General features: G+C 42.7%; 10 protein-coding genes across 27 annotated transcripts; 4 read left to right on the plus strand and 6 right to left on the minus strand.

Annotated features, from left to right (window-relative positions):
• Positions 1-330: 330 nt before the first annotated feature.
• On the minus strand, positions 331-37,533 carry PAFAH1B1 (platelet activating factor acetylhydrolase 1b regulatory subunit 1). 2 transcript variants are annotated; one of them, XM_054085091.1, is made up of 11 exons: positions 37,382-37,533; positions 19,602-19,813; positions 17,350-17,434; positions 14,072-14,146; positions 12,825-13,031; positions 10,719-10,887; positions 8,492-8,594; positions 7,426-7,654; positions 6,033-6,134; positions 5,256-5,412; positions 331-4,065 (listed from the first exon to the last, which is right to left on the minus strand). In XM_054085091.1, exons 2-11 carry the CDS (start codon positions 19,631-19,633, stop codon positions 3,992-3,994), a joined length of 1,233 nt encoding a protein of 410 aa, XP_053941066.1. In that variant the 5' UTR covers positions 19,634-19,813; positions 37,382-37,533; the 3' UTR covers positions 331-3,991. The 2 variants fall into 2 exon arrangements, with proteins under 2 accessions (XP_053941066.1, XP_053941067.1); XM_054085092.1 differs by lacking the exon at positions 37,382-37,533 and adding an exon at positions 37,101-37,254.
• A 47,773-nt stretch (positions 37,534-85,306) lies between these two features.
• On the plus strand, positions 85,307-130,490 carry MNT (MAX network transcriptional repressor). The gene is made up of 6 exons (XM_054084865.1): positions 85,307-85,892; positions 101,505-102,078; positions 104,941-104,982; positions 105,669-105,780; positions 120,218-120,410; positions 121,968-130,490. The coding sequence occupies exons 1-6, from the start codon at positions 85,322-85,324 to the stop codon at positions 122,681-122,683; spliced, it is 2,208 nt and encodes a 735-aa protein (XP_053940840.1). The 5' UTR covers positions 85,307-85,321; the 3' UTR covers positions 122,684-130,490.
• Positions 130,491-131,782: 1,292 nt separating this feature from the next.
• On the minus strand, positions 131,783-194,240 carry SGSM2 (small G protein signaling modulator 2). Of its 7 annotated transcripts, none has more exons than XM_054085019.1 (24): positions 194,019-194,240; positions 185,876-185,951; positions 165,252-165,414; positions 161,214-161,375; positions 158,170-158,237; positions 157,537-157,682; positions 156,984-157,118; positions 156,659-156,783; positions 155,628-155,695; positions 153,765-153,928; positions 153,091-153,220; positions 151,503-151,637; positions 147,968-148,118; positions 147,379-147,443; positions 146,775-146,920; positions 146,178-146,306; positions 141,700-141,882; positions 140,333-140,689; positions 139,480-139,604; positions 138,649-138,731; positions 138,059-138,168; positions 136,770-136,866; positions 135,995-136,162; positions 131,783-134,609 (listed from the first exon to the last, which is right to left on the minus strand). In XM_054085019.1, exons 1-24 carry the CDS (start codon positions 194,073-194,075, stop codon positions 134,521-134,523), a joined length of 3,132 nt encoding a protein of 1,043 aa, XP_053940994.1. In that variant the 5' UTR covers positions 194,076-194,240; the 3' UTR covers positions 131,783-134,520. The 7 variants fall into 7 exon arrangements, with proteins under 7 accessions (XP_053940994.1, XP_053940995.1, XP_053940993.1 ...); XM_054085020.1 differs by having other exon boundaries at positions 135,995-136,069; positions 140,285-140,689; positions 194,019-194,239; XM_054085018.1 differs by having other exon boundaries at positions 140,285-140,689; positions 153,765-153,925; positions 194,019-194,238.
• A 1,990-nt stretch (positions 194,241-196,230) lies between these two features.
• On the minus strand, positions 196,231-213,305 carry TNFAIP1 (TNF alpha induced protein 1). 7 transcript variants are annotated; one of them, XM_054085281.1, is made up of 7 exons: positions 213,188-213,305; positions 209,683-210,023; positions 207,139-207,308; positions 205,452-205,541; positions 205,296-205,348; positions 202,696-202,891; positions 196,231-201,482 (listed from the first exon to the last, which is right to left on the minus strand). In XM_054085281.1, exons 2-7 carry the CDS (start codon positions 209,897-209,899, stop codon positions 201,264-201,266), a joined length of 945 nt encoding a protein of 314 aa, XP_053941256.1. In that variant the 5' UTR covers positions 209,900-210,023; positions 213,188-213,305; the 3' UTR covers positions 196,231-201,263. The 7 variants fall into 7 exon arrangements, with proteins under 7 accessions (XP_053941256.1, XP_053941252.1, XP_053941251.1 ...); XM_054085277.1 differs by lacking the exon at positions 213,188-213,305 and adding an exon at positions 212,817-213,081; XM_054085276.1 differs by lacking the exon at positions 213,188-213,305 and adding an exon at positions 212,827-213,080.
• On the plus strand, positions 213,193-218,468 carry IFT20 (intraflagellar transport 20). 2 transcript variants are annotated; one of them, XM_054085285.1, is made up of 4 exons: positions 213,193-213,389; positions 214,925-215,010; positions 215,820-215,923; positions 217,701-218,468. In XM_054085285.1, the coding sequence occupies exons 1-4, from the start codon at positions 213,263-213,265 to the stop codon at positions 217,741-217,743; spliced, it is 360 nt and encodes a 119-aa protein (XP_053941260.1). In that variant the 5' UTR covers positions 213,193-213,262; the 3' UTR covers positions 217,744-218,468. The 2 variants fall into 2 exon arrangements, with proteins under 2 accessions (XP_053941260.1, XP_053941259.1); XM_054085284.1 differs by having other exon boundaries at positions 213,195-213,389; positions 216,385-218,468.
• Positions 218,368-221,294, minus strand: TMEM97 (transmembrane protein 97). The gene is made up of 3 exons (XM_054085283.1): positions 221,107-221,294; positions 219,096-219,240; positions 218,368-218,612 (listed from the first exon to the last, which is right to left on the minus strand). Exons 1-3 carry the CDS (start codon positions 221,224-221,226, stop codon positions 218,368-218,370), a joined length of 510 nt encoding a protein of 169 aa, XP_053941258.1. The 5' UTR covers positions 221,227-221,294.
• A 134-nt stretch (positions 221,295-221,428) lies between these two features.
• Positions 221,429-286,814, minus strand: NLK (nemo like kinase). Of its 2 annotated transcripts, XM_054085274.1 has the most exons (12): positions 286,755-286,814; positions 284,994-285,993; positions 252,436-252,565; positions 250,778-250,833; positions 242,365-242,471; positions 240,420-240,505; positions 239,301-239,510; positions 234,164-234,265; positions 229,015-229,101; positions 227,089-227,287; positions 226,259-226,352; positions 221,429-225,725 (listed from the first exon to the last, which is right to left on the minus strand). In XM_054085274.1, exons 2-12 carry the CDS (start codon positions 285,443-285,445, stop codon positions 225,671-225,673), a joined length of 1,578 nt encoding a protein of 525 aa, XP_053941249.1. In that variant the 5' UTR covers positions 285,446-285,993; positions 286,755-286,814; the 3' UTR covers positions 221,429-225,670. The 2 variants fall into 2 exon arrangements, with proteins under 2 accessions (XP_053941249.1, XP_053941250.1); XM_054085275.1 differs by lacking the exon at positions 286,755-286,814 and having other exon boundaries at positions 226,253-226,352; positions 284,994-286,047.
• Positions 286,815-287,781: 967 nt separating this feature from the next.
• LYRM9 (LYR motif containing 9) lies at positions 287,782-331,078 on the plus strand. The gene is given in 7 exon segments (XM_054085341.1): positions 287,782-287,870; positions 296,008-296,083; positions 298,152-298,235; positions 325,930-326,016; positions 328,024-328,164; positions 328,871-328,963; positions 330,165-331,078. Coding segments are annotated over 3 exon segments (237 nt in total). The 5' UTR covers positions 287,782-287,870; positions 296,008-296,083; positions 298,152-298,235; positions 325,930-326,016; positions 328,024-328,038; the 3' UTR covers positions 330,183-331,078.
• An 11,790-nt stretch (positions 331,079-342,868) lies between these two features.
• On the plus strand, positions 342,869-368,190 carry NOS2 (nitric oxide synthase 2). Of its 3 annotated transcripts, XM_054085338.1 has the most exons (28): positions 347,659-348,061; positions 348,158-348,245; positions 349,988-350,163; positions 351,284-351,359; positions 351,969-352,091; positions 352,181-352,329; positions 354,276-354,438; positions 354,879-354,970; positions 355,355-355,496; positions 355,864-356,003; positions 356,576-356,750; positions 357,485-357,586; positions 358,169-358,363; positions 358,716-358,798; positions 359,178-359,322; positions 359,569-359,673; positions 359,841-359,890; positions 359,985-360,159; positions 360,648-360,780; positions 361,195-361,273; positions 362,177-362,355; positions 362,989-363,152; positions 363,959-364,169; positions 364,495-364,582; positions 365,006-365,127; positions 365,718-365,866; positions 366,611-366,805; positions 367,397-368,190. In XM_054085338.1, exons 3-28 carry the CDS (start codon positions 350,057-350,059, stop codon positions 367,508-367,510), a joined length of 3,456 nt encoding a protein of 1,151 aa, XP_053941313.1. In that variant the 5' UTR covers positions 347,659-348,061; positions 348,158-348,245; positions 349,988-350,056; the 3' UTR covers positions 367,511-368,190. The 3 variants fall into 3 exon arrangements, with proteins under 3 accessions (XP_053941314.1, XP_053941313.1, XP_053941315.1); XM_054085339.1 differs by having other exon boundaries at positions 342,869-348,245; XM_054085340.1 differs by lacking the exons at positions 366,611-366,805; positions 367,397-368,190 and having other exon boundaries at positions 347,659-348,245; positions 365,006-365,126; positions 365,716-365,862.
• A 4,327-nt stretch (positions 368,191-372,517) lies between these two features.
• KSR1 (kinase suppressor of ras 1) lies at positions 372,518-445,270 on the minus strand. Its single transcript, XM_009567430.2, has 20 exons — positions 444,993-445,270; positions 408,380-408,520; positions 396,558-396,705; positions 393,939-394,410; positions 392,785-392,789; positions 390,869-390,929; positions 389,830-389,913; positions 389,187-389,248; positions 388,973-389,079; positions 388,498-388,666; positions 387,245-387,286; positions 386,254-386,308; positions 385,472-385,517; positions 384,079-384,458; positions 383,425-383,521; positions 382,399-382,532; positions 381,851-381,982; positions 381,444-381,579; positions 381,057-381,190; positions 372,518-375,749 (listed from the first exon to the last, which is right to left on the minus strand). The coding sequence occupies exons 1-20, from the start codon at positions 445,206-445,208 to the stop codon at positions 375,671-375,673; spliced, it is 2,700 nt and encodes an 899-aa protein (XP_009565725.2). The 5' UTR covers positions 445,209-445,270; the 3' UTR covers positions 372,518-375,670.
• Between the last annotated feature and the right edge of the window lie 32,293 nt (positions 445,271-477,563).

Raw genomic sequence — 477,563 nt, forward strand, 5'->3', positions numbered from 1 at the left:
CTGGCTGAGCCAGCGCAAAGCCCACAGCCCCGAGACAAGCCCCAACTCAGCTCCTCCCCTGCTTCGCCAGAGCCCGTCTCTGCTCCCAGTCCAGCCCCAGCCACTTCGCTCCTCCAGCCTGACCATGGAACCAGCCAAACAAATCTGCACAAAGGTCTAACAATGTCGCACTTTTGGCCACTCCAGTGAGAATCCATTACCTTTAAAAAGCTTCCCCTTTCCTTAGGTGAGCACAAGAACAAAGACCCTTCCACGGTCTGAAGGGTGAAATGCCAATAGCTTTTTTCAAAATAGCTTTAATTCTTGCATCCAAGGAAACAAAACCACATCTAGTTTTATATGCATTTAATAGTTTACCAATTGGTACAATAAGATTTTTTTTAATATGCAGAAAACATGAATAAATTTTGTTTTACACAGTCTGAGAGCAACAAATTGTACTGTAAAACACAGAGCAGTATTATATACATTCCTTTACTGACTGGGTTTTTCTCTTAAATTGTGTCAATCGCTTCCGTTAACTCCTACAGTCTGGGAACTGATTTCTCCAATTGCAACCTCTAACATTGCTCTTATAAAAAGAATTCAGCCTTTGCCTTGATGTCAACATCAGGATCAACTTCTAAAACGTGAAGGTTTTGCTAACTCGTCTTCGGTATGAGTGTGGGGAAGCCTGAGGGAGAGGCAGGACAGGAGAGCAGCTACGTACAGGACACAGTTGAAAGGTAAAAGGCCAGCTAAATCCAGTTGTGACTTGTGAATCCAACTCAACCTTCCCCGCTCCCAATGTGGTCATCCCTACCCTTTTATGCACCTACTCTTGCTAGAAGATTCTCGGTATTGACTTTTTAAATACACGGGACTTTATGTACAGCAAATCACTCATCCTAAGCGCGTTTTCCCTTCACTCAACTCAGTATTTCTTTCAATATTCAGATCATTAAAAGGATTATCAAGCCACCACTGTCTACCAAAACAAAGTATAATCTTTTACTTTTAAATAGCTTTTACGTGAGTCAAAAGCTATTTAAGAGTGGTATTACCAGGCAGTTCACATGGAAACAGGAGGAGGCAAATGGGAGAGGCAGGGTACCGACAGCATGGGCACACTGGCCTTGGTGAGGCTACAGCCAAAGTTTTCCAAACACTACGGTGCTCCACAGCCCTTGGACAACTCGCTACCAACTAGAGTTTTCTCTTTTAATTAGTGCTCTGGGCACACCATTGGTCACACCACACACAAAAGCAGGACGGCTTTTTCAATCTTCTAAAGTGCAAGATGCTATCAAATATCTACTGCCAGATCATCTCTCAACCACGATCAATGCTGCACTTTTTTGAATGCTCCAAAGACTCCCATGGCACATTCCATCAGTGTGGCACTGGAATGGCTATCTGGTCTTAAGCCTAAAGGTCTGTGCCATCTGTTCAACAGCACAACCTAGATACAGTTATTGTGTAAGCAATGCCAATCAGAATAATAACAGTGACAAAGCAGCAGTGAACCTCTTATACCCTCCAATGAACATATTTTGGAATCCCAACCAGTAACCTCATCCTCAGCACAGGAAAGGCACAGGATTAGCTAACAGAAAACACTGCAAACAGTGGAAGAGCTCAACGCAGCAGGAAACCCTTGCAAACCCAATTCCTGTGTCACGGCTTTTGCTTTGTCTCTAAACAGGGCTTCAACTTTCGATCCGTTCAGGACCGTCCCTGAGATTATTCACTGCTCATCAAAGGAGAAGGTTGTGAACTGCACTGCAGAAAGCACTTCGCTGAGTGTTTGACACAAGCAATTAAAATGCTGCTTACATGACTTTCATCACTTGTTTGTCCTTGTAAATAGTTGTATGCCAAAGGGAAAAAAGGCAGCAGACAGCTTCCACTTCATAGGTACCTTTAATTTCTCATTCAGGTTTATGACTTATGTACATGAGTGTGGTTTACTTCATACTTTTAAATAAAGTTTATAGGTCCTACCAGGAATTAAACAGAAGTATTACTTTCAGTTGCAGATGCACGGAGGAATTTTAAGATGCACTACTTGAGTATCTGGAGTTCTTGAATAGGACAAAAAGCAGCAAATTTTTCCAGTCCAAGCAGCTAACAAACAAAAAATACTTTATTTGTGCATGCTTAACTGCAGAAACACACACTGAAAAATTACATAAAGCACTGGATTTAAGAGATTAGCCTGAATCTTAAAACTGGCTCCAAAACACGCCCACATCAGAACTCCCTCTCCTCCACCCCTTCCCTGAGGCAAGTCTGCACCAGGATCGAATGCCAAAATCCACCTCCTCCCTAGGGGAACAGATCTTTCCTGGGGTGACTGTGGAAAATGAACCTCCACACGCCTCACTCCAGCAGTGTGTGCACGGTCCAGCCAACCCTACATTGGTCAAGGATTCTTATTTTTAAAAGGGACAGTTTTAAAAAGCCATGTATTAAACAAAATGGATAAAATAAAGCACAAATTCACCTGTTAAAACATCAGACTGGTACTTCATTATATCGTAAATTTTAAAGTAGATTTTTAAAAAGACCTGGTTAGTTTGGTAAGTATTGTAATTCTTAGTTATCTACAATGGAATTTGTCACAAAAATGCTGATTAAAATATTAATTTATAATATTTGCATTCACTTCAGATCAAAATATGTAACTTTAGGGATATGCAAATTAAAAACTCTATACACCAAACAACATAAATACTAACGGCCGAGCTGGGCTAGTTTTGCTGATCGGATTTGAGTTTAAATGTTACTCAATAGCATCATTCCCACAGATGAACTTTGTTGATGGTGTTTTGCTTTTCTTTTAGAAGCCTGTATCAATCTATATCTGCCATTATAATCTGATTCTGAAGGTATTCAGTGCTTTCTCTAAAGCATTTCACTGCATCCCAAGCTATTTCTCCATATGCAAACCACAGTATGTTTTTATTCACGCCACACTGTCACGGTGAATGTAACCTCATTTTCCAAAAGGCTTCTAAGGAGGCACTAAAGAAACCAAGAAACCTTTGTATGCCCTGTCCTCCTGCATGTGAGTAAGAGGGAAGTGTACTTGGATACTGTTGTGGAAGAGGAATTGCACATCTCTAACAAACATTGAAAGCAAACAGCAAGTTGTACCATGGCAGTCATTTGGGAGATTAAGCTCTATTGGAAATTAGATCACTAAATTCTAGTGGGATGGACAACTCCTCCTGGAAGTTCATCTAGCATTAAAAAAAACAAACCAACAAACATAAAAACCCATTTAAACTTAGTTTAACAGCACAGCTTAACCATTGAATGACCAAATAAAAAATAAATACATTTATCACATCAGCTGCTACTAAGATTTGTTGTCTTATTTCAGGTTTACAGTTAGTCATATAAACATACCAACCCTTCCGTGATAGGAGGCCAAAACAAGTACATCCTGTTGATTTGGCAAATGTTTCATGACAAATGTTCCAGAGTTTAATTAATTTCCATTAATTACATACAAGGTTCAGAAGATTCTGAATTGCAGCCTTATTATCTAGTATTCTTAGAGATTTATTAAGCACACTTAAGTGATGTTACATAGATACACATTTCTGAAAGAGCCCTACAAAACTTTTCCCAAATGAGGTCACCCATTCAGGCACCAACAGACAGCAGAGAGAAAAACAGGTATAATTATCCGACATAGAACGACACTGTCAACTGTTCAGTTAAGTGCCCTGTTTCAGTTATCCAACTTCTGCCTCCTTAGGTCTGATGTGACCAATGCCAGCCCATGTTCTTAAACCTATGGTACTTCTAGACAACGTATGTAAATTTACAGTATACAATTTGGATTCACCATGCATGAATACTTTGTGTGTAACATTTAATAAGCTCAATCTACATCCAGAATAATTTACATGAAAGGACAATATTTATTTAAACAGAGCTCAATGGGTAACCATGGTATCTGAGTGCATCCAGAGGAAAAAGGGGTCAAATATGAATTCAATCAACGGCACTCCCACACTTTTACTGTTTGATCTACACTTCCAGTAACCACATACGGTGCCGTCTTGTGGAAATCTGCACGGAAAGAAAAGCTTATGTTAAGAATGAATCCAAAACTTCAGTATTTTCCACTCTCACTGAACACCATTACTTAAAAAAAAAAAAAAAAAAAAAAGCAGGAAAATCTACTTTCGGTTCATTTATAAAGAAGCTTTCATGGAAAAGAAATCAAGATAAAGGTATAACGGAGAGGAGTCCAAATCACCTCAAACTGATAAAACCCTTCAACACTAACAGAAAACAAATTCATGTATTTATGTAACAGGTACTCAAGAATCAGAAGTCAAGAAACTTGATTTTTTTTCTTTTTGCCATAGACAGCACAGGCTGTGAGCCAGGATTCCAAATATGTAAGCTGCACTGTTTCTCAGGAGATCCCAAAATATTTCATATATACCAATCTACTTTGGACTGGGCCAGCAGACAGCACCGGGAAGCTTAAATAAGAGGAATCAGAAAGCCTTGCTGTGTATAAAGGGTTTAGCAAAGCCATCTGTAACCTGAAGCAGGCAATTCCAAGGGTGGCCAATCCACGCTAATGGCTTCATGGTCTTAAACTCATAATTTTTCTCTGCCCCTTTCTGATCAGCCATCTTCAACAAAAGTGAAGGGAAGTTAGAAACCCCATGTTTTGACTAGACCTGCAAGCCTGATTAGGAAACCTCAGCAGCTGACACCAGGTCCCCTGCTAAGCTAACTTACACAGCTTTACTGGTGATGCCATGAACTGCCAGAGGAATGCAGAGAAAGGAACAAAGAAAATTCCAGAGTGAAGGCTGAATGAATAGGAAAGGGATGGTTGGTAAAACCAAACAGAAATGCCAAGGAACTCAGGTATACCTAATTTTTTTCTGACCGTTTTGCTTTGCCTCCAGCCTGCTTTTTCCCCCCCCCCCCCCAGCTGGGCAAGCCTTTGCAGTACAGCACTCCCAAATGCCTACACATTCAGTGGTGACAGCTTCCAGAGCACCCTGGCAGTTAACGTCCGTATCCAGCAGGCAACACTGGTAACAGAAGTGGAAAAACCCAGCACACTCAAAATTCGTATCTGTCCTTATTTGATTAAGACATATACAACACAAAACTTCACCAGGATCCAAACCATGAACGTCTAGCCTGGTGCCCAACTCCAGCTGGTGAAGATGTAGACAAATCTGTATCCCTAGCTCTGTACTTCACAGTAAGCACTGCAGAACAATACATACCCAAAGAGGTAACAAAGTGTTCATGCGCATTGAGGGTTTTCATGCATCGCTTGTTCTTGAAGTCCCAGACACGTAGAGTCTTGTCATCAGCACAGCTCAAAATAAATTTTCCCCCAGAGTGGAACAGAACGCCACGTACCCAATTATCATGGCCCACCTTGTGCACAAGGAGAAATCAGTGAGCAGATGCAAGTTTTAAGGCTAAGCATTCTACAATTTCTGCTATGGCAAATGGAGTAACTCCTTGCCCCGCTCCTGCAAGGGCAGCATTTAGGTTTCTAAAATTCCAAGTTTATCTTTAATTTCTATTATTACATCTGTATCAGCACTACAAACTATGTGAGTTCCTGTCCTTGAAGGCAAACAAACAGAAGCCCTCATGTGATCTTCATCGGTTCTGCTCCCCACTCCCAGCAGCAACATCCAGTCCAGCCTGAACACAGGCTGGAAAACAGCAGTCCATAGCCTGTGGGAAGACCAGCACACGGCAAGGACGTGATGTTTACTGAAGACAAGACTCAGATGATTATCAGCTTTTCCGTAGACAAGCTACTCATAAAAACTACACTACAATACCATGTATTTTGAGAATCTTACTATTTCTTAGTAATAAGAAGTTTTGAAATATAGAAACCATTAAAAATGGTATATTTCCAGTGTTTGTCTTATTTCAATAACTCTGGTTTCTCTCGAAAACATGAAGACGTTAAGACACATTCTACTAAAACTGTTTTACCTACACAGCTATGACCACCAGAAAAACATCCACGAACTTACAAGTGTCATAAGGCACATGCCAGTGCTGATGTCCCACATCTTAATGGTCTTGTCTCTGGATCCAGACAGCAGAAAAGGCCCAGGCTTGCCACTCTTCTTAGTCTACAGAAAATCATGGTTTATATTATGGCATATATAGGGCACAGGGGGAAGAAGAGGAAGGAGGAAGCAGATCCCTTCTGGGTGCCATTTCTTAGTACAAAAATTGCATTGTATGACAGCTTACAGCCAATAAGCGCACAATGCTGAAGCTGAGAGTCACAGGCATTTTGCTAGGAGAAATAATCATAAAATGAAAGGAATTAAGCAATCTGTTAAAAGAAACAGTTGTATGCCCTGCCAATGCAACAAGCCATTCACTTGGAATCCACACTTCCCTACCGCAAGACATCTTCTCTTAATGGTAGACACAGACCCCTTGGGACAAGGGAGCATGAAGTTCAGCCATCTTTGTGCTCTCGTTCATCATAAAAAGTAACAGAGCAAGTCTAAGAATTTTTGACAAGTTCCTGCTCTGTACCACATTTCTATTTGCAGTAGTGCCATGTATGACAAAGGCTGAAATGTTTCAGCTGTGGAGTTAACATTTGTCTGCTGCTGTTCAAAGCCAAATACTGCAATGGAATGTGTACAGGGCTGATCAGCCCAGCAGAGGGCAGGGGCGATACTGCCTCAGATCTACACTTCTGCAAGAGGAGTCAAATGCTTGGAATTCAGCTTTAATTACTTTTGATTAAAAGATTGTAAGGATCTTTTAACGAGTCAAGTAAAATTGGACTGAAATAATCTATAAAACTCATCACTAGACAAGCCCCTCTCTTCAGTGTATCTACCCTTCCCCTTGGGTATTTATGTCCTTTTTTAGGAAGGGGGCAAAGCAGAAACAGTTGGGGTTTTAACAAGAAACTGGAGTTACTTTCTAGTTAATTTCTTCTACACCTTGTAATCCTCAGAAGGAAATATTTGCTGACCTTCAGTAAGCCTTTCTTGACAATTTAGGAAACAAACCAGAGAAGATGTATCTGTGATCACAGATGTGGGAATTGTTTTTGTTAATAAATTTCTCCTTCACACTCTGCCAGATAAGCCACCTTCCGCAGCTCTCTGGTGAAAGATGTGAGAGTGGTCCTGCTCTAAACTTTCTCAGAAACAGCATCTCTGCAAAGTTCACTTTCATTAATGCAAAGGTAGGGCCCTACTATTAAAAACGACAAAAGTCTGGATCCTATAAAGCCACAATGGGGGGGGTTAGCAGTACACCAAGTTCACTCAAGCACTTTGAGATTAAGGAGAACAAGGCTACTTTGTTCCAAGTACTATCCAGGAAGTTGTATATAAAGCACAGTCAAAAATCAGACTGTATGAGCTTATTTAACAGCATTGAAAACATTACCTCTGATCCTGTAGCTTCTGATATGGTGGAGTACGAGCTCTCAGGAGCCCAGGAAATGCATTCTACCACGTGCTCATGTTCCCGGAGCTCAGCTTTGCATTCCTTTGTCGCTACCACCCAAACACGCACTGTCTGGTCATTAGAACAACTGGCAATTAAGGTGCCATCCTGGTTAGGCCGCACCATGCGCACCCATTCTCTGTGACCCGTGAAAGTCTTCACACAGTAACTATTCAAAGAAGAGAAATACAGCATGACTCAGTTAACACTGCACTAAAACCATTACAAATGCCTTTGGAATTCAAGGACGCCTGACCTACTCCTAGAAGGTAAGATAAAATATTTTAGCATGCATGTGTCCATCTTGGATGATGATGTAGAAGGCTATAAAACAGTTCATGGGAAGTTAAGGAAGTTAACATGAGAAAGTAGTGACAGGTAAGAACTAGCAAATCCTTGTTAAGACAAAGTGTGGAAAAAAAATGAAGCTGACAATAGCTCGCATAAAATAGGTATTTGAAGAACAAGTAGGGATTTACAATCATTCCGATAGCCTTCAACTACAACTTCTAGCAAAGGACAATTTAAAGAGACAACTGACGAATGGAAGAATAAGACAAAAAAAATACACACACACACACCCCCCCCCAAAAAAAACCAACCCACAAAACCACTCAAACCTAAACCGAAACAAAATCAGTGGAGAAGCCTTGATCTGCATCGAGAAAGGTAATAGATTTCTCCTCCCTTCTCTCATGCTCCCTGTAAACCTGTGATTGACCACTGACCTGATATTTCTACCTGGTCCTGAGTCACAGTGTTCTACCCTCATAGCTCCCAGAAAGACAAAGCCATTTAGATTTAATTAGCTGCTACTAAAACCTAAAAACCTGTGCTTAATGATTTAAAGCAGAATCCTTAACTAAATTACCCTAAAGGGCACAATATCATACTCCAATTCAAATAATGTTTGGTGACATTCACAATTTATGTGGCCCACTTTCTACAAACAGTGGTTTGTGCTTGTTTTGTGTAGGTGGTAATATTTAGCCAGCAGTGCACTTACCCTGTTTGGACTTCCCACATTTTGATAGTTTTATCCCTTGAGGCAGAAACTATATGATCTCCATTGGGCATGATGGCTACTGAAGAAACATTATGATCATGACCTAAAAGCAAAATCAAACCCTTATTAAGTGTTTTTTTTAATAGTTTATACAGAGCACACAGGAGCTGCAATTCCTTTATTTGGGGAAGTAGCTACAACAATAGTACTTTTTATGGCATAATCCTTACACATAAACTTGAGGTTTTATGAAATGATCATTGACATTTTTAGAAACCACACTGTCCAGGCATTTGGCATCCGTACTTTGATAAATTTATCTCTTTAAGGTATTTTAAAATCAGAGTCTCACTACGGCAAGCAACACTTCACACTTAGAAAAGCTAGTAGTTTAGAAGAGAGCTTCTACAATGACTATCTTTAAAATTATCAGCTAGGCCTGGTTACAGTACATGATAGACTATGCAGAAGATGTTTAAAAGGAAACAGGCCTTTGGTGAGAGGCATGCCGAACCTCATTACAGAGGCTTAATGCTAAAAGACTGCATGTTTCCAGACATCTGGTATTAGGTTTTAGTAAAACATGGAACTGCACTGATTCAAGAACCAAGAAAGAACCAACTGTATACACGTGACAGCAACTTCCATGGCTGCTGAGATCTGAGAGGAAGACAATCAATGCTGAAAAACACGTCCAGATCATGAACTCCTTATGAGATCATGTATATGGCTTCAGCTCTTGCCTTCAGTAAACCCAGAAACAATGGGACAACATAGGAAAGGAGCTCTGTAGAGACAGTTCATTTCCAGCATTGCAAGAAATTAAACTTCCCAAAGTGGCAAACAGTATAATTAACTATTTTGAAATCCTGGTATTATCCAGAACAAGTTGTTGGGTAGGGCATTTCTTTTACAAGTTCAGAGTATGAACTTGGCTCTAACAGTTTGTTTATAATTCAGACACTTATCTTACTTTAACCTCTGCAATTGTTCCTACTTAAATAGTCAGGATTAGAAATTTATCTTCTGAGACCAGTAGTTTAGCATAATTTCTCAACAGATTAGAGGCATTAAACAGCTTCCTTTTTTTCATCTGGAGATCTGATGTTCTCCTTTCCAAAACATTATCACCAATGAGTTCACTAACAGGTCATCTTTTTCCTTTTACTGGCAGCTACATTGCGTCTTGCAAGCCACGTATCCATGATGTACAACTTCACAAGTCTCATTTCCATTTTTTCCACTAAGAACTCAAAGCACCAGGTGAACTACTAAAAAACACACCTGAAGTGCCAGCGAATACCAGTTTCACTGCAAGTATGGTACTTTGCAGTTCCTCACTGAAAAGCCTGTCTTTCTTACCTGAAACTGAGTTGAAGCAATGCAACTCCCCACACACGAACCTAGTTTACCCACACTCCTGTTACAACATCCAGTTCATAAAAAGAACACATCCTGCATGTGCTCTCATACAGAAATCTAAGTCTCCTGTGCACTGCTTTATTTTCTTTCTATCAGCCAGCTGCATAACATGTTCCACTGCAACATCTGTTCTTCTGTGTGTTATTTATTCTGATGTCTCAAACATTCTCTCTTCCTACTCATCACTTCTTGTAGAAGATATTAAAAGCAAGGCAAGCAGCAGTACAAAAATGCTTGTACTTCAAGACTATAAAATAAACAGATGCTGTCAATATTAGAATCTTAAGAGTTGTGGTTGCTTTACCTTCCCAATTTTTCTCTACGGCTTTTGAGCCTAACACAATGGGCACATTCATGCGAAACTGCACAAACACAAAGCAAACTCATACACAGTAAATACAGGACACCTTGGGCACCAACTGCCTCCTTCCTGAAACAGTTACATCAAGGAAAGGGAGGGCATGAAGAAGGTAATTTTTTACTGATTTGGCTTACAGTTTTATTGGCTAGAACGCATTTAATTTTCAGTGCTAAAACCCTGTAACTGCCATTTTGTTTCAGTATCATTATGGGATGCTTCCCACAGCACCATGCACAGCACATCTGAGACGCTATTTCACTCCATAGACACTAAACATATATCTTATTTACACAGCACTCAAAGAATAAAAATAGCCCCCCCCCTCTTTCTGGACAATACTCTGGTTTATAACCCTTTTCCACATCAGCAGTTTTCCTGGATGGAAAAAAAATAAATACATATTTCTTCACTTTACAGACTAAATCAATTCCCTTTATACCTTACCATGCATAGTTCTGATGCACTCAAAGCCCTGGAAATCCCATAGCTTAATGGTCATATCAGCAGAACAGGAGGCCAATAGTTTGCCAGTGTGGTCAAAGGAAATATCTTGCACAGAGTCTGTATGCCCCTTAAGGGTTCGTTCAAAGTCTCCTGTCTCATAATCCCACACCTGACAAGCGAACAGAAAATCCGTTAACAGCAACCTATTACTCTTTGTATTCTCCAGCCTTACATTTGCACTCTGCAGGACAGTCTGGCACCTTACTCAATAATTAATTGAGCAAGAGACAAAGAGACAGCCCTAAAAAACCTAACAGCATAGAAAAATAGGCATTATTTTTTTATGATTTTGTTACTTAGAAAATAACTGAATTAATGCATCTTTAAAACTCTTTTTCAGCTACCTTAAGCATTACAAACAGCAGTTCTATTGTATCTAAGAGTCTTAACACCCAATACCCTCAAAAATAAAGATTAATTTAGAAACCACTGGACAAAGCAAATCCACTATGTACAGACTGTTTCTCTCCATTCTTTTTCTATGCTGGTTCCCTAACTCCAGCAACGTATTGCATTTTCAGTTGGTGGAAAAAAATATAATATTTAACAATTCCCCCTGCCCCTTTCCCAAGCTTTACTGTGGCTCCACAATTTACCCGTTGCTTCAAAACCAAAGAACAAATATTCTGCATACTGAAGAGCAACACTCAGAATGCACTAGTTTGGGGATGATAACCCAAACCACTCTGAAGAGTCACAGATGCACACATTAGATTACAGAATTTGCCAGAGATTAAATATTTGCAGTTAATAACTGCAAGACAGCATGAAGTCCCCATTCTCACGTCCTAATTAAGCCAATCTTCTACTATCTAACCACAAACAAAAGCCTTTGAAGCAAAACAAGCTCCTACAGATTTTATTGTCTCTTTTGAGCACAAAATTAGACATTTAAAATTATACACTAAGCAAAAACTAAAAAAAACAAAACAAAAATACCCACAAAACACCCAACAACAAAAGGAATCCATCAACTCAGTAGATTGTTGCGTTCTCAATGATTGCAGTCAGAAATGAAGCCTGACTTCAAGAATAAGGAAATTCATTCAGTGTATCCGTAAGAGGGAGCAAACACCAAAGCTAATTAGGCTCCTCTATAACATCTGACAAACACAGAGCTGTCACTGTTTCAACTGGCCCTGTCTGCTTAGAGAAAAACACCAGTCCTCCCATGTTCAAGCCTGATGCAGAAACAAGAACAGGTTAAAGCTTTTCATGAACTAGATCTGGCTGACACTTTCTATTTTAATCTTCTCTGAGTAGCCACTATTAGAACAACTTGCATTTTTAAGCACTTTGCTTCATATGCTACTCAATGTTTTTCAGAACACCACTTTTCAAAATAGTTTTTAAACCAGTGTAGATGAGAACAATGAGAAGTATCCTTTGTTGGGATAACTCCCTTTAATTGTGACAGTCAAACAACAACAAAATGCACAATCATTTCTTTCTTGTATGCTAAAATGAGAAACTACTTGCGTACTACACCAAAGCTCTTCATACCACTGTACACTGCAATAAAACCCTGTGAAGACCATTTAAAGTTAGTGAAAGTCACGGGGACTTGATGAAACGTGCGTGTCCCATCTAGAATATATGGGAAGAACCAATTTTCGATTAAGAATACAGCTGCATAACCACTTTAAGTCAGCTTTAAAAATAATCACTTCAGATGATGCAAGACAACTGTCTCCTCCTCATCACATCACTAATCTATGCCACTCCTCCTGAACTGAGCAGTCAAAATGCATTCTTCCCCAACAATGCTATCTTCCTTTCTCCAGTCTCTAAATCCACATTAACTTATATTTCCCCCAAGTCAAACGATAGTAAAATGCTCTTGAAGATATTAATTGGACCAGCATAAAACTAAAATTTGTCATTACACAGGACATCATACTTGAAAGATCCATCCCTATTTAAACTAAATCACAAACTGAAACAATCTTCCATCAGTACAAGGCAAATCCAGCTTGAAATACTGATGTTACTGATACTACACATCCTCCGATTTGCCCGATTTAATTTTCTGTAGTAAACACATACCTTTATTGTGGCATCCTCTGAAGCAGAGACCATAACACTAAAGACTGGATGGAAAATTACTCGAGTGACAGGACTCCTATGCCCACTCAATGCATACTTCTCTGGAGGACGAGGAATCCACTCTTTAGGGTCTCGTTTCTGACCAAGAGGTCCACCTGATGTAAATTCTTCCTTAGCTTCATTCAGCTTCGATTCCAATTCCATTACCTAAATTTATGAATTGTAAAAAGATCGTTTATTTCTAGTTTTATAGCAAGATGTAGTGCACCTTCACTCAGAAGTAATGCAAATACCAACTAGCTCCCAGACTCGCAATAAAGCAAAGATTGCACATATCCAAACTGACTGCCAACTTTCAATAGCACTTGTGTTTCTAGAAATCAAACCTAAATTAATTGCTCATTTACTTATTAATAATTTCATCATTAGTAACTTTATCATTAGTGATTCTTCTCCAACTTCCCAAATATTTTGAGAGGAAAAAGAAGTTCAACAAAACCACATTCACTCAAATCCCATACAAATACATTTGAGTTACTATTTTGACAAACTACTGAAGGAGGTTGTGTTAACATAAGGGAATGCACTACTGCAATAATTGTTTGCATTCTTGAGATGGCACGCACGTTAACCAAGTGCAGAGAAACCAAAGATGTAATGAAACTCTAGACATATTAACCTTCACAACAGATATCTTCATTGTTGGCACATTGATTTCCCTTTCTTCCTTTCTTTCAACATGCTCTGGATCCCCTGAAGCATTACTAAAGAGAGTTTTGTACTGTCCAATAGCAGTAGAATCATTCGCTCAAATGCATTGGAGTTAATGGTTTCTTCCTTTTAACATAATGGCCAAAGACAACTGGCAGCACAACTTTTTAACCTTCTTCCTAAACCAGTCCAGCCTTCTGGAGACTGTTATTCCATCTTTCCATTCAAACTGCCTTAAGGCAACCTCTTTCCATTCCAGCTTCAGAAACTGTGCATGCAACCCATAAACTGAAGTCAAGACGTTTTTATAAGGAAACGGAGCGGATGTCGCTGTTAGCACCAAGACAGACAAAACCGTCCCTACAGCATGGATTTAACCATCTTCCCTACTCAAGTCCTCACAATTCATCTTTGAGGCATCAGTTTCTAAATCATGCATCTGTCTGACAAGGAAAATATGTAACACTGTTCAGTGATGAACCTTCACTTTCAGTCATAAGTTTTTATACAAGTAAATCTATCAGATCTCTACTTACCTTCTTTTGTAATCTTATAACAGATGTCCATTTCTTTTCCAGAAGTCCAGCATACTTCTTATCTAACTCTTCATTCTGAGGAGGCAAAGCATTCGAATTAATAAATTCTAGTTCTAAAGTCTGTAGAAGTGTTCCCTCAGAGACAACATCAACAGTTCATTTCTATAAAAGTCTCTTCACCACAGAATGAGGAATTCTAGACAACTACAGTCTGTTTTACTAGTTAAACAGAACCACGCTTCAAATTTTAACAGCTACAATTTAATTTACCTACAAAGAAAAAAGGAAAACATTTTAAAATACATTTTTTAATTAAAAATACTGCAGCACTACAGATTAATGGTTCTACATTCTACAAATAAGATACAAAAACTAGGACTAAACTGCTATCCATGCTGCCTTCTACCTTCATTACTTGAAAGGTTTTAAAGTGCTCTGAATATCTGAGAACGTTGTGCCATGTTTTGATACAGGATTTCCCCTACCCCTCCACTCAACTCATAAAAAACAACAGAAGACAGCAGGCAGTGATTGGAAGCAGCAAGACACAAAGTGGCAATGAGTTTCTCAAAGACAGCCTCCTTTTCCACTTCCACTAAATAGAGGTTCAGAAACTAAAGAACTGCCTCCATAGTGAAAACAGCCTTCACAATATTACTTGTTAGCACAATGCACTTTTTCTCTTTTTCTCTCTTTCTCTCATAGAAGCACATGCTGTTGGAAAGTGGCAGCCAGCTGCCAGGGCAGAATTACACACACTCCATCTCACTTAGAAACCAGGTAGCCCAAACTAACTCTTGTTTTTTATTTTTTTAAAAACACTTAATTATAGTTAACCTCAAATAAACACAATATTGCATTATTTGGTGCTACTTTCTCAAAGCAAGCTTTAAGTGCCCACTCCCTGCACCTTTACTTCAGTGTCTGAAGCAGGAGTCTACTACACCTGCCCTACTGAACACCAACTCAGCTACCGGAGAAAGCAACACTGATTTTGCAACTCTAATGAAACTTTAACGAACAGTAATTTTGTTCCACTAAATATTTTTCTCCTTTGGGCTCTAAGGAACAGCTGAGTAGCAACAACAAACAGCTGATGTTATTGTAAAAGCCTGAGGATTACTCCTCTGTTTTTTAACCCTCCAACCTATTGAGAGAAGGAAAAAGAAAAAAAGCAACACAGGAAAACCAACATCAGAGGCACAGAAGAGTATTTAAATGCTGCACACTTTGGTTCCACGTACAAACCAACAATCTCACAGTACAATAATTCTAGATTAGGTAGAGAATAACAAAAGCATGGGGAAAATACCAACGACATGGCTTACTCCATAAAAGCTCTGAGGAGTGGCTACCTTGGTCAGAGTCCAGATGTTAACCTACTACTTCAGGGGCATTTGTAAAAGCTGGAGTTATCTACAGAAATAATCAATACAAAAAACTAAATCCCTCTTTGTAGAGCTACAACTGAATCCTTTCCATTTACTGGAGTAATTTTTGCCTTTAACTTTTTTTTGTCATTTTTGCACAGTTTAGTTCAGATTTTCTTGCAGGAAAGTCATATGGAACTTTTATAGCAACTGCACTTTCTATTTCCCTTAGGATCATCTAGCCAATTTAGACTGCCTTTTTAACCTTTGGGAAGAGAAGACTTAATTAGGTTGACAGATAAGGCAGATAAGGGAACGGTATTAGGATTTTCAATTATAAGTATATAAGTATTCCAATTTGTCATTTCTACCTATTTATTAGATACTAGAATCAGACTGGAGAAATGAAGTTCAGCTTTAACCAAGCACTCCGGAAAAAGAACAATGCAAGATTTATATTAGAAAAAAGGCAAGGACTGATCAAAATTGAGCACACAGAGGTTTACTGCTTGATCCAGGAGTCTCCAAAGAAACTCGAACTCAGATGACAGGCACACCTATGCTAAGTGGCAAGCTTAAAAATGACATCAAGAATTACCTGTTACAAAGTCAAATTAACGGAATTAAGTTGCCAGAAGTGACTGGTCTACATCATTAGGATTTATTTTGTTAGACTGTATGAGAGTTGCTTACCAGACCCAACCAACTTACACTATTAGGCTTGCCCTCCTACTAGACAGTTAACCAAGCAGTATGCAACAGCTTCAGGCAATGGTTTAAAAACTGACTCAATTCCAGTCACAAAACTGACTTTCACCATTTGCTGTAAGATAAAGGAGAGGACAAAAGCAATCCTGCTTTGTCTTCCAGTTTCTTAGCATTCCCACATGAAGTCAGCCTCCAAAGCTGCACTGTCTGATCCCATTTCAAGTTCGGTTACAGAACAGTCTTCAGTCTTCTAATTTTGTATTGCGTGAAGTTTACGCTTTTAAGCAGAATTCCATGATCAGAACAAGCACAGTCAAGGAAATGAGTTACGGGGAGGAGAAGGTGGACACAACAGCAGGAAACAGAAATCAAATGTGTTATAATTAGACACATTCTTCTGCATATCAAGCACAGAATAGTTCAGAGGTTGGAAAGGACCTCTTGTCCAAACGGCCTGTGCAAAGCAAGGTCAGCTGGAGCAGACAACGCAGGACTGTGTCCAGAGAGGTTTTGACTATATCTAGGGGCAGCAACTCCACAACCTTCCCGGGTGACCTACTCCTCTGTTCAATCTCTCACATGGTACAAAAAAAGTTCCATATTACATTCAGATGGAATTTCTCGTGTTTCCGTCTCTGCCCACAGGCTCTTGTCCTGTCACTAGGAGCACTGAGGAGAGTCCACCTCCATCATCTTCATACCCTCTCATCAGATACTTATAAACAGCAGTAAGATCCCCCCATACCTTCCTCTTCCCCAGGCCAGCTCTCTCAGCCCCTCCCCACACGAGACGATCTAATCCTACATGGAGATGTCAAAGAGAGCACCTTGAAGGGCCACGCCTTTTTTTAATAAAACCTTTCTTTTACATTCACATTGTCTTTTGCTAGCTCTGTTTCCTAAGACCTTTTACGTTGAACTACCTACACCCTCTCATGACTTGGATCCTTAAAAAGAAAACTCAAGAGTCCAGAAAAAACTCTGCATTGTTTAGATGAGTGGTAGTGGGGGGGAAAAAAAAAAAAAAAGGTGAAAAATTATTTGGTAATTTTATGGCAAGGCAATAAGCTGTATGAGCTTACCCCCTCCAGTTCCGAAAACCGCACACGCTAACAGGTCGATAACAGCTATACGTGTTCAGAATGGATACATCTGTGATAAATGCCCAAAATATAGACGAAGAATCTTGCTCCAACTCACCACATCTAACTCAGCTTCCTTTTTAAAAACCGAATAAGCCTCTTCATAGCCATTAGAACGAAGGTAATCTGCTATCGCTCGATTTCTGAAAAACAAAGAGCAGTATCTTGAGACAACTCTGAATAAAATAGAAGAATTGGTTAAGACTTTTGAGAAAGCATGACCAACATAAGTATTCAGTGCAGCACAACACCTAGGATTCCTAGGTTTGCTAAAAGCCCACACAAATTTTTATTTTAGGTTTGATGAAGAGGGCTTTTTGTTTTCCTTTTAAGATATCAAACACGGAAGTAGCATGAATATACTTATCAGTCTGTATCGTACATAAAACCCAGAGCAGACACCATGTCTACGTATTAAAGTTGTGGTTTTATCTTTGAAGGAAAACTATTTTGGGTAGAACAGTTGAAGGTGTAAAATTTTACTTCAGTTGAACTTGACTAAAACACTTAGAGAACAAGCCTTAGCTTCATTCTTCAGCATGATATCAAGGGATACACTTTAGTTACAGGCAGTAAACTGCTTCAAGTTTTACATTCTTCTTCAAAATATTTTGCACTTTGACACAAGGCAATTCCCAAATTAACCTGTCCTGAACCCTTCTCTCAAGAAAGGGATCTACTTGTAAAGTTTCAATATTATTCTATGATTTCAACAAGCAGTCACAGCACCTGTTGTTTAAGGGAACAAGACCAAGGAAATACTACATTTTCAAAACTTCACAAGGATAAATACTTTCAAGTTAACAACAAAGAAAGTTTGCTTAAGAGATGCTCAATGTTCTAAACAGACTTAAAGGTAAAATCATGTTCAGTCACTTTGTATCAGAAGAAAACCTAGTTTCGTTTTCTCTACTTGTTTCTTGGGAAGAGATATGTGTGTGTGTATATATAGACAGGGAGGGGAGAGAAGACAAACACACTACAATACTTAAGTAAACTGATATACAGATACTTTTTCAAAAACAAAAATCCGGTGGTCATCTACACAAGGCATTCAAAAGAAAATTCCTACCCTGTCGTAGCTGAAGGGAGAAGCAATAATGACTTTTTGAATGTAACTCTGCATTCAACTAGAAATGTCAAATTTCTCCCCATAAATATCTTATGCTGAGACAAAGTATTGCCTCCTCATCAGGCCACTGAAGTATAATAAATCCTAATTCTCCAGTCATTTCCCATTTCCATTCACAATAGTTCATTACTTTCATTTCCCCCATTAATGTTTGTACCATATTAAGCTTTTGGTAGAAAAAAATTTCAGAGAATTGCTTACAATTGTAATCTTGTGAGTGTTTGAACCCCAGAGCTTTTTCAAATGTAATTAACAAATCATCAAAAATCTAAACTTGAAGATTGCTTTAAGAAGTAGAAAAAAATGTATATAAGTATATAAAACAAAAAGGTAAAATGCATACTATATTTGATATAAAGGAGGTCGAATCATTACTGGAAAAAGGAAGAATCTGTATTAAAAGAAATACATGGAGAGCTTACCATGGACAAGAGACACCAAATGCTAAATTATACTTGGTCCGTACTTTTAAAAGGAATTAAAAAAACGGAAACAAACCTGTATGTAAGTTTATGAAGCAAAGTATGATACCAGACAGTGCCATCCTGATTGCTATTCTATCATGATTTGCTACAGAAGAGAAACCAAATTAATGGCCTATTCCTAGCTTTAAAGTCTGGAGAGCATTCCATATCTTAAATTAAAATTAAGGTGGGGCATTTGGTGTGTTTTTTTTTAAAATTAGTTTGTCTGTGTTTTTCTTCTTTTCTTCTTTAAATATACCCTCCATTTTAAATACAATTTAAGGAGTCAAAGACTGTGATCACAATGTAGCACATGCTGATCAGATCCTTACCTACACCGGGATGTAAAATAGAAAAAATCTTTCTGGATTTACTCAAGACAAAAATCAGTTTGGAATATACATTGCAATGAGCTTGCTGCTCGCTGTGATCCTTTCACAGCTTTGTGACTTAAGCAAAAACAAAACAGAGAATAATAAGTTATAGCAAATATAAGAATCCATTTTTCATGCCATAACTTTGGAAAGGTATTTTCACCATTTCACAATTCTATTAGCAAATACTGGCAGTTGTATCAATAATAACAGTGGAGAGAGCTAAACTATAGTACATGGTACTTGATCAGAGCCACTCTAAAATCTATTTGGTAACAAAATGTAAATATGAACATTTAATGAAAATGTGACACAAAAGCTAAAAATAACTATTGCTTACAGTTCATCTCGTTGCCTTTGTGACAGCACCATGGTGGCTGCAATGTCAGTTTAACGTGATTCAGCAGTGGCTACCTCCTCAAGATCTGAAGTCTTGGGAACCCTGGATCCACAATTCAGTCTGCCACCGAGTGGCTTAAATCAAAATTATTTTTCCAGACACGAAATCCAGTAGGAAATCTGGAGGCATTCAACACAGAAGATTCAATCCATCTAGAAGGTAAAGAAAGAGACACCATTATTTCCTTCAAATAAGCATTCAGTCGCTCTGGGCTTGAGAGGAACATTTCTGCATTCAGACTGCAATGCTACTCTGGACAGAATAAGCTGACTAAAATTGTAAATGTAATTTTATTTCGCTAGTCTGGATTATGCCATTATGGCATATCTCCAACCTGGAGCGAGTAGCCTGGAGAGACATGTACACTTTCTTTATTCCTCATCTTTCCATCATTATTTCTTCAAGAAACAGGGAGCTGAAGGAGACACCTTCAATTGCAGTCTAGTTAGTGTATAGACAATTCCATCATATTTGCTTGAGGTTAAAAGAACCTAGGCCTACCATACACAGCGTACTTTTTGCACTCACTACTCCTACCAAAAAGCTACCCCCAAAATCCTCTACCCTTACACTACACTTTTTAATCTTCTGGAGATTTCTCTCTCCTTCAAACTAAATCCAGCAAGGTTTATTCACTTAGTTTTCAGCACAGAAGAGAGATCAGTTCACTTGCCTTCTTTTTAGTCATGCGTTAAAATGGTTTACCTACAGTTAATCTTTTATCTCACTCATATTCGGGGTACAGCACATTTTTAAACAGATCTTCAATCTTATCAGAGTAGTGCAGAGCTGCCAGAAGCCCCTTACTTCAGCTGGGTTCAGACCTTGATTCCATTGCTACACATCTGACAACACAAGCTAAGTCAAAATGTAAATGAAATCAAAGATAGTATTGAAGTCAGTCAGAACTGTGCCTTTCAAAATTACTTATTTCCACAAACACGTGTCATTTAACACCTTCTTACGCAGTAACATGAACCGCTGCATTCTTAGTGTACAATCCACTTCAACTGGACTGTTTTAATCTTTGCCAAGGCAATATCTCCAAAATCATTTTAAGAGCACTGCCTTTTGATTCCTGCACTGCAGCCACTCTCTTTGTAAGCAACATGATTATGAGAAATGCTGAAGAGAGCATTTCTTGCATACCTGACAGCAGTCTTTGTATAACACACGATTTACTCAAGCCATTTAGCAAGTTTGACCAACCAAATAAACTGAACGGGGCAAATCATGGAGACTTAAGAGATAGAAGTGAGGTTTGTGAACTTCCTACCAGCTACTTCCAGACAAATGTGTTATCACTGCCTCTGTCCAGACATACAGGTGCACAAGGTTCACTTACAGACATTGGATAACAATTTTGGTAAGCAATCCATTTGAAAAAAAAAGCGCCTTTCTTGTAAGAACAAAAAAAAAAAAAAAAGAAAGAAAATACTAAGTTTATATCATTAATGTCTATTAATCCACCAGAGGGGATCAGGAGCTTGTTTCCAAACCTATCTAGGCTCTGTTGTCTGCTTCAAAATAAGCTTAAACTGCAAGTGGATAGTATTTCACTCTGCTAGTGGATTTTCCACATCAAATGCCATACACTAACACTGTACCACCAGCTGTTTAGGACAGGAGCACACTGAACAGGCAAGACATCATTGAATCACTTTGACCTCTTCCCTAACGGTTATTTCAGAAACAACACAGTTGAAAACAGATAGCACAGACTGCATCCTTTCAGAGAACAGAAGTAAACATTTCGCTACTTCTTGCCCCACCCCTAGCTCCCCCACAGGTAAATAGACAACTGGTTCTCAATAGATGTATCTCTTTCACCACGCAGGAGAAGCATCACATGCAAATTAATGGAAATTCAGTCAGTATACAAAACTAACCTATAGAACTGAGCAGCAGAAGGGCCCTCTAGAGGGCAACGATGCCGTAAATTTAAGTACCGAAAAATAGAGGCTTATAATGGCTAAATCTCTGCCCTACAGTATGAACACAGGAAGGCTTTCATCAATGATAAACATTGTGGAGAAGAACAAAATAAGGCACTTCTTCATACACAGATGTACTGGTTGAAGCACTGAATAGCGGAACACAAAGATATAAACTTCCAAACCCACCTGTAGTACTACCTTGGTAAAAATCACAGTATTAAAATTGAAAGGTGGCTTTTGTATTATGAACTACCACTGAGCAGTGAATGCCTTGTAAATGCAGTACTGGGACAACATCACTGTGAATTTCTTCACTATGTCTAGGAGATGCCACTACAGCACTTCCCTAAAAATAACAGCACTTGTACTTAAGAGACAATCCTTGACATGTCACGTAGTTAGAAAGGCATTTTCCCCCTGAAGTATAAAGTAACCTCAAACGACTCCTATGTCCCCATCACTTGGTCTGCTCCACCTGAACTGTTGTTTAGAAACAGATCTTGGTACCAGATGAATTTCAACATCTAGAGGGCAAAACAGCTCTTTCTATCAGCAAATTACAGCTGATCCACAATAAGTTACCAAACAAAAGACCTACGGAATCTTGCTTCTCTGAAAAGTGACAGTTCCAAACACCCTTCCCATATTCCTGCATTTTTAACTACAAAGGCACCTGAACATAAGGCAAAGTATTTTTAGAGTAGCTTCCTTCACATACATCCTATAACAAAAAGGCAAAACAAAACAAGTTAAAAGAAACAAACAGAAAAAGAAAACCAAATCTCACAAGCTAAAAAAATCCCACCCAATGTTGAAAACCAAAAAGCCAAAAGGACCCAACTTTAATTATGTGCACCACCTTTTCTCCAGCCAGAGAAGGCTTTGTGCCACCCAGCTCAGTGGAGCAAGCCCAACCAGTCCTCCTCCACTGCCTGTCCAGGTTTATAGTCACCACTGCAGTGCACACACCCACATTCTCTCTAATGACAGGAAGCCAGGGCTCCATGGGAATCCTTGGGAGGAAAAAGCACCATAAGAAACCAACACCTGTTCACTACATCTTGCCTGAAACTGGCTGGTCTTACTATCAGCAGCTTACTGTGAATGAGGTGGTGTCAAGACAGAGATAGATCTTTTTTCGAAAAATGTCTTTATTAGAAGTTTAATTTCTTGTGCGTTAAGTACAGAAAAAAAACCCAAACCTAAATAAAGCAATCCAATGATAAATGCTAGTAATTAATTGCAAACCAGGATGTGCCTTTTACTGATAGCCCCAGTTACACTGCAGAAAGTTGCAGTTTCTAACTTATGACCTATTTGATTCATATCAAGTCTGCATATATAAAAAAGCCCCGAGTGACAAACCTCCGCCACTCTGTGGGTACAATCTTGCACAAAAGGCAGCTACAGTGTTTTCAGCAAAGCTCAGTGGCCTTTACAACCCTTTTAAAACTGGGAGCTAGACCTAGCTGAGTGCCTAACACCACAAGTATGACATCACTTCTACCTCGACCCCTTCCTGGTAGTATGGTGTCTGTTCCATTTGCTAGAATGCACACAGGTACCTGGTGGGAAAAGAAACACTGACACCACCCACTGGAGTTTAGGTAGGCTACTTCTCTCTGAAACAACACAAACTATTCCAAAATTATGTGTAACATCCTCCTGGGTTCCATCAACAGTAGCCGACTCTCAACAGACAACTTAGTCTCAAATGCTGACTTTTCCATTTAGCTTTTATACCTAGGACAGGTAAAAATGTCTGAGCAATAAGGCTGACATATCTAATTCAGCCCTTAATTGCTACAGGACTGGAGTAGCATGCTAAAGCAAAGTATTTTGAAAATACAGCCAGAATCACCACAGGCCAGAATATTTCCCCTACAAAAGCTTCTAAAACATACAGAACTACTGACAAAGAGCAGTAAGTTGGGCAGAAAAATCTAAAAAGCAGAAGAATCCTTCCTTGTAAGGGAACATAGGAACAGAACAGTATAGATTCTTCCAACCTTCTCATTAAAAAAAAGCAGAAGACCCTCTGTCTCCACGTCAAAGAATTGCCTTCCATTTTCCTAAGCTCAGATTCAGATTCCTCAGTGTCACCACACACAGCCTGTTTTGCCGAAGCCAGCTGCACTCTACACAAGGCTCACCAACACTGCACCAAGGATGCGTTTACTCCTATTGACATTGCTCTGATATTCTGCCTGGCACCGGCTTAAAGATGGTCCCACCCTGGTGGGGACCGAACACCTTCTGCAACTGGTTTGTGTCAAGGTGCCCAGCTGAGTCACTTCACGCTTGATCTGATGCTGCAAAGGACCACTCTCTTCCCGAGGGTGATGAAGACATCCTAACAATTCAAAAGTTTCTGCTTCCTGACTTTACCCAGCAGGTCCTTACGCTGATGGATATCAGCATAGTTCCTAGACTACTGGCAAACTTTGCAATAACTTAACGAGAGAGACCTGCTAACCATTCATAGGATGCATAAACAGAAAAATGAAACAGGTTCAGCTATCTTCATTAGGTCTTCAAGACAGCTACATAGTAGGTATTCAAAGTATAACAGCTAAACAGATACAGTCAAAGAGTAAGGTAGAGAAAAAATATCACTTTCAGGCAAGAGCCAGTCAGAACTCCCCTCAGTTCACAACATACCATGCATACAAATTATAAGCCTTGGCTCATAGGTATTTCTATGATTGTGTTCATACTTGCTTCAAGAGACATCTAAATATTATTTTCTATAAATATTCTCCAAATATAATTGAAAAATGTATTTTGGAATCAAATTAACCCTTCAGCTTTTTGGTCTCAACCTGCCAAAATTACCTCTTCGTTTACCTAAACTAGCATCAAACAAGAGCAAATTTACCAGCATTAAAATCCCTAAAACTGCCCATTGCGTACACATTAAAAAAAAAAAAAAAAAAGATTCAAACAGTCAGTAAATTCTGTCAGAGTTCATTACAGTTTTGCTCTACACTGGATACTGAACAGTACTAAGAGTTGGTTTGAATATGTATGTCTGGGAAAAACACTGAGCCCTGTATTTGACATTTAGCTTTTATCCATTCAAGCTGATCAACTATTTTGGAAACCTACAATGACACTAAATGGAAGTTTTCAAACACACTCAAAGACAGAAGTTTTTAAAATTGAAACCAGCCTGGTTTCTTCTTTTTAACTACTAAAAGAGTGTTTCTGGACTTAATCCTTGACCTGCTGATTAATGTTGTCCATTACCGCACAGACACCCATAGATAGCACAACTCAACCAAAACATTTTAAAGCAGGATGAAAGTTTTGTTATTTTTTTCTGTTTCACTGCTGTTATGGCTTTGTTTAACAATTGTAATAACTCTTTGCTACAGCTTTAACAGTAAGGTTTTATCAGTATGGGGCAGAGCACTATTCAACTCTTTCAAAGTAAAAGACACTGTACCATGACAAAAATGAAGCCATAAATACGGAGGTCAAAGACACCATTAGCTAGTAGTTATTAATTCATGACATAAATTATACTTTCAGTAAGATGCTACACTGGTCCCTGCAAGGTATTACTTCAGTCAGGGATTCATCATCCCAGAAAGATTAAGGGCTTTTGTCCTTTAAACTGCCTTACAGGAATCGAACCATGGGAAGGAACCGCATTTGGTGCTTACCCGCTGCCCATACAAAATCACCAACCTCATATACTTCCTCACTAATGCTGGAGAACAACAGGGTGTTTCACATTAAGTTCTCATGAAGCCCTTCCAAACCGAACCATCTTCATAAATATACCCTGAGATACGAAACTGTGCCATCGTAAGCAACCTTACCACCTTCTTTCCTTTACCCCCATCATCAAAAACACTGTTTATGGATCAACACCATAAATAAATCACTAAACTGGTTCAGCTAACTAACAATGCCCATTTCTGCTCTTCAGAAGAAATTATACTGAGATATCCATCTAAACAGCAGTTAGCAAGTTAAACTAGTACATATTTTATGAGAAACAACATATACACCAGTTAAATGTAAAATATATAAATACGAAATAACATTTGTCAGACTCTTCTCTCCTTCCAGATATAGGCCTGCTTTGCTAGACTCCATGGAGTGTGACTCTGTGGCAAACACCAGACCCAACCTAGTGCACAGACATCAGGACCAGTGCTCTCCATTCACTGGGAGTGACTGTGCTACTCGTCAAACCCATCTGCATCCATGCCTTAGTGACTGGCAGAACTCTGCTGCAACAGCAATGAGGTTTAAAAAAAACCTACATAAACATTACGAAGTGGCATACAGAGAGCAGAACACTACCCTGAATCAGCACTCCTTGCACACATTTGTAGGTTCTAACCAGACTTTTAAAGTCACCTCAATAAAGCTGCAAAGAGTAAAGAAAGATATATTGCATTATACAGCCTTCATGAGTTTCAGAAGTTCAATTCTGCAGGCTTCATTCACAACCTAAGTAACTCTGATTTCTTAAGCCAGGGCTCCTGACATCAAGAAAATCCATGATGAAAGACAGTCTCACCTACTGGAACACCAGGCTCAAAATCTTTATCATTCTACCAATTTAAATCCTCAAGTCTACATTCATGCACTAGCTACCACAAAATCAAGCCAATTAGCGTTAATATGTTCTTAAGCACTTTTTCCATCTCCTTTAATTCCCACAGGCATGTTTGTCCCTCTCTATTTTATGTTTTCTCTCTTAACTTCTGAATTTTTATGAGTTAAACCAAGAAAATCGGTTTTAACATGATTCCTTGGTTCATACCATTGGCAAGCAGTAAAATACATCAGCCTTGCTCCAAGCACACCCTGCTGCCTCTCTCCAGCAGCCTAACAACCACTGCCGGCCAATCTGTTCCTGCAGCTCTCAGAATACATGTTCAGAGCTCCTCCAGGAACTGAAAAATAAATTAATTCGATTTCTGCAGTTTTAATGACTGTTGCTTAGGCTCCATAAACAGTCTTGCCCACAAAAACACGAGCTGCGTACAACAAACACGTAACTGTAGCTCATTATATCCAAAATTAGAAGAGATGACAAATTACAGAGCAAATGTATTAGCAGACACAAAACAGACCAACTCCGTTCAACTATGAAAGCCCACCAAAGAGCTGTGCTCTGCTGTGCTTTAAGAACTGGAAATTTTTGCCTTTTTTGGGTTTTTTTTTGCAGAATTCCAATATCTTAACAAACTCAACAACAAGACCACCTGTTTTCTAAGTATTCCTATGAAAAAATCTTGTATTTAATAATATGCTACAAGAATGCTTCTTTGAAGGAGACAAAAATGCAAGATCCTGTTCTCGGACCATTAGATCACATGGGTCTAATACAGAGTACCTGGGTCTTATAAAGGGATAGAAGTCATTACAAACACAAGGACACGTAACTGGATTCACACCATTTAAATCTTAAATTTGCAATCACTGAAAATGCCAACAACTTGTGTGAAACTCAGTCTCGAGTGTCCAGCTACACATCACCAACTTTCAAGTTGTTTCTCTAACACATTCTACTGTTCCTAAAAGATGTTTTACCCCAATGGAAACTCCTCATGTTTTCTTCCCAGTTTCTTAATGTATCTGCAATCTTAGTTCAGTTCCCTTCCTCTGTCTGGGTAACTTTTCGACCCCTGTGAAAGGCAAGGCACTTATGAACCAGTAGCAGTTACGAGGGCCACCAAAAGGCTAATTGAATTGACACAATCAGAATTAAATTCCACTTCCTTAAAGATGAGACTATCCATTTATGCATTAAGAAAGTAGAAACACTTGCTGCAGGGCTGGCACATTAGATCTTTACAAAGCTTTTCAACAGTGTATCTTCTTCTTAACATATTTACAAGAGGAATTGGAGTGGTTATTTTTATTTGCAGGCAATGCGAGCTACGGTCCTTTATGGGGGAACTACATTAAATCAGTAGCTCTAGACTATATTCTTAAATTCTGACAAGTCTATAAGCAAGTATAAAGGACACTCCCCTTAATCTAAGCTAATTTTGAATAGTCTAATTTCGTTGTAAACCCAGTCAGCAAAAAGCTGCAATATCAAACTCAAGACAGAATAGGACAATTCTTCCCACAAATGTACTCAGAAGCTGCCATTTAAATAGGAATCTAATTAAAAGTGAAGCAACACTGATATTTCTTGGGCATAACTACTATGACCTGAAAAGGTTTCCTCGAATTCTGTTTTCATTCTTTGACAGGAAAAAAGACCAGTAACAAGCACAATAAAACACTCAATGCCTTTTCCCCCCCTTTCCTCTCGCCCCCAGTTACAGCAGAGCACCACACATACAGTATAATCACCAGAGAACAGCCATGCTGTGCTGCCTGCAGTGTGGCAAACACACTTTATCTTAGAAAATGTTAGAATTCATCACCTGCTAAGCCAACAGGAATGAGGTGAAGAACACAAGCAAGCTACTCATTTAAGAGTTGGGCTAATCTTTTTTCCACTTTTCAGCCTACATCAGGAAAGCCAGTTGAAGGATTATGAAAAAGTGAGCTCCAACAACTATCTTATTTTGGAAAAACAAAACAAAAAGAAAATCTGATCTGAATTACAATTCTCAGCCTTATTTTTAATTCACATGCTTAGTTAGCCAATTATTCTTCAATCAAGTGAAGTCTTAAAATGCCCATAAGTCTTAAACAAATGCTTTGTCAAGCACATCAATACAGTATCACACATTATATAACATTTTGTGCAGTGTCTGCTCACATTTTGCAATAACTTACCCAAAACATTTTCTATTTCGGTTCAGGGAAAAAATTATCAAAGCAAACATATTTTTAACACAAAAAAAAAAAATAATGAGAAGTCCTACTCCTCTTTTCTATCCATTTCACCTACTTTCACAGGATAGCTGAATTGACATTGTTAAAAACCTAATACTACGGTTTACTTCTGAAAATAATTCAACAATAAATCCACAGGGAACTCCAAAGCACTCTGTTGCTGATCAGATATAGCACCTGTGATCCACAGACTCGGAATGCAGCTTCTAATTACAATCGGAAAACAGAGCTAAGAAACATCCATCAAGATGCTACAGAACAGAAGCAAGCCAAGTACTCTTTACTGCACATTCCCTAAAGAAATGCACTTCTGTCCTAATCAGAGATGTGCATTTTGAAATAAACTCATATGCTCATCTATTTTTCCATATTATTTCAAGTTGTAATCCCTACCTAACAGGCCACTGGCAGTCACTACCCAACTTTAGGACTGTAAAACTAAAGACATTTTTGGTCTTTTTAACTTGCCAGGCACCAACGCTGTATGACTTTTCCACACATTTGGACCATATTTGCCAAGAAAATATTTTTTGGGGAAAAGAAGTCTTTAAACTAATTCAATCTTGACATTTATACTCCCTCTACCACTTCAGTTTTGCAATTCTGATCAAAGAATGATAGAACTAATGCTCAGGAGACACATCTCAAGCATACAGTTACTACATAACATACCAACACCTTCAAGCTTCTTCCAGGTCAGAGCTCAGGGTTGTAGTCTAGATGTAGATTTTAGTAAAAAACAAGTGAAAATATCCTCTTTCCAGCCTGCCTCTTCAGTTCTGTATGAAAATACAGGTAAATTTAACAACCAATATATAAACCAACTGGAAAAAAAGGCTGCAGTAGAAAAGAAACCTTAAAAATGCATGAGAGTTCTATGCCCAAAATTTTGCATACTGCCATTTAACATGCTGTGATAGTGATACAATAGCAAAGAGTTAGTTCAGAAAATTAGTTTTTAATTCATATTAACCCCCACTGGGTCTTCACTGAAATTCAGTGGAAACCTGTAAGACTTTTTGAGGGGAAGGGGAAAGGGAAGGGGAAGGGCTGAAGCATGACAAGCTGCTGTTCTACACTTGTTCAGAGAAATGAGCAGTGAACACCTGGGTTTATCTGGATGACTCCAGCAAGTGTTTTTCAAATCCATTTTTAGTGGGTCAAACAATACAAATCCATTTTATGATGGCAGTTCTAGAACACTGCGTTTAAGCTACTTTCTCTTTGCCACAGAGAGACCAGTGCATGTAGGCAGGATAGTTTCTTACAGTTAGCCAGGAGTCACACCCTGGATCCGAACTGTGTTCTTTTTACTTCTTCCGCCTATACTTTTCTAGCTTGACGAATTAAATAGTGGACCTAAACTCTAAAGGAATCCACAGGACTGTATCCAAATTTAAATACTACCATTAGTAACTGCCCACCAAATAAGAGATGTGATGTTATCAAAAATGATTGTGAGTTAATTTAATTAAATTTATATCTGAAAAATAGTTGGAAAGAAGCTTGAAGGAACACCTATGTGAAAGCTCCAGAAACAGGAGAAGCTCAAAACCACAAAGAAATCCAAACAAGAATTCAGACAGAACTTCCACTCTCCAAACCATGAGAACACTGCCAGTCTCATAGCACATAGCAGTCTCAAGCACTTTTCATAGCTTGTTGACCAAAAATGGTTTCATTTGACAGGTAAAGGGGCAGAGGAAATCATCTTGTCATACATACATCTCAGTCTGTTACAGGGAACAGTTTAATCTTCCACTACATCAGTACCAAAAGTAATTAAATAGGCCTTCTTGCAGAAGGTGCCTCATTGTTCTTATGGCCCATCTTCCCTGCCACACAGTTCCCCGTAGAGCAGACTTGAAGATGTGGAAACCAGTCCCTAAGAAATACTTGACTTCCTCTCCTCCAACTTTACTGGCATGCCTTCTCAGAACCTCCTCTGCTCACACAGGCAGTAGCTCTCCTGCTGAAGAGCAAAACTGCTCTCCCCGGACGAAGGTCCCTTGCCTAAGCCAAGAGAGCAGAAGGCAAACACACAATTACTTCTTTTACTGCTGCAATGGAAATCACCTTCCACTCAGAAGCAATGTCAGAGAACACAAAACAGGGCCGGGACAGACCAGACACCAGGCAGAGACCGCAACAGTCACAAACCATCTCAGTTCTCATTGTGTCAATGAATATATTTGTGATTGCGATAGGCTGTCATACAGGAAGTTATCCATCATTAGCACTCATCCCAGCCTTTTCAATATGACAAAATCCACAAAAAAGATAAATTCCAAGTCTGTTGGAATAGCATTAGCTATTCACAAGATTTTATGACAAAAATGGCACGTATGATGTCAGAGCTTTAACCTCATCCTCACTGTCTGCTGTGGATGGACCCAAAGGACAGAGCACCTCTGTTAGGCTTCCCCCAATCCAGCCTGTGTTTGTTGCCCACAAACCTAGCTGAGAACCAAAACTTCTACCACTGCGTGATTTAATAGGCACCATCTGTTTCAAAATACATATACACAGACTCACACTAAAGACATCATCCTCTTAATAGATTGTAAAGACACTAGCATTTAAATAAATCAAATTGTTTCTACTATCTTTTTCTTCACCCCAAAACCAGAGGAATCAATCACCAGGCAACCTGCCAAGATTGTTTCTCTGTGGAAGAAACAGTCACTTGCCTACAGGTAACCAGGCTAAATGTTTCTAATTGATTTTCCCCTAGTCTTAAAGAAGGATAAACTTAACACCTTTGCTTTAGCATTAAGCTATGTCCATGCAGAAAAACAAGGCACAGGTAATCTGCGACGGGGCTGGGCGCAAAGAGACTAAACTAAAAGAACTTAAGACTAGTAGAGCACAACAGGAACAATTCACACTGATACAAGAGGGAATGTAGAAATAATCTCAATCACGAAAGCCACTGTGCTATCTCAGATGTAAACTAGTATGGCATCATGCCATAAGACCTGTTACCTTTAGCCCTGCCTCAAAGGAAGTATGCCAGCTGACTCACCAATAGCACTGCTGAACAAGAGGTGCTTCGGAAAAGCCTATCTATGAACTCACTCAACAGGGACTAACAACAGATCTGAGAAAATTACAGGACAGGCATCTGCTGCAGCACCACCTATAAACCTCAGCCACAATGGATTGTCCCGTAACTGGAAATACTTTTTCAAGGCTGCAGCAACTAGTTACTGGTTAAAAATATCAGGCAGATATTCCAGAATGAACAGAAATGCAACCACAAAGATCTATTTATTATTTTTATTTAACCATAATCCTTATCCAGATGTCCATGAGCAGCCAAGTCAGACTCCCAGCAGGAGTATGAATAAGGAGGAAACATCCAAAGTACTTCTAAATGTATTAACTAATAAGTGATTTGAATTAGTATTTTTTTAATATATATTTATGCATGTGTCAGTGCTACTGCTTAGTATGACAATGCTGTGCACAACTGATTTGATTGGAAATTGAGGTATGTTTCTAGTACTGATGAAATAGATCACAACATCCACTTGCTTTATAAGGAATGTTTTTCTTTGAAAGTTCCTTACCAGCACATGCCAGCATAAAGGGATATGATCGGTAGCTTTCATGACTGTGAACTAAAAGCAAGACAGCCTAAGTCACATCTATCTAATCCACTAAACAGAGAGCATGAGGTTAAAAAAAAAAAAATAAATAAAAGAATGAGCTTTTAAATATGCTGAATGAGAGAATGAGACAAGCACTGCCTCATTCAAGTCCTGCTTCAATGGCTATTAAGAAGACATGGCCCCTCTTTAAACAACTAAGTCAGAGATACATATTTGTTAGGGCTAACCTGTAGTACCTAGGAAGTTTGCCTGGTTAAAGCTAAAACTAAATTACCCATCAGACAAAAATTATGGTTCTTGCAAATGTTTCCAACACATAATTCTCATCAAGAGGTCTCAAAACATGGTAGGAACAAGGAAAAACATTGTTCTAAAAATAACTGCAGTACAAGAAACACAGACATGTAACTCAATCTGAGCTAAGGGCACCACAAGAAAACTGACATGATACAGCTACAGCACAAACCTTCCCTATAGGAGGCAACCACATGAGCACTCCTGCTGATTTGGGCAGCATCTACAGTAAGAATTCAGAGGAAATAACTTAATGTACTCAAGAACTAGTTCTGAACAGGTCAGGATTATGTCTTAGCGTAAATGCCTATTTTTATAAACTTCAACTGAGGTGTAACCTAGTATGTCAGGCAGGTCAAAAGACAAAGCAACATCGCCCATTAATGAACACCTATGCTCACAACACCCATGCTCAGAACACCTGAAAGCTACATTAGGAGTCCCATTCCCCTTGTGTCAGGTAATAAAGCAGCTCCTGCAAAAGCCATTCAACCCAGGCAAGGATTAATCAACTGAATGCATTTTTCAGAAGACAAGTTGTTCTGCCAGTAATATTAAAGCTCTTATGAAGAGGAGAAAGGAGACCAGTTGTAACTGTATTAACCTATCTGCGTGTATAGAGACTACATGACGTACTATTTCACTGTAACAAACCTCACAGAAACCCACTACCATTCCAATTAACACACATGGCTCCAATACTTGGGAAGCATGTTCAATTGCCATCACAAATTACAGATTATAAACTGGAAATTCCACCACACCCTATATAAAATCTGAAATTATTATTTATTAATATTACTGATTTTTATTGTCCTCCTGTTTTCCTAAATTTAGGCCTAAAAGGTTTCTTATTTTCAGGCTTACAAGTATCTCAGCGTTCACTTCATGGATATTTCAGCAGCCCTTCCTGAGTCTGCTTTCATTTTAGAAAACAGCCCTGAAGCTCACAAGCAGAGGAGAAAGCTGACCAAAACAAAACTATTCAAAAGCTGCTCCCCTTGGTGCTGCAGTAATTCCAAACATAACTTCAACCACTCTAATAGTTCAGGGACAGTAGAAGCAGCTACAGAAGGCTCTGTATCAAACATACACAATAGATTTCTGAGCTATAGAGGCAGGGGTTTCCCAGCCACTGTTTGCCCAGAATATTTTGCAGGAGGGTACAAGCACGTTACAATTAGCACCGATGGGAGTTGGTTATAGAGTTCTTGAAGGACAAGGTTGGGGTGCTGGGCAAGACAGTCAACAGATGTTAATTCAATAGCTATCCCACCTATATCTAACAAGTCAGACAGACAAAAAAAATGCTGAAAGCAGATAAAGAACACAAACTGAACGCTCAAGGCTGGGTGGAGTATAGGAAACATTACAGGCCAAGAATCAGCAACACGGAAGACAGATCTTGCATACAAGTATAAAGGTAAAAAGTAACGCCTTTTTCTTCTGTAGAATAAAAACTAGTTACTCTCGTATAGAGAGTATAGAGTAACTGCCATCATTTCAAGGACAAAAATCAATTAAAGTTATAAGGAGACAAGTGTTTTATTGGATTCTTCACTACTCTTAGCTTGGACACATTTTTAGGCACAGGCATTTAGCGAACACATCCATCAAATCCTGTAACATCTACTTTAAGTGAATGAACTACATCTTACAAAAAAATACACTCTTATTTAACTTGGGGCAAATTAGAGCCAAATGCAGTCTCATCCATGGCCATCTACCATCAAAAACTCGACTCCAGAGCTGAGATAGACCCAAGAAAAGGCAAAACCTAAACCTGCTTCAGAATTGTGTGTTCGATGTTGTACTTGCTCTGATCAACACCGAACTCAGATGGGAATGCCATGACCCACATCTGGAACAGGAGAGCACTTCTGCAAGCAGCCCTTCCTAAATGCTTCACCCGATCCCTATCGTATTCCTCAAATCCTTTGTTCTAGCCCCCCTCCTACTCAATTTTCAAATCTAAGCATCAGTACTACCCCCATAATGCAGCAGTACCTGAGTGGAACAGCAATGCTCTTACAGAACCATATTGTTCAAAACGGCTTCCAAAATCTTGAGATGTTATTTTATATGAACTTGGCATGTGAAGAAGCATAATGCAATTAAGTCTGCATACTAATAAGAGTTACTCTACTCCCGTCACTAGAGAAAGCAGAGATTGTGTTTTCTTATGTGTCCACCCATAACCCAGGCTAACCAAGAAGTTCCATGAACAAACAGCAGCACTAAGCAACAATAGTGGGTGTTCTCTGTATTTCAGAGAATCTTGTGTGTAAAATATCAGCACAGAATCATAATTCATAAGTGTAAATAAAATAAATTCAACAAGTGAATATCTAAGTTGATAAATTGAAATGGTTATCAGACAAAAAAAAAATCTGGCTTTGCAACAGTGACTGGTCACTTCTCACTGTCAGACAAATCCAGATCCACCCTGCAGAAAAAAAATGATCCTCAAAAACAGAATGTGAGATTTGTTTCATTTCAGAAGGTTCCTGCACCATTAGATTCTTCCCTAAAGAAGAGACTTCATTGTTATGGCAATTAGCATTCCTCCACCCCAGAAAAACGCAAGCAAACGAGAAAAAAAAAAAAAAAAAAGCTATGAAAGGGTAATCTAGCCATTTCGCAGCTTTGCCTCCTTACTCCACCCAGTCTCTTCTCTGCTCAATGGCTGCACACAGCATCCATAAACATGGCAATATCAAAAGAAACACACAAAAATGAGATCCCTAAGAACAAGCTAGGAATTTGCAGTAAATCTTTCCGTTTAAAAATATTTTCTTTGTTTAGCTCCCTAGCATCATTTTCCTATTTAACAAAATGACTCTAAGGGCACATAAAATTTCGATAGCAGACCCTCCCTCTTCTGAAAACCAGACGAACGCTGCACAACCATTTATGAAACAATCACCACCAAACATAGGTTCGTTAACCATCTCCTAATAGTCCATAAACAATATTGTCATAGGAACATGCACTTAAAAGAATCTCCACATAAATATGTAATTCAGCCAGGTCAGTATACCCAAACATTTATTTACAGTAAAATGGTATTTATTAAAGGTCTTTAGCATAGCTTAGATGAACCTTCCACCACCCCCTCGTTAGGTAATTCATTATGAATTGACTTGACCTGCAACAGCCAAGCCTTCTGCTGCAGCACTATCAGCAAGGAAATTTCACCAGTAATACTACGGCAAAGAAAGGGCAGGTGTTACGTTATTATTGGTATTAAAAGTCAAGTTCAAATGCATACACCTTAAACAAAACCTCAAAAATCTCACACACACCCTTCAAACTGAACAATCCTTGAACTTTTTAAGGGAGGCACCACTCCCACCCCCAAACTTCCATCAAAAGCCCTGCCTGCAGTCAAACCTCCTGCTGAAACAAAAACTCAGGAGTGGCAATAAATGGAGCATTCTACTAGACTCCATTGCCATGAAAGGTTTTGAAGGAAGCCTGTGCGGCTGTGGCCAGGCAGGCAGCGATGTGACCCCAAGGAGACGGGCCCTCCCTCGTCTCCACTGCAGCTAGTTCTGAAGGTCTGAGCCACCTCCTACCAACGCTCTTCCCTGCTGGATCACCGCAGGAACACAGGGTGGATGTGAAACACTGCCTTAAAGCAACACGGGCTCCTCAACTCCGTGTTCCCAGCGGCTGCGGGCCGGCCCCTGCCAAAAGCCTGCCGTGTCCTCGGAGGGGATAGGGGTTTGGGAGGGGATGGTGGGAAGTGGGGTTCAGGGATGGGGATGGTTGGAAAGGGATGGTGGGAAGCGGGGTTCAGGGATGGGGATGGTGGGAAAGGGATGGTGGGAAGCGGGGTTCAGGGATGGGGATGGTGGGAGAGGGATGGTGGGAAGCGGGGTTCAAGGAGGGGATGGAGGGGAGAGGGATGGTGGGAAGCGGGGTTCAAGGAGGGGATGGAGGGGAGAGGAGGGGATGGAGGGGAGAGGAGGGGATGGAGGGGAGAGGAGGGGATGGAGGGGAGAGGAGGGGATGGAGGGGAGAGGAGGGGATGGAGGGGAGAGGAGGGGATGGAGGGGAGAGGAGGGGATGGAGGGGAGAGGAGGGGATGGAGGGGAGAGGAGGGGATGGGGACGGGGGAAAGGGGAGGTTCAGGGATGAGGGTTCGAGGAAGGGACGGTGGGAAGGGGAGTTCGGGGATGGGGGAAGGGGGTGTTCGGGGATGGTCGGAAGGAGGGTACGAGGAGGGAATGATGAGGAACGGGGGTCGGAGATGGGGGTTCGGGGGATAGTGGAAAGGCAGGGGTTGGGAAGCAGGAGGTGGGAAGGGGGGTTCGGAGACAGAATGGTGGGAAGAGGGGGTCAGAAAGGTGTTCGGGGAGGTGATGGTAGGAAGGAAGGGTTCGGGGAAGTGATGCTCCGGATCGTCTACACCCAGGCATCGGTAGCCTCGCCCCAAACCGGGTTTATTCGTTATTCGCGTCGCCTCCCTCCCGTCCCGTATCTTGCTAAGTCACCAGAAGAAACGAAGCGGCCTAAAGCCCAGGAGGGGGTGGCGGCGGTTGGGGGCTCCCCGGCTCCTCTCCCCCTCGCCCTTCTCCCCCGCGCCCTCTTTTCCTGCCAAGTCACCGGCGGCCACGACGGCGCTGAAGCCCGCGAAGGAAGGGGGAAGGGAGTCGCCCGGTGCGGGCCCCCCACTCCAAACACCCCATAAACATACACCCCGGCCCGGCTCACCCTGCGGGGCGCGGGGACCCCACCCGCCTACCCGCCCCCGGCTCCCTCCTCACCAACGGCCGCCGCCGCCATTTTGAGAGCGATCAGGAGAGAAGGAGGGAGGGGGCAGGGGAGGGCGGGGAGCCGGGCGGGAGAGAGCCGAACGGAACCGAGCAGAACCGAAGAGAGCCGAGCGCGCCCGAGCAGGCGCCAAACAGGAGCCGAGCACACCCGAGCAGAGCCCTCACGGCCCCGTCACCGGCCGGGACAGCCCCCACCGCGGGGGCACACGGCGGCGCGAAGGAAGGGAGGGAGGGAGGGAGTGAGTGGCAGGGAGGGGCGGCCCCGGTCTTACCCGAGCCGCCGCTTCGCTCCGCACCGTATGGCAGGCGCCGCCCGCCTCTGCCGTGCGGCGGGGCGGGGCGCGGAGGAGGAAATGGAGGGGTGTGCGGGGGTCCCAGAGGCGCTCGCACGGCTGCGCTCGGCGCTCTGTCAGTGGCGCCCCGGCCGCCGGGAGAGAGGGAAGGAAGGAGGGAGCGGCGCGGCCCGCCACGACTCTACGCATGCGCACGGCGGGGGCGGGGACGGCCGCCCGCCGCCATCTTGGGAGGTGCCGGGCGCGTGTCCCGGCATGCACCGCGCGCCGCCTGCCTCCGCCCCCAGGCGGCGGTGCTGCCCAAAGCCTGAGGGGCGGCCCCGGCGTAGAGAGGAGGGCTTGGGGTGAAGAGGATGTCAAGCCCATCCGGTCTCGTCCTCTGCGAAGCGACACCTCCGACTGCATCCGGGTGCTCCAAGCCCCATCCAACCTGCCCTTGAACACCTCCAGGGTTGGGGCAGGTACCACTGCTCTAGGCAACCCGGGACAAGGCCTCACCGCCTTCGCAGGAAAACATTTCATCCTAATACCTAAAACATGTTTTGAGAGGCTCTGGCACTGCCCTTACTCCCTTCATCAGCGTTTTAGTGGGGAAGCTGTGTTAGTGGTGTCTGAATAGCAAAAAAAAAACCCCTACAAATAACAAGACATTAACACTTCTGGAGAGGCTACAAGGAGTAAGAAAAGGTAGATAAATATGTGTTATTTCAATATATCTGTACAATGAGCTTGGGGAGTGGTTCTCAGGCTGCCTGTTTCACTAGTGGAATTCCTTACTTGCGCTTTAATTAGTGGCAAAGTTGTGTTCATGGTGTCTGAATGGCAAAAAAAGGCCCACAAATATTAGTAACGACTAATACTAATGGAAAGGCTAGGAAGATAAAGCAAAGGCAGATAAATAGATATTATTTCCATTTGTCTCTATAGTGAAGCTTGGGGAATAGTTCTTAAGCTGCCTACATCGCTAGTTAGTGCACAACGTGAAACCTGCAATCCTCTGCATCAGTGCTGTGAGAAGCAAAGCAGAGAACAGCGAGACAGGGCCCTGCGACGAATGGATAGCTGTGAAGGAGCTGGTGCTGGCTTTGTTCTAACTAAACTGGTGCCAGTGCCAAGAAGAGTCTTCTGCTGAGTTCTGCTGCTCCTTTCTTGGGCTGATGCATTTGGTCTCGCCACACAGATATACTGCCATGGAGTGTTCTAGCATTGTGTGGAATCTGCTCCTGAGACAGCACTATTTTCAGTGAGTAACCTTGTCCTGCAGACTAGGAGTTATCAGGTTTGAAAGAAGTATGTCTGTTGTTTGCGATGGTTACCTCTGTGTGGCTGGAGATCCAGGAATTCATGTCCCCGTGCAGCTTGCTAGTGCGTGTTTACAGTGTCAGTAGGAAAACAAGCATGCTTTACGCTTAGGATAGAATGTTTTCGTAATTTCTACAGACCTCAGTTAGTTAAATCTCAAAATGTCCTTTGTATAATATAGCAATGTTGGTAGTGGTAAACTGAGGCATAGACAACTGATAATTTAATCCAAAATGGTAAGAACAGGCTGATAGAAAGTATCCCAGAGTCCTGGAGAAACAGGCTACACCTCCTTCAGTTTCTCTTTGACAGGTGTAGTCAAGCAGGTGTGTTCATCAAAAGCCAAATTCTCCCCTCAGTTTTTGATTTTTTAATGCTTCTGTTCTTCAGCGGTTTGACTGCGGATAACAGCAGCCCTTACCTAGGTGCTTGGGAAAATGCTCTGTCTGGCGCTCGGTGGAGAGGAGCTGGCAATGGACCCAACCAGTGTAACTGCAGCAAATCCAGATGCAAAACAGAAAGAACCCTGCTATTACAGGAAACAGTTGCATGCGTCGCTATCACAGACGGGTGACCAAAGTCACCTCTAATATCGTCGGGCATAAGAGCATAATAGAGCGTTTAATGTGGGCCGTAAAGTTGTCTGAGATGCTGATTTGGGGAAATAAGTAATTCTATGTGTAAAATTATCTGTAGAGCAAAAACTTGCTATGAAACTTCAAGGGGCACTGAAAAGTTCATAATCTGAAGCTGTACAGTTTTAACTGTTTCTATTATAAGTAGCAAGCAACCTTTAATAGAGGTTACTAATATCCAAATTTATGTAATCAATCTCCTTTTGTGTACAAAGAGCACTTGACAGTGCTTGCTTTTGGTTTCACTGCTGTGCTACGGCTTTGGCCAGTCACGGTTTCTTGTTTATGTTGTTATTTTATATAGCAGTAGGCAAGAGAAGGTTGTTGAAACCCAATACACCATGCACAACTGCAAATGCAGCCAGGACAAACTGAGAGTATGAACCTGCCTTTAACTGTATTTTTTTAATTGACCAGATTACAAATTTTAGACCCATTTAAACCTTGAAAACGTCTTGCATTTTACAACTAGAGTTAATGATATCACAGATATTCCTGAATACACTGATGACATTCAAAGTGGACTAAAAGCATAAAGAAATTCACGTTCAATATTCTGAAGAATATGATTGATGGTGAGAAAAACCATTGGATAAGGCAGGACACCACATTTCCAGTCAGGAGACAATGTGGTGTGGATCTGATCCTTTTGTTAATGAAAAGCAATAATTAGCATCTACCCAAGAAATTAAATTAATTTCATGTATTGATGAATTTTCCCAACACTGTTATGTCACAGGTATTTTATTCTCCTGTTGCAGCTGGCCTTCCTTGTCATATCATTGCTTGATGCTGGGATGGAGAAAACTCCCAGCCTCCAGCACAGCTGAGCTATAAGGAGTCTCAGATCCCATTTTTCTTGATAGGTCACCTCAATTGCCAGTGTACCTTGATAACAGAATATCCATACCCTTCACCTCAGTGGGGATGTGCAGATCCAAATCACATAGCTCCTTCTGATTCCAACTTCAGATTTTTAATTCAGGATGTTCCTAAAGTAACTCTTTACAACTTGCACATGCTTCACAGCAAGCCAGGCTTCCTCAGTGTGTTTTTTACCATATGGGTGGCACACGTGGCTGTACTGACTACACCAGAGACGACAGATTTCAAAATGTTACAGCAAACCTTACAAGGAATTGTTCTGCTAAACATGGAAAAACCTTCTTCATTGATCGTTTGTACGTTGCCTATGAATGGAAGTTGTCATTAATATTCTATGTGTGTACCTATTTGTGTAGCAAAACATCCATAGCGACTGTACCACTGTAATCAGCTAATTTACATGTTGCAGGTCCATCTCAGTGCCTGACCTACAAAAGATAAGAATTGTTACAGCTGCAGAGCTTTGAAAAAGTTGCATGAAAATGCCTGCACAGGTTTGAAGTAAAAGATCGACTCAGTTTTAGGTCAGGAATACATTCTGGTGACACAAATACAGGCATAACTAGGTACCTAAGCACTTACCAAAGGAAAATTAACTTCTCACTGAGTCCGGCCGCTCAATTTAATGAGTCAATGGGCATGTCTACCTGTGTCATTAACCCTGTCATTGAAATAAATCACAAGAAGCAAGAATTTTCTCATCTTTTTGCTCACTGATAAATAGTGACTTCTCTGTCTCTCCAGCAAGGCTTGGCTCCAGAACTGCAAAATCGTCCTTTTAATTTTCCTTAGAGGTAGAAGTACATGCAAATGTTTCTGCCATTGTATATTTTTGAATTTTGACATGGCTTAGGCCTTAATTTAAAGATATTGAGAAAAAAATATTTGCAACCAAAAAAAACCCAAAACCCAGAGAGAAGATACCTATGCGTGGGAAAATGTTGTGTTCCCAATGCAAAGCATAGCACAAAAATGTACATATTCATTTGTAATGACTATTTGGATTTTAGAAGCCCTACTTCTAGTACTCCTGTGGCCTTTCCTATATTTTATGAGCATAAAGAAGAGGACAATCTGTAACTGTTTCTCCCTCCACCCGATCTTCTTCATAGCATTAAAAAGAAGAGAAGATAAACAAATCCAGTCTCTAATGTGTTTCAATATTGAGAATCTCAGCCCTGTGCAAAGTCTTGCTCCTTCCCAGTAGAATTTTTTACTAAAAGGAACTCCTTTTCAAATTGATTGTGAAGAAAGTGAAAATGACAGTCTCAGTTTGTCCTCCATTTTTACTGCTAGAAATTCACATTCCTGTATTTATTCTGTTTTGCTTCTCAACTCAGCGGGTCATCATGCCCAGGTTATAAATAGTTTATGCCACCAACAATGACTACATTTTCATTGTGTACCTTGATTCAGTAGTCTGTAGCTATGAATATTATTTTCACATGGTTCCCTGTTTAAATGGACACATTAGTCCGGCAGCTACTTGTTATGGAGCCAAAGGATGAAAGTCCAGTTACAAGTAGCATTTCATCAGCTTATTGGGTTTGGTTTTCCTGGCTGTACCCAGGCAGAGGACTTTACAGAAACTTTATTGTTCGCCTTTTAATGAGGGTAAAATCGATGTCTACTGTGCCTCACATGCAGCCTCCTCTGACCCCATACAGTGAGATATTAAAAGTACCATTTTTTGTGATGCTGTGAAAAGAAATTTTGCCTTTTTACCATAAGGGCATTAGTTGCAGGTATTAATTGCTGTACAAGATGTTTTCTGTATCCACATTTCTGTATCCACATTCTGTATCCAATTTATACAAGAACTACACTTATTCAAAGGATAGATGTACTTACCTTTAATATTTTTATTTAATATTTTCAGCAAATTATTCCTTATATCTTCAAAATGTTTTTATGAGTTAAAGTGAATGCCAGTGACTTGTACGTCCTTATTAGAAGTATTGTAAACCAATGCAGAGATAATCAAAGATCCACCTTTGATCTCTTGGCGCACGCACTTTTGCATGCAAAATATGCACACAATTTTCATGCTAAGTTTGAGGTGTACTACAGCTGAACACGCAGATTAGGTCATCACAGACTGCTGTGGCTAACTAGAATAATTTGTGTGCATAAGCACCTGATTTGCATGGAAAACTGCCACAAATGCACATGGAGATATTTTAGATCAGATAAATCATTCATCAATCAAGCAGAGATGTTTCTAAGGATATTACAACCATGATTAAGTGAAGTTTGACGTGCAACCCAGCGTCACTCTTTCATTCACACCCACAGCCATAACCTTTAGAAATAAAAGGAACTAAGTGAGCAGACTGTTAAAAGTGGTGATGTAATTTTGCTTCACATACTATTGCATCAAGTGACAAAAGCAATTATAACGTAAGAGTTGGTCAGTGTAAGGGTTGGGGGAAATTATTAACATATTAGCATATTAGCATGAGGGAGTATTAAAGGAGGGGAGCACAAACTAACATCAATGTATTCTTAATCTATAGTTATCCCAGATTTGGATTAAAGCGCCTTCTGGAGGGGTTTTTTTAAGCTTGAAGTGTTTACCTTTGGCCACAGCATTCCTCCTTCTAATGGGTCTCTATTTTAAAAAAGACTGAGATAAACTTTTCTGCCGAGTATATCAATGGGATTGCTGCTGAGTCAAAAGCATAATTAAAACCAAAGTAAATATGTTAGTTTTTTAATTCTTGAAATTCCATGACTAATTATAGCAATGTGTAGTCACGTATGTTGTTATTGCTGACGCTACCCATCCCCCTTCTAAATTCCTTTCACTATATTCCTTTTCACTTGAAATATTAAAGCATTGCCAGCAATGCTAAATGACATCGTTTGCATTTTATATGATCATCATACAATGAGTGGTAGTTTCATTGCACTCACCCTAATATTAAAAGATGTTCTCATGTTATTTTTCATGCTTTTATAATTTTATTGTTTATATGCAACACATAGAAATGGGGAATTTGCTTCTAAGTTATGCAGCAAATCCTCTAAACCATTTTGAGCCATAATACTAGTTTGTTATTGCAGAATCACCACAGGCTCTTTAAAGTTCTGCTTTTACAGCAGAGATCTGTTGCTCAAGATATTTTAAAAAAATAGGGAACGATGGCCTCTGCCCAAGGATGCTGCAGCACTCTAAATACAGCTTTAGTGGTACAAGTATCTATTTAGTTGATCCATGAATTTAGAGAAAGCTCTAAAGGACATTTATCAACAGTTCCTGATTTTGTAATCACTGCATGTCTTGTTGACATAACGTCTTTCAGGCAGGTGCAGCAGTAAGCAGAACTGACTTGAAGACTGAGTTGCTGCTTCTCCAGGACCACAATGGACTTTGCAGTGCAGTTATTAACAAACTACCGGAGGAGGTTGAGAACATGTAGGGCCAGGAGCTACTTGAAAGGTGTTTTTTAATCTTATGTCTTCTAAACAATAATATAACCCTGAACTGAAATACTTAAACTCTTACTACAGGCAAAATTAATGCTCTTTTCCTAATGTACAACCCATTTAGCTAATAAACCTGTCCCAAACTTTATTAAACTGACAATCTATTCCACAATTGGAATCAGCAACATTTTACAAAAAAATAGAGCTGTTCACAATTGTAAATGCCATAGCGATGCCTCATTTTTAAAAATTTTAGAGTATTATTACAAGAAAATTCAAATTCTTTTAGATCAGAGAATTTGTAACTATTGCTTCTCAGTAACATTATGAATGTTCTTGGTCTAGCTAGAAAGCTTAAGAGTTGAAATAGAAGTGTGCTGAGAGTGCTGTCAACTTTTAAAAAGCTGGTCCAGGTTTCTTTCTAATAGGAAGCAATATTGCAGCTTCCCTGCTCCCGTGAGGTAGATGTCTCACAATGCCTTGTGATTCACATGCATAAGAATGTAAGATGAATAACCCGTGCACAGATACTCACACACCCTAATCAAATTATATGTTTGACACATTCTTAAAATGAAACTTTCTGAATGCAATTATACTTATTATTTGTGCTGTGATTCAGTATTATGCTAGCTGGTAATGAAATACTTCAGTGGCTGTTCTTCATAGCATATCTCATAAGGAAACAGTAACCTTATCTTGCCTTTTTACCACTGCTTTTCCTCTGGAGAACAGCTATAATTAATATTATGTTATCTAACATGGGTTGTGAGGGACTACTTAGAGGCATCGCCTGTCGTAGTAGCTGTTTTCTAGTAATTGTACTGAAAATTGTAAATGGAAGAGAAAAATCTGAGATTTAAAACTTTCCTAAGACAGCAAATACACAGAAGGAAGACAGAGTGGGGTGGTGTGTTTACTGTTTCTCTCGGGGTGCTACACTGCTACCAACATGGAAGTTCGGCATTGAAACCATAAATGACAGGAGTGGTAAAATGATCCATTCTGTAGTACCAGAATACCTATAGTTCTTTAATTAATCCCTTGCAGCTGAAGCTATATTTCTGTACAGTGAGGAGAAAGATTGCAAGAAGGAACATCTGTTTGGTTTTGGAAAAGCTACAGACTATTAACATTGATAGACAGTGATGTTGTCCTATTCTTTGTTCTCTCAATAATTCTTCTTCTTTTGGGGAAATCATTTAACCTGTCTTGAATACATCTTAAAACATTTTAAATGCTGGAATTATTAATTAATGTTTATGAACTTTGTTTATATTTATGCTTTCATAAATGTCACCATAAAAATAATATCAACAAGAATTAGGAAAAAGTATCTCTTAAAGTCAGTGGTAGAGCTCTAGATAACTGGTAGAATTAATCTTCTAACTGGTCTGTGATGTTTGTAGCAGAAAGTTAATGTGCATTCACACTCTGCTGGCTGAAGAGCTTTCTCAGACCTTGGGGATACTTCTGTTACTTCTTCTAAGCATAATTTAATGCCCTCAGTGACCTTATTGTGTTTATATATCTCATTAGAAAAAATAAATTTCAGGATGTGAGATTTTTTGGCCAGGTTAGAAAGTGCACTTAATTAAAAATGCTTTAGAAAGGATGAATTGTGCCTGACTCTACTGTATTTTCTGTAGTCAGTCATTCCAAACAAGAAACTCTAAGCAAATCTCATTACATTAATGTGTATTACCTAAAATATGACAAAGACTATGGTTTTAAGAACTCTCTATGGAGGCAAAAACTTCCATGGGTTTCAGATAGAGCTGCACTAAAATAAGGTTGTATTTAGGTAACACAATGTTTTATGGAACAGTTTCATAATTCAATAAATTATTATATGAGTGAAAGAGACATCAGACAAAGTGGTCTCAGCAGATGACAGAACACAACCTTCAGAGTATTTACCCTTTATTTTATATCAGTACTCCTTCTGGCTTATCCAATAATGATATACAACAATAGAAGCAAGATGTGAGAGTGGGATTATAAAAATTACAGTTGTGAGGTTCAGTTTGTTGCTGTTTTAATGCATAGAGACATCCTTTGTCAGAAATTATGTTAATACATAATGACAATTCTTATTTGGAATTGAGAAGAATTTGTAATTGAGACTGATTTACTAGTTCTTAAAAAAACCCAGAATTAACTCCTCTTTGGTTCATGTACAGAATCCCAGTAGATTTCCATTTGGCCTGGAGAGTTTTCACTGTCCCTGTTTTCAGGCTTCATTGTGTTATCTGTATTCACTTCTTTATCTTGTATGGCAGCTTTTTCATTGTTGAGTAGACTCTGTGAAGGATATACTAGATTAGAACCGTTTTGTCATATGGCAAAAGAAAAGTATCTTCTAAGATTTCTGACATACTGATAAAGCAGAAGATTTATTGATATAAACTCTACTTAGCGCATCTAATCTGTAGTAGTCTTCCAATGTGGTGTATTTACAGAGCTGCTCTGGAATTTTTCAAAAACAAACAATTTGCCTCTTTTAAGGATTTATACAGAAGGGTGTAAAACAGCCAAAGATCCTGACCAGTAAGCAGTAAGTTAGGTAAGACTCTTATGAAGATATTGAATTATGATAAGGCAATAATAGTATGGGAGTCTGGACTTTAAAATGATCAGCTGTAGTAGATGGACGGCTCTGTAAAGTTCACCTTTCTGTAGCCACATACACATATGTAGGAACAGGCATTCACACAGCTGATAAACACCAGTTTAATTTCTTCATTCTGAAACAAATGTACATTCAATTGCCATTTGTCGCAGAGGCTGTTGCACAAGCTGAAAGAAATAAGTTAAGCAGCCCAGAGGCTGCTAAGAGTGACTTAAGTTGAAATAAGTTGAAAAGAAGACGTTATGAGAAGACGAACTGAATCATTTGGGAAAAATAGTTTGAATTTTGGAGGCCCTGATCTTCTTGTACAGACTTCTGCCTTCTCCTTCTCCTACCTTCCCCATCTGCTGATGCTCAGGATACTTTCACCTTTTAACATGAGCAGAACTGGCTTCTGCTTGCTAGCATAGCTTTCAGAAGCATTCTTTGAATGTAAGAAATACCTGTAGACAATTGCAGCAACACAGCTTTTGTTTTCGTTTTCTTGAAAGGAAAAGACCAAACGATGATTACATTGTAATATTAAAAAAAAAAAAAAAAAATCAGGGAAGTTTTAAATGTCTTAAGGGAAAATAAAAGAAAAAACTTTCCACCTTTAACCTAAGACATCAGTGTGTGTAACCTACCAGATTCTCTACGTTCACTGTTAGGTACTTTGTACAACCTACCTTTTTAGTTCAGGGTGTTTTTCCCACAAGGGAATCTTTCCATGCTCGAAGTTAATTATGTTTCTCTCCTTTTGAGTTTCTTTACTACCTAGAAATTTAACCTAATGAAGTCTACTTTAGGTTTTTTAAAGTGCTCAGTGCTATGATACCTGTGTATTAATCTAAAAAGATTATAAAAATCTGAATATAGGGAAGTAAGAGGACAGCTAGGGATCATCCTAGTTCTTGCAGAACAGAATATCTCTGGGCTGGCTTAAATAGCTGTCCCGAAGTAGTACTGCGTTATGCTATGCAGAATGTGTACATTTTAATGAGGTGAGTTAATCCCTATATTCTAGGAAAAGACATTGGTAGCATTATCTGTCATTACTTACAATACTGTATGTATTAGAGTGCACAGAGCTATTCTGGACTGCCAGCACAGTTAAAAAACAACCTTTTGCAGAGGAATAAAATTTAGTTGTTTGCAGGCTACAAATCAGTTGCTGCAGAAACAAGAAATGCCTGCTGTATTGGTTGGGAGCACTAAGGAAGAGCAATGGGACCCTAGTTTTTACCTGTATCAGTTTCAGGATGTTTCATCGTGCAGCTATGTGAAAAACTTTGTCTGGGACAAGTAAAAGAGCTCTATCAGCGTAGAAATGAATGAATGGAAAAGCACATGGCTGCTTCTCTCAGCACCCGTGCCAAGCTATATTGGTTTAAACCCTGATGTTAGAACTACAGTGTACTTCCCTCCAGTATTTGTAGCACATGAACAATGAAAAGAGAAAAACAAGTTCCATAATCTCCACTTGGATAAACCAAAATGTTTCTACTCACTTCAGTTAAACTGTGGCTGTTGAGGAATCAGCAGATCCACCTACTCCAGACACCCTATGTCTTCTCAGCCTGTTCCAGTTCTTTAGGCTTATGGAAAGGCCCTCACGAAAGTCACCAGCAGCAGGCCGTTTAAGGAGCAAATGAATCTTTGGTTTAAATTAAGGGAGTCACACCAGCAGTGAATATAGCCTATTCCAGTCAGCATTTTTGCACAATGATTGCAATTAACGAAGTACATTATTTTCAGATCATTCTTAATGGATGGAAGAGCTTGACATTAGCTACTTACTGTATCCCAAGACCAGCTTAAAAGCATCGCAAAACCTCATCCTAGTACATTTGAAATTGAGTAGAAATTTTCACTACTTGTACTTGTTTCTTTAAGATCACGAAGTAATAAAATTAATTTTCATAGCATAACTTAGGATGTTTCACTGCATGACGCTGATAGTACTCTAGAATCCTATATTGATGTATTTTTGCACACTTCATTCTTAATTTTCCGTTGCCTTGCTCCTTGTGAATTAATTTACATATGTGCAAAATGTACGTAAAGAAATTAAATTGTGGCCTTTCTCACTAAGGTTTTGCAAGTGCTAATAATGAAACAGGGTACAAGGCAAGTGAGGAATCCAGCCTTCAGGCATGAATCTGATTTTACATCATCCTTGTCCAGTTCTTTGTTTTGATATTATTCTTAATTTTTATCAGTATTTTTACTAGCTAAAAAATACTGAATAAAATACAGCATTCATAAATTGTTTTGAAACTCATCAGCTAATACGGATTTTCACCTGTAGAGTTGAGAAAGGTGGTGAGAAACAAGGCAGGATGGAATGGGCGTAGGGAACTTGGAATAATGTAAAGAAATTGGAGAAGAAGATGAGAATCAAATTTTATTCTCATTTAGTAATTAAGGCAGGAGTGTGCCTTTATCCATCATAGCAGACAGAGGAAGGCGAAGAGGGGCAGGGGTCGTGAGTTAGGTGTTTCGTTGACAGCATAAAAGTTGTGGTGAGAAAGATGAATGGAGCAAGAGAGAGAAGTCACTGTCAGTATCCCCGATAAGACAATGTCTGAGCAGGTTGGCAATCCGCTCATCAGAGATTCTGCAGCCCTCGCATTAGCCAGGTGGCCAGTTCCCCACTTAGCCTGCCAAGTGAGTTGATCGTCAGCTTGGAGCCAGACAGAGTGCCAGGTGGCCAGATCTATCACTCCACATCCAATTAATGGTGACACTGGGTTGAAGTCAAATGGAGAGGCAGCTCTGAGGAGAGGAGTGGGACCCCCTGTATCAAGTCTAGCTGCCTTTAGTTTTTCTAGGAAGCCTGATTTTTTTGAGTCTCTGCTTTGAGTTGGTTTGGTTGGTTGGTTGGTTTGAGAGGTTTTTTTAAACAATAAAGCTGCCTAAATCTTTTGTGTGTCTCCAATATCATTCCTTTACAGCCACTCTGTAAGCAGTGGGTCTATTCACACTAGAAAGGCACTACCCAAGTCATTTACCTTCTGAACTGCTTTGGAGTATTAACCCAATGCAGGGAAGGGACTGCTCACAAAGGCTTGTAGTTATAGGACAAGGGGGAATGGATATAAACTGGAGAGGGACAAATTTAGGCTTGACATAAGAAAGAATTTCTTCATCATGAGAGTGGTGAGGCACTGGAACAGGTTGCCCGGGGAGGTTGTGGCTGCCCCATCCCTGGAGGTGTTCAAGGCCAGGTTGGATGGGGCCTTGGGCAGCCTGATCCAGTGGGATGTGTCTGTGCCCATGACAAGTGGTTTGAACTACATGATCTTTAAGGACCCTTCCTACCCAAACTATTCTATGATTCTATGTTTCTATGAATGTTAGCCCTTGTCTGGTGCTGGGTATCATGGCAAAGGGGCATCTCACCTGATTATACCCGAATTACATGGTAAGAAACAATCCTCCAATCAGTCCTCGCCAATGATTTCAGATAGAAAGACAGTTTTCAAACTCTGGGGTTTGTACTATTTCAACATTTAATAAAGGCAAACGTCCTTTAAAGGCTTTTTCACTTCAGTGGATTTTGCAAAGTGGTTTTTATTACATAGACATTACTTAGGGGGTCTGCTTTTCCCACTCTTTAAATATGTCACGTGCTTTCCACGGGTGTAAATGGAAGTATGAAATTTCATGTTTGTTGTGATTACAAGGATACAATAATGCATATCCTGAGGAAGCTTTGGAAGACAATCAGGATTTGGGAGACAGAATAGCCTCGTGAAGCCGATAGTTCAACTGATCCTATGTTTGTTGTCCACATTGGTGACTGTCTGGAGGTTCCTACATGAGGGCACGTGGTCTTTCCTTGAGCCTTGCCAGTCTGCCGTAGGAACAAAGCCAAAAATTAAAGATGTTTGAAGTCTTTTCCACTCCCTAGAAATCAGGTTAGGACATGTACGTAGAGAAAATTTGTCAGTTTTATACGCCTATTTTGAATAAATCGAGGTCTTCAGTTTGTAGCATCTTGCATAAGGACTAAGGGGAGGGAAGTATTCAAAAATTGAGCTCTCTTAGTCCTCTCTCATAGTCTGAAAATAGCATTCCACCTTTAGGCTGTCAGTTAGGGCAAGATAAATACTTTTGAATTAAGCAAGCCAGCTGGCCAAAAGGGAGATAATAGTTTATGGGAATAGAGCTATATATAGCCTGAAGGATACAGCAGTTCGAACTGCAGTAACCAGTGACTCGCCATCAGCTCAGGGAGGGTGCTCTCGGGGGAGAGGCTTGTCCAACGTCTCAGAGCTGTTACTACAGTTAACACAAATGAAAAACTCCATTGGAAAATGAGTGTTGGGGGTTGGTGGTTGTACTTAGGCAGCTACAAATAATGACATTTAAAACTCTGTTCCACTGGCTGGGGATCAGATTTGTCACATCTGACTGGTTTGTTATATGTTAGTAGAAGGAAATGTGTGTGAGAACGATTAGACATATCAAACAGAGATTGTTTACAAGAGGATGGTGGTTATCTCACCTGACAGAGGAAATAAAAAATGTAAGGGCTCCTTTAAAGCTCTCAAAGACTTGATTAGGTTAATACATGTCTGTATTAGATTTCTCAGTGATAGGAATAGCAATTTTGATGCATAACCCCTTAAAATCAATGCAATATCCCAGGATTTGTGGATGAAAGAGTTAGTAACTGATGCATTATAATCCTGGGTTGAACCAGAATAGACCTTGTGTTAGCCTCTCTCTCTGTTTCCATAGATGCAGAATGGACCTAACAATGCTTAATCTTCCACTTTATGTACTAAACAGGGTTAAGGCTGGGGACGTTATGACCATTTAATGACTCTTTATAATGAGCTTTGAAAATAAGTGACTACGAACGGGTATTGTTGGAGTAAATTGCATACTGCTGGATAAACTTTGTGCAGGTAGGGTGGGCAGGCTGACCACGTCCAGAGGGTTGCACTGCAGCTGCAGATGCAGCTGGAGATGGAGATGCGGCATGGTGCTGCTGGCTCTGCAGTCCCAGCTCTGCACACCCAGCGAGGGCGTGCAGAGCTGGGCTGTCTTGGGTGGATTCCAGCCCTTCCTCGGCTCTTACGAAAGGGTGCAGTCAAGCAATTGCTAAGCATGATGCCAAGCTCCTTGCATCATCCACTCTCCTCCCCCTCTCTCCACCACAGCTGTGATAGTAACAATTATGCTGGGAGGAGTGTGTCGATCTGTGGCATTCCTACCCATTTGATCCTTCTCAGGCAATCACATGGAGGTGGGGTTTCTGTCTTGCTTACGTGTCTGTATTTTTAAATAAGCCTCTCCTTGTGTTGCTGCTCTGTAGTCGACGTACCAGCAGATAGGCTGTGTGCTCAGTGTGTACAGCACAGTGTTTGCATCAGATGATAACAATTTGTGGCTTGCAGACTGCATGCAGCTTCTCACAGACACTGCCTGCAAAGATCAAATACCCAGATACCCGCTTGCCTCCAGAGCACCCCGCTATTCAGCTCTCTGCCCTCCCCAACTGACTGGCCCTTTGGCCATGCGCAAGGAGAAGGGACGTGTTCATTCAGTGTAAGAGAACTTGGGGAGAAAAGGCTTTCTTAGGTCAAGTTTTTCATTGTCAGTGGCAGGACACAGGCTCCCAACAGAGGGCATGATAAATACCAAACTGACGCTGCTTGCCTCGGTCACCGAGTTCTCTGAGCCCCATGGTGTGCATTAGTTCTGCCTTCTACCAGTACGTATTTACGCAGCCACTCCAGCAAACCTAAGGACAGTCATAATCTCTGGGCTGTACAGAGTGAACAAGAAGAGCAACTTTAGTCTCTGAAATTAATTTATTTTGAAAACCAACTTAAAATAACAAGTTTTTCCTTCTGGCTATGTCCATAAATGCTGTGCTATCTTTGTGACATATAAAGAAACGAGGATGCCTTTTTCTTGTATTTTAATGTAACTGCTTTTAGAATACCTCATTTTATACCAGAAGAAAGGCAGTTTCATGTCATCGTCCTAAGGGCAGTTAATTAATGTAGTGATATGCATGGGTAAAGGCATTGCCTAGTCCAAGAAAAAAGAAAAGACAGAGAATGGAATGGTCAGCTGTACGTGTTTCAAAACAAAAAGTCCCAGGTAGATCCTTCCCCAGAGGTTTTTTTCCATTTTATTTAATTCGTCAGTCTCTATTGATGTTTTTTACCAGCATCATCAGGCAGTATTTACATTTGTTTATCTTGATATTAGAATGTGAAAGAACCAAACCAAAATGAGTTCACAGATATTATTACATTGTCATTAATGTAATTTGGGGCTTGTTTATCAACAGTCTCACATTCTCATATGTTGAAAATCTGCTGAAGGAACATGCAATTGGAATGGACTGTCTGTAATTGAGCCTAGTCAGCTGCCACCACATGGGATCATATAATCCTGATCCTAAATGTCTGTAACACCATAGAGTTTTGTGGGGGTTTTGTACCACAAGAGGAAGAGCATCTCCTCCAGGTGAGAAGAACCTCTGCTGAACCTCTCCTTTCTGCTGGTTCGAAATCCATACCGCAGGCAGGCAACTGTCTCCGGAATAGGCAGTAAAAAGTATTTTGAAGGATGCTTTAAGAGTAAAATTATTTGCTTTGATTGTGGGGGGCTTTAACTAGCAGCACTACTAAATTTGTGCTAGTTTCACTGTACTTTCGACACGTTAAGCCTTATATAGTTCTAAGGGTGTAGCCAACAATTTCAGATTTCCTTGCACCACTTCCTCCATAGCCGCCTTGACAGCCATATATCCATTATCTACCAGGAGAGACGTACCACTGCACATAATCTATCCTAATGCAGCGAGCATGGCTATACGTGCCTGGCAATGCACTCATAAAAGGCCTGATGAAATACAGAAAGACCCTGCCAGTCACCATGAACAATGTCGCCCCAGGGAAATGAAAAATTGCCTGCCTGTTTTACACCCATGTGCTTTACAGATTAGAATATGGCTTTAGGTATTTAGGTGCTTTAAGCCTGACTGTAAGGAGGGAGTTGCTCCCATAATAATAAAGTGGAACTAAATGATCCATTTTCCAATATGCCATGAGGCTGATTAAATAGGGGGCTGGAAAAGGGGGTTTAGAGTCAATATTTAGCTTTGGTTATCCTTTTGTTTGTTTGTTGTTTTTTAACAGTGGATTGGTGAAGATTACAAAGCCTGAAATGAATATAAATAGTTTCCTGATTTAAGGAGGAAAAAATAAAGGCGAAAGAGGTGTTAATTTAAACCTTGCCCTGAGGAGCTGGCAGGTCAAAGCCAAGCACCATGGCCTTCTGTAGTAGAAGTGTAAAGAGTAATTCCTCACCAAAAGAAAAAGAAACTCATCTTCACAATGTTTCAAAATGTTCTTCTAGCCTGGCTGTTTGCTATGCCATTACTGACATATTGGGACTAGGAATTAGGAAACTTATTTGTAAGAGTAGTGCCTGCATAGCTCTTCTCAGCAGCAGAGTAGTGCCTCAAAATCATGTCTGCAACACTCCTGAGATGGCAGTGATCCTCATAATTTTAGTAGCACTTATCTTGGAAATATTATTTCCTGTTTTCTCCCAGCACATCTGGAAATGAGCAGCCTCCCTACCCGTACCTGTGTATGTACAGAGGCACATATGCACCTCCTATACACAGATGCACAGGCACGGTCTGTCATGAGGACCTTGCAGACCAGACCCCTGATCTTGTGGCTATTCCTCATCTAGGCTCTCATGCCCTCCAAGATTCCCATTGACTTCACTCAGTTCTGCACGCAGTTGTATGATCGGTATTCGTGCTCCAGAAAGTTCAGTAGAGAATGCAGTAGAGAGAGAACAAAAAGGAAAAGATGAAGGTGTGTAGGAGTATGGCTGCTAATGTGTGAGCAGGGAATGGGTGAAATAAATAGGGAAAGGAGCGCAGCTCAGAACTGCTGGACCATGAGTAAACTTCTGCAGAGCAAGGAAGGGCAGGCGAAAATCCCTCTAGGTGATTCTGAATTATGAGGAAGAGGTTGGCTTTGGAAAAACATGAGACATTTGGGTGGAAAAAACCTATTATAGTTGTGGTATTTGGGAGGGGCCATGGTAACAGACCCTGTTGTTGGAAAGGCAGATAGAATGCAGGATGTAAGACCCAGGCAGTCCCCCTCCTGCAGGCAAGGCATTGGGAAGCAGCAGCAATCACTCCTGAAGCATTAAAAATGTAAATTACGGTATGAAGTTACTTCGGGTCCTATAATTTGTATTTGAATGAATATATGATTTAGGAATTTCAACTCTATTTGAGTATGTCACACACTGCTAGAAGTCCCAGTCCGTTTGGAGGGCCTGGGTTTGCTTATAGCATTAATGCTGGTTAATAGCTGTAATAACACAGATATCATTGTGTATTAAGACTTACATGGGAAGGGAGCTTAAATGTCTGTATTGATAGCTGGGTAGAACAAGGCAGGAAGGACCCAGTAAGGCGTTAGAGCAAGTCAGGACTGGAACACCAGTCTGCTGCTTTCCAGCATCCACAGTGTGACCTCCAGACAAGCTCTTTCGATTTGTCCTAGCACTTGGCTTTTCTGAGGGAACCTGGCAAAGCATCAGGCAAAATGTAATGGAAAATCTGTTGCATGCTGCAAATGATGAACCCTAAAGCATTTTGCATTCATTTTTGTTGTGTTTGGAGACATGGTTTGGGTAATCTAATATGTCTTTTATGTCTTATCTTGTATTGTTTCTAGCAAGATTGTTTAGTGAGCATGCCACCTTTAGGCATTATTGATAAAAAACATTTGAAAATGGAACCTTAACAGGCTGCTTCTTAAGAAATAAGAAAGCACAGATAATGCTTACGGCGAACCTAGGGCTACATCACCAGCCAGCACAAATAGGCGTGATTGACTCCCCGCTGAGTTACACTTACAGCGACTGTAGTCTACTGAAGGCGTGCTGTGCTTAAATTGTCTTAATTTAAGACTTTACATATGAACATATGGTAGAAATACGATGAAGTGGTTTGGAAATACTGGCGGAAAATAACTCACTTTTACTTATCCCTAGTTTCTTACTTACAGATCTGTGCAACCATAAATAACTTCTAAATGTGTTTATTTACATCCATATTGCATCTTATGTCTGTTAATTACAGGTACAAAATATCCCTGTCTCTGTCAATTTCATTAAGAATTGTAGAGGTTTTTTTTTTTAATTATTAGTTAATATAGATTTTATATCCATTGAGAACAGGGCTGAAAGCGGACATAGCAAAAAATGCCCTGTGGCTGGTGTTTTTAGCGTTGTACTTTAGTGAATACCATCAAAAATGGTTTCAGCATTTTCTGTACTTTGCCATCTCCACTAAGTAGAATACAAAATTATATATAAATATATAATTATACATTAATTTAAATATCTCTATATACTTAAATCTAGTTTTACAGCACTTTGGGGAAGATGGGGATAACTCTGACCCAATTTTTCACTGAAATGATTAGTAGTTCTGTGTGCCTCACACTGAAATACATTCAAAGGTGCTGTCTTGTTAAAGTTTTATCTCTGGTGATCAAGTTTCTTTGAGAAGCCTATAGTTAACCACTCAAAAATAGATTCACTAACAGTCACTAAGCAATTTCTGAGTATATAGGTCAGAAGTTCTCACTTCTAGTTTTCAGCTTTTGAGACAGAACCTGGTGCAGGTGGTTACTGATTTGATCTCAATTTTGTTTCCACTAACCTTAGTGTGAATTTTGCCATGAACTTCAGCGGCCAGGACATTTTGTAAAGGCTTTCTCTAAAATTATTTTTAAATCTGTTTCCTCTGATCTGGGAGAATGTTTGCAGGATGGAGCATTTCCTATGGTGTCAGCATTCTGATCTGAAATTTGCTATTGCTTCTCTGATGCACCTGCTGGTATGCAGGCTTGCACATCTTTCACCCTGTGCAAGGATGTCCTGTGTGACTTGATGAGGGTCAACGAGGAGAGACTGAGTGGGTTATGTTCACATTCCTGTAATGGGGCAAACAGATGCTTGACTAAGGGACTTTGAGTCTAGGAACTGTTTGTGTGCTCTGATGTCTTTTCTTCTCAGTTCACAGGTACCTTTTCCTGTGGGCTTTTTATTTTTCACTTTTACGAGTTAGAGGGGAACAAATACAGATCCTGGATTGTCAGATTAGAAGTTACTGTAATTTCTCTTTTCAAGGTGAGAGAAATTCCTCTGTTGGTTTTGTAAGCTATTATTAAGAAGTCTTCATCTCTGGAGCATCACCACTATTGGTGCCTGCAGGCCAGCTGCCTTTTGGCCCAGCACTGACTCCTAGAGAACCCACTGGAGGGGGTTGGCAGCCTTAATACGGCAAAGCTGCCCACGTCAGACTTCACTATGGTCACATCTCCTCTTCCCAAGCTGCTGTGAAGTCTGCAGGACACCATTACAAGAAAACTTTAATGGCATTTGCTCAGATTCTCTTTCAAGCTTAAATGTAGCAAAATTTCAGTGTAGCTTCCAGTGCAGTTTGGTGTTGCAGAGCTGATGTGAATCTTGCTGCTGTTCAAGTGCGATTGTTTTGGTCAGTTAGGAGTTCTTTGACTGAAACAGCTATGTCAGGGTAAGCCCAAGATGTTTTGGATTTTCTGGCATAACTTCTTTCCCTGCTTCTTCTGCTATGCCAACTATATCTGGACTCAGGGATTTCCTCAGCTTTAACAATCCCATTATGATCAGAGCATTGCAGTCTGCCTGTAGACAAGCCCTTAATGTCATTTGCAGTGATTATACCTGTGTTAAAATTACAGTATTTTTTCAGAGCAATCTAGTTCTTTTAAATAATTATTTCAATTGAAAAACACATCAGTCATCTAATAAATAAAATTGCTTCAAATATCTTTTCTTCAAACACTTTTCTTTCTCTCTTTGATGTATTGATATTGTGTGGCCTCCTCTTGTTCTGTCTCAGAGACTGTCAAGTGCAAAACTCTGCTCTCTTTGGTCTCATGACTGCATTGTGCACATCTGGCTGAGCAGAGATACAATCGATCTGCTCTGAGCTGCTGCAACAGATCTGTTTGACGCTTGGTCTTTCCTGGAGCCTGCTCGGTCTTTCCTGGAGCCTGAGGAGCATTGAACTCCGATCAGTGGCCATGCACAATAGAGCAGCAGAATGCAGTGAGCCGCTGTCGCAGAGACTGTGCCAAAACCCGGAACATCCCCCCGAGAAGGCTAAAAGGTGACCTTGCAGCAGGAGGTCTCCAGCCCTGGCTTGGAGTCCCTTTTATGAGCGCTGCTCTTAATGTGTAGTTTTCTTTGAGAAAAAAAGCTTCTCATGGAATGGTTTCATATAACGTCGATTGGCTAATTAAATGGGTTTGTGTTTTAGGTTGAGGCAGTGTTAAAAAATCATGCTGTTAATTTTACAGTAGGAAACAAACGCACAGAAGTGCATGCTGTCAGGGGAATGGGCCCGCTCCTCATTTCATTTATTCTATTTGTGGATCTCAGACTTCAAAGCAGTTACCACCAATGTAGGTTATTTTTTTTTCAGTTGGAAAGGCTAGTGAGAATCAGGTTTGGTGGTTTTTATTTCAACATTGTTTTCTAGTGTTTATTTCCAAAACAAACCCTAATTTATGTCTTAAAACAATTTTGTGAAATTGTTTTTATATGGGATTTTGTCAATGGCTATTTTGTTGCCATTGGTGGGATGTTCTAGAATTTTTTTTTGGTCTTGCCTGTCATTATTGAATGTTTCTATATTACAGCAAATTTCCCCCCTAGGTAACATGAATTACAGCCAATTTTTACTCCAGATGCTCCTGTACAGGAAAGAGTTAGTGGCTGGCATTTTGGGTTTCTATTTTGTACTGCTTGTGACTGTGTCTCCTTGCAATATAGTTGGGACCTTGCCAAAATGGACTTTTATAAAAGGAAGATTCACATGATCTACTCATCTGGTAGAGTTGTTGGTATTAGTATTGGTATTATCTTCTGGATTTTCTATTTTCATTTGACATTCCTTGGCTCAGGTTCTCCAATACCTTGCACCTTGTTCAGTAATTTTATGTTTGTTCTGGCTGGTTGTGCTCACACCCTACAACCACATTGCCAGTGAAACTTGTCTCACCCTTTGGAGAAACTGATCTTCTGGCCTTTAGACCTACAAAGAAGAACATTAGTTTAGTTTATCTTAGTTTTCTTTACATTAATACTTGATACTTGAAGATTTTAGGAGTTAAAGTTTCCTTTTCTCCTCTCCTAATTCAGCGGTGTCTTTCCTGATTTGGGACATTTCACGTAGCTGTGACTCTGAACATGTTTTGATCAGACAGAATCAAGTTTGGAATTGGAAGATCTCAAGGCGTCTGTTGTTTGCCCTGACAGCCAGCCAGCTCCAGTCAGTCTTTATGTGGGCTGTCCATGGGAAGCAGACAGTGAGCTGTGCCAGGGGTAGCAAAAGGTGCTTTCCGTCCCTGGAAATATTCCTTTGGAATCATAGAATAGTTTGGGTTGGAAGGGACCTTGAAGATCATCCAGTTCCAACCCCCCTACCACGAGCAGGGACACCTGCCACTGCATCAAGCTGCCCATCTAACCTGGCCTTGAACACCTCCAGGGACTGGGCAGCCACAACTTCCCTGGATGTTTGGAGCTAGGGCTAACTCAGGAGCACTTTGCAGAATGCTGGAATCTTCGTGCTAGTTCTGCATAGAAAATAGCCGAGGGCACAGGACATTACTGTCAGAACAGGACTGAAGTTGAGAACACATGAGTTGCTATCAGATTCGTAAATGAATCCCCGAAAGAGAAAAAAAAATGTATTAAATCAGGCACATCTTATACTATATACTTCATAGAAATGTGAGAGTTCAGCAGATGCTTTCAGCATCTGAAAACCTTGCAGTTTACTGAGTTCAGATTCATCCTATCTTTAATAATTTTCTAATGCCAAACAAATGCTGTTTGGGTTTCTGTGTTCAGACCAGTAGTGACATCCAGTGGCTGCTCAACTCAACCACAGAACAGTACCAATCATTCCACATGAAGCATCCAGAAGCAAGGAGCTTATGTTGATTTAGATCAGATGGAGTTCACGGTAAATACATGTAATATGCCACATACAAGATTTTTGTGACTGGCAAAACCTTATCTCCCTTCACACTGGTTCTTCTGGGAAGGCGGCAGTGAAATTGCAGTGGTTAGAGGAGGGACTGCTGTGCGTTCCTCTGTAGTAGTGGGCAGCTTTGGATACAAATTGACACCTGGTTTAAAAGTTTCATTTCATCTAAATGAGTCCTACTAAGTATGTAAACGCTTTGGACATAAGCAAAGCTGACAGCTGTTCTGAGAGCTGCCTAGGCACTGGGGAATACGTGGGGCTGCAACAGCAGTATGGGTCTAAAATGTGGACGATTGTTCCAGGTGCTTATGAGTCCTCCAAAACCTTTAAAAGGAAACTGCATTAAGAAAATGTGACTAGCAGAACAGTGTGCAGTGTCGTGAACAAGGCTAGGGTTTCCCTGTGCCCCTAGAGTATCTGATCAGAGTACATGCATAAAGGAAGATTTTATTTATTAGTCATACATTATTTATTACTGGCTTGGCCTCCTGATGGTAAAATGTGATGGTGAGTTTAAAGTCTGGCATTTCCTAAACCAGCCTTTCATCTGACTGCTTAGTTTCTTGAGAGCAGATTTGTGTTTTGTTTCTCAGAGCAGTCTGCAGGCTAAAGGAAATTTTAATTATGTACAATTCACAGAGCTTTAAGATATTGATTCCAATTAGCAATATGAGGTTCTAGGAACCAAGGAAGTTATTTCAGAGAAACCTCACCCAAAACTGGTAACATCTCCCAGAAGAATTCTTCTGATATTAAGCATTCAAATAGCTTGATGGTTGCTTCCATCATGAGCAGAACTAATTTTAGACAGGAGTGCCTAATGTGCCTGTCAGTACTTTAAAATGAATGATTAAATGTAAAAGTAGATTTATTATGTTTTCAATTGCATCAAGCCTCAGATCTGCAGGATCTACCATATCTGCTTGCTGAAAACACCAGTGTGAGACTGTCCTAATGTATTCTGGAAATGATTTCACAGTGTCTGTTGAGCACAACTAATAGCATTGTCACAACTGTATATAATGTCAGTCCTGTTTGTGATTGCAAGAAGCACTGTTAAATTTGTTTTGACTTTACTGTCTTCTGGTTAACTTAAAGTGCCAGGGGATGTAAGTCCCTTTTTGTGGCATATTTTTTCTTTTAAGAGGCTGCCAGTGAACTGCACATGTGATGAGAAATCTGTTTTGTAAGATTGACCTGAACAGAGACGGTATTTTTTCTTGTTTGTGCTGTACACAGCAGAGCTGCAGAGGCATCAGCTCTCCTTTCCCTTCCAGTCTCTCTTGGCCTCTGTAGCTCAGTTCTCCTCACCACTGTGCTGCAGTAATTCTAAGTGAGACCGCATTGAAGGCACTTGAGGCGTGAACTGGTGTTTGATCATCTCAGCTCACCACAAGCATCTCAATAGTGGATGCTTTCATTTCTCTGCTTAGATTAGACTTTTTTATAGAAAGGTGCATGAGATACACATTCCAGAAACACATATTAATGAGTGAAAGAAGGTATTTGCTTTTTAAAAAACTTATATTCATGTGATGCCAGTAAAAGGAAAGAGTTTTCCCCTCCTCAAACCTTTGTTTAGTTCAGTTTAGTTTATTTACTCTATGATTGGATTTGTGACGACAGTATCCATTTAGCAAAAACTTGTCTTCTAAAATAATTCTATTCCACGTGCCACTGTCTTGTGGAATTTCTAAGAAATACTACCAAAAATATGTGATAGTACCAGTAATATAAAAATATTGCCATATTACTATTGGAAGCCTTAAACACTTGTTAAACACAAATCTTAATACTATTTAAAGATATATTCTTTATGAGGCTGATGCATGCCTGTGGCAGTTCCACTGTGGGCACCCTCATCAAAAACCTTTCACAAAATACCGGACAGGAAGATTCCTCTGTCACACCTGCCCAAAGAGCCAAAAGATTTCAATCCTTTTTAAGCACATAATTTATCCAAAGAGCATCCAAGAGTTAACAGATCTTGTAGTTAAGTGTTTAATTAGCAACTAAAGAGTAAAGTCAGAAAAATTCAGTTCATTATTTGTCATGGATACAGAGTGTGTTTCACTTCACTATGTAGAGTAATACATTTCTATTAAGGCTTTACACTTTCAAGGTTCACAGGTTAAGATTAATCAGTTGTGACCTTGGAACACAGCTCTTCTTTTCATGAAGTAACAGCTGAGTAAGGGAATCTGAAACAAGGAGCCATACGTTTACACAGAGCTTGATCTGATTGAATGGTTAAAATGTAATTGAGCAGCAAAAATAACATTCCTTTTCAGTGGAAGAATTAAAGACCATAGGAAAAAAGAGGTGAAATACAAGTAATTTTTCAGTGGAAGTGACTTTATGAATTAATCTCTAACATGACTGAGGTTGATGGTTATAGTGTTCCTCTGCAACTATAATTCTTTCTTCCTGCTTAAAATATTCAGCAGAGAAAGATACAAATATCAACATTTTAAAATGCCAGGTGCTTTGGTGACAAAGGAATTTGCTGCCAAACAGAATAAACCTTCATATGGGCAGCCTGATCAAGTGGGAGGTGTCCCTACCCATGGCAGGGGGTTGGAACTAGATGATCTTTAAGGTCCCTTCCAACCCAAACTATTCTATGATTCTGTGATTTCTACATGACATCTTTATTTACAGAAATTTTCCATTTTTAATCTATTTTATATGTTTGTAGTAGCAGACCAGACTATAACTTGATAACAGGTTGTTCTTACCCTGGCAATGTTCATCAACAAGCAAGGATGTCTAAAATGTATGGACTAGTTTCTGTGTCTGAACTCATTTTAGACTTTGCAGGAGACCAAGGCTCCTAGCTCAGCTTCTTGGCCCTGAGGTTACAGATCGCTGTATGTGTTACAGCTGAAAAGGAACAGTGTTGATTTATATCCCGACAGCGACTTTTTAGTGATTTTTGATGTAAATAAGCTCTCCTCTTTTCTCTCTTTTTTTTTTATACCCACCAGAACATCTCTGAGCTCTACCCTGCTGTACCATTATTGTTTCCCTTCCCAAGGGGAATTCCTTACTCAATGTTTTTGGTTGGTTTAAGGTGATTTCACACTTCTAGTCAGGCCTGGCACATCAGACAATCGTAACCTGATAGTTTAGGTGATTTTTATTTGTGACTCTGGAAATAAAAAGCCTTATAGTTCCATGTGTAATACTGGCTTGGAAGTCTGTGTTCTGCCTGCAGTCTGGCTGCAGGGATGCTATTCACAATGTTGTACTCAGCTGCCTTTACAGTCACTGTAAAATTGTCTGCTCTCCACTTAAGCAAATCTTTACCTATTTCCAAAAAGAAATCCCAAAACATAGCATTTTTGCTTCATCATGTAGTTTTCTCTGCCCTGCTCTAGTCTACACTTTATCCATTAAAGTTTACAAATGCCTGCATAGAAAATGCATGACTGTTACCATAAAGAGTAATTATTTTGAGCCACAACCATTCTTCCTATTACCTTCTGGTTTTACGAGATTCTCTGCAAGATGAATCAATTTGTAAACCTCAGCATGCTTGTAGCTAGTTTCAGATTTTTATATTAAAAGTTGCATTTCATAGCTTCCAGGTCTCAGAATTTCATCGCAGCTTTCATGATATTCAGCTTTTCTTTAACTCCTGCAGGCAAGTGTTTTGTTACTTTAAATATTTTTTTTGTTCTTACAGTTGGTGATAAAAGATTGCAGATATAGAATTATAGAATAGCTTGGGTTGGAAGGGACCTTAAAGATCATCTAGTTCTAACCCCCCTGCGATGGACAGGGACACGTCCCACTAGATCAGGCTGCCCAAGACCAAGACCAATATGACCCTACAGGTTTGCTGGGGACATTACTGAGTGCAAAAGCTTACCCATTTAAAATAAGGTGTTCTTTTAAAGCTGAACTTGAGAGAGTCTTCATCCTGATTCATGGTTTTGGAATTCCAGGATTGTATCTAATCTACTGTTCATTCTCTCTATTATTTTACATTGATGTTCCAACCTAGAGAAAGGAATTAGGAGACACCCTGTCATGGCTGTTGGTAGCCCTGGAGTAACCCAGTTGAGGTGCCTTCCCCACCAGCAGCACACAAGTGCAGATCATGGACCTGCCTTGCCCTGCAGATGTGTTTGGCGGCACCCATGGTGACACGGGTGACTGAGACAGAAGTAGGAAATGCAGTTATATCCATTTCTTGTGCCTACACCATGCTTTACAGCTTGATGTGCAATTTGTACTTCGATGAGTATTGTTTGAACCCGAACTAGGATTTCTACAGTCATTTTGTAAATACATTGAATCTTTTATATTTTTATTAAGGTTTGTAATCTTGTTTTTAAAAAAAGGAACACTGACCTTTGGCCTGTGTCATTTGCCAGACTTCCTCTAAGCCATGCAGTCAGGTATTATGGGATAATGAGGTGGAACAATTTATTAATCTGTCATCCCTGAGCAAATGAGTTACATTTGTTTTGAAGCCTTAATGTAGTGGTATCTTCTAAAATCCCTTAGGCTTTTCTTTTCAGGTATGAATAAACTAGGATTTTACTGATTTACCACACATCAAGGAAAATAATGAGTGAAATCTATAATTGGAGTCAAAACTTTGTGGATTTTCATAGGGTTAGGAATACACTGATGGCTTCAATGCTACAATTCATTGCACCTACAGAGCTCTATACTAACTTTAGAAGAACTCCGTCTAGCACCAGAATTCGCAAGTTCATGATCTAAATTGATGGATATGTTTACCTGGGTCTGACCATGCCACATACAGTGTTTTCAGACATTATACCCATAATTGAGACAATTACTGAACTGCTGATTTCTTTTCAACTATACTTTTATAACTTTATGTATCTTTAACTGCACAATTTATTGTCATTCACATAAAAATAACTGTCGCACTGACTCACAACTATTTAGTGTTACTCAACAATTTGGAAGTAGTCTCAGAAGGAGCCGAATTAGATGCTGACATTGACTCCATCCATACAATATAATTCACCCTAACAGGCATTTAAATAGTCATGCTGTGCACAAAGCGATAACAGTTACATAGGGTTGGCTAGCAAGCTCTGGAAAGTACAGTTTGCCTCAATCTTATAGCAGATTTGTTTAAGTTATTATTTCCAGTATTTGGTATTTTCTGTAAGAGTACTAATGACCCAGTGCTTGATACCAGCTGTGTTACTTGACATTTTTTCTTATTAATAATCATAAGTAATTCTATATGTAGTGGACATTTGTGTACAAGCATAATCCTTACTGTCCCCTTCAGGACTGATTTTTCCAATAGGTAGTAGATCTAATTAGATGTTGTGAATTTAACCAAAAATCCCAGCAGAACCTTTGGCGTGAGATTGTTGTCATGTGCAGAATGGTTCTGGTCACCTAACTTATATTGTAAGAGCTCATAGGGCATGCTCTTGAGGATGAAATCCTTCAGGAACAGCTATTCCAGAGTGAGTATTCTTAGTTGAAGCATAAGAGCTGTTTGCATATGAGGTCAATGAGAAACTGCTGCTCTGCAACTAAAATACAAGAGCAAAAAATCAGCAAATTTGATTTTGAATCAATTAAATCTTCAGTTAAGCCTGCTTGGCAGTTCCATATGTATTTGTTCTTCATAGAAATGCAAATTTATGATTTGAAAAATGCAGATATTTTCAGATGCACTGAAATACCATTATACTTTCTTTCTGGACTTCAAATGTTCTTTTCATCATTCATCACACACACACTTGTTTCTATTTAACATTTTCAACTACTACACGCATAGAGAAAATTTCATCATGAAAACACCTGCTACAAGTGTGTGCAATTTGAACAGTCAGAATCCTGGATTAGCTCTCCTCCCAGCAGATGCTTGCTAAACTGCTGTATCCAGTCTAGACCTTGTGTCCCACATGTTTTTGGCTTGCTGAGTCTGCACAGAAACACAGTCTGTCTGGCCCTGGGCCTCTTGTCATGCACTCCAGATGCAAACCAAGCATCTGATATCACTTTTGGCAGTGGGAGCTGCACAGTCTGGTTGCTTAGGTGCTATGGTTAGTCCTTGCTTTCTAAAGCTTTCATATTACTATTGAATGTGCTCCTATTATTTCAAAACTGTGCACCCTCTATTTCACTGTTTTCCATTAAACAGTAAGAGTCATCAGCACATTTATGTGTGAACGACCCAAACTGCAGATGAGACAAACATATAAAAAAACCCCATAAACATATAAAAGCCTGGAGAAACTTCATGCAGATTCTCTATTTCATTTTTCTTATATGCAAAACCAGGTTTTGTCAGTATCTTCTGACCTTCAACTTGACCTAGTTTTCTTCTAATCTAGATCTATTCCCTCCGCTTTGCTTTTCCCCAAGTCTTCTTTCTAGAGAAGAATGAAGTGTGTACTCTCATGGTGCAAACTAGCATTTCTCATTTTGACAGCCTTTTGGAGTTACTGTGAACCTACAAAACTGTCGATGGTGTCCACTGAGATTTGATGTCTGTACAACAAAACATCCTCCCTGTTTCCATTCCAAATGAATATCTACCCCGACCCTCCCCATGATAATCCACACAGTCTTTCCTCAGCCCTCCTAGGCTAAGCCAAATGTCTTGAAATTTCAGTTTGTCTCTCATTTCCCTCAGCCTGGATCTTGTGTGGTTTGCACAGCTTTAGCATGGGCTATTCCCAGGTTTTGAGATCCAGTGAAGCTGCAGTTCCTCTGTTATCCCTCCTGGGTCACCTGAGCTTTAAAGGCAAACCTTTATAGCCTTTAGTCAGCTGTAGTATAGTTGGAGGAGGCAAAGTATTTTACTGCCTAGAAACAAATAATTAGAAACTTAAGCTATAATTTGATTCCTCACATTCTTTTCCTCTCTTGATGTAATCTGGAGTCATGGTAGAAGTGACTAATGTAATAGAAACTGGATACCCCGCTGGGTCAGACCACCCAGTTCAGAATTCTACAGCTATTTAATTTATTACAGGTTTTTATTTGTTTGTCTTTTCTTACAATGGGAGTAAATCTGCTAAAGTGCAAGACTTGAAGCCTCACTGAAAGCAAAAAAAATTGCATCACATGCAAACAGAAAAGCTACGAGCGACAGACTCTGGTCCTTCAGGAACAATTTTTTAATTAGTCATAGAATTTCCAACTCCAAAGCAGGAGCTGAAAGGCAAGACTCCATTTGTATACAGAACATCTGACTTCACCCTAGTCCAGTTCCTCCTGTGTGTGGAAAAACATAGGTACAAAATGCAACATGTCCATAATTTACAGTGTGTACACACAGTCAGAAAAGTCCATCTGTCTGGCACCTGAAAGTTTTGTTTATATCCCCGATCTGAAGAAGAGAGAACCATAAATGCAAAGAGAGTGCAAAGTTGAACTCATTAAATGATGAATAAGGTGGGATAATTTACCAGGCCAAGTTTTTACCTGGAATTAAAAAAAAGGTTGTAACAAACTTCCAGGTTAAACTTGTAGCTAAAAAAATACCAGTCTGATGTAAACAGATTGAATAAATCCTGTATGCAAGTGCTTGACTATCAGGCTACTTACATTTCAAATCTCCAATTCAAATAAATGCAGCTTACATGAGGAACCTACCATGTTCAGGGCAGAGAGAGTCTCAGTTGCAATATTGCTGACACCACTATTAAAATATGGCTTTTGATTAGTAAACAGATGGATTTTGATCTGCATCCTGAGCCTGAATGAATTTGTTGCCAGTTCTTGAAGCGATTTGTGTTCTTGGAATCAAACTACCAAACAATAACAGATGTGAGTACTTTGAGCTGTCAAGAGCTTAATGAAGTAAAACCGAGATCACTAACCAGTTTTAGAGAAGGGTTAAAGGGATCCCTTTTTGAAAGTAATTATTTAGGACAGCACACCTGACATTCTGTCAGGCAGCAGAAGATACCAAAAAATTAACCATTGCCTTGTATGAATTCTTGCTTTGCCACATGTGGTTGAAATGATAGACAGAGTCGAAGCTCAAAATTAATTGAGCTTTCAAATTTGAAGAAAGGAGGAGAAAAAAATGGTTCTAAGGTTATTAAAAACAGTTGAAATCACTAGCACAGCATGCCTTCCATTATTAGGAAACATTTACTGTTAATTCTTGCTATTGTAAAGACATCTTGGTACTCTGAACACTGATAGTTAAATCCAGCACAGTCAACACAACCCCACAGAGACTTGTGCTTTCAGCACGTTACGGCAATATCCAGCAGAACACGGCCTCACAGGGAAGGCAATGGGCAGTGCAGGGAAGCCCAGGTTTCTGGCACTGCTCAGTTCTCTGACTGGAGGCAAATCCCTTAGCAAGGAATCTGGAAGAGTATCCCTCCCTCGGTCTGCCTGTATTGTGCAGGCTGCAAACTCTTACCTGTTGAAAGCTCTCATGTGTTTGGATACTGCCCAGCATAACTGAGCCTTCGTTCAGTGCCGGGCTTCCTGGATTGATGTCATGACACTATGCCAGTGAGCAGAGATCATTTATGTGTGTAACGCCTTTGTTACATTAGTCTGAACAACACCAGAGCTTCATTAGTAATTATATTTCAACTTTGGCCATGCTTTGAAGACCCAGGCCATATTGGTCAACGTAGGCCGGAGTTGCTCCTTCCCCTGACCTTAAGATGTAAATGTAAAGTCACAGTTAAAGCTTTGAAGATGCTTTTATGAAATGAAAAGCTAACCTACAGGGCCAGACCTACAGAGGAGCCCAGAGATCCCCTCTGAATCCCGCAGGACAGCAGCTGCTCACCAGCAGCCTCTGCTCCCTTCACGCCATGCAGGAGCATCAGCCATTGTGGCTGGGGGTTTAAATCACCTTCTCACAAGGGACACTTATACTTGTAGTACTTGTTTGATCCGTTTAGTGAGAACAATTTACGTTAATCACCAATCTTCATTAATCTTATTGCTGTTGTAAAAATAGCTATTGTGAGAAATCACTATCTGCTGGATTAAAATTGTCTTTTCTAAGTCCTTTCCAGCGAGCACTGCGTCCTGCAGTCATGCATGGAGGAAACAAGAACTTTTAGCATTCTGACTGTTTGAGAGTGCTAGAGGGGTGTTGAGCATGAAGCCATCTAGAAAGATACATAGTTATGGAAAAATGCTTCTGTGTAAGTCACAATTCTTCTGACAGAAACTGTACATTAAAAATTCTGTCTAAAATAATCTTGTCTCAAGGTATTTCCTTAAAACCCATCAGATCCAGGTTTCTGTGATGTCTGCATTGCCTCTACATCTGCCAGCAGTAGGTGATTGATTTTAATAGCATGAGTCGCATGAGTAAAACTCCTTGCATACAGAACCCTGTACAGAACCTGGGACTTTCATGGTGATGACAGCCTCCTGGTTCTGTACAAGGTTCTGTATGCAAGGAGTTTTACTCATGCGACTCATGCTATTAAAATCAATCACCTACTGCTGGCAGATGTAGAGACTTTAAAACACAGGCACGTAAAAGAGAGACAATGGCTACCTGGCAGTAAAAGTATGGAAAGGAGAGAAAAATCTTTGTTAGCATCTGTTTCCACCATACACAAAGATGCACAATTCTGACCCCAGAGCTCCTCAGAGAAAAGCAGGTTTATAAGTCTTAGGAGACTGCCACGTTTCTACAGGAGATTGGGTGAATGTATAACCGCCTCCATGGGAGCTTTTTATCATTTATCATCCTACTGATGTCTGGTTTTCCTCTCCACAGGGATCCTGCCCCAAAATGATTGTAAATTACCAGGCAGGAGTCTTTGATCACTCACCAATTATCTCTCTTCCTTTCAACATGCAAAGCTCTCTATATGAGGTGGCTCCAGTAACTTCAGTACAGAGATTAACATTTAAAATTAGCATAGTGGGAAGTTGGTTACCTGTTACTCATTCTTGAACAGAAATGTTCCTTCACGGTTCTTCCTTCATACAATTCCTTTCAATGTAAACAGAAACCCAGTGTGTAGCCTTGAATAGCGTTACTTTTCTTTATGCATCTCCTGTTACAAAGACTTAAATCTTCTGGCCAAACATACATCTTTGGACTTTATAGGTTATTTTGGTGAGAAGTAGTACCTTGTTGTAAGCAGAGAGCTTAAGGTGGAGAGAGGACTTTCAGTCCTTACTTTAAACTTCTTTTATTTCTTGGAAGATAGTGGGAAGCAATAAAATAATGAAGATCTGCTTCAGCATAGCAAGTAAGCATGGATGCAGCTTTAGCACTGCCACTGACCTCATGGTCACAGTCTTATGCTTGAAATGAAGACACCTTGCTTGGCTGGAGCCTATGTTATCAAAGGGATCATATTCCCCCTTAATTTTATTGAACTGTGAAGAGAAAGGCTTGCTTTTGTTTTGAATGAAGAATTTTTCAATTGTAATTCTGCACTACTTTTATATCTTTAGAGATTTAATGATACTTTCCAAGTGGAAACTCCTTTTTTAAGGTTGAGATGTCAGTATTTCACCCAAGTTACATGTAAGGGACTGAAGTCAAATGCGAGTTGCCCCTTGAAAAGAGCTGGGGCAGCAAATAACTATGCATGGCTCTTTAAAGAGTTAGATATTGCATTTGCAAATTTTGACATTATTGATGCCAGAAGAATTAAGCTGATTCACGCTACCTCATCAAGGAGGACAGATTTCGTTGAACCAGCATCTCAAACAGAGTGAGGAGCCACCTGAGAAGGACTGTAAGCCACTTCCCATCACCAGGAAACTGGAGCCAGCCTTGCCACTGGGAAAACATGACATGGTGGCATCACCTGGGTGTGTGGGACTTTGTGCTCCAGTGCACAGACTCAGGCACTGAGAGAGCTGCTGTAGCGCACAGAGAAGAAGCGATGGGAACTGGCAAACATCCAGCCTGGGAAAAAAGCAGTGCTGGAACCTCCAATGTTACATCATGCTTTAGTTCATGCTGGATTTATACTTCCTTCATCAAATTTCCCATCATTTGAAAATGATTTAACAGGACAAGATAGAAGAAATTTGTTCTTCAGTTTTGACCTTTTTCACTTTTAAACAACTTGCCTTTACAAACTATTGTTGTTTTAACATATTCTCAAGTTCTCATCTTGGAGTAAGCTTAGGACTTTTATGTTTTTACTCTATGTTATCTTACTTATTCCTTCCCGGAGGGAAGTGTCCCACATATTGAATCCAGCAGAGTGGCAGCCACAGAATTAGATCCTCGATTTCCCAGTGGAAACATTGTGAAGTTTCTTTTGGATTTTGTTCCACTTTTGTTAAACCTATACAGTGATTTTCATCTCTAAAATAAGTTTTCTGACTTTTCCACTCCCAAAGCAGATATCTAAATCAAAGAGTGATTATAACTATTTATAATACAGTAACTTTTAAAAAGATGGGGAGTTGGGTGGTCATTAGAGTGGATAGCACTGAAACAGGCAGATCCTGTCACAGAAAACAAGCATTCAGGACAGAAGAAACCAAAAAGCACAAAAGGTGTCAGACTAGAAGGAGAAGGGTAAGAAGTCCCTTTCTCAAGACCACAGCAGATACAGAAACAACATTGAGGAGCTCTGTGGACACCCTGCAGGCTCTTGGAGGGCTGCTGGTGAGGCGCGGCGCTAAACTGCCCGCTTTTGCCATCAGGGCAACATGAAGTGTGCTGTGATATACGGGGAGCTCTGGGCAGGTGCAGTTACACTCCTATGAAGTGACCTTTGATGCAGTACTTGATGTGAAATCGACACTCAAAAGTTGTGCCATCAAAATCTCCTGGGTAAACGCAGCTTATGTTGTGCTTATCCTTCTGAGCCATGGCAATCTTTTTGTCGAGACGAACCAAAGTTGCCGGTTGCCAAGCCAGTGGCAATGTTTGCACCTGACTTTAATTGTTTTACCATTTTTATAGTGTGGTGAGTACACAAAGTGGATCAGTTACAGGGGACAAGCAAAGTACACTTGGAAGTGGGAACCACTGGGTTCTTTCCAAGGTGGTAACACTAGCATCATTGTAAGGACATTGCTTTGTTTTATGCCCTTATCAAGAATCAAATCCATGCAACCATCATTTTGCATAGCTCTCATTGCGGTAGGAGGGCTCTGTACCACTGCAGACTACAATTTTGTAAAGAATAAAACAGTTACATTAGTTCCTTATCCTTTCTCCCACTATTTTACAGTGAAAAGAAAACTTTCCCTGCTAGAATGTCTTGAACTATATGTATTGTAGGAATTTGGAGTTCATGGATATTTCTTCAGTTGCAGTCATAAAATCATGGAATAGTTTGGGTAGGAAGGGACTTTAAAGATCATCCAGTTCCAACCCCCCTGCCATGGGCAGGCCCCATCCAACCCGGCCTTGAATATCTCCAGGTATGGGGCAGCCACAACTTCCCTGGGCAACCTATGCCAGTGCCTCACCACTCTCATTGTGAAGAAATTCCTCCTTATGTGTAGTCTAAATCAATAGATGATTAATCTGCCTTTACTTGGAGAGATTTGAAAATCATATTAAACCCAGCAGTCACATCACCACTCAAATGACATAGATCATTTACAGGTTAAGATGGTCCCCTCCTCCCCTCAGAACAAAAGGACTTTTTTGAGGAGAGGCGTTGCCATCCACCACCTGCCTCTCCAGCTGTCAAGGAGTCAGTCCACTAGAAACCAGCAGCTTTTTAAATCATGCACATGATCCTATGTCTTCTGGAGACTACCGATCTGAACTGAAAAATATCCTTGCTGTGTCTTTGGTGGCTGGGGCTGTGCCCTGTGCCGGGCGAATATGCTCTCTCCATCATTTGGATCACTTATCCTGATGGGGCCGGTGCTGGTGGGCACAGGACTGGCATTGGGTCAGCTGTCTGTCATTTCCCAGCTATGTTATCACCAGCTCCGAGAACCCAGTGAATGATCATATCTAGTGGGCACCAGCTGTGGGCTGGGCTGCCCACAACTCTGTGCCCAACTGCAGCTTTAGGTGAATCTTCTCTTTGTTGGACTAGGTTGGGTTTGTTTACCTTGGAAGCCAGTTACAAAGGTTACTGGTAAAAATAAGGGGAAAGTGGATTTTCTTATAGTCCAGTCCAAGCATAACAGCCTGCTGACTATAATTTATTGTAGGCCATTTGTCCTTCATGCAATCCACAAGAAAAGGAGCAAGAAAAGAAGCAAAGAAACTTGACCTATTTCTGCAATTAAAAGTAAAAAACAACAAACACTCTGGAAACAAAATAAACCAGAGGATAGGTCAGCAGTCGTCATTTCTATTCAACTGTAAAAAGTGTTCATATAGACACTTGTGTTTTTTCTAGGTTACAGCCTGCACAAGGAGAGCACATCCTCTCTTTTGGCCAGCTCCTTGCTCTTTGCCTTTCGGAGTTACTGGCTCAACCTGCCAGGTTTTGTAATGATTAGTTCTGGTGTTCCTTCGCTAGAAAACACATTTGGGTGCGCAGGGAGAAACATCTCAAGCGTATAGCTGTGTTTGTGCATGTCCTGTAACCCTCTGCACTGGAGCACCGCAGAGAGCTGTGCATACGTGAATGACCCATGCATGTTTCCACCCCACTGAGGGCTCGCCCTTGTTTTAGAGATGAGAAACCTACAAGTACAGAGGAAAGACATTTATTTATATCAAAGGGGGGCTGGAATAACTCAGCACAATCATTTCTTTTTGAAACCCATTACTAATCAATAGTAATGAGGAACTCCTCATTCAGCCCTGCCTGCCATGCTCACAGTGTGAAGGCCATGAGAGGATGCTTCTTGGGGCGGGTCCACGCTGCAGTGTTGGGCACTGCCCAGCCCATGCCCAACACCACCCTCCCCATCATCAGCTGCAGGCAGCAGGGCTTCTCATTCATTCCACAGACACACGTGTCCCTGTCCCTAGCATGTGTCCCTGTGTGGCTGTGCACACACATTTGTGCATGCACAGAGCTGTGGGGTGAGGGAAGAGCCTTTCCTTTGGGGAAAAAGAAACACAAGTTGCTAATACAGCCCTTGGACGCAGGCAGACTGAGAAGCAAAGCAAGTACAAGAGCCAGCTAAGCAGAAATATTGGCCTACATTTTTTTCTCACTCCTGGTGGAAGGCATGTGAGTTTCTATGGCAACTTGTGTTTCTGTTCGTTCAGGCCTACTGACTCACTTCTGGGGGAGCCCACGCAGAGAAAAGATTGTTTTCTTTCCCTGCCAAGTCAAGTGGCTCCTTTTTTTGCAGCCCGTTGCTCTCATTTGAGTTCCTCTGGTTGGTGTTTGCAGCTGGTGTGGCTTTGCAGAACCAGCTTGGGGGGCACAAGAAGAGACAGCTAAACCTTAAAACATCCTCATTCCCTTGGAAAATCATTGCCAATAAGTTGAGTTTGTCTGCTTGACAGGATGTCTGCCGTGCTGATACAGCAGGATGCTCTGAGCTGGTTCTGGTGACGGAGCTGGGCTGTGCCGGCACAGAGCGCAGGGGCTCCTGACACCCAAACACCTCACCAGCCAGGCACAGGGTCAGAGCATGGGCCTGGGCAAGAGTTGCACGCCCACTGTGCCGTGAGCACTGATGAACGACATGAAACTGAAGGAGACATGGCTGAGAGCAGCCATCTGCCCACACCGTGGTTGTGTGGGGAATCAGAGCTGGTGAGGGCACGGCTCAGAGGAAGGAAGGGACACATGTTCAGAGCCCAGGAGTGAGGCACGTGCTCTATACTTTTGTGGTGACAAGCCTTTTTTTAACCTACCAGTTCATTTTGTCTTTTACTGACAGATTAGATTGCCCGACTGTCTTTATTCAGCTATGTCCCAAATGGCTTCCCCCATCAGAACAAGCGTCCATCGCTAAAATATTCGATTACGGCTTGGTGGTATCTTCTTGAGCTTCCTGGATCAAAACTTTCCATGGAAATGGACTGACCTGCCTTCCACAGTTTCAATGTATCATCTCACTTTTTCTTAGTTGGGAAAACTTCCATTGCTATCCAAGCCTGATTTTTCAGCGGAGCCCAGGGATGCTGAGTAACCATTTTTTCCTTGAAATAGAGGGGGAAGCTTTGCATCTACTTCTTTCAGGCTCCACTAAAAATTCCAGCTATTATACCCAGGAGAAACACTGTGAACGCTCACACAAACCAGCAATTTTTTCTGAAGCTTTTTCTTTTGCCTAATCACAAACATATGGTACACTTTAAGGGAAGATTATCCTTTACATTGTTTAGCTTTAAAAAATGCAGCCTTTTTCTAGCTTTACAAGGTCACAGCAGCTATCCAGTTAAATGGTAGGGCAGAAATAGAACCTTAATGTAGGCAGGACCTTGGTCGATCAGTTAATCTTTCTCTTTCCCTATTTACTCCAGCAAAATAAAAAAGCCGTCCCCACACACTGCAAAGTGCTTTGAAATCCTGAGGTGAAAGGTACATCATATTAATTATTTAAACCCTGATAGTATGCTCAGTACTAGAGGGAAATATGGATGAATTTACTATTACTGTCTGTTTGTTTTATGTACAGCTGACATGGATTGCAGGTATGCAGCTGTTGGTGAACTGTATGGGCTGGATTTGGCAGGCACATGATGTTGCTGCTCCCTTTTTGTGATTCATCCCACTAAGATTTATTACGGAAATGGCAAGTGAGGTATGTGAGGGCCTCTAGCAGCAAACAGTGCTACTGCTTCAAGGAGTAAGAATGTTTTAATAGACTTAAGTCAGCATTTTACGCAGAGCTCATTATTAATTATACTGCAAGGGGAGGGAGGTTAGGCTGTAGCCAGCGCTGAGGAGGTCCAAGTGAGCTGTCAGCCCAGCATGTGTCCTACAAACCTGCATGGTATGTGCATAACCATACTGGAGGCAAAGGTGTGTTTCCTCAAGCTCCGTGTGGCAGCTGCAGTTCTTGAAGTTTTGTGGGAAAACCTAATCCAAACTTGCTCAGAAATTGGTTTTCTTGTTGTTACATTAAGATGGATTACACAATGTAAGCACTGATTTTAGATTTTAGAGTGCTGAATAATTTATGTGCTTGTTGCACTCCTAAACTAGATTGTGGCAGGTGATTGCTCTGGCCCTTCTCAGAACGGAATCCAGACAACGATTGCTTTAAGAGACAGGCAAACTTTGAACTACCTTACTTTTTAGTGTCTGCTTTTAAAAAGGAGTCTTTCTAACTTTATGCTATATTATTGAGGTTTTTATTTTATAGGGTTCCATAGTGTCATCCTACTGCAAGCACAAAAGCATGATTTTTTAGAGATGCTGTTCCTCAAAACCTGCTTTTGCTATCATCTCATTTTAATATGCCCGTATATTACAATATAGAAAGATTCAATACAAGCATGAGTACGTATAGACCAGGAAGGGAAAATAATATTTTTATGAACCATGCAGATGTTGATCATAAATCTAAATAAAATCCATCTTCAGAACTTCTATCAAATTGGGTTGGCTTGTGCCATTCAAAAACTTATATTTTCACACATGAATATTGTAGAATACACTTAAAAATAAAATAGCATGTTGGCATTAATTTAACTGGGTGTTTGCACTGTCATTGTGCAGACTTTGTCTCTGAAGAACTTAATACACTCTTGTATTAAATCTTCTACAGACACTGGTGATAGGTATGTAATTTCTCTAATAACTTCATTATATTTTTAATATTCTGCATCTTTACTGACTGCAGCAAACAGGGCAGGGAATGTGTTGATTATTCTCTTGCACTGGGTCAGCTTTGGTTAAATCATCAAAAGCAACATCTATTAAGTGTTCTTTGCTGAGTCCTCACTTTAAATGAACTTGCAGGGAGCAGCAAATATTTTTCCTCCCATTTTCTCTTGACCGCTTTCTGCGTCCCTCAGAGGTTAGAGCCTCCCCAGAGAGGAGCCTGATGTCTGAGAAACGCTGCTTTGAACAAGTCCCAATGCCGCTATTCAGCAACACAGTAATGATCTCACCTAAATGCACCAGTTTCCATCCATCAAATGATTGACTCCATACATGAAAACCCCTCAGTAATTATAATCGCACAATGCTGGCTAGAAAACTGGTCTTCACACTGGCCTTTACCAAGATGGTGCATTATCCTTGCACAATAAGTTATTGACACCATGTCTGAGGCTGACATTTATGGTGGGATTATTGACAGCGAGCGTTTGGCGCTGGAAATAGATGGCTGCTTGCAGCACTTCGCATCCTGCCCCGATTACACCGCCTTACTCTGAGTGTTCTAAACACGGAGGACAGAGCTCACTCCCAGGCAGGGCCTGCACGGCTGAGGCAAGCAGCCACAGCTCTGCCAGGGTGACCTGAAGTGGGGGGTCAGCCTCTTTGTTTTCTGTGGAAAACATGGGCATCCCCTCCAAGGGCCACACTGGCTCTCTGCGCACAGACACCTTGCTTAGTACATCAAGACCTGTTTGACACAGGTTTGTCAAACCTGTTTGTTTGTTTCTATTATTCTATGATTATATGACACTACACATCCTTCTCCGTTGCCCATGCAGATAAGGTTCCCTCATCCAAATCTCCCATCCTCATTTTCTTACTTGGCTGTTTCACCAAGCACGTTCTGGTTTGGTCAGTTTGTTTCTGTTTTAGTTGTAGATTTACACAGCTATTAGTGGGTTTGCTTTAAAAACTGAGGACTAATGTGATGCGTACCTGTCTCTTAACAATGCGGTCATGGATCGGCGTCTCAGATAAAAAACTGTTCCCCCCTACTCTGCTACAGAATCATAGAATCATTAAGGTTGGAAAAGACTTCTAGGATTCATCCAGTCCAAAACCGTCAGCCCAACCAGTACCGTGCCACTAAACCGTGTACTGAAGTGCCATGGCCACACACTTTTTGAACACCCTCCAGGGATGGAGAATCCACCACTTCACTGAGCAGCCTCTTCCAATGCTTCACTACTCTTTTAGTAAAGAAATTTTCTAATGTCCAATATAAACATCCCCTGGCACATCTGAGGCCATTTCCTCTCATCACTTATTACTTGGGAGAAGAGACCAGCACCCACCTTGCTATAACCTCCTTTCAGGGAGCTGCAGAGAGGCAATGAGGTCTCCCCTCAGCCTTCTCTTCTCCAGGACTAAACAGCTCCCAGGTCCCTCAGCTGCCTCCATAACCCCTGGGCTCCAGACCATTCACCAGCTCCGTTCCTCTTCTCCAGATGCACTCCAACTCCTCAATGTCCTTCTTGTAGTGCGGGATGCAAAACTGAACCCAGAATTCGAGGCGCAGCCTCAGCAATGCCAAGTACAGGGGGACAATCCCTTCCCTGGTCCTGCTGGCCACACCATGGCTGATATGAGTCCCTGATCACTGAGCAGTCTGGTGATGTGCAAAATTAAGATGATATAAACGTATAACAGTCCTGCCATTAGGATGGCTTTGAAATAGTAAATAACAGAAACACGTTATTTCCCACTTGTTCTACTCCCACCTGGAGTATTGTGTCCAGTTCTGCACTCCCCAACATAAGAAGGGCTTGGAACTGGTGGAACGGGTCCAGGGGATGGCTACGAAGATGATCCAAGGGCTGGAGCACCTCTGCTATGAAGACAGGCTGAGAGAGTTGGGGTTGTTCAGCCTGGAGAAGAGAAAGCTCTGGGGAGACCTTAGGGCAGCTTCCAGTACTGAAAGGGGCTCCAGGAAAACTGGAGAGAGGCTTTTCACAAGGGCATGGAGTGATAGGATGAGAGGGAATGGCTTTAAATTTTGGAGGGGGAGATTTAAAGTAGACATTAGGAAGAAATTCTTCACGATGAGGCATTGGCACAGGTTGTCCCGAGCAGTGTGGCTGCCCCATCTCTGAAGGTGTTCAAGGCCGGGTTGGATGAAGTTTTGAGCAACCAGATCCAGTGGGAGGTGTCCCTGCCCATGGCAGGGGGGTGGGAATGGATGGGCTTTGAGGTCCCTTCTGACCCAAATCATTCCATGATTCTATGATTTCATGATGCTCATTTATATTTATCACTCGCTGTCGGAGCTCATCCCTGCTGCTAGCTGCGCTCTCGGTGCACTCACTGTTTCAGGCGGCGCGGGCGCCCCCTGTCGACAACTGCGGATACTGCGGGGACAGCGGGGGGAGAGCCACGGAGAACCACAGAACGGTTTTGGATTGGAAGGAACCTTAAAGCCCATCCTGTTCCAACCCCCCCTGCGATGGGTAAGGACACCTCCCCACTGGATCAGGCTGCCCAAGGCTCCATCCAACCTGGCCTTGAACACCTCCAGGGATGGGGCAGCCGCCACTTCTCTGGGCACCCTGTTCCAGTGCCTCAGCACTCTCATAGTAAGAAATCCTTATGTCAAGTCTAAATCTGCCCCTCTCTAGTTTATACCCATTACCCTTTGTCCCGTCACCACAAGCCTTTGTAAACAGCCCCTCTCCAGCTTTCTTGTAGCCTCTTCATGTACTGGAAGGTCGATACAAGGTCTCCTTGGATCGTTCTCTTCTCCAGGCTGAACAACCCCAACTCTTTCAGCCTGTCCTCATATGGGAGACGCTCAATCATCTTTGTAGCCTCCTCTGGACCTGTTCCAACAGCTCCATACCCTTCTTACGTTGAGCATCTCCCCAAACACTGCCCCGGGGATGACGGGGTGTCCCCAGCGCCCCCCACAGGACTCCCAGAGCCTCCCCTGTGTTCTCAGCACTTCCCAGGACTTCCAGTGCTCCGTCAGGGACCCTTCCAGTGCTCTGCACGGGTTCTTCGGACTCCCCAGTGCTCCCTCCAGGATTCCCAGTGCTCCTCCAGAGCTCCCAGTGCTCCCCATAGACCTCCCAGCACTCCCCAGGAGTTCCAGTGCTCCCCCTGGGGGTCCCTAGCATTCCCTCTGGGTCTCCCAATGCTCCTTTGGGAGTCCCCAGTGTTCCCTCCAGGGCTCCCAGGGCTCCCTTGGAGCTCCCATTTTTCCCTCAGACCATCATGCTCTGTGGAGCCCTGTAAAGTTGCTTTTCACTGCAGTCTTGCCATGGAAGCACCACTTGCATCAGAGAGACAAGGCAAGTCCACGTGGGTTCAAGTGTTTCTTTAGGTTTTGAGGTTCATTTACGCAGGAGAGCGTGTCAAACCACTCTGCAGACTCCTTCTCTGTGATTCTTTCATTTGGCACAATTTTAACAAAGGGAAGAGGTGACTCAAAGCAACCTAGAGACAAATTCAATTCTCAGTGGAGAATACTCGGATTTCTCTGAGTGTTTCCTTGTGTCATTCCAAGCAGGTGTTTTATTTCCGACAGTAGTTTGCAGCAGACTGAGATGATAGGTGCAGTGTCATTTCTTAGTCAGCAATTGCTCCCCAAGCCCAGGAGACCTTAGAACATAGTCTATGGACTTTGGATGGACCTTTCCCCTGTGCTATTTGTCAGCAACTCTAGAAGCACTTGCTGCAGTCAATTGCAGTCTGTTGCTGCTGCATGGCATTTACTTCTTCTGTTGTAAACAACAGGAGGTGAGGTTTTCACCTGCTTAAAAATCCACAAAGCTAAGATTAACTGCCTTGTACTTTGGCACATTGGAAGCTCAAATCCAGACCTGAACAATTGCTCAGGTTGCAGGAGTGAAGGCCACAGAATTCAGCAGTGTCACCAAAAGCCAGCACTGAGTGTGAACATGGGGAGCCAAATAACTATTTTGGAATGACAGAATGACCTCAGTTCGGTGTAGCTAAGCCATCTCTCCAAGGCATCTCTGCAGCAATGCATTTTGTATGTTGTGGAAAGGCCAGGAACGTTGTCTGGAAGAATGTAGCTAGGAAGAAATGCACAGTAACAATGCTGACCCTGTTGCGCTGCTGCAGGCCGTACAGATGGTCAGTGGGGTATCCAAGGCTGGTTTGGAAATTATTGAGATTTCACTGCTGTATGTTGTGTTGCTGTGATTGACACAAATATATCGGACAGAGCTATGGTGTCCATGAGAATCATAGAATCATAGAATAGTTTGGGTTGGAAGGGATCCTAAAGATCATCTAGTTCCAGCCCCCTGCCATGGGCAGGGACACCTCTCACTAGATCAGGCTGCCCAAGGCTCCATCCAACCTGGCCTTGAACACCTCCAGGGATGAGGCAGCCACGACTTCTCTGTGCAACCTGTTCCCGTGCCTCACTACTCTCATTGTGAAGAGATTCCTCCTTACGTCAAGCCTAAATCTGCCCCTCTCCAGTTTATGCCCATTGCCCCTCATCCTGTCACTACAAGCCTTCTTGAACAGTCCCTCTCCAGCTTTCTTGTAAGCCCCTTTCAGGTACTGGAAGGTTGCTATAAGATCTTCTTTGAGCCTTCTCTTCTACCCCAGAATGGGTGAGTGAAGGAAAACTACTGTTAGTGTTTCAGGGGGTTGGTGTTGATGTACCATCCACTCAGGAATTCAAAACAGCTTGGTCTCTTTGGCTCACCCAAAAGGTGAGGCATTAAAAAATAATGCCATGAAAGACAATGGCATTACAAAATATCAGTTGTTTTCTGGGAGGAAACATAAGGTGCCAATCAGTTCATTAAGCCAGCAGAGAAAGCTGTACTGAGGCCAAGTGGCTGGAAGCTGAATTCAGGCTTCTTCAAGTGAAAAGCTCAGCACTGCTTTTCACCGGCAGATGCCAACAGCCACCAGGACAGGTGGAAGTGCTGGCTTCTGCTCACAGTATTTCCAGATGACAACTAAGTATTTTGTGGAATATGCACCTTAGCACAATACAAGCTGTCCTTTTGTCATTATAAATGCTGGGCCAGTATGGAGATTACTGTGTAAAACCAGGAGGAAGTTGGAGAGCATCTGAAACCTCCAGTGCTGGCACATCCCAGCACTGCCTGAGGGTGGATGTCCAGTGCTGCTGTAGGAAGGAACAGGCAAGTTTTCAGCTGTATCTGCAGATCTGTACGTGACCCATTCATCATGTAAGTCCTACCTAACCGCTCTTTATGATTAAATATTTACAATAAGAATTTATTCATCATTAAAACCATAAATAAAAGGATTACAGAGAAAGTCAGAATGGTTCAGTCATGAAAGAGCACTAATTATTTTCACCCTTATGGGTTTTTCTGCATTCGGTACTTGATTTTCAAAATGAAAATATTGAGATAAACTCCTGCTTTCATGTGAGTACAGTTGGTGTAATTTCTTATTCAGTGTGAAGCCTGAAAAAGGAGAATAAACACTCATCTAATCATTTACATTCAGTCGTAATTTGGGCCCTGAGCAACGAAGTATTTAAGCAGATGATAAAACTTTAGGCAGTCACAAATTCCCAGCGACTCCAGAAGGATTATTCAGAGGCCCGAAGTGAAAAGTTGTTTATTCAGACTAGGGAAAGAGCAGAACAAAGCAAATTCTCATGCACTGGAAGCTGAGACCTGGTGCCAGATCTGGGGATATGGATCCTGAGAGCTTAGGATCTGGGGCACAGAACGCAGAGCTCAGTTCCCATGCAGCTGCCAGTTTGACAGGGTGGTTCCCTGGCTGGCAGGGTTTGTATGATCAAGGAAAAGTCACATCACTTTGCCTAGTACTGCCCAAATGATCCCCCCTAATGCAAGTGCGTGAGAGAGTGGCACAAAGCCAATTTCCCAAGCTGCTCACCTCATTTTTATTGGAACTTCTATAAATAGTGTGAATAGTAAAAATTATTTAACTTTAGAAAGTAAAATAGCTGGGGTTCTAAAAGACATTTAATGAGCAGACATTACCCGAGGTGCTGTAAAACCAACTGTATTTAAAATTAAATCATTTTGCCTTGGTTGTGAATGTTTATCTTGCTAGCAAAAAGCTCCCACTTAGGAATAAGTTCTTCTACCAACAGACACAACTAGGAAGCAATATTCCATAAAAGCTCCTTCCCGCTGAAAAAAAAGAAGTAAAACACGTAACTGATGCATGCACACTGGACACTGCGGCACAGTGGGATTGTACACAACCAGCAGACGAGCAGTCAGGGCCAGGGGTGTGAGCATTAGGCAGAGGTGTGAGGACCATGCTACTTCCCAGCTGCGGTGTGCAGGAGATGTGGTTTCCCCCAGTCTGAAGAACTGTAAATGCCCAGCAGCCGCTCCTCACCAGCCTCCAGCTACCTCCTGCGCCAGGCACCTCCCACCAGGAAATGCATGCGAGTAATTCCTGAGCTGGTGGGGGAGCCTCAGTGATGAATATTGCCAGAAAGCTGAACTTACTGATGGCTGCGTGCTGCAAACGTTCTGGGGATGGCTTTGTGCAAAGAGAAGCTCTTCGCTGCACACGCGGAAAGGAAATAAGCAGAATAACAAGAAGGAGGAGATTGTCAAGTCTTCGGCAGCATTGCAGTTATCCTTCCAAATCTGCACAGCTGAAGTTGTGGGTTTTTCTAAATATCCATCACATCTCTGGTATAGAATATGACATTTAGGATTTTAGGTGATCCTTGTGGCATTTAGTGGCATTGTAGGATAATGTCATCCTCAAAATGGCAATTTTTCACGTTTGAAAGTCTTGCCTTTCTCTTTTTTGGGGGAGGGCGCATATGAGGAAAAATAATGGGACCTATAACCATTGCTAGCTTTCCCTGCACCTACAATATACAAATATCATTATCACAATTATATCTACATAAATCTAAACCCATTCAAACTTCATCTAATGCCATCAATAACCCTGAAATAAAGAAATGCATCTTACTGGGTACAGTAAGACTTGGTATTTCTCATGCTATTCAAAATGCTTAAACAATTTTTTTCACAACTCAGCTTCATGTTTAAGGCAATTCCCAAATTCATCACACATAGTGGATGGGAACCATTTCATTCATGCTGAACTCCACTGATTTTAAAATACAGCCAGAATATAGTAGAGATTAATGTCTGTACCATCTGAATGTCATCCGGTATTATCTAAAGGACTCCCTAAACAGGAGATAAATAAGTTAAAACACCCTCAGTGTTCCCTCAAAACAGGTAAAAAGACTCAGCTGGGAATCTATGTATGCTTGTAAAGGAAACAAAAGCTTTTAATTCTCATAAGTTACATCTAATCTCTAGGGAAGTTGGGAAAACCATTAGTCAAAGGATTGGATGGAAGGTTTCAGAATGACAGATGGAGACTGAAGAGACCCTCTGCCCCCTCCAGCCACATGTGAGCTGCAGAAGTGTTCCTGAGCCACCTGGGGAGCTGCAGAGGCCCCAGCTGCGCAGTGGGACCCACAGCAGGACTCCAGCAGCACTCACAGCAGCACCCACAGCAGCCCTGGAGCCTGCTCTTCACAAGTGTGGGGTGTTAAGGGGTACAAATTGGACCTCTTTGTACTTTTAGCACACACACAAAGTTTTAAAAATTCTAAGTGTTCACAATGTCAATCCAAATAACTTAAATGTTCTAGTTTATTGCTTTCCCTAGTTAGAGTCAGATGATTCAGCAAAAAACTTTGTTAGTATAATCCTCCTAAGGTAGATGAGTGCACAGCTGATGGATTTTGGATGTGTTCCCAAGCTGCTGCATTGGTTTGGTCCAAAAACTCGCAATAAATGAATTTAAGCAGGCAACATCACTGTGATATGAATGTTTAATGGCACTGATTTATACTCTCAGCTGCCAAAATCAGAAGCTAGCTTAGCAGTTGAGAGCCCACAGAGCTCAAGATTTCAGAACAAACAACTCTCTTTGGAGATTAAAGTGTTGTACAAGATGTTACCAGACAGGCAGAAGGAAAGTTTTGCCTCTTACTGAAGCAGCTAACCCAGCACAGAACTAAACTATTCAAACATATCTGAAAACGTTACTTTCCAAAGCTGTATTCTAACATGTAAACTCCTTCAGACCACTGGCTGTTGTACTGTCAGTGAGCTCCTCTAATGATTTGTTTCTGTCGCCTTGTTCGGTTTTTCATCTCCTTCTAAAGCCCAGGAGTTTGTAGCAGTCGCAGGAGCCAACAGCGCTCAGAGCCTGGCGGTGCAGCGCCAGGCTGTGGCTCTCTGCAAGGACACGACTTCTGTGCCAAAGAGGTATTGGTTTGTAAAGCAAGCTTGATGGCAGAATGGCAATTCCTTCTTAAAACTGAGGCCATCGGGAAGAACCCTCAGTAAACCAGTGTGGTTAGTAGGACTATGCACAGTATAAAAGACAAGAGAGAGGTGGTAGGAGAAATAATCTGTGGTTTGCTGTTCCTCAGGGCAGTTTTTGGCCTGTAAATCCCTTAAATTTTTAAGTAGAATGAAAATTCTCACATGAAAATCTATTTTTTTCCCCCCATCCCATTCCTTCCATGAGAAACATTGGGTCTCTAATTGGTTTCTTTTTCCCTTTGCTGCAGTATCTTTCCCCAGCCCCAAACCCAGAGTCAGTCAGAGGCAGATATTTAGCATGCAAAAAATCTCAGTGTGGATAATTAAAGTTTAACGTACTTTTGAGAGATACTGAAAAAAAGGGCCTTACAAAGGCGAACCTTGGCTATTGTTAACCACAGGTGGCACGTTCAGCTCTACCGCAAGGTACTGCCAAAACAGCAGGCGCTATACCTAATGACTTTCTGTACATGCTTTGCTCAGTGCTCCCTCATTCTCTCCTTGGCTCTTTCTTGCCCCATGGCCACCCTGGCTTTTTCTTCCCCGTTGCTACTCTGGCTCCTCCTTGCCCCTTGGCTCTTCCTTGCCCTGCAACCACTCTCGCTCATCTTTGCCCAGTGGCCACTTTTGCTTTTCCTTGCCCATGGCTACCCTGGCTTTTCCCTGCCTCATGGCCAACTCTGGCTCTTCCTTGCCCCTTGGCCACCCCGACCCCCCCAGCCCCGCGGCCACCTTGGCTATTCCTTGCCCCTTGGCCTCCCCGGCCCCTCCTAGCCCCATGGACACCCTAGCCATCTCTGCCCCCCGCCCTCCCCCGCTGGCGGATCCCGCGGCGGGCGGGGCGGTGCCGCGGCGTGAGCACGCGCTGCGGGCGAGCCGCTGCGGCGGGCGGGGCGGGGCGCGGCCCCTTTAAGGCGCGCGGCGGCGGCGCGGGGCGCCCATGTGGAGGTGCTCCATGCCTTGTTGTCCTCTGCTCCCATTGGCCCGCGCCGCGCTGACAGATTGTAATGGGCCGCGAGCGCACTGCGGGGGGAGGATCGCGCGCAAAACGCGGCGGTCGGATCACGCCGCCGCCGGACCGGACCGCACCCCCCGCCGCGCCCGCCCCTCTCCCGCGCCCCCCGCCGCCGCCCGCCGTTCGCCGTCGCTCCCCGCCGCCTGTAGGGCCGCCTCGCCGCCGCGTTGCGGGGTCTGTCCGTTCCCGCCCGCCGCGTCCCTTCCCGCCTCGTCCCGTCCGCGCGGCGCCAATTCCTCCGCTCCGCATTTTGCCGCCGACCGCCGCGTAGTAGCGGGGCCGCGCCAGCGCCCGCCTGTTGTGTTTCTGTTGCCGCCCGCCATCTTGTCGCCAGCGCTGCTGCCGTCGGGGCCGCGGGGCGGCGCGGCGCTGCGGCCGGGCCCGCGCGAACGGCGAGGCGGCGAGGCGGCCGGGGCCCGCGCCATGAGCATCGAGACGCTGCTGGAGGCGGCGCGGTTCCTGGAGTGGCAGGCGCAGCAGCAGCAGAGCGCACGTGGTAAGGGGCCAAGCGGGACCGCGCCGCCTGACAGCGCGGTGGGGGCGGGGGGAACGGCCGAACCGGCGGGGAGAACCGTGGGGGGGGAGCGCGCCAGGGGGCTCGGGGCGGGCGGGGCGGCCCCCGAGCCCGCCGCCCCCGCCCCGCCTGCGGGCGCGCCCCGAGCCGCGCGCTGCGTGTCCGCGGGGGCGGTGCCGCAGGGCGTCACTGGCGCCGCCCGCCACCACGTGCGCGGAGAGACCCGCCCCGGGGGGACCCGGCGCGGCCCGCTCTGAGCTCGGGGACGGGACCGGCACCGCGGGGAGACCCGGCCTGGACTGCTCCGAGTCCCGGGACCGGCCCAGCAGGGAGAACCGTCCCGGGGAACCGGGGGGACCCGTCCCGGAACGCTGCGAGCCCCGAACCGGGATCTGCACCGCGGGGAGAACTGCCTGGCCCTCTCCGAACTCGGCAACGGGAACGGCACCGCGGGGGCACCCGGCCCTGCCCACTCTGAGCCCCGGGACCGGCCCAGCGGGTTAACCCATCTTGGCCCTTTCCCAGCCCCATACTGGGACCGACCCCCCTGGCGGAATCCGACTTAGCCCGCTCCGAGCTAAACACCGGCTCCGGGACCGGCCCGCGGGGAGACCCGGCCAGGGCTGACCTATCTTGGCCCGGTCCCAGCCCCGGGACCGGCTTGTTGCACTTGTCCCCGTTCTGAGCACCGGTGCCGTCCCATTCCACCCGCCCTGGTGGAGAGCCCCGGTGCCGTCCCGCTGGTCCCGTCCCGGCTGGGAGATCCAGTACTGTCCCGGCCTGGTGGGGAGTCCCGGTACCGCCCTGCCCTACCCGTCGCGGCGGGGAACTTCGTCCTGCTCCGTTCTGAGCCCCGGTACCGCCCTGACCCGATGGGGAGCCCCGGTACCGGCCTGACCTGGCGGGGAGCCCCATCCTGTCCCGTTCTGCCCGGCCCTGAAGAGAGCCCCGTCCCATTCATCCTGTCCCGGTCCTGTCCCGTTCCACCCGTCCCGGCCGTGCTCCGGGATCCGCAGGACCGGGCTGGAGAAGCCCTGCTGCCCCGCGCCGTGGCGGTGCGTTCTCCCCCCATCTCTCCCTCGCGGTGCCGCCGCCCGCCTGTGGCTTGTGCAGAACGATCGCCGCAAACGGCGCTGCGGGCGCTGCCGAGCCATTGTTGCGGTGATGAGTCATGCAAGAGCTGCGGGTTTAACCGAAAGGAGCCAAGGGGAGCTCTGCCCCGGCCCCTGGGCTGGCAAAGCCCCTGTGGCCGTTCCCTCATTGTCAGCATTGCCCGTGCTGTGGCTCGTGGGTGGTGAACATGCTCCAGTGCAGCAAGGGTTGGGCACACAGAACTGGCATTAGGTAGGGCTGCTTAACGCATCTTCTGCTGCTGGAAAAGGATTTGGTTATTATCCTGCTGCCCCACGTTATGAAAATGTTCTGTAAGCTGATGCAACAAGTGTGGATCTGGGGTCCATAGGATAAAGTGTCAGCCGCAAGGCAGGTGGGGCAGCGGTGACCCAGCGGCATTGTGTTGGGTACCCCCTGACGGCAGGTATAATTTCTAAGTGGGGCACGGACAAGGCAATGCAGCAAAAGAAAAGAAATAGGACGGGCTTTCTGGTTACAGGGAGCAGTGAGGGTGTTGGTTTAGTAGGCACAGTGGTGTTGGGCTGGTGATTGGACTTCACGATCTCAGAGGTCTTTTCCAACCATAATGATTCTGCGTGCAGAGATGCTGCTTTGTACCAAATCCAACACCAGGTAGGACCTGCCTGGGTGAGCTTCACAGCACCCGGTGTAGCGCTCCCTTGGCTGTGACAGTGTGTTTCATGTCCTGGTGGATTGCTCACCGTTACCATTTCTGCTGGAACAGGCATGTCAGGGCTGAACCATCTCGGGAACAGCAGCGTCAGTGCAAACGTGGCTGTTCAGGGAAGTCATGAGCACCAGGGAGATGTGTGGCATGCGAGGGAGGAGCTCACCACTTGAATTTTGGGTAACAAGATGTCCGGGAAAAGCACAAGCAGAGAAAGCTGGGAAAGACTACTTGGGCAACAATTAAATCATATTCTAGATCAGTTTCCTTCTTTCGCTGCAGCCTTCCTCTCCTCCCGTGTCAGATGCATGTCCAGAGAAGCTTTATGGTCTGCATTACACTCACAGTCACACTGCGTAACTCTGAGGATCCTGTTTGACTGTAAAATTAACCCGATTTGGGAACAGCATTAAAAATGTAAACTCAAACTGATGTAAGGCTGCTGGGCTGGAAGCTGACAGAGGTGCTGCTTGAGCTTAGGTGGGAGAGCAGGACAGGAACCTGTTGGGAGTCCCTGCTAATGTGACAGAGAGCGTGATCTATGGCTGTTCCTTGTGGGTCTGCCCAGCTGGTGTCCAGGCTTCCCACCAATGAGATGGTAAAACACCGTGAATCAAGCTGTTGCTTTTTGAAGCCTGGGAATAAGGGAGGAAAAGGTCTTCCATTCAGCCAAATGTTTCTTATCCTGTCTTTATGAGGAAGAAAACCGACAGAAGAGAAAAAGGGAAAGGCTTAGGAGAAAGGAGAGCAGTATGGCTTTGGGAGGGAAGAGGGTTAAGGTATGTCTGGTCCCTTTGCAGGGATTCCCAGCGCTGTGGAGTGCTGCGGTACTTGCACATGGATATGCAATGTGTGAGTTCAGCCACTCGCTTTGCCTGCATGGTGGGCGCTGCATATCTGGGCAGAGGTGCTGGAAGATCTCTTTGCACGTTCAATACTGAGATGGAGAGCTTTCTGAAAAAGGGTGATGCAGAGGATTCCCTGAAAGCAGACAGCGGCTGTATCTTCACCTTCTCCTTGGACTGGCCAGAAAGTCTAGTAGCTTTTGTCACTTCTTTATGTTCCTTTTTGTGATTGACAGTTACTGGGGTGCAGCTTGAATAACCTCAGGCTTTGGGGAGCAGTGCAGGGTTCAGCTGAGAGAGCTCTGAGGCTGCCCTGAAATGAAGTGGTGTTCGCCAGGGAGGAAGGTGCTGTCTGCAGAGCTGTGCCATCAGCACCTACCGTGTCACCTGCCCTGTCCTCCCACATGGTGTGGGGTGCTGTGTGACAGTGGAGAACCCTGATGCACTGGGAGGAGGCCAGCAGCGCAGACAGCATCGTTTTGCAGGTCTGCAGATGAAGCAGTGCTTGACGTTGGAGTCAGGTCCTACTGTGTTCGTCTTGGTGCTGCTTTCCACGAGCACACACAAGTTTCCGGATGCTTTCAAACCTCACAGAAGTGCTGCAGGATGCCCAGTTTCCGCAGCCGTACCAATGTCTTTGCTCAAGTCTGTTTGGCTTTCCAGCAGGTACACACCTGGCTTTTCCTGCTCCTTCATCCTCTTCCAGAAGTGGAAAATTAAACCATGTAGGCTTTGCTTTTCTTAATTTATAACCAGAGTAATTTTATTCAGTGCCTTCAGCTCTCGGAGGGCCATTTATTGCTTCAGGGAGGTGTTGGCTGTGCTGTTTGCATTGGGCTGCGTAGCTGGGGTGAAGCCCTGTGTGAACCACTCTGAGCCACCGCAGTGAAGCCCAGGCGGTCTTTAAAGCAGAGCCTGCCCTGCCATCAGCCTCTGCACAGCAGAGGCACTTCTTCTGTCTCTCAGTGATCAGACACTGCCTACAGTGTGGTTCAAAGTGTGTCTGCAAGGTGTTCACCCAAAAGGTGGTTGAATGTTGCATATTGTATGTGTCAATAGTTCAGAAAAACATCATTTCAAAATGGTGAAAAAAGTGGAGTCTAAATATATCAGCTTCAGATGTACCGGTAAGAGAAAGAGGACAGTCGTGATCAGGACCTTGGGGTGAAAAAGCCTTCAGTGCGGTAGGGATCCTGGAGTCGTGGTGTTGGTTTCTAAACTGAGTTCAGGCTTTGCTGAAACTCTTGCTGGGTTTGGAAGGATGCAGCACTAGTGTTTGGTTGGTATTTCCCAAGAGGACTGGGAGCAAATGAACTGCAACTAATGGTCCAACTTAGAGGGAATTGTATGCTTGTTAATTAGACAACTTCCCGGATACATTTAATGATTTTTACATCTATAGAACCCTCACTCTTGATGCTACTTCAACATCATAAACATTTCTGCTGTTTACTGACTTAAGCCAGTGGGGTTTCGGGGCTCTTTTGCTTGTGTGCTTGTTGCAGATCCCCATTTGGTCCTGTGAGTGTGTGTGGTTTTGCTGTGTGCTTCGTGCTGGGCCTGCACGACTCAGAAGCAGTTTCTTACGGATGTGTCTGATGGGCTTGTGTTGATATGCAGAGGGATGTAGTGAAAATGAAACTTCAATGGGTTGGCTCATCATCTGAACTCCTGTTGATGCACTTAACAGATCTGTTCTTCTGTGTGATGGCAAACGTTATATAAAGGGTGATGCTGGTAATGATAGAATCGTAGAATTATTTGGATCTCATTTGTGGGGGAAAAGCCAACAGACTTGGGGAGGTGAGGGATCAGTTGATTTTATGCATTTCTTGTTATAATGTGAACACCATGGGAACACAGACAATAGCACCTGCCCTGATGCACACCACATTGGCCACATATTTCTGCTTGTTTGGGGAGTCACAATTTTGAAATGCTTGTGTCCCATCCATATCTGTGCTTTCACGCTTCCTTGTGTCATTGCTGATAGCCCTGTTCTCTGTACGCAGGTGGCTCGTGGGCACGTAAATGCCTGTGTGTTTAGAGATGCACAAACCCACAGATGGAGGCCTCTTTGCTGTCTGTTATTTGCAAACTCCAGAGACATTTGACTTGAATTAGAGGGTGGCTGATTTCGTTGAACTTAAGTTAATCCAAGAATGTTTCATGACCTAAGAAAACATATTTATTTATAATTGCAAGTAACTGATATTTGTTTTCTAAGGGTTTTTTTCGCCATAGATGCTTGTGTACAACCCATACAGCTTGCACTCTCTGCTTTGCGTGGTGCTGCTCAGTTATGTTTATAGCCTTTTGTGTTTTCAGACGTTGCCAGCAAGGGTGGTGACCAAAGAGTAAGCATGGTCCTGGTCTCTTCCCATCTCATCTCACTGCAATTTTTGGCACACGTCTTAATTGCATGGGACTGATAACAAGCTGCGTAGTGACCAGAAGAATTGCCTTCAGCTGTAGTGCCACCCACTTCATGCTGAGGGGTGAGGAAGAGGAAGGACCAGCTCACACCGAGCGCCCGTTTTCCAGCAACAGCATGGTGCTGTGCTCACTGTGGTCCTCTTCTGGTGTCTCTCACCAGCACAGTGTTCAGGCACATCTCCAGAAACTTAGCAGGGCGTGTAGGCCAGAACTGGCTTGTGCCTGGCCAGCTCAGGATGCACACGGGTCCTGGGCATCTCTGTGTGCATGCGGGTGTGGCCTTTGTCATCGCTGGTGTGCTGCGGGCAGCACATCCACCTGGATTCCTTTCAGGAGGAGTTGAAGTGCCGCTGGACCAGGAGTGCAATGTTTATCTTTGCTTTAAAGGCTTTCAGGTACTCAAGAGGGAAGCTGCTGTCCCAGGGGATGCGAGTAGCACAGTGGCATGGGGAGACAGCTCTGCTAGACGTGAACTCAAGCTTGTCTTTCTGGAGTCTGCATGGACCTGCTGAAACCATCGAATAGACCGATAGCAGGCTGGCTTCTGGGAAATAATTACATTGCGTAATCCTAACCTGTCCTGTTACTCAGGTGCTAGAGTGGCTGTTGTGCTCACCTTTTCCTTTTTTTCCCTTTTTTCTTTTATGCTGAGTGCAAACCTGGTATAGGTGGTCAGGCCGAGTAATGAAGGGTAAATGAGCTCCACTGGCTACAGCAGAGGACCCTTCCCAAATCCAGTGTCATCTGCACAATCCATCTCTCCTGATGCACCAAAGTAACTCTGTTATCTTGTTTTGCATATCAGCACTGCTGTCACAGGTCAGCGGCAGGGCTGGAAGTGGGAATCTGCTTTCCTTACCCCTGCTGATGCCCTTTTGTGGCTTGTGGGGCACTTCAGTTGGATTTTGTTTATAAAATGCTGAACTTCCTGAAATCTGACAAAGCTCCGAATCAGAAACTGAAGAGAGTTCTGATCCTCTCAGTGGCACCTTGTGGCAGTGAGTCCTACTGTGTAATCATATTCAATATCTGGAATGGTTTCTTTCATTTTCATTTGTTGCCTTTCAGATATTTGTAAAAGGTAGTGTGCGTGCTGCCCACCCTGCGTGCTGGTCTGAGGCTGTGGGTCAGGGCAGAGCCACGCATGCAGCTGCAGTCTGAGGGAAGCAGGAAAGCTGCGCATAAGTTGTCCTTCATTTCATATCCTTGCCCCCTCCTGTCTTCTGTGCACGTACAGGCATACAGGTGTGCTTAGAAAGGAAATGCTTATACAAATACAAAATATGGCATGTGCAGTTTACAGGTCTTCCTTGCTGTAAAGAAGGGCAAAATTCCCCTCCACTTGCTGATAAATTGTTTCACAAGGGATATCAAAGCATTTTGTTGTCCTTAGTTGAACTTGCAGCACTTCTGAAAGGTCACAGGCAGAAGAGCTGAGGTAGAAGGACGTGAAATGCCTTACCTAATGCTGTGCCTTGGTAAGGTAGGGAGTAGGGTTGAGCTTTCTGATTCCCCATGTGTGTATTTCTGTGCGTAGAAGAAGCAAGGGACAGAGCGAGGCTCTCCAGAAGGACCTTGGCAATGTGGGTTGATGCCTGGGTGCTGGTTCTGCTCAGGGTGGTGAGAGGTGCTGGAGTGGAGATCAAACTCTGTAGTACTCACTCCCACCTTTCCAAAATCACACATTATAAATAGGGCCATCTGAATTCCATGTCCAGTGTAGGAAATTTTGGTCACATTTTTGAATACGTTTCCTTCGTATACCCCTGTAGAATTGCATTCTTGCTTACGAAGTCTGGCAGACTGATCTCCAAATACTTCTGTGGCTCGGAATACACCAGGTTTTCCCACGGCAGCACAAAATACTCCCTGGTTCAGTTGACCTCACACATTGATGCAGTCCCATCACCACAGGAGAATGCTTGAGAGGATTCAGCAGCACCTCACATAGATCAATTGATGATTTAGGTACTGTCAGACAGTCAGGCTAAGCAGGTATCTCCCTCTGGAAAATCTGCTACCAGCTGACAGCTTGAAGAGTTCAGACTAGTCTTTTGCCCTGGTTGTGATTAGCTTTGTTCTCTCTGATTAAAATGACATTGGTCAAATGGCAGGATCTGGCTAGCAAGGAGGTGCTGTAGTTTTAGGCCTGGTGTAGGTTGAGCTCTTGTCCAATTACAGGAAGCTGAGTGAACAAAGCCCACAACAAACATTTGTCATTAGGAACACATGCCTATTGCATGTCTGGACCGTCAGCAGAAGATGCTGTAGAGTCAAGGGTTTTTGTGGAGAAAGTGGATAGACTCATAGTGGTGCTGTATTGTGTGCTGGAGGAGGATGTGGCCTCCTCTGAGAATGTGCTCTTCCCCTCTGGTACTGGCACACAGACTCTGAATGACATTGACTTCAGGAAGAGCCTTGCTGTGTGACTGAGAGCAGTGTCAGTGTGAATTCAGAGGTAGGGATAACTGCCCTGGTGCAGCCCATTTGGGTGATTGAGGAAAGCTTCTGGCTTCTGCGCATGTGTGGTGTGCTATGATAGGCAGATTCATGTGGTTGGATTCTTATTTCCTTTACTCTCCCAAGTCTGGAGATAGGATTCTGAAGAGTAACCTGCACATTTTCATACCCTTCCCTGAGAAGAGCGCTGACTTATATGAGCAGCCAGTGAAAATAATGCCTGGCACAGTCCTGGGATAGAGGTGCAGCAGTGGGCTGTCATTTTTGTCATGGGGATAGAGGAATGGTATGTGAACTACTGTTGAACAAATACGCTTGCAGAACAGGGTGGTAATTAACCAACAGATCCAGTTTTGCCCTGACTCAGCATATGACATGAAGTCATTCAACCTGTCTTTGCGTCAGTTTCTAGCATGTGTGAAATACAGGCAGTGCATGGTCTGACTTAAAAAAGTTTGCAGGCCACTTGCATGCTGAGGGTCAAAGAGCTGCTTGCAAGCAGTGGGAGAGGTGAGGTCTCAGGGTCTCTTCTGCAGGCACGTCAAGTACCTGGGCTTTCTGTTTCCTTTATAACGGGGTTTAAGTCAACTCATGTTTACCATTCTTTTCTGACCAGTCAATATGGTTCTTGGCTGTGTTTCTGCGGACTGCAGGGTGTCATGCTGTCCAGGGCAAGAAGGGGAGACTGTGGTTTCGTCCTATGCATTGCAGGCAGTGAGGTTGGGTCCTGCCTCTCCTCAATGCCTTGTTTGCTCGGAACTGTGACACGGCAGTTGTTCAACTTGCTAATATCTGCCTATCAGACTGCATTACTCTGTCTTCATTTCTTAAAAATGCTGATGCCCAATGGAAAAGCATTTCAATTTTTCAAATGGAAACAGCTTTGCCGGTTGTCTGCTCAGATGAGTTCCTCAGGCAATGGATCAAACACCTGTCTGAGCCAGTGCTTTTCTGTACGTTACCCTGAACTCCATGGAATGGTACAACAGGAGTTCACATAGGTCCAGCCTGGCAAGCTGCTGTGCTGCAGCAGAGAATGTGCTCTGGAAGGCACTGGAATGCTCTGTATATATGCCAGGCTGTCCACAATGATCTTATTTTCTTAGCAGTCTTGATCTGTTTTCTTTTCCTTTATAGTACTGCTAAATCCAGGCCCTTTGTTTCTTTCTTCTGTCCGCTATGAGTTAGTTGTAACTAAAATGCAGCTAAAATGACTATCTGGAGCCGGTGCAGGGTTTCAGTTGAGCACTGGGATAGCAAACTAAAGCACAGTGTAAATTATCCATAGAGATTTGAGAAGCTGTTGCTTTGAGAAACATCTGCCGGGTATTATTTGGTTATGGTTGATTCTTCATTGGGGTTTAGGAGATGAACTACAAAACCATGGTGGTTTTGTTGAAGGGTAATACTTACTTCCTTGTAAGCCATCGGTCTCCATAAAGAAGGAATAAATCATGTCTGCTGCCTAGAATTTATCAGGCAAGAGGATCATCTCGTTTTTGGAATTTATTTTGGTTTCTAAGAGTTTACTTTGATTTCTAAGAGTTACAGATAAGCCCATCACACAGAAACCACTAATGCTCTGTATTTGTTGGTGCTAAGGAGGGATTGTTTATGTGAAGGCTGATTTTTCTTTGCTTTTACAGATATGACATAAATATGTCATCCTCTGCTTGACAAAACGGAGATTTGAGTATTTTTGTTGTTAATAGTGAATGATGACATTATCTGTGGATGAGGTGTGAAGAGTGTGTGGTATGCTGGCATGGTGAGGAGAGCCCGGCAGAGAGCATCAGGTCTCTCAAACTCGGAAACTGAAATCCCAGTAGGGGTAGCATAGTTCTCACTTTTGTGGAGTCTGTCACAAACTTTGAACTCCTAATCATGAGGCATTTCAATATCCTTTGTGAAGAGCATGCTTTTAAAATACAGCTTAGTCTCTCTGTAAGAATGCAATGTTTGTGGCCCAGTCTGTGTTGATAGAAGGCAAACGGGACATGTTGTTAGCAGGCTGACCTGTGAACACAGCATCTAGATGAGCAGCAGCAGGGAGTGGTCGCGCTTAAGAGTGTTTGAGTGCCTTGTAGATGGCTCTTCCCTGGGGTCTCGCCAGTGAGGGCACAGCAGGGAGCCCACAGGATTCCAGGGAGAAGTGCTATGTCTCAGGGCTGCCGTATCACCAGTGGAGAGGCTCTGTGTGAAGGCACTGAACTGTGATTTTAGCAAAGATGGGAGAGAAATATTGGGCTTGTGTGGTGCTGCCATCAACTAAAATTCGCCCGGACTTGGAGGCAGAAGTCACAGTTTTAAAGGAGTCTCTGTACTCCAGGTGCTGGCAAATGCTGGCAGCTGTTTGCTGGCTTGGCCTCTTGTGTCAGCAGCCTGGGTTATGACTCAGTCAGTTTGGCTCAGGCTGAGCATAACTGGTTTCCAGTACTGCTGACTCTGTTCTTATCTCCCATTTCCTGGTTCTCCTCTGCTGAGTCTAGGAGCTGCAGAAACAGAAACCAACCTTCAGGCTCTAGCCTGCCCTTCCTCTCAGCGTGGCAGTCCCCTTCCTGAGTGTGGCCGGGCCAGCCTTGGGGATGCAAAACCTCTGGAGTTGCTGTCTGTCCCCAGAACTTTCCTGGTACGGACCACAAGTGACTCCTGTGGGTGGTGCTGCTGCAGAACCTTCTCTGGTTCTGTAGCAATTCACGTGCGCAGTAAAAGCTCACAGAAACATTGAATGATTCAGAGAAACACTTCAGACTATTCAGAAAGTTCCACTGTGGAACTGCCAGTGCCTGACAGTTCATGGAGTTTAGTAATATTCTCTGTTTGTTGGGGAGGGATGTTTGAGCATACGTACAGCTGAGATGCTTGATTTGGCGAAGGTGTGTGCTGCTGATAAATTGAGTACTGATAGTGTCTCTGGTACAAAATAGGAGTATTAAAAAGTATTGAAGTTCCTTCCAGGCACACTCGTGCAGTGCTCCCACAGCAGCACTTTGACAGGAGGCTCCATGCCGTACCCTGGCCATGGCTGAGCTGTGCTGGCCCAGGAGTCACATGTGGTTCTGCCTGTCCGGCTGCTCCCTGTGCTGGCAGTGCCTGCTCTTACAGAGGGGTGGGTGTTTCCAGGACAGGCAAAAGGGAGGAGATAAATTTAAACCTAGCAGATTATTAGGTAACAAAGTTTAAGAGAACCTGGCACTGTGTATTCCTGGACCATCAGGGACCTAAAATAGCAGCATCTGCTAGTCAGGAGCGCTGACCCTGTTCCTGTGTCCTCCTGTTCAGGAGGACAGGATTTGCTGTTCTATCCTGTTGCTGCTGGCTCTGCTGTCGTCCTCTTTTGCAGTATATGGCCTTGGTGTCTCAGTCAGGAGGCTGAGATCCTTGTCTCTTGTCATGTGGGCCAGTTGGCAGGCAGTATTGTGAGGGCAGGCTGGGGTTACTTGTCCTCACACCTTGGCAGTGGTTCAGACCCCAGGAGGTTTTGCAGGGCTGGTTCATTCCCTGGGTTTGTTCAGTTCTCAGTGTCTTTGATAGGAGGGCCAAGAGTGGAAATTACACAGTTTTAGTGTGCACCTGCGATCCAGCTGTCACTCAGAGCCCAGGAAAAAGCCCTGAGCCTTGCGTGCTTCCTGCACAGTGAGCTTGCAGAACCTGATGTACCAACTACCCTCCACGTGGAAGAATGAGCCATGTGTGCCTCCAAGCACACTGTGCACTGGTTACCAGACACTGGCTTCATCTGGATCCGTCAAGGAAAGTGGGCAAAGTTATATGGGAAAACAAAGAACTCTTGTAGGCCTTTATAAAGCCTGTCTTTAGTTTGTTCGCAAGGTGTGAGTACAAATTGAGCAGGAGACAGAGATCTTTGTAGCTTGGTGGGAGTGTTTCTGTCCTGAAGCGGTGCATGTGTTGTGAAGAGGAGGCTTAGTGACCCTGCACTCCTCTCCCTGGCAGTGGGGTCAGCAATGTGGTTCCTTTTTGCCTGTGGACAAGTCAGACACAGGAGACAGTGCCTCACTGGTGTCAGATTTGGGCTAAAAAAATCTATCCCTGAAATGAACTCTTTAGCTGCAGGGAGCTCAAGATTTGCAGCACCAAAGGCCATGCTGGCAGCCTGTCAGCAGCCCCGGGGCTGCACCTGCTTCACAGAGGCATTTACATAAATATTTCTGATCGGTGTTACACGCTTGTAACCTCACTTCCCTGGTCTCTTGGCTTCCCCGACAAATGAAAATTACACCTAGGAATTCCACCGCTGCACTAGAAAGCATTGTCGTTAGCACAGACTTTAGCAGCAGGTCTCCTTTCTAGATCCTCTCCTCTGCTGCTGCAGCGTCACCGCCAGCAGCCAGTGTGGGAGTGAATTCAGCATGATCAGGTCCTGCTCTCCCCATCAGACCTTGTGCAGTGCTAGGAGCTTCCATTAATCAACTTCTCTGCTGCTGCATTCCTGCCCAGCACGGTGTGGTTTTGTATCTGACTGAAATTTGTGCAGGTTTCTATCCGGCAGGGGCTGGCACCCGGGACGCTCACCCAGCTACCTGTGGTGCCCCAGCGCTGGCTGCGCGGCCAGGTGCGCATGTAGGAAACACCATGAGTCAGCAGGTCACCAGGGTTGAATTTCCTCCTGCGGCCAGTGCCAAGGCCAGCACGTTGGCTCTGGCTGCAAACCAAGCAGCAAAGTGGAGCAAAAAAACTGCAGACAAAGGGCTTTTACTTATTAGTTATCGGTGTTGTTTGATGGAACCGGTGTGAAATCATGGGTAGCTAAAATTTATATTGTTTCCATTTGGGTATTCCTGCTGGGGGGTTTGCCATCCTGCCCCACTTTTCTTCTTCCTTTAAAGAAATGTTGATAATTGCCCTGAAATGTTTTTAGAAAATATAGAGAAATAGTGCATTCAGACTCTGAGCTTCTGCTTAGACAACCTCACGTTTTAGAGTCAATCGGATCACTTACCTAATTGGTGCTACGAGCAGTTGAATTAGAATTTTTGTTTGAGTCTAGGGCAACCACTGGAAAAGCACTCTAGATGTGAGATCCTTCCAGGTAACTGGATTTCAGTGGCGTCTTCCCAGGGCTGGAGCCTGGAGGTACGGCCCTGGCATTGGAGCTCAATGCAGGTGTTGCTTTCTTCCTGTGTGGGTGCTGGGCAGAATTTACTCTGTCATCTGGGCGCTTGATGCAATTCCTGGTCTCATGAGGCATGTGTATTCCGGCTGTTGCTGCGGCTGGGTGATGAGCTGGGGCTGCTAAGGTTTGTAAGGGGCTGGGCTGCCCTCCTTGAAACTCATGCTGTGTCTCTTTGGGTGCTTCTCTCCATCGGGTCTTGGATCCCCTGCTGTAGGCCTGGGGTGGCTCTGGACAGAGCTGTTCAGGCAAGCAGCGTTGGGTCAAACTGCTTTAATGAAGTGAGACTTCACCTGGAACCCTGTGTTCAGTTCTGGAGTCCTCAGCACAGGAAGGACATGGATCTGTTAGAGCAACTCCAGAGGAGGCTGCAAAGATGATCCAAGGGCTGGATCACCTCCCATCCAAGGATAAGCTGAGAGAGTTGAAGTTGTTCAGCCTGGAGAAGACAAGGCTGCGGGGAGACCTTAGAGCGGCTTCCAGTACTGAAAGGGGCTCCAGGAAAGCTGGAGAGGGCCTCTTGATCTGGGAGTGCAGAGACAGGATGAGGGGGAACAGTTTTAAGCTGAAAGATGGGAGATTGAGATGAGATCTTAAGAAGATAATTTTTCCTGTGAGGTTGGTGAGGCACTGGCACAGAGAAGTCTGGATGTTCCCTCCCTGGAGGTGTTCAAGGCCAAGTTGGATGGACTTTGAGCAACCTGATCCGGTGAGAGGTGTCCCTGCCCATGGCATGGTGTTGGAACTGGATGGGCTTTAAGTTCCCTTCCAACCCAAACCATTCTGTGATTTTGTGAAATAATGATATATGCTGTAGAAATCCGGGGCTGCATGGAGCTTCAGGAAATCACATTGCCTGTGAATCAGGGGCAGTGGTACTCTGTGGTCACGTGTACCAAAGGTCATTCAGAATGCTGAGTAAAAGCTTTTTTCCCTTTTGTTACTCTCTGTTGGTATTGCACTGCACACCTCAAAATGAAAAGCTGGGTGAGAAAGCACCCAAGCAGTGGCAGGGCCCCTTGGGTGCTGGGGAGGGCTGGGCAGCTCTGTGGCTGGAGAGGTCACCTCACAGAGGGTCTTTTCTACTGGTTCACTTGTATTTAATATAGCTGCTACTTGAAGATGATCGGGGGTGGGGGTGTTGAGCATAACCTGGTAATTCCAGGTTACAGTATATGTGCATTTCTGTCAGATTTCCTGTGTACACACTCAGTCTTCAGTATTCCAGCCAAGCCCAAGCTTCTGCTGTGTGCAGGCTCTTTTGGGATGTTTCTTAGAGCTTCCTCTGTATTACCTGATCCTGGCCACTCTGTAGTAGAACACAGGTACGAGAACACGTGCCTCATGTGTCTGATCCCTTGCTTGTTGAAGAAAGGGTTTGTTTTCCAAATATTTCTATGCTATTGGGAAGAAGTTGTAACTCCAAGCATGCTGTTGGTGCAGCATTTCTTGTTGCGATTCCTTGGAGGCATTCAGCAATGGGATCTGCTAAGCTTCATGGACAGCAGGTTTGGAGAGATTTGATTAAGGCTGCGAGACGTCAAGATGCTGGGGCCACTGGCGCCACAGGACTTGTATAAATAAATTTCACTGTGCCACGTTCACACAGTTAAAGCCAGAGACCTGGATCACATTTAATGAGGTTTATTTTGCTAGTTGGGCCACATGGGTTTCATTTACTTTGTCTGGTGTTGTGAAAACATAGGAACGTTTGCACATCAAAGCCAAGTTTAAGAGCTTGAATAAAATCTACAGCAGCAGAGAAGTGCCGTGGTGGGTTTGTATCAGTGTAACGTCCATTGAGCTCAGGTTTACAATGGGTAGTATAAAATACAAGGTGTTTTAACCTAAGGAGCCTGTCCTGCAGCTGCCGTTTGTCTTTTGGCTGTTGAGTGTCCTGGGTCAGCACTGGTAGCAGTGGACAGGCACCAGGCTCACAGGGATTCTCTGTCTCCCACACACAGGCTCTAGTTTAGGAGGCAATCTTGAAATGCATGGTATTTTCATGGGATGCTGTAGTTGAGGCTGTTCTCCAGGCTTGTCATTTCCTCACTGGAAGTGAACAGCGGTGTTGGCCTTGGTGCTGTCACAGCATCAGGGCAGACTTCTTATAAAATGCTCAATAACTCTGTGCCAGTTTAAAAACAGAAAAGGAAGAACTGGAAGTGTTTTGTTGTGGATTGATTTCTCCTGCTGTACAGTAGGGCACAGTGATGTGTTTACATGTGGACATAGGCAAGGGAGAGCTTGGGGAAGGTGTTGTAGAAGTCGGCATTGCTTGGGGTGCCAAGTCTGTCCCTGCAGAATAATCTAGCACTTCCTCCAGATCCCTCCAAGGAGCAGGCACAAGCTCCCAGCCTCTACTGCCACTGCTCTCAAGGGTCCATTAATCTTGTTCAGCTCAATAATCTTCTTCCTTGGCAGAAAAGCTTTGTGATTTATGTGTTTGGACCTTGGGAGTGAGCAGCGGCTAGGTCAGGCTGTTTCTCTCCACATGGTGATGGGACGAGGCAGAAGAAGGTTGGTCTGCTGGTGCATTTCTTTTCATCTGCTGCTGTGATCGTGGTGTCCCCAGAGATGTCGCTGTTGCTGCAAATGGCGGCGGAGTCAGGAGTCACTTCAGCAGCAGAGTCTCAAGGGCTGAATGTGAGAGCAGCATGTATTTTATATTGAAAGAGTCGATGCTGGAATGAAAGGACAATGTGTGAAAGGTGCAGCATGGCTGAGACCTGTGATGGATCTCTAGGGGCACAGGCCCTGCCTTAGGCTCAGGACGTGCTGTGCGCCCTATGTCGCCCCCCACCATCTCCCCTTCCCTCACAGCAGTGCAGGCAGTTGGTCACTAGCCTGGTTACAGGTCTGTGGATGAGGAAGGTCAGAGAAGCTCGCTCCATTAATCACTGTCTGTGTTTCTCTTTCAGAGGAAAATGAGAAGCATGAGAAGCTCTGCCTGGAGAGGGAGCAGGAACAGAAGTCCACCGGCAAGGCCAGTGTGCCGCGGACAAACAGTGCCATTCCCCTGGAGGAGCCCCAGAGCGAACTGCTGGTGCCCATCTCCCCTCCAGCCTCGGTGCCCCCACCACCCCCGCCCCTGGCAGCCCCCATTTCAGTCATTCCCATCCCTGTTGTCACCAGCCCTCCCCAGCAAACAGCCCAGACCACCCTATCCCCACCGCTTGTGCAACGCCACCAGCCCCTCATAAGCACTCCCAGTGTCACTAAGGAAGCATCTTTGGTTGCGCCAGTCATCCAGAGGCCACCAGGCCCACTTCTGCCAGATGGGAAAGCTTCTACACCGCCATCTGGCAGCCCCAAGCTGCAGCATTATGCAGCGCCGGTCCTGGCCATTTCTCAGCACCATGTGGTCCAGCAGCCCATCCAACCCCAGCCTAACCAGCCCCTGCAGCACCCAGGAGCACCTCCACAGCTTGGGGCTCTGAAGCTGGCGCCAGCAGAAGATATGAAACCAAATGAGCAGAAGAAGAGACCTGGAGGGTGAGTGCACCTTGTATATGGAGTCTTCTGAGAGGGAACAGACAAAAGTGATACTGAAAGCTGCGTTGACCTGGAGCAGCTACTGCTTTTGCAAAGAGTTGTCGGATCAGAAATGCCAAGATCCGGGGATTTTTGGATATCTGTTTATTTGATAGCAAGGTTTCTTAGCTTGATGGGTTTTATTTCCTGTCGGACTACAAACTGTAGGATTATGTACAAGAATTTTTTTCCAAGCCAGAACTGTAATAGGAAGCAAGTCCCAGCACTGCCTGTCTGGTCTTTGGTGGCATCTGGTGTTATGTTTGGCAAAAGATCTCTGCTTATACTGGTCAGGGAAGTTGTGCAGCAGTGCTGCTTGCAGGAACTTTTTTGAAATCTGGGAAGTGATCTGGGAGGTTTTATTTTCCAGGACAGAGAGATCACCTTAGCTATTTCAGCTTCTTAGCACTGTAAGTGCAAAGGGTCTCCTGCTTATTCAGAACTTCAGCTGGAAGGGGCTGAAGGCTCTTTAATCTGTCCTCACCCTTGGTCAGGACTTGTGACTCTCATGTTTCTCCAGGTTAGTGTTTGTCTGACTTGAATTAAAGACTGTAGCTGTAGAAGCTGTATTCTCCTTAGGTGGTCATTTCCAGACCACAGTATCCTAATATGTAGTCTGGTATTATTTCTTGTGGACTAGGAGAACAAATCATTCCCTTCTTTTCAGCAAGCTTTTACGTGTTTCCCTTGGCTGCTCAGTTTTCCTTCCTGCAGGATAAATGATCTAGATCTTTTCAGTCCTTCCTCCTGGGCCATCTTGTCTAGACCTCTGACTGTTCTCCCCACTGCCTGCTGCTGGCAGCTGACTCTTCTCAGTGGTGCTTAAAATGAGGCTCTAATCCTGGGGAGGCTGAGCAAAACATCACTCTCTCTGTCCTGCCTGTTCACAATAAAGCAAATGTACCCCTGGTTCCAGGGCAGGAAGGGTCTTGTCAGGCGTTCAGAGGAGGTGCTGCCAGATGGAACACCAGCTGGAGTCCCCCTCTTGCTGTGCAGTCTTGTCCTGCTTCAGTGTGGCTCAGGCTGCTGTGCTGAGACAGACCTAGCGGAGCTGGAGGCCTCGCTGGTTGCTCTGGTCCAGCCAGCTTGACAAGTGCCAGCCAATGAGATGGACAAAATGCAGTCTTTTCCAGGGTGGTGACCCATTCAGGAGAAATGTTTTGGCCAGATCAAAATTTGGTCTTACCTTTTGCTCTCTCATCTGTGAAACTCAGTATTTTAAATGTCTCAGAAGGTCAGGACGTGGCAGTTCGCTTCCTTTTCCCCAGGTCCTCTGGTCCTTACAGTGTTTGCTCTGAGCTGTAATGCAGAACCGCTGTAACCCAATATTGAGAGAAGCCTGAGCCCAGGCCCGTGAATTGGTGCTGACCTTCCTGGTGGGCAGCTTCCAAGGAGCGGTAGTGTTAGTATAATCCTGTGGGAGCAGGAATAGGTGTGAGGTTTAGAGAACAAAAAGAGGATTTGTAGTGTCTTTTGGGATGTAGAGATCCCAAAATATATGTAGGGAAACAGTGGAACTAATGTAGGTAAGAATTCAGAAAGATTGTGGCCTTTGTAAAATGCCAGTGTAATTCGTCTAAAATAGATTGTGATCTCCAGAGCTTGTCTGGAAAACGCACAGCTGCAGAAAATGATATATGTATTTGTGCTTTAATCAAGCAAACCTGTCACTGATGTGTCTGTGGGGTTCAGATGAACTTACAGGGGTTTCTATGGCCTCGGGGTTCACAGTGAGGGCTGTGGGGAGAGCTGCTCTCTGGGCAGCAGGCACTGGGGTGGCTGTGGCTGCTCCAGCAAAATCACTCTTGTGCTGTCCCACCAAGCTTTGCTTCCAGGGAGCTGGAAGGGTCATTGCCCCACTGCAAAATGTGGCATCACTGCTGTGCCTGTGCCACAATTGGAGCATTTTTACCACTCCTTGCTCCCCAGAATCGCTCCTTTAGATGTAAGCACAGAAAAGATGTCTTCTTCAGCTTGTTAATGTTTCCTGGGAAAAGACTGGCAGATATTTGTTTTTAAATACCCGAATATTTATGAAATATCAAGGTACCTCCTGAAATGCTCACCTTGATGTCAGTGTATTTTCAGCCCAAGGCAAATAATTACTCCTCATAGCGTATGAAGGTATTTGAAATCACTATGTGTCTAATGCACTTTATCACCACTGTAGCTGAAAAACTAAGATACTATGAGTTTGTTTGGCTTTTCCTAAAAGTATTCCTGTGATTCTGATGGTGGGGACAGACCAGAACCACAAGGTGTAGAAGCTCAACCCGGTTCTTCCTTTAGCAGTGACTGGGGGACTTCTGGATTACTCCATTCTGTATTTATGCTCAGCTGTGTTATTTCAGGCACAGTAAAAGCCTAAAGCGGTTTGAAGTGCATCTGCCAAGTCCTGTACACTTCAATTTGAAATGGCAGAAGTTTACCCCACTGGAGCATAGGCGTAGATCAGAAATGGGTCAGAATCTGGGCTATCTAGTATTGTGTAAATACATGGAATTCCTCCTTTGTGTCCTTCCCTGCTGTTGGTAGGAGCTGTTTCTGTGTATACACACACGTTATACCTGTTTGTATCTTGTGTGCGGTACATGCGTAATGCTTATCCTATCTAATATGCGTATGAAGTACAGATTTTGTTGTGATACATTATAGGTAGAAATACATATGCAGCTAATATTTAATCAGTGATATCTGAACACCTCTATTGCTTTTTAGTATTTACCTGTATATCCTTGCCACACGCACTGTTTAAAGTACAGGTTGAATGGCAGTAGTTTTATACCTGACACTGAGTTTATCTGTGTTCTGTTTGGGTTACAGGGTTGGGACCAGGGAAGTACATAATAAATTGGAGAAGAACAGGTGCGTAGAAAGCCAGGGGTTTGGGGTTTTGTATTGTAATTCCGTTTCCTTTTTTTTTTTTTTTTTTCTGGCCTATATTCTGTCAATATTTGTTTGGCTTTGGTGGGGTTTTGTTTGTTTGTTTTTTTAACAAATAACATGAACAAAATTCTTAGTGACTTTTAATGAATCTTGCAGTATTGCCTTGCTTGTTTATAGTTCAATTCTGTATCTCTTGCTTCTTGATATGTTTTACTTAATGGTGTAACCCTGCAAAGCCCAGATCCTGCAAAGTAAATCCCCACGTGCATAGCGGTGTAACTTCTCTTTCAATTTAAAGTAATAAAGGAGCTGAGGTCAGAGGCCGGTGTGCGGGGTGAGTACAGAATAAAGAACAGTTCCTGTAACTATAAAAGTTAAATCAGAAATACAGTAAAAGTGGAAAAACCGGCACAGGGAGATGAGAGATTCCATTTAAGATTGCACAGCAGTTTCCTAAGAAATCCTGGAGCCCAGGCACGCAACCCCGTGGTCTCTCTGCTAGGTGGGGCTCATTTGGCTGCAAGCATGCGGGTAGCCTGCGTGACTACTATGCACATGTGTGAGTGCTTTGCTGGATTAAGGCCCCAATTAAGCTCTAGCCCTCTGCTAAATTGATTTCTGGTGTGTGCTCCCTCAAGCTGACAAGCCACCTGTGTTTTCTTTAGACGTGCACATTTGAAAGAGTGCTTTGAGACATTAAAACGCAACATCCCCAATGTAGATGACAAGAAGACCTCAAACCTCAGTGTCCTAAGGAGTGCCTTGCGATACATCCAGGTACGTGCAGCATTCGGGTGACTCAGCTGTCATTGTATAGCGCTTTGTCTACTGAAACCAGAGATAAGTGCTGTCTGCTTAAACCAAATTACTTGTCTGCTTCCTGTAGCACAGAGGAAAAAGAGGAAAGAAAGCCTCCTGTTCCTCCTTCTCCCCCTGTGCAAGCATAGTCAGTTCTAAACTCCAGATTTCCAGAATCGTAGAATGTTTTGGGTTGGAAGGGACCTTAAAGATCATCCAGTTCCAACTCCCTTGCCATGAGGAGAACATTTGGATCTTCTAGAAACACTTATTTCATGCAGTGTTTAAGTTCCTAGTTAACCACAAATCACCCATACCAGTGGTGGTGAGGAACTAAAGGTGGCTTGCATCTTAACAAATAGATAGTTCAGATGATCTGAAAGAGGGATACCCAGGCTGTATAAACTTAATCTGCTCCTTTCTGGACTAAGATGAATTTTAATCTATATCTTACGGGGACGTTTTCTGTTTGCTTAACCAAAACAGACAGACTTCTATGAAGGTTTTGAATGTCTGAAAGTTTTGTTAAGGTGCCAACATTGGGACAGGTTATTTGCTTAGAGGCAGGGAAAGCTTGCAATTTGGAGTTGCAGGGTGAAGCTCTAGGTAGATGAGGCACCAAGAATGAGCCTGTGAGAAAGTAAAGATAAAATACACTTGTGGTGTTTGCAGGTTGGGTGGATTAAGTCTTTGCTTGTTACTTATCTCATATTTGACACTGTCGTCAGTTTTGTCCATTTTTGCATCGATTTGTTCTTTTCCTGCATGTTTTCCATATTTAATATTTGTAAGAGTGGTTCATGGTAGCACAAAAGAAGTTCTTGTAGATGTCCTCTGTGACTGCAAAATCAATAGCTTGTAATGTGGTGAAAGTTCAGCTGGAAAATGGAAGAATTGCTAAATTTATGGTGCAAAAGAAGAAAGCGAATAGACCTCATACATTTGGGATGGAATAAAGGGTGCTGAGGACTGTTCACTATGGGCCTTTCCACAGTAAAGCATCATGGTTTTTCCTCGCTTTCTTCCCGTTTTCCTCAGTCTTTCTGAAATGCCATTTTATTCCTGTGTTCAGAAGTACAGGACATTGACTGATTACATCAACTTTACTTTGGACAGTCAGTGATTACTCCTTGCCTTTCAGAATTAGATCGGCTCCGCCCTTCTTAGTTGTCACCAGCAACTTCCCTTGCACAGCCTTTAGCTGGGGCAAATTGCCACTGAAGGATGGCAAACAAAAGAAAACAATCTGTGTTGCTCAGAAAGGTCAAGTTTGGAGTAGTGGTTGTGTTGCAGTGTGATGGACATGAGGAAAGATCTGAGCCTTTCTTTTGATTTCTGGCAGGCTGGCATTGGGAGAAATGAGCTTCATTAGCAGTAAGGGAAATGGAGTGACCTGATCGCCTGCTCTTGCATTCAGGAGTTGATTTTGGAGTCACGATGTTATGAACGGAGCTGTTTCTGGTGTGTGGTAGCTGATGTGCTATGAATTTTGACGCAGGTGCAGACTTAACCATGAGTGGACTCGGCCATCACTGGCAGCATTTTTGTTCTATGCTTTTGGAAGATGGCTTAAAATTCTCTTTGAGGATGTCAGTAAGAATGGGTGATGCTTCCTCGCTCTCTTCTCTGGATTCCTTGTGAAATGCTTTGGGGCTTGGATGTGGTGTGGTTTTGTGCTACCTACAGGCACGTGTACCGACATCTCCATAATTAGCTAGGAATTAAACTCCTGTCACATCGTCTTACAAAGTGTAAACTACTTTTGTGATGGTCCAGAAGGTATTAACAGATTCAGAACTGCATTTTGTTTCCTCTAAGTTTCTGCCACGAAGAGTCCATTTCATTTTACATGTTTGAATTGCTTTTCCCAGTGTGGATTCATTCTGGGAGTTGCAATGGTTGGGATCAGGTCTGTCGACTTGACAACTCTGGTGTGCCTGTGCTATGCTGTGTGCCCACCATCTGGGGCTGAAGGGGTCTTTGGTGGTGCAATTGCAGTGTTTTTAACCATTCAGTGAAGTGAAAATGCAGACGTTCTGGCTGTTAATGTTGCGCTATTGCCATCCTGGTGTTGGGGGTCCGTCACCACCAAGGGTGGCTGTATGTGCACAGCTCCAGTTTACCCACTGCACTGCCTCTGTGTACCATAGACATTGTGACTTGGGGGAGGAACTGCTGGGGGTGACTTCTCTCGGGTGTGCAGTGCAGGTGCCAGTGTCTCAAAATCTGCCCCTGTTGTCAGCATCCCCTCTGGACTGGCTTTGGGAGCTCGCAGGGAGCAGCCCTCCGCTTCTTCCACCAGTTTTAGTGCAGAGAATTGAACTCTCTTGTCCAAATGTTGTCTTCACTGGCTTCCTGCTTGCAGGTGGCCTTAGGGGTGATGAAGCTGGTTTTGGGGTAGACACACGGCCCTGTGGTATGGTGGGATCCTGGCACTGTGCTGGGTGGGAAGGAAGACGGGGTCAGGCAGCCAGTATGCAGGTGGGATGCAGGAGCTGTGTGTGGGAGCAGAACCCCAGTAACGCCCCAAGGCTAATGGCTTCGGGCACAGCCTCAGCTCCCCTGCCTGGAATGCCACCCGAGGTGACCCAGCGGTGGCTGGAGCGCTGGGATGGGGCTGTCAGTCAGTGGGACAGTGCTGGGCTGGTCAGCCAACCTGCAGCAAAGGTCACAGTGACCTCGGATTTGTCCCAGCTGCCTGCCCTCCGCTCTGGCCAGGAGTGCGTGTGCCAGCATGGTGAGCGCCAGCCCTGGTGTGGCAGGACTGCCCTCCCGGGGTGGCTGTGCCAGACCTAGCACTGGCCCCACAGACAGGGGACACGGCATGGCCATGCTGCTTGTGTAACCTTCTCTCTGGTGCTGCATTTGTGGCTTGTGTGCCTCACCTTCTCGTCTCTTACGGCAGCCAGAGCCTCTCTGGCGGTGGCTCCCTCGCGTTTGCAAGCAGCAGGGAGTATCCCAAAAGCTGAGTGTTTTCCTTGGCAGCGGCTTTGCCATGGGTCTGTGCCTGAATCACAGGATGCAGTTGCATTAAACGTTCGAGCCCTCTATTTATTCATCTAAAAGAAACAGATTATTAGAAAGCTGATTTGAATTTTCAGAGTTGAGTATTTTTTTATTTTTTTTTAATCAGTTTGAATTTAGCTTTGATCTGTCGCAAGAAAAATAACGTGCATCAGTGTGGGGTCAGCTACTGCGGATTATGTTTGCCTTTCCCCAAGGGTTGCAGAGAGCATGGGTGGGACTGTGGGCTGGGCTTGGCCACCTCTTCCAAACTCAGGCAGGGTGGGATCAGTCCCAGCCTTATCTGCAGACAGGAGCACAGACTCAGTCTTTACAAGAAGAAAACAAAAGAAAAGTTGCTGCCTTGGCAGGGAATCTCACACCAGACTTGATGCTTTTCACTCGGCAGGCTTGGTGCTCACAGAGGAATTGTACAAAGGAGATTTAAAAGTAAAACCTCTTATTCTCAATGTACCAAAGTAGTTTTTTCACTAAAGGGGGAAAAAAAAGAACAAAAGCCCAAACACAGATGAGTCTTGAAGAGCAGGAGTGCAGCGTGCCAGCCCTGCAGCTCTGCTTCGCTCATGGTCTGTGCTCGCAAGGAGTATGATGGTGCACTAATGGTTGCAGCTGCTCTTCCTGCAGAATCTTTTTTCCCCATTCCAGCTGGAACTTCTTAGAAACAGGCTGTTTGTTTCCTTGGCTGGATTTAAATACTTGTATCTGCATCAAATCAGATAAGTCAGAAAGTTAAATTCTGAACTTCCCATGGACCTGTCATATTAATTTATTCTTGGAGTTGGGCTTGAGCTCTGCAGCAGTAAATTAGAATCTCTGCAATTAAACACACTGTTGCACAAAGGAAGTTAGGCTGAATGCGGATGGAAGTTAATAATCCTTTTAAATGGTGATTCAGTTCAGGTGGTGTAGGCTGTTGGTCTGTGGCTTTTGGCTGAGGCAGTTGTCCCTGCAGGTCATGGCAGTGGAGTGGGCTCTAGTCTCGAGCGGCAGAGCCTGTGACGCAGCACTTTTGTTATGTAGCGTACCTCACCCTTCGTTCTTTGCGTTCCTCCCTAAAAAACATGAGTGAAAATGCTGGAGGCCTCCGCAGAGTTTTCAAGATGCATGAAGTGATGTGGAAAAAAATGCAGTAGGAAGAAAATAATGTTTGGTTTGAGGGAGCAGAGCTCTGTCCCTTGGCTGGGGCAGGCCAGCACCTGCCACAAAAGCAGAGAGCAGGCAGGTCAAGCCTGTCTGCTCACCAGAGAAGCCCATCCTCTTCCAGGAGAGCCACACTGCCAAAGGGAGTTGTACTGTGCTTCCCTGGTGCTGGCAAAGGTGCTGCTGGGGTGTTGAGGGAGCGGAGCCCTGCACAGAAGACAGTGGGCACAGTTCGTAGTCAGAATATCTGTGCAGCTGGGTGTTTTGATTTGATTCTCTTTGAAGGATTTCTTGCCCCCTAGGAAATGTAATCATCTTAGTTGGAAGCTAATTGACACCCTTAAGCAAAACCATTTTCTCTTCTGTGTGTTCCAGCTGCGGCTGTCACTGTGGTGTCTGAACACCTTCCCATTTCAGGGGTTGTTTTCTGTTGCATATTTAGCATAGGACAAGGTCCAGGCAGTTTGTTCACCAGGTGACATCAGGGCAGCCGAGATGAGGCAGGGTTAGGGTTAGGGCAACCGAGATGAGGCACAGCCAGAGCCAGGCAGATTTCCGATGCTACTGCTGGCTGGCCTGCTTGTTTGCTGGTTTCCCCACAATAATCAGGGTTAAATGCTGACTAAATAATAACATGCTTAGAAAACACCAGACAAAGCTGAGCTTCCCAGGGCCTGCAAAGGCAGAGAGTGAAATCCTCTGAAGTTTGCAAAGCAGGGCACCACTGCTGTCTAGACTACTGTGTGCGCTGTTGAGGCACTTGCAGAAGTGCTGAGCGGTGTTCTGTGTTGAAGGACGTTGGGCCTGTTGGGCCTTCCAAGGAACATTTTCTCTGTTCAAGAGATCAACTTTGCTTAAAAAATTCATAGAAGCCATTTGCCACTCCTCCTTGCTGCTTGTAGTGTTAGGGATAGAAAATAGCTGTGATGAGTTTAGGACAAATTAGTCTTATTACAGATCACGTATTGCTTCAGGAAGGCTAGAATTTCTCTCCGCCCCAGCAGCGAGGGTTGGTGTTGTACCCTGCATCCCGGGGTACTGGAGCAGAGCCACCAACTAACACCAGCTGAAAATCACCAGGAATTACCTAGAGGAATTCTTATTGCAAACCAATCTTTTGCTTTTCCTGGTTGTGTGCACTTAGGGAAACATATAAATGAGTGGCAAACCCATGTGTGTGCACTTAGGGAAACATATAAATGAGTGGCAAACCCATTTAAAACTTGCAAGACTGCTTGTGTCAACAGGCTGCAGACACTTGCTGTCATTGAACTGTAGACCAGCTAGCTGGGGAAGTGTTTTACCAAAGTAAAATAGTCTCCATCTTTGTGGTGGAAATCTTCGCCTTCCAAGGCTGGAGCAGGAGCCGCGCTCAGCTCTATCTTGGCTCCTTACGGGGAATTCAGGCAGCATCTTACAGTTTCCGTGCTCCATTGCCTTTCTCAGGAGCTAAAAAAAAAAATGTTCATTCTAAAAAAAACTCGCGGTGTACTGGGCTTACGCTAATTGACGTCTCTTTAGAAACCCAAGTAAATTACTGCATTATTCGGTTTGAGGGAACTGTGCCCAGTTTCCTCATCTGATTACACATGCTGCTTCCTCAGCTGAACTGCCTTCACACTCCGTGCTCTGGCCTGAGCCGACCTGCCGCTTGGTCACTGCTGCCCAGGCCGATGGGATTTCCCTTTGTCAAATGTGTAACTAGTTTAGGCTGAATTTAAAGCAGAGCAAAACGTTCATAGGTCTTGGATCAGTTGGAAAGAAAAATAGGAGTTCAGGAAACTCAAACCATGGGTGCAGGTTTGAGTTAGATATTAAGGGAGAAGCAGTTCTCCTAGGTGGGAGAATGGGCTTCATCCCTTCATAAACAAAACCCCAGCATCCTGCAGCAGAGGATGCGTCAACATCAGTCACTGTAGCTCCATGAATGAGTCTGGTTTAGTTTTTCACCATCGGCGTCTTGATTATTTCGACTTCCCTTGTGTCACTTCCCCTTTGTTGCTGCTGTTGGCGTCCTGCACTATCTGCCACCTTTCCTGCCCCTGTGGCACATTCTCAAGTCCCCTGACTACACTGAGAACACAGCATGCCATGTGAGACAAACAATAAATTACAAAGCTGATTCCCGACCTCTTGCTGGGAGCAGAAATCCATTGTGAACCCATTTACCTGTGTTCATCAGTAATGCTAATTGTTTATAGGAGACGTTTGTATTGTTTGTCCTCACTTGTACTCTTTTGGCGTTTTGAAGTGCCTGGAGGAACATGCTGTGCACCTAAAAGTGGTGCAGTTTTCCATCTATGCCAACAATAAATGACGGAATTGACTCCCTTAAGGGCAGAATGTATACAAAGTACCATCCAAGGATGCCTCAGTAGTGCATGTAAATAAGCCTTTGTGCTGTCCTTTTTAATTGTGGACATGTGAACAGAGCAGATACTGGTTTTGCATCTTTTAAATTTTCCTGTTAATAACCACAGCATCCCTTTTTCTTTTATTTTAGTTTTATTTTATTGATCGTTTTGTCAATGCCTGAACACAGTGATTCATCCCTGTCTTGTGTGGAGGAGCAGAACAAGACTAATGGATTTTTAAGTCCCATGGTAATGCTGAAGTTGGGGTTTAGGTGTTACACAGGTAGAGGGGGACACTGCAAATGTGCCAGTTCCTGGTGTCAGGAGATGCTGTGCCACAGACAGACACACCCCACGCATCTGAGTTAGCATTTGGTCTTGTATAAAGAACAGAGCTCATTTACATTCAGGCATTGCAGTGGCTGGATTATTGATCAAAATGCATAAGCCAAACTGTGCTGAATCCAGTTAAGTTTCCCGCCTTGAAAAGTATGGCTGTAACTGTTGGGTTTTTTATTCTGTGCCAGCTACTAGGAGAATATACTTGTCTTCTGTGAAACCTGCCTGGTAAGAACTGGGTCCATTGATACTTCCAGTGCCTCCTTCATGTGAACAGCTCTCACGTGCCAAGTGGTGCTGCTTTGTGTTGTTTACCTGACCTGATCAATTGATTCTATCTTGTCTAATTAGCCCAAATTTTGTTGCCAATAGTAAAGGCTTGCAGCAGCAACAGGCTGTAGTCATGCAATGTGGTGTCATCTGTAGATTTCTGAAACACATGAGATATAAGGCCTTTAAAAAATTGTATTTAGTAAAGTAAAGCAAGTTGGAACCTGTTTAAAACTGTGAAACAGGTAAGAATTAGGATGTAGGGCTGATCTTCCACTGGACTCAGTGGGTGCTGTTCGTGTGCAGCAAGTACAGGATCTGGTTCCTGTCCTTGATGGCATTCTTGAAGGGTTGATTTTAGCTTCAGAGGCACAACATTGGGCTACATCAATGTAGAAGGTGGGTGCTCGACCAGAGAAGCTCAGGGAGCTGCCAGTCCCTTGGCACTCTGTGTGCCGATCTGAGACAGCCAGCCAGGCATTCCACTATCAGGCATGTTTTAATAGCTTCCAGCATTTAGCTTGGGACTGTGCTTAGCATGTGGTAGCACTGACATTATTTTCCCTTTGGATGACTTGCATGGTCATTAAGTAGAAGAAACGTGGGATTTCCATCTTGAATCAGAGAGCTTGGTACTCGGGCTGGCACATCCACCAAAACCAATGTGGGGTCCCAGGGAGCTGCGGATGTCTGATATCAAATCTTCTGCCATCCCTCCCCGGCTGCAGCATCATCTACCTGAAGGGAGGCTCCATCCAGAAAGCTGTCAGTGGGGTTTTATTTGCAGAAGTGGCTCTAAAACATGTCATGCAATAGTGTGTTTAAAATTGCCAGTTCTTGAACCTCATTGAGTGAGTGGGAGCTCACCTTTTGCCAAAAGGGATGGTGATTTTTTTTTAAGTGTCTCCCTCGTGACTCATAGGCAAGAAATTGGAAAGGGTAAACAGAATTATAAACCTTTACCTGTCTTTTAATTGTTAAAGAATCTACATCTGTCATACTGCTGTCATTTAAGTAGTAGTTTAAAGAAGCACTGAAAGCTGTAAAAACCAAAACAACCTGTAAGTGGAGCACAGCACAGAGTTTCGAAATGATAGTTGTGTTGGAGCTGTTTGGGTGCTGCTGCTTGCACTGGCTCTTGCATGATGTTGGGGAGCAGGCACGGGAGAGAAGAGAGCACACGTGATGTGGTGAAAGCAGTGATAATTACAGCTTGATTGTACAGGCTTTATTTTAGATGTAATATTGAAGAAGTCAACCACCTTTAAAAGAAGGCAACCCCCCAAACTGAACAAAATACCCCACTGACATCATCACTGTTTGGTTTGTTCTGTGGTTTTTTCTGTCTGACAGTGTCAGGGGCCCCATGACAGATGTCATGAGGGTAGTTTGGATTCCTGTTCTTCATAGCAGTCACAAAGGTGCGTGTTGATCCTCTTTAAAATTACAGTGTAACCAACCGATAAAGATTACAAACAAATAGTTGCAAGTCAACAACAATCGTTGCATGTGCCAAAGGGGCACAGGCTTCAATCTGTGCTCTACAGAGCTCCCTTTGAGTGGACCCACGCTGGCCATGGGAAGCTGCCTGACCTGGTGGAACAGTGAAGCTCCTCCTGCACAGGATGGTAACACATCCATTGAATAAACAAGCCAGAAAAAATGGGTTATTTTTTTTTTTTTCCAACTTCTTCTTTTATCTGTCTTGCTCACTTTTTACATCATTATGAGTTAAAATACTGTATCAAGTTTAGTTTAGAATTTCTGTTTCACTGTGGAGGTCTTACTGTTTTCGTGAATCCCTTTTGGTGTCATGCTGTTCACTCAGGAACAGCCAGTGGTGCACCTGTAGGAGACAACACAGTCCACAGCCTGGTCCTGGGAGTGTCAGGTAGGGACTGTGGTCCTGTCTTGCTGAGATCCATCTTGATCTGAACAGTGAGGCTGCTCAGGTAAATTTGAGACACCATTTAGGGAGAATTAGACCTTTGAAACTGATAGTTGGCAGAAAGAGGAAGGAGGATGGCAGGTGACCTGCTGCCCTGTACAAGGTAGGTGCAGATTGAGTGCCATCTGTTGGGCAGACACTCGATCTTTTGCTGTAGTTATATTTCAGGAGAACGGGAAGTGGCTCCCTGAGGGCAAGTGTGTGTTTTCCTGCGTGTTAGGTAGAATAACTTTTATTTTACTCCTTTTCTCAGAAGGCCAAGATCTTTGAGAGGAAAATGTCTCTGAAAGAAGACTGATGTCATTCTGCAGACGTTCTTCAGCGATGTTAGTGTTGTGCAGGTCGGGTGGGTATGCAGCAGGCCGGTTGATTCTTGCTGTATTCTGCACTTCAGGAGTAGTGCGTGTCATGACTTGGAGCTGGCACCTTCCTGTTGCTCCATATTTAAGAATTCCGTGGGGTTTTACCTACTTTCAGGCAACCCCTCAGCCCAGTGGGATGTGCAGTACCGTGCAGAAGAGCTTCAGCCCTGGAACCACCTTCCTGAGCAGCTGCAGGGAGTCCGAGTGCCAGCACTGTACAGGCAGGGTGGGCATCACAGCTGCCACACCAGACAGCGCTTGGCAGCCCTTGGCCCTTTAGTGTAGAGGCAGAGATTTTTACTGCTGTGCATGGCTTTGATTCATAGCATTGCACAGGCATGGGAGTGAGTTTGTATTTAACAACTGACTTTTACATTCTCCTGCTCCCACCGTGACCATAACAATAATTGAGGCAGGTCAAGAGAAATCCTCTGATGACCCAGATCTGCTCTGTGGGACGTAGGTGGAGCCGTTGGTTTGTAACTGGCACTCGCCTCCTTACAAGGATGGAGAAACAGGGAGGAGAGGTGCTGTGGGAGGAACAGCATCCTTCTTTGAATCACTAGGACTTCATCCAACTTGAGCACTGCTGGGGTGGTGGTCCTTCTCTGCTAGGGAGAGTGCATCTCTCAGAGCTCCTGGCTGTTGGGACCACCATCATCTGCCAGGACTGCTTTGGGACATGTGCTCCTCTCCCAGGCGAAGCCCTCACCTCTCTGCTGCCCTGGGCAACCACCCAAAGCCCAGGTAGTGTGTCGTGCCCATTGACTGAGCCAGATTTGTAGGAATATAAACAAAGGGAGCGCTGTACCTGGGATCCATCCATAACTCTGCTTTATCTTCCTCAACAGCCGCTGTGAGATGCTTCCAAGAAAACCACAAGAACACTGCAGCATGGAGATGTAGAGATAATGTGTTTCCACATGAATCTCTTCCTCATCTCTAGCAGCAGGAGGTGTGACTGTAGCTCTAGTATGTAACTGCTTGTTGCCCTCCAGAACGGCTGCCTGTGCGAGTCTCACACCCAGCAGTCATGTCGTTAATAATAATCACTCTTGAAGTGCAGCACACTTTATTTTTTGCTTGCAGAAAATTATTAACACCTATACCAGAGAGAGATTTCCAAAACAAAATGGAGTAGTTGGTTTGGAATATTTTGGACATACAGAATCTATTAGCATCACTGAAAATGTCTCATTTATTTCCTGAACAACAGAGATTATAAAAAAAAACAAATACAAAAAAGAGAAAACACACAACCAAACTTAACACCCAGTCATTACAAATAATACTTTTTGTATTAATATTGGATTTCCTGTAGCCTTAGAAGTGATACCGAGGAATAAACCAGATCTGCTAAGCTGGTAGAAGCCAGCATGGTCTTGGTCACTGGCCCTGGACATGGCTGAGCCTTTTCCTGGTTTCTGTACTGTATGTTCCAGTCATTTGCTGCTTTTTTTAATTCTTTACCTTCCTGGTTTGGATTCTTCCTACCCTCTGCTGTAGTAACTGTTTGTACTTTGTCCGAGAGCAGTGCTTCGGGAGGCTGGGTCCTATTAGATCTGCAAGGCCAGTGCCAGTAGCCGTGTTTCAGCTGTATTTTTGTTCCAGAGATTATGGCCAAATGTCTTTATTTTAATTGGGAGTCTTAAGTGCCAACAGTGTGCAAATAATAATTGTAAATAACAATGCACGTTCTCATTTTCCCATGATTTCTCTGCTCCGGGCAGATTTCACGTTCTGTGAAGTATTTCTATCCAGATATTCATCTCTGCCCTGGCAGCCTGATTGAGTAGTGGTGGGTGCACATAGACGCCATGATGAGGAGCCCCTGCCCAGCAGGCTTCCCTTGTCCCTGCAGAAGAGCCAGCACGGCCTCTTCAGCAGACGCCTTGCTCATTCCCTGAAGTCGTCGTGCTGGCTGTGTGTGTCTGAGCGTGAAGTCACCTCCCAGAATACAATGGTGCTCATTGGCTGCCTTCCTAGTCCGGAGGTTAAGTGCGTGGCAGAGCTGGGTCACGAGGCTGCTGGCAAATGACCCGCTGGGGCTGTGAGACACAGGCAGACCTGCACCGGGGCTCACGCCACGCTGCAGATTGTCTTCTTTCCTCTGAGGGATCCGCAGGGCAGCAGCAGTGTCTGGGTTTGGATCAGCTCGCTGCAGGGTGCTGTGATCAGTCCTGCAAGGGGTATGGGATGGCCTCAGCTTCACCTTGCAAGTTCTGTTTTATTTTGGTGCTCATGTAAAGTGTTAGCCTTGAGAGCTTCAAAGAAACTGGTGCACAGACAGTGGTAGCCAAAAGTCCTTGTTCTGTTCCTCAATACACAAGCTGTCACTTCTTACCATCTGCTGAGCGCTGGTCACTGCAGTACCCCTCCCCACATTTCCCTCATGCTGATCAGTTGGTGTTAACATCTCAGAGCTTTGGGCTGAGGCCGTCATTATTTTATGTTGTATATGGGGAAAGCAAGACTGTAATCCTATTCTGAGCAAAGGTGTTTGGGAAAACGCATGGAGAAACTGCTGTAGTACAGAGTGTCTGCGTGTAGCTGCACGTGGGTGATGTGAGTGGGAGAGCCGCTCCTGTCCTGGGAGAGCAGCATGGTAGCAGTGCTGTGGCGGCAGTGGTAGCTGGGGTGGTACTGCTGTGCTGTGACCTATGTTTTCCCATCAGTGGTACTAGGCTAGCACATCCGGCACCACTGCAGGATTTCATCTCCAAGAGCCAGCTTAATGAAGCAGTTACCATGGAAACCATGGCTTTGGTTCCCGTGGCAACCAGCCAGGGTTTCACACACACAAGCAGGAGAGGTACCACTGTTACCTCTGCCAGTGGCCTGATCCTGCCTAATGCTGCTTTCTGCAGACTTGAAGGGCTTCTTGGCATCAGCAGGAGCTTGGATCCCAGAGGTCTGTGGTGCAGGAGCAGGTCCTTTGCAGACATATTCTGGTGGGTGCTATCACCTTTGCTGGTCTGCACACTCACTGCTACAGCTGGGGATGATGAGGCTGCCTGGTGCCATGGGGGAAATCAGCGAAACCAGCTCTCGGGTTTCCTGCTTCTGTGGGCTCTCCTTCATTGCAGCAGGCTAGGTAGAATTGGGGCACCTCAGACACTAGGACAGGCTGAAAGAGTTGGGGTTGTTCAGCCTGGAGAGGAGAAGGCTCTGGGGAGACATAACAGTTTCCAGTACCTGAAGGGTGTACAGGAAAGCTGGGAGGGGCTCTTGATCAAGGAGAGCAGGGACAGGATGAGGAGAAGGGTTTTAAGCTGAAAGAGGGATGATCTGAGGGCTGGAGTGCCTCTCATCCAAGGACAGACTGAGAGAGCTGGGTGTGTTCAGCCTGGAGCATAGAAGGCTTCGGGGAGACCTTAGAGCAGCTTCCAGTACTGAAAGAGGGGCTCCAGGAAAGCGGGGGAAGGGCTCTTGATCCGGGAGTGCAGGGACAGGATGAGGGGGAACAGTTTGAAGCTGAAAGAGGGAAGATTTAGACAAGATACTGGGAAGAAATATTTTCCTGTGAGGGTGATGAGGCCCTGACCCAGGTTGCTCAGAGAAGTTGTAGCTGCCCCCATCCCTGGAGGTGTTTGAGGCCAGGTTGAATGGGGCTTTGAGCAATCTGATCTAGTGGGAGGTGTTCCTGCCCATGGCAGGGTGTTGGAACTGGGTGATCTGCAATGTCCCTTCCAATCTAAACCATTCTGTGATTCTACAAAACAGTGAGAATAATGGGCCCAAAGGAGCAAAATGTTCCAATTTGTCTTGCATCGGGTGTTTGCTGTCACTGCAATAGTGAATATTGGTTAAATAATTCCTGTGGGTATGGGCTGCTTGGAGGCCGACAGCTCAGTGTAGAAGAGCAAAGTCACATACTCAGGAGAGCAAAAGCAAACCCACGTATGGACTTCAGTTTGGTCACTGCCATTTAACAGTTAGACAAAAGGACTCTTCATCTCTGCCCTTTCTTCCTTGTCACTGTTTCCACTCGTGTGTGGTGCCAGCAGCCACTCCTCAGTGCCCATGGTCAGTGCCCTGGTGAGGGTTACATCCCAGGTCCCAGGCCCTTGGTCCCGCTGCATTTGCTCTTAGCCTCAAAATCAGGTGTTTTCCATGGCACCACTCTTGTACTTTATATTTTATATATCTTGCAGCGATACCGATTCCTGCAGCAAAGGGTTACTGTGCATTTCATTTGGCCTCAGCTCCCTGTGTTGCATGCAGTTAGGAGTTAAACTGCACGAACTGTAAATGTTTGGAGTGAAATGATCAACTCATTCTCACTGGAGCCAGCAGATGATCTGCAAACCTCCCAACCGCCAAAAGCCATGGGTGGATTCACATGAGAATGAGGAAATCTGTGGTTTCTTCGTGGGGTAGATCGGCTTCCCTCACATCAGGGTCAGGGTTTACTAGGTCTTTTAAGTGATCCCTTGTGGTATTTTTTTTAAGTGCATAGAAGTGAAAAATAGATCAGTTTTAAAGTTGTAGCTTCCTTACACTGTGGAGTAAAAGTTGCCTGGGCAACCAAGGCTTCCCATTCCCTAACATTAAAAAAAGAAATCCTACAGTCATTGCTGCATAAACATAAGGAGAAGGGTCTGTGCTGAATTTTGTTGCTTGAAAAAGAGCAGTCTTGGGAGGGTGTGTGTCTGTTGAGCTGGCAGGAATCGGCTGCTTTCTCTGGTACACGTGGATTGTGCTCAAATCAAGTCTCAGCGGCTTTGGGTTGTGAGAGCCCCGCTACTTTGTACCAACCAGAGACACCAAACTACGGGGGGGTGGCTACGCCTGCCCTTCTGGGTTTGGAGCTTCCTGTCAGTCCTTGCCACTCTCTGAGGCAGATGGGAACACAGAGATGCGGATAACTTCAGTGACTTTTCCATCCTGAAGAAGCAGGATCAGTATTTTGTGAACCAAGTTAGTGTAGATGATATTTATCTTCGTTCTTATTTTTTTTTTCTTCCCTTTGTCATTAGACTTTAAAGAGAAAGGAAAAAGAATATGAACATGAGATGGAACGGCTGGCAAGAGAGAAGATTGCTACCCAGCAACGACTGGCAGAGTTGAAAAATGAGTTGAGCCAGTGGATGGACATCTTGGAGATAGACAGGATCATTCGACAGACAGTTCAGCCAGAGGATGACCAGGCATCTACCTCGACAGCATCAGGTACCCCTAGTTACTCTCTTCTTGCAGTCATCACTTTATGTCACTAACAGTTAAATAGTGGTGGTGGGGATCTTAGTTCAGCACTGTCAAGAATTCTTTGCTTTCAGAATAAAGTAAGGGGTCTTCAAGTGTTTTGTAATCATTTATGTTGGCCTAATAATGCACTGCTCCCTGTATAAAGTAAACTGAAAGTTACATGTAACATTACGTAGATACAAATGCAGGTTTGCACATTCAGTCTGCTCATACCTCGCATGGAGCTCCCTGCTTTCAAAAGTTAGTTTTTCTTCTTGCATGACTGTGCATCACTGCTCGTTAGAACCAAGTGGTGTATAAGCATCCTGATGTATTTGTGTGTGGATGTGAGAGGGTGTTTGGCCACGTAGAGAAGAAGGAATCATCAGAGCATTTGAACAACATAATGAGCCTTCATGTTGGGTGAAAAGGATTCACTGTGAAGATGAAATGATACTGGTGAATGTCTGGCTTGCTGTTCACAGTAAAAAGTTTCTGTAAGATAAGAGAGTGCATGCTTTTCTCCGTACCAGTGATCTGCAGCAGGAAGAATAGGCAGTGCATGGATGTACAGTGTTTTGCTATTTGGAGATGGGGAGGCTGTAGAAGTCCATAACCATTTGCAGCAGTTCTTCAGATCGCAACAGTGTCTGCTCTTGGCACTCCAGGCAGATTATACGGTGGGTTCCAGGAAGGGAAAACCTGAGTTCTCTGATTCATTCAGGCATGTCTTGGGCTTCTCATCACCTCTGAACATACTCGCAGACTCCAAGTGTAGGCTCATGGAAGTTGAGCATAGGAGTGCTTTGCCAATAGGAGTGTCAGCTGTTCACCTCTCCCGCTGGCCTCTGCTGAAAGAGATTGCTTCAGGCTGCTACTGACCACAGAGCGTGCACAAGGGAAGTGTCTTCCTGGCTTTCCTGATGCTTCTGTATCTTCTGAGGTTTTTAGTCTCTGCCATATGGCTGGCTTTAGAGCAGGCAGTGCAAGGTACCCTGCTTGTCTTCCTGGTCTCCACAGGGTCGGTATGTTCCTGCATTACTTAATTAGTTTGTGGACTGAATAAGAGTCCATTTTCCAGAACCAGACGAGAATCTTGTTGCCATGTTTCTCCTTGCTGCTCTGGGAGCAGAAAGGGTGGTACCAATCAGTGGAACAACTGAACAGGAAAGGAATCCCTGTTCCTCTTCCCAGAAGGGGAGCCCTTTTCAGCCTAGACAAAGTTGAGCCCAAGTGCTCTCCATCTGCCTCTGCGTTGCTTTCCTTGCCTGCTTCAAAGCAAGATATCAGCCTGTTGTGAGCACCCCTCTCTAGCTGGGGCTTCAAGCAAGTCTCGCCTGCCTGACACCAGGTCCTTGGCCCACAGGCAAGGAGGAGAGGGCTGTGCTGTGCCAAGCCGTGCCATGCCGTCTGCCTGTAGCTCAGTGACTCCTCCTGATGTTGTCTCTTCTGCCTGTGCTGCCTTTTAGAGAGGCTCATGCCTAGTCCAGTTCGTGCTCTGCTTTCTTTTTTATGGGAGTTTCTTCCTTTCGTTTTTTCCAGAGGGAGAAGACAACATGGATGAAGACATGGAAGATGACAGGCCAGTGAACTCGTTACCAAAACAAACCCAGCGCCAGCACCCAGAGCTCCTGAAAGCCGTCCCTTCAAACGCTGCTTCCCACCACCCGGCAGTGCTGCCTCAGCACCTCTCCATCCAGCAGAAACAAACTCCAGCCCACACACAGCCTCCCATCCAGACGCAAGCACTGGTCCAGTCACAGGCAATCGTCCCTGCACAGACTCACATCGTGGCGGCTTCAACCGTGCAATCGACTGTTATTGCCCACACCGCCACTACCCACGCTTCGGTCATTCAGACTGTCAACCACGTCATTCAGGGTCCACAGACCAAGCACATTGCTCACATTGCACCTTCCACCTCCAGCCCTGTGCAACTTACCACTGCTGCTCAGCCCATTGGCCACATCACTGTGCACCCAGCCACCATCAACCACATGGCCCACCTCGGCCAGCAGCTGCCCATCTACCCTCAGCCTGTGGCCGTCAGCCAGCCTGTGGTGAGCCATATCGCTCACACCATCTCACACCAGCAAGTGAATGGAACCACAAACCTTGGCCAGCAAGCGGTGATGGCCAAGCCTGCTGTAGGAACCCAAGTTGTCCATCACCCACAGTTAGTTGGGCAAACAGTCCTAAATCCAGTGACTATGGTAACCATGCCATCATTCCCAGTGAGCACACTGAAGCTGGCCTAGAGGGGATCGCCTGATGATGAGGTCTTTGGGAACCTTTCCTAAACTCCATACATTCCAACCACGTCTGACTCTGCGGGAGGGAAGTGCAGAAAATGCTGAGTGGCGGGAAGCCTGGCTGGGCTGTCCTCAGCCGCCCAGTAACCAAACTGCCTCTGGCAGCGAGAAATGGGGCCTCTCTGCACTTGAGTTTTGCTCATTAAAGCAAACTTCAAAGACAGTTATTCATGGTGATTTTTTTTTTCCTTTTATGTGTAATCAGTGAAATATGGCTATGATGTTCTTAAGACTTTAATTTTCCCCTTTTATGTGTTGCTTCTTTGTAGAATAAAAATTGCTGATCTCTTTATTGAGACATTGCGTAGAATGGGAAAAAATCATAGAAGTCTATATTTATATATATGTGTGTATGTGTGTGTATATATATGTATATACATATATATATATAAATATAACATTTGAAGAAGGCCTTTTGTAAGGTTGATTATTTTGCAGGATTATTAGACAAAATTCGTTTTTGGAGGAAGAAGACAGAGTGTCCTCTCTAAACAAGAAACTTCAAGACAGATGGTTTGGTGGACCAGGGTACATACACAGTGACAGGCAGAAAGAAAAAAAAAAAAAAGGTTAAACCATGTTAAAGGTATTTCCCGTTGATATATTACATTTCAAAAAACCATCTAAAATCACTGTGACTTGTTACAGCATTTTAAGGAAATTCTCTGTCCTGTCTAATAAAAGGAAAAAGAATACACAACTGGACTTTATTTGTTGCAGTTTTATAAATTACTTGATTTTTATAGCTATGTCAAAAGAAATTTTTTTTTTATTATTTTAATAGTTGACAGTGTTTTGTTTGGATGTTTTTTGCGGGGGTTGTTTTTTTGTTTTGGCTTGGTTTTGCTGATGCAATAATTGAGTTTGCAGATCTCTGTGCATGGCATTCTCCTTTCCAGGTTTCCCCCAGCCAGGCCCAAGCCCCCAGGTTTCTGGGGTTTGTTTTTGTTTCACAGAGGCAGATATTTTGTGCTGACAACTTGCAATGCATTTATCTAGCCTGATAGAGCAGAACCTGGGACAAGAAGACCAACAGTAATTAAGTAAATTTGCTGCATGGATTACTTTTCTTTGTTTGTTCCTGAACTGACTGTGTTTTGGTGTGGGAGTCAATGGATTAGAAAAGGGATAAATGTGCATGTGGTATATTCCAAAGTGCAAGCAATTTTGACATCTTTTTTCCTTTGTGGGGGAAAAAAACTCTCTAGTTTTGTGTTGGATGATGGTATGGTCCAAGAGATCAGCGTGTATGGCTTGTCACTTACAGACGGCAGTGAGATGTGCACCAAAGAACAGCCCCTCATCCAAAGTGACCCTCTTGTTCCATCCGTGCTGCTGCTGGTTAGGTCAGATTTTGCTGAAGTCAAGGGCAAACTCCCCTGGAGTCACGAGAGTAGGGATGTTTGGCTCTGCGGGTACTTGCTTGCTTAGGACGTGCTTCACTGCTGACTGAATGTTCTGGTCCTTGCACCATTTTGTTTGTAGTGCTGCTCTCTGTGATCTCTCTTCTGTCTTCCTCTCCTTTTGAATACAAATGCTCTGCAGTCCTTAATTCAGGCAAGTTTCCTGCTGTAGCCAGCGCATGTTTTCCATGAGGCAGGATGGAAGGATGGTCCCTGCTAGCACCTGGCCAGTGATGCCTATCTGGAGGAGGAGGTGAGGTGGGGCTGAGCAGTCACAGCGGTGCTGTGCTGGCTGGCTGCATCTACTTTGGGGTCGAGATCTTCCATGGGAAAACATGATCCAAACTGCCCAAAATGTCTGCTGACTCCAGCAGGACTTCTGCTTGGTTGTGGATTGCTGTGAACAGTGGCATTAAGTTTCATTAAGGAAACTTGCCACTTCTGTACCATTCATGCTATGATTGAAACTGTGCAGGAGGCAGGAGTAATTCCTGCAAACGGAGATCAAGGGTGATTGTGCCTTCTGAGCAGAAGTGGCTGAGAAACGTGTTAAATCTGTTTCTAAAGCCTTGGGTTGCTCTGTAGTTAAGGCTTCTTTTTTCTATTTTCTTGCCTCTTTGAGCCCAGGAAGCTCTTGCTGATGTTATTAGCACAGTTTCTACAGCAGGATGGACAAATCTTTAGGGATTCTCTATCCTTAAACCACATTTAAAGAGATTGTTTGTTCTCACTTCTAGTGCACCATGGGGTGGGAAGGGGGAGAATCACCAGGGCTTTGTTGTCTCCTTGTACATGCTGGTGCTTTCCCAAGGACGTTGTGTTTTATGTGCCAATGATTCAATGATCAGCATTAGAGATAAAGACAGTTGCTTCTTATCAGAAAGTCTTGAGAACTGAGTATTTGCAGGAGGGTCATCTCCCTTCTTGGGAGGAACCACGTGGCTTTGCCTTCTGTAGCTGCTTCAGGAGGGGGAGGAAGTGTGTTTCTGCCTTTCTTTACTGTTCCAACTCACAAAGTAACAAAATTGAGGCAGAGAGCCTCGTTGTCAGTCAAGAGTTGCTGAGCTTACTGAAGGAGAAAAAGCCCGGATTGGAAAGTAGGGTTTGGCACACAAGCGTTGGCCAAGAGCCCCTCTCCCCCCTCCCCCCCCCCGATGTCATTCCTTGTGTGTGTTGCAGTGGCGGGTCTTTGGGAATGGCCTGTGCGGGTTGGTCCTGCTCTTCTTAAGTGCAATTTTGCACAATGGCTTTTTTTCTTTGTTGAAAACTGCTCCCATCTTAACCCCATTGGCTTCTTACCCAGTATAGATGCTGGGGTAACTGGCAGTGACCCAGGCGTACAGACCCAGTCTGTGTTCTCCATGGTAAAAAGTGTAGGGGATGGAAAGAAGATTTCCCATTTTGTTCAATACAGGCAAATGAGCTTTCTTGTGGATTATTTAATGGCCTTTCCTGTATGGACAGGCAATGCTGCTGACCTCATCTTGAACTCCCTTATGGTTTAAAGGTAACGGTGTTGCTACCCTGTTCATGTACAAGTCCCATATCTCTGCCAGTTCTCCCTTCCCTTGGAGTTCTGCAGTGCTGTTATGTCCCATCTCCTTCATCGGTGTTAAATTACCCTTGAGGAATGGTTTGTCCCACTCAGCTAGCCCATAAACTGGTCCAGGCATCCAAGGTCTCATCTGCCTTCTCCACAGATTCCAGAAACGTTTCTTTGGGGTTTTTCTGTTTGTTTTTTTAAAGTAAGCAAACTTCTTTCTGTTCTGTGGCAAAAAGAGCAGAGCACAGCCCTTCTTTCCTCATGACTGTCATTCCTGATCAGAAACTTCAGATTTTCACTAATGCTCTTAGAAATCATGTTCAGTACTGTATAACAAGGGGCACTTTAGAAATGTCTCTCTTCCTCTGATATATGTGTTTTCCCTATGGAGAAAGCTATATATATATATATATATATGTACACTTTGGGATTCAGAAGATCGAATTTGTCCCAAAAAAATCAATAAATATAAAGTTTACAAGAAATCTCTTCTGTTGTTGAATAATATTAGTTATTGGTAACCATACCGCATTAACAAAAAACAGCAAATGGGTTTTCTATTTAGTAGTTTGGGAAGATTTTTCTCCCGTCAAACCCATGTCAGAGCCCATACGTTAGTGGAGATGCTTCCACTGAGGGTGAGCTCTGTGGCATTGTGCTTCCTGACCTCCCAGCCTGCATGTTCCCCTTGCTCAGGACACGCTACCAACAGCAAAAACATGCTCAAAAGCTTGATCTGGGCTTAAAACTTCATCCCATGCGGTCTCATGTGTTTGAAACAGTAAATGGGTGTCAGCAAACCCTTGGACAGGTATGGTTGCGTGGGAAGATGCACTCTTGCTTTCACTGCTTGCCCATGCTGGGAGCTTGACCACACTGGGAGTTTTGCTCCTCTGAACTGTGTGGTAGAGCCAGATTGGCAGCTGAGGAGGAGCAGGCAGGCGAGCATCTCCACTGCCTTTTCTCAGGCCGCTTTCTGCTCTTGCCTGCCAAGTAAGTGCAGACATGGAGGAATAAACCCAAACTGCTACTACAAAATTATCCTGAAAAGGAGATCTTAACAGCTGACACTTGAGATATGGGGATGTATTCCTGACCTCATCAGTAAACATTAGCCAGAACCCTTTAGTTTAGCTTAGGAAGGGAAGCGACCTGGCCGAAGTTGCTTGGATGGGCTCCGAGAGGATCAGGCTTCCCTGCACAGTGCAATGTTGGTGTGTGTGGCTGATGACGTCTGTGTGTGCTTAGCTTGCCTACAGTGGGAGTTGGACACGAGGGGAGAGTGAGACTGCTGGGTCTGGTGATGGCACCAGCGTTGGTCCCACTCTGACTGGCGTTTGCAGTGATCCTGGCTGGAGCCACTGCTGGCTTTCGCTCATCCTCTCTTTGCTCATGGTTTCTAAAACTGGTCAAAGCAAAACAAATGGAGATGTTGAGGGAGAGGGAAGAGTTTAAAAAAGACAGACAAATTACCAAAAGGAATTATATCTTTTTTTGCCTCCTATCAAGTGGCCAAGCAGTCAGAATTTTTGAACTCCCAATGCACAAGGTGTATTTTAAAGCCCTGCTTAGGGTTATGCTCCCATCCTAGTCCAGGGTGAGGGATTGTCATGGCTGCTGAAACCTTGGTGTTATTCAGAGTATCACCAGACTCAGCCCTGCCATGGCTGCTGGGGACTCTGTGACAAGTGTTCCCACGCCTGGTACTGGCCAGGCTCTTGAGCAGCTTCCCCTGGGCCTCCTGCTTGACTGTGCCGATGGCAGCTGCATCATCAAGTCTAGACTCACACCTTTCTTGGGCAAAACCCAAGCTGACCTTCGGAAAGGCTGAGAATAGACTTGAAAATGCCAGCTGCTGGTGCTGCCGAGCAGGACACAGGGTGTGCATCACCTGCGGCCCAGCTCCCAAAGCTGAGAATGTCACGTGCACTGCATCATTCTTTTTATTTGAGGCTAAGCCAGACCATTGCCTCCAGACTTCCCTTCGAACAAGGCTGTTTTTCTGCTGGTATTTGATGTGCAGAGCAAGAGGGGTGGGCATGTAGCAGCTGCCAACGCATAGGGCAGTGCTGCTTCACCCAGCCCCGGCATTAGACAGTCTCGGTGGCTTTGAGAGCCAGTTTTTGACCAAAACCATTTAATGTGATGTTTTCTTCTGTGAAGATGAGCTGCAGAGAAGGAATCGCATGCTTTGTTTGTGATTGGCATTTGGGAGTGCTGCACCCTGAAGCGAGTTGAGCAGTGAGGGATTTGTCTGGGAAGGGGACGCTAACTGAGGAGGAGCAGGGGCTGTGCTTCCCTGGCTCGTGAGATGGGCGAGCAGCCCACTTTGCTCGTACCTGGGCTGTTCAGGTCCCTGCAAACCAGCAGAAGCAGAGGGGAGCAGGATGGCGGCCAGGGGCCAGCCAACAACCCACCCCTTACACCTGGGGAAACAAGGCTGAAGCTGAACTGCTGCCTTGGGCCTTCTTCTCTGCACTGGGGTATGTCTGTGTGTCTGTCTATGCTGGATTTGGATACTGGGTGTCGAAGGCAAGGAGGGCTCAGCTGGGCAGCCCTGGCAGGGTCAGGGTTGATTTTATTAGACAGAGGTGATGTCCCTTCTGCAAAGACCTTCACTCTTTTAAAACCATACGCAATTTAGCTGCATGGGAAATGCACCACCAACTAATTGGCATTCAGCGTTACTGCTGTGCAGGGCCAACGACTGCTGCCTGCTGGTGCTGGACTACTTGTCTCTCTTTTTTTTTTTTTCTTTTAATTAGAAGTGGCCTTCTATAACAAAAGAATAAAAGAAACAAACAAAAAAAAAACTTAAATGCCTTTGAGTGGTTTAGGTGGAGTTGAGCCTGTTGGTGCTTGTGTATGTATTGGTGTGATTGTTCCTCTGCACGCCTGTTGGTGTAAGTATAGGCATTCGATGCAAGACTTTATTGTGTCTCCAGTTTTTGTACCTAGCCTGTGTCTGTTTTGGACTGGTTTGCATCCTGAGTGAATTCTTTGCATTTAATCAAACAAAAAAGGTGTGAAACTTGTTGCAGATTGGGTGGGGATGAGGAGTGTTTGGGGACCTCTTGGTGCACCTGAAGCAGACGTCATTTACCCAGTGTGATGATGCAGTCGGTGCTTGTTTGGCCCCTTTGCTTTCTGTGTCGTGTGTGGCAGCGGCCTCGCAAAGGGGAGTGCTCTCGGCCAGAGGAGTTGGCCGGTCTCTGCGTGCCGGAGCCACACGCTGGCTCAGCACCGTTGAGCTTTTGGCATGTGCTTAGGCTGCATTAGACATGTGGCTGCGCTGGGCTGGGAGCTGCCTGCCTTAGCACTCCTGGAGATGGCACGGAGGTGGGCAGCTGCTGAGCACCTCACAGGGAAGACAACTCTTAGGCTTTGCAGCAGGTTTTTTCCTCTCGAATGAGCAATTGTTCATTTCAATCTTATTTAATTCTAAAAGATATTTGAATGAAGAAAGGAAAACTCCCATACTTATGGCCTGTTTCCCATCCCTTATTATCATTTTGAATGGATTAAAATGGATCATAACACTTTTTAGATAATTTTCTTCTGTTGTTAAGAATTGTTTTCAACTGTTGTTAAGAATTGATGTTTAGGGTTAAGAAAAATGGATGGTGAGTGGTGTCAGTCACAGCATCTTCCTGTTATATAGAGCTTAAAAATAATAATGCAAACAGCATATGGGTACAGGCACAGCATGGGATGGGCACAGCCTTGGCAAATATTGCATTTGACTGGTTCCATGTGGTGCGGCCAGGCTGGTGCTGCTTCCCTTTCGGAGCTGCCGCCCCCTGCAGTGAACACAAAGGCCGTGCTCTCGTTTGTCTCTGCTGCCCTGCATCAGGACCTGGTATCCTTCCCAAACTGTCCTCCACCAGGAGCTGGTATCCTTCCCAACCCTCGGATGCTGTTTGGCTCCCTGGGAGGGATGGCACGGCTGCAGATGAGGCCCTGACCTGCACCCTTTCTTTGTGCTGTGGAAGACTGATTGGAGTGTGAAGGAGCCCTGGTTGCAGGACACGGAGCCCTCCACGGCTCGCTGGGGATGGAGGCTCGCCTGTGTCACTGCTTCCAGGGAGATACCCCAGGCTCTCATCCCATCTCTGTACTGGGCTGGAAGCCCTTGCTAATCCTCACAGGGCTGTGCGCCTTCAGATGAGAAATCCTGGTACGAATGCCTTATGGATTTGCCTTAAGAGTCTGATCCAAAAGCATGTTTCTTCACAGAGTGAGAGGTATTAATTGAATCCACGCAATTTATTTGCATCTGGTCATGCACCAGCCCAGGCATCGCTGGGTGAGGCACTTTGGTGGGAGCGGGGTCCCCCACCTCCATCACTGCCTGTAACCACCCTCCCAGCTAAAAGCATTCACCGTTATCCTTGCTGCTCTCTTTGCATTAGGAATGTTTCACCACAGATGCTGATTTTACGCGCAGTGTTGCTGCCTGCGCTGGTCACTGAGTCAGAGCCCAGAGTCCCTCGTGCCTCCCGTACATGTCACAGGACACCCACGCACCCACACTGGGCAAACGTCGTCTTTGTTTACCATGAGGACGTGTCACTGTGTTACCAATTATTGAAATACTAAATATTAAGAAAACCTAGACTGTAAAGATTTTTATCTGTTTGGATACATCTGCTATGTGAAAAAAACCAACTAATTTTGTACATATTGTATTTTTACTATTCAGCTGTACTATTCTGGCTCTTCATGCTCCAGAATTTAGGTATCCAACATGAATAATATCCATGTAATACACACTTACTTGCCTGAAATGAATATAAAACTGAAATAAACATGCACTGAAATCTGAAACAGGATTCTGCATTTTCCTCCCTGTGCTTTGCATGCTGATATTCCACTTCTAATTGTAATTTTCCAGGTGTAAGAGCAATGCCTTCTCTCCACACGTGGACACGGCTGCCCCTCCAGCTGCGTGTTGCTCAGCTGCAGGTCTGGATCTCTCCCAGACCAAGCCCGGAGCTCCTCCCACTTGTGTCTAGATCAGCCAATGCCACGCTGGGGGAAAAGCAAACACTCTTTCCAGCCTCCAGAATTTGTGAAAACTTGGAAAAATGGAGCTCTGTAACCAGCCCTGCTCTCCACTCGGCCAAGACTGGGGCTGAGCCCATCCCAGCCCCAGCCGTGCTCCAGCTGCAGGCACTGTGAGGTGGCCAGGGGCTCTTCTGCACAGCGCGGTGCTGGGCACCACAGGACATGGCTGCACTGTCCCAGTCACTTCAGCAGCTGGAAACACCGCTGGGCACCTGTCCTGCAGTAGGACTGCTCAGGAGAGGAGCTTTCGGGGGGCCCCACCTGGGCAACCAGGAGCTGGAAGCAGAGCCTGGTGAACCCTTCTCCGCCTGACTCAGGTTTCAATGCTCTCTCCCACAGATGACAGAGCTGGAGACTTGGATTTTCCTAGTGTCCCTGCCTCCATGTCCCTACCTCCCATGGGTGGATAAGGAGCCTGGTAAGCAGAGCATGGGTGAGCTGGGCTGTTGTGGCAGCTTTGGCAGGAGCAATGAGGGAAGTCTGTTTGGACCGGGGCGGTGGGGGTTTGGAAAATCTCTGCAAAACCTGCCAGGAGTAGCCCTTTCAGGGGTTAAGAGGGCAAGTTCTGAAAAAGGGAGCACCCCTGCTATGGAACTGCAGCTGCTGGGAGATTTTTAAGTGGTTTGAAGGTGAGACTGGGAGCGATGGAGGAGAATTTCTCCCAGATGCCCAACAGCTCCGCTAGATTTAGCGCAGGTTGCAGCACAATCAAGCCTAAGACTGCAGGATGAAACTTTATTTTTGAACACTTGTTATACGCCTGCATCTGCTCTCTGTCCTTCCCAGAGCTGAACTGGCTCCAGGCTGGGGCTGCTAGGCATGCACTGCCTGTACTTCAGATTTATGCTTAGAGGCACCTCAGAGACATCGGCAGTTCAGATGGTGATGACCTACTTAAAAAACCACCACTTGGTACAACAGTCAATGCATGCTCATCGTAGAAATGTTAATTACATATCACACTGTTTTCCCAGACAGCCCTGGTTTTGGGACTCCTTGTTCTGTCTCTGAAATTACCTTGAGGGGAGGGAAATTGCTTCCGAAGAGCTCCACACAGTGCCTTGACGATAAGCATTTATTCATCTGTTACATTTAAACATAAATAATTGAGCAATAAAGAGAACAGTCTGCTCCCAACAAAAATAAATCAGTACACAATATTCATAAAATACAATGAGACAGAACATGGTAACAAGTACAGTGAAGGTTGCAGAGAGTTGTATAGAACATTCCCAAAATAGTGCATTTTTAGTTTTTTACATCACTTCCTCGGGCTCTGTGAATTGAAGGAGTTTTGTTCCCGTCGTTTTTAAAAGCCCTATTCCACTCTTCCAGTGAACGGGCAGACATGAACTGAGTATGTTGAGACCTTTCAGCAGCCATGCACTGGCTTACAGAGCAGCCTGACACATAGCTCGAAGCACTGCTGCCTTCAGGACCCCTCCTTGGCTCCTGAGCAATGGAGCTGATCCTCCCCGGTTCCCCTTGTGCCTCCCACAGCTGGTATGGCAGCATATGATGTGCAGAAAGGGGCTTTCCTTCCAAGCCACCTCCTCCACAGTGCCTTTCTCAGCACTGAGTGGGCTCATCTGTTCCCACTTCTGTTTCGTGACCGTGAGCCTGATGAGCCCAGGAAACGACAGCCTCGTCCCTGAAGGCATCTGGCTGCACCTGTGATGGGAGGACATTTGGTTTGGGTTTCTCTTTACCCTCCCCTCAAATTTTGAGAGACTAATTCAAGGGAGGGCTTAGCTGTTGAGCTGAGAAGTATTTTATGTGCATTTTTTTCCTTTCTCAGACTATTATTTACCATTTCAGTTTACTGCAATCATAAAGATTGAAGCACAGATGGTCTTTCTAGAACCAATTCTACCTTTTCTTGTATAAGCGATGCTGAAGCTCATGAGGACCCAGGGCAACACTTGCCTCATGCAAAAAGCAGGAGCACCTACTGCTTGGGTAATAACAACACCAGAGTTCTAAAGCAAACAGCTTCCATTGGCATTTTAATCTTCAAACAGAACAATTTTATTCCCTACACCCTTTTCTTGCTAAAATATGATTTTAAAAGCTCATGTGGGCTGTTCTAATGCACGTAAACTTCTCTGAGCACCCTGAGCCAGTTGAACACATCCTTATTCCCTGCAAGATGTTGAATTAAATGACCTTAAAGGTCCCTTCCAACCCAAATGATTCTGTGATTCAATCAAAAGCATGAGTTATTTTATCTATGAGGTTCAGTGGACCAAGGGCTCTCTGCTCCGAAAGATAAAAAACACCCTCAAAAAGCAGAAACACAAAAATTCGAAGTTGTCATCCTAATGGTAAAGGCTGGAATACTTGAAGTGCTTAATCTTAAGTCCCTAGGTTTTCCTAGAACACAGATCAGGAGTATCCATGAAATCTGCGGCAACCCCCGTTAGCACAACCCTGCTCCCTCCCTCTCGCTGACAGAGAGATACACGTTTGCCTAGGAACATCACACACCCTGGGAAGGCAGGTGATCATTTTATATGACTTGGTGAAGCACGAGGACAGCAGCAGCCCCACCTGAAGCTCTGGGGCAGGACCCCAGCTGACTGCCAGTCACCCCTGCTCTCTAGGCAGGATGAGGCAGAACATCTGCTGGTGCTGCAAGCATGCGGCTAAGTAGGAAAAGAAGCAGTAGAGAACTTTCACGGGGCATGGATGGCTCTACAAACCAGCACAGCACTGCAGCAGCATGGGTCAGATCCCATGCAAGAATTCCAGCTGGTTCATCTGGCAAGTGCCGATGTCTGCTCAAGCAGACAAGTGCCTGGTTTGTGGCTGCAGGATCCCAAGGAGACTCCTCCTGGAAAGCTCTGCAGAGTGGGAGGACGAGGCTGGTAGAGCACAGTGAGTAATCTGGCAGAGGCGAGGCCCTGCTCTGTGATGTAGGATCTGTAGGATCTGAACTTCATGGCACCCTGCAGAGCGTGTGGGAGCGGCCACCATGAGCAAGGAACCTGTTTGTGTGCTAAACTTGGGTGAACCTGAATTACACTAGGCAGATCTTGTCAGCTGGGAATAGCTGCAGCACAAGTTGGCAAAGTGAAATGAAGGTGTCTGCGGAAGGTGTAGGCCGTGAAGACTCAGCAGCATAAGCTCATCAACAAGGGCTGAACTGATGGTTTTAGCTGATGCTGCCAGATCTTCACTGCTCATACTAACCATGTTATTTTGTTTAAGGCCATTCTGCCAGCTGGTAACCATATTTCTTTCAATTGCTGCTAATACAGATACAAATGTTTTAGCAACAGGAGCTCATACGTATTCTCTTCCATGTTCAAGGCAGACACAGAGGCCACGAATGTGCTCCTCCAAGGACCCAATTCAGCGCTTGCAACACTTGAGTGAGTGCTGGATCCGGCCTTGGCTCCATGGAAGGTTCTGGCAGAGCACACAACATGCATCCAGGCTTTAAAGGTGCAGTAAGTCAAAATATAAATGTTCTAGTATGTCAAATCCCCCCCTTTTGATATCTCAAATATGTAGATAGTCTTCTAGAGAGGGAAATAAAGAGAATGCAAAAAGATTTTGTCTAGAAATACAAAGTGAGTGTAACAAGGACTATGAAACGCAAACCTGATCTGGAGAAGGAAAAGTTATTTAAAAGTCTGTTACAAATCTCTCCGATATTTATTACATTACACGGAAGATGCAATTAAAACACTGTTTTGAAGTTACAGTGCAAGAAATGCTCCATCCAGTAGCTCACAGCAAGGCCCACAGTGCCAGTCTGGTCATTATCACTTATTTTCAATCAGTGTCTGCACTTTGTAGACAAGGTCTCTTGCTATCCTCAGAATTTCTTCAGCATTATGATGCTCTGCCATTTCTAAAAGACACAAACAAACATTCTTAACTGTCAGTGGCAGGAACTTTTCTGCCCTAGCACTGATGTTAACGGAGCGTTAGCATTAATTAATTAGTGTAACATTAGCAGCAATCTAAAAGCATCGCAGGTTTGTAGAACTAAAGACAGAATAAATGGATAAATCCCTTAGTGCTGCAGGTCCTGGCACCAAGATCTAATCACCACCAGAAGTAGTGTCAGTCCTGCAATCCCAGACCAGGAATGTGAAGTCCGTACGCACACACGCATGTGAACAGCCCTCCGGAGATCTCTAAAACATAAAGCTCAACTCAGCCTGATCACAAGATGCCTCTCCAGCAGGGATTATTGCTGGAATGTCTGGGAAGCAAGTGGTAAATACAGTTAAGAGGGGCTTCACGTACACAGAGCAATGCTCTTAGTTCCACACACAGGCATCTGCGCTCTGCAGCATCAGGTATGCTAAGGAAGCAGCTCTCAACAGACCCGAATCCTCAGTTCCACAACAAACATTTCATTCAGCGTAAGCAAACGCTCAGGCTTTTGGGGTCTTTTTCTTGCATGGTGGTGTTTTTTTTTGTTTTGGTGGGCTTTTTTTTTTTTTTTGAGGGAAGCCTTAATGTACAGCTTTCGAATAAGCATGGCTGAGGCAAAAACAAAGCCAAAGTTGAGGCTTCTTCAATAGATGGCTGAAAGCCACAGCATTGATGATTTGGTTAATTACTGTGATTACACAAAACTGTTTCCAAACTTCTTACAATACTCTAGCAGGGAGCACTTGTTTAGGACTAACTTGCATTCTGCAGACAGGATGAGACCTAGCTGGCTTTGGCAGAATGCTTTTTGCTGTGGTAGTACATGTTTAGCATCTGTGGGCCACTACGGGAAGCAATGAACCATGGAAGTAGTTTGGGATGTTGTGATGAACAGCTGCTTATGTTTCAGCCTCAGCAGGGTCAGGCCCTATAAGCAGAGATGACTCTGGCCACCTTAAAACCTGCAAGAGACTTGCACAAGAAAATAAGCAACATTTCTGCACCTCCCATTAAACCAAGGGTAAAGAGTCACAGTGGCAGAGCTTTTTAATTTCTGAAGCTTGCTTTGGGGTAGAAATTACCACTGACACTGAAAAAGCTACCGTGTTTTTGCAGTCCACTTAGCTCTTAAATCCCTGTTTGCATGTGCCAAGTCAGATCTTCAGGAAGAAGGTGAAAATCTGAGCTCCTCAGTTACATGAAGGGGTAAGAGACTGAGAGCTTCACATGACCTGGGGTTTGTCATGACAGCAAGAACACCACCACGACCACAGACCGTCTAAGTAAGGGAGAAGGAGAAAACTCTCATTACTTGCTTTTTATCACAGTGGCTCTGTTAAAGAAGTCTCTTACCATTAAAAAACTTGATGATATCGGTGAAGTCCATGTTGTTATCACGGATAATCTCTCGATAAACTTCCACAAGTGCTAAGGCAATGAAAAGGACAAAATGTTCTGAAGAGATGTGCTTTGCTGCCCAAATAACTTCCCACATTGTAAATACATCCTCGTACAACAATTCTGAATGGGAATAAACATTACAAGAGCATCTGAGTATTCAAATTGACCATTTGCCCCTCTCTAACTAACGTCTTACAGGCCTTATATAGACAGGGCCTCTCCTCCAACCAACTCCTATCGCTTATTTGTGCGTGTATGGTGACAGAATTGGGTTTAAAGACAAACTAAGAGAGAATGTAGGTGTAGTGGTGCAGACTCAGTCCCAGGAGGATGCCTAACCAGCTGTAACCATGGGACAGCAGCACTGGTAGGCCCATTTGTGCTAGGTGGGGTTATGCGAGAGACTGCAAATCTGAGTGCACATCCAGGACCTCCTCCTTGGCTTTGCAGTGAACTTATCAGAGCAAAAGTGCTGCTATTTTTAATTGGCAACAATTAATTGTATAGCAGATGTGTAAGCTAGGTCTACACATCCTGCAATTCAGATACCCATGGAAGCTTTGTCTTCTTTGACATAATTCCAGTGAGACATAATTCCATCTGAGAGATGTGTTAGCTTTCCTAGCCACAAACTCCTGTAAGCCTAGCTGCTACTTGCCATTCAGTTAGACCGAAACACAGAGCTTTGCAGAACTAAGCAAACATTACAGACATACAACATTATTACCTCTTTTGAAGTCAAGCAGGAACCAGCGATAGCAGAAGTAAAAGTGAGTGTAATCTCCATTCTGGTGCATCAATTCAAAAAGCTCCGAGTCTAGAATCTAAAATACAAAAAAAAGATCAGCTGCCAGTATCTGGTCTGAAAGTAGCCACGATCACAGGTGTTGGAAGCTGGTTTGGAGTCCCACGCTGCAATTTATCACCAGCCCCGTGGTCAGTCACCAGGTACATCCTCACAATAAGTGTCTGCGAACTGCCTGTGGCATGGGAGCACTGACACAGACTGCTGAGGGGAAGAGTGAGTGCTGTGCAAGGTGACAACAGTCTTCACTGTGAATTTAAAGGTTTAAAGATTCCACCGAGTCTCAGCAAGTGGCAAATTCTCATCTTCTCACCCAACTCTGAACTCAGATTGTGACCCAGGAGCTGGGGTGCAAAGCCTGAAATCCATTTACAGGGTGAAAAGAAGGAAGAGATACTTTTTCATCGCAAGATGGTAATTCTGATGAGCAGTGGCACAGTTCCACACTGCAATGTCTTAAGTTCTCTGGAACTGAACAACTACTCACCGAATATCTGACATGTCTTAAATGCATAGATGCATTTGGAGTCATCCCTCATCGATGTCATCCTAAGGGCTGGATAAGCAGGGCGGCAGCCTCTGAGTCTTGCTGCTCAACAGAAACTGCAGCCATCTGTTCGTGTGCTGCCTGCATTCACCGTGCTGGCCATCATCTTTGTTGACTGACCTCTATTTTCATTACTTTTTAATATGTCACCTATCAGACTGAATAATGGTTTATCCTTATGCTAATAAGTCCCTGGTGCTTTCTGGAGTGGAATGTCTAGGCTTGAAATCTGTCCAAAAAAACCCGTTCCACTAGCATCCTGTGCAAATACAGCTATAGTCTACTTAAACCTGTAAGAAATTAAGTTTGTGCCAAAAATACCAGTCTTTTCTCTTCCAAAAAGCAGTGAAGCTGATCTTACTGCTATTTCTGATGGACATCAGCTGGAGCTGGACTGACTCATAAATGGGAGTCCTTACACTGTGAGGCTGGTGTACAGGAGGCAGAAGTTTGGGGGTTTATTTGTCAAGTTAAGACGAACTGACCTGCTATAACACACACTCTTCATTGTGACAGCAAATGCTGTCCCCTGAGAAACAGGACATCAGTTTGGGGCAGTGTAAAACAATTCTTATCCTCTCCAGACCTTCACTGAGCCATCAAACTGGCTCTGAGCCTCTGCCACAACCTCATCTTCTTCCAAATAAGATTAAAAGATACTCACTTGGATTAGGGACCGCATGTTGGCAAAGTGTGTGTCCATAGCACCTCCATTGGGGAAGTTCTGGCTCATCCTCTTCATCAGGTGGCTGAAGCAGCTGTAAGCCAGCTGATCTGCAGATCGAATGGAGAATGCTCAGTGGCGCTAATTGTGCAGTTTCCTTGATCCAAAATAACGTACTGCAGGACAAGGGGAAACAGGGTTTTCCCCCGTGCTATTCCCTAACCCCATCATTGGTATTTAGATGAAAGAGAAGACAGTACCTGACTCTGGACCATTTTTACTGGATATGTTTCAAAAGAACCCAGCTTAGAGTTGAGTTTTCAGCTTCAGCAACTGCAGGAATGCAGCTGCTTTGGAAATTTAGTAGAATTTAATCTCCAAGTCAGTGAATGAAGAAGGAATCCCCAAGATACTGGTGGCAGCCATTTCAATCACAGCCACGTGTAGAGAAAATACAAATCAAGAGCTGCAGGTTTGATTTTCCTGGTGAGCTGGCCCTGATTAATGCATACGACTTCTTCTGAAAGAGCATTTCTAAAGAAAGACCTCCCTAAAGATACCAATGTGATCCAAAAGAAAAGCCTTCCTACCATTGTCAAGTATAACCATCAAAGGAGCCAGGAGGTCACACATGCCTTGAACATAACCAACTTCTAGGTGCTCCCAAACATAACTGCAGAAAGAAGAACACACAAGAGATAATAGGATTAAAAATCCTCTGGCTGCATCAAAAATGCGTCTTACACCTAAAATACAACTCCTTTTGGAAGCGTTTAAGTGGTTTGTTCTAGACAGCTGTAAAGCCAGAAGCCCAGAGAACTACAAGTCAAACCTGCCAACACACTGGTATAAATTGACCAGTGTTTCTGCTGGGTTTTCTTAAGGTAATTCCTAAAGGCTCTATAATAGAAACAATCCACAAGGAGGACAGAACAGCATGTCAGACAGGAATATCTCATATAACATCATCATTCTATGATTCTATGATCTCTTGTAGTATGACTCTTGCTGCAGGCTCTTCACATGTTGTGAAAGGGTAAAAGTATGTGATCCAATCTATTGTTTACCTACAGGACAAATTAACTAATATTGAACTCTTCCTGTTCCTCAAAAGTGAAAGATTGGATCGCAGTCCATTTTGATTGTGTGGGATCAAATCTTAAGCAGCTGTGGAACGTGTCTCAGAACTTTCTGACACTTCTCAAACCTGCATTCTAAACTTGGACCACCTACATACCCCTGCTCTCTAACCTATCATCCAACCTGTTCCTCTTTCTTTTAAGCTTTTTAAGTTCATTAGTGAGAATTTTTATACAGACTATCATTTTCATATCATTATAGTTTGTGGATTATGACAGAAATGTGAAAAGCAGTTCTGTTTCACTCTATTACCTCTCTATTCCTCTATTTCACTCTATTACCTGCACATGACATTTCGGAGTTTCTCCAGGTTATCAGCAGTAAAATACCAGTAATTCCGATCACATCTCTGGACATCTTTGTCAATTCTGTGCAAATTTAAGGCAACAGTGTCCAATAACTCTATCTAGAAAAGAAAAGTTTTAGTTAGATCTGCCGAGTTTAGAGCGTTCCCAGGACTTGGTGCAGATTCAATCACTCAAACCAAAAATAGTACAATTATACTTTGGGTACACGAGAGCATCGAAACACTCAATTACTGTAAAAATCCCAGGTGAAAGGTGAAATGCATATGATTTCACTGGTAAATGTTCCAAGCCTGTCGTATTTCCAAAGGGTTATTTCTAGAGGAAAAACTTCAGCAGAGAGAAAGAGGGGCAAAACCTCAACTCCTAATCTGTTGACAGCAGCACTAATAGAGATGGTGAAGTCTTGAATCTAGAGTTAGGTTGTGGTTCAGTTTGATTAAATGTGGCTTGAATTAAATGACACTGAAAACTTACAAGTGGTATGCTGTCCACACCCCTACACCTCTCCTGGCCCCCAGAACCTTTAGCTGTTAGAACTGTACCACATTCTTTTCTTTGCCCTTCCACTCAAAAAAAGATTCAAATTTTTCCTGCTGCCTTACTTCAAATCTAGCTCAAAATCCAGCTGAAAAGATTTGAATGCAAAATTTCTCCATTACTGTCCCACCACCTGTAGTTCTAATTTGGGACTGTGTCTCACTACATCTCTGAAAAAGTTCAAGTCTTTGCTAGAAAAGCAATGCTGTGCAGAGCTAATGATACTTATGTTGTGACCTACTGTATAGGATGCAGCGCAGACAGAAGCAACATCCATTAAATAATCCACCTGGGAACACAGCTGCTCTTCTGATACAGAATCCTGAGACTGCAGCACAACTGATTTGGCTTTCTGCAGACGTGGTATGTCTGGATCAGTCTTTTCCAAGTCAGTGCTAGTTTCTTCTTCAACCCCATCTTCAAAGGAGACGCTCTGCCCGTCATCGATACTGGACAGGATGCCCGAGGCCACAGAGTAGTTCCTCGATGATGGCAGCCCGGAGTCGGGGGAGTCAAACTCTACAGACTGTCGCTCAACAGCAGCAACCACTGCTGGCGTGTCAGCAGACACCATGGTGAAAGTTGGATCATCCTGTCTTTTTGAGTCCTGCTCTGCTGAGTCCGTTTCATCTACGGATATAAAGACCTGAGGGTGGGCAGGGAAGAGAAGATTTGGATCAAGCAGGAGAGAACAGAGAAGCCAGAAACATTCATGTAGCAAACAAGCCTCCAACCACGAGAGAGAAATGAATCAGTGAACAAGATTACTGATTAATAGAGCTTCCCTGTGCACAATAGTTGAAAGCTCTTCAGTCTTCATACTGAAATTGTAAGTCTAAAAATAACACCAAGCTATGGATCTTGTGTCTGTCGCCTGTGATGATGTCTCCTCCTTTAATAATCTTCAGTTATAAATACCATGGAAAGTAGTACCTCGGGCCTCCAACAACCAGCTCAGTTACCACTGTTTGAAGTCAAGACTGGCCTTTAAATTCTTTTCACCATTCTTTTCACTTAAGCTCTTCTCTTGCCAAAAAGCTCTTTGTTGAACTATTTCAAGTACTCTTCTATCTTGCCATACTGAAATCAGGTAGCAGACTGAGGTCTGCTTAAGTAAGTGATGCCTAGAGACACCTTTGGCAGACGTATGCCATCTCTCCTCTCTAACAATGTGAAAAGAAATCTCTTTCTTGATTATTCAAGTTACAGAAGAGCTAATTCAGTCTGCCTTTCTTCTGCTTAGCACCTTCCCTTAGATTGACAAAGAACCCCTCTCCCAAAATAAATTCACACCCAACCCATCTATCAGGGACATGACAGAATCAAAAATATGCTCCAATAGTAGCAATCTTTTGCTCTATACTGGATTTGCATAGAGGATCTACAAGTAAAAGGTCTAGAAAGCTATTCATCTCCTGAAAGAAGGCCCTTCTGTAGTAGGTGAAGCTTAAAGCCTTGCAGTCAGGTCCTGTTTAAGAACAACTATAGACTGCCCAAAATACAGACCTGCTCTTATCTCTATCATAAGGTACTACAGCTCCGAATTCCATACAGGATTCAAGGAGCTCCAGAGTGATGGAGCTGTGCTACCCTGAGTCTCTGCTGCCCTGGGCTGTACCTCTACAAATGCCAGGTGAGCAGGAAGGGAGTACCTACATCGTTGCTGATGGTGGAATCCCTGTGAATCAGTCGCTGGACATGGCTGTCGATGCTGCTGCCCGAGGAGAACTTCACCAGCGTGGCAGAATGTGATTCTTTCTCTCGCTGCTTTACAACAACCTCGCAGGCTTTCCACTCAGCCATTACCTTCTGATACCGGAGAGCGATGTCTTCATCCACCTGCAGATAGACAGATCCTGAAATGGTGGTCCCTCCTTGCAAGATAGCATTAAAAATGAGTGGAAGTCAGGAGGAGGAGGAGGTCTAAAGTAAATGTACTGCCTCCAACTGAACATCTGAAGGATCCTGAAGCCCTCTTGTTGGAACACACACCACTGTGACTGGAAAACGCAATGACTGGAGAAGTAAGATTTTGTGTATTTACAGCAGGGAGTAAACTATCATTGTAGATGCCACAAAAGACTCATATGAGCATGCTTATATGCTGTCAAGAGCACTTCAACACTGCTCATGAAAGAACAAAAGATGTCACTGGTTTTCATGTGAAACCTCACGTAGAATCCAGATCCAATCTGATGGAGCGATTGTTGCCTATAATCAGGCTATTCCCGATTTCATTACACCTCCTTCCCAACTCCTCCTCTCTTCCAACTCTGACATAGCCCTTGCAACGAATTCCAGGTCACAGGATAACAGACATCAGCCTACATTGAGTCAGGTGCCAGAAAAGACTCCTGAACAATCAAAATCCCACCTCACACAGCCTGGTCTTGTGGCTGCACTGTGTACAGCCAGATCCAACCACTCCGGTTCCCATAGCAATAAAACAGATTTTTGCCACTGCTGGCTTTCCGTCTTGAAAGACAGACACAGAACCTTGCCTTGAGCTATTATGGGACAAACTAATTTTACTACTCTGTCACTTGTCAAGAGCTGAAGAGAAACTGCAACTGTGAGTTGGCTTCAGGCTCTGGACTCTGCTGGCTGAAGTTGCTACCAGAGTATTCATGCTAAGAGTTGCAGGCTGTTTGTCACTTGAGGTATCTGTGGAGTCATCAATCATAAAGTACAACAGTTAGTGGAAGGCTGGAGGACAGCCTTGTTTGGAAGTGCCCCAAATACTGATGAATGACTGCAAAAAATCATCAGAAGGCAAAGATGATAAATCACCTGCGATGACTCCAGTTAAGGACACAGTAAGTGTCCTGTGTTTGCTAATGTTATGACTGTTTCATCTCATTCATTTAATAGTCTCTTACATTCAATGGTAAGCTTTAAACTCCAATAGTCCAGTTCTTGGAAGAGTTATTACTGTTATTTACTACTAGTGTTGAGTTGCTGATTAGAATTCCAGATAAGGTTTGAAGCACCCCTGTGTTAGTATGGTAGAAACTCGGGGGAAAATATCCCTTATGGCAGCTTGCATTCTGCAGATTGGAGTTTTTATACCTTGCAACATATCTTTATGAATTTACCCTGGGCATTCTGATCTAGTGGAATGGCCCTGCCCATGGCAGGGGGGTTGGAACTGGGTGATATTTCAGGTCCCTTCCAACCCAAACTATTCTATGATTCTTTAATTCCTATTGAACAAATGGACTCAAATATTTCTCTCTTCTTGCCAAATCTCCTATGTTGTGGCTGTATACATGCATGTGCCCTTTGGAGCTGGGGCTAGGATCCATGGATTGTAGCTCCACATCTCCCACTCTAAGTATCTGGGTCCTTTTTTCAGTTCCAGACATACCTTCTGTTTCTACACATGGATCATAAATCTGATGGTTCATATACCTGTGGAGAACAGAGACAGCAACGTGCAATCTATGCAAGAAATCTCTGATATCCTATATTTCTTGAAAATTTTAGTTAAAAAATAAATCAGAATAATGAATGGAACACCAAATGCAAATGTATAAATTCACACTGCACTGAGAAGTGTAGCCATTTAGCCACTTCGCTGCAGAAGCTCTGCACCAAATTCAGAGCAGCGTGTGGAAGGGCCGGCCCTCCCTTTTTCACTGAGGAATCAAGAGTTATGGAACCAGTCCACGTGGCACTCTAGAACTTCTTTTCTCAACTTGTTCTGGGTGATGGAACAAGTTCCCTTGTAGAACACAAGTTCTTTCCAGCAGGGCTATGGTGATGTATCAGCCTGGCTGAAGATACGGGTTTGCCCCTCTCCTGAGGCACTTTGCTTGGCCTTCAGGGTACAGGGCAACCAGCAGGACTTGCTGCCCTGGGTGGTTTCTGAGATCCTTCATCTTCTTCAGATGCTGATGTTGTGGGAGGGCAGGAATTTGCCTCAGCAGCACTCATTGCAACACTCTTGATGTCAACACTATAGCCTGGTTAGACGTTACAGAAAATGCTAATCATAAATATCTACAGACATGACTGGATTCAGAATGAAGAATCTGGATTGTGACCTGGTTTGAACAGTTAATAGGTATAGTTGTCCATTCCTGTTCAAAACTGGATTATAAAGGTAAGTGTGAGGAAAATGGACATCAGGAAAAAATTTTTCATGGAAAGGGTCATTGGGCACTGGAACAGGCTGCCCAGGGAGGTGGTTGAGTCACCTTCCCTGGAGTTGCTGAGGGGCATGGTTTAGGGAGTGTTAGGAATGGTTGGACTTGATGACCCAGTGGGTCCCTTCCAACCTAGTAAATTCTATGATTCTATGAAAACCGAGTCAAATTGCTGTAGCAATTTCAGTAAGAACAACACTGCCTATGAGGTGCCCACTGTCTGCAAGAGAGCTAATTTTTGCACGGCAAGGCTCTAGGTCAGGCTGCCCTTCTGATCTGCAGGTGCTCACAGGGATATAAACTATCCCTTGGGATATAAAATTACTGGGAATTAGCAAATGCCAAACATTTTGATATATGAACCACTCCTTATCCATTTAATCCAGAACGAGATCAACTACTGCATGAATACTACCTCCCTGGCAATAACACAAAGAGAAAAGCAGATTAATGTGTTAATTATATTCCAGTGCAAACCTCATTACCCTCCTAGGCAGTTCAGCAAACATTCAGGCGATTCTTAATTTCAGTTCAAAGCAACATTTTACCAACAGACAAAACGAGACCCTGACCACAGAGCTGAGTCCCATGGCTTTGCAACAGGGACCATCCCTTTCCTCTGCAGTCCAGGAGGAAGACTGGCAGCAGTGAAGGGGTCGGTAGCAGCAGCCTGGTGCTCCCAAGGGCTCCAGGAGATCACTGCCCGATCTGCTCCTCACAGGAGGCCTGTGCTGAGGCTCTTGCTCTGCATGCAGATGAGCTCTACAGCTGCACAGGGGGTTGAACCTCGGCCTGTTATGCATCGCCGGAGGATAATATATTAGCTTTGGCTCCATTGTGCAATAAGAATCCCACACAGCATTCTCACCAGCAGCTCCACTGGGGCAGATGAAGGCTGGTGTAGCCTGGCAGATACATATGAAAGTGTACATGAGTATGAATGGAGCACAGCAGTTTGTATCTCAGCAATTTGGCTTCAGACCAGCCTCTGTTCAATGAACATAGCCGAGCAAAAGCACAACTGTGTTAGTTTGCCTGGCTCTATCTGTTTGTTACCAGCCTGGTTTATTATCAAGGTAATTGCCTAATAATTTGTTTCATTTGTTGTACGAATGAAAGCAAAGTAAAAAGTTGGTATCGCTGTAAACAGATTAGCAAAGGGGGACAGGATAACAGAGATATGGGCAAACTGTGGTTTCGTTAATGGGAACTACATACTCACTGCCAGATTTCAGACTGTGAAATAAGGTTGTGACATAACCTAGGCAATTATCCACTGATCAATGTGAGCAGCAGCATGGGAGATATTAAGAGGAATAATGTCTCATCTGAAATTGCACCTTGCATTTTATAGAGGCACAGCTTATTTAAGTCTAGCAGAAGCATAATGAATGTACAAACCAAACCTTCCTCTGGGGATTTTTTGCCTCTAGAAAGTAACTCCAAGTGCATTTCACAAGGTACAGCTGGGCTGTTCATGGCTCCAGTGGAAGTCCACACGTGCAGATGCAGTATCACATAGATAAAGTGGTTATTTCAAAGAGCATTTTTAATATAACTCAGCCAATGCATGATATAAAAGAGGGATGACTCAAGTTGCTATCCAAATGTCAGCCTCCCCATTTTATAAGTGATAAACTTGTGAAAACAGGATTTGCTCAGGCCATGTGCACGTCACAGGCAGAGGCTGAATGCAGATTCAATAAACCTCAATAAAGAACTCCCTTTTCAGATACAATAACATGATATCATAATCCCTCTACTAACATGTGTCACTCATGTTTTCAGTAGTATTTTTCCCTTAGGAATATTAGAATCATAGAAACATTGAAGTTGGAAAAGACCTTATCAACTCCAACCGTCAGCCCAACACCAGCAATTAAACAAACACCACCCATTAAAAAATAACAAAGACTAACACCTGCTATTCAGAAAAGAAAATCTATTCTGCAAACATAGTTCAGATCCTCAGAAACTCATGCTTACCTGGTCCATTTCCTTTTTGGCCATGCCGAATTTATAATGGCCTAACAGGAACGGCCATACTTCCTTTCGAATCTCATGCTGCACGCCACCATAGTAAACTCTTCTTAGCAATTCCAGTTCCTTGTAATTCTACAGCAGGCAGGAGAAAGCAATATTGAAAATAAAACATCTTTATTTTCCTCAGACATGCCCTTACACACTTAATACCAAGTATAAAGACAGTGAAATGCATGCATGGCACTAAGTAAATTTTACAACTCGATGCATGCCTTCAGGGCCCTGGCTCGAATCCCATCTGGTGTAAGTTGCCATGTCTCCCATGAAAATAACCTAACTTTTAAGAGACTAGGAGTCTTAAAAGCAACTACAATCAGTTGCTTTGATGTTAACTGACATCTCTGCCAGATGACATCAGAGACGCAAATTATAAAAGAGATTTTAAGATTCAACTCACACTTACTAGAAAGAGAAGTGAATTGTGAGGACTAGAAATCTCCTTTAATATATCCTGGTGCTGGTTCTAAGGGATATCATGCTCAGGACTGCAGTGTATGGGTGGTAGGTTAATTAATGGTCATAAAGGCATTCTGTTACTACCTTTTTGTCCTTCTGATACTTGCTCCAGACCTCTCTAGTCAGGCCTCCCGTAGCACTGGATGGTTTGTCAGGGGGGATAATAGTGTGGTTCACAAGGGCGGACAGATGTGTTCGTACCGTTGACAAATGGCGGCAGTAGGCAAGCCCTAGGGTTGGGGCAGTAAGCAGACCTCGATCAATGAACAATTTACCGAATATCAGCAGGGTCTTTCTGAAGATGAAGCTGTGACATTTTAACACAGCTGCTAGCACACCTATGTGAACTAAGCCTACAGTCTACTGCGCAAGAATGAAGAACTGCAACAGCGCCAAAGGTTAAATGAATCTCACAGAGACTACTAAAATCCACATAGTGTGTTACACTGCAATGTAAAACCACATGCTGTTTTCACTAACCACCAGTTCTCCCACTGCTATATGCAAAATCCACAAATAATGGAGTTAGGAAGCTATGATGCTTGAGTCATGTCCACCCCAGTGTCCTGAGGTGATCTGAGTCACAATAATAAATTTGGGGCTGGACTGCTTTCTAAAACAAACATCGCATGTTTTTTTGATAAGCATACGGATACCACAAGGACCGGATATAAGAAGCTTCACTTACATCCATAAAAGGCTCTGGAAACTATTTGTCTCTTCATGCTTTCACACAGCATCTTTAATGGAGCTCTGTGGAGACACATTAACAGGAACACAATAGGTCATGGGGACAGAGATCACGTGAATTTTATGCTGATCCCTATGACGTACACACAGCAATTCTTTCTCTACATCAAGATTTACTTAGCTAAAGGACAACAGTAATGAGAAATTACAATTCTGAAAGCATTTTCCCCACCAGCATTTTGCCCCAAGACAGATCCAAATGGCACATTCAGCTACAGCTGCTGCAGTGTATTGTAAAGGTTCTTGTTGAATTAGAGGAATTGTTGCCCTTCATTGTAATTGTTAATGACTGGTTAAAGAAAACACTTTAGAAGCTAAGTTATATTAAACTAGACAAACGCTAATGCATCTAGATGCCATTTTTCTATCAAAATGTGACTCAAGGGTAATTTAATAGGTTAGTTTTAATAAACTAAATTTCTGTCTGTACAATCCTATCTTGTTGTGTTACAAACTCCTAAAGCCTCCCTACTTTCAGCTGTGGTGTGCCAGAGTCCCCAGGTAAGCTCTGTGCATGATGTGCTTACCTATCATGGATGCAGTTGCAGCAGCTGGGGATGTCATAGGGCGAGCTGCCCGTTGAACAGGAGACACAGGAGGAGCCCTGGCTGAAGTGCTCCAGCTGCCAGGAAAGCAAGTTTGCCCCGAAGCCCTGCATCTCTATCATGTCACTGGTACCTAGAAGAAAACCAAATAAAACAGCAGGCCATCAACCTTTTTTCTTCTTCCCCCCACCTCCTTCTGTACATCCTGATGGCTTCATGCTTTGCTTCTCAGCAGGCTCTGAACCTTGACTACAAAAAGAGGAGAGCATCATCCTAGTGACTTCAGAAATATTGCTTTCAGCACATCTAAACCAGCTGCATGCTGTGCAGTCATTTCCCATGAAGTCAAATCCCTTCACTATTTCCCCCTCTTGCCCATGCACATCTCAGTTTGTGATTCAAGGGAACAGAGAAAAGGGCGCTGCAGTAACACATGAGCCTGCTTCTTGTATAATGCTATGGTACTGTTATTTATGGCTAGAAAGGATCATCTGACCTGACCTTCTATTCAATTCAGGTCTCAGAATTTCACTTGCAGTTCCTGGAATCAGCCATGTAACCACTAGTCCAGCTAGAGGGAACGTCTGAGCATAAAAGGAATTCATATAAAGTAATTGAGTATTTTCACAGGATATTTCTTTCCTCCTTAGAAACAGATCCTAGAATACTGAGTGCAGAAGGACAGTTCGAGTCCTGCTGGTGTCAACACTATGTGTATAAAAGCAGGATACTCTGCAGGAAAACGTGATCCAGCAGTACAGTTAAGCCTCTTGAGTTATCTCTGCTCCACCAAATCCATTTGCCTTTTTAACTGGCTTCATGAAGGCAAGCCCCAAAAATCACCAGTCGCCTTCGGAAAGCTTGCCTTCAGCTCTTTGACTTCCCAGCTGGCACTTAAGATTGTGGGTTCTTGTTTTATAATAAATAACTGGCCTTTCAGCTCACCCATGATTAAAATTAAGGCAAATGCCATAGTACTGTATGTCACTAAATGAACATTTGTAAGCAAAATCCAGTCCCCTGGGCCGTGCTTTTAAAACATACATTTGTTGAGTGGTGGTAGGGGCAATTCCAAACCATCTCATGCATTTTAAATCAAGGTAGTGTAAAGCATTTTACTGATGCCTATCAGAAAGTGGGCATAGATGAGGAAGGAGTGGAGTAAAAACATTCGTTAACAGAAAAAGCACAGGCTCATGCGGAAGCAGTCATGTGTATTTCATTTCACAAAACAAAGTGTGATGCAAAAATGCTCTTCACCTTAATTCTTCAGGAAGGAGCTGAACGACCCAGTATTTATTGCAGCTTCTTATTGGGTTCAAATAAAAAACATTGGACAAACATTTTTAGATCTTTTTTTTTTTTGCCTCCCCTCTACAGACAAGGAAAGTGGGTGTTTCAGTTTTAATTTTTTGTTTTATTTTTTAGAGAAACAAGGCAAGAACCCCACAGAACCTAAAGATTCAGATGAAAGGTACCTGAATTAGTGAAGAATTAGAGTGAACAGCATCTTTTATTTAATTGTTGTGGTGGTATCTGTAACTTCAGCTACATGCAAAAGTCGAGCATGTTGCAAAATGTAAAAGCAAATGGCTAGCAAACCTGCTACAACAGTGTTGTCATTATTTGAAAGGGAAGCTGCTGGAGACAACAGCCAATCCACTCTACTTCAGTAAGAATCACTCCTTGAACAGCAGACGTGTTCCTAACCACACTGTTACACTCAAGATTAAATAAGCGAAAGCAGGTATCTGACAGCTTTCTAGTGGGATAACTTAAAATTTCCATCACCCAACTAAAGACTAAATTGTGTTTCTTATGCTTTAGATCACAGCAACAGCCTCTTAATGTGTACGTGGCAGTGTTAGAACTCCCTTTCTATTATCATCCACATCCAGACACAATCGGGTAAGACCCACAGGAATTTCCTGAAACAGTATCTTTTTTTCAAGGGGAACGTTGTATTTTCGGAGGTTTTTTTCCATCCATGCCTTCCGAGAACTCTTCATGAACTTGAGCTTGGCTTTATTCGTGTCTAGGGGCTGCTACCTTGGGATAAATGCGTAGGGCAGCCTACGAGAAATAAGGGGGATCTCCCTGACCACATGTTCATATCCTACCAAAACAGAACTTGAGCACTAGACAGGGATGCAGGCCAGTGACTGCCTCCTACAGCCAGTCCCGCCAGAGCTGGGCTAACACCCATTGGGAGCCAAACTCATTGCTCTGCTATTTAAAGGTATCGAGAGTCAAAACTGTGTTTTTCTTAGGAAATCGAAACACCAGAAAGAGCACGGTCATGCTAACGCAACAAATTAAAAATATGGATGAGCCAAACTTGCAAGCAGTTGCTCTCCTTCCTCTGCAGATGGCAGCTACTTTCCAGCCTGATAAAAGAGAAGATTCTGTTCTTGCTGATACACTCCAGGTATTAGGAAGAGGTAGTGGTTTTGGTTATAACAGGCGCATGCTGGATTTGACACACGTGCTCAAGAGGTATCAAGTCAAAAGTCGGGTGGTACTGAAGCTGTGCAGTAACCAGTAAGCCTAGAGCTTACTGGTAAAAATTCACACTAACTGGTGGAGAGGCCCCAATAATACCTGCCTGCCTTCTGAACTACTGCAAGCCTTAGAACCTAAGCTGTGCAGGAGAGGGTTGGCCTAGCAAGTGGATTATTTTGTATGCTGTTCAACTTCTTCTTTCAACAGAGCAAGTACTTTTGAGTCTCTGGAACTGCACTACTAGATCCTGAAGGCTTGTAATGCATACACTTGCTCAAGAATGCCAATGCAATACGTATGTTACAAATTGCTTTAGGAAAAGAACTAGATGGCAGATTTTTGGAGGTGGAGAGTCCTGCAGCTGATCCTCTGAAACCCACCTAGTCAATGAATGCAAGAAGTGGCATGAAGGCACCTGGCCACAGAAAGGCATTGCATCTCCACACCATCTTCTCTGCACGCTTTGCCACCTTATAGAGGGATCAAAAGTGCAGGAGCATGCACACTTGTATCATTCCTGGGCTCAAACTTGCTACACTTCTGCTTTATTCTGTCCACACAGGCACACTCCATTTCTGACTGCCCAGCACATCACTGTTATTGCTGTACTGGTTCACCTCTGATCCTTCCTATACAACGCTGCCCTCCCAAGCCTGTTATGCTGCACACAACTAACTGGTGGATGGAGAATAAAAAGACCTGTTATACTTCCTCCTTCTCTTGTGAGCACACGCTCTAGTATCCAGCTTTTATGAAGGTAGGACAGGAAGCCTCTGGGAAGAGAGGTTTGTCTGTTCAGCAGCGCGCACACTCAGAGGCAAAAGAAGATGTTGTTGCTTCCACTTCCCATAGGCTGTGAGCATATTCCCAACCTCTCTGCACAGACAACTTCATCTCCATATCCTGTGGCATGAGTAAAATGAGTTTTTTCCTGTAATAATGCCAACACTGTTGTATGCATCAGTGGAACGAGCTGCAATAGAGCTCTGGGACACAGGGGGAGGAGGATAAAAACCTTTCATCCTATTAGGAGCTGTGAGGTTCCGAGAGCAGATCATTGATAGCATTGCGTGTAGTTTATCTTCTTCCTCCTCATCATCGTCAACCGAGGCAGAGCGGCTGGCAGCTAAGTGGTGGTAGTTAATAGTTACTGCTCAAAGAAAATAGTGAAAGAGGAGCATAAGAAGAGAGAACTCCATTCTGCAGGAAAGCTCAAAAGGACATGTTCAGCAAAGACAAAGGACTTGAATCCTGCCCTCTTCTTGAGGGCACAAGCTCCTGTAAATGTGCACAAAAAATGAGTTTCTTACAGAAAAAAAGCATGCTCCACCAAACACAGGCCAGCTTTTGATTGTGCATGGGCTGTGTTCCCAGAGCACACATGTCACATCATGGCAGAGGTTTAAGGTCCCAATGCCAGCCTGCAATGGGTGAGTATGCCTTTTGGCAGAACTCCATGGGAATTCTGGGCTCCAACTAGCTTCTCTCTTTCACCGTGCCCTTATCAATGCTGTTGTCTCTTTTCCACTCTGAAACCTGTGCCAGATACATCTGGACAGCAAACATTCTGCTCCCCAGCTCTGCCTGGCACTGCAAACACACAAGGGACCGTCCTCGTCCTAAGGAAGCCTTAGGCAGGAGCCAGCTCTCTGTCTTGCACTCAATAAGGAGGTTTGCACTGAATGTGCCCACAGAATCTGCAGTCCCCTTGATTCAGGCAAAGGCAGAACATGCTTTTGCTGGTGCGTGCATGAACTTACCTGTGCAAATCCTGAAGCCCTAATAAAGCACGGCCACCACTGTAGTTCAATTCCCTGGGGTAAGGAGGGTTCAGGTGAGATTTCTGCTTGTTCAGCTGCAGTAAGTCCCCATATGAGCAATAAATCCAAATTCCCTGTAAACTTTAGGGTCTGCACTTCCTGGGAAAGTCTTGCTTCTTTGCCAAGGGGAATAAAACTGAACACTGCTGTTTGAGAACCAGCTCAAATGCCTCCTTGCACATAAGGAATTTGTATTCACTCGTGACATGAGGTGATTTGGTGCTTGGAAATTCATTTAGTTTCCTTGGAAGGGCCTTTTTTAATCCACTGTTAAGTTCTTGCTTCCCAGCCAAGAAAACTTAGCCCAGTGAGTTCTTGGGGTAGTTCAGGAGTTGAGCTTACATTTTATTTTTCTAACAACAGCATTATCAGCAAGCAGTGTAGCCAATAAAAATATCCTCACTTAGGGAGCAAAACCGCTCTTGGCTAGTCGAGCAGTCTTTTTGCTTTTAGTCTCAGTTTGCAAGCCCAAGGGAGTATTTTGGAAACTTCCTCTGCAAAACACAGTAAATACAAATAAGATTCTCCACCTCAATTCCATTTCCACTAAGATAACAAGTTTTGCCACATTAAGGAAACCTACAGTAAGCTGTACTTGTTGATCACAAGTATTACACAATGACATTTTTTGTGATAGGTTTTGTTTTCCCTCCATAAAAACCTGGCTTGTTTGTTACCTTCAGTTACTTCCCAGGATATTACTTCAAGATTTTCTTAGGTTCTTGTTTTGATTTTGGTTTTCGTTTGTTTGGGGTTTTAACAAAGCAGAACAAAGGCACTTACTGTTATCATGCTTGTGTCCTGGGTAGATAATTCTGAACACGTAGTCTGTAGAAGTGTCCTCAGCTGGCATTTCCTCTAGGTCCACTGATCTGTTGCTGTTCCGTTTCCGAAGCTTTGGAAATACCTTACCCTACAGAAAAGAACGATTCCATACATAAGCTATGAATGACTAACAGACCACAACAAACTAAGTACTTCAGACCTTTGGCGCCTTAAATCTTACAACTAAACTTTCGATGTTGGGAGGAGGCAAGGCAAAAGATAGCAGTGATCATAAATAGCAGGTGGTTCCAGGGTACTTAACACAACTTTTCTGTGTACTTAAAACACAGCTTATCCTTTTAATCCATGGGAGTTGGGCATGAGCTTCTCCAATAATCCAAGCCTCTGACAGCAAGTATGTCTCAGCCCATTTGAGCCTCGGTCCCTATTGTTTTGGTTCATATTTTGATACAATAGCAGATTTCAGTTCATTGCTCAATGGAGCAATGAAGGCATGAACAATTTTTACAGATAACCTTTATTGTATAAGAATCAAATTGGACTAAATGGAGTTATTTTGCCTCACGTTTTGATTTCCAGCTGCTTTATTGTAATGCTCAGGCTCTGTGGAGCAGGACGTTGTTGCCCAAAGACATTAGGATCAGCCCTACCACAAGTAGCAAAGGCAGTACCTTGCCCTGTTGGGACCAAAGTGGTGGTTCCAGCTGACCACGAGGCAGAAGACCATTCTCGAGACAAGAAAGAAATGCGAGGAGGTGTCCTCCTTGGGGAAAGTGCAGCGGAGGTCTCTGAGTTCCATCCTGACTCACCAAAACTAATGTCCATCTGCTTTCTGCTGCAAAGGAGGACAAGGGAGGTCCACACTGTTACATTAGAACCTCTATTTTTTACTCTTACTGCCTAAGTGAATTTTTACTTGTGATCATCTAAATAAACCTCTAAGTCACAGTGCAACCTAGGGAGGATCTCAGTCTTTTAGTCCTAAAGAAGCTCAAGATACAAGCAAGCTATGACTGGCCTCATGCAGAAACATTTAAAGTGATTCTGAACATTAATATAATAAAGGAATAACTAAACTAGGTCTCTGGTGCATGGCATAACTTGACAAAGGACACACAATTCAGAATGAAAACCAACCTAATGGATATAAGCAGAGGCTGTCAGCTTTATTCTTGTGACAATTAGCAAATCACATTCCCTGTTTTAGATTTTTCTCATCCATCTTCACTGTCACTAGAAATTTAGCACAAATACACTACCCGGGGCTCTGGATGCTCGTTTAAGCATAATAACCTGCATTTTGTATGATTTCCAAAAGAATATAAGTGAATTGGGGTCTTCATTTCCTCATTTCCTTTTTCAAAACTGAATGGATGAGGCATCTGGAGCCACCTGGGTAAAGGTGTACCTCTAAGAGCAGGATATGTTCCGCAGCATGGCTGTACGTGTTCCCGTCTGGCAGCTAGGTGCTGTGGCAGGGCCACCAAAAGCCTGTCATCTTGTGCAAACAACAAAAACCACGTGTGTAAATGCCTGGCACCTGTTACTGAAACAGCCTTCTCAGTGAAGAACAACAAAGGCTGTCAGGTTTCACCTCTGTCATTGAATTCCCTTTTCCTAAGGAACTGCCACAAAGCTGAGTAGTGATGCATCAGCCCAGTCAGTGGAATACTGAACAGGCACAGCGCCTGAGGAAGCTGACTGGAGAGAAGCAAATGGACCTGAACTAGGATTGCAATTGTCATCCTCTGGATTCTAGAGTTTAACACTCATCCCCATAGGTTCAAAACTAGTTAGAAGCATTAATGACACTGAGGGAGGAAAAGTCATCATTCAAGTGACTCTCCTGCTTATGTATTTTAAAGCAGGGTACATAAACTATCTTCTAATATAGGCTCTTCGTTCAAAAGGTCCTTTGGTCCAACTGTAATTCAAATATTGTTCCAAATAAAATTTCTAAGTGTTGTCTTAGTTGCTCTGTGGTTTTGACTTAAGGTTTGTCATAAGGAAAGCAGCAGGAGAGAGGTTTTATTCCAGATCCCTCTTGCTACACAGCATAATGGACTACTGAGAACTAGATGGTCAGAGGGTGACAGAGGCTCTGATCACACACATTCCCTTTTTGCATGCTGATGATACTGCTACAGAAATAACTGACAGATCTGCCTCCCCTCCTCCTTTCCTGTAAAGGCCAACAGAGGATCATGCTTAACAGAGCCAAAGCTTTCCTGTTCAATACCTGTCGCTGACAGCTTCCCACAAGTGCTGCTCTGCACAGATGACTCAGAAAAAACAAAGCACACAGGGAAAACAAAGAACACAGAAAGCAGTTGACAGCTGGAGCAGCGTTAGGCAGAGAAGTTCTTACTAGGCCTTTCAGTGAAGGCATCTGAAGAAGAAAAATAGCCTGCCTCCTTTTGCAATAACCCCCTAACAGGCACCACATAACACGGCAGCAGCATGAGCAGCACTAACACTACCCTGGCATAAAGGGGTTTTGGGAGCACCCCCATGAGAAGAAGGGTTATGCTTACGTTGCTGATGGCAGTGAATGCAGACGATCTGGCTGAGAGGCACTATTAATGCGTAGTCCCAGTAAACACTAATAGGGAAGGAAAAAGTGCAGGAAACATTTTTATTTTCCATACTCAGGAGCACTTGTGCTTCCAAGCACCCAATAAAAGACTGCCAAGTTAATAACTACTTATTAAATGCGGTCAATTAAGGTAAAATAACAGTCAAGTAAAAGGCAAAGGGACTGGTTCTCCACAGTGGATACATCTGGCACCAGCCTTTCCATAACCTCCCCTTTCTCTCTTCACCTCCCCTGCCCGCCTCACAGCCCACTCTTGTTTAGAGCAACGCTCCAAGATTAAATTGCCTGGGCACAGCCTTCATGATTGTCTGGTATCCGGGTTTCAGGACAGCCAGGTTCAGCTCTGTCTTGCACGTAAATCCATCAGGGCTCAAGCTTACAGATTAAACACTGGAAACGGCTCTCAACCCTTCTTCTAACTTCGACAGAGTTAAGCAATAAAAGCAGGAATAGAGGGCTTCATTAATATTCTATTAAAAACACACAAAGTTTTAGGAAGAGCAGAGTGCATTAAGCTTTTGAGAGCATTGTTCTGGGTTGAAGGAAGCATTCCCTGAGGAGACATACTTGCCTGGTTCAAGACTTTACCTGTCTGTCTAGTGAAGGAGAATGCCAAATTAGATGAATAACTGATATAATGGAAGACAACGACACTGCAGGTCTCTCTTTTGATGCTGAAATTAGCAATGCCTGCCAAGCGATTTGCAACCCTCTGAAGGGAGGTGCTAGAATTGTAATGATGGAAGGTAACATTGAGCCTTTTTTCCTGAACAAGGCCTTATATCCTTGGGAAAGTTGCTTTACCTGTGGCAAAACAGGAACAGAACCCAAGCTGCCTGACACCTCAATTCACACACTATTCAGAAGCCCTTCAATTAAATCAGTCTCGTTACACTTACGTCTTATGGCAAAGTACACAAGAAATGAACGTTGTGAATGCCTCCAGCCTTTTCTGAATGCAATGAGTACCTTTTCTCCAGCTCTGAATCTCCAAAGGTTCCGTTCATCAGCTGATTCGGAGTCCATTTTAAAGTCAAACTATCTGCTGACTGATGAAGGGAGAGATACCCAGGAATTGCCTCCAAGTCATCTTTCTGTTTACAGAAGCAAGAAACAGACAATCCAGGTGACAAAAGTGCACAACTATAACTGTCATGTTCCAGACTTCCTATCCCCCACAAGCTCCAGAGCAGTGCCTCACCTTGACAGCCTAGCTTATATTCTTACCTACACTGCTGACTTCTCAAGTCACAGCTAAGTAGCAGCTGTATTGGCCCAAAACTCATGTACTCACCGGCTGGACTAAGACGTTGTTTTTCCCATACAAGAGGTGTGTTCGGGAATTCTGGTGCAAAGACTCCACATACTCTCTTGCTGAAGCAGCAAACCGATCTTCGGAAGTGCTCCCACTGGAATGTCGTTTCTGGATCTAGCACACATCAAGGCAGATCAGGTAGGGTAGGAATGACTGTACTGGCAGGCCAATAAAAGAACAGTTCTATTCAGACCCATCTCTGTAGAGTGGAACTTCTTTCTGGGGCGATGAGACCTTGCAGAGAAATTACTTGGGCTCTTGCTCCTCCTTGACCAAGACAGCTCAAAATTTCTTGTGAACTACCTGATCTCACCACAACTGTCAAAAGCCACAGAATTTAGCCCTGGATCTCAAACTTTTCCACATCAGATAAAGACGATATTTGGGCCCAAACAGCCTTCTAATCTTTGATAAAGCTTCCATTACAGAATAGAAAAGAAAGGTTGTTCTAAATTTAGATCTCTCTCTCTCCTAGTGTTTTCTTAGTCAACCTGTGCCTTAACTCAGAAATAGTTACACAGTAAATACCTACTCCCAGGGCTGGGCGCTTCGAAGGAGAGTCTTGGCGACTGTGTACTCCATGAATCCGGTGTCGCTGAACAAGCTCGTCTGCTGAAGGGTCTGTCCAATAGTGATCAGCCGTTTTTAGCTTGGTGTACTCCAGAGCACATGGTCCAACTAGGAAAAGAGCCCAAGAGAGAAACCTTCCAAACATAGTCTTATCCTACTGGCCAAGTACTGAAAGGGAGATTTCCTTCCAAAGCCAAGTGAATACTACTGACCACTTAATGATCCTACAGGATCAGCCCATAATATAGAAAATACATATAAAAACATATCAGGTCCTGTTATCTAGGGCTGTGAATTCCTGTGGGACACAATATGCTGCCGCAACAGCATTGGTAGTTACAATCTATTAGCAAGCATTCAGCAAAAAGCCATTCCCATTCTGTTTTCTCATCCAAGTCATTAATAATGAAAACAGATGACTGGTCTTTACTGGTCTTGTAAGAAACAAAACAATATCTTCTATGTTGCTCCATTACAAATAGTTAAACCACATGCTAGGGAGAAAAATCACCTTTTGTAACACTATCCTTATAAAAAGTGTTTTAAGGAACCATTTATTTTCTTTAGCATAAGAAGCAACTTTGCAGGAACTTACCAAGGAGAGAAGCCAGGATTGGGCCACAAACAGGATCTGCCAGTAAAGCTTCTTTTTCATAATATTTACTAGGAATAAAAGACCAGAGTCCAGTTAAAAACATCAGCTGTTATTTTAAAAAGCTCTGACCCCTCCTAGTAGTATAAATCCATTGACTTGAAAAAAACCACACGTTACTGCTTACCCAAAGGAAGCAAAGAGAGAAGGGCAGAGACACTAGACAGGCTGCTCTGAACGGACAATCCCTCCAGCTTTTACTGTGGGCCCCAGCAGCCCAGTGGAAGTCAACTGTGCGTGCCAGGGGAAGCATGAGTGCTGAAGTCATGTTCCAGGTCAGACTTCATATTTAATAACAACTGGGGCCAAATGCTCGCTTCAAGAGAAAAGTCAGACAATTAAGTGACCTATGTTAAAGGGAAGATTTAAGAGTTTAGGGTTCTAAGAGTTTTACCAAGATTGAAAACAGGATCTAGGCTATACATCTGGAGTGCTGTGCATGTAGGGAAGTAGAACACGTTTTCAAAGCCTGGTTTTAGTTACAGTTCCAGCACAAAAATTCCAGCAACAGAATTTTGCTGTGATTATCAAATACACAATGGGCCAATAAGAAAACTGTGTATCTAAACAGCCAGAGACAGGACCAGAGAGATTCAAATCCCATATATCTTTTGAACTTGAAAGGTGGAGGAAAAGCGGTCACCAGGATTACCTAGGAATCACTGATGCATGCATCTCCTCTAAAAGTTCTAATGGAACTTGACTGGCTTACCTACTACTATCATAAAGAAAAAATGTCATGTTGGGTTTGCAGGCCAGGAAGGCTTTTACAACATGGTGTGTCCCAAACTATTTTTAAAGCTCATTAAAATATATTGCACAGAGCATGAAGGGAGCCTTAGAGCAACCAGTTCAATAAACCTGCACTCCAGACTTCTGTATTTAACAAGATGACCATCACCTCCACTTTGGATCCATATTCTACTCCAATCAGCTGTGTAATCTCAGGCAAGTCACTTCCTCTCGATATGCTCATTCTGCCTCATCTGCTTTTGAATTGAGCTCTCGAGAGGCAGGAGCTTGCCTTCTGCTAAATGTGTTTATCCAGGATATTTGATCTGAGGCTTTGAGCACTAATGCAATATGGAGACAAACAATAACTCTCCGCAAGCAATTTTGTCAGTTTTCCACAAAGACCAAGAAATTCACACATTTCTAAACATCCCTTCCATCTATGAGGAATAATCTGGAAACACTGTCAAGAACAACTAAGTACTACAAGTGGTAGCTCTTGCGTTGACCCCAAAGTCTTCCCATCACAGCAGGCAAAGCTGGCTTATAAAACCACATTGCCAAAAGATCAAAACTGTCGTCATCCTCCACTCTCTCTTCCACTAGATGGGGCTCAAACTCTAAACTATCTTCTCTTCCTCAAGCACAGAGGAGCTGAAGGTCTTAAACGTGGAGCATCTGAGCAGTAATGACACAACAATGCATGAGAACAACCCTTATGAAGATGAACCCTTTTTATTCACTAAGTCAGGTTCTCAAAATCCCACACCTGCAATTAAGGATCTGATCCTAACTCATTTAAATGGATGGAGAGACGGTAAAATGAAGATCTACAATGCAACAATTGAGATCAAACTCTCTTGTCATGTCTCAAGTGAATTATGTGGAAAAAGTAATTAAAAAATCCTTGTACCCACGTGTCAGTAGACACTGATACACTGGACTAAAATGCTTTCATTAATGATGTCTTTGGGACACAGCCAAGCCTCCCACTTTCTTCTGTGCACCCAGCTCTCAGAACAAACTGGCGTTAGATATCTCAGAGCAAGTGTTCTCTTTGAACAGTACGAAGACCCTTCTTCCATTCTCTTTCTTTTTAGTGGCAAGATACATCATGAAAATAAAGCTGAGGACAAGGCAAACAGTGGTGCAAACTTGGAAAATACTGCAAGAATAAGTTCCTCTGCCCCAGCTCTCTTCCTTGCTGAGACCCACGGGCATTGGGCAGCCAAGCATTCGTTCCCCCAGCACAGAATTACAACGCACCACTGTGAGCAAATTGTAAAGGCAGTGGGCACAGACATACTCTTCTGGGACCATATCAAGCTTTAGGGTTCCTGCATTTCTCTTCTTAGAGGAAATTCGCCCCACCAGGCCCCTTAGTTCTTCTTTATCAGTTATAGGAGGGTAGGAAGGCACAAAAAGTACAGTTTAGAATCACCTCTTAATGCTTAATGTTAATGGTTCTTAATGCTAATGCTCAAAAGTAGGAAGTGATGATACAATATGTTGTGGAACAGAAAGGACTTGTCTTTTCCTCTTAAAGAGTCCCTGTGGATTACATCCATAAAGCATTAATACTTTTCACTGGTTTTACATTGGAAGATTCACTTTACACAAAACTTGAATTTTCTAAAAAGGAAACATGAATAAAAAACTTTTTCTCACAGCCCCAAGTGTTTACGTCATTAACTCCTCCTGCTGCAAACTCATTTCCTCTTCTTTTATCTATAAGGGGCATTTTCTTCCCCAACAGCCTAAAATTCCAAAGGATTATTCTTAACTAATGTAAGTGAATTAAGCACTCCTGACCTCTTAGAAGACACTTCTATCCCACTAAGTTGCTAGGTCCTGCTAGAATCTGGGCATGTAATAACTACTGAAACCTAAGGTGCCCAAGTGAGTGGAGAGAATCAGGGCTTCACATACTTCCACATGTGTTACTCTCTATGGTAGCACTGCTCAATATTGCCAACTTTAGAAATAGGTCTAAAAATTCTTTATAAATTGCAAGTTAGGTTTTTAGGTGATTTCTGGAAAGCTGTATGGCTGTTAACAGGTTTTTGTTAAAGTGTGAAACATGTCAATGATTCAAAACAAATATACAATTTCTTCTAAATCTCGTTGTATCTGGTTTTCTTTCTACTAGAAGTTTGCATCACAGAAGTTCAAAGATGACTTTTGATTAAATCCCTTGTTGTAGATACCCAACACATCAGTCCAACAAATCCCTATGCTTCTGATTCTTTCCTTACCTGCAGTTATCAACAATATACTGCACAATTTTGTCGAGTACTTTCTCAATCAGCGCTGTTCGAACCCAGATGTGTTTGATGGCCTGAGGTGTCAGGACAGGAGTTTTGCTTGTAGTTGACCCCTGCCTCTTGAGGGGTTCCTGCCCATTTAGCTGATTTTTCCTGCAAAAGGAGATAAAGTGAAAGCAGTCAGAATTCAAATTCTTCTTCTCACAGAAAGCTCTCCAGTCAAAGACAGTGTGGAGAGGTATTGGAATATACCTCATATATCTGACAAATGCGTATCTATACACGAGCTCTCTACAAGCCTGTGTTTGCACTCATTGCCACTGTGGTGCAGAGTTTTAGTCAGTCCATCAGAGATCACGGCTGTAATGATTTAAGATGCTTCAGTTCCAACTTAAAAATAGGAGAAGTCCGTAAAGATTATCTAATTCACAGACAGATGCTCAATAGCTCTAAAAAAAGCCCTCCAGCAGGCCTGTGTTAGGTATGTCGGACTAGGTAGTCACCTACCAAAAATATCCTTTCTGCTTCTGGAGTTTTAGGAAAAGCCCAGCATTTGAGCTCTTCCCAAACTCCCACATACCAGGCTGAAAGGAATAGCTGTTAATTCCTTGCAAACCATACACCCCAGAAGAGTAAAAAAAACAACAAAATGCTACGTTGAACAAAAACTGATGAACAGAAGTTTGCTTCTTATCAAAGAAAGCTTCTCTCTTAGTTGAGAAAGCCACAGGGAGGATGTAAAAAGACTCTTGGATGTAAAAAGAAGATTCTTATCTCCCAGCTTTGCCTGGTACCTTCAGACTGAATCTAGTTGTGACCCCAAGAAGGCATCAGATATTCCCACTGAGAAGCATGGTGCAGAAGCATCGTGCAGGACCTGCGATAACGTAGTCGGAGCTTTTTCAAGGACCTCCTGCCATACCATCACCAGGCAGTGCTTGGGCACAGGCCCATCTTTTCATTCTCTCTGTAAAGCACCATATATAGCTGTAACGTAGTCTGTGCTGGTGTCTTGGCAGTGAGATCCTATCTCCTACCACCTAAAGCATGACAACAAGACAACTATGAGATAAGCAACAGCAAACTGAGAAATTCAAAGTATAGCAAATTAGCATCCAAAGCCAGCAGGAAGCTTGCTTACAGCCAAGACCTCCTGCTTGTTCCTACAGCATAAACCAGCCCAGCAACACGTCCACCTCAGAAACCAGGAGCTTAACGCTGCCTTTTTGTGTCGGGATGGCAAGCTGGCTATACGAAACAGGCTGCTCAGGATGGTGGTCTCTGAACCACCCAGCTGTCATTCCTTTCCGTGGAGCTATCTGCTGCCCAGAAAATCTACTTGACACTAGTCCAATGAGGGACAGCGGCATGTTGAGTGCCAGGCACACTGTGCGACAGTGTTTCACTGCATGAATAGGATGGTACTTTCCTCTGTAGACTGCAGATGGCCATGCAATTAAATTGCTTCTGCAATTGCATGCCACTGCCCAGCTTCCCGTGGCTGCAGCCGAAATTCGCATCATCCCACAGAGCAGTTTTATGCCTTCTCAACACAACACATGCTCTTATTCACACTGGGTGTCCTGCCATGGTGAGCATCCACCTCGCATCCATTGACTACTCATGTCCAAAACATATTTTCACACTGACTATAATGTTTCCTTCACTTCTTGGTGGCACTGACACAAATTACCACTTGTCACTGTTCAGATAATCAATGGCCTGAACAGATTTGGAACCAGAGACTGATTTTGAAGGTGGATGTGATGCCTAGAGCTTTCCAGGTTCTAAAAGGTGACCCACAAAAAGCAAAGTGAGTTTGTTCTCTCTGTTTCTCTTTCCTGCTGCCTAGCAAAGTAGCTGCAATGTGAATTTGTGTTCCCTTCTTCCCTACCTGCGGCATGAGTTATGCAAGACAAAATGCCAACACTGCTCCATACTGAATATCTAACACACAACAAGCAACAAGCCACAACACACAATTTTATAAAGTAGTACTAGCCACCCAGCAATCCCTGTGACAGCACTGGTGGGGCACCGCATCCTCTCCTAAAATAACACAACTGAGCCACATGTCTATAGCATAGTTGGTGGTGAAGCTATGCAAGCCCTGCCATGGACAGGACAACATCTCATGAGGGGTCCGTACTCCTTCATTAGGGAATATAACACAGCTGCAGGAGAAAGGTAAGCCTCAAAACTGAGCACTGGGAGGACTTCCTACCTCTGCACAGTACTGCAGGCTTGCCTTGGCTTTCTGTACACTGCACAGTGTAAGACTAACCTTAATTTCTTTCCCAGCAAACCTGCCCCTTAAAATAGCAAAAAAGTAGGTTCAGTTTTGTCCTAATCAGGAGAGAAACCCTGACGTCTTCAACAATCTGCAGCAGAAAATCCATGTTGTCAAATGACCTTGTTCTTTGACAGCCCTTGGGTCCCCTTTTCAGGAAAGTTTTCAAAGATGGAATACAAGAATTGGGTGCTGTCTTGAGCAAGATCTATGATTCCTCTCTACACTTACCCAGCCCCCCCATCCTCTGTTAGGGCACAACAGAACCTCTACAAGCCAACATGCGTGCAGTGACAGCCCTGAGACAAGAAACACACAACACCACTAATATCAGGGGAATTGAAATGTGTTTAATTGCATCCTAAACATGGGACTTCCTTAAGCCACAGGCTCAGGAGCAATTAGAATGCTACAGTACTTCTTTCATTTTATACGTTCAACAAAGTCCACCCTCTGTAGTATTTCCTGATAACACTCTCTTTGCTGTGTGTATTTCCTACAGCACGTAAAATCTGTGGTTGTTAATAGCTGAAAAACACACAAAATTTCTCTAAGAGAAACCACAGGTTTTTAGCTCATTTGCTCCTTTCTGTCAGAGGACACAGACAAAGGTCTCTGGTGGTAGAGCTGGGTTCATGTTGGCTCTTAACTGAGGAGGAAGGCTGGGGAATTCTCAGCAGAAAGCATCCTTCTTCACAACATTTAAAAAACTAAAATTAATAAAATCTCAGTCTATGTCAGTAGGCACACAATTAAAAAATGTATCAAAAATAGATAAGTCCCTGTTATAAACTACATAGCAAAGTCTGATAATTTGAAGTCTAATAAAGATAAATGCCAGAAAATTACAGAGAAATGTAGGAATGAGTGCTAATTTAAACAACTGTCAATAGACACAATGAAGTCAAGCTCTCTTGACAAAGACCTTCATACAGCAAGAGGATCAAGACACAAGTCCTACAATGTTCAAAGACCTCTTACAGCTTCGCAGTGCCACCGCACTACCATCCACAAACAGAATGTAAAAATCCCATTCTGAGTTTACAGAACGCTCATCCCACAGGCTCACACACTGTCACTCCAGCAGCAGAATCATGTGGAAAATTTTACTTGCACTACTCACCACCAGTAAAAAGTTTAGGAGTTTTGGCAATCCCAAGACCTTGATTCCAGCACAAATTCAGCTGTGCTCATGTCCAGTGTGTACTTAACTGCTTTCCTATAATAAGTCTCTCACTGCTGACTGCCTCTTCTTGAGTTCATCCTTCCTCCTATCATTCTTTGTATCCACTAACTGAACTATTTCTACCAGAATAACCCAAAATTTTGTGATATTTGTTTGGCAAGGAGCACGCCAAGACAGCTTTTCCAGTTCTTCAGTTCCTCTTGCCACCCACATCCCTTCCCACCAACACTTCAAACTGGCCCACCACACCCTGACTGCAAGCACACTCTAAAATCATCTGTTATTATTCACTATTGTTGCTCTGTGTGGGCTGGATGTGCCAATCCGCTATACTGAGAAGAAAAGCAAAACACCAAAGACTCAATTCCCAATCTCTGCCCCTTTGCTAGCCGTCAGGTTGATCAAACAAAAACATTTGTCTTCTGATTGGAGAAGCAAAGCTTTAACAATCAGGGCCAAGACAGAACCCTTTCCATTTACCAAGCAGTCTCTGTACTCTCCTCACGCTGCACACTTGGTATACAGTTTGCTGATACACAGATCTTGGTCTCACCTGCTTTCTACCTGCTGCAGCAGATCCTGCACTTTCTTGCATATGTCTCCAGCTATAGCATATGTCTTGCCAACTTTGGTGAACAGAGCAGCCACCTTGTCAGTCCGCAGGAACCCGGCAGCCCTGCGCTTCAGCATGTGCAGGAGACACACCTCCACAACACCTGCAAGAAAAGGAAGGGGATAGGGTTAGGGGTACTGCCGTCTCCCCTTCAGTGAAAACCATCTAAGGCCCTCTGGTCAGGAGAATGGAACAGGGGGGAGCCATACAGACAGACTAGAGTACAAAATCAGATGATGCCAGCAGCTGTCTAATCTGCAACAAGCAGCACCATATAAGTTATGAGACTACGGTATACTCGGAAACCTACAGGATAGGTTATGTATCAGGAGAGTTAAAGTTGCTTTCGTTATGTGTTTCACTGTTTAACACAGCATATTCAAGACAAAACCACAAACAGCTTCTAGAGTACCACTGCCTCCAGATCTCTCATTACATGGTGACTAATACAAAAGAGAGAAGAGAGACCTACAAGAACCAAAGTCAGAGTGACACTTTCTTCAGAACACATATAACCCTGAGCATCACAGTCCAGCAAGGTCACAGAGGAGCTGGGTTTTTGCGCTTGTTTTTTTGTTTGCGTTTTTATTCCTGAACTCTGAAACACATTCCATTGAGAGAAGTGGACCTCTGAGCTGGCTGGGTGGAGAAGCTTGGTTGGTTTACTGTGTTATTAATAGAAGGGAACACGTCAAACACAGCAGCATGATGGCAGGCTGGAAATGGACTCTGCGGGGAAGTGGTACAATGCTGATGCTTTCCACTCACCTAAATTATGGGAAAGACATTTTCTTTCTGGTGAGAACAGGGAAGACTGGAGACTTCTAACATCAGCCTGCTCAGTCCTCCCTCTCTTTCTTAACATTAAGAACAACCAGATTAACAGCAGTGAAGTTAAATGTCACCATGGGATATTTCAGTTTGCTCTCAGGTGATGAGCGGTCTACAGTTTGCAGCTGCTTCAGGCTCTCTGCTACTCACACCCAGGTGACACTGGCTTTGTCACTTCGAACACAATTACAAATAGCAACACCTGTAACGAACTCCCTCCCCGACTCAGACAGGCTCTGTGATTTAAAGTGCTTCAAACACCTCAGTCAAGGTATGTTATGGACATCCACGTTCTAGCTTAGATCCACGGGCGAGCTCCTAAAACTTTTTCAGGTCTTTGCATTAGTAACAAAGACCTCCAGGGTAAGATGCCCATCTATGGAGCTACTGTGGTTCTTCATGTAGTAGGATGCAGACCCCACAGAAGGAGCAGCCATGGGCTACAGGATCTTTTAAGGAATGACCTGCAGCTCAGACTTGGTTAGGAGATAAAGAACAAAGTGACAGACCTTAGGAAAAGACAGCAACACCTGTGACTGGTACAAAGTTACCCTGTAATCACTTAGGAGTCCTGCAGAGGGACCAGCTGGGTCACTTGCTGGACCAAAAGCATACGGAAAACTATTGGAAAACAAAAAGGAAACTGAACAATTCTGCTAAAGGAAGATAATCCCCTCCCAAAGCACAGGAGATCACTACAAGACAACAAAGTCATAGAACCTTGTAAGACAGACTCATATTCAAGCAGAGCCCCTTGCCTAGCTTTGGAGAGAAAGATTAAAAGGCCTATGAACTGAGAAGAAAACATAACACTACTATAGCCTAAGGGGGAACAGAGATGCAGCCCAGACCTACAGCTCTAACAGATCCATCTGTGAAGTTCATTTTGCAGCCCTTACTGTAACATGCTGATTGTCACCAGTAAAAGATCGCACTGCACTCTTTCAGCCTTGCAGGACTGCACATCGGGAATCTAACTAGCTCTCATTTAAACTGTTGCAGGAAAAAGAAACCAGAGAAATACAAATAAAACCAACAAAATACCAAAAAAAGCACCTTCCCTGTCTACCAGCTTTTAGATAAGACTGCAGATGACTCATCCACTCAACACTGTCCATGAAAGGATACGAAAGAGAACAGACCAATTCATACACAGGGAGGGGGAAAACCCAATGTTATCTGCAAGGTGTGCACTCACCAAAACCCACACAGGCACCAAAGGGTCTGAGTTCAGCATTTGAGCGATGCTCTCCTGTGTGTAATGACAACAGGCAGTCCTGCAGTGAACTGCAGTTAGAATTGCCACATTTAATTTTTGTTAGTAGTAACAAATGGTATTCTATCTGCTCTCATACCCCTTGCATCTCTCCTGAGATTCAGCAGCTAATTTGGACAGAAGGCAGTGTTTTGTTGCACTTTAAGCCCACTATTGTCAGGTGCTGAGCATTTCCTGAAGACTCTCACTCCTTACAATACTTAATGGGCTCCAAATACCTGGAGTTCTGCATTCAATACTAGAGTCCTCAGCACAGGAAGGACATTGATCTGTTAGAATCCAAAGAAGGCCAAGAAGATGATCCAAGGGCTGGAGCACCTCCCATATCAGGACAGGCTGAGAGAGTTGGGGTTGTTCAACCTAGAGAAGAGAATGCTCCGGAGAGACATTAGAGAGTGTCCCAGTATTTAAGGGAGGGCCTACAGAAAAGCTGGCGAGGGGCTCTTGATCAGGGAGTGCAGCAACAGGATGAGGGGAAACGGGTTTAAGCTGGAAGAGTAGAGATTGAAATCAGACACGAGGAAATGTTTTCCTGTGATAGTGGGGAGGCCCTGGCCCAGGTGGCCCAGAGAAGTTGTACCTGCCCCACCCCCGGAGGTATTCAAGGCCAGGTTGGATGCAGCTTTGAGCAACCTGATCCAGTAGAAGATGTCCCTGCCCATGGCAGTGGGGTTGGAATTGGATAGGCTTTAAGGTCCCTTGCAGCCCAAATCACTGTACAATTATATTATTCTGAATTCCAAGATAACTGAAAGCCAGCACTGGAGAAGACCTATCCTCACTGCTCAGTCCCTGAAAACTAACTTAAGTCCCAGACAAGACCGAATGGTGCACAGAGACACCTCCTGCATTTATCTAGCCCAGATGCTATGGAAGCTGGGAGATCGCAGAATGAGTCCTTATTGCACAGCATTAGTAAAACCGTCCCCTTCATCTCCAACACTGCTACCCTCTTTCTCGCTTTGCCAGATTGAAGAATGACCTACTGAATGAACAAAAAAAATTGAGAAGCATTTATGAGGTATTAACAACTTCACATTTTGTGTCTTATCACTCTGGAAAAATGGAAACCCTACTTGGCTTCCTGCTATCACATCCTTACTACAGCAATTAACCTAATGCTGTTCAGAAAGATGCACTAGGAAAACAAACTGGAAATGAGCTGTGGGATAACCATCACACTATTCCACTTTCAATTGTGAAGGCAGAAATGTCTTTAAGCTATGTAACATTAGACAAAATCTGACAGAAGCTAAAATTTCCATGGAAAGCCCAAATTTCCCTATGGGACAGCCAGTGGGATTAAATATTGATGGCTTGAAGAGTTGGGATTGTTAATTTTTAATGATTTTTAGCAAGACACAACTAACATGAGTGAGTAAAGCCAAGTCTTCTAATTGTATACCCTGAACTCATTCTCTGTAAAACAGAAAAGTCAGCATTCTCTCTTCTCTTTCTTAGTCCTTAATTTATTTAGGCTGCAATTTCTTCAGAATAAATTTGATATTTTCCCTTATCACACAACCTGAATGAGAACCACCACAACTGAAACCCCAATCTCACCTTAAAATGGAACAAGAGACACGTACGATCTTAACAGTCTCTTTAAGCTGCCTAACTGGTAAAATGTCACATAAATGGTGTCGGCAAGCACGCCAAAAGCACAGGATCATGATGCTCTGGGCTGTGACCAGCTTCTTTCAATGCACGAACAACAGGGGCAATTCAAATAAACACTGGAAAACCCTCCACACACACAGCCATCCTCCAGTAAATGAGTAACTCAGGAGATTGATGAGCCCTGCAGAAAGCAGTACGGCTGGCATAAATGAAAGAGTATGTCTCATGTGCTTACTGATAATGAAGGACTTGAGGTTTTCTTCTGTTCTGTTGCTGGGTTTTCTTTTTTTTTTTCTTTTAATAAATAAGAGCATTTGAGCACTCGCAGCATTCAATTGATGCCTTTAGCACAGATGCTCGTGCCATGCAAATCCCCAGCTCCTTCCATTTCCAAGGCAAACGGTCGAAGTTGCTGTTGCGTTAGGAAGTACACAACAGAAATACAGCCATGCCGTTCCATGTCGCTGTAACCCAAATACACCTCATCGAGTAGTACAAGGTGTTCAAATACTTCTATATCCACGATCTCTCTGAAAAAATACCGATTCCCCTTTCTTTGTGATCCCTCATTTAACTGCTTATTACCTTCCAATTTCACTTTAAAAAGCACCGACAAACTGCTGTTCAGATGGATGGAGTATCCTACACTAAAAAGCCTAGTTATTACTTTCTGGATTAGACTAAGGTCCCATTGCACCAAGCACTCTATAAACACACACTGAGAGACTGAAACACACAGATAAGACTGATAAAACACAGAAGAAAGCTTTTGTACTCCTGTTGTGCATCTCAGGACATGAGCTTGATTGCATCAAATCAGGCTGCTGAGCAGCAAGTCTGGCACTGTCCACTCCAAACTACTGCCTCAGAAGAGAACCAATCCCTTGCTTTCTCACTCATACTAGGCACAAAACCCTAAGTGCAGCACTATTCCCTAAAAGGAGGGCCAGGACACATGGGCACATCCCTGCTTGACTCTCTCAGCACTCAGCTTACACCAGGAAACATCTACTGCAATCAGTGGACATCTCTGGGTGGCAAAGGCAATACCTCCCACACCAGGACAGACTGAGAGGTTGTTCAGCCTGGAGAAGAGAAGGCTCTAGGGAGACCTTAGAGCAGCTTCCAGTACTGAAAGGGGCTCCAGGAAAGCTGGGGAGGGGTGTTTTCTCAAGGAGTTCAGGGATAGGATGAGGGGGAACAGTTTTAAGCTGGAAGAGGGGAGATTTAGATTAGATACTAGGAAGAAATTCTTCACTGAGGGTGGTGAGGCACTGGCACAGGTTGCCCAGAGAAGTCGTGGCTGCCCAATCCCTGGAGGTGTTCAAGGTCAGGGTGGATGGACTTTGAAAAACCTGATCCAGTGGAAGCTTTGAACTGGATGGGCTTTAAAACCCCTTCTTACCCAAACCATTCTGTGATTCTCTGCCCGTGGCCTTAGACAAGCAGGAGCCCAGCTGATGACATTTCTGCAAGCAGGGCTCTTCCTACTCAAAGGAAGAGGGAGCATCTGTGCATCTAATACAGAAGCAGCAGCGGGGGCGAGCGCTGTTTGGTTGCCCGTGGGGTTTTGCAAGGCCAGGTAAAGCGGCATGGGAAGAACAAAGAGTGATGACAGCATGGGGATGTTCTTCACATCACAGTCACAGATCCTGTCTAGCAACCATCAAAACAACTCTTAATCCAGCTACTGTTTTGCTCTGTCTTTCAATTAGAAATAAAGAAAATTAAAAACAAAAAGCAGCTTTCAGGATGCCTGAAGCAATGCAGCAATAATTGGCTCCAAATCTTAAATGAAGCAACCTGCTTTTAAAAATAACTGCAAAGAAGTGCGTTGCTGTTGCTTTGGAAACAGGCTCTCTCTTCACCTTCACCATTGTTTTTTTTCTTTCTTTAAAACAATAAAATATTAATGAAACAAATTTAGTGAAAAGCACAGCAGGCACAGCTTTAATTATTAATAAATGTTGCAGCTTCCATAGAGGGCAATTTCCACAGTGACTGTTCCTAAAGCCCCAATATTTAATTAGTCCACTGTGACATTTCTCATCACAAGGAGCTGGCATAACATCAGTACCCAATTGACTGTGATACATGTGTAGTGGTTATTTGCAGGGGAGACACACTGGAATTAGGTGCTGGATTGCCTCAAAACACACGTCCCATGGAACAAGAGATTAATGCACCATGTCCAGTTCCTGGTGTAAGGCACCCCAAGATCTGGGTTCAGGTTGTAGATCCAGCCTTTGTGACCTCCAAGGCACTTTGTTCTCCTCTACTGCAGCCACAGACTGAGTCCAACACCACTATCTGTCCCCAGCACTTCTCTCCAGGCTCCTTCATACAAGGGCATTATTGCAAATAGCTAACTGACTTGACTTCACGTCTGACCTCATCTGCATCAGCTTTCAAACACACAGCAACTTTCATCCAGTTAAACTACAAAACACTGGAGGAGGACAGTACATCTTCCAGCACAACTGCCCTCCCGTTCCCACCCAGGGGACCATACAGATGTCACCGATGCACCACAGCAAGCGGCACAAAGCTTCCCAGCACAAGAATTAGAGATCAGCAGCTTGGAAGAGGCATGGGGGCTCTTTGCTGTGTGTCTGTCCTACAGCAGATCTGGATTCCACAGCATCTTGTCACATCACCCATCACCACATATGTTCTCCTGCACGTGCACACACATGGCCAAGCTCAATCAAAAGGGAGACTTTAATGCATACTCTTGAACAAGCTTGTGGAAGAGTCTTTGAAAAGACATGAGAGGACTTTGACAGTGTTGCTTAAGTGGCTATAGAGAGAAAGCATTTGAGGACATCTCCTTAGCTCCACTTACCTTTTCTCTCCTTGTTTCTCTTCTGTTTTAAATCAACCACAAAAATTAGATTTCTATTTTCTAAGCATTGGATTGAAACAATAAAAGCACACCTTTTTATGATGACATAAACCAGCATTTACAAACTCTTCTTCCTGAAAACCTCCATGCCTCCCCAAGAAAGTCTCTTCTCTGCACAGGAGGGCCTCCACAAACCCACTGCTGTGCAGTTAGGTTGCTCATGCTTCTTGCATTCTGGTAATCTGCAAGGGGATTAGTATTGTTCCTTTGCCATCTCTTGGATTTAAATAAATTCTCTGTGTCAGGCTCCCAACACTCATCTTATAGGCTTGTGGGAATAGGTGAAAACAAACTGAACTAACTCATCTGCCCAGAACATAATAGAACCCTCCCCTATTGTTTTGCTGGACAGTGTCAGAAATGACAAGAAATTGTAACAGAACACAAAGTTTGATGCACACACACTCCCCTTCCCATTAGCAAACAATTTCTAAAATTAGTTTAAATCAATACAGGTTATGGATTACAACCACACTCGGAGACACATGCATAAAACCCAACCAGCATGCAATAGAGACATCAAGAACACAGAGTAGAGCTGGGGAGTGGGAAAAAATAATTGAGACAGAGAACTGTTTTGGGAGAAGAGAGCTGGAGGGTTCAATAAATCAGGTTTCTGCAAACCTGCTTTTGATTCCTCAAAACTAAATAAAAGTAGGTAATCCCCCTGGAGCTGCAAAACTGCTGAACACGAAGCTCGGATCTCTAAAAGCACACAAAACATTTTAGGGGTGATAGTTAGAAGAATCTTTGGAACAAGAAAATGAAGTTATTTACCTGTTTTAAAGAAAATGAACCATTTCTCCCATTTTGGAATCTAACACTCCAAAAAGACATAAAGAGATGGAGATGTAGGTGTTTCTGGAGGAAGTGATAACATCAGATAGACATCAGCATGGAGTTTTGTGCACAAACAGGTAGTTGGCACCCACGTACGTATGCTTTTATTTATATGTATGCATGCACTCTGGCAAATAACTACTATGAGCTTTCTGAGCACAACACAATGTCATCCTGAGCCTCCCTACTGTCACTATAATTACAACAATACATACATACAAAAACTGAACACCGAAAAGCACAGATATTCTTTACATATAGATTGGAAAAGCAGCACTGCATTTGGAATAAATCAACATAGCTCTGGTAATTCCATTGTACGCTTCTGCTGACAGCAGCCATCTAAAAATTCATTAACTCCAGCCAGTTTTGAGGAACATCCCCTGCAGTAGCCACACCTGAATTTAATTAAGTGCAGATATGTTATTGATTTACAGTCTAAATAATCACGGTCCCCAATAAACTTTGGATAAAGACACTTTTTTTGTGACTTCAACAAGGCTGCTTCTTGCAGAGTCAGGTGAACAAGCTCAGTTTTCTCCTTTTTTGCCTTTATGAAAATCTTGACATGACTCAATGGAGTGTGAAATAAGACAGCTCTATAGATGGGGCTGGAAGGGTGGTAAGCAGAGAATGGAAGGCCCATGGAAAGATTATTTATAGGATTTATTTAGCAGATGAGTTTTTCCTTTGACAGGAAGAAATACGACAGCTAAATACTTGTTTTCATGGAAACTGTGCACAGGGAATCAAATTCATGTGGATGAAGAAAATAAGAACAAGTGAAAAAAGGAGGATGATAAAGCAGCAATCAGATGCTCACAATCTCCAGCTGCTGTTGCTTTACCTAATCACAGATCTGCCCAGTTTGAAACCAAATTTATTACCAAGTTACAGCATGCTATGTCACTGCAAAAAGCCTACTGCCTAGATGAGACACCCAGCTGTACCTGCATATCAGCTAAGAAACAAATGACTGCAGAGGAGATATCCAAGTTCCCTCCTTTGTCCAAATGGTACTGCTTTGTGCATTTTATGGAGGAGCAAAAACTGAATATCAAGCATCTATCTAAGTCTCAATCCCCATTTTACATTCTGTCTTCAAATGCCGAGGACCTTAGACTCTCCAGATACAACTGCCCAGCAATTGAGGAACTTCGTGAGACAAATCCAAGTATGCACACTAGGCAAGGAGAGTAAGGAGAGTGCTGTGCTACAGCCAAGCTCTCACTCCCATCTGCTTCATCTGATCTTCACTACATCATTTGTCAAATCCAAGCATGCAACAACCACTATGACTGAGATGGAAGGATTTGCTTGCCTATCAGAACAAAAAGCACTAAAGACCAGTGGTTCATTCTGAACTAATGCCTCCCTCAGACTTCTGCTGCTGTGATTTAAATATCACAGGACAGGGTACAAATGATATAAAGACATCTGAAGTCACTTCTCTAAATTTCAGGACTACCAACATTTTCAGGGTTAAGCAGAGGAACTCTTTCATTGCAGGGGTTTATATGACACTGAGATAGAGGAACTGCCCTACAAACAAATTGCTTCAAACGTAGGAAGCAAGACTACAAGAAGTAAAGCCCAATTAAATATTTTCTTTGTAATCAGAACCTCGAGCTAATGTGCCAGTAGTTAAGCACAACTCCTGCTTTGTAACTGGCTATCCCTTAACAGCTAAACACATCAGTTATCTGTTGCCAATGCATTTCTTCCATTACTGATGTATGGCTTTAGTGTTTTCTTTCAGCTTAAACCAAATCTGCATTTCAACATAAGGCTGTAGACATTTGAAGCTTGTAGCTTCACTGCAGGTCTGGTATATTTATTACAGATTCTTATCTACAATGGCCCTACCACGGTTATATTAGAACATCATCGGCACTGCTAATAGAGTATCTTCGGGATTTAAAGGCACTGGATTTCTGCTGTAGCTCTTATTCTGACTGGTCAGCTGAGAAGTCAAGATGCCCAATGCAGGTCAGATGGGAGGGCAAACTCTTTTCATTTTCATTTCAAGCTGCACAATGAAGACCTTTAAAGTACCTATTGCTTTTATTACTGTTTGTTAAAGTGCTAATGTAGCAAATCACTTGGAATCCCAGCAAAGGAAAATACCAAGATGACCAGTGCTAGAAGAACAAGTATTTTTATTTTACAACAGCACAAAGAGACGTTATCTGCAACCAGGACCACACAGAATCAGGTCCTGTGCAACTATAAAGGGGGAGGTGGTCTCTGCCTTGAGGAGCCCATCAGTAAAACTGCATTTGATGCTTATCAGAAAAAGACCATTTCACTTCACTCTGAGGTTTAATGTGAGATTTGTTGCTAAAGAAATATTGAAAACACTCTATGAAATAATTATTTAACTTCTACTTAGAGGTAACTGGATGGTTTGAATCCTTATGAAGAGAAAGCACCATTTCCCCTTGGAAGCAAGGTAAAACCAGCAGTTACCAGGAACTGAACATCCAAGGCTGTGTGGTTTGATGGTTGAGTTCACCTTGACTCAAGATACTTGTGTTTTGTTCTGCCACACAGACAGGACACAGGTATCATCTTTTTCTGCCACACAGACAGGACACAGGTATCATCTTTTCAATAAATGGACAACCTTCAGTTCCAAAGATAGCTCTGGCTGAGAAACATCAGGGCTGGAAATTGGTGACTGCTCTGTTTTAAAATCTTGACCATTAAGCGTCAAGGATCTCAATAAACTTCAGAAAATGGAAGCGTTCCCATTAAACACTATTAAGGGTATATCAAAATCACTGAGGTTTCTCTAAATAATTGAACATGATACAATTTGACGGGCCAAGTAAAATGTTTATCGAAGTGCTCCAAAAAGCAGGAAGGATTATATTTCACTTCTCAAACTACAAATACATGCAGTTCAAAAGCTGTTTGATTTCCCATCAGAGCTAATATTCACTCTCCCTTTCTTCCTCCCCTCCTCTACAGCATGCCACTCATTATTTTAAAGCAGTCATCTTTGGAGCACAATCAAAAATCTTTTCAATTTGTGTGAAAAAACATTTGCCTTCCTCAGTTATGATTATCCCTGGTATTTTCTTTGGACTAACGCACTTATGAACTGAGGTAGAATCTCTGTAAACTATTTTATAAACATTATCTGTCACTGAAAATGTTTTCCAATTAGGAGTAGTAATATAGGGAGGCTTGTATTTTGTTTACGAGACACCTGCATTTCCACAGCAGATTAACTGCATTTTGTTAAAATATCAGTGCCAAGGTTAAAAAGCCAAAATAATTAAAATAATAAATTGTCCGCTTGGATAATGGTTATTTATCTCTGTTTCTACATAAGTTACATTTCTGTGAGCCAAAGAAAAAGAGAGGAAACTGAATTCTTAATTTTTTGTCAAACCTCAGAGCATTGTGCTATTCAGAAGCCTCAAGGGAATCATCTAAAAACCCCACAACATAAGGTATCTCTTCCTAATGGGGCTGAGCCTCAGAGGAACTGGGAGCCTGTAACTCCAACTGAAATTGATGGGAACAGCTTGCTGGACACTCCAAAAATGAGGTCCAAACTGGCTCCAAATCAATCTCCTGTTCCTTTCATCTGTTAACACTTCATTGCAATACTTTAAATAGGAGGCAAGAAAGGGCTTCCATCAGGAACTCATTTCTTACCTTAAAAGTAAATAAGAGTTTCCTACATTGCTACCTTCCACAATTTTAATGCAAGCCTGTGAGTGGTTGATAGTCCTCTGAAAGCTCTACCATCTTGAAGCATGCACTGGATAAGAAAGACAGGATAAGAAATGCATTTAAGATGTACATTTCTATTCCTTGGTTAATTTTGTTTCCCTGTCACGAACCTTAATCCAGTCTTGTAATTTAGAGCCATGAAAGAAAAGATTTCTGACTCATGATTTTTCATTGCTTGGGGCTGGCAATCATAACGTTTGGTGATTCTGATAATTGCTTGGATATCAGGTCCTGAATGATAGAAAACAGAACACAAACTCCGGCATCATGTAGTCATTGGTTCCTAATCAGATCTTCTCTTTCAAACACAATTAACTTTGTGCAAAATGGGATAACGAGTCATAGTAAGACCAATGAAGAAAACAGTCCCACAAGTAACCACATTTTTGTGGTTAACCCTTACATACGTTAGCAGCTTGGATTCCTAACCAGCACTAGCAGGTGCTCCAGCAACTTGGACATGCTATCCACCCTTGAAACACACCAGATGCCTGGTCTTGAGGAGCCACCAGCCATCTTCATGTTCAAAGGTTTCCTGGTTTTCCACTGCCATCTTTGACGGAGACATATGAGAACAGGCTGAGAGAGTAGGGGTTGTTCAGCCTGGAGAAGGGAAGGCTCCGGGGAGACCTCAGAACAGCTTCCAGTACTGAAGGAGGCTACAGGAAAGCTGGGGAGGGGTTCCATCAAGAAGGACGGGGATAGGACGAGGGGGAATGGTTTTAAGCCGAAAGAGATGAGATTTAGATTAGATACTAGGTAGAAATTCTTCACTGAGAGGGTGGTGAGGCACTGGCACAGGTTGCCCAGACAAGTTGTGGCTGCCCCAACTCTGGAGGTGTTCAAGGCCAGGTTGGATGAAGCTTTGAGCAACCCGATCCAGTGGGAGGTGTCCCTGCCCATGGCAGGGGGGGTGGAACTGGATGATCTTTAGGGTCCCTTCCAAACTAAACCACTCTATGATTCCATGATTTCAGTTGAAGCTATTTGGTTCCATTCCTGCCAACACTCACAGACTGTGAAACTCAAGCACTTAACTGACCACCGTCTGAGCATGTGGCTCCAGAAAAATCCAGCCACGCAACTGCTTTCCTATTGTCTACCATCTCCAAAATGAATGGAGTACTCATCTGCTTTAGGATGCTGTGACAACATTAATTAAAGCTGAGAAGTAAGTGTTAAACTGTTTGACAAAAAGCCCAATCTTAAGAAGTGTTTCACAGATCAACAGCAATCACGTTATACACTGAATTGGTTCTAAAATGTTAACAGGACCCAAGAACCATTCCGTTCCTCAGAATTTGCCAGTCCTTTCCTCATGAACAGATACTGACTGAGAAAAGAGCTATTCCAGCTAACGTCTCCCCGTACTTCTTTCCCAAGAAAGAAGCATCTTAAATGGATGATTATCAAAGCCTCGGTACCCCAGGGCTACATGAAAGAAAACTGCAATGCACGGATACGGGGCCTCCACACTGGCTCTCCTCTCAAGTGTGGAATTAAAGCCTAAAGCACAGCCGCTTCAAAAGCACTTGTTCGCAATAGTTTTCCTCCACTTGTTTTCCAAGAACAATAAATGCTTGTGCAGCCCTGACGTACACAGATACTTCAGGAGCTTGGAGTACACAACACGAATACACCCCAACAAGACAAACGAGGCATCAACAGCTCAGAGATCCTTAGTGCACCAGCCTAACAACACTTCGAATGGTATTTTAAAACCCCACACTACTTTAAAAGTCTCTGAAATACAAGTGACAGGACCTCCAGTCGTACATCCTCTAAATCAGCACACAGGCTAATATCGCTGGCTTCGAGCCCACAGAGTACGCAAGCACCCTGACAGGGCTCCCTGGCAGACTGCAGGGAACGTACACTCAGACAAAACCATGTGTTCGTACTGCTCTACCTGGAAAGGAATACAAATACCAGCTAAGGAGAGTTTCACAGAAGCAGCCTTTTTCGTCCTCAGCCCAAAGCCTAGCTCAGACACAACACAACCTCTCCCAAGTCAAGAACATCTTCCAGTCTTGTTGCACCAAAGGAAATGCAGGGAAGCAGAAGGAGCTACTTCACATTTTAGAGGAGCATATGAGAGCATCTACACTGAGAACAAGCACTATGATAACATTCACCTGTCACCTGGTACATCGTGCCTATAGACCTGGAATTTGTCTCCAAAAGACAGGACAGGCCCTGCGGGGTTGGCCAGGTGCACGTACAGCACGGTACAGTTGCCCACGGACCTCCTTGCACGTCTACCTCCACTACCATGTCCAGCGACTACCAAAGGTTCTGGAAGCAGCTGCTCCCAGACAAGTAGCTGGACAAGGCAGCACTCTGTTTGTGTTCAGGCAAGTGTCTGTTCACTTTGAGATGGCAGAAGACAGCTGAAAGGGCTGAGGCCGTCTCTCCAACGCATTATTCATACAGAGAAAGAGCACTGCTTCAAGGCCTGCTTAGTAATGCGACTTCATCACATCATAAGCTCCCTCCAGAACAGTGATCACATCCTCCTTTCATTTAAACGGCTGTACACATGAATAAATGCAGTCACAGATAATGTGTAAATACCCTCATTTAATATTCAGATCCAGCTCTGCAGTCTAACGTTAGCTTTCCCAGTACCTTACTGGACAGATCATGATATGGATTTTGGTTTTCTTTTTTAGATCCGTGGTATTTAAACACAGCATTACCCAGGAAAAACAAACAGTAACTGTCATCAGTTAATAAGGAAAGCAATATGCATAATGGAAACGGGAACAACAAAACCCGAGGTTAATGCAGCTCAAATAAGTGGACGGGCTTGTCTCCGGGGCTGAGCAAGCTAAGCTCTCTGGTCTCCTCTCACAGCAGAGGGTCTCTGTTCCTTGTCTCTGCATATCCAGTCTGGAATGGATCAGCACATGGAACTGCACGTTCTGCGGCAAGTATTCTCAACAAATCTATCAAGACAGAACAGTAACTTAAAATTCAGCAACAGCAAATTTTCTGCTTGGATTTAAACGTCTGGTCTAGATAAAACACAGTGTTTGAACAGATTTGGAAGGCAAAGATAATTAAATGACACTGAGGTAAGGAAAAATAAGTACTTCCAAATGGAAGGACTGGATTAACCTCCCCCAAAGCAGGGGGTAAGTCAAATGATATTAATAACTGGAAATGGGAAGAAACAGCACACATCAAGTATCCAATGTATGCAAAAAAAGATACCCAAGGTATCAAGAAAACAAAACTAGGATAGGAATTTTGCTCTTTTCTTTGACTGACGTGTGTCAATGCCTTAAAGAACTCGAGTTCAGGTTCTTTGCTTTTTGCTTTCCAAGTGTTTTATGTTACACTTGCAACAACATCTCAGTATCAACAGGAAGGCATGATGCAATTCAGAGAGGTGCTTGGATTTGTAGGTCTTCCCTTCTGGACAGCAAAAACACAGCAGCATGACAAAAGCCATCTGGTGGCATCACACCAATTCTGGCATGCACACACAGCTAGAAGGAATGAAACTGCTGCAGCTGTTGCCTTTGCTCTAGTGTCGGGGTTCCAAAGGAAAATCAGCACCACCCACTGCTGCGGGAGGAAAGGAACAGGCAATGGTGATGCCTCTGCATAAACCCATCCACTTACTAGCACAGCTCCTCTGCAAATCCAGATGTGTCATCAGGAGGGCCAGTGGCACTGTTCCAGGTACAGTGATGGAAACCCTAACTCTCTCCTGTCCATTCACATCCCAAGGAATAAGCACAACGCAAACCTGCAATCCTCAAAGCAGGATTAAAGGAAGCCTCAAGCACAACACTAAATACCATTCTACAGCACAAAATCAGAACTGGCCTTTTCATTTCAACCACAAAGGGATTCTGTAATTTTAATTAATGGGTTTAATTACTGGTAGCAGGTTTACTATTCAGGACAAAAAAAGCTTTTCATGCACTTCATCCCTTCCTTAATTCGAGCAACAACCTCATTGAAAATCCAAGTTCTGCACATTTTACTGTGCCCAAGTTACAATTTTCACTAGTGTTTACTGCTAACCTTTCCCCAAAACACAATAACTACATTCACTTTGACTAGTAGGCATGTGGAATTTACATCTATACAATACATATTTTGATTCTGGCACAAGTCAGCTCTCAATAATCCACCTGAAGCCTATAGTAATTATTTTACAGCACGAGACATCAGGATTATTTAATTCAATGCACTCAAAATATTTATTCAAAGAGAAAAACTACTGAGGCTTATTTCAAACAATAAAAAAAATACCTTTGAACTATAAACCATGCCAAGCACAGCCAACTCGTACAAACAATAATTTAATTACGAGTCAATTCAAAGTTCACATTTCCTTTAAAACAAACAAGCAGTCATTGTCAGCATCCTTACTACACTTAAGCAATAATTACACCAATCAGAACAATATGTTTTAATTTCACTGAGGGAGATACTGTCTGGACAAAGTTTGTTTTCAGAGTACTTCTCAATTTACCTATAAAAACAAGACATTAAAAATATACTCTGCATTTACGTACTATTACTCAGGAGCAGTGACCCTCTGGCAACATAACCCACTCCTCAAACACATACTGTGTACGTGGCTTGCGGCTTGCTTTAAGCATCCTTCCCAGGAGGAGGCTCCCCACACACTCCCTTCTTTTTCCTCCTTCAACAAATAACATACAAATGAAGCGGACAGGTTGAGTAAGTGGGGGACAGGAATTACAGCTCTGCACACCCAGTCACAAGCATTAAACCATCCTGGTGACCCCTTCTGTTACAATGAACAGGGTCCAACCACCCGTTCCACCACAGATGCAATGATTTGGATGAACAGCAGAGAAGGAAGGCAAGCCTGCAGAACCCTTTCCCAAAGTTTCTCTTTTCTGATGTTGCTGGATGCATGTGGACCTAGCAATCCAGATAGAAGACCCTGCCTGTGCCCTGCTGAAGCACCAGCTCTGTAATGGTTTCTTGGCTGCCCCAGCTCCTCAGGGTGACCTGTCTGAGTAGATCAGCCAACAGAGCTCATCGCACTTGCATCAAACACATCCACTGGAAATGAGACAGCTTTTTGAAAAACAGCAAAATCCTGGTTTCAAAGGCAAGATTGAAAGTATCTGAAAGGTTGGTTTATTTTTTTTTGGGCAAGATAAACAGTGTTATTAAGCACAGTTTGAACCAGCTCTGTACATCTGAAGCAAAGACATCCTAATCTGGTACATTTCTAGCTTCTTTTTTAGATGAAACGGGGAAATGAGAAGAAATATAAAAAAGTGAAGTCAATGAAATATCTTGACTGGACACATAAAAGAGACCACTTGGAGAAAATGGGTCCTGTGAGATTCATGATGTGAGCCACATGCCCCCGAAGGCACAAACACCAATCTTGCCTTGGATCCACTCATGAATAAGGCACGTTCTATTATGTTTGATGTATGAAGCCGATTTAAACAGGTTTTTAATTCTTTGCTTGTAGCAACACGTTACTGTCAGACCTAAAGATGGCCACCATGCAGAAAAAAGGCTGGTCAAAGCTGCAGGTAGGTTTTGGACAAACATGGGAAGTGTAGTCCACTGCACGGAAAAACTCTGAGATTACTGTAAATACACATTAGGTCACTGCAGAGACAGATGGAAGAAAAGTTTCCTTTTACTCTCCTCTTTCCCTCAAAAGTGTAAAAGCTCTGAAGTGATAGTATTCCTGGTGAGAAGACAACCAGCCAGGAAAACGTCAGGGAAGCTGGTGCAGGGAAGGCTGCAGGAGGAGAGTGACAGCCTTCTTCTGGGCCCACAGTGATGGCCCTCAGCTGGGCAAGCACGGCATGGTCCCTTCGTCAGGTGATGGTAGCTACTGTTACTAAGGCAACAGCACCAGATAACCCAGGCTGAAAATATCCACATCCAGCTTCTAACAGAAATGTCCATCCACTAAAGATGCTACAAATACCCACAGAGCTCACAGCACATCATTGTACTCAGAGTGACAACACAATACCACTGATATTCACTCAAGAGCAAACCGTAGCCCGAAGAAATGTGGAATTTTTGTCCCAACAGGGCACACATTAGTCACACTGCACATAATCCAAACTGAACTGCTACAGCTCTGAATGACAGAGCCAGATGTTTTGTAAATCAGACAGGATGAAAGGTAACTGGAATGTAACTAAGTTATAAACTGGGTTGAGAACAAGTACAAAAACATCTGCGTTCATTGCTTCCCACAAGAATGAAATGTCAGCACCATTTTCCTTCCCTTAGATCACACAGGTGAAGACTATAATGAGTAGAGTCGCTGTGGTTACAACAAATTTCTCCCACTGGATGAGTAGAGCTCTGACCAGCTCAGAGGCCCCATTCCTCCAGGGAAGAGCAAAGGCTCCATGGAGCTGCCCCAGGTCTGGAAAACGACACTTCCTTTAGGAGCTTTGCAAAAGTGACTCACTGCTTCATCCTCCATGCTCAACAGGCCAGACAGGTAGCACCGACAGTGCCTCTCCTATCTCAAATCACATTTTCTGTGGTCTCACTAGGCTGACCCTGTGACAGGAAAGGACTGGATGCCAACCCATCTCCATAGAGTCAAGTCCCATACAAGGTCCTTTAGACCTGCACCTAAACCCTAAACAACATGAGCTGCTCTTCTGTCCAACTCCACCCTATGGATCGAATCTAGCACCATGAAAACACATTTCAAGGGCTAGCCAGAGTGTGAGGAAACCTTTTCAGGCTCCACGCTCTGCAGTGGAAACTCTCATGAAAGCAGGTGATACGTACATCCAAGCTCTGCTCAGAGACAGAGCAGTCCACCACGGGGCTGATCAGCAAACACCAAGTCAGTGTCTTGGCTTACAAACCCCATGTACCATAATAAAGAGGCACCGGAGAAGGATGTGGGAAACATGGCACCGTCAGCAATTTGGGGCATAGAAGAGGTAGGAATTCTTTAGTTACCGATGCAGATAGGCTCTGAAAATCAACTACCATGTATTTAAGAGACTCCTCCTAAACTCAGCCTTGCAAGAGTAAAATGATTCACAAGAATTCTGTATTTACAATGAAGATTCACTGAAAATGACTCTTGTACTGAGCTAATCTAATTTTAAATAGAAGAGAAAAACCTCTTGAAGAGGCACCTGAAACTGGAGTGGGGGAGGGAAAAGAACTGCACGCACAGGAGAGCCCCAGCCAGGAGCTGTTAGCCAAGTCTGCTGGAAACAGTTCCTCCATTCAATTAGCTGAAGCAATAGCAGAACATTCAGCTTCACCTACTTCTGGCTTAGAGTTAATTAAGTCCTACATTCAAAGCAGCTGCAGGTTGGAGGACTTCCTTAGGATAGGTAAGATTGCTGGGCAATAATAAAGCAGCTCATGGAGAGTTATTAGCTCTTCAAACCCTACAGAATTTGGAACACAAACTCAACTGGAATCACAGCAGGAGGGGGAAAAATTAAGAAGATTTTACAGTACTGCTAATTTTGGCTAAGCAGATTCTAACAGAAATAGCTGCCGCCCTACTACCCCTCACATCAATGCTGCGGCACAGCTTACAGAACATAATTGCAAAGACAGAGAACAGACACAGCACAGGCAGAGCTCTCCAGATCAAACAGGTCACCCGCAGCGGGGGCACAGGCTCCAGGTGCCTCCACCTGCTCCTGTAGTGGGACTGTTTTCCTCAGTTACTTTTCTCCTCTGTATAGTGCAAGTATAGACAAAAGGGGAATATTTAACATGACCACAACCTAAATGGAGGAAACAGCTACAGTCTGTATTAATAGCAAGAAACCATTAGCCAGAAAACACAGCCGAATCTTGCACTTCTGCCCTGAATATGTAGGCATGAATAAATTACCCCAAGCTGTAAGTAAAAGATAACTTGGAAATAGAAGCAGGCTAGTGCAAGAATAGCCTTGCATACCTAATAATATCTGCCAGTTGGTACTCCTTTGTCTAAACAGCCCACTGATCTCCAAAGTCAATCTAACTTCCACCCCTCTTAACCTCTCCACTGTCATTAACATGTAACTGGCTCTGCTTGGCTGCAAACACTCCATTCTGTGAAACCCAGAATTGTTTGGATGATAGCTGTTCTCCAAACATTCTCAGCATCAATCCCAGTTAGGTCTTCAATTTGAAGTACGAAGACAAAGCAGCCAAGAACTCAGAGGCCAACACACATATTTACACAGCTTTGATTCGCAGCAGTATCTTGCTGAGATGTTTCTCCACACACCAAAGTCTGACCAACAGTGTTAATTTTTTATTGGCCCTAGTGCATTACGGGCTTGATTACAGAACTGCTGGATCAGTATTCAACAGTTTCTTCTCAGAACTGAATGAAGTGGCCAAGTTTCCAAAGGAGTACTGGGTGTGAACTCTCGGGAGCTGACCTCTACTGGGAATCCAGCACTGGACCGTCCTTTATTCACCACCCCACCCCCCCCAGATTCTGTCTCACTCCACCATCACAGCACACACACATCAGTCTAAGTCTGCAGGGACCAGGCAAACCCTCACTGAATTTTAGAATGTATTCAGATTTTGAGTGATTCACAGAGTTCTGAAACACCAGTTGCCTTTGACAAGCATGATGTTATCACCAAAGAAGTTTTAAATTATACTTTCTTGCTAATTCTTGGTAATGCTACTCCCAAACTATAGTCATGAGGGAAAGTCACCAACAGAATGGCTCGCCAATTGTATTAAAATACATACAAGAACGTCCACGATGTCAAAACCCAGACCTCATTCTCACAAATGAACCATTTATGTAACGCAGCAGTCAGTGCACAGCAAAGACGAGTCGTGAATACCAGTGGCATGATGCTGGCTAGAAAAGTCATTGAGATTTCCATTGTTTCCCTTCTTTGAAAAAGGCAACAGCTCTTTCACTGGCTTTTTGGGCTGGACTCTCTCACCTTTACTCAAAATTAGATGCCTTATTCTTCAAATACATGGAGACAACTCACAGAACAAAGCTCTGCCAGATGGAAGGCAGCTGACATCCCAACCCATGACTCTGAAAACACCATTTTCTGGTAGTTATTCTGCAGGTTGTATCTTACCTCCAGATATGTATTTTTTTAACCTACTAGTGCTTCCTAGTAAATCACTTTATCATTTTGGCTTGGCATTTATTTTGGATGTCATTTTAATAAGAGTTACTTTCTTATTTATAATGTACACAGATGTAGCAAACGTAAAGAAAAGGTGACATGGGCCTGAACTCTATGATTTCTAAAACTTAAATCTCTGCATTTATCTCCAACAGCAGAAAAAATACATTTCTTACAGCAAAAGTAAGACTATGTAGTGTTAGCTCTTTTGCGTGTCATTTACCACATAACGCGATGATGTGACTGCTGTCTTCATGTACAAATTTCCGTGTGACAGCTTCTTCCATGATCTGCTTTACCTAAAATAAATAAAAAGAAGTGATTGTAAGATCCCAAAACAACCCAGCACAGCACTTGGGAGTTTCAGTTTCAGCCTCCGCTTGCCATTTCCCCATCACTGAAAGACCAAAAACTCACACAAGTTACTCTGCAGGTAAGGAAGGATAAGTGCATTTAAGAAGAGAGAGGAAGGACAAACCTGAGCAGCTTTTCATGGGATAACTTTCTATATAATTCATCCCTGGCCTTCCTGCATAGTTACTTCTGCTCATGAAATGAGGTTATATATTACTATGCACTCTTTCCAGTTGTGCTATTCTGCTCTTCCTCAAGCACAAAGAATCCCCGAGCTACCCAGGCATGACTCCCAAGAGGGCTTTAGAGCAACCTTCCTCCCGTTTGGGGACTTCACATACTACAGTAATTATAAGTTATGCTCTCAAAGCTCTGCTGCACCAGACATAATACAAAGATAATACCGTACCTATAGAGAAGATAGCGCCTTCAGTTTTCCCTTCTAGACACAATTTAACAATTACAGCAAATATAATTACATTTCTCACATTTCTTCCTGATTTAAAACAAAAGTTCTTCTTCAGTTTCAAGGCTGATGTGTCAAGCTGCAGAGGGAATGCGTTGCAGACTACTGACTTTCAAAAATTAAGGAAGAAAACAGACAAATCTTACAATTAGGCTGTAGAAGAGAGGCTGCAGCTACCCTCCATTCATCATCTGATTCCTCCCCCAATGGCTTCCTTTGCCTGATACGAGATAAAACCTATTTGCCTCAACCAACTCATTTGTCAACACTCATTCCTCCATAACCATGGAGCACTTGCTTTTCCAAATACAAATACATTGTCATTTTTGGCTTCTCTCCTTTGTAAGCTATAATTATAGGATCAGGATTCTCTGCCTAAATAAATGTCACATCACTTTCAGTATGTGAAAGCGAGTGCTACTGTGGCAGAAGAGTTAACAAGATCCTCTCTTCTTCTAACATTCTTTGTTGTAGTTTTTTTAACTTGAAAACAATTTTCACAGCTGTCCTGGAATCCAACAAACACTGAATTATCTGGCAGGTCATCACTGCATGGCTACTCTTCACCAACAAGCTCAGCAGCATGGCCTGTGCACCAATTTGGTCTGATCAGGGTGCCAGTGCAGGTGATCCCCTCCAGCCTGAGGTCTGCATACCCAGGAGATGGCGATCCCTGCTTGTCAATAGAGGTGGACACTGCACTCAGCTCTCATCAGCTGGTATCCAAGATAACCAGTTCAAAGGCAGCTGGATTACTGCTTCCTTGTAGTGTTGACAGGTCCAAAGGTTTTATCCTTCCCACTCAGCACTAGAAGCAGGAGAAGCTGCAGGTGCAATGCCTGATCCACAGCTGGGCTCTGTACTTGCACTGCTGTGCTTCTTCCAGTTTGGAAGGCTTCCTCCCCCAGGAGGATCGTTTCTGCAGCCAATTCTTGATGCTGTAACCAAGCATGTCTTCTCCTGCTAATCATTTTGAGTCCTCTGTGCCCACTCCGACACTCACAGCCCAGCTGGCAGCAGCTCCAGCTCCAGCACTTGCTGCACGAGCCTGTCAACAAATGGCATTCTCCTCGCCCCAGAGGTGGGATCAAGTTCATCGTATAGAATATGGACTTCCTACCAACAAGAGCCCTCCAAGGTGCAAATAAAACATTAGGGGCAAGAGGGAAGCAAACATGTAATGGTCTTTGAAAGTGGAACATGATTTATATATGAGGATTTCCAGGCAAGTCTTTCACGCTTTATAAAAGCAGGCTTACCGTTCACAGCCTGAGGCTTGACAACATAAAGTCCCAACACAGCAATTTGTTTCTTTCCTGTGGCATTTCTGGCATGGCTATAACAGCTCTGGACTTTACAGTAAAGCAGCTGGGTGGGTAGAGGAGTAAGGCAGTATCAAGAAAACAGCGAAGTTGTAAGACTGTCCAATAGTTGGGAACTAGGAAGCATCTGGATTGTCCTGTTTACTCAGCAATCCCCTTCTCACATTTTTATTCACATCATTGTTGATTTTACAGGCTTGATGTCTATTGTTCTTGGCAGAAACCCAACTAAATTTGTTCCAAATCCCACCTAGAGGTTTGAAATGAGCACCTAGGTAGCCCATCAGAAGGGACGGGGACAGAACAGTTGTGCAGCTCTGCCTGTTTAAATTCCAGCTCAGACCCTGACCTGCATTTTCACACATGGGAGGCAGCATTTTCCAGCAAACAGCTTGCAGTGGGAAGCCCAGAGACAGTGCGATCCACTGCCTCCAAGCCAACCTGTCTCTGTTCCTCGGCCAACCCATCTGTGAAAGCAGGACAGCGACCCAACCTTTGCAAGCTGCTCTGATTTCACTGGACAAAAACTATGTCTGGTCTACCAGATGAAACACCTGATTTACTAAAGGGGAAAAGCCCCTCCGAGTGCTGCTAGCACTAAGGTGGACAGAAGACCACTGGGGAGCTGCACCAGGGTAAGTCACGCAGATGTGACTCAATTTCACAGACATGAATTCAAGCACCATTAAGTATAAGGACTGTAAACTGCGATTTCAGTCTCAGCTCCCCAGAGAACAGTAACTGGAATGCAATTCCTGTTGACAGGGAGGAAGAAGAGTCGTTTACTGGGAGTAAAAGCTCTGGAGCTCTGAGGCCAATTCCCTGCTGTCACACATTTCCCAGGCACACCGCAATCACCAGTCTTTATTAGTTCAGACTCCAGTTTGTAGCCCCATGAACAAAAAAATTAAAGTGTATAAAAAATTAGAAAGAAAAAGGTTTCAGATGCAATAATCAACCCTACATTTCTACAGAAGCACCATACGGCCAGCCCATGGGCAGGTTTTGAATCTAGGACCTCTTGAGCTGGGCAGTAAGACTAGGCAAGCAATCGGTGTCTGTCCCCAGCTGCCATCGAATACAGAACAAGCTCTGCACTTTTTCTGGAGAGTCAGTGAATGTTATTAGAAAACATTTTCAGGGCATAGACAGTAGATGTGAAGATTCAAAAGCTGGAATGCAGTTTTCTTCAATCCCACGTCATTCCTCACTGCCACGTAATTCAGGGATGCTCCAGGCAAGGAGCTAAATCAAATGCTTCTGATCAAATGGAACATTGGCCTTTTTTTCCCCCTACAATTCTGTGCAGCTCTCTTTGTAGGGAATTATGCTGTGATGTCTCTCTGTTCTGGGAGGCACTTGTCAATGAGCAGAAGCCTACACAGAAACCCACTTGCGGATACAAGCGGACCTGACCAAACTGCAAATTAATCTCATTAAAAGAGCCATCTACAGCCCACTCCCCCGGATTCACCCATCTACCTGTGCAGGTAAAGAAATCCATCAAGCCTCCTGAACAGACGTTTGTTGTGTGAGATGGAGGGCTGCCTCCTCCTCTGGGAGCCAGTGCTGCAAACAGAGGGGCCCAGGGGAAACCCAGCTCAGGTGGGAAAGACGTGGCAGAGGCTGGGCTGAGGTGACCCAGGCTCCTTCGACTGCCTTGGAAACACCCCTCTCCTTCCCTGTGCCTCCTTTCACAGATTGATACAGGATCCAATCAACCAGGCTGTTCACCTACACCTGCCAGGCAGGACAAGCATGCAAAAAAGCAGCAAGGGCACTGACTTCTGTGCATTTCAGTCTCTCCATCAGTGGGACAGAAGCAGCTCTGCATCAAGGGAAACACAGGGAGCCATGACAGGCTCAGCAGGCATCCTGCTCTCCCTGAAAAAGGTAACAGGCTCTGCATGCACCCAGTTTACCAACCATTGAAAAGCAAGGACAGGCAAAGTCTGTCTACCAGAGCAAAGACCTTGGCATGTGAGGAGTGAAGAACACCCTGGTGGGAGAACTATCCATGTAAAGCAAAGCAAGCTCTGCAAATAAAATTTGAGATGCGTTTGCATGGCATTATAATGGATCACTGACTTTCTCCTATGTGCAACAATAGCGAAACTATCAGTCAAACACCAAACTTAGGTCGTAAGATACAGATTACTTAATAAGTTCCACCAAAGAAAAACACAAAATGTTTTTATGTTGTGGGGTTTATTTTCATTATAAGGAAGCTTTAAAAATGGAAATAAACTCGAATTTTGCAGCAACCTGCTGGTATAAAAGACAAAAAAATGAAGACTATTGAGACAAACACTGACTACACACAAATGTGTTCACAAGCACAGGGCTGGAGGAGATCCACAGGTGTTTATTTTTACATATCTCTGTTGAGTTCTTACTCTGCTCCAATAAGAACAATCGCAACAATGGATTTCTGGCCAAGGTTGACCCAGCACATCTCAACACATCTGCAACCTTGATCTTTCAAACCAGCACCATTCTTTCAGTACACAGGCTGCAGCACTTTCCCCATTCCTGCATCACTATAGGATGCTGGGGAAGAACCATGGGGACAATACAGCATCAGACACAAAGAACAGAGCTCATAAAACACTTGAATAACCAGGACCACAGTTAAAACCCACAGCACGTTTTTCTCAAAGGAGAAAGCCTCATATTCAGCATCTGTGCTCTCTTTAGCTTCTGTAGTTACCATACATCTCTCATGCTGTACCGACTCTTCCTCTCGATGAGGAATTGGGTGGTGTAAATACAAGCTGTTAAATAAATACTATATTTCTGCTCAGAAGTGGTTGCATTTTAGTTGTAAAACAAGCAATCACATTTCTGAAGTGCTATGAATTTTTTCATGGTGAAAGGCGCTAAGGTTATTGTAGCCGTGTTTGTTTCACAGCTAGAAGGAGTTTAAATCCAGAAGTGGCAAACCCCCTCCATTTCAGTAGGCAGAAGGAAGTGGCCAGAGAAAAGCCTGTTTTATGAGCCTACTTGTCATAACAGAATTTTCTGCAGAGGGATAAATGTTTGAAATGTGAACTTAGAAGCAGCCTCAGCATCAATCCCAGTAGAGTTAAATTTTCAAAACACACTACATGTCCTCCTTTCTATTAGAGCCAAAGAAATATAGTCTGTACCAGTGGGAATTTAAAGTCCATCTGAGAAAAAGCAAACAACACCAAATTTTCCCAGAGGAAAAATGCAAAAATCTTTGCTGAGAGAGACAAAATAAAACAAAATAACACTTTGCAGCAAGTTACTTCAGAGAGAACCATCTCTTATTTTGCAGAGACAACTGAATTTGAATAGGTTTGGTGCAAACAACACACAGAAAGAACATGTTTACTCTGAACTGCATTAGATATTGAGGTTACATGAAAACAATTCCCTCCCAGTACATCAAAGTGGCCTACAGGAAAGCTTGGATGGGGCTCTTGATCAGGGAGTGCAGGGATAGGATGACGGGGAATGGTTTTAAGCTTGAAGACAGGAGATTGAGATGAGATCTCAGGAAGAAGTGTTTTCCTGTGAGGGTGGGGAGGCCCTGTCCCAGGTTGCCCAGAGCAGTGGGGGCTGCCCCATCCCTGAAAGTGTTCAAGGCCAGGTTGGATGGGCTTTGAGCAATCTGATCCAGTGGGAGGTGCCCCTGCCCGAGGAGGGGGAGAGGGGAAATTCAATGGGCTTTAAGGCCCCTTCCAGGCCAAATCATTCCATGATTCTATGATAATTCAACAGGAGGAAAAGCCTGGGTTTAAAGAACAACAGAAAAGATGATGACTTTGAGGATGGCCATGGACTAGCCCAGTTTTCCAAACAAGACCACCACCACACAAAACGCGCACAGGTAGAAGTGGCTGTGTGAAAAGTCACATGGAATAAAAAAATTAGGTCAAAAATTCTATGAGAAAAAGTTAATTACTATTATTAAAGGTAGCATAATCTGTGGGCTCTTATATCAGCGGTTGCATTGGCTCCATTGATTGATCGTTTAAAATAACAATAAATATCAATCTCAGTGTCTCCAGCTGCCTCCTGATACCACTTGACTTCACAGGAGCAGGACAGACTGGGTCCCCTTCCATATGTCCGGGTGATAACAGGCAAGAAGCGTCACCTCAAAGCGCATACAGTCACCAAAAAGCTCTCCTGAGTATTTCAGCATGGAAAGCTCTGGGCAATCCCCAGAAAACCAAGCCAATATAAACCCATTCAAAGAGCATTTGTGAAGATTTGGAGAAGAAAAAAACCCAATGACAAAACAAAAACGCAGATGACACTGAGGGTACAAATAACACTCTCAAGCATTATTAAAGCAACTTGAATGCTAGAATCCAATATAAAACATTTCACAGGCTCCAAAAACAAATTAGCCTCAGATTTTTTAATTATATACCACTTGTTCTCTGCTCTAGCTGGCTTGGATCATGAAAACCCATTTTGCTTTCAATTTTGTACATTAGCACAAGACGATGATGCTCAGAGTTGGAAAACATTTTTCAAATGTATTTATATATTTAAATATCACCCCAGGAGAGCAAGTGCATGCCCTTCTAACTCAAACCTTACACCATCCTGGCTCCCAAGTTCCAGTTTAAGCTAAAATTCCTAATGGCAGTGACAGGTTGACAGCTGTGTTAAGCTGCAGCATCCAGCATGTGAGCAGGTGATAGGTAACAGCCGCCCTGCATCCAGCTGCCAGCTGGGTCATGCCAGGACATAGTCCTGCAGGTTTGTGTCCAGGCAGTTCTTTATGCATCTATTCTACTCTACAACTTCCAGTCAACCCACACTGACTGAAACATCTGCTATTTTTTTTGTTTCAGCACTAACAAATATTAGGAGGAATTTAAAAGATGTGTGGTTGTAGTACTTAAAGACACCGTTTAGTAGTAGAGTCGACAGTGTGAGATTAAGGGTTGGCCTTCATGATCTTATAGGTCTTCTCTAACCTAAATGATTCTGTGACACCAGATTCGGGCTCAGGAACCTTGACTGTAGCAACAACTTTTTACCTGAGCTTTAACGAATACTGCTCTCTGACTACTGCTTTCCCCAGCTGGGAACCAGGGGAGGGGAAGGAGCAGGAGGACTAGCTTTTTAACAAGACTTTTTATTGCTGTGGTGGACAGCCATTACATCTGCCCTAATCTCCTGTGCAACAACAGGCAGCTGCACACAGCCACAAAAAAGCAGAGCAGGGTATCTGGGTGTGCTGGGAAGAGGTAGCTACTCGTTGTACTGCCCTGTCCACCTGGAGCCGGGTCAGGAAGGGGGTCTTACACCAGGGCATGCTCACCAGCAGGCACTTTGCCCAGAAACCTGTGGCAGGGCCCTCAGAAAGCATCACAGCAGGAACTCAGCTCTATGGCAAGCAGACACTCCTCTCGGGGCAAAGCTTGGCCAGAATACTGTCCTGCAGAGCGCATTCAACTGGGTGACAGCACCGTTCTCTGCAAAGACCCTGCAAAGAGCAGTCCCTACGAAAGCATGATCCAACGCCACTGCCCCACTCGGGCATGGGGTAGTTGGCAATTTATCTACTGATGAATCTTGGATTGCCCCAGGATGGAAACCTCACCCAACTTCTTGGGAGGACAACAGCCCAAAGCATCCCAGGTTTTCCCCACTCCCTCAGCACACATCCCAAGGCATGGGTGCTAACAGAGCAGGTCAGCGCACCGGGAGCCTTATCGCTGTCTACAACTCCCTGAAAGGACGCTGTAGAGAGGTGAGTGCTGGGCTCTCCTCCCAGGTGATGGGATGAGAGGGAATGGCCTCAAGCTGCATCAGGAGAGGTTCAGATTGGATATTAGGAAAAATCTCTTCATTGAAAGGGTTCTCGGGCACTGGAACCGCTGCCCAGAGAGGTGCTGAGTCCCCATCTCCTTGAGGGTGTTTAAAGCCAGGCAGATGAGGTGCTCGGGGATGGTTTAGCAGTAGACAAGCACAGTTGGACTCGACAATCTCAAAGCCTTTTTCCAATCAAACGATTCTACGATTCGGTTCATCCCAGAAATCGCTTTCTCCGCCTTGGTTTCCCTCCCCTCTCCTCTCGAACTCACAGCTAAGCCGTCAACGCAGGACGGGCGGCGAGGGGAGAGTTAACCCCCCGCTCCCCTCCATTGCCTCACTAAACCGCGGTTTAAACCCATGCCGGCGCTCCCGGACACGCGACGGGAGCTCGTTACCGCCTCCCCTTCCTTTTATCTCACCTCCTTCTTCACGTTCCAGAGCAGCTTCTCCTTGGCGGCATCCGCGGAGCAGCTCATGTCGGCGCGAGGCCAGCCCTGCCTCAGAGCCGCCAGCCCCCGCGGCTGCGGGAGCGACCAGGGAGAAGCAGCTCCGCCCCCGACCCGCCGCCGCCATCACCCGCGGCGAGACGTCACGCGGGGCGACATGGCAACGGCGGCAGGGCGTGGCCGGACCGGGAGTAGGGGTTGGAGGGGCGGGGCCTGAGCAGAGAAGGGTGGAGGCGGAGAGAGGCCTGTGCAGGAAGGGGTGGGGCTATTGCAGGGAGGAGAAGGGCCTGTGCGGAGAGGGGGCGTGGCCTTGTTGCGAAGGTGCGGGCACAGGCAAAGAGGGGCGCGGCCAGTGCGAGAAGGGCGTGGCAAAGGCACGGAGTACTGCGGGGGAGGGGCGGGGACAAGGCAAGGACGGGGGCGTGGTCAGATGGGTGTGGCCACATCAGGGAGGCGACATGGCCAAGGTGGGGCGGGGCCAAAGCAGGTGGAGGGGGTCTTGCCGGGCAGTGGGAGGTCCCCACAGACTCGTCTGTTTGGAAAAGACCTTTGAGGTTATCAAGTCGAACCGTACCTGTCCACTGCGAAACCAGATCCCTGAGCACCTCCTCTGCCTGGCTTCTAAACATCTCCGGGGAGGTGTCCTGGGCTGTCCGTGTGGCCAGCAGGGTGAGGGGGCGATGCTCCCCCTCTGCTGCACTCTGGGGAGACCCCCACCAGGACACTGTGTGCAGATCTGGAGTCCTGAGCACCGGAAGGACACGGAGCTGTTGGAGCAAGTCCAGAGGAGGCCATGGAGATGATCCGAGGACAGGCTGAGAGAGCTGGGGTTGTTCAACCTGGAGAAGAGAAGGCACCGAGGAGATCGTACAGCAGCCTTCCACGTTGCTCAGCGAAGCTGTGGCTGCCCCATCCCTGGAGGTGTTCAAGGCCAGGTTGGATGAAGCTTTGAGCAATCTGATGCAGTGGGAAATTTCCCTGCCCATGGCAGGGGTGGGACTGCATGGGCTTTAAGGCCCCTTCTTACCCAAAGCATTCTATGATTCTGCAGTGACTCCACCACTTCCCTGGGCAGCCTTGTCCAGTGCCTGGTAAGAAAAACTTCTTCACCAAAAGGGCTAATATTCAATCTAAACCTTCCCTGCTGCAACTTGAGGCTATTTCCTCCTGCCCTATCACTTGTTACTTGGGAGAAGAGACCACCACCCACCTCGCTACAACTTCCTTTCAGAGATGCAGAGAGCAATGAGATTTCCCCTCAACCTCCTCCACAGAATCCCAGTTCCTCCTGAGCTCCAGACCCTTCTGCAGCTCCGTTCCCCTCCTCTGGACACGGTCCAGCCCCTCCACGTCTTTCATGTACCGAGGGGCCCAAAACTGAATCTAAAATTCAAGGTGCAGCCTCGTCAGCACCGAGTTCAGGGAAGTATGACTTGTAAAGCAGTTCTACACAACTGTGGGAAAGAACAGCTAGAATGCAGTAGAAACCTGTTACGTATGAAAGGTTTCTTACCTTTCCAAAAGGGTTAAGCAACTTTCAAAGACACTTATACACCTTGTGGAGGAGTTTTTGCAGTTGTTGCTCACAACAAACCCCTGTGGCTTAGCTCAGAAAGCAGGGTAACAGCAGCAAAGAGAACAGCTAAATAGACAGGTAAGATTATGTTGGCTACCTCAGAAGCACACTTACTACAAAACAGACCGTATCTCTGAATCGAATTCCCTGCTGGGCTGCTCCATCAGTCAAGAAAGGTTAAAGATTTTCAAAATCCAAGTTAAGTTCCCTTTGTGGGGATACAAATTGTGTGTAGATTTAATGAAAGATCAAAATGCTCTGTGATTCTTATTCAGAAATGAAGTTACTTCCATGAACATAAACAACCACTGTAGCCAATGAATTGTTCTCAGTTAAAGGAAAATCCCAGGAAAAAAAAGGAACCCAGCTGTCTGCAGAGTACCTGTAGGTACATTGATGTCTCCTACAAATAGCCCGCGCTCGCAGGGCATGGGTGAAAGGCAGCAACAGCTCCATATGATACAAAAGCCACTTGCTCATACGGTATTTCAATGGTTCAGGAGTCCTAAATACTTGGTGAAGATCACAACTGCACTGTAGAACAACAGTGCAGGGACCAACCTGATAAATACAAAGTTATGATGCTGGAGAAAAAAAAAAAAAATCACAGAAGGCAAAATATAACACTTTATTAAAAATTAGTGTTCCATTTCTGTTTAATGTACCAATAAAAGAGGAAACACTTTAATCAATAGCTAATATGGTTACCACATTAATTATCCATAAGGTTGAACTTTAAAGTTAGACATAAAAATAAAACAAAGCCTGAAGCTATGAGAAAGCTGCTTGATCTCAGAATGTCAGTATAAACAAGATCAGCAATTATATTCACTATCCTCTGTATACAAAATATGACAGAAACCCAAAGTCCTTTACTATCATTAAACAAAGTAAGCTTCAACATCCCTCTGAGGTAGGGGAGGATCTTGCCACCATTTTATTACAAATGATGAAAAATTACGCATATACAGAAAAACTGACTTGCTGTACGTCACCAAGTTAGTGGCAAAGCCAGAAACAGGGCTCATGCTCAATAAACCAGAATGGATGGTGTGAAACTTGGCTGTAAAGATTTAATGCTAAGGTTTGTCAGAGGATATAATGGAACTGTGCAAGGCTGGGACTGCCGGGGCAGACACATTCAGGTAAGGTCTATTTTGTCAGTATTGCCAGGAGTGAGTTGTAAAAAACCTCAAGAAAAAACACCTAATGAAACCCGTAATTGGCACTGGCAGCTTTGCAGTGACACCAGTTTGTCAGTTCCTCCAACACTCTCCCAGCTTCAGTCAGTATTTTATATTTTAACCAAGAATTGCAAGAGATAAAAAGTCAGCAGAATGGAACGTTACAATAAGATAAATGTCTCTCATTCCAAAACCTAAATGTCAAGGTGAAGGTTAAACATTTAGTTTTGTCTTGGCATTTATCAAGCAGCTGGAGGCTGCTACCCTGCAGAGCTCTCTTTTGACATTATTGCCTAATTAACACTGATACTGAAAAGCCGTTTAACATCAGACACTTGCTCAAGGCACCGTGCCTGCTTCACTGCAGAAAGACTGAGGCTGTTTTGCAATATGTTAGGATCCCATTACAGAAACACGCAACCCTTTAACACTGTACTTGTGTGTAGACATCAGTTAATGTTTTCCATTCATTCTCTCAGTCTGCTAATATTATATCTGAATGCGTTGAAGTTCACTTAAATTTAGGTGTGGAGAGGACAGTAAGGTTTCAAAAAGAGCTCCAGCAGCTAATGAATGGTAGCTGAAGTAGTTAGAATTCATACATTACAAATGAGGCAAAAAGGCATTTCTTCCTCCTAAAGGCTACTATAAATTCCCAGGCACATCAGAGAACACATCCATTGCTGATGGTCTACGTAGGAAGCCATTACAAGTCTCTTAACTTGCAGACAAATGCATATAATTAGAAATCTATTGTCCTAACAGGGATCATAATTTGTGATATTTAAAGCCAGCAGATAAGAGCCTTAGGAAGCAGAGCTGTTTGCTCTCTCCAGAAGTGGAGAACTAACTACGAACAAGTGAATGCTGCATTTCAAAGTGGCATTATCCTTTTCTGTGCTGCTTTTTTTCCATTATATCGAGTTGTAAAAACAAATTCTAGAATGTTCTTGTCAAAACAATTTATAGCCTTTAATTAAGTAAAGGATGATTAGGATAACAATACAAAATGTGCTATGTCAAAACTAGCGTTTGAAATTATCAGAAACTGGTAGTACAGACTGTATAAATCAACATGCTGTGATTTTCGTGGGAAGGACATTCAATTAACATCCTGCACTGGAGCAGTTCCAGACAAGCAGGGCTCTTAAGAGAAATTATAGTGTTCTGTCACTTGCATTTGAAAAACATTCAGGCCATGAACTATGTAAGAGGTGGCTGCATCCATGTCTACATTTACACTTACCGAGACTTCATGTAAATTATCCAATTCTGTAAGAACTCAGGTAAGAAATAACTTGAGGCATTCCAGATTTTATTAGAACCCCAAGTACAGCAACACTTCCTAGGGAGGTGATCACTAATACTACAATCGTTTTCATACTGTGCTTACAGCACACTTCCCAGAGGATCTCCTGATATCTGTCCACCAGTGAAGGGAACTAGAGCTGCTTGTCAAATTCAACTACAGCTACTTAACTGGGATCCCTGAAAATCTCATCAGGACAAAGAGTACCAAGACCATGCTTCTGGAACGCCTTTTGAATAGACAAAACTTTAGTGTTTATGCATTAGATCATTACTCTGAGTTAAGCTGACAGACTGACAAAGTGTTCTGTCTGCAGTGGCAAAACACTGTTTAACATCTTTCCGGTTCTAGTCATACCGTAACCTAAAAGCAGATGATTTGTGATTAGTAATAATTGGGGGTAGCGAAGGGAGAATGAATGGGGATGAGAATGAGGTGATATAAAAAGAAATACCTGTACATATTTAAAAACTGATGTTCCATATTCCACAAATACCAAGATGTTACTTTGAACTCCTTAAAAGATTCTTACAACCCAGATGGTTCTCAAAGCAGTTTGCTTCCAAGATTGATTTAATCTGAATTCAAATCAGAAATCAATACCATTCGTTGGCTATGGGAGACATGGAAAAGAAAATGGACTAAACCAAAACACAAGCTTTTCTCTGCTTCTTATAGCGTAATAAATCACAATTGATCCCATTTCCCTAGTGAATCCCTGGGAGTACAGAATCCAGCCATGGAATGAAAGCTTCTGGACTAGCACACAGATCTGACACTCAATCTCTTCCACGCACTCCTTCCCATACCTGTATTCCCTCGAGAGAAGAAATGCAAATATGACATTTCCCTGCTTGTAAGTTCTTTTAAACACAGTTTTGCAATCACTCATGTTCTCTGTTAACACTCACTATGATAGTAACAAGAAAAAAAAAATATAAATCCTTTGCCAAGAAACAGAAGTGCCACACAGGAATTTTAAATGGCAATCTTATTTGTTGCAAGATGAAGAGAAATACAAGAGAATAAATGGAAGCTATTAAGTACAGCACAAAGGCCCTATTACTGGGGTCTCTGCTGGCAGCCCCAGAGCACCCACCACAGTGTGATTTCAATGGCATCAGTGGAGGGGAAAAAAATTCTAAAGATCAACATCACACTTCAGCAGATTAAAGAAAATAAAACCCCACAAAAGTCTTTGTTAAAACTAATCTCAGCAGCTGTATTTTCACTGGCACAACAGCAAAACCAGCTGGAAAACAACAACTTACAGAAAGCAATATGAAAAGAAAAGGTTATTAGGGTTTTAAAGAGGCCTTTCACAAAAAGGCAGGTGCTTTACTGTGGCAATGCTGCTTCCCGAACACTAGGAGAATTTAGTGACTGCCTGCCACACACAGAGCCTGGCAAGGCAATGAAGTCCTGAAAGGTCACAACTAGTAGTGTTTTCTTACCAAGCCTCAACAAATTAATTTTCAAAAGTCTAAATAAATGGAAATAATTTTTTTTGCTCCCTCCCCTGCTTCTAAAACTGCGAAACCATCTCAATTCTATTAATGACTTCACTGTATTAATTTGGGATTATTTTCTTGACAGGCATTTGCAGTCATTTGCTTTAAAGCTTACAGGTAGACTTGGTCAAAGCAGTTTAAGACTGACCAGCGTGGAACCTGAAGCTTCCATCTTCATGGAGAATATGGGAACATGAAAGCAGCTGTGGAGCAACTCCCCTCAGCAAGCTGCAATGCTGTCGCTTATCCACAGCTGCCAAGGAACAGCCTTCAAGTAATAACCCTTTAGGACAGTGGTAATGCTGGAACCTGCAACCTACAGCTGATACACAGGAGCAAACATTTAGAAATACAGTAACAACTCTTCAGACTAAGCTTGAAACTGTTTTCAGAGACCCATCCTTCAGGCAGAGCAGCCTGAATGCCAACCTTCTGAAACACCCTGTGCAATTAGCATCCAGCCATGCACTCCAAATAAAACCCGTTATTTCAGTTTAAAATTCAGTATAAGCTACCTCTCTCCTGTATCCAAAGCCTCCTGCAGTTTCATGCTAGCCCAAGATTTTTATGACTGTTCTTCTCTTTCCACTTCAACTTCTGTGCTCTAGAACGAATTCAGAACACAAAACTCAAATCACCTTTTAGTATGTGAACATTATCTAGCATTATAAAATGTTGTTTGGTCTGTATTTCCCCAGTCACTGCCATTTTTCCCTTCCTGCTTGAGAAATTTAACATCAAATAGCACTTTTGGGCCATGGAAGGAAACAAATATAAAACTAGTTCCCCAGATTGCCATTGTTTACGTGAATAGGATTACACTATCCCAAACCTAAATAACAGCAACTCTGCCACAATCTATTTCTGAAGTTTTCTTACTGGAAGAAGTTTCTTCCTTCACCATACTCGCTTCTCCAGCTCCAAAGACAAGTCATTACACATACATTTAAATTCTCACAGTTCTCATTTTTCACAAGAGGAGGGTTTTTCATGATCTGACTCTTGCCTCTTTGAAAGAGATTGTCTGAGGATTAATGAGTGTTAAAGACAGCTATTTCAGAACACAAACTTATACATCTATACTTGGGGAAAGAGGTGGGAGCAATCGCACCTACAGTGTGTTTGACTACTGGGTAGATAACCATTTCTTCTGGGGGTTACCTGATGTAGTGCTTGCTAAGGGTAGCTGTGGTCAAGTTCTCTCCACCCTCTCCTTGGTATCTTGGTTTAAAAACTGGAAATTCCATTATACAAAACCCTAAAAGCATAGGTATCTGAAAAAAGATTTCCAAATCACACCACCTCATTCAGGAAAAGCAGTCCTTCTCACAGGAAGTAAGGAGACTGGCAAGTCATTAGATATGAAACAGCAACCACAAACTGTCAGAACTGGTGTTCCCAATTCCATGTGGTTTGAAAAGGGGGCCATTCTGTATTTAAAGCACATGGTGCATAATGGACATCTTGGTTCTCAAAGCCAGTGTTACTTTGGGTGCAGGAATGCCCGTTTGCTTCTCTAGGGAGCCAAGAAGCCAAATGAAGATGAATCCAGAGTCCAACTGATCCCTCTCTACTTCTTGATCTCCCCCAAAGAACATTAATACAAGCCTTGACACCAAGCCCTTCCTCCTTGACTGACTAGTGGCCAAGCTGACGGTCGTCGTAGGTGCTGTATCTCTTCACATGGATGCGGCGCACTCGGTCACGAAGTTCAAAGCCCTCATCGTCCTCACTGTGAGACGCCTGGCTTCGGCTCCTGCTTGTTGCTTCCAGCAGAGAGTTATCAGGGACTCGTGGCGTTTCATAGAGTAAGACATTTAGTGTTTCCTCATAAATCCGTGCCTCAGGGAATTCAACCTACAAAAAACAGCATATATGCTTTTCCTGGTCTATACAGGATGACATGACTGGAACACATGCCCATAGGTAAATACATACTGGAGCCATAAACAGACGTGCAACAGAGAGAGTAAAACAACTGTAAATGGGAAAGATGAGCAAAGCAGTCCAATTCCTACTAGAAGATTACTCCCACCACCAGCTCACCTACCTCACCTCTTCTTTTACATTGTTCTAGAACGAATACAGTATTTCTGATTCTGAAGTGCTAATGCTGGACCCTGGTTGCTATTCCACTGCTCCCTCAACCAAGGGAAGTCTGCAGATCTATCATGCTAATTGTCATCATCTTTTCATGTAACTTACCGCTTTAGGATGTACTGTGCTTGAAAGCAAGTCTTTAGGTAGCCTTTGCAAAATCAAAGGTGGGAAAGCTATGAAAAGAATCAGGGGAAATGCAGGGAAATCAAGACAGGTTGATTATTGGGATCTGCACTCCTGCTGAACTTTTTCTTTAACAAATTTTCTATTGTTTTGCACATAGAAGCACAATGAGAATTAAAATACTAGACTTCTAAACAGTGTTAGACTTCAAGTTTCCATTTCATTTATGCCATTCCAACCATTTCAGTTACTCAGGTTCAGATCAGTTTCAGTCTTCTTTCTGGCATATATTTTCCAAGACTACAGAGAAATTTATACTCCCAGACACAACCCTTTAATCCAATTACACACGACGACTACATCAGTGCAAGTGAGGCACAGCACAAAGTAACTGCAATGAAGTAAACTTACATAGGTATAATTAGGAGCAGAATGAGATCTTTAGTTCATTTAATTAGAGGAGTATTTAAAGACATTTCCATGCTTTAGGGACGTAGAGTCCATCGAGTTTAAGAGACTAGTGCTAAAATGCATGTGCTTTCAGAAGTACCGCTCTCAGCCTTTCCTTATTCAAACCTACTACCATATTCAATCTTGTCTGGGTTCCATCTAGTACACAGCATCTTTTACCAAGACACCAGCGCATCCTGCAGCGAGCCACCCTACTAATTTTGACATCACCGACCATCAACTCCAGCCAATATTCAGGAAAACTTTTCCAATAAGTGATATTGCTTGCCCCTAGCAATCTATAGCTTCAGCTATACAACACCTGTATCTTTCTGCAATGTATCGTCAACCTGATTTTCTTTAAACCATAAGAGACAGGTGGGTAACACTCCATTACCTTGGTTTGCTTCTTCTCTGTAGCGTACACGATAGAGGTACAACAGACTTCAGCAAGCTTCCGACCCTGTCCATAGAAAGACCAGCAGCAGATTTCATCCCCAATAACATCTTTAATGAAAAGAACTCTGCCGTTGAATCGGAGAGAGAGTTTGTCAAACAGTTCTATGTTCTTCAGTAAGTTGTCATCTGAGTTACTGAAACACAGCAACAAAAGAAGGAATGCTGTTTTTATGGTTATTCACCTGGCCATCTCTACAGAATTTATACACGTATTCCACCACAGTTTTAAGCATTGATCTCACTGCGGACTACAAATAAGTAGTGACTCATTGCTGCATGCTGCCATGAAAAGGGCCAATTTCAGATACAAATAAGATGCTCTGATCCCCATGAGCAAACCCCCCAGCCTTTAGAGGTCAATTTATATAATTAATAATGACAGCACAGTTTCCCAAATCGTTACATCAGCTATCCACAACTGTCTCTTGACTGACGCTCAATACGATTAAATCACATGCTAACTGCAGCTCTTCTCAGCTCAGGAATAGCAAAGGTCCAAAGGGTCCATGCATGCTAGAAGGAAAGCTAAAAAGCAAGGCGTTCTGCACCTAATGCCAGCAATATCATACATACATGCTAGGGTGAAGACACTATTTAGGAAACTAAGTGTTATTGACAGCCAACACAATGTAGGATCTCAATTACTTTTCAAAGCAATATCTAGACATTCTAAAGAAAAACAATATCCACTGTATTACAGCTTTAAATCAAGTGAAGCTATCAGAAAGCTATTCTTAAAACTTAAAATATTTGACTTAACAACATCACGGCCAATCAACGGTCAATTTGATTAAGTAAAAAAGAAAAAAACAACTAAAAGCCTTACTCCTCTGATATTAGCTCAAATGCAGCTGTATTGGAAATAAGTACTCTGCCCTTTTGTCCATTTTTATAGGTGGCTGGGAAATTATGTGTGGATATGTTGAAATAAGTGAACATATTATTGCCTAGACAACAAAGCTGACCTTGCTAGCTTTAACAGTAAAATTCCTTACCTTCTAGACCCAGAAGCTGAAGGTTCACACCTTGCTGCCACAGACACAACACTGTACTTTTATACACAATCTCTTAACTTTTGCAAGTGGCAAAGGAAAGCTACAAAATACTTGTGAATTGAGATAATGCTAACAAGAACAGCCAGCTGGGGTTTACATAAAATATTCAGTCTGAGAAGTATTTCTGTTCATCTAAATGAAAAAAGAGTGACATGCAGCCAGACAAAATCTTCAGCTCACAAAAAATAATCTGGGACTCAGTCAGTGACACATCCCAGCTTCTATCAAGTGACAGAGCTGGGAAAAGAATGTGGAAGTCTTCATCGATTTATGCTCTTGACCACACTGACAACGTAACTGAGAGAGCTCTTTTGATACTTTTGATTAGGCAGAATAGAAGGAAAAAATCTTTGCTTGCTAGCAGACAGTGTGGAATTTTAAATAAGGTGCCTCATTTAAACACCACTGAAGCATGTGGATCCACGCACAAGGAATAATTAGAACCCTACAGCTAGTTGAGATAACAACACGCCCTGGTATCTAGGATTCTGTTGCCTCATTACCAGTACATTTACATTTCCAGACCCATGGTGACTAATATGCTATTCTGTGCTTGCTTTAGCACCACTGCCGTAAGCTGAAAGGTAACAGAGGGAGGAGTCCAATATGACTGGCGGATACAGAATGGAGTCTGCAAGAAACCAGGCTGCTCCTCCTTACTCCCACAGGTAGCATTTCCTGACCACCTGAAACACCACGGTTGCTAGAACCCATCTCTCTGACAATCAGGTTTGTCTAGAGAAAAAAGCTTCCAGGATTGCATCTCAGATTGAAAAAGCCAAAAACGAGGACACTACATAACATAAAGGATTACTTGCATGGCGTCAGTGACTGACTTGGGAAAATCCAAAGCCATTCTGACAGCATCGTAACAAAAGCATAATGATAGTTACAGCATAAAACTGAACAATGTTACTTCATACAGGAGAAAAGCCAGTAAGCTCTTGCCCAGGCCCTCTCTGGGTTGTTCCTGAGCAGAACAGATACCTTCCTTTGTAACTGAATAATGAATTCATTTAGAGGTGCTGGAACATGAGGAATGTCTGTAGGTCAGAGTCGAAGAATGCTCGCAGAGGTCTATGCAGACTCAAAAGTAAAGCTGAACTGATGAGGCAGGAGTCATGGCTGCGTTAGCTTTGCATTGGCAAGGAAATCCTCTTCTGACCAGTTTGTATTGCATTACGAAGGTTACAGCTAGTTTCAGCCAATATTATTATAAAGGCCTTGTCATTCTTATCTTTTGTCCCTTGTTTCTGTTCATCCTTCTCATGCAACTGAACAGATACTGTTTGTTGTGTTCTCCCCGCCTTTAGATTCACACCAGTCAAAAATAACTACACTTCCGAAGAAGAGCACTCTTGTAACCAAAAAGAAACCCAAATCAATCAAACCACGCCCCCCAAGCTAGGTCGTACCACATCTTCCTCGACTCCCATAGTCAAAGGGAAACTTTCCCATTATGGCGGGGAAAACACTGACATACCTGGTGTAGGAGTATTTATTGTTGCTTCTGTTATAAAGCAGCTTAACAACAGGCTATTGGGAGACAAAGAAAAAAAGCAGAAAAGGTAAGTTCTGTGTTTGAATACAGTTTGCAAAAATTCAGTTTCTCACTGGACAGGTGTGGAAAAATAATTACTTTCATTGACGATTCGATCAGCCTCTCTTCTTCTTTTGGTGAGGTGATAATAGGGATGCTGCAGACGGGTTCGTACAACTCTTTCTTATCCTGTTTTAAAGAAAGAAGAGACAGAGGAAATCAACTTGAGAGATAAATGCTAAAGCTATTATCTGCTGCTGTCTTCTCCAGCCCCTCCAGCCATGTTCCCAAATCCTGTGATGCAAAGAAAAAGCCCTGTGTTGCCATGGTAATGACACAGCGTTACCTTGATCTGCAACCCAGAAATACAGCCGAGAGATTTCTTATCCCCAGAAGGCAGCAGTAATTGAAGTACTGGGATGCAGGTGGATGTCCTTTCTAGCTATAGCAAGGACTAAGCTCCAGCTGTATTTGGTTTAAGTGAGTTTATTATTCTATCCTTTCTTGAAGAAAAGGCTAAGAAGAGTTTGCCCTGGTTCTAATCAACTCAAAACACTGCAGTATATAAGGACATCAGCCACTATAAGCTAAACACTGGGCAAGAACAGCATGTCACTGAAATAGACTTCAGCCCTTGCAATACAAAAGCAACACTCAACAGCATAAGGTACACTCTGTGGCTCCTGATTCCTCATGTAGCAAATTAAGGAAAGCTCCATAGCTAATAGGAAAGCCTTAGAGCATTTTGTTTTTAAAGGACTGGTTTTAAATTTCAAACCAGAAGGAAAATTGTCAGTGTGGCTTTGCATTTCTTTCAGTGGATACAAGAAGTACATTGAAACTAGTAATTAATAAATATCTCAGAATCTAAGATTTGTCCTGCAAGAAACATCCATTTCACAATCCTAAGACTAGTAACTAGTTATATAGACTGCGTGTGGGCTAACCTTATTGAAAAGCTGGCAGAACATGCTGATTTCAATCAGCTGAATTCACAAGGACGCTTCAAGTGAATAAAGCTACTCTGGGCTTATGTATTTGCAAAGAGTAGCAGTAAACTCATACAAAGAAAAGTCCTTGAAGCAATCAGTGCTCACCATGGAGGTCTTTTTCTCTGTAAGAATCAAACTTAAAAAAAGAAGTTACCATGTTTTCAAAGATTCAAACTCATTCTGGCTATAAGTATTACCTAATCAGAAGTGACATAACTTAGGGGAAATTAAGACAAATGCCATAAGGACATATGGCCAAAATAATAATGTTTATTCAATCAGTTTCCTTTAAATTTCTGGCTTTTATTTCATTTCAAACAAGAACTCATTCACTATCTATTTCCTAAATAAAATAAACCAGAACAGAACCAGTCCCTCTATTTAAATGACAAATTGTGAATACAGTTTCTGCTTTATTCATCCTCCTGGCACCCCAGTGAAGTAGAAAAGTGCTACTATCCCCATTCTGAGGGGGCAGCCGGACACCCGGATGGAAGTGCAAAGAGAAAGGATTTACCCATCACCATAATGGACATCTCCAAAATGACAGGAACTCGACCCTACGTTTCACACATTCTGGACTCTCATAATCTAACCAGGAAACAAACTTTCTCTTCTTATAAAGAACTAGCTCTCTTGATAATGCAACCTCTTCACTAACTGTACTGGATGCCTGTACATTTAGGACTTGGTGCTATCTCTAAGGCCGTGAAACTCCCTCTCAAGTTGTCTTAAGTAAATGTTATAAGCAGTAACACCCATGAAAAACTTTACAGGTTCCCTGTGCTCCTTACCTGCAGGGCTGCCTGGCACATGTCCACTAAGCCCTGAATGAGATAATATTTGGCTTCTGCCATCAACTCTTTGATCTCTTGTCTGTGTTTTGGAAGTGCAATTGTATCATCTCGGAGATAGTTTAAAATTGTTCCAAAGTGCTTCCCACAACGGTCTATAAGGATCCAGCCTGAAAAAGAACCATCCCATCATTTCAATCGCCTCAACACCAGGGGGCAAGGGAAAGCTCTGCACAGAGGTTAAACAAGCCTAATGCCTGAAACCACACATGACACGCTTACCATTTCATTCCGTGGAAGTCTTCACCAACTTTGATCAATCTGAAGTGATTACAGAACTCAAACTGGCAGTGAGGCTGCTCCTTTGGTACTTCCCGTACGTTCACTCTGCTTTTCAGCACTCCAAAAGCAAAGCCTCAAGCTAAAAACACTTGGCTTCTGCTCACAAAACACCAAAATTGCTGCATGAACCTGACTGCAGCAATTTGACCAGTCAGTGGCTGCCTGACCAAAATGATCAGCTCTGCTTTGTCTTTTCTGCATTAGGGTCTGATTAAAGGAAGCTAGAGGAGGTCACTAGTTTACATAGAATCATAGAATAGTTTGGGTTGGAAGGGACCTTAAAAATCAGCTAGTTCCAGACCCCCTGCCATGGGCAGGGACACCTCCCACTAGACCAGGCTGTTCAAGGGCCCATCCAGCCTGGCCTTGAACACCTCTAGGGATGGGGCAGCCACCACGTCCTTGGGCAACTTGTTCCAGTGCCTCACCACTCTCATTGTGAAGAAACTCCTCCTTACGTCTAGTCTAAATATGCCCCTCTCCAGTTTATACCCATTGTCCCTTGTTCTATCACTACAAGCCTTTGTAAACAGTCCCTCCCCAGCTTTCTTGTAGCCCCTCCAGGCACATCTATTTAACTGATTATCCAAGCTGTACAAACCTTAACAAAAAAAAGCTAATTGTTACGTAGGTTGCTTCTTTTAGAGGCTTGTCATATTCCTAGCTACATGGAAGTGTGCTGTGTTTGTATGGAATAACTGTAGGAATGGCTATTGCAGCATAATGCTGGGCAACCAGAAACTTAGCAATGTGCAAGAGGGGACTAGAAGAGAAAATTCACAAGTGTTTGCAACAAGTAGATCTGGGCTAAGTTCTGTGGCCTAACGAGAAGGATTTGGCAGTTTTACAACCACAGCTTCCACTGTTTGGAGTTAAAGAGAAGTCTTCTGAAGATTCTAAAAGGTAGACTGGCCCAGAAAATCTAGTATGGGGAAAAGGCTGTTCCAGTCTCCAAATAGGAGCAAAGAACACGACAGAGACAGATCAGGAGGAAGCGGAAAGAGGACGCAGCACAGGAAACGGTAGCAGACAGATGGTTCTTGCCATTTTAAAACACCCCTGAAGTTACATTCACTAGGAAACAGGATGTATGACTTGCTAGCAAACAATAGCCATGTGGGATGCTCACAGGCAGAGGGCTTAATATGGAAAAGGATTTGGCTCCGTAATGTGGGAGGCAGGCAGAAAATTGTTATTTTGGGACCTAGGTACAGGAAACACCACAGGAAAGCAGACTAAACCACTGCTAGACTCTCCAGCTGTAGCTGTCAGAACACAAACCTTGTCCTCCACTAGGGCTGAGGCTCCTACACAAAACCACTGCACTAAATGGGTTTAATTGTTTCTAATGCACAACAAGACCCAGCCTACTCAAGAGGAACTTGGTGTAAATGACATACAAAATGCACAAGGCCTTGTTTCAATGTAAGAACCCCCCCTGCTGTGCATCCAGGTTCAACTGGTGTACCTAGGGCATGCAGAAGGGCTTTCACATATTTCAGAAACACTGAGAGGCTAAGTGGTTGCTGACCTCTCAGCCTTGTCACAGTGCCATAACCCTCATTCCCAAGGCAACACTTCACCCTGGACTAAAGAGAGGAAAACGAAAGCACTCGTTGCCATTGCTGATATCAGTCTCCTCGCTTGTTCTAGTCTCTGTAATTCATTATGATTGGTAGAATGCCAATATCCTGTGTCCAGCGGGAGGTGATGTGCAGCTTAACTGACGGCTCAATACTGTCACAGCATCGTAAGCCTCAAGCACAATGTGCTACTGGGAAGAAGAAAAAAGAATTTTCGACATAACAAGCAAGGCTACTCTGAGTTTTAAAAATGCAAATGGAATGCCCCTCCCCACGTGCGCATTTTGAATGATGCCACTACCTGACACTACACAAGCGACAGCCCACGGACTGTCTGTTCACCCCTTAAAACAATATCAACAATCTGCGTACCAGCTGCGATCATAGGAGAGAGAACCCATCCTTCCGCTAGTTAATTTTAGTAACAAAAGAACACATTTTTATAAAGCACAGAGGATTGTTAGCGCCGATGGGAGTTGGCTGCTTAATGTTGCAAGTTATTTTTGGAATATATCTTTCCCTACATCCTCAACTGAGCATAGTCCTAAGATATTTTAAAAACACACCACAAAAACCCTGTTGTTTCACAAAATTCTCAACAACAAAAGACATCCCTTACCTTCCTTGTCCGTGAGCACCTCCATTCTGCCGCTGAACATGGCCTTAAGCATTGTGTCGTGCCGGGTCAGCACTTGCACTGTGGTGTAATACAAAGAACCCCCAACGTTCAGTCGCACGTACTTGTTACCAAGGCTGCCCGCTTTGAAGCTGCAAATTTTGGGCTTGGGCCCCGCCGCTGGACAAAGGGTGGTGGTGAGACAGGTGTCCCCCGACATCTCCTTCTGTAGGTAGATGACAACCCTGCAGAGCGTGGGCTTGATGGATTCCGCCGTGATTGAGGAGGAGTCACGAGCCACCAGATGAGGATGGTGTGGCAGAAACGGTCATAACCACTGAACCCTTGAAAGAGAGATGTGCAGGATCAATATGGCAGCCTGGAATTTCCATTACAACAGAAACAGGAAGCCTATGTTAAAGAGGAAGCAATTCCAAGGACACGTCTACCTCCATTCTGATTAAAGAAGATGTAGGCATTTTTCAGACGACTGACGCAGCAATACAACGCATTAAAGTTATAGCTGGGCTGATGTTGGTGAGGCACGTTCAATGTTTCCAGACTTCCTGTCACTTCCTCTCCAGCCAACACAACAAACACCATATGACACCACAGGTCACATTTAAACACTAGCTGGAATTCGTCTCCCCCTCAGTTCCCTGAAGGAATGCAACTCTTTGTGCAAAGCTGAAACGCAGCAGAGGAGTTTTCTGCCCTTCCTGCTGCTGGGGCAGATATCCGGGTGTGTGAGGCTTGTTGGTGATTTGATTTTTACTGGACACATTTACAAATGCCTCTTGGAATGCCCCCACGTGGAAACGCTGGACCATGATGTCCTATTTCCTGACAACTCCTTTCATTCAAAACTCTCCTTCCTCCATCCTGGAATGCTGTGACTTCAATTTAAAAAAATGAAAGCTTAACACCACCCTCCATTAAGTGGGCCCAGTGGGGAACATTGGTGTGCGCCAAACACTCAGCTAGACCGTCCCTGCTGCTTTCTCTCCCAGTCTCACCACGCTTACCTTTTCACTGACAATAAGCTTAAAATGGAAACCAAGAGAACCCCCTACGTCTTCCTAAAAAAATTAATTTTTAAAAATATTGTAACTGTCCCAGGCTGCCCACAGAAGTTGTGGCTGCTCCATCCCTGGAGGTGTTCAAGGCCAGGTTGGATGGGTCTTTAAACAACTTGATCCAGTGGGAGGTGTCCCTGCCCATTGCAGGGGGGTTTGAACTGGGTGACCTTTAAGGTCACTTCCAACCTAAACTATTCTATGATCCTATGATTCTAAATAAAAGAATGCAACTCTAACAGGCCAGATACGAAGTTCTTTAGGGGAAAAGCACAAATACAAGTTTCTTACCTATACTTCTAACAGTAATTATTGTTCTCAAAAGCATTTTGCTGTTGAGTTTTGTTGGGTTTTTTTAAGACTCTCTCAGACTACAAATATCTCCTCCCTTCCCTGTCCCATGCCTGTGGCACGTGAGTAACCTTTTACAAATAACTATAATAACCTGCTAATTATATTGCTGTTTGTCCTACATTCCTCTTCCTCTTCACCCCACCTCAGCTTTCAACAGACAAAGACCCACAGCTGTCCACATGCACAGCAAAGGCCTTGGCAGCTACAGACAGCACCTTAAATTGCCAGAGATCTGAATAACTACAGGACTTACAACACCACCTCTCCTAGAACGTTATTTCGTCATTCCTAACTCAATTATTCTAACAAAGGTTACACTACAAACAATGCTTATTAAATAACAAGTAATTCAAATACTGTACAGATCAGCAAGACACAAATCCAGTGAAACTATTTTGGTGCCCAGAAAGCCCAGTTTATCTATAAACACATTAGCTGAACTCCCACCACCTGCCATTGTTCTTTGCTTTCAACTCACCACCATCAAGAAACACAACAGCTCCAGCCTACATCTGGGTCAGACAAAGCATTTTCCGGCCACGTCACTGGACTCAAGCTGTCCACAACCAAATCCAAGCCAAAGGCGACTACACACGACAAGTGGAATTGGCCAGGAAAGCAATTCCCTACTGGCAAGCAAGCAGCAGCCAAAACTTGTTTGCATGGTCACAGTGTTATATGAAGAGTTAATTACTCAAAGCAAGCAACGTCACAGAGAAATCAGTCAGACACTGTCCCAGCACTGCAAGAACAGTTCATCCTCGCTGGCCAGGGGTGTTTGCCATGATTCATCACAGAGACCAGCAGCAGCTCCACCCACGGGGCAGCTGGGCCCTTGGGCAACAATGGGGACATACCTCAGCACATAGCACTTGTCACAACACTCAGCCTTGGCCCCTCGCAGCCCCTGCTGCAGAATAGGGTGTGCAGGCAGCCAGACCCTCTGTAATGGAGAAGAAGCCCTGAAACCGAACATGCCGGCAATAAACTCTCTAGGACTTGTTCTGGAGTTTGAGAAAGCAAGTACCTTTTATCAGGCCTGGGCAACACGAGGGAGTGATCTCCATTGATCGTGTGCAGTGAGACAAGAGCTGGGACAGAATTGATTTCCCACTCATCCACTTTCCCAGGATTCTTGTCCACATTCCATTATTTTCCAAGGACTAATTTTAATGTTAATATGAACTTTACAACAGTCAAAACTCTGCTAATTTGGAGCTCTGGAGCCAGCTCTGCCCGACCTTGCATTTGAGATGCGGAAATGCTGCCAGCAGAGGGGATTTCAGGAGACCCCTCTGTTCAGCACAGATCAGTGAATACAAGACCTAATAGTGCCTGGAAAAAACACCATTTAAAACTAAATCATGTCGACAGAGGGGCGTTCTACCTAACTTTTAAAAAACGCAGTTACGTGTACAAACTCTACTTTAGCTTAAATCAAACCATTCCACTTTTTGTCAGGTTAACTACATTTTGTAGGTGTGACCCGCCTCGGGGACGCGGGGAGGCGCTGCGTCCCCCACCCGCTGCGGGGAAGGCGGGCGGAGGACGGGAAAGGGGGAAAGCAGCAGAAAAGGGGAAAAGCAGCGGGAAAGGGGGACGGAGACGGGGACCGGGAAGGGATCGGCCCCCGGCGCCCGCCCCCCGGCGGCTCCCCTGTTCCCGCCGCAGCGCCGGCCCGCACCGCCAAGCCGGGCCGGGCCCTACCCGTCGGCACCTGGGAAGGCCAACAGGGGCTGTCGGACACGGGAGGCGGCCGGATCGGTGGCCCCGGCGCTCCTCACTCGGCGCCTCAGCTCATTTCCTCCGCGAAACCGCAACCCGGACGAGCTTCCCCGCGCTGGGACTGCAGCTCCCGGCATACCCCGCGGCGGGCGGTTACACCGCGCTCTGCCAGGACTACATCTCCCGTCGTGTCCCGGGGCGCTGGGACTACGTCTGATAGAGTGGCCTACCAGTACTACATCTCCCAGCACGCCCCGCGGCTCCTCGACAGCGTCTTACACTGTGTCTTGCCAGGACTACATTCCCCATCGTGCCTCGCGGCGCAGAGTCCACGACTCATACCGTGCGCTTACCGGACTACATCTCCCGTCGTGCCCCGCGGCGGCCATTCGCGCCGCTCGGCTCGGGCAGCTCGGAGGCCGCGGGCGATGGCGCAGGCGGTGCTTGGCGCGGCGGGCCTGCACCTGGACGACCTGAACAAACTGCGGGTATTGGAGCCGGCCTTGGGGCAGCAGACGGCCCAGCTGCGCGAGGAGTGCCGGGCCTTCCTCGACAGTGAGTCCTGCTGGGAGCCCGGGCCGGTACTGGGGCTGGGGCGGTGCCAGAGAGGGTGGGGGCTTGTGCTCAGGGGAATGGGCGGGGAGGAAGAGGAGTGGGATACAGGCCGGGCGCTGGGGGCTGCTCTTCTCTCTTCTTTCTCTTCTGGCCCCTCACAGCCTGCCTGGTAGCCAGGAACATCCTATGTATGAATTTTCCCAGAAATCTTACACATGTTCAGTTACTTGTCATGGAGAAATTGAACTTCACAACAGTCAAAAGTCTTGCTAATTCGGAGCAGGCTCCAGCTCTGCCTGACCTTGCGTTTGAGAGGGGAGATGAGGGAAGGAATAAGTCATTGTGTTAAGGGAATGAATTAACTTAAGCAATAATAACAATTATTATAAGAAGAGGAGGCTGAAGGGAAACCTTGTTGCTCTCTGCAGCTCCTAGAAAGAAGGTTGGAGCAAGATGGGTGCTGGGCTCTTCTCCCTAGTATTGAGGGGTAGGATGAGAGGAAATGGCCTCAAGTTGTGCCAGGGGAGGTTTAGATTGGATATTAGAATAGATTTCTTCACCAAAGGGCTTTCTCAGGCACTGGAACAGCTGCCCAGGGCAGTGGTGGAGTCACCATCCCTGAAGGAATTTAAAACCCGGGCAGCGAGGCGCTCAGGGCTGGTTCAGTAGTGTACAGGGATGGTTGGACTTGACCTCAAAGGTCTTTTCCAATCAAATGATTCTATGAATCTGTCAATCAAATCTTGGCCAGCTTGCAGTTAGAAAGAATGTGATTGTAACAGGAGTTTAGCCTTTTTACTAGTTGAAACAAGGAACAAATCAATTATTGAAAGGAGAGTGCTGCAGCAGGAACAAAGGACATATCTGAGCTCACCAAGAAGACATGGTGAGGAAGGAGATGAGATAAAGACTATCAGAGGCTTCTGAAGACACAAACAAACTGTTATGTGCATACAGGAGTGGGTGATAAACTATGATAATAAATTCCTGGAAAAACAATGGACGTGTAACGTGTTTCTGGGAATCTGTATGGATATGTTATGTTTAACCAGTATAAAAGTCATGTAACCAGTCTCAGTAGTTGGACACATTAGGTGGATTACTCATGTGTACCTCGGTGCCGTTTATTAAAAGAATAGCTGCTTAATAATCAAATTGGCATTGATTATTGAGTTTGGCTTTTCACGGCCTCAGAGAGACTGCAAACAGAGGTGATTGCCGAAGAAGACACCTCTGTTCAGCGCAGATCACAAGACGTTATCATCTCCCAAGAATGAACAGTTTCTGAAAAAACACTGTCTGAAAGAAAACATGCCATCAGAGAGGCCTTCTGTCAAACGTTCAAAAAGACACAATTGCTTAGATGAAACTTAATTCTAGCTTAAATAAAAAATACTCCACTTTTTGTAATAGTAACTACTTCTTGTATCACTTGCACGGTCGTACTTACAGTGCACTCTAAAAACCACAGCACGTTGTGGAAGTGTTGGTCTGCAGGCAAGTTTTGAGTCTTAAACTTCACTTTTTCTTTGCAGAAATAGCAGAATTTCAAAAAATTGTGGGTAGCTTAATCGAACTTGTTGATCGACTGGCAAAAGCTGCTGAGAGTGAGAAGATGAAGGTAAGGAAGCTATTAGCAACTGGCTTGCTGTGCTCTGCTCTGTGCTTGGAAACCAGATCTCTCTCTGCCTCCTCTCACAGCACGAGTCTCTCTGTCAGCCTTGCACAGGCAGTTCTGTGGCACTAATGTCTGTCCATCCACAGTATGAAAGTGTGGTGCTTTTTAATCGATATTAACACGTAGAGGACATTTTTAGGCAAACTCAGTGCATCCTATTACTTTGGCCTTTAACAGTCCTGCCACTGCTGCTTATCTGATATTTGAATGTAAACAGAAGTTGAAATTTTTAATCACTCCTTCTACTTGGAAAGCTTTGTCCTCAAGTGGTGTGAGAGGACCTGGGAGGAGGGGGGGGCTTTCCAAGGACCAGACCAGGGAATGGCTCCATAACTACCTGTGAGGCTTTCCGTGTGACACCCAGTGCTGTGGAGCTTTTCCATGTTACTGTGAAAATGGAAATTAATGTTTAGCACAATTGTAGGTAATTGTTTTTTGCCTTATTTGTTCTGGGAAAAAGAGATATAACTGGACCTTGTTGCTCTGTAGGACCAGACCCCAGCACTCAGTTTGTGTTTCCAGAGGAGTCGGTGACTTTTGTTCAAGTTTGAGGGAAAACTCAAATGCTGTAATCTGCCCAGTGCCTAAAGGGAGTGTCTGCCTGTTCCACCAACCACCCCGTATTCCGATGTCACCCTCCTCTGTTGTTAGTGTGGCTTAGACATTGCAAAATCAGCCTTCTAGTAGTGAAAGGGGTTAGAAAAAATTAAACCCCCAACACAACTGCATCGCTCACCATCCTGTTTTGACAGGCTATTGGTGCACGGAATTTGCTCAAGTCCATAGCAAAGCAGAGGGAAGCTCAGGAACAGCAACTTCAGGCATTAATAGCTGAGAAAAAGGTGCAGCTGGAAAGGTAAGGTTTCTGTTGAGTGCTTTTGGGGCATTGCGTGGGCTGGAAAGGGGATCTCACTGTCTGTGCCTGGCTGCGGGACACTGCCCGAGCTTGTGCTCAGTCCACCTGCAGCAAGGGCGCCTCCTGCAGCAAGTGCACATGGAACCGTGCGGAGCCTCTGGAGTTAAGGTAAGGCCCTGGTTACTTCTCATCTCTGATGACTCTGTGCCTAAATCAACAGAGTCGGTCCAAAATTGGGCAGCTGAAGGAATGAATAACGCTGTAAAGTGGTGCCACATGGTGCAGGCGCTTTGGAACCATGTGGTCGAACTTGTGCAGTGCTGCTTTGTGGGTGACTCACATGCAGCCCAGCATTCCTTCCCGCAGCCCAGCGTTCCTTCCCCCCAGAGTAGCGAGCGCTGAACCAGCCCGCCCAGCACAGGCTGTGCACAGCTGCTCATTGCCTGGTTTTCTTCTTCCAGATATCGAATAGAGTATGAGACGCTGTGCAAAACTGAAGCAGACCAGAATGAATTCATTGACCAATTCATCTTTCAGAAATAGAGGATTTTAAGATAATACCAAACTAACTTGGAAACCTGACCATTCCAGATGCTCGAGAGTTTCAAAAATATGAAACTTTTCACTGTGTGCAAATGAAGAGATGGTTTGTACCAATGGAGGTTTCTTTTAATTCAGTGTGAATTACACTAAATGTGGCAATAAGGAGGGCTTTCCAACGGATGTAAAGACTGTTCTGTCCTTGATTTTATAAAGTTTTATACAGTCAGTAGTTCTAATTCAAATTATAGTTGAATTGATGCTACTGTTGCAATGTTATATCTCTCATTTTTTCAACTGTACACTCGTTGAAAGAAATCAGGAAATAAATTGTTTTCAGACTTCCTGGATACAGCAGAATTAGTTGCTTCTGCTCTGTTACTTTTGAGCTTAAGAGTTAACTGCTCCCTGACTAGTCCTTGTGCTTTTCCTGCCTGTAGTGTCTGTCATGTCTGTAAAGACACAACACACAGGCAGCAGTGACTTATGCCTATGGTGACCAGATTATTTTTTCCATAGAGTTAAGAAACGAAACCTAGACTTTTACGATCAACAGAACAGATCAATTACAGGACCACAGAAAAGCAGAAACGATTAACAGAACAGATCAATTACAGGACCACAGAAAAGCAGAAAGTACAGCAGGATTAAGAACTTTAAGCTATGCCTGAGGTATGTCCATACAGGCAGGAACATTGGAGTAGAATTCCTCCATGACATTATTAGTGATAGAACCACAAACTGATGTTACAAACCAGTCTAAGTGGTGACACCAGCAGTGTATATAAACTATGGATACCAATGTGATGTTTAACACTGAACACCTATGATCTAAAACCAAGCCTCCTGCTGAAGTACAAACAAATTCACTTACTGTTGGTCTTTAAGCAACCAAATACAGCACACTGGCCTTTTCAGAGCCAGGGAGGGGTTACATTTTATGGCAGTCAAGTCCTGAAATACATGGGCAATGCCTGAAAAGCCGCCTGGGTCACCTGTGATCTCACATAGGTCTCCAGGTTTGATTCTTGCAGATCAGATGGAGAACTCAAACTCAATCACACAAGCCTAGAATTTCTGTCTGCAGTATTTTATGGCCAGGAACTTAAACATCCAGTGCATGTGTTTACTGTGTGAACTATCTACGATCATATGGGCACTTGAAGTTCCTTTTAGTCATTCCCTTAAGAAGATTTAAGTGCAGTTTAATGCCTTTCATTATTTATTTCCATACTAGGTGTGATTTCATTGAAGAGAGAAATGGACAAATCCTTGTTTAGGACTCCTAACCACCTCACAATCCTCTAAGAGGTACCCCCCACTGTCAAACAGTGCAAGCCTTCAGAAATCTGGATTTTGGCACATTTAGCACTGATCAGACGTTTACAACTAATCAAAATCAAAGCAGAGCAAAGGGAGGTGAAAATTTAAAGGAAGGGCTGAGGAAGTTCAGTATTATTAGCTGATCTGAAATGCTTCAAACGCACGGCTTTGCAATCTGTGTGTAATCAGCTAGGGATTTTGCAAAATATGTGTTTGGAAGACAAAATTAGTTAAATGGTTTTCTCAATCATCTTGGAAAAGGGGAACTTGAAAGAAAAGCATCAGCTGTAGCTCCCCCCATCACGCAGTTCCACATGGAATGGTCAGAGTTCATTTTCCCATTATGGAGTTGTGGGCAGTGGGAGATGAAGGAGGTCCCCTCACCCACATGGAGTGCCGGCATCTGCCAAAGCTGTTTCTGAAGGAGAAGCTTCTCCCTGGAAAGAAAGCTGTAAACTCAAACCCATTCCAATTGTTCTTGTCTCCGGGTGCTCTGGAGATGGCTGCTGCGGCCAGGAACGCGAGGCAGGTGTTTGTCCTAGAGGATTGCATCAGCATCAAAGCCAGCAGGAGTGCTGGGCTCACTTCCTTTTCCTTTTCTCCACGTGGCTATAGTGGGGGTGGCAGAGCATGGTATAAAGGATCAGCAGGGGTATCAGCAAGTACGGTATGTAGATGCACAGCAGGGTCAGGCGCTCACGCAGTGTCTGAGGTCCCAAGTTCTCTGAGAAATCGTGGAGCAGGATATGCGCAAGGATGGGAACCAAGGTTGTAGCAACATGGGTGGAATAGATGATGGCAGGAGTCCTTATCCACTTGCAGCCACCTGTACAGAAGCCAAGAGGACACAATTCCAGTATTCTGAAACATGCAGAGGCTTTTAAATCAACAGAACATTAACTGCTCACTCTCTGATAGAATGGGCTATAAGTCACATCACATAGGTAGCAGAAAAAAACAGGTATGACTAGCAACCAAGGAAACTGATCTGCCTTTATGGTAATACAGGACAGTGTCAAAGTTGTGGGCGCACAGGTTTGACTATCAACTCGGAAGCCTGCCAGATGTCAAACATTGATGCTGGTGACACATAAGTGGCTGCAGTGGCAAAGGGCCCATGGTCAGAGGTTTGCTTTCCAACAGGCCTTGTTCTGTGCTGCATTCTCAGATAAAATTTGCCGTGCAAACAGCACAGGACTCTGCTCCACTCGGTACGTCCCTATGATTACTTAAGGCTGGTAAATACACTTTGCTACTGTATAGGAAGCAGAAATGCTGTGCAGGACACTCACACTTGTTTCACACCAACCTTTCAAGAAGGTGTATGCTGCGATGGGGAAGAATGGCAGTTGTAGGAAGGCTTCGCAGTATATGAACGCCTTAAACCACTCAGGGGGCTGGAGCATCATGGGGTCTCTGAAGGCAGCTGCATATCCCTGCAACAACTCGGTCAGCTGCAGGAAAAGAACAGAACACAATACACCGAACGTCAACTGCAACAGGGGAAATTGCAACCCTCATCTGGCTCTCAGGTGAAGCCATTATTTGCAGCGGGAAAATGAAGAGATCCCATCTTGGTACACAAGGCTTGGCAATGCAATTCCATTATAATGGGGACTCCACTTCTGAAGTCCTTGAAGCAAAGAACCCTTTCCATTATGCATATATTAAATCTACATGACTGGCAATTTTAGGATTACTACAGCATTAAGTACAAGAGCTTTCCAAAAACTATTTTTGAAATAATTTCTTACCAGGAAAAATCCAAACAAGAAGGGCAGATCTGCCCTTGACATTGGCAGACTTTAAAGAACTCTTGCATCTTCCTCTTCCTGACCCTCTTGTTGCCAGCTGAGGTGGCTCAGGGTCCTGAACGCTGCAGGGGCTCGCTGTGTCCAACCAGGAGGTAGGACCCCAGCCAGGCTTCCTCGGGGACTCCTTTGGTCTGGGAGCACACCCTCGGATCGCCAATTCCTGGCTGGCAGCTGCTCCAGCAGCTAAATATAAGCATTTTGGCTGAGCGAGTTGCAATTAGTTTCCATGACAGAAATGTAAATTCCAGCACGGCTTTAAGGTGGACTTTGAACAGAGAGATAGATATTTGCTAGTTAACTATTAATTAAAAATATTTTCTATAATGGAGTAATTCTACAGGCAATTCACCAACTGTAAAGCGTGGATAGGAAGTGATGCTGATCTCATCCTGATGATGAGCATTGACTGATTATTTGCTGTCCAAGTGTTACATTAATTGACTTTGTTACCTTTATCATCTTCTGTAAGTTTATTCCAACCCAGTAAACCAGAGATTTTCACTGGCACATGATGCAAGCATGCCTGCTCCTGTGGAGGGACAATTCCCTGTTGTGTTTTTGGCAGGAACATGGGCACAAGCTGGGGTCCAAAGGTGCCAGCAGCCACATCCCTATCCCCATCATGGGATGGTCTGAGCACTGGCAGTGCCTCCACAGGGAAGCACCTGCACCAGTTGGCTTCCCAGTGGTGGCTCAATCTCCTCTCCCTGCAGATGTGCAGGTTCTGGACTGGGGCAGTGACCGGGGCCACTCCCACGGGGCTGTCATCAGTCGCTGGGGCTGAACGATCCCACTGATTGTCCTGCCTGAAGAAATTACTTGGACAGAAATGTAACTTGCTGTATTGTAGAATCATAGCATCATTAAGGTTGGAAAAGACCTCTTAGATAATCCAGTCCAACCATCAACCCAACAGCACCAGCCTACTAAACCCTGTCCCAAAGTGCCACATCTACACGTTTTTTGAACATCTCTGGGGCTGCCCTGGGCACCCAGGGCTTCACCACTCTTCTTCCTTTGGCACAATTTGAGGGCGTTTCCTCTCATCCTATCATTGTTACTTGGGAGAAAAGACCATCACCCACCTCACCACAACCTCCTTTCAGGGAGACAGCGATGAGATCTCCCTCAGCCTCCACCTCTCCATACCGAAAAGCCCCAGTTCCTCAGCTGCTCCCATAACCCCTGGGCTCCAGACCCTCAGTGTCTTTGAGGGGCCCAGAACTGACGCGGGGATTCGAGATGCCGAGTCCAGGGGACGATCCCCTTCCCTGCCGGCCACCCCATGGCTGCTCCAGGCCGGGGCTGTCGGCCTCCTCGGCCACTGCCGCACAGCGCCGCGGGTCCCTGTCCCCAGGCCCGAGGGTATCGCAGCCCAAGGGCGAGAATCATCGCTCGGCCCCGCCCGCCTTCCTTCCCTCTTAAACTCTATCGCATTTAAGGGAATTAACCGCGCCTTCCCCCTGCCGTCCCTGCAGCCCAGACGCTGCCTTCGCCCCGACTCACGGCAAATGGGTAGAGGCTGGCGGGCAGCAGCGGCTGGAGGTCGATCAGCAGCGTGACGGGGATGTGCGAGAGGAAGTACAGGGCGAAGAGCCGCTCCCTCCAGCGCGGAGCCGCCGCCATCGCCGGAGCCCACACGGCAACACGGCCTCGCCGCGCCCCGCCTCAAGCCCCGCCCCCGCGCTCTGGCACCGCCCATCACCTCGTGTCTGGCCCCGCCCGCGGCTTTAAAGCCCGCCCCATCTCACGCCCCCGCCCCCGCCCGTTCCCCCCCCGAGTTTCGTGGTTACTGGGCAGCAGTTTTTCTAATAATTCTTTTTTACCCTGCACTTGTGGTAGAAAGAGAGTGGAGAGCCTTGAACTGTTTGTTCAAATATGGATATGGAGCTGTTGGAACGGGTCCAGAGGAGGCTACAAAGATGATCAGAGCGCTGGAGCACCTCCCGTAGGAGGACAGGCTGAGAGAGTTGGGGTTGTTCAGCCTGGAGAAGAGAAGGCTGCGAGGAGAACTTATAGAGACCTTCCAGTACCTGAAAGGGGCTACAGGAAAGCTGGGGAGGGGCTGTTCACAAAGGCTTGTGGTGACAGGACGAGGGGCAATGGGTATAAACTGGAGAGGGGCAGATTTAGGTTTGACATAAGGATTTCTTCACTATGAGAGTGCTGAAGCACTGGCACAGGTTGCCCAGGGAAGCAGTGGCTGCCCTATCCCTGGAGGGGTTCCAGGCCAGGTTGGATGGGGCCTTGGGCACCTGATCCAATGGGAGGTGTCCCTGCCCATGGCAGGGGAGGTGGAACTGGATGGGCTTTAAGGTCCCTTCCAACCCAAACTGTTCTATGATTCTATGGAGAACAAGTCTTACAAGGAGCGGTTGAGGGCACTGGGGTTATTTGGTCTGGAGGAGACTGAGGGGAAATCTCATCACTCTCTACAACTACCTGAAAGGAGGCTGCAGAGTGGTGGATGTCTCTTCTCCCAACTGATGATAGGGCAAGGGAGAATGGCCTCAGGCTGCACTGGAAGAAGTTTAGATTTGACATTAGGAAAAACTTCTTCACAGGGTTATCAAGCACTGGAACCACTGCCCAGGGAGGTGGTTGGGTCATGTTCCCTGAGGTGTTTAAAATGCAGGTAAATGAGGTGCTCGGGGACATGATTTAGTAGTAGATAAGTACGGCTGGAGTTGATGATCTCTAAGGTCTTTTCCAACCTAATGATTCTATGATTCTATTTCACCACACACCAGGAAACGGATTTTCGCAACTTACTTTTCCAGAGCTGATGTTGTTTCACTCCTCTGCATCACACTCAAGATGCACAAAGAGGTCAGGTCTTCCAACGCCTGGATGGTCCTTTGACTTTGCAAATGGTTCTGAAGTTTTCTTCGCACTCCTCATGCTTCTGTGCTCTTCTCAGGGCACAATTAATGAAAGGAGATGCAGAACCTGTATTTAGAGGGCTTAAAGCTTATGATTACAATCTAATTCATTTGACATTGATATCAACAAAGCCTAAAATTGATTAAGATGCAACTGTGAAAAGAGCAAGCCAGACTTGAACCTCAATGGAAAGAGAGCACAGCTCTCTTGATGACCTCACGTTTAGACCACTCCAAATGTAAACTTGTGTGTGTCTACTTCAGAAACGGAACTGTCTTTGTTGAAGACAGCCCTCCAGAGCTCCCACTTTCATTGTAATTGATTTACATTAAACATGTAAAATGCAGTCAAGTCTACAGAAAATAAGACCGTAATTGGTTTTTATCTTTGCACACACAATTTTAGTCACCGCACAGTGCTGTGCCTGCAGCCGTTTGGACACCCTGAAAAGCAAACGTCCAAAAGACATTTAATTCTTTTTATGTTTATGAGTGAGATTAACCCACGGACCTCTAGCAATGAGCTCCAAAACATACACTGATGAACAACATAGGCTTTGCCACTTGAGTCATTATTTGCTCACAGCCTAAAAAAGCCAGGAGATCCAACGAGCAAGCTGCCCATTGGTGCCAGATTCTCACACTGAAGGAGAATCCCATGAGCAGATGGAGAAAAACAGCCCTGAATTAACAGCAGCTACTTGAGGGACAGACAACCACGAAGCAGTAACAACACCACCAGCACCAGTTCTAAATCATGTTAAAACTTAGTTCGTAACATCATGGAGACTTTTATGAAGCGGCTTGAAGAAGAGGTACAGACCCGAGGTACAAACGGGATCTGTGGCAGCCCTGGGAAGAGAGGGCGTGCCGAGGAAGAGTGCGTAGTGGTTCGTTCCTGGCGAGGTCTGGAGGCCTGGGCTGTACAGCTCCATTTGCCTGATCTTTACAATGTGCACAACCATAAACCACGAACATTGTCAGTCACATTATGCAACCCCACTGCATGCTGGACTCTGCACTTGGACTACAGAAAACCACAAAAGCATTTGTGCTGAAAAAAATAACACAAATTGGCAAATTTAGTAAAATCCATACTCGACGGACTGTCTTTCAGCCTCCCAATAAAGTGCCAGCCAAATGCTTGTTCTGATTTAATCAGCAAGTTCTACCTTTGTCCAGAACCAAGCTCAAAGAGTAAATAAATATTTTCATAGAATCATAGAATAGTCTGAGTTGGAAGGAACCTTAAAGATCATCCAGTTCCAACCCCCCTGCGATGGGCAGGGAATTGTGCTTAAGAATTCTCATCTATGTGCATATATAGGTGTGTGTGTGTGTACGCATATGTGTGTAAAAATCAAAACCATGCCCAAACCAAGATGTTATAAACTCTTTTTACTTACGTCCTTTGAGACAGTACTTAATCAAGATTGTAACAACTTGTTCTTAAATAAAGGTGGGAGATCAGACAGGAAATGAAGATAACACTGCTTCTTTTTCAAATGTCACATTTAATGTTTTCACCACTGTACTTCAAATCTACATTTTACAAAGTGACCAGCAAGTGTGCCACATTAACTGACCAACCTCTGAGATTTTACCTTTCATACCAGTGTCTTCTCGGGCTCTTTTAATTAAACACGTTCTCATTCAAGTGAATTGAAATGCTTCCGTTGGTTTTATTCTCAGGAGCCTCATAAAAAACAAAGATATTGCACCATCTTTGTTCAGTTATTAAATGTTTGTCTCTTTCACAGCAAATAATTACTTCATTGAAGTTAAAACTTCCAAACATAAGTTACTAATAGTCTCCAATTTCAGCTCAGATCACTCTTGTTGAAAATACTCTGCTAAATACAGATAACTTACAATAACTTTAACAGTTAATTGTCCATAACAAACACCATGGTTTTCTCCAGACCAATGCTCATATTTTAAGACCACCCTTCAGTATTTCTTTGTACAGGTGAAAAACAGTCTTCAATTTTCTAGTCTTGTTTTAAATATAAAAGTTGGAAGGGACATTCAAGTTTCAAGTCTCCACACTGAAATTAAAAAAAAAAAAAAAAAAAAAAAAAAAATCATGTGGAGGTAAACAAACCAAGTTGTATAACTCCAGGAGGTAGAGGCCTTCAATTTGTGTTCATATATACATATGCACAGAATTCAGTGTTCCAACAGAAAAAAGAATTAGCCAAAAAGTAATAAAAGTTATTTACTACTGTGACATTTCAAGACTTCCACAGCTTCGCCTAAGGACACAAACACAATTAACAGAATTCCCTATGTGCTTTTTTTTTTTTCTCCTTTTCTTTTTTTTTTTTTTTTTTCTCTTTCAACTGTCCAGTGCAGGAAAAAGTTCTCACAAAATTTCACAGACCTAAAATGTGCAAGCTAGTTTCTCTCTATACAGCAATGATGTCAGGGATCTCTGAAATTAGCCCATAAATGGAATTATTTACACACATAGAAGATGCATGCTGAGGGGTTTTATGTAAGAAAGAGCAGAAAAACTTCTAATAAAAATAGATTAAATATATATATATATATTTATACTGGGTAAGGAAACAGAAGTTTAGTCTCTCCTAGTCACAAACTCATTCTCTCTACTCACAACATTTGATTTTAGAACAGCACACATCACCATCACAGCTCTAGTGAGAAGCTATTTATAGGATTTGATCATCAGGTGCCATGCCCACTTACTGTGGTCATGGTCACCTGACATGACTTCATGATTGGTCGCAGTCAAGTTTTCTGTATTCCTTAGTTTTAGAAAACCCCAAATCTTCAGGAATGGCTCAATATCAAAATGTACGTCTATCCGTTTGTACAATCTCACTTCAATTAAAAAAACAAGAAAAAAAAGAAAAAAAACCAAGAAAAAAACCTCCCCAAATTTGGTTGAATTCTGTTTGTTCTGAGCTGAGCCATCACAGCTGCACTAGAATTCATAAAACACGTGCAACTCTGGGTAAAATATTTTCTTCTAAAAGCACAACCACTTTACAAAATTAAAAGTCTAGTACATTTCTAAATATTATTCATATTGTACAAGTAGTGGTTGTTAATTTAAAACTTCATTAGTAAAATTACAGTACAAGCATGATTAACCTCCAGAATTGCAAATCCCAGATTCCAGTGGAAAGCTACATTACATCTTCAGTAGTATATTGTCATCCACTTCATTCCCAAACCAGTGGAGATGGTGGCATCTCAGATGGCTGAGCAACCGTGGAACTAGAATGCAGTCGATACAGAAAATCAGTGTTCATTTGCAATAGCTCATAGACAGGAACATTAACGCTCAACGGGTAAACAAACATTGCAAGGAAAACAAAAAACCCCACCAAGCCCAAACCAAATGACCCCAAATGCGCCGGGACCAACAGTTAACACTGCGGACAACAAACATTTTGCTATACTTGCTCTGCTTATTTCCTTAACGATTCTTCATCTATCAGCCATTAATTTTAATGCTTTTCCAGTACAATTCTACAATCAGAATTCAATCTGTCAATTCTCATTTTCAGTCTGACTTCTGTATTTTATGCGAAAATATTACTTGAAACTTGCACATTTTACTTAAATTCTAGAAGAATCCTTACAAGTATTTTTAAACACAACCACACATGTCCTTAAGGTATTTTTTGTAGAAGTTATCTATGGCCTCTCCTACTCTCAGAAATGTAAACATTAGAACATTTTGGACATGTGAATTCTGAACTACTAATAAATGTGAATTAATATCAGATGTGATTACATACAGTTACCTAATAAAGCTCTTAAAAGCAGCAGACTGAGGGTTGATGCAGAGAGGCACTCTGTTTCCTTTCTGCTGTTCCAAAATGAACTGATGAATTATTTCTGTACATAGGAGGAAAATAAAAAACACCACACCATTAAGACTTATCGCTTCAGGAAAATGCAAGGCAGGAAAGTACAGCTTCCTTAGTAAAATACATTTTAGTAAGGATAAAAGAACTCTAGCTCTCCTAAATCTAATTCGAAGCCATACCTCATAGCACAAATTCACAACAAACTCTTACATGCACGCTGAAAGAAATGTGTGTAAAATAAAACCCCATTTACAACTCTAATCCTGAACTGATGATCACCAGTTATTGATTAAATACTAATTTTAGGTAAGAACTTTATGAAAACCAAAGAATTCTCAGCTTGAACTTGTTAGCAATATGGCTTCAGTTCCCTGGTGGCGCTGACCTCTTCTACAGGGCAGTCACCAGGATAAGACCTCACACCCCGAAAAGGCAGGAACAGTGATTCCCCTTTCCTCCCCGGTGCAATCCTTCAGCAAGAGAGCAGGAGCACCGACATCAGAGAAGAACACTATTAAGCTTTGAAATCAACAGACTCAGTGTGTCAGCTAACATGTGCGATATTAAACTATGTCAGAACATTTACAATCAATTCTGTTCTTTCAGTGAAAGGAAATTATTTCCAGTATCTGCTATAGAAAAATACCCAAAATCAAGGAACCGCCTGGGTTAGTAAATGCATCCTAACCGCACAGCTGAACTATGCACTACGAAAGGATAGAGCAGGAAGATAAATGGAGATGCAAAGGTTAACTACTACTCACCTTTAACCTGCCGAACAGAACTGAGGTTCTTTTCAAAAGTGTCATCAAATTTGGGATTAGTGATGGGTTCAAAATCACTAGTATAAACTCTTCCAGTAGATGTGGAAAAACAACATTTACACATACAAGTGTGGTATCGCAACCGCCCTTCATCAAGATATGGGTGAGCTAAGGCATCCTTAGCGGATATTCTTTTGGACTGAAATATTGCGTTTAAAGGAAAAAAAATAGAAAGAGTTAGGATAATTTCAGAGATATTGGAGCAGTCTAAAGAATACAGACTCATCAATTCATTCTAAATTGTTTTATAAAAGTCAGATCACGTTAAAGGATTAGTTCAGGTCAGAAAATGTTTCACCTCTGCAGATGCTGCCACTAGAGGGAAGGTTTTACTCACAAATGAGCGTTGTTGCTAAGATGACATTGACCTTTCTGTACTACAGCTAATTACAGGAAATGCTGCTAATATGATTTTTAGAAATATGTCTTTCCATAAGTACTTTCTTTAGATACCCTTAAAATGACCCCTACAATAAATTAAAATGAGCCCAAAGAACTTAACATTAGCAAATACTGCATTTTGTAGGTCCATACCCTGTAAAACATTTTAACGTGTCCTTAAGAACATATGTAAAGTGAAACACAAATCCAAGCATCACTGCCAACAGAATCATTCAGGACATGGCTTCTGGAGATCCGAGAAATACTTTTCCACATCAAATTTCAGAAAACAAGTGGTGAAGGAAACGCAGGGAAGGTGTTCAGACAATAGTGTAAATTACAGAGTTGGCTTCCACATCACTAAGACTTTATGTACAACTCAAAAGTTCTCAGTCTCTCAGTGCCCAACACCATCCTGCCAGAAAGGGAGAATACTACCTGTTCCTAAAGAATTGCAGGCACAAGGGCTACTGCAAATGCTCACCGTAGCAAAGTCTGTTGTTATAGGTGAATTAAAAACCCCAAAACCATGCACAAATAAAACAAAAGTTATTTGCTCAAAGCTATGGAGCGAAAGAAGTATCAAAGCCTGAAGTACTACCCAACTGTCCCAGTTCCCAGGGCATTTTTAAGATTAAATTAAATTCACCTGTTCTAAAGGATTGTCCTGATGCCCTAAAAAAACAAACCTAGATTTATTTAAATGTGATTTGGGGGTAACAGCATTCTGAGTTTTGAGGGGAGTTAGAAAGGAAAATATTAAGTTTGTTTCACATGGAAGTCCTGATTTAACATGTTTATGTTTTTGTTCACTAAAGAGATCTTCAGGTTTAAAAAAGAAAACAACAAGGTACTGCCTTCTGAATACTTCATCATTTAGGAGCTTCCTCCTTTGCAGTTCAGTCTGTTTGTCTGTGTTTCACTTAAAATGCTTCTCCTGTAAAAGATTCCATATCCAAGATCCTTGCTTCAGATATTGGATTTTCTAGTGACAATTTTATATAGTAAGCCCAAGAGATGGGCAAATCCAAAATCCACAGCAGCACATTTTTATTAGAAAAATAGGTGCTCGGTGGAAAAAAAGACCCTGTTATGTGACTCTGTGGATGCAGAAGGAATTTTTTTTGTGTGTTGCAAGACCATGAACACCCACGCGTCTCTAATTAGAACTGCATCAAAGTATCTGGTGTTCTTCTACCTACACCTAGCCAGGAAAAGATACCATGATTCACGAACACCCTCATCTTTCCCACTCTGTCATAGCTTACTTCAAATGACTACTAGATTTTAAATGCGAAACCCCCATTCCAGGGGGAAATTAATTATAAGATGATAATTTAATGTCTTTAACAGATCCAAAAGTACTGAATTGCAACGTAGAAGAAACCAGTGAATGCAGTTCTTTAGTGAAAATATTCATTTAAGTAACAGACAACAGAAACTGTTACAATAAACGTATAAGAAATGATTTTAAATCACACTTACTGGATCAAAGACCAACATTCTGCAAAGCAGATGAACTGCTTCATGTGTAGCTTGACTGGAAAGCGTATATAGGACAGGAAGGGATGGCTGTAGGGGAAACAGGAGAAAGAAAAGTACAGATAATTGTCCTGTCAGATCCATCAGCAAGAATACACTGTTATCGCATGCATTATTTTATAGTTATCAAGGACAAACTTCTTGCTGAAAAGGACATGCCCTGCCTAACGCTTGCCAACAAGACTTTAATCACTATTACAACACTCGGCAATTGTAACAGAGATCTAATTGATTATTTGTTTCCTTAGTTCAGATGTAATCCCTGGAAAAACCTATATTTTATTTATTTATTTTTCTGTATAGACAGCACTTTAAGCTGTAGCTGCTCAGCGGTTTGATTAACCACATCATTTCCAGTGTTTCATTTTCCTGATCTCAATCACTGCCAAATTATGGATTATTTTGCTTTTCCTTACCCAGGCGATCAATATCTGACAGTGACATCCTGTACAATTAAAACGACCTTCAGGCATACAGCACTTTACACAGAGATAAATAGGCCAGCTCCCAGGGCTTGTCGGACTTGGAGAGGGGGACAAGGCATTCTTGGGGCACAAACCATTGGGTAAAAACACAGGAGCAGCCCAGTGACTGTGCAGGGATGCGAGCCTGGCCCTGGTTCACCCCACAATACTGGCTCCCCAGATCCCTTCCTCTTGGATTTCCTTGCTTTGCTCACGCTCGTAAGCACAACAGCCTGGCTGTGCTGAAAGTTTCCAGGTTTAATTCAGGGTGAAACCCCCCACGGCACAAATACCCAAGCAAAGGCAGATGTAAACAGTGGTGACCCCCAGCCCTCTCTAGGCACTGGAGCACAGAACCATCCGTGCTGCGGAGCAGGAGGCAGGCACAACCCCAGAGCACAGGGATGATTCCTTTGCTTAACACCACCGTCTGGCACTGCCCTTCAGCAAGCAGAGAATGCCGTAACAAGGCTTGACTCAACCCATCAAGTTCCCATTTCACCACTCTTAACTGCACATACTCTCCAGCCTGAAAGTCTCCTTTGGCTCTGGCATTAAATGTTAACACTAAGGGAGCAAAAGGGGAAGACAACACCTGGCCCCACATTTCTAATGAATGGGAAGAAGTACTGCCTGAAGCTGCCTAAAATCAAAAAGATTAATCAACAATACTGTTACTCATAGAGTAGTTTTGATTGGAAAGGACCTTAAAGATCATCCAGTTCCAACCCCCCTGCAATGGGCAAGGACACCTCTCACTGGATCAGGCTGCTCAAAGCCCCATCCAACCTGGCCTTGAACATCTCCAGGGATGGGGCAGCCACAACTTCCCTGGGCAACCTGTTCCAGTGCCTCACCACTCTCATAGTGAAGAAATTCTTCCTTAAGTCTAGTTTAAATCTGCCCCTCCTCAGTTTATATTAATGTTACATGCCGTTCGTTTGAAATCAGTAGCTGTGTCCTAGACTCTCTGGAATTAGCTTCAAAGACATATTTCTTTAAAATCACAATAATGCCAGCTTCCAAAATCAAGTAAAATATTATCCTGCTTAATTGACATTATTCCTACTCCCGTTCCACTTAAAGAACGGCAGTAGAAAATTCACTGTAAAGCGCTGAAAAACAAGTGAGGAGCCACTCCTCTGGAGGGTAAGGGGGAAAGAAAGTGTAAGTTGGGGCAACCGAGTTTTGATTCTCACACTAAGAAAAAAGCAAACCCACAAACCTATTGGAAAAAGAAATGAAAAGCCCCATTCGAAGAAAAGAGCCCCACAAATATTGGGACAGGCACTGATGCAAAGAAAATTCCTACTATGGAGGGTGGCACTGCTGAATCTAGCGCTCCTCACATTTATTTTTTTTCGAATGGAATAAACCAGCACATCCACATGCAGCCACATAAACACACACCTTTGTATTCTTCCCATGAAAATTCAACTGGCATTTATATAAGTCAGTAAATGCAGGTGTGGGGAAGAGCCATTAGGTCAGGAAGAATGATAGGAGTGCCTCACCGGCACCTGTGATTAATTACTACTGCAATATGGGAAGAATATACTCAACGGCTGACAGAAACGACTAAAACATTCTGCATAAAATATAAAAAATCAATTGAAAGCTAAGCTACCGTATTTATGGGACAGCAGTCACTGGCAAACTTAGACATTAGATTACATTTGCTCAGATCCACAGGAATTCCAGAGCTGCTTTTACTCTCTGCAGACTTTAACTGGTACACAATGCTAATATTTGCCAGGCAACTGTGGCTTCTACCTGATCAGCAAAGCAAATAAATCTAAATTAATGAGTTGCTGTAAATTTGTCAGTATATATAAAATTACCCCTCCACGGCGACATCACTCTAAGCAAAGCCTGAGCTACTAAATGCAGCGGTAGGCACTCCTCAGCCCTAGTTTCTAAGTGCAGCCTATAGAAAATAAAGCTATAATCCTTGGTAACTTCATATGATCTTTCCAGTCAGTAAGCACCTTTACACAAAAAAGCAGGGCCATCCAAACACCATCATTAAGTTGGTTTCATCCACACACTGGGTCAAAAAATATGCTCACATTCCTGACTTATGGAAGCTTTTGCATCCAATACAAATGAAGGATGCACTATTTTTGGTGCGCTTATGCCCCTTGCCTGCAGCTCATCTGCCATTCCAAGAGCATCTGCTTATGTACAGCTTTCGGGGACAGCATTTGCTCAGCAAACCACAATCAAGCCCACTGCTTGAGATCAGAAATGGCCCTGACAAGAGTGCTAGCAAGGACAGAAGAAACTGGTAAAAATGGAATTGCTGTAATGTCTGATTACCATGGAATCCACAGTCAGGTGTCCTAGCAAGTAATGTGCATCACACCGGATCTCTCCTCCATAAGGGAGAGTGCAGGGACTGCAACAGGGAGGGAATGAACTCCCACACATTGACTTCTAGAAGTGGGTCAGCACACAGCTGCCAGTGGAGCCCAAACCACTCTGAACGTGGGAGGAGACACTTTGCCCTGAGCTGCCTGTTAGACAACTTTATCAATTCACTTACATTTAGTTTGAAGTAAAATTTTTAAAAACAAAACTGAAAAAGAAGTTGACATAGTATGTGGATTTTCCTTATGCCGACATGCAGCAGGGTGGTTTTTTTAAATTCAGAAACTTGATGCATTAATCTATTTTTACATAAAGCAGCAAACTGCTTTACCCCTTAACTCCTACTAGCTCACCTACATCAATTAAAAATAGTTTGTAATCGCCAGTTTCTAGCTCAGTTTTCTCCTCCCGTTAATCTAATTAAGAAACTGGTAACATTTAGCTACTTATAACCACCAAATCTCCATCTCAAAAGATGAAAAGCCATGAATTTGCATTCAAACACAAAGTGTGCTTGAAGTTGAAAACAGAGAAATACCATTCAAGAAATCAACTGGATGCCTGTAACCCTCCATTTCCAAGCTGCAAACGAGCACATCAACTCCAGAGACTGCATGGCTTCTCTACTCCGTGAAAAATGAAGGTTGCTTTCCTCAATAGACACAGCACTAACTGCCTCGAGTTAATTCCTTGTGACTTTGTGGCTACAGGACATCAAATCTGTGTTGGAAACATTTTGTACCATTTCACCTCACTTGCTTTTTAGTATTTCCATTGTTCCACTGGTGAAAAGACAGTTTCAGTGGGTTGTACAAGAGCAGCCTCAGCAATCAGGGTCAGAAAACCAGCAGATATTCTTGTACCCATCTCAGTTCTTGATAAAACATCCTGGTTTAACAAACTGAACACGGACAACAAATTCCAGAGCTCTTGCTAGTACTGCCAAGAGCACAATTACTGCACTTTAGAAATGCCAGCAATTATAAACTATCAGAATTTTAAACCAAGACATTTTAGAATGTATCTGGGTGCGTTTGTATACTGGTATATATTTTTATCTAAGGTTTGGCGGATATATTTCTCCCAGCTTCAGTCACTCCAGTACTTTTTTTGTTTTCTTATCCTCTCAGATCTTGAACTGCAGGACTAGAGACTGAAAAGTTACAACTCCTCCAGTACGTCCAGTACGTGAAAGCAAAAAAAGAAAATAGTCCTGATTTGCTTTAAAACTGGTAGAAAAGGTCTTAAGGAAATCCTTCTCTTATTAATGTTAAAAGTAAAAAACATGTTATAGAGCAGAATAGAGACAATTTGATGTAATGAATCAAAAGTGCCAAGAAGGCGCAACTCCCACATGTTAATGGCACAGCAGAATATATATTCGATGCTCATTTCTATGGTAACTACTATTGTGGTGAGTAGACATTTGAGAAATTACTTCGACATGCAGAACATAAAGATGCAAACTTAACTGCTGGAAAGATCTGATGTATTAACATGCACAGGTTATTAATTTTGTTATTTTTTACTACCCAACAATCATAAAAATGGTGATATTGCATGGACATACTGCTTTAGTATTGCCCTATGGATTCCTGCATAAGCATTTCTTTCTATCTATTAACAGTACATTTCATTTGCTCTTTTTATTGTCCAGTCAGCACAGTGACATCATCTTGCCTTTTTTCTGGTTTTTTTTTTTTTTTAAATTTATTTTATTTTTTAATTCAGGTTTCACTTCAGTTCTGTCAAGTGTCGTATCCCAGTTTACAATACTTCGGTAAGCCCTTCACAGACAGCTCAGGTCACTGCACAGATGTGTGAAGGGACCCTTTGGTGAGGAGTTGCTGGACTGTTCTGCTTACAGGTCCGGATAACGGCTGATTTCCACTTCTAACACTCTCGATGCTGCCAGCACATAAGTCCCTCCGGGGCTTTCTGAGCTGTACTGTCAATTTTAATTTACATCTCTTGCCAATATTATCACTTAAATTTAACATCTTCATTCAAAATAGCTCTCTAAACACTGTCACTTCAGAAAAGGAGTCTTTCACCCATATCATCAAGTCAAAGTACATGAGCAGGACAGAAGCTAGTGAAAACCCACTTTTTCTCAATAGTGGTTTGAATATCTACCCTGTTAACCCACACCACACTAACAGCACAACTGCCTTTGGTAAACTCAAACCTGTTTACAGGCAGAGACTGTAAACTGTCTTGACCCAGCGAAGAGAAAAGGCAGCCTTCCCCAGCTGTACCTGTTTATGAGGACCCCTGAGTATATGTGCCTTGGCGCCTTCACAAGCTGTCCTCATTGCTTCCAGCGATGGCGTTCCCAATAGGTCTGTGATCAAATCCAGCTGTAGGTATAGAACATAGATGTTGGAGACCTTAGGCATATAATAATGTATTGCACTACAATACCAGATTCTTAAGCTAATGTAAATTACATTTAAGGTACGAATCTGTTCCAAACCTCTCTTTTATGCATATTACATTACAAATATTAACATAGTATACATCTAGTAGATAGTGAATACAAACATTTGTAATTTCACTGAAAAAGCCCCAACAGAAGATGGTTTTCAAGTTTGTGAGATTTTTTTGTTTACAGCTTTATTGGTAAAATACTTTATTGCCATTCAAAAATCAATTTTACATCATTAAGAAAATAGTAACTACAGTTAATGGTCTGTTACTGATTCTAAACCCCAAATATCTCAACTGCATGTCAGCGTTGCGTACCAGTGCATCACACAAGATTATGCCCTAAAACCAAGTCAAGTACTACTTTATGCAAAATATTTTGTCATGAACAGGAATGAAAGTACAGAAAATGTGGAACACCTCTCCCCCCCAGAACAAGAGTACAAACATACTATATAAAAAATTCCCATATATGAGAAAAATAAGTTTAAAAAAAACAAACCAGAGGAAAGAAACTGAGTGGTGCTGGTGAAGGAAAACAAAAGCTACCTAAAATAAAGTGAAGATGCTGCTGCATTTAAAACTGGTCTCAATTTTAAATGAATTTATGTTAGATTTATCTTTTTCATTTTGGAAAGCAACAGACAAATTTTCATCTTATTTCTAAAAAAATGTGTGCCTATACTCCTTTAGTGAACAAAAACAAATTAAAAAACTGTATAAGCAATGATAATAATAATGAAAAAGCCTTGTCAGTGGGGAGATGGACACCCCGGTTCCAGGCATCCCTTGTGACCACCATCCACATGCGCTAACGAGTAAGCACAGAGCTTCTCCGAGACCAAATCTGTTACCATCATCACCCAGGCCTCATAGGCAGGGAAATCACCCACTGACTGTTGGTGTAACACCATGAAAGGTGACTGCTCTTCACACATCCAGCTGTGCCCCTCTTTGCTGATGGGCTCTCTCCATCTCTTCCCCACCTGCCAGCAGAAGCGCTGGTCTGTTCAGGCACATGCAATGACCTGACTTGGACCTGAGCGCATGTCCTCTTGCCTTGGCCCCAGCTGGCCGGGCTAGCGAAACCGCATGGAGGAGTGACAGCAAAGCTTGTAAAGAGATGGAAAACCAGATAGGAAAAAAGTCCTAAACCTTTAGGGATTTAGATGTGGAAAAATAATTGAGAAATAGGGACATAGTGCTGATATACTAAAAGATCAATGTATTTAGAAAATGTGAAAAGTAATGTTATAGTAGCGCATCAGGGAATGTAGACTGCATAAACACCTGCATTTTTCAGCCAGCTCCTCCTGAAGCACGCAGCAGTGATTTGTTAATGTATGTTTGTATCTATATATATAGATATGGATATAAATATACAGACTTCATTCAAATCCTTACAAGAAAAAAAACACTGAAAACAATTTTCATAATGATCTCCTGAAAGCTGATGTTTAACGTCTCTCAAGATATAAATTCTCGTCTCAGCCCATACATTTCCAATACACGCACAGAAGAGCTTTAAGAGGTCTGTTTTCATTTATCTAGATGCACATCAACAAGCATTAAACACATTTTTCTTAAGTATGATAAAAATATTCTGAAATTTTAGTGTAAAACTAGAAAAATATTATGAAACATAAATTTTGAATTCAACTGACCTCAGTTGCATGAATTGCAAGTCTTTTGGGTACATACGATGAATCTACACCAGTAAATGATTACTTTAGGTCAGAAGGACACTTTCAAAGCCAACTTCTCAGCTGCTGCCACTGCCTCTGTCCTGGGTTGCACCAAGCACCGTGGAGCACGAGCACGGGGCTCCCTTTAAGTAAGAGTAACTGGGGGATGCACTTCATCAGAACATTGGAAGTTTCATCTGCCCGTGGGCATCCAGCCTGTGTCGCCAGAGCAAGCCCATGCTGGAGCACATCTCTGCTTGTGGAAAACAGTCCTCAGCACCCACCACCTCACTCTACAGTCCCTCCTAGGGGTCTGCACTAACTGTTCAAGGAAGCACTGCCAAGTCAGAAGCATAGAAGCAGTACCCAGCAGTGTGCGTGCCCTCGGCACACCGGTGTGTGAAGGAGCAAGCCCTCCTCCCTGTGGACCAGCCTGGGGTATGTCAGCATGGGCGCTGCACAACTCACCCCAGATGTAACTGCACATATGTGCTAGAGCTGATGGAAAACGGCCACAAGCAGGCCACTCTCTTCCTGACACTCTGATCCTCCCCAATGGATTCTGACAACTCTCTCAGGCATGGGACTGGTTATCTTTAAGGAGGATTAAATAATCAGTAAAATCAGGCTAGAGGAACTGGCCAATCTAAGAAGGTGGTTAAAACTTGGCACTGCCTTTCACAAAAACTTGGCACTGCCTTTCACAAAAGAGGGTGCAGGCCAGGCTTCAGAGCAAGCAGAGAAAGACATTTGCTCCCACAGACAGTCAGAAAGTCAGAGACCACCATTCCTGCACCACAGATGGACTAGAAGATGAAACTACATGTATGAAATGTTTCTGGCCAATTATACAAGTTAAAAATAACTTCTATTTGCACCTTTAGAAATACATTTTTAAATAAAAATAGACTCTATAATACAAAAATGCTAACTATTCTAAATGTTATCAGTAAAAAGCAAAAATAGGTGGTGTAGGAAATCCTGTATTTGAAAATGTTTCTTCTGATTAGCTAAGTCTCAGTGTAGATTATCTCATTTCTTACTGTTGTAAGAAACCCCATGAAATCCTTATCAGACGTTATTGTAACTCGAGGAAGTAACTTGGACATATTCGCCACTTTCCACACGATGCCATCCAAAGTTTAAAATACCAAAATCACCAGTTCCAGCCTGGTTTACAATGTACAGCTTTACTAACTTTCCTCATCATAGATGCAAGTTACAAATTCCAGTACATTCAGTTTTAAAACAATCTCTTCCCTGTTTTTTTCTAATAGGAAAACTTCTGGTGATAGTTGCCCTGACATCAGAGAGCTTTTGCTGGCCCGGTGAGTTCCGCTGGTGTGGGGGATAACCTTTTTGAGTGGATAGCCTGCACTATGGGGCACAGCACAAATACCAGGAAAGACCATACCTTGGCCAGCCGAGGCATTCCTACGGCTCTGTCCACCTTTGAGCAGCACCAAGTTCCTCAAAACATAATTGAAATACATGTGACGTCACTTCTTAAATCACCCTACAGCACAGGTATTAACAAAGGTCTAGGAACTCTTAAGTAACTTTACACAACTTTCCAATCAAATAAAGTGAACATCACCCAAGAAGCCTGCCCCATGATGCTACTCTAGAGTCATAGAATCATAGAATACTTGGGTTGGACAGGATCTTAAAGATCATCCAGTTCCAGCCCCCTGCAATGGGCAGGGACATCTCCCAGTGGATCAGGCTGCCCAAGCAAGGCCCATCCAACCTGGCCTTGAGCACATCCAGGGATGGTGCAGCCACAACTTCCCTAAGCAACCTGTTCCAGGCCCTCACCATTCTCATGGTGAAGTAATTCCTCCTTATGTCTAGTCTAAATCTGCCCCTCTCCCATCTCCATTGCCCCTCGTCCTATCACTCCAAGCCTTTGTGAACAGTTTTCTTACAGCCCCTTCAGGTACTGGAAGGTCGCTATAAGATCTCCTCAGAGCCTTCTCTTCTCCAGACTGAACGAGCCCAACGCTGACATCTCATGGATGTCTTTGCACTTCAAATTTTGAGGACAGACAAGGTTAGTAAAATCACACATACATTTAGCTTCAGTATAGCAAAAGATCAAAGATGCAAAAACCAGGAGATCTTAAGTATTTTTTAGACTGCAACAGAAGAGGTGCCAATTTAACCAGCAGTTCTGATCACAGTGCTGCTTTTCTCCTTCACAGCCTCTTCACAAGGGTGGGAGAGAGGGTTAGCTGAGGAGGAAGCCTATTTCTGTGACCATACAGGGTACTGCTGGTCACTCCAGACAGCACTAAGTCCCTCCTGGAGAGCACCACTGCAGTGATGTGACAGGTACCACTAGACAGGACACAGCACTGAAGAGATACATGCACAACACAACAACATATTAAACATCCGACTGTCGAAAGCAGCGCGCTAATGTGAATGTCTCTCAAACCCAAGGAAACGCTATGTGTGTAAACAAGCAAGAAAAGTATAGAGTTGGAATGCCACCTTTAACAGAAGTTTGGAATCTGTTTACTTCTTGTAGATCAACCTACATAATCTCACAAATTTAATGCTATGTAGTTTCTAATTGATAGAAGAATACTAGCAACACTGAAGAGAAGCATTTTTACATCAGCACATTTACATTTACATTTGTCCCTTCCCTTAGAAAGATAAATGCATCCATCTCCAATAACTTGCTGCAGACATTATTTTCTATCTACTGTAGAAACAACACTTGAGGATTATTAGATACATACGTATATTGTACTCGTTTGCTTACTGCTGGAGTGGTGCTGAAGTATTCTGGTGCATCTCATGTTTTTACATCTACCTACAACTATACAACATAAAAAAAAATTCGATACCTTCTTATACATTTGATTGTTCCTAAAATGAAGCAGTCCGAGCAACGCTACTAATTAGCAGGTTAAATAGTTCAAGTGCCCATTCTGTATCTCTAGCAATACATCGACACAAAACTTATTTCTTTCTTGTATTAGTTGTTACAAAAAGATTTATGCCAGTTATATCAACTTTACTTTACCTCAGTCAAATGCTACGGCAGGCTTTGTACAGCAGCAGCTTACGTGGGATTACAAAAAATAACACATTTCAAAATCCAACGTTCATAACCACTACTCTTAGTACTGTCTGGAAGCTCACTGTTTCAGAGTAGCTTGTTTTTTTTGTCCATGTGTAAAAGCAAGTTTGAGGTTCAAAATGCATCAGTACAACTGATTCCATGAAATTATGCAGTAGAAAAAAATTTTAAAGGGAAATTTAATAATACCTGCTGTATGGGACTCTGTGCCTGAAACAATATTCTTCGCCCAAGTAATTCTGCAAAGATACAGCCTACAGACCAGATGTCAATAGCATTGCTGTAGTGACGGCTGCCCATCAGGATTTCTGGAGCTCGATAATACTGAGTGACAACTTCCTGAGTCATGTGACGAGATTCATCTAATTCTTCCACCCTGGCCAATCCAAAATCACAAATCTAAATTGAGAAGGTAAATAAAGAAATTAAAATAACCAAAACACTTAATGCATTTCAAATAGGTAACCTTGTGGAAACGAAGCAGGAAATTCCAAACCAGCATTTAAATAAATCAAATCATCCCCTGTAACTGCATAAGCAAAGGGAAAGGGGAACAGGAAGAGATTATGCTATTTTATTTCACATCCATTTAAACTTTGTACAATTTTTTTTGAAATCACAGTACATTTTTAGTTGGCATTACAATACTTGTAATCTAAAAGATTAAAAAAACTTCACACTAGAAAAATAGATATTGCCAACCTCTGGGTACAGAATATTCCACCCCAAACCAGATTCCATTTGGTCACGATATACCCCAAAACGTTACAGAAAGGTTACTTTGGCTTTGAGAATTTCTAAACGTTTCTTGAACCAGAGGGTTAAGAAAAATTTTCACCATTGGAACGCTTAGCAAATCAGGCTAAACAAAACTTAATGTTTTTACATTTGGCACAGTTACACAACACACCAAAGCCCTCCACAATTTCATATGACTGAAAAGTTAATGGTAGAGCCTTGGGCATTCTGTATTGCCTGGACTGTGACTCGCCACTACCCAATGACGTTGTAATACCTGAAGCCAGTGCCTGCCTTTCCCAGCTGTTGAGGGCACAAGAGATCCCAAGCAGGGCAAACAAAAGAATTGCGTCTATCTTGCTTTCACAGATTTGGGGAGAGGTAGTGAGAAAAGGGGAAAGGAAGAAGTTTGTTTCATTTCTAACTTTTAAAGCATCTGTGCGATTTCTTTCTTTCCCAATGACTTTCAGGAAAAGTGCTCATATGAAATGCTTTTGTTTTAAAAAAACCCAACTGATTTATCATGAAGAGCATACAGATATGTAAAGTTTCAATAAATTGAAGTAGCACCTTAAGAACACAGTTGCTGTTCACAAGTAGGTTCCCTGGTTTAATGTCTCGATGTAAAATGCCAGCAGAATGTAGATATTTCAGACCTGAAATATTAAACAAAATTAAAATAAATACCTTTTTTACTTTCCCTTTTAAAAGGATTTAAAGCTTACAACATTTTCCTGGAAGATCTCACAACTCCTGATCCACAAAGACTTCACCATTGGCTCATTTTCAATGTGATTCTAAAATCCAGTCTTTAATGGGCACTCAGTCACTCAATCAAATGACAGAATTTTTGGAGTATACAAGCTACGCAGAGCAAGTAAAATACGCAGGGTTTGTTTTGTTGTTTATTTTTGTTTGTTTTTAATCAAAAAGAACCCAAACCATCATCTCCCTGGCTTGTGACCTGGATACTCTGCTAATCACAACACTGGAATATTGACAGATACCTCCTACTGCTGTTTCCCGGTAACAATTTTAACTTCTGCAGTCCTAAAATTTGATTTAACAATTTCCTAGGTAACAGCTGCACTTCGGAAATAAATTCAGACCAAACCCAAGCTAATTTGCATGCTATTATTTTTTAAAATCACTTTTTTTTCCCCAAACTAAATCCTCCTAAGCCAGCAGCAGATAATGTAAATCATGGCTAAGAGAATATAGGCCCAAGTTACAGTAAAGCCTAGGACCTCTCCATAACTTTATTAGTGCAAAAATTCAAAGCTAGAGCTGATGAACTTAGGATTTCTGATCACAGCCATTGGGGGTGTTTCGAAACTTTTTGGTGGTTAAGAAAGAGACAACCTGTGCTTCCTGTGTGCTTTTGCAGTCCCTGAAGCTGTAATTCTGATGGGTTTAAGAAAATGAAAGTAATGCAGAGAGCATCTCACTAAAAAGCACAGTGGAAGGACATATATCGACATGGAGTTGTTTGTGCACATGAGCTGCAGTAGGAGACAGAGCATGGAAAATGGAAATATGGCCATAATTCAAGTAGGGTCAGATAGAGCAAAAATAAATAATAGCATTAAAGTGGGTAACGCTGAACTCTTGGGTCCAATAGAATGAGAAGCAACTCTTGAACAAACTTGAACTGACAGTTTAGCATTGCCAATTGGTTAGAAATTAGAATTCCGAGCGTTCTCCCAGTCACCGTAAATTCAGTAATCACAGAGGCACAAATGCCTTTTGTCCTTTAGAACTGTAAATCTTTTCTCTAGCACAACAGGTACCAGGAATGGCCCATGCTAATTCTGGATATAATTTCTATTTCTTTGCTCTTCTCTTTATGATCTGCTATTTACTTACTAACAGATAAAACTGACTGTTTTCTTTCACCTTATTCCAGTGAAAATACTCAAATAAAACGCAATGTAAAAGCAACTCAACTAACACTGGCCAGATGTTCAAAAGATAAGCTCAATAATTTAATGTCCTGGATAAAAGTTTCCAAATGCACTAAAAAAATAAATCAAGTTTAAAATTATTATTATGCTATATTGTTCTAGCTAAAAATCATACTTGATTGGACTGTTCCATAACAAGTTTAACTGGACTGTTCTCCAGAGTAACTAAGTGTGCACAGGAGCAAATCTTTATCCGTTTGGCTCCATCTAGGCATTCTTCCTGCCCCTTGATTCAAAAAGCACTGGAGGATGTTAAAACACACCCACTGACCTTAAGACTGTCACAGGCCACTGAAAAAAGCTTTTGCAGCTGGTGTGTAAGTCTTGCCATCTTCACCCCTGACTATGATGGAAAGCAGCAGGGTTGCCACATTCGTATAACTAGGATAATTAACGTTTGCTATTCATTCATAACATGAAATAAAAAGAACAAGTTTCCACAGGAAACTTATTCAAGATGAATATGTGGTGAAAGTAAACATTAAGAAACAGAGAAAAAAAGATTACTACTAGTACATAATTGTCATTAAATTTAAAAGAAGAAAAGTTACCTCTTAAAATCTGGTAAAGAAAAACTTTGACATGATCCGAGCTGAGTGGCTGAGGAGAGACGATAATCTTATGGAGGTCACTCTGCATCAATTCAGTGACAACATATCTTCAATTTATTAGTTAAGGCAAAAGCAGAAAGTCCAGCACATAATCTCTTGAAATGTTTACTCTAACTCCTAGGAGTTAGAGGTCTAACAGGTCAGAGCTATCGAGTGAAAAAGAATAAAGCTTCTTCAGAGGCCAAATCTCCAGAGTCTTACAATAATGAAAATAAAAAAGGGGTTGTGAAAGAAAAGAGATTACTCAATAAAGTAGTGTGCATTAAGGTAGTTGTTACAAAATTACTTCAAAGTCAAATTACAACTTGGAAAACAAAACAAAATTCTAATACAATCAATGGCATCTTGAAACCTTTAAATCTTCCTTTACAGTCGCTAAGGCACAGATTACAAAAAACTAAAGAAGCGTATTCATAGTGGACACAGATCAACACGGTTTAACCAGAGAGCCCAGCACTGCACATCCATCATAGTTGGCTGCCAGAAACATTTTGCAGGCTGCTAGATGATCTGTAACACAGACTTCTAGAAACACATATGCTTCCCTAGATCATCCACTATTTTACCTTCTCAAGCATTATATATGCGTGCACACAAATCCCAGTCAGAAAACCTCTTCTGTTGTAAGAGGAGAAGAAAAAGAAAAAAAAAAAAAAAAAAGAATAACTTCTACCTGGAGGAAAAACTAAAAGAAACAAAGATAAACCAGGCACTCACAGAGGTGCAGAACACAGCAAACGCCATGCTCACTAATAATTTACATAAACACCTAAAGATACAAAGAGTTGCATACGCTGTGGCTTCTACTAAGTGAAGGTGTGGATTAAGCAGGGTATTGTGTTTATTGAGGAAGTACTAAAAATCCTAGAAGTGGAGAAACAGGGAAGATACCAGCAGCATATCTTAACCCACAAAACCAACATCATCATTGCAACTGCCTGAATATCTTAGTCATAAAACACATGCAAAAAAACGTTACAGTAGCTACTTGGGGACACCTTAGCCCTTCGCTGCCTCCGAGAAACTGCCCCTGCCATCCTCCATTGCACTAACAAATACCACCAGTAAATTCAGTTTTAATTTTGGAGCTGTGGTTCAGAGCAGAGTTTAAAGCAAAACTACAGCAACTCAACTTTCAAGAGGTATCGAACTTGCAATACTGAGAATTTTCAACTTTTACAATTAACCTTGATAATTAAGGGACATCGCTGCTTTAAAAGCTACCTTTAGCAAGGTTATTTGAAACAAAAATCTCTGATATCATTACATTTGTGGCTGAAGAAGGTAAAACAGAGGAGCCATCTGTTAACTGAACTTCTACTTTACAGCAAGGTATCAAATGTCTCCCTGGTCTCCCTGCATCAGGTGTAAGCATTAAGAGTCACAGCAATCCCTGCAATGTTCAAAACAGACAAAAATGGGTAGATGTGGCACACGCTGCCAAGGTCACAGAAAAGATCAAGGAGAGAGTTACAAATAAAACTGCATCTCCTGGGCCCCTGTCTTGTATTTCCCTTGTACATACAGGTTCATTCACAGTTCAAGGTAAGGCAGCAGTCGGCTCTCAGTCTCCCAAACCCACAAACTGATCCGCTGCATGAATTGGCAACAGCTCAGTGGCCCGGCTCTGACCGGGTGGGACCAGGATGCAGGAGAGTGCACAGGTTTCCATGCCACTTGCAGGACAAAGCAAGGTGTGCTGTGCGGAAGGAAATCACATGCTTCAGTTCCAGCTGTCCTCTGCTCAACTTCATGAACTCCCCGACCTCACGGTGGCGTGTATGTGTGTCATCCTGACCTCACCTCCGAAAGCAAAGCCAACCAGGTCAGCCTTGCAGGGTTGGTTTGCTGTGGTTTTAAATCTCACCACTAGCTTGCAGGAGCCTATCAGCTGGCTCAGCGTTCTTTGGAACAAGCTCTGCTACGTATCAAGTCTGAAATATAATAGCAAACCCTCACTTCAGTTCAGATATTTATCTCTCGGCAGCAGGGTAAGCAAGTCAGCTTCAGCAGAAACTGCTACTTGTTCTTGCCATCAGCACCGATTATGGGCACAGGTCACGCTGCACTTAGAACAAGGCAAAACTTACACTTCCTTTCATCTCTCCTTAATCAATGTTCTCCTTCCATCTGTTGCTCTGCAAACCCCATCCGACCAAATCCCTGTCAGCCAAATTGTTCAGCTGCCATCAGCACACCACACACAAATTAATTTTATAAATGAAATATTGCCCACTTTTTGACCAAAACCCTCCAAATTAAAATTGCTTTTATAAAAGATTCATAAAGGAAAAACCTAAGACCGCAGCACCATAGTTTCTAGTCCTCTAATTTTTCATTTCGTTTTGCAAAGACCCTCTTAAATATTTATATCAGCCTTTTAAAATTTGTTTTTTACATTATGGCTGCAACAAACCTTTACATTTAATTTTTAATGTAAATTATTTAAAAAAAATGCAAAAGCATTACTCTGCACTTTATTATGATAAGATTTTTGTTTTGCTATGCCACAAATCCTCCTAAATCTCAATCCCAGCATAATGTCTCCCAGATGTCTCAACTAGTTGCCATGCCAACTAAAGCAGCTTAAATTAAATGAGGGCCTGAAATGGCACCTGCACCACTCCAGGTCTGTCGCGCATTAAATAAAGCTCTCTTGACAAGGGCTCAGAGGTGCCATTACCTTGAACAGCAGCTATCTGATTATTGTCTCTAGATAATTTAATGTGGGCCTCAAAACAAGAGCAAAAAGAAGCACTTGCTTGGTGTTCCTGACTTTTACAAACATAGCAGCTTCTTGAACAGCTGGTACCCAAGCAGGTCAATGACTTTGCTCCGTCCAGCACTACAAATGTTTAGCAAAAATAAACTACAAACCCCTGTGGGATTCCTATCAACTGTTCCAATAGGTACCTGCAGTGCTTCTTAGTCGAACCATAAAACATGCTGCCTCCAAGGTGGTCACCGGAGCTGTAACACCCAGCTAAGCTGAATGTTACCACCAGATAAAAATTGCTACTGACAGCAGTAATTAGTTAAGTAGCTGTATGGAATTAGAACGACAAATGTACTAATTTGCTTCAGAATAATTATCAAGGCAAATGCACAGCACAAAAGATCATCTTCTCTGTTGACTGGGAGCCCTGCTGAGTTGGTAAACTTTACCAAGTGACAGGCAAATCTTAAAAAGGAATAACGAACACTGTGATGTGGTGTTCTCATATCGACTGGAATCCTTTATTAGGGCTCTGCATACCTCAAAGCTTGATTCTGTAGTGTTTTTCGGGGAAGAAGCCAACATTCTGTGAACAAATTATGGGGCAGGTGGATTAGCTGGATGCTAACAGTGGAGTGGAGGTGTCTATTGTATGATACTGCAAGAAATGTGCTTTTTTACAACAAAAAAACCCTCTTTCATATATATTTCAAGATTTTATATAAAATAGGAAATGAGGTTTTCTGTTATTTTACTATGCTTTAGTTATACTTGATTTAAATTAGGATCCTCTGAAGCTTAGTTTGTGATGCCACCTCTGTTCCCTTCTAACTCTTCGCAGACTAGCTCGCTAGTAGAAATGCTTATGTAACATCTTCATTTCATATCAATACTCAAAACACCAGAAGACCTAATACATGTAAAACCAGTGCAACAATTACTAAGAAAAATAATCTAATGCTTGTCTAAATAATTTTTATGTTTAAAATCTGTTGACTTTTCTGTTACAGGTAAAATTACTGATATATCCAGGCAGTCGCAGTAACATTATCAAATACTTCCATACGAGTAGAAAGGCAGAACAGGGCAAAGGGGAATGTGGATTAATCTGTAGAAGATCTGTGGGTAAATTACTAGCCACCATTGATAATTTAGTCTACAAAGAGTTTTTAAAATAGATTTTAAAAAAATGCAACTCCAAATGTCAAACACATGGTGTGGAGAGCTCCCAAAGTCAACACTGTAAAACCTTCTCTCACAGTGTCACTTCAGGCTGTTAAAAAAAAAAAAAAAAAAATCAAGCCATAATCCTTGAACTTGTAATTAGGATAACTGGCACAGGGTGTTGGAACTGGGTGATCTTTAAGGTCTCTTCCAACCCAAACCATTCTATGATTCTATCGAGTACCTATAAAAGGTTTAAAATTAAAAAGAGGAAAATATCCATCTCTTTTAACTGAATCACTGGCAGCCAGGCACACACTGCTGGCAGATTCTACCTGAAAGATCACTGCTAACAGCACATGATATACAACTTTAAAACCTCCCTGGTATTTTCCTATGTCTACACAATGCTCTCCACAGAAATCCTTTCATATCAATGTCTGTTAGGGAAAACATCTTCAGTTCCAGGCAGTATTATCCAAGTAGATTTTGTAAATACTGCAGTAAAAGTATTACAACTTTACTACTGAATAAAGCAAAATTTCAACCCAAAGCAAAAAAGCCTTGTGTCATACTGAGAGTCAAGCATTTTGGCAGAGGGTTCATTCAAGCAGACATCTCGGATTCTCTCTCGTACAGTTTACTGGTTTGACAATAACAGTGCCACACTTTTGTTATCAAGTACATCAAGCTCTCCTGTTCCCTTGAATATCTAGTGAGAAGCTAAGTCACAATTCTGCCTGATCCACAATATAAACTGTTCTGTTACCAGCTGCAAATCGGCATTCTGTAGGCTTCTAAGGTGTGTACTAATCCTCCAGGTCCCTGCTCAATTTGTTTGTCTGTTGGCCCAGAGCAACTTGCTGCAATGACATCTCAGACGAGCACTCAAACAAGGAAACCCTTTCTATGGATGCTGTGAAAGAACAGGAAGCCCGAGCACATGCTGCTCGATACCCCAACACTACTGTCATTGTCCCTTTAACTGGCTGGAGAAACCAAATCTTACCTTGTCCGTGTCTACTCTCCTCCACCTAATACGTGTGAGGGATTTACCCCATACTCTGTCAGAAAACAGTTCTTTCACCTGTCAATAAGATCAAGAGGGAAGAATTCCTGCACACCTTTGCTCTTACTAGTATTAAAATCTTCCCAAGTCAGTACAATAAGACTGACCTAAGTGATGCCTTTTCAGCTGCTTCTAATACTCGCTTGAATGGAAAACGTTTTCAGAAAGTTACTATAGAAACTTAGGACAGGTCTTCTAAGAGAACATATGTGTATCTCCAGGTGCTGAATGCAGCGTTAAAATCAATTATAGAAGATTTTGTAATTGGAAAACAGAGAGATATAAATCATCAAATAATTTATGTTGGAATAGATCTTTACGATCATCAAGTTCAACCATAAACCTACCACTGCCAAATCAGTTCAATCAGGAATTAACAGGTATGTTAATTGTACTGAAATGCTTTTTAGATGCTCTAGCAAAACCTGAGAGTCACTATTTACCTTTAAAACAGATACGCTTTAAAGCTAGCTCAGTCCACCTAGGAACACAGACTCATGACAGAACCAAAACGTCATCCACGCTTGTGTATCAGGGATCATACCTGTTCCACCAAAGTGAACTGGTGATTGCAGGGATAAGCCTTGAACCTCAGCTTAGCGATGAACTCAATGACTAACATGTAAAATCTAAAATTCATTAACAATCTCTTTTTCATATATCTCCTCCAGACAGACACCCAGAATAATACGTGTTCCATTATCTGTTGATTTCTGCATGAGGTGATATTGGCAAAAATATCCATACCTGTAAAAGACTTTAAATGCTTACAAAGATTGTCAGTTTAAAACCTCATTTTACATTCAAATTATAACTCAATCTAAGAGCTTGCAAAGGATTTGCATTCTAAACAAAAAATCTCAGTAGGTTAAAATGCCTTTATTGATCACCACTTCTCTAAGAAATCTTTTAATTTATCATCAGATCTCTAAGTCACTTTCATAAAGAGCTGTCTTTACAAAATACACTTTGCAATTCTTGGTAGTATCTACAAGGCACTGAATAACTGAAACAAATTCTACCAGTTCATTTGCAACACACTGTTCTTTTAGTTTTAGTAATGTTTTTACTATTTTTATTACCTTCCACAAATGCACTACAACTACTTCGAAAGGATAAAGGAAGCCTAGCACCTCAATCCCCTTACACTTTCATCACTGATCAATAAACGTTATTGTAAAAACGGAACGTCACTGTGATATCTGTAGGAACTATACTAGAGGATCCACAAAATCAGTTTATACAACTGCATCCTTTAGACATGGAACAGTTACCTGGTCTTCTTAAAATTAATCTGAAATAAGCTCTTCTTATACTACAGCAAGCAGAAGCACATGCAATTAAAATGTGCGCATAAACTGAAACACATTCATCCACTCTTCTAATGAAGGGTGGTAAGTGCACTTTCTACAATTATTTCAACAGAAAGGAGAAAGAAGATGACAGAGAAAACAGCCTTCTACTGCCAATATAGAGTCAACAAATTCAAATAAATTAAAAATAAAAAAAGACAGCCCTATAAAATACTACCAGCATTTAAAAAATACCCTTCCAAAGTGATAAAAAACCATAAGAGTGAGCTGGTGCACCCAAACCTCAGACAGCTCCACTGAAGGCTTGACACCAATGTAATAAAGCTGCTTGCAGGATAAGCAGAACACACAATGTGGGAGGTTTTTTAAAATCTATTACTTAAGCACACAGGTCCCCCAAAAAAGCTCTCAGACCCCAATTACCACTGTATGAAAACTAGATAACTTCAGAAAATGAACCCAACCCCTCACTCAGAACGTTTTATATATGTTCTTGAATGTATATGCATACATTTTTAGATGAAAATTGATTGGCAGCCTACCTAAGCTTGAGGAACAGACATTTCCTTGTGCCCCATCTAAGGAGATTTCTGGTAACGTTTTTGGTTTTGAGAGGAAGTTGTGAATTATAAACTTGAAAGACTATGCACCCAAATCTGTACAAGGAGCAGCAGTATGAGATGACAAATAACTGAATGTGCTATCAGTCAAATGTTTGTTTTCAACAATTTGGCACTGAGTTTAATTTTCAGTGTTCGCTTTTGAGTTTTTCCGTAGAAAACTGAGCAGTCTATTAGGTGACCTCAGCTGCGTGACAGATCTCTGCACTAAAATGCTAATTCAATAATGGAAATGTCAATGTGCTCTCTAAAATATCACTTTTACTGAAGTCTACAAAGGATATTTTGTTACTAACAGCATGTTGTAAAATGATCTGAACAGTTCATAAAGATCTGCAAATAATCGTAAAACTGTTATGGGCAGGATTCTGGTGAAGAGGGTTTTTTTTCCTGCACACATAAAAAATAAAATACAAACAAATAATCTCACTCAGTGCTAATTATCAAGTTCATTTTTTATTAGCTAAAAACATCTCAAAAATCAGATCTTAGCATGTTAAATTTTTAAGATAGCATAAAGAAGAGAACCGACAGTAGGATTAATGTAGGCAAACAATCTTGATGAAGAGTCCTGCTCTGTAGCTAGAGGTTTCTGCATAGAATTACCCTCATTGAAAATATTTCTTTTGTTCTAAATCTCACAATATTTCTAGACACTTTATGCACCACAAAAATCTGCATTTAACTCACTGCATTAATTTCTAGCAGTTTAAATACTACAGTAAGTACTAAACCAACCTGTGACCGATTCTGTGACTCAAAGAACTTCTAACTACAGTAAGAGCCTACCCAGGTCAGTGACTGACTATTCAATATTTAAGAACAGAAATTTCCAACCTCAAAAAGTAGAGCCCAAAGTTTAAAAAAGGAAAAACGCAAAACAAAGCATGACATTCTCATGTCAAGTTATGTACTAAGATTCAATTTTACAATAGTTATCCACAGAGAGCATGCGCTTTGCATCAGGGACATATTAAATAGCACACGTATTTGCGTGAAATCTGTTTTCTTGATCAAGACAGAGGCTGAACAAATAAAGCCACAACCCAGACATCTGCTGAAACGTCCTTGAGAAGTCATGGTTCCAAAGCATGACAGTAGCACACTCTGAAAACTCCAGAAAGTATTTTAAGGTACTGATAACTGAGAGGAAGTTAATTACTGGATATAGTTTTCAGAAACTATTTTGGGGGAATCGTAGCAGCAGTATCTGTTGGAAAACACTCCAATGCCCTGCATTTACTCTTACATATTCAAAGCTTCATGTTCAATCCTGCACCATTTGACCTCCAGTATTAACAGTAACTAAGAGTTCTCGATGGTCTGGATTCACCTGAAATAAAACTGTTCGGGTACGGGCTCAAGGTTTCTGTAGTTCTATTTCATAGATTCCACCAACTACTTGCAGTATCTAAGCTAACAAAAATTACACCTACCTCAATTAAGATGCTCTATTTTATATTTAGGATACATTTCTTCGAAATAGTCAATGTGTGGAGGCTGGAGTATGTCGAGGGCAGAGAGTACCTAGGAAACACCATACAAGATCAAGACCTATCCCAGTCAAACAAAACCAAATCCCTTTCAAAAAGACAGTCAGACTGCACTTTTCTTAGCTTTATTCTATCATGCAGACAGACCAATATGTGAATTTAACAGCCCACCAAGTCAAATATTCTGTATGCTTACAGTCTCTCTCTTCTATTTTTTATTTCAGTTCAAGAAATTTTTCCCAGCTGCTCAAGCTTAAAAGCATAAGTTTATACCCCAAATAAAACCTGCTTTATTTTAAACGTATATATAACCACAAAATATTTGAAAGAAGTCATTCTAGCAGAGAAGTGCAAAAGTAAGAGACATTACACTTTGTTCTGCCTTTCATCTTTAAGAGTTCTGTGACACAACGTTTACAGAACGTAACGGGAGTTACAAAACGGGAGTTACAAAAACCCAAAGTCGTTCAGGTTCTGAATCAGAAGCTCAGCGCTCTGTGCAAAGCAGAAAGGTAGAAAAGCAGCAGCACCGAATTTAGCTCCTCTCACAGGAAACAGTACTGCGTTGGAGTAGTCTTTTAGATTCTGTCCTAGGAATATCATTTCTAGGAATATCATTTAGGTGAAACGCATGAATTCCAGTTGTTAGCAGGCTTGATTTCTAACTGCCTATAGAGATGCTTTTATTTAACTTCATAGTCCTCAGTAAAATCTTCTCCATAATGAAGACCCTGGTGAGGAGCAGTTTAAGATACCAGTTCTAAAGGAATCTTGCCCCAGCACCCATTTGCCAAGGACTTGTGGCAGTGATGGTGGAACTCTACAATCCTGTATGAGCTTGCCAGGCAGTCCCTCTCTGTGGCATCTCACTGACAACACTGATCTGAACTTAGGGGTTAACCACAAATAAAATTTTTCTTGGACTATGATACCTTCAAATAAAAAAAAAGATAAACTTTAAAAAAGGAGGAAAAGCAATGCAATAAGGTTCTGAAACCCACTTCCTGACCCCTTTCCTCCAGGAGATAGTACTCCCAAGATGCTTGTTACTGCTCATCAATGGGAGAGGTTATAGCATCCACAGGTGACTTGTGGAACAGTTCCTGTAAGTACTTTTTTATTCACTTCAGAGACAATCATGTAGGTCAATTAAAACAATTTTTTTTAAATGCCTTAACTTAACCTAGCTGTTGTTAGAGCAGATTTGGGAGTGCTCGAACAACCACTCTGCTAGAAGAGCTGAGAAAGCAATAAATTCCAGCAAATGGGAGAGAAAGAAGGAATAAGAAAAAGCTTGGAGGCGAAAGCATCTCCAGCCAGCATAGCTTTGTGCAGACTGACATTGATCTACAGCCTAAAATAAGATTAGGTAGAAGTGCATTGCCTGTCAATCTGCAAACATTTTGGAAGGGAAATTATTGAACCGCCTTAGATTCTTCATAACTTCATTTTTTATAGTGTTTGCAGCAGTAATATCTCAATTTCCAGGAAAACTGATAACTATAAAATTAGAGAGCTTTTAAAGCATTTTTTTTATATTCTATAACTTAAAAGAAACATATACTTCTGTTGTAGATAGCTCCATTTTACAATTAAGCTTTATCAAAGACTTCAAAATTACTTTGAATTTACTTACATTGTCATGCTTAAAAAAACACAACATCTTCAACTCCCGGAAGACCCTTTTACAAGAGACCAAATTTTGGAAGACGTTGGGCATCTTTTTGAGTGCAACTCTCTTTCCATCTCGTGGATCTGTTACTGACCTACAGAATAAAAAATTTAGAACATCACATACTACTGTTAGACATTTTTTTCTAAATGAGTAAAGAATGTTTTAGAGCTCTTATCATTCTCAACTTAGACGGTGAGTCAAAACAACGTGAAGACACTTCTTGGGAAAAAAGTATTAAGCAAAGGGCATTATGCACTGTGCTAGAGTCTGCATTAAATGCAGTGTGATCATTCTTCAGTCAGAGTACATACACAGATGCCCAGTCACACTTGCTAGCTCTCAGGTGGCTGGATACATGTTCACCAGGGCACATGCTGCCTGCCACCAGCATATGCTGCAGCTCGAAGTCAGAGGCTGAGGAGCAGACAGGACAATAAACAACTCCTTTGCCTCCCCAAAAAGACCGTACTGAGACTAAAACACTTCTCTCAGTCACACAGATCTGGTTTTGTCGGGTCTACTGCTTTCTTCCTCTCCTAAGAGGCATAAATATTAATAATTCCATTCTGACAGAATGCTGGCAACTGTAAGGCTATTGCTTGATCTACGACTAAATCACTTTACACCTGGAGAAGCAACAGCACGTGGTATCTAAGTTTCCACAGTACCAAAACAGGCATTGTATCTGTCTTTCTCCCACAGAGCTTATGAGATGCAAGTATAGTAGTTCAGAAATTATAAGGTGTTTTGCACATGGCGAGTATTTTAATTTAAAATAATTAGATTCTGAAAATAGAATTTTATAATGAGAACCATAAAACTAGAGCAAGGAGATTATGGTGCTTCAATTCCCAATCACAGTTTTTAAGGTGAGGCTTTTTTTTTTTTTTTTTTTTTTTTTTTTTTTTGCATAGTTTTGTTGGGATGACCAAAATAACTTTCTTCTCAGTGCAAAGCTATAACCTCGTAAGAATCTACATCCAGCCATGAACCCTAATGACTACATCTGTCCTGAAAAAGTTGCTGGCTTTTCTACCATGTGACTCTCCTACAGATGACACAGAAGGCTACTGCTTTTGTCTCTGATCCACGTTGCTTTAAGTAACTAAATAAAAAAATTAGAATGGAGTAATGTACTTGTATCTCCAAGTACAAGAACTGACTTCAAGGTACAAAACAATTCCATCAATCCAAAAAGTCCGAAGTAGCCACCGACAGTGGTGGCTGGGCATCCAAGATATAGTATCCCACACCCTCACTAGAACACTCATTAAAAGACACTGCATAATTTTAAGTCAACGGTGGAGGGAGGACACGGGAAAGTCGATACCAGACTATTTCTATAGTGGGAAATACAGAGCTGAAAAGAATCTGAGAAGGTCTTGTAATTCACAATATGTGTCCTATTTTCTCCAGGACCTTTGCCTCTTGCCTCTAGCCTAAATAGGAAAGAAAGGGAATGAAAACTGGAAGAGCTACAGAAAATCCTCTGTTAGTGCAACTCGGCACTCGCCACGGGCCAGACGGAAACACCCTCCCTCACACTGCAGTGGCTTCATTCTGAGACAGTGGTTAACCTCTGCAAGGCTATTTGCAAAACAAGGTACTATTCATCATGAGCAGGCGACATTACAGGCCGTCCTGCAGCCTCACGATTACAGCTGAGGCAGATCCTGAACACCACACAGTGGGGCAGGACCAGGCAGGGGCTCACAGATCCATATAAATCTGATCCCAGCATGAGCTGAGAGCTCCCAAGGTCAAGCACCACCAATCAGCTAATTACTGGTATTGTCTCTTTATGAGGCTGCATTTCTGTCCCCTGCCAAGTTTATACCAGCTTTTAAATAAATAAAAATATAATAATAAAAAGAAGGCAAGCCAGTAAACCTCTAACCTGTAAAAGAAAACTTAAAAGCTGCTGATTCCTCGGAATTATAGATATAATCTTGCTACAAAAGCGAAGTGTAGAATTTTATTCACATAATACCCCACCAATTCCACTGTAGATGCTACCGAATTAGTAATCTTCCCTTTCCAGTTCTGACCACTGTTGCTGACCACTGTGTGCACACAACTGCTACCAAGAGGATATTCACAGCTGTGGAAGAAATCCCACCAGGGGACAGCAGTGGAGATAGGCTAAACAACATTAGTCTGAAGACAGAATAAAACAATGCTTAAGATCCAGACAGCCTATGTGAGAGAGTTCACATCAACTTCTACCATTTCTGTTACCTGTAATAAATTAGTGCAGTAAGCACATAGAAACTTCTCTAAAGAAAGACTAAAAAAAGTCTTTCTCGATAACGTCCGGGGGTTGTATAACACAGAAAGAGCCTGCTGGGTTACTTCCTTGAGGAAATCAGCTGCGGAGTCATAGACTGAGCAGATTTGTGTTTGCTTTTTATCTCAAAGCACACCAGCTCGCTAGAACCTGACACAGACAGACCTAAACTGATCAGAAGTCACCAACAACAGCACTTGTGAAGACAGACGTGTCAACAAATAATGCAGCCTTCCAGGACTGATTAAAATCTGTCATCTGAAACTTGGGCACCACCTCAGCCGCTTATGGCAAGTGGAAGTTGGTTCCCCCAACCCAGCTGAGGGCAGCCTGTGAGTTGTGAAACGCTCATTCTTCCTTGGGCTTTGGAGACTGAGCTTCACTCGCTTATCAGCTCCCTAAGCTCCCAGCTGTATATTTAAGCTGTATCTATAGCAATCACCTTCTGAAGTGAGTACCATCACAACAGAACGACCCCACTCCCATCAGTCGCTGAGGAATAACCCATTTTGTAAATGTTAATAAGCAAATAACTCCAAGTATCAGAATCAGCTTTGATATTTTAGGTATTTTTGACAAACTAGAATTTCATAAATAGGACAGTTGTGCAATACAAGTCACACATCTGTGTGAGACACATAAAAGAAATTGAAAAAGAACTTGAACAATATGCAATTAATCAATCAATTAAAACAGCATTATTTTAAAAATAAAGAGCAAGAATATTTTGAATTTGGTTTGGGGCTTAAAGCCTACAAACCAAAATACCATAACAAAACCTGTTGAGGAAAACTCCACATCGCTGGATCGATAAAGGCTGTGTTGGAGTCCTCCCTCCTCCTCAGCTGTTTCTTTATTATCAATGTCTTGGAGGCGTTTTAGACAGATGCACCATGGCTTTGGGCCCACAGAGGGCAATAAAAAGCACTACAACCACGCACACAGCAGATCTGTAGCCACGTTTAGGTCTCCCTGCTGCAGCAGCACCATCAAGGCAACAGGGAATTTAAGGCAGAGTTGTTTCTGAAATTCATCCTATCAGCAGGCAGGATGAAACCAATCTGCTGGAGGAGGAAGAAATACAAAAACAGTTCCCACTTGTTTGCTGGTTCATTTCTAATTGAGCAAGGGAAAATCGTATCTGGGAGGTGAAGACTTGAATATTGGTTCTCTTCCCCCATAACAAACACCTCAGAGGTTCCCTCTTTTAGCAACACCAACACAGCTTCGGGAACCGACACTCAAGACTTTTTGGAATTATATTTAAATAGCCACCTTTTAACCATATTTCCACTTAGAAACTTCCAGAAGGCCATGGATCTGTTGGAGCAAGTCCACAGGAGGCCGCAAAGATGATCCAAGGGCTGGAGCACCTCCCATCCAAGGACAGACAGAGAGTTGGGGTTGTTCAGCCTGGAGAAGAGAAGGCTGCAGGGAGACCTTAGAGCAACTTCCAGTAGTGAAAGGGGCACCAGAAGAGCTGGGGAGGGGGATTTTCATCAGGGAGTGCAGGGACAGGATGAGGGGAATGGTTTTAAGATGAAAGAGGGAAGATTTAGAGGAGATCTTAGGAAGAAATGTTTTCCTGTGAGGGTGGGGAGGTCCTGGCCCAGGTGGCCCAGCGAAGTTGTGTCTGCCCCATCCCTGAAGGTGTTCAAGGCCAGGTTGGATGAGGCTTTGAGCAATCTGATCCAGTGGGAGGTGTCCCTGGCCGTGGCAGCGGGGTTAGAACTGGATGGGCTATAAGGTCCCTTCCAGCCCAAACCATTCTATGATTCTATAAATATTATTCGAGCAAGTGACAAGAAAACTGCAATAATATATATGATTAGATAGACCATAATACACATGGTTTCACAATTTCCATTGTGTCTTGTTAATATTTTAAGGTAAAACTCACAAAATAGCATTTCTTGTAATTATTCAGGCACAGAGCAGTCATGCTTGTAGTCGGTAACAATATAACTCCGATGGCTGTGAATGGGAATGCAGCAATTTCACGCCGTGTTGAGTTTGTTCTCCCTTAACTCGGGGTAGCAGCTGCTTTGGTTCAGCACAAACAGTACCCGAGAACAGAGATAAGTGCTGAAGCCTGTTACAGAGGAATGCTTTTATTTCTTTGTTGCTGAAAGGCTTGCTGGGCTGAGCTCTTCTGGTTCTGCAACACACGGGTTATCCCATCTGTATTAGCTAATGAATCTCCGGCTGTATAGATAACGAACAGCTCGGAAGGCAGCTCCGCGATCCCCAGTGAAAACGGCTCTGTTCAAAACGTTTCTTTGTCCTAACCACCACTTACTTGTCAAACTAAACTGCACATCAATTATTTAAGTGTTATGTACGGTGTGCTTTCAGTGCATATACTAAACAAGCATCTGCTTTTTACAGTAACCTATTACATAGTCCTATCTAATAAAATGGAATTTAAAAGTAAAAATTGCTAGTGTTTCCATTGTATTAGTCTAAAAATCAATTAAAAACAATAGGCTGCACTCACATATACTCCTCAGACAGTGAGATACCTCCATGCAAAACTACCAGAAGGCCTCAAGAGGGGTCCTTTTACTTAAATTACAGATTAAAGTATTCACTCTCAATTCTAATAAAATATTAACATAGAATAACTGAATCTAGTTTTAGAATAGTAACCTGAAACACATTCAGGCAAAGTCAGAAATACAATATATTATTTTAAAAGACCTTCTCCTCACACTGTTCAAAACTATGGAAATGGTAAAAATACAGAAAAACATTGAAGTTACTTGTGTTCACTGATTTTCAGTTACGCTGCCTGAATTTAGCCTTAACAACTACTTGAAGTAAGTGGTCTGACCTTATCACCTCCTTCAAATGGCATCTACATGTGGGAACAACAGCCAAGTGCACACCTTCCACTTCTCTCAGTTGCCTCTGATCTGCATCACCAGTAGCAACAGTGGTGACATGGGTAAAGACCATGAAAGTTTCATATTTGCCATTAAAATCTGAATCCAAAACACAAATTCAGAGTAAATCGCTTTTGGATTTCCAACAGACAAATGAAAACCAGGCAATTTGAACCGGAGGTTGTTTTAAAAAGATACTCAAGATAGGATTTTTTATGGGTTTTGAGCATTCCCTTTCTTCAGCTGCACTGCTACAAAATTACACTCATTGCATCCAAACACAAGAAGCCAACAGTCAGCTTTTATAGAAACTACTTCAGACTGAAACTAAATATTAGGATGTGAATGTTGACCATGTACAGTTGAACAAGTTTATATCTGCTCTGCAGAGTCATAAGGCAGTTTATAGTTGCCTAAATTAATGTTCTCATAAATCACTGTTAATTACGCATGAATAGGAATACAAATTGCAGAACTCTTCTTTCCTTATCGCTACCAAGCCTGTACTTTGTCTAGCTGCCTTCCTAATCCCTTTATTAAAGGGAAAAAAAAAGTTACCTCAGAAATATTATATGGATATGAAAGTAACTGCTGAATACCTAAAAATCATTCCAACCACTGCCGCCCAAAACATGAAATGGACATCCAACTTTTCTGCTCTGACTGAAAGTAATATTTAAAACTTTTGAGGACTGATTCCTGAGACACTTCTGTTGCTGACCCTCACTTGAGAAAACTGACAGCACTTTGTACCTTAAAGTACCACAGCTCTTCATTGTGGTCTCCACAACAGCACTTATCTAGGAACACCAAGTCCAGTCAAGTCAGAGCCAAATCCGGCAACCGATGCAAGTGAACATCAGCGTCCTATTCATTCTTGCCCTTCCCCCATGGATGCAGTTGTCACACAGCCTCATTAGCAAGAGTGAAAGATTTGATAAAATCAGTGGTCTTCAATCAAATATTGATTATCAATTTATAGTGATACACAGATTTATCGATCCTCATTTTTACCGGTTGCGAGACCCATTTTGATGAACAAAAAGAGCTAAACGTATTGCAGAACTGTTAAACTCATCCCATCTGTGTAAGCAAGGCCTGGTGTGTCTGCTTTCCTCTGATTTTTCAGATGCTTCCGTAGCACAAAAATCAGTTTGGGTGGAAAGTCTTTTCCAGTGCTCTAGTTGTAGCCTCTCATAAAGGAACGAGTTAAATGGGGTTGCCATGTCATATACATTCAAGGCCAGTTCCTTTTTTCTTTTAAAAAACCCACTTGTACAAACAAGTAATGATCATCTGCAACATCCCGTTGGAAAGCCATTTCTCTACTCTTTCCTGTGTAGCTGCAACAATTTCACACTGCTCCTCACCTCCCTGCCTTAGCTTTATACCATTCACAAGCAATCTCACTTCAAGGGGCAGCACAAAACTAACGAAGTCAATGAAGATCAGAAATGTCAGGTCTGTATTCCAAAGAAGAACAGAAAAATGAAAAAGCCTGACTGAAAAAACAGTATTTACAGCACCCAATAAAGATGCTGAAAATATTGCTTTTTGTTTGTATACAGTACCTGCCTCTGATACCAGTGAAATAATTATTTATAGCAATACGCTATCAGATCACATATCCCCAAGAGAAACTAGAAAAGCAGGAAAATCTCCTAGGAGCTAATTGAAAGAACAACTAGAAAGGCAGCTTTACTTTCTGTTGTTCTCAGAAGAACACATTTCAATTCCTTCCTCTGCTTTGTTAGGATATTACACACTACGTGAACCTAGCAGTAAAGTGAACAGCAGGCAGGGAATCTATCCACCACTCTGCATGGAATCAATGAGGCGCTCTTTCAACCTACTACAGAAGTCTGCAAAGGTTTCACTTATTAAGCATCAGCTGTAGCTGAGGATGAAGAGATGACAGACTAAGATTTAAAGAAGGAATAACTTAGCAAAAAATTATAGATAGCAATGGGGCAAAAATAAGTTAAAAAATATAATTTGGTGGGGGGGATATCAAGGAATATCTAGCTGGGCTTTAATCATGCCTCTTAGAATTATGCGATCCCAGATGTTTCTATGAGAACACCCAGTCATTTAGGGTTCTTTATTATACTGTATAAACCGCTGCAAAAAGCTACTTTTTTTATAGTCTTAAACCAAGCTACGCATTTTGCTTTCACAGCAATTACCAGTCTTTCAGTGTGATTACCTTGGGTTCAACCAGCAGCTGGTCGCTGTCAGGGCAGCGGGCTGCTCGGCTCCGTGTTTGTCAACACAACCAGGACCATGGCCACCGCCTCTGGCCGCTGGTAATGGCATCCAGTGGCCTCCCCTTCTCACTCGCACCTTCCCAACATAAGGGCAGAACATCAGGTTGTAAAAATTATCAAACAATGCCTTTGAAAAAGTGTTAAAAGGTTCGTTGGAAGATGCTCTCCCTGTTACCTTCCCAGGTTTTTAGCACTTGAGAGAAATGTAAAAAGTAAAGAAAACCTTTCAATTAATTTCCACCTAAACTAATTGATTTCATGATTCAGCCACTCAAACACAGTAACCAACTGCAACAAATCTTTGTCGTAGCTCTATCATCTGCTGGCACAGGTAACAGCAAGACTACTGTAGCCAAAATATTACAGGAGGTTATTTCCCTATTCTTGATTGCTTCATGTATTTAATAACGTGCTGGCAGTTTGAAGAGTTTGTTTCCTCTGTAACATCAGCTTGGCCAGATCTGATGAGAACGATCCCTCCAGTCAAAAAGAGGGAAAAGAAATACAAACATGAAAGTAAAGACAATTTGTCTTATTTCAGACTTTGGCTCTTGTGGGAAAAGAGGAAAACAAATACACATATATTTGAATGCTTAACATGAGATTGAAACATTCCTCTTCAAATATTGCCCATTTTTCCCAGACACCAAAATTTTACAAAATCCGTTATCAAATCCTCAATCAAGTTGAAAGCTCAATTTTCTATCCCAACCAGAACATATTACACCTGTTCTGGACTAAAGGCTGTGAGGCACTTGCAGTCCATTCTGTTTAAGTCTTCAATATCTCATCCTGTATTCACTAACAAATCCAAACCTGCTTATCATAGAAGAACAACTCTATTTTTTTGTTTTATCCTTTCTTTCACAGATAGCCAAGCCTGCCAGAACACTGACTCCCCTCTCTCTAGCAATAACTCAGCACTGTGTCATCAGTGACCGAGCTGACTTTGCAGGTAACAGATTCACCAGAACAACTAGTACTCAGTCCACCAGAACAGACCAGCGTAAAGCAGCCCACAAGCTTCCAGGCACATCAGCCGTTGCTCTGCCTGTGTCCCCAAACCATCACAGACACAACAGCGCTATCTTAAGTAAGAGACATCTATCCTTATAACAGGTGAGCTAGATAAGGAGGTACTTGTCCAAAGGATTTAGTGACGCTGTTGTTTCACACTGGAGATACAACTGCACATGAGGGGGTCTTGCTCTCACCTCCTGCCAGTTCTTCCCTCCTGCCAGCACGGGAGACAGGCAACAGGCGGGTTCAGCACAGCCAGGCTCGTGCAGCAAACACACAGCAAGTGGGATGAAGCCATCCCACAGCCACACGATCCCATGATGCGACAGAGGGGAAACTATGCGAGCACACGGCTGGGGTAAAGCGCAAGATGAGGCAATTTGTTGGTAGCAGTTTGCAATTAAACCGGATTAGGTACAGCAGGAAACCAGGATCTGGGTCACGCTGGGAGCTTATCGACAGAGCCAGAAGTGGGGATCGCACATCTTGGATCGCAGCTGAGTGCCCTGTATAGCAGAGCCATTCCTCTATCCACCAGAAAACTCTTTTTTTTGCTGATTATACATAACAAATATATGTCTCATTATATTTAAGACCTATATAACAAGTTTTAAAAAAAAGTCTGACATAAAACATAACAAGAAAAGAGAGATTTCACAAAACTGTAGCTTCTATTTACATTGCAGGCTAATCACTCCAGAAATAATGAAATTTTAAAGAGTAATAGAACTACAGAAAGGATTAATGCTACAACCCAGACATCTAGTTAAAATGTTTTCAAAGCCAATTCTTATCTCAAAGAATCCTTGCAGGCATTTAGCCTTTTCAATTACCCATTTTAAGTCTTTAGCAACTCTCTACCACATTAATGGCAAATTTTCAAGGTGCAGACTATGCCAACAGCGACTTTTTCTCTCTCTGAATCCAGGTCATTGCATACACATTGTTCTATAGTTTCAAGCGGTAGAAAAACAAGTTTGTGCCTACTCGATGGCAATTATTACACAGAAACAAGATAATGAAAGAATGTTCTCTGGACGGTGTGGGAAACTGCTGATGGAGTTTGTCCTAAGACAGAAGTAAACCTTCCCTTGTGTTTAGGAGAATACCTATAATTTACATTAGGACTTATCAGACGGGGCGGGAGGGGACACATAATAGGATTATCTCCCAACTTTCTCCTATTAGTCAGTGATTTTTTTTTCCTCTGTTGTTCGACTCTTAATCAAGCAGACTTTTTCTGGAACGCCTTACTCTAGATTATAACAAACCTGGTCCCACAAGCATTGCAGCTGCTCACCCAAGCGTTATTTGATAAGCCACTTTTAAACAAATAATGCAGCTCATATTGAAAGGCACGTGATGCCCAATGTTCCACTTCTTCAGCACATGGCACTGCAATCAATCATGTCTTGGCATGTCTCAAAATACATTTGAGCATGGGATGGAATAAAAAAACCTTTAAAAAAGTTCATAAACCCAAAAGATTCCCGAGACTGAAGTGAAATGGCAGGGAGATGGTGCGCAGTTACTATCAAATCAGTTATCTGGGAAATGGTAGATTGGGTGCATCAAGTTTACATGCAGGAATAGGCCCTCAGATCCAGGGTATCTGCTCTCTATGGAATTACTGACAGGCAATGAGCCCTACTGAAACACAACAAAAACCGATCAACAACTCTTAGTGGACTATTAGCAGAGCGGAGAGGTGAGGAAAGCATGCACGTAATATGTGAAGTCATTCAGAAAACAAAACAAAATATGTTTTCATTTTTAACTATAGATTTCTTACGGAAGAATAAAAAGGAAGTTTATTCACACATACTGAGTTTTTAAGCCAAGTAAAGCAGTTTCTTTAACAATTCTGCTATTATAAACACTTAAATACTAGTGAGCCAGGACACAAGTAATATTCTAGAATCTCCAGTGACCTTGGCTAAACAGAAGTATTTTCTCCAGTCACAGACTGAAGAGTTCATCTTCCAGCCTGGTTCCTGACCAACAGTGGTGCTGTTCACTGACACACACGCAATACATTTTAAGGTTTTGTGACAATGCTTAATGGAAGTTAAATTACTCAAATGCTAAATCATTTTGCCTAACTTTAGTACCCTATAGGCAGTTTTGCAGCCCAAAGCTCTGTGTGGCACTCTAAACCTGGCTGCTGCTGGACTTGCAGGTCCAGCTCACCTTGTGGCTCTGCAAAAGGCTGCGCTGGCACAACCAGGCAGAAAGCAGGGAAACAAGTAACTGAAACAAAGGGGAAGACAGACAAGACTGCTTTTTCAGTGATAATGCATACGTCACATATGCTCTAAGTCAGCCACAGTGGCTCTGCCAAGTTAATAAGGAAAGGCATAGGTGGGATTAATCTCTTTCAGTGGGCTCTTAGATAACACATGAACTGTTTTTCTAGAAATGCCTCACTCTACCAGTAAACTGCAGAGAACCGGCTTAAAATGACATCACATTTGTAGGTAACCAAAGCTTGCTCATTTGAGTACCTTAACTTTTTTAATTTTACGTGAGCCTTTACTTTCCCTGCGTGCCAAGCCTGAAATGAAAGTCGGTGCTATATGCTACAAACCACACCAAATCCCATCCCAGCAGCAGAGTGACTCAGCTTCCCTTGCAGTGTCCTGCAAGGAGACTAACGAGGTGGCTAACGGAGCCACTAGAAGGGAGTTAGGTTTTGATTTTGTTGGGTTTTTCACAGCAAGAGAATTTTAGCATACACACTCATGCAATTAGCACGGTATTATAATGTGTTTTACCCTCTGGCTACACAGGTATTGTTTAAGAGATGCAAAAGCTGATACAATCTCATTTAGAGAAGATATTAATAATCATTTTAGCTATAATTTTTAAAGGAAAATCTGCACATAGATAAGTCATGATAAGGAGCAAAACAGTGCAGCGGTGCCATAGCCTTCACTTTACAGCAGTGACCAGAGTGCTCTGGAACACTGTTTTAAACTTAGAGCATGAGGCCTGTCACCACTAAGGAAGAATAAACAAATGGAAATTCAACATGTCAGACAGTCAGAGCATCATCAATACTGAAGAAGCAGTAGTTAGAGAAGTACACCGAATCCGAGGATGACTACGCACTGAAGCAATGAAGGACACTGCCAAAAGGTGGATCCTGCACTCATGCTGTGGCCAGAGATACAAGTCTAGGGATAAATTACATAATTTCTTATTATCCCATCTGCAAGCTATACTGGAAATCTTCTGACTCCAAGCAGCCATCAGGGCTCACAAGACAGACACAACTAACACAAACACTGACACTTATGAAGCGCAACAATGTATTTTCACCAGCAGTTCATGGACCTAAAACGTTTTCCAGTTACTGGACTTAAATGAAGTCTCCACAGACTGTTCACCATTCGGCTGCAAATCAACGCCTACAATGAGCCCTCAGTACCTGCGGCACAGAAAATTAACCCATTTCTAACAGAGCTTGAAAGAATACACTGAGCAGAAGTTGGCACTGATAGTAGAACTTTAGCACACAAGCATGGAAAAATAAGAAAATGGTTTCATTGACAAAGGTTTAATTGACATTATCAAAAAGACCAGCTGCTACTTTTTGAGATATTTAAGAGATGGATGTGCTATTAATGATTTTCAGGTCGCTACTGCTCTGCAGCAGCCTCCAGCTGGCAATGCTTCAAAGATGCTAAAATGAAATACTAATGGTGGGCAAAAAAAATCCTTAATTTTGAAAGATACGATATGCAAGCAAAGTGAAAGAGATAGCTGAGGAGATACTGCTGAGCCAAACTTTGATCTCACTCAGATTTAACTTCAAGACACTGACATCCAAGACCAGTCAGGATAAAAGGAACAAGGAACTATGCCGACAGCGCAATGACAGTCAGAGGGAAGGGCTCAGTAGCTGTGCTGGAGGATGTGACAGCATCACTACCCCTGGATGACACGACATTAACCACCCTCTCTTGGAGGTATGTTTTACTCTTACCAAATAACCCTGGCAGTGCAAGGAAGCAACCTGCTTTATTGTCTTTCGGTAATGGTATACTCTGCCCCTACAACTAAATAAAAGGAATTTAAACAGTTAACTAACTGTCTGATACAACCCTCCTCTTTCTCCAAATCATGCATGTAGTGAAGTGGCACATCTAACAGCCACCTCTTGGGGGGGGGCAAGGTGGTGGTTGGTTTGTTTGCCTTTTTGTTGTGGTTTTTTTTCCTCTGATCTGAAGTGCTGCTGTAAAGCCTCCCTCAAAACTGAGCCCAGACTGTACTACAGTTACAAATAATATCAGTAAGTATCTTGAAGGGACTGGTCTAATTTAAAACAAGTCAGGGTAAAAAGCAGAAGAAGAAGCAAGAGTACCTGTTTACTCTATAGAGAGGTATTTACTATTAGTTATTCATTTACAGGTCCGTGTTCCCTGTATTAATTAAACTTTGAGAGTATGTCTGGCTGGTTATGTGATTTTTAAGAAGTACAATAAGCTACCAGAGGTGTTTAGAATGTCTTAAAGTTAACTTCCAGCTAACAAAATGAAGATATTAGAAGTTTAAAGAAGCAAAGTGTAAGACGTGCAGCAGTCTTCACAGTTAAACATTAAGAAAAAAAGGACAAGAAAGCAGAAAAATAGCTTGGAAGCTGTTATTTACCCAAGCAAACCAAAACGTGTCATGATTGATTTATGAATGGTGACAGCAAACATATTTCAAAAAACTATTTCCAATTCCCTTCTCAAGTAAATCTGAAAGTCCTGATTGCTTTAATACATTTCAGCATTCCTCCTCTTCCTCAGCTCACCTCTTACCTGCTCCTCACCTAGAGTTAAGACTAACCCATGCTTGCGGAAAATACTTCGTTTAAAGTCAAAGTGACACATTCTAACTAACAAGGCAAGAATGAACTGTGTCACAGTATGGATCAAGTAAAACAAGAACTAGCCAAAGCTCCAGAAAAATTAAAATCACACTAAGAATAACTCCAGACTTAGAGCATCTCGCTGTGACCATAACCTCCTAAGGTCTGTATACCATGAGAACGCTTGGTTTCTCTCCTGAAGCCATTGCAACTGGTAACTGAGGGAGATATGCTACAGTTCAAAGGCAGAGCAATCTCGAGGAAAAAGCAGCACCACACTGGCTGTTCAATATCTGCGACTCAACTAAGTTTTGTTAAGAAGTCTTCGCTAACAGAATTTCCTGAGTTTTACATAAATGGTAGAGCAATAAGAGAGATCATTTATCTGTTTAATTTAATTTATCTGTGTGGTGCTTTTGGCCACGTTTCAAGGTAATACAGGTCTGTCTGCTACAACTGTAGGCTGGTTTGGAACTCCCGTAGCTCTTTCAGCATCACTAAGGGTGGAGGGGGAGGCAGGGAACATTTTCCATCCAGATGTCCACTTTGTTTCAAGTTTTGTCACCTACCTAAAGTGCCAAGTGTCCCATCAGCTTGGATTGAGATGAGAGAGTAGTATTGCATCCAGCAGATGTCCATTCACTGACAAACAGTTCTCCCGTTTTACCTGTTCTTGGAGTTCAGCTTCAGTTCTGCATCAGTTCCAGTGCACACTGACACATCACTTCATATTAAACAGACAAGAAGTGATCTGAGGCTGATATGGATTCATCAAAGTTTGGTGAAGGTATTAACAGACACAAGCAAATACTTCTTACAGTTCTGTAGAGTGGACATCTGGAACCTACAACAATATATTCCAGCAGCTAAATATTTCCTTAAAATTTAGGCAAGTAAAGTAGGTTTTATACCGAGGAATTTGCATTTGAACAATGGTTTGTGTGTGTTTTAAAGTCAGTGAAAAGAAAACAAGTTTCCTAAGAAGAATATAAAAAAATTAAATTAACTTACTACCAGTGTGCAATCTCAGCATTTCATTATGTTTTCTCAATGTACTCCACAGAATACTGTGAGGTAATCAAAACATACTCAAAGGCATTCCAAAGAGCATACCGCAAGGTACTCCAAATATCCAGGTCTTTCTGACAGATATTCTTGACAGGTAATCTTTGTAGAGGTACAGAATTTATTCAGGGAAAGAAAAGACTGAATACAAGGAAACAGATTTCACATCTAACTTTCAGATAAGCCTGAAGAAAACACCCAGACTTAACTTTCACTAAAAGGCATTATATGTGAAAGGGTTAAGTGACTCGTTCCTCATACCGCACTTCAAAGGTGTGCTTTATTCAGTCTTACTCAGCTGCCAAATGCATACCTCTCCAGAGCTCCTTTTTCTACCATAGATGTCCTAAAAAGCCTTTTAATGTTGGGTTCTAATCACAAGCTCAAGCATGTGCGCCATTATTGCTTATTCTTTAAAAATCATGAGCTAAAAACTGATACTGCAAGAAATCTGTCTCCTTGAACAAGAATTGATTCAGAATATCTTACTTAAAAGAAAGGACAGAAAATTAAAGGGATACTGTTATGGTTAATATCTTTTAAAATGTTTAATTTGTCTTCCTTCATGGAAGCTTAAAATTGAAACTGCTTTCCAAATCAAATTTATTTCCCCATTTACACAAAATTTTCTGGCTATGTTCAAGGCCTTTTTATTTACTTCTCAACTGCCTGTATGAACCACGGATAGAATAAGTTATTACACTATACAGGACATGTATTCAGATATATTTTTTAATTCCATAACAGCAATTTCTTCTTTTTATTCCAGTCAATGGCACAGCTCTGCAAGGCCTGAGATGTTCATAAATAAATAACACACCAAATAAATATACAAATCTCCATGTATTATTTCACTATTTTATTTTTAAAGAGTACACCACAATTCCATGAACCACTACACACCTGGCCCAACTGACTGCCCTCTACTTCCATCCCCATAGCCAACCAAGAAAAACCCAGATGAAAAACCTTCCTCTCCGCGTCCAGCAAGCCTCCAGGCTTTGGCTCAGTTCCTAGAATATTTTTGCACCTCCACAGCAAAGTAGGTTAATAAACTCTCTGGTCACATCCTCTAGATAGATATCAGCTACCCGCAACAACCATCCTCAACACCTTAAGTTTCATGATCAGCTTTCCCGCGTACCCCTCAGCCTCTCACTACAGAGGAGGGACAGGGACAAAGCCAAACAACAGCAAATAGTGACTGAACTCCTGTTTGCCCCATTACTTCAATGAAGCCACACAATAATCACCTTGACCCAGCACCACACCTCATCTCAATTAATATCTCAGTACTTCATCTTCCTGGTTAAAGCTATCGTATTGCAGCCACTCATGTTTTTCACTGCTATCCCGTCTGGCTGTTTGCCAGCATATGAAACAATCGGAGGAGAATTAAAACCAAAGTCTGCAATAAATATTTGAAAGGCAGCACTTCACTCCAAAGTAATTACACTCCAGTGTTCACTGCTACCATCAAGGGAAATCGTAGTATCTGTCCATTAAGTACTAAGCCTCAGGACTCTGATACACTTGTTGTATGATGCTCACAGTACCTTTTAATTTTATTAAATACTGATATTTATATTAATGTCCCCAAATTCTGTAGTAATGGCAAATCTATGAACATACATCAAGGTTTTTACGTGGGAGAGACTAATCTTAATTATTTTCCCTTCAAGTTCCATCTTATATCCTGCCCATTCCTTATTATAATATAAATATGTATTACAACAATACAGAATACAGTATTGCAACCCAGAATTATTACAATTGTCATAGAATCATTGAATAGTTTGGATTGGAAGGGACCTTAAAAATCATCCAGTTCCAGCCCCCATGCCATGGGCAGGGACACCTCCCACTAGACTGGGCTGCTCAAGGCCCCCAGCCTCTTAGTTGCTGCTCTCTCTTCCATTCCCTTTACCAGAAACTACTTTAGACAACAGTATATTCATTTATTTGTCTTGCACAGGAATGGATATTAGAATAGAGAACTTTAAAACCTTTTAAAATACAAAATTTATGAGGTATGGTAATTCCCAGTGCCACCATTTAACAGTGGCCACAGTAAACACTGACCAGAGACCTCTCAACTCCATCTCTACTGAACAAACCAAAACTAAGAGCTGAGAATCAAAATGAACAGCACATCTGACAAAAGTTCTTTTAGTGCCACCTCTTTCAGAGACAATACAGCTTTTCCTTGTAACGTCAACTCAAACTGAAGACAATACTTCATATATTTGGTAAAGAGCCGGCTAAATTAACGGCAGCTTCCTGGTCATATACACGGTAACTCGACAGCAGTTTTTCTGATGCTTCCTTTTACTCACGTAAATGTTTGTAAACTACTGCTATTTTGTATTTTCCTTTGTAAAGACTTCTATGGGATCAACACTGCACAGTCATCCTTTCTTGGAATTACTGCAGGAACAGAAGGACACATCAAAATACGTGTGAAATAAACTCATAACTTGTGCAAGCCAAAGTCTAGAGGACACTTCAGGGCTACAGGATATTTTTAGAATGTGGAAGAAGTGCCTTTTATGTTAGTACATGTTAATGAGAAAGCCCCACAACATGGGAGGGAGGGGGGGAGGGAAATCAGGCTTATATTTATTAACAGGGAGTTTGCAGAGACATGAGTCTCCCATTACCATGGACCAGTGAAGTGAATGATCCTCTGTCACATACCATCAAGTCTCACAGTGCTGTAAGAATTCCACTTATTTCCTTAACAGTCTCAATTACATCGGAGCCATAACCACTCCTTTTCATTAGATTCAAAAGGCAATTTCAGAAATATTAAGATATCAGAGTGACAGACTAAAACAGACAGGTAAATAGTACCTTTGAATTAACAGCCTGCCGAGAGCGACACGAGACGTTTTAAAATGCTTTCACATCTGCAACAGGCAGAATGTGGAACCAATGTAATTTCTCATCTTGTTGATGACTCTATGAGACATTGTTTGGATTACTATTCAAGCAACTGAAATACTGCAACATCTGCAAAATCTAAATTTTCTGGTGAAAGCAAGTCCTTGTCTATACATTTTTCTTAAGTAACTGCTTTATATTGAGGATTTGGCAGTCAGTACTGATCTTGTCAAAGTACAAATCCCTTAATCTTAACTTTCTACCTGTAACACTTCACAAGACTTAATGTGATCCCCTTTCCATAAAGCATATGACCATCACTCAAACAAATAATTAGGTTTTTTGCAAGATAGGACAGCATCAGTCTGCCAGTTTTACATTAATGCTCATCTGAATCCAAGCATACCTTTTCAGATGATTTGTTAAAGCCAGTGAATGAACAACCAGCTTCAGAACTGAGAAATGATTCCATTGCAAGTCTACCCTGAATGTTTAATAATTGCGTAATAACACAGGAACAAAATAAACAATCAATGTAAAAGGAGTGAGGACTGATTCTTGCAGGTTTCTGTTGCTGACTTGATTACTGTTTCCTTTTTCAGGACAGTATTTCCAGACTGAAGTAGAGCTGAGTAATAAATTCATTACAATGACCAATAACTGAAACATTAATCAGTGATATCATAAACAATATCAAACTCTCAGAGACTAAAACATAAATGTACTTCAGGTATAAAATGAAAGCTGTGTTACTGCAGCTCTGTTGGCTTCTGAGCAGTGTATTTTCTATTGCTGAACAGAGCATCTTGCACATTTCTTTTGCTGGCATTCACAAATTAAGGAGAGATCACTAAGACTGGTCTTGCTTCTTTAAGCTCACCCTTTCATGACATTTATTACATCAGCTTTGTGTCTCCATTTTATACATTTGATCAGGGCCTGAAGGTGTGAAATACATAGTGGCCAGCAATTAAAGTCACTGGTTCCAGTTACAAAAGGCATCCTAAGACAGAGTAGCAAAGCTCAAAAGCCTACTGAAAAGCCTTGCCCTCTGCTTTCCTCCAAGCGCTGACTCTGGAAGGATGGCACCCCCACACACCATCGAAAAGTTTCACTCCTTTATACTAGTAAAGATCTACAAGACTAGTCAGAAGAACACAAACGCCAACCAACCCAGCTAATCTCACGGTGCCAGTGCCAAGCACAGAGGTGCTGAGGAGGCTTCACCCTCAAGAAGGCAGCACAGCCTCAGTCACACTCAGCCTTCTGTCATTTGAAAACTTCCCACCATGATGTAATCTGAGATAAGTGTTTAAATTACCAGAAATTCTAGGAAAGTGTGTTCCCTCCTTCCTCTCAAACTAACCTGAATTGTTACAAACCAAATTAACATCCTAGACAGCAGCTGTTTTGGTTTCACAACTTCATCCCCAGAAACTCTGATGTCTGACCTGTAGGGCTCTGCTCTCACCCATCACTTTCAAAGCTACATCAGTTACATTTGGTTTTAAATGATTTCCATGAACCAACCTGAAAAACCTAATATACGTTTCTCTGTTCTGAGTCAGACAAAAAACTGGTGATAACACAAATCACTCCTATGGGCATAACTCCAGTCCTGGGACATTGTAAAGTAAAATGTGGACTCTTGGAATTTCAAAGAGGAATGAAATTAATGAAATGAATGGCTCTAAACCACTTCAACCCCAAAGTTTAAACAACAGTGCATTGCGAAATGAAAATTATTATAGAAGGATTCCCTTTACTGGGTCATACAATAGGTGACAAAATCTTCTTGGGAACAGCTGTGGGAGTGATGATATCTACATTTAATATTCACATTACCAAACACCTGTCAGTTCTTTGTGTTTTAGATGAGGCTTTGGATGAGTAAACAGAAGCATAAAAATAACACGGTGACATGCCTGAGACAGAGATAAGAGAAAAAGCCACAAGTAGGTCAAGACTGGTCCCGATTCTGTCAACATTCACCTACTTTTCTTCAAGTGCTTCAGAAAACAATAAACAATACAAATCTAAAGTACGTAAATGCTTTTCTCTTTCAGCAAGGGCAAAAGGAAAGCTGCAACCCAGATTACGGGCTTAGGCAAGTATGTCAATGTCCTGCCGTCAAAAGCACAGTGCAAGACCTTAATCCCGACTCTTCAAATACAATCAATGAGCAAATACACTCAGAAAAGCACTTTGATACCTTGAGCTTTCTGTAATAACTTAAAAAAAAACCAAATAAAAGGTACTTTATACTTCATAATTAACAACTGCCTTTAGTTAATTTAGTTAAGCTGTTGGTAGACCAAGAGGCCACGTGGTTCTTTGTTACCAGCTCGGGGCTAAGCCAAGTGGCCAAGTGGTTCTTTGTTACCAGCTTGGGGCTACACCACAACAAACTCTTATTCACTTGAATCAAATTGGGTCACCTACAATAAAAGAGATTTAAAAAAAATAATTGTGCCTTGCTTTATGAGAGCCTCTGTTAGAGTAATTACGCATAAAGATGGATAGCATGCGCAAGTTGTTCTTTAGCCATTGACACAGAAGTATTCCCCAGAACGTGCATGGAGACGTGCCCTCAAGAAGCAGGCTGGATCTATATGGGGAAGATAAATGTCTTGTTCTGCCAGATCATAAACGGCAATGTTAATGGCTTTAATTTTTAAACAAAAGAATTCTAGCAGGTCTTAATTTCACATTCTTTTGTTCCAGTTCATGATCTCAGTATTCCTTGTGAAGCCGCACTGAGCAGAAGCCTAACAATCCTGGACACTGTCACACGAATGCTGACCCGTGGATGTGGCTGTGAAACTGCATCCTTACCTGAACACAGCTCCTCCATTAAAGCCGAGTCTTTCAAGTCAGATATTTACTACTCTTGTCAGCAGGGACAGGACACACAAAAAAAAATAAATCTGAAAACATCACGGACAGCAACAGTGAATTCATTCAGTCAATTCAAAACGGTGACAGGAACAAGGGATAAGGAAAAGCAGAGTTTTCCCTACTCAAATTAAGACTAATTATTACCTGGGAGCTTCAGTCTCCAACAATTTGAATTTAGAGGTAAAAACAAGGTAGATGTTAGTTATTACTCATGCTGCTTATTTCACTTTAAGAGCTTGGTGTTTTTCTTGATACAACCCTTGGTTGGTTTTGTGTTTGGATTTTTTTTAATTTACTTATGCTGAACTACAAGAAAGCATAAACCATTAAACTCCACTGTCCTTTAACCATACATCACGTTAACAAGATCAATGTCCAGAACAATAACTTAGAAGCCCTGCCCTCAATCAACAAAACTACTTCAGCCTGTGTCTACTTTTGTTCGTTCCAGATATATCCCTGCAATTGAAATAGGAATGATGACTCAAAAAATACTAACGGAATGCTCATTTCTTGTATTGTTCTGACCTTTTATTTTTTGAAATGTATATGATGAGCTAAGAGCTGGTTTGCAGACACACCTTTCTACACTGCTACCAGAGCTCCAGCCAGAAGCAAGAACTGTTGAAGTTAAGGCACACTTGGATGCTAGGTACTCCATCCAGCCTACATTTGTAATCTTGCACAGTACCACATTGTGCATATCAATTCTATGAATACCATGTCTTTCCATGACCTATTTGATCCACATCCCTTCAGTCAGCCAGAACAATAACTAAAAGAACGATTTTGCTTCATCAACATATCCACAAGCAACAAATCAACATCGAAGAGGTATGGTCTTCCAACAGCATCAGGGGAGAACACAGCGGATTCAGAAAGCACTAAGAGATTCAGAAAACTCTCTTGGTCATTTTACCTAAAAACTCTAGCCTAGGAATTGATAAAATTAAGAAAGAAGGACTGCAAGCAATATATTGGCTAGGAATAGCCAATATATTCTCTTCCTTCTGCTGTGAAGCTTACTTGCAAGACATTCTCCCATCCAAATCAGAGATTTGAAGTCAATGCACTAAGAAAAATTAATAGAAACATCCAAAGAAAAGTTATATTGCTATATGAGAACAGCCTTTTTAACAGTGCTTTTCTTCTGCTTACTACATAACCTCTTGGAGGGGAGGAAAAGCGCTTATTTAGACCTTTATTAGCCAAAGGCCTTTAAAAATGAAGGCAGGAGGAAGCCATAATGGTAGTCTGTTCAAAGAGAGAGACATACACTGCTGTTCAGAAGTCAGTGCACTGTGAGCTTCCACACAAGACAGAAGTGCCATACATAGACGAAAATGGTTCAAAATGGACGGTAATAATTTTCCTGTATTTCCTGTAAGAAACCTTAACTCAGTAATTAGGGACCAAAACAGCTAAAAGAAAAATAAAACAGTTTTCAGTGAAACCAAGTCCACCGACCTAGATCACCCGCTAGGCTTTCTCCTTCCTGATCTACAACCAGATTGGCTTTCAAGTCTCATTTGCAGAGCAGCGCTTGCACAGATCTCAGCAGTTACTTCATAGGAAGAAGATTGCTCATTTCTGAAAATTGCTACTCCCTTTACAGAGTAAGTTTCACTATTCATAGACAAGTTTTCTCCAATAGTTACAAGAATCAATATTAAATAAAACAACAAAACGCATTGTCTGAAATTAAGAAACCTATGCAGACTTTCAAAAGAGAAGGGAAAGTCACTAGCTTTTCGGAAAAAAAATGATCATGTAGCTCCAAGTCAGAATAACCACTTCACCACCAGCTCAATACCATGCCCAGCTTTATTGTTTCCGTTAAGCCAAGACTCTATTCAGAAACTACAAAATGAAGAAAACTATAAGAGCACCGCCTGGTGGTGCCAGAATAATGAAGAAAAATACTACCATGAAACCAGGAATAGATTTAGGATCAAAATTTCGAATAGCGCTATTGAAAAGAAGACTAAACCACCAGTTTCTGTGGTAAGCATTTTTTTTTTTGCACCTATTAAAATGTATTTGTATATGAAAGAGAACGGGGGAAAGAAAATCCTTCTCTGGAGCCCAAGGATTCCTATGTTTCCCAGTACATGGTACTTTTCCACAAAATTTCCTGCAAGAGTTCTTGAACAGGAAGCTTTGCATTTATTTGTTTCAAATGACCCATGAACTACAACATGCCATTTTCTAAGAAAATTAAAGGAATCACAACAACTAATTTATCAAAGTACATTCTACAAAATGATTCTGCTATAACCATTCTGATGTTATATCCAACATCATAAACAACATGAAAATTCTACTCACACACATATGCTTCCAAGCCTTCATAGAAAAATACCACATCAGGAAATTAAAGGATACTACTAGGACACACTGATTCTGCAACAGCCTTCACAACTAAAGCTCGAATTCCTACTGAGCACTTCTAAACGCTGTGCATGGCCATGTTCCAAAGTCAGCCATAGCCAGGGAAGTCATTTAATATCAGGGCTGATATCTGTCTACCTTCATTTGTCCATCACTCTCTTGCAACAAAAGTAAAAATACATTTCTTTAACCATTAAAATTAAGTCCAGGTTGTTGTGGTGGTTTGGGGTATTGAGTAATGATGCATTTTGGTAAAGGGCTATATTCACCTTAAGCAGTCCAGCCTCCTCGTCCCGCATCTGTGAAGCGGTATTCGCTCGTGTACTCCAACATTGCACTCGTACCATGTTGTACACGCTCGCACATTACACATCTGAGTTCAGCTGAATGTAACTGTCATTTTCTCCCATGATTACTGAAACCCCCAGGAGGCAAGGTGCAGCAAAATTACAGAACTCTGAAACTTAGAAAAATGTGCTGACAATTGGATGGATCAAGGCTATCAGTGTACTCTACAATATATCATTAAATATTAGAAGTATCAGTACCTTAAAGATGTTGACGTATTATACTTCGGCAAAGTCAAGGCGTTTCTGGCCACAGGCAAGCTGGGGATTTCCCTAAACAATACCCACTTCTGGGATCGCCAAGCTTGAATCACACACATTTGCACATGTTTCACACCCATAGGCCAGTCTGCAGCCCATCCATATGGCATGTATGACATGCTAAGGAATGCTCCCTGTTCCTACATAGCAGATGACTTCGTTCTTTTCCAGGTTACTCCTACAATGCCCCATGGATGGAGCTCCAGTGATTTCCACAGAGAAGCAGCATTTGTTTTCTACAATGTAGTGCTGGTATCTAAACACTACTGTCTTCATTTAAACAAGCTGTTGACAAGCTGCACGTCATACAAAGTACCACCGACAATACTGGACAGGAAGAAAAAGGGGTGGAAGTCATGAAAAGGACAGTACGAACACAGTGGAGACAAAAATAAAGAAAATATGTTACCTATGTTGTTTTTTTAAAAGCACGGCCTACCACCACAACATTAAGTTTTACACCCTCTTTGTATTTAGATAGCAAATAGTTGCCATGGTTTGTACCACCTTTAGCTACCACGCCATTCCCTACCCATCCCATCCACTATCACTCACATTCACTTTTTCCTTGTTATTGCTTATTATGGTCAAACACAATTATCAATAAATAAATGCATTAACCACATTAGCCTTTATCCTTTACACACATATTTGTACTGCTTGTCATAACGCACATTTCATTTGAACATCTCCTACTTTACTCGGGGGTCTACTGTTACCAAACTGGGTGTAATGGTCAGTTTGACTCAATAAAACAGAACTTTCAGCACATACTACATGATGGATTTTCAGATTACAATGCCAGGGCTTTGTCCATTCCGACTGCATTTAACTGTCTGTAGATCTGATGAACACATTCACACAAGACAACTTTGAGAGCTACAAAGCTTCTTCCAGTGTTTGGAAACCAACCTGCGCTATACCGACACAGACAAGGTTATTGTTGTCTTTGAGAAACGCCATCAGAGACAGGTGCAAGACGGTTCTTGCCCTGGCCAGTGGGGCAGCAGGGATTTCATATGCAGCAGGGATTCTCCCCTTTTCAGTTAACTCATCCGTATCCCAGTTCTTTCCTCCAGGAAGCTCTCAGGCTTCTGCTCCCATTCATCTCCAGCACACAGCTCACTCCATACTGCAAGTTCCATCCTGGTACCATGGGAGGAGACCCACACAATTCCAAACTCCACCGTTTACCCCTGGGCTAATGCGCCTGTTTACCAGGGTAATGAACACTAAAGCCGCATTACCTAAAACAGGTATTTATTACTTTAAGAATTTCCCAACTTTGCAGGTACTTTAGGACAGATTCAAACTGGCAGAAATCCAAGCTACAGCTTGGAAACTGAGACCAAACTTTGTTTACAGAAAGCGATTATACCATGGTAAATACTTGGTACCAAGCCATAGAGAACACAGCCATTGATCACAGCCATTAAATAATCTATTTCAGAAATTTAAAAAGGACATCAGCTGTTGAATCAGGCACACTACACACATGAGTTTCAGAAACAAAATCCAAACATATTCAGATAGATAACTCTCGTAATAAGTTATAACTTAATCTTTAATCAAGTGCTTGCTCTTAGGTTCTAAAGGTTACAGAGGAAATTGCAGTAACTGAGCCAAGCTTCTTTTTATTGAATTCTTTTGACCGGAAATAAATGGGTTTTCAGTAAACCCTAGAAGATCCTACGTTTTACATTACTCCTCATATTCCAGAAGTATTTAAAAATCTAAATCACCTCTATATCATCTTATTCTCTGTTCCAAGGACTTTAATTTTTCAACAAATTCAACCAAGTAGCCAGTTCTATTCTCCTGAGATCTCCAGAGTTAGGAAACAAGCACACAAACCAGACTGACAGAAACCTAAACACAGCAAAGTTATAACCAACAAAGATAGAAAAAGATTAATGTATTCTTCCTCTCAGTTCAAATTCTATTTGGATCAGTTAGAACAGTCTTGTAACATATTCTTGCTACTAGCAAGTAATTAACATTGCTTCAGCATGCCTTATTCCAAGTTTGGGATGAGAATACAAGTGTTACCAAGCAATTGTGAACACAGGAATGGTGATGGGGTGGTCACTGCACCAACACCGTGGGGAACCTTTCTTAGACCCAGCAGAATACAGATGTAAACTGATTAAATGCTGCAACCCAGCTGCACACTTCACCCGATTAAATTATTCCCACGTCACACAAGAAGATTGTAGCTTTCCCTATGTGCCAATTCCATCTTTTAGAAATAGAGAGGGGAAAATATTTTACATTTTCTGTACAAAGAGGACCGGACTGTTCACCAAAAGGGTTTTGAGGCACCAGCAGAGGCTGCCCAGGAAGGTTATTGAGTCCCCATCCTCAGAGGTGTTTAGAAGCCAGGCAGAGGAGGTGCTCAGAGATCTGGTTTAGTAGTAGACAGGTATGGTTGGACTTGATGATCTCAAAGGTCTTCTCCAACCAAATGATTCTATTATTCTATGCTCCACTGCACCTTTTGGTATTAAGAAACCAAAGGCACCTTGTGTTGAAGTAACCAAAACTTCCCTATAAAAAGCCTGGGAGCTAGACCTTGTTGGTACACAAAATGCAGTAGTGAAGCTTCATTCTGTATTTGCTTACAAACTTGGACAAACAGGACTTCAAAAGCTAACCCTCAAACACAGAACAGATGGATCTGCTTACATACAGGAGCCTACAAAAATAGCATAACCTAAAATACAATCTTATTCCCCCAAATATCTTCCTCCATCATAAAACTTGTTCATCTATCCTCAGTTCTGCAGACTAAACCAGCTTCTGAATTCTCTTGTTTTCTAGCACTCAATTTACTGTTCTTTGTGGATTTTTAAAATATGCCATTTTAAAAACCATTACCAATTATATTAACAAATTATTGCTCATTTTAATAAACACAAATTCAGTTTAAGTAATCTCTATACAACTTCGAGCTAGCTTTTCTCATAGGAAAAGCTGAACATTACCTATTCCAGACTAGGAGGCAGAACTTTCCAGAGGATTAAAGATACATGAGACCCAGATACAACCATTACAAGTCATCAAAAAAACACTTCAAACATATCCCAAAGGCTTCCTTCTACTTTACCTGCCAAAAGCTATTTTCACTCTCAATCCCATTGTTCCCCCAAGAAATCAAGCAGCATAGTGACATCAAGCAGCCTCACACTACACACAAACACTTGTTACTCGCCTTTATTTACTCCTCCATTTTATCACACACAATCAGTATGAATGCTTACACCCTCTCCATTTAAAAAAAAACACTAGAAGCATAAGTGTTTTCAGAGCAGTGAAATCAACAATATATTTGCTCTTAAAAAAAAAGTGAAGGAGTATGTGGGGGCAGAGGGGAAAAGGCCACCCAAAATACATCTTTGGAGAAAGTGATATTACATCGCAGATCCAGCCACAAGCTGTTCTGCTGTAGCATTTGCGGAATTTGGACAGAAGAGAAAATACTGGACGCTGCCACACTTTAACTGTACAATCAGCACACAGTTGTACGTGGATACAAACCACATCAAGATTGGTAGGTGCTGCAAAACAACACAATTTCAAGTGACCTGTGAAATGCTGTCCTTGGCATAATTTACAGGGAACTAATTTATCAAAAAAGGTCCTCGCCCAACTTTGAGAAGAAAAGTTATCCACATTCCCTCCTCCTTGCATCATTTTACAAGAAGATAATGGATTCTAGTATATTACTTAGATAGAATTTCACCTAATTCCCAACGTCTAACTTAAATGCAAGCAGTTATTATATCCATTTCACTTAATTCAGCGTGTTTGGGGAATAGTCAGTTAAATGTTAACAGAATTTCTCTTCTCACGAAATTTGAAAAAAAATTCCACCCCAACTCAAAGACACAAACTTTGCAAAATTCCCCACATAAAAACACTGAATGAGGTCATTGTTCTGCTGTATTTCTTCACAAATAGAGGTAGAATCCAATTTAGATAATGCAATGGTTTAAAAAATACTGACATAATGATTAAAGATAATCACCTGCAGATCCTTAAATTGTGCTGGTTAAGTGTGAAACATAATACATGCTCCACTCTGTAAGTGCCCATTGCCTCTTTGCCTTAGGCATCCTCACAGTTTCCCCCAAGAAATAACTAGATAAAAATGACTTAGTTTCCTCCTTAGGAAGTCACAGCCTGTCTGCATCAGATGCCTCAAACAACAGAAAAACTCACTGAAGTATAGCAGAAAAAGTGGGAAACCAAAAAGCCAGTATTCAATGCAGTGTTCCTATCTGGAATGGTCCTGCCCGGAACCCACAGCCCACTTAGGACAGTAGCAGAGACTCTACCCAGCTGGACAACAAAAGGTGACATCATTTTGAACATGTCACCCATAAGGAGCCAGGCAATTGTAATGACATCTATATCACAGCTTTTAATGGAAACTATTTGCATACTAGAACTAGGAAGGAACCAGAGGTTCTTCCTAACTGGAAACTTCTGTTCACATTTTTCTGTTACAGCCTATGTAGACAAAGCAGATGCACCGTGTGAATGGAAGAACTTCATCTTTACCTAGATAAGCGAAGATCATTGGCAATGTCAAACACAACAGTCAATACAGACAGCCAAGTCCTCCAAATACGCTGGAAAGGATTATTTTATAAACTATTTCTGACCATTTTATTAAATAATTTAAATAATTTGTGTTGCCCATTACCAAAAGCAAATCAATGTCACCTTGGAGGTGTTTTCCACTCTTGACAAAAAAAAACTAGTTCCACTCTTGATTAGTACTGTTGCTGCATCTTAGCCAGCTGCAATGCGAGCACGTTAAAAGGCTCTTTGGATTTGTCTTGGATTTGCTTAGTTTGAGTGTTTTGTAGGGATCTGGATAGCATTATTGGTGTGGATTACTCCTCCCAGAGCCTCTTTATCCAATTTGCGTGGATATTCTGTTCTATGTACTGCAGATATCACCTCCTGCTTACAGTTCTCTAAAATATCTCTCACCAGAAAGTCTTACAGGATTTCACAAAACAACTTTTCACAATTCACCTTTTTCTAAACATTTCACGCTTGCCAGACAGGACTTTTGCATTATTATTTGCAGGAATTACGCAAAACATCACTGTGATTCACAGCAACATCCCGTATCCGAAAGGGAACTTATCCTTCAGTTATTCATACTTTTTTGAAGCTGTAATATCTTTCCCTTCGTTCAATATATATTCTAGCAGTTTTGTCCAAAACAAATTATCTGTACTGCATACACACTTGGCTTGACACGTTCCTATAAGGTAACTCTTAGGAGATTATCGGTTTATCCTAGAAACGCCTTTCCAACTGCTGTGCTTAGTATCAGTAAAACCCTCTTAAAAATAGTTCTAGGGCCCAGGTAATATTCAACTGAATGAAATAGTCTTTAAAATTTTATTTAGTAATGACTTTAATGATTTCAGGCCTTTGAAGGCCAGGAATGAACAGCAGATCTAGAATAAATTATTTCTGCCTTTAGAAGTTATGCCAGCCAGCACATAATGTCCTGTCTCAACACCAACAACCAAACTCTTTGGAGGACTATACCGCTGCTTGACTTTCTGAATTACAAGTGTTAGAAGCAAATACATGAAAAACCCTGCCACAGTTTCATACTGTGTAAATCAGGACTTTTTTTTTTTAAAAAAAAAAGAATCCATACACTTTTTCCTATTGTCATTTGTAACAGATTTCCCATGGAGAGGCCTTTTAACATAGTTTTGGTAATAATAAAACAGACTGCTTGATTTCACAGTTTTTGATGAATGATAATAACTTTTCAAAATTAGAGACACAAGTAAGACAAATACAACCCCAGGCACCTCACAGAGCCATGGTTTCCTATCCCACAGGAGTGGATATGTCCCAACAAACAAGATAATTTCATAAGATTTAAGCACTGTTAACAGCTTGAACCCGCAACAAAAGTCATTATTCCCTGTCTGCCTCCACAGAAGTTGCAGTTCCTCTTCATTGGTCTAGGAATCCTGCATTGAAACAGCACTGAGTACCTCTCCTGGAGGTATGAAGGCTTTACCTCTCACTCCGAAACTTACGAGCCTTGGCAGGTTCAAGGGGGATAATATTATTATTATTATCATCATCATCATCATCATTGAGAACCCCACCAGATGGCAGCAGCATGTCTCCCCAGCAATGCAGGGAGCACTGCTGCAAAGGACAGCTCCTTATTCTTAGAACAAACACAGTACTTCCAAAAATCAGATAGACAATTTGAAACTTGGGACACAAACAGAGCTTGTCGCTGAAATCGAAACTCAGGTTTTTTTTCAATGCTTTAAGAATACATTAGCAGTGAAGACTTAAAAAGCAAATTGTTGTGTTTTCAGCAAATCAGGAATGCAACTTGGTTTGTGGCAACGTGCCAAACTGGAATGCAGCGAAGGAAAGCCACAGAACCTGGGGAAGGCACCTACACCTCTCCTGCTTCAGCAGTTCCTAACCCCTCTTTGCTACAGTTCAGAAGCACCAAGGTTCGGTATTGCATGAACACACACATCTTTATGTTAAAGCACAATGAAAATGGATAAATACTGCAGTTTAACGCTGACTGTTCAAGAGATTCTTTTCTACTTTGCCAGCTTGGGCTAAGTTCACTTTAAAACCTACATGGAATCAAAGGAGATGTGCCAAGGGCAGTCGATTTAAAACCTAACAGTGAGCAGGTGAGCAAGGATACAGTTTACAAATCCTAGCAGCAGCAAGAGTTAATAATGAAAATGCTGAAGCACGATGCTTTGGCTCTTCATGAGTGAAAAACTCCAGCAGCACATTAGCTACCCCGAAACATCACAGCGTACCAGACAAATGAACTAATGACAAATGCTAATTCAACTGCCAAGTCAAAATCTCTCTCAGTAAGCTAACAGGAAACTCAATACCGCATGCTACTGATCACTTATTTTGAGCTAAACTTATCTGCAGGATAAGCTATATCTTTCCAGACAATGCAATGACACATCTGAGTAGCAAGATGAAAAACTACTTCTTCAAATACTCAAGCTGTCTGTAGAATAACATCTATTTCCCTCAGAAGTTCTGATACGAACTTTCCAGTTATCTATTATGCCAAGACATACTCAGGCAGACAGACAAGCAACGGAATCCTTACTCAGAACTCGCTTAGGCTCTACGTTACTGAAAACTCTGAGTTACACTTGTATCAAAGTATACATTTTTAACATCTAAGTTCACTTAAACTATAAATATCCAAATCGATGTTTAGGTTCAGACGCATTAACTCACACTAAAATTAAATTACACGGGCATTCTTCCACTTTTTGAAAGAAATCTAAAATTCACTTTAATTATTGCTTACAGACCCATACACTCAGTCAGCATTCACTCGCAGAAGTTAATATGAAGTGCCAAAAGCCCAAGAGTGACCAATGAATACAAATATACATGAGTAAATAGGAACTCATTTTAGCCAATTACACTCTAAGCCCGCGCAGCCTCGCAACTTCACCAGATCTGACCTCCAAGCTTCTGCTTTTATTTTATTCCACAACGTCCTTCTATTTTTTTCCCCAAGCTATTATTACCTTGAAGTAAAAGCTGCAGTTACAACTTTGCCGATGCAATTCCACCAGGAGCAATTCCCACTGGCATGGGTACAGTTCCACGTTCGGGGGTCTCTGGATGGGTGGACACTTTTGGCATCGTCCTACCTGATGTCAGTCAGGAGCAGACCCCCCCTTCTGTCTACGCTTCTTTCTTGCCCTCAGCATTCTTAATGATATTAACTATGCAAGCTTGACCTTTTGTTCTACTGAATATTATGAAAGCAAATCTCTCTCTGCACATTATTTTTTGCCATTAAAACTGGGAAAATAAAGACCTAGGAAGTATACTCAGGTAAACAAAATGTTCGTAGAAATTATAACAAGGCCTGATCTTACGTAACTATCTAAATTTAGGCAAGCCTGTAACAATTAAGTTAGAAAAACTCCACACTTCATCAAAAAATACACAAACAGATGGAAATAATCTTTAGATCATTTTTACATCAGATCTCTTGTCAGTTTTCATTCTTTGATGTTCTTTTTCATACTGTACCATACCAAGAAGACAGCAGCGCTCTCTGTACAACAGCACTCCTCCCTCCAACTTTGGAAACTAAGCATTCAAATTAACTCCCAGGCCTTCTGAACTAAGGGACACGAGACCAACTACAACATTAGCCCATGCCCAGCTTGCGCAGCTTGGACGGCTTTCTCAGAAAGAACAACTTGATTACAAACACCACTCTGATTATGGGTGATCAGCTTTAAGGGCTGAGAGGAAGGAATAATGCGTCTGCTCTTCCGAGGCCCATCCTGCAAAGCATTCACCACCATATGCTGATAGGGACTGCAGCCCCAGCCACGTAACACTGCTGTCCCAGTAAAACCGATGTACACACAGCGCCGAAAGGACAACTCCTGAAGCACTACAGAAAGCCCTCTGCTACAGGAAGTTCTGTAGGAGCAGGACACAGTTGCACACTTCAAACTTTGACTTTGCGACACAGGAAGCGCGCCGCAGCTTGCTTGCTCTCAGCAACACCACCAAGGCAGCGTTGGTGTTTCTAACGAATGTTTCAGGACAGGGTAAACTGACAAGTGTTTATAAAAAGAAATATAAAAAATCATGCCAGCTTTGCTTCAGCAATCCTGATGGGCAATAATTACATACATTATACTAAGGTGGTCGCAGTAAATATTTAGAGGAGATTACACTCCGCTGACAGAATCCTCTGAAACAGCAGCTGGGGGAATAAAAGGACTGCAGGCAGGATGACAGTAAAGCAGAAAATCCCATTTACATTTACAAGAGGAGAGCAAAGTTCAGATATTCTGTTTAGGGCAGCATATTACCGCAGGTCAGTCTCCTAGAGAAAGATCTTGACAGGTGACTGAAGAAAGAAGACATTTTCATATGCTTTTAATTCCTACTTCTTAAGTCTGGTCAAAACATCTATTCTAATGCTAATTTGTATACCTGAAACTTTATGAAGCACAGCTTAACTACACAACATGCATATTCTAATAAAATATGCAGAAGGTACATAAAGATGTTGCACTTGACTCAAAAGAGAATGATGGTGCGGCCTGTTAGTCAGAGGTTGCTCCTCACCACTCTAACCCTCCTTATGCCAACAAAAACAAGAGAAGCCAACTTTCTAAGAATGGAGGAGAACCAGTAAAAAAACCAATGCGTAGTAAGCAGCTCTCTTGTATTCTGACTCAAATGACAAACCCAAGAATGAATTATGATCTGGTAAAAAATGAAAAGGAAAAATCGGTTCAGTTTTTTTTCTTTACTCACCAGACAACACCAAAGGCTCCATATCCAATAGGTCTGTCCGGCTCAATATCCAGTTGCTGTTGTGGATGTTGTGAGTGCTGATGATGGTGCGCTTTAACTGCAGCAGCTGCTGCAGCTTGTACCTGAGCTGGGGCTGCTGCAGCTGGTCCAGGGGCCTGACCCGGTGCCGGTGATGGGAAATACGGCTGCTGCTGCCCGGGGTTTAACATCGCCGCGGCCGCAGCTGCCGCGGCTGCGGCTGCCGAAGAGGCATGCTGCTGTACGGGATGTACCGCAGCTGCAGAGCCTGGATGCAAGTGATGTTGAGGGTGGTGGTGGTGATGGAGGTGAGGAGGAGGGAGGTGAGGAAGGTGGTGGTGATGGTGGTGGTGGTGACCTGCTGCTGCTGCAGACGTACCGCCATTGTAAGCCGCCATCATTTTTGCGCTGGCTGTTGTGCCACAAAGAGACATTCAAAAAAATGCCCTTTGATTGGATAACCACTGGGTCAAGCTGTCATTTGGCCATAAAAATTAAATCTGCTACACTTCAAAAGAAGTTGAGTTTCATCATACACAGCCCACCTTTAAAAACATTGAGCCCAACTGGCCTTATCTCTTCGCGAAGCCAAACAATTTGGAGAATCTCTTCATGTGTGCGTGAGCCAGAGCGCACGAACCCTCTTCCCCAAGAGTCCAGCCGTGAATGGCTACTGAAACTCCATCCTTGGGCAGCGGGGTTGGGTTTGGTCTGGGGCTTTTTCTTCAAATTTTTTTTGTTTAATAAAAAAGAAATACCTGATCAATCCCCCTTCCCTCGGCGGGAAGATTGGGAGTGTCTCCCCTGGAACACCCTTGAGAGGCCTGACAAGCCTACCCCTTCCATTCCCACATCCTCTCCATCCGTCTCCTCGACACCTCCCTGAGCGCCCAGGCACCTCCTACATAGCTCCCTCCTTTCCACACTTGCTCCCTCAAACACAGCGACAAAACTTGGGAGTTTGCAACTTTTCCTTGAAGGCCTGAAACACACACAAGCACCCAAAAAAAGTGAGGAAGGAAGGAAGGAAGGAAAGGGCGAGGAGGGGGGAAGGAAGGAGTGAGGAAGGGGAGACAAACGGGGAGGGAAAGGGGGAGGGGAGGGGTGAGGAGAGAGGAGGAAAGAGGTGAGAAGGGGAGGGAAAGAAAGAGGAGAGGGAAGGAGCAAGGAGAGGGGAGGGAAGGGGTGAAGAGAGGGAAAGGCAGAGAAGAAAAAAAAGGGGAGAAGAGTGAGACCCAGAGGGAAGTGGGGAGGAAAGAGGATGAGGAGAGTGGAAGAGAGAAGAGAGTGGAGGAGAGGAAGGGGGTGAAGAGAGGAAGAGGGTGAGGAGAGTGGAGGAGAGGAAGGGGGTGAGAAAGGGGGAAGGGTTGAGAAAGGGGAGTTGAGGGAGGTCAAAAGGGGGCGAAAAGAAGATAAAAATAGATGTAGACAAGGCAAGAGACAGGTCAGCGAGGGGAAACGCCGGCGGCCGGAGCGGGAGCAGGGCCGGCGGGGGAAGATGGGAACGGGGCCGGTGACCAATGAATGAGGGGGCGGTGCGGGGCGCTGACAGCGGGGCCGCTCGGGCGGGGCGGGGCCCGGGGGGGGGAAGGACGGGGGGAGGGGGTCTGCGCTGCGTGCGTGCGGCGCGCAGGGCTTGAGGGGGGAGGTGGGGGGCGGCCGGTGTCGCAGGCCCCCGCGGCCCCGCTCCGCCCCCCCGGGCGCCGCCACTGCCGCCCGCCTCGCGCCGCCGCCGCCACTCACCTCGTCGCGGAGCCCAGCGCGGAGCGCACAGCGGGCACGCGCACCCGGCACCCCCCCCACCCCCCCCGCCCCCATGCGGGGCGCGCGCGCGCCCGACACCCGCCCGGCAGCCAATCGCGCCCGGCCCGCCCGGCTCCGCGAGAGTCACCCCCACCCAATCACCGAGAGAGAAACCAGTTCGGCCGGCCCATAGGACGCGGTCCGCTAAGGAGACTCCCCTTCAAAGTCAAATCCCGCCCCCCCTTCCTGGCCCCCCCCCGCCGCCCAATCAGCGCGCCCGGAACCGGCGAGACCCCGCGAGATTCCCTCACCTCACACAACCCTCGCCTCGCGCGGCCCCGCCTCCCGCACGCGCCCGCCAATCCCGTGGCGCCGCCGCGCCCCGAAGGCCAATGGACTCCCGCCTTCAATCCAGTCCCGCCCCCGAGTCCAGTCTTCCGACCAATCGCAGCCCGCCATCCGACCCAGTCGACCAATGAGGACAGGCGAAGGCCCGAAAAGGGGTTACTGGGCCAATGGTACTCGGGAGCGTGGCGGCGGCGTGATTGACAGCTCTCCTCGCGGATGAGTAGAGACGGGGAGCCTTAAAGGGGCCGCTGCGCGGGACGCACGAGGAAACGGCCGGGGTGCCCGCCTGCAGGCAGGCAGCCGGACAATGGGAGGCGGGAGGGCGGCTGATGGGCAGCGGGCGGAGCCAATGAGAGGCGGGGAGGTGGCTGGTGGGCGGGGCCAATGAGAGGCGGGGAACCCGTTGATGGGCAGTGGCCGTGGCTAACGAGAGGCGGGGACCCGGTTGATGGGCGGCGCGCTCATCCAATGGGTGGCGGGAAGCCAGTCGGCGGGCGTGGCCAATGAGAGACGGGGATCCAGCCAATGGAAGGCGAGGAACTTGTTGATGGGCGGCGCGCACGGTCAATGGGAGGCGGGGCGCCCGCCTGCGGGTAGGCAGCCGACCAATGGGAGGGGCGAACCCGACTGCCTGGTGGGAGGGGGCAGCGGGGGGCGGGCAGCCGGCTGAGGGGCGGTGCGCGCGGCCAATGGCGGCGGCGCGGCGGGGCGGGGCGAGGTGAGGAAGCAGAGAGGCGCGGCTGTTGTCGTCGCCGTCGGTTCTCTGAGGTGGGAGCTCAGCCTCTTCAAAGGAAATACCGTGGCTGGAGCTGTTCTGTACCATGAGCGCCTCGCTTGACCTCCTGACGGCGGGGGGCGAGCGTTAACGGCGGGGGACGGGTTTGGGTTTTCCGGGTGTGGTGGGTTTTTTTTTCAGTTTTCGGTTTTTTTTTCCCTTCCGTTTGAAGCCCGCAAGGTCAAGGTGGAAGGCTTTGCCTTCAGGGTTTCCAGGCGGTGACATGGGAGCGAGCTGAGGGCGCCAGGAGGAGGAAGGCGCCGTGTCGCTCCCAGCCTCCTGCTGCCCTCGGGTTGTGACTGAAAAAAACCAAAATATCAGAGATTTTAGATGCTTTCAGCAGGCAGCCAGTACCAGAAACCACAGCCAGGCCTCCCAGTGTTTCCGAGTCCGCTTGTTTCATGCTCGGAAGCTGGTTTGAATGTGAAGGATGCGGTAACCGAGGGTGAAATCGTTTTTTATATTATAGTTCATTTGTGCCATTAATGTGCATGCTCGAGGAATACCATGTGGTCCCGCAGAGGACCCTAAAACACCGAGACTAATAAAAGTTTGGCAGTTTTAATGCTTTCCAATTTCTTGTGCGGCTATTAATCATATCTGGTTAATGATTTTACTTCATGAAGACTCCTAGTTATCAAAGCCTTGCCCACATGTTAAATTGACTGTGAGAGTGATAAAGGTTCCTTCGTACAAGTTAATTGGGTGAGCTTTTCCAAAGGAAATTAATGACTGATGGTGAGTTTATACATGCCCTGGTTATGGGTGAGCTGACAGCCTTTCCTTCTCTGCCGCTGGTTCCTGTCTGAATGGGGAAAAGACTAGCAGAGCTATAGTAGCACGACTTCGTTGCTTATGTTTTACCAAGATATTCCTGTTGGTACATGTACTGCACTCTGTCTTTTTTGCATGTCTAAAAGCTGAACCTCATCATTGGATGATATACAGCATGGGCGAAAGGAGACTATAAATGTGAAAGCCTGTTGCAATTCCTAAACCTTGAGTGCAGAATCTTATTCAGAATGGGTTTTGGGTACTTCTTGTCTGTTCTTGGATAATGTAAACCTGAAAAGTCTTGCAGGAATTACGACAAGTTTCTTTTTCTTTGTCAAAATACATTATGTTCCATTTTGAAATGTTTTTACCTAATATTCCAGTTTGGAATTATAGTAAAATTTTGCTCTTCGCTTTTTTTAAGAAAAAGTAAGCAAGAGTAGATTTGGCTTGCAGTGATTTTATAATATTTTGTGTTAAAACAAGAGACAGAATACTTATTTAGAATTTGTATTTCTAGCTGTCTGTCTGAAGTTTTTGTTGAAGTTGATAATCAGCTGCTAATGTGAACATGAATACTGCATGCACCAAGACTCTTTGGTCTCTGCCGGCCCTCAGGCTCTGAGTGCATGGGACAATGGAAGGTAGTGGGTGCAAAGCAGGTTGCGAGAGCCTGAGCATTTGGGAGGTGCTGTGAGGACTGGAAAGCTTTTAAGACTCTCCCACATGTTTCCATTGTCAACTTTTCTTTTTCTCTGCTATTGCAAAATCTTTCCAAGTAGTAAAATCAAGCAATTGCCTAATAATTGTATGGAAACTTGAATTCTAAATGTGTTAGCAAATTAGTGGTTTAGTGGCATTATTAAAGTCCACATATACAGTGTCATCTCAGGTTTATTTTTCAGTTGGGTAATTACTGAGCTAACTGGATTGTATGTCTTTAAACAATTGGTTTTTAAAGTAGGCTTTAATTTTTACTAGTGCAGTTGCTGCAAGTTGGGCACCTTTAACTGCATGCTGGGACAGAAAGAAATATTAGTCTTGCTCTTGCCACTGGACTGCTGTTGAATTTATGGTCGTAAAAAAAACGTTCTGTGATATGGAAAAAGTCTACCTTGTTCTAACAACTGAAAGTCTTGTAAAGACTGCGGTGGTCATTATGGAGCAGTGTTCACAGAGATGTTGTCAAGGGAAGTTGTGTCTTCCCCATCCCTGGAGGTGTTCAAGGCCAGGTTGGATGGGCCTTGGGCAGCCTGATCCAGTGGGATGTCCCTGCCCATGGCAGGGGAGTTGGAACTAGATGATCGTTAAGGTCCCTTCCAACCCTAACTACTCTATGATTCTGTGTGTAGCTCTAGTTCTAATTTAGGAGCCTGATCTCTGCAGACTCAAGAGGTAGAGGTATCCTGCACTGTTGTCTAGAGGAGTCCACTCCAGAAATGTCTGGATATCACCTGAATGTTTCTTCTCCATTGACATTAGGGAGCCTTTAAAGAATCTTCTGAACAGCCATGTTTAATATTCAAGTGATTTTACCTTCTTGTTTTTGCAGTGGATAAGGAATAATTCAGGCCTAGATCTCTGGTAGGATATTTTCAAGCTTTGTGTAGCCATCTCCCCTGGAGCATCTTGTGTCCCTGAGAACCTGTTCCTTCGAGTATTGTATCCATGAAAAGATGGGAATCGGATCTACTTCTCATTAGTGTTTAAAGCATCTGTTTACACTTCCTCGTGAGCAAACCAGCTGTCAATTAACCTAAGGGAAGTTCCAGCTGAAGCTCATGCTGTTTCTTTATCCTTATTGCTTTAAGGAAGGATCAGTGCAATGGGGATTGTAGTCAGCATCTTTGCCATAGTCGAGGATGTTATGTGTGTGTGGCTTTCCACTGCAAGTATCACATGGTGCGTTATAGTATTGTGAATGTTGCCAGTATTTTTATGAAAAACAGACCTTTAAAAAATACCAGCTCCTAGGGCCACTGTTTGGCGTGCAGGTTCATTGCCCAAACCAGAAAATTGTATCCAGCATAAAGAGTTTCTCCCCACATGCTTTTGTGTGACTTCCTATTGATTTGTCATACAACCTTTTTCTGTTAGATTTAGAGAATCAAATCCACAGTGACTTAATTTTTGCCTGTACATGAGTAAATAAGTGTCTTGTCTTAGAAATACTCCAGAAGTGTCATTAGACATAGTCAGTTGGATGAATTTTCAGGAGTAGGAGCAGAAGTGAGCTGGGTTGCAGTCCTGGCATTGTCACCAGTTTCTCTAACATCTCTTGACTGGGCTACCACAAACTATGCTTTCAAATTTCCATGTGTGTAACACGTGAGTAAAATCTGGGACCCACTGGCTGACTGAATGCTTCAACCATATTATCTATCTTCTATTTGCCCTTTGAAGTTGAACCAGCTCTTTTCAATGAGGCGCGATACTGGTGGGATGGCAGCTGCAGGGATACACTTATCTTAGGCGTCCATATGGAGTTATGTCAGATGCCAGTGTTGAATGACCCGCCCTAACAAGTATATCTTCCTTCCACATGGGGTTTGTAAACACTTTTAATTGGTGTCCCTGGCCTCTGTCATACTGTGAAGCTTAAGACTGTCAGTTCAGCTGTTTTTCAGGCACTTTATGCTGTGAAAGTTAAGGGAGACAAGATCCAGTTGATTCATATGGAAAAATTAGTTGGGAAAAAAAGCTTTTAAAAGAATAGTAAGGAAACATGAAACCTGTAGATGAAGTGCTCAACTTCTAAGTGTCCCTTTGTTTCCTCAGTACAGATCTGTTACTTGAAAGAGTTACCCGTTGTATAAATTACTCCTACGTAGAACAGGACTGAGGAATAAATTAATTGCGTACTGTTGTAAGTCAGTTCTTCCTCGTGTTTTAATGCCTCTGTCTGAGAAGCGTAAGGCTGCTGAGGAGGAGCTTATTACAGAGCTGGCTCATGTAGCTTTGAGCAAGAGTGTTTTGAGAGTAGCTCAGTGAGCTCGAACAGCTTGATGAGCGAGTTGGCAAAAATCTAACCATAATAATTTAAACTGGGCAGGTAGAGACACTGCTCTAGATCCTGCCAAAGCCCAATTCGGTTGCAGCTAATTTGTCATCCCCAGTGATGCATGGAGATAAGTAATTGGTGACTACTGCTGATGAAACATGACAGATCAATTCTAATCTCTTGCTGGTGAAGGCAGTTATTCATGGGGACGTGCATCTGTCTCTTACTATTTTATTCACAGTAACTGCTGTAAAGCAGTAGCAAGTCTGCTGTTTGAGTATTGAACAAAATGCTAGTATATCTAGATTTATCAGGTGCTCTTACTCATTTGAAAACTGCATATAAAAGTAAATACTATGCATTAGAAGCATAGGGCATTGACTTGTCCCTTTTTTGAAAATGTACTGCATCAAGCTTAGCTTTTTCTGACTCTTGAGAGATTTCTTTTCCCCTTGGATTTGCCACTTGCTTTGGAGGGTTATAATCTTTTTGACAACACTCTGCACAAGGGCAAAGGATGGACAACAGTTTGTAACCAGTCAGTTCTAGTTCTTTGATGCTCCTCAGCAATGCTTTAACCTTAAAATTCTCCACAAAAGATTGTATCAAGTTGTACAGTATAAAATGCTACGGTCCACTTCCAGACATAGACTTTGTGGGTTTTTTCTTGTACCACAAGAAGTAACTGTGAAAAAAGGACTCTGAATGTTAGAATAACTCTCTTCATTTAATGGCTGAGCATTGTGCACGAATGTCCTTCAGCCCTTACACATGTAGGGTTTCTTATGATCCTTTAATGCAGAAAAAGTAACAGTAAGTAGAACAAAGCATAATAAAATGCTTGCACAGATTTGTCCCTGATTCTTGAAAAGGGTATTCGGAGCTGCAGTAATGATCATCTATTATGTGGGTGTTTTACAAGCCCACGCATACCTTGATATACAACTCTGCAGATACAGTCCTCAGTATTCTGCAATACTTTGGTAATACTTTATTCATAAATCCTAATGCTGAGTCCTTAAAGGTGTCATAAGCACAGTGCTAATGCCTGTGAATTTGAGAGGGGTGGTTAGTCAGATAAATATCATACTCTAAGTTAACTGTAGTCCTGACATATGACAGAATAAACATGAATATACACAAAGTACCATAGGGCTAAAATTCCTGTGGGTGTATGTTAGTCCTTTTCTTTGTAAAGAATAATTTTCCCAGAGTTTTCATCTTTAAAACCTTTTCTCTACAAAACTGCAAAAGAATAAATTAACCTATTAATAAAATGCAGTGAGGAGCAAGGGGAAGGAGTATTTTCTTTTAACTTTGATTATGTGTGAACATTTGCATCTTAAAGATTGCAAGATATGAAGAATGGCGATATGCCCTCATCTAACAGGAGGGCAGGCATCGGCTCATCTTTTTAAAGAGGGACAAATCCTTGTCCTGCTCTGGGCAATGTATTAATGAGATGGGGGGGGGGGGGAATAAAGTAGTCAGACCAAGTGGATGACCCAGACTAAGCTTGTAGACAGATCAAAAAGGCGTGTTGACCAAGATGGGCCTCATTTTGCCTTTAAAGCAGCACTGTGGGAATTTGACCGCTTCTTAGAGAAGTGATTAAAATGGTGGAATGGAACTTACTTCAATAGTACTGTGCTGATGTGACTGAGATGCAGGGAAAGGGACAGCTTCTGTAAATGACAGATGCTGCTATCTATGATAGCAAGTATCTCTGATGTTGGAGATTGGGCTCTACAGGCACTTCCCTTGCTTCACTGGCCTGCCAGCCCTGTGGCTCTTGCAGTGTAGTTTTTGTGGTGATCACATTGCAGTTGACAGCTTGGCCCCAAGTTTGTTCAGTATACTCAACACACAAATTTTATAATCATGATTAGTACTGGGACTGGAATTCATCCCAAAGACTGCCACCTCCGAAACACTGAACTCTACTTTCTAATTCTTTCTAGCCAAGCATGTTTTCTTTTGAGTTTTCTGAAGGAATTACTGAATTCTTTGCTCACTGCAGAGCTTAAGCATGAGGTTGGCTTTAACTGGGAGCACTGAGGTGCTCAAAGTTGGTTTATAATCATTTGCTATTTAAAGACTTCAGCCTGGTTATTTAGTTCTTTATCTCATTTTCCTTCTTGTGGCTAAACACCAGTGCAGGGGTTAGAGAGGAGGTCTGTATCCCTGGTGACTTTTTTGAGAAAGGAACAGTTGTACAGTTCTCTCTGTTCCACATTTCTTCACACCAGAAATAACCCTGCTGTGCTTTGTCACCAGTGTTTCCTTTTATGTGCCTCCTGGTGGCTGCTCTTGCTCCATTTTGATGTTGGAACAGCAAATGAACTCCCTATGTAGCAAATGTCATGCCAGTAAAGATGTTGAATCAGCAAGAAAATCGTATCTGTCTCTGAAGACTGAATTGGAGACCTTTGTGAATGAGATGTTCTTAAAATAGCTCCATAGCATGTTGGCTTCCCTAGAAGGTGGTGAGTTGAAAACACCACTGCAAGCCACTTGTTTTTGTGTGAGTAGGATCCCTAAAGTAATGGGGTTTTTTGAGCGTGGAGAGAAGGTGTTTTACTTTTCCTCCAAATTAAAATGGGTACAATAATATCCAAGCACTTTGTATCTGATATATCTTCTATTCAGTGATGGAGGAGGGAGGAAGGAGGATAAGACACCACTGCTTGGGATATGTTGAATTTTCTGAATTGTAGATTTAATCAGTACAGAAAATACTGTTGCTGTGGTGGTGGTTTTGGGAACACCATCTTTAAGAGCTGACTTCCTGATCTGGTTGTCCCATGTTTGGCTTTTGTCCTGTCACTTATTCCTGTGACAGCAAATTGAACAAAGCAATTGAGTTAATCTGAGCTGATTGTATGCTTCTCTGATTGTATGCCTCCCTATGGGAGCTTTGTTTGCAACATCATGGCTAGTGGTCGTGATTATTTCTTGTACTGCATTCAATTACACTGAAATAAAATGCTTGCAACAATTTGCTATCTCAGGTTAGTTGTATTTTGTCCCAATATTCTATAGGTATGATTCAGTGAAGTCCTGCGTAAGAGATTAAACCTTTATGTTGTTAAGATCTTGCAGGTGATGATATAGCTGTAAATACCAGTTAGTTTTGTTTGCTCTAGCTTTATAATGATAGCACAAAGTCCAACCTGATTCTGAACCCCCGCCTCTCCCTGCCCTCTCCCCCCACCCCGCCTTGGCCTTTATTTCTAGTTTGGATAACTTATTCGTGTAATGATTTTTTGTGTAATGACTAATTTTGTCTGGCAAAATAGCCCATAAATCTTTCGCCATGTCAGGGTTGCTTGAATGTTGTGGTAGACCGTATGCATTCAGTATCAAAAAAGAACAATGTGTTATGGCAACAGTAACAGTGATTTATAAACTGATCTCTTCAGCAGCACACATATCCATTACAGCCAGGCAGGTCTGAAAATGTAACTTAAACAGTGTTTCTCTGGGGTTCAGAGTAGCAATTATTACCTGTGATCTTGCCAATATTACTGTATTTCTTTGTCGTACACAAATTGTCAGGATAAGAATACACATAGGGCTCAGACACCTGGAAGCTAGTAGGAAACAACAAACTTGCAGCCTGGTTTATGACAACATTTCACTCCAGCATTGGCTTCACAATATGATCCTGATAAAGTGGGATAATGTTGCTAATTAAAGATTTAGAAGATTTATTTGTGTTAGTGCAATTCAAAGTTTTATTAGGTCATCACAGATGCGATAAACAGATTTCATATTGACTCCAGAATTCTCTCCATGTATCTGATAGCTGATGATGTTTATTTGATAATGGACTGTGGAAAGCCAAATTCTCATAGTTCCTTTAAGTTGTCATAGCTTCTTTCAGACTGACTTCCGTGCTGGGTTTTGTTTTCACTCTTTTTGAGAAGCAAGGTTCTTTAACCATCTTGTGATGGAAATAGTAAGCCCATTTGCTTAGTTCAAGGAGTTTGTTTAGTTGTTATGCATTCTGGTTGCGGCTCTGATTCAAACCTACTTGCCAAGAAAGAAAAAGGGTTAGGAAATAATTTTCGTTTACATGAAACCAGGGAATCACTGGTTTGGGTGAATGGAAGGTCTGCTTCTTTGGTTAGACATGCAGCAATCATTGTTGTACATGAAGAATTTTGTTAGTTTAAGAGCTTTTGCTGATATTTTTCAACCTGAATGATCAGCTGGCTTTGGGTGTTTGAGTTCCTGATGGCCTCAGGAGAGTCCCTGTCACTGTTCAGTCATAGAAGCAGAGCACAGTTGGAGGTATAGCACGAGCTGTTTTGGTTACAGCATCTGTTGCCTTCTCTCTCAATATATTACAGGACTCTCCATCAGAAGGCCAAGAAACTTTAACTTGTTTCACACAAGTTATTCAGATGAAGCAATGCTCCATATGAGGTACGTTTGAGAATTCGTTAGTTATGCTGTTGCTTTACATAATGCTTTACTTGAATATCTAAATACTTCTATTTTTCTTGGACTCTGGAAGGGGAGTTGACAAGTAAAAGTAGTAAATGCAAAAATTAAATCAGTAATTGCAGAACATAGACTTTTATAGCAAACAGTTTCATGATTACATTCATATAATAAGTTTAGGAGAAATATTAAAAAATTGACATCTTCAATTTTTCAGCTTTTGTGTGGAGGTAGAAATCACTATTACTGATAGAAACAGGAAGTTCTCGAAGTTCTCTCAATTGTTTTAAACCAATAATGTTTTTTCTAATCCTGTTTTTTGACATGATAATATCCATTTAAGGGCTTTCTTTACCAGATCAATTCCTTTCCCACTAGGAGAACTAAAGCTTTTGGGCTGTCCATCCAATTTATCCTTCTGGACTACACTTGTCATATCAAGATAACCAGCAGCAATACTGCCCTCAGGAGATTTGTATTCAGTTAGTTACACATCACCAATTTCTGTGGCATTGGTGGACCAGTCAGTTGTAAGAAAGCTGTTTCATAAACAGTTATGGCTCTTGGGGTTTTGTCTTTACTTTTTTTGGTGAGTATTGTTGTTTATTTTGAAATAATTCTCTTCCATGGCAGCTGCTGAAAATCTGCAGATTCAGATGTGTGTGAAAAAATATGGGGCAGCTTTAGACAGCTTCTTTTGGGATGTTAATTGCCTGTATATTTTGCATAGTACTAATGAGGGGCCATGTTATATGCAGCTAAGCAAATGTAGTCCAAAAATACTTCTGATGGAGAATGTTATCCACTGCTACTGCTGTGATGGCACTCTCTTAAATCTGTCTGTCTGAATTCCATGTGTCCTAAAAGGCTGATGGTAACTTTTCTTTTGCCCTTTGGTCTTAATTCACTGTGAAGGCAAGTGGGATGTTGCAGCCTTATATACCTGCGTATATGATGAAGAGAAGGCTCTCCCATTCCTATGTGCACTAAGTCTTTTGCAGTGTAATGCTGTGCTACTTAGCAGCTCATAGAGGGTCTGTGCAGTATCAAAGTCTTTGTCTGTCTCATGTAAGCTTTTCTGAATTGCTTCTGGTAACTGGTTGGATGTTGCTTAGGTTCCTGTTGTTTAGCAGAGGGCTTGAACGTTTTCAGTGAAGTGCTTGCTCGGCCTTCACGTACTGTGCTTCTACTGCCCTTGCCTGGAAGGCTTGTCAATGCGTTCAGCTACATAGGTTTGGGCATGTATTTATCTCTGGAGGTTTTGTTTATGCTGTATGTGAAGAGACAGACTGGATGAAAGCTAAGCATGTATCTCTTGCATTTTGCACTCTGTTGCTGCAGCACTGTCACCACTTACACCCCTGGTGTCTCTTCAGCTTCTCTCTATCATTGACCAAGTTTAAGGAAGTGGAAAGAAAACTACAGTGTTTTATTGATAATGTGAATGGCAAATGCAATCTAGCAGGAAAGCAGGTTATTCCCTAGCTGAAATGCAGACCAGGCTTCAGTTAATCCCTCCCTTAGCCAGAGAGAGGTGGGTTTAATCTATTTGTTATGCATTTGGTTGTTTTTTCAGCACTGGTATATTTGCAAATGCCATATCAGTCTTTTACTTCCCATTTGCCATAAAAGCAGATGTATCAGGGCATGAAGCTCTTTTCAATCACTCAAATCTAATCCCAAGTAGTGCCATAGGATGTTGTGGCTTGCTCTGGGTTTATACAGAAGTCAATGACAATATAATGTGTCATTTTTAAGAACTTGCTACCAGTGGTATTGGGATTTTTTTTAGCCTGTAGTTTTCTTTTCACTGTTTCAGACAAAACTAAGCTGGTATGATTATTAGAGGAGGAAAAGTAAAAAACTGTACAGGAAGCCTATTGAAATGAAAATGCTGAAATAGAATCAATGCCCAATTACCCAGCTGTCCTCATCCCCTCACTCACTTCATGAGCAGTTTTGTTTTAAAAGTAACATATCTGCAGGATGACTCTCCAACATCTGTTTTTGCTGAAACAAAATAATTTGTTTGTTTTTTCTTTCTCTGCAGCCTTCCAACATCTGCATGTGTAGATCTGTCCAGTGTATTAATCGCATCTAACACTGCTCCCTTCCGGAGAAAAGACATCCAAGAGTACGTGGGGTTCTGACTTTGGTTGGGAGAGGAACGTTTTGGTGCAGTTTTGTGTTGCCATTCACTTTTATTGGATATTAGGTGACTGGCTGTGAAACAGAGTAATGAGAGTGAGGATCGAGGGCTGTGAGCATGGAGCCCACACGCAGCTACGGTGTTCTCAGTTGTATTTATATGAAACAAAAAATTCACAGGCTACAGCCTGTCTTCTCAACTGTTAGTGTCACCTTATGTGATCAAAGCTATGCAAATAATTTTCCTTATTTTCTATTCCCAGAATGTTTCCAGGCAAATCGTAATTTTTAGAAGTATTCCAAATTGAAAATGCTCAGTAATGGCGTTGGGGATTTTTTTTATTTTTTTTTTTTTTTACTTTACAGGTTTATCCAATAAATTGATTTTAAATCTGTTTTGCTGAATGTCTGCTATTTCAGTCCCCTTGACTTTGATTGTTTTGATAGGAAGAAATCATAGAATCATAGAATGACTAGGTTGGAAGGGACCCACTGGGTCATTGAGTCCAGCCATTCCTAACACTCCCTAAACCATTTCCCTGTCCCTTAAACACCTCCAGGGAAGGTGACTCAACCACCTCCCTGGGCAGCCTATTCCAGTGCCCAAGTAGTTTTGGGTTTTTTTCCTTTATGTCTTAGATAATTGCTAAAATAGATATGGTTGCATGTGCCAATGTTAAGATTCAGTTTATTTACAAATGTAACTTTATTGCTTCTTTTCAGTATTTGTACTATAAAAATACAACTGCATAAAGGTTCATAGCAGGGAAATAGGAGACGCTGAACAATAGATTTGAAATAATATTTGGAAATCTTCTCTTATCTCTAATTCTCATGATGTTAATTGTATTTTCCAGTCTTCAAACTATACTGTAGTTGGGAAAGCACATGCTTAAATCCATTCCTATCCAGGAAAATGCTTGAGCTTAATTTTAAGCATGTGCATAAGTTATATTAGTTAAATGACTTGTAACTATTTGCCTAAATCCTATCCAGTGTTAGGCCGACTAAATGTATTAGTATTGCAATGGTAAATATTGCAGTAAATAAGATAAATATGGATGTAGATTTCGCTGTGAACTTATCATCAATTTTCACTTTTGGCCATTAGGGTATACAGTTGAAATCAGAAAAGAATGGGAGTTTCAACTAATTTTTTAATATGCTGAAATATATTAAGTTACATAAAAGAATCCATATTACAGTAATCCTGCATATATATGGGAAAAGAGTACCCAGCATGCATGGCAGATGGTTTCAAAGGAAATCCTCGAGAGCTAGGATTAAAAAGCAATTTTCAGCAAGTTTAAAATGGGTCTCCATATTTGGGTCACAGATATTAACTCCTTCATTGCAAACTGATGAGGGAGAATCCTTCTTGGATTACTAGGGAAATGTTTCTTAATAAAAGCTGACCAATGCTTACTGTGGGAGAAAGAAATGAGAATGTGGGTTGATTCTGCTTCTGTTCCTGTTCTGATGCCATTGGGAAGTAGAGCTGTGATACACAGAGACCATGATGTGTTGCAAGTAAATGTAATTAATCATTCGGCTGACCAGCATTGGCAACCTTTCTAAAAATAATGTGTATATAGCTTCAGTTTTTGTCTGCCCACAGAAGTGAATTTACATAAAGGCAAACACAAAAATCGAAGACCAAAATATAAAGCATTATTCTGCTTTTGTTGTTCTGGTTCTGCAAAGTTGGAATTTTCAAGGTAGCCCAAGGTATAAAGATGACGGTACTTAAATCCCATTTAGTTCAGATTACTGAATTCTGTTCCCGACCCTGCTTATTTTCATTGATTTCATTTTCCTTTAGATCAGAACTTCGTATTTTTGTACTGCAGTACACATGTGTGAGTAATCCTACTCCTTTTTCTTACCCATCACTTTTTACTTCAAGCATTCTGATAAATAAGTTTTGGTGTGTTAGAAATAGCAGATTTATACCTGTTTATATTTAGTAAATGATACTTAATCACTTTAATAAAAGTTTAAGTATTTTTCATAGAGCATTTTTCTGTTCCTTTTGGATATGGTAAACGTGTCTGATATACAATAAAAAATTGAACAGTAGTGCTTTTGTTCAGTCATAGAAAGGAATGAATGTGGTTCTCCAAGTTTTGCTTGTAAGTATGTTTGCACTTACAAATGGAAAGCAAGCCCATATTTTTTCAAACATGTTTTAGGGGCACGTTAGAACTTGATTTTTTTTTTTTTTTTTTTTAAAAAGTTTATATTTTACAGTGAGCAGTGCCATGCAAACATTGTTCCAGGCTGCAGCTCTTTGTGTTGGTTGTGTTCGCACATCTAGAAATTTTATCATCAGTATTATGTGTAAAAGTGATTGAGTGCAAATCAGCTTTGTATTCTAGGAGCAAGAGAAGACACTGGGTTTTTAGTTGTTAAAAATAGCACAGTGAGTTGGAGATTATTGGCTTTAACCAACTTATACCAGGTAGTAAATATGTTACGAATGAATTCACGTTTACCTCAGTGCTCCTTTGTACACTTTTGGCAGGGCAAAGGAACCTCATGTTTGACATGACTGAACTTTTTTAAAAGACTCTATTTCCAAAGTAGAAAATCAAGTTAGACCTTAAGCAATGTTTATCACTAAATGATGAAATATAGCAATTGATATTATTGTGTTCTCAAAGCTCAACAGGGTGCATTTTGAGTAGATTTGGAAAGCTTTCTGAGCAAAGGTGCCTGATACTCTGTGCAGTGAATTACAGAAGTAACTGCTGGTTTAAATTTCAGATGATGGAGAAGTTAATTGCATCGCTTTTTGGCTGTTTTATTGGCTACATGTTAATAGTGAAGGACAATGTACTTCTGAAAAGGCACCAGAAATGTCCTGGTGGGATAACTAACTGCAGGTATATCTGCAAAATGTTAATTAACAACAGTAAGTAATGGGTCCTTTTTGCAGGACTGATCTAAGGTAGGTATGCAAGGTCCTGTCTGCTATTGAGAAAAGAAAATTTGGATGATGGATGAAAATAATGTTATAAGGCAGCTTTCACTGTTTGGTTCTCGTACCAAAGTTGGAAAGCTTCAGTGGACTCAGGATTGGCTTTTAGCTAAAGTTTTAGTTCCTCTAGGTCCTTGGTTTACATTACCTCCTGTGGGAATTTTACCTCTGCATCTTGGTGTGACAAGACCTGACTTCATGTGAATTCACCAGGTGTTTTTTGTCTTGGTATAATCTGTGCTTCAGGTGATTATTCCACCAAAAGGGAAACCTTTAGTCTTTTCCATTGTAATGTTGTAATTTTGGTTGTAATTCTTGAGGTATTATGACAGGGAATAAGCTTAAGAAAGTGTTTGAAGTGGAACATGGAAGTGGGATAGTGGAAGCTTGCAGAGAACTCCTCCATAGCATGGGAACAGCACAGAAGAGAGTTTTGAGACAGTCATTATGTTCAAAATTTTACAAATAAATAGTGGAAGCTACTGTTATGGCTAATCAGAAGGAAAAATCCACATCTCTGTGTTAGAGATGAGTAAGGAGATAATATGCTGTCAGGAGTTCGGGAATGAGAGTAACTTCTGTATATATAATAAAAGGGAGAAGCAGTAAGGGAGTGCAAAGAGAAGACTAACAGATGAAGCAATGGATTAGGACAAGGTTTTATAGCATAGGTGAACGATAGTAGGACAACACTGAATCCAAAGAAAAGGGCACTGGATGCTCAAAATGCAGATTGAGAATCTGGATTACAGCGTTAATTTTGTGAATGAATGACAAAGGCTTTGCCTTGGATGTCTCACAAGAAAGCATATGCGGGCCTTAGCTGCAGACAAAGCGTCTTATGGATGTAGCCAAAGTGAGGTTTTGAATGCTTAGTTCTTGGGACCCATGTTAGTGATGTCATTATGTGCCTTCCAAGTGCAATTGAGTGCCTAAATTAGATAGCAAAAATCGAACACCTCAAGCTGTTGTCAACCATCATATGTCACCAAGTTAAGATGCTATTAATACTTGGAAAAAGAAAGTTTCACCTATGACAGCAGTTATCTTTGATCTGCACATCTGTAAACGTCATTCAAAATTTTGCCTTAGATTTTTCAAAGACTTGCATCTTTCAGAGGGAGGCATTAATAGATCAGTTTGGATTCTTCTGTCATTGTTATCTTCCAGGGCTTCTGTTTCAAGCGGTGTTTGGAAGTTTCTGTGAAGTACCAGGTGATCTGAGATAAGACCTAATCGGGATGTCTTTGGATAGTCAGAACAATCCATTCTCTTGACTTAAGAAACTTGGGACCAAGTTCTAAATAAAGAAATTGATGTTGACTTGGTTGGGAGAATTAGCTGATTTCCTTTATTCACTGTGCAGTCAAGTATTTGATAAGGCAGGAGTTTCTTGTGTCGAGTCAGTTGTCTGATGGGTCAAAATCAGTTTTTTATCGGGACAAAACACTATGGAATGGGAGTGATGCTCATGCATCAAAAGTTCAGACAGGTGTTTGGTAAACATACACTGGAATTCCCCTGTTGCAGGGGGTGCATAAGATGCATGCAGAAACTACACCAAGTTTTGAGTCTGAAGCCACGTGTGATATGCTGTTAAAATGTTTCTAAAGAGAATACTGTAAAAACGGGAGTTTCTCAGAGCTGTGAAAGTGTTTTATTTGGTGTTCGTTGTGCACTGTTTGTTTTCAGTAACTCTCAGGGAAGTAATTACTCATTTTCTGCAGCCTTCTTGGAGATGATTTTTTGCAAGTGGAGGTCAGTACTACAAATAGGGTATTGTTCAAGAAGTTATTCCCTTTGCTTCTTCCTGCAGAAGCATTCTTGACCATTTTGAAGTGAGATTCCACTGCTGTGGCAATGGGAGTGGAAAGCCAAATAACCGTCCAGGCCTAATACTTATGTTTTACCGAGGAGCTACCAGGCTGTCCTAATGTTGATAAATGCTTTTTCCAAAGCAATATTCTACTTTCTGACAAATATGTAAACCTTTGAAACTGTGATGTCATTGTAAAGTGCTGAATACTTGAAACTGGGGCTCTAAACGTAAGTACAAATGCTTTCTTACCTTCAGAAACTCTTAACAGGTAATATTGAAGGTTCAGTTCCACTGAGTGCTTTGGAATTTCTCTCTACTTATATCTTTATACTGTGTTTTTATTAAAGTGTTTTCTGAGCAGATTACTGAAAGCAATAACCTGTTCATATCAAGGCCATTAGTTCATGTCTAATGGAACTATTAGACAAAAATGAAAGCTTGCATACTGATAAATTGTGCTGTAGACGGGCTTCTCTGCACTTCTTTATTGATGGTACTTTAAGTAGCAAGTTGAGGAGAAACAGATAATGAAAATTGATTCTTCTCTGCGGGTCTCTCTTGCTTACTGTTGGGCTTCGACAGACCGAATCTGTGAAGATAATTAAAGTTCCTTTGCTCTGAATGCTCTAAGTAATTTTTTTTGTTTGTTTTGTGAAAATCATTAGTCCCCCTATTTGCCTCATGGAGGAAAAAAAGTTGAAAATGCCAAATCATAAGCAAATAGTAGTAATGAAGTTGGTGCAGATTTGTTATATGACTGCGCATGTTTGTGGGAGAGATTTTTAAACACTGTTTTGTATTCAGGAATGCCTCTGCCTCCATTCCAGCCATGCTGATAAATGCAGTAGCAGAACCCTAATTGCAAATTGCCAGTAAAGATACCAAAGGAAACAATATTTTCATGCTTCTGTCACGACTACAACTAGATTAATAATCTCAGCATGGTGGAGGGAATCTGCTGTTGCTATGTGTTTGTATTTGGTTGAGAATCAACACCTGGAATATCAGGATAGTATCTTATCTAGAATATCACAGACAGAAATTGGGGGGTGACAAAAGTTGTGAATGAAAAATGTTTTCATTGGTAATGACACAGGGTGGTGGCCCTGGTAGCATAACTGGCGGTTGAATTTGAAGTGCCATGATAACCTGGCAGGAGACTTAAAATATCTTTACTGTTTAATAGACTTCTCACAGGAGCAGAGCTGCCTGTCTTAAACCTCGTAAGTATGAAAACATGACTGCTGGACCATCTGGGATAATACCCCCCACAGTACATGGAATTCAGTAGTTGTAGGTAGGCTACTGCAGGGGGGCAGAGTGTGGGTAGGAGGCTGGAAACAGAATGCTGTCATTTTTACCTTGTTTCAGCATCCCTTTAGCATCCTTAGGACACAGATCTCTGTTGGTTCTGTGATTAATAGTTCTGTGTGTTACTAATGGTACATTTCTTACTTTTACAAGAGTGTTTTTACAACGGCTAATATTCTTGCACCAATGAAAATGTACAAAGAGCTCTTCATACCTCCATTTTTCCCCCAAAGCTGTGGGAACACTTTTCTGGCTTGTAGAACAAAGAAGTTAGAACAAATTACACAGCCAACATCTGCACCTGGCTCACTTATTAAGCAAATATTTGGCATAGATACTAAACTACCTACTGCCAAGAGAGCCTTGCTGGTGCAGTTGTTTAGGGATGAAGATGTGATAATGTGGTTTTTTTATTTTTGGTTCACCAAAACTATTTTCTTCATTTCCTAAAGTAAAAATTGTGTTGGAAAGGAAAATATCTTTTAAATATCAGAGGTTAATTAATGGTTAATCAAACTTTTTCTAACCAACCATGTTAAGATTATGATGGTGTATCACTTTAGTTCCCATGGCAGACACCTCACATATGGGTTGCCGTTTTGATGGCTTTGAATGGTAATCTGACCCATAAAAACTGAAGCATAATATGCAAACTGATTTTTTTTCTGGCCTGCCCTATTCTTGATGCCATCTGTGTTAAGATGGAAATGAGCCCGTTCAAAATGTGGTCTGCCAGTTTTGAGCAGAGTGGTAGTGCCAGTCACAGATGGATTTAAAAGAATAGCCTCAATGTGAACAAGGGAAGGAAGATTCTCCCAAGAGCGGGAAGTTGCATTTGAAAGCATATAATGTCTGTTAAATCCTATGGTCTATGGAACATCCATCAGACCCTTCCATGAATTCTTCACATGGATTAAGTAAACTAAATTTACTTTCTAAAAATGAAGAAAAACCCCTCTATTTCTGAAAGCTGTTCTCCCATTCACCACCGCCTTCTATTGCTGTCATCCGTAATGGAATACAGTGCAGGAAGCTGACAGTATCTAATCCTGACATGTACTTGCAGTAGATCCACTCAGCAAAACCAATCACAGTAAATGATTTTGTAAGTTTTGTAGATAATGTGGTTTTATTCTGCTGTATGAATCCCATTGAAGTCACAGTGTTCAGAGCCTTGCACTTCCATGTTTGAATTCCTGTCTTTGACAACTAATAAAAATCTGTGTTGTGGTATCTGCTGCTGATGCGTGTGAGTTCAAAAATTAAGATATTTAAGCACCTGATTTTGACTGTAGTCAGTGAGATCTCAGCCCTCTTCTGTGGGAGAGCCTGTTCTCTAAAGTTAGAGATTCAGTGACCTTGTCTCATGCGTAACCACAAGTGTCTTGGTGCTACTTATAATCCAAAGAAACACATTAGATCATTTTCACTGGTTAGGAATATGGCCTCCAGAAATCTGATTTTTCTAATATCTTTAAATTGGTTGGATTATTTGAACAACCATTTGTGTTTGCAGTCAGAAAGCATGTGAAAGAAGGCACCAGTCGATGAACTTCATATTCATGACACAGTTGAACATCCCTCTCAAGTCCTCTTCAAGCCTTTTGTTTCCAGGCTAAATAAACACCAATTTCAGCAATGTCTCATCTGCTCCCTTTAATTACTGCTGTTGAGAGAAAGTTTCTGTCGATGCAAATGTGCTATTTTGTCATGTCACATCAAATTGCATCAGCCTTATATTTAGGAACAAAAAGAGGAGGAGGCTGAGACAGGATGTGGCTACAAATGGAACCAAAGGGTTTTCTTAAATATAGGCTGAAAATAGACGATTGAGATTGAGTCAAAGACAGACACGATCTAGCAGCAGGTATTCTTTATTGCAGCGCCGGGCACATGGGGGATCACTCCTCCGAACATGTGCACCGTATCACAAATACTGCCTGCTTTTATCTAGCTCAAGTATACATATTCATTACTTTTCCCAGAACTCATCCACATATTCATGATTTTTCCAGGAAATCAATTTACATATTTAAATGTCCTTGCGCAGCCGCAGTCCTATCCCTTGGTGGTCTTCAGGGGTCTTCTGGTGGTCGAGCATAGTCTTCCTCACTTGTCCTTTCCTTGAACCTCTAGCTTTTGCATCTGCGCAGTCAGCTCCTTAGCTCACAATCCTATGTATTTCCCTTTTATGGTATTAACTGACCACAGTCCGTTTGCTGAGTATGCATGGTTCAGGGATAACAGGAAATTAGCACAGAACACAGGACAAGGCCAAATACACACAATTTCTACATTTGGCCTTCAGTGTATAAAATGACAGGATACATTTGGCCTTCAGTGTATAGAATAACAGGATACATTTGGCCTTCAGTGTGTAGAATAACAGGATACATTTGGCACACACGCTGAGTATATAGTGTCCAGGTAATCATGCAATACTTAAACAAAACTAATGCAACTATTATATCTCTAAGTGGTCCCTCCATGTTAAATCCCTATATCAAGTCCCCCCTTTTCTATGCACATTGCAAATTCTTTTGCAATTACACAACCCCCTTATTATCCAAGGTTCTGCTAAAATACCTTCCTGTTTCTACCTGATGTTTTAGTTTATTTTTCTTCCAGGCCTCATAACTCTCGGTAGTCCGTTGGCCGCAGGATAGGACACACTTAACTGATATACAAACTAATATTACTAAGATTACAATAACTATTATAGCAATGAAGGCCTGCTTTAGCCACTGTAAATTAGGCAACCATGAGGTGAGTTTTTTCCACACTTCTTGGAATCCCCAGGTGGTATCATCTTTAGTTACCTCATGTAGTATTTTTGTTTGTTCCCATATTTCACTTATATCTGTAGCAATTCGGCCACTCTGATCTATATACATACAACAACTCGTATTTATAATTGTGCATACTCCTCCTCGTGATGCTAATAGCAAATCTAATGCCATCCTATTCTGCTGCACTACTTGTGCTAGACTGTTTATTTCAAGCTGTTGTGCTTGTATTGCATCTACGGTTCTATTTTCAATCTCTTCTACTACAGCTGAAATATTTACTATCGCTTTTTCAAGCTCACTCACCCCCAACCATGGGAGAAACCACCTAGCAAAGGAGTGAAACGCTGTTTGCCGTTTTACTAAGGGATTTTCTATTCCTCGCTCAATTCTCCGAATATGAGTCTGGAGCCAACCTTTTGACAGATAATCATGGATGGTTATATTTGGAACCACTGCTCCCAAAGTACACGTCCCCGCCCAATTTTCAGGTAATACCTTCCATGCTGTATCATTACATAACCAATACCATCCCTTTCCTTCTGGGACTGGCCAAAGTGTAGTATTAATAGAGATGGAGGCTCCAATGTAGTTGGTCTCATGGCATCCGGTGTGATTTCCTACATAAATGGTATTCCCACACCCTCCAACTTTATCCATTCCTTTGGCTGGATTGCACCTTTGCACACATTTACAATAAGGTTCTCTTACTGAGGGGCTATGAATTTCTAAAGGTTGAGTTCTGTAAGTACAGTTAGGCCAAGAAGTGTTTTCCCAGAATGTTTTCCATGACTCATTGCCTGGTATAGGAATACCTATTAATGAGATTCTTTTCCCACTATATTCTGGCATGTGTGTACATATCCAGCAGTTTGTCTTATTTAAAACTCGTGAGATACCTTCTGTCAAAGAAAGGTGTATATTTAAATCCCACCGGGCTTCAGTTCCCCCAGAAATTAATATAATCTGGAGAATCGCAATCTGGTAGGTCCAGCAAGGGTAGTAGTCCATGGTTTTGTTGGAGCTTTCTTTATCTTTGAGTAATGGATCCAAGCTGGTTGCTCTTTAATCTTCACCGCGGTGAACGTTGTCAACAGCACTTGGTATGGTCCTTTCCACTTCTCTTCTAAAGGGTGTCCTGAAAAATTCTTTACATATATATAATCACCGGGTTCAAAGGCATGAAGCGGCTGATCTAATCCTCTTGCTCGAGTTCCTAAGACATTCTTATGAATTTTTGTTAACTGTCTTTGTAATGATTTCATGTACTCGTACAAATATCCTTCCCCTATCTGAGTTAATTCCTCACCCTTAAACTGAAACTGATATGGTCTTCCATATAATATTTCAAAAGGACTTAAATTTTCCTTCGTTCGAGGTTTAACTCGTATCCTGAGCAATGCTAATGGTAAGGCCTGTGGCCAGGTCAAATTCGCCTCCTGGCTAATTTTTGCTATCTGTTGCTTAATCATGTGATTCATCTTCTCTACTTGGCCACTTGCCTGAGGCCTATAAGGAGTGTGCAACTGCCAATCTATCTCTAATGCTTTCCCTACCTGTTGAACTATCTTAGCACAAAAATGTGGTCCTCTATCTGAGGATATTGTTGCTGGGATCCCGAAGCGGGGAATAATTTCACTTAGCAATATCCTGGTTACTTCCCTTGCCTTATTAGTCCTACAAGGGTATGCTTCCGGCCACCCTGAAAAGGTGTCTGTCAAAACCAAAAGATATCTGTACCCCCCTTTTCTTGGGAGTTCAGAGAAATCAATCTGCCACTGTTGCCCGGGATAATTCCCTTTGCCAATTGTTCCTAGTTTTAACCGGCTAGTTGTATCTGGGTTATTCCGTTGGCAGATTTCACATTGTTGTGTCACCTGCTTTACTGTAGTATATAAATTGCGTCCTATTATTCTTTTGGTCAATTCTTTGTATAATGCATCTGCTCCCCAATGTGTCTTGGTATGTTCTGCCCTTACCAATGGCCACGTCATATTGAATGGTATTACAATCCGGCCATCTTCCAGCTGAACCCACCCTTCTGCTCCTTGCTTACCTTTTAAGTCTTCAATCAATTTTAGATCCTCTTTTGAATATTTAGGTGGTTGCTCAAGATTCATTGGTTTACCGCCCGGTATCAAAGCACAAACCTGGGCTTCCTCTGCCACTCGCTTAGCCTCATTATCAGCTAATCGATTTCCCACCTCTGGATCTGTATTCCCCTTCTGGTGTCCTCGGCAATGCATAATGGCCACTTTCTCTGGTAGTTTAATTGCTTCCAGTAATCTTAATATCTCCTCCGCATGCTTAATTTGTTTCTTTTGAGTCGTCAATAGTCCTCTTTCTTTCCAAATTGCTCCATGTGCATGAACTACTCCAAATGCATATTTTGAGTCAGTCCAAATGTTTATCTTTTTCCCTTTTGCGAGTTCCAAAGCCCTAGTAAGGGCAATTATCTCTGCCTTCTGTGCTGAGGTTCCTATAGGAAGAGGGTTAGCTTCAACTATTCGTTGGGTCGTGGTTATTGCATACCCTGCTCTACGTTGTCCTTGCTTTATAAAGCTGCTCCCATCAGTGTACCATGAGTCCTCAGCATCCTCTAGGGGAGTCTCCTGGAGGTCTGGGCGGCTTGAGTAGGTAGCTTCGATGGTTTCTATGCAGTCATGAGATATTGGCTCTTCCCGAGCTCCACTGAGAAAAGAGGCTGGATTCACAATGTTAATGACAGTTATTTCAATGTCATCCTGTTCTACCAATATAGCCTGATATTTCAAGAACCTTTGGGGCGAGAGCCAATGGCTTCCTTTCTGTTCTAAGACTGCTGAAACAGTATGAGAGACCATCACCGTCATCTTTTGCCCCAAGGTGAACTTTCGGGCCTCTTGGATGTTAATTACGACTGCAGCTACCGCACGCAGACATCCCGGCCATCCTTTGCTCACCTCGTCCAGCTGTTTGGAGAAGTAAGCCACCGCTCGCTTATAAGGACCGAGCTTCTGAGCCAATACTCCAAGAGCCATTCCCTGTCTTTCATGAGAGAATAACCAAAACGGTTTAGAAACATCAGGTAAACCAAGGGCCGGAGCCCTCATCAGTTCCTGCTTGAGCTGTTTAAAAGCATTTCTTGCTTCAGTGGTCCAGTCTATCTTAGATTGGTTCCTTTTCAATAGTTCATACAAAGGTTTCACCATTACACCATAGTTATATATCCAAAGGCGGCACCAACCTGTCATTCCTAAGAATGTTCGTAGTTCCTTTGCAGTTTGGGGTTCCGGGGTGCGACAAATTGCCTCTTTTCGCTCAGTTCCGAGTTCCCGTTGTCCTTCCGAGATTTCCAGTCCCAGGTATGTTACTCGTTGCTGAATTATCTGAGCCTTCTGTTGAGAAACTCTATATCCATTTAGTCCCAGGAAATTAAGGAGTTCTATAGTCCATAGAACACATTCTTTTCTAGTTTCTGTGGCTATTAGGAGATCATCCACATATTGCAATAGAACCCCTTTGTCATCCGGAGGGATCCATGTTTCTAGATCTTTAGCTAATTGATTTCCAAAAATTGTAGGACTGTTTTTAAACCCTTGGGGTAATACAGTCCAGGTCAATTGTGTCTTTCTCCCTGATTCGGGATTTTCCCATTCAAAAGCAAATAGCTTCTGACTTTCTGAAGCCAGCGGTAGGCAGAAGAAGGCGTCTTTAAGATCCAACACGGTAAACCAATGTAACGTGTCTTTTAACTTGGTGAGTAACGTATATGGATTGGCCACTACAGGATGAATGTCCTCAACTATTTTGTTAATCGCTCTCAAATCTTGTACTAATCTGTAACTTTTCCCATCTGCCTTTTTGACTGGTAATATAGGCGTATTATATTCTGATTCGCATTCCGTCAACAAATTATATTGTAGAAACCGATCAATTATTTCTTTGATTCCCTTCCTGTCTTCTAACTTCAAAGGGTATTGTTTAATTCTTACCGGCCTTGCTTCTGATTTTAACCTAATTGTTACGGGGCTAGCATTTTTAGCCCTTCCTGGTATTTCACTAGCCCATACTCCTGGATATACTGAATCTAAGACTTCTGTGGGTATTTCTAAGTGATGCTGAGTCTGTAACAATGCCAAACTTAGAACTTCTACTAATTGTCGTTCTTGTACCTGAAATTTGACCTTTCCCTTTTGAAAAACAATCTTTGCCTCTAATTGTTCTAATAAATCTCGTCCTAATAATGGCTTCGGGGAATTCGGTAAATACAAAAACCTATGTATTCCGATTTGTTTTCCCAATCGATAGTTAAGTGGTTTAAAAAAATAAGCCTTTTCTGGTTGCCCAGTGGCCCCAATTACTGTTATGAAATCCTTATCTTTTGGCATTAGCCTTTGGTTTAGTACTGAGTATGAGGCTCCGGTGTCAATGAGAAAATCTACTTCTTTCTTTTCTTCCCCTAGCTCAATTTTAACCAGTGGATCTGCTAGGGTAGATTCCCCCGGTCCTCTTCATTGATCTGAACTTATTTGGGCTAATACAGGAGGTCTTTTGGTTAATTTGGGACACTCCCCTTTCCAATGTCCTATTTCTTTACAATAAGCACACTGGTTTGGTCGTAACGTTTGACGTGGTTCCCTTTGTCTATTCCCCTGTCCCCTGCCTCTTGGTCTTTCTAAGGCTGCTACTGTTGCCTCCGCAATCATTTGTCCCATTCTCTGTTTACTCTGTTCTTCCCTATTCCTGTAAATTCTCCATGCTTCCTCCAGTAATTTTTCTAAGTCCCTAATATCAGGTTCTTTCAGTTTCTGAAGTTTTCGCCTGATGTCTTCTGAGGATTGTCCCAAAAACAAGGACACTAACTGCTGCTTCCCCGTATCGGACACCGGATCTAAAGTAGTATATTTTCTCATTGCTGTCCTCAGTCTGTCGAGAAACTCAGTGGGGGTTTCTGCTAAATTTTGCTTGATTTCATACAGGTTTGACCAATTAACCGCCTTTGGTACGGCAGTCTCAATGCCTATTCTGATCCACTCTTGGTATCTTTTCAACAATCGATATTCTTGATCATTATTTGGATCCCAATTAGGATCGTCCCTAGGTACGTGGACTTCAACCGTACCTGGGAGGGTCCCAGCCGTAATCTGGATCTGGACTTGAGTGCGGGCACTCTTGATTATTAATTGTTTTTCAGTCTCCGTTAGTGCATCTAACATTAAATCTATATCTTTCCAGTCAGGGTCTTGATTCTTAATAACGAGTTCAAATCTCTTTGCCACCCCTTCGGGGTCATCCCGATATCCTTTTACGGTCTCCCGCCAAGTATCCAGATCACTCATTGAAAAGGGGATTTTAATTCTGGTAGGTCCTGCTGTCCCCACTGCCTGCCGTAATGGGGCTTGAATTATTGGACCCACTTTGCTCCGAGTACGAGCTGTGATAGGGGAAAAGCTCGCACTACCAGGAGTATCATTGTTTACTCCTTCGCCTGAGTTCTCTGAATTTTCATCCTCAACTGACTCTCCTGATGGGGTAGGGGGTCTAGGTCTGGGAGGGGTAGGAGGTCCAAGAGGGGTAGGAGGTCGGGGCGGGGAAACATAGTCCTCCAGTCTCTCTTCTACTTCCTTAAGTTTTATGCACCTTTGTCCTATGCTACAAGCCGAGCAACATCTCTTTAACTTGCCTCCGTTTTTCTTCTGCTCTTTTTCTATAGCTAACACTAAAGGGTCTTGGGGGGCTAAATTTATCCCTCATTCTTTTTGCCATTCTGGATGATTTCTTAGGGTAAAGAACATATCTGCATACATTACTTCATCCCATTTTCCTTCTCGCCGTAAAAACAACATTAATTGCAACAGGGTATTATACCGCAGGGTCCCATTAAATGGCCATTTTTCGCCATCCTCTAATTTATATAATGGCCACCATTGATTACAATACTTAATCAGCGTTTTCCTATTCACATTCCCTCCCGGAACTCCTCCAACGTCTTTCCAATGCGCCAAAACACATCCCAACGGGCTCTTCTTCACAATTCCTCCACTCTGCCGTCCTCCCATTCTTATACTTTTACACTATACACCAAACAGGACACTTCTTACAACAACACAAACCACCCACAATCACTAAAATCACTCCTATGATAAGGACCCAATACCAATAAGTTTCCAAAACCATTAATCTTGTCTCTGAATTCGTTATCCAAACCTTTTTCTGAGCCAAAGCAAAACAAAACAAAACTAAGAACAAATATTATTTGAACAACCCGAAAACAAATACGATCGTATAACAAATGCTATCCCACATAGATTAATTCTATGTCTTATGGAAAGCTACCCAAATGACCGGTCCCAAAACAAACATTAAAGAATACCTGTGCAGTTTTAGAGCGGATGGAGTCCTTGTCTGCTCCTGCAATGATCCGGGTGAGGCGAGGAGTCCCTCCGAGAAAATCTCGGGGGTACCCAAGGGAGTCCTGTTCTCAGCGGGTCTTGCAGCCGAGCAGAGATGGTCCCATCTGGGTCGCCAGATTGAGTCAAAGACAGACACGATCTAGCAGCAGGTATTCTTTATTGCAGCGCCGGGCACATGGGGGATCACTCCTCCGAACATGTGCACCGTATCACAAATACTGCCTGCTTTTATCTAGCTCAAGTATACATATTCATTACTTTTCCCAGAACTCATCCACATATTCATGATTTTTCCAGGAAATCAATTTACATATTTAAATGTCCTTGCGCAGCCGCAGTCCTATCCCTTGGTGGTCTTCAGGGGTCTTCTGGTGGTCGAGCATAGTCTTCCTCACTTGTCCTTTCCTTGAACCTCTAGCTTTTGCATCTGCGCAGTCAGCTCCTTAGCTCACAATCCTATGTATTTCCCTTTTATGGTATTAACTGACCACAGTCCGTTTGCTGAGTATGCATGGTTCAGGGATAACAGGAAATTAGCACAGAACACAGGACAAGGCCAAATACACACAATTTCTACATTTGGCCTTCAGTGTATAAAATGACAGGATACATTTGGCCTTCAGTGTATAGAATAACAGGATACATTTGGCCTTCAGTGTGTAGAATAACAGGATACATTTGGCACACACGCTGAGTATATAGTGTCCAGGTAATCATGCAATACTTAAACAAAACTAATGCAACTATTATATCTCTAAGTGGTCCCTCCATGTTAAATCCCTATATCAAGGCAGTGATGCTTTTTCAAGCGAAAAAAAAATCCATGAAAAGAAAATCAAGCCTGTGACGACACAAGTGACAGGCAGGGCTGGGGGTGTGAGAAGAGGAAGTTCTCGATGGAGGTGTGGGCTGGTGTCAGAGAGAAGCTGATGAAATTCCCATTTAGGCAAACACCCTTTGTGCTATGAAATGGGTGTGAAGTGGATTCAGAATATGTTAGACCACATACATATGCTCTTGTTCCTTCTGTGCTGGCTAAAAAGTTAATAGCCGTGCTTCCCCGGAGCTTGTTGCAGGGCATGCCACCTGCCCTGTCCTTTGTGATTCTCACCCCTTAAGCTCTCAAAGCTCAACCTGTTGATTGCTTCCTAACTTGGCTAATTTTGGCTGAAAAAAAAAAAAGCCCTGTAATGACTGGTTTTTGCTAATTTGGATGTCTCGGCCTAACCCAGTCGATTGCAGGAATTGTCCTAAATACCATATAGCTTTAGTCTCCCTGAGGTACCTGTTGCTGTGTGCTGCCTTGATGGGAGGGATTGTTCACTGGATTTTTTTCTTCTCTAAACAGTATCAAATTACCAAGCCTAAAGCGAGTTAGGTGCAAAATGGCTCGGCTTTATTCAGGTCTTTATGCTGCCTGTTTACATGATGGTTTGCTAATGTTGGAAGTATTTCTTCTGGCTCCTGGGCCAACCTGCAGAATTCTGTCTTTTCCGTGGCAGCTCAATAAGCAGAAATCAAGTGGTTTGTTCTGTCTTATTTTTGCATGCATTATGTAGGGTTGTACCTTACCAGATGACATTTGGAGTTTTTTTGTTTCGTTACCCCACTAGAAAAAAAAATAGTAATAGAGGTAAAGGAAGAGTACACTTAATTAAGCAGGAAGAAGTTGAAGGGGAAGAAAAAGGGAAAATGGGAGGAGGCATATATAAAATCTGTGAATCACATCCAGCAAAATTTACTTCAGCTACAGTGGAAATGCAGGAAAAAAATAAATATTTGTCAGGTGCTTTGTATAGCATATTAAATTCTAGTGTCCTAGTAGACATTCAGAGTGCTGGTATACAGTACTTCTATATGCAAAATATCTTGAAACATAAAGCAACCCTTAAAATGCTCTTGCATTGCTGCAGTGTTATCTGTAGCAGGCAGCTGCCTTGAACAACTCTCCAGTGTAACCTCAAAGAAACTCTGCTACTGTCATAAAACTCAAGCCCAGTCATTCAGGTTGCCAGCAAACATAAGTTTTTGGTGGTTCAGTGAAATGGATAGAAATGTGCTGATTTACACCAGCCAGGAATTTGGACTTGACTTTAACGCTGCCTGGAGAAACTGGTAGAAAAACAAAGTCTTCTAAATCAAGTTCCTGTACAGATGCAGTCCTGGTTTTCCAGAATCTTAAGCATAAATTAATTTATGGCAACATACACTGTTTCAGTTTATTTATTTTAACTCCTTCCAGCAATAACTCTCAGATCACTAAACTAAAACTCAGTAGTTTATGGTAAATAGGCACCGAGAAAATTTGCAGTAGCTGTTCAAATAAATGTAGGAGACTTCAAGCAATTCATCATACTAAATTTACTTCAAAATTTAGTGTCTCTTCACAAATGGTATTTTAAGAAAACATTCTTGATGAAAGTTAGTTGGGTTCTTCAGAAAGCATTAACAGCTTCCCCATAGAAAATAATTTTTGCCCTCTCAGAACTGGGCAGAAAATGATCTATTGAAACCAAATGCATAAATTATGCATGTAATACAACTTGCTTTGAAATGATGAGTCTGATCAGAGCCTGCTGGCAATTAAACAGAGTTCTAAAAGATCAGCTGTGTTTGAGAATCATCAGAACTCTCAATGCGGATATGATTTGTAGGCGTGCTAGCAGCACCTACTTATCAAATTAAGCACTTGGATTCTCTCCTCAGAACTAATTGGTGACGACAGAGGTAATATTTTTATTCTTGTCACCAAGGATGATGATAATGCAGAAGAGGTTTAAGAAGATTGTGTATTTACAGCATTGTAAATGCAAGGCAAAGGCACCCAGCTCTTCACAGCTGGATATTACGAGTCCTCCAGGATTCTAAAATATTAGATTACAGTATCGCTATGTTTAAACTTGAAATTTTATATCGTTTACAATAGAAAAATAACAACCCGCCGTGCTAAATCCATGTACACAATGAAGCTTGATGGGAACAAGGCAGTGCAAGATTCACCTCAGGCCTTATCCACAACTGCAGTGTGTGGTGGTCTGCGCTGGAGGGGCACAGGTCCACAAATGGGAGGAGAGGTGTGCTACCAGCAGCTGCTGGCTGGAGGAGTAAGAGGCTTGTGTCGTTGATGTGGCTGTGATAGTTGGTGTTCTGTCTGTTTAAGGTTTTTATTTGGTAAATGCATCCATGCCTGTGGCATCTGACTAGACTATAAGTGGAGGTGTGACAGAGCCTAGGCAAGCCTCCAGGAGGAGTGGAGGGAGCAGGTGAGAGTGCTGTAGAGGGTTTGGGGATACTTAAACTGTTAACTTGCTTAGAAATTCTTAATTTTAATTTTCAGTTTAATCCAGTTCCCGAGACTTAAGACAATCACATTTGTTGGGGTTTTTTCCTCCCTCCAGTTACTTTTCTAGTACATGAGAAAAAGAATGTTTCAGTTATATATGTATATTTTCATGGCAGAGAATGCATTTCTGTCATACCTTGACAAAGCAAACCATGGACATATTAAATGAGAAAGGAGAAAGATAGATATTTGGTTTATAGTTGTGGTTTGTTTTGAACTGAATAAGTCTGAAAATACTAGATAAAAACTGCAGATCAAGAGAAAGGACTCCATAAGCTTTTTCTAGATTGTTCATCAAACACCCAACTGACAACACTACAACAAGAAAGTGTTCTTAAGTAATGTCTTCAGTTTTGCAAAAGCATTGTGGCTCTGAAATACATTATTAAATCTGTGTTGTTTAGATAATAGGACAGGGAAAGACACTTGTGCTGAGTCCTGTGTCAAATTCTTCAGGGCATGTTTTAATTCTAGTTCACTTGCTGGATTTCACAGCTATTTGTCTGGGTATTGGGGTAATTTGGAGGGTTGAGTGAAGCCAGATGACTGTAATGAACTCACTTTGTGTCTTTGACTCATTATGACAAAAAAAAAAAAAGCTCTTTATGGGGTATTTTGTATTGTATTGTATTTTGTATTTTGTATTGTTAAGACTTCTTTTCCTCCTGTCTCTCAAACTTTCTCTGGGCCTTTGCACCATCACTAATAATTACATCAAATTAATTCAGCATAATTGAGTTAATTATCAGCACTGGAGGTTAACAACATGACTTCAACTGAAGCAAAGCTTTTATCCCCCTTTTCCTGAAGGTTTCACAAAATGTAAACAAATCTGAATCACAGATGAAACCTAAGGCAGCTCCATTTCCATCAAGTGCTTTTGCCAGTCAGAAGAATTATCCTGCCACATTCATTCACGCAGATGGGTGTTGATAAATGTGCTGTCTGCTGTAAAGGGAAAAAAATACTGTGACACTCTTTATCAACTTCCAAGTACATTAGAAAAAAGGAAATATTTTAATCACTATAGAGCCATTCAGTCTAAACCAGACAGAATAATAATTAATAAATTCAGATGTATAGAGGGTATTGAACCTGGGTTAGCTGCCATACCTCAAAAAGAATTAAGACGTAGTTAAGGGTAGTGCTTTGAATTAGGGATGCTATTGTGATTCACTATGTAGGACATAATGAATAGCATGATTCCTTGTAGGAAGTGGTAGTTTGAGAATCAGAAGAGTTTCTATTCCCAGCTCTGCTATTGACTCATTGTGTGACTTTGCACAAGCCACTTAATTTTCTGGAGCACAGTTTCTTTTCTTAGACATTTTCCTTATTAGAGGTGCAAGAGGCTAGGTTTGTCTTTCTGCTCTGCTTCCATGGTCTAAGCATAGTGCAGTGGGATATTGGACTCACTGGTGTCTCAATGCATTGTGGTGGCTCTCTGCACTAGTATGCCAAGAATTCTGCCTTTGCCAAGAGTACAAGCAAGCTTTTACCTTTAGCACCAAGGGCTGAAATTGAAAGCCAACTCACACTTTCTGCGAAGTGCAGCATGTTTGTTTTAATCTGTTATAACAAGAGCTCTGAGCTGTACAGATCAAGAGTTCTGGCTTGGACTTAACTCTATAGACAATAAAATATAATTTTTATTTTCTTCTCCTAACTTCATCCCAGCCAGAACTATAAATTAGTTACTCAGTAGAGTTGATGTGTTGTTTTCAGTCAATTAAAAGCAAGCTCAGTACTTCCAAAACCAAATTGTGGGTAACCTCTGCAGTTCTCAAATTTGTAAGAATATTTTTGAGAGTATTTGCTTTTTTCATCTTGCTGCCTTCACCAATGTAATTTAAATCCAGGAAGAAGGAGAGAAGTTGTGTCACTAATATGGAAACTCTCAACATATGCTTTCTTTTCTCATGGAAATCATGTCCTTGACTTGCCATGAAAACAGATGACACAGAGCCTTCTTCCTCAGAGGATGTGCTGAGTGTGCAGCTCCCTGTTAGCACCACAGGGAGAATTACACGCCTGGGAGGTCATCCTGTGCTGTATGTGACTGCAGGTTGTTAATGTCAGTGGAGCTGTGCTGGCCTGTGGATGTTGCTAGGGGTCTGATCTATCGATAGACTTCCAAAGCCTATGTAGAATTTACAAAACTGTCCTCTTCCGGCATACAGTGTTTTCCTTTTGGAGGCCTATCAGAACAGGAGAGAAACAACAAGGACTGAGCTAATGTAGACAACAACACATTTAGTCCCGTGCTCAAGCAATATGTAGGCCTGCAATTTAAGTACATTACACTAGGTAACATCTGCCATCACTGTCAGCTGTGGCTGTAATTGCTTCCCTGTTTTAAGTGGGTCGGATGGTGAAGCACTGGAATTAATTGTTAAGTAGCTCTTACTGGAGCCAGGTACTGCTTTCCTATATGGAGTTCCTTCAACATTTTTTTGTTCATATCAAAAGAATATCTTGCAAGATACTATTATTTTAGAAAGCTATAATATGTAGAGGAGAATGGTCCCTGAATGAACGAGGAGTGCTCTTATGCCCTCCAAAGCATGGATAATGGGCAAGTCTCATACTGCAGTTAGCCATGTGAGGAGCTCTCTCTTGTGGCATCCCATTGCTGCCAACAGAGGTTTTTCAGGGATAAGGGTCCTTTCTCAAAAAACAGTTGCTGGAATGGGAGCTCTTTCTTTGCAATAAACTTGTTGCCAGCCAGACTTTTCCTTTGGTTTTGTTATGAAACGTTCTTTTCAAGCTATGCTAGGCCATGGAGAGGGACAGTAAAACTTTTGAGAAAACTTGATATGGCTTTAAGACCTCAGACATGTTCCTAAGATATGGTGTGCATCTGCCCACATGATTAGCTGTTGGTGTGGTAACAATCCCTGATTAGTGGACTGTACAAGTTAAAATCCCCCTTAAGAGGCTAAAGACTCCTAGACATAAATGTTCTGTAACACTGCTGCTTAGAAACATTCCTCCATGAACATGCGTGTATTTTGCTGAAGATGTGGTGGGCCCGATGGTATATTCCACCACAGACAGAGTTTATGTCAGAGAAGGTTTTGGCTCAAGTTATTACTTGGATTGAGGGAAAAGGATTAGAAGATGCTAAATTTCAGTAGGCGTGGATTTGAAATAATGAGACAGCAAATTGTTCTTGATGCTGCTGTAAAGGATAATGTAAATTGGGAAGGAAGATTACAGGGCGAACTGTAGATACAAGGGTATTGCACAAGTACCCTCGTCACTAGTCTAGGGATTATGTGTGTATAGTTAGGACTGGAATGATGTGCTGCGGGGATCAGTAAAATGAGAGGTTGTACTGGAGAGCTCTATTATAGTGGAATGTGATGTTTGTACTAAAGGAATGTTAAGAGGTATATGTTAGGCTTTCTTGATTTAAAAAAAAAAAGTTCTTATTATTCCGTTAGTCAGTAGTGAGGGTCACAGTGACTTCTTTTCCTTTTTTAAATCATGACTCTTTACCTTCCCATGATTTTGTCCTTCTACTGAACTTTTGTGCTTTTACTTTCTTGAATAGAGCCCTTGCTGCACTAAGTGGTAGCTGCTTGTTTGAATTATGTACTTTTACCCTCTTGCCTTTTTATAAAAAAAGTTGGATTACATGAACAAAATGAGCCAATCTTAAAGCATAAAGGTAAAATGAACTTTAACTGGTTTCAATACTCTCTGAATTGAGTTAGGAACCATGACAAAACTTTATGTAAAACTTAGGATTCTTGAGGATCTGTGTAAGGTGCTTCTTCCCATGGTTGTGACCAATCGTTCATAGAATTAATGTTTTCATTAATCAAAACTAGCATGTTGGCATCCTTCAAAAGAACTTTCATACTTTATGCAGCTAACTTGTTATTCATCCTTTAATAAAATTTGTGGTATCTTATGTTGTGCCCAATGGGAAGCTCTTAAACTGAGGATTCAGATAGCATAGAAGGTGATATAAGCCCAGTCAAAAAGTTAGTATCTAATAGCTGTCATGAAGCAGTAGGGAGAATCATGATGACTGAAGTGGAATTAAGCACTGGAACATTTCAAAGTACAATATTTACAAGGAATGAACAAGCCGTTTCTTTTAAAGCTCATTGCACCAAGATACAATTCGATTCATATTCAGGTGTGATCTCAAAGGTAAATATTTACAGATTTGGCCACTGAGAGCAAAATTCATGTTGACAGCAGTTGAACTGAGCAGTTTACAGCTGGGAAGATAAAGTTCCTTTGAGACTGTGCCTTTCAGAATTTCCTTTAAGCTGAGAAGTCGTTGTCAGGAGAAAATAAGTAGAGAAGTTTGAATTGCATCTAAACCAGGGAGATTCCTATCCCTCTGTTGCTGCCTGAACTTGGCATTTAGTGAACATGCTCTGAAGAATATTACTCTAATTAGTCTGAGCATGCTTATTAATTATCCAGAACACAGTAATTTGACCTCAGTGGTGGGCAGCATGTTTCATCACTGGTGTTCGATTGCAAAAGTCTCCATGTTTTGTTTGCCATATTTGATGCATTACATGTCTCTGCTTTGTGATGCCAAATGAGAGTGTAAGATAAGCCATTTGCTCTGTAGTTTTGGTTAATTTGTTTAAGTGGTCTTTGTTGTGACAAGAATTTGAAGTCTTTTTAAGGCCCAAACCCAGGTATTTTGTTCATTTTTATAATCCTGTTGATCACATGTATATTCAGTTTTTCTTTACCTTCCTGTATGGTAAAGCCTTGACTGAGACCTAACAAAAAGACATTATCGGTCTGATTTGCTGTTGCCTAAGTTGCCTTACACCACACCAGCAGTAAAAGGATCATAAAGTGAGTGCACGTATGAAGTATAATCTACATTTGATTGGTAGGAAAACTTCTTGAACCCTGAAAATACACTTCTGATGTGCTACCGATGCCAGGATACCAGCTGTGTTCAGCTTTGTTCAGCACCTTGTTACATTTTCAGGTTTGAGTCCAGAAGGACAACTAGGTTGTTATGGTTTGACTCTGTAATGTACTATTAAAACATGACCCAGGGAAGTCTGCATTAACTCAGGCAACTCATGTTAGACTAACAAGTCTGTGCCTTGCAGGTGCTGGGCTGCAGTTGATTGTCAGGACAGTTCAACTGTGTGAAGTTTATTCCTTTTCATCCTTTACAACAGACGTTCAGTTGTAGATTGAGGGCTGGATGAATAGCTGTGGTAGCAGCCCATATCTCTTTTTTTTTTTTTTTTTTTTAATTATTTAAATATGGGTGTACATGATGAAATGAAGCTCTATTCTACTTCCAGAGGTAAGGTTACTTTTTTCCCTTTATTCATGGTTTTCCTTGTGTATGCATTTAGGGATCACTGGGAACTGATGTTCAGTTGGTTGTTCAATATGATTATCTAGTTCTTTTTTCAGAACTGTTCCTTCTAGGGTATGGTTCCATATTGTGTAGGTATAACCTCCGCTCAGAGTTGCTTGCATAATGTTCAGGAGTATTAAAGCACATCCTCAGACCCAGCTAATCTAGAAGTTTACCACAATTTTCCTGATTGCCCTGTTGTCATTGTGTACAGCTCTAGCAATCTTTGTCATCCTCAAGGTTTTCCAGTTATATTGTTTATATTTGCTGAGAGGAAGCTGATAGTGTTGAATAGCATTAGGCATAATACTGCTGTAGAACAGCATGAAGGGTGTCCAGCCGATGGTGATCCCTTGGTGATCCTTCATCAATCAACCGGTCTTTCAGATCTATCATTTGGCCATTTCTTGATCTCCTGTGTGCTCTATTAATATTATGCAAAGCTGACTTTACCCTGTAGGACGGTGCCTCCAGAATGGGCTGCTGTCACACTGTCATTTGACTGCTGCTTTGCCTCACACATCAAGCAGAGCATAATGCAGATAAGGATGGAAAGTGAAGTGAACGGGACAAAGCTATTGTCATTTGTGCAATAGGACTTTACAGATCATATTTAGAAAGGACAAAATCCACAACAATTACAGACTGCAGCTCTTCAGAAGTGATCACATCAAGACATCAGATCTCAATAAAAGCCCAGCATGCTGGAGTGATGTGCTTATTAGAAAGGGACTTCAGCATTGTACGTGCTCACCCGTACACAAGAAGGGGTGTATCTACAGGGCGGGCCACTGCCCAGGGCTGCAAAACATCCAGTAGCTCTGTGAATGTGGCTTGGTAGGGTCGGATGTTTGTTGGTTTGCCTAGGGCAGCAGAACTTGTAGAGCTGGCCTTGGACACAGTGTACTAGTCACTCTCCTGTGACCTACTGGGGAATAAAAGAAATGCGTTACAGTGTGATAACCAGAGAAGGCGGTTAGTTCACTGAAACTGGTGAGGTCTGCCACTCTGCTGCAATGGGTTGTAAGTATATGTAAGAAGTTGGAGTCCAGAATCATAGGCCTTTCCAATATTTTCTATCTGGAAACCTGTGAAACCTGGGAGGGAGGATGGATACAGACAAATACTAAGACAAAAGAGTAAGAATCCTCAGTAGCAGCAGTCCACTTGGGTGTCTTTCTGGATTGATGTCAAAACACGAACCAAGATGATTTGTGTTTAAAGAGGTTTTGAGCGGCTTCCAGTTTCATTCTTATTTTGGCAGTTTGATTATTACTTCCCTTTGCAGAAAATGTTACCATCTCCTTTTGCAGAAATACCACTTTTGGAATCTGTAGTCATACTAATAAAAACAGGTCCAGTGGAGGGATGATGAGTCAGGTTACAGAACTTGGCTATAAATTTTTAATACTAATTTCACTAGTGATTTCTCATTGCTCAGAGAGTCTGTTATCAGACAATTAGATTTATGTTTTCAAGGAAGGCAAATAACTTTGGCACCTTAGGAAAATGAATAAAGTGTTCAGAGTTAACACTGAGTTTCCAAGATAACTAAAATCACACGCAGGTTTGAAAAAAAGCCCTGTCCATTTCTCTGCTGTTTTATAAGTGCTTATACTGCTGGGAATATTCTGAAGGATCTTACTAATTATAACTAAATGAATGCTGCTCAATAGATGCTTTACATTTCTTTTTCTTTGATTAATTTTTTTTTTTGATGGTGTTTGTTTGCTTGATCCTAATATGCAAAATCCACTCTGTACTTCTCTGTGATGTTCTTGATTGAATCCAAACACAGACAACTAAGACTCGGGGAGATGCTATGGGGCTTGGGGGTTTTTAATTGGGGAATTTATTCTCGAATGTGCAATGTGATCAACTCGCATAACAGTCAATCTGGAGCAAGAGCCCAGAGCCAGCTGCAAACTCTGGTACCAGCTTTAGGATCCCACGGGCACCTCCAGTAACACAGAGCCAGCAGCAGAAAATAGCATCAGTGTCTCTCTCCATTTCTAGTTTCTTTTCCCTCCATCTTCTGTTTTGTGTGCTTGGCTTTGTGTGGGATGGCAGTGGTCAATGGCAATGCATTTCCCAGCGGACAATCTGATTGTAAAGATAAGTTTGTCATGAAAGACTGTTCAGTGCTCAGAATGCTGAGGCAGTCGGGGTGGGTGGTGGTGGTGGTAGGGAACCTGGCTCCATTCTGCTGAGTACTGCATGGTGGTTGGTTGGTATTCAGTGCCTGTGGATCTTTGCCCTGTGGCAGGGAGTGTGTCTCACCTGACAGCAGTGAGCTAGCAAAGCAGTGTTCCAGGCTACCTTCGTACCAGTTAATTGCATAAAATCCAGGCTGGTCTTGGTTCCTTGTAGTAAAAAATGGACGTAATGTTACTGTGGTGCTTTACTAGGTTACTGTAAAATCAGTACTTTAAAGATCATAAGGTTTGACTGGGATAGGGAATCATAAATTCCCGAGTAAGACTGCTAGAGATGTAATGCTTTGAAGTAATAAGAAAACCCATTTCCAGCCTATGTACTGGGGGGAATAAGAGGGAAGGGAAGGCCAACCTGTAAACAGCACCAGCTCAGGTAACTTTTGCAGGCTGTTAATTAGCACTTCGAGTCTCTGAAGCACAGCTTGGGTGGCCATTTAACTAGTCTAGAGGGGTTGAGGTTCTAACTGTTGAACCATAGGGATTTGCTTGAAAGACAGTCACAATAGCAAAAAAAAAACCCAACAAAGCGTCTGAGAGCAGTGACATAGTGTCATATCAGTGTTATCTTGGGTTCAGCCGTACACTGGGTCAATTGACAGGCTTGCTAATGCAGAGTGCAAGATTAATTGGCTTTGGTCAGCCTTGCTTCGCTCTCTGAGTATCATTATCAGGAATGTAAATGATTATGCAATGCAGAGAAATGCCACAATAATCTCAGTGTCTCCTTTTCTACTTGCCTCTTTTTAAACAGGGCTTTATCTAAATGCAAATGTGATTTCAGCCTTCTGATTAGGACATTATACAGTCATCCATTCCAGAAAAGCACAATTAGCGGATTATTTTATTTCTGACTCAACAGTTCTTGGTTTAGATAGTTCGTTTATTGTGCTATGCCTGATATTTAAGTTATCAGAAGGAGATTTACATTATTAGTTGGGATTATAGCCAGTTTTTGTCAGGTCGAGGTTTTTTTCTTGGCAGATAAATATGGTAACATTTATGGGATGTTTTTAGAACAAAAGGCAATAGTGCAGATTCTTACTATGCTTCATTGTCCTCTTTGTACAAAGTAAGGGCAAATTACAATATTAACTATGCAAATTCTCCAGTGTTGTGGTGTGTACAAGTGCAGAGTTTAGTCTTACCTATTTTCAAGATCTATTCCCTGTTGTGTTTTACTTATACAGTGCCCTAGTGTCTTACAAGTTGGTACTGGGTCAGATCATAAGATTATTTCCCATTGTGCAGCCATTTAACCAAAGCAGCCATTGAGTTTTCCGTGTGCTGTGGTAGATTTCCAGTGCGGCTGGAAATGATACTGCAAACCGTGTGAAGTTACATGCTTAAAAAAATACAGATCTTTGATGCTGAACTTCCTTGTGAAGCTTACCACGTCACAAAATCTGTAGCATTTTTGCAGCTATGAATCTGTCAGAACTCATGATCTTCTCTTTCTCTTTTCCCGTAGGAGCCTCATACAGTGTACGTTCAGTAACTAGACCTGCTGAAAACTTTGCTCTTCAAATCTATTAGGAAGTCTGGTGTTTGTGGGAAGGTGAAGAATTTTTTAAATTCACCAGTGTATGTGTATTTGTCACGTGATCTGGATTCAACAGCTCATCATTTTCCTATGAAAAACTACTGCACTGGAAAATTCCTAATTACCTATAGTAAACCAACATTTTCAATTCTATTGATCTATTTAATCCTTCCATGTTTACATGACTCTGGTTCTTGCTCTCTCCCATAGCTTAGTATCTTTATGCTTAACCAAGCCATTCTATAAATTCCCAACACATGAGAGATCTTTGCTTTTGTGGCAGGAACTCTATTAAACCACTTAGATTTAACTAGAGCACAATGACATATGATGAGTGTACACAGCAAAGCCTAGAAACAACTCAACAAATTGGCTCTAGTCCCAAAGCACGTTTTGGGATCTGTATTGAATTGGGAAGCTTCACTGTATTTAATGGGAATTTGTGAAATACAGAGTCAGGTTCTTAGGGTCAGAGGGACCATACCAGTTCTTACTAGCTAAGGATCTAGACCCACCCCAAAAAACTGTGTATGCCTTTAAATTTGGATTTGGATCAATCTGAATCCGACCGCATTTCTGTAATGGATAAAAAAAAAATATTCCCATAGGTTCTGTGCAAGTACCAAGTTGAATCCTATGCCCAGTCCTAACTTGCACTGAATTCAGGGTTGAGCGTAGACACAGAATGTATTTTAATTTGCTGTGTAGTGGAGTGAGGGGTTTGCTTAAATCTAGATGCACAGATGGTCTTTGTGTTCTGGTCCCTTGTAGCACTACACTTGTGTTGGTAAGTCACAGGCAGTGCTTAGTGCCCTATCACTTAATGTAAACGATGCTCTTTGTCTCTTTAACATGTGTGTGGATTTATCATTTTAAGAAGTAGAACTTATTACTGTAGCAAGTTTTACTGTCCATAGATACATTTAATTAAATAGGGGAATTTTGATGTTTCAGAGATATTTTTTAACTTTATTTTGGGAAAGCTTAATTTGGGATATAGTGTCCAAATCTCAACTCTGTCTGCACTCAGGGTTATCGAATGGGTCCATTTTTTCTTATTTTTATTATTATACACTTGTATATATTACATGAAAGATGAAAAAAAACAACCCTCTTCAGTATGAAGAATGCAAAAATTATGATAATGGCAAAAGCAATTGAAGCTGGTGTTTTTATAATGTTCATCCCTTATTTTCAAATATCCACATTTCCTGGATTATTTGGCTGCTTTAGTATATTGACCCTCTACTTGCAGGAGAGTAGACTATTTTAAGAACAGAAGTGCCCTGTGTTCCAAGTGTGGCAATAGTTTAACTGTATAGTAATGATGAATGCCCAGTCTTTGCGCTTGGCCAGGGAAGTGGCACATCTCAAGTTTTTTCCTTCAAGGCAGTTGTTTCCCTGTGGACCCTTTGTGTAAGATGTGGAAGGCCTTCGTGATCTACTGACCCTGTTAGCCTTGCTCCCCATGCCAGGTCAGGACTATGGAGCACAGCAAAGTGATCAGATGGCTTCAGGTATTCTTGTATGTGAATTGCCCAACTTAACATGTAGCTACTTGAGTTCTAAACAACAAACTAACTGTATTGGAGCTTGAATTTCAGAATTGGAGAATATGTACAACTGCCCCTGAAGGAAGGAGAAAAGAACCTTGATTGGAGCCAGAGATATCTTGTGTGAAACTGGTCAGTTAATGTCTGTGGCTCATTTCTAGTTGATGAAAGCTGTCTGTGGTCTGAGCAGTGTTCCAGTGTCTATTTCGGTCACTTGGAGACCCTCAGGGCACGGTAATAGAAGATTTAAAAATATATAAAGCTAGGTAGATGTCTGTAGGTAGAACATCTCTGGACAGTAATTCTTAAGCTTCAGTAATTTTTGTAACAGACTCTAGAAGATGCTTTAATGAAAGCAGATTTGAAGCTAACAGGTGGCCCTGTCTTCATTGTTGTAAAGTTATTTTACATTATATGTTTTTAATAGAATTTATTATGTATCAATTTGGTGTTTTTTTATTTTCAACAGCTAAAAAGCTCAGTAATGGCGCCGTTACCAAATGCTGAATTAGTTCAGAACTCCTTGCAGTTGTATCGTTACCTGCTCTGATGCTGTAAGCAACTTCCCAAAGAGAATATTCGTCAGCATTACCGACATGCTATCAGGCAGGTGAGAAACAGCTTTCTGTCGGTGGAGTTCAGTGGTCTGAGTCTTATCATTTTTTTTCCTACAGTTTGGACCAATTCCTTCTAACTCCCAGCACTTAAAAATTATTCTTTGGCAAGCTTGAAATGTTTGGGGATTTGGAGGATTCCACAGGGAATATGGGAAGGAGCATTTCTTTGTGTTTGCTTTGAATTCAAAAGCTTCTGTTTCCCTTGGCTTTCATCTCTAATTCTTGTGTTAGTCAAGAGTGTGAACAATCATTTCTTAGTAAACTAAACACGTGTTTTATGGTCACTTACTGTTTCCTTGTCAGTCTTTTTTGATATATATATATATAGCCTGCCCCCATCCCCCAGCCAGGTAAATCTTGTTAACTTGTTCACATGGAGGTAATTTCATGCCTTTGATCATACCTGTTGTCCTGTGTCTTTTTAATTTTAGCATACCAGACAGTTTTAGTTGTCCTGAATTGAAGTTCTCTGGTGGTTTTTGCTAACAGTGCATGAATGCAGTAAAATACTTAGTATAAACACATACAACAAAGAGTTGTTATGGAAATAGCACAGCCAAGTGCTAGAATGTGTGCCTTTACCTTCTGAGATCAACAGCTTGTTTGCATCAAATATTTCCTTTGGTATTTAGAAGTGATCCTTGTTTGACAGCTCTTGCATGAGGTTGGGTAGTCAGTGTAACACTCTGAATGTTGTAGAGTTTCAAAGTTCATGCAGATGAAGATGATCCTGAGCGAATCCAACAGATTATTAAGAGAGCCATTGAAGATGCTGACTGGGTCATGAACAAAGTAAGTGCATCAGGTTGTCTTAAGTTTTGCTTTCGTGGATCAGATCAAAGAAGAAAACATCAGAAAGCAAGTTAGGAACAACAACCTGTTCCTTTATCCTGGATGTGGAAGTGTCTGGGTAAAAGGAAATACCTGGCCGATAGGGATTTGTGACTGGTGTAGTTGTTGTTTAAAAATTCTTCTTTGGTATAAACTAAAGTGTATTTTTTAGAACTAATGATGCTTTAAATTCATCTCTGTGTAAATCTTTGCTTCCATGAAGGGTTATGTTAAAATTCAGCAGTGGTGGCTATTGTAACTCTGTTATAGATAAAAATGTACAATATTTTGCAAGCCATGACTTGTTGATAACACGTCGGCTGGTTTCCTAACAAGAATCTGTCCTCTCTTAGTCAGTTTACATAAACTCTCAGAAGGATTTTTTTCCCTTGGATCTTGCCTTTGGCTGTGCAGACCAGCGCTAGAAAACATAGTGGCACAATTGTGATAATTGGTTTACATGTAGTGTAGTTATCACCTAGTGGATATGCCTCTGTGCTATCACGGCACTGACAGGTACCATTCAGACTGGTTTCGTAAATAAAAGAATGAAGATTGTTTACTGTTAGACAGATGAGAGTCACGTGAATTTCTTTAGATTTAAATATTTGGGGAGCATTATATGTTAACATGGATTTCTTAGACTACAATGAAACAAGTCAAAAGTTCAGCTTGCTTTAAATATCTGATTTAATTTACTAAGTGACTGTTAAGTCCTTCTGTCTGCCAGCCCATGAAATCCAAAAGAGAATTGTTACAGGAGCAACCACAGATTAGTCGTAGATTATCAAATTATAGCAGAAGCCAAATCTCAGCAGTTACAGCCTAGTAAATAACTGTCTGTGCCTGAATCTGATTTTACTCTCCCTACAATTATGAAAAGCCTCATTCTGATTCTGCTACGGATATTGTAGTCTGCCTCATTGTAAAACAGGTAATTGAACTGTGTGAGAGGAGGGTCGGACTCACAGTGCCTGTCAAGAAGCGTTATTTTATGTTGTAGAGAGGCAGCCTATCAAACTTCAATCTAACTTAAAGGAAACAGATAATTTTATGTAGATCATGAAGAGGGTTGTAAATCCTTCTCCATATGAACTATTAATTTTAGTTATGTGTTATTTCCTGCAAATAATTGTTTCTTTCCTTTTTGTTTTTTTTTTAGTATAGAAAACAGAAGTAGAAGAGGAATGATGAACACAAGAATGTTGCTGGTAAACATCCTTAAAGGACTTGCAGTCAAACCCAGTGCTGTGTTATAGTTATTGCCTGCAGTTTTCTCTTAAATAATACAAATACAATAATTTATATCTCATTGGAATGTCATGAAGCTAAATTAATATTTCCAAAGTTATTACAGTCTGTATATTGGACACAAACTGCGTTCAAAGTATAATCACAAATTTTAGTTGAAAGAAGCCCAGGCTTGTCTAAGATTTGAGTAACAGAGAACTTCTCAGGAAAACTTACCGAGAATGAAAATATAGTGGAGTACAAGTCATTAATAAATAATAAATAGTGCCCTGTGTGTTGTTCCTATCTGATGAATTACAGCATCTCATCTGAAGGAAGTAGTATCTGAGCACAGAGGTCTATGCTGGGAGCCCGCAAACCTGAGAAAAGCTCACTGAGGATCAGAGCAAGTTTCTCTTCACTTGATTGTGGACTAGATCATACTGTTAGGCTTAGATCCACCCTAGCATAGCAGTGTTTGATACATCTACTGTGCAAGCTGTTTGTTGGCAAGGTGATTCTGTATGACTAACAATGGATTTAAGTTTGGGTTTGTATGACGTTCCCAGTTAGGGTAGTTGGTCTGTTAACATCAGATCATCCGCTGTCAGGACCATAGATATGTTTTCAGAGTGAAGCAGAGATGTGACCAGAGCATAGAGCTGGCTTTAAACCAGTAGCAGGCACAAAAGTGTAGGCTACATGCAGAGAACATACCTGCAGGAACTTTAACCTCATCTGAAACTTGTACCACAGTATTTTCCACTTGCCTTCCTGTACTAGGGCATGTCTTCATCCTACTCTGTAGGTTTGCACTTGAACTAATGGTTGTCTTTTCTTATTTACATCTAGGTGCTTCTCGCCATAATCTCTAAACTATTATGAAAATTGACAGCATTCGCACAGGTTTTGTGCACTGATGTTATAATCACTGAAATGTGCAATATTGTACAGATATAAAGGCCTTCAACTTCTTGCAACATATAATAAATGTCCTTTAAAAATGGGAGTCCATGTCCTTTTTAAAAAGAAAGTCTTTCTGCTGCCAGAATAGATTTTCATCAGAGAAAAATAAATAGAGATACTAGCTATCGTACATGAAATTAATTTAGGGGTAAAAGAGTTTCCTTTTGAAAAATGACCTTTGCTTTTAGCTGTACTTGGAACTTTCTGTCTCCAGGTGGCAGTGCTTGCTGCGATGCATGTCCAAAGTCCTGAGGATTTGAGCTTGGGCTTGTTTTTACTGTTTCCAAATTGTTAGGCTTCCTCACCTGTCAAAATAGAACTCGAGTGCTAAGGCAGATCTCTCTTAGGCTCCACATTTTTTTCTTTCACTCAACCATGAAAGAAACAAAATGAAAATCCTAGCTTACAGTAGTTGAGAAGAATTTGACAAGTGCTATAAAAGAAATGGAACCATGAAGTGGATGTTTATACTGTAAAGTATGGTATCAGAAAATTTTGTTTCTCTGCTAACCCTAAACCTTCCTTCCAAGAATTTGGGCCCTCTGATGTTCTTTCCTCTGTTGCTGCCACTGTTGTTTCTCTCTTCAGTCCTACATATTTCACATCACCTTATACACCCTCAGCTTTTGTTCTTGTCCTACATATTCCTTAATTCTATTGTCTCTCATCTCTCTACCCCACTTCTTTCTCTTCCTCAAATCCTTTTCTGGTAGGTGTATCAGAAGATACTCAGGTATTATGCTGGGGCCACATCCTTCTGATTAATTTCAGCTAACAAAGCATGAAGGTAGTAGTTTCTCAACAAAGTAGGTCTAAGTATTTCTTCGTGTGAGCACTTTCTACTTAAATACATGTCTTTGAAAGTGCAGCCATTGTGGTTTAAACTTGCAAAATAATTTGATGCAAGGTAGAGAACAGAAATCTCCATCCTTTGGCAGTTAACGATGAATATCCAGTATGAAACTGAATGCTGTAATAAAAAAAACTGAAGTAGATTTGATAGAACATATCTGAATGGGCTAGTTCCAATCAAGAACAGCAAATATGACCCATGCTGTACACTAGTTAGTCTGTAGGATGGAGGTGCACTGAGCTTTGTATCAGTGGAACAGTGAAAACAATAAGACTCCGTAGGATTAACGGCATATGGAAACACGCTCATTTCCTGAATTTATAGTGTAGTGTGCTCAACAGCCCTCTGTTGCCTTAATGGTCTTACTTGAAGTAATACGAGATGTAGTATTTTGTTCAATTACTAAAGATAATTGCATGCGTCTAAATCATTCTTATATGCCTGTTATTTAATTTATGGGTAGTTCCAGAGAGAAATCATCAAGGAGCTGGAAGATGCATCTGTGGCATGTCTGCAGCTCCAAATGTCTGAGGTGCCAGCTGAGACACAGAAACGTCAGATCGAAGGTATGATAGGTGTAGCTGATATGGTGGGACCAGGATCTGTGAATTTTAGTCTTTGGAAACTGGTAGAACATGCAGTTCATAGTAGGGTGCAGAGCGGGAGCATGGTTGAGGCAGGAGACACTGTAACTATTTTTACGGTAGTGATTCAGTTGTAGGGCATGATAAGATATACAAATACAATCTGGTTTTCAAAACAAACATTTTAACAGAATGGAAGTCTAACATGAAGGTAGTAACATTTACTCTGTTATGGCATGAATTTTCTTGGCGGTGGAGAGTCACGATGCAAATGACTATTTACTTCCTTGTAGTAGTGAAAGTAAGCCCAATGTCTAATGCAGACATCTTTCTTTATTGAGCAGGCTGAAAAGTCATTCCGCCTACATAGCTGAGGCTTTTATGTTTTCAAGACATTGTACAAATTCTGTCCTCTGGCAGAATAATTGGAGACTTGTTGTTGTACTAGCCTATACGTAGACAAGGACCTGAAGTCTGAGAAAGGACTTGGGCAGAGCTTCAGTACTTTTAACCAAAATTATTTTCTGAAGAACTTCTACTCAGAAGTCATTTAATCCTGCAGTTGCCCTAATTTACCACTCACTAAACTGTTTGACCTGAGAGTTTATATGGTAAACTGAGTTCTTTTCATTAGTATCCAGGGTCACCTTTGTTTGAGTAAGTCTCTGCCAGCCTTGCTGAGGATGAAGAACTGTTCACTGTTCCACCAATGTCTTCACTTGGTTTTAATGCCACTGTGCTAATGAGTAACTGCAGTTGTTCTAACAGGGCCCACTGCAAGAAAGACTTACATGGTCATAGACATAACTTTATTCTCACTGCTGCCAGGGGAACACATCGTTGGTTGGTCTTCTCTATGGTTGTCTGACAGCTGCAAAGAAAACGCCAACACCTAATAGATTGGTGCATCTGTGTTTTCATATTAGGTTATTCAGAATCTCTGAAGATGAAGATTTTGTGTGCAAATTAAGTAATAGAGGAGACCTTGTTGGATACTGTAGTTACTATTGCAAAGTTTAGCAAGAAACCTCATGTTGCTTATTAATCTGTTGATGCAACAAAGGAAGATGTCAGTAAAAAGAGCCAAGCCTATTCTATTCATAGGGTTTAGTCTCTTTTTACCAAAATGAGGAACCTGTTTGTATACTTGTATATCACGCCAGTTCTGGTAAGTAATGGGTAAGGGCCCATCAGAAGGTAGTCTTCAAAGCACCAGTTTGTGTTGGCCCCACTGATAAGCACTCCTATAGTAAGCATTTAGTTACCAGCATCGCTTCCAGTGTGGAATATTATCACCTGACCACTCATTAACCTGAGAGTTTTCATTGTGTTTACAGAAGTGTAGCAACTACATTCTGGAAACAATAGTTTTGTGGCTGGTTACTGTAAGACCTGGGGTCAATAACTTCTCTTAAGTACTCCTCTACAATTAGAGAAGTTGGGTGGAATAAAGTGTTCAAAGGTTGTGTACAGACAACTCTGTCAGTTAGCCTAGAGAGAGGGTTTCACAGGAGGCTTGTTATGTAAAACAAACATTAGAACAAGGAGAAGGCAGTTGGGAGACTTCTGTCTGTGACAGGTTGGGATCATGCTTTTAATTCTTAAAGTATGGAGAAACAGACTTAGATCCCATTTTAGCTAAGGAAAATGAGAAAAAAGTTCTGGGTGAATAGTATCAGGTTAGACTTAACATTCAGTCCAAGGACAGAAGCCAGTTTGGTCCCATACTTTCTTTTTCTGTGTATGTAACATTAGGAAAATAAAGCTGAAATTGTATGGAGATAATCTTTACATTACAAATATGGAAGTGACATGCCTAGAAAGACTGGAACAATGACTGTTTACTGGTGGGTTGGTTGATGCGTTTTTGTAGAATCATAGAATCACTAGATTGGAAAAGACCTTTGAGATTGTCAAGTCCAACCATACCTGTTGACTGCTAAGTCATGTCCCTGACTACTTCATCTACCTGTCTTTTAACCACCTCCAGGGATGGTGACTCAATCACCTACCTGGACAGGTTGTTCTAGTGCCTGATAACCCTTTCAGCGAAGAAATTTTTCCTACTGTCCAATCTGAACCACCCCTGGTGCAACTTGAGGCCATTCCCTCTCTTCCTATCACCTGGGCAAAGAGACCAACACCCACCTCACTATAGCCTCCTTTCAGGTAGCTGTAGTGAGTAATAAGGTCTCCCCTCAGCCTCCTTTCCTCCACGCTAAACAACCTCAGTTCCCTCAGCTGCTCCTCATTAAGACTTGTTCTCCAGCCCCTTCACCAGCTGTGTTGCCCTTCTCTGGACATGCTCTAGGACCTCAATGTCTTTCTTGTAGTGAATGGCCCAAAACTGAACACAGGATTCAAGGTATGGCCTCACCAGTGCAGAGAACAGGGGCAGAACCACTGCCCTGGTACCAGCTGTAGCCTGGTTTAAGGTACAGCTTCTTACTCTTAAGCTCACAGAGTCTCCTTTTGTTATTAACAGCCTCTGGAGCCTCACGTAAAAGCTTTTTGTGTAGCAAAAATCTTCCCTTTTTTCTTTCAATTTGTTCATGCCAGGTGTTGGTATGGAAAATATGTGGTTTATTTTAAATACAGGGTAGTATTTTGCACTTCATATGGTTAGAGATGCATATATTTCTGCTTACATTCTTCTGTCAGAGGTGTTAGTGATGTCAATTCACTCTTTCCACTGAAAGTCATTTGAGTGCTGTGGGTACAGAATAGAATGCCTCCATGCCAAGCCAGACTTTGCTTAGCATCATTTGTCAATAATTGAATATTGTTTAAATAATTCTTTAACCTCAGCACTTTGTAAACTCTTCTTCAATTGGTCTGTTATGTCACAGGCATTGCTTTTTGCAGAGACATGTGAGCTTAAGAATTTGATGCTAAACAAAAGCGTCTTTCCCATGGTGTTTGGCTCATTTTCAAGTGCCATAAGGAAGTGATCTTTACTGCGATACTATAAAAACAAGCACACACACTGTTTCTGAGTGATACAAATAATATTCACTTATTTCTTGTGGATAGCTTTTAACTTGGCATAACAAATTGCACCTTCATGTAAAACTCTGGTAAGATGCAAAATGAAGAGGCAGCCCAGTAGCTGAGTGTCTTAGGCATTCAGTATCATAATATTAATTCATTATGAGAGTCCTTGACCTTAAACAGTAAGAAGTAGTCTTTAGGGCGTTATGCTCCACTGTGTAGTGTCCCTCGGTGTCATCCAGAATAGCATATGTTTACTTGAAACGTGCAAGTAATCTCTCTGTGAAGAACTGTGTTCTAAAGCAAGTCAGTAACTCATGAAAATGGCTTGGTCCAGTGCTGCGCTGCCTACCCGGTCAGTTGCTTTCCTGCAGTCTCTCCTGCCATTCAGGGACAGTGTATTTCTTCTTGAGCACGAGCCAGCTGGTGCATCTTTCAACTTTTGTATTATTTGATTAATTTATCTTATACTTCTGTCAAGACGAATTTTATGAAATAGTGCTAACTGAAGTATGCCCTAGTCATCAGCTACTCCTTTCAGCTAGTGATTAGTCAGGGTAGACACACTAACTTTTTTAAAAAAAAAGTTATTCTTTGAAGAACATTTCCAGTTTTCCTCATAGTTGTATTTGATATTTAACATAATTTTTAAAAGTTCAGAAGCAGGCACTTGCAGCTAAGAGCTTAACAGTGTTTGTCGTTGGTTGGAGAGGTCCTTGACAGTGCACACCTAAGAAAGTCATCCTGCGTGCTTAAGTAAGGTAGTAGATTATGAAGACAACAGTTCTGGAGCTGCCGTTTGTTGTCCTTACCTATGAACTGAGAGGCCTAAGAAGCTGACTGCCCTATTCTGTAGCTGTCAATCTGGTTGCATTTCCCCGCTGAAGAACCTGCCTTCATATTCTACATTAATCCATTTTGAAGAGGATTAACTTGCTTTTTTTTTTTTTTAATCAGTAACTTCTGAGACAGCTTTGTTTGGCTGCATCGTTACCGCATATGAAATATTTTCTTTTAGCTGCTGTCCCACAACATGAGATTGAACTCCCTTATTACCTGTGTCCCCCTTCTGCTGGGGTTCAGCCTCACATGTTTAAAAAACAGTGCACTTTTTATGTCTTTTTATTATTACAGCTTGTATTTTTGCACAGTCTTCAGTTTCCTGCTTGAAAGATGTTTAAAAATGGTGGTGTTCTGGTTAATGTTTCCTGCCATTCTACAGAATGGATTTTAAAAGATAGAAAATTGGCAATAAACTCTTGCAACTGTTTAGGTTGACTCATGTTCTCTATTAGGTAACATCCCACAGGAGCTGGGATTTTCTCAGTCTTACTTTCATTTTCTCAGCAGTTGTTTCATCCACAGAAAGTCCACTGTATCAAATAGCATGAAACAAGGAACAAGGAAAATGGTGTGTTTCAAAACAGATGTCAAAAGGAAGTTAGTCTGGAAAATATTATATCATGGTGGTAGACACAGGCAATGGGTGTACGTGCTGGAGGCACCTCCCTTATACTCACCAATCTGAGGACTGATTTTTCATGCCTAAAATATTGTATTTTGGTTTCTGTAGTTGTGCAACTGCAGGGGCTGCTTTCTGTTTTATTTTCTGGGGGTTTTGTTCTGTTTTTAGAGGTCTCCAAATGGGGGGTTTAACTGCAGTTTACAGTACAGATAGTGGAAGCCTGTTCAGTATTGGAGACTTCTTTCCCTGAAGAGCTCTGTAGAGTTTGTCCTGTTCTAGCTGGAAGTCCCCTCACGGAGTAGGTTGCAGCCTATGGCCAAGTAATCCTCAGATTGCTTTTTAGGTATTATAAGTTGGGAGACCTTAAAAATTATACTTGGTGATAACCTGAGTTTATATCGCAACACAAATAAGATCCCTTCTCTGGACTGCAATTTCATATTCTCTTTTGTCCGTTTGTATTGCACGGAAGGGTCTCTGGTTTGCTATGTCCATAGTGATGCATACTTGTAACTACAGTTAACAATTGGGTTGTCACGGCCAAGACAAGAGTAAATAACTTACAGTGGATCTTGGTACTTGGGTGTTCTTGAGAACCAGTGGGTGTGCGTAACATCCCTGATTATCTCACATCCTCATTCACTCCTTCTCCTAGTGTTGTGTTCACCATCTTCCTTTAGCCTGATGATTTTGGGGCACAGAGCACCTCTGACTGGCTGAGACTCTGCTGACAAGTAGCAGTAAAATAGTTATTTCCCTGCTAGTATGATTCTGAATGAGAAAGGTGCTCAAATGGTAATGATAATTTTCCAATTATTTCAGAACAGATTTAAAAAATAAAAATCTCCAAATTCTGCTTCCGGCTGACGTAATGCAGCTGATAGGATTTCACAGTTGCACTATACAAAGTCTAGTAATTTGTAATCGATTAATTGCAGTGAAAGGTATCCATCGTGTACTATGTACTCTGGAATTTAAGAGATATAAAGCCATTCCCTGCCCTCTATAAGTTGTTCATTATTCTGAAAGTTAATTCCTAAGAAAAGGTGCAGATTTTATAACTAATTAATAATATAAAGAATGGGCACAATATGAGTGATATTTAGCATAAAAAGTAACTTGAATTAAATCCATGTCTGGTTGAAAGAGGAGCAGGACCCTAAACTCTTTCATCTAACAAAGATGCTTTGAAAGGAACACATTTGGTACCATACTGAACCTGTAATCCGATGGGTTTTTTGTACTATATGTATGGGATTTATCTTATTCATTATTTAGAAAGTATCTTTCAGATACTTGTAAAATTGAAATTGCAGATCACCATTATGTAACTTTTCTCTGTGGAACTCTAACAGCCTCTGGAATTCATAAGGACTGTCTGTTAAAAAAAGCTAGGAGACATAAATCTTACTTTTTATGCTTTGTCAATTTCTCTCTTGGTCTTGTAAGAACAAAAGCATTCTGGATAACTGCTTATCAGGATGTTTACTTGTCGCGTTGTTCATGGATTCTGAGCCAAAGCCACTGAAATCCGAGGCAAATGTTCCTGGTGAGCATCATCTTACACTTTTTTTTACTACCTTGAATACTTAGAAAAATGTACTATGTTTAATCACATTTACCAGAATTAAAAGTGAAACAGTTGTGTTTATCCAATTTTACAAAGCAGTCTCTTGCAATGGAACAAAGTGGCCGAGTTCAAGAAGTGGGTCTGGTGTTGAGGATGTATTGGCCCTCAGCAAATCAGCTTGGAAACTGGAAGCAAAGGCATTACTCCTAGTTATAGCTGCTAAAAAGGGGAAGGCATAAAGAGGATTCTGAAGTTCCTTTGACCACTGGTTAGGTCCTTTCATTTCCCATGCTCATAAACATTAAAAGTCATTCTGCTGTCTTCTGTGCTGAAGAGCTACGTTGCCTTTTTCTCATTTTCAACTTCATCAGTATTAAAACCTGCAGCCTATTTAAAAATCAGTTGCTGGATTGATGATCATTAGTAGTTTATATTGTGCTGTGTAGCAACGATGAACCAGAATACCTCTCTGATGGAAATGATCATGCATTCTCCATGGCACATTCACTTCCACTAATTAATCATTTCTTCATTCCTTGTCCAGAGCTATGAGGCACTGTGTGGGCAGAAACTGTGGGTATATCACTGTGTACTTGAAGTCATCTTTACTGATATGGTCATTCTACCAAATCAAGGCATTGTTAACTGTGAGAATTTCTCTCTATCACTGGAAGTCATGTCAGGACACCAGTCACCTGTTTCTCGTATATGTACATTTGTTCTTCCATTGAAAATAAATGGGATATCAAAAACAAAAACAAAGGAGGAAATCAGGATCAGAGATGTGATGTTGGGTGAGGTTTTTGATACCTCCTGGAAATACAGGAAATGTTGATCCCTGAAAGCCCTACTAGGAAGATGAGCAATGTATTCTTTGGGAGGATTCTCAAATTGAACTTGAGTCTTAGAAGAGAGACGGAAATAACATAGTGGTTTTCAGATTGTGCTGGTCAGAGAGCTGTCTTGAGCTGTTTTAACCTTACAGACACTGTTGTAAAGTCACAGAAAATTCCCCCCTGTATTCCCTTCTGCCAAGTCTCAGATGACTAAGCTAAAGCATTATAAAAACAAGATGAGGCAAGGACATGCTTTTGACCAAAAATCTTACTATTTCTGTTACTGAATGGTGAAGTACGGAGTCTGCATCAGCTCGTTTTGCTTAGGTGGCTGTGGTACCTTTCTGCGTTTAGACAGGAAGTGATTATTTTGCATCACATCCTTTTGGGAATAGAGACAAAAATTGTTATGGATAATAATAGCACCTGCTAATTAATTTGTAGCAATCCTTTGATATTTGTGCTAGGACTGCTTATTATAGATTAAAACATATGACTTAACCCACTTCCTAAAGCCATCCATCACTTTCTAGTTTCTGACTTTACTGTTTATCAACATACATGCTTCCATATCTCTATTTTTTATTTTTAATAAGTGACTTTTCAAAATCTGAAGTGATGTTTCCCCCTCCCAAATGCAGCTTCAAAGGCTCTCTGTTCTGTCCATGTGGTAAGGAGTTGTGCAAATAAGCACAGAGGTATGTTTGCTTGCCAAATGGAAAACAAGCTATGTCCTTAGCCTGGAATTCCCATAGAAAGTGAGGTAGGAAAATCTGCGCGATTAGAATATCTGCAAGTTTTACTGCTAGAATATTGTTCCCAGTTTGGGTCTCCACTACAAGAAGAGGGAGTTCACTGGAGGGGCTGCCAAGATGGGGCCCATGCCTCATGAGAAGAGGCTGAAGGAACCTGGCTTGTTCTGCCTGGAGAAGACCCGGGAGACTTAACCGCAGACTTCTAGTGACTTTAAGGAGGTCGTTAAGGAGACGAAACCAGGCTCTTCAGTTTAGTGCGTGGTGGGAAGATGAGAAGCAATGGGCAGAAATGTAAAGAAGTCCAGACTGGGAATAAAAAGAAACTTTTTCCCTGTGAGGACAGTCAAGCAGTAGAGTAGATAGCATAGATATGCATTTTTTTTCCTTGGAAGTTTTCCAGATCAGCCTGGATCAAGCTCTGGGCAACCTCATAGCTGACCCTGCTTTGTGCACAAGATTGGACTAGATGAAGCTCTGAGGTCCCTTCCAACCTGAACTGTCCTATAATACTATGCACAAAGTAAGCTGCATTTTTTTTTTTCCCTGAATTTATTTCAGTTATTGCATCTGTGTTCGAGGAATATTCCATAAATCCCAGCGCTACTCAGTGTACTGTATTTCAGCAACTGCCTCAAGTTCAGCTACATGTTGGTTTTGCATGCTAGGCAGTTCCAAATGAGGGAACAGTTGTAACATCATTCAGTGGTGAAGAACTAGTCACAATATGTGTGAAGGTATTCTTAAAACATGCCTTTTGTAACAGAGACAAGGACACAAGTAAGCATCCCATTTTAACAGCACTGCTGGAGTAGGAGTTTTCAAATTAAAGACTGCTTCACTCCTGCTGATTGACAGCTTCAGATTGTCACAGATGAATATTTCTCCAGTTCACATAATCATTGGATTATCCACAAACAAATGGAAAAAAACCCACAGAAGATGTGGTGAGAAGGTATGTTCAGGCTAAAGTATTTTTTTTATTTGTGGTAAGAGACGAAATTTCCTAAATTCTAAACTTCAGGCACTGAGGATTTTGGTGGACTTCCCAGTAGACTTAATAATAACCTTTTTCAGAGCTCATTAGACTCTGAACAAAGAATCTCTGTTCATATCTCAGGCAAAGTATGGACTGTATTTTGAAATTACGCTAAGTCTAATGTAAACACGTGCAATCAGTCATTTAGGAGAAGGTGATGGAGGAAGGTAAGAAGCAAAAACCCCCATATTTCAGGTATCAGTTATGGAAAACTGGACTAAGAGCTCTCGTCATTGCCCAGTCTGACTTAAAATGTTTGTTTGGTGGGAATTGCAGGTAAGTTTTGTGTCCTGTTAAGCTGAAGAACATGATCTGCCCTCCATGATAAGAGACTTGGAACCCTCCTTGAGGATTTTGGAGTGGCTAAATCAGCCTCAAGAACTATAACATGCTCTGTTCAACCTTACAGTTTTGGAGCAGTCTTTGCGGAAGCGTATTGTATTAATGATATTTCTAGCATATTCCCATGAGAGGAAACACAACAATTGGCTGTATGTTTCTCACATTGTGTTTAGGGAATGTGCTGCAAGATCAGTGTTATATATGTGTTTTAGCAATATTTTAATATCTTCAGATGAAAAGCAGGACAGAAATGCAGAATGCGGTTATACCGTATAAAAATCATAGAATGGTTTGGGTTGGAAGGGACCCTAAAGACCATCCAGTTCCAACCACCTGCCATGGGCAGGGACACCCCCCACTGGATCCATTTGCTCCAAGCCCCATCCAACCTGGCCCTGAACCCCTCCAGGGATGGGGCAGCCACCACTGCTCTGGGCAACCTGGGCCAGGGCCTCCCTACCCTCAGGAAACATTTCTGTAAAAACTGTCCTTGTGGTTTCTTAGGCTGAATTAAGGTATTTCTAACTTCGAAATCTTGCATTACTTCACACTCCACTATTCTGTTCTTTGTTACAGCCCAGACATTTATGGATTGTTGTTTGAAAACCAGTGTTTGGATCTCCTGTTTTATCTAACCTTGATTAGAAAATCTGAATCCTACTGACATTAACCAGTGCTCTGTTGCTTAAACTGGAATTTCTTCCTCAGACCATGCTTTGGTAAAGTAAGGGTGCAGTTGCAGTTCTGTAGTTTTATTTCTCAAGTAAAAAAAAATCTTTTTGCACATGGTAATCTTAAGATCATCTTTCTTTACATTCTGCTGTGACAAGCGTGAATTGCAGGACCAGAAGTAACAAATACTGTTCTCTACATTTTCCCTATCAACATCCCAGCTTTTCTTTATGCTCCAGACTGTAACAACCTCAATAGGCTAAATGCAATGGAATTAATGTCAAGGAGTGTAGGGCATGCAGCCCAGCAGACAGCTCACACCACGACACCAGGTTTTACGCCCGAGGATCCCACGAGTGAGTCAGTGCATTTCAGCCGTCAATTCAGCTTCAGACAACGTGCATCCAGGCACGAAAAAATCTGGTTATTGGCTGTCTGATTGCTTTGTCCCGCCTTCACTTTCTCGTCAATGTTTGTAATCTGGACACACAGGAATTTTGGAAAGGGTGGCTGATTGGGGGGGGGGGGGGGTTGTTATTACTGCATTTCTGAGTTTGACCTGACTCTTACAACTACAGACAGGAAGGGATGGGTTTACTGGCACAGCGCTGTAAATTTAACGCTCTCCTGAACTTTCATTTTCATCCTCAGATGATCATGAAATTTTCCACTGTGCCCTGACATCACTTGACAAGCAGCCTTGCACTGCCTACCTCAGGAGATTGCAATTGGTACATTGCACTTCTCATCCTAAACTGCTGGTTTTAATATGCCTTAAGTCTGCAGAAACTGAGAAGAGTCCAGCCAGTAGATCCGGGATCCTACTTGTCTTAAAGTGCTACAACCCAATTCCTTTTGTTTTGCTTTTGATAGTAAATTATTACACCATTTGATAAAGAACATTTCAAAATAGGGAAGAAGCCAGTGAAGAAGATGCTGCAGTTGATGGAAAATACATTAAAATTCTTAAAGGTGGGGTAAGCAGGCAAAAGGCTAAAGCAAAGAAGCAGTTTTGCCATATTGCAGAGTTTGAGGGAGTATTAAGACCTAGCAAATTTTCTTTGGGAAATGAAAATCCAAACTGGTGTAAAAGATGATTAATACTAGTCAATATGATGAGATATCTGGAAATGCCTTTTAAATGGTAGTTATTAGTGTTATCAATTGTATATTTCCTTGACAGGAACTACCAGAAACTTCCAATAGAAACAGTGAGTCTATGGAGGTTCCAGAGTATGAAGGCAGGAAGAACTGCTGAGGAGCTCTTTTGTTTCATTGTATAATCTTCATTTTAAGACATACAGCGTCTGGGGGTTGGCTTCCACAGACCAGCTTTTTTTGATAAGGGTGGCGTGTCATAAGCAAACAGTGTCCTTAGACTTATTTTTGCATTTCTTTCACCTTCTAAATGAAATATAGCAGATTGATAGATTTGTAGTCTTACATTTTTCTAGGAGTTACCAGTTTCATTTCTCATGTATCCGTTAGACATTTGAAGAAGTAAGGAGTAAGAAAGTGGAAATTCCAGTAATTCTCCAAGTATGACATACATACGCAGTTGTCACTGTTTCTGTTTTCATCCCTTAGTACAGAACATTTTCACCATTCTCCAATCAGAAGAGCTCTGAAAATAGGACCAACAGAATTAGGTTACTTATAACATTTAGAAAGTTCTGAGCATACAACTCCTGGATTCCTCACAGGCTTGCTCTGCCATTTCTGGTACGCTTGGTATTTAGTGTAGGGATTTGGCAACTATAGTGTATATTTTTTGCAGGTGACATTTTGGGATGAAAAGTGCAAAGCTAGCAGCAAACCAAGACTCGCAGATACTATCCCAGTGTGTTCTGGCACCCAGTTTATGACACAAACCCTCAGCATTGTCATTATTTAGGTATTTATTTACCTCTGAGTTAAAAAAGTACAGAGAGGCTTTTGTGTGGCTCAGTGCCGCATTGTACAAGGCACTGGATGCAGCACACACAAAAGGACAATACTTGTCTTGAAAAATAACATTTTAAGTATGTAACACACACAAAAGTGTTGCCAGGAATATTATGTCTCTTCTACAGTTAAGTGATAGCAAGCTGGAACATATGAATGAAGTCTCTCAACTGGTAGAGAAAATGGCACTTCAGATAGTGAATGAATGTTCTTGTTGGACCAAATGAGTTAAGCTGTTTGTACCATAAAACAGTCATGTGTGAAAGAAGTATGGAGCGTTTCACTAAAAAGCATGAGTCCATTTCCACAGTTCTAAATGGTCTTTGGTGATCTGACTCTATTTTAACTGATCATAGAATCATTGGATTGGAAAAGGCCTGTAAGATCACAAAATCCAAAGTCAGCCTAACACCACCAGTCTACTAAAACATGTTCCAAAGTGCCACGTCTGCATATTTGTTGAACACCTTCAGGAATGGAGACTCCACCACTTCCCTTATCTTAATCTCTGGTCTCGTCTGAAGTTGCTAGTCAGCTTTTTTGCTGTGAGTCCTGCTACCTAACACCAACTTGTCATTGTTTTCTGGGGGTTCAAAGATAGGTTAGATACAGCTGCTCTTGTTCATGGGGCAGAGAGATGGACCAGGTGCCATGGAGGTCCTTTCTAATCCTTTTTTAAAGGTTATCTGTTACTGGTACTTTACGGACCCAATTTCCTGTTTGGCCAGTGATGTTAATCCAACAGGGTAAAGCAGGAAGCAGAGTAAGTTTCCTCAGGAAAAGAGAATGCATAAAGAACAGAGCCTTTGGTTTGTAAATGCAGATGGAGTACCTCATCCTTATCACAGGAGGAGTGTGTGAAGTCTTAACAAATCTGCTAACATTCCATGTCTTTCTAGGAGCCAGCAGTGCTGTATTTTGAATTTGTGATGTCATATGAAACAATTCAGTAAGATCCTCATGGAGACGTCTCAGATTAGTTAGGAAAAGGGAGTTAGAAAAAAATCACTGGTAGTTTATGAAGAGCTGGGACAATTGAACATCATCTCTTTACGGTTACATGAACTTAGGAAAATCGACCCCTGTTAGCACCAGCTTTACCTCAGTATCATACTGCTTTGAAGACTCAGATTCCTCTTCTCAGAGGAGCGACCTTACAAACAGAGCTTGTTTTTTAAACGGTTTTGAGAATATAACTTCTTGAGCTAATGCAGAATATTGCAGTCAGATAAAGAATGTGACTTGATTTGAATGAAATTGCAGAAAGCTTATTATTGAGGCTACGGGCCATCACATTTTCAGAAACAAAATGTAACTCAAAATGACAGCATAGTCAGAATGCCATTGAATAGGTTAAGCATTCTGCTCTGAAAGGGCACCTCTTTCATCAAAGTTAATGCAAGACAAGCAACTAGTTTGTGCATTCTGATATGGCAGAGGCAGAAGTGGCTGTGCAAAAGTAGGAATCATGTGCGAAATTGGTTTTCTGATGGAGCAGCTTTCCAAGCAGTGTAGATTATTTGTAGACGAGTGCACAGTGAGCTTGTTTAGTTAATCTCTGACTCCACCTAAGGAATGAACGGAGCTGTCTTGTTATACAGACGGAGTTTTATTATCAATTTCAGTGAGTAAAAGAGCAGGTCCTGTTTGAAAAACTGGAGTGATTAAGCAGTTCTCTGAATGACTGTGCCTCAGCCAATACTTTAAACACTTCTCATGAGGAAATATGATGCTTCTCCTCTTCTGGTCATTCCAAATCTGATTTTTCATATCTACTCCCTATGTAGCCTTGCCTTGATTTCAGCGATCTCCAGGCATGGGGAAATAAGAAGGCTGAATAATAAAAGCATAGAAACCATTGGACATAATTGAATTAACCTAAATTTCTACTAAGATGTTCTCTTTTACGGTGCTAGGCATTAAGGTTCTTCAATCTCTGTAGAAAAAAATAGGTCATATTTAATAATAAAGTGAAAGATGCAAATAGAATTTTTAAACCCTGACAAAACAGCAAATGTGGAGAAGATTGTGATGTTGTTCTTTGAACTCTGACATCTATGTTAAGTTCAGGCCCTTTCAGTTTGACCCTTGAGATACCTAACACTGTAGTTACACTCAAGTAATTTCAGCTGTCTGTATGGTTTGGGAAGTGCTGTTGTGGATCAGAAGCAGGGCAGAAATACATAGCATGGCATTGGGTCACAGCTCACATGTAATTTCTGCCTGCTAATTGAATGTCTGGAATATTTGAAAGAGAGGGATGCCAAGTGATAATTCCAGTGGGAGGAAGGGCATCATGGAAAATAAATATATATATCTGAGCATGAAGACTCATGAGTGGTGAATGCAAACAGTGTGGGCTTGGTACAGTCAAGTAGGTGAGTGCTAAAACCACCAAAAGCTCAGGTCTGTTTCTCAAGAGATTCATCTGCAGCAACCCTGGATGGGATGTGTGCAGGTGTGTTCATACATGAACATGTGTACACACCTCTGGGAGTGCTTTATCCAAGGACTTAATGTTCATTTATAAATAAATAAACAAACTGGACACAGAATGAAGAAAATGCCTTGCTACCCAAGTTGGTCCAGTAAAACTGTGACAGATAGAAAGACAATGTGTGTTTCCTTGTTTGTCTTGCAGCTTTGTCCTTATTTCTGTAGCTCTTTGATCAGCACCTTTAAATCTTTCTCGTTATCATTGCAATGATTCTGACCTTGTAATAGTCAGCAGATTTAGGAATTCTCTTCAGTTTGAAAACAGTTCTAAACCGGTCACTGAATGAATCAGTCGGGCCAAAATCCTTGAGTGCCCTGCATACCGCAGCATTTCTGAGTCTGCAATTGCCTGGCGCACTTTGTGCCACCCACCGCCCTTGGCTCCAGGTTTGCCTGTGGCTTTCACACTGCAGGGAGCAACATGGTTTTATGATATGTATATATCTGAATGTTGTTTAAAACTGAAAATCAGCTCAATAATCTCATCTTCATCATCTAGTTGTCTTGGTGTTCCCGCATACGAGGTGGTGTAAATAGTTTATACGTCAGGGAGCTGCAGTTTCCTTCCAGTTTTTCTAGTGAGTTGGAAAAGCACAAAGGGGCAAACCTGTCAGGCAGCGCCAGATGGGATAGGGAGCTCTGGAGGGGAAGAAACTCTACAAGAAGTCTGCTGAGAAAGATCCTTTGAAATTTGATCAAAAATAAGGAAATTATTTATTTATGCTACACTTGAAATACCTGTCCCTAGTTATAATCCCCTGCTTAAATGCTGTACTGGTCCATATCCTGAAGCTCTGTGGTTCTGTAAAATTTCTTCTGAAGTTGCTTTGTGTCCTTCCACAGCTGCTGGTTTGATGTACAGGAGAATGGCCAGCAGCGATAAAACCTCTAAGAGTTGTTTTTTTGTTTGTTTTAGCATTACTTGCATGGTTGCAAAAACCACTCAGTGTGATGCACTGTGCCTGTTGCCGGGCACATGTGGAAACCAAGGTTGCAGCAGCTTGCGTGGGAAGGAGGGGATGCTGGTACCTTCAGGAACTTGGGTGCTCTCCCCTCTTGCGGTCCTTGTCATTATGTAATGCTGCAGCAGCACATCATTGCACGCCCTCTGCTTCAGAAAGAACTGCTGGAGGTGTTGGGATTCCCCTTTTGTCCACTGTCCATACGTCGCCTTGCTCTGCTGTTTTGCATACACGATCCTGGAGTATAAAATGCTTTTGCCTCATGGGAGGGATACAGAGCAGAAGAGATTAAAAGGAAGAGACTTTGACAGGGAAGAGCAGCTCCTGGCAGGTCTGGGAAACACTCTTCTAAACAGGGTAAGGCAGTGCTGTCCCTGAGTGCTCGCTCTGCTGTTCATGTACTGCAGCTCGCAAGTGAAGTAGTTTCATGGCAAACTTTTTTTTCCGTATTAGGAGCAAAGTGCTGGAGTTGGTTTCCTGCTTTATTCCCAAGCTGTCCTACTGCTCTGAAAACTTGATCCCTGTTTCGGCTGATCTAAAGGTTTGTACATGTAACAGGTAATAATGCAAAGGTTATTTAAAGAGCCCTGATGTGGAGAACATGAAAAGCAAGCAAGCTTTTACTCTGAATGCCAGTGAATGGGAAATGTGAGTCTTTCCTCTTCTCTCTTTTTCTTTTTTGTTCTTCTTTTTATACTTATTATTGGCTTTCCTCTAATTAGTTTTTCTTCTTTTTATTTTTTCTTCTTTTCCTTCTGTCTTCTGTTTATAATTCTTCTTTCTTTCTTTCTTTCTTTCTTTCTTTCTTTCTTTCTTTCTTTCTTTCTTTCTTTCTTTCTTTCTTTCTTTCTTTCTTTCTTTCTTTCTTTCTTTCTTCTCTCCCTTCTCTCCCTTCTCTCCCTTCCCTTCCCTTCCCTTCCCTTCCCTTCCCTTCCCTTCCCTTCCCTTCCCTTCCCTTCCCTTCCCTTCCCTTCCCTTCCCTTCCCTTCCCTTCCCTTCCCTTCCCTTCCCTTCCCTTCCCTTCCCTTCCCTTCCCTTCCCTTCCCTTCCCTTCCCTTCCCTTCCCTTCCCTTCCCTTCCCTTCCCTTCCCTTCCCTTCCCTTCCCTTCCCTTCCCTTCCCTTCCCTTCCCTTCCCTTCCCTTCCCTTCCCTTCCCTTCCCTTCCCTTCCCTTCCCTTCCCTCTTTTTCCCATTTTACAAAATTACATAGGCACACTGCAGCAATTTTATTGCATAATATTAAGATAATAGATTTGTTCCTATTTTTAACTTCAGAGAAATGCTTATTGCACACTGTTTCTTTTACTTGGAGTAACAAACAAGTCCTAACACCTTACAGTTTCTTCACAGATAAGAATAGATTTCTTGTGTGATCTTAGAGCAGACAGCATCTTGGGAGCACAGCAGCACACATTTTACTTTTACTGAAAAAAAGCAATTACAAAATTATATATAATTTACATCAGGAGTACGTGGCAATGTATTTTTTTTCTTTGTCTGAATTTTTTTTGAACCAACAATTTCTTATTTCTGTTATGAACCAGATTCAAACCCTGAGGCTCATTTTGATTTAGCTAGCAATTACTAGTTTGCTCTTTTTCTTCTCTCACACCTTTCTTAGTGCAAAAATCCATTTTAGGATCAGAAATTAGCAGAAAATGTATGGTAAAATGAATAGCATCAAGGTTTGTACATTCTTAGATAGATGCAGTGTGTCACATTCAAATATGTGCTATGTATATGTATCTTACAAAATACAGAATTCCATCTGTCTCTGGCAGATGAATACGTTGCAAAACATTTTACTTAATTTACAGACCGTTCTTCTCTTTCATTACTTTGTGAATTAACACAGCAGCATTTTACATGTCTTTTCCTAGCTAACATATAATGATGTGAATTAACAGGTTATTTAATAACTCTTAACAAACTTTTGAAAAACACAAAACTTGAAAAAAAACCCCAAGTAACAGGGCGTGTTTGTCATAGAAGTGAAGCGGCCATGTGGTTTCCTTAGAGACCAATACTTGGTGGTTTATGCAACCTGGGGGCATTCGAAATTCTCTTGCCGGGATTTTAGAACAAGGCATGGCTGCAGCATTGCAGTGACAAAGAGAACTGTTAGTTTTAGTGTCACTGCTCTTAAGAGTCAAAACATTTTCATTTTTAGAAACAGGATGTTAATTAGATCAGATCAGTTGGTCTGGTGAGTTTCTGAGCAGTTTTAAGGGGAGTTACCTTCTTAGTTAAAAACTGACCTTGTTGATGTTCTTGCCTCCTCAGAAGTGTTCCCACGTCACATAAAACAAGATTTCAGTGCTCTGAACTAAAATAATAAATAAAGCATACAAAATGTTGTGCCCGTGGCAGTTTGTATTCAAACCTCGTGCTGCAAAGAACCAGCCCTCTGAAGAGAAGGACATCAATAATAACGTGGCGAAAAATAAGAAGGTTGATGGGTAAGATCTTTGTCTTTTAATGGTTTTATAGTTTTTCTTTCATTTGAAAAGGGAAGACATTAAATGACAAGGGTTCTGGGGAAACTTATAGCATGTTTCCAAAGAGTAATATTAAATAAAAAAAGTTATCTCTGACGGTCACTGGGTGGTGCTGATTTGGGATGGAACATTTATGCTTTTGTGTCTAAGTTATACTATCAATGAGGAAAGAAATCATCTTCCTTTCTCTTTTATGCTTCTAAATTTATTTGGTGTCTTATAATGACTTCATATGTGCTAGGACTTAGGAGGCTTCTGTATGCTATAAAAATTAGTAAAGTGAATGTTAGTGCTCTAATTGAGTTGGTCAGGTAACAGTTGTGTGTTACAATTTATACAAGACATTATAAATTGCACATGCATATTCAATTTCTCACTTTTCAAGCTGTTAGTTATTTCAATTTTGTATTATATCCCATTTCTTTCTCTGGCCATTCCCTACCCTTTCCTGGCATTCCTCAAAGTAGTTTATGTTCAAAGCTGACTCATGGAAGTGGGTGCTCACATGCACTCTGCTAGCTAAAACACACCATTACCCTCTCCAGACTAAAAGTTTTGTTTGGAATTTGGTGTGTGGATGCCTCTTGGGTGTGTTTGAACATCTTCTGAAACCTGCTATCCAAATTAAAAAGTAGGGGTTGAGAAAGCAAGACTTACTGTAGAGAACAAAGCAAATTAATGTTAAAGTCTGTCATTTGCTTAGTGGGCTGGAGCTAGATGATATTTTCACACATTTCCTGAAGATGTCAACCTCTTTGTATAATTCCTCTTGTGTCTTTTCTGGCCAGATTGTAATTGTACAGATGTCCTTTACTTAGCTAACAGCAATGATAGGCAGCCTTTATCATTCCAGACCGTATCTGTTGTTTTCCTTCCTGCCCAGTGATCTGGAAAGAGTGATTGTAGCTTTATTACTGACTTCTAGTCCACTTCACCCCTCATGCTGCTGTGAAAGATTGCCTTATTGACTCAGTACATCTTTCAGAGACAGCTCTGAGCGTCTCCTTACTGATGATGCAGGTAAGACTAACACAAACTAAACACATTGTGTAATATTTAATTGTCTTTCTCTCTTTTAAAGCTTAGAAAATGAAGCCAATTTACATGATCTGAACAAGAAGCAGATTGAGATGCCACCTATCATAACCTCAGCAAAGGTCAGTGATGAGAAAGAGGTCTGTTTTAGCGTCATTGTTTGGTACTAACAGTTCACACAGGCTGTACTTACTGCTCAAAAGTTCTCGGACACCTAATGTGAGGACTGGCTGTGGTTACATGAGGTTAGGACTGCTTTGACATCTTTGGGTGAAAGATCTTTTCTGAGCAAAAAAGAACTGTGGTAAGACTAAAGGAAAAGAGGTGGCCCACTGGGATTGGAGTGTCTGATTCCTTTATTCACCTTTGAAAACCCAGCCTTTAGTAACAAACATATCCTTTCTCTAAAACTGTCTGGTTCACTGTTTTCCTGAGACTGTGACTGTTATTTTAAGAGGCCTTATTGAAATTAAAAAGATGCTTGCAGTGGCAGATATTGCTTGGCTATTACAAAAATACCCTTTTTTGCCCGTTTTATATCAAACTGTGGATTAGATCAGTAGTTTTGGTTTACTCAAATGTATAAACACATGTCAGAGTAGATCATGTTTGTATGTAGCTTCTTGAATTGAATCTGTAATGTTTTAATGATGAAATAAAATAAAAAATGGAACCTTAAGATATTTAATGGGTCTGAAGACACTATGTATTTTTATTTTTCCTCTGTCCAGAACCCTCACCCAAAAGGTGTCAAAGATTCAAACCAAATATCAAGATATCCAAGACATGTAAAAGTAAGAAACTTGGAAAGTGGATCCAGCTTTCTCGACACGCTACACCTGGGAGCAAAAGAGGTGAGATATGGAAACCTGAACAGTGATTTTTCGTAACTTTGAAAGACACAGAGTGCAACATTGTTTTTTGATGTTTTATTGTTTTTCAGGTTATCAACTGCCGGACTAAAGCCTGCCAAGGAGCACTCATGACCCCAAAGGGCCTGGTGAGAGGTACTAGAGATGGGCCAGTTCCACCAGCAGAGCTTTTACCTCAGGCAATAGACTTTATCAAGCAGTACTACAATTCTTTTAAAGAGTAAGCCAACTTCACCTTAATTTTTGGTAAAAAAAGTCCTTTACCTTACCTGCCTGTCTGTGAGACTCTAGGAGCATTTGGTTTCTTCGCAGCTATCGCTGATTATCCCGTTAAGTAGCATGCATTCAAAAAAAATAGTTAAGGGCTATTAGAAAAAGTAAATAAAACTATTCCTGCACTTCATATGCTATATCTGCCAATCCCAGGTCTTGGGAATACTGAAATGAACTCTGTACAGTGCATTCCTCAGCCCCATCCCTTCTGAGTGTGTTATACATTATAATACATTTATAATCAGCAGCTTGGTTAGGACTCTCTTACAGAAGGTTACCTTCTGTTTTCTTGATGTTGGGTGTTAATGGAATTAGATCCTACTCAGATCAGTTTTGGAGAAGTAATGTGGGAAATGCTTTTTTTTTTGTGTGCTGTTCCAAGTATGTTCTCTGTGTTCTTTTGTTCTCTGTTTTGACTCTCAAGGCTTTAGCCAAAGATTGGAAGGCCAGTCTCTTGCTTCTAAACCTTGCTCTGTACTATCACCAACATAAGCTTACTGAGCACGCTGAAAGGGATGCTCTGCTTCAGAAAAGAGATTTATGTTTTCACAAAAAGAGATCAGGCAGAGACATCTTGTTGCAGGAAAAGCTGGAACACCTGGTTGAGGTCCAAGGGTTTGCAGTGACAAAGTTTTCACATGACAAGCTTTCAAGTGAACAATTCAATGTTTGCTCATCGCATTATAAAACACTATCAGACTTTCAAAGGGACTCAGACACATAATGGCTGCTTCTTTAGACACTTTGAACTCTGCTACAAAGCTTTCTTCCCTCTGAAACTTTATGAAAGTCCCTGTCTTACACACAGGCTGTACTTGCTTGCCAGCATATTACATTTGCACAGCTTTGTGTTTCTGCTCATGGCTATTTGATCACATTGATTTACACTATCTTAACATGCTTGCCCTTGATCTTTCATCTTGTTGAAAATGTGAAGACTCTCAGACAGAGCAGGCTATTTTCATTCTCCCTGTAAGCCAACAAAACAATTTTTGTCTGTGCTGTGATTAATATTTCCTAATATTTTGACTTCCTTCTCTGTTATCAAACTGAAGAATTTTAGAGTTGGTTTCCCTGACAAAGGAATTGCTCAGCAGTTCCTTTTAGGAACGAAAACCCTACTTACTTTGCTGAGAAGAGAAGTGCCCCTTTTAGGAATAAAAATCCTAGTTACTTTGCTGAGAAGAGCAGTACCTCTGTGAAAATAATAGAACTTTGAGAGGACAGTCACTATAATCCTACTCTTGGGCTGAAGCTAGCCTGTTCTCTACTTTTCATTTGCTTATGATTTGACAATGTTTTCCATACTAGTCTCGAAAATCCACATTTAAACTGAAAACTTACACAGAAAGCTTGTGATCAATCCATAGATGTGTTGGGTGGTCAAAGGATGGTATCACTGCTTACATTTCTACTGTTAGTTTCTTCATTAGGCTGGTAAGCTATGCTTTGGGGGCAAAAGCGTGGTGCAGTAAAGAGGAGGCAAGGAGCAGATCGTGGTGACCTCTCACAGCCAAGGCACAGTGAAATTGCTGGGTTCATAAAGTAATGGGTAATTTGTAAAGGATAGAGCGTTTTATGTTGACCTGTTTTACATCCAGAGAGTATAGATTTATAGCAGGGACAGATTTCTCAGTGTTTATCCAGACTTGCCATATCTCAGCCTACATAGATGCTAATACCCTTTCTGGAAATCTGCCTGTGTCCTGGCAGATAAAATTAGCGGTGGAAGTAGAAGTCTTCTCATGCAAAACAATGCTGAAAAAATTTATGGCTTCAGCAGTGCTTGTGCTGTTCTTTACCCAGAACACAAGATGAAGGTCTGCAGTTTAAATCCATTCTAGGTAACGAAATTCTCATTGTTTCTTACCATGGCTGTTTCCTTTTCAAAAGGCCAAAAATAGAAGAACACCTGAACCGACTGGAAACAGTGACGAAGGAGATAGAAACAACAGGAACCTACCATCTGACAAAGGATGAACTGATCTTTGCTGCCAAACAGGCCTGGCGGAATGCACCTAGATGTATTGGGAGAATCCAGTGGTCTAATCTACAGGTAACCTGAGTCTAGATGTTGTGGGACAAGTAGTCATCTGCTGTAAGTCAGAAGAATGTCCTTGTCTTTGGAAAAATATGCCAGTTGCTTCAACTGAGGACTATCCCCTCCTGTAAATATTGTGAGATCAATGTCTTTTTTGTAGTTCTGTGCTTCGTAGTTGAATGAAAATGTCTAGAAGTGCTAGTGTTGGAAGCAACTCTGTTGTGAAACGTGCGCGTTTTAGTCCATGGAGGAGTGTTACATGTGAAAATTATGTGTATGAGAACAAAAAAAAAATTAACATTTCCCAGTAGAGCTGCATTTAAATCAAGAAATACTGATTTTTCATTTCACTTTCTTCCATAATCTTTCCTTTCCGTGACTGCATAGTAAAGATAATGAGCTTACATTACTGTTTCAAAATCAGATCTTTCTTTGTTTCTTTTGGAAATGTATAGGTATTTGATGCCCGTGATTGTAAAACAGCGAAGGAAATGTTTGAACATGTCTGTCGTCATATTCAGTATGCCACAAACAATGGAAATATAAGGTAGGCCTCTTTAGTTTTAATTTTAAGCAATGAAAATCACATTTAGATCGGGATTCAAAACTCTGCATGGACCTGAAATGGTCTATCTAAATATTTTGACAACTTGTCTCAGCTCTTTAATTCTCCTGGTACTTAAATGTTCCTCTCAAGTGTACCATCCACTGTTTTGAAATTTTATCACTTTCGTAACTGATGTTGCAAAATCTTTTGTAATTCCTGGGGAAAAGAGATGATTTGATAATTCAGGCAGGTGAGTAGAGAAGATGAATGATTTTTTCTATAGACGTTTATTTTAGAAATATAAAATAATTGCTGTTGGTAACAATTAGAATGTGGTTGAGTTGCTGCTGTGATGTAACAGGATTCAATTGGCTCTCTGGGCAGATCAGCCATCACCATCTTCCCTCAGAGAACGGATGGGAAACACGATTTCCGTATTTGGAACAGCCAGCTCATCCGATATGCGGGATATCAAATGCCAGATGGGTCTGTTGTAGGAGACCCTGCCAGTGTGGAGTTCACACAGGTACAGCCCCAACTACAGAATCAGAACTGCTTCTGTCCTGTCTAACCCATCTACCTGTCTTTATCTTTTTCTTGCATGTTTATGCAGTGGGAGGGAAGTGTGGCAGTAAGGAGTGAATGACGTGTTCTGCCATACAAATTCTTGGAGCAGGGGAAAGCAATAATTTCTTCCAACTCTGGTAGAAAATACTCCCCTCCATCTCAGAACAGTGTGAGCTAATGCTCCTCTTAAGCCAGGGACACAATCAGTACTTGAACAACATGTCTCGATGTTGTTTGAATAGGAAAGATAATCTTTATCACTTAGAATTTATCTTGGGATGGGGGAAAAAAACCTAAAAAAACCCTGTAATTTACTTACTTCACAGTTGTGCATTGAGCTTGGGTGGAAGCCGAAATATGGCCGCTTTGATGTAGTTCCACTTGTTCTCCAAGCAAACGGCCAGGACCCAGAAATGTTTGAATACCCGCCAGAAATTATCCTCGAAGTGCCAATGGAACATCCAAAGTAAGCACACAAGATTGAGATAATTGCATTTTTGCCTCTGCCTCACCTTGGCAGGTTATTAGCCTGTGCCTGTGGCAGTCATTTTATGAGTTCTTTGTTAGGATGAAATTACGGTAAATAGTCCTGAAAGACAAAAAACTTGTTAGAGCAATGAAATAAGGTTTAAATTAAGGAAGCTAAAGCCATTTTTCTTGGAAATATTTTTTCCCCTGATCTACATGTCAATTATATTTAAAAAATCATCATTTCTTATGCCAGTGTATAATGATACCCAGGAAGAATATGGCTGCACACAAAACAATATTTATTGACGTTCTGTCTGTTTTTTTCTTCATGTGTGCTTTGGGAGTGGCCTACAGATTGCAGATCTCTGTAATGCTGCTCTGCAGTTTCTTTAGCAGGCATTTCCAGTCACCATGTTGTAAATGAAAGCTGCTATTGGCTTTTACAGGCCATGCTCTGGAGGTCATTTCTCCAAGAGTTAGCACTCTTTATCTTCCTGGACTTTACTGCTTATCGCCTAAAGCAGGAAAAGACATGTCAAATAATAAATAAAAATGCTTGTTTAACAGGTATGAATGGTTTAAGGAGTTGGATCTGAAGTGGTATGCGCTGCCTGCTGTGGCTAACATGCTTCTTGAGGTGGGAGGCCTGGAATTTACCGGGTGTCCTTTCAATGGCTGGTACATGGGGACAGAGATAGGTGTGCGAGACTTCTGTGATGTACAGCGATACAACATCCTGAAGGTAACCTGCTGTGTTGATCTGAGAAGGGAATGAACCTGGTGAAGGGATGTTTTTGAAAGAGAGATGCTAACAGTCTTTGCTGCCATGGGTGTTGCATTTATATCACACTGGCACTTCAGCGCTCATCTGACACAATATCCTGGCTGTTGTGGGACATCTTGAATTTCTGCCAAGATTACAACTGCCAGACTGTGTGACTGTTGTTCTGACTGTCTGTGTTCCAAATACCTGGATAGACAGCTTCTGCAACTGTAAAAGAAAAATACTGCCCAAAGGGAATTCTTCCCTGGTTTTACCCCGAGTCCTGCTGATTTGTGACTTTTGGTCTCAGACCGTACATTTCTCAGAGGTATATTTATGTCAGTTCCAGTCTACTCTTGACAAGGCAGTGCAGTCCTGGTGATTAGCTGCAAGTCTTGGTTACCTGACCAGTACAAAGTAATAGCTATGACTGATAACCAAATACTGCCACTTTTTAAACTATTTAGTCTAGGAGAGAACCGCGCCCTGCTTTACCAAGCTGAAATAGCCTCGAGAACCAGAACTCCATAACACAAATTTACATCTAATGCCAAGTGTTTCTGCTCCCATCACTTTTCCCAGCATAAGACTGATTCCTCCCCCTTCACAGTACTCTTTCCTGCATATTAATGTGGTGAAGTGGAGATATCGTGAGGTCTAAGTCCCACATAGTAAATTTGCTTTTCCCCTTTCTCTCTCTTTTTCACTTGTAGGAGGTAGGAAGAAGAATGGGACTGGAAACAAACAAACTTTCATCGTTATGGAAAGACCGAGCTGTTGTAGAGATAAACGTGGCTGTGCTTTATAGCTTCCAAGTAAGTCAACAGGTGTGGTATCTGGAGAGACACTGAATACTGCTAATAGTTTTACATAAATACAGTGCCACTGGACCGATGCTCAGTGGAGATTATCAGTGTGATTGCAATAGAATTATTCTTGATTTACACTTGGGAAGGCAAAGGAATACGAATTTCCTGTTGTTGGCAGAAAAAAATCTCAGGTGAATGCAGAAGGGAGAGAAAAAGAAAAGGAAGTTAAAGGCAAAATTGTTCATCCTTTTAACACGTGTCTAGGTGTCAACATCTATGTAAAGCCACTTTTATGTACAAGTTTATTTATTATATCATAACAATATTGAAGATAATCAACAATGAATCAGACACTTTTCAGCATGCACTGCCAGTGCTGGAGAGGAATTAAAAAAAGGATATAAGAGTCTTTAATCAAATCCCCACCTCGATTTATATCTGTATAGAAGTTGCTGACCATAATTATTTCCCAGCACTGTATAAAGTCTTTGAAATATTAACCAAAGCAAAGGGATTACTGTAACTACATCAGGAAGAAGAGCAGAATGGGCTTTTTAATGTATGTCTGCCTTTTTGCAATTATTCTAGAAACAGAACGTGACTATCATGGATCACCACTCAGCTGCTGAGTCCTTCATGAAATACATGCAGAACGAGTATCGTGTGCGAGGAGGCTGCCCGGCTGACTGGGTGTGGATTGTACCTCCTATGTCAGGGAGCATCACTCCAGTGTTCCACCAGGAGATGTTGAACTACGTCCTCACTCCTTTCTATTACTACCAGGTACACGTTATCCAAAAAAATATGGTTCTAGTAGACAATTTCAGCAGTGCATATGATAATATGGGACCCAGAGATGTGGGAAGGAAAAGTCCTGGTTAATGAAAGTTCACCAGAGAGATTCATAAATAGCATGCAGTGTCTATTATACTGAGAAAGGTTATTTTAGTTTTGTAGAATTCTCAGGCTGTGAGTAAAATGCAATTTGACGCTATAGAGTCTGATCCTATATTTGCACACAGTGTATTTAGAGATTCTAATATATATAGATTCTATTCAATGTGACCCTTTCAAAGAGATACAAGTTATGTATTTATTATCATACATTTCTTACCTGATGCTTTTTATTTTAAAGGTGGATGCATGGAAAACACATATCTGGCATGATGAGATGCGGAGGCCAAAGAAAAAAGAAATAAAGTTTAGCATCTTGGCAAAGTAAGTCTTTTAAATAAGGCTTTTTTTGCTTTTGTCCAACTGTTCTGTTCATGTGCTATTTCTGTTCCACAGTTTTTTTTAATAATTATTACAGTAGGACCATTTAAATTGGGTCATAGACTTACCTGTCCACAGTCAGGTAATATTCATAGCTAAGATTTTTATTCAGAGCTATATGAATAAAATTGTGTTGTAGATGCTCCATCCCTGGAGGTGTTCAAGGCCAGGTTGGATGGGGGGCCTTGCACAGCCTGATCTAGTGGGATGTCTCTGCCCATGGCAGGGGGGTTGGAACTGCATGGTCTTTAAGGTCCCTTCCAACCCAAACCACTCTATGATTGTATGATATTAAAAATTATATGTGATTTTTTTTCCTCAGGGCTGCACTCTTTGCATCTTCACTCATGCGACTAACAATGGCAACCAGGTCCAAAGTTACTGTAATATATGCAACAGAGACTGGGAAATCGGAAACGCTAGCCAACAATCTGTGCAGCTTGTTCAACTGTGCCTTCAACACTAAGGCAAGAAAGTAGAAATCATCTACCTGAAATGTAGAAAGAAGTCTGGCTAGTTTTATCAGCTTCTGCAAGCTTTTCCAGTCTCTAAACCTATGTTTTAAATGCCAGTAAATCTAAATTGGACTAGAGCTTCGATTTTGTATTCATTTAGCATAATGCCTTGTAAATATCTCTGACAAGCACAGAGATATTATCTAATGCTAGTTCTTGCATCTGCTAGCCATTTCTCATGAGCTTTATACCTTCCAGATTCTGTGCATGGATGAATACAACATCTCTGACCTGGAAAAAGAAACACTCCTTTTAGTGGTTACTAGCACTTTCGGAAATGGAGATTCTCCAAATAACGGAAAGGTAACATTCACCTCAGAAGGAGATATGAGGCTCAGCTCAAAGGCTGAGACCAAAGACAACCCTTTCATATATCCCTTGTACTTGAGTAAGATATGGATTGAGGTCTCACTCTTATTTTAAATTGGAGTGTTTTTCTAACCTTAAGTATCTTATGAATTTTTATACAGACCTTGAAGAACTCCTTGCTCACCTTGAAACTGTTGAGAAAAAAAATTAGGTAAAAATGTTTTGTTGTTTGTTTTGCATGGGATGAATCCTTTTGGATTTCATTTAGCATAACATAATGATCTTATTATTATTTCCTTCTGCAGATATGCTGTGTTTGGTTTGGGGTCCAGCATGTATCCAGAGTTCTGTGCCTTTGCTCATACCATTGACCAAAAACTGGCCCAACTAGGGGCTTCTCGGCTCACTCCGGTGGGTGAAGGAGATGAACTCAATGGGCAAGAAGAAGCCTTCCGCACATGGGCAGTCAGTGCCTTCAAGGTGACTGCATGAATAGTTAGCTCATATTTCAGTTTGTTCTTTCATTCATTTTATTTCGGTATTCACTAGCATCCCATAAAAATAGTGAAAAATGGAGGAAAATAAAGATCTGGATTTATATCTGAATTTCAAACTGCCCTCTCATCTACTGCTTGCCTAACTTGAAGAGAGAACTGGGCCCCTTTTCTGCTTTTGTTTAATATTCACATAGGTTCATAAAACCTTTTGGATAGGGGGATGCACAGTACAAACAAGGGTGTATCAAACATCAGAATTTTTCAAAACACATAATTTTTTACCTATACTGTTATAAAAGTTGGACCTTACTGAACTCACTGGACCCCTTTAACATCACTGAACTCCATGGGATCAATAAACAGTAGCAATCTGTGAAAATGATATGTCCCCATGGGGGTTGTGGCAGTGCTAAGAATATTGGGTTTACCATTAGCAGCCTTTTTGTCTTTTTTTTTTTTTTTTTTTCCCAGACTGCCTGTGATATTTTTAACATCTGCGGGAAAAACAGTATTCAGTTGCCTGGGATTTATACCTCTGAGGAAAGCTGGGATCCTAAGAATTACCGGATAGTGCACGACACTCAAACCATGGACTTGCCTAAAGGTATTACCTCCCACCTCCCACTTCCTCTGTCCACTTTGTTTCAGGTAGAGATAATAACCTTTGCAGTTCAGACCGAGAGTAATATTGGTCCTGCTAGATGATAGAATTCATATAATAAAGTACAGTGGTGAGAGAAAAAAAGGGGTTGGTTTACAAGACAGAAATCGTTATCTTTTCCTGTGCAATAACAGCAGAACATGAGAACTAACACATATTTTGACAGTCCCAGAAGAACAGAAGCTGAGATGAACTACTTTTAGTCAGGGAAGGCATGCAGATAGGACACATAACTGACTAAAAGTATATCGCATTCTAGGGCAAGCATGGTTCAGTCTTTTCTGCATATTATGTGTGGACATTTTAAGCAAACCTAATCGCAAAATTGTCATGAGTCATGTCCTCTTTTCTCAACAGCACTTGCAAAACTTCATGCTAAGGATATCATTCCCTTGAAGCTGAAGTTCAGACAGAACCTGCAAAGTTTAAAATCAAGGTACAATACCTCATTCTTTTCAATATTAAAATACTACATTTTACTATAATCTTAAACAGCTGAAATGCCTGATTATAAACTTCTTCTCTCCAGAATTATTAAGAAATATATATGAATTGTGTGCCATTTTTAATAGAAGTAAATCATTATCACAAGACCACAACAATGCGTACAGTCTTAGTTCTGATATAGATAGGAATGACTTCCCAGAGAGTCTCTGGGAGCGCAGAGGAGGAAATAACTTTGTGATACAGCCCTTTGATCCCTAATAAATGTGGAAGGTCAGATGTATGGTCCCTCTGCCTTGCTTTGTATGCTACATGCCAGGCAAATGTTTACTTCATTTAGGGGAAAAATTGCCCCTTGGTGGAAAAAGAAACAAAAGGCAAAGCTATAGTGCAAGAAGCTGCTGCATTCAGTTGTACTGCAGAGCAAGCTGAGACAATGCAGTACACACAGACATACAAAAGTATAATCAGTGCTAACAGCTGTCTTGGGAATAGCATCCGTGAATGACTCTTCAACACCCTGCAGTAGATCTTTCTCATCCCTGTTCTAAATACAGTCATCTTACAGGAAGTCCCCTGAGCTAGTTTAAGGTGTGAGCTGTTTGGTTTACAGGAGAGCTGCGCTTCCTTTCACTGGCTGAGTGCAGGCACATTTATTCTAAACTAGACAGATCAGGCATCGGTTCAGTGTCCTATTGGTTTTGATATAAGTACTTCACATATCTGGCTATTATTTGTTTAAGTCTCCGTGAAGTACTAAGCTGGTATAATAATTTGGTAATGAACACCAGCAAGCCTTTGCCAACTGTCATTTTGGATTTACTTGTGTGCAATTCAAGGGAAATCCTGTCGACGTAACCAAGATCTATCTGATCTTTTCTTTTCCTATATCTAGTCGTGTTACCATTCTACTTAAGCTTTCCTGTGAGACTAATCAGGAAGTGCACTACCTGCCTGGAGAACACATCGGGATTTTCCCAGGCAACCAGCCAGAACTAGTCTATGGCCTCATTGCGCGTGTCAAGGATGCTCCTCCAGCTGATCAGACTATCAGACTTGAAACCTGCGCTGATGGTAATTTGGTTCTCCTTAGGCAAAACAACCGAGGTGTTTGACTGATTTCTCTAAAATTCCTGAGAATTTTTATATGCTGGATTTGATTCTCTTATCCTTTTCTTAAGTTTCAGTAGGATTTTGTTGATGCTTTTAGTCATTCTTATAGTTCTTGGTTCTGATTTTGAATACTCTGGCAGTCCATGGTAACTTCACCAGTGTTCAGAGTCATGCCAGGTTGAGACTGCTTGAAATTCTATCACTAAATTTGCCATGGAATACAATTAAATTAATCAACAGATTTTGCTTATTGTTGCTATGTATCAGAGTCCTAAAATAGATGTATATGTTGTGACCATCTTTTCCATCTTGGTAGGGACTATCTGCTAACTCATAGTGTTCTGACACATGGAAAGATTATTTCCTCAGATGAAAGACTTTCATTTTAAAGTGGTGTTTTGTTATCATGCAATTCTCTGCATCAGATCCTCCCCTGGCAAAACGCTTGCACCCTCACATTTTTTCTGAGGGGTCCCTTTGGTCTAGACCTGCAGCCTGAAGTCCTATTTTGAAGGACACTGAGTTTTGCAAAGCTCTGCAGCTGTCAAATACCATGGGAATTAACAAGTGTTCTTTTATTTCCCTCATTTCCAGGTGGCTATTGGACAAGTGACAAAAAGATTCCAGCCTGCACACTCCCTGAGGCTTTGACATACTTGCTTGATATCACTACCCCACCCTCCCAACAGCTGCTGAAAAAACTTTCCCAGCTGGTAACAATGGAAGGAGACAAACAGAGACTGGAAGTTTTATGTCAGGTGAGCATTAGGGCAAGGTTTATGTTAGTGCTGTGTACTGGACCAGCTGATGCCCTGGTGATAAATTGTGTAGCAGAAGCTTAAGAAATTTTTGTAGTGATGGTGCTTGATTTTTTGTCCCTGTTACACATTCTTTGTGCTGGTAAAACCAACCACAGTGAGAGAAAGGGTGGCCTTGTGGCTCAACTTGGTCGTGGGAATCAAAAGATTTCTTCAGCTCTGATATTTCCTGTGTGGTTCTGGGTGGGTCACTTTGCCTGCCTATTTCTCTTGCCTGCCTCATGGTGGTTTCTGATGATACACCCTTAAAAGATCTTACAGTTTGCAGGTGGAGGAACTGGGGGGGAGCGGGTAGGTGCTTTTGTTAGAGAATTTGATACGGTGAGAGTGGGAGGGATGTCACTTTTAGTAACTAACGACTCACAGGGATGATAAGTGCTTGCTTCTCCTGCAGGGTTCAGTAAAGCTTAGCAGATATCAGGACCTGAGCCCATGCAGTTTTGTGTGTATCCTAAAGCAGAGGCTGGGAAGCAGATCCTACTTCAGTTTCTACATCCTCACTAGAGTGTGGATGTCTGAGGAAACTATAGTGGATGTTCTGTACTTCTGTTTTCAAAAATTAAACAATTTCTCAGGAAACCCCAGTACTGGTCTAGTCAAAGTATTGAGAATTCTCTGCTAGTTTGCATGCATGTATAATGGAATGTGAAGCAGAAATCTTAAAAATAAGTGATGCTTCAAATATCCCTTTGCTCCCGAACTCAGCGTAACCTGGTAACATTGTGATGGGGGCCTTTGGCTTTTAGAGCACAGAAGAATACAATAAATGGAAGTTCTACAACAGCCCGAATATCCTGGAGGTCCTGGAGGAGTTTCCTTCTGCTGAGGTCTCAACAGTGTTCTTACTGACTCAGCTGCCACTTCTGAAACCCAGGTACTATTCTGTCAGCTCCTCCTGTGACATGACACCCAAAGAGATCCATCTGACAGTTGCCGTTGTAAACTACAGGACAAGAGGTAAGGAATTATTGTTTTAATTTCTCTCCTAATTAAATGATATATAGGCTGCGTTGTGGTTCAGGAAAAAAAGGTCTGCTGTATGGCATGAAGCACATCTGTAAGAAGAAGTTTGTACTGTGATATGTGCCGAGTAGTGTACTGCGGTGCATGTATTCGTACTGTGCTGCTAGAAGCCTGCGTCATCATCAGTGTACCCTTGTTTTATAAATCATTACCAGACATACACTTACTTAAAAACCATAATTTTAAGTATAAACTCTGATTTTTAAGAAACAGAACACTTTCGAATACTGACCGAGGTGTTTTCCTTTGCTCTGATTAGATGGACAAGGGCCTTTACACTGTGGAGTTTGCAGCACATGGCTGAATACAATAGCTCTCAATGGAACAGTTCCATGCTTTATACGCAGGTGAGTATGTGACAGAGAAAAAAGACAAGAAATAACCCAAAACATAGCAGTTCTTAGTTCAGCTTCTTCAGTGTTATTTTTTGCTGTTTGCATATGATTTTCAAGAGACTGGTGAGTCCAAGTTGGAGTATCTGAGTCTGAAAGAGAGGGAGCTCCCAGTCTCCTGGAGATGAGACGCTTTGCCACGTCTTATATTGAGTAAAGTCACAAATCATTAGAAAATTCAGAAAGAACTCTATTCGTGTGACACCATCCCCATAAGCATGTCCACTGTAGGGCAAGGAAAGCTAAGGAAACAAGTCAAGCCCCATTACTGTTTACAAAATGGTAACTTGGGCTGAGCTGCTCAAAATCTTTCAGGAAACTGACACAGAGATGTAGTTCATTGACTAATTACCCAATTAACATATTTTTTCATTTCAGAGCTAATGAATTCCACCTCCCAAAGGACTCAACCAAGCCATGCATTCTGATTGGCCCAGGAACGGGAATTGCTCCCTTTAGGAGTTTCTGGCTGCAGCGTCTCTATGACTTGGAAAAAAAAGGTACTCATGGGGATTGCCCCAAGGTGGAGGCCATAGCTCGTCCAGCGGCAGACCACATCCCTAGTCCTACAAAATCTCTACAGATGGAGGCACCAGAAACATTACCTAAGTGGACTGCATAGAGATTTCTCATCCCAATGCTGATTGAACCCTGCACTGAAACAGCCAATCCATCCCACCTGAGACCAGTCCAGTGGCCTAGAGGTCTTTGGTCACTTGGAGGGAGCAGCTGGTGTGTCCCTGCGATTGCTGTATGTTCAGTGGCTGAACACAGCCACGACATGGAGAGGAGATACTTTGGCCTGCCTGCATCAGCCCTTTGGGCAACCTCATCGAGAGGTGATTCCACATAGTTCTCCAAGGACTTGGGGAGGTTCAGTCCTACTGCAAGACCCTGAAATCACCGGCTGTCACAGGCAGACACACACAGTCTCCTTCTCAGGTGTTTATTGAGAAAGGCTAATGAGAAAATATCTGTGCAGGCAGCTGTACGCAGCTGGTTACTGTGGGAACAGGGCCCTTGTGGGAATAGTCGTATGGGTTAATAGGCCTTACCTGGAAAGACAAAACCTTTCCAATGTTGGTTTCAGGGATCAAAGGTGGTGACATGACGTTATTGTTTGGCTGCCGGCAGCCAGACATGGATCACATCTACAAAGAAGAAACTGAGGAAATGAAGAGGAAGGGGGTCCTGAAAGATGTCTATACAGCTTACTCCAGGCAACCTGGCCAAGCTAAAGTAAGGCTGGCTCCTTTGTTCCTGATGGGTTGGCTCCTTTCAGAATGATCCCTGGAGTTAAGATTTGGCCTCTGTTTAACAATGTTATTTAGAAGAATATTAACATTTTACTTCAGTGTATTGTGAACAAGTGACAAAGGGCCCCGCTATTTCAAAGTAAGGGAGAATCTCACTGTGCACTTGGGTAAGAACAAGCTATTTAAATATAAAACCTTCACTGCCGTGCAGAGAGTCATAATAGATGTATAATCAAAACTTCAAGAGCAAACAGCCTTTGAAACTAGAAGCTGGAGCTTTTTCAGAAGCCTTAAACTTTGCAGGATTTGATTAGGCCATGAGTTAGAAATGAGTTCACTCTGGCTGTTTGTCTCCATGTCAATGACACAGGGACCATGGAAATTAATTTTGCTTAGGTGAAATCTTGACTGGAGAAAACAGCAGCATTTAAGCTGTCCTCTTTTTAGCTATGCTGCTCTCCTGGCAAGCTAGGGGACTTTAAAATTGTAGCTGAAAAAGAAGAGTCTTAGTCTGCTATAGGTTAATAAGAAGGCGGGTCTGGCTTCCAAATCTGAGGCTTGTAAAGAGCATTAAGACATTTTTCTTCTCCTTTACTGTGGTGCAAGACAACTAGAATAGATAGTGTATTTAGAACCTTACTACAGAGACCCCATTAAATTTGGAAAAGGCAGTAGCAAAAGTAGCGTTTAAGAAACACTGTCTAATAATCTTTTTTCTGTCTCTAAGGTCTACGTTCAAGACATTCTTCAAAGCAAGTTGGAGTTCAAAGTGTGCAGCCTCTTGCATAGGGAGGAAGGACACCTGTATGTCTGTGGAGACGTACGCATGGCCAAGGATGTTGCTCAGACATTGAAAGGAATACTAGCAAAAAACCTCAAACTCAGTGAGCAGCAGGCGGAGGAGTATTTCTTCCAGCTAAAGGTACGCTATGATATGTAAGGCATTATTTCCAGTCAAGCAGTGTTCCAGGAGGGACTACAGAAGTCTTTCCGAGTCACACTTAAGGACTTGCGGGCTGCCATGAGCTGCTTTCCAGCAGAATGCACAAGGAAAAAAGTTTTAAGTGATGGGCTTAATCCACCCACTATGATCTAAAATGCATTATTCCTGTTTGATTAGGGTGTCAGAGTGCCACGTGATTTTCTTCTCTCACCGTTTTCTCCAGTGTTTCCGTTTGGGTCCTTTATGTTACCTTTACAGTGTGTCTGAAATGTCAGGAGTTTGAGGCATCATTGCACCAATGGAGGAAAGCGAGTTTCAGAAATTAGTAGGCCCATCATGGGACACAGTGCCTGGGTCTGCTGGCTTTTTCAGACCCTTTTGTTATGAGAACTTGTCCTGGAGCACATATATCTGGGATTCTGATACATTCCTTTTATTGGCAGTAAGAAAAGTCCGCTATCATTGAACGAGTTTTACAAATGCAAAAGGCCCCTTAGTTCCTTACCTATTACACAAGGAGGAGCTAGCAGTATTTAATTTGCATCTCTGGTTTCCTTCCTTTTCTTGCAGAGCCAAAAGCGATACCATGAGGATATATTTGGGGCTGTATTCCCACATGAAGTCAAAAACGGTATACGAACTTTGCAGCCTACCAGTCCAAGAACAAATCAACTCATGTTTTAGACAAAGCTTGCACTTTTGTTGTATTGAAATACTGGGGGCTCTTTCTTATACATGTTAAATCAGACACGTGTCTGATTGTAGGATTTGACTTTTAAACCTCGGCCTTAATTAAGAAAAATATTAAATTTAACTTGTGCTATTTATTCTGAGACTTCTTATAATAGATTATCTTAATAGCAAATATGCAAATTATTTTTTTAATGCTGTCTATGCTAGTATAAATCTGCTATTTTTTTGTAAATACAGGGAAGATGTAGAGGAGTTTTTTACTGTGTAAGCTAGAACTGAAATCTTGTTTGAAATGTATTGTTTATCTTTGTGAATTTATTTATATCAGACTGTTTTACTGTGCCTATTAACTTCACTTTAAAGCAAGTAAATGGATGATTGTGTCACTTGGAAACGTCTAGTCACACGCCTTGTTGAATCTGAGGCAATATTTCCAAATGGGATAACAATATAATAGCCCATAAGTGGAAATTCCTGCTGCATGCACTTTAAATGTGTATCCGTGGGGAGGTAGTAGGTTTGAACTCTGCTTTGTGTGAATCAGGTACTTGAACCTGAGTTGTTGTTACAGAGCTTGTGGCAGTAAGGTTCAGAAAATTCAAAAGCACTTTGTACATTTGAATGCTGTGCTCTGATTTACTTGATTTGTTTGTAATAAAGGATGCCTTTATATTGAGACAACAAGTCACTGTGGATTAACTATGCCTCTTTTTGCTGTTGGCTTCAGCCTGAAAACGTAGGTCTGGGCAAGTGAGTTCTGCGGTTCCAGGGATGTGGGCTGGGCTCCAACCAGCTCTCCTTCCTGAAGTGATGAGCCCCTCTCCAGGAGTGAAACAGTCTGCTAAGATTAGTTATGCCTTTTTCTTACGGCAAGGGAAGTGTGAATTTGCACCATAGATTGTGAGATCGGCTCGCAAACTGCAAGGAGATAAAATAGCGATATATTTTGCCCTAGTTCTGTTTTGACTTTGGCTCTTTCTATGCCTTGCAGTTATGTCAGAGCTTTTAGTTCTTTCTCTAAAATTACCAGGGCTATTATGATCACATTAAAAAAGCTTAAGGTGAGATTTTCCTTTCATCCCTTGTCTCCAGGAGCTGGAATCTGATGAAGGAGGAGTTGAGTCTCAAAAGTCAGCAGTGGTCTGTCTGTACAGTGTTTCACATGTGCTTCAGGACAGCCTTAGAGATAAGAGCACAAATACAACATAGATGAGAGAATATGGACAGAGATCACAAGATACCAGACAGCAGCTACACAGAGTGAGGACAGAGGAGGTTTCTGGCAGGTAGGGAAACCTGATGGGCACTGAGTGTTATTTCATACTTCGTTTAATTAATATTTTCTGATTTAGATCTTTTGGATTGGATGGATATAGAACAAGGTAATTGCTAATTCCATTAAGAAAGTTCTCAATAAGCCCCAGGCTCACTGAGTCCGAGACTTCAAGCAAGTCCAACAAAAGTAGGAAACAGAAGAAATGAGTTCCGTTGTTCAGAGCACTAATGTGTTCTGTGCCCTTTCGGGAGCTGTGTCACCACACAGCCCATTTCCCATGCAGATGAGTAAATAGGTTAATTTCCTTGCCAGGATGCTTTCTTTATATCTCGGGTGTCTTTTTGAAGAAATCACTTACTTTAAAGTGTTACCATAATCCTTTATAAATGCTTGCTCGTGTACTAGGGGGCCAGAGTTTACTTTCATTTGGAGGGTCTGAAACTCACGAAAAGAAGTCACAGTGTTCATGGGGAGCTGTACACAGGCTGGGGTGCCCTTGGGTAATGCCGTGTTCTGAAGATGTGAGGCACAGCCGAAAACTGCCAGCCAGGGCAGTGGGAATGGCCATTCCTTTATGGGCCTAGTTTGGGACCTGATTGAAAATTAGATGACACTTTGTATAGCAATTAGGGGCTTGTTTCATTAACACTTGGGCCCAACTTACACAGCTGTAATGGCATTCAGTATTCAAAACAGGCTGCGTGCCAAGACCCTGACATGCAGACCTTTTCCTTAGTCTGGTTCTCTTGCTGCTTTTGGGTGTTGGCAAACTGCTCCTGTACTCTGAGAAGCAGGGTCAGTCGGGCCAGCCAAGCCACAGGTTGCCATGTCAGTCCCCGTGCTGCGTGTGTCGCAGGGCTCGCAGTGTGGATATGCTGATTGCTCCCTATAACCCATCAGTATGGAGATCTTGGACATACAAATGTGTTCCTGAAATCTGGGGAGTAATCTGACATTGATTGATTGCAATAACAGTCTGTGTATACCTTTAAGGTGCTTTAAGTACTATCTGCTAACTCGGGCTCTTTCTATGAGGAAAGGGAGAGGAGCAGGTGGATACATGAGTGCATTGCTGGGTGACTGAGGTAAGTTCAAGGCTAAGTGTCTCCACCTGGTGCTCCTGCCCAGTGAGCTGTGCTGGAGGGCAGTGGGGGCTGCAGGCTGGGCAGGTGGGCATGATCTGCCCCTGGCAGATCACTGGATGGGGCACAGCTGAGCGTGCTGGGCAGAGCCCTGAGCACAAGGACCCCGTGTTGGTGAGATGCAAGGCTGACCAGCTCCACGACAAGAAATACAGACAGAGTTCAGGTAGGTGAAAGGGTTGGTTTTTAAAATTGAAATGTATGTATTACATTGTAACTGTGCTGAGAGGTTCTTACTGAATGTGTATTCTGAAATACGGAGGGGACTTGCTTGCCCCAGTCACCCTGCTGGGAAGCTACGGCTGGGCCACAAGCAGAGGGCGTAGCTGCTGTCTTTAGCTCAGAGAGAGGGTGACACTGTGATTTGTTGCGTCCCGCTCTCCCAGATCTCACTTCAGTCTTTTCAGTTGTAGCCTGATGTATGTATTCTGGGCTGTTACTTGGTGCCTTCTTGGAATGAATTACTGTTTCTATGGCTGCTCTGAGGTATGGGCACTAGGAGGAGTGTTGTCTAATTAGGCGGGTCCAGCCAGGCTGATAACACGGTCCTCTCTGATTTTAAGGCTTAAAATGCTGTTCAGTCTCGCACTGCAGCTGTGTGGAGCTATAAGCGGTCTCTGTGCTTGAATTTGCCTCCATTGACATGTGGTATTGGTTGCTTCAAGAAAAAAAGAAGGTGGGAGGAAGCTTTTCTTGACTTTGAGAGAAAACAAATTCTTGGACTGCTCATCAATGAAAGAAATATTGTAGAAGGGCTGCTAAAGATGTAAGGATGTGATCTAGACAGGAGGAGCAGACTGTTGTGCGAATCATAGGTTAACAAGTGATTGGAGGCTTTTAGCAAACTTTGCTTTGATGGATTCCTCAATGGCTGCTCATGCTCAGTGATATCTTGCCTTGTTGCATAATGGCTTGTCAAGTGTGGGGTCTTGCCTCTAGACGAGAGCTTGTGTCAAAGTAACATCTCCTCCAGTCTGGAGTATGTCAGCTGCTGGAGAGTGGAGACCCATAGGTGCAATCAGACTGGTGAAGTCCCCGTGTGCCCATCTTGAAGCACTGGGCATCACAGCAGGTCCAAATCTATAAACAGGAGAGACCAGTGGGGAGCGCTGCAGCTGATCTAGGGCAGAGGGAAGGGAATATTCATCAGGGTAAGCAAGAGGTGGGCAATAAACACAGATCTTCTTGTTCATCGAGTCACTGTAAATCCGTGAGTCGTTGCGCCAGGGCTAATGCGTTGGACAAGTTGGGTTGTGTTCAAGGGCTGCATCTTTTGCAGGTGGCTTGGCTGTTGAAACAGAGTAACAATTTGATCTGAGCCTTAACTGAGCTTTGCTGGTGCTCCAGACAACCAGGTTGCAATTCCTTAGATGCAGGCAGGGCCAAGCAAATACCAAACTGTTCCAGTTCCCAGCTGGTGCAATATAACCTTTGTGCTTGAGGATGGGGTTTTGGTTTTTATTCTAAATTAAACACCGTCGCCCTTCAAGTTTGGTTGAGAATTAAATTCATTAGTTCTTATTCCTTATGAAAGACAACAAAGCTCAACTTATCTTAAGCTTTTTATTGTTTGCGTGTGAAAGATCTAGATAAGATGGATGAAATGTAAAATTGCGCTGTTATAATGCCTTGCCCTTTTCCCTGCAGACTGTACAATGCTACCATTATTTTCAGCATAAAGCTGTTTGGCAGCAGTGGGACGTTCCTGGGATTAATTAACACACTGCAATGTCACTTTCATGAGGAGAGCAAAGGAGCCTGTGTCTCGATGGCTGAGCTTTGCCCCTGTGCCATAGGTGAAAGGGTTGTGGCAGGATATGGGTGGCTCTGGGTGGCCCCAGCGAGGGGCCGGGCAGTACCCAGCTCGTTGTGGCTCGGGGCTGTGCTGGAGTTGTGTGGTGCACGTGGGAGCTTTTACGTAAAGGGCCTGTGAGCGACCCGACACCCCCCAAGGTTCACTGCAGCATGGTAGTGCCGGGAGGGAGACTGCAGAGCTCCAGCCTCCCTGGGGAGCCAGTGGAAGGGATTGCTGTGGGATAGGATGCTGGGTTGGGTTTGTGGGCAGGCAGGGCTGATCTGCAGGTGCTGGAGGGGAAAAGGTGATTGGGATCTGAGGAATGGCCAAGGGGCAGCTTCTCAACACAGCGTCACGCTTCGTTAAAATGATGAGTTCTTAAACCACGGAATGACTGGACCCGTTGTGCCAGAGGGAAAGCTTTGATAACTGCAAATGGACTCGGCATTCAATCTGGCCTCGTCCAGGGGAGTGGGGAGCCTGAGATTTGTGCGGGAGTGGCTGGGACTGGCCTCAGACTGGCTGCTCCTTCTGCCCCTGTGGTGCAATCACTGTGCGTTGATTGATTTATTGCCAGAATCTGAGTTAACAACTAAAGGAAAGCAACTGGCCCCGTGCTTGTGTGACGCCTCAGTGTCCTGTGAATCCTCCAGCACCTGGCGCTCCGCACGATGCCGTATCTTAGTGGGTCCCAATGGAAATCTGCTTGTGTTTTAATCTGGCTACAGGTAGATGGAGGGAGAAAGGCCAAACCACAAATCTCTAACACTTGATTTATCCAGAGCAAAGATTTATTCACCGAAAAGGTTCCTACATAGCCAGAATCTCATTAGTATAGAGTGCACTCTTTTTTTTCTTCTTCTTTTATTTTTTTCTGGTTGCATAAACTAATACAGAAACTGTCGTTAATACTAACAATTTTTAATTAATTTAATAGCAATTCTGGAAGACACTCAGTTGATAGAAAATATAAAAAAAAAATTTTTTTACTGTACAAATTTTACATCACATTTGAAAAGAAACCGTGTCCGTTTTCACCGTGTTACAGACTCCATTTACATTCACTACTGATGTGTGGCTTTAGTAGCAGCATTGTACAGCCAGCTTCACATTTACAACTCTAAAATGGTGTGGGCTTCCTGTGCTTTCCACCTGTGCACGGCATACAGAGGGACAAGACGTGTGCCCCTCAACAGTGCAGCCCAGTGCCAGCCGCTTGGGTTGCAGCGTAGTGAGGGCTAAGTGCTCCACTCTCCTCCCAGCTGTACAACCCCATGGGGATTGGCCGAGTTCCGTGTGTCTAACACCAACTGATTAAAACAAACTCACCCCTGAGACAACAATGAGCCTCTCCTCTCTGCCCCTCTCTCTCAACTGGGGCCAGGAGGCTGGGGTTTGCTTTCAAGAGCAATTTATGGGTGTTAAACACAAACCCAAGGTCAGGTCAAATGAGAATCCCAACTCTCATGATGAGAGGCAGGTTTGGAGCCCCTCCTGTGCCCAGGAAAGGAGCAGTAGGGCAGTATTCCCAGTCAGGATGAGTTTCCCATTCACACTTAGCACATGATAAAGCGGAGCATGACAGGAGGCCAGGTTCCAGGCACGCAGCCCTGTTGGGATGGGCAAGGAAGCCTGGCTGAGGAGCAGGAGACGTGCAGCTCTGTGAGTGGAAATTCTTCACAGATGGTGTTGGGATTACAGTTGAGGGCAGGTGTAGGGTTACTATTGAACAGGCAAGGAAACGCGCTCCGTCTGCGAGTTGGGTGACTGGTTCCCACACTGAGAAGCTCTGGGTGCCCCAGCTTTCCAGACTGCAGAAATCAATAGTGAGCAGCACAGCAAGGTGGTCGCCTCAGACACAGTGAGGCTGTTCAGAACTGCAGGCTGCGGAGCAGCGCTTTGCACTTTGGCTCCTCTCCAAGGCGCGATGCCCTGGGACACCTCAAGAGGGGTTTGGGCTGATGGTTTGTAATGGTGGTGGTGCAAGGAAGCACAGTTCTCCCTGCTTTAGGCTGGTGTTGTGCTGTTGCTGTTTCAGCAGTACTTGCTGGGAAAACAACTTCTGCTTAAAGCTGCTGACACAAAATTATTGAGGGATAACCAGCAGTAGGGAGTGCCGGAGAGAACCATGGGGTTCCAGCATCACTGGAGGGGAGGGGGCGGTATTTGCTTTATAAAGTTGGGAGAGAGGAAGGAGGTCAAGAGTACTGCAATGCCCCGCTCAGCTACCCTAACCCATCTCTTCTTTTATATGAGACACACACTCACCCTGCCAAAACATTTGTAAGAGAAGGCAACTGGCTTGCATGTGGTAGGAGTGAAGGGCTCTGCTCAACAGAACTTGGGGATTTATTTTGCTGCTTATTTTCTACGGCAGTCATCCACCCAAAAGCAGCCAAACTGAGTGCCTTGTCACCTTGCCTGCCTTACCCAGGGCTCCAGCACTGACCCTCATGTCACACCCTTGTGAGGATGGTGAAAGAGGGGAGGTGTAACACACACATGCTGCTGGAGAAATGACCTTTGGTGACTTCCCATCTCAACTAAATGAAGTACAAGCCAGAAAGGATCTGACTGCTCAGCATATAATGAGGGTTCTCCCACTACCCTGGCTGGCAGAAGGCTGAGGAATATGAACAGGAGGCGTGAGGGAGCCATTTGCAATTTCTTCGCATGTGGGACAATGCATCTGTCACCTTAGATGTGGTAACAGGACGTGTCCTTTATAACCTCCACATCGCGTGTTAGAGCGGGGACATGGGGTGGTCTTTAATTCTTAACATTTACCTTTGGAACAAGTCTGAGCTGTTGGGTTAAGTCGAGTCCTCTGACAGAAATCTTGTTGGGTCTTGGTTTATTCTTAGATTTCCCCAAACCAACTGGTTTTAGTGCTAAATTTTTTAAAGCCAATGGCTTGCACACTTCAACATGACTGCCTCTAGGAGCCAGCACCAGTGGGGGGATGACTCCAAATCTCTTAACAAACTCCATGCATGGAGACCTTATCTAATGCGTTCATTAGGGATGGTGTTTTCTGTTGTCTGGTCTCTCTCCCTGCAGCTCTGGAAAAAGCCTTGTCTCCTACATCTATAGTGGTGATGGGACAGTGAGACAAGGCTGTTGGTTAAATTTCCAGAAATGCTGCTAGTTCAAGGGATGAGAACTTGCTGTGCCTAATCTTCAAAAGCAGAAGCCAGCCACTGTGAGCAGAGCTGTAACAAGGCAGGGTGTTATTTCTTTGAAGCCAAACAAGTCTTAAGCTTTCTCCAGGATTGTATGAGAACAAGCAGCTTTTACCAAGTTCTGTTTAGAACAGTGCTTGGGTCTTTATTTGAGACGCAGCCCCTACACACTCAGGAACTCTAGCGGGAGCAGATCTGTCCTGGTGCAGCTCCAGCCGAGGCAGCCAGGCGCTCAGCCCAGCCCTGCTGAAACCAACCTCAGAGCTCCAGCAGGGGCCTGGGCCAGGCACAATGCAACAGAGTGACAGAAAACTGCATTAAGGTTAAAATGGATCTGGAACTGTGGCCCTTGTTCCAGCTGCACTGCCATTCCAAAACAAGCCACTTCTACTTCTCTCAGGGAACGCAAACGCTCTGACAGCAGAAGACAGCTCCTCTCTACCACAGACAAAAGAAGAAACTAGAAACAGTTCTTATTTTCAGTGCTAGCTGAGAATGGCTGTAGTTAAATTTGATTTGCTGTTTATTACATTTAAAAAAAATAGTTCGCACAGAAGTATCCTGTAAACATTCTTTAAAGAACTGCTGGTGCTCGGGCAGAACTCGGGCTTTGCCAGCGACCGAGGACTGTGCGCTGACGGTCAGGTGCTTTTCAGCTGTAGCTGCACCAGTCTGAGCTGGGAAGAGTCCGGGAAGATTTCTGATGCTTTGCGTAAGGAGGCAGACAACATTATCATAAGGCAATCACACACCACTCTATAGCTTTTGATTACTTGGTTCCAGGATTCCCAAGCCAAATCTTTCAAAACGCAGGACAACTTTGCTACTGTTAATGCTGAAAAGAGTGGGGAGGGAGAGGAGAAAGGAGGGCAAATAGTTATTGATTTGTCGTTTTTCTTACAAAGCTACAGCCCTATAAAAGGAACTAAAATGGGTTCAATTCTGATCTCATACAACTTCAGATCACTCAGAAAAGCAGCTTAAGTATTTAAGCAGCAAACACAAACTTATTCATGCTTATTAACCTCATCAATGGAAACACACAGCACAAATCTCATCTGCCTCAAATTGGATAAACAGGTTTCCATAAGTGTCTGAGAGGGGGAGAAGCCCCACACTCGTTTTTAATGAGTACTTGGCTTTTTCATTCAGAGAGGGAATGAAAAAAATACTTAAGTCACAGGGTACGCCCATGGGTTAAAAACAACCCAACAAAATGAAACCAAACCCATTTGTTCCCCTTTATAGACTGTAGCAAGTGCATAAAGGTGTTTTTTCCTTCACCTTTACACTGTTAGCATAGCTAGAAACATTTTTCCCTTCAAAACGCCTTCCTCCACACGCGCACACGGGTGAAGGCAAGGCTGGGAGCCTGAAACGTGAGCTCTTGCAGGAGATGTTCTGAGAGAAGGAATGTGGTGATGTATTTGTCCACATTGAAGCCAGCAGAATCCATCTTGGTGCCCATTCTTCTCTGTCCCTGTCCTTTCCCCTCCAAAACAAGGTATTTTTTTCAAAATCATGACTCGATGAAGACTAAGAAGAGACCTTTTTAGAAAAGGCATGTATTTGCTGTGTTACCTGTGATTCTGCAGAGCCCCTACCATTAAGTCAGACATTTTGCTGAACAGGGAGTGTAAACAGAAGCAAATCCTAAAATTCAGAGCACTAGATTTGCAAGGGGAGGTGGAGGAACAGAAGGGGGCTCCTGCTTTCCTCCTTGTACACAGCGTTGTGGCTTATCCCAGCTGACCTCTGTGCTGGTTCTGGACTCCACTTGTGGCCTGGGCCCCAGCTGGCCAAGGGATGACTGCCCTGTGCTCCAAGCAACATCCTCTCCACTCAAGAACCGCACCAGCTTCATTCTGCTTCCGACAAAGCGGCCCCTGGCTGCAATGCTGGCTGTGATCCCAGGGGAGAACCGGCACAATCTGGCCCTGAACTCTTGTTGATTTTCAGTGCAAGAGGAGCGTTTGATCATCGTCTGTGCCTGTGGAAATGTTCCTGTCCCCTCTGGTCACAAGGCCACAGCTGGGCACTAGAATGACAGGCACAACCTCAGACTGTGACTGGGAACCGTGCCCCTCTGCCTTGAGGGACCTGCAGGGCATGCATGAGTCCCACCAGCTCCAGGGAAGCCCTAGCCCGCAGGGCAGGACACGCAGAACTTGCTGTTGTTTGCCTCTGGTTAGTTAGAGAGCAGCTCACTAGAACCTCTCCAGGAGGAAGTTCCAGCCTGCTGAGGTGCTTCAGGAGCAAAAGATGGCCACGTTGTTAGACAGTAACTTCTTGCAGACAGGAGTTGTTATTCAAGCTAACAGCCCACACCAAGCAGATAAAGGCAGAAAAGGAGAATTCAGATAAAGTGTTGATTATGTCCGTGGGTTAATTTCGTGGTTTGTTTTTGCTGTTTTACATGGAAGGTGATTGTCCAAGTTGCCGGTTAGGATACAACACATGGAAGCATGCAAGGTGGAGCCCATTATTGCACCAGTAGCTACAACCTACAAAGAAATATGGGAGGGAAGGGAAAAGACACCACGAGAGTTAGTTTTCAGTTATTTAAAGCAAGTTTGAGAACTATATTATAAAACCAGAGTAAAGCACAGGGTTAGTGCAGTGTTTCTCAGTGGATTTGTCGGGAGGGGATGTGAATGCGTCTCTTGTGGGTTTTGAATCCAAGTAGGTCTCTGGTTGGCATGGCTCCAGAGAGCCTACCAGATGTGCCTAGAAAATACCACAGTTTGTAAGGGCTGAACAAAAACCGAGCTGCCTGCACTTTCCTTTCAATGAGCACTAATTCAGCCATCAATGCTGATAATTAATGCTGACACTTAAAGTACTTCTCTCCTATTAAATGCTTTGAGCAGAGAAAAAGTCTTTGAGCAGAGAAAAAGTATTAATGTATGCAAATAGACATGAACCACCTGGGGGCAGAGGGGGGGGTCAGTCCGTCTACTCAGGGAAAAATAATTAGCGTAGCTACTACATAAGACACCGTTCTGCAATTCCATAAGCTGTTTGAGAGTAACTCCCTACGGGAACACTGATCTAAAATAACCACTTGGCAAATGGCTCTGGAATTGAGCATTCTCGTGGACTGACTGCCCACATGGGAAGCGTTTCTTCATCTTCATTTCCAATGTGATGTTAGAGGACAATACCAGCCAATGACTGCATGGGAATGTGTGGAGAACCTGGGCTCTTGCTCTGCTCTGTGGTGTCTGGTTCAGTAGGTGAAAAGATGTCACATCAGCCATCAGAGCTAATGATCCAGCACAAGTGGATCCCATTGTATAGAGAAATGAGGGAATGGAAGTTCTGACATACAGAACCTTAGTGCTGGAGCACAGTGTGTTTCTGTAGAAAGGAAAAAATGCCACCCAAGGACACTGCTGTTCCATGTAAATCTCTTGGCAAAAGAATGGCTGTCTCCATAACATAACATGGCTTAAATGAAACGATCTTCCTTTGAGGCAAGGGAGGATTAGTTTTAGAAAAAACAGGAGGAAATGTCAGAGGTGAAGGTGAATGACTGGGAGGAACGGAAAACAGGACAGCAGATACTCGGGGTAGCTGGTTATGCATCTGGCCAACTCAAGCTGTGCCTGGGAATCAGGTTTGTTGTGTGTTAGGCCAGAAGAGAAAAAATTGTTTCTCTTTAATGATCACTGAAGGACAAATAAAAGCATCAGTTACATGCAGGTCCATTTTCTTAGCTCAGATTTTGTTGATTTCTCTTTAAATTCTGATTTTAAAAAACTGAGACAATTGCAGTCCAAAGGACTGAAGTGTGGCTGTGACAGCTCTGGTGTGGCAGCAAGGGTCCAGGGCGCAGAAAGCCCCCCTCGCCTCCCAACCTGGTGCCAAAGTACACAGAGGCAGTCACTGATGATGCCAAGAACAACTGGCGAGCATAAGGCCTCTCAGCCTTTTGTTTGTGCCTGTTTAAAACCAGGGCTGTGGTAGCCAGGTACTGGTGCAGTGTAAGGAAAACCTCCCAGACAGTTCTACTTATGAGGGAGTGGGCGGTAAGCGTTCACCCTTTGCTGACAGCACAGTGTCCTTTTGTGTAAGGATGAGGCCACAATCTTGAAGAAGCATTCTGTACTTTAAAGTTGTTAAACATCACGATGTATCAGGGATCCAGTGTAAGTGTTAGGAAAATTGCACAAGAGAGAAATGGTGACATTCTCTCCCTGTACTCGGAACTGGTGAGGCCGCACCTTGAATACAGTGTTCAATTCTGGGCCCCTCGCTCCAAGAAGGATGTTGAGGCCCTGGAGTGAGTCCAGAGAAGAGCAACGAAGCTGGTGAAGGGGCTGGAGAACAAGTCTTGCCAGGAGCGGCTGAGGGAACTGGGGTTGTTTAGCTTTGAGAAGAGGAGGCTGAGGGGAGACCTCATTGCTGTCTACAACTACCTGAAAGGAGGTTGTAGAGAGGAGGGAGCTGGGCTCTTCTCCCAAGTGACAGAGGACAGGACAAGGAGGAATGGCCTCAAGCTCTGCCAGGGGAGGGTCAGGCTGGACATTAGAAAAAAAATTTTCACAGAAAGGGTCATTGGGCACTGGAATAGGCTGCCCAGGGAGGTGGTGGAATCACCACCCCTGGAGGTATTTAAAAGATGGGTGGATGAGATCCTCAGGCGCATGGTTTAGTTGTTGATAGGAATGGTTGGACTCAATGATCCAGGAGGTCTTTCCCAACCTAGTGATTCTGTGATTCTCAACCAGAACCCCAAATGCACCACACCCACCAAAGCAAATGGTGCCATGACAGTCACCATATCAGCAAATGGAAGCATTTGATCACTTATGAGAAGGTATTGCAGGAAGATCGTGGAGGGTTATGGGAAAGAAATGGGTAGTTAAAACATCAAAAAATGGAGAGAAAAGAAGAGAAAATAAATACTACAGGTTCAGACACTGAGCAAAAAAGGTGGTAAATGGGCACTGGTGGCAAACATGTCTGGTTTCTCACAGACATCAACAACACTGAGGTCACCAAAATGTAACCTTGTGCCTCACAGGAACTCTTAAGTGTCTAAGTGTGTTAGTGAAAGCGGGGCTGGCAGGGTAACAGCGGTCAGCAGTGACAATCAGCCAGCTGTCAGAAAACTGGTCGGGGTGAACAGTCTCTGGGCTCCAGAAGTTTTATCTGCTTTGCTTCCACTTGGTTTCAGCACAAGTGGAACTGGGACCCATCCTTCTCTGAGAGTGACAGGTTATTCACAAGAAGGGAGGCTGACAGTTTTAGGCCGTGTGGCTCCGTGCTCTGAAAGTGGCTCTCCAGTCTGAAATGGAATGTTCTATATTCTGGTCTGGTCTGTCCTAACAGATATCATGGGATGTACAATGAGGTGTTGTGAGGGACCTCTTCCCATTTTGACAGTTTTCAAATGCTTGATGGTATGAGACCTCTCCTCCCCAACCGCGACCCAGAAAGGGACTCCGAAAACATCACAGTCTGACAAGGATTTATCCTCACTTCTTATGATTTACCTTTCCTTGGCAATGGACATAATTCCATCTTAGAGATTTGGTTCAAATATTGCAACTCCTCCTTTACTGTCCGTGTGCTGCTCTCTGAACACATGATTACCACCTGCTTTGTTTTTATTTTGTAAGTCAATTATCCAGAGTCAGGACTGGTGCCGCATTTCTTTATCTGCTGGCACAAGCTGGGCACTCTTCCATAAAGAGGAGGAGGGGGGAGATTTTTTTTCCCCACATGCTCCTTGCAGGAGGTTACAAACTTTGGACTCCTTGCTATGACAGCTCAGTTTCAAACAGAAAGAGTCACACATTATCTTTCGGCCTTCCCTTTCTCACTCAGTACTAGCCATCAGAGGAGAAATTCCAACCATTTGGGGTTTGGAGGGGCCTTTCCGACACTGTTGGTAGATCCTCATTGAAACTAAATCTACAGGTATGTAAGTAAGAGATGAATATGTTAAAGTAGGAAGCTGATTGTCAGAAGCGCAGCAGTTTAACTGCATATTTCCCAGTAACTAGGAAAGCAGAACAGCTTGCTGTTACTCTCCCGTAAGTTTGACAGCCCCCAGCAAGACAAAATAAAGCACAGAATATCAATTCACAAATTCTGAGCAGTATAAATGTTCTTAACTGCAGCAAATACTCACTCAGCAGACTTCCAGAAATGCCCTGGGTGGGAGAGCCGACGATTCAGTTTTGGCAGTTTTTCCAGCATATCCATGAGGACAGTGAAGCTGGGCCTATCGCTGAGATTGAATGACCAGCATGCCGAGAGAATTTCCTGCAAAGGATATTTGTGACTCATTATCTCCACGGCTCACGGGTCAGACCCAGCGACTGATGCGCACCGGTGGATGTAGGACAGTTATGGAGAGAAGCTTCGTATCTAACGTGAGGCCCCATTCTGATTTGTTCTCTCTCCTGCCCTTTATCTTTAGGGTTACAATAAGAGTAAAATAAATGTCCTTTTTAAGCAGCTCCCTCTTTTCCTGACAAATAGCTGTACGGAAGGATATAGTAACTGAAGCACTTACATTGACTTCTTTCCCCAAACTAACAGTTGCAAGGACTTGTTTCACTCCTTCACCACTTCCAATCTGCCAGATGAGTGCCTCTGCAGCCTGGTTCTTGAAAGGCCATTCTCTTGCTTGGAGCTCGTACCACACTGTCCTGCAACACCAACAGACACATCAAGCCTTTGCCTGCTCAGAAGAGAAAGATACAAACCCTGCTGCTCTGCCAATTTCCTTAGATCAGCTCTGGAAGGTGTCTGAGGCTGTGCAGCAAATCCACCCACCCTACACATGTCCCACACATGACTTTTGTAGTGGGTGAAAAAAATGCATCCTTGGTGAGGAGAAAACCACTGAATCACAAGGCTCAGGTCTGTAACAGATCTCATTTAGCAAGCTCTCATCATGCTCTTATATATTGCTCTTACCCAAAGGCATAGATATCTGCAGCTTTGGAGAAAGGCAGCTTGTCTTCATCTTTCCCAGGAGCCATCTCACGCACAATTTCAGGGGCCAGGTAGCACAACCAGTCATGAGGCAGCTTCAATTCATTCTCCCTCCTGAGTTCAGAAGAAAGAAGAGGCACTGAAACACTGCTACCGTAACAAAGCAGCAGCATATAGACCATATCTGTGCTTCCCCTAATGCCTTGACTTTATTTACTCAAATATTTTCACTGACATTTCCTTTCTTGACAGGTTAAAAAATACACATGTGTTTTAGTCTGAGCCTCCAGCTCATTTGGGGCTTAAAGTTTTGTTTGTTATTGAGTCTTAGTCCACACAACTTCCTAGAAGTGTGGAAAGAACTCTGCTAAAAAATCAGAAAATAGAGAAAAAGTGCATATTCCCAAAGTGTGCACATGCTGAAGCAATCGATGCTACTCACTCGTACCGTGTAATGCATCAAAATGTTTCCATATTCAATCACTATTTATTATTCTAGACGAGGACTGAACGTTGAAGCCTCCACTTACCTTCCTTCCTGAACCACACCCGAGATTCCAAATAATCCAAAATCAGTGATCACAACTTTCCCATTGTCGTAGAAAACATTCTTGGATTTCAGATCCTTATGCACAATCCCCTTTGCATGAAGATAACCCATGCCCTGGGAAATACATGCAGAGATGTAAGCTTTGTGTTATTATTTACAAGCTCTGGGCAATTATTTATTATTTATATAATATATAATTAAATAATTTATAAATTATTTACTTTATTTAAATTATATATATAATTGTATTTAAATAATATATAAATATTATTTATTAACTCTGGGCAAGTGTTGCTTTCCAATACATATTTACTCTCCTCACTCCAGTGTAAATTATTAATTATAAGTAAGGACACATAGCTGCCCAACTTGTACAGGATGGCTGTGAGGGAAGTCAGTGAGGGAGCAGATCTTAGGTCAGTGCTCCAGCTCTGAATTGCTTTTCATCTTCTTCGTGTTAGGGTGGCTGGAAGGGTACTCTGAGTTGAAGCTAATATTAAGTGGACATCACAATTCTGAAGAAGTCTGTATGCATAAGAACAATGAACAACTGACACAAGCTTGCTCACTAATTCAGCTATTTCAGCTAGAGAAGAAAACAGCAGCTCTAGAAATGCTTCTTCACTTGAGAAATACCGAAAACAAGCACAGAAAGCACTGTGCAAATCTGAGAGACAATGCCACCTCTTCCAGGATACACTAACCTAGCTGCAGTTACTAATAATGGGAAGAGACGGGGAAGCAAACCTGCCCTGTATACCTTTCTTCATTGTTCCCTTTATCTAAATTTTGCCTCCCGAACCCCTTACTGACAAGCAAAGCATCTCTCTCCTTACCGGCCCTGAGCTCACTGCCCACTAAACTAGCACTTTTTTTGAGCATCTCCTGCTGCAGCACCTTCAGGCTATTGAGACTCACAGAACCACTCCAGCTGTGTGGCCTTCTAAGCTTTGGCTGAGACGCTACCCAGGAAGCAGGCGTCTCCAGTAGCACAACGTACTCTTACCTTAATGATCTCCTGCGCTATCTGCCTGGTCTTGTTAATATCCAGGGATATCTTGGGGTCCCTTACAAACGAGTGAAGCGTCCTTCCTTTGCAGAAGCTACAGGAAAGAGGAACAACAACATGAGAATGGCATGCCTCTGGCCTTACCTAAATTCAGCTTGCATGTGAACATCCCAAAAAGCTATTATTTAGGAGCTAAATGAACCTAAACTCAATTAAATAGAGAAATAGAAGAGGGGAGAAAAAGCATGATGGTTTTGCCTAATCAGCAAGCATCCCTAGGAAGAACAGAAAAGAACATACAACTGTTGCATTATCAGCCTCGCATATCAGTTTATTGCGACCTTGCTGAATTGGAACCATCTGGAAGTAGGTGACAGAGGAACAGCCTGTTCCTGATTTTTTTTCTCTTTTTGAATCTCATTATTCATGAATTCAAAAATTAAAAAAAATTGCTCAAGAACATATACTCCCTAAAGGGAAACACTCCTAGTATCCAAAACTCTGAGCAACATAGGCTGCATTTATGTCTGATACCTCCTGGCTACTGTGAAAGGTTTATACATAAAAGTAAATACTAGCTATATATTATATTTATACATATATATTTCTACATAAAAATAAAATAACACTACTAAGATGTTTTATCCTTACCTGGTAATGATTGCTAAATGAGGAGGGTGCATGCATGCTCCCATAAAAAGCACCACATTCTCATGCCGAGTCTGCCTGTAGTTCATGACCTCCTTTTTAAAGAGCTTGAGATGATCCTGATTGTTCCCATCGATTTCCAGCAGCCTGATGGCCACCTCCCCGTGCCATTTGCCCTTGTAAACCTTCCCCCACCGCCCTTGGCCAATAGGATCCCCCAGTTCAATCTGTTCGAAGGGAATGTCCCATTCTTGTAGGTAGACACTTGTCTGGCTAGGTTTGCGGTAAATCATCCCTTGCAAGTACGGCCGTCTGTGTGGCAGATCTTCCACCTCATCCTCATCATCTTCAGGTTCTGATTTGTTATTCTCTGGTTCTTCCACCTGTTTACAAAAAGAGAAGGAGGAGACACGCTGACAGTCTCATCTGAGGGGCAGAAGCAGCCTAGAGCCAACAGCAAAAGCTGCTTTGGGAGGATGCATGGGGCTGGATGTACGTGTTTGGTTACAATTCTAGAAATACACCTCACAGGACAAGTCATCTCTGAAGGCTACAGACACACATCTTCTGTATGTCAGTGCATGCAGGTGAAGACAAGATAGGCTTTATCCCATATGGAGTTAAATTTGTAGAACCAGCATTCATGACTAGGGGTCGGTATCTCTCAGGATTTTGCCTCCAGTGGGGGAGACCACTCTAAAAGGAAGGGTCAAGAGCCTCCTTATCTTCAAATAAACATGGGTACAGGCTTTTTGGAGATTACTAAAATTCTCCTGTTAAAAGCGCTCTAAAAAAGAACAAGGTTGGTCCAAACTCCAGTAATTTCTGCTGATATTTCTTCTGTCTCTACTGGTTTCCTCAGCCCTACAGAAACCCGTTTCAGTGCTGTACTACAAGCTGAATACGTGCTTAATCATTACCAAAATCACAGACTCCTGTGAACAGGTATAGAAAGGCTTTCCTGTGCACATGTAAGACCATGCTTACAGCCTTTGCTTTGCAGGACCTTCCATGAGCTAACCTGACCACTAGTAGTACCTACTCATGCATCACTTGCAGATTTGAGGTCCGCAGAGCATTTAGACCCCTTAACTCCAGCAGCAAGTCTGCAGCTCTAGTAACGTAAAAATGACTGCGCCAAACTAAGTGAGCCAGAAGTCTGAAAAATATCATCTTAGTCCAGTGAGAAACAGTTAAGTATTGCTACAAGTACTTCATTGTTTCAGCCTATTGACAGAAACCACAAATTTTCAGCTGAGATCTTTGCCATACGGATAGCTCAGTGGAACTGAGGTAACGAACGGCTAGTCGACACTTGTTCCAAGGCCACAACTTCTTTATTGCACTTTAAAAATGGTATTTCTTAGCGTACAAAAGGGCAAAGCAGAAAACCTACCTCTGCTTCACATTCAACTCCAACCATGTCTGGCTGTTGATCAGTGCTAATAAGAGAACACAGGTTTACAGTGAAAATAACGTTTGCATATCTACCCGAGTTAGAAAAGTGGGCTGCTACATCTGCCCCTAGGGGAATGCAAAGAAGCAAACAGAGAACAGATCTTGACAGAGTTAAGAGTAAGACAGAGAAAAATACAATTAGTGCTCCACTTAACAGGTAAGGACATTCTAAGCTTACAATGGCAAATGAGGGACAAAGACTTTGGAAGTGACGTTCAATGATCAAGTTGTAGGAATTGATTTCGCAGTGGCATGGCTGCATTATTACAGTGTGTTCCAGTCATGGATACTCCCATTCCTACTACTGGAATACCTACAGTGGAGAAGCAATTGTGAATGCCAGCAATGCAGGCTGACACTTTTTGTGTGCCCTACAATTCAGATCCTTAAGCCGATGTTTGCTTGCAGCTAAGCGTGTCCATGCTCTCTTCATCATAAAAATCCATAACTTCTGTTTCATCAAATCCTTCTGATCTTGGGAATGCACACATAACCATAACTAGATATTAAGGGTGTCTTACTTCTTACTGTCACACTGAAAGTAAATATCACACTCAGCTTTATAAAACAGGAATACCAGTGTCACCCCTGCTGACTGAAATGATCCCGTGAGTTCTCAGATGATAAGTTCAGTTTAGGTCATAACACAGTGCTTTCAGACTGATCTGAAGATTATCTGGTAAACACTGTGCAAACAGAAGAATTTAAACCTATACTTACTTAGTGTCTGCAGCTGTTTCTGGAGGCTGTGCTGTTTGTGCAGGACTGGGAATTTCTGGGAAAGTAAAAACATTTATGATACATATTTTACACTTCAATCTGTCGTAGATTGGAAGTTTTAACATTGCAATAGTGAATATTTGTTTCTTATTCAGGAATTAAAGTAAACTCACCCACAGACCATATGATTTTATACTTATATTCTCTTGAAACTATGTGTATCTTTCCTAGTATTTAAATGCCTGTATACTGGCCAAACCCAGTCTTCTTCCCATTCACCTACTTATCTGTAATGCCTTTCAAGGTCAGTCTGTGAACTGCTCACATGCCTTCAAGGTGCCTTGGACAATCAGAAATATGTACATCCTCACAGAACTAGGACATTTAAATTCATCTGTACTGCAGGTCACATATTGCAGCTGTGCCTAGTTTGTCACCGGTGTGCAAGAAATTCGGCTTGGGTTGCAGATCTTTCCAAAATTCAGAATCAATACTCTGTATCTGACATCCTACATCATCAAGTCTCACTTTGGAAACAAACAAGCTGTTTTTAAGGGTTCATGAACAGCTGACTGAGAAAAAGAGTTTGCTCGTGCAAGTCCACGTATGAACAGTGCTGCATCATTCCTAAATCTCATAGGCAAAAGCCTCAGTTCATGAAGGTCAGTTCAGCATTCCTGAACCGACAATGTCTGTTTATACAGCTAAATATATAACCCTAAAAGTGAGCCTTTTCAAAAACAGAACATGGCTGTGTCTAGAATGCCCCAGCAGAACGCTGTTTGACAACTGCATCTTCACGGTTTCACGTCACTGCCTTATATTGAGGAGAGAGGCCTGAATTATATACTGAGATAAGAGAAAGTTTTAATTGATTTAAGATTTTTATATTAAAGCAGAATAACTGTTCTTGAGCAGCACACAGGAGTTTACAAGCACATTACATTTCGGAAGCAGAAGCTGGTTAGTAGAATTAAATTAATCAACTCACCTGGGAAGACAAATTGTTGTCTATGCTGAATGTAGTAGGCAGCTTTTTTTTTAGTTGTTTGGGTTTTTTTTTTGAAAAGGACAGCAAAAAAAATTACCAGGAGAAAAAAAACAAACACAAACAAGTTAGAGGATCATCAGCAAGTGCCCCGTATGCATTCAATGAATTAGTCCCAACTGACTGTTGGGAAACAGATTAGTTGGATTATCAGCCTGCTTGAGGAGGTGAATTTCAGCACATGCATTCTTTGGAGAATATGATAGATGATACTTATCAAACGAAAGCCATGTTACCAGTACAAACAGTCTGGTGGGAAAACAACACATTCAGGAAATTTAGAGAACCCAGAAATGCTAAAAAGCAGGCCTAGCGCTGGTGGCTCAGTGCCTTCTCATGTCTTCAGCTTTCCAGAGATGCACCCAGAGAAGCTGAAGCTCATGAGCCATCTGCAAGCATTCTTTTATTTCAGTGAATTTGGACAGTGTGTCCTACTACAAAGCAGTTGCAGTGGAATCCTTCTACTACACTGGGTCTGCTTCTGCTCCTTTCAAGTAGGCTAAAATAGCGACTTTTGTGCAAAGATCAAAAGCTTGATGTAAATTACAGCAACACTGAAGGCCAGATGTAGCAGCTAATGAGCAGCATGTGACTGCATTTCCAGATCAAAGAAATTAAATTTATTCTCACTATGTAAAGCTATGCCCTTGTCAGAGATTGTTGCCTCTATCGGCTTTGGTAAAGACTGCAAATTTGGGTTCTTCATCTGTAAAGTACGTAGGGTAGATTCCTCTACATATGTGTATGTCAATGGTTTAAAATCAAGTGTTGACTATCTTTTGGAAGGGATGGGTATAGTTATTCATTCCAGTTTTCATTTTTATGTTTTGCTTTGGCAATCAGCTTATGATTTAAAGCCACTGGCGACCAAACACAGCAGGCAGCATGCATTTTACAACACAATGAGAAAAGGGAGGAGAAAGAATATAATTTTTCAGTCCTTTTCAAGAAAGGAGAAGATAGAAAGATCAAACCATTTATAAAAGGTGCCAGCATTTCTCAGTAATCTGTCTTATGGAAAGATATCTTGTTGATACCACTTAAAGACTGCTTTTGTCAGGTAACAAGAGACATCTTTGCACCTTCACAACCACCTACTCAAGAAAGCTGCAACCACCTATGAAGCTCCAGTCGGCCTCTGCTTGCAGAGAGGCTTCCTGATCTTGGCAGAGGTCTCCTGAAAAAGATCATTTTACCTGGGAAATTAAATCGTCCATCCCTCTGGCCCATAGGAGATGGGTTTGGGGGAGGTGTTGCACTGGGAGGGTTGGAAGACTGGAAAGGTGCTGGAGAAGATGGTGTGGATGAGGTTGTAGAAGAAGGATTACTGCTAGAGTCCAGATGATTTATTGCTGGTGGATGCTCCTGTAAAGCAAGAAAAGTCACTTGTGAGAAAACAATAAAGAGGAGGAATTCCCCTCAGTGTTTACCCAACAGCAGAGGAAGGAAAGCTGTCCCCAACCTTGATCACAGCATAGCTTTTCTGAGTGAGCAGGCAGCCGGAGCTGTGTACAACCTATGTTTTACAAGGAGAAAATGTCTCATAGCAAAGTCTTATTACAAAGTGAAAGCTCAAGGAGGCATTCTTGCTCCAACCAGTGAGACACTGCTGCCCTCCTCCTTTTTGTAGCTCCTCAGTGACCAACAGACAAGACTCCAGTCCCCACACACCTTTCTAGTTAGTGCTTTGGGAAGAGTTCCAAATTGTGGTTCTGTTGGTCTGTCTACTGGATTGTTGATATCAGAAGGGACAGACTCTGTTCTTCTTATTTTTGTTACTGAAAAACAGGTTGCAGAAGGGAGGAAAAAAAGCTTTAATCAGACTTTTTATACTTGATACCATCAATTACATGGAAATGTTAAGATTTTGTAGAAAATTACTTACTGGGAAGGAAGGATATTCTACAAGCAGGTGCCTCTTTAGTACATTTGTTGTGACATTTTAATCTGAAAGAGAAGCATTACATGTTAAATAGCAACTCCTTCTTTCCCAAAATGAGGAAGCCTATCCTTAATTTGTAATTCTCATGCTAATCTTGGAGGGGGTTCTGGAATGCTGCGGGCCCCAGAGCAGCCACGCATTCACACAAAGAATCCCATTATTTGTGTCATTAGGGTAATGAAAGCCATATACATATCTTAGCACATGATTTATTTTCAATATAGTTACCTTCACTGACTCTCACCTAGCAGCAGTGAAGCACTAAAATCTCAGTGCTCTGGACTAACAACCCAGACAGGGAAGCAAAACCTAAAATCCTCACTGTTAGGTATCTAGCCCCTAGAACAAGATTTGCACGTGATCAGGTAGGGACTCTGTGACAGGGAAATAAAATTGGTTCAGCCATGTGCCAGGCTGCCAACCTAAAGGGTTAGTTGGGCCAAAGCATTCCTTTGCCAGCTCAGAAGCTGACTGGAAAATGATGCCACTACTAAGAGTCCATCATGTCACAAAACACGTGTTACTGGCAAGCTTTAATGAGTCAAACACAAAATTCTTCTGAGAAAGTCCATCACTGTGTGCTCACCTGCAGTACTTACACTTCACTCCAAACATCATGCTTTTCTGACAGACTTGGCAAATCTGAGATAACCAAGACTTTGTAGAGAACCTAAGTAGAGACAAGTGGGGGAAAATGATGTTTCCTGATGCATAAAGGAAAATTAAGATTTGTAGACAGTTACAGACAGACTCCAGCTCTTTCTGAAAAGAGCAAGTGGGGTTGTGGAACAGGCTGCTCACATCTCTGATCAAAAGCAACTGAAAGAAGGCTGGCACCCACTCTGGTGGCCTCTGGCTATTTCTCCACTCTTAGAACAGGGCTGAGAGTTTCTCAGACATGTCTCTGACAGGGAGATGGGGTATGGACATACATCTCTAGGTCATCAAAGCTGCACCTCAGCAATCAGATCTGAACCCTTGTGCAGTCAAAGATACCCAGCTGACAGAATATAACTTCTTTTCATAAAAAAACCTCAAACTGGAATTGAGCTTCACCTCTTGAAACGATCAAGTGCTCTGAGAGGGAGCAGCCAACGCACACTCCGAGTAAAGACCCAGCCCATGAGCAAGCAGGTGCTGCCTATGGGTTGCTGGTGTCCCTCCCCAGGTCAGCAGGACACATCACGTGGGGCTGGTCAGATTCACCGAAACATCATTGCAAAGCTGGGAACCAATTTACGATGGGTGGGTGGTGGTGGGAATGTTATCCCTTTTACCAGAAAATTACACAGATAGGTTTGTTTGGCATTAGAACTGGTTGGGGGGGCATGCAGGAAGCTACAAGGGAGGCAAAGGGAAATATATGCTTTATATATTGCTCCTGCTGGTATGCTAGCTGTTATGGAATCACAAGCCAATTGGCTTTGTGAAAAGGATATCAAGTGTGTGTTTAAAAAGAAATGAAGGTGAAATACATAGCTATGGCTGAACTTGGCAAATGAGGTATTTAACCCAACTTAAGCCCTCTTATAGAGTCACTGCTACAAACGCACTGAACAGGACGCAGTCCTGATCTGACACCTCAGTTTGTTCTCTTTGTGGCTCCCACAGCACATGCTGCTTACCTGTGTGTTACTGCTAAGCCAAAGTCTCTTCGTACTGTTTGAGGGGATCCTTGGGACAGTTCTAATGGAGAACAAAAGGATGTTTTAGGGAAGCATTACTCACAAGCGTGCTTACCAGTCTAGACAGAAACAAAGCGATCACTGTCATAGGTAAAGGCTAGTAGACACGACACTGTTAGAAGCACATCTGAAACTAGTTTGCCTTCTGCTGTGAAGCTCCTCCTCTTTTATTTGTTTTCATATGGAGGCAGTGCAAGATAAGATTTGGTGGTAGAATCATAGTTCTTCCTTCTTTTTGTTAAATCATTATGTTTTGGGATTACAGAAGTCCATCTGATTAGGTCTAGGCCACTCTATGAGTGGAAAGACAGACTTTACTCCCAACTGGTTTATCATGAATACCATCACCTGGTTTTCATGCAGTGTCAGTAATCTTAGAATACTGAAAATTACCACCTCCAGTGTACAGACAGGGCTGGTGTGACCCAGAAGAATAAAAAGGTTTATGTGAGATCACACAGGTAGCTGATAAGTACAGAAAGGGAGACGTAGATTTCAAAATGCCGGTCCAGTGCTCCAGTGGTTATACAACATAACTGCCTAAAAACTCCCAAATACTAGGATTCTGGCACATTTCCTGAATTAAATCCATAGCTGTACTGCAACTCTGAAGAAAACACAAATCTGCAGGCACCAACACAGCTTCAAGGCTGGACACCATCAATGCTTACAAAAAGCCAGTCTCTTTCTTTGACCCTAGATGGCACCAGATTATTTTATATCATTAGTGCACTAAACTTTTAAAAGCCTCTGTGGTCTGCAGGGTTTTAGAATAGGCTGGAATGACAAGCTGCTTTTCCAAAAGATGTTGCTGATATAATGTGGCCATCCGAAAGCACAGCGATCCAAACTAATGATAGTACAGCAGTTAAGATGCCTGTTAACATCAGTTAAGATGGCTAAAACCTTACTGAAGAGTCTTAATGAATGTTACATTTGGAAATGAATGAGACTTAAAAATGCCTTGAGTACAGATTTTAAAACAGTCTATATGTCTATATGCATCAAAGCACCAAAATTCTTCATTTCTGTTTGATTTTATTGTAATGCCCTTTTTATTTATTGCATACATTCTATCACCTTCCACAGAGAAATGCTCAAATTTCTTCTTGCATTCTCATTTTACAATTTTCTTTCTATACTTCTTCATTTCTGAAAGTAATTACTGGGGGTTTGTCTTAGATGTATATATGGTGCTATAGTGCCTTTATTTGGACTTTTATACTTCACAACAAGCTAAGACACTCTCCAAGCTGCCCATACCTCTCTGCCTCAGCTTCCAAGGCTACACACTGTGCCTGTGAGACAGACGCACACAGTCACACTCGGATTGCTGAAACACTAAATGGTGTGGATAAATTACAGCATGAAAATACAAGTCCTACTCCTGTTAGCCCTTAAACACAAGAACAGACCCATCACCATCAGAGCAAGCATTCCACAGCTAAGCACATGCTGAAGCCTTTCTCAGAAGGCTGCGCAACTGCCTAATTCCTTTACAGGGATAGTTGTCAATGAATATCCAAAGATATTACATGGTTAGACACAGTTATTTCCAGCACCAGTAACAGCTGTCAGAACCCACAGACAAGCAATTACACCCCAACCCCTTGCTTTAACCCTTTAAACACCATCATTCCTTTTCCTCGCTTTTGTCATCTGAAGAAATATAAGGTACAAAAAAGACCATAAGAACATTCTGCAGTTCTCCAGTAGGCTGAGCTCCTGCTCACGTTAGCAGAAACTCTGGGACAGAAGGCCCTATTGAGGTTGTGCAGGGATGATCAGATAGTTGACAAGGACAACTTCTTCCCTCTCAGTAATGAAATGAAGTCAGCCCTGTAAAAATCTCTTACCGAACCTAGAGAGAAATAAGAAAAAAAACATTTTAGACATTCCTATTCTTGTGACAGGACACACACGGTGCTAAAGCAGAAACTGTTTCCTGCAGACTTTGATGTGAAGTTTACAAACGTCTCAAAGTGTTGCACAGGGTCCCGAGGTTGCTTCATAGCCAGTAGTTTCCTGCCTACAAATGGTAGGCTTTGCTGGGTAGAGCTCCAGCTGCAACTAGCAGTTTTTATCATCTACTTGTTACGTACTCAGAGTGTGGAAGAACGCTGTACTTCTTAACAGCCTTATAAAGGTTATGCATTTATAATGAACTCTCATGTCAATCAGCAGGCAATACAGTACTGAACATCAAAACACAGCCCTTTGCTGCTAATGCTCACACCCAAAATCTCAGCTCCATTCTGACCTAGGTTAGTTTCCCTTAAATAAAAACGTAATTCTGTCAAAAAAGGTCGCGAATAGAACTGGCTCTTGGAACTCTTCCAGGTGTAAGTTTTAATGATCCAGGGTGTGCTACAGAATATGGATGCTGAGCTAAGTTTCTGCAGAGTTTTGGGATAGCCAGGGTCTTTGGAAGGCACATTTCTTTCCCAGTTTCAACTATTAGTGAAATGTTAGATTAATACCTTCCATCCTACCTACAAAATAAAAGCATTTCTCAAAGCCAGGACCAGCCCCCAGGAAAGCGTAGCCTAAGGCCATTTGCCTTGTCATGGAGCTATAATTGTAATAAGTCTGTTTTAAAGCTCATGCTAGCAGCTAATACACATCTTAAGATAAAAATATAAAAAGATACCAGGCATCTGAACTGTGAGGAACATTTAAGGACAGAAGAGACTCACAGTTTGTGGAATTGGCTACTAGTTGCTTGAGGAAAACTGGCTGGGGCCCTTTAACAGCGGCAGCCATCACAGCCTCCTCAGCAGGTGCTATTTCAAAACATTCAAAATACTTTTCAAGTCAAGTACACTAATAACAAGCAGGTTTTGTGCTTATCTTAGAAAATCTCACTGAGAGATTCGCAGAGCACAGTGAAACTGTGACGAGGCAACTGGACACCAGCTCTTTTACAGAGCCAGAACTGGAGCATGGAATGCCCTTTGGTATGAACACAGCCCACCAGTGCCTGTGCGAAAGGAGGAAGCATCATGCTTACTTTATTGGAGGAACTTCATCTATCCTGTTTCCCAACTGTGACTCATGAGACTTGCTCCTTGTGAGGGTTGGAAAGTTTGGTAGCAGCTGAAAAACCTTCCGGCAAGGGGGAGGAGGAGTCCGCGGTGGCTTCAACTTATGCCGCCTCTTGGCTTGAGGAGTGGTTGGTGGAGTGATGGTGATGCTGTGAGGAGTCCTTGGTGTTAACCTTCCACTGTGTGTGGGGAACGCAAAGGGGTCCAGGAGGTTTTCTGCACAGATAGAAGTTCCATGACTTGAGGCAAGAGAATCTGAAGATGGGATTGTAGATACTGACACTGAACGTGCCTGCTGGCTGTTGCCCTTGGGAAGGTGCAGTGCAGAGGGAGTCCATGCAGGCACAGAGGTGCAGGGGGATTCGGTGGTGTTTGCAGAGCTGTTCTCTCGGCGTGCCTCAGAAAGATTCACCAGCAGATCGTCTTTTAACTCCCCACCTGTTTACCAACCGTGGCAATGTCAGTGACTGACTGAAAAGCAAAACCAACGTACATACCCGTACCACAGCTGCTGCTTCAGGCTAGAAGGTGGCAGTTTTCCCCTGCTGTGCCCCCAGCCAAGGTGTGAGCCTAGTTTCCCCTCCCCTGACACCCACCTAAGTCATCAGCTAAAGTAACAATTAAAATGAGAACGGCAGAAATGACCCTTCTTTCCTAACTGTAGCTATGTACATAATTTCAAATGCTAAAATCAGGTCCTATGTTCTAGGATGGGCTGAGTTTTAACATATTGGGGCCCTAATGAAGAATGTGGGATAGATATACCCTTGTGAAACAGCACCCACATTGCACTGCAAGCCTATGTGGAGTTGGTACCCATCTGTTTAGACAAATCTGTATATCCAGCCTAGCGCCCTGTCCGCTTTTAGACTGGTCTTTGGTAAAAAGAGGAAACTTTTTTCTTAGCCAACACAACTGCTAAACACCACTTAAATTGAGAAAGGCCATTAGATTGGCAATAAGGGGTATTCGGGAGCTCTTGATCCTCAGTAGGCCACTTCCTTCTCTCTGTGCCATGTAACCAGTGCCCAGAATTCACCTGACATCTGGAGCGCTGGGGGACTGCTGTTCAGCTACAGCAGAAGCACAGAGTTGCTGTGTTTGTTCAGACTGGATTAGCTAGAGCTGCACCAGGAACAGACAGATGGACAAAAAGGAGCCACCACACCCTACCGGATTGCTGGTGGAGTCCAGTGCTGCCTCCTACAATGCCTGGCGCTGTAGTTCTGAACAATCTAATACAGCTTGTAGATCAATTCTGGGTATAACTGGGTTAAAAACGTGCAAAGGCCTGTGGGCAGCAAAGCAGGAAGGCACAGATTACTGGGATAATTTAAGAGGCTTAATTCATCAAGATAACTCTCTGTCTTAATTTTAACTATGTCATTAATTACTTAAATCAAGGTGAAAAGTCAGAGCTTCAGGCTCTGATGTCCTGTTGACCAGACAGGGGTTGAAAAAACATGATACAGCCTGGATTTTAGAAAATGCCATTTCTTTACAATCAGTGAATGCCATGGCTTCTGAACAATGGCTGGTTTTTCCACAGTATGGATGGGAAATATATGACAGCCCAGGACAAGAAAGATTAGAAAAAAGGAAATACAAAACTCAGCTGTTTGCTGACTTTTCCATTACCTAATCTTTATGATTTGTGAATGGTATGAACTGTCATAACAGCAACAGGAAACATCACCTTTCAGTGACAGTGATAATTGCTACAAAGAAAGATCTGATGCACATTAGTACCAGTATGCTGTGAGAAGCACTCGGTACAAACAGATTTTACAACGCCTTTGAAAGCAGCCTGGGGAAGGTGGCAGGGGGAGATGGTGAAACAGTGCTTTGGGAATCCTGCGTTTGACTGATCTTAAATAACTTGGTCAGATCCATTTGCATGCTGAATACATGCGTTTCCAATTACACAGCACCTTTCTTTCCATAATTTCAAGGTAAATCAGGGTTCTTTCTCGCTCTTGAATCTGCTATTGGAATTTGATTGATGATCCTATCAATTCCAGCACTCATGGACAGCAGGAGGCAAGCATTTTTAAAGAGAAGTGGATCAATTGGCACACTACAAGCTCCAGGGTTGTCAGAGCAATGTTTTTCTTTTCCAAAGCATTGAGCCGAACAATACTCAGGGTTCTAAGCAAAGTAATGTCAAACCGAACTACATCTTCTCTCTGAGTTAGCAGTATCTAGGGGGGAACTACCTACCAGAAATCTGGTCAAGGATATAGGTACTGAATGACAGAGGATTAACTGGAGCATTAGACACAACTCTGATCAGAGAGGGAATAAGGATCCAGTCTATTGAGTAGGAGAGGATATTTCTACACCCATTTATTACCATTTATGTATTTATTTGACATGATGTCAAAACCACATCCAATCCACAGCTCTAGATGTATTTGATCACTGCAACTTCATGGACATCCAAAAGCCATGAGCTGATGCTGGTTACAGAATATACCCACAGATATTCTCTAGACGCTTTTGCAGAGTGTCTCATATGAAAGGAAGCAGGATAGGGGCTGGATTGCTGAGAAACTAATTCCACAGAGCAAGAAGGCAGCCTGTACCTGATTCAGTCACCTTCCGTAAGCAGCTCAGTGCGCCATTGAGTCTGGAACACTCCTCATCTCTGGCACCACATCTCTTCATTGTTTCTTTCACTTTTGACTCATTCATTTCTAGTAAGGCATCTAAGGTTAGCTCCTCTGGTATTCGCTGCAGAAAAAAGATGATGATACATATTTTCTTTAATGTACATATATAAATAAGACTGTCAGTTTTTATTCTGATTTACTTTAAATAGTGCTACTGTCTCACTGCCTGGTCTGACTCATAATTTACTCATCGGGGCAGTACATCTCTCAAGGATCGCTGGGTCAGTAACGACCATGCAGCAGATCTCAGCAGCTGCTCTCTCTCCTCCCTACACCCTGAGAAAGCAGGCATATGCTCGAGTGTGCTCCCTATCACTAGGATGTTATGGTCGTTCTCTAGTATTTAAGTTAGGATTAGAGGTGACTGAAATGTTCTTCCCCCTTTGTGGAAAGTTTTCACTCAGCATTTTTAAAAAGCTACTAATGAAAGCTTAACTTCTTCATTAAAAATAGCAGTCGGAAACAAAACAGGCCTGAAACCTGGGGGGGGGGGGGGGAAGAGAGAGAGAGATAAAGATGTCTGGCTTTTCAGTAGGGAAGTGAAAAGTAAAAACAGTGAAGAAAATTATTTCTTTTGTTAAACAAATGTTTTGACAAAGAGATAGCAACCTCCTCCTCAAGCAATTTTTCCTTCACTACAGAACCAGCCTTAGCAGTATCTTGCTTGGAAAGATATTTGTGCAGAACTCCTTGTATATCTTAACACACCAAAGCCCCTGAAGTGATAAGGTTTAGATCAGGCAGACACAAAAGATGCAAGAGACTGGAAAGCATGAAATGATCCGTTATTTCCTGACACAGAATTGAGCTGTGTTGCCTCTCTCCTCCCCCCTTCAAATGTTTCCAGTATAAGTCTGCAGCATTGTGGTTAATAAACAAAACCAGGATATTTAGCCAGATACCCAGGAATTTCCCTGAAAGTTCTGCCTAAACAAACCTTGCTGCTGCCTACTCTTACAATGAGATCACAAATTTCACAATATTTGCTCTTTTTTCTAAACTTTCAACTCCTGGAATCAAGCTCTATAAAAGGGTTTCAACTTTTATTTGAATGGAAAAACTCAAAAGTGTGTCTCGCTGTTTGAAGAAACAAAAAGCTTGAAATCCTCTATATTTTTAAGCTCCACTTCCGACTACAAATCAAATTTGAATGTTGCTGAATGTCGTTTAACAATCACATCTTTCTTAATCCAGACTCACGCCTCTGAGATCTGACGCATGAGTTTTAACTGTGACGGTGCAAGAAACAGCCTCAACCTTTGGAGCTTTGTAGGTGGTAACACAAGGAGTAATCACACAGCTTCCATTTTTAGTAACTATTGCATGCAGCAAAGAAAAAGAATAAATGAAGAAAGGGCAGAAGTCTAGGAAATGCATCCTGCATCTTCTGTCACTTGCCCTGAACCGGATGAAATGTAAAACACAGCTGACTCAAGGAAAGGCCAAGAATTTCAATGAGCAGCAAACACAAAGCAGGTCCATAGAACAGCAAGAGTTCAATTAAGTTTCTGTAAACGTTCCTGTTCTTCTATAATTACTATTAGCAGAAAAACAGTAGCACAGACGTCCCACCTGATGCTGGGTATCATCATTCTTTTTCTGCACACCTGCACCCTCAAGATGCAGCAGTATGAGTGCCCCAAAAAGCTTGATCCTAACTGACTTTCACTTCGATAAAATGCAGGAAGCATAAAGACACCATGAAAACTGCAGTGCAAAATCTGCTCTCCTGAAATTCCTAACCTGATGTTCCACTCCAAAGGACAAAAAACCTCAGGGGATCAGATAATCTGAGTTGAAAATGGAATAGATTTCCACACCTCAAATATTCCAGCATGAAGTCAGGACACATTTGCTCACACAGAGCCCCAGCCAAACTTGGCTGATAACAACAGAATTAAACCAAGACTTTCTTACAGTTTGTTATTTCCCCAGCACCCCCTGAATTCCTCTACACTGCACGCAGACAGGCCATTCACAGAAGCATCTTTGTTCAGTGGTATCACTAGGGCAGTTTCAGCCTCACAGTGACACAAGCAGCTCTAAAAGTGACAGCAACTCGGGGCAAACAGCCATGGAGTGAGTTTTAGTATAATAGGGAGGAAAGTTTTCTACACCACCACGTATGCACTGTGCTCTGGAGCAGAGCCTTCCCATCAAGTATAAGGGAAAGCCAGTGTCTCTTATGAAAATACCTATCCCATTTCATGCTTTTACGTGGTATTAGAGTAAGTGGGATTACTGTAATGTCATTCTTGAGTTATCTTGAAACATTTCCTCACCTCCACCACTCCCCACTAAGAAAACAACACAGTTTACATCGCCACTGTTTTAAGCAGCAGTGTAATTCCAGATCCCAGTAGAAGCTACTAAGTCACATTACCCAGTATCACCTCATTTCCCTGTCCTTTGCACGACACAAGTGGAGCCAGTAACTTATTAGAGCTATTAGTAAGTCAATCAGTAAAGTGAAGGATGCTAAGATTTGCTCAGGAAAGCAAATCCTTCCCCCGCCCCAGCCAATTCCACAGCCCAGGCTTTAAGCAGACAGCACAAGCAGCTGAAACACAGGGCCAGCTGGGATGGTACCAGTTCCAGCAGCGCTGGGGACTTGCTTTCCGTGGCAGATCCAGAGCAGACAAGCCCCACAGACCTGCAGCGCTAACACTCACAGCAGTGACCGGCACAGGTGGGTATTGAGACTTGGCAGCAAACAACACCCAGGCTGGCAGAAACACAAGTGAGCCACAAGGCTTCATAAAAACAAGCGTGGCATCAGGTACTGACAAAGGTTCTCCCTGCCCAGTTTAGAGATCACAGGAAAGTCAGTAAAGCAAATCCCAATAAAATAATTTTTAAACCCCCAAAACACAGAGGCTAAGAGAAAAGGAGGAAATCAGTCTGGTCTGCAAGCCCGTGCCCGCTCAAGGAGCCCAGATGCGGCTGCTTCTCTTCTGTCTGTTCTCCTTGCACAAGGAGAGAAAAGTACAGCAGTTACCCAGGCAGATGACACCATACCTTTGTGAAAAGCCCTGTACCTGTACAGTTAGTCCTTAGTGGTGTAAGAAATGGGCTTTGGGGCCTTTGCACTGAAAAAAAAGCAGTATATACACTGAGTGTGTGCTTCAATTTGTATCAATAAGGCAGAATAAACTATTTTAACTTACCCTAAATTAGCTCTCCTAGTTGTGCTAGCATAGACAAGGCTAAGTGGGGAATTCCCATTTCCTGCTCTAAGAGGTATGCAGAATGGCATCCAGGCTCAGCTGCTGGTGGTAGCAGCACACACATTCACTGCTCCTGAGGCACAACTCACAAGCACAGACTTGTTGAGCTTACAACCATCGCAGATGCCCAAGGGTGGCAGGGATTGGCTGCTGCACTATTACAGAGTAGGCCTGGGTGCTGCACAGCGGTGTTCAGAGACTCACAAGTCCTTCTCTCATTCCCAAAGGGGAGCGCAACTGTTTACTGGCACAGAGAACATCGCTGCCATCTTGTCCTATGGCAGTTGGATGGTTAAACTCCAGGACTACCTCCAAGTTTGATGGTGTTCAGTGCTTTTCTCTTTTAAAGATCAAAACCCTGCAACCAGGAATGCCCAGCTTTCACTTTTCATTTTCAAGCCTTCCTGGTGGCAGGCAAAAAACTTGAGAATTTTTAAAAAACTGCAAAACCTCCCCAACTTTTTAGAAGTGTTTGGTCATTTTTTCCTTCGTCTCATTCATTTGCAGGACACAATCACTGTGAGGGCTTCACCACCTGCTCATGGGCTTCACTTCCTTAAGCAGGTCTGTGCTCTACAACCCAATGTGTGGCCAGCCATGAAAAGCTACATTGCTTCACATAAGACACAACTAAGCAGCAAAGGGCAGCCCTAGCTCTTCGCTGTGAACTTCACTCTGCGTCCCTAGCATGATCTCACACAGACACGCAACCTGACAGAGGGTCTAGCCTGCTGCTTGCTTGCCCCCTTCCCAGGCCTGCCTCTAAAGTCCAATCTACTCTTTTGCTCCATAATTTAATTTTAGAAAGAACAGCAAGTTGTAGGAAAGTATAAGTACAGAAAAGGAGATTATATTTAAACAATCCCAGTGACCTTGTGCTGGGAGAGTTCAGACTTTCTGAACCTGCTGCCAGCCCCCATGACATGCGACAAAAGAAATAAGCCTTAAAAGGGGGGGGGAGGGAGAGAGGGAGGGGGGGAAGGAGGGGAAGGAGGGGAAGTAAGAGGCTTTCTTTAAACAGCCACTCATGTGCTGCACGTATGTGGTGGCTTAATATAAAACTGGTCAACCTGACCCCTGTAAGACTGGCCTGATATGATTTAGCTCTATGTTAGCGTCCCAGCCAACGTGATAATGATGAGGGTCACTAGTTCAAGATGGCTCTTAAAACAGGTTTGGTTGTTGCTAATGCTCTGGCTCAGCTGCTGAGCTGGGGGACAAATGTCCCCTGTGAAGCACCCTAACAGTGACCAGCTCGGATAAGCACATGGTGGGCTCCAAGCCCCTCAGTGCAAGTGCAATTCTAAGCCCTTGCACTGGGCTACTCCCAATCTTCAGCACTGAGGGTGAGAAAGGTGGGTCCAAACAGCCCTCTCTCTACCTGCTTCTTCACAGGCACTGTGGCTTTAAAAATTGCAGCTGAAAGACTCCACTGGGGCCAATTTCAGTAAGCTCTCCCTGGGCACACTGTGCCGTAGCTACAGAATGACAGAGGAAGCTGCAAGATATTCAGATACTACTCTAATAATAAGGTCAGATTTAAAATAAAAAGAAGGAATGAGCAGGAGACGGAACCTGCTTTCAATCAGTCAGCACCTCAAAACTGCCAGCAAAATCTAAAGACTTACTCTCCACACGTTGTTCAACAGATGTGATGCTAAAAAGCCCAAACCAGGAAATTATTTTTCTCTATAGCAGGTTAAGAGGACTTTTCTACAAAGCCCTCCTGTTTATCAGACATATAGACTGTGCATTTCCTGGTATGCAGGTTAAAAAGAGAAAAAAGTAAACCACAGTGTCTCCAAGAAGCCATCCAAAGGTTAGTCTCAATTAGTCAGGGTGAGGAGTTCACAATAGTGTAAGGTCTTTAATCTTGTCTAGTGTCCAACTTAAATCCCTGAAACATGGCAAAAATGCTGGTATCTAACACAGTGGATGGGTTATTTTTGGTAAAGATTCCTCCCTGCAGATAAGCCTATGGAGCTAATGCTGCTGCAAGCACTCTGCAGAATCAACATGACCTGCTTCTCGACCTAGCAGGCATGGCTCTTCCTATAAAGACGGACAGTTGTCAAGGACCAAAATGCCTCCTCTTAAGTCAATACATTCCCTCACCAATCATCCTCCCATAAAGCAGCAGATGCTAGAAGAGAAAGCCCATTACATAAGGTGCTTAAATTCCCACTGATAGCTCTAAGCAAAGCATGGAAGGATGCTCCTAAGAACATATTGTGCCTGCTAGCTGTTATTTTGCTCTGGTTTTCTGGCACCCAGTGAAGGAGGTACTGAAAATTTATTGTATCACTACATTTCAGGATGTTCTATAAGCATTCTGGAAAGCCTCTCACATGAAACTTCTAGCTTATGTTAAGCTGTGAGTATACACAGACTAATGGCTTCACAATCCATCTCCATCTGCACTGTTTCACCTAACCTAAGAGGGAGGGTGGAGAGGGGCTGACAGACTCAGGGCAATCCTACGCAGTTTCTCTTTGTGGACAGGATAGCTGCTGCCGCTTAGTACTTTCAGTCGGGAAGACAGATGTAGCAGTTGCAGTGTTTCACTGCAGATCCTGAGAGGCACGTGAGCCTCGTGCTGACCTCCTGCCATGAGCCATTCAAAGCAAACACGGCTGCAAGGGACACCTGGCCCCTCAGCAGGGAAGGGAACTCTGGCAGTAGTAGAGAATATTTTCAAAGAGCTTTTTACTTTGGGGAAGGGCCTATCAGCTGGAAGGCGGGGATGGAGTTTTAAGTCCAGGAAGCGTGCAAGACAGAGTTAATTTGCATGCTTACAATTAGCACATTCAGGATCTCTGCTACCTAGCAGTCCAGCCTGAGCTTCTGCTGCCAGACCTATGGAAACGCCCAGCCAAAGGCCCAAGTCCTGTCTGCTCACATAGATATGCTTACAGAAAAAGATGAGAGGATACAGCTGTGGAAACCTGATAGGCTTAGCCAGATCTGCCTCTTCTATTCCCCCAACCAAAGTAAGGATGCACACACATAAACCCCTCACCAATCCCCAGCAGCCGACTGGTGTGATCTGCCACAGGCTTGATCACAGTCCAGGCAAGTCTGACCATCTGCCATGGTTTCACAGGACCAGCCCTGTGCCACTGCACCATCCTCTACAGATTTTCACAGGGGCAGCAGTAGACTCCTAACAGACAATTCCTAACAGACAATTCGCAGCACAAGCCTTTCCTTGCTCTGCTCCCTGGTGTGCCAAGCACTGCCCCTGTCTTGCTCAGGAACTACTCTCAGCTTACAAGAAAGTAGGTCTTTGGCATAAATGCTAAACAGAGAACAAGACGAGTGAAAACAAGCAAACAGGAGGTATTACAAAAAATATATATACACGTAAGGAGGAGTCAAAATACATTTCCCCAATGGAACAGCTGTAAACCAGACCCAACCACAGTACTGTTTCATCTGCTCCCACACAGTCTACGTGGTGGCAAAGTCCTGCTCATGAGCAGCAATCACTAGGGCAGGATTTGCCCGGTGTGTGACAGTTATCTACTCTAAAAACAGCTTTCCAGACTTGATTGACTGGAACCTCTGCTGCATGGTGAGCAGGGCTGGTTCAGACACATTTCAGAAGATGATAAGGAGATGACTATGTTCTTAAGTTACTTTTTAAGACTGTGACAAGTTACACATGGGAACAAATGTAATAGTTACATTTCTGGGAAGAACAATGGTAAAGGCAGAGAGGAATTTTTCTGTGCTTAAAAAAAACAAGCCAATAGAGATTTTTTTAATCTCTTTTTTTTTTTTTGATAGACATGTCCCAAGCCCAGAACCCAGGAAATAGCAAGAGACATTTTGCCTGAGAATGGGGACAGTGCCCTGTTCATTTTGCCATTCCCTGGCACTCCACCCTCAACTCCGATCAGTATGCTTTCCTAGGTCCATTTTCAGAGTAACTTTTACCTGGGGGAATCCACTATGTAGCTTAAACATATATTCTGTCTGTATGGTTCCTTGTCCTGCCTTTCCTAGTCCTGGGTTCAAGTATCTCTTTTCGTAGTTCAATCCAACCTATTTAACCATTTATGCATCATTTACGGTATGTACACACTGCCAATCAATCTCCAGGACTCACAGCCAAAACCAGGACTCCAGCACTTCCTAGAAAAATACTTGAAAAGAAAGTCACAGAACAATACTAGCCCAGCTTCAGAGCAGAGCCTGCACCACCTTAGGCACCATTCTCCATGATAAAAATCTGTCTGGCAACTGATGAGAGGAACAATAACAAAGAAACAGAAATAGCACAAGTTGGGGTAGGGGTTCAGAGTTTCCTTACCCCTCAGAATTATATATTCACAGAGAGCAAATAGGATCACAAACTTGAAGTGTTTATTCACCACCTACCTCCAAGTCTGCTAGGTCCACGCAGAGCAGCCCTTTCACTCTACGCAACATGACTGGCTGACTGTTATCCACATTCACAGGAGTTTTAGCTGTTGCCCAATGCCATAAACAGTGCATTGTTACTACTATAATCTCTTCCAGAACTAAAGGATTTTACAAGCAGTCATTACTCTTGTTTTAAATATAGATTTTCAAAGAAAGAAAGGAGCCCAAAACCAAGACAGCAATTATAACAGCAAGAGCTTTCAGGCTTCACAAGGTCTAGAGCAAGTCACTGAGCAAAAATAGTCTTCACTCTGGACTAGAGGAGTCAGCAGATATTCCAAATTAGAGCCGGTGCTCTATTTCTGACAGGAGAGCCTGGGAGCTTCTGTGCTTCCCTGCAAGGCAGCTTTATTTGGGAGAGGACTTGAGGGGAGAGAGAGGACCGGAAGAGAGAGAGAGAGAGAGAGAAAGAGCATTGTTTCTCTAACCACTAAACTAAAAACTGCTTGCAATTAGGCTGCTTTTCAAAGGTGTTATGTCACAGATTAGCACGATCTTTAAATTCTCCCTCCAGCAACACTAGAAATGCAAGGGGGAATCAGAACCATTTAAAAAAGCAAAAACCCCATCAACTTCGGCCTTTCTCCTGATTTTTCCAGGGTCCCGGGAGAGCCCTTCAGCTGCACCTCCTGCGCTGGACCTGCTGTGTCTGTTTAGGTCTGTTTAGGTGGCCAGAGAAGGGCTCTGTTGCAGCTCTTCCCCAAGAGTCTACAGGTACCCAGCAACTTCTCCAAACACCTTCAGAGCCTAAAAGTCTCAAGATAGAGGACTACATGCCTAACATGAATATACTGTTACAACATTTGCATTGTTTTCCTTCTCTCTATAGCACTTTTTGGAAGCATTTAAGAGGGAAACTCAGCATGACTGTTTGCCTGAGGACTGGAGCAAAGCCAGTGTCATGCCAATCTTCAAAAAGGAGGACCCAGGAAACTACACGGAAAGCGGATGGGACAAGCTTATCCTGGGTGTCATCTCTAAGCATGTGGAGTATCTCCCTCATAAAGAAAGGCTGAGAGATCTGGGTCTGTTCAGCCTGGAGCAGAGAAGAGCGAGAGGGGATTTCACCATTGCTGTTCAATATCTAAAGGGCAGGGTCAAGAGGATGGAGCAAGACCCTGGTCAGTGGTGCCCAGTGACAGGACAAGGGGCACCAAGCACAAACTGGAACACAGGAAGTTACACTTGGACATGAGGAAAAACTTCTTTCCAGTGAGGGTGATGGGAGCACTGGAGTAGGCTGCCCAGGGAGGGTGTGGAGTCTTCTTCTCGAGAGATATTCAAATCTGCCTGGGCAGCTCCTGTGCAAGGTGCTTGAGGTGACCCTGCTTTAGCAGTGGGGGTGGACTGGGTGAGCTCCAGAGGGCCCTTCCAACCCCGACCATTCTCTCTGAGTCTGTGGTTTCAGTTTTAGAGATCAGCTAACAGTATCATAGGGATCGGAAGTCATTCCCCAATGTATCCTGCACTACAGCCACAGAACTAGGTATGGGACTTAAGTGTCCCTATTTTCATTGTCTGGCCTACTCAGCTATCTCCTTAACAGCTCCTTCATGACCTCTCTCCCCAGTCATGTCACAGGCAGTGTGCATAAAGCTAAGGGAAAACATTATATATTTCTTAATAACTAACCTATTAAAGCTCTTTCCATTAGTGATTTCCATTTTGAAAGTACTCAGCTGAAATGCAGTCCACAGGCTGTGTGAAACCTAAGCAACAGCAGGAATGATCCCATGACACATTAAAGATAACTCATCACAAACATCTCCCCTGCACTGTCTGCTGGTGTCCAGGTCACAAACACCAACGGTGACTCCATTGCTATTTTCTAAGCAGTGAAATAAAAGATCAAAAAAAAACCTCACTGCCAGAACAGAGCGATTGGTTTATTAGCCCAACTATTTCTGTCTTCCCCTAGATGACAGCCTGTTCCAGCATGCCTACTCAAAAATCATTTTAATGACCTGATGGGTGTTGCTGTTCTTCTGTCCAGCTCATAAAGCTGATACAAACGCTGCTGAAGCTGCCTGCAGCTGCAGAGAATTGGATGCAGAACTTTTGAAACAAAACAACCATCCATTTGGAGTGACAGAAGAATTTAAATGCTTTGTACACCTCTTATATTTCTGTCCCAGAGAACAGGAAGAGCGTATTTCATCACCCTGGTCATCGCGTGGGAGAGGATAGCAAAAGAGCACAAATAAAAATACTAAACAGTTGGAATATGTTCTTTTGCTGCTTTAGACCAAACCCAAATTTGTTTGCCCTTTTCAATGACCATACAAATGGAACGGCAGCCTCAACACTTTTTTTCTCCCTGAATTAGCAGGATGGAGTAGATTTGAACTGTCTACCTCCCTCACTGTTCCTCCACCCCTCCTCTTCACCTCTTCCCTTCCCTCAGTTCTCCACGTATCACAAAGGATTTAAAAAAGAGCTACAAAGACATTCTTTTAGGCTCAGGCAATTCCAGTAACCTTAGAAACCAACAATAGTTGTAAGTCTGGCAGTTTGGCCACAGCAACAGGCTGCTTTTCTGTTCTCTCATTGTTACTGCTGTACCTTTATCTGCGCTACCCAAAATCTTGCTGGGCTGAAAGGCAAATCCAGGAGCACATTCAAAATAAATGGAACAACTCTGTCCTGAACTCATTTCACCAGTCTGCTTAGTTACATTATGACCAAGCTGGAATAATGTCCACGAAAATATGCTGAATTTTTCATTCAGGCAGATTCCTGCTGAAGTCAAAGAAAACTTTTGGTTGTGTAAGGATCAAAGGAAACTGAACGAGAACACTCTGATCTGGCCTGTAGAGCCAGAAATGGGAAAAAAAATGGGAAAAGCCTTTTCTGCTTTGTTTGGCCATTAGTGGACTGAGCTTTACTTATAGTGCTATTAACTTTACACTGAACTGTCTCTAGTACAGAACAGCGTGAGGAAGCCATTCACAGTCCAGACCCAAAGGAACAATTTGATGTTAGTGCCCTGCAGTCCTGGAGTTCCCAGTAACTACCTAAACTGGGATTTCAGGCTTCTCTTCCCAAAAAAAAAAAAAAAAAATAAACATCAATGGACATGGGAGCTGGGGGTCTTGGCTTATCTCAGCAGAAGTGTCAGATTATTCTGCGTAGGGAAAACACTTCCAGTGATTAGCATGTGAAGAATTAAAACTATACAGATCAGAAGGAGCCATGGTTTCTGAGCACCAACAGCTGATGCTGGTCACCACACAGACCAGCACAGACGAGTTCTTAATTCCATCCTTTCACACTGATGCAATGCTCTTTGGTATCAGTTTGAACCCAAGACTTTACTCATGGGAGCTGGTGTTTGAGTATAAAATGAAAAAAAATTCTCTTGTTTCTGAGCAAAGACTCACACGTAATCAAAATCCAGATCAAAATGCACCTGCCTATTACTGGGTTGCAGTCCACTTGATTTTGTGGTCAGAGCACTGTGAGAGGCTACGTAGTTTCAAAACCATCAGTCTGGGACAAACTTGTAACCGCAGCCCCGTTTTGCTAGTCTATCAGAGGAACACAGTACTATTGGCTATTTTTGGATCCTCACTAATTTATAATTGTGACATGTATGCTTTTTGAAATAAGAACACTCCAGGCTGTAACAACTCAACATTTGCGTCCATTTGTTGGATATGTCAGTGCACAAAGTTGTAACTCTTGGTCCTTTGTTTGCGTAGTACTGGAGACAGAATATAGCATGGTATAATATTATTATTATCTAAAAGTCAGTAAGTGATTAAGTGATGGCATCATCACCAAGCAGGCAGAAGGAGAGGAGGTTCTGGAACTGCAGAACCTTTGTCTCATACTGAGCAACAGGCACAAGGTGTTGCTTCAAATGCTTTATGAGAAGGAAAAGGACAAAGGAGTGTTTCAGCACTCCTGTTCGGTGATTGCTGCTTCTGGGAGAAAGGAAGCACTCTCACCCCAATGTGTACCCACACACTCCTGCCTTGCCTGAAAGTCAGTTCAGGAACCTAACTTAAGCCCAGCAGAAAGCTGGGAATGTCTTGGAAGGGCAGGAAGGTTCTGTGCTGAGGGTTGTCTTCCCCTTACCTGTACAACTTCTTTCCTCACGTTGACAATGTCTAACCAGTCATTGAATCTCGGGTAGCTGTTGAGCTCTGCTGTCCGGTCGTTGAGGGGCACGCTCAGCTTGCACTGCCGCTGTCTGTGGATGTAGTCAATCAGTTTCACCTGTGGGGATCCAGAAAGTAAAACAGTTTAGTTCCTTGGTCTATGTTGTCATCTTCCTGGGCAATGTTTGTACAGTACCCAGCCAAAGGGGATGCTGCTTTGTGCGTGGGGCTCTTTCATGATATCAAAATGACATACACCAACACCTCACGAAATTCATACTGGGAACCATTTCCCATACACTAAACATCTTAACTCTTCAAATTAAGCAGAAGACAGGACCTAGCAGGGGCCATCCCTGCAAGACTCCCCTCTAAACCTGTTCTGTGTGAAGGCGGGTGTAATCTCAAAATATGAATGGGTGTCCAAACCACTCAAAACAATTACATTCAGCTTAAAGGCACTGCACATGTACACGCAACCTCATTCTGTATGTGGGCACTGCTAGTTCAACCTCCATTGCTCCTGTATGTCTGGTATATTCTCATACATTTGGCCTTTGTTTGGGCTAGAAGATCAGTGAGGCAGGAACAGCCAAAGCACCCAACAACTCTGAGGGCATTTCTGTTACAAAATCAACATTAAAAACAATGATTTTAAGAGAACAAAATTCAGGCATTTGGACTAGAGGATCGTTGTATGTCTTCTACTTATTCCAAAGCTTTTTTTACCTGACCATCTCATGCCCAATGCCCTACACAGAAATCTGCACTTTGGGCACAGAAAAAAAAAAAAAAACCCAAACAACAAGGAGGGATATTATTTGTGCCTTATGTTTGCTTATCGAAAAGAAAATACTCTCAAAAGATTTCTCGCTATGTCACACGTTCCCATGAGGCAGAGTTAAGCTTCAAAACCTTCCTGACAAAACAATGCCTCAAAGCGAGTTAGCTGATCCGTGACTTATAAACAAAAACATGTACTCAGTCATCAAATTTTAGCATTTGGGACAAGACCAGACTACAAATGAAAGGGAAAAAACAAATGTATTCTTTGACCACTATAATATCTCTCCTCTTAGTGTTCTGCACAGAATATTTTTGGTCTATGTACCTGAATGATGCACAATCTCAAAGTTCTACACAGGAAAGATAATTAGAACATCTTCTTCCCAAGATAAAGGATACATCAGATATTACAGGGAAAACAGATATTGCATTTGATCTTAATTGAACAACCCCCATATAGAGCACAATGCTTTTAGCCTGTTCTTCGGTTTGGGAGAGCTACTTCTTCATAATAACCATTCTAGAACAAACACAAATTCTTCCTTGGCAGTATATGAGAGTCACTTGTTTGACTGAAAGGGGGAAATCTTCCTCCATCTCATCTTTTACATGACCCAGTCCTGTGAATATATAATCATAAGGCTGATCCGTGTGCTCTTACACACAACCCTGTTAAATAAGTAGGGCTCTGTAGGGTATAATAACAGAACACAAACAGAAACAGAGTTAACCACAAACAAGCAGTGGGTGGGAGGACTTGTACTTGCACAGGAGAACAACACTCTGCTTAACTTATTACACTGCTAGTAAGAGTCTTGAAAAATGGCTGCTGAGGCCATGCCTCCTGCTCCAGTCACAATTTCTTGGGACTCAAGCCGTTGTGGGCCTCGGTTCTGGCACATGGCCAAAGACCTGTAGTCAAGAACAAGAAAAGCCCCCAAGGCCATCCTTGGGATGGCAACAGATTGCGGCAACATTTGACTGAAGTGACCCCAGCTCAGTGCGGGAGCCTAGCACATCCGGCTCGATGTTTGTGGCTGCACCCTGAAAACGAAGCTATTTCCACCTAAATGCAAGAAGCACACAGATCAAGCCAAGGAAGCCAAGGAGCAGGAGCAGCCCCCAGCCAAAACACAACACTGGATGTTTCTTGGAGACTGCCTGCATTCCAGCAGTAGAACCACCAGTTCTGTATATAGAAGACAACGAGCAGCTGTTGAGAAGGCATCTCTAGCTTTTGCTTTCCTACAAAGCTAGCCGAGGGTTTTGTTTTATGAGCAACCTGACTCCTCACAACTATCAGGTATAACAAGGTTTGTCTCTGCCCACAACCTTCTGAATTCAGACAGCAGTGCCATGAAGTCTGAGACTTATCAAAAAGTGAGTTAATACAAACAAGTGTGATTCAGACTCTCCCTGCAATGAATACAGAAAAGCAAAGCGATGCAATAAAAGGATGCCATGCCCTAGAAGATTCGGCCATTGCTTTGCATTTACACTCTGATCACCCAGCTCAACCAGAGGAACCTTTTAACCATCACTTCCTAACACGGCTTAGGAACACAAGACCTAAAAGAAATTACCTTGGAAATCCCACCCAATTGTTCTCAGTCTCAGTACCTCTTTTTATAAAAGGGGATGATAGCACTTCCTTTTTCCACCCTTTTCTGCTTTCTCCAGTCAGACTCCACGCAGCAGAGCAGCACAGGGCAGGCCCCTGCAGGCAGCCATGGCGCTGCCAAAGCCAGCTGGGCCCCAAAGAGGCTAGCGATGGACATCACCGACCACTGCATTCCTGTGCCTGTATTCTGCACCAGAGACATCAGTTCACTCCCTCAGCATAGCACCTTATGCTAGTGTGACTGTGACTTCTAACCCTGCGGTATATGCTGCCTGTACCCATACTCTCAAACTTGCTGTCAGCTGTACTCCCTGACAGAGCTGCACCTTTACTTGTACCCATCTGTAAACGAACTAGGGCATGTGTACCCTGTTCCTTCAGAGTTAACTCAGTGTAGGCAAGAGGCACACATGATGTCACTGGCTAGCTTAGTCATGACCTTCCACTTTCTTGCTGTCATAGGTATTTTCCCATATAGCAGCCTAGGCAATGCACCTCTTCTTGTTCACAGTTAGGTCAGAAATGAGCTTGGAACGTGCTGCTCAGAGTATTTTTCTACTAAGTGCTTGGTTATTTTTCTCCTTCTCACGGTACTTCTCCCCGCCTCCAGGCTTGGCCTTGAATCACACACATCCTGATGCAGCACAGCCAGCTGGCCCACATCAGACACAGGGTGACTCTGCAGACCTACCTAGCCACTGCAAATAAGTCTGTGCACAGCAGGGATAACTCCTGTAAATTGAAGAAAATACTGGAAATACTGGCCTCCTATGGTCCAAAGGCATTGCTCTGCAGTTTTAACCCAACGCCATCACGGATCATCCTAGAAACACAGAATCCCAGGTTGGAAAGGGACCCCATTATCATCTGGTCCAATCCTTCTTGAACAAGCATGGTCTAGGCAAGAGTGCCCAGCACCCCATCCCAGCTGAATCTTGGTGTCCAATGTTGGGGAAAACACCACTCCCATTATTCCAATGGCCAATTGGTTCTCATTGTGAAAAATCTCGACTGTGACTTTTGCTTCTCTGTCCTAAAACTCCTTTTTGAAAAGGAAAGGCCCACAACTCTCCTCATTAGGGTTTAATTCCAGTCAAGGTACTTGATTCTGTTCTTACTGCCTCCAAATGTCTCATGTTTGCATCCTGACTTCCCTCAAAAAACATTAGGGAGGAAGACATTAGAATAAGAAAGAGGGATTTGGCTGTGGGTAAAGACAGTAACAGGAGAGTCAAAGCCCTGATGGAAGAAGTGAGGGCAGCACATTTGCCCTTCTCCTCAAGAACAGCGCTTCTTGGCAACCATGAGAGCTGGAAGTGAGGGTAACAAAGAATGCAGATTGGCAATGGAGGTCATAGAAAGAATGAAGAACTGGTATGAAAATACCCCCCCCCTCCCCAATAAGAGGCAGAAAGAAGAGGCTGCAGGAAGTTTGAGGACTATTCAATAGTCCCCAATATGCCAGAAGTCAGCTTACATAAACCAAAAATAGCTTCCCAGCTGTGCAATAATTTGCCAAGGAAAGGGGAAGAAAGACAGAAATCACCCAAGCCTTCTCTTTCCTGGAGGCCATTACAAGCAAGGTTCAATGACGGTATGCACTTTGATATACAAACTGCAACCACAAAATCCAGCCAAAGGCAAACAAGTCAGCTGCACACTTTGTAAGCCGAGGTATGTAGAATTCCCAGGGTACTGCAGTATGTTGCTGCTTCTGCCCCGGGGTCACCGCACCCCTTCCCCATTCCTGGGCAAACCTCAGGGTTGCCGAGCACCTCGGGAAAGAAGCAAGATTGTTTAATGATCTTGAAACTAGTACAGCCAGCTGTGACAGGCCGGTGTGTAAAAGTAGGAGCTCAGCTCCTCAGTCTGATTGTAATCTGTTATTTTAATGTAGGACTTCCCATCAGGCAAGATTTATAGTCCTAGAAGAAGGATGAGACATAGCAGCACAGTCTTTAAAGCTGGAGCTCCACACTTGGTTTTATCTAACACTAATTATATGCAGATGCCTTAAAAGTAGCACATGACTCAGTATAAAGCAGGGAACTGCAAGCGCTGACAGTGGCAAGAAAAGGTGCGGGAATCTGTTCCAAAAAGCACAGTGGAAGGTCAGATGGACTTACAATATATTTATAAACTAAAAATCACAAACTAAGTAAAAGAAATCATACAAAAATGTATATCCCCACACTACTTTTTTACAATTTGCAATATCATGAGAACAGCATGTTGCTTTGAGGAAGGATATTCCTGAGGTACAGCCACTATTCTTGCATTCCCCACAAAGTTCTCTTCACAGATTTTAATGTAACACCAAAAGCATCGCATTTAATAAGTAAGAGAATGGACCTCGGCTCCAGGGAGCTGGACTCCTCTCCTAGCTCTGCCACTGAACTGCTTGCTGTCTGACCATCAGCAAATTCAATTATCTGTCTCCTCTTCCATCCTGTGTGGGGCTCTGCCCGCTTGTACTGCATCAACTCCCTGAAGCAGATGCTGTCTTCAGCTATTTTCTGCTTAAAAAAATGATTCAAATATTTCTACTTGACAAATCTCATCCATAGCATAAACTCGTAAAAGGATACTGCTGGGAGGTACTCTGTGCAGCACAGATTTCAATGTCAAACTTTTCCTCTTCACTGGGATATAACAACATAAATTCTCAAAAAATGGAAAAGCAGTCTCACAGCACAGATCTGAATATCTTACTTAGAACACCAAGTCTGGGTTTCCCATGATAACTCCTTTGCATTTACTCTTCAAGACCAAATTTGTTTTGCCCTAATCCTATAAATAGTGTATTTGCATTCTCTTCTCACCCTGCGTTCACCACTCTTCTCCCCTAGGTGCATTTCATTTTGCATTTCCTGCCCAGCCTTTTAACTAAACTACATGGTTTGGCTTTAATAGCTGAGCTGTTGCAAAACCTTTTTCTGAGAATATAATAAAACTTCTGGGTTCAGTGACGCACATAAAAACCCACAAACAACATGCAGGTCTCCAACCACAAACCAGACAGAGAGATAAAGCCAACAGTAAGCAATTCACTGCCTGCTTGCCAAATGGCACATCCTACTCATCACAAATGGCAAGCCCCACAACAGAAGCAGTGATACTCCAACTGCCCTAAACCCACAGAGATGGGAAAGAACAAGAACAGAGACAGGATATGGAGCAGCTGGAGCAATCACTGCGTACCGGGTGTGCTCCATGAGAGCCCTCCTTCTCTCAGACTGGTGTAGCTGATGGCCAGGACACCCAGTTCTCATTTGCTCCAAGAACGGTGCATGCTGCAAGGCATGGTCCTGGATCCACATCTGTCTCCTCCTTAGAGCACCTTTTAAATTAATATCTCTTTACAGCACATGTGAGAATCAGGCCCAAGATATTTAGGAAAAAAGCTGCCACACTTTTACCTTTTAGTTTGTTTATACAAAATAAACAGCAGATCTCTAGGGATACAAGTTTGCCCGTATCCCTGACCTCAAGCTACAGCTGGGAGTTTAAACGACTGTGAACAAAACCCAAATACCCACAAGTTGTTGAGTTGCACTCTACAGACATGGCTCAAGAAAGCAATGGCATCTGTAAAATGAATTCACTGACACTGCGGTGCAAAATTTGGAAGTCTTTGGCAAGCAAGGAGATGTTGCAAGAATGAGTTGGAAGAACTCAGTATTTAAACTGGAGCCCAAATATTTCTGACCTCTGGTTAATTGATTGGAAATAACCTTCTAACTTAATTCATCAGAGAACGTTAATAGTTACAGTTCCTAACCTGAGAAATTATTTTTTTGCATTTGGGGGTCCACTGTCTCCCAGCTTCTTATCAATTATGTTCTATTAATTTTTAGGTAAGTGCCATCTGATCTCAGAAGTCATTAACACACATGTACATGAAACCTACTCCCACTCTTGCACTTGGCCAAAACCCAATCAGTCTGAATTCAATGCAGTTGATCCAAATAAACAGGGAGAAAGGAACACAGGATAGAAGAGCTTGCAGTCTTCTTCCTAGCTTATTCTCATGCTTTTAATCCACCTATCTTGGAATACCATATAAATGCAGCAAAAATAATTATTTTCAATTCACAAAAAAGTGAAACTGAGGCACAGAATGGAAATTGTACATTAAAAAACATGGGACAGCCAGAGGGACTCTGTTATGGACGCCACTTTACCAAAGTGCCAGCCAAGATTCCTTGAGAATATCAACACTTTTACACCAAGTTTGATTCAGTCACACGTTTCACAACCAAGTGCCATGTTTTCACATTTTCACGTAGCTTATAGCGTTCTGCTCACTGATGCCTACAACTTCCTCCTCGACAACTTGAACTATGTGCAATGTTTAGAAGAAGGGGTTTTGCAATACCCAAACTGAACAATTGTCATTATTTAATCAACAAGTCAGGCACACGTTCAAAAGCAGACTGGATTTCTCCTGTCCCAGGAGATGAACTCTATGGATTCTGGCAGCACTTCAAAAGATGATAAATATGAGCTTACACCAATACTTCCAAGGCTACAACTACTTACTGTCTTGCAATTTAACAAGCCAGTGGCTGAAGTTTTGGAAGGATTAGATCAATGTATGACCCAGCTGTTACATGTGGCCAAGAAAAATGCAAATCATCTATCTTCCTTCAGACAGGAATTCATCAGGAAGGAACTCCTCTATTAACCTTCTTCCAAGATCAGGACCCAGAGGGCAAGGGAGCACGCTCCAAAGTGCCACTCAACAGCTACTGCCGTGGCAGGACACTGCATTGCTATATCAGAGCTCATACAGTGAGGGAGGTTCTGCATTTCTGCCTCCTGAAGCAGAAGACAAAACTTCTGAACTCAGAGTTTATCTGCATGGGACACCAGGGTAAGTAAGATGAGTCATCTGAAGGCGTTCAGTGAAAGTGGATTCACTTCACACCTTTAGCTGACTCTAATCTATTTTCCCCAGTACCATTATACAGACAAATCCTAAGTCAGACCAAAGAAAACACTTGAGCAAGCTGAGCACTAAAGAGAACACAAAAAGGTCAGAATCTGACTTGCCAAATTTGTCTCTGAAGTCATGCTTGGCAACCATGTGAGAAACTGATAAAGATCTCAGCAACCATTCAGAGACCAGCCGCAAAGTGAGGGTACTTCAGGACACATTTTTTCAAATTTTTCACTCCTATGAGTGAAAAAGAGAAAAGGTGCAACCAAGTTGATCCATGCAAAGGAAAGAACTAGTATTTAATTTTTATCAAGCAACCTATTCTGTATGCAAGGCTTTAAGGTATGAAAGCTGAGAGTTGGGAAGAACCTGTGATCTGAACAAGAGCTCTGAAGACTCCTGTGCAGGGGGACGACACAACACATCACCACCTTCCTGGCCTCACTGATGCAAGGTACGTGCAGTGGCTCACTCGGAAACAGCCCAGCAAATGAGGGCAACTGTTTGGCACTTCTCAGATACGGTTGTCACTATCTACTCTGCCTCAGATTCCCATCTTTGAAACAGCCCTGAGAACAGACGTTCTTTCAAGGGTTTTGGAAAGATAATCACAACAGAGCTAATAAGGTATCACCTAGATACCACGGTAACAAGGAGGGAAAAATGGAATTGGCAGAAATTAGCAAGCATTAAAGTAACAGAAATGCTGGTTGGACTGAAATGCAGCAATGCTAAGTGTGTGCAGAGCAGAACCTGCCCTGGTGCGCAGTAATCAAGGGAAACACTGTTTGTGATCAGGGTGCTCTTGAGTCTGGACTTATCTGGAAACAGAGACCCAAAGAAATACACCAGGACGAAGTGCCCTACCAGAGAAGACAAGAAAGAATAAGGCCAAAGTATCATTATGCAGAAATAGTGCTGAGGTTTTCCTGCTCTGTCCTGCAGACTGTGCACACAGCCAGGAGCAGATGGATGGAGGATCACAGGACATAGCTTCTAGTCTCAGCTCTGCCATGGATCTGCAGACACAAGGCAAGCCACTTCATGTGTGCCTGCGAGGCCAGCTGACCACTCTAAACAGGGTCAGCAATACCCTTCAACTAACACAAACCGTCTTTGGAACTCCTGTATGCCACACAACCTAACATTGAGCTGTTCCTTCTGTGAACTTCAGCATTAAGCAGCTTACTCATTTGAATGCCGCTGGCTACCTGAATTATTATCACTGTCTGATCGCAGCATCACCAAGTAGCAACTGAAGTCTCAGAAATTCTCATTTCCCTCTGTGTTCAGACCAGTAACTTGTTGTGTGTGTAGGCAGAAAGATACCTTACAACAACGTGGACTGTTCCCTCGCCAGTACAGGCAGAACTAAACAAATGCCTGGTTTTGACTGCTTCAAAATGGAAAGTGGTTCTGTACCCTTTCAACATGACATATGCTTATTTTGCTGTGAAAACTCATCCAAATGTGTTCATAGAACATTTTGTGCAACCAAACAGACGACCATCATTTCCATCTGGGCTTCCATTAGGAACACTCAGATGATGGAGGATTCAGCTGAAGAGTCTTATAATGTCACAAACTGCAGAGCTACCTTGAATCCAGCATGAGATTCAAAAGGCTCTTTCTAAGGAGAGCACAAGAGAGCACAGGAACAAATGTGCAACCCAAAATAAGAAGAAAAGATGCGAAAAACATCGAAAGAATTATTCGTATCCTAAATAAATGAGGTCACTCAATTTCTGAACCATATGGCTTTGCTCTCAGAAACAACTTAACTGAATGCACTAAAGGATGACATTTTGAAATGGATCTTCAGCAGCTGTATATAAGTAAGGCTATGCTAACAGATAAAATATTATAAAATAATATCTGGTAGCAGATTCACTTGTTTATTTGAGATAGTATGTGAGAAAAGGAGCTCTCATATGCATCAGACACTGACTTGCAGTCCAGATTACTGCCATGCTGGACCACAGCCACAGTCCCCTTTGAAAAAAGCAGCTTGGAGAACAGTGCCACTGCTCGGAATGCCAAAACCAACTTAGGAACATTAACATACTCACAAGACCCCATGCAGTAGCACCTTATTAAAAATAAGGAAGATGAAGAAGGATTAAAAATAATTTGCACAGAGTCAAGGAGCAGTTCAAAAAACTGGTCATGAAAACCTAACTTTCAGTCCTGTGATCTAACCACTAGACCATGGCAGCTTTGGCTGCAATGGAGCTTCTGAAAAGCAGAGGAAATCAGAACGATGACAAGGATAGGAACAAACTAGCATCCTGAGTGAAAGAGCTGTGCTAGCTGACTCGGCTGAGGGTCCATGCATGGAGTTCTGACACCAGCCTTACTCTTTGCAGCTTCTGCACAGAAACAACTGACAGCCTGCTGCTTCTGCAGAACCTGGGCATCTGGGCTGACTTAAAGACTTCGGGGTCTGCTTACAGAAGAAAAGGAAATAGTTTCTCAATGCATTGCAAAACAAACCCTGCAAAGGAGGACCCAGCACAAGCCAGCAGAACAATGTACAGACAAGGTGTGCTCTGGTGGAGGGAAGGAAAAAGAATTCCGTAAGAGAAATGAGTAAATAAAAGCACACAGAAGTAGAGGGATAGAGATGGAACCCAGATAGATGGATTTTCCTTTGAACCTTCAGACATGCCTGAGACTGACACAATAGCCACTGCCGAAACACTACAGTATGTTATTTCTGCTTTGTCAGATGATGCAGACAGCATCATTTCTGGGTCACTTGGAGGCCACATACTACCCCTTCCCTCTCCCCTCCTTTCTTTTTCACAATCCCAGTGACCGCGAGCTGTAAACTCTTAGTTGGGGCCTCCTCAGCTAAGAGTGGGAGGATGAAACTGCACAACCAAGTGGTTCCTTGTGCCTGATAACATGATTCTCCTCAAAGATTTCATTCTAGGGAGGCATCCAAGCCTAATGCAGCTGCAGGAGCAGTCCTCTGCTTAAATATCAAAGATTTCACACCCACTGCACACTAAAATCGAAAGCCCTTCCCCTTACTTTTCAATTTGAGGACATGCAACTGCAACAGAATGATTAAGAGTGCACTGCAAGAATAAGAACTGAACTTACTGTTCGTTGAGAACAACCCTGCAACATCAGATCTCCAGTTCACCCACCCCTCAACTCAGACATCTCTCCAGCACCCACCTAGCTGCTTTAGCTGAGCCATGCTTCATTAGGCTTAACTGTATTTCCATATGGACCACAGGAAGGCTACTACTTCCTCCTGCACAAAGCGGATACTGAAGGAAATCATTAATCCAAACTGGCCTACAGATCTGTGAAGGTTTCCCGTCCACTCATGAAATTAGTGCGTGTGCCATTTAACAGGCTTGTGTATTTACCCTGTTAAGAAGACTACTTCCATCCAAGTACAGCACACCTCCTGTTCTTGCTCATTTGACTCCTTCCACTGGGTCCCCAGGTCCTATATCTGTTCACATGTGGACATATCTCAACCAGCTCAAACTGGGTCACATCTGGAAGAGTATCACCATCACTCAGAACCTGGTTCTCCACAGCTAAAGCTTCACAAAGCTAACTTCAACAGTCTTGGCCCTCAACCAAGGTCTTTAATACTAAGTTAACAAGCACCTGTCAGAAATTGACTAGCCAGAGCTATCCATGAATTTGGCAAGACAGCAAAAAGGATCTCCTGAGATTCCTTCCAGGGATTCTACATTGGCTGAGACACCAACCTACACCAGCACTGAAAGAAATCTGGAAGATTTCAAGAAATCAAAGATTTTCATCTCCCTACCCCAAGCAAAGATCAGCCCTGAATAAATCTTTCTTGGCAGTTAGGGAAAATTACACTCACATCATTCCTCTCCTTCCTATTCCTTGCATGCTCCTAAGCAAACCACTGCAGGCCAGATCCCCTGCAGATTTCAATAGTGAGTTGGGAGTTTACATACTTTGGTGGTTCCTCATCTTACAGTCTTCATGGCTCAGTTCCTGGTTTGCCAGAGGGTTCACAGTGCTACCCTACTTCACTGAAATGAGGAAAGGGGAGGAGTTTATGAGGTGCTCAGATTCTAATGCAACACAGGCTTCTCAAAGCACTGGATATAAACAATCATTTGTCCAACTTATCTGCTGTAACCCATAAAGTTACACAGAAGTGAATGCAGCCCAAAGATAATACTAATACTATGCTTCCCCCTGTAACTATAATTGTTCAGTATCTTGGCAAATCTGATGTATCTCTCCTCCCATAAAGAAAACAACTACTCCACATCCCCTGCCAGTTTTATGATGACTGCAGCCAAAAAGCAGCAAGAGAGAGGGAGAAAGACTGCTAAAGTTTCATAATCTGGAGAGGAAACACCAGGTCATGTTTTGGGGACAGGAGTTGTGTTACAACTCATGCATCTGTCTGTAAAATTCAAAACTTAAAGGGCCCTTAAAGATAATATCCTCCATCATTTTTATGGTTGCACTCATCATTCTCACACCCCTGTAAAAAAAACTTTCAGGTATATTTGATGGGGGTGGGGGTGGGAATAAAGAAACCAACAACCCATGCACATGTAAACTTGCAGCACAAATAAAGAAGTAGAGTTTACAGCAAAAAAAATATAAAGCCAGACATTTCCTTCAGCAAGGTCAGGCAGGGAACAAATAATTCTAGTTCTCCATCATATTCTTGTACTTTTCTTTCCTCTTCATTGCAAGCCTCATCCTGCAAGGTACTGATCATCCACAGCTCCTCAGAGACAGTGAGGGACCGAGGGGCAGTACCTTGCATGTCTAGCCTGGAAGCTCCCAGCAATGTCTGAAGGAGCTGACCTCCTTTAATATGTAGCAGTTTACTGCCCATGATGCTGTCCTAATCCCAAAGGGTTTTTTGACATTTCACCTTGCTTTCCCAACCATCCCCTTTTTGTCTTACATATTCGATTTTTGAAGCCTCAATAAAATAAAACACACTCACAAAACTCCTGTCTCTACCATTCCTCCAAGTACTGCCTGGCGAATGAGACAGATTAGCAGCTTGTTCTCTGCAGCGCTTGGACTTCGTAGCAGACCACAGGAAGGAAACAAAACACAACAAAATCAAATCATCTACTCCTTTGACTCAAATATTTGAGCACTTCCAGAGTTCTACCTTCTCTTTCTCCCCCTGACACACACATTTCTCCAAACTGCTGCTGGGCTGGAGTTTGGGGAAGAAGTATAATGAGAAAAAGTTTTAAGTCTATGTACAAGCAGGTTGCAGGTCTTAAGAGCTGAAGACATTACATCTCTGCACCCTGGGAAGTCTTAGCTAAGAAACTTTATCATGTGAAATGCTCCAAATTAATAGCTTTCCACTAGAAAGAATGGAGCTATTTTGGCAGGGACTGGGGTCACATTTCTCTTTTCACAGACACTGCATGAGAAAGCTGCCATGGCTCACTGCTCACATTTTTTTTTTTTTTTTCAAAAATCTCTTTGGGCTCTGTTTTACTGGTTAACATTTGCCTACAGCAACCACATGGGGGTTCAAATCATTAGTTTAAGTACAAATATAGCATTTAGGATGGAGATACTTGAATCCAGATTCCCACCTCCTTTGTATCTCTGAGACTTTCATCAAAATCACGTTGTGCCTGCTTTGAAAGTCGAGGGAAATAAGAGTTATATGAGGAAAAATACAGAGATTGATTAGTGACAATTTGCCACGCAACAGGCAGCACTGCAACAACAATTCAGTGCCACATAAAAGCCTGGAAGATTTGAGTTAACACTTTAAATATGACCTCACACATACAAAGGCAAAAAGCTCCAAGTTCAGCACCTTTAAGCCAGATACAACATCCATGACTTCTGTGAACTTCCACAGAAACTCCTCTCAGCAGGATCGTTTCTATGTCTGGTCAGAAAAGGAGCTGGAGTTTTTTAGGTGTTTGGTTTTGTTTGAGAGAAGTGTCTTGTCAAGGTTTTTATAAATGAAGACTTTCCCATTAAAGTGATCTGGTTAAGTATCTGATTTTCAAAGCGTACTATAGAAGTATATCAGAGTTCTCAAAACATTACATGTACTTAGTAAGATCCCTTTTGTTTTAAAGTATCTCCTCTGATCATCAACTACAGAGTAAACTCAGCAGCCTCGGGGGTTCAGGATTTGTGCTCGATCTCTTGTTCAGATGGCTGGGACTGCTCTGAGTGACAGCAACCTCTAAAAACCACAACTGCTTATCAGAAAATAAAAAGCCATTGTAACAAGCCTGTATGCTATTTTGTAATGGAAATATTCCCCTCTTAAGGAGCAAGGGAAAGACAAAGCGATTCTATGTTGTATTCTTCTGCCTGCAAAATGACAGTTCTGAGTGTTGGATACAAATTCATTCCTTAATCTTTGAGACTGCAGCCAATCAACTCTTCTTCGTTATACTAAGATCACTTGTGGTTTTTTCAGACTCCTTTAATTTACAATCTTTCATCTTGATCTTTCCAAAAGGGACACGAGTAACTTAGGCATTACTGAAAACACTCACTTCCCTAGGATGCTTTTGAAAGCTGGAAGGCCACACCTGTACAATGGAAGAGTCTAAATGCCACTGGTACTCTATTACACCTCCTACTGGGTGGGACAGTAAACACTGCTGGGAGTAATTCTTCCCATTGCACTCCTCCAGAGTAACAAGGCCAGCAATACAGCGAAGGCCTACAAATGTCTGAGGGATCCAGCAGTGCTGTGGACCATTTCTTACCGATCTCAGACACAAAGTCAGTGCTCATGTACAGCTTTCCTGATATTTGGCTTGTGTGAATATAGAGCACATTAGCTCTCCTTCCAAAGCTCAGCTGTGCCGAGGATCTTCACAGACACACAACTCGCATCTGCTCAGCAACCACATGATGAGTGAACAAAATAGCAGGATCCCCTAAGCATCAGCAGCCTTTCTTTCATCCAGCCTCTGGCTCCATATTGTCTTAAAACAAAGAAACTTTCTACCTCTATTCTTTCTTCATAGTCTTTTTTTCTCTTCTGTGTTTTGGCAAAGGGAATTAATAAATTCAACTAGATTGTTTACAGTAATAATGAGCAGCAGAGTATTATTAGCTTTCCAGCTGTGATCTGATTCAAATACCAAAGTTATCTGAAACCGATTTCCCAGATGATGGATTAGGTCCTGTTTGTGTTGCCTGTTACCCTAATAGTACAGCTGACGTTACAGCCATGTGCTCAGTCAGGTTAAAAACACAGGCATGTGGCAGTTTGATACAAGCAGTCTGGCTGCTCAAGCTGGTCCTTAGCCTAGCATTTCATGTTGTGGTGTCCACTTCCTTAGCCTGCCTGCAAGAAACTCTGCACATTGAATCTTGTCACCACAACATCGCTACTGCCAATCATTCAGTCTCCAGCTGATGAGAGAAAGGGAGAGGACTTAGCAGAGTCACCCAACAATAGGAAGCTAAAGCATTACTACTTACTCACTACCTGGAGGACTTCCCTGCCCATCTTCCTTTTTCATTGCTCAGCAAATATTCTTAAAACAGTTACTCAGTCTTTAAAAACACCTGCCAAAATGTGATTTGACAGGACACACACATCCACCACTGAACTCAGCAGGGTGCTTACTGCTACCCCCTTGCTTCACCGAGCAAGAGCATGGTGTTTTAAGCGAGCCTCACTACTTGAAACAGTACCACAGCATCAGATACAGCAGTGCTGCTGTACGTGGTTAAACAGCTACCTGTCCATTCCCCTATCACAAGCCGAAACCTGTAAGAGCAAGATTCCCCAAAATTCCATGCCTGAGATGCATCTGAGGTCTCCTGCCATAAAAAAAAAAAAAAAGCAAATATGCATCCCTGAGGGAAAACTCTATTTCTTAAAAAAAAGCCACAGTTCTTAAAAATTCAAGTTTGCCATGTATGGCACAGCCAAGGCTCCATGTTCTATTCTCATGAGGCAAGCGGAGTTTGCTCTAAGCGACTGCTAACAGCACTACTTCGACTGACACTTCTTAGCAAAAAGCAGTGGATTCTTTGATTCTTCGAATGCATCTGAATATCCTTGGAAAACACATAAGGAGCCATATAAAAGGGGGATAAAGACAAAAAATAATTCACATAAAAGTTTTTATTTCTTTATGTAAAAATGTTTGTACTGCCAACAGTTAAAGTGTGAGAATGAATTAGCATCGCACAGCTGTACAGACTGCAGCTCCAGGGAGCAGGTTCTCTGTTGCTGTGTGCCTCTCCCATCCATCACGCACTCTTTTATACTACCATGTCATATATCAATAGTACATTTCTTCAGAGCAACGAAGAGGCATCGAGCTACAAAAACTTTGAGCTCTGCACTATAACTAGATTCTAAATATGTAACCTGTTCAGAAAGAAAAAAGTCTTAAAAGAAAATATTTATTTATGCCATTCTTGATATCAAATATTTCCCACGACTCCATATTAACATTTCTTCCCAAGAAATCAGACATTTACAATCAGATCTTAACACTACATAATGAATGAAAACACACGTACATGTCACTGATAGACACTGGCCGTCCATGGTTTTCAGAAGAACACTTACCTCAAGCTCATTAATATGGAGGGCGGGTGTTCCTTCTTGCAGTGAATATAGAGGAGGAAGATGGCTGAGAAAATCACGTGTTTGGGTTTTTTTAAATAAAAGATGTCAGCTATAGGAAACTGCTTAACTGGAATGTGGCAATTTGCCACATTCTCTGAAAGTGTCTTTTAAAATAGCAAAACAGTTTTATTTTAACAAGCTGCTATGAGATTGCATTTTGGAATAGGCAGAAAAAAACAAAATACACTAAACCCCTCTCTTCAAAATGCTTTGAACCTATAAAGCAAGATCCTTATTTCAGATTTGAAGAGTGAAAAAGAAAAACTTTGGTATGTTCTGCCATGCAGTGGGTATCAGAGATTTCCAGTTTGCTCGTCAATTTTAGCGAATGCTTCTGGAACGCTATTTACAATGCACTGAAGCACGAAATACACGAATGAAATATCTGTACAAGCACAACTGAGATTCTGCTGCCAAGCAGAAAGCAGGCCACCCACAGCTCAGCTCTAGAAAAGAGTCCTAAAGCAGTTAAAAAATAAAATGGTGTCAATGGATTGTATGAGTTATCTTTATCTTTCCTACTAGGGTTGAGTAGGTCATGAGTAAGTGGGAATCATACTGAGTTTGCTTCCCTGGGCAGCTCTCTTTCCTTCTCAGAAAAGAAATACGTAAATACGCAGCTTATGTTTCCAATTCCCTCTCTTTCTGCAGTCCCACACATCCTCAGGTTAGCCTTTGTGCTGTCTCAAAATTGGGAACATTACAGTCTTTGGCAAACTTGTGTGAAGCATAGTTGACTTATAAGTGGGAAGGTGACATAAGGGCAGAGTGCAGCCCATGAGGTGTAAGACATGTCTCCCATCAGACAAGGTTCCCAAAACCAACCCTTATGCAACATGGCAAGTAAGCACATCTCACAATTAGGCTAGAGCACGATGAACACACAAATTCCCATTATGCCTGAAGGATCCTCAGCTTAAGAATCACTTCTCGAAAACAACCTCGATTTCCTAATGTGGAAATACACTCCCAGTCTATTTCCTTAACTTCACTGTTTGCAGAAAGCTAAAGATTCATGAAGTTTAACATAGTTTAAAAAAAAATTGTACTTTTATGCAATTAGGAACAATGAAGAAGAGCATTCTGGATAGCCAACCACCCCAAAACATGGGAAGGACTTCCCAGCAGTGGGTTAAAAGTAGAAAATCCTCTCTGAAATCCCAGGACTACTGAAGGAGTCCCTGTTATTGCAACAAGAATGAAGGACTGGTTGAAGAAGTGTGGGTTTAAGGCGAGGTGTAGGGGAATGCTATGAAGCAGAAAAAGGTTGTTGCAGAAAGGCTTTATTTATTGCCTTTTTCCTGGTTTTGTTTTGAAGTCATTGAGGTGAGCTATGTGCATAAGCTCTACTGTTCTACTCTGCTATAAAACTGCTGTTCAGTTGCTGGGTTTCCTTGATTGTGTGTTGAATAAGGTTTTGTACTGGACTATTTCTCCTTCCTTCCTACTCCCCTGCTATTCTGCAGGGACAGGAACAGAAAGAGTGAGGGCAACAGGAAGAGTAGGAGTCGCCTTTACAGAGACAGAGCAGGATGTGACCTCTGTTCCCTAAATAGGGCGCAAATGGTTGGATCATGATGTCCAAGCTGGTATGTCCCTAAAGGAAACACTATAGCAAGGACCAAAGTGAAGCTGTTATTCTTGGGTTAGAAACTGTGAATTTAATTATATCAGTGGTGCTTTGGTGGAAGAACTTAATTAACTGTAAAAAACTTAAATTAGTGACTATTCTGATGGACTCTTGCTAAACAAAGCTTAAACACTCTAGTACTGATGGAGCCTTGACTCTGCTAACCTTTTATCTTACAAAGTATTGGTGCTGCTCCTTCTAGCATCCAGCTCCTGCAGCCTTGGTGCTCTGCTCACACAGGACAGTGTCTGGAAACTTGTGTGACCTGTTTGTCCAGCTCAGAGGCAACCCTTCCCCACTCAGGCTGTGCTGCCCTATTAAACTTGGCCTTTGAATTTAACAGCGTATGACACTGGTTTGTTTCCATGAGCCACCTGACCTTGTTTCCCAGGGCAGCATACAGATTGCTAGCTGGAACAAGGCAATGCGAATGAATAACGGTAAGGTAGTCTTGTCTCTGAGTACAGATACTGAACTGTATAAGGTGTCTTTTCAACCTAAAATCTAAAAAAACCGCCGTATTAGCATGCAGCGAAGTACAGTTGAGGGAGGCTTTACTGCTAGTAGCCAAGCATCCTTGCTAACTCAGTACTCTTGTGTTGGCTGGTACTTTCAATCGAATTATTGCTGTTGGGACTGTGCAGATGCTAGGAGTTCATACTTTGAGAGGTAGCAATTCACTCAGTTCAGCCTCTAAGCTCCAGTCTAGAAGACCACGCCAACATCTTCTGAACAGGCCTGCCTTCAAAGCCAGGGCCTTGGGTGAACTTGTTATGAAGGATTCCTAGTAGCATCCTAGAAATAATTAAAAAAAACCCATTGCAGCTCAGCTGACTTGTTCGGTGAGCGGTGGCTCCGATGACTGAACTCCAGGGCAGCTACACCCACATACCATAACAGTGCCACAACAGCAGCTGTAATTGCTCAGGCCATTCAAGTTGGAATGGCCACATCCACCAGCACCACTGCAGTCTGACCCCCAACCTAGCAAGGTGATTCTGCATGTGTTTTATTCAGCTATGCCCTAGCTCGGGAGTTCACATACTGACACAAAGCTAAGAACTGCTCTCCGTACATATCTAGAGACTCAAAGGGGAAGCTGCCCCTGCTGTTTTAGAGCTTAGTGTTCCTTGTCTATCTTTTCTATTGGAAGGGACCTTACTTAGTTTAGTATGCATCTATTGTACGAGCTCCTTGCAGTGCTTCAGCTCTAGCTTGCTTTTCCTGTTTAGCTGAAACACTGTGTATGAAGCTAAGTAAAACTGACCTAGACTTTGTTTATGCTTTCAAAGGGCCTATGTTCTGTGCTGGAAATGAGTACCTCTAACCAGACTGACTCTGTGCTACAATAATAACTGGAAATGAACTCTGGACCATCGGCTCCCAGCCACTCTGGGTTAGATCATGTTGCGTAAATAACAGCCATGTCTGGGGGAGGGGAACACTCTTTCTGTGACATGGAGCAACCTGTCTTCTGCTGCTAAGGCAAATACTCTTCTAGCAGCTACACAAAACTTCATAACAGTGATGATACGTATCAAACCAAAAAACACCGTAATGGGAGAAAGAGAGGAAAAAGCCTTTTGGGTTACACAGCAGGTGAAAGGAAGGGACCAGGCTGTAAGGCCAGCTACTAGATAGTTTCACTTCAGCTTGAACCTTGAGACTGGCAGATAACTTGAGTTTGCTTCTGATATCCGATCCAGATAAGCAAGGCTCCATTTGTTCCAAAACTATGCCATCTGTAATACCCATTCCAATGTGAGAACTACAACTGCGCTTTTATTGCACTATCTCCCTTCTTAACCCAACTTCCACACTATTCTGTCTCCCAAATACTACGTAACACCAGGATTGCACACACTTTCTCTGAAGAGTGTCTGCCCTACCTACTTGCCAAGAGAGGTCAGAAAAACTGTGGCTAGTAGCCAGGCTCTCCTGAATAGGTGGACTGCTTTCATTTCCTTTCAGCTGAAACCGCAACGTGCTCAGCTTTCACTTCTGAACTTCAAAAATCTCCCTTCTTGTCTTTGGTCACCCTGGAGAATGGGGAAGGATAAAAGAGCATGGGTTGAGTATAGGCCTCCTCCCTCTTATTGCAGGGGGAGAGAATTGTAAAGTACACAACTTCTCACCCCAACTGTTCATTCTGAGGAGTCTTTCAAAACATGCTGACACATCCAGTATATCTACACAATAAGATTGTAAATTAGTCTTTTCCTTCACAGAAGGCTCATGACAAACTATGATCTCCGACAAGATACAATAACCTGCTAAATTGTCTATTGGTCTGTTGGGGGGTTTCCAGGATCTCCCTGAACATCATTTCCTAAAGCGAAACATCTGCATTTATCCACAGAAAGAATGCATGGCTTCAGCAATGGTAGAGTCACTTGAAAAAGGCTCAAGCTCTTAAAAATGCAAAGACCTTAAGCGTAATTGGACTTTAAAGCATTCCTGTAATCATTTCAGTGGCAGAAATTTTAAAGCAAGGTTTGAAAAATTAAATATTCACTGTTTGTATAAAGATTACTTAGGTCATGGGTAGCTGTTGCATGTTATGGGGGCATGGACAAAAGCATAATGCAAGAAATTTCTTGCCACATACATTGCTCAAAAGGAAGAGACACAAGAGTTGGTTCTGGATACTATGATGAACCTGAAAGAGCTGGAGCAGCAAAGCTGATATACTGAGATGAACAAGGAAGCTGTATCTTTATCTCAGGACTATGAATCCATGAAGTGAAGCAAGACACCACTAAGAACCTGCAAAACTATTCTATTAAATCCTACACTAGTAGGAATTTGACAGAAGCAAGAAAGACAAACTCATCTCCAGAAGTACTTGGTAATTTTCCAATCGTGAATGGAACATGAGTCGCATGTGCATCCTGCACACTAAGCGCTAAAAACACACCTGAGCTTATGCTCATTGTATATACCAAATAAGCATAATAAATAGCTGGAATACGGTTTCCATAGATGACAGTTTCAGAACACTTATTATATATCTTCAAACTGCATTTTACCTCAGAGGCTATGTAAACAATAACTGGAAGACAGTTATTGCTATAAACTTACAGGGGTACTTGGGTGGAGGCAGGCTGGTGTCCTCCCATGCTGGGGCTTTCTCAAAAAGAATGTGAGCTGAACTGGAAAAAAAAAGTAATGTTGCTGAAACAAGCATCCAACAAGATGAAGAAGGGGTATCTTATAGCTGTTAAATTTTCACCACCTTAAGGGATGGGTGAAATAAGGCAGAGAAAGAATCCTCCTGTACTGTAAAAATATCCACTTTCTCAGTTTATGATCCTTAGCTATTTGATTGTTATTTTTTACTACCTTGCCCATTCAAAAAACACTTTACATGCCTGAGGACAGTACAACAGCACTTCTGTTTAAATAGCTGGAGCTTCAAGTGAGGGTCAAGGCCACACTGTTTAAGGTATTCAGCTTTGAAAGGCACTTATAAAGAACTGAGCCAGCAGAGACTAGAGCTAAATTCAGCCCTTACCCTAGTTTTAAACTGCTTCAAGTCCTTTGTTTTCAGCACAGTCACATTTCAGTTTCTACTATTGTAAAGGAAAGCGGGCTCACGTAACCCAACATTCATCTAATGTCAACTGGATAACCTCAAGAAAGACAAGTGGGGTGCTAAGTTAAAGCCAGCTGTACTGTTCACTACAGATATGTCACTTACATGATACCTTTAGCAGACCTAGTGTTCCATCAGGTGATATGGCTGTAAATAATTTACCAGCAACCCCATAACACTTGATTAAAACCTACTGAAAGAAGATCTAATTAAATTGTCTCTGAAAGAACAGGTAGTGATATGACAACTGTGTAAAGGGCAGATGGCAAGTAGAAGCTCATCAAAAGAATGAAAACATGAAAGAATAACTGAGAAAAAAGTACCTTTATCTATATTGAGTTGTGGTGAGATCCCCACATGTCTGACGCTGGCGGTTCTGGAGGCCATTCCTTCATTCTGCTTTTGGGCATCTGTAGTGACAGCAAGAGTACTGGCTGTCCTCACGAGTGGCATTTGGGCACCTGTAGAGTAAGTACCTGGTCTCTTAGGCAACCAGGTTAGAACGTGCTTACTGCATCTTTTAGTGATGAGCAGCAGGCAGCAGGTAAAGTCTGCAGGAACTGCATGAGTCATAGAACTGTCAGTCCTTTTTATAAAGGCTGTATAGAGAACTGTAGGTAGCAATCAAGCTGTTAATGAGTACAGTACTTGGTGGCTGACACTATAAAATTTTCAAGGCTATTAGTTTTAAAGATGTGTATCTGCTGTACTGTGAAAGATGTGTCTTAAAGATTAAATTATAGTTGGAAAATACCTTTTAGGAACATAATGACCTTGCCACAAATCGTATGTGCTTTAAGGTAAAGGAACACAGCTCACAGCAGATGTTCTCCATGTCTTTCAACCTTTGAGAAAGAAAAGAGCTCTATTTCTTACCTCACACCTAAGAGCCAATGTGAATAAACCTAACATCAGTGAGTTAAGTGTAAATCTACAGGAGCCCCAAAGTTCAAAAGCATATCACTCAGTTAAAGATTTTGGTTGGAAACTAATAACTTACTGAAGAAAATACAGTCTTTAATACTCTGTACACAGAAATACACTTCATGAAGGCCATGAACCACATGCATGCTGTTTTAATGCTACTGTCTGTTTCCAGTGAGGCAGACCCAAAAATAAGGCATTTCTTTTCCACCAGCTGCAGGACAGCCCAGTGTAGAATCAAGGCTCATCTCGTCAATAGCCTCTCTTCTCATTCTCGTGTCTGAATGAGTGTCACTGCTTAGGTCTCTCAGCTGCCATTAAAGAGGAATGATGTTATAATATTAGTAAATACAGACTGTAGCAGGTTACAGACCACTGCAGGCTGCACTACTGGAACCTCACAATGCAGACCCTAAATCCCATTCTACAAATAGGTTGAACTTGGACAGCCGGGCAGCAGTGGACTTATTGTGGAGTTACAGAAGAGACAAATACCCTGGTCTAGAAGTCATGCTGGTTTCTGGCTGGGATAAATTGATACACATCTCAAGGTTTAGGTCCCTGTCACTGGGCACAGTAAAACCAAGGTGATTTTTTTTGAGTAGCAGAAGAAAGCTACGGTAAACAGAGAGACTGGGCCGAGTGCAGAAAGTTGAGTGGAAACTGCTCCAATATAATCCTCAATATTTTTTAAAAAGTTAGCAATGCAGGCAGAAGACTAGCTCGTACCCATATAAGCCCACATTAGAGGATGCAATACCCAAAATAAATCATCCCTTCCTCATAAAGAGTTCATGCCAGCCCTCAGCCAAAAATGTGTATTTATAGCTCAATTTGCCAGCACCTGGAAACAGGTTTCTTTTGAGGATATATTGCTAACTACCTTTCCCATTCCCCAGCAGGAAGGGCATAAACAAAAATGGAAATGAAAGCAACATTAGAAGATATTCAAATAAAAATCTGGCAGGTACCCAACCACAACATTTCTAGACAGATTTGGAAGACAGCCCTTCAAGTGGGCAATAGTCATTAGGAAAGAGATTTCTCCAGACATTCACTTGGAAGTTCTCTTCTGCACATGCAATTGCAATCCAAATTATCAGAAACCAAACAGGAAATGCTTCCTGCTTTAGGATCAGACCCTCTGCTAAAGCAAAATAGGTCCTATTACACATGAATCCACATGAAATTCTTACACAAAATAGTTTTGAACTCTCCTGATTGAAAGCGTGTGTTGCATCACCAGCACAGTGGGTGAACAAAGGGTGCTCAGAGTATTAAGTACCACTGTTCTAACTTCAAAAAAATAACAATCTTCCTGTACCCCAGCAATTAACTTGGAAAGCTCATGAAAACTGAGCCATCCCTCCTGAGCAGGGAAAGTAACGACTGCATCAGCCTTCCTTGTTCTGCCCATCTCCCACTCAGCCTCAAATGTAAAGCTGTGAAAGGTTTCCCCATTGTCTTGCAACTTGACAGCAGCTCTTCCAGTAGTTACAGAAATAAAGGTTCACATTAGTCCCCGAGCTTGTCTATCACAGTAGGGGTAAGAGATTCCATTGCCAAGAGACAGGCTTTCAAAGTAATTAAACATGAGATGAAAGCAAAGCTATGCCCAGTTATCCACACTGAACTCGTAGGAGCTGCCATCTCTTTGCAGTCAGTTACATCAGGATTAGGTGCATGCTGGATTTTCTAAGGAGAAAATTGTTAGACTACCTCACACTTCAAAAACAATTGCTGCAGAATGCATCCCTCTCCTTGGTGGTTCTCACCAATGCTGCTGTGCAGGTTAACTCGTACCTTTTCCAGAATGCCTATCACTTAAAGACAGGAAGGTCATCCAGAAAATCTTATCCTTGGACAACTCTGCAACCACCTACACAGTAGCACAGAAATCACACTAAACTCTCCTGTAAAGAGAAGGCACTTTGGACTACTTAATATTCCAATATTGCAAAAAGAGGTGGTACCAGGACTTCCTAGAGGAAATACTCAAAATATTTTTTCCCAAATAAATGAGCCTTTCTTAGTGATACATTTCAAAATCCCTAAGCCATCAAGGTGGCTCTCCAATTTTCCCCATGTCCTCTACCCTAAAGTCTGAGGCCAGATAAATCCCAGAGCCACAGCACTAAGAGACTGAAGGCTCAGCATTTAGAAGGCCTCTAAAGAATTCTAGCGATACAGAGACTTGCAGGGCTTGCCAATGCTGTTTTGACACCACTGAAGCTTTGTCAGGAAAGCTGAGAGCGCACACTGCTAACCCACCCTACAAAATACAGTTTGAATGTGGAGACTCTATTCTTTGCAATATAAAGGGGTCATGCTCGATATGGAAGAGACCTCACACCAGGCTCCTCTTGTGAGGATCACAGGAAGACAGAAAAGGCTGAGGCAGCTTTTTTATGTAGAGTATCCATGAGGAGTGAAGGGGAGAGGAAGGGAAGGCATCTGACCATGCGTTTCCTCATGTGTTTCCCCTTTCACCCCAGCACCTAGGTTTCACAGCTGCGGGTGAGTCAGGCTATTGCTGTGGGGCCTCAGAGAGGCTGCCCGCAACACTTCAGCCAGAGGACAAAGCCTTGTGATAAGGCAGAAAGCTGAGCAGCTTTCTGAGCAGGAAAGACAAAGATGCTGCAGGGCAGAGACAGTCAAGGGGTGCGATGCATCCACTGGAGGCACAAGCAGGATTCACTAGGCTGAAGGATACATATTGGAGCTGTGCTGGAAAAAAAAAAAAAAAAAAAGAATCAGAAGCATTTGCATTAAGAGAAGTGGAAAGAGGATGCAGGCTAACCCTAGTAGAAGGATTTAGCTAGTCCTGGGTCAGTTAGCACAATAAAGGCAGCCAGAAACGGGCATGGGTGCTTCTGTGAGCTTCCCAGCAGCCTGCCCAAGGCTCTCCTTACATACAGCTGCAGCCTCCAGCGATGAGAAAGATGCCCGAAACATGTCTCAGGCAGTTAGGCAGCCTCTGTTGCCACAGAGTTCAGGCTCCCACACAAGGGTGCTGCCAGTCTATCTGGAAAGCAGTCTGCCTTCAGCCCCGCAATGAGGAGCCAGCATTCTGTTCAGAACTTCAGCTACCTTAATCAGATGTCAAACTCAGTGAGGTGAAGGGTTAAAACTGGCCTCTGAAGCTGGACAGGTAAGAAGCATTTTACATCCCTTCTCTTCCTAAAGACCTCTATGTCAGTAGTGTTAACCCTGAACTCTCTGGGCAAAAGCATCTGCAACAGTGAGTGGTTAGCATGTTTCAGAGCTCTTACTGCTCAGTCTTTGCAGCACCAGATATGCTGTCACAGAGACACCTAAGCCACCAGCACTGGCTGATGCTTCTGCTTCGCAGTCTTCTTCACCCTCTCCACTCCAAACAGCTCCTACTTGCTTCACTGCCTCACAAAGTTGACTGCCACAGCAACTATCAACATTATTTCTGTGTGTGTCTTTAAGAAGGAATATCTTGTAGCTGTCAGGTCTGCATTCTCTTCTCTGTGCTACCACAAAAAACTGTGCGCCTCAGAGCCAGATGTTAAGTTTCCCTCAACTCACTCTTCTCAGCAGAACAGTTCAAAAGGACATTGAAAAATCTGTTAGTAAAATGCTGACAAAGGGGTAGATCCTGCCGGTAAGGAACACGGCAGCTTGGCTCAACTACAGTGAGGAGCTGCAAGCAGCACTCTAACAGTACTGAGGATTTCAGCTACAAGCAGTGTTGCATCACCACTGCATTGCTGCTGCCAAAGTACTCATTTCTCACTCAAATGAAGGGATAGAATTTGAAATCTTATGTTGCGAGGTGTCCATTAACCTCAAAGCTCTGCCTCAGACCGCAAACTAGTTACTCTTGGCAACTAGGGACATTTGAATAACATCAGTGGAGCTGGAGCATGCCTTGGCAGCAGAATAGTGTTATGGACTTAGCTTCCATAAGAAGCAAAACCTAAATGTTAGTGTCACACTAGTAGAAGTACTCAGCTGATTCTTATTCTACTCTCCTTATTCTACTTATTAAGTGTCCTATAATTCTTCTCGCTTCCCCAAGATGCACGCAGTACAAGTTAACTGTGCCTCCAGTCATAGGTTGGCAGATGATAACTGATAAATCCCATTTAGTTAGATGCAAATAGGTAATTACTGCTACAGAGGCGTCTTCAACATTATTACAAAAAACATCTTTCCCAAAAGCAGGATCGTGGTTCCTACAAATGCAGTTTCAGCTCAAATCCAGCCAGTGTTTCAGTGCAGCAAAGACCCGGGCTTACAGCAGCTCTCCTTTCTCCCTCAAACCCTTCCTTTCCACAGACTCCACAAGTCACTAGCTGTGAGTACAAATGGCCGAGGAATTTAGGGTGCACCAAGTCATGTCCCACAGAAACTCTACCCCACTATACCCACACAAAACACCACCAGTACAACAATGCTTAGATCAGGCCTGTAGCAGTCAGCCAGTGGTTCTACAAATATTATGTGTGACCAACAAAGCAAGATCAAACCAGTTTTAGCACACATAATATCCTGGCTTAATACAAATGGGGTTGACAAGTCCTTTGATATCTACTCTGGTCTTTGGTGTTTGTGCGCACCTTGGCTTACTTCAACACTATGACCCCCTTCCTCTTCTGGAGTGCTTACAGACACCCTTGTGTTTCCAAGGGTAAAGAAGAAAACCTTTCTTCTTCCAAAGCGAGTAGATTGAAGGCCTTTGCAAATCTCCCCAAGCAGATCAATGTCCTGATAACAATACCTGTGTATTTTAAAACAAGGGAGACTAGACAAGGACACACCTTCCAGAATTCACTAAAGAGAGGGGAAAATATTACTGCATCTGATCTGCACCGGCACAACAACAGTCTGACAGTAAAAGCTGATGCTGGTCTGAGGCACTCAGAACTGTCTCTAGAAATTGTGGGAGAGTTACAGTTAAAAGTCTTTATAAGAAATGTTTCACTTCATGCAATGTTTCAGATTTGGTCAGAAAGACAAAGGGCCTGTAAACTGAAATGTTTTGCTTGGCAGATATGAACAGTTTTTAAGAGGGAAATGCCTAAAAATGTCAGGAATCTTTAAGCAACGAAAACTTACTACTTCTGCTTATTACAGTGGTGTTATGCCACTTATCTTAAACCAGGATTTAACTCTAACTTACTCTAAAGGTAGAAAGAAGAAAGCACTGTTCTGCAAGATTAAAAATGCTGGTAGAAAATTCTCCATACTTTAAGGATGGGCAGGGAAACAGGTGTGGAGCAGCTCTCCCAGAGCACTGTAATGCAGCCTGATGGGCACTGACACACATTTTCTTAATGACAGATCCATTTACCTGCCCCATCTAATGTCTTTTAGATTTAATATCTCAATCTGCAAAACATATTCATTATTTCTTCTTTCCAGTTTATTCAGCTTCACTAGCAACTAAAAATAGAATCTCACAGTGGAATCTGCAAGCCTCAACAATAGCCTACACACACAGCAGCAATGAGAAGCTCAAGACTTCCTTTCTTAATTTAGATTGTTTCAAACAGAAGTGAAAGTTCTTTGATAAATGAACAAACTCATGTTTTAGAATCAGGTAAGGAGAGTGGAACTGGGTGGAAAAGTTCTTGCCTGCACTGTTAAACTTACCTGCAAAAGATCTTCAGGAATCCAGAGCCAAGGCTCCTGGCTGCGTTCCAAAAGCTGCGGTCAATTACCTGTTTTGCCAGCCTCAGCTCAGACCAGACTAAAGACTGGATCTGCTGCAACCCAGCAAGATTCCTCAGCATCATGTTAATCGCTGCTCTAAAGTGGATCTTGCAGTTTCTGCTATTAGAGGTCTTCCATCTGGGATAACTAATAATCATCATACCAGTGGCACTCTGCAGCCCCTGATCAAAGCATGATTCCTTATTCCACTTACTAAGTGTCCTAAAATATTTCTACGCTTCCTCAAGATGCACACAGTACAAATTAGATTTTCTTTCCAGGCAGAAAAGGCATGACAGAGACTCTGTTCATTTTAGAGTACATTCCTGAGAGACAAGACAGCTATATTTTAACTTTAAATCCAAATTTAAAAGTACTAAAAGCAAGATGGAGGCAGTGGGTCCAATTCAGTCTGTAGAACCCTGAAAGCAGACAGGGAAGGGCTAACAGCCATGGAGCAGCTTCACTGCAATTCTTCTGAGCTACACCAGCAAATATCCAGGAAGGTTCTGCAAAGGATATCTGTAATTCCATTTACAGTGACATTAAAAGAATAGCTACTCTTCAACTACCTTCTGGAGAGTCCCTGCCCTAACTCAGGGCAAGCTATCATCTCCCTGTAGACACATGCAAAGACAGCATAGCCCCATGGTAAGTCCCAGTAGACTTGGAATTAGGCCTTTAAACCGTAGATCATCACGATAAATTTCAGTAGGGAGAACTTAGAACTAGGAAATCCTGGTCAGTGGCTTGTTTTGCACTGATAGTCTGGGGCATCCTTCATCTCTCTCTAAAGGGAAGGTTCAGAAGATGACACATAGAAAAAAAAAAAACTTGAGGCAGCGACAAGGAGTCACCAATTTTATTCCTCGACAGAGGATGCTATCAGCTTGCAGTAACGTTCAGCCCCAGCTCTCAATAATGTCCCTCCAACCACCTACCCAAGGACAACCAGAAGAAACACAGGAAACTCCTTGTTTTCTCCTTTTAGGAAAATCACAGCTAAAAAAACATGTCAGGAAGCTGTCTCTTTTTCTCGTCTCATTCATTAAAGCATGGAAAGTCTACTTGAGTCCAAGCACACATTCTGTGTGCACCATCTGTTACACCTCCTTCCCCAAATCAAGCTACAAAATTCACAGCCCATATTTGGGTGGGGAAAGATCTATTGAAAAGCTGGCTGGTTTTACCTGCCATTGTGGCTTTACTTTGTAGGACACAAATAGTTTTAGGTATTTTGAATGATATCTCAGGCCGCCCAGAGAAGTTGTGGATGCCCCATCCCTGGAGGTGTTCAAGGACAGTTTGGATGAGCTTTGAACAACCTGATCCAGTGGGAGATGTCTCTGCCTACGGCAGGGCGTTGGAACTGGATGATCTTTAAGGTCCCTTCCAATCCAAACCACTCTGTGATGCAATGATGCTATGATACTCAATAACACTTGAAAAGGCTCAAACAGAGCCAAAGCAAGTAAATACTCTGGTTTTTGAGTTCTATTCTAGTCTTTCCCACATGTAACACTGATATCTTTCTGCTATCATGTGCTTTGCCCATTGTGCTGAATATCATAATCCCCTTGCTAGGCGGCACTTGTACGCTTCTGCAGCCAGCTGCAAGCTTTTTCAATCCAATATCTTTTCCCCTCAACACTTTCCTTAAAAAAAGAAAAAAAAAAACAGCCAAAGACCACCACCACTCACTTCTTAGAAGCAAAAATCCTAGGCAGCTCCTCATCTCCTGTGCACCTGCAGTTTAAAGCATCACTGCATAGGTCATGTTGCTAGTTGAACAGTCTTGAGCACAGGCATGAAGTCCAATGAGACTTGCGTCTTCCATCTATCAACAGCCCAAATAGCTCAGACTTAAGATACATGTGCTGAACTTAGAGAAAGACAAACAAAAAGACATCTATTATCCCACTGGGCTGTGACACACACATGCCCAGACAGGTCAGGGTCTAAGCTAAGGTTTGAGCTTCTACCTCAGGAATTCTCCAGGGTTCAGTTTAAACAGCTCATACAAAAAGTAGTTTTACAACGTAGACAGTGAGCTCAGCCATAGAACCAGCAACTGTCAATGAACACAGGTTCAAGTGAACACTAAAGCTGCACTGATGATTACTTTATGTTCCTCAGAGTATCTACAGTGGGAGCGCAGCTGGGCTGGGATGTGTCTCAGGGATCTGTAGGTGGCACAGGAGCTCTGTGCAGCTCTAGCTTAAGGCAAAAGACATATGTGACCACCTGTGTCACATATGTACCCTTCGGTGGTTCTCAGTTGTCCTCCACCTTATAAGCAATACAGTTTCTCTGGTTTAATTTAGGACTGATCCTGTCCCAGATTCCAGGGGCAGGGCCTAAACCCATCACCTGCTCTCACTCAAACTATGCCAATAAGGAATAGCTGCAGTCAAAGATTGCCAAACTGCTTCCTAATCCTGTTGAACCAGTCTTTCAGGAGGTTCAGACGCCCCCTAAGCAGCAGGAGTGCCCACGACAATTCTGTGCACAACTGCTCACAAGTCATGTCTTGGAAGACATTTCCATCTTCCATTTCTTTTGGAACAGGTGTGTTTCCAGATTCAAATTTCAAGATTCAAAATTGTGTTTCAAGATTCAAAGAGTTTGTGTTCCTCTGACTTACTAACCGTGGCAACACTGTGCTGTTGGTAGCGTTGACTGCGTGTGATTACTCCACAGGAGGAGGGAGGGAACTCTCTATGAGAAGTATGAGTCAGTATCTCTGTGTGGTGTCATCTATACATTATTCTGTGCCTTTCCACCACAGCAGTAATCTAGCCAATACATTCTCCAACTCCCAAATCAGTGAGAGATAGCAAGACTTGCTTTCATTAGAATTTTCCTAACAAAAAAATTCCCTATAGGCTGAAAATAAGCATAGAAGATCTTATCCTTAAAGGAAAGGTGAGAGTTTATCCTTCAAATATTTGAAAAATTACATGGTCTATGGTGGAAACATCATTTTAGGCATAATATTCCCTAAATAATTTAGTGTGTCACGCGACTTCTTTTGTTAAGCATTCCTATTTATGAACAAAAACGGGTGATAAATTTGTGTACCACTATGCTGACTCATAGCTGTAAATTTGTCACTGATATGCAACTGTAACACTAATTGGGGTTTTCCTTGTGTAAAATGCCGTTGAACTTGAGTAGCAGACCCAGTTCTATTGAGGTGGTATCTGTGCAAGCTCGGTTACATCCATGAGTTTAGCTAGATAAAGCCAAAGTTCCAGTCGGGCTACTTCACTGATTAGATCAATTCTGAATGCGCAATAAGCATTAGAAATCATATGTGGAGACTGAGGCTTGTCTGGCACAACAGACTGTGAGTTCCTGTTAGTGTGTGTAGGCATGTACATACAGAGGTCTCATCTCCAAGCACTACTATACTTCTTTATTGGAGTTCAGTTGCTCAAAAGGATCTCTAAGCTGACTCTGCATGAAGAGGAGCGGGAATAATTCTGTTTAACACAATCCAGTGACCACACAAGCAGTCTTAGAGAGACAAAGGCAACACAAAGCCTTACTCTGATACTTCCATTCTTGCTTCCCAATCAATGCATGGTAGAATCCAACACAAGACAAGAAGTACACGTAGACCTTGACAGGAAAGTGAAGAGTCCCTTGCCATACTTCATCTTGATTACAATCTACTCATCAGAGCTTGTCCTGAAAACTCCAGATAAGTTAAAACACTGCTGCTGACTTTTTGTGTCAACATTTATACAAAATCAACAGTAAGAGATAGGTAAATTCCATCATGATGTACAAATTCTGATCACATACAGAGACAGATTGTCACAAAGAAATATGATGTCTACAGATTTGATAATACACAGTTCTCCCTTCTTCAAAGTCAAACACAATCTCTGTTGAAGCCTATCTTATACAAACAAGCATACAAATTTAAGAAGAATCCTAAAAAAAAGAAGACAACTTTAAGAAAGACAAACGTGTTGCATATATGCAAAAAGTAAGATGAAGTAAGAGGCTTTCTTGTCTTACATAAGACCTGCTGGAAAAGGAAGTCTTCTCAGCTGACCAAGGCTCATAAACATGTGGCTACAGGTTGCAGTTTGGTCTGAAAAATTCACTACTCCTACTGCTTCCAATTTACAAACACAGTCTTCCTTTCATTATGCATACCACACGTCCAACTTCCAGTCTGCAAGCCTGGACCATTACAATTCCTCTTCCTCTCCTCTCATACCTCCCCCCATTTTCAAAGCCTTTGTTTCTGCTTCGAGATTGCATAGTAAGAGATAAGCCTTTTCTAGCCAAATTGCCTAATGAATCAAGATAATGCCAAAGCAGGTTCAAACATATTTAATCCACAGGTATCATTCAGCCAATACGAAAGACTGATTTGCGGAGTAGTAGGCTGACTTGATGTGACACAGCACAGCTGGAGTCAGGCTTCTTGCTCTGGTATTATGCATTCTGGAGGTGCTAGACAGGAGACGCTCCTGAGGATGAAGTCGAAGTGATCTCTGTGCACAGGCTCAGGAGTGTCTCTATCACAGACATTGTCCAGCCAAAGAGCAATGTGGACGGCTTTTCTTAAAGAGCAGGCAGATCTTAGCTATGCATGCTCCTGCACCACCCTGACACTCCCACCATAACCAGTTGGGAGGCAGCATGCCAGAAACACTGCAGTTAGCTCTTATGATCTAAGAGCCAAGGCAGAAAGAAAACAGATCTACAGTCTAACTACACTCTAGGTCTCAGTTCAGCCAGGTCCTGCTTCATCTTTGTTGCAGTTAAAACAGTCAGGGATAGGGAAGATGTCCCACTTAGTCTGGTAATTCCCAAATTTACCAAACCAGCTATGCTGCTTCCAGCAGAAGAGATGAGAAACCATCAGAGCCTTCCCTGCAGCCAGCCCACAGGACTCTTATTCTCCTTCTCACATCCAACAGACAGGGTTGAACAGCAGTGTTAGAAATTCTATGTGCTTCACCACAGAGGTCAAGCCTAGTCCCATTATCAGCTTCCTAGCCAGATAAATGCATTCAGAAAGATATTGCTTTTACAAAGAAATACAGCCAAAAATAATATGCTTCTAACTTTGCAAAACCAATTTAAGAGTCATGCAAGGTATTAGTGTAGGGACACAGTTCAAGACTATTGAGTTGTTTCTTTCCAAAGATGCTTGGAACAACATTGAATGCTCACCACATGGCAAGACATTTTTTGCTCTCTTACGTATGGGTTAAAGTTACCATCATTTTCCATTTCAGTTTTGTACTCGACTTGAGAAGTGAGTTGTGCTAGGACACAACTGAAAGTGAGCCATATATCAAAATGCTGGGTAAAAATACTCAAGCACTTTTTTGGCAGAACATATAAAACATTTGAAAAAATACAAGAACTTGTGGCATCAGAGAATATACTCTACTAATAACCAAACTAACACAATCTACTTTCCACTACAGGGAAACTCCCTGCCCTTCTAAGAAATGGCCTCCCCACATGTGAAATGGGGTCAGCTCACATAACACATCTACACTCAACATATTATCTGCAAGCAATTCCCATGGCCCTTTCTTTCTCCCCGCTTCTTTCTGTATTACAGAAAGTTCTCCCTACACTTATTTGATCTACCATGAGTGCTTATCTTTACCTGTTAAGGTCCCAGTTTGAAATCCTTATCTACCACGTGCTTTATTTTGAGAAGACCTTATACACAAGAGGAATGAGGAAGCATAAGGACATAAGCATGCATTCAAATACCTTTAGTTAGGTTGATGTTCTCGACTTTGAAACACGCACATATTGTGAATCATGTGACATACATGACAGCTATCTAAGTGTGAACAAGCACAGAAGGGAGTGGTGCCAAAAGGGCCAAGGTGGTATGTCTAGTGTAAAAAATAAAATTACACAAGCATTGAGATGAATTTACACACTTGTTTTAGGATATTGATTCCATTCATATTACAAGCACTTGCAGAACTTTACTTCAGGGACATGCTGACCTAGGGATCAGAAATGGCACTGAGCATGCCCTGCTGTTTGACCTGCAGTGGTAGACAGTTCAGACAGCCACATCCATCTGACAGCTTTCACTCTGTGCACGGGTGGTCTGAACACCTGTAGTTCACTTAGAGAGAAGATTGTGTTCAAAAAGATATCTCTTCACACGTTAAGTTCACGGTCTTGACACTGAAACTAGGTATCGCAGAACTTTCAGTGATGTATGAGCTATATACAAATCATATTATGGAAGCTTCCCTGAATGTTCATTCCTTTGAGTAAAAACAAAAAGTGAAATCAATAAACTGACTTTTTGACTTAGTATATTGGACCATCTTCAAATCACAGATGTGAAGCTTCACATTTGGCTTCAGAAGCTGCTTCTTCAGCTTCCAGCATCAAATCCTCTCCCTTCCCAAGCCAGTACCTTCTGCTTCCCACTTAGCTGCTTTTATCTGTCTCATGTTTTATCATTTCCATGTGGCTTTGCTACACAGTTTACCACTTATACTGATGCAGCGAAGTTTTTCATGGAAAAAGGATATATACATGAAAAGTTACTGCACAAGAACAGAAGACAGGTGTAGATTCAAATCTAAAGCATGGATGATGCTTGCTAGTGCAGCCATCACAACTGACTCTTGAGGAGTTGCCTACAGTCTGCAGAGAGTCTGCGCACCACAGTCAAACCATCAGCAAAGCTGTCTGTCTGCAATATCGGAGCACCTGCCTCTACTGATGCAATCCGATAGACAAATGCACATGGCTACGCAAGTATTTCTGACACATTAGCCACGGCACAGGAATTACACCTCCTAATGCCACAGGCAGGCCAGCTGGTACTTGGGACAGCGCTGCAGCCCAGCATGGGAAATTACACCTTTGGGAAGTAAACACAGACCCTCATCTCCCACAGTCTGGTTCTCTGCTCTGCATCCAGAGACAAACCCACTGCAGACTGGCACAAAGACTTCAGCACAAGACTCAGGCTGTGCTTGAGAAAATGTATTTGGGTACAGACAAGTGAACAGAGCAAAGGGCACAGAGTCTGTATCCATGCCCAGAGCTTCATGTGTTGGCCAAGATACAGTATGTGGTGGAATTCCCAGAGGAATCATATGCTGGACTGTGCATTAAAGAGAATTGTTACAGTTAAGATCTTTTTCCGAGTACAAATTTTATGATCACTAGTGAATACACCACCCGTTTGTTTAAGCAGATAAACGTTTAAGAGGAATGCCATGCCACATAATCACAACTATCATGAGAAACAGCTTTTGTTTGCTTTAAGAATGAACCTGAATATGATGCAGGCCTTTATCCTGTGTGAATAAAGGTCTTCTTTTAGAAGGTCTACCAGCAAAATACTGGATGATCATTTTCCAAAATGATGTTGACGTAGACATTGTTTTGAGCATTAAAAAGGCTGTCAGTAGGGCTAACAAAAGACTGCAGAAATATTGTTTTGTAAAGAATATTCTTCTGAATCCTATTTGGAGGTGGGAAGAGGAAAAAGAGTGCTACAAATTTGAAAAAAAACATATAAGAAAAGCAGAACACCCCACTAAACAAAAAAACAAACAACCAAACAAAACCCAACAAAAGGCAGAGGAAGAGAAAAGGAAGAATGGTAGATTTCAAGCGGTTGTAGCCAAAAGCTACCTAACACCTATTGTTTCACAATTTTTTTCCCAACCTTCATTTCTCATGTGATGGATTTTTGCAGCACACTACCTTGTTTGTTACAGTTACACAGTTGTAATGGTCATTTTTCCTAAAGGCCCAATGCTGTAGCTCCACAGTCCTCCCAGTCAGACTGGAGAAAGACCATAAGCCTTTACATGAAACTTCTATCAAGGAGGGATGAAGGGGGATTGTTTACTCTGCTGAGAGCAACACTACCCAACACAAGGTAAAAGGAGATGTTATTTAAGTATCTAAAGGACAAATCAAACTAAGAAAAAAAAAATATACATACATTCCCTTTCTAAATACGTCCTGCAGTACTCGCATACAGATTCAGCCCTTCTATTGAAAGCATCACAAGAGCATATGTTTTGTGCTTAAAGAGTTTCACATAATCTTTCTAAACGGCAAAACATCTCTTCAGCCTAGACTATGATGCTGTTTGTCAGCCACACCACAGGAGTGAAAAGGAGGACCAGATTAGATCAGTGACGCTGAGCCAGGGATAGAGAGACAGGTGTGGAGCAGAGGGCAGGAGCCATCAGAAGCAGACCTGAGGGACAGCGTAACTACATCCAGCTTCTCAGGACAGCCGATGTGGCGACCCACCCTCTACTAAGGAGCTTCGAGTCGTCTCTTGGCCCGTTTCGCATGCACCTACCCTCACGGTGACAGTAGGAGCCCAGCCGCGAGCCCAGGGCGCGCACGGGGCGGGCACGACCCCAGCAGCACCGTGCAGCGCCGGGAACCCGGCCCAGCGGCTCCCCAGCCCCGTTCTCACCTCGCCTTAGCACCACGGGACGCCTTTCTAGGGGAGAGGGCTGGTGCCAGCCTGGCCCCACAGCTGCAGGGGGGCACGGGGCTGCGGCGGGGCAGGGGCGTCCTTCCTTCCTTCCTTCCCTCCCTCTCTTTCTCCATTCCACGGATACCCTCCGCGCAGACGGGAGAGGAGGGGTCCTTCCCCGCATCTCCGGGGAGAAAGGGGCTCTCTCCCCGCCACGGCTCAGGCCTGGGCCCCAGCTGCGAGGAACAGACGAGGGGGACGCGCGGGGCTCCCCTCACCCCGCCCCCTCCTTGTCCGCCGAGCCCCGTTACCTCCAGGGTGCGGATCTCCTGCTGGGTGAGGTCGTTGGACGCGGCGCACTTGGTGCGCAGCCCGCGCAGGTTGGAGAGCGAGATGTCGATGAGGTCCTGCAGCAGCCCGCACTGCTGCAGCGTGCTCCGCACGGCTCCCCGCGCCGCCGCCTCGCCGCCGCCCCGCTCCTTCCTCTCCAGCATGCCGGCGGCTCGCAGGGCAGCCGCTCTATCCATCCCTCAGCATCGGGGAGGCCGGCGAGGAGAGGCGGCGGCGGGGGGCGGGAGCGGCACGGAGGAGGGCGGGCAGCCCCGGCTCGCCCCGCCCCGCCGCGCCCTGCCCGGGGCTGCTGCCGCCGCCTCGGCGACAGCACTGACACCACTGCTCAGCCCCTCAGCGCCCCCAGCGCTCTGCCTCAGCACCCACTGCAGCCTCTCCCCCTGCTCTCCTCAGCTCCTGAGTCTCCGCCCCAGCGCCCAACGCCCGCCTCAGCGCCCACTTCAGTCCCCAGTGCCCATCTCAGTCTCCCTACCGCCGCCTCAGCATTTGTCTCAGTTCCCAGAGCCCAACTCGGTATCCCTACCGCCGCCTCAGCCCCTCAGCGCCCTCGCAGCCTGGCTCAGCCCTCCCACAGCTCTGTCGGGGCTGGTGTCTCGCCCCAGAGGAGCCCCTTGCGCCCGCCTCTGAAGGAGGAAGGGTCTGTCCAGCCCGCCTCAGGTGCGAGGGCTCATCTGGCGGACGCAGCCGGTTGCCGCGCGTGAGCCCCTCTTCATAGAATCTTAAAACTGTTTGGTTGGAGAAGACCTTTGAGATCATTGAGTCCAACGGTACCTAACCACATCCCTGAGCACTTCATCTACGCATCTTTTAAACGGCTCCAGGGACAGTTACTCCACCACCTCCCTGGGCAGCAGTTCTGGTGCCCAATATCCCTTATGCTGAAGAAATTTTTCCTGATGTCTAACCTGAACCTCCCCTGGCCACTCCCTCTCGTCCTATCATCTATCACTTCGGAGACCAGCACCCACCTCGCTACCACCTCCTTCCAGGTAGGTGAAGACAGTGATAAGGTCTCCCCTCAGCCTCCTTTTCTTCAGGCTAAACAACCTCCAGTTCCCTCAGCTGCTCCTCGTAAGACTTGTTCTCCAGCCCCTCCTCCAGCTTCGTCTGCCCTTCTCTTGGCACCTGGAAGGACCAGATGAGCCCCCCTGCAGACACTGAACACCACGAGGACCTGAAGGTCTGGAGGTTAAAAATAGTATCAAAATGGCATTATGTGTTCAGTGCCATCCCACAGAAACCCCTTGTGTGTTTTCTGGTGGCATTATCTGCCATGGCCATGGCAGAGCTGGAGTCATTGGGGCTGGAGTATGTGGTGTGGCTTGAGCAGTGAGGGAGTTCCTGACACTGGTGACGTCTGTGCTATTACATGGGCACAAACCAAGTGCTAGCTATAAACAAGTGACTTACTAAGGCCATAGAGAGTTCTCCTAAAGTAGCCTTTCCCAAACGTTCTATAAATCAATCAAATACATGTTTTATTTGACATAAAAGTTTACTTAGTAAAGAATAAGTGCAGGTCTAGTACACGAAGTGGGCATTACTATAAACACTTTTTAGTGAACATAAACACTTGTGTGCAATAGTCCTGTGGGTTTGTTCATATCATGAGTAGGAGGGAACTTCATTATGTCCTCATGGAATCACTGTGGTTTCAGCTTTCACAATGGAAACTCCAGAAAAATACTACAGAGAATGGCATTACAGGTGCATTTTGTTGTGTATTCTAACTGTCTGATGGAATCACACGGAACAGAGGTATCAGTGCAGGAATAATTCATCTACCAGTTATTAAAAGAATTAGGACTGTTCATCTGACGTGAGAGATCCAGAAAGGCAATTTGTTTGCAGCCTGCTGACAGAAGAAGATAGCCGCCTTCATTTGGGGTAGATTGATATAAGGTTTTAAAAGCTAAAATGACATCTGAGCCTCATGTGCAGAAGAGAGTTTTATGCAAAAGGGAAGGGGGAAACAATATGAATATAGGCCATGAGGGTGTGGAGCAGGGCAAATCAGCTGACACTGAGCTGTTTTTCTTATGGTTAAATGCATGCTGGTATCCACATTAGTTTGGGTGCATTTGCATCAATTAGTGTGGCATATGCTGTTTAATAATTTTCTTAAGAATGTGGGTCAGGTTAAGTATTTGATTTCATTGTCATTATTCACATGCTGTAAATTTCATACACACTAAGGACTTTGCTGGATTAGGCTTTAATTAGTTTGCCATCTGATGAGTCCTGTGGTTTTGGGAAAGTAACTTATTTTGCTTATTGCCTCCATATTTCTGACCTTGTGAAAAAGTCCTTGACTACCCCCTCTTCCTCTCATCTGAAGTGTGCTGCAAGTTTTAGTTTGTAGAAGTCTAACAGACTGGCACTGCAAATACAGGTGACTGTGGAACTGGGAAGTGCTATTAACAGAAATATTATTCTTGTAGACTCTGCCATACACACCAGGGAAAATCCATTTGCTAACAGGCAAGAACCCAGTGTGTTGCATAAGAAAGCAAACTAGGAAAATTGTGGGCTGTGCATTACAAGATACTTGGCATTCTCCACAAGTGTTTGTGTATAGCATTGGGAGTGCCGGCCTCATTAATTGGCTACCATAAGTGGGCAGCATTCCAGCCCCAGCATACAAGACTGCCCTGCAGGCCTGCGTGGAAAAATGTGCTGACTAAACACTCCATATGCGCCATGCATTCGTGTCCCTGCTCAGCGTTTCTCGCTGGCTCGCACGTTCGTGAGGCTGTGGCATTCATAGGAGAAATGGGGAATTTCTGAGTGCTGTTCTGTGGAAACAGATTACATGCAAGTGAGCTGCTCTCATTCTAGCCAGCTGCTTTGACTCCAGTAGTAAGGATGAAAGGAGAGGCAGAGCTGCGCACACTGAACCATACGGGAATGTTGTCTTAGGCTAAGATGAGCCCAGAGCTGTGGTAACACAGGACTGCAACCTTGGGTGTCCCACAGAGTTTCAGCCTGTGTCATCCAGGTTGACCACTGAACAGATGCTGAGGTGCCAGGAGCAGACATTGTGAACGTGGGAGTGGGTAGGGAGTGTAATTTTGGTGATTTCATGGATGAGGCCAGCAGGATTCCACAGGGAGTGTATCCCTTTTTCCAAATCCACAAAAACAGCTGTGACAGAGCATCCCCATGTACTGTTCTTATGATGGGACACAGATTCTATTAAACTGTCACGCACATCTATGTTAGAGTCTTTAATTCCGTAAACACACTGTGTTCCGTATGAGGTCTGTATTGAGAATGTGTATTGGAGAACGCAGCTCAGAATGGAGGGGGGAAATGATGCCAACTTCATTAGCATATCTGCCTAGTGAACAGTATTTCACAGTGCCTTGCATCTTGTACAGGCGATTTAAAATTCTACCATGTTGATCTTGTTATAATTTTTTCAAAGATACGGAAAGAAATGGAAGAAAAGAGTGTCGGTTGGCAACTGAATTCAGGCTGCTATTTCATCACAGACTTTGTGTGTGATCTTGATAATTTGTCTGGAATCACAGCCCACTGTTTATAGGAAAAGGGGGATAAAACCACTACTTTATCCGAGGTTTTGAAAAGAGAAATACAGTGGCTGGGCAATACTAAAAGGACCATGTGAGCACACTGAATGAGCTGTTTTACCCACTGCCCCCCATATCTCTTTCCCACACAGATCAGATTCTCTGGGACAAGAATCTTCCTTTGCTAACTACCATGATAAAGCCCTAGCATTGCTGCTAACTCTAGGAAGTCCTGCCCTACAGACCATATCAAACATCTTCATCTCAGTAGCATAAGCTCGCTGCAGAAAAGCAAAGGCCTTTTTCTTTTTTTTCCTGAAGAAAAGCACTGATGCATTTCACATGCTGCCTTTATGAAAAGCTTCTATTACCTTTTTAGCTAGCTTGCCCCAATTTCATTCAGCTATCACAACACAATTTAGGTGACGAGACTGAATTACTCTATGTGATGTGTTTAACACATAATAGAAACCTGTTTTAAGAAAATGCAGTGTTGGGATTTGAAGAGCTGAAATGTTAGGTGTTGCAGACAAAAGAGGCCTTTATTATCGATGATTTTCCCCTGAAAGGCTTCCTCCTACACAGACAGTAAGGATATTCCTTCCTCACTGCAGCACAGCACAATAATACACAGCAGTTCTGGCATGCTTGTCTGCTGAGAGACTGAGGGACTTAAGTCCTATTTTTAGATGTGCTGCTGGATATTCTTTTTAGGATATACAGAGAAAATGAAGATGGTGAGATGATGGTCATGGGACCATCCTCAGTATTTTCCCCAGCTGAAGTGTCTCCATTGCCTGCAGCTGAGCAGAACCAATTCATACCAGTTTAAGATTTGCCCTGCACCTTTAAGAAAACTTTTAGCACAGGTCCACTTCTTCCACAGACTTTTTCCTACTCAGCTGCCCACGTGGACAGCCTCATGGCCAAATTACAGTAGAGGCCACCTTGGGCAGGCAGAACACCCACTCCTTGCTGCCTGCTTGTTTTTTCCTTCTTTTGTACCACCTGTCATCAGAGAACCCATAAATTTAATAGGAGTCCTCTGATGGTTAAAATAGCAAGGTCAAAAGGAAGGGATGGAACACCAGATCCAAAGGTGTGGCAGTGGTATATACTGGTGGGACAAGGGTTTCCTGGGTAACTGAACTGCATGCTGGGAATAATGGAGGGAGAGATGTGAAAATTAAACATTACTGTTGTTCTTAAAAATCATATCACAAATGGAAGACACAAGAAACTGACTGTGTCAATGTTTTCTGTAGACAGGTCAACGGAAAGGAACTTTGAAATGGGACTGAAAGGAGGATCGTTGGAGTGATGTGTTCATCCTATAAGACCTCACCTCCCAGAGTCACGTGAGTAAGCGAGAATTTTAGCTTTTACAGCAACCAAAAGCTTTCTAGCCTTAAGAAAGCTTGAAGTTACTAATTTTAATTTTAACAAATAGAAAACTTAAGATTTATTTTTAGAAAAATCCCATGAGGTTTGCAGGCCTGGTTTAGCGTTTGCTGTGTTGCAATCACACTGCCTTTTCTTTGCTATTTATCACCAGTCTCTTCTGTTTAGACTATAAACTGTCTGGGGCAGGAAGTGTCTTTTACTCTCTGCTTGCATGGCAACGCCTGAATCTCAGCTAGAAGCCTCTAAGCTCTGCTGTAATGTAAATACTAAATAAAGATAGGCACAGTTAGCCCCCACCCTACTTGGAGGCCTGCCAGTCTGCGGGGTTTGTTCTAGCAGCAGACACGCCAACAGTGAAAAGTGACAAATTTTGTTGGCAAAAGATATTCATGGGGCTAACAAGGATAAGAAACACCCGCCTCTAGAAACAGAGGCTTATGTCTCTCTGAGGATAAACACACCCAAGATTGACTCACGCTGGCATAATCCCCTTGTGCAATTTGTATATTGGCATTAGATGTGTGTGAAGCAAAAAGACAAATATTTGGTTAATAAAACAACTTGGAGATAATAAAAAATAATTAGGCAGCTTTGCCTCTCAAAACACTGCAGCAGGTGAGCTGCTGCTCTTCTCCTCAGACAGGCATACCCATCCCTGCAAGGAGAGCTTCCTCATGTTTGTTTTACCTGCAGTGAAATACCCAGTTTATTTGGTTAAATGTTATAAGAATAAAAAGCAATAAATAAATAATTAGAAGCCTGAAGTCTAGTAACTCACAGTCTGATGAGGGAGGGGGTATATACTGTGGTGGAAAAAACAGGCTTATATCCACAAGAGAGCTTTGTCAAGTGTATTGCATAAGGAGATTACAGCCCTGAGTCTGAAACACAGCTGAAGGTTTTAGTTGGTTTTGCTGCTACCTCTGTCATTAGCACACTATTGAAATGCATCACAACAGCCCCTCTTTCATCTGTGTGAATAAAGGCTCGAGGTCCATCATTACATTTTTCAGAGCTGTTACCCCACATGGCTATTAGCTTCATTTGCCCAAGCCCTTTCTTCTTGTTGTTTTAAATAAAGGGAAAGGAGTTGGATGGGTTAATTATATGTTCACATTATGCCCTGTGCTCTTGGATTTGTTTGATGTGACAGGCCTATAGAAAGGACATGAGTCCAGATTCTGCTGTGCACACCCTGTGTAAGGGCTGTCCTGCACTCTGTGTTTTGGCGATGTAGTTATCTTGATCAGCAAAATGAGAAAAGCCTTCCTCACACCCCTGTGTGCCATACTTCTGTCAGCAAAGCTCTGTCTCAATGACAGTTTTGCTGGCAAAAGGAAAAAAAAAAACACCAAACTTTCCCTGATGCAGCCTTTTCTGTGAGAAGAAAGATTTTACCACCAGTTCTCATACTAGTCTGTGGGAGGGAGGCCTTGCATCCAGTTCTGCAACCCTCCTTCCACATGTGTGTGCAATGCCTCAAAAGTGGGGTGGCCACATACATGTCTCATGCAGTTCATTATGTCTCTCACCACATACCTAGCAAGAAGGCTGTCTTGAGATCATCAGGGACTGCTCGATAATTCACATCCCTTTCTATGGGAGGAGCAGGACCACAAAGACCACTAGATCCAACATCTGCATCCTTCCCAAGACTGATTGGCACATCTGATGTAGCTGTGCCCCTCCATTGTGCATGGTGGGAGCTAGGAGGAGCTATTTGCTATCATCCACTTGTGAAACACTCCTGAAGGCTCTTTCTTGTGAACAGGTGTTGTAGCTTTCAGTTAGGGAGTTGTCTCTGAGGAGAGCCTGGATGAGCTAACATCTCTGTTTTAGAAGAGCTGCAAGAACCCCACAGTAGATAAAAATGGAAGGAGGTGGCTTTCACAGCTTTCTAAAAGTTGAGACACTGTAGAACGGGCTGAGCCAAATTATATCAGTAGAGGATGAGCCCAAATCCATACGATCAGCATTGTCAGGTGAATTCCTTCATAGGAGGTGGAATTCTTCAAGCAACTGCCTGTGCGTTTGGGTGTTCCTCCTGGCCTCACAGCCTATTCCTGCTCTACTGAGTCAGGTTCTTGGAGACGAGGTCTGTGAAAAGCCTGTAGATAATCTGAAGGAAACTTGCAACGTTATTATTAATATTTTAAAACTCAGAACTGTCCCCTGCAAAAAAATGGCTCAGCTGCAAGTCATTACAGTGATGATAAGAAAGGAATTTTATTCATCTGCCAATCATTCTGGCTCTCGATGAGTTGAGACTTAATCTGCAGAAGGAAAAGCAAACATGGATCTTCTGTACCTTCCGATTCAAAGTCTTTTGAAATCAGTGTCTTCCCAGTCAGAAAGTTTTGGATTAGATCCTCATTCCACCTTCCTTTCCCCTGTCCCTACACTAACATGAAAATTCAGGCTGTTTCTCTTTATTTCCTTCCTCTTCATAAAATGCCTAATAATCAGGCATCTGGTGTCCAAGATGCCTCGAGTATTAGGGCATTTCCTTTATCCAGGAGAGGCCTGTGAGAAGAAAGATAAATGTGTTCATGACCCATCCCTGCTGTGTGCTGATTAGGGTCTGGCATTTTTCCTTTTTTCACAATGATGACTATAGCACTAAGTTGTTTGGTGGAGAAACATAATTAAAGGGAGAATCTTAGTTTCTGGCCTAGCAGATTTCATTACATTATTGAACTATTCTTAATTAGAATTCTATGTAGCAATATAATACATATAATATATGTTAGAGCCGGAGTGGGATTTTGAAGGGAAGAGGCAAAGTGAGATCTATAGAAAATTCTGTATGTCCTAAAGAACTGCAGTCTGAGTTCAGTCTCATTTTAATTCTGGCTCACAGTGGCAGCCTATTTTTCAGTACTAGCTGAAAAACTTAACCCTGGTTCTTCATTCTGTATGGCAGACCAGAGACCCAAAGCTGCAACGCAAACAGTGTGCAGGGCGCTGGTCAGGTCAGTAACAGTCCATGGGGTTTGCGTACCATGCTGTGTAAAACTGGGTCAGGTCTCAAGGTAACCAACACACTGAGATTCAAGTTTAAGTGGAAAATGTTGAAGGGCACAGAGAAACTGTGACAGAGCATCTGCTGGACCATTTTTTAAAACAAAGCCTGGAGAGAGAGGGCAAGTCAGACTAAAATGAAAACAAATGCAGCAGGAGCAATCTGCCATCATAGCTCTTCACTAGAAAGCAAAGAAGAGAACTACCCCTTTTATTCTAGGATGACTTGTAGGCCAAATCCTTGACATAAAGGAGGTTTGTGTCTTGATTTGTAAGCCCTTGGGAGCTGCAAATTTGTTATTGCCTTGACTGTGTTAGCATGAAGAGATGCCAGTAAAGTACGGTTCATATTCACAGAACGATACTCCCTTCCCATTAGGGCGTGGACAGCCACTAAACATTTGTACCAGGACTATTCACTTGATGGTGTGTCTATAAATAGTCAGCAATTTTGGTTGAACAGGGCTTTGTCAGGTGAAAGTGAGGTAAGAAGAGATGTCCTTGAAGTACCTTTAGGCTGTTTCTGTGCACTTTAGTTCTAAGCAAACAAGTATTTATGACTTTTTCTTTTGAAAGTCACCTTTAAGGGCATGTGCTTTGCAAATCCCTGCTTGAACTCTGCATACAGTTCAGACTGTGGATTATAGTAGTCATACCATCCTTAAGCTATTTAGTGCATCCGTGAATTAACCAGCTAATAGCGTATATTACTGTGAGTGCAAGAAGGAATAAAGTAGCCTAAACTTTCTGTACAAGGTTATGCAAAACTTCCTTTAAATGGAAACATATGTCTCAGTTGGTGTAAAGAGCTAGGGCTTCATGCAAATAGCTAACTTCTTACACAGCAGATAGTCACTGCCCAAACTACTTACCAAGCACAAATGAACAAGCGAATCACATATTCTATAGTTTACTCAAACACAGTGAAAATCTTTATAAAGTCCAACAGCCATAACTGTTGCATTAACATTTGACTGAAGTTTCCCATTTTGAACGCATACCATGGTAGAAATAGTCTCCATTTTGGTTCTATGGTTATAACATTCGATATTCCTAAGCAATGTAATCATGATAGTCAGAATAAAGTCTCGTAGAATAGATAGGGTTTTTTATCCCTTTGCTGTCAAAAAGCCTTTGAGCTGTTTGTGCTGACAGTTCTACTAACCTTTTCCTGCAACAGGCACTAGCAGACACTGTTAGTTATATTTATGGTTCATCATTATAAGTGCTTCATGCTCCTGCTTCAGTGCTATGGAACATTCTGAGGAGGCAGGATGGATAAGGTCTAGATAATCTGAAATCCTGGGCTGTAAAACTGAGATGCATAGTGTAACCACTGACTCAGCCAAGATTTTTAAATGTGAGTTGTGCTAAAGTGAGGTTTGGAGATGAACTTCAGTGTCTTGCTGAATCAGGGCACATACATAACAAGGTGATTTAGAAATCCAGCTCTGAACTGATTCTCATATTGCAGCGGTCAAGCTTTTATTTCTGAGCTGCATTCTATAGCTTTGGTCTGGTGTGGGCACGCTGCAGTCCACTGCAATCTCAGTGCTGCAGTCCTGCTATCCCACCTGCTTCCCAGCAGAGAAGAGCATACTCTACTTCTGCGGCTTATACAGATACCTGGGGTGGGTGGCATTGCTCTGATTTCAGAAAAACCTCCTTAGACAGAAAGTGCTAGAAAGCACAGCCTGTCTCAAACCCTGTTTCTGTCAGGAGCTGCTGTAGTGATGTAGGGCTCAGCTGCCCTCGTTCTGCACAAATGCACACTCTAATCTTGTTGATAATGTCTGGAGATAGGATGGCTATGGCCAGTTCTTGTTAGCATTTCAATTCAGTCTCTTGATTTTCTGCTAACTTTTCTTCCTCAGTTTCCATTGCAATCATTGACTTTCTCAATAACACCATCACTGAAAATGGTTTGCACCGGAAGCAAGATAAGCAGAACGTGAGTGCTAGCAGGAGCGGAGCCAAAGTTTTGAAAATTCTGGCTCTCACCCCGCAGCACCAAATAGGAAGCCCTTTGCGTTTATGGCAGACAAACGTACAGGAAAGGACAATGTAAACCGTTACCACTTTCTCTCATATTTAAGCTTAGTTTTCCCTGATTGAGCAGCTCACATGTTTCTTCTCCTCTGCTCTGAAAGCAAAATTGAAGAATTAAGCCAGCTGAGAAACAGTCAGCTGGCCCTGACTGCTGCTCGCTTTTGCGGTTCACAAAGTAAAAGTTCCCACAATTTTCTGATGGGGAATAAAACCTGATAAGATCTGAGCACTTGATCACAATAAGGACAGAGGTCTCAGCACGTGAAAGTGGTTTTATTCAGGGCATTGCGTAAGCATAGAGTTAATTTTAAGTCCATACTTAAGTGCTACAGCAGTGAATATGACAGAAACATTTAAAGTGAAGTCAAGTTAGTGTCTGATTTTAATTGCTATTGCACAAGCTTTGCCTAAGCACACTTTCAGATGCTGCCTTGGAAAGGAACACAAACCAGTACAGGTATAAGTATTTTGCTAAAGCAGAGCCTGTTGTGGTATGTTTTCTTGCTCTGGATTGTCTTACTCTGATCATGGGAGAAAGGTGGAAGAAAACCAGCTTTTGCTATTGGGATAATCCCTGTGCACCCCAAACTAAGTTATTTCCATTGGAAGAGAGGAGTGAGTTATAAAAGCTAACACAGAAGACTTCATACTTCCAGAGGACATTGATCTTTTTGGTATGTCTGCAAGTAGCTGTGTAGGTCCACTTCAAACCAGGAGAAAAACTCCCCTTGACTTCAGTTAGCTCATGGTCAAGTTCTGAACAGAAGCCACGAGGCTAAATGACCTGCTTATCACTAAATAGCAGATGAGTCACAGCTTCTGACTGAGAAGTCAGAATTCTGACTGCAGGTCCTGTAATTTGTGCCAGTGCACCCTGTTACGAAAATTATATTAAGAAAAGAAAGCTTTTCCCTGTCTCCCATGTGGTATGTCTTATGGGAGCCTAGATGCTCATCTGAAGGAAAAGAGAGAGAGAGAACTTTTAGTCTTAGCTTGATCATCAGGAAGAGTAAGTTAGAAAGTTGGATCTGTCTGTACTTGGGGCTGACAACCAGTTTCCCTCTCTGGAATGCTGTCTCTCATCATACACACCGATAACAAACCCTCAGTGTCAGGAAGTAATACTAACACATCCTCTTTGCAAAGCTATCTAAAAAAACAGGGAGGAATTTGTTTCTGACTGAAGCAGAGTGACACCAGCCCTACAACAGCTATCTGCATGCCTCCCCTGCTTCCTTCCTTGTTTTAGTTCTCAAGTCTTTTTACAAATATTTCCAAACACACCAGATGAGATTCTGAGTTGCCAGCTTTTGGAGGTTCTTGTCACTTGCATTAGACTAATGCAACCTATTTACAGCAGCCCTCCTCATATAGAATCTACCAGTACAACTGGAGTAACCTGAAGCTTAACACTAGGCCATGAGAAGAAAGTGGCAGAGTACAAAGGTGGTCAGCTACCTGGATAAAGAACCAGTGGGCTGGTATGGTGTTCTCACATCTCAAGTGCTCATGTTTCCACCTTTCAATGCAATTTTCTGTTGGTTCATTGCTCAAATCAACCCCCCTCTTCCCTATGAGTAAAATGATAGTTATAGGGAAAGGGGATGTTGGCACGAAGCAGCATGTGGTGTTTCTTTCCCATGGGAAAGTCCTGTTCAATAAAAATTGAAAAAGGCTTTCAAAAACACCAGATTTATCTTGGTAAATCTGTCTCCTCTTCAAGCCAGAATACATTTTTACGCGCTGAAGGACTAAGGGAAATATTCTGAAACTTTATTTAAGTGGTGCAAGGAAAGAGCTCCTAACTGCAGCTTGTGGTTGATTGGGAATAAGTATTTCCACTACTTTGGCTTCCAGTCAGTATAATCATGATTTCAGAAACCATTTCAAGGAAGGGAATGATGACCCTGTGGTTCAGACGTTGAGACTGGACCAGTCTGGTTCAGTTCCTGGCTCTTTCAGAAAGTATAGCCATGGGCAAATCATCTAATCTGTCCGCCTCCCCCATGAAGCAGAGATGATAATGTTTCCTCTGTCTGACATCTATTGAAACCATATAGAGCACTTAGGATTTAAAAGGATGAAAAGGGTAGATGTGATCCACATCTGTGCTTCCCAGAATCCTTTTCCTTTATGTCCATTACAGTGGGCATAATAAGAAATAATTCTATTGGTTTAGTGGAGCTACTCCATATATTTATTGAGTTAAATGAAGTCAGAACCTATCATATTAGATCAAGTGCTTCATGTTGTTTCTTCTTTGACAGGATTGCAGTCATAGGTATTCCAAACACAGTTTCCAGCTCCCATCCATCCATGAACCTCTTTTCAGTTTCAACATGTTAGCTCTGTAGTTCTGCACCATCTCTGAGATTTGCAAACTCCTCCAAGTTCAAAGGCATGGTTCCATAGTATTTCAAAAAATATGAGATAAAAAACCCTCAAACCATATACACCGTAATTTACCCTAAATCATTCACATTTAAAATAGGAAATCTGAAATACCAAAACCACAAGCATTCAAGAGTTTCCATGAAGGATAATCAGACTGTTTGACTTGCTAATTATTTTATGTAGGTATTCAAGCTACGAAAGAACCCACATGGTCCTTTTCCGTTCTGTATTTCTGCTTAAAAGTGATATGTCTGTAGCATTTCAGCAGTTGTTGGCTGCCCAAGATGTCTTCAAAACAGCATGTGCTGTTTACCTGTGCTGTAAGGCTAGGAGTCTTAGCCCAGGGAATGCTCCCTGTAATTTCTCTGCATCCTGACCCCTCCATTCCCTTTAAACTAGGATTCATCCTCTGAAATGTTGTTATAGGAATTTACCCAGCTCCACTTATCAGCCTTGGCCCATCTGGAAATGAGCAGAGCTGGAGCAGAGTATGTCTTTCTGCTCACATCTTTCCCTCTGTTGCATGCCCCAGAGCTACACAACGGGAGAACTGTTCAGAATATCATAGTGGAATTTTGCCCACAGCTCTATGCCGAGCAGATACAACCATCTGCAAAGAACTCACATTTCAAGACATGCCGGTTCCAATGTATCTGAAAATCACAACTAGTCAGCAGGAATAGATGCAGTCTGCATTGCTAAACGCTTGGGTGCACTTATATAATTGCATAATTCAATGTTGTGAACTCCCTCTTCTCAGACAATGTGTTTTAGATATTGACTGCACAGAAGGTCAGCTTGTGCTAGAAAAACAAACAGGCTGCTTTGCTTAGTACAGCAGTATAGGGAAGGCTGGGAATAGGCTATGTCAGGAGACATTTAGCCTTGTTAATTGTTGTTACTGTGATGTGCTCAAAGCATTTCAACCTAGCTTTTAGCAGACCTGACTTAATGCGCTTTTTTTTTTTTTTCATACAGTGAAGAGGGACTTATCCAGATTGGCTTCTGATTACATTAGTCGTTACACAGACAGTGCTCAGTCCAAACCGCTGACTATAGTGCACGAGGCGTAAGAGGTGGACTGTGCCCCAGGGCGTGGTGCCAGGGTGCATGAATTTCTGTTCCACGTGATATCCTGCCTGTCCTCACAAAAACACTGGGTGGATCGAGGCAGCTTGTGTGACTCCCTAATAAAGTATTTATTGATCTCAAGCAAATTTCATAGAAGGGCGAAGATATTATAGATAATCAGTTATGGGGAAGATAATCTTATGATGAAAGTGCCAAGCAGTAGCATGAACTCATTACTGATTAGATACCAAAGAAAAGTCCTCGTCAATGTCCTACCCATAAGAAATGCTTTGCTTAAAGCATACAGTTAACCCCAAAATCCAAGTTGCTTTTTGCTCACAGAATTTCTTGACACAACTGAAAGTTTATGGACAGCCCAACTAATCATGTTAGGCTACACGATCATTCAGAGATAAACTGAAAATGAATGGCTTCTTCTGCTCTGCTCCCTTCTGCATGTTCCTTGAATCTCGTTATCCAGGCTCTTGCAGTCTGCACAAGCTGACACCTCCAAACAGAGTAGCTTTTCTCCCAGAAAAGCAGTTGGGAATTGCAGAAGGGGAGAAAAAGTAACATTACGTTACTTTTTAGCTGAGTTTTTAGTTACTTAGCTGAGCTAAGAACAGGACGCAGGGTTTTGTCTGTACCTTGAGCAAGTGAAAAGTAACCATGTGGACTACACAGTATCAGCGATATAAGGGACTTGTCGGCCTTACAGACTATTTCCAAGGGTTTGAGGTTCTAGTTATACATGTTTTTTTCCTAAATGGATACAGTTAGAATGGCAAAGCCTTCCCTCACTGGGAACACAAGAAAAGCAGAAAGAAAGTGCTTAATTAAGGCACAATTTATTGTTCTCTTCTGCAGTCTGTCGCTGTTCTATGAGACAGATAATGCAACACATTAGAAAGGCACATAAACTGTGCTGCCAGGGAAACCTGACTTTTGTTCTTGTTTTGTTGCTTCCTTTAATACTACCTACAGCATTCCTGCTGAGAGCAGACTGGTAGAAGCTTGTGAATAATGGAGAGGCATAACATTTAGCAAAGTCATCACAATGCGCATCTGCTGCACAGAGTATTTTTATTTAACCCTTTCTTTTTAATGAGTACTTCCAATATGTATGCATTGTGGCAATTACATGCAGATAAATCCATCAGATAGCACAACAACAAGTAATAAGAATACCAGGAGATGCAGAAAGAGTAAATACCTGATAGCTTCCCCTGCCCCCCCCAGGGTATCTATTTTCTAGGTTGCAGCTGCAGTTATAAACATGTTAAGACAAACTTTTTTTTTCTTTGAAGAGATGCAAAATGCTGTCTGACTTGTGTGATACAGGGAGAACACTGCCTGAGCAGTCCATCACTTCAACTTCTTATAGCACCACCGTTCTAGAAGATACATTTTCTTTATACACTTATCAGGAAACACAGAAGCCCTGATGAATTGAGTAAAAATATTGCAGGCAACAGAAGATATGCAAATATATTAGGTATTTCCTTGACAGCAGGCATGGTAGGGATGAGGATTGGAAAGAAGTATGGAAAAACAAACTGAAAAAATCACAGGGCATAGGACCCTCTGCATGTCAGGGAAAGGAAAGGCTCAGCAAATGATGAGAATTATCAATTCAAATGCTTACAAAAGAGCTGCAATTTATTATCTTCAATGCTCAGTTAAGCTGCCTGAATCAGGGGAGATGCTGGGAGGGTTTGTATTTGGAGGTGCTCACTGTATGTCCTACCAAGGTGTAAGGCAGGTTTTCTAAGTGTTGCAGTTGCCTGTAAGCAAGGACAGACCCTTTGCAGTCAAATGCAATTCAAGTCCTAGAACTGCCTCTTCTAGCATGTTTTGAAGAAGCAGGATCTATAGTATGGAAAGGTGAAGGAAAAGAGAGAACTCTGTTAGGAGAATGAGGCCTTGCTGATAAAGGCTGGTTTTGGAGGCAATGCGCTCTCTGGAGATTACAACATGGCATTAGGGAAGGAATGCAGTCCTGTCTTGCCTTCTGGTTGTATGTGATATGGAGCTTTGGGCATATCTCACAGGTAATCTTGTGATCTCGAAAACTGGGGCTGATAAAACTCACATAACCATCTCTTTCACAAGTTTTTTTTAAAAGGTTGATTATTTAATTAGGAGTAATTTATCATGGTGACTCCTGTTTAGAGAAGCTTTTCAGAGGTCGTACAAGGCTTGGCCCTGAACTGACTTCAGAGACAAGTGCTGCTCAAAAACTTGCAGGACCCAGAAAGAAAGGAAGGAAAGCCATGGGTTAGTGGCAAAGCTGAAAGGGGACTACAACTGTTTAATCTGGTAGCCTGAAAATCCCTCTCTAAGTGTGAAGGGATAGATGGAATTGTTGACCTGAAAATCAGGAAATGGACTGGACTGGTTCATCGCCCATGTGACGGGGCACTCCCTTTTGATTATTACCTGGGACAACGATAGTGAACAACGGGAATGAAGTCAGGGTATCCCAGGAGAAGGCTCTGACCCAGGCTGTCCAGAATATGTGTGCTGGACAGTCAGAACAGCTCCCTTCTGTTCCTGAGAGCTGCAGACACTTAGATGAAAGGCAGTGTAGCATTCCACAACTCTGACACAAGCTTTATATGTCCATAGAAATGATTGTTTGTAGATCTGCTCTTCATGCCAGTTTTGTGATTTTAAATTATTTGGTACTGGGGAAAAAGCCAAGTGACTGGACACACATCAAATCCACTGGATCTGAGCTGTGGTATGTAAGATTCAGTTGAAAAGCTCTAAACTCTAGAAGTTATGACCACTGGCATTCTGCTTTGCATTCACTGAGCCAGCTGGTTCCATGTTAAGGCAGGTAAATAAATACCAGCCTGCAATTCAGGGAGCAGGGAAGTGAGGAGCCACAGTGACCTCTACACAGCTGGATCATAGGAGTCAGAAACTGCTGGATTAATCCTGTATTTCTGGCTAAATCTTTCCCTCCAACTTGCACTATTCCATTCTTATAGCTGAAATGGAATCCCTTTTGACTTTGCCATATGCTAGACTCCCTATTTATTTACTACAGCACGCAGAACGTGAAGGACTCTTCCCATGTACTTTGCTGCGAGCTCACAGAATCAGTGTTTTGTAGGGCTGATACAGAGTTGGAACCATTTTCATCACAGAAGGATCCTTGTTCCCTGATTCTGTGTCCCAGGCATCTTTAACAGAGAAGCATCAGCCAGTGAGGAATTGCCCAGCCCTCATCCCTCTCTGCAGGAGTGCTGGGGAAAGGCCAAGTTACTGCAGTGTGTGTGTGCGTGCACCAGCTCACACATGGAAGTGAGACTTGCAAATTCAGGCTAGGAGTCCCAAGGGCAGTGCAGGTTCCACAACCACTTGTTGAAGCAGTTGTGAGCACCTTACTTTCCCACGCACACAGAACGACCTCAGAGAATGTGTGTGTATAAAGAGGGAGAGAAGCAAAAAGCCACTAGCAAAAAGAGACCACAAAATCCTCTAGGAGACAGTCATCTCTTCTGCAGTTTGCACTCAAATAACCTGAAATGGCTGCTTATCTGTAGCAACAATGGAGCTCTTACTGATTTAAAAGTGAAAAAAAAAAACCAAAACCCAAAGAGCTTATCGAGCTACTTAGATAGATATTCTGCAGTGATGTCACAAAGGAAGTAAATGATGATCTCACAGGGAAAATGCAATCCTTTTCTGTCACTGGGAGTGAAGGATCTTGTTTGCTGAACTCAAATGAAAATATGAAATATCAACGTGTTCAGGATGCTCCAGCCTGGGACATAAACTAAATCCCACCTAGAGTTTGCAGGAAAAGGTTCAACAATGTTTCAAACAAAACAGTGCTATGTAAAGATGCTGGGCTAAAACTATAAACACTTCTGTAGGAAGAGTTGCAGAACAGATGCCAGCTATCTGTGGAGGCTGCTAAACATGAAGTACTGCTGTTGCAGATAGCACAGTGCTTATTTCTTCTTCCCTAGGGGCTCGATCCAGCATCTCGTGAAGTCTTGAAAAGGCTCCCAGTTGACTTGTCTCTAAACTGTTGCTCTTTCTGCCAAAACCAGACACGGTTCTTTAACAAATTCTCCCTGTATTGCATGAAGAGCATCCTTCAGTAATCCAGGCAGAGACACGGGCACACTGGATTTGTTAGGAAGTAAAGAACACCTCAAACTCTCAGCTGTTTTATAGGGTTGGTTTCCCTCACACCAACCACTTAGTTCCCTGCTGGCCTGAGTGCTTGTTAGCCAGGAGGGACACCAGTTATCTGTGTGATTAACTGTTCAGAAAAGTGACTGTCATGTGTCCTGAGAAAGTCATCTTGGGTGGATTATTTTGTTTCCTAATGTGCTCAGATGCATAGATAACCACTTTGACTGGGATTGCAGCATGTGTTGTGACAAGCAGGGAGTTTGAGCCCCTGAGCCCCTCTTACCTCTCTGTAGAGTTTATGAGAGCTTCTGGTCATTGCTACCGAACCCAGGGTAGGAGGGTGTCTGAGCTGGGGTGGGTGATGTGTGTGTGTACATCAGGATTGCTCTGGAGGTGACAGCCCTTTCTGCAAGCTCATCCCTGCACACCTGGATTCTGTGTTCTTAGGCAGGAGGCCCAGAGCTTACCCGCAGGTAAGCTTCATCAGCTTTCTCTGAGATGAGCAGCATATGCAGCTTTTAGTGACATCCCTGTGCCTTGAGGTGACACCGCAGTGAGAAAATAGCTACCCAACACACTGCACAATTCTGCATTTTCTCCTAGTGCAGGGAATTACTTAAGTCAGAAATGGAGCTGGTTGGGCTGATGTGTTCATTGCTGCTGTGTCTGGCATGCAGCCACTGCCCAGATGAACCAAGTCCCTCCATGCAGTAAATCCCCTTCTCCCCTCCCTCGCAGAGCAGCGTGGTCCCTGGTACTGCAGCTCTCCAGTACAGCAGCACTGATGCCAGATGGTCCCACAGCAGTGTTTCATAACCCAAGTGATAGGTGATAGGACGAGAGGGAATGGCCTCAAGTTGCACCAGGGTAGGTTGGATTGAACATTAGGAAAAATTTCTTCGCTGAAAGGGTTCTCAGGCACTGGAACCACTGCCCAGGGAGGTTGGTCGGGTCTCCATCCACACAGGATATCTATCCAGATAGGAATGGTTGGACTCAAATGATCCAAGAGGTGTTTTCCAGCGTGGTGATTCTATGATTCTGTGATTCCAACCCTGGAGGTGTTGAAAAGATGGGTAGATGGGGTGCTTCGGGATATGGTTTATGGGGGGGTGGAAGTATGGGGTTTGGAACTAGATGATCTTTAAGGTCTCTTCTAACACAAACTGTTCTATGATTCTATAGTATTGGACAGATACGGTTGGGCTTGATGATGTCTGAGGTCTTTTCCAACATGGGGATGCTGTTATTCTGTGATTCTGTGATAACGGGATTCAGGGCATCCCCGCTGGTGTAACCTGGCCCCGTGCGGCAGGGCTGGGCTGTGCCCCTCGCAGGGCTCCCTCGCCCCCCAGCACAGGCTTTTGCCGTGGCTGCAGCGGGGTCTCTTGCCAACGCTCTGGTGCCCTCTGCAGCCGGGCGAGACGCTGCCCGGCGCTGGTGGGAATGGAGAGCCGGGCTCCACCGGGAGGCAGCTCTCTGCAGCAGGTTCGCTGCTTCAGGAGCTGCCGCGCCTCTGTGCCCGCGGGGCTGCGGGCTGGGCTACTTCTTTCTGCCCCTTCCAGTCTGTGTTGACTCTACCTCCATCCGTGAATTCTGTAAAACACAACCTAAAGATCCCTCCTCTACGCTTCAACTGAGCCACGTGCAAGACAGCAAGGAACTGCTTTGGATGGGGGGAAGATTTAGATTAGACATTGGGAAGAAATTCTTCACGAGGAGGGTGGGGAGGCCCTGGCCCGGGTTGCTCAGGGAAGTTGTAGCTGCCGCATCCCTGGGGGTGTTCAAGGCCAGGTTGGATGAAGCTTGGAACAACCTGATCCAGTGGGAAGCGTCCCTGCTCATGGCAGGGGTGTTGGTACTGGATGATGTTTTTAGGTCTCTTCCAACCCAGACTATTTTATGATTCGATGATGCTATGCTTTCTGTAAATGTACATAAATCAGGAGCAGCCCTCTTGCAACCTCTGGGATAACTGCAGCATAAATAACCTGAGGGTCAGACCTCTTCTGCTCCCTGTCCTCTTGCCCCTTGTGTCCAAGTACTGCTTCATGCACAAGGAATACTTACAGTGTGGGCAAATGCAAGCTGTTCTCCCCACCTCCAGTTCCTCCGCTTGCACAAGCTTCTTGCATCTCCCACGGATCTACTGTTTATGAACATAAATATTATTTTTTTTTCATTGTGCCATGCTTTTATTCATGTTTTTGCCCTGGGATCTGTAGTCAGGGACTGCCTCCCCGCTGTTTGAGTCACTAGGTAATATAGTTATGGACAGATCTGGAATAAGAAAATGCTGTTTACCCCAAAACATTTAGGCTCTCTGTATGTGTATGTGTGTTTATAAAGAGCAGATAGATGTATACTTCTGTGTGCATATATAACAGCCTCAGGAGCAAGGGGTTCTGTGGCACTAATGCAGATAGAGGAAATCAGCAGTGGTCTTAACAGACTCACTACGTAAATCGTTGTCAGATCTGCTTTCTTCTCAGCGCTGCTTGTGAGAGTGTACAGTTTCTCCTGTTGTGGGCATAATGAAACAAGATCAATTTCAGGTGATTTGGATCCATTGTGCTGAAGGGGATGGTACCTAACCCTCCACCTACCCATTCCACCCCTACCAATGGCTGAAATGTGGAGGAAAGTTTGAGAGCTGACCTCAGACTGCCTCTGGTATGCAGTAACAATCTCTAAAAGCTACTCACACTCATGTCCTGATGAAATATTTTTTCAGGTGGCTCTTTTAGTGGTTTGAGTCTTATCACTAGAGTTTCATGCTGTAATTTATTCTCTGTTGGAGAACTTTGGTTTCAGATCTTTCCCTACCTTGTTTCCTGTTTTTGAAGATGTTATTTTTTTAAACTCAGCTATTCTAAAATCATTGCTAATGTCCTGCTTTAAGCAATAGCCCACTTTCCTCAAAGGTACAGTCACCAATAGAAGTTAACTTCGATGTTCTTGGCACAGCTTTGCCTTCAGCCCCTGATGTGTAGGTCTTAGCATCTCTGGTCAGGAAAAGAAGCTCCAAGTGGTGGCTGTTGCTAAGCACAGGTGTTGTGTGAGCTCAGAGGAAGAGGATGTTGGATCCCTTGGGCTCAGCTCAGGGCTTTGAAGTCATTTCAGGCTGGCAGCCAGCTGTAAGCTCGCTCACAACTCAATGGGTTCATCAGGAGTCTATTTCTAGCAGGCAGGTGTGTCACTCGGCAACCACAACAACTTGTCTTGTGGACACAGCCCCAGTCACTCTCAGCATCTCTCCTTTCTTTAGGCGTGAGAGATCTGTGGCACCCATGGAACCCTGCCTCCCTGTAACAGCCTCCTTGTGGCTCCTTGTGGAAGTCACTGGCTCAGCATAACCCGGGATTTGATCCTGTGTGCTCGCTAAGAATTCCCTTACAATTTCTTCAAACACAGATAAGATCTAATCTTTTGCCACAACACCAAAAGTTGGCCAGAAACACTGCTGAATCCAAACAGCAGCAAAGAAAGTAATGGTGCCATCTTTACAGGGCTGGATTTTCCTCTGCTCAGCTGACTTTCTGGCACCCAAGATAAAGACAGATTTTCTGTAGGGCTCAGCACCTGAGGGTGCATCTGTACTCCCAAACTCAGTGGCTGAGCAGCCATTGAGCTGTGACTGCTGGAATCCTGATGGTATGTGGAGCACATCCTTTCTGTAGAACCAGGGTCATTAGTCAGTTAAAAGCAAAATAGCACTTAGCAAGCTCATTGCTGGGAAGGGAACCCAGCAGCTGATGAGAGGCCAGGCATTTCACTGCAAACTAAAACTTCAGGGAGGTTTTGCCATCCAAGAACACTGACCCTGCTTAGCCATGAGGAGATTTTGTGCCCTGTAATCCCACATTGATCTGGATTACTTTTTTATTTTAAGAAACTGACCTCCAGCAGTCACACCAGGCCTCTCTGGCCCAGCAAGTGAGTCCTGAGCATAAGTAAAGAAATGAAAGTTATAACTCAAAAAAAATGGTGGTGACCAATACTGGCCTCAATTAAAAGGCCAAGGAAAAATGGAGAGCATTATCTTACACAGAGGTCACATTTTACTAGAACATGAAGTAGTTTAACAAGTCTCATTAATTCTAGTTCTGAATTAATAAATTAGAGATTACCAAATAATCAGCACATTTGCTAAGAAATAAGGTATTGTTAAAATTCTGACTTCTCATTCCTAGCAGCCAGCCCCATTTCTTTTGTTTTTTAAAGGAAGAATACACACATCCATAATACAAGTATTAACCAAAGACACCTCTGATGTAACAGAGACTTCATGTGTGTCTTTGGGTAAGTTCCCCAGCTTCTCTGTGTTTCAAATGTACTCCAGGACTTCTCTGCCTCCCAAAAGCGTGATGGTCTAGAAGTAGGTGATACTTTGCTGCCTTATTAATGAGGCCATGACAGGCACACTACATGCAGGTGTAAATGAAAGGTAAGAGTATCAAAGGCACAGTAGGTGCGCAGGCACTGTTTAGCTGACTCATCATGCAAGTCACCCAAGGTCCCCTCCCTCTGTAAATACCACTCTCATGCATTTCCCTAAACATTCTCCCTGCCTTTGCTAATTTTAGCCTCTGTGCTCCGCTGAGAAGGTCTCTTTGGTACCCTCAGGTATTTCATGTGGCCGTGTAAACTCCGGCAATGCTTACTTAATTATCTTCATTTTTATAACAGAAACAAGTCCTAACAGACCCACTGTTAAACTTCCAGTTTATACTTCTTCCTAAAAATAGTCCTTGGATTGCCCATGGGCTAGAGACATCATTTCATACCTGCTATTCCTGGAACTTCTTTCCTGACTGTGAGCGCCGCCCGGTTGTAACTCTTCCTAAATGCACTTTCTTAAGGAGACTTCTGAAAGATAAATGATGGGTGTGATGTTGCAAGCCTGAGGTTGCTTTGTCGACAAGGAAGAGGCTACTTGTCCCCATGTACAATTGTGTTGAGCAAAACACAGCTTTATTGATAAAGGTATTCCAAGACACCACACCTGTTTTGCGTTTGCCCCCTCACACTGCCAGTGTTTCCTATTGCTCCTTTCTTGCCAGAGCTGTAGTGTGTAAATCTGTGTGTAAATCTGGGAAAAGCTGTGCACATCCATGCTGCCATACTAGAGAAAAAAGACAATTGAAAATATAGCCCTTGTGATGAATGAGAATAATTCGGCATTGTGCCTCTGGGGATTATAAACCCACTGAAGTGCTTTGCACCAACAGCAAAGATAGGCTGCCTGGGCTGTACTGGAGGGCAGTACCTCTATTGAGCACAAGGGCTGTGGAGATGTGGTAGTTCGGAACAAAAAGACAGTCCTCTGCTCTCTTCTTTGACCTTCTGCCATACTGAACTATTAGGGGGTGTCCATCCTATCCTGGTCACAGGTTTATTATTTTAAAGTTAGCTTCCTATCACTTTTCAGATGTTTGACTGCATGTGTTTAACAGCCATGTATAAAGTAATGGGGCAATATTAGGAACTGAGGCTCCAAGAGGTTAACACTGTGTGAAACAGGAAGATGGTTGTAGAAATAGAAGTGGAATTCAGTTACCTGCGTCTTAAACCCAGCTTTCTCACAGATGCCTTGCTGGGAAAGGAACTGTTAACCTTATAGCAGAGAAAGATTATTTTGAAGAGTTAAGTTGGGGATGGTGAGCAAAACAGAAGGGTAAGATGTTAAAGTTGCAACAAATCCTAGTTCTTTAACAAAATGTCATTATGTGTGACAGAGGAACCAAGTCCTTATGAAGCTGGAAGCCTATAAGCAGTGACTGATGGCTTCATTGTGTTTGGGACAATTTCACAATGCAGTTCCTCAACTGCTGGAAGAGCAGTTTTTCCACTCTTCCTCAGGCTGGGAGCCAGACTGATCTTTCCCAGAAGTGATGAAAACAAGCAGCTTTAGCTGGAACTGTCCTGACACTTTCCAGCAGAAGGACTCCTCCAATACAGCCCCACCAAACAAAAGCTTGATTGTTCACAGGCCCAGAAAAGTACAGCTTTTACAGATGTCAAGTGAGAGACTTCAAAGAGGGGAAACCAAGTTTTGATAGCTGCCAGTCTCTAGGTACTATCAGGCTGCCGTCATGCTCTGATGATTCATACACAAAGTGTATCAAGAAAGGCCTAGAAAGCTGTGCATTTCCTTCCTCTTCCTCTCCGGGGGCAGCATTCGCGTGTGGCCCAACTGACCTTTAATCTCAGAAGGGGTGAGAGGCTAAAGAGCTGACGGAGGTGTGTATTCAGGAAAAGAAAGCACTGAGGTCTTATATTTATTTGGTTTTCTGGAACTGCTTGTATTTCATGCACTGGTTCTTTCCGAATTAAAGCAGGGGAAACAAAAAAAGTCAGAGGTTTGTCTCCAGCCTCATCAGAACTCTTTTGTACTCAGTGCTGTTACTTACAATGTGCACAAGCAGCTCGCAGCTCACAAGAGGCCAGGGCACTAATGGGACAAAAAATGCCAGACATCTCATTTTCTTTTTCTAAAGCTGACAAATGCTATCTGCAGTGGGATGCAAATGACTGTTATGCTGCAGAGCGGAGCTGCTGCAGGATACTTACCTCCAAACCCAGGCCAAACTACAAATCCCACGGCAAACACACCTTTGTGGTTTTATTACATGTTCAAGAGCTACTTTCTCCACTCTGACCTCAGAGTCCCTGCCTTTGTGCGTAAACATAGGGAGGTCACCAGTGAACATCAGGGCCTTCTCCCAGTAGCCTGCGGAGGTAAGCAAGCTTGGGGAACCAATTCTGCAGCTGACTTCCCGGGTCCCAGGCAGAACTGCACTGCCTCAAATTATAGTTAAAAACCGTAGTGGCACAAAGGAATCACAGAGTCTGTTAACAGCTCTGGAGTTGCTGAAAAGCCACTGGGGCAGGGGTTGGAGTTGGTTGCATTCTCACACGCCCTCCCCAGACCTTCTTTCCCCAGATGTCCTCAGGCTGCCTGAGAGACTGAAATCTGTCCCTTCAGCTGGTCCGTGTGAGAATCCCTTTGCTGTCAGTGCAGCCTCACAATGCCTTTTGAAGAAAGCCAGTATCATAACCATGGCAACTACTGAAAAGTTAAATTTCACTGCAGTAAGTAAAGCTTTTAGGAGTCAGGAACACACTCCAGGATCTGGTCTTGCGGCAGCTGGCACCAAGCACACCAGGTGGAGAACAGCAGACATTTGCTAACACCAGGATGCTGCATTTTTGGCCACATTTCTCTTTTTCACAAGTGATTTTTGCAGTTACAGAGGAGGTGGCACCTTGAAGCTTCACAACACAGAGTTCCCCAGTTTCTTGCAGAACTCTGAGCCAAGTGGACATTCCTGAGAGGCAGCAGCTCCCTCAGTTTCCATGGAAGAGGTGATTTCCATTTCACAGCAGGTGAGCGATAGCATCTGTCACCCAGCAGAGAGCACTGCAGACCCAGGAAGGGTTCTGGTCTGGGAAGGCGGATTCTCACAAACTGATCACAACTACTTGTAACTGGATTTTTTTTGACAGGAGGTCTCTCTTCCTTCTTTCCTCATGCCCTTTTTTCCCCAGTAAATTAATATAGCAACAAGGCAAACCAATGCCAGCTTTTCAGAGGAAGTTGAACAGATCACAGCCAATGTTGCAGGTGAAAGAAACTCATCAGGAAACACTCCAGGTCAGAGCTGGGTGTAGGTATAGAAACAGAGATTGTGTTCTCAAGCATTTCCTATGAGTATAACAAAATTTTGTTCCTCTTGCTTTGTGATAAGATTCAGCTCCGATCATTTTGCTCTTGAAGTTGAGCTTTTAAGAGCATTGAAAGTTGGTGTAAAATCACAAGATGTATCGAAAGAGCAGAGGAAAATCAAGCCAGCAGCAAAGCTACATCTGTGATGAATGAAGGAAAATCTCTGGAGCGGTCCCTGTAGGCTGACTTTAAAGTATTGTATTTACAGTTGGTATTTGTTCCAAGATGCAAGGGAAGCGTGTGGCAAAGGTATTGTCTTACCACATCAGGGAGGAAAATTAAATTCTGAGGTTGGCCACTGTTTTCCTTGGACTCCCTTTCTGTGCCTCATTTATTTACCTACAAGTGAGGGAACATGTTTTCTATTCACAGCTTTCTCTCTTGTCTGTTTAACTTATGAGTTCTTTGGACTAGGATACCTTATTTATTAAAGGCTTGGATGCTACTGTATTGCACAAATGAAGACAATTCAAACTATTTTACAGATTTTCATAAACACTCTAAATGCTTTTATTCTTACATTACTCCATATTTGCTGCTGACTTACATTTTTATTAAAGGATGATTTGAGATAAATAGTTACTCAAAATACTGGTTTATTTCTGAATAATAAGCAGTGAATAGCAACTGCTGTTGAAGCCAAGAACTATTATAGATTCAACAAAAATAATAGACTAAAAAACCCCTCAACACCGCATTTCTTGCGAATTACTGGACAGAACTGATGCTAAAAAAAAAAAGAAACCATTCTTTACACATCACATCCCATCCCATGAAACACCCTCCCAGCTAAATATAAGGAGCTCTGTTGAGGGGAATCTGGGGTCTGGTGCTGGCTTAGCTTTCTTGAGCAAAGAACTACATAGGAAAAGGATAATTTAAGACATTCTGCATCCATACAGATGGACATCTTGAATTAATTTCTTTCAAATCCTGTTGCCAAAAGAGCTCATGATCTGGCCTGTGTGCCATTCTGTGGACAGTAGCAGTTTTTGTTTAAATCAAGCCCTCCAGGTCTGATTATGCAGATTAGCTGCAAAGAGACCCTTCCTTGCCAAGTGCAAGGCTGGCTGAGCAACGTGTATTCCATTGCAGCAGTGGGTGTTCAGCCAGGCCAGGCCATTTTCTGATATTCCATGACTCAAACCTTTATTACAGGAGGGTCACATCAGAAGATGCACCCTTTGTCTTGGCTGAACGCCATCCTGGCAGCTCCTCACAAACACAAACCTGTAAGCAGGTCAGCCCACTTCCAGCTTTTCCAATGTGTCATGAGCCAGTGGACACAGTAAATAAACTTCATGAAGCCAAGCGGTCTTTGTACCTTCCCCTAGGACACCACAGTGAAGGGGCCTCTCCAGAAGCAAAATTACCGTGCGAGTTACAGCACAAGTACCAAGTTTTTTCCAGGCACAGGGAATAACCCTTGTTTGTCAGCTGAGCACCACCGTGTTTGCATTACACACAGACCCATGTGGGTGGAGGCACCCATCCCAACATCAAGCCATGTTATAGCACAATCGCTATATCAAACTTCCCTTTCTTTATTGCAAGTCTTTTTTTGCTATTGACGTGACTCATTAGGATCTGGTCATTCATTGATGATTATTGTCACGGTGCACTTCTGTTTAGCTGGATTTTCGTTGATGATGTGTTGGAGTAGAGGCAGGAAAGGGTTCTCGAGGCAGTAGAACAACCTCACCTATGATGGCACTGAGATCAGAGAAACGACATTAGCAGATTGTGGGCCAGGTTTAGTGCTGATTTACAGCAACATCAGAAAAAACGTGCCACCCACCTAATTCTTATTTGTTCTCCTGAGTGTGCTAATTGTAGCTGCTTCACTTGATTAATAGGACAGAGTGAACTGCACCTTTGGAATTGATGTTAAGAAAATCAGCTGGCACATTAGAAATCTCCCTTTGCTGCCAGGTGGCCGATAGCCCTTCTAGGATATTTGGCTGTTTTGCAGACATGTTGCTGCAGTCTGCAGACTTGGGGTGGTTTCTCAGCTGCCCCTGTTCCTGGAGAGACACTTTTTTTAGAAATGCCAATGACCTAACAAAAGCCAGAGCAGCTCTCCAGACCAGGGCAGCAGCAAACAGGTATCTCAGTCTTGTGACATGCCACATCGGGATCAAAGTTCTTCTCAAACCAAGTCTTCTCACTACTCTTATCTGCAGTGGACCTTGGATTTTTTTTTTTTTTTTCTCTTTCTCCTGATGCAATTAAGATGAAGCAATATTTCTTTTTTAAATCACTCCTCTGGATGTGTTTCTTCTGCGTGACCACAGGAGCTGGTCAATAATTAATAGTACTATCAAAACATACCCTAATGGCTCCTGTGCAGATGCACAGAAAGATGTGAATTTACTCTGCTAATAGCATATACTAATATATTTTTTCCATATAATTTCAATTTCATTTTTCCATTGTGGTATTTATTCTGGTACAAGATGTTTTTATGCAATAGATGCTGTATAATTTGAAAGACCATTAAGGTTGTCTTCCCAAAAAGGTGCTGGTCTTTTGGAACAGGAGGTAACAGAAAAGGAAGTAGCATCAGTAAATGATTAGTGTTTTCATTACATTGGTATAATTAAAAAGGAAATGTGTTTCCACAGGTCATTAGCCTGATAAGCTTTTTTGTTTGCCATGTATACGTGGCACAATGGGATTTCTATGGCCTAACATGACTGAAATAATAACAAAGAAGCCATAAAAAAGAAGCAGAAAAAAATAGCTTTTTCTAATAGGGCAGTAAATGACGCCATATAAATACAAATTTATTTTATAATTCAGCCTTAGAGGTTATGTTTCTAGTCTAATGCTGAATTAGTATCTAGTTGCCTATTTCTTAAATTCTAATGTTTATTTACAAAATAAAAAGGAACTCAACACTTCTGTTGGGTTGCATGACTGTTTCTCTAATTAACTTTATTTGTAGTGCACTGAACTGAGTAATAAAAATGCAGTCTTAGTGAATGATGCTTTTAAATTGAATCATATCCATGAGAGCAGCTATTTCTGAAGAAATTAAGGGTGAATTCAAAGTAGAGACCAGTTGGTGTGCCAAAACTAGTGGTTTTTTATGCAGAGTGTACAAGATTTGGAAAGATTGTAGCTGAGAGAAAGCACTGATAAATGGCAGATCAGATTTTAGAGGGGTGGACAGTAAGGAAAAGCTTCCTATGTCTTTCACAAACACACAGTGACAGCTTTCCTCTCCAGGTGTAAATAATCCTAAACTCCTGTCTTGGAATATCATTTCTAATATGCTTCCTTGAAACCTCTACTTTGTACCCTCGAATGGGTGCACATCTCTGCACATCATATCGTAATTTATTGCAGTATAGTACATATTTGTTCATGATGATGAACAGGATCCATGGGCCACGCTTACATGACTAATACTATTAATTTCAGTAGAACTCGGGCCAGGTTTGTTCCTTGTCAGTGCAGCCCTCAGGGAGAGTTTCCTTCCAGAGTAACAGTTCATCAATAACTCTCCGTTTGTACTTTGCCATTTCAGACATTTCTGAGCACTGGCAATTCAACGCTACTTTTTGCCTCAGATCTCCTGCACTCTAACATCTTCAGCATAATTCACCTGCTATGGAGCAACGAAACTAATAGCATTGGTACCTAAATGTCACAGAATCACAGACTCAGAGAATGGTTGGGGTTGGAGGGGCCCTCTGGAGTTCTCCCAGTCCATCCCCCCACTAACGCAGGGTCACCTCGAGCACCTTGCATGGGAGCTGTGCAGGCAGGTTTGAATATCTTCAGAGAAGACTATACACACCTCCCTGGGCAGCCGGTTCCATGTCATCCAAGCCTTTGTGACATTTCTGAGTTTTTAAAAAGAAATTATGTGTGCATTTTACCCATACCAAGTCCCTGCAATTTTTGCCAGACTGAAAGTCACACTCACAGCTTTGTGAACTCAGAGAACAGATTGAAAAATGCGTTTATTTAACATACTTTTTTAGAAAGTGCGTTTGAAACCCAACAGGCCTATAATTCATTTTGAGCACTCCCAGCCCTGAACGTAAACAGACCTGTTCCTTCCCAATTAAGTTTAGATTTTGAAACCACCACAGCTTTGAAATATTAATTACTGCAGCTTTCAAATAATTTGTAATGTATAAAAATGCATTCCTTTACTGGAATGTCACTTCATCTGTTAGAGCAACAAATCCGTTTCTGTTTTGTTATTATTTTAGCTCAGTTTTCATAACGGTTTGAAGGTAGGAATGTTACTGAGTGAGCCAGAAAGCAAATCCCCTGTTCTCTCCTTGAGATTGAGTGTGAAACAGGTGCCTTGGTGTAGTAACAATCAAACTATTCTATATCTGCATTTACAGCACAGACAGAGCATATCTCAAGCTGTCATTATTCACTAGTCACTTGTGCCTTCGGCAGTCTGACTTTAGCAGCTTTCGCTGGAAAATGCTGACTTCAGGGACAGCTTGGGGAAGATGTTAGCCCAGCTTCTAAATTAATTCTGGATTTGTGCTCAGTGCGGTTTCACTCTCAGGATGACTTTTAGCCCCAAGATCTATGCTGGCTCAGTGTCTTTCAGTTATGATTTGTTGATTCATCTTCCACACCAAGACACCCAGCAGCAGTTCAGGGAAGCTTCACAGGAGAATGCAGAGCTTTATTGAATTAAATACCGTGTATTTGACTGTCTCATGAAACCCTGTATTGCCCCATGGCAGGGGAAGAGGAAGTGTGCTTAGGACTTGGTTTTCTCTTCAATTCTGTGCATTAGGCAGCAAATATATCCCAGCAGTCTCATAACCATACATGGCGCTGTGCTTCTGTCTTCCTTAGCTATCATTAGAGAGTAGCTGCCGTTCTGTGTTGAGTGTAGAAACACCAAGGACACACACAAAGGGCTGCAATGATATTAATTCATCTGCAGGTTTTTCTACTTATCTTCTTTCTATGTACAGAGAGAACCAAGCAGGCAGGATCTGTAGGTAGTTTTCACGTGAGTGGAAAGCCATCCTTAACTGCACAGATGTAAGCCATAGTTGTGTTGTCACTTGGGCACCCAAAGAATTGTGAAGTGCTCTTCAATTAAACGAGAAAATGTTCCTCATCCATTGTGCAAGGGGCAAACTGAGCTGTCTTTAATGTTTGTATTGTCTGTGGAGATTAAAAAGTGAGGTAAGAGAGAGATGGGATCGTGATTTCTGTCCTGTAACCCCAGTCTGGCAATGCTAAGATAAGAGCACATTAATAAATATTTTCCTCCTTGATGCAACAAAGAACTCAGCTATCTGGAATAAAGTGAGCATTCAGGGTCTTCTATTCTCCTGTTAGAAATAAATAATACCTGCCCCAGGGCTTCTGTCTGGAATTAACTAGTTATACAAGGCATAACCTTGTTGATAACTAATATTGTTATAATGACTTAAACAAAGTTACTGATTACTTATCTGAAGTTTACACTGGCTTTCTTTTTGTTCTGGGACATCAGTAATGAAAGCTGTTCTGAAATACCTCGTTGCAGCTGGGCTTGTGTGCTGTGTGGAATGGTGTTTATAAAATAAATGTATCCTCCTGCAGAGGCCAGGATCACACATAAACCCCATCGGCCTTACTCAGGTGGTTCTAATCTGAAATAATTACTTGGATAAACAGTTTCTGCCTGACACCTTTACCATATTTCCCATGGGATATTACATAACCTCTGTCCTTGCTGAGAATATTGTAATAGGTGAGGAAAAGAGGTCATGGGATTCATCCACCCTGTTTCTAAACTGTTCCAAGGAAAGACCTCATTCAGCTGGAGGATTAAAAACATACATTGCTCAAAATACTTAGCAGTGTTATTCAGTCTCTCCGTCAGTGATTCAACTAAAATGCTGTATATTAATGTGGAAAAGAAATACTGTTTTCAGAGTATTTCCAGAGAAAAGCCTTCCTTCTGGCTGGAGCTCAAGCTTCCTCTGGACTTGCTTCTTTTGGATGCCGCTCCAGTCGGGCACTGCGGGCCAGTGTGTGCAGAGTCCCCTGTGCTTCCAAGGCAGGCAGTTGCTTGGGACCAGCTTGCAGACTGCCCCTGCGTCTTTAGACTTTCCTTCTCCTTGCCTCTGGGCTGAAGGACAGATGAGGTGGCCTCGTGGGGATGGACCTGGGAGGAAGCTGTGGACAACTGTCTCAGATTAGAACCTGCTTGGGTCCACGATATTCACTCCATGAGACTCAAACCTAATAATTTTAGTCCCCATGTGAAAGAGACCTTGGCAGTTAAAACACAGACTTTTTCAGGGTGCAGAAGATGGGACTTACTTTAGAAACAAGAGGAGAATGTTGTCTGAAGTGCTCTATCCTCTCCATGGTGGCTCAGTCATGGCTGCATGTCAAGGGCTTGGCTGTAACAGCAGCTGCCTGCCCAGCCTGCAGCACCCTTCCTGCACTGGCTGGGGCTCATCCGCAGTAGGGAGCACCCAGCCCAGCGCTGGCCCCTTCAGGGAACATGGGGCAGGAGCTTTAGTCTTAGCTCACATTGCCTACCCCCCTTCCCTTGTTTTTTCCTCCTTCTTCTCCTCCTTGTAATGGTTCACAGCTGTTACCTAGGAACAGCTGAGAGGGAATTGATACCAGCCTGGTACAGGTTTAATTGCAATTCTGGCCTCCTGAGGAAACTCCTTCCCTACACCTTTAATCCTTCAATTCCTCCTTTCCAGCATTACTTGGGGAAGGGGTTTCCTGGAGAATACTTCATTTTGTGCCCTATATGAGTGCTGCTTTTCTTCAGGTGCTGCTCTGCTGACTGTTGGTACCCAGTGACTCCCTAGACCAGGCTGCCTGCCTGCCACAGCTCCTCTGCCTGTAAGTCATTGGTGGTTTTCTTGTGCTTTTGGAAATGTTAATAACAATGTTCTAACAGCAGCTTCAGTCCTCAAAGTTTGTGCTGCTCAGGCATCCAGGCCTGTCAGAAATTGCTGTTATGAGCAAATGGAAGGCAAGATAAATACGCATGGATTAAAAATGAGTCTTCTACTCTTAAATTCCCATAAATAGGCACCTTTCTGCAAAGCATAACTGGTTATTGCCCAAAGGCCCCAAAGTCTTGTAGTGCTACAAGGAATACCAGCAGCTTTGTAACTAATCTGTCGTGGCACTTCTCAACCAGGTTTAATGTCCTCAAGTCACAA

The sequence above is a fragment of the Cuculus canorus genome, chromosome 20, assembly GCF_017976375.1.
Source record: "Cuculus canorus isolate bCucCan1 chromosome 20, bCucCan1.pri, whole genome shotgun sequence".
In the NCBI taxonomy this organism is placed as follows: Eukaryota; Metazoa; Chordata; class Aves; order Cuculiformes; family Cuculidae; genus Cuculus; species Cuculus canorus.

Bases quoted from the DNA above. Each gene is read 5' to 3' on its own strand.
- PAFAH1B1 (XM_054085091.1), bottom strand. From the start codon at position 19,633: ATGGTGCTGTCACAAAGGCAACGAGATGAACT. The intron at 14,147-17,349 runs GTGAGTTGGAGC...TTGCCTCCTCAG, and splicing joins AGGAAGCTGAGTTAGATGTG to AATGAAGAGTTAGATAAGAA. The intron at 7,655-8,491 runs GTAAGTGCACTG...TTCTTTGAATAG, and splicing joins ATGTGGGAAGTCCAAACAGG to TTACTGTGTGAAGACTTTCA.
- MNT (XM_054084865.1), top strand. From the start codon at position 85,322: ATGTGGAGGTGCTCCATGCCTTGTTGTCCTCTGCTCCCATTGGCCCGC. The intron at 104,983-105,668 runs GTGCGTAGAAAG...TGTTTTCTTTAG, and splicing joins AATAAATTGGAGAAGAACAG to ACGTGCACATTTGAAAGAGT. The intron at 120,411-121,967 runs GTACCCCTAGTT...CGTTTTTTCCAG, and splicing joins ATCTACCTCGACAGCATCAG to AGGGAGAAGACAACATGGAT.
- SGSM2 (XM_054085017.1), bottom strand. From the start codon at position 194,075: ATGAGCTGCTCCGCGGATGCCGCCAAGGAGAAGCTGCTCTGGAACGTG. The intron at 155,696-156,658 runs GTACTCATTGCA...CTTCCCTATTAG, and splicing joins GATTCAGAGCTGGAGAAAAG to TGTTTACTGGGACTACGCAT. The intron at 146,307-146,774 runs GTAGTAACAGAA...TGCCTGCTGTAG, and splicing joins AGTATCAGAAGGACAAAAAG to AATTACAAGGAACTGGAATT.
- TNFAIP1 (XM_054085281.1), bottom strand. From the start codon at position 209,899: ATGTCGGGGGACACCTGTCTCACCACCACCCTTTGTCCAGCGGCGGGG. The intron at 207,309-209,682 runs GTAAGGGATGTC...GTTCTTTTTCAG, and splicing joins GGTGCTCACGGACAAGGAAG to GCTGGATCCTTATAGACCGT. The intron at 205,349-205,451 runs GTAATTATTTTT...GTCTCCCAATAG, and splicing joins TGATCGAATCGTCAATGAAA to CCTGTTGTTAAGCTGCTTTA.
- IFT20 (XM_054085284.1), top strand. From the start codon at position 213,263: ATGGCGCAGGCGGTGCTTGGCGCGGCGGGCCTGCACCTGGACGACCTG. The intron at 213,390-214,924 runs GTGAGTCCTGCT...TTTTCTTTGCAG, and splicing joins GTGCCGGGCCTTCCTCGACA to AAATAGCAGAATTTCAAAAA. The intron at 215,011-215,819 runs GTAAGGAAGCTA...CTGTTTTGACAG, and splicing joins CTGAGAGTGAGAAGATGAAG to GCTATTGGTGCACGGAATTT.
- TMEM97 (XM_054085283.1), bottom strand. From the start codon at position 221,226: ATGGCGGCGGCTCCGCGCTGGAGGGAGCGGCTCTTCGCCCTGTACTTC. The intron at 219,241-221,106 runs GTGAGTCGGGGC...CTTTTCCTGCAG, and splicing joins CCAGCCTCTACCCATTTGCC to CTGACCGAGTTGTTGCAGGG. The intron at 218,613-219,095 runs GTTGGTGTGAAA...GCTTCTGTACAG, and splicing joins AGCATACACCTTCTTGAAAG to GTGGCTGCAAGTGGATAAGG.
- NLK (XM_054085274.1), bottom strand. From the start codon at position 285,445: ATGTCTCTTTGTGGCACAACAGCCAGCGCAAAAATGATGGCGGCTTAC. The intron at 252,566-284,993 runs GTGAGTAAAGAA...TTTATTCTGTAG, and splicing joins GGAGCCTTTGGTGTTGTCTG to GTCAGTAACAGATCCACGAG. The intron at 239,511-240,419 runs GTGCTACTTCAA...TTCTCAATTTAG, and splicing joins ACAGCAACTGTGTTCTTAAG to ATTTGTGATTTTGGATTGGC.
- NOS2 (XM_054085339.1), top strand. From the start codon at position 350,057: ATGTTGTGCCCGTGGCAGTTTGTATTCAAACCTCGTGCTGCAAAGAAC. The intron at 356,751-357,484 runs GTAACCTGCTGT...TTTCACTTGTAG, and splicing joins AGCGATACAACATCCTGAAG to GAGGTAGGAAGAAGAATGGG. The intron at 363,153-363,958 runs GTGAGCATTAGG...TTTGGCTTTTAG, and splicing joins GACTGGAAGTTTTATGTCAG to AGCACAGAAGAATACAATAA.
- KSR1 (XM_009567430.2), bottom strand. From the start codon at position 445,208: ATGGATAGAGCGGCTGCCCTGCGAGCCGCCGGCATGCTGGAGAGGAAG. The intron at 389,080-389,186 runs GTAAGTAATTTT...CCTGTTTTTCAG, and splicing joins TAGAATATCCTTCCTTCCCA to TAACAAAAATAAGAAGAACA. The intron at 388,667-388,972 runs GTGTGTGGGGAC...CTTGCTTTACAG, and splicing joins CCAAAGCACTAACTAGAAAG to GAGCATCCACCAGCAATAAA.